This window comes from Salvelinus namaycush, chromosome 8 (genome assembly GCF_016432855.1).
Source record: "Salvelinus namaycush isolate Seneca chromosome 8, SaNama_1.0, whole genome shotgun sequence".
Classification (NCBI taxonomy): domain Eukaryota; kingdom Metazoa; phylum Chordata; class Actinopteri; order Salmoniformes; family Salmonidae; genus Salvelinus; species Salvelinus namaycush.
In genome coordinates, this window is record NC_052314.1 from 10,497,880 (window position 1) to 11,010,429 (window position 512,550).

General features: G+C 43.4%; 6 protein-coding genes and 1 pseudogene across 12 annotated transcripts; 5 read left to right on the forward strand and 2 right to left on the reverse strand.

Annotated features, from left to right (window-relative positions):
• Positions 1-34,792: 34,792 nt before the first annotated feature.
• On the reverse strand, positions 34,793-40,073 carry LOC120051773 (annotated as a pseudogene).
• A 30,629-nt stretch (positions 40,074-70,702) lies between these two features.
• On the forward strand, positions 70,703-96,993 carry LOC120052380 (neural Wiskott-Aldrich syndrome protein-like). Of its 3 annotated transcripts, none has more exons than XM_038999249.1 (11): positions 70,703-71,258; positions 73,925-74,059; positions 74,191-74,277; positions 74,373-74,469; positions 75,260-75,283; positions 77,948-78,164; positions 78,520-78,562; positions 80,498-80,651; positions 82,601-83,172; positions 83,258-83,366; positions 95,965-96,993. In XM_038999249.1, the coding sequence occupies exons 1-11, from the start codon at positions 71,154-71,156 to the stop codon at positions 96,021-96,023; spliced, it is 1,602 nt and encodes a 533-aa protein (XP_038855177.1). In that variant the 5' UTR covers positions 70,703-71,153; the 3' UTR covers positions 96,024-96,993. The 3 variants fall into 3 exon arrangements, with proteins under 3 accessions (XP_038855177.1, XP_038855175.1, XP_038855178.1); XM_038999247.1 differs by lacking the exon at positions 95,965-96,993 and adding an exon at positions 84,150-85,361 and having other exon boundaries at positions 70,704-71,258; XM_038999250.1 differs by lacking the exons at positions 75,260-75,283; positions 95,965-96,993 and adding an exon at positions 84,150-85,361 and having other exon boundaries at positions 70,704-71,258.
• Positions 96,994-106,937: 9,944 nt separating this feature from the next.
• On the forward strand, positions 106,938-132,984 carry slc13a1 (solute carrier family 13 member 1). The gene is made up of 13 exons (XM_038998667.1): positions 106,938-107,042; positions 111,799-111,927; positions 112,675-112,811; positions 123,855-124,047; positions 126,683-126,840; positions 127,391-127,510; positions 128,549-128,647; positions 128,782-128,886; positions 129,022-129,116; positions 129,350-129,444; positions 131,776-131,937; positions 132,255-132,392; positions 132,628-132,984. Exons 1-13 carry the CDS (start codon positions 106,938-106,940, stop codon positions 132,769-132,771), a joined length of 1,680 nt encoding a protein of 559 aa, XP_038854595.1. The 3' UTR covers positions 132,772-132,984.
• A 7,854-nt stretch (positions 132,985-140,838) lies between these two features.
• On the forward strand, positions 140,839-386,523 carry LOC120052381 (calcium-dependent secretion activator 2-like). The gene is made up of 28 exons (XM_038999251.1): positions 140,839-141,407; positions 189,424-189,537; positions 228,056-228,388; positions 246,002-246,082; positions 246,604-246,837; positions 247,233-247,354; positions 251,431-251,542; positions 261,901-262,040; positions 274,998-275,064; positions 275,855-275,963; positions 276,827-277,036; positions 284,975-285,111; positions 297,715-297,902; positions 304,398-304,499; positions 308,091-308,154; positions 308,328-308,451; positions 308,658-308,758; positions 318,763-318,919; positions 323,894-324,035; positions 326,229-326,384; positions 326,583-326,730; positions 336,642-336,656; positions 338,510-338,584; positions 339,620-339,703; positions 339,834-339,866; positions 347,651-347,758; positions 382,542-382,646; positions 385,444-386,523. The coding sequence occupies exons 1-28, from the start codon at positions 141,099-141,101 to the stop codon at positions 385,612-385,614; spliced, it is 3,741 nt and encodes a 1,246-aa protein (XP_038855179.1). The 5' UTR covers positions 140,839-141,098; the 3' UTR covers positions 385,615-386,523.
• Positions 386,524-389,907: 3,384 nt separating this feature from the next.
• Positions 389,908-391,945, forward strand: LOC120051781 (fez family zinc finger protein 1-like). Its single transcript, XM_038998671.1, has 4 exons — positions 389,908-390,702; positions 390,805-390,939; positions 391,285-391,417; positions 391,692-391,945. The coding sequence occupies exons 1-4, from the start codon at positions 389,908-389,910 to the stop codon at positions 391,943-391,945; spliced, it is 1,317 nt and encodes a 438-aa protein (XP_038854599.1).
• A 10,345-nt stretch (positions 391,946-402,290) lies between these two features.
• aass (aminoadipate-semialdehyde synthase) lies at positions 402,291-418,896 on the forward strand. 5 transcript variants are annotated; one of them, XM_038999256.1, is made up of 24 exons: positions 402,291-402,373; positions 403,542-403,775; positions 404,209-404,385; positions 404,928-405,012; positions 405,362-405,429; positions 405,510-405,656; positions 405,819-405,897; positions 406,050-406,177; positions 406,601-406,749; positions 406,996-407,118; positions 407,606-407,717; positions 408,179-408,238; positions 408,648-408,715; positions 411,016-411,137; positions 411,336-411,465; positions 411,535-411,645; positions 411,957-412,065; positions 412,367-412,507; positions 412,629-412,796; positions 412,935-413,030; positions 413,120-413,235; positions 416,689-416,777; positions 417,068-417,244; positions 417,410-418,896. In XM_038999256.1, exons 2-24 carry the CDS (start codon positions 403,557-403,559, stop codon positions 417,526-417,528), a joined length of 2,793 nt encoding a protein of 930 aa, XP_038855184.1. In that variant the 5' UTR covers positions 402,291-402,373; positions 403,542-403,556; the 3' UTR covers positions 417,529-418,896. The 5 variants fall into 5 exon arrangements, with proteins under 5 accessions (XP_038855184.1, XP_038855180.1, XP_038855181.1 ...); XM_038999252.1 differs by lacking the exon at positions 402,291-402,373 and adding an exon at positions 402,472-402,653; XM_038999253.1 differs by lacking the exon at positions 402,291-402,373 and adding an exon at positions 402,472-402,653 and having other exon boundaries at positions 403,545-403,775.
• An 8,407-nt stretch (positions 418,897-427,303) lies between these two features.
• On the reverse strand, positions 427,304-484,968 carry LOC120051783 (receptor-type tyrosine-protein phosphatase zeta-like). The gene is made up of 31 exons (XM_038998673.1): positions 484,953-484,968; positions 484,684-484,863; positions 483,986-484,137; positions 471,932-472,027; positions 470,992-471,058; positions 467,211-467,368; positions 460,943-461,093; positions 457,087-457,271; positions 456,538-456,706; positions 454,769-454,809; positions 453,757-454,595; positions 453,260-453,540; positions 452,588-453,139; positions 451,346-451,484; positions 448,519-448,610; positions 447,684-447,769; positions 446,527-446,547; positions 446,269-446,365; positions 446,100-446,182; positions 445,760-445,894; positions 445,488-445,622; positions 445,098-445,261; positions 444,603-444,738; positions 444,207-444,353; positions 443,867-443,960; positions 443,345-443,421; positions 443,055-443,183; positions 442,801-442,947; positions 430,934-431,076; positions 427,557-427,692; positions 427,304-427,447 (listed from the first exon to the last, which is right to left on the reverse strand). Exons 1-31 carry the CDS (start codon positions 484,966-484,968, stop codon positions 427,304-427,306), a joined length of 4,992 nt encoding a protein of 1,663 aa, XP_038854601.1.
• Positions 484,969-512,550: the final 27,582 nt, after the last annotated feature.

A 512,550-nucleotide genomic window follows, 5' to 3' on the forward strand; every position in this document is an offset into this window, starting at 1 on the left:
GCCAAGTTCTCTGATCACTACTTTGTTTCCTTTTCTGTCTCCCTTTCCTCCAACCCTAACCACTCACCCCCTACCCAGATGGTCGTGCGCCGTCACAATCTTTGCTCTCTCTCCCACTACTCTCTCCTCTTCTATCCTGCTTCTGCCTCTTTGACCCTACTCTCCTCCCTTTCAGCATCCTATGACTCGCACTGTCCCAAGCTTCTGCGTCTAACCCTAGGAAACTATTTTCCACCTTCCCCTCCCTCCTTAATCCATAAACCCCCCTCCCACCTTTAAAAAGAAGGTTGACGACATCCGCTACTCATTCACTCCGCCTATTGAGTCCACTGGTCGCACTCACACAGAACTACTCTATGCCTTGACCTCTTTCTCCCCTCTCTCTTCAAATGAAATCTTGCGACAAGTGAGGTCTGGCCGCCCGACAACCTGCCCGTTCGATCCTATCCCTTCCTCCCTTCTCCAGACCATCTCTGGAGACCTCCCATTCCTCACTTCCCTCGTGAACTCATCCCTGACCTATGAATGCGTCCCCTCTGTCTTTAAAATGTCCCGAGTCGCTCCTCTCCTCAAGAAACCAACATTCGACTCATCTGACGTCAAAAACTATAGACCTGTATCCCTTCTTTCTTTTCTTTCCAAAACACTTGAGCGTGATCTCTCTGATCAACTTTCTCATCATCTCTCTCAGAACGATCTTCTTGACCCTAACCAGTCAGGCTTCAAGACAGGTCACTCAACCGAGACTGCTCTTCTCTGTGTCACGGAGGCTGTCTCCACTGCCAAAGCTGACTCTCTCTCCACTGTTCTCATCCTTCTAGATCTATCTGCTGCCTTCAGATCCTCCTCTCCACCTCTCAGGGCTGGGCGTCTCAGGCTCTGCACACTCTTGGATTGCATCCTACTTGGCAGGCTGCTTCTACCAGGTGACTTGGAGAGGATATGTGTCTGCACCACATACTCTCACTACTGGTGTCCCCCAGGGCTCGGTTCTAGGTCCTCTCCTCTTCTCTCTATATACCAAGTCACTCGCCTCTGTCATATCCTCACATGGTCTCTATTTTCATTGCTATGCGGATGACACTCAACTACTTTTCTCCTTCCCTGCTTCTGATATCTCAACTTGTATGTCAGCCCACCACCTCAAGCTCAACCTCGACTTGACGGAGCTGCTCTTCCTCCCAGGAAGGCCTGCCCGCTCAAAGACCTCTCCATCATGGTTGACAACTCCACAGTGTTGCCTTCCCAGAGTGCAACAAACCTTGGCATGACCCTAGACAACACCCTGTCATTCTCTGCAAACATCAAAGCAGTGACTTGCTCCTGCAGGTTCATGCTCTACAACATCCGTAGAGTACGACCCTACCCCACACAGGAACCGGCGCAGGTCCTAATCCAGGCACTTGTCTTCTTCCGTCTGGACTACTGCAACTGGCTGTTAGCTGGGCTCCTCGCTGCAACTTATCCAGAATGCTGCAGCCCGCCTGGTTATCAACCTTCCCAAGTTCGCTCATGTCACCCCGCTCCTCTGCACACTCCACTGGCTTCCAGTCAAAGCTGGCATCCACTACAAGACCATGGTGCTTACCTATGGAACAGCAAGAGGAACTGCCCCTCGCTACCTTCCACCTATGCTCAAACCCTACACCCCAGCCTGAGCACTCCATTCTGCTACTCGATGAGTGAATCAGCACTTGTACTTGGCCCACCCCAGTGGTGTAAAAATACTACAAAGTACAAGCGAAGTAGTTTGGGGGGGGGGGGTATCTGTACTATTTTATTTTTGACAACCTATGTAGTTTTGAGGGGTATCTGTACTATTTATATTTTTGACAACTTTTACTCTTACTTCACTACATTCCTAAAGATTTTTTTTACTTTTTACTTTTTACTTTCTACATGCATTTTCCCTGACACCCAAAAATTATTCGTTACATGTTGAATGCTTAGCACTACAGGAAAAGGGTCCAATTCACACTCTTATCAAGAGAATATCCCTGGTCATCCCTAATTCCTTTGATCTGGCGGACTCACTAAACACACATGCTTCATTTGTAAATTATGTCTGGAGTGTTGGAGTGTGCCCCTGGCATTCCGTGAATCAAAAAAAATAACATTTGCTTTGGGTTGAAAATTGTTTGATCCAAATATCCGAGGGGAAATGCTAAAAGCTGAAATCCCGTTTCACTGAGGCTCTGGCATCTAGGTTATAACCAAGAGGGGAGAGATTAATTAACCACATTCTGTGCAGTATATTCTTTTTCAGCAAGCCCCAAGGATTTTCAGTACAGTTTGTTTTACACTATAATACGAATGGGTATGATAAATATTACTTGTTTTAATGTACATTACCTGTGTTATTGACCATCAACATTGAAAAACACTAACATTGAAATTTCAATTTAATCCACCAGAAAAGACAGAACAAATTTTAGAACAAATATTATGGTGAACTCAAATATACTAAATGATTAAATGAATACATATATTTTTGGAAAGAATGTTAAAAAACGGTAGAATCTTTGTAAATGATATCATAAATAGGACTGATGGAATTATGTCACACGTATTCACATGCACAATATATGGAAATGTCTTCTCTATCCAAAATTACAACAAACTGATTGCAGCATTACCACAAAAATGGAGGAGGCAAGTGGACAGAGGAGAAGGTAAGGAACTTGTTTGTTAGCCCTGCATTTTTTTTTACATGTAACCTTTATTTAACTAGGCAAGTCAGTTAAGAACAAATTCTTATTTACAATGTCAGCCTACCAGGGAACAGTGGGTTAACTGCCTTGTTCAGGGGCAGAATGACAGATTTTTTACTTTGTCAGCTCGGGGATTTGATCCAGCAACCTTTCGGTTACTGGGCCAATGCTCTATCATCTAGGCTACCTGCCACCCCTTTTAAGACCAAAAGTGGCTAAGGAAAAGTGTGATAGATTAAAAGGTATACCAGTTTCATTTAAGGACCAAAAAATGTACAGCTGCACCGTACAGGTTTCAAAATAGTTGGGAGGAGATTTTTGATGTACCGATGGTTTTTGAACTGATACACAAAACAACGCCAGATTCAAAACTTAGAGTCTTTCAATTTAAATGATTATACAAAATTCTTGCAACCACTAGACTGTTATATACTGTATATGGTGGATACAACCATCCCAGCTTTGCATATTCTGCTGTGTAGAGACAGAATCATTAGATCACTTCCAATCAAATCAAATCAAGTTGTACTGGTCACATACACATATTTATCAGATGTTATTGTGGGTGTAGTGAAATGCCTGTGTTCCTAGCTCCAACAGTGCTGTAGTGTCTAACAATTCACAACAATACACACAAATCTTAAAGTTTTGTTGATGTTGAGGGAGAGGTTATTTTCCTATTATCTGGGCCCTCAACTCCTCCCTGTAGGCTTTCTCGTCATTGTTGGTAATCAGGCTTACTACTGTTGTGTCATCTGCAAACTTGATGATTGAGTTGGAAGTGTGCGTGGCCACACATTCATGGGTGAATAGGGAGTACAGGATGGGCTGAGCATCCACCATTGTGGGGCCCCAGTGTTGAGGATCAGCGAAGTGAAGGTGTTGTTTCCTACCTTCACCACCTTGTGGCGGCCCGTCAGGAAGTCAAGGATCCAGTTGCACAGGGCGGGGTTCAGACCCAGGGCCCCGAGATTAATGATGAGCTTGGAGGGTACTATGGTGTTGAAGGCTGAGTTATAGTCAATGAACAGCATTCTTACAGAGGTATTCCTCTTGTCTAGATGGGATAGAGCAGTGTGCAATGCGATGGCGATTGCATCATCTGTGGATCTATTGGGGCGGTAAGCAAATTGAAGTGGGTCTATGGTGTCATGTAAGGTAGATGTGATATGATCCTTAAAGCCTCTAAAAGCACTTCACGATGACAGAAGTGAGTGCTACGGGGCGATAGACATTTAGTTCAGTTACCTTTGCTTTCCTACCTACTAGTTTTGGTACTGCCCACTTGTAGCTTGTTTTTTGTCACATGTTCAAGAATGGCTGGAAAATTATACAAATAGCACTGCTGGTTGATTTGAAAAGTCATAGTCAATTAATAAATAATATAATTGTCACGACTTCTGCCGATGTTGGTCCCTCTCCTTGTTCGGGCGGCGTTCGGCGGTCGACGTCACCGGCTTTCTAGTCGCCACCGATCCACGTTTCATTTTCATTTGGTTTTGTCTTCATCATACACAACTCATTTCTATTCCATTAATTATGTTCCTTATTTATTTGTCATATGGGTTCGTGTTCTTGTGCTTTGGATATTTTGTGTTTTCCTTATTGGAACATTATTTTTATTTTTGAGTAAAATTTTGGACTATACTCATATCTGTGTCCTGCGCCTGACTCCGCATTTTCCCATTCATCAACACCCTCACAATAATTATACTCTTAGGGGAAAAAATCCTTTTTAATTTACGATCTGTAGAAACTATGAGAATAGAAAGGTTCAGAACTTTTGTGAAACATCACAGCACAGTGGAAAAATATATGGCAGCTAGAAATCAAAACTGGATGGTCTTCAGAGATAGATGGGAGAGGACAAACAAACTATAACTAATGTTAAATATACTGTCCATAAAATGTATACACAGTTGAAGTTGGATGTTTACATACACCTTAGCCAAATACATTTAAACTCAGTTTTTCACAATTCCTGAGATGTAATCCACGTAAACAAATCCTTGTCTTAGGTCAGTTAGGATCACCACTTTATTTTAAGAATGTGAAATGTCAGAATAATAGTAGAGAGAATAATTTATTTCAGCTTTTATTTCTTTCATCACATTCCCAGTGGGTCAGCAGTTTACATACAGTCAACTCGTATTTGGTAGCATTGCCATCAAATTGTTTAACTTGGTTCAAACATTTCGGGTAGCCTTCCACAAACTTCCCACAAGAAGTTGGGTGAATTTTGGCCCATTCCTCCTGACAGAGCTGGTGTAACTGAGTCATGTTCGGCTTCCTTGCTCACACATGCTTTTTCAGTTCTGCCCTCAAATTTTCTATAGTATTGAGGTCAGGGCTTTGTGATGGCCACCCCAATACCTTGACTTTGTTGTCCTTAAGCCATTTTGCCACAACTTTGGAAATGTGCTTGAGGTCATTGTCCATTTGGAAGACCCATTTGCGACCAAGCTTTAACTTCCTGACTGACGTCTTGAGATGTTGCTTCAATATATCCACATAATTTTCCTGCCTTATGATGTCATCTATTTTGTGAAGTGCACCAGTCCCTCCTGCAGCAAAGCACCCCCACAACATGATGCTGCCACCCCCGTGCTTCACGGTTGGGATGGTGTTCTTTGGCTTGCAAGCCTCCTTATTTTTTTCTCCAAACATAACGATGATCATTATGGCCAAACAATTCTATTTTTGTTTCATCAGACCAGAGGACATTTCTCCAAAAAGTATGATCTTTGTCCCCATGTGCAGTTGCAAACCGTAGTCTGTTTTTTTTATGGCAGTTTTGGAGCAGTGGCTTCTTCCTTGCTGAGCGGCCTTTCAGGTTATGTCGATATAGGACTCGTTATACTGTGGATATAGATACTTTTTTACCTGTTTCCTCCAGCATTTACACAAGGTCCTTTGTTGTTGTTCTGGGATTGATTTGCACTTTTCGCACCAAAGTATGTTCATCTCTAGGAGACAGAACTCATCTCCTTCCTGAGCGGTGTGACGGCTGCGTGATCCCATGGAGTTTATACTTGCGTTTTATTGTTTGTACAGATGAACGTGGTACCTTCAGGCATTTGGAAATTGCTCCCAAGGATGAACCAGACTTGTGGGGGTCTACCATTTTTTCTGAGGTCTTGGCTGATTTCTTTTGATTTTCCCATGATGTCAACCAAAGAGGCACTGAGTTTGAAGGTAGGCCTTAAAATTCATTCACAGGTACACCTCCAATGGACTCAAATGATGTCAATTAGCCTATCAGAAGCTTCTAAAGCCATGACATAATTTTCTGGAATTTTCCAAGCTGTTTAAAGGCACAGTCAACTTAGTGTATGTAAACTTCTGACCCACTGGAATTGTGATGCAGTGAATTATGCGTGAAATAATCTGTCTGTAAACAATTGTTGGGAAAATGACTTGCGTCATGCACAAAGTAGATGTCTTAACGGACTTGCCAAAACTATAGTTTGTTAACAAGAAATTTGTGGAGTGGTGGAACAATGAGTTTTAATGACTCCAACCTTAGTATGTGTAAACTTCCGACTTCAACTGTAGTATGAATGAGCTGGAAGTATGAGCCTAAGTGTTGTTGTCCATTAGTTTACTTCAATTAGGGGAGGGGTGGTAGGTAAGGGGAAAATAATATAGAAGGAAAATATATTTAAAATATATATATACTGTATATAAAATACTATATTTGGGGGATTGGAAATGATGCAGACAATTACATTGATAGAAGCCACAATCTAACTGCAAGATTAAAGCTGATCTATCCCCCCTAAAAAAAATAACACTAACATTGACTAAGTGAAACCCGTTTTGAAATATTGCTAGGATTCAATGCCTTTTGCAGATGTTATTGTGTACATATGGTATAATAACATATTAAAATTGCCTTTTCCAAGAGGAGACAAGCAACCACAGTTGTATATTGGAAGAAGCGTGTAAGTTTGGCGGACTGTCAAATTGAATGATTTATCTTCCTGCCCGGAACCCGCAAACCTATCTGGTAGCAATTAAGATAAGATTTTGTTGATGACTGTGGTTTACATGGAAGCCATCTGACCAACATCAACAACTTCTAAAACTGAACTGTTTTTAAGTATCTGTTCTAGCCAATGACAGCTCATCTACAATTCATCCCTGCATACCTCACTTAGTGTTTAAAGATGTTGGAACATCTATTGGACCAAGAACTCTGACTGTAAACTCAAATGTGAACTTAAAGTGATTTGTAGGAGATATAGTGACAAAATATTATTCCATTTCACTTTTCATTTAAAGGGATAGTTCGATTTTGGCAAAATCAGTCAGATCAGTCAGAACTTGTGGATACCATTATTATGTCTCTGTGCAGTATGAAGGAAGTTACAGGTAGTTTTGCAAGCCAATGCTAACTAGCATTAGCGCATTGTCTGGAAGTCTATGGTTATGTGTTAGCATGCTTCATACTGGACACAGAGACATAGAAATGGTATCCACAAGTTCATCTAACTCTGGGGAAGTAGATAAAGGGCCTAATTGTCATAATCCCTAAGTATCCCTTAAAGGTAACATGCAGATGTTTTTATTTCACTATCAAATAATTTTTGGGTAGCAATTAAGTACCTTACTTTGACTGTTTAGTTAGTAAAGAGCAATTTCTCAAGCAAGAATTTTGCTAGGACTGTCTGGGAGTGTTCTGAGAGGGGAGTAGAAAACTAAAAAGTAGCTGTTATTGGTAGAGGTTTGGAACTCTCTTTCTTATTGGTCTATTGACTAAATTGTCACCTGATGTTGTCACCAGGCAGGCCAAAACTCCATCCCACCAAAACAGGCAGAAATTTCAGGCTGTCTTTTCAAACAGCTCTTACACTAAAAGGGAATTAACATAATTTTCACCATTTTAGAGTATTATTCAAACATCATAGTGTGGAAATATATATAAAACACATGAAAAGTATTTTTGTTGACTGCCATGGGCCTTTAAAACAGTACATTTCAAAATATGTTGTAACAGCACCCGACATTGCCAGGGGTACTGGGAGAGGGGGATTAAGAAATGCTGAGCTAATCTACAGTACTGTTTTGTTTTGAGGTGGATCCTTCCTTGCTGAATGGCTAAAACAGCTGAGGGGCTAGGGTCACTCTGTGCTATCTGGTGTAATTCTCCTGTCTTATCTGGTGTCCTTTGTGATCTTAAGTATGCTCCCTCTTATTCTCCTATCATCACTCTCTCTCTCTCTCTCTCTCTCCACTCTCGGAGGACCTGAGCCCTAGGACCATTGCTCAGCACTACCTGGCCTGATGACTTTTGGCTGTCCCCGTCCCCAGTCCACCTGGTCATGCTGCTGATCCAGTTTCTGCTGTTCTGCCTGCGGCTATGGAACCCGGACCTGTTCACCGGACGCGCTAACTTATCCCGGACCTGCTGTTTCGACCGTCCCTCTCCCTCTCCCTCTGCCGCACCTGCTGTCTCAACCTCTTAATGCTCGACTATGAAAAGTCAACTGACATTTACACCTGAGGTACTGATCTGTACCCTCTATAACCACCTGCTGGTCATCGATCTGGCCTTAATGGCCATGTACTCTTATAATCTCCACTGGGCACAGCCAGAAGAGGACTGGTCACCACTCAGAGCCTTGTTCCTCTCAAGGTTTCTTCCTAGGTTCCTGTCTTTATAGGGAGTTTTTCCTAGCCACGTGCTTCTACATTTGCATTGCTTGCTGTTTGGGGTTTTAGGCTGTGTTTCTGTAAAAGTCCTTTGTGACATCTGCTGATGTAAAAAGGGATTTATAAATACATTGAGAGAGAGAGAAAGAAAGAATGAAAATGATAGCAAATAGAAAGAGAGGGCACAGGAAGAGAGAGTGTGGCAGAGAGAAACACATATAACGCAACACCTCAGGTTGTGCCAGAACCTTTACCCCGCGGTGAACCTACAGGAAGCAGCCCAAACATTGTCAACACAATCTGTCAGTCCTGCAGCGTGTCTGGCTCATCTCTCTGCTCGTGTGGGGGCATAACTCATCCCTCGTCACTATTATCCCAGAGCCAGAGAAGCGCTTTATCCATGAGCCAAAATCCCCTCAGGTATTCAGGTATCTAACTCTCCCCCCAAAGGCCTCTTATTTTCATCTCTATAGGAGGCATTCTAACTGTTCAGTTTTAATTATGTGAAGAGAAGATTGAAAAATAGGCAACCCTAAACAAAATGGATGTTTTATAGGGGTTGTAATGTCATTTAATTCCACAGTTAAACATGCTTGTCTCGCCAGCCTCGCTCCCACCGCTAAACTTTGAAATGTATCTTTTATGTTCGTCATTAAGTGTGAACATGAACAAAGATGGCAAACATGAAAAGATGGGGTAGAAACCAGCGCTGTCTAAGGCACAGTGACTGACTTGTACTGTGCAGTATTGTAAGGCTGTGTTTAGACAGCCAGTCCAATTCTGATATTTTTTTCAGTAATTGACCAATCACATAATATCTTTTATTTTTCATATTCTGATCTGATTGGTCAAAAGACAAAATAGTGAAAAAAAATATCAGAAATTTGGGCTGCCTGTCTAAATGCAGCCTACGGGGGAACATTCCAGGTCAGACACAGGCCAGTCCAATTCTGATATTTTTTTCAGTAATTGACCAATCACATAATATCTTTTATTTTTCATATTCTGATCTGATTGGTCAAAAGACAAAATAGTGAAAAACATAACTTTAAAAAATACCTATTAATGAGTAATGAGTGTTTCTCAAGAGTGAAGGAAACCCAACATTATAGGCACAAATTGTCTCCAGCATTGTTCAGCTTGTTTGTGTCCAGTCCTGTAGTTAAGAGCTATTGGTCAGACACAGCCCCTTGACAGGCACAAAAACATTCACGCTGCTGTTGTGCCATTAGTTTGAAAGCTGTTTAGTAAAAGCTATTTTTGTTCCTTTTATATTATGTGGTTTGTGTGAGAGAAATGTCGGAATCTGACGAATCAGAGAGATCTCTCACCTGTAGATCCTGCACGGTGACCATCACATCAGCCAGTCCCGGGGAGAGGGGGGAAGGGGGCAGGGGGTGGGGCACAGGAATTGTGCCCCTCTTCATCTGTCCTACACTCTAGTATTCCTTTACTCTGTCGGACACACAATCCAACCACCACACTTATATAGTGTAAAGGAAGAGAGAGCAAGAGGGAGAGAGAGAGAAAGAGAGTTAAAGAGAGAGAGAGTTTCCTGTGAGGGAGGAGAAACCACCACCAAGCTCAAACTAACACCACAACAGAGCGATTAGAGTAGGGAAGGAGAGAGGAGTGGAGGAAGAGGGAGGAGAGAACGATGGAGGGAGGGTATAGCCTTAAATATATTACATTAAAACTGATCTGAATGTGTAAGTCTGACCATCTCTGGTACGTCTTATGCTCGTGTGTGTGTGTGCGTGTGTGTGGCCATGTGTGCGCATGTGCATGTGTGCGTGGCTGAAGGTCTCCTGGCTTTAACGTAGCAGAACTAACCAGCCTTTATACCATCTAGTCTACGCCAATGTGCTTTGCAAGTTATACGTGCTACTTTTAGTGTGTCATTGAATTGATTTAATGCTATTGCATACCCACACACTCATTTAACTTGGCTTTAACATGAGAGTCCAACGGCTAACCACACTCACTTACTATGAGAAAAAGGCAGACCCCGCCCAAAACATTAAAATGTGCTGTATGTCAATGTACACATTAATTCTTTGGCCTGGGTGTCTGTTCAAAATATGCTGGTGAGTTATTTTAACAGACCTCATTTGGCCTAACAGCATGACCCAATAACAATAGACCGTTTTACTAATCAAAATGCTTATATCTGAAGCGAATAAAGTTATTGGCCTTGTAAAACAAAACCTCATTGAAGTAAGATATATTTAATCATTGCTTGTTTTGCTGTAGATATTATTCATCCCCTATATGACGTCATACTACTTCATCCTCAGTTTACCATTACGTTTTGAATGTTTACAGGGATATAATCTTTTAAATATTTCCAGGAAACAAATGTTCCGCTATGTTCACAGACAAAGAAAACGTTTGTAAGTTGTGATCCTTTGTAAGTTAAGGCAACAAATGAGAGGATATGACATAATGTTGACATCCAATAAGGATATATAACAGGTTGTAGCTACCAGAGCATTCAGACAGCCAATGGAAGATAGTATTAGCTGTGACTAGCTCGTTGGCTGTAAATAGATGGTTGCAGTAATGAGTGTTTCTCAAGAGCGAAGGAAACCCAACATTATAGGCACAAATTGTCTCCAGCATTGTTCAGCTTGTTTGTGTCCAGTCCTGTAGTTAAGAGCTATTACATGCAAAACTCCTAGGAAAAGAATGAATAGAACGTGCTTGGAACCTTTCTAACCCTGGCAATTTGAATGGTAAACTCATGGGTATTGTGATGCAATTGTGATACAACACAGAGTTACACATCAACAGACGTACAGTCAATAACACAATAGAAAAATCTATGTACAGTGTGTGCAAATGTAGAAGAGTATGGAGGTAAGGCAATAAATAGGCCATAGAGGCAAAACAATTACAATTTAGTATTAACACTGGAGTGATAGATGTGCAGATGATGATGTGCAAGTAGAGATACTGGGGTGCAAAAGAGCAAGAGGGTAAGTAATAATATGGGGATGAGGTAGTTGGGTGTGCTATTTACAGATTGGCTGTGTACAGGCACAGTGATCTGCTCTGACAGCTGATGCTTAAAGTTAGAGACTGGGATATAAGACTCCAGCTTCAGTGATTTTTGCAATTTGTTCTAGTCATTGGCAGCAGAAAACTGTAAGGAAAGGCGGTCAAAGGAAGTGTTGGCTTTGGGGATGACCAGTGAAATATACCTGCTGGAGTGCGGGCTACGGGTGGGTGTTGCTATGGTGACCAGTGAGATGAGGTAAGGCGGTGCTTTACCTAGCATAGACTTATAGATGACCTGGAGTCAGTGGGTTTGGCGACGAATATGTAGCAAGGGCCAGCCAATGAGAGCATTTAGGTCGCAGTGGTGGGTAGTATATGGGGCTTTGGTGACAAAATGGATGGCACTGAGATAGACTACATCCAGTTTGCTGAGTAGAGTGTTGGAGGCTATTTTGTAAATGACATCGCCAAAGTCAAGGATCGGTAGGATAGTCCGTTTTACGAGGGTATGTTTGGCAGCATGAGTGAAGGAGGCTTTGTTGCGAAATAGGAAGCCAATTCTAGATTTAGTTTTGGATTGGAGATGCTTAATGTGAGTCTGGAAGGAGAGTTTACAGTCTAACCAGACACCTAGGTATTTGTAGATGTCCACATATTCTAAGTCAGAACCGTCCAGAGTGGTGATGCTAGTCGGGCAGGAGGGTGCAGGCAGCAATTGGCTGAAGAGCATGCATTTAGTTGTACTCGCATTTAAAAGCAGTTTCAGGCCTCGGAAGAAGTGTTGTATGGCATTGAAGCTCGTTTGGAGGTTTGTTAGCACAGTGTCCAAAGAAAGGCCAGAAGTATACAGAATGGTGTCGTCTGCGTAGAGGTGGATCAGATAATTACCAGCAGCAAGAGCGACATAATTGATATGTACAGAGAAAATTGTTGGCCCGAGAATTGAGCCCTGTGGCACCCCCATAGAGAGTGCCAGGGGTCCGGACAACAGGCCCTCCGATTTGACACACTGAACTCTATCCGAGAAGTAGTTGGGGAACCAGGCGAGGCAGTCATTTGAGAAGCCAAGGCTATTGAGTCTGCCGATAAGAATGCAGTGATTGAGTCCAAAGCCTTGGCCAGGTCAAGGAAGACGGCTGCACAGTACTGCCATTTACTGTCTTTTCATGCACCCATGACCAGCTTGGAAACCAGATTGCATAGTGGAGAAGGTATGGTGGGATTCGAAATGGTCGGTGATCTGTTTGTTAACTTGGCTTTCGAAGATTTTAGAAAGGCAGGGCAGGATAGATATAGGTCTATAACAGTTTGGGTCTAGAGTGTCTCGCCTTTTGAAGAGGGGGATGACCGCAGCAGCTTTCCAATCTTTGGGGATCTGAGACGATACGAAAGAGAGGTTGAATAGGCTAGTAATTGGGGTTGCAACAATTTCGGTGGATCATTTTAGAAAGAGAGGGTCCAGATTGTCTAGCCCAGCTGATTTGTAGGGATCCAGATTTTGCAGCTCTTTCAGAACATCAGCTGTCTGGATTTGTGTGAAGGAGAAGTGGGGGGGGGGGGGGGGGGCTTGGGCAAGTTGCTGCAGGGGGTGCTGAGATGTTGGTCGGGGTAGGGGTAGCCAGGTGGAAAGCATGGCCAGCCGTAGAAAAATGCTTATTGAAGTTATCGATTATCGTAGATTTATCGATGGTGACAATGTTTCCTATCCTCAGTGCAGTGGGCAGCTGGGAGGAAGTGCTTTTATTCTTATTATTGATCCTCTGCCATATTCAACAGTCTCCAAGCCTCTGCCATATTCAACAGTCTCCAAGCCTCTGCCATATTCAACAGTCTCCAAGCCTCTGCCATATTCAACAGTCTCCAAGCCTCTGCCATATTCAACAGTCTCCATGCCATCTCGTTGTTTTGAATAAAAACAGTTAGCAAATAATCTAAATAGCTAACTTCTCAGTTCAGTTGGTAAAATAACTGACTTGCCAGTCTTGCACTGAGTAAACTGTCTTGACACGCTCTCTTGTCAAACGTATCCACTTTGGTGCTAAAAACACAGATATTGAATCTGTATATGTATCCTGCTTGAATGATATTCCAAATATTCGTGTGGGTTGTTTTTGAGTATCCGAAGGAGTGTAAATACTGGTGCCACCCGTCTTGCATTACGTCAGAGCTGGAGCTCAATTGAGCTGAACATGATCCTGACTGTCAAGTCTGACTCAACTCAACTCACCCAACTCAGAGTACAAGTTTCCTTTCTATCTGCTACTCAATACTTCTACATGATGAACCTGCATCTAACACAGAACAGATGGTGGAGGTCTATTAGAAATCGGAGATTTGATGTGAACACACACACACACACTGTTTTCTAATTGTTCACGTGAATGTTAGTTTTGTATCAAATTCTACTTTCATGCTGCGCCCGCTGGGGACCATGGGACCACACCCCACCCCACCGTCCTCCATCTTATCCACCCCCATTTCCCAGTGCCCCAGCCAACAGACATCCTTTGCGTGCAGTCAGTTTGGAGACAAGCGTCTTCCCAACAAGCGAGAGTCTGGGGGTGGGTGGTGGTTATGAGCATTTCAGAGAAAACCACATTCCCACATTCGGAGGGGTGGGATGGTTCTTTTGGCCTGGGGTTGAGATACTTGCTCCAGCCTCTAGATTCACTTTACAACCACCTTGGATGAAAGCCTGTCTCTTGACATTGGAGCCCCTAGCTCACTCTCTCACTCTCCAACTCTCTCTCTCTTTTTCTGGTTGGAAAATGTACTTGTCCATTGAAGATGCTATTTGAACTGAATTGCCATGTTTGTGTGAACATATGGCATGTGTTATGATTATGTCTATGGTTTCACCAGGATGGAATTGGGCTCCAGATACAGTGTCTAGGTATAAGGAAAACGAGCATCTCTCGCAATGTCTTGGTGTCCAACTGGTTATAGTGTGCATCCTGTACCTGAATACATCACCCCAGTAAATCATTTTTACACTTCAACGAACAGCTGGCTGATGAAAAGTTATGTCGATCATCTGATCAATTGAGTGAATGTCCCAAACCATGATGTCACGATAACAGATGTTACTCATACCTTTCACCTGAGCCTCAAGATAAAGGGTTCCAAAAGGGTTCTTCATAACCCTTTCCGGTTCCAGTTAGAACTCTTTTGGGTTCCATGTAGAACCCTCTATGGAAAGGGTTTGACATGGAACTGTTTTAGGTTGTAGAATGCACCATTTTTTTAAGAGTGTAGGAAACAGTGGGGTTGAGAACACCCAGACCAATCCAAATTCAGTGGGGTTGAGAACACCCAGACCCATCCAGATTCAGTGAGGTTGAGAACACCCAGACCCATCCAGATTCAGTGGGGTTGAGAACACCCAGACCAATCCAAATTCAGTGGGGTTGAGAACACCCAGACCCATCCAGATTCAGTGAGGTTGAGAACACCCAGACCCATCCAGATTCAGTGGGGTTGAGAACACCCAGACCCATCCAGATTCAGTGGGGTTGAGAACACCCAGACCAATCCAAATTCAGTGGGGTTGAGAACACCCAGAACCATCCAGATTCAGTGGGGTTGAGAACACCCAGACCAATCCAAATTCAGTGGTGTTGAGAACACCCAGACCCATCCAGATTCAGTGGGGTTGAGAACACCCAGACCAATCCAAATTCAGTGGGGTTGAGAACACCCAGACCCATCCAGATTCAGTGGGGTTGAGAACACCCAGACCAATCCAAATTCAGTGGGGTTGAGAACACCCAGACCAATCCAAATTCAGTGGGGTTGAGAACACCCAGACCCATCCAGATTCAGTGGGGTTGAGAACACCCAGACCAATCCAGATTCAGTGGGGATGAGAACACCCAGACTCATCCAGATTCAGTGGGGTTGAGAACCCCCAGACCCATCCAGATTCAGTGAGGTTGAGAACACCCAGACCCATCCAGATTCAGTGCGGTTGAGAACACCCAGACTCATCCAGATTCAGTGGGGATGAGAACACCCAGACCCATCCAGATTCAGTGGGGTTGAGAACACCCAGACCCATCCAGATTCAGTGGGGTTGAGAACACCCAGACCAATCCAGATTCAGTGGGGATGAGAACACCCAGACCCATCTAGATTCAGTGGGGATGAGAACACCCAGACCCATCCAGATTCAGTGGGGATGAGAACACCCAGACCCATCCAGATTCAGTGGGGATGAGAACACCCAGACTCATCCAGATTCAGTGGGGATGAGAACACCCAGACCCATCCAGATTCAGTGGGGATGAGAACACCCAGACTCATCCAGATTCAGTGGGGTTGAGAACACCCAGACTCATCCAGATTCAGTGGGGTTGAGAACACCCAGACTCATCCAGATTCAGTGGGGATGAGAACACACAGACTCATCCAGATTCAGTGGGGTTGAGAACACACAGACCCATCCAGATTCAGTGGGGTTGAGAACACCCAGACCCATCCAGATTCAGTGGGGATGAGAACACCCAGACTCATCCAGATTCAGTGGGGATGAGAACACGCAGACCCATCCAGATTCAGTGGGGATGAGAACACCCAGACCCATCCAGATGCAGTGGGGATGAGAACACCCAGACTCATCCAGATTCAGTGGGGTTGAGAACACCCAGACTCATCCAGATTCAGTGGGGTTGAGAACACCCAGACTCATCCAGATTCAGTGGGGTTGAGAACACACAGACTCATCCAGATTCAGTGGGGATGAGAACACCCAGACCCATCCAGATTCAAGAAGGCATTTATCATCAATCCTGGATGAGGACCAATACCACAGAGGTAATCCAAGTTTTCTCTTTTCTTTTTTTCACACCTGTTGTGAACAGCTAATGATTATTTTAACAGCCTTTGTAAATGCATTAAGGTTATCGATACATTAATGCTTTACAAACATGTGTTTTGTAGAAATAGTTACCAAGACTCCTCTCTGACTGAAGGGAGAAACATGAGTTTCCTGGCCAACACAGCTTTTATAGTAAAGGATTGCAAAGTGTCACCTAAACCTGTTTTCTGTATGAATGAGTGAATTAGCAGTGTAATGATCAGTGATAGTAGCCTATTAAACACAAAAACTATATTTCAAGTGAGAATTAGGCAGATTATGTACAGTGCCTTTAGAACTTATTCATACCCCTTGACGTATTCAACGTTTTGTTGTGTTACAGCTTGAATTCAAAATGGATTAAGTATTTTTTTTGTCTCACCCATCTACAAACAATACCCCATAATGACAAAGTAAAAACATGCTTTTAGAAATGTTAGCAAATGTATTGAAAATTATTTACATAACTATGCACACCCCTGAGTCAATACTTTGTAGTATAACCTTTGGCAGAAATTAAAGCCGTGAGTCTTTCTGGGTAAATCTTTCCAGACCTGGATTGTACAACATTTGCCCATTATTATTTTCAAAATTCTTCAAGCTCTGTCAAATTGGTTGTTGATCATTGGTAGAAAACCATTTTTAGGTCTTGCCATAGATTTTCAAGTAGACTTAATTAAGTCAAAACTGTAACTCGGCCACTGTCTTCTTGGTAAGCAACTCCAGTGTAGATTTTGACTTGTAGGTTATTGTCCTGCTGGAAGGTGAATTCGTCTCCCAGAGTCTGATGGAAAGCAGACAAACAGGTTTTCCTCTAGAATTTTGCCTGTGCTTAGCTCCATTCGGTTTATTTTTTATCATGAAAAACTCCCCAGTCCTTAACAATTACAAGCATACCCATAACATGATGCAGCACCACTATGCTTGAAAATATGGAGAGTGGTACTCAGTTATGTGTTGAATTGGATTTGTCCCAAAATAATACTTTGTATTCAGGACAAAAAGTGAATTGCTTTGCCAGATTTTTTTGCAGTATTACTTTAGTACCTTGCCGCAAACAGGATGCATGTTTTTGAATATTTGTATTATTCTGTACACCCTTCCTTCTTTTCAGTCTGTCAATTAGGTTAATATTGTGGAATAAATACAATGTTGTTGATCCATCCTCAGTTTTTTCATATCACAGCGATTAAATTCTGCAACTGTTTTAAAGTCACCATTGGCCTCATGGTGAAATCCCTGAGCGGTTTCCTTCCTCTCCGGCAACTGAGTTAGGAAGGATGCCTGTATCTTTGTAGTGACTGGGTGTATTGATACGCCATCCAAAGTGTCATTAATAACTTTACCATGCTCAAATGGATATTCAATGTCTGCCTTTTTATTTTTACCCATCTACTGTACCAATAGGTGCCCTTCTTTGCGAGGAATTGAAAAACCTCCCTGGCCTTTGTGGTTGAATCTGTGTTTGAAATTCACTGCTCGTCTGAGGGACCTTACAGATAATTGTATGTGTGGGGTACAGAGATGAGGTAGTCATTCAAAAATCATGTTAAACACTATTATTACACACAGAATGAGAACATGCAACTTATTATGTGACTTGTTGAGCACATTTTTACTCCTGAACTTATTTTGACTTGCCATAACAAAGGGGTTGAATACTTACTGACTCAAGACATTTCAGCATTTCATTTTTTATGAATTTGTAAAAATTTCGAAAAACATGATTGCACTTTGACATTATGGGGTATTGTGTGTAGGTCAGTGACCAACGAATCTAAATGTAATCAATTTTAAATTTAGGTTGTAACAACATTTTGAAAAAGTCAAGGGGTGGGAACACTTTCTGAAGGCACTGTAACTTACTAGTTGAACTACATGTACTGTAGGTAGCCTAGGTATTAAGTGTGTTGGGCTAGGAACTGAAAGGTTGCTGGTTCAAATCCCCGAGCCAACTATGTAAAAAATCTGTTGATGTGCCCTTATCCAGAGCAAGTAGGGTTAAGTGCCTTGCTTAAGAGTGTCTGCTAAATGGCAGAAATGTAAGATATACTCCCCAACACTGGTAATGAGGATGTGTCAGTCTTTAGCACTAAATGCTGGTCTTTAAGGGAGATAGTAAATTATAAAGCCTCTGCCTGCTAAAGTCAACTATAGATCTGAATAGGTGACAATTAGCAATGACGGGTGTGTGGTGTGAGATGTGCCTCCTGTTTTTCTGAGAGAGTGCAAACATTTCCAGCATGACATAAGCCAATGTTACAGTTATGCTGTGTTGTGAATCTACAGTCAATGTATGCTGCAAAAGCTTGACATCTATTGAGTTTTGAAAAGTTTTATGTGAAACGATTAGTCATGAAATATTCCAACGGTCACTTGCGGACGAGTTGCAAACTGTTCTTATTGTGCCGAGTGGTGCCAGTTTTCCCCTTGTTATATTATTGTTGGTAGAGTCACTTGAATGTATAATTGTAAGTTACTCTGCAATTTCCCAAAACTGTCCTGTCCATCTCTTGTTTCTGTAACAGACCTAGGTTAAAATATAAAAAATAAAAATTGGGTGGGGGGGTGCTGTGCTTTATTGAGCTTGCCTGGCATGATGGAACCAAAACATAGTCCCAAATGCGCAAACAAAGACCATCTGCCATTACAGGCAAGCTCAGTCAAAAACAAATAATATTTTAACCCCCATTACATCTGTAATGTTACTATGACTTTCTCATTGTGCTCTTTGACTGTGTTTGGGTTGGAAATGGACATTGCTTACCTCCTCAATCACATGAAATACTGCAGCATGGGTCCAGTGATTACAATACTCAATTTCCTTTGTTTCTGGCACACTATAATGGAAAATAAATGTTTCTCTTTCTATTTGTTTTGAATTTAATTCCAAATGATTTTTTTGCACAACATAGATTTACAGTATAACACCTGAACTGTTACTATCTGATCAGATTAAATACTTTGTTTATCCTCAACAATTAAATAGTGTATCTTTTACAATCAATTAAAGATAACCTTTTAATTTATTACCTTACTGAGAGTCAAGTTGCGTGCTTTGTTTACGTCTGGACTTAAGTTAATGACGTGTTTTTCAGGAAAGGGGTCTTCAGACTTAGAGGAATTAAAACTCATTGCCTTGTCTCTGGCTCCAGGGGGTTAGGGAGCAGCAGCGACATCAGCTGCAAGGAGACATCATGTTGCATCTGAAGTTGTTGGTGTTTAGGCCTTCTAAAGTATTGGTGTAAGAAGGGGCCTAAGATGTTTACCTCTGCAGTCTGCTTCCCTCCTCTAATTATCTCAAACAGATGAGCCTGATAGTCAGACCACAGAAATGAGAGACCAACAGATAAACAGACGGCTTACAGTAGAAAGGAAAGTCCATGTCAGAAAAGTCAATTTCCTCAACTAGTGCTGTGCAAGCGCACACACACAATAAATTGTCACCCAGTTTGCTTAGTCTTGAGACCCCCTCCTCTTTAATAAAACAGGGTTTATGTGTTTTGTTGATCAATGAAAATATCAGGACTCATGTTGGCAATATTATGGCCTTAAGTTAGCTCCCTAAGCTGTCAATAACCATAATCCTTTAACAGTGCTGAACACAAACACATGTCAAACTCGTTCACAAACTCTTCTTATGGACATGGGACAATCATTTTGTATTTTTAACCATGAACAATAACCAATATATTGCTAAAGTTCTTTGACAGACACAAGTGCTCAATTAAATTGAAATATTACCCTTTATGTTTTTGTAATTTCTCCTTGTGGTGCATCACAAGTTGTAGGTTATGGCGGTGGCGCAGGCAACCTCAGATAGCGGTTTTGATTGAATATCGCCCTGGATCTGGACAGTCAACTTCACCTTGATGTTTACGGGCAACAGCAAGCCTATACCTGAGTAAAAACCAAAGTGTATGACATTTGACCCAGTCAGCTGGCCGAGACCTAGTGTAAGTGGTGAATGGTAGTTTTGGAAAGGAGAGGTGGAGGGAGAAAATTGTTAGAGAGATCGCTTCATGCTTAGTTTGTTATAAAAAGACTATTACAGTGGCTAGGCTTCAGTTGTATCCCTCCGAATCCAGTTTGGTATGAGTATAGTGGTGAGGATGATGATGGTGATGATCAAAAGATACCCAAAAGTTATGGAAATGAATCACAAACTTAGTGTATGACATGTTCCTGTAAAAAACAAACTCACGCATGCACACACACACACACATTATTCCTTTGAAGTATCCCCAATGTGTATGGGGTTATGGTCCTCATGCCCTTCGTGTCGGGGGTTTCTTTCCTGTCTTCCCTGCTGTGAGTCTGTCTGCTTGTATTGGACGTGACCATCACACTCCACCAAAAGTCAAGGAGGAATTCTATAGTCTACAGATGCTGTAGCCCATTCCTGTTACTGGATCTGTCTGCAGTCAAAAGCACAACTGCTAGTCTTGAACCTCTGATAGTGGGTGTTCAGAATGTTCAGTACTGTTTCATGATTGTTTCAAGACTTATAAATGAACAGAGACTTAAAGGGGAATGGAAACTTCAGGAAGTAAAGCTGAGCAAAGTGATGCACTCAATCCACCAATAGAGGCTGCTGAGGGGAGGACGGGTCAAAATAATGGCTGGAATGGAGTTAATGGAATGGCATCAGACACACATGGTGTTCATGTGTTTGATACCATTCCATTCACTCCATTCCAGCCATTACACTCCATTCCAGCCATTACTCTCCATTCCAGCCAAAATTATGAGCCGTTTTCACCTCAGCAGCCTCCACTGCAATCCACTAATACTAAACATGTGCTTGTAACTAAGGAAAATCTCTACATATACAGTTGAAGTCGGAAGTTTACATACACTTAGGTTGGAGCCATTAAAACTCGTTTTAGAACCACTCCACACATTTCTCATTAACAAACTGTAGTTTTGGCAAGTTGGTTAGGACATCTACTTTGTGCATGACACAAGTACATTTTCCAACAATTGTTTACAGACAGACTATTTCACTTATAATTCACTGTGTCATAATTCCAGTTGGTCAGAAGTTTACATACACTAAGTTGACTGTGCCTTTAAACAGCTGGGAAAATTCCAGAAAATGATGTCATGGCTTTCGAAGCTTCTGATAGGCTAATTGACATCATTTGAGTCAATTGGAGGTGTACCTGTGGATGTATTTCAAGGCCTACCTTCAAACTCAGTGATTCTTTGCTTGACATTATTGGAAAATCTAAAGAAATCAGCCAAGACCTCAGAAAAAAAATTGTATACCTCCACAAGTCTGGTTCATCTTTGGGAGCAATTTCCAAACGCCTGAAGGTACCATGTTCATCTGTACAAACAATAGTATGCAAGTATAAACGACACGGAACCACGCAGCCGTCATACTGCTCAGGAAGGAGAAGCGTTCTGTCTACTGCAGATTAACGTACTTTGGTGAGAAAAGTACAAATCAATCCCAGAACAACAGCAAAGGATCTTGTGAAGATGCTGGAGGAAACAGGTATAAAAGTATCTATATCCACAGTAAAAGGAGTCCTATATCGACATAACCTGAAAGGCCGCTCAGCAAGGAAGAAGCCACTGCTCCAAAACCGCCATAAAAAAGCCAGACTACGATTTGCAACTACACATGGGAACAAAGATCGTACTTTTTGGAGAAATGTCCTCTGGTCTGATGAATCAAAAATAGAACTGTTTGGCCATAATGACCATCGTTATGTTTGGAGGAAAAAGGGGGAGGCTTGCAAGCCGAAGAACACCATCCCAACCGTGAAGCATGGAGGTCGCAGCATCATGTTGTGGGGGTGCTTTGCTGCAGGAGGGACTGGTGTACTTCACAAAATAGATGGCATCATGAAGGAGGAAACATCTCAAGACATTAGTCAGGAAGTTAAAGCTTGGTCACAAATGGGTCTTCCAAATGGACAATGACCCCACGCATATTTCCAAAGTTGTGGCAAAATGGCTTAAGGACAACAAAGTCAAGGTATTGGAGTGGCCATCACAAAGCCCTGACTTCAATCCTATGGAAAATGTGTGGGCAGAACTGAAAAAGGGTGTGTGAGCAAGGAGGCATACAAACCTGAATCAGTTACACCAGCTCTGTCAAGAGGGATCAGCCAAAATTCACCCAACTTATTGTGGGAAGCTTTTGGAAGGCTACCCGAAACGTTTGACCCAAGTTCAACAATTTAAAGGCAATGTTACCAAATACGAATTGAGTGTATGTTAACTTCTGACCCACTGGGAATGTGCTGAAAGAAATAAAAGCTGAAATAAATCATTCTCTCTACTATTATTCTGACATTTCACATTCTTAAAATAAAGTGGTGATCCTAACTGACCTAAGACAGGGAATTTTTACTAGGCTTGAATGTCAGGAATTGTGAAAACCTGAGTTTAAATGTATTTGGCTAAAGTGTATGTTAACTTCTGACTTCAACTGTATGTATTTTTGGTTAGAGAGATATGGGTAGCACCATCTTGAAATGCCATAGTAACGACTGACAAGTGTTCTTTCCTAACAACAGCAGTCAAGCACCCAAGCTAACTGGCTAACATTGGCTAGCTTGCTAGCTACTTCCAGACACTGACCATTTTTCTCGCCCTAGCAGAACTGGTTGGCTGTTTTTATGTTATCCAGAGCGTTAAGGACTGCAACTGTATAGCTGGAAAAATGTATCCTTTTTTTGACAATGTTTACTGACACCGGCCATGTTCAATGGGTGTTGAGCATGAACATTTGTCAGTTATTCTGCACTCAGGCACACTCAGATGAGAGTGCTCTTAATTCAGATTAGATAGCCAGAGCAAATGTACCAGCTACGTCTAGCAACCGTTGTCGCAGTGACATTTTATTGAAATGGTTACTTGCATAGTGGAGTCTTTTGTTAACTTCTTGTCAATAGGGGGGCGCTGTTTTCACTTTGGAAAAAATCGTGCCCAAATGAAACGGCCTCGTACTCTTTTCTAGATCATACAATATGCATATTATTATTACTATTGGATAGAAAACACTCAGACGTTTCTAAAACTGTTTGAATTATGTCTGTGAGTAAAACAGAACTCATTTTGCAGCAAACTTCCATGCAGGAAGTGAAAAATCTGAAAACGAGGCTCTGTTTCAGGGCCTGCCTATTCAATTGCCTTATATTTATCGATATGCATGCACTTCATACGCCTTCCACTAGATGTCAACAGGCAGTGGAAGGTGGAATGGGGTGTCTAGCTTGATATGAGGCCGAACAAGAGCTTTTGGAGTGGCAGGTCAGGAATTTTCTTTGTCTACCAAGGCGCGCCGCGGAGCTCGACATTGGCTTCTGAAAAGCGTTACGTATACACGGCGAATATCTCCAGCTCTGATTTTATTTGATAGATGTGATAATAACATCATAAAGTAAGTTTTTTCAACCGAGTTTTATCAGTTTATTCAACGTTTATTGGAACTTTTGGAATTTTCCGTTCTTTGCGCCAAGAGTTGATGGGCATGTTCGCGCCACATGGCTAGCTAAGGTTGCTAATTCGACAGAAGAAATGGACATTCTAAAACCAAACAACGATTTATTCTGGACCAAGGACTCCTTGTACAACATTCTGATGGAAGCTCAACAAAAGTAAGAAAACATTTATGATGTTATTTCGTATTTCTGTGTAAAATGTTGAGTCCTATTCTCCGCCGTGTTGGTGAGTGCTGTCTCACAATAACGCAAGCTGTATGTTATGGTAAAGTTATTTTTTTAAATCTAACACAGCGGTTGCATTAAGAACCAGTGTATCTTTCATTTGCCATACCACAAGTATTTTTATGTAAAGTTTATGATGAGTTCTTTGGTCAGATTAGGTGAGTGTCCAAAATATCTCCGGACATTCTGGGAAAATGTTGCTACATATTCACAATGTATAACCACGATTGCAGCGCTAAATATGCACATTTTCGAACAAAACATAAGTGTATTGTATAACATGATGTTATAAGACTGTCATCTGATGAAGTTGTCCAAAGGTTAGTGATTTAATTTTATATCTTTTGCTGGTTTTTGTGAAAGCTACCTCTGCGGTGAATAAATGCGTTTGTGTGTTTGGCTATTGTGGTAAGCTAATATAATTCTGTATTGTGTTTTCGCTGTAAAACACTTAAAAAATCGGAAATATTGGCTGGATTCACAAGATGTTTATCTTTCATTTGCTGTACACCATGTATTTTTCATAAATGTTTTATGATGAGTATTTATGTATTTCACGTTGCTCTCTTTAATTATTCTGGCTGCTTTGATGCTATTTTTGATGGTGGCTGCAATGTAAAACTATGATTTATACCTCAAATATGCACATTTTCGAACCACACATAAATGTATTGTATAACATGTTATAAGACTGTCATCTGATGAAGTTGTTTTTTGGTTAGTGACTAATTATATCTCTATTTTGTCGGTTTTGTGAAAGCTACCTATGCGGTGGAAACATGGTGAAAATATGCGGTTGTGTGTTTGGCTATTGTGGTTAGCTAATATAAATACATATTGTGTTTTCGCTGTAAAACATTTAAAAAATCAGAAATGATGGCTGGATTCACAAGATGTTTATCTTTCATTTGCTGTATTGGACTTGTGATTTCATGAAAATTATATTATATGATATCCCTGTCTCGTTAGGCTAGGCTATGCAAGTCAGCATTTTTGATGAGGAGGATCCCAGATCCGGGATGGGTATCACTGAAATTAAGACATGTAGCTAGCTAGCTAGGTAAACAATGAACCATAATCCCACCTCATGACGTTACTAGCCTGAATGAATCTGCAGGTAGCTAACCAACCAGGTTCAATGTTAGCTAGCTGACATTAGGCTATAACTAGCAAAGCAAATGGCTCTGAGAACAGAATAATACGATTATATACATAATGTTAGCTAGCGAGCTAGCCAGTTAACTTTGAAATGAAAACAACTTTGTCAAAATTAGAAACGTGCCATATCTGAAAATATAGCTAGCTAGACTATTTTTACCCGTATACATCATGGATGGACGCTTCTCGCGGTCACGGATGCCATGGCTGCCTTTAGTTTGAAGATGTAATCCAGAGACAGGTGTTTTCTCCATCTCCTTAGCTATCATACTCTAATTCCACTGATTTCAAAACTCGGTCCTCCAGAAAGTGGAGAGCAACACTTATGCAGTTCTACTACGCAATAAATTTTCCTGATGAAAAATGAATATACAATTACATTGAGTTAGAATTAATACTATGAAAACTTGGTTTGGAAATGCCCATTGACACTTGCACTAATAAGTGATTTCAATACATTTCAGTGATATTATATTTTCTCTCTCATCAGCATCAACACTGTGAAGTAACAGAACCATGGATGACTTGGACTACTTGCTGCATGATAAAAAACTGACCACCTAAAGTAAATCTCTGTTATGTAAAAATCCACATGTTTTCATTTTAATTCACAATTAAAAACTTTATAAGGTAAAAAACTGTTTTGTAAAATTTTTTTAATGTACAATGAAAACTGAACACTTGTAGAACTGAAATAAAACATACATACAAGGCCGGACATATACAGCTATCTACCAGCTCCCAGGAAAAACGCCTACATTGTGCCGCAGCGAATCACGAAATGATACCAGTACTTGCCACACACAACAACTTTGAATGATGACCCTGTTGCCACGTCCCACACATGTAGGCCACAAAATGTTATGTACTGCTCCTGGTTCCCATCTTTCACCCCCTATTAGGAAGTCATCAGAGCCGGTATGACCGCAATGCATCCTAGGAGGTCATCAGAGCCGGTATGACAGCAATGCATCCTAGGAGGTCATCAGAGGATATGACGGCAACACATATTTACGGCCCTGCTACTGTTCAGGGGTTCAATTCTCAATGGCTGACGTTCATTCGATCTTGTGGATTGAAATAATGAGAAATAAAGTTAATTTGGTTGGTTTCTGGTGTAGCAGGTTGAACATCACGTTGACACAATGCTGATGTCAATGCATGTTGTGCAGCTGAAGGGTTAGGATGTTCATCATCATCTATGGCTGACTTTGTTTCCTCCATCCAACAGGTCCAAGCTATCCTGTGCATTATAGGTTTGACATTGGGAAAACATTAAACAAATTGTTACTTCAACAGTACAATGCAATGTCATATTACTGTATACATCCCACTGTATCCTGTGCATATGCCAAAAAAAAAACATTGATTTTGATCAAATCATTGATCTTGTTAACTTTTAACAAGGCACACCTGCTAATTGAAATGCATTCATTAGCAGGTGTGCCTTGTTAAAAGTTAAATTGTGGAATTTCTTTCCTTCTTAATGCGTTTGAGCCGATCAGCTGTGTTGTGACAAGGTAGGGGTGGTATACAGAAGATAGTCTTATTTGGTAAAAGACCAAGTCCATATTATGGCAAGACCACAGTCCATCATTACTTTAAGACATGTCAATCCGCAAAATTTAAAGAACTTAAACAATATTTTCAAGTGTAATCGCAAAAACCATCAAACGCTATGATGAAACTGGCTCTCATGAGGACCGCCACAGGAAAGGAAGACCCAGAGTTATCTCTGCTGTAGAGGATATGTTCATTAGAGTTACCAGACTCAGAAATTGCAGCCCAAATAAATGCTTCACAGAGTTCAAGTAACAGACACATCTCAACATCAACTGTTCAGAGGAGACTGCGTGAATCAGGCATTCATGGTCAAATGGCTGCAAAGAAACCACTACAAAAGGACACCAATAATAAGAAGAGATTTGCTTGGGCCAAGAAACATGAGCAATGGACATTAGACCGGTGGAAATCTGTCCTTTGGTCTGATGAGTCCAAATTTGAGATTTTTGCATCTAATCGCCGTGTCTTTGTGAGACGCAGAGTAGGTGAACGAATTATCTCCACATGTGTGGTTCCCACCGTGAAGCATGGAGGAGGAGGTGTGATGGTGTGAGGGTGCTTTGCTGGTGACACTGTGTGTGATTTATTTAGAATTAAAGACACACATAACCAGCATGGCTACCACAGCATTCTGCAGCAATACGCCATCCCATCTGGTTTGCGCTTAGTGGGACTATCATTTGTTTTTAACCAGGACAATGACCCAAAACACACTTCCAGGTTGTTTAAGGGCTATTTGACCACAGAGAGTGATGGAGTGCTGCATCAGATGACCTGGCCTCCACAATCAACTTACCTCAACCCAATTGAGATGGTTTGGGATGAGTTGGACCGCAAAGTGAAGGAAAAGCAGCCAACAAGCGCTCAGCATATGCAGTGGCAATTTTAGCATGTAAATCTTGGTGGGGCAACAAAAAAAAAGTGGAATTCATGCCAGCAAAGCCACAACGCAACACAACACTAAACAATACATTAATTATAATTATGGTGCCCACAAACTGTTAGGGCCTACATAAAGCTGTCCCAACAGCAGTCCCAACACCTTACCACTGCTACACATGGCTATCAGCGGTGCCTTGTCTGGCAGCGAAACAGTTCATTCAGCCTCATTTACTGCCTTTTAAAAAACATAGCTGATATGGCTGACATGCTTAAGCAAATGTGGTTTCTACTGACAATTGAGATGCACAAACTATGGCATAAGGGGACGACAAGCAGATAAGAGGCAATCCATAATTTAGATTATGACCTTAAAGTCAAAGTCGAGTTGCAAGTCATCATATTTGTGACTCGAGTCTGACTCGAGTCCAAGTCATGTGACTTGAGTCCACACCTCTGGTAATATGTACATGTAGGTAGAGTTATTAAAGTGACTATGCATAGATAATGACAGAGAGTAGCAGCAGTTTATTTTGACTACGTCTGTCCTAGCTCGCTCATTAACACCAATGACTCGTGACTTAACTTGGACATGAGCCTTTTGACTCGAACTGACTTGATACCCTCCCCAAGCCCAAATATAAAAAATGATGCTATTAAAAAGTGTGCAGCGCATCATCTCTTCATTTAACGGATTACAGTTTGAATTGGACAGCAGCCAATCAAATTGTGCCAGCTGAGAAAAAGTTGTACATGGCAGTGCCGAGGAACGTCGGCAGGTGAATTCAGATGGAGCCCTTGGAAAGATGATACCCAAAATTATTATTTTCGGATATAAAGACGACGCTGTATCAACAAAAAACGGATTGCAACTTGCAAAACATGCGGGAAGAAAATGACAGACAACTTCCAACTTTGTACGACATTTGAAGCTGCACAAAGAACGGTAAGTCATGGCTATATAGCCGACAGCTATATAATTCATAACTTTGCTAGTGTAGCATGTTGGCTAACATAACGTTAAATGAATGAGCCTCCACACAGTCAGTCAGTGCTGGAACGTGATCATTGCACCCAAGATTGAGCTACAACTTGCCATTGACATATGTTAATGTGTGTGTGTGTGTGTGTGTGTGTTAAGGTTGGGCGATTGTGTACAAGCCTACATCGCCCAATTGTGCCCCATATTGATCCTCGATAGTCGATCGCTATTGGGGGGGGGGGGGGTCTTTCTTATGGCTACCCATGTATTTGTAAGTTATTTGGAAAGTAATAAATATATTTTTAAAAGCATTCATGATTTGAGGAAATGTAATATACTAACTATTACTCTTGCTGAAAATATGAAATGGTATTACATTTGGTGAAGAGCACATTATGAACTGTTTAGGACTCAAAACTCAAAGTTTAGGACTTGAGACTTGTTGGTCTTGACTTGAGACTTGACTCAGACTTGCCTGTCTTGACTTGGGACTTGAGTGCTAAGACTTGAGACTTACTTGTGACTTGTAAAACAAGGACTTGGTCCCACCTCTGCATATTACCTCAATTACCTTGACTAACCGGTGCCCCCGCACATTGACTCTGTGCCCTGTATACAGCCTCGCTATTGTTATTTTACTGCTTTAATTATTTCTTATTTTTATTTCTTATTTCTTATTTTTTGTTTTACTGCATTTTTGAGGAGGGCTTGTAAGTAAGCATTTTACTGTAAGGTCTACACCTGTTGTACTCGGCGCATGTGACAAATAAAATGTGATTTGATTTGATTTAACTATTTGTTCAGCACTTTTGAAATGTACAGCGACAGATTTCAGAACATGGGCCGTTCTTACAGTGTTCTCCCTGTACACAAAGTCAGAACCGTAGCAAAAATAAAGGGGGCATATGAGCAGACAATGAAAGCTCTTACAATATACGATGATTACATTTCTCAAAAACAGGTTATAGACTACATGTGTGTGCACCACCAAGTCAGAACAGTCGGTGAAATTAAGAGGTGAAAATAGGCCATTTTTGGTCTCACCTTGTTGTGCTGCGTTCACTTGAACAGGATGGTGGTGCCGCGGTCCTTCGTGGGCAAATTTTGTCATCAAACTTTGTCATCAAAGTCTGGCATTCTCTGGATTCATGGTGCTTTCAAGACAACTGGGAACTCGAGAAAAGAAAAAAAAAGTTGAATCATGATGACGTCAGTGATCTTCAGGTCGTAGATCTAGAAAGAGGCCTGAGTTCCCGATTTACAATTCCGAGTTGGATGAAAGTTCAAAACGTATTTTCCCAGTCGTAGCTCATTTTTCCTGAGTTTCCAGTTGTCTTGAACACACTAAAGTCAAACTCCACTGAATAGCAGGCGAATGATTGTTTTGCAATTGTTGCAGTTAGCCACTGATTCCTTCCAAACCACTCATTGTTGAATTTGCGATTTCTAACTTATTGTGTAATGTTTATGTCCAATGGCCAATGAGAACTGATACGTTTCTTCATATGACAATGATTAAAAAGGATTTGCCAGTAGATTGTCGACTTTATTCATGATGATGACTGCTAGTTAATATTTTGAAAGTATGATGTTGATCAGTCCAATCAAAGCTACTGTAGATATAACATGATTTGACATCATTTTATCTGTGGCCAATGACCTTGAGCCTTCTTGGATGGGCACTGCTAATGTAACTCAATGGCAGCTCCCAAGGGGCTTGAATTTTCGAGCTCTACCCTTAGACTTGACGTAGTGTCCCCATGAGTGACAGAACACTGAGCCAATCACAGCACAACGCTCCATATTTTCTGCTGGCTTGCCCCAATACCACAGAAAGCACTGAGCTAGGCTGAATTTTTTTTATTTTGGAGCTCCCTTACTCAAGAAAACAAAAAAGAGACCATGTTTTTATGCGGCTTTATTAACTCAATGATATATATATATATATTTTTTTTTTACATTGTTTGCAAATTGATATGTGACACGTATTAATGCCAAAATAGCATGCAAATCAGGTGGGGCACTGCCCTGAATGACAGGTTGCCACTGAGTATATGTGGGAACTCCTTCAAGGCTGTTGGAAAAGCATTCTTCATGAGGTTGATTAAGAGTATGCCAAGAGTGTGCAAAGCTGTCATCAAGGCAAAGGGTGGCTACTTTGAAGAATCTGAAATATATTTTAATTTTTTTAACACTTTTTGGTTACTACATGATTCCATATATGTTATTTCATAGTTTTGATGTCTTCACTATTATTCTACAATGTAGAAATAGTAAAAATAAAGAAAAACCCTTGAATGAGTAGGTGTGTCCAAACTTTTGACTGGTACATAGGATGTGGTGTTGTGTTGTAATCAGTGTAACATGTGTCATGCTAATGTAACCATCCTATTACTTGATGGCCCATAGTCCACCAATATGTCATGCAGATGAGCCATTGTCTACTTGACAGACCCCACTGGATATTCATTCAGTCGTACTGATAGAAATCAATGCTATATATAGGCAGCCAATGTGCTGAATTGGTAAAAAGTAGCTAACTATTTTGGTCGATTACCAACAAAATCATTGTTGAATCACAAAGCATAACAAAAAATGCATACAGCATTTCTTATCTCTCTCGATATTGGGATCACAATCACAACTTGTGATTTCAGGTTCCCTTGAAATCAGACTGTCTCCACCAGTATCTCCCTGAGTAATACATGTTTTGTTATGTTACTGTACCGAATTCTATAGATAGATGCATTTTTTGGGGTGCAGTCGACCACTTAGTCAGCTAGCATTATAATCTACAAACCAAACACACTAATGTTAACAATCTGCATATGAAGCTTCAACTAGCTATTTAACATTAGCTAGTTGAAATAAAGGCATTGGGCATCTTGTGTGGTTTGTGCAGTGCAATCAGGGATTGGGCAACTGACATTACCGTTTTTGAAGGCCCACGGATCACCTTCCCACTTTTTATTTACTCAGTTGGGATCTCAACTTACTGTTGCAAGTTAGAATAGTATAATATACAAAGTGCAATTTTGAAATTTGGTTGTGCATGAGCAGTTTTTCTCTTGTTATGTCAGTCGCTACAACCACAAAAACATCTGCTAAATATGTGTACGTATATGACAAATTACATTTGATTTGATTTGAATTGAATTAGCCGGTGTCAGCTAATATGTTTTTAGATTGCTAAATTAGTTGCCAGCTAAACTTGTTATAATGGTTGAATTACTGGCCGGTGGGCCCCAATTGTTTTGTTAGTCAGTTTCACTCAGATATCATATTAAAAACTGCTAATATTTCTCACCACCCTATTGCAAAATGTGTAGAATTGCAGGAAATTAGCTGTCAAATAGAAAATGTTCCTCTCAGCCCCAGCGCAAAACGGTCTGAATACAGATGTTAGTTAGCTTGAACATTGAACACACTAAGGTTAGCAGCTAACGTACCTAGCAGGCCCAAAACACAATCCTACACTTACCTACCAGTCCATTAGAACGGTGGCCATTTTGGCAACACTCTTCCACCATTCAAAATTAATTCCGTTGTCCCTGCTACAAGGCCAGTTTATCTGCAAACAAGTTGGTTAGCTTACTGGCTTAGTCTGCACTGTGTTTGTTTCTGGCGGCTGTAATGTTAGCTTGCAAGTGACTTTCACTTCCTCTCTAGCTCTGGGGCAGCAGGGTCATTTGAGTAGGCGGGATTTAACGCAAAGATACTCCTTGCCCAGGCCAGCCCACGGCGGCTCTGGGCTCAAACTCCTTGTTTTTGTTCAAAGCATAGAGAATAATAGAGGCCACTAGTGGCAAAAAGGCAATTTTAGCAAGGGCAGCGCCATTGAGGGTTTCCACTATTTTAATGTAATCAACTGGCTGGGTGCTCCAATTCCATCGAATGATCCCTCCTGGTGGCCCTGTTGGAGTCATATCCAACCAGGTCATCAGGAGAGATCAGCCAATCATGAGAAAATTAAGTACATTAACATTTCTGTAAAAAAAAGTAACTTCAATGGGCTGACATCAGAGTTGGGATGTCCCAAGAATCATGTTTAGACTTTTCCCTGCATTTTGTGCAAAGCCTGTGTGATTCCCTTGAGTTACAGTGCATTCGGAAAGTATTCAGACCCGTGACTTTTTCCACATTTTGTTACGTTACAGCCTTATTCTAAAAATGATTCAATTGTTTTTTTCCCTCATCAATCTACAGACAAAGCAAAAACTTTTTTGTTGTTGTGTGCAAACGTATAAAAATAAAAAAACGGAAATATCACATTTACATAAGTATTCAGACCCTTTACTCAGTACTTTAAACAAGCGCCTTTGGCAGCGATTACATCCTCGAGTCTTCTTGGGTATGACGCTAAAAGCTTGGCACACCTGTATTTGGTGAGTTTCTCCCATTCTTCTCTGCAGATCCTCTCAAGCTCTGTCAGGTTGGATGGGGAGTGTCACTGCACAGCTATTTTCAGGTCTCTCCATTGATCTGTCTTGGCTGTCTTGGCAGTGTGCTTAGGGTCGTTGTCCTGTTGGAAGGTGAACCATCGCCCCTGTCTGAGGTCCTGAGTGCTCTGGAGCAGGTTTTTGGTCTGACATGCACTGCCAACTGTGGGACCTTATATAGACAGGTGTGTGCCTTTCCAAATCATGTCCAATTAATTGAATTTACGACAGGTCTACTCCAATCAAGTTGTAGAAACATCTCAAGGATGATCAATGGAAACAGGATGCACCTGAGCTCAATTATAAATCTCATAGCAAAGGGTCTGAATACTTATGTAAATAAGGTATTTCTGTTTTTTATTTTCAATACATTTGCAAAAATTCTGAAAACCTGTTTTGGCTTTGTCATTATGGTGTATTGTGTGTAGATTGATGAGGGAAAAAGAGGGTTAGGCACCGGTTAGGCACCGGTTAGGCACCGGTTAAGTTGATTAACAAGGAGGAATATATCTTCTCAAAGGGTCATCTCCACTTCTTTATTGTCATCCTAAAAATGATGTCGTCACGAGTTTGATGTCTAATTTAAACATCTCCATTTATCTGAATTAAAATTTTAATCAAATCAAATCAAATTGTATTAGTCACATGCGCCGAATACCACAGGTTTAGACCTTACAGTGAAATGCTTACTTACGAGCCCCTAATGAACAATGCAGTTTTTTTTTAATTAAAGAGCAGCAGTAAAATAACAATAGCGAGACTATATACAGGGGCATACCGATACAGAGTCAATGTGCGGGGGCACTGATTAGTTGAGGTAGTATCTACATGTAGGTAGAGTTAATAAAGTGACTATGCATAGATGACAACAGAGAGCAGCAGTGGTGTAAAGAGGGGGGGACAATGCAAAAAGTCTGGATAGCCATTTGACTAGATGTTCACCAGTATTATCGCTCGGGGGTAGAAGCTGTTTAGAAGCCTCTTGGACATAGACTTGGCGCTCTGATATTGCTTGCCGTGCTGTAGCTGAGAGAACAGTCTATGACTAGGGTGGTCTATAGGGATGAGGTCAGAGACCTGGCCGTGTGGTGCCAGGACAACAACCTCTCCCTCAACGTGATCAAGACAAAGGAGATGATTGTGGACTACAAGAAAAGGAGGACCGAGCATGCCCCCATTCTCATCGACGGGGCTGCAGTGGAGCAGGTTGAGAGCATCAAGTTCCTTGGTGTCTACATCACCAACAAACTAACATGGCCCGAGCACACCAAGACAGTCGTGATGAGGGCTTGACATAACCTATTCCCCCTCAGGAGACTGAAAAGATTTGGCATGGGTCCTCAGATCCTCAAAAGGTTCTACAGCTACACCATCGAGAGCATCCTGACTGGTTGCATAACTGCCTGGTATGGCAACTGCTCTGCCTCCGACCGCAAGGCACTACAGAGGGTAGTGCAAATGGCCCAGTACCTCACATGGGCCAAGCTTCCTGCCATCCAGGACCTCTATACCAGGCGGTGTCAGAGGAAGGCCCTAAAAATTGTCCAGACACCCAAGTCATAGACTTTTCTCTCTGCTACCGCATGGCAAGTGGTACCAATGCACCAAGTCTGGAACCAACAGGACCCTGAACAGCTTCTACCCCCAAGCCATAAGACTGCTAAATATTTAGTTTAATATTTAACCAAATAGCTGAATCTGAATTTACACATAAGCTGCTGCTACTGTTTATTATCTATCACTTTATTCCTAGTTATATGCACATACAGTATCAACATTCAGAAAAAAAGGTTCCAAAAGGTTTATTGGCTGTCCCCATAAGAGAACCCTTTTTGGTTCCAGGTAGAACCCTTTTGGAAAGGGTTCTATATGAAACCGAAAAGGGTTTCCACCTGGAACCAAAAATAGATATTCAAAGGGTTATTCTGTGGGGACACCCGAAGAAACCTTTTAGGATCTAGATAGCATATTTTTTTCTAAGAGTGTACCTCAATTACCTCATACCCCTGCACATCAACTCGGTACTGGTACCCTGTGTATATAGCCAAGTTATCTTTATTCACTTTATTATTGCTTGTTTTACTTTGGATTTGATTTGATTTAATTTGATTTGCGGCGAAGTGAAGTGACAGGATGACCATTATGTCCCCTAGCAGGCTGTTGTCCCTGGGCCAGGGTGACCAGTATGTCCCCTAGCAGGCTGTTGTCCCTGGTCCAGGGTGACCAGTATGTCCCCTTGCAAGGGTGGCATCTGGGGCATCTCACAGTAGAACCCCGTCCAGCCCTGGTAGCACTGGCAGGTGAACTTGTGCTTCATGGCCACGATGTTGTGGTTGTTAAGATGGCCGCACACGTGGAAGCTGCGGGCCCGGGTTTCTGCTAATGTCGAAGAAGCGGGGTCGGAGTTAGGCCCCCGAGTCGAGGCTCTTCCTCACACACTTGCCATTCTTCTTGTACAGGTCTTCACTGCACAGCTTGGCTGCTGAAGTGACTTTGATGACATAGTAGCCTAAAGGGCAGTAATGTACTTCTTCACGGCCAGGCAGTTCTCTGGAGGTACACGTAGACAGACACAAACACATAATGATTCACAGGATAAGTATAGGTGTCACTGTAAGTATAGCTAAAAATAGGTCTGCAGTTAAATGGAAATAGTAGTTATGTTGAATGAACCTTCCTTCTGTCACCCACAGTATGTTCATTACTTCACGTACAGATCTAGGATCTTAATTTGATCCAGTTTGCTACAGCAGAAAAATAATCCTGCATCTACAAGGATTGGATTGTTATGTGGATTATAATTCATTTACATTTTTGTAGGGGTTGATATATTTTTAGTTAGGGCAAATCAAGTCTGACATTTAAAGTGGACTTTACAAACTTTAGAAGCTTTTTTAAACCTTGAATACACTACAAGTTTGGATTTCCTGCTGTGCAGGGAAATTCTCAGCAACAAAAAAGTAATCAAATTAAGATCCTACATGTCACGGCCGTTGAAAGGAGAGGACCAAGGTGCAGCGTGGTAAGCGTACATTTTCTTTATTTAATCAAAAATGACGCCGAACAAAACAATAAACACTACAAAACAAACCGTGAAGCTCTAAGGCTAAGTGCCCTAAACAAAGTCAACTTCCCACAAAGACAGGTGGGAAAAAAGGCTACCTAAGTATGGTTCCCAATCAGAGACAACGATAGACAGCTGTCCCTGATTGAGAACCATACCCGGCCAAAACATAGAAATAGAAAATCATAGAAAAACAAAACATAGAATGCCCACCCCAAATCACACCCTGACCAAACCAAAAAGAGTGTAACGGCTGTTCTCCTCCTCTTCATCCGAAGAGGAGGAGTAGAGATCAGACCAACATGCAGCGGGTTTAGAAAACATAATGAATTTATTAAACGACAAACACGAACACGAAACAACACTTGGAATAATTACAAAATAACAAAACGAACGAAGACAGACCTGAACTAGAGAACTTACAAATAACACGAAGAACGTACGAACAGGTATAGACTACAAACCAAAACGCTACAGTCCCGTGTGGTACGAACATACATACAGACACGGAAGACAGCCACCCACAAACAAACAGTGTGAACACCCTACCTTTATATGGTTCCCAATCAGAGAAACGTCAAACACCTGTCTCTGATTGAGAACCATATAAGGCTAATTACCAACGACCTAAACATAGAAACACAAAACATAGAATGCCCACCCCAACTCACGCCCTGACCAACTAAACACATACAAAAATAACAGACAACAGGTCAGGAACGTGACAAAGAGACATAAAAAGGATCTCTAAGGTCAGGGCGTGACACTACATCTGTACTAACTATCCTTTGATGATCTTTTCTTCTCTAATTTATTGCCTCTTAAAACTGTAATAGAGGGAATCCAGGCTTAATTATGAAATGTACCATCTGATACACAGAATGAGTTCGGTAAAAACATATCATCATTTGAATACGAAATAGTGGAAAAATTCCTTATTTAAGTCCTTCACCCTGTACAGGTGTGGGATCTTAATTTGATCACTCTTATGTTTCTGAGAATTTTCCTGCACCCTTAGATGAGCTTCATGATTTACTTAAATTCACTAATAACTTGCACTAACACACGGTTGTATTAACAGTATTGCACTTTTTATGTAGCCTAATTTTGGCTAGCTAATAGCTTAACCACCGACTAAATGTTCAAATCCTGTTGCTGCAGGATAATTTTTCTGCCACAATACTGGTCAAATTAAGATTCAACATCTGTATATAATGCAAATTAATCCACATCCACACTTCATGTATTACTGATGCGCCTCTTGTAAACAGAATGCAAAATGACCCACAAAATCCTTTTCCAAAAGAACACCACAGCACTGTCTGTCTGATATAAATCAGGCCATTTCCAAGGCTCCTAATCTCATAAACCACAGTGACTGTGCTGAAACATACTATTTTAGGAGACACTGAGAACTGGCTAGGAAGGGAATCCCACGTTGAAAGTGCTTGATGTCATGTCCTGTCATGGAACCCTGTAGACACTAGCAGCTCTTGCTTACTGCAGGCAACAAGACATTATTATGTAATTGTAATGATATTTTATATACTTTAACGTTGAAGCATGGGTCACATGTTTCATGACTCTCCATTTCATGGTTTCTCCCTGGAGTACAGAAAGAGGCACACTTTTTTCTTAACCAGCACTTTCACATCTGGGTTTGATGATTAGTTGAAATCACGTGTTGCCAGAAAGTAACAAAACTGTGCCCTGCTGTGGATCCAAGCTATTCAGGATTAAGAAACCCTACTCTATGGAACATTTTGAGTTTGAGCATCTTCGGAGGAGCCCCAAATACCATTCCCGACGCCCCAAGAGCTGTGCTGTCTCCAATAGTGTGGACCAGGTCACTCTAGGAGAGATATAAGAGAAGATGTAACACTCCAAACACAGTCTTCCCCTCAAGTCAGAGTATGTTGAGGTCAATGCTTGCTCCCACTCCAGTGTCCAGTATTGGTTCATATTTCATTGTTATGTTTTACCTCTTGACCCCTGAATGTCAGAATAGACATCATGGCCCAGTCTAGAACCAGCCCCTAGCAGCTACTCTCAATATGCACTTTTATACACCTTAAAGGTTTAGATAGGTAAGCAATATCCCACCCAGGCAATCAGAGGGCAAGGTGAAATGTTATATTGCTTATAATTAACTTGTAACGGCTGTCGTCGGTGGAAGAAGGTGAGGACCAAGGTGCAGCGTGGTAAGTGTTCATGATGTTTAATAATCATCAAAACAGAACACTGAATAACAAAATAACAAAGAAATAACCAAAACAGTTCTGTCTGGTGCAGACACACAAAGACTGAAAATAACCACCCACAAAACACAATAGAAAACAGGCTACCTAAATATGGTTCTCAATCAGGGACAACGATTGACAGCTGCCTCTGATTGAGAACCATATCAGGCCAAACACAGAAATAGAAAATCATAGAAAAACTAACATAGACAACCCACCCAACTCACGCCCTGACCACACTAAAACAAAGAAATAACAAAAGAACTAGGGTCAGAACGTGACATAACTATCCAGTACTTTCAGATTTACTTAAGTGCCTAGGGGTTAGGGACTAGTTTTTTTTCCTGGACAACACCCAGGTGTTGTAAATCAATTAAAGGTCATCTGAGGTCTCGTAGCTGAGACTGTGCATTCCATTCATAGCCCTGTGACAGTTCTAGAAGCTTCAGTTGATTAATAGCTTTTTATCCACCACACTGACTAGGGGGCAAAACATGGGGCGAGACGAGACAAGTTGCTTGACAGAAAAATGCAGAGGTTAGGTAGTTTATCACAATGACTGACAGGCAATAAAACACTTGTCTCAATGAGATAAATAGCTAACTTAAGAAAATGTGTTGGAATATTTATCCTTGTCCTAACATCTATTTTTGCTCTTGAACCAACACCAACGGAAGTTATCAGTTTCCCAATATCACCAGTGTTTAGTAATCCTTCTCACCTCTGAGAGGATCGTGAAGGTGGAAGCGTAGAAGAGTCTGTAGTAGACAAACACGGGCAGAGTGAAGTCAGTGTGTGTGATGGACGCAATCCTCATGGCCTCTGACTGGGTAGTGAACGAACTTGACGGTGTTGGCCGTGAACTTGAGTTCGTAGTAGGTACACGGAAGGGTAGAGGGCTGTGCTCTCACTTCAAAGCCACAGCAGGTGGTCATTATGGACGTGCTCCACGTTAGACATTCACTCATGCAGCGATGCAGGTGTGTCTTGACACCTTAGTTTTTGAGGTCAGGGAACAGTTTGAAGCCCCAGAGGCCGTCAGGTCGTCAACTTTCGTCTAACAGTAGAGTGTTGTTCATCAAATTAAATCAAATGTTATTGGTCACATACACATGGTTAGCAGATGTTATTGCAAGTGTAGTGAAATGCTTGTGCTTCTAGTTCCGACAGTGCAGCAATATCTAACAAGTAATCTAACAATTCCACAACAACTACCTAATACACACAAATCTAAGTAAAGGAATGGAATGAAGGCCTGCCCAGCCTCCTTTGACCTCCTTCTCCACCTTGATCTCAGGCCTGCCTAGATGGAGCTTTCGGATCTGCTCCTTGGAGCCCCAGTTGCTCACCCAGTTGCGCACCCACTGGGCCTCCAGTTCTCCCAGTCAATGACACCCAGGCCTCCTTGTGGAGGATGAGCTTGTCGCTGTCAGCCCTGGCCTTGCTCAGGTGCTTGGACAGGCTCTGGTTCTGGGGCAGCATTGATGGGGTCCCCAGAGCTGGCATAGTAAGGGTAATAGCCCAGGTGGCTGTGGTAGAAGATGGTGACATTAGGTCCACTAAGGGTCTCGTTGAGGTTTGCCACGATGTCGATGACACTGAAGTCCAGGTCCACCTTGAAGTGAAGGCAGCAGGACTCCGTGGGGGCGTTCCACACCACGATGAAGGGCCGGTGAGGGATCAGAGGAGCCTGGGCATGCTTCATCTGCTCACCACCGGCTCTTTCCCTGACCCCAACCCACAACCAGCTGACAGCAGCCAATCAGCGGCATCGCGCACATGGATCAATAGGTCATCCTATCCCACATCAAAAGGGAAAGGACAGGAGAGAAATCACCACATCTTTTTGCGGGAAAAAGTAAACACATCTTGGGCTTAAGTGGGGTTGGTGAAAGGACATGTGAGTGAGGGTCACTGAGCTGCACTGCTCAAGATTCCATACACTGTTCTTCCCAGAGAAAGGTGCCATTTCACTTGTCATGCTCTGTGAAGTCTGCCGGGCTTGGTTTGTCATGTACATGTATGCCTACATTTCCCTAACAAAGACGTATTGAGTTGACCTTCATTAATCAAATAAAATAAAATTGTATTTGTCAAATTCACGTGTTTAGCAGATGTTATTGCGGTTGTAGCAAAATGCTTGTGTTCCTAGCTCCAACAGTGCAGTAATATCTAACAAGTAATATCTAACAATACACACAATCTAAAGTAAAGGAATGGAATTAGAATATATAAATATTTGGACGAGCAATGTCAGAGCGGCATAGACTAAGCTACAGTAGAATAGGATAGAATATAGTATATACATGTGAGATGAGTAATGCAAAATATGTGAGCATTATTAAAGTGACTAGTGTTCCATTATTAAAGTGGCCAGTGATTTCAAGTCTATATATATCGGGCAGCAGCCTCTAATGTGCTAGTGATGGCTATTTAACAGTCTGATAGCCTTGAGATAGAAGCTGTTTTTCAGTCTCTCAGTCGCAGCTTTGATGCACCTGTACTGACCTCGCGTTCTGGATGATAGCAGGGTGAACAGGCAGCGACTCGGTTGGTTGATGTCCATGATGATCTTTTTGGCCTGCCTGTGACATCGGGTGCTGTAGGTGTCCTAGAGGGCAGGTAGCTTGCCCCCGGTGATGTGTTGGGCAGACCGCACAACTCTCTGGAGAGCCCTGCGGTTGCGGGCGGTGCGGTTGCGGGCGGTGCTGTTGCCGTACCAGGCGGTGATACAGCCCGACAGGATGCTTTCAATTGTGCATCTGTAAAAGTTTTTGAGGGTTTTAGGTGCAAAGCCAAATTTCTTCAGCCTCCTGAGGTTGAAGAGGCGCTGTTATTGTGACCACAATAAAGATATTTACATATCAAAGTGGGCCTTAATAAGAACTATTGTGTCTGTTGTATTTTGACAATGATTCCGCACGCATGCATACCAACACACACACACTCCATCTCTCACACACACACACACTCATTCTCGCTCTCACACACACACACGTTGTTTTTACTATCCAAGTCGGACCATTTATTCCCATTCAAAATTATGTTTTCCCTAACCTCTAATCCTAAACATAACCCTTATCCAACCCCTTAACCCTAACATTAACCCTAAGCCCAAACCTCTAACCCTAAAACTAAACCTCACCCTAACCCTAATCCCAACACCTAACCTAAATTCTAACCCTAACCCTAAACCTAACCCCTAAGCCTAAAAGAGAATTTTTCCTCTTGGGGACCTGCGAAATGTCCACACCTGTCAACTTTTCCATGTTTTACTATCCTTGTGAAGACTTTTGGAACCCCAAAAGATAGTAAAGTGAACCACACACACACATGGGCACGCACATTTTTCTAGAAAACTCTTTCCAGCTTCTTATGTAAGATGCCCCCACATCTAATTGCAATTGGCGCCCTCTCCCATTGCAGTTCCCTTTTTCCGAGTGCAGAGAGAGAAACCATGACCCCACTCTCGGGATACATGGCTACTGAGGTTGTCTCCAAGAGAGACATGGAAACTCAGCAGTCATTTTCGCCCACCGCTAACACGGAGCAGGAGAGAGTGAAACCACTAATGGGAATGTGATTGCTCCATTCATTTAAGAATTCACTCACTCCTAGGAAAGCAGCTTTGTATATATAGGCAATAGGCTCATTGTATGTTGTCAAATCAAATCAAATCAAATTGTATTGGTCACATACACATATTTAGCAGATGTTTTTGCGGGTGTAGCGAAATGCTTGTGTTCCTAGCTCCAACAGTGCAGTAGTATCTAACAGTGCAGTAGTATCTAAAAATAATACACATACAATACACACAAATCTAAAAGTAAAAGAATGGAATTAAGAAATATATAAATATTAGATCGACAATAATCAAGATAGATTTCGGTATAATTTTGACCAGTAACTGATTCTGGGGGATTTTCAAAATTATTTTGTTATTCATAAATGTTTCAAACCAGAAAGAACCATATGGTTGTTGTTGTTTTGGGTAATTAACTACTGTGCCACTCCACAGAATTCATGAAAATTAATATGTAGTTATAACTGAAGAGGAAAAGGCTTTAGGCAGGGAGTCCTGTACCATGCTTTGACGGTCAAACTGTAGAGTAATCCCTGCCCAAGACAAACAGTCTGTGGTGAAGTCTCTCAGGCCGTTCTCATACCACAACTAGTCACAGTGCCTCCAGGAACACCACTCATCCTGGCCACTAAAAAGACCCCCCCCCCCCCCCTCCCCAACAATGTCTGAGTCAAAACGGACAAAAGACTCCACATTTGATGTCATGTCTTTCCTCAAATAGACACAATTGCATTCAAACGGGAGCCAAGTTTCCTGACTGTGCTGATTGATTCCAGATGAACTTAGCAGTAGTGAACTTTGAGAATGGAAGCTAACCTTTCTCTTAAAACGTCAATGAGCAGACGAAGCAAGTATCCTAATCACTTGCTATAGGACAGCATGATCTGTCCATGTACATATGGACTATGTTTAATCAGTCATTATAAAAATGTTATACATTATCCTCTATTAGTGTCATTACTTAGTAATACTGACAGTTATGTCTTGTATCATCACTAGCTTTCAGTTCATATATCTTTCATACTTTGACATATGAACTGCAATTTTGCACGGAAAATAATCATCAAACTATTTTAGTTTGTTCCCATAAAATACTGGAAGCAGCTAAAATGAAATGAGTCCCTCGCCGATAGTTTGTGGTAAGAAAATAATATATATACTGTATATATACGTATATATGTGGCATATCGTCACAATGTGTGTGCAATTGGCATATATGTTGGTCAGGGCAACTTATCCTCATCCATGGGGTGCATGAAGACCCTGTTCATACATGTATTTAATTCACAGGCTGTTAATATGTGACCAACATTGAAAGTAAATGACCCATCTTTAAGTACCATGCCTACGGGCTCTAGCCTCTGTGTAGAACAATCATAGTCATTATATCACGATTACATTAATTGTACAGTGTTTACAGTAACATTTGTGCAACAAAACTGTGTATCCTAATGTGTGTGTATGTGTTTGTGTCTGTGTGTCCGGATGTGTGCGTATTTGGGAGGGTGCGCAGGTGTGAGTGCATGCATGTGTACTGGCCAGCACTGCACTGTCTGTGGATCTTTTGTCAATGTGTTAATGTGCTTCTGGGGGAGCTGGGATGGCGTGAGGTTGAATGTTGAAAAGAACGAGTGTGGAAATAAAAGTAAACATGTGGAGACACTAATCTGCACCACAGTGCTGGGCAGAACACATGAGTCAGACTCTCTCTCTGCTTATTTTGGATCCAGCGCTAGTCTAGTCAGCATCCAGAGAGATGTTTGTTGATGCTATCCCTGTGATCTGCATATCATGTGTAAGGTCTCTCACTTTTCCACCGTGTGTGTCTGTGTTCCTATCTGTGCAATCATGGATCTGACAATTGTTATGAAACAGGTTGGCCTTGATGAAAGCAGGCTATTGTCGGCCTGTCATGAACTTGATGCACTTGTCACTATTCCAGTTCTCATTTACATTATAACAAACTGTGCTCTAATAACACCCTCCCTACATAATTCACACATGCAATTGTGCACGCACGGTATGCACGTACACCACCACCCATTAACTAATGTGTGGGCTGTTCTAAAGCTTTGATCCTGTCTTCAAATCTTGTGGAATTTCTACCCCCCTCTTCAGTTTGGTGAAAATAATTCCCATATGTGATGGTGGTTGTATTCATATTCCCTGCCAGTTCATCTACTGTGGTACCATACTTTTGGTTCAATACGTCATCTCTCAATCTTAATGATCCTGCAAGTCTTAAATATTATCATTATCAGATGCTGCAAATTTGATCCCCCTCAATGATAGGGGGACATGTAAGGCCTGTGAAACTAAAAGCTGTAAAAGTTAATATGTGTTATGATAGAAATAAGCTTGATCTGAGCTGTGATTACTACTTCTTTATTTTTTTGTATTCTTCTTTTTATCTTTATTTAACCAGTAAGGGCTCTTTGAGATTTGAAATCTCTTTTTGAAGAGCGTCCTGGCCAAGATAGGCAGCACCAAGTCATTACACAATTACAGACAGACCAACCTGAAAAACAACAAGTAATCTATAAAAAACCATAGAAATCAAAGGAGTATAACAAAATCATAAAACAACAAATTAAAACATTGACAGGTCTATCATGACACAAGGTGAGACCCAGATGCAGACACAGGAGGCAGATGGTTGGTGTCTTACAATGTTTATTAATCAAAAAGGTGTAGGCAAGAGAATGGTCGTGGACAGGCAAAAAGGTCAAAACCAGATCAGAGTCCAGGATGTACAGAGTGGCAGACAGGCTCGTGGTCAAGGCAGGCAGAATGTTCAGGCAGGCGGGTACAACGTCCAGAAACAGGCAAGGGTCAAAACCGGGAGGATTAGAAAAAGGAGAATATCAAAAAGCAGGAAGACGGGAAAACCGTTGGTTGACTTGGAAAAACATACAAGACGAACTGGCACAGAGAGACAGGAAACACAGAGATAAATAGACTGGGGAAAATGAGCGACACCAGGAGGGAGTAGAGACAATCACAAGGACAGGTGAAACAGATCAGGGCGTGACAAGGTCAAGGAATCAGCTTTAAAATCCTTCATCAATGATTTAAAAACACCAATCGGGATTTAATACCATGAGTAAGATGTAGCTATGATCTAAAGCAGGGGTACTCAACTCTTATCCTATGAGGTCCAGAGCCTGGTGGTTTTCCGTTCTACCTGATAATTAAATCAGTCCCTGATTAGACAGGAACAATGAAAACAAACACTGGAACTGGCTTCAAGGTCCAGTTGAGTTTGAGGGATCTAAAGTCTCACATACCTCTTTCCAAGCTTCTACTGATCTAGTCTTGTCCCGTGGATCCTGAGGCACAGGTCCAGGTCCTCTTGAAACGAAAAGTGTCAAACGATGCTCTCCTCTCTCCTAGATGCCACTTTATGTGGGTTTTTGGGGTGCAGCAGTGCCCTTCACTTTGGATCCCCCCTGGGTCCCTTGGTATCTTTGTGGCCAGAGATGCCCCTCTTTTGTTGGCTTGGCTCCTCCTCATTGACCTGGCTAAGTCAGGCAGTGGAGATGGCACAAAGGCCAGGCACAGGGGTACACCGATCTTGCAATAGAGGGGACCCATCTCTGCTAACTATCTCTTCTCAACTGGAGGATTTTAACCAAAGAGTGTTATGTTTCAAACATGAAAACAGATGGCATGTATCATCATGGACTTCATCAAATGGTCAATGGCTTCAGTTCAAAAGAGACCTGTTACAATGTAACAAAGCTTTTTTTATTTTTTTTATACAATCACAGAATTTGTGTACTGTTAAAACCCACAACTACATCTACAAGGTAGACTCCGCACACAGGTACAGTAGATACTTTCAGTTTTCAGGAAAGGAAATCTGTGGCTAAGGTGCATATGGATAAGGTGCAACGTGGATAAGGTGTAGAATATTACCATGGACGACAATTGTAATAAGGTGTATAATGTTACCATGGACGACCATTGTAATAAAGTGTAGAATATTACCATGGATGACCATTGTAATAAAGTGTAGAATATTACCATGGACGACCATTGTAATAAGGTGTAGAATATTACCATGGACGACCATTGTAATAAGGTGCAGAATATTACCATGGACGACCATTGTAATAAGGTGTAGAATATTACCATGGACGACCATTGTAATAAGGTGCAGAATATTACCATGGATGACCATTGTAATAAGGTGTAGAATATTACCATGGACGACCATTGTAATAAGGTTCAGAATATTACCATGGACGACCATTGTAATAAGGTGTAGAATATTACCATGGACGACCATTGTAATAAGGTGTAGAATATTACCATGGACGACCATTGTAATAAGGTGTAGAATATTACCATGGACGACCATTGTAATAAGGTGCAGAATATTACCATGGACGACCATTGTAATAAGGTGCAGAATATTACCATGGACGACCATTGTAATAAGGTGTAGAATATTACCATGGACGACCATTGTAATAAGGTTCAGAATATTACCATGGACGACCATTGTAATAAGGTTCAGAATATTACCATGGACGACCATTGTAATAAGGTGCAGAATATTACCATGGACGACCATTGTAATAAGGTGTAGAATATTACCATGGACGACCATTGTAATAAGGTTCAGAATATTACCATGGACGACCATTGTAATAAGGTTCAGAATATTACCATGGACGACCATTGTAATAAGGTTCAGAATATTCTAACAGACCATATGGCAGAAATCATGGTACAGTCAGAGTTAATCTTTATTTCAACAGTTCTGAAAATAGCTCTCGCAGCAGTTGCATGTACTTTTCGTAATGTAATAGAATTTGTTTAGCACCCTTGAAATGTACTAAATCTACAATCTATTTACAAAAGTTATGGGCATGTCACACAAACATATGGACTACATGAGAAAGTAGGAATAACATTCTTTGGTAGTCACGGAATACTAACTAAAACTAACTGTATGCTGTTTGGTGCATATACATGTGCCATCAAAGCACATTCCTCCAACCTAAATATTTCCTGTGGAAACAGCAGTAACACCCGCTAACAGGGGGAACATTTTATTGCATTCCAAGACAACATAAAAATGGCTGACTGGGCATTCCTGTCCTCCCTCTATCTGATTGTAATGGGGAGTGATGAGGTGGTGAGCAAGGTCCTTCCCCTCAGCTGCAGAAACACTGAAAAGGCTTACAATTACAGAGCTCAGCTGTTATTGACATCGTGTGGACACTGGCAGACCTTGAGAATGGAAGAGCATTGTCTGGCAAGGTGTTCTTTTTCCAAAAAAACTTTAACCCTGTGGGACACAGTAGTTGGAGCACGCATGTTGTCTATAGATGACCCGCAGTACCCTAATCCCTCAATGAGAACTTTGGCTGGACCCAATGACAACTTATGGAGAACTTTTGACTATGGCTACATCTATGAATGATTACACTCAGCTTTCTGTTTCAAGCAGTCATGGACATTGTGAATTATTGACCTGCACTGATAAGGGAAGGAAGGGCTCCTACCTTCAATAGTTCTCATGCACTTATTTCCTAAAACATTTACTTAACAGACTATGTCACGTTCCTGACCTGTTTTCTGTTGTTTTTGTATGTGTTTGACGGTCAGGGCGTGAGTTTGGGTGGGTAGTCTATGTTATGTGTTTCTATGTTGGTTAAAGGGTGACCTGATATGGCTCTCAATTAGAGGCAGGTGGTTTTCATTTCCTCTGATTGAGAGCCATATTAAGGTAGGTGTTTTCACATTGATTGTTGTGGGTGGTTGTCTCCTGTGTCAGTGTATGTTACGCCACGCGGGACTGTTTCGGTTTTGTTTGTTCGTTCGTTTTATGTAGTCAGTTTTCCTGTTCTTGCGTTCTTCGTGTTTCATGTAAGTTCGTCGTCCAGGTCTGTCTACGTCGTTTGTTGTTTTGTAATTATTCAAGTGTTCGTCGTGTTTTCTGTTTTGTTGATTAAAAATCATGTCTTATCACAACGCTGCATTTTGGTCTAATCCTTGCTACTCCTCTTCGGATGAGGAGAAGGAGGAAGCCCGTTACAGACTAAGGAAAATAGAGCTCAAGGTGTCTGGAGATCAAATAAATATTGATGTCTGCCCAACTTCTTTGTCACACAGGGGACATACAAAGAACAGATTGTGCCTATAGACCTTTTCATGATGGTGGTTCATTCAGAATTAGGGTAAAACAAATAAAAAATACATCATATTTAGGACCTCTTTAACTTGTAGTTGTCTGGGTCTAGACACCAATTCTATGATAGGAAACATCATAGGCAAGGTAATTACATCAAGCCCTTCTGTGGAAGACAACATTAAATGCAATGTTGTTGTGTGAGTCCTTCTCTTCATAACCCAGGGGTGGAGTCAATTCATTATTTCATCAAATGGAAAGGGCCTGCTATTGATACATTTCTTCCCATCTTCATTAATGAAAATTCAAACCAAATCCTCCATTCACTGTTGAAATAAATAGACCCCAGCCCTTGAATAAACCCCAGCCATTTAATAGACCCCAGCAATTTAATAGACCCCAGACCTTGAAAAAAAAACCAGCCATTTAATAGACCCCAGCCCTTGAATAAACCCCAGCCATTTAATAGACCCCAGCCCTTGAATAAACCCCAGCCCTTGAATAAACCCCAGCCATTTAATAGACCCCAGCCCTTGAATAAACCCCAGTCCTTGAATAGACCCCAGCCATTTAATAGACCCCAGCCCTTGAATAAACCCCAGCCATTTAATAGACCCCAGCCCTTGAATAAACCCCAGCCATTTAATAGACCCCAGCCCTTGAATAAACCCCAGCCATTTAATAGACCCCAGCCATTGAATAAACCCCAGCCCTTGAATAAACCCCAGCCCTTGAATAAACCCCAGCCATTTAATAGACCCGAGCCATTTAATAGACCCCAGCCCTTGAATAAACCCCAGCCCTTGAATAGACCCCAGCCATTTAATAGACCCCAGCCCTTGAATAAACCCCAGCCCTTGAATAGACCCCAGCCATTTAATAGACCCCAGCCCTTGAATAGACTCCAGCCATTTAATAAACCCCAGCCCTTGAATAAACCCCAGCCATTTAATAGACCCCAGCCATTGAATAAACCCCAGCCCTTGAATAAACCCCAGCCCTTGAATAAACCCCAGCCATTTAATAGACCCGAGCCATTTAATAGACCCCAGCCCTTGAATAAACCCCCGTGCTTGAATAGACCCCAGCCATTTAATAGACCCCAGCCCTTGAATAAACCCCAGCCCTTGAATAGACCCCAGCCATTTAATAGACCCCAGCCCTTGAATAGACTCCAGCCATTTAATAAACCCCAGCCATTTAATAGACCCCAGCCCTTGCATAAACCCCAGCCCTTGAATAAACCCCAGCCATTTAATAGACCCCAGCCATTTAATAGACCCCAGCATTTGAATAAACCCCAGCCCTTGAATAGACCCCAGCCATTTAATAGACCCCAGCCCTTGAATAAACCCCAGCCCTTGAATAAACCCCAGCCATTTAATAGACCCCAGCCCTTGAATAAACCCCAGTCCTTGAATAGACCCCAGCCATTTAATAGACCCCAGCCCTTGAATAAACCCCAGCCATTTAATAGACCCCAGCCCTTGAATAAACCCCAGCCATTTAATAGACCCCAGCCCTTGAATAAACCCCAGCCATTTAATAGACCCCAGCCATTGAATAAACCCCAGCCCTTGAATAAACCCCAGCCCTTGAATAAACCCCAGCCATTTAATAGACCCGAGCCATTTAATAGACCCCAGCCCTTGAATAAACCCCAGCCCTTGAATAGACCCCAGCCATTTAATAGACCCCAGCCCTTGAATAAACCCCAGCCCTTGAATAGACCCCAGCCATTTAATAGACCCCAGCCCTTGAATAGACTCCAGCCATTTAATAAACCCCAGCCATTTAATAAGCCCCAGCCCTTGAATAAACCCCAGCCATTTAATAGACCCCAGCCATTGAATAAACCCCAGCCCTTGAATAAACCCCAGCCCTTGAATAAACCCCAGCCATTTAATAGACCCGAGCCATTTAATAGACCCCAGCCCTTGAATAAACCCCAGCCCTTGAATAGACCCCAGCCATTTAATAGACCCCAGCCCTTGAATAAACCCCAGCCCTTGAATAGACCCCAGCCATTTAATAGACCCCAGCCCTTGAATAGACTCCAGCCATTTAATAAACCCCAGCCATTTAATAGACCCCAGCCCTTGCATAAACCCCAGCCCTTGAATAAACCCCAGCCATTTAATAGACCCCAGCCATTTAATAGACCCCAGCATTTGAATAAACCCCAGCCCTTGAATAGACCCCAGCCATTTAATAGACCCCAGCCCTTGAATAAACCCCAGCCCTTGAATAGACCCCAGCCATTTAATAAACCCCAGCCCTTGAATAAACCCCAGCCCTTGAATAGACCCCAGCCATTTAATAGACCCCAGCCCTTGAATAAACCCCAGCCATTTAATAGACCCCAGCCCTTGAATAAACCCCAGCCATTTAATAGACCCCAGCCCTTGAATAAACCCCAGCCATTTAATAGACCCCATGTAACGTCCTGACCAGAGTTCTTATGTGTTTTGCTTGTTTAGTGTTGGTCAGGACGTGAGCTGGGTGGGAATTCTATGTTGTGTGTCTAGTTCGTCTGTTTCTGTGTTCAGCCTAATATGGTTCTCAATCAGAGACAGCTGTCAATCGTTGTCCCTGATTGAGAATCATATATAGGTGACTTGTTTTGTGTTGGGGATTGTGGGTGGTTGTTTCCTGTCTCTGTGTTTGTATTCTGCACCAGATAGGTCTGTATCGGTTTGCCACTTTTGTTATTTTGTATTTGTTTAGTGTTCACAGTAGTTTTTGTTAATTAAACATGTTGAGCACTGGCTACGCTGCGTGTTGGTCCGATCCCTGTTTCACCCCCTCTTCTAGTGAAGAGAGGGAAGGCCGCCGTTACAGAACCACCCACCAATCTCGGACCAAGCAGCGTAGCAACGGGCAGCAGTGGCAGCAGCAGCAGCGGGACCAGGAGAAATGGACATGGGAGGACGAGCTGGACGGAAAAGGACCCTGGGCAGAGCCAGAGGAGTATCGTCGCCCCAAAGCAGAGCTGGAGGCAGCAAAAGCAGAGAGGCGACGTTTCGAGGAGCTAGCTCGGCAGCAGGAGCCGGATCTGGGTTACACCACTTGGGAGGAAATAGACAGGTGGTCGGTTGACCCAGGGAGAGTGCCGGAGCCCGCCTGGGATTCGATGGAGCAATGTGCAGAGGGATACCGGCGAATGAGGTTAGCACGACGACGCGGTAAGAAGCCCATGAAGAAACCCCAAACATTTCTTGGGGGGGGGGCTAAAGGATAGTGTGGCGAAGTCAGGTAGGAGACCTGCGCCCACTTCCCATGCTTACCGTGGAGAGCGGGAGTATGGGCAGACACCGTGTTATGCGGAAGAGCGCACGGTATCTCCTGTACGTGTGCATAGCCCGGTGCGGGTTATTCCACCTCCCCGCACTGGCTGGGCTAGATTGAGCATTGAGCCAAGTGCCATGAAGCCGGCTCTACATATCTGGCCTCCAGTACGTCTCCTCGGGCCGGTGTACATGGCACCAACCTTACGCATGGTGTCCCCGGTTCGCCAACACAGCCCAGTGCGGGTTATTCCACCTCCCCGCACTGGACGGGCTACGGGGAGCATTCAACCAGGTAAGGTTGGGCAGGCTCTGTGCTCAAGGGAGCCAGTACGCCTGCACGGTCCGGTATATCCGGCGCCACCTTCCCGCCCCAGCCCATTTCCTCCAGTTCCAGCACCCCGCACTCGCCTTATGGTGCGTGGCCCCAGCCCAGTACCACCAGTGCCTACACCACGCACCAGGCTTCCAGTGCGTCTCCAGAGGCCTGTTCCTCCTCCACGCACTCTCCCTATGGTGCGTGCCCTCAGCCCGGTACCTCCAGTTCCGGTACCACGCACCAGGCCTATAGTGCGCCTCGAGAGTCCAGCGTGCCCTGTTCCTGTTCCCCGCACTAGCCTTGAGGTGCGTGTCTCCAGTCCGGTACCACCAGTTCCGGCACCACGCACCAGGCCTACTGTGCGCCTCAGCAGGTCAGAGTCGGCCATCTGCCCAACGCCGCCTGCACTGCTCGTCTGCCCAGCGCCGTCTGGGCTGCCTGCCTGCCCAGCACCATCTGAGCCATCCGTCTGCCCAGCGCCATCTGAGCCATCCGTCTGCCCAGCGCCATCTGAGCCATCCGTCTGCCCAGCGCCATCTGAGCCATCCGTCTGCCCAGCGCCATCTGAGCCATCCGTCTGCCCAGCGCCATCTGAGCCATCTGTCTGCCCAGCGCCATCTGAGCCATCCGTCTGCCCAGCGCCATCTGAGCCATCCGTCTGCCACGAGCCTTCAGAGCCGCCCGTTTGTCCCGAGCCATTAGAGCCGTCCGCCAGTAACGAGCCGCTAGAGCCGTCCGTCAGTCAGGAGCCGCCAGAGCCGCCAGCCAGTCAGGAGCCGCCAGCCAGTCAGGAGCCGCCAGAGCCGCCAGCCAGTCAGGAGCCGCCAGAGCCGCCAGCCAGTCAGGAGCTGCCAGAGCCGCCAGCCAGTCAGGAGCCGCCAGAGCCGCCAGCCAGTCAGGAGCTGCCAGAGCCGCCAGCCAGTCAGGAGCTACCAGAGCCGCCAGCCAGTCAGGAGCTGCCGGAGCTGCCCTCCAGTCATGAGCTGCCCTCCAGTCATGAGCTGCCCTCCAGTCATGAGCTGCACTCCAGTCATGAGCTGCCTTCCAGTCATGAGCTGCACTCCAGTCATGAGCTGCCTTCCAGTCATGAGCTGCCTTCCAGTCATGAGCTTCCCTCCAGTCATGAGCTGCCTTCCAGTCATCAGCTGCCTTCCAGTCATGAGCGGCCTTCCAGTCATGAGCTGCCCTACAGTCATGAGCTGCCCTACAGTCATGAGCTGCCCTACAGTCGTGAGCTGCCCTCCAGTCGTGAGCTGCCCTCCAGTCGTGAGCTGCCCTCCAGTCGTGAGCTGCCTTCCAGTCGTGAGCTGCCTTCCAGTCGTGAGCTGCCTTCCAGTCGTGAGCTGCCACTCAGTCGTGAGCTGCCACTCAGTCCGGAGCTGCCACTCAGTCCGGAGCTGCCACTCAGTCCGGAGCTGCCACTCAGTCCGGAGCTGCCATTCGTCCTGAGCTGCCTCTCTGTCCGGAGTTGCCCCTCTGTCCTGAGCTGCCCCTCTGTCCTGAGCTGCCACTCTGTCCTGAGCTACCTCTCTGTCCTGAGCTACCTCTCTGTCCTGAGCTACCTCTCTGTCCTGAGCTACCTCCTAAATCATGTGGGGGCCTTGGGGAGGATTCTTAGGCCAAGGTCGTGGGCGAGGGTCGCCACTCAAAGGACGCTAAGGAGGGGGACAAAGACAGTGGTGGAGTGGTGTCCTCGTCCACCGCCGGAGCCGCCACCGCGGACAGATGCCCACCCAGACCCTCCCCTTGAGTTTTAGGGGTGCGTTCGGAGTCCGCACCTCAGGGGGGGGGGGGTACTGTAACGTCCTGACCAGAGTTCTTATGTGTTTTGCTTGTTTAGTGTTGGTCAGGACATGAGCTGGGTGGGAATTCTATGTTGTGTGTCTAGTTCGTCTGTTTATGTGTTCAGCCTAATATGGTTCTCAATCCGAGACAGCTGTCAATCGTTGTCCCTGATTGAGAATCATATATAGGTGGCTTGTTTTGTGTTGGGGATTGTGGGTGGTTGTTTCCTGTCTCTGTGTTTGTATTCTGCACCAGATAGGTCTGTATCGGTTTGCCACTTTTGTTATTTTGTATTTGTTTAGTGTTCACAGTAGGTTTTGTTAATTAAACATGTTGAGCACTGGCTACGCTGCGTGTTGGCCCGATCCCTGTTTCGCCCCCTCTTCTAGTGAAGAGAGGGAAGGCCGCCGTTACACCCCAGCCCTTGAATAAACCCCAGCCCTTGAATAAACCCCAGCCCTTGAATAAACCCCAGCCCTTGAATAGACCCCAGCCCTTGAATAAACCCCAGCCATTTAATAGACCCCAGCCCTTGAATAAACCCCAGCCATTTAATAGACCCCAGCCATTTAATAGACCCCAGCCCTTGAATAGACCCCAGCCATTTAATAGACCCCAGGCATTTAATAGACCCCAGCCCTTGAATAAACCCCAGCCATTTAATAGACCCCAGCCATTTAATAGACCCCAGCCATTTAATGGACCCCAGCCATTTAATAACCCCCAGCCCTTGAATAGACCCCAGCCATTTAATAGACCCCAGCCATTTATTAAACCCCCAGCCCTTGAATAGACCCCAGCCCTTGAATAAACTCCAGTCCTTGAATAGACCCCAGCCCTTGAATAAACCCCAGTCCTTGAATAGACCCCAGCCCTTGAATAAACTCCAGTCCTTGAATAGACCCCAGCCCTTGAATAAACCCCAGCCATTTAATAGACCCGAGCCATTTAATAGACCCCAGCCCTTGAATAAACCCCAGCCCTTGAATAGACCCCAGCCATTTAATAGACCCCAGCCCTTGAATAAACCCCAGCCCTTGAATAGACCCCAGCCATTTAATAGACCCCAGCCCTTGAATAGACTCCAGCCATTTAATAAACCCCAGCCATTTAATAAGCCCCAGCCCTTGAATAAACCCCAGCCCTTGAATAAACCCCAGCCCTTTAATAGACCCCAGCATTTGAATAAACCCCAGCCCTTGAATAGACCCCAGCCATTTAATAGACCCCAGCCCTTGAATAAACCCCAGCCCTTGAATAGACCCCAGCCATTTAATAAACCCCAGCCCTTGAATAAACCCCAGCCCGTGAATAGACCCCAGCCATTTAATAGACCCCAGCCCTTGAATAAACCCCAGCCATTTAATAGACCCCAGCCCTTGAATAAACCCCAGCCATTTAATAGACCCCAGCCCTTGAATAGACCCCAGCCATTTAATAGACCCCAGCCATTTAATAGACCCCAGCCCTTGAATAGACCCCAGCCATTTAATAGACCCCAGGCATTTAATAGACCCCAGCCCTTGAATAAACCCCAGCCATTTAATAGACCCCAGCCATTTAATAGACCCCAGCCATTTAATGGACCCCAGCCATTTAATAACCCCCAGCCCTTGAATAGACCCCAGCCATTTAATAGACCCCAGCCATTTATTAAACCCCCAGCCCTTGAATAGACCCCAGCCCTTGAATAAACTCCAGTCCTTGAATAGACCCCAGCCCTTGAATAAACCCCAGTCCTTGAATAGACCCCAGCCCTTGAATAAACTCCAGTCCTTGAATAGACCCCAGCCCTTGAATAAACCCCAGCCATTTAATAGACCCGAGCCATTTAATAGACCCCAGCCCTTGAATAAACCCCAGCCCTTGAATAGACCCCAGCCATTTAATAGACCCCAGCCCTTGAATAAACCCCAGCCCTTGAATAGACCCCAGCCATTTAATAGACCCCAGCCCTTGAATAGACTCCAGCCATTTAATAAACCCTAGCCATTTAATAAGCCCCAGCCCTTGAATAAACCCCAGCCCTTGAATAAACCCCAGCCCTTTAATAGACCCCAGCATTTGAATAAACCCCAGCCCTTGAATAGACCCCAGCCATTTAATAGACCCCAGCCCTTGAATAAACCCCAGCCCTTGAATAGACCCCAGCCATTTAATAAACCCCAGCCCTTGAATAAACCCCAGCCCGTGAATAGACCCCAGCCATTTAATAGACCCCAGCCCTTGAATAAACCCCAGCCATTTAATAGACCCCAGCCCTTGAATAAACCCCAGCCATTTAATAGACCCCATGTAACGTCCTGACCAGAGTTCTTATGTGTTTTGCTTGTTTAGTGTTGGTCAGGACGTGAGCTGGGTGGGAATTCTATGTTGTGTGTCTAGTTCGTCTGTTTCTGTGTTCAGCCTAATATGGTTCTCAATCAGAGACAGCTGTCAATCGTTGTCCCTGATTGAGAATCATATATAGGTGGCTTGTTTTGTGTTGGGGATTGTGGGTGGTTGTTTCCTGTCTCTGTGTTTGTATTCTGCACCAGATAGGTCTGTATCGGTTTGCCACTTTTGTTATTTTGTATTTGTTTAGTGTTCACAGTAGTTTTTGTTAATTAAACATGTTGAGCACTGGCTACGCTGCGTGTTGGTCCGATCCCTGTTTCACCCCCTCTTCTAGTGAAGAGAGGGAAGGCCGCCGTTACAGAACCACCCACCAATCTCGGACCAAGCAGCGTAGCAACGGGCAGCAGTGGCAGCAGCAGCAGCGGGACCAGGAGAAATGGACATGGGAGGACGAGCTGGACGGAAAAGGACCCTGGGCAGAGCCAGAGGAGTATCGCCGCCCCAAAGCAGAGCTGGAGGCAGCAAAAGCAGAGAGGCGGCGTTTCGAGGAGCTAGCTCGGCAGCAGGAGCCGGATCTGGGTTACACCACTTGGGAGGAAATAGACAGGTGGTCGGTTGACCCAGGGAGAGTGCCGGAGCCCGCCTGGGATTCGATGGAGCAATGTGCAGAGGGATACCGGCGAATGAGGTTAGCACGACGACGCGGTAAGAAGCCCGTGAAGAAACCCCAAACATTTCTTGGGGGGGGGGGGGCTAAAGGATAGTGTGGCGAAGTCAGGTAGGAGACCTGCGCCCACTTCCCATGCTTACCGTGGAGAGCGGGAGTATGGGCAGACACCGTGTTATGCGGAAGAGCGCACGGTATCTCCTGTACGTGTGCATAGCCCGGTGCGGGTTATTCCACCTCCCCGCACTGGCTGGGCTAGATTGAGCATTGAGCCAAGTGCCATGAAGCCGGCTCTACATATCTGGCCTCCAGTACGTCTCCTCGGGCCGGTGTACATGGCACCAACCTTACGCATGGTGTCCCCGGTTCGCCAACACAGCCCAGTGCGGGTTATTCCACCTCCCCGCACTGGACGGGCTACGGGGAGCATTCAACCAGGTAAGGTTGGGCAGGCTCTGTGCTCAAGGGAGCCAGTACGCCTGCACGGTCCGGTATATCCGGCGCCACCTTCCCGCCCCAGCCCATTTCCTCCAGTTCCAGCACCCCGCACTCGCCTTATGGTGCGTGGCCCCAGCCCAGTACCACCAGTGCCTACACCACGCACCAGGCTTCCAGTGCGTCTCCAGAGGCCTGTTCCTCCTCCACGCACTCTCCCTATGGTGCGTGCCCTCAGCCCGGTACCTCCAGTTCCGGTACCACGCACCAGGCCTATAGTGCGCCTCGAGAGTCCAGCGTGCCCTGTTCCTGTTCCCCGCACTAGCCTTGAGGTGCGTGTCTCCAGTCCGGTACCACCAGTTCCGGCACCACGCACCAGGCCTACTGTGCGCCTCAGCAGGTCAGAGTCGGCCATCTGCCCAACGCCGCCTGCACTGCTCGTCTGCCCAGCGCCGTCTGGGCTGCCTGCCTGCCCAGCACCATCTGAGCCATCCGTCTGCCCAGCGCCATCTGAGCCATCCGTCTGCCCAGCGCCATCTGAGCCATCCGTCTGCCCAGCGCCATCTGAGCCATCCGTCTGCCCAGCGCCATCTGAGCCATCCGTCTGCCCAGCGCCATCTGAGCCATCCGTCTGCCCAGCGCCATCTGAGCCATCTGTCTGCCCAGCGCCATCTGAGCCATCCGTCTGCCCAGCGCCATCTGAGCCATCCGTCTGCCACGAGCCTTCAGAGCCGCCCGTCTGTCCCGAGCCATTAGAGCCGTCCGCCAGTCCCGAGCCGCTAGAGCCGTCCGTCAGTCAGGAGCCGCCAGAGCCGCCAGCCAGTCAGGAGCCGCCAGCCAGTCAGGAGCCGCCAGAGCCGCCAGCCAGTCAGGAGCCGCCAGAGCCGCCAGCCAGTCAGGAGCTGCCAGAGCCGCCAGCCAGTCAGGAGCCGCCAGAGCCGCCAGCCAGTCAGGAGCTGCCAGAGCCGCCAGCCAGTCAGGAGCTACCAGAGCCGCCAGCCAGTCAGGAGCTGCCGGAGCTGCCCTCCAGTCATGAGCTGCCCTCCAGTCATGAGCTGCCCTCCAGTCATGAGCTGCACTCCAGTCATGAGCTGCCTTCCAGTCATGAGCTGCACTCCAGTCATGAGCTGCCTTCCAGTCATGAGCTGCCTTCCAGTCATGAGCTTCCCTCCAGTCATGAGCTGCCTTCCAGTCATCAGCTGCCTTCCAGTCATGAGCGGCCTTCCAGTCATGAGCTGCCCTACAGTCATGAGCTGCCCTACAGTCATGAGCTGCCCTACAGTCATGAGCTGCCCTCCAGTCGTGAGCTGCCCTCCAGTCGTGAGCTGCCCTCCAGTCGTGAGCTGCCCTCCAGTCGTGAGCTGCCTTCCAGTCGTGAGCTGCCTTCCAGTCGTGAGCTGCCTTCCAGTCGTGAGCTGCCACTCAGTCGTGAGCTGCCACTCAGTCCGGAGCTGCCACTCAGTCCGGAGCTGCCACTCAGTCCGGAGCTGCCACTCAGTCCGGAGCTGCCATTCGTCCTGAGCTGCCTCTCTGTCCGGAGTTGCCCCTCTGTCCTGAGCTGCCCCTCTGTCCTGAGCTGCCACTCTGTCCTGAGCTACCTCTCTGTCCTGAGCTACCTCTCTGTCCTGAGCTACCTCTCTGTCCTGAGCTACCTCCTAAATCATGTGGGGGCCTTGGGGAGGATTCTTAGGCCAAGGTCGTGGGCGAGGGTCGCCACTCAAAGGACGCTAAGGAGGGGGACAAAGACAGTGGTGGAGTGGTGTCCTCGTCCACCGCCGGAGCCGCCACCGCGGACAGATGCCCACCCAGACCCTCCCCTTGAGTTTTAGGGGTGCGTTCGGAGTCCGCACCTCAGGGGGGGGGGGTACTGTAACGTCCTGACCAGAGTTCTTATGTGTTTTGCTTGTTTAGTGTTGGTCAGGACGTGAGCTGGGTGGGAATTCTATGTTGTGTGTCTAGTTCGTCTGTTTATGTGTTCAGCCTAATATGGTTCTCAATCCGAGACAGCTGTCAATCGTTGTCCCTGATTGAGAATCATATATAGGTGGCTTGTTTTGTGTTGGGGATTGTGGGTGGTTGTTTCCTGTCTCTGTGTTTGTATTCTGCACCAGATAGGTCTGTATCGGTTTGCCACTTTTGTTATTTTGTATTTGTTTAGTGTTCACAGTAGGTTTTGTTAATTAAACATGTTGAGCACTGGCTACGCTGCGTGTTGGCCCGATCCCTGTTTCGCCCCCTCTTCTAGTGAAGAGAGGGAAGGCCGCCGTTACACCCCAGCCCTTGAATAAACCCCAGCCCTTGAATAAACCCCAGCCCTTGAATAAACCCCAGCCCTTGAATAGACCCCAGCCCTTGAATAAACCCCAGCCATTTAATAGACCCCAGCCCTTGAATAGACCCCAGCCATTTAATAGACCCCAGCCATTTAATAGACCCCAGCCCTTGAATAGACCCCAGCCATTTAATAGACCCCAGGCATTTAATAGACCCCAGCCCTTGAATAAACCCCAGCCATTTAATAGACCCCAGCCATTTAATAGACCCCAGCCATTTAATGGACCCCAGCCATTTAATAACCCCCAGCCCTTGAATAGACCCCAGCCCTTGAATAAACTCCAGTCCTTGAATAGACCCCAGCCCTTGAATAAACCCCAGTCCTTGAATAGACCCCAGCCCTTGAATAAACTCCAGTCCTTGAATAGACCCCAGCCCTTGAATAAACCCCAACCATTTAATAGACCCGAGCCATTTAATAGACCCCAGCCCTTGAATAAACCCCAGCCCTTGAATAGACCCCAGCCATTTAATAGACCCCAGCCCTTGAATAAACCCCAGCCCTTGAATAGACCCCAGCCATTTAATAGACCCCAGCCCTTGAATAGACTCCAGCCATTTAATAAACCCCAGCCATTTAATAAGCCCCAGCCCTTGAATAAACCCCAGCCCTTGAATAAACCCCAGCCCTTTAATAGACCCCAGCATTTGAATAAACCCCAGCCCTTGAATAGACCCCAGCCATTTAATAGACCCCAGCCCTTGAATAAACCCCAGCCCTTGAATAGACCCCAGCCATTTAATAAACCCCAGCCCTTGAATAAACCCCAGCCCGTGAATAGACCCCAGCCATTTAATAGACCCCAGCCCTTGAATAAACCCCAGCCATTTAATAGACCCCAGCCCTTGAATAAACCCCAGCCATTTAATAGACCCCAGCCCTTGAATAGACCCCAGCCATTTAATAGACCCCAGCCATTTAATAGACCCCAGCCCTTGAATAGACCCCAGCCATTTAATAGACCCCAGGCATTTAATAGACCCCAGCCCTTGAATAAACCCCAGCCATTTAATAGACCCCAGCCATTTAATAGACCCCAGCCATTTAATGGACCCCAGCCATTTAATAACCCCCAGCCCTTGAATAGACCCCAGCCATTTAATAGACCCCAGCCATTTATTAAACCCCCAGCCCTTGAATAGACCCCAGCCCTTGAATAAACTCCAGTCCTTGAATAGACCCCAGCCCTTGAATAAACCCCAGTCCTTGAATAGACCCCAGCCCTTGAATAAACTCCAGTCCTTGAATAGACCCCAGCCCTTGAATAAACCCCAGCCATTTAATAGACCCGAGCCATTTAATAGACCCCAGCCCTTGAATAAACCCCAGCCCTTGAATAGACCCCAGCCATTTAATAGACCCCAGCCCTTGAATAAACCCCAGCCCTTGAATAGACCCCAGCCATTTAATAGACCCCAGCCCTTGAATAGACTCCAGCCATTTAATAAACCCTAGCCATTTAATAAGCCCCAGCCCTTGAATAAACCCCAGCCCTTGAATAAACCCCAGCCCTTTAATAGACCCCAGCATTTGAATAAACCCCAGCCCTTGAATAGACCCCAGCCATTTAATAGACCCCAGCCCTTGAATAAACCCCAGCCCTTGAATAGACCCCAGCCATTTAATAAACCCCAGCCCTTGAATAAACCCCAGCCCGTGAATAGACCCCAGCCATTTAATAGACCCCAGCCCTTGAATAAACCCCAGCCATTTAATAGACCCCAGCCCTTGAATAAACCCCAGCCATTTAATAGACCCCAGCCCTTGAATAGACCCCAGCCATTTAATAGACCCCAGCCATTTAATAGACCCCAGCCCTTGAATAGACCCCAGCCATTTAATAGACCCCAGGCATTTAATAGACCCCAGCCCTTGAATAAACCCCAGCCATTTAATAGACCCCAGCCATTTAATAGACCCCAGCCATTTAATGGACCCCAGCCATTTAATAACCCCCAGCCCTTGAATAGACCCCAGCCATTTAATAGACCCCAGCCATTTATTAAACCCCCAGCCCTTGAATAGACCCCAGCCCTTGAATAAACTCCAGTCCTTGAATAGACCCCAGCCCTTGAATAAACCCCAGTCCTTGAATAGACCCCAGCCCTTGAATAAACTCCAGTCCTTGAATAGACCCCAGCCCTTGAATAAACCCCAGCCATTTAATAGACCCGAGCCATTTAATAGACCCCAGCCCTTGAATAAACCCCAGCCCTTGAATAGACCCCAGCCATTTAATAGACCCCAGCCCTTGAATAAACCCCAGCCCTTGAATAGACCCCAGCCATTTAATAGACCCCAGCCCTTGAATAGACTCCAGCCATTTAATAAACCCTAGCCATTTAATAAGCCCCAGCCCTTGAATAAACCCCAGCCCTTGAATAAACCCCAGCCCTTTAATAGACCCCAGCATTTGAATAAACCCCAGCCCTTGAATAGACCCCAGCCATTTAATAGACCCCAGCCCTTGAATAAACCCCAGCCCTTGAATAGACCCCAGCCATTTAATAAACCCCAGCCCTTGAATAAACCCCAGCCCGTGAATAGACCCCAGCCATTTAATAGACCCCAGCCCTTGAATAAACCCCAGCCATTTAATAGACCCCAGCCCTTGAATAAACCCCAGCCATTTAATAGACCCCATGTAACGTCCTGACCAGAGTTCTTATGTGTTTTGCTTGTTTAGTGTTGGTCAGGACGTGAGCTGGGTGGGAATTCTATGTTGTGTGTCTAGTTCGTCTGTTTCTGTGTTCAGCCTAATATGGTTCTCAATCAGAGACAGCTGTCAATCGTTGTCCCTGATTGAGAATCATATATAGGTGGCTTGTTTTGTGTTGGGGATTGTGGGTGGTTGTTTCCTGTCTCTGTGTTTGTATTCTGCACCAGATAGGTCTGTATCGGTTTGCCACTTTTGTTATTTTGTATTTGTTTAGTGTTCACAGTAGTTTTTGTTAATTAAACATGTTGAGCACTGGCTACGCTGCGTGTTGGTCCGATCCCTGTTTCACCCCCTCTTCTAGTGAAGAGAGGGAAGGCCGCCGTTACAGAACCACCCACCAATCTCGGACCAAGCAGCGTAGCAACGGGCAGCAGTGGCAGCAGCAGCAGCGGGACCAGGAGAAATGGACATGGGAGGACGAGCTGGACGGAAAAGGACCCTGGGCAGAGCCAGAGGAGTATCGCCGCCCCAAAGCAGAGCTGGAGGCAGCAAAAGCAGAGAGGCGGCGTTTCGAGGAGCTAGCTCGGCAGCAGGAGCCGGATCTGGGTTACACCACTTGGGAGGAAATAGACAGGTGGTCGGTTGACCCAGGGAGAGTGCCGGAGCCCGCCTGGGATTCGATGGAGCAATGTGCAGAGGGATACCGGCGAATGAGGTTAGCACGACGACGCGGTAAGAAGCCCGTGAAGAAACCCCAAACATTTCTTGGGGGGGGGGGGGGCTAAAGGATAGTGTGGCGAAGTCAGGTAGGAGACCTGCGCCCACTTCCCATGCTTACCGTGGAGAGCGGGAGTATGGGCAGACACCGTGTTATGCGGAAGAGCGCACGGTATCTCCTGTACGTGTGCATAGCCCGGTGCGGGTTATTCCACCTCCCCGCACTGGCTGGGCTAGATTGAGCATTGAGCCAAGTGCCATGAAGCCGGCTCTACATATCTGGCCTCCAGTACGTCTCCTCGGGCCGGTGTACATGGCACCAACCTTACGCATGGTGTCCCCGGTTCGCCAACACAGCCCAGTGCGGGTTATTCCACCTCCCCGCACTGGACGGGCTACGGGGAGCATTCAACCAGGTAAGGTTGGGCAGGCTCTGTGCTCAAGGGAGCCAGTACGCCTGCACGGTCCGGTATATCCGGCGCCACCTTCCCGCCCCAGCCCATTTCCTCCAGTTCCAGCACCCCGCACTCGCCTTATGGTGCGTGGCCCCAGCCCAGTACCACCAGTGCCTACACCACGCACCAGGCTTCCAGTGCGTCTCCAGAGGCCTGTTCCTCCTCCACGCACTCTCCCTATGGTGCGTGCCCTCAGCCCGGTACCTCCAGTTCCGGTACCACGCACCAGGCCTATAGTGCGCCTCGAGAGTCCAGCGTGCCCTGTTCCTGTTCCCCGCACTAGCCTTGAGGTGCGTGTCTCCAGTCCGGTACCACCAGTTCCGGCACCACGCACCAGGCCTACTGTGCGCCTCAGCAGGTCAGAGTCGGCCATCTGCCCAACGCCGCCTGCACTGCTCGTCTGCCCAGCGCCGTCTGGGCTGCCTGCCTGCCCAGCACCATCTGAGCCATCCGTCTGCCCAGCGCCATCTGAGCCATCCGTCTGCCCAGCGCCATCTGAGCCATCCGTCTGCCCAGCGCCATCTGAGCCATCCGTCTGCCCAGCGCCATCTGAGCCATCCGTCTGCCCAGCGCCATCTGAGCCATCCGTCTGCCCAGCGCCATCTGAGCCATCTGTCTGCCCAGCGCCATCTGAGCCATCCGTCTGCCCAGCGCCATCTGAGCCATCCGTCTGCCACGAGCCTTCAGAGCCGCCCGTCTGTCCCGAGCCATTAGAGCCGTCCGCCAGTCCCGAGCCGCTAGAGCCGTCCGTCAGTCAGGAGCCGCCAGAGCCGCCAGCCAGTCAGGAGCCGCCAGCCAGTCAGGAGCCGCCAGAGCCGCCAGCCAGTCAGGAGCCGCCAGAGCCGCCAGCCAGTCAGGAGCTGCCAGAGCCGCCAGCCAGTCAGGAGCTGCCAGAGCCGCCAGCCAGTCAGGAGCTACCAGAGCCGCCAGCCAGTCAGGAGCTGCCGGAGCTGCCCTCCAGTCATGAGCTGCCCTCCAGTCATGAGCTGCCCTCCAGTCATGAGCTGCCCTCCAGTCATGAGCTGCACTCCAGTCATGAGCTGCACTCCAGTCATGAGCTGCCTTCCAGTCATGAGCTGCCTTCCAGTCATGAGCTTCCCTCCAGTCATGAGCTGCCTTCCAGTCATGAGCTGCCCTACAGTCATGAGCTGCCCTACAGTCGTGAGCTGCCCTACAGTCGTGAGCTGCCCTCCAGTCGTGAGCTGCCCTCCAGTCGTGAGCTGCCCTCCAGTCGTGAGCTGCCCTCCAGTCGTGAGCTGCCTTCCAGTCGTGAGCTGCCTTCCAGTCGTGAGCTGCCTTCCAGTCGTGAGCTGCCCTCCAGTCGTGAGCTGCCCTCCAGTCGTGAGCTGCCCTCCAGTCGTGAGCTGCCTTCCAGTCGTGAGCTGCCTTCCAGTCGTGAGCTGCCTTCCAGTCGTGAGCTGCCACTCAGTCGTGAGCTGCCACTCAGTCCGGAGCTGCCACTCAGTCCGGAGCTGCCACTCAGTCCGGAGCTGCCATTCAGTCCGGAGCTGCCATTCAGTCCGGAGCTGCCATTCGTCCTGAGCTGCCTCTCTGTCCGGAGTTGCCCCTCTGTCCTGAGCTGCCCCTCTGTCCTGAGCTACCTCTCTGTCCTGAGCTACCTCTCTGTCCTGAGCTACCTCTCTGTCCTGAGCTACCTCCTAAATCATGTGGGGGCCTTGGGGAGGATTCTTAGGCCAAGGTCGTGGGCGAGGGTCGCCACTCAAAGGACGCTAAGGAGGGGGACAAAGACAGTGGTGGAGTGGTGTCCTCGTCCACCGCCGGAGCCGCCACCGCGGACAGATGCCCACCCAGACCCTCCCCTTGAGTTTTAGGGGTGCGTTCGGAGTCCGCACCTCAGGGGGGGGGGGGTACTGTAACGTCCTGACCAGAGTTCTTATGTGTTTTGCTTGTTTAGTGTTGGTCAGGACGTGAGCTGGGTGGGAATTCTATGTTGTGTGTCTAGTTCGTCTGTTTCTGTGTTCAGCCTAATATGGTTCTCAATCAGAGACAGCTGTCAATCGTTGTCCCTGATTGAGAATCATATATAGGTGGCTTGTTTTGTGTTGGGGATTGTGGGTGGTTGTTTCCTGTCTCTGTGTTTGTATTCTGCACCAGATAGGTCTGTATCGGTTTGCCACTTTTGTTATTTTGTATTTGTTTAGTGTTCACAGTAGTTTTTGTTAATTAAACATGTTGAGCACTGGCTACGCTGCGTGTTGGTCCGATCCCTGTTTCGCCCCCTCTTCTAGTGAAGAGAGGGAAGGCCGCCGTTACACCCCAGCCCTTGAATAAACCCCAGCCCTTGAATAAACCCCAGCCCTTGAATAAACCCCAGCCCTTGAATAGACCCCAGCCCTTGAATAAACCCCAGTCATTTAATAGACCCCAGCCCTTGAATAGACCCCAGCCATTTAATAGACCCCAGCCATTTAATAGACCCCAGCCCTTGAATAGACCCCAGCCATTTAATAGACCCCAGGCATTTAATAGACCCCAGCCCTTGAATAAACCCCAGCCATTTAATAGACCCCAGCCATTTAATAGACCCCAGCCATTTAATAGACCCCAGCCATTTAATAGACCCCAGCCATTTAATGGACCCCAGCCATTTAATAACCCCCAGCCCTTGAATAGACCCCAGCCATTTAATAGACCCCAGCCATTTATTAAACCCCCAGCCCTTGAATAGACCCCAGCCCTTGAATAAACTCCAGTCCTTGAATAGACCCCAGCCCTTGAATAAACCCCAGTCCTTGAATAGACCCCAGCCCTTGAATAAACTCCAGTCCTTGAATAGACCCCAGCCCTTGAATAAACCCCAGCCCTTGAATAAACCCCAGCCCTTGAATAAACCCCAGCCCTTGAATAAACCCCAGCCATTTAATAGACCCCAGCCATTTAATAGACCCCAGCATTTGAATAAACCCCAGCCCTTGAATAGACCCCAGCCATTTAATAGACCCCAGCCCTTGAATAAACCCCAGCCCTTGAATAGACCCCAGCCATTTAATAGACCCCAGCCCTTGAATAAACCCCAGCCATTTAATAGACCCCAGCCCTTGAATAAACCCCAGCCATTTAATAGACCCCAGCCCTTGAATAAACCCCAGCCCTTGAATAGACCCCAGCCCTTGAATAGACCCCAGCCATTTAATAGACCCCAGCCCTTGAATAAACCCCAGCCATTGAATAAACCCCAGCCATTTAATAGACCCCAGCCCTTGAATAGACCCCAGCCCTTGAATAAACCCCAGCCATTTAATAGACCCCAGCCCTTGAATAAACCCCAGCCCTTGAATAAACCCCAGCCATTTAATAAACCCCAGCCCTTGAATAAACCCCAGCCCTTGAATAAACCCCAGCCATTTAATAGACCCCAGCCCTTGAATAGACCCCAGCCATTTAATAGACCCCAGCCATTTAATAGACCCCAGCCATTTAATAGACCCCAGCCATTTAATAGACCCCAGCCATTTAATAAACCCCAGCCATTTAATAGACCCCAGCCATTTAATAGACCCCAGCCATTTAATAGACCCCAGCCATTTAATAACCCCTAGCCATTTAATAGACCCCAGCCATTTAATAACCCCCAGCCCTTGAATAAACCCCAGCCATTTAATAGACCCCAGCCATTTAATAGACCCCAGCCATTTAATAGACCCCAGCCATTTAATAGACCCCAGCCCTTGAATAAACCTCAGTCCTTGAATAAACCCCAGTCCTTGAATAAACCCCAGTCCTTGAATAGACCCCAGTCCTTGAATAGACCCCAGCCCTTGAATAGACCCCAGCCCTTTAATAGACCCCAGCCATTTAATAGACCCCAGCCATTTAATGGACCCCAGCCCTTGAATAGACCCCAGCCATTTAATAGACCCCAGCCATTTAATAGACCCCAGCCATTTAATAGACCCCAGCCATTTAATAGACCCCAGCCATTTAATAGACCCCAGCCATTTAATAAACCCCAGCCATTTAATAGACCCCAGCCATTTAATAGACCCCAGCCATTTAATAGACCCCAGCCATTTAATAACCCCTAGCCATTTAATAGACCCCAGCCATTTAATAACCCCCAGCCCTTGAATAAACCCCAGCCATTTAATAGACCCCAGCCATTTAATAGACCCCAGCCATTTAATAGACCCCAGCCCTTGAATAAACCCCAGTCCTTGAATAAACCCCAGTCCTTGAATAAACCCCAGTCCTTGAATAGACCCCAGCCCTTGAATAGACCCCAGCCCTTTAATAGACCCCAGCCCTTTAATAGACCCCAGCCCTTGAATAAACCCCAGCCATTTAATACACCCCAGCCCTTGAATAAACCCCAGCCCTTGAATAAACCCCAGCCATTTAATAGACCCCAGCCCTTGAATAAACCCCAGCCCTTGAATAAACCCCAGCCCTTGAATAGACCCCAGCCCTTGAATAAACTCCAGTCCTTGAATAGACCCCAGCCCTTGAATAAACCCCAGTCCTTGAATAAACCCCAGCCATTTAATAGACCCCAGCCCTTTAATAGACCCCAGCCCTTGAATAAACCCCAGCCATTTAATAGACCCCAGCCCTTGAATAAACCCCAGCCATTTAATAGACCCCAGCCCTTGAATAAACCCCAGCCCTTGAATAAACCCCAGCCATTTAATAGACCCCAGCCCTTGAATAAACCCCAGCCCTTGAATAGACCCCAGCCCTTGAATAAACCCCAGCCCTTGAATAAACCCCAGCCATTTAATAGACCCCAGCCCTTGAATAAACCCCAGCCATTTAATAGACCCCAGCCCTTGAATAAACCCCAGCCCTTGAATAGACCCCAGCCCTAACGCAGTGTCTACCTCCATCTAGTGGTGAATAATGAGTTGTCCTACCGTAAGTGAGAGAAACGTTCAATATTAGAAGACATAAAAGTAATTTAAAAATTGACCATACCATCTGAAACAGAATACCTTATTATAATCAGCCTATGGTTTGTCTATATGTTAACATGTGGCAGGTCTATGCTTGTCAATGTCAGTGATTTAACCGAGTAGGAGTCCTGATATAGACTCAGGTCCCCCCTCTGTCTATCTATTTTAATCTAAAAGGCGTAACTCCTACTCTGAGAAGCTTTATGAACACAGGCCCTGACCACATAGACCAAATAAGGTAAAGTTCAATCTTTTTGCGCTGACAGTCCCTTAACCAAATTTTGCAGTTGTAACTGTTGATCATAGAATGGTCACGCTGGAAACTAACAGATCCAGCCATATTTCCACACAAAAAGGGTCAACTGCTGCTCTCCCATGCTTTTCTACAACTACATTCCTCACAGGAAGTGAAAATATTGACTATTTGGGGGTATTACGAACAAGTAATTACGTAATTACGTAAAGGAAACCCCTGCAACATTAGTAAAACCATTGAGGATAACACACAATAAAGTCTAGGAATGCACAGAAGAGGCCTAGGGGAAGGGAGGGGGGAGTGGTGGATGTCTCAAAACTGGGGTTCTTTCCTTTCTTCATTTCCTCTGTTCAGCCCATTCTCTTGTCTTAATGACATTCTCTCTGTCTCTCTTTGTTGCACAATGCACTGGCAGTAGTCTGTGAGTGTTGAACCACAGACAAAACAACACTAGTGGAAATGATGTGCCCTCCGCCGTTATTTCTGTCACCTTTGTGTGTGTGTGTGGAGATCAAGAGATGTGTAGGTGTATGAGAGATAACGAGAGGTGGCGAAGAGGTCAAAAGTTGTGTGTGTGTGTGTGTGTGTGTGTGTGTGTGTGTGTGTGTGTGTGTGTGTGTGTGTGTGTGTGTGTGTGTGTGTGTGTGTGTGTGTGTGTGTGTGTGTGTGTGTGTGTGTGTGTGTGTGTGTGTGTGTGTGTGTGTGTGTGTGTGTGTGATGTAATGGGATTACTTTCCCCTTAAGAGGCATTAGAAGAAGACAAAAAGGATCCATCAAATGCATTTGGTGTGTCATCATAGTGGTCTCTGATCTGTGGTCAGACTCGCTCAGGTGGAACAAACTTAAACGTGCACCTTTTTTCAATGCTGATTTGAATGTTATTGAGATAATAGAAAGGTGTCAAAATGAATTTTTGTTTCGCAAACATCTTTATGAATGTAAAAGTAATCCAAGAAGTTATCATCTACAGTCGTTTATAAAAAGTATCTATAATCTGATAACAATATTTTTGCTGGTAACATAACTGAATACGTTTTTTGCATGCATTCGTAAGTGTGTGAGTGAGAAAAAGAGAGAGAGAGAATCTTGTGGCCACCACATAAAATCAACGTTTATTGGTCGTGTAAACAAATTTGCAGATGTTAGTGCAGGCGCAGCGAAAAGCTTGCAATTCAAAACAATACACACAAAATCCATAAAGTGATTTTTTTAAATTAAGAAGTATCAGAAAGAGCAATGTCAGAGTCAAATGGTAAGACTTATGATGCAGCAAGTCTCTCCCCGCTAATGTTAGCCTAGTGTCGAATCCAATAACCTTTTAACGTCACACACCCAAACACACAAGAAGGGTTGCTAGCCTAATAGATTAGCGCTTTGCTAATACCTCTCTGACAGGGTTTAAGGAAGGACCAGGTGGCACCTGTTAGGACACCCCCCTCAGATAAAGTCTGTCCATCTGTCTACCTCTCTTCCTCCCTTCTTTATATGTTAGATGAAAGACATAGAGGAGCACTCAGAGGCAAATCTCCACCCCAGGGAGTATTGATTAAAGCTCAGTGTTTGGGGTGAGATAATGAAGTGCAGGGCAGTGTGGTAGCATAAGACTTAAGGACATTAAACCTGAAAACACCAAGTGCAGTTGAAAAGGTTTCCTAAAAGCACCTTGGTGCTCCGTTTTACACCTATAGCCAACCCCAAGGCCCCATGGCCCAACATATTTAATTTATATTAGCCGTAGTTGTTTGCCGTTTAAGTTCATGTTGAAATTCTAGTGTCACTAAATGCTGTTTGCACTACATATGAAAACTCATAGTCTTGTTTGGAGCAATTTTACTGAATGAATGATTATATAATCAAATCCTGAATAAGATGAACGTTTGAGTTTTAAGAACACAGATGCCAGGTTGAGGCTATCAAGTAAAAAAGTGGTTGATTATTTTCCATGATTTTATTAAACAAGAGAATCTGAGAAGTTACAGTCATATTTTATTCAATGTTAGTCATACTCAACTAATCATGTTCAAATTATGATATAGGTTTTGGACTTGTTTTAAAACTCCAAAATATATCCATATTGATAGCAATTGAACTCACTGAACTCAGTTGTGTTTGAGAGAGAGAGAACTAGAGAAGAAGAGAGAGAAGCAAAATATGACTTATTTTGTTTTTATATAGCAGGTTCATGTGCTCAAAATGCTTCTAGATGTAATAAGTAGGTTAAATGCTGTACATATGTAACATTGTATCGCTCTCTTTGAAAATATGACAACAGCAGTAGCTCCACCCTAATAAATAGCAAACATGTTCAGTTGCCAAACGTTCTACAACGTTGCAGATAGAAACCATGAATAGACCCGATGTGATTCCTTATTCTACATGTCAGAGAAGCATGTTTGCGCTACATATGATTTCTATCTGAACGTTCCAAAACGTTGCGTCCTACTGAACGCGCCCCAGTCTCCGCCCAGCTCTGCGCGCACCCCCTTACAGCGTAACGCATTCCTTTTGCAAAATCCACTGGGAAACAGGGCTAGACCATTCCATCCTTCGTGATATTTTGGGATCCTCATTATATTGTAACACCAGAACATTTACAGACGACATACAGATATATATTTTTTTATGCAAATTAATTTATTTCGGAAGAGGGGGCCTTACTCTTTAATTTGTATATGATTTTTTTGGTTTCTCCACCCCCTCTCTTCATTGGAATGGTTGTTCCTTCACACTGCCTACCGTGCCATGTTGGATGGATGTAACGTTATCGATGTTGCAGCTGGAGTTACGAATGAAAGTTTAGATTTTGCCCTCTGCAAGATGGGTTCCCACGGATTCTTCGAGGACCCTGGGGCATGGTGACGTTATTCAACAACCGGGATCCCAAAATATTTCATTTCTCAGGCCTCTAGCTACCTTAGAAACAACGTAATAAGACGATGCAGTTGCAGGCCATGGCGACCAAAGGCTGCACGAATTGTATGTAATATTCAAGAGTAAAACAGTAAACTTTGTTTATCTGGAAATTATTTGGGAACATGAATAACCATCCTCCGCAACGCCGTGTTGGAAATATTGGCTCCATACTCCTCACCCCGCAAGAGAACGAATGCCTCTTCAACTACCTGGGCAGGAAATGCATTGTAAGTTGTCTTGTTTACGACCACACTAAGCTCCCAAGTGCAATTTATCTACCTGTAACTTTGCGAAAATAATGTGTAAGGCTATTTGCAAAATGTTAGTGTACTGTTATGTAGGCTTATGTTAGGCAATAGCCTGGCTGCAGGCCGATAAGACGCATAACAGCTCAGCAGCTTTTTCCATGGCTTTGCTGAAACGATGCAGGGAAGAGTATGGGAAAGCAGAGATGTTTGCCTGTCAAAGGGATTTGTTGTCAATAAATTGGCTTGGAAATGTGAACATTTGCCCCTGGCGTATTAGTTTACCCCGGCCTGAAAACAAATGCAAACGCCACTATTATAATTCAGTGCATACCCCATTATTAATAAACATTAGCCGATACAATGTTGGCCTAATGTTGCACGCGACTCTGTGTGTTTATAAATTGACTGCACTGCTGCTAATGTATTAAGTGCTGCCTACTGACGCACTGCAGTCTGGAATTTTTGCACTTCACTATTTTGTTTTAGTTTGACAGCCATTGCAACTTCCCGAGGGAAGACATTAGCCTGTGTGTTTGCACAATAGGGAATATGGTCAGAACTATCCCAATAATGGACTAAAAGAGCCTAACGTTAATCCTTATAGTCCAAGGACCCTGTTCTGTTTAGAGGTGAATTGGCTCTGGCAGCCAAAACAACCAACTCCATCTAAACGAGAATCTATTCCCAATTGCGTTACGGTTCTAGAAACATAAAGCCCTCTACTTTCATATCATATCAAAACAAATGCAAAATATACTCTGTTTTAACAGTTTCAGCTGACAGTATTTTTCAGTGAAAACACGTTTGTGGTGTCCATCTTTCGTTTACACACAGTTGTTCAGATATGCACATAGCTAATTAGCAAAGGTATTTCTCTGTCTTCCATCTGTTTTCCGTAAACAAGCTCTGTAACATGGAAATATGTCCGGTTGGGAACCCTAACCTTATAACGTTGTGTAGTCATTTGACATTTTTTTTAAATCCCTTGCTGATATGAAAAATATACTGAACAAAAATATAAACGCAACAATTTCAGATATTTTACTGCGATACAGTTCATATAAGGAAATCAGTCAATTTAAATATATTCATTAGGCCCTAATCTATGGATTTCAAATGACTGGGCAGTGGTGCAGCCATGGGTGGGCCTGGGAGGGCATAGGCCCACCCACTTGGCAGCCAGACACAGCCAATCAGAATTAGTTTTTTTCCATAAAGGGCTTTATTACAGACAGAAATACTCTTCAGCACCTCCCCGCAGACGATCCCAAAAGGGAAACGGGCAGCTTAATGCTCTGGCAACAGCTCTGGTGGACATTTCTGCAGTCAGCATGCCAATTGCAAGCGCCCTCAATACTTGAGACATCTGTGGCATTGTGTTGTGTGACAAAATTGCACATTTTAAAATGGCCTTTTATTGACCCCCAGCACAAGGTGCACCTGTGTAATGATCATGTTTGATCAGCTTCTTGATATGTCACACCTGTCAGGTGGATGGATTCTTAGCATAGGATAAATTCTCACTAACAGGGATATAAACAAATTTATGCACAACATTTGAGAGAAATAAGCTTTTTGCATGGAACATTTCTGGGGTTCACTTTACATGTTGCATTTATGTTTTTGTTCAGTGTATATTCCTTTCCAAAATGGTACCTTAAGCGTTTTAACTTTCAGAAAGATCTTCAGGGCTCTTAACAAAATTCATCTGGCCAGAAGATACTATCATCAATAGGCGCTAAAGGAAGTTAGCTTCTGGAATGGGTTAGGTCAGAACATACATCTTTTCCCAATGCTGAAGGATAATAAGGTATTTGTGAAAGTCAAATCAGTCTATTCTTGAGAAGCTGCATTAAATGAACAAAAATGTCAAATGACAAGCCAGTGGAAAGACTACAATAGTCTACAGTACCCTGTCCAGATAAATAACGTTATATTAGGAGCAACACCATATGCCAAAGTCAAAGCTGAGTGTCTAGTAAGACAGCCATAGCTCGATGTGTGTTCTTTCTATTCCCTTAACCTTTTTCCTACCATGGGATTTGGGAACATTTAGACTTAACCTATGGTCTGGCCAGTGACCTTTCCTGTGTTATGAGGTGTGAGTATGGGGTGAGAAGTGCTTCCTCGTTTTCTCTCTCTCATACCTGAAATAATAAATCATAGACAAGGAAGAGGAAGCTAGCCGGAGTGGTATTTCCTCTTCCTTGTGGTCTCCTTGGTGATTGGCATAGGTCGCTCTCTGTGTCCATGGTGACAGAAAACCAAGCTTTGGTTTGTGTGGCTACTGGCTATGTCTATCATTCTCTATCAGGTCTGCTTAGGCTGTCTGATTTGCAAACCTTGTACTATATGCTACCGGGGCATCTAATCAGTGTTTCTTGTTCGTGGATGTGTTCCTCTACCTCTATACTGTCATAACTTACTTATTGGCCCCTAGAGGCATTCCACTAGTACGGCTTGTTAACAACGGGGCCCATGTAACACGTTGTAGAATATAGTCAGTCAGTTTCGTGTAGAAAAAAAGTAATGTGCAATCCAACACTGCACTTTTGAATCACATTTTATTAACATTGTGTCACTATAGGGTGTTTTACTTTGCTGTAAGTACCGCTCACACACTCCCATTGTGATGATGTCCTCAGACCCTGTGCACAGCGGTGGTCCAGGTGTATGGGGCAGACAGGAGCTCGTCCTGGGTGAAGAGGTGCTGCGGAGTGGCCTGTCTGATCAAGGATAACCCTCTGAGGTCCTACTTCATCAGGGTCTTTGACATCAAGGTGAGTGAGTGCATTAGAAGGAGGATGGTTGAAGTTAGCCTAGCCTCACTAGCTTAATACCTTTCCTGAGGAAATCCCTCTCTGTGCTGCCAATATAGGAATTTCAGTGACTGTTATTTCTCTCTTGTCAGGAAGGGAAAACCATGTTTGAACAGGAGCTCTACAATAACTTCTCAATCAACAGCTCGAGGTCCTATTTCATTTCGTTTTCAGGAGATGTAAGTATACTATCTCCGCTTGAAAGCTCGTGAACCCAACATAGACAGTGTCTTTAAAAAAATGACTGATCTCTCTTTCCTCTCTCTATCTCCAGAACTGCCAGGTAGGCCTGAACTTCGCTAGCGAGGAAGAGGCCAAGCGATTTAGAGCCGCACTGAAAGACCTACTCGGCAGACGGCAACGTAAAACGGGTAACTACAGTGGCCCCGCAGGCTCAGTCTACACGCCTTCTGCTTTCTCATCACCTCAGCCTTTGACCCTCTGGACAGGGAGTGAAGAAAGCTCAAATTTATCTCACTGCTCTACTACTAACAACCCCACAGGGCCCAATCCCAAATCATCCCATCATTTTGCCTTAGATGCATCTTGTAACTCCTCGAGGGGTTCATTTGGGGCCAGCAAGGGTCTAGGAATGGGTTTGGAGTTGAGCCTTGCGTCAATTTTTTTGCTGGTTGCTGTTGGAAAGTCAGTGGTATGTCTGTCTAGTCAAAACAGCAGAGGGTCTCCGTGTTAAAAGCTGTGATGGTGTTCCTTTCTGGCTTCCATCCATCTCTCTCTGTTCCTCTCTGCTTGCCAGCCTTTGACGTGTGCTGCTCTTGCTGTGAGGAGTGAGTTTCCAAAGACGTGGGGCTGGGAAAGGGGCTACTGTAATGGTATGTTAGGGACAGCTAGTTTAATTCTCTACCTTTTTTCCACTACATTTTTCTTCTTGTGTTTGCATCTGTTCTGGAATTTATCCGCCGGCCAGGATCTGACTGGTCAGAGAACTGTCATTCTCTCCAGCCTGCAGTGGCTACCTTTCCAGACTTCCATCCTATTTCAGTCTGTCCATCTGACTCTCATAAACTAACTCTGAATGCTTTCCAAACACTTTGCTTCTCCTTTCACACTTCCATATACACTCTCTATCGCTCTGATAGCTGTGGCTTTTGCCATCTGAATTGGCTGAGAAATTATAATTGTGCCCGTTTTGTTTTGCAGAGAAAAGACGTGACCCTGCAAATGGTATGTTGTCCATTCTTTGAATTGTACCGATTTTTATAGTCCAAATGTTGATCTTCAACATGTTGTAGTGGGACACAATCCTTTGTTATTTTACGTTACCAAAGCAAAAGTCTCCTATAATCCGTCACGCAAAATCGAATGTACAGTAGTATGCATGTACACACACACACCCCTTTGCGATATGGCATGATAAGACGGGTTAGTTATTGTAAAGAAATAGGCTAAATCAAATTCGTATGAGTGCACATGCACTCACTCCGAGTATGACTTTGTTGACATTGTAATGTTTAGCCCTACCATTGGGCTTTAGGGTTAATCTGTGCAGCATGGGGCCCTCTGTGTGCCATGTGTAAACCATATGGGTCTCTCAGTGCGTGTCCAACTGCCAACTCTCTCTCTTTAAATCAGCCTTCTCACAGATACTTGTACACCTTAAATTTCATTTACTAATCACAGTCTATTGCATAGAATTTGGTATTTGAATGCAAATGGACCCAAATGTAGGGATCCTGTAGAAGGACTATTCTCCATGGTGGAAGGATATTGTTTGGGATATGTCAGTCCCATTATTGAGTGTGAAACTAACAAGGGGACATATTTGCCCTAGATTCGCTCTTTGCTTTGGGAGTTATTTCCTTTTTTGCTTCCCTCTCCTCCTTCAATATGTTCATTTTCTTTTCCTTGTCATAATTCACTGTCATGTTGGCAGTGTGTGCTTTGGGAAAGGAAGCACTTTAATATTTATTGATATTGAATGATTACATTTATGAGATTTCTGAAGCCTAAAATGGACAGGAGGACAACCTTTAGCTTGGTCTGTCAATCATTGATTTACGTACAGCCAAACAGCTACATCTGAATGGTACCACTGCATGGATTCTTTGCAAGTTCTCCTTTGAAAGCTCCCAATGAAGTGGAAAGATGAGGGTAAACGTGTCTCAAGGCAAGGGAGCTTTCAAAGTCATGCTTGCATGTCCTCGTCGATAGCTGAGACTTCTAACATTTCTAGGGAATCCAGGGATTTGGTTGGGATTAGCTGTGGATTACTGATTATGTCAGATCCAACTGCATTTTGTGGAGATTAACATGGACTCAAGGAGTGCGCTCAAATACCTGTACTGGGGAGGTTTGACCACAGCCATGTATTGAGGGTTTCTGCATTCCAGAAGACTGTGTTAGCCCACTGATCTGAAGCCTAACCTAGGTATCAGCCAAGGTTATTCATCATGCAAGACTAGTTAACAGACCTAGCTCCGTTACAGTTGGCCGTTGCAGTTTCAATCAGAAGGCGTTATTATCAAGTTCCTAGACATAATCCATAGCAGCCATGTTGGTGCCTCCTGGGTAATATTGACCAATAACTGTCCAAGAAATTAGCTGAATTTTAAACCAAGCGCTAGATGTTCATCATGAATGTATGAATTGAATTGTCCAAGGCAGCAACATGGCTCCCAGCTCAGAAGTTGACCAAAACTGTCTTTGTGTGACTCTGGGTTTGACCTAACTGATGTCACATAAGTTACAACAAACACACACACACCGGGAGGACAAACACTGGTTTTCAACCAGATTGATTCTGTCAACGTTTCTTTAGTCTTTCAGTTCTTTAATCTGTGAAAGACTGCTGTGCTATTCACTGGTGCAGCCACAGGTAGTTTGAGAGCCTCGAGAGTCTCGCTCGTCAGTTAAATAAAAAATCCATCAAATGAGTCCATTGGTCTTCCCAACGCTGTATCATCTGGATGGAACAAGGATGTATTGCACCAACCTCTTTATCAAGTCTGTCTTTATCAGAGTCATGGGACAGTGAGTTGAAGTTGGAAGAGTGGTTGGGTCTGCTTGGGTGTCCAGTGCTGCTTGTGGATGGGTTTTATATGCTGTTGTCCTTTTGAGGAAGAGAAAGAGTGTGTGGTGCTAAAAGAACTGAGGACTAAGAGCTGGCTGAGAGAGGTGTTTAACGGTAGGGTTGTTGTCATGCAGATCCAATTTCAATTCTAGTGAATAAAGAAATGAATGCACATGATTGACATAATGATGTAATTATTTTTTGGCATAAATGTAAAATCTTTCGCTAATCTGAATTAGAATTTAAATGGAATGTATGCTGACTGTTTTTTGGAGCCCTGTGACACGCTGGTGTTAGGGTTCTAGATATTCACAAAGGTCCTGGCATGTGTGTAGAGGACAGTTAGTGCCCTATGTTAGTTGTCTTTACACTAACTTGAAATAGTTCTAAATACATCAAAAGACTGGTGTTTAATTGTGTGTGGTCCTGCATTGTCAGCTGTGAGATTGACCTGGCCTGAACTGTTGATGGGTTTTAGAGACTACCATAGTCACAAAACAGACCAAGTTATACAGTAAGCTTTTTACGGCCAGTCAAGTATGCAAATTAATGTTACCCTCGGGTCTCTTATGAATAATTTAAAAGGGCTGTATAATTGGACCTGTCTGTATTACAACTTGTTGGGTATGCTAAGAAATGAAAGAATGACCTTTTGGATTGGCTCCCACTCATTTTGTGAGAGCTTCCCAGCACTGGTTCTGAGCTTCCCAGCACTGGTTCTGAGCTTCCCAGCACTGGTTCTGAGCTTCCCAGCACTGGTTCTGAGCTTCTAGTTCTAACAGTTTCTCCCTTTCCTCCTTCTCTCCCTCCTACTAAAGGCCCAGCTCTCCCTATGGCCACAGTGGACATCAAGAACCCGGAGATCAACAATGTGCGCTTCCACAACTCCCACCATCATCAACACCACCAGCAGCAGCCTCAGCCACACCACGTCAACAACATGCTGCACAGCAGCTTCAGCAAGAAGGAGAAGAAAGTCAAGGGCAAGAGGAAGAAGCTCACCAAGGCTGACATAGGCACCCCCAGCAACTTCCAGTGAGTGGACCACCCTTCTGTCTGAGAGATGTAGCGCAGCAGGAGTTTTCCTGTATGTATGTTATGTTCTGTGAAGTTGTTGTGTAACGTATTGAGCTCGTCACTCACGTTTGAGGGTGTGCTTCATTGTGTCTTGTGAACCTCTTCAATGGCTCAATTGTGTTTGTGTGCATTCAGAACTGCACCCGTGCATGTGTGCGTGCACAAGCCAGTGGGTTTACATGAGGGTTTGTGCTTGGACGTGTTTGTTGCTGCATGTGTAATGCGCAGCTGCACGCGTGAACCGGCTTGCGTGTGGGTACACGTGTATGTATGTGCTCATCCCTGTCTGTCCTGTGTGTCTGTCTCTCTTCAGGCACGTCGGCCATGTGGGCTGGGACCCAAACACAGGCTTCGATGTGAGTACCACACACACACACCCTTCATGGGCACACAATGGTGACCTGTGTGGCCGACCCATGATTGACCCACACAATGGCCTCTGTTGGATACAGCGCATACTTATCATACAGTCAATGCTGTCATACAAGCCCCTCTTGCAACCCCGAATATTCCAGAAAATCTGTTGTCACTGTTTTGGGAAGCTTCAAAAATGTTAAGTGGTTTTGCCAATATTAGCCAGATGAGTTATTGTTATGTCTATCATTGTCATGCTATTCAAACAACTGTCAGAGAAGTTGGCTTAAGCACATACAGTACAGGTCTAGGACCAGGCTAAATAATAATTATAATAATAATGCTTTATTACATTTGTAAAGCGCTTTTCATTTGACAGAATAATCCCGAAGTGCATAAAATAGAAAAACCAAATAGAAAGAAAAATGGACACAACTAGACAGGACAACTGACACAGAACCCAGCGGACACTACAACGGACAACTGACACACAGAACCCAGCGGACACTACAACGGACAACTGACACACAGAACCCAGCGGACACTACAACGGACAACTGACACACAGAACCCAGCTGACACTACAACGGACAACTGACACACAGAACCCAGCTGACACTACAACGGACAACTGACACACAGAACCCAGCTGACACTACAACGGACAACTGACACACAGAACCCAACTGACACCAAAGAACCCAGCTGACACTAGAAGGGACAACTGACACCAAAGAACCCAGCTGACACTAGAAGGGACAACTGACACCAAAGAACCCAGCTGACACCACAAGGGACAACTGACACCAAAGAACCCAGCTGACACCACAAGGGACAGCTGACACCAAGGAACACATCTATGAACAGAAAGCCTTCCTAAAGAGAATGGTCTTTAGCCCTGTTTTTTAAAGGAGCCCAGAGTCTGTGGTGACTTCAGGTGGTCTGGGAGGGCATTCCAGAGTCTGTGGTGACTTCAGGTGGTCTGGGAGGGCATTCCAGAGTCTGTGGTGACTTCAGGTGGTCTGGGAGGGCATTCCAGAGTCTGTGGTGACTTCAGGTGGTCTGGGAGGGCATTCCAGAGTCTGTGGTGACTTCAGGTGGTCTGGGAGGGCATTCCAGAGTCTGTGGTGACTTCAGGTGGTCTGGGAGGGAATTCCAGAGGCTGGAGGCGGTCAAGCAAAAAGCCCGATTCCCCCAAGGAGCTGAGCTTAGTCCTGGGGGCGTGGAGGAGCAGGCTATCGCTTGTCCTGAGGGTGCGGGTGGGGTTATGGAGGGTGAGCAGTTCTTTGAGATAAGAAGGGGCATTTCCATGAAAACACTGGAAAGTCAGCAGAAGGGAGACAGAGGAAGACATCTAAAACACAGTCTGAATCTGCAGTCAGTGATGCATGTCACTAAGAACCAAGTGGACCAGAGAGTTTAATGGACAGAATACAGTCTGTTTTAATGACAGTAATGAGCATGACTGATTGAACTCCATTCCCTTGGGCTTAATTGCATGTCTATTTACTTGACTAATCATGCATACAGAAGTATCACGCACACTCTTTCTTGCCGAAGCAAAGAAGACTAGCTGCAGAGATCACTATTACCCAATTATGATTGAACAAACAAAAAGTAGTCAGTTAAAGGCCTTGTGTTGTTGTGTGCACAATCTGGTGCAATACCCGTGTTCATCCAGAAGATGGCAGAATGGCACTTAGATTGACAAAATAATTTGATTATTGTCGGAGCTATTTTACGTTTTATTACTTAAATGGAATTGGCATTGCATTTTTGTGTTTGGCAGGCCATGGTTGTATGTAGAGCATAATTTTTTGCCATTTTCAAAACATTACAGATTCCATCCGCTCAGGATAAAATGCCAAGAGAAACAAATATGTTGGTTTTGAATTGTCCTGACCCGGTCTTTCACTATCTCTATTTCTCTGCCCCAGTTGAATAACCTGGACCCGGAGCTAAAGAACCTGTTTGACATGTGTGGCATCTCAGAGGCCCAGCTGAAGGACAAGGAGACCTCCAAGGTCATCTATGACTTCATCGAAAAGAAAGGAGGGGTGGAGGCCGTCAAGAACGAGCTCCGTAGGCAAGGTGAGTTCACTGGAATCATCCTCAGTTCCTTGTATCTCAAGCAATGATGTATATAAACCCTGGAGATCTGATGCTATGTATTGGCCATTGAAAAGCCAGTCGGCCATATTGGCACTCTGCATTAGGAGCAGTCCTCCATTTGAATGAATAATTCTACAGTATTTCAATTAAATGTTTCAAGGATAAAATTACATGTATTTTGTTTTTGTAGTGTGGACAGTAACATTAGTAATCTTACAAATATTTTCCTTAAAGTATATATATTTTTTGTTTGTCACATATAATTTAAAAGTATGCATTATGGTGTCTGTAATAGAATAAATGTGGCACAAAGTAATGTAGACATTAATACATGCAATGCTATCCACCTGAGTTAAAGCAGTTCTGCATGCGACAATGTGCCAAAATTCCTCCACAGTGATGTGAGAGAGTGATCAACAACTACAAGAAGCATTTGGTTGCAGTCATTGCATATAAAGGTGGCACAACCAGTTATTGTGTGTAAGGGGGAAATTACTTTTTCACACGGGGGAATTGGGTGTTACATAACTTTTGTTAATTAGCAATGAGGCAATGACATGTTGTATGTTTAAGAGATGCACAGGCTACATTTAAATATGCATTACTATATTATTTTTCATTAGGCCTACATTTACATTGAAGTATTATTTTCAGTTGTCACTATGACAATGAACACACCCTGAAAGCACTGAATGGTCTGAACCAGTATCTGTGGGTTGGAGACCTCATGAATGGTCTTGTTACCACCCTGTTAATAGTGGCGTACAGTAGGATGCGTTGAACAGTTGATTGACAGGTGTAGGCCTGGAGAAGGATACACTTTCTTCTAGTGTGGATGCTCACCAACGTTTTATAGTTTTTGGCTTTGTTGGATGGCCCGGGCCTCAACTCTGACACAACACAACTAACGTTATTATCACAACAGAACTAGCCTACTAGTAGGTCTAGATAATGTTAGCGAACTTGAATGAAATAAGTAAAAAATTACACTTATACATTTTATACTTGTTTACTTGACTTTTATTCGCTATAAATTGACTCTCAATTAATTTACTCTGGCAAGTTTGCCACCTGTGCTCTACAGTAGGGAAGTAACGCGGAAGCAGCAACGTTAAAAAAAAAATGCGGTAGGTAGCTTCCAATAATTTTTACAATTGTGGGGAGTGTGAAGATGGAGGCACGGTGGCTTCAACACAGTGCCCCCTATCAGTCATCTAGTGTAAATATATCAATCATTGATCTCAAGTATCAAGGATTCCACCCACTGTAAATGTGATGATCTTCCTTGTAACTCTGAAGTTAATGAAGTCAATGGTGAGAATGTACTCCACTGGTAATGAGATGTTGAATGCCAGACGGGGCTTATTCATGTGGTCTTTTCCCAGGGCCGCCCAGGTGGTGTGGTGGGTAACTATCGGTGTGCTTCCATAGTGGTGGTTGGTGTGTTTCTGCCTCAGGTGTTGACTGTGTGAACTTTGACCTGCACAACTGGATAAAGCTGACTGCTGTTTGGTTTGTCTGAATTTAAAATGAACAGAATCGAAAGGCTAAAATGTTGCCAGAAGTGAATTTCTGAGCTCAATGGTTGCCAAGTTGCTGTGCTGTCGTGGGGGGTTGGCTGTGGAGTGATTTTTAACAGAGTATCTGGATGACAGGGTTTGAATTGCGCATTAACTCTTGGGGGATAACCTATAATTGGGAACAACATTTTTGGGGATGCATGCACAAGTTATTTTCAGTGCTTATGAAGTGAGAGAGCCCTGATTTTGTAATGGGATCATTCAGAACTCTCGTTCTCCCCAGTAATTCAAACCCCTGCTGAATGGGATATTGTGACTGTCAAACTGATCTCTCTCTCTCTCTCTTTCTCTCTCTCTCCTTTTCCATCTTTCTCTCTCTCCTTTTCCATCTTTTTTTGTCCTACCAAGCCCCACCACCTCCTCCCTCTCGGGGTGGCCCACCTCCTCCTCCCCCACCCCACAGCTCGGGCCCAGCTCCTCCCCCACCACCACCACCCCCATCGCGAGGTGGCCGGGGTGCCCCGCCACCACCTCCACCCTCTCGGGCCCCCACCTCTGCCCCCCCCCCCCCTCCCCCCTCCAGGCCTGGTGCCCTAGGAGCCCCCCCTCCTCCCCCGCCCCCCAACAGAGGGGGCCACGGCCACCATCACTACCAGCCACCGCCTCCACCCTCACACGCCCCCCAGGCCCCACCGCCACCTCCCCCACCAGCAGCACCACCCTCCAGTGGCGGGGGAGCCCCTCCTCCACCTCCTCCACCACCACCCCCACCTGGACCCCCGCCCCCTCCAGAGCTGGACGGTGGTGTGGAGTCGCCCCACTCACCCCCGGGCTCGGGGGGTAAGTCGGCCTTGCTAGAGCAGATCCGTGGGGGCACCCAGCTGAAGAAGGTGGAGCCACCGGCCTCCAAGCCACCAGCCACCACCGTAGGGCGCGATGCGCTGCTCGACCAGATACGGCAGGGCATCCAGCTAAAAAACGTAAGTGCCACTGTCTGCCTGTCTGTGTTTGAGTGTATTTCCATGTTTGTTTGTGTGTGTGATTAACTGTGTTTGCGTGTCTCAGGTACCAGACGGCCCAGAATCGGGCTCCCCTACCCCGGCCCCCTCGGCAGGCATCGTGGGGGCACTTATGGAAGTCATGCAGAAGAGGAGCAAAGCCATCCACTCCTCAGGTAGGTTCCAACTGGCAGGTTTATTTATTTCACCTTTATTTATCCAGATGAGTCAATTGAGAACCAGTTCTCATTTACATTAACAACCTGGCCAGGAGGCATTGCAACAGTGAACAGGACAACGCACAATACCACTCAAAATAAAACACTATACAGAGTACAAATTCATGAATTATAAACCGAGTGGTTCGAACCCTGAATGCTGATTTGGCTGAAAGCTGTGGTATATCAGACCGTATACCACGAGTATGACACAATTCTTTTTACTGTCCTAATTAGCAATAAGGCACCTCAGGGGTTTATGGTGTATGGCCAATATACCATGGCTAAGGGCTGTATCCAGGCACTCCGCTTGTGACGTGCATAAGAACAGCGCTAAGCCGTGGTATATTGGCGAAATACCACACCTCCTCAGGTATTATTGCTTAAATATACAGCAATGACGAATATTCACAGTGAGTTAGAGCAGAAAAGTCCAAGGCAACACAGCCGACTGTGTGATGGAAGTGATTCGGTTAACAGCACTTGCTTGATGAATAACCTTGCCTGAGACCTGAAGCCTTACGTTGACTCCCTGAGCTAATGCCTCGACTTTAGCTCAGAGGGCGAATACAGTCTTGTGCCATGCAGCCATTGGTGAGCAGCTGCAAGTCAAGATGCTGAATTGAAGTACTTGTGTTCTTTGAGAATTCATCTGGATTGTGTTATTACCAGTTGCCCTTAATAATAAAAGATGTAGATCTCTTTATATTTTGTTAACAAGTCTGCTTTGACATTTCCTAGATGAAGATGAGGATGATGATGATGAAGGGGATTTCGAAGATGACGATGAATGGGATGACTAGTAAAGTTTCTCGTCCTCCTCCCCAACACAACTGACACTAAACTGATCCTAAAATCTTCCAAAAACTGACTAAAATTGAGAATGTTCTATGATTTTGCTCTATTTATTGTTGCCTTTTTGCTTTTATTAACCTGTGCAATACCTTGTTCATTTAATCTGTAAAGTGTTGTCACATACCCTCTGTAGAGTATCTCTGGTAACACTTTCCTGCGACTCTGTCATAGAATGCTCACATCACCGTTAAAAGCATGATATACAAATATTATAAGCTGTCACAACTGTTCATGGTAATACGCTGACTTGCTCAGGCTGACCACCACTGCATGTGACGCTGCGAGATTGCTTGTCGTAAGCTAATACAAGGTGTTATAAATCACCAATGACACCTGGTGTCTGTTTAGGAGGGTGCAATGTCACGGAACATCCAGAGATAGAAACGTATTGTGTAGAATAGATATGATTCTCGGTCCTCAAGAATAGTTCTTATTCACTTACAGTATCAGCTAACATTATATTTCTATCTGCAACGTTCTGAACACTGAGCCCTATGGAATAACACACTGCTGCTATGTCATGGTTATGACAGCCTAAAGACAGCAGGTTCAAGTAGTACGGTATCTGATGGATTAACAGTGTGCAATTCTAGTTAGGATATATTTGTTTGGTGTGTTCTGTTCCCCTGTCCGTAAAGAAAGGGAGATAGAGATATATATACATACACACGTAACAAACGAAAGAGGTCATTGTTGTCGTTATTGTTGTTAATGCAAGATAACACTATTTTCTTACTCTACTTTTCTGTACCTTCGATTTTCTTAATGAGATCCTAGTTTAGCACAGTTATTTTTTCATATGGAGTCCACTTATTAGAATTGTAAGCCCAAATTGACTCGTGTAAATGTGTTCAATGCTTGTACGTTCAAAGCTGTTATATCTTGGCACAATTTCAAAATTGAATTTACTATAAGAGTAACAGTGCAATGTCATAGTTGTGTTCCAACAATGTGCTAAAGTGATGGGGAAAACAAAGCTTACGATGGGCAGGATCAGTATACAGATGTAGGATCTTAATTTGAGCCAGTTTGCTACAGCAGGAAAATAATCCTGCAGCAACAGGAAATGTGAATTATTATAAATGTTTTTGTTGTATTTTTCACCCCTTTTTTCTCCCCAATTTCGTGGTATCCAATTGTTAGTAGTTACAGTCTTGTCTCATCGCTGCAACTCCCGTACGGCCTCGGGAGAGGTGAAGGTCGAGAGCCATGCGTCCTCCGAAACACAACCCAACCAAGCCGCACTGCTTCTTGACACAATGCCCATCCAACCCGGAAGCCAGCCACACCAATGTGTCATAGGAAACACCGTACACCTGGCGACAGTGTCAGCGTGCACTGCGCCCGGCCCGCCACAGGAGTCGCTAGTGCGCGATGAGACAAGGATATCCCTACCAGCCGAACCCTCCCTAATCCGGACGATGCTGGGTCAATTGTGCGCCGCCCCATGGGCCTTCCGGTCGCAGCCGACTGCGACAGAGCCTGGCCTCGCACCCAGAATCTCTAGTGGTACAGCCTTAGACCAATGCGCCACTCGGGAGGCCGGAACTGTGAATTATTATGTAGATTATAATGAATGGACATTTTTCATGAGGGAAAATCAAGTCTGGAAATTAGAAACTTGAGAAGCCTTTTTAAACCTCAAATACACTACAAGTTAAAAATGTCCTACATTGCGGAAAAGTTCTCCAGCAACAGGATGATCAAATGTAAGATCTACATCTGTATGCTGCCTGCCAGTCATTTAATAATGGAATATATAATATATGCTATTTAGCAGACGCTTTTATCCAAAGTGATTTAGTCACAAGTGCGTAAATTTTTTACATATGGCTGTCCTGGGAATCAAACCCACTATTCTGGCGTTGCAAGAGCCGTGCTCTACCAAATGAGCTACAGAGGACCGGAGAGGATCATGGAAGCTCTTAAAGTAGCTTTTATTAGAATCCATTTATGATTGACACTACGGAAATGTTCTGCTCATTATGGGTTTACAGAGGTGTCCTGTATTAACTTTCAGAGGGGAAATTATCACTACAAAAAAGTATAACTTATACAAAAATAGACTCATAGGAATCATTTTAGGTTTTGTTTTGTTTCTTTTCTCACTGTATCTGTTACAATAAATATTATTCTCTCCTCCCTGCTGAAATTAGAATATTTTTTATGTTACTAGCTATTAGGTCAGTGTTCATATTCAGCAGATCTAGAAACATCTTCCAGTTTTTCTTGAACTTTTATGGGATGAATCTATAAATGCCTCCATACAAAAGCTAATAAGGAACCAAAATTGGCATTTGCACGAAGCATCTACAAGGCTTTGGTTTCACTATCCTAAATGCTTTCATGGTGATATTGCTGATAATGATGCCTGTGAAACTAAATTTTACAGTATATACAGAAGTAGCCAAATGGATGCTGTTTGAACCGTATTGCCTGTCTCAATTTATACCATCCTCCACTGAGGTGATTGCTGCATTAAGAAATCGTAATACTGACATCAAACCTTCAAAATAGGTTGGAAAAAGCAATGGAAATACTAAATTGTATACTTAAATAAATGTTAATATTTACAGAGACCTTGTCAAGTGTTCCTTTTTTTACATATTAAATTGAGCCCTATTTCAACTTGTATTTACCTAGTATGTGTTTTAAAGATTTAAGAGGATAACAATGGATCATTTTAGGTACTTAATTTGTAGGTAACTTTATGTAACCACGATTTTAGCCTGCAACATACAAGGTAAATATAGGACTGAAGTCAATGTTTTGATTGAGAGGATGGCAATAGTTGTTCTCCCTATTGTAGATGACTCCATTATGGACCCTATTCAGTCTGTAAGGCTGAAGCGTTACAGATTTTGCGATAGAAACTGAAAGGTAACTTCAGATTGAGCCAACATATGCAACGTTTACCGTGAATGCAGTCTCCGCTAAACCGGGAACATTGCCTTTAAATTTAAATCACGCTGTAAAGCTGAACTTCCACGATGCGGATTGAGTAGATCCCAATGATTGACAGGATGACAATAGTTGTTCCTTTTGTAGATGACTTCACTAAACTGCATTACTTCGCTTGAGTGAAGTTGTACAGTGAAAATATTATATTCTATGCATTAGTTCCATTCACCCTGTGGTGCACCTTAGTGATTGGGTCAAAAAATCGATACAGTTACATATTGGGTTACTATTTTTGACAATCGTTCTGACAATCGTGATATTAGTTTTGTGCTAGTTGGCTGTACCTGCACAAAACTCCAGTATTTTTCAATCATAGCTTGTTCTCCATCTTCTTTTTAAATGGGGAGACTTTGTTTTCAGGTCTTTTATTTCCACGACTGAAAAAAAGTTTTCTCCTGGCTCTCGTCTTTCTGCAGCAGAAATATGGTGAGCAATATGTTTGGAACATCGAATAAATTAAATTAAATTATAAATTCACAGTATCGAATCGCAATACATATAGTGATAATATCGCATTGGGAGGCCCCTGGCAATTACCAGCCCTAGTTCATCTGATATGTCACTTTCATAACATAGTAACACTATAACGCTACTCCTTGGTTGGTCTTTAACTCCATTCCCAGCCCTATGAATCTTGTCTAAATGACCATTTCCACAGTTAAAATCTCCATGTATGACTTTTACTGTAATTTTGAAGATATGAGACTACAATAATAAGGGTTCTCTCTGAGACTAGAGGAAAAACGTGTTAGCTTTGAACAGCTGCCAAATTAACTGGAATGAATTGGGAACAGTTCCAAGATACACACGAAGCAGCAAGGCAGGATTAGAGGTGATTCAGTTACAGATAGCACTGTGTTCTAATTTTGTTGCAAGTCAATTCAATCCTGGCGAAGATGGGACAAGGCTTATCTTTTGGATCTTCCATAAGCCTAGATTCAGCCAGTTTGTAGTTAAGATTTCTGTGATGTATGTAGCACATTTTTGCTGTGCCTTTGTAGTGACCCCCCGGGCACGTCATTCATTTCTAAGTCTAGTTTTGATTTACACTTGGTTGAGTTGTCAACTAACGGGGATTCAATGTTAAATCAACAAACCATTTCACCATGTCATTAGATTTACGAAATTGCCTTATGTTGATGACTTTTTGCAAATCCAATCCATTTTCCACCTTCATTCAACGTCAACACCTTGATTTTGTGTTGAAATGACGAGGAAACAACATTGATTCAACCAGTTTTTGCCCAGTGGGGATTGACACTGAGCAGCAGGTGTTACAGAAGAAGTGGTAACACTGCACATGAACTTTGACATGAGTCAAAGACCATTGCATTTCTCTCAGGAATGACATAACAGATTTATAACAACTGATGACTGGTTGTGTATTTTCAAATTATTAATATTATAAACTGGGATGATATATAAACCATTTAACAGAACAATTCACTTGCTCTTTTCTCCATCCTCCCCCCCCCCCCAACCCACTGCCCATCAATCATTAATTGAAATGACCATTGAACAGGAGGAAATCTTACTGATTGTGCCTTTAATCTATATGCAATCAACTCCAGTATAGTATTTTTCACTAAATGACAGAAAAATATTTACATATCAAACAAAATGTATCCTCAACGCAGGGGTCCCACAAGGGTGCGTGCTCAGCCCCCTCCTGTACTCCGTGTTCACCCATGACTGAGTGGCCACGCACGCCTCCAACTCAATCAAGTTTGGAGACAGCACAACAGTAGTAGGCCTGATTACCAACAATGACGAGACAGCTTACATCGAGGAAGTGCGGGCACTGGGAGAGTGGTGCCAGAAAAATAACCTCGCACTTAACGTCAACAAAACAAAATCGCTGATCGCGGACTTCAGGAAACAGCAGAGGGTGCACGCCCCTATCCACATCGACAGGACCACAGTGGAGAAGGTGGAAAGCTTCATGTTCCTCGGCGTACACATCACTGATGATCTGAAATGGTACACCCACCACAGACAGTGTGGGGAAGAAGGCGCCTCTTCAACCTCTTCAACCTGGCTTGGCCCCTAAAACGCTAAAACTTTTACAGATGCACAATTGAGAGCATCCTTTCGGGCTGTATCATCGCCTGGTACAGCAACTTGCCCGCAACCGCAGGGCTCTCCAGAGGGTGGTGCGGTCTGCCCAGCGCATCACCGGGGGCAAACTACCTGCCCTCCAGGACACCTACATCACCCGATGTCACAGGAAGGCCAAAAAGATAATCAAGAACATCAACCACCCGAGCCACGGCCTGTTCACCCCTCTGTCATCCAGAAGGTGAGGTCAGTACAGGTGCATCAAAGCTGGGACAGAGTACCTGAAAAACATCTTATATCTCAAGGCCATCAGACTGTTAAATTGCCATCACTAGCCGGCTTCCACCCAGTTACGCATCCCTGCACCTTAGAGGCTGCTGCCCTATATACATAGACTTGAAATCACTGGCCACTTTAATAATGGAACACTAGTCACTTTAATGATGTTTAAATAATGTTTACATACTGCTTTACTCATCTCACATGTATATACTGTATTCTATTCTACTGCATTTCAGTCAATGCCACTCTGAAATTGCTCAATCTAATATTTATTTATTTATTAATTCCATTCTTTTACTTTTAGATTTGTGTGAATTGTTAGATACTACTGCACTGTTGGAACTAGGAACACAAGCATTTCGCTATTTCACCTGCAATAACATTTGATAAATATGTGTATGTGACCAATCAAATTTGATTTGATCTGATTTCATTTGATTTGAAGTGGGTTCAATATATAATAGGTGTAGACCTTACCGTGAAATGCTTACTTACAAAACCTTAACCAATAATGCAGTTAAGAAAATATTTACTAAATAAAGTAAAAAAGAAAAAAGAAAAAAAAGCAACACAATAAAATAACAATAATGAGCTTATATACATGGGGTACCGGTATATGTAGGTAGGGGTAAAGTGATTATGTATAGATAATAAACAGCGAGTAGCAGCAGTGTAAAAACAAAAGAGGGGTCCTCTCGATGGTGCAGCTGTAGAACATTTTGAGGATCGTTGACCCATGCCAAATCTTTTCAGTCTCCTATGGGGGGAAACACGTTGTCATGCCCACTTTATGACTTTCTTGGTGTGTTTGGACCATGATAGTTTGTTGGTGATGTGGAAACCAAGGAACTTTAAACTCTCGACCCGCTCCAGTACAGCCCTGTCGATGTGAATGGGGGTGTATATTCGGCCTTCCTTTTCCTGTAGTCCACAATCTTCTCCTTTGTCTTGATCACGTTGACGGAGAGGTTGTTGTCCTGGCACCACTCTGACATCCTCCCTATAGGCTGTCTCATCATTGTCGGTGATCAGGCCTACTACCGTTGTGTCATCAGAAAACTTAATGTTGGAGTCGTGCTTGGCCACGCAGTCCTGGGTGAACAGGGAGTACATGAAGGGACTAAGTACGCACCGCTGAGCGGCCCCCGGGTAGAGGATCAGTGTGGCAGATGTGTTGTTGCCTACCCCTACCACCTGGGTGTGGCCCGTCAGAAAGTCTAGGATCTAGTTGCAGAGGGAGGTATTTAGTCCCAGGATCCTTAGCTTAATAATGAGCTTTGTGGGCACTATGGTGTTGAACGTTGATCTGTAGTCAATGAACAGCATTCTCACATAGGTGTTCCTTTTGTCCAGGTGGGAAAGGGCAGTGTGGCGTGCGATTGAGAGTGCATCATCTGTGGATCTGTTGGGGCGGCATGCGAATTGGAGTGGGTCTAGGGTTTCAAGGATGATGGTGTTTATGTGAGGCATGACCAGCCTTTCAAAGCACTTCATGGCAACCGACGTGAGGGCTACGGGGTGGTAGTCATTTAGGCAGGTTACGTTCACTTTCTTGGGCACAGAGACTATGGTGGTCTGCTTGAAACATGTAGGTATTACAGACTCAGTCAGGGAGAGGTTGAAAATGTCAGTGAAGACACTTGCCAGTTGGTCCGCGCATGCTCTGAGTACAGGTCCTGGTAATCTGGCTGGCCCCACGGCCTTGTGAATGTTGACCTGCTTAAAGGTCTTCCTCACATCGGCTACGGAGAGCGTGATCACACAGTCGTCCAGAACAGCTGGTGCTCTCATGCATGCTTCAGTGTTGCTTTTCTCGAAGTGAGCATAAAAGGCATTTAGCCCATCTGGTAGGCTCGCGTCACTGGGCAGCTCGCGGCTGGGTTTCCCTTTGTGGTCCGTAATAGTTTGCAAGCCGTGCCACAACCGACGCGCATAAGAGCCGGTGTAGTAGGATTCAATCTTGACCTGTATTGACGCTTTGCCTGTTTGATGGTTTGTCTGAGGGCATAGCGTGATTTCTTATAAGCGTTCATATTAGTGTTCCGCTCCTTAAAAGTGACACCTCTAGCCTTTAGCTCGGTGCGGATGATGCCTGTAATCTATGGCTTTTGTTTGGCATATGAACGTACGGTGACTGTAGGGACAATGTCATCAATGCACTTATTGATGAAGCCGGTGACTGAGGTGGTATACTCCTCAATGCCATGGATGAATCCCGGAACATATTTCAGTCTGTGCTAGCAAAACAGTCCTATCGTGTAGCATCCACGTTAGCTGACCACTTCCGTATTGAGCGAGTCACTGGTACGTCCTGCTTTCGTTTTTGCTTGTAAGCAGGAATCAGGAGGATAGAATTATGGTCAGATTTTCCAAATTGAGGGTGAGGGAGAGCTTTTGATGTGTCTCTGTGTGTTGAGTAAAGGTGGTCTAGAGTTGTTTTCTTCCTCTGGTTGAACATGTGACATGCTGGTAGAAATTAGGTAAAACGGATTTGAGTGGATAAGTAGATGAATATTTCAGGACCAATGAACCTCGAGAGAGGTAGAGGGAGACAGTTGGTGAGAGAAATAGCTTGGCTGGTGTAGTTAAGTCATTAAGTTGTTTGTGAGCAGTATCGATTTTGATGGGGGTCACATTGAGTGTGTAGGAAGATCCACACACCTTACCAGTTATTCATAACAGTTCACAACCCTCTTATCTCACTGCAAATTGTACCCTATTTGAATTAGAATCAGTACCTTTCTTTACTCTTTGGGGTCATGGACTTTTTTATAATTTTATTCTGGTCTAATAATTTTCACATTTTCAAATGACAGCCTCATGGTGATCCATGCTGTAGTTTGTTTGGTCTCTTAGCACACTGTCAAGCCGTGTGCATCAATGCTCCAAGGCATTAGTCTTATCGAGTTGGGTGAAAATATCCAGCTATTTATAACTGCATTAAGTGCGAGGAATTCACAGGTTTACAAAGGCTGTCATCTGTTGATAGCACTGTTTACACTAAGGCTGTTTAATGACTGTTTAATGACTTTTGGAAGAGTGTTTCAAGAAAGTTTCACTCATTTAGAATTCCCTTCAGTTAAGAGGTTATTTGCAGCATTGTATGGAAAGGACAACTGAGCTTTGGGGTACACTCCAGTAGGTTTATCCGGTGTAAAAACCAAAGCACACCTTACCCCATGGGCATATGAGTCTGAAGGGTTTGGGTTGGTTTATGCAACATGTTGAAAGTTCCATCTAGCCTATCAGAGGGCAAGATGGAGCTGTTGTTATTTCACCATTATGAATAAGGATCTCAAGAACCTGAGTGGGCGTACTCTGCTGCAATGGCCATTGTAGTCACTCTGTCTTGAACTGCCTCAGCGACCTGGCCTCCATGTTCCAACAACAGCTCCATGATATCAGAGCAGCCCACCTTGCCCGCCTCGTGCATGGCATTCGACTGCTGCAGTCTTCAGACAGACTTCAAACAGACCTGCTCCTCACAGGCTCCTCTCGTGATCAGGGCTTATGCCATTTCATACAACCCAAATCTAACAGCTGACCGGGAAAAATCACAACAAATGTTGAATAGCAGGGGAATAATATACTAAGAGTCATTCCAACAATGATACTTGTTGTGATGCCAAGGACACAGACTTTATACCAGGGATCATCAACTAGATTCAGCCGCGGGACGATTTTTTTATTGAGCGGATGGTCGGGGGGCTGAAACATAATTACAATTAATTTGTAGACCGCAAATGAACAGGAAGAAGCCCAAACAGATATGTTAGACTAAACATAATAATTTCAAACCTTGCTTACATTTGTATACAATCACGTCTCTCTGTTATACATGGGAATAGTTGTATTTTATTGTATTTTAATTTTTTTGCTCAGAAAACTTGGGAGACCAAATAAACCCATGCGGAGACACTCCATGGTCAAGTAGCATCTTTATCGTCCACCAGACCAGCCATAGCTGCTAGAGTTAGCAATGTTTCTCGCTCTATTGTCTTCTCCTCCAGGGCCAACTTGAAAGATGCTGTTGGAAACAACACAAGAGATCATGAACCAGTTCCAGTTCCTCATATTAGGGGCACGTCCAAGTCATGTGGTCTATAAATCAGTAAATATCCACGGCCGTAGATTAATTAGATACGCAGTCCATAATGTATGCCGTTTAGCAGATGCTTTTATCCAAAGCCACTTAGTCATGCCTGCATACATTTTACGTAAAGGGGTGCCCCAGCGGGAATCGAAACCCACAATTAAGGTTGTTGCGGTGACTGTATTACTGGCTGTCACGAGTCACGGTAATTAGGCTTCTCCAAGCTCTGATGCTGCTGATGGTCATTAGTAGCCTACCAAACTTGCTAATTGCCTGGTACTCATCACTCTATTGCCCCTCTAATCACTCTGACGTACATGCAAATGTAATCGGAAATCTAATCAAACACTTCATGAGAGCGCATGTTGCCCAACATTTCTATAGGCTATGCAATTGCGCAAGATTACAGAGTGATGGCCTCTACTAAAAAGAGGATCCCATCAGCTTTCTATAAGCTAGGCCTACTAAATTTAATTCTCAACTTTCCTAATATTAAGCACATTGCTTATCTTTACAACAGGAGTATAGCCTAAATGGATGGCATGAAAATGAAGCACAGGAAAAGCTTCCTCCAATCGCTATTTAAGTGCAAAGATGACATTTGTTTTCTGTTTCGAGACAGGTACATAATGGTCCATTCTAAATCAAAACAAATTTCACACATATTTAGTGTATGTAAAGACAAGATTAAATCAAGAATATTCTGATGGGTGATAATTTGCCTGTCACATGTGAATTATATATTATCACTTGTGAATGATGCCCAGCTTAAGGCAAGAAACAATGACTTTTTTGAATCATAGTCACACACCTCATGTAGCCTAGCCCATAGGCCTATATGTTTTGATAAGGTTTGCATCACAACTAAAGTGGCCAAATATCTTCTTAAAATTAAGCACATTAATCTGCTTTGCAAGGGGTGTACAGCCTAACTGGTATACATATTCAGCACGTGAGTTTGGGGAAGATAATTTTCACCATAATTTACTTTTATAATAAAAGGATTACATGCATAATCTCTGTCAAAGGTGTGTACGCAGGAGAGCAGAGTAGTGAACAGGTGCACTTTAATTCCGTTTCAAAATACACAGCACAAAAAACACAATAACGTGCCAAAAACACAGAACATGACAAAAGTAAACCGCCCGACAAATAATCCACAATACCAAACAAACAATTACACACAAAGACATGGGAAACAGAGGTCTAAATACATGTAGAATGATTAGGGAATGAAAACCACGTGTGTATGGGACAAGAGAAAACAAATGGATATGAAAAATGGAGGGCTATGGCTAGAAAGCCAGTGACGTCGATCGCCGAACGAACAAGGAGGAGCCGACTTCGGCGGAAGTCGTGACAGTACCCCCTCCCCCTTGACGCGCGGCTCCAGCAGCGAGCCGACACCGGCCTCGGGGACTGCGTCAGGGTCCAAAACATCCGCAACCGGAACCCAGCACCTCTCCTCCAGACCGTACCCCTCCACGAGGTACTGAAGGCCCCCCGCCTCGAATCCAGGATGGAACGAACGATGTACGCCGGGGTCCCCTCGATGTCCAAAGGGGGTGGAGGGACCTCCCGCCCCTCAGATTCCTGGAGCGGACCAGCCACCACGGCCTGAGGAGAGACACATGGAACGAGGGATTAATACGATAATCAGAGGGAAACTGTAATCTGTAACATACCTCGTTCACCCTCCTCAGGACTTAAAATAAAGGTGAAATAAATAATTTTTTATTTTGTCTTCGTCGGTCATTGTAAATGTTGCTTGTTTTCCTGAGAAGAATTCAGTAGTTTTAAACCTGCGACTGCCTCCTGCCTACTCCTCTCTACACTTGTGACATCTGACTGTATAGTGTTTAAGTGTTTTATGATGGATTTTGTCATTATTTAACCTTCACTTAAAAGGTGCACTATGCAGAAATCGCTCTGCCATTTCCTTGTTGCTAAAATTCTAATAGTTCACCTAATTTCAGTTTATGTGACAAAACAAGCAAGTATAGTGTAGAGAATCATTGTACAATCTAAACCACTATGAAATATATTTTCCATAACCAAAAATATTGTATTTTCACCTATTCAAAACTGGTGTACAAAACCGAAAGTAAAAGACGCAAAAACTTCAACTTGCTTTCAATGAGAATGATGGATCTATAATTCACATTTCTATGTGAATTTGGTCGGGTCGCCCAAAGAGTTAGGTATTGCAGCTTTAAGTAAATGTAAAAAATGTATAAGAAAACAACTCCTGAGTGTGTCTGAGTCTGACCGTCATCCTCCTCGCTCTCCTCCTTTCTACTCCTTCAGGTCCCCCAGGACCCGGCCTAGCTGAGGAAAAACATCTACCTGCTATCTACTTTCCCTGATGACCAATGCTCGACTGGTGGGCCAGTGTAGTAGCTGTTCAGAGCTGGAGTACAAGGCTAGCCACCGCAATGTCTTCTCCCACTACAAGACCATCCTCAGGAGGCTCCGCACGACTGAGTCCCAGATCAACAAGCAGGCCAAGATTACCTACCTGCTGCAGGTGTGCGCGTGTGTGTGTGTGTGTAACTGTGGTTTTGTGTATCTTACAGGACCAGCGGTACCTGATAGATGTAGTGTGGGGGGCCAGTTGGCCCTCAGTGCGCAGAGCAACATGCATGACCTGGTGATGGTGAGGTGGGACCGCCTGTGGGAGTGGAGCCCCTGGAACTGCACCCTGCTCGTCAAGGACGAAGCTCCTGCTCACATCAAAGTGGAGAACATTGACAATGTAAACGCACACACAGGAACACCAGTTATTTTGAAGGATTTTCTTTTGAGGGTTTAAAATACAGAAGTGCCTCGTTTCTCCAGCAGATGTAACTAAGTAAACAGCACTGATATTAACAACCATATAGAGATAGTATTAGAGTAGCAGAGAGAGGAGAATACATTCTAGGCTATAATATGTAATGGATTTTGATACCACTAGCTAGATGGGAAAGTCTAAAGTATCATACCCCAGTTGACTAAGGACAGGCCTATGGAGTGGTGTTCATTCGGGAATGTGAAACAAACACACGCAGGCAAAGAAGTACTTATCCCAGATCTCCGTCAAAGCTAAATACCTCCAGGACGTGGACTTGCAGCCGGCCGCCCACGGTAACCTGCTGGTCGCCACGGCGATGTCCAGGTCCCTGACTACCATCCCACAAGCCTCTGGTGATAAGGCCATACAGTGAAGCCCTCATCCTCCCCCTGCCTGTCTCTTTGTCGGTCTGTCCTTCACTCTCCCGTCTTCCTCCCTCTGCATCGGTCTGTCTATCTCTCAATCTTCTCTTCATCTCTCCTGGATGTCAAATAAAAATAGTATTTTATCATTATTGAACTGGTTTGGCTTATGCAACTTCGAAATGGATGTTCAATGTAATTTTAGAATTGATTATATCAAATCATATCAAAGATACTGTAAACTACAATCTGAATGGATGTTTGTGTGCAAAAAAAATTATCTTGTAAGATCTTGATTGATCATAGGAACCTGGTACAAGGATCCTGCAAGATACAACCCCGCTAAGGTCGATGCCTGCACGGAAATCTAATTAGCAAAATACAAAAATCAGTTTAAGCTACAGTACCAGTCAAATCTTTGGACACCTACTCATTCCAAGGTTTTTCTTAATTTTGGCATTTTGTACATTGTAGAATAATAATGAAGACATCAAAACTATGAAATAACACATATGGAATCATATAGTAACCAAAAAAAGTGTTAAAGCAAAATATATTTGAGATTTGAGATTCTTCAAAGTAGCCAACCTTTGCCTTGATGACAGTTTGCACACTCTTGGCATTCTCTCAACCAGCTTCATGAGGTAGTCACCTGGAATGCATTTCAATTAACAGGTGTGCCTTGTTAAAAGTTGTGCAATTTCTTTCCTTAATGCGTTTGAGCCAATCAGTTGTGTTGTGACAAGGTAGTGGTGGTATACAGAAGATAGCCCTATTTGGGAAAAGACCAAGTCCATGTCATGGCAAGAACAGCTCAAATAAGCAAAGAGAAACGACAGTCAATCATTACTTTCAGATTGATAGGTAAGTCAAGGCGGAAAATTTCAAAAACTTTTAAAGTTTCTTGAAGTGCAGACGCAAAAACCATCAAGAGCTATGATGAAGCTGGCTCTCATGAGGACAGCTAAAGGAAAGGAAGACCCAGAGTTACCTCTGCTGCAGAGGATAAGTTCATTAGAATTACCAGCCTCAGAAATTGCAGCCCAAATAAATAACCTCAGAAAAAAAGAAACGTCCTCTCACTGTCGACTGCGTTTATTTTCAGCAAACATAACATGTAAATATTTGTATGAACATAACAAGATTCAACAACTGAGACAAACTAAACAAGTTCCATAGACATGTGACTAACAGAAATTGAATAATGTGTCCCTGATCAAGGGGGGGTCAAAATCAAAAGTCGGTATCTGGTGTGGCCACCAGCTGCATTAAGTACTGCAGTGCATCTCCTCATGAACTGCACCAGATTAGCCAGTTATTGCTGTGAGATGTTACCCCAATCTCCACCAAGGCACCTGCAAGTTCCCGGACATTTCTGGGGGGGGAATGGCCCTAGCCCTCACCCTCCGATCCAACAGGTCCCAGACGTGCTCAATGGGATTGAGATCCGGGCTCTTCGCTGGCCATGGCAGAACACTGACATTTCTGTCTTGCAGGAAATCACGCACAGAACGAGCAGTATGGCTGGTGGCATTGTCATGCTGGAGGGTCATGTCAGGATGAGCCTGCAGGAGGGGACCACATGAGGGAGGAGGATGTCTTCCCTGTAACGCACAGTGTTGAGATTGCCTGCAATGACAAGCTCAGTCCGATGATGCTTTGACACACCGCCCCAGACCATGACGGACACTCCACCTCCAAATCAATCCCGCTCCAGAGTACAGGCCTCGGTGTAACATTCATTCCTTCGACGATAAACGTAAATCCGACCATCACCCCTGGTGAGACAAAACCACAACTCATCACTGAAGAGCACTTTTTTGCCAGTCCTGTATGGTCCAGCGACGGTGGGTTTGTGCCCATAGGCGACGTTGTTGCCGGTGATGTCTGGTGAGGACCTGCCTTACAACAGGCCTACAAGCCCTCAGTCCAACCTCTCTCAGCCTATTGCAGACAGTCTGAGCACTGATGGAGGGATTGTGCGTTCCTGGTGTAACTCGGGCAGTTGTTGCCATCCTGTACCTGTCCCGCAGGTATGATGTTTGGATGTACAGATCCTGTGCAGGTGTTACACATGGTCTGCCACTGCGAGGACGATCAGCTGTCCGTCCTGTCTCCCTGTAGTGCTGTCTTAGGCGTCTCACAGTACGGACATTGCAATTTATTGCCCTGGCCACATTTGCAGTCCTCATGCCTTCTTGCAGCTTTTTCACCCCTCACTGCCGGTTCCCTCCTCTCTCTTGTAGGGGAAAGATAATAGATCATTAGTGCCATCAGCTGTTTTTAATTGCCTTTGATCACCTTGGCTCACATGCCTAGCTGGGCTACTATCCGTGAGCCCAGCCTGCCCTCTGTTGGTCCTTCCACAGTTATTTCATAGTTTTGATCTATTCATTATTATTCTACAATGTAGAAAATAGTCAAAATAAAGAAAAACCCTTGAATGAGTAGGTGTGTTCAAACTTTTGACTGGTACTGCATATATGCAGACTGTTAAGTGTAAAAAAAATAAGGGGTTAATTATATGTAAAGAAAAGAAAAAGGGGTTTCTGATCTTTCTTTTTTTTTTCTTTTTTTTGTGTGGACTATCTCTTGTTTTATTTAGTTAATCTGTTATTCAATATGTTTATATGGGCTAATAGCAGTAATTGTTTATACTTCAAGGTCTTAAAATTGAAAATCAAATAGCTAAATGATCTTTGGTATGACCTTCTTAAAACAAGTCTATATAGTAGGAGCCATGAATACACAAATATTTAAAGGAGCATTCACGCTACTAGCACTGACAGTATCCCCTGACTCCACCCCCCGTATCTATACTGCAATAGGCTTTGTGCCAGGGGGCTAGGGTCAGTCTGTCCTATCTGGTGTAATTCTCCTGTCTTATCTGGTGTCCTGTGTGATCTTAGGTATGCTCCCTCTAATTCTCCCATCTCTCTCTCTCTCTGCACCCAGAGGACCTGAGCCCTTTGTCTTGTCTTTGGCATCATTAAACTGAAGACTTATTTTTATCAAATAAATTCTCTGTAATTACTATTATGTGATTAAACTAGGAGGTCGGGGCACCAAGGAAAATATTCAGATTACAAAATTATAATTTTCCTAATATAACTTTCAGATATTTTAATATCTGATCAATTAATCTTCTAATTAATGAATTATTCTTTACCTCACGTTCGTCTCATTCCAAACGTCGTAAATTGTTGGTTATCTGCACGAACCCAGTCTTCACTATGAGTCATCCATACATCAATTGTCTCAAACATTTATTTAATTAACTAACTAAATAATCACAGAAATGCACACACAAACAAACAAGTAGATTTGGTCACAAGGAAATGATAGGGGAATGTGCCCAAGTGGGCTAAACCGGCATGGCGGCTTGTTAGACAAAGGGACTGAGAAGGGGGCAAAAGACAAAAGAGTCACTACACAGTTGATAATTATAACAATTGAAATGCTACTCCTTTGCACATGAACGCTCACTCATTCGGGAATAATTGCAATCAATATATATATATTTACACTCAGTGTGTCGTCGTGATCTCTGTTGGAAAGTTTGTTTCTGTTGGAGAGTTTGTCCGCCCTCTCTCTCTCTTCAGTGGTTAGAATGGATAGTTCAGAGTCCCATTCAGAAATGTTATTATAGAATAGATGTTTCGGCGGTTGTCGGTCCTCGCATTCACGGGTACATAATTTCTAGCTGCAGACTATTAATTAGTATCAAAGATTTGTTCTTATTCTGTCGGTATCGATAGTCTCAGAGTTTAACCACGTGGTATGGTTAAAAGATTCAGCAATCTACTCAAACCTTAACTCCCTCTGTGATGAGGTACTGGTCTCGTCTCAAACCTTAGCCCTCTCGTAATTGAGGTAAGCTGGTCTGAAGATGATTCTCCAGGTGGGGGTTATATTCGGAAGAGCAGAAAAAGGCTGTCCCATGATGCCAGATCAATGTCTGTGCTCATGGGGCGAGCCAATGACTTAGTTAACTTTAAAGGGAATTGGGTTCCCTTTCATTAAACAGTTTAAAATCACATTACATAATTTCACAAATAGTTTCATCTTTACTCATTCATTTTATACAACAATTAGATGCAAGCCTCATAACTGAGCCTCTTGTATAAGCAGAGTTATGGTAATGTGGCTGTATTGTCTCTCATGAGCTTCACAAACACTAAACGAAATGGACTGGTCGTAGCTGGATTCTTCCCCGACCGTGTACACCTTCTACAAAACATGTGCATTGTTCAGTTTTTAAGTTCTATGCTGGAGAAGAGGTTCCTTTGTTCTCCTGTGAAACATTTTCTCTCTATATACTGTCTGGCCATGAGGAAGAGAGTCTCCTCCAGGAATTTACGACCTGAGATAACACCAGCCTGGGTGTAGGCGAGAGAGGGGGAAGGCACGCTATACCCAAAGAGGGCCACGTCATGACACCTTTTATTTATTTATTGATTTGCTGACACCTACTTTATTGAGGGAAAATGTACTTGCTAAGGCTGTGATATGTAGTTGTCTCACCCAGCTACACTACATGACCAAACTTATGTGGACATCTGCTAGTCGAACATCTCATTCCAAAAACATGGGCAATAATACGGAGTTGGTCCCCCCTTTGCGGCTATAACAGCCTCTGCTCTTCTGGGAAGGCTTTCCACTAGATGTTGGAATATTGCTGCAGGGACTTGCTTCCATTCAGCCACAAGAGCATTAGTGAGGTTGGGCACTGATGTTGGCGTTCCAATTCATCCCAAAAGTGTTTGATGGAGTTGAGGTCAGGGCTCTGTGCAGGCCAGTCAAGCTCTACCACACCAATCTCGACAAACCATTTCTGTATGGACCTCGCTTTGTGCACGGGGGCAGTGTCATGCTGAAACAGGAAAGGGCCTTCCCCAAACTGTTGCCACAAAGCTGGAGGCACAGAATCGTCTAGAATGTCATTGTATGCTGTAGAGTTAAAATTTCCCTTCACTGGAACTAAGGGGCCTAGCCCGAACCATGTAAAACAGCCCCAGACCATTATTCCTCCTCCACCAAACTTTACAGTTGGCACTATGCATTGGGGCATGTTGTGTTCTCCTGGTATCCATCAGACTGCAAAATGGTGAGGCGGGATTCATCTCTCCAGAGAATGCATTTCCACTGGTCCAGAGTCAACGATATTTACGCTCTACACGCTTCAGCACTCGGCGGTCCCGTTCTTCGAGCTTGTGTGGCCTACCACTTCGCGGCTGAGCCGTTATTGCTCCTAGACGTTTCCACTTCAAATAAATAAACAGCACTTACAGTTGACCAGGACAGCTTTAGCAGGTCAGAAATTTGACTAACTGACTTGTTAGAAAGGTGGCATCCTATGAAGGTGCCACGTTGAAAGTCACTGAGCTTTTCAGTATGGCCATTCTACTGCCAATGTTTGTCTATGGAGATTGTATGGCTGTGTGCACGATTTTATACACCTGTCAGCAACGGGTGTGGCTGAAATAACCGAATCCACTAATTTGAAGGGGTGTTAACATACTGTTGTATATATAGTGTCTAAAGATAAATGCAATAATTGTAATTCGCTCTGGATAAGAGCGCCTGCTAAATGACTAAAATGTTAATTATTACATCATATTGAACTTCCACACCTTTGTGTTCTTGTTGGTCTGTTCATTTATTCAGCCATAAATCAATTATCTAAGTTATTAACTGTCAGGAGGCATATGGTCATTCTCTGTTCTTTGTACTGTATGGTCAAAGCCTACTAGGCTAGCCTGATCCACATGCTTGCGAGATCAGGATTTTAAAAATCATTATTGAAATGGTTTGGCTTATGCAACTTCAAAATGGATATACAATTTCATGATATAATTTATTATATTAAATCATATGAAAGATACTGTAAAATATAATCTGAATGGATCTGTGTAAAGATTCCCCCCTCTCCCCCGGGTGTGTCCACCTCTGAATGCTTGGCTATGAAAAGCCAACTGACATTTAGTCTTGAGGTGCTAACCTGTTGCACTCTCTAGAACCACTGTGATATTTTTTGGACCCTACTGGTCATCTACTGTATGAACGGATGAACATCTTGAAGAACGAGTTGCCCTTAAATGGCCATGTACTCTCATAATCTCCACCCGGCAGAGCCAGAAGACCATTAGCCACCCCTCAGAGCACGGTTCCTCTCTAGGTTCCTTCCTAGGTTCCTGCCATTCTAAGGAGTTTTCCTAGCCACCGTGCTTCTACATCTGCATTGCTTGCTCTCTGGGGTTTAAGGCTGGTTCTGTATAAGCACTTTGTGACAACTGCTGATGTAAAAAGGGCTTTAAAAATCAATTTGATTGATTTATTTGCTAATAACTAATTTATTGAGGGAAAATGTACTTGCTATGATTGTGATATGTGGTTGTCTTACCCAGCTATCTTAAGATAAATGCAATATTTGTAATTCGCTCTGGATAAGAACGCCTGCAAAATGACTAAAATGTTAATTATTACATCACACCTTTACGTTCTTGTCTGTCTTATAATTTATTGAGCCATAATTCTTATCAATTATCTAAGTTATTAACTGTCAGGTGGCATAGGGTCATTCTCTGTGCTTTGTACTGTATGATCAAAGACTACTATGCTAGCCTGATCCACATGTAAGCTTGAGAGATCAGGATGTTCGTACGAAGCTTAAAGACTACAATAGCTATAAGCAATATACTATTTTCAATTGCTACATTTGGCACGTTTTTCATTACAGTGATGTGCAATTGTATTAATCCTCCCAGCTTGGTTGGCTTGACTTCCACTTCTGCATAAAATCACATCTCCTTCCAACGGTTCATGTTACCTTGAAAGCCTTGTGCAAAATACAAGTCAATATACTCAGCTATGGTCAGTTTTTAAATATATTAACCACTATATCCTTGAATGTTGATCCCCAATTCACCACATGTAAATAGGTGATTGAATTACTGATGTACAAGACTCACTCACTCACTCACTTAGGTATACCCCTCTTTGTCCTTCGCAGGTCATGAGTCACAGTTACAGCATACACACATTACCTTAACACATGGTGACACACCTTTAACTCTGTTAGGCGAGGGAACATCACCTCCAAAGCCAAATTTGTCATTGAGGTGTGATGACCTATTCAAGAGGTGAAGAAAGTGTAATTTCCTGCTAGGCCTGTTCGTTGACCTATCAAGGCTGCACATACTTGATAATACAAAGATGAACTCTTGAATATTCATTTCAGGATTATTTCAACCCTAAATGGAAATTTAAAGGATTCCAATTAGTGTGGAATGGAAAGAAAAATACCCCTAGGATGAAAGATGAACATGTCAGAGATGTAGTAACTAAGAGAAAGTGGTCGTTCCCTCTCTTCAGATCCTTTTGAGAGTTTTCCAAATATGCATTGAAACAAAACTATTTGAGAAAAAGTTAATTTTGTCGGTTTCCAGGGTTATCCTTTAATTCAAGGACACCGCAAAAGCCAAACACAGATACAAATGACAACCCTTCCCACACAATAACACAAACATCTACAAACCGACTCATTTCTCAAAAGTAGATCGGTATCTAATGCTATGCATCATTAGCCAGTGTACAAGCCTGGGGATTAAAGGTTATAAATGTGGAGTGAGGTTACTATTTAACAGCCCACTAAGGAACTAGCTACAGATGAAGCTGGTGTTAAATAGATAGGAATGTTTTATTGTGTCTGTTTCTGTGACAACAGCACAGGGAGAGGAGTCAAGAGTTCAAAAGAACCCAAGCTGCTTCCTCAGGCCTCTTCAAAGGTGAAATCTAATGGGTGATAATGTTCAGTAAAAAAAATGTGTTTTGCTATGCAGAGACATGCACATCAAGTCAGCAGACACCTGGAAAACATTGAAATGACATCAGGTCTATACATATACACAGAGGTCTCTGTGCATTTTTCTGTTACAATGTGGGATTAAAATGGATTTGTCCTTTTTTGTCAACAATCTATGTAAATGAAATACTCTAAATGTCAAAGTGTACGAAAAATTCTAACATTAGTAAAAAATGTATTTACATTTTTTTGTTGTTGTACTTTTACCCCCACTTTCTTGATATTCAAATTGGTAGTTACAGTCTTGTCCCGTCGCTACAATTCCCCTACGGCCTCAGCAAAAGCGAAGGTCGAGAGCCATGCGTCCTCTGAAACATTGCTTCTTGACACACTGCTCACTTAACCCGGAAACCAGTCGCACCAATGTATCGGAGGAAACACCCTCCAGCTGGTGACCGAAGTTAGCTTGCAGGCGCCTGGCCCACCACAAGGAGTCACTAGAGCACGATGGGACAAGGAAATCCCGGCCGGCCAAACCCTCCCCTAACCAAGATGACTCTGGGCCAATATTGCACCGCCTCATAGGTCTCCCAGTCACGGCCGGCTGTGACACAGCCTGGGATCAAACCCGGGTCTGTAGTTAGGCCTCAAGTACTGCAATGTAGCGCCTTAGACCATTGCGCCACTCAGGAGGCCGCACTAATAGATCGTGATTAGACAAGTATTCAACCCCCTGAGTAAATACATGTTAGAATCCCCTTTAGCAGTGATTACAGCTGTGAGTCTTTCTGGGTCAGTCTCTAAGCACTTCACACACCTGTAATAAGGCAGCCTCCCGCACATTTCAGTTGAAGGCATTCAGTTGTACAACTGACTAGGTATCCCCCTTTCCCTATTGTGCAACATTTGCCCATTTATTATTTTCAAAATTCTTCAAAATCTGTCAAACTGGTTGTCAGTCAATGCTAGATTGCCATAGATTTTCAAGCAGATTTAAGTCAAAACTGTAATTGGACACTGCGGAACATTCACCATCTTCTTGGTAAACAACTCCAGTGTAGATTTCACTTTGTGTTTTAGGATTATTGTCTTGCTTAAAGGTGAAATCCTCTCCCAATGTTTGGTGGAAAGCAGACTGAACCTGGTTTTTCTCTAGGATTTAGCCTGTGCTTAGCTCCATTCAGTTTCTTTTTTATCCTGAAAATCTCCCCAGTCCTTAACGATTACAAGCATACACATAACATGATGCAGCCACTGCTATGCTTGAAAATATGGAGAGTGGTACTCAGTAACGTGTTGTATTGGATTTGCCCCAAACATAACACTTTGTATTTGGAACAAAAGGTTATTGCTTTGTCACATATTTTGCAATATTACTTTAGTGCCTTGTTGCAAACAGGATACATGTATTTTTATTCTGTACAGGCTTCCTTCTTTTCACACAGTCAATTAGGTTAGTAGTGTGGAGTTGTAATTTTTTTATTTAACCAGGCAAGTCAGTTAAGAACAAATTCTTATTTACAATGATGGCCTACAGGGGAACAGTGTGTTAACTGCCTTGTTCAGGGGCAGAACAGCTCGGGGTTTCGATCCAGCAACCTTTCGGTTACTGGCCCAATGCTCTAGCCACTAGGCTACCTGCCACCCCTGAGTAACTACAATGTTGTTGATCCATCACAGCCATTAAACTCTGTAACTGTTTTAAAGTCACTATTGGCCTCATGATGAAATCCCTGAGTGGTTTCCTTCCTCTCCGGCAACTGAGAGGAAGGACACAGATAATCGTATGTGTGGGGTACAGAGATAAGGTAGTCATTCAAAAAGTATGTTAAACACTATTATGCAACTAATTATGTGACTTAAGCAAATTTGCAATAACAAAGGGGTTGAATAATTATTGACTCAAGACATTTCAGCTTGAATTTTTTTTATAATTAGTAAAAAAAAATAAAAAATAATGTTTAATCGAAAACAATTCAGTTTTGTCCTTATGGGATATTGTGTGTAGGCCAGTGACAAAACATCTAAATGTAATCCATTTTAACTTCAGGCTATAGCACAGAAAAATGTGGAAAAGTCAAGGGATATGAATACTTTCTGAAGGCACTGTACATTACTACACATTCTCTCTCAAGGCCTCACTTTGGGCATGCCCAGTGGCAGACCATTAAACAATAAAGATTTATGGCTGGCCAAGTAGACAGGATAAGAGGGCAGTGAGTGCCTGAAGAAATGCCTTTAGTCAATTCAACACTCACCAGAGATTACTAAGCTGTTCGACATGATGAAGAGGTTTCTGAGAGTTGTCTGGAACTACCACAATCTCCTCATCATCATCCTCACCCCTGTGCTGCTGCTGCCTCTTCCACTGGTCATCCAAGGAAAGGTGAGGGAGAGCATACCCTTCTCTCTCACACACACACGCACATTTTACATTTACATTTGAGTCATTTAGCAGACGCTCTTATCCAGAGTGCCTTACAGTTAGTGCATTCATCTTAAGATAGCTAGGTGAGACAACACGTCACAATCGTATCAATTACAATTTCCCCCAACAAAGTATTTATCAGCAAAGTCAGTGCTAGTAGGCAAAGACAAGTTAATTGTTTTATCTTTTTTGAGGGGTGGGGGGTGGTCTGTGAGAGTTGTCTAAGATACTCTTCAAAGAGGTAGGGTTTCAGACATAACATATACCCAGAACCGGACACTCAGGACAGGACAGACCATTTATACACCCACACAAAAAAACTTTTAGGTACAAATGTTGTTACATACTGTAGTCACCACACATTCTCATACTGTAACACTGACACATCCACAAACAAATTAATTCATACATGCAGTGGTACAGAACATGTGAAGTTCATCACAATTTATTGGCTTATCTTTGTTTGTACTTGTATACGCAAATCAGGTTTTAGCTGCCATGTATAAAACATAAAAATAAACATGGAAAACCATGCATGCATCGAAAACCAACCCCACAAACATAATCATTTAATTTGAATGCATCTATTAAAAGTCTTTGTATTTTACAACGATTTGAACAAAAAAACAGATTGAGTATTCAAGTCATGTCTCGTCAGAAACAACAGCCCAGAGAAATGCGATATCATTCATTTTAGACATTTAATGAGGTATTTAAAAAAAAAATCTGGATTGTACAGTAGCAACCAAAAACACAGTCCAGGACATTTGTCTCAGGGGCACTGAATGGTATTGACTGATGTGCATTAAAAAATTAACCATTTCCAGGATATGGCTTGACCTGAACAGCCTCTCTCTCCCACTTTCCACATGATATGTCAGGGCATTTCTGATTCATATAGCCTAGCCTACAGTATATACACACTGAGTATAGCAAACATAGGTTTTCCTGGTCTTTCCATGACATAGACGGACCTGGTGAATCCAGCTGAAAGCTATCATTCCTTATTGATGTCACCTGTTAAATGAACTACAATCAGTGTAGATGAAGGGGAGGAGACAGGTTAAAGATTGAGGTATGGATTGTGTATGTGTGCCATTCAGATGGTGAATGGGCAAGACAAAATATTTGTGCCTTTGAACTGGGTATGGTAGTTTGAGTGTGTCAAGAACATCCGGCCAACTTGACAACTGTGGAAGCATTGGAGTCAACATGGGCCAGCATTCCTGTGGAACGCTTTCGACACCTTGTAGAGTCCATGCCCTGACGAATTGAGGCTGTTTCGAGGGCAAAAGGGGGTGCAACTAATATTAATGTTCCTAATGTTTTGTACAGTCAGTGATGAAGATGAAGCCTAGGCTACTCACAGGTGATGGCCAATGTGCTCATGCCAATAGCCTATCTCAATATAAGCTACTCTGTAAAACATTGCTGTTCACTCAGAAGAGCAAAAAAATGTTGAGGATGTTTTGGAGGAGCTTCTACAAAGATATTAGTCTTCTCTTTTCAGCAGTAGGCATTTGCTTTCCAAATGGTATGCCTACGTTTTTCTTGGAATTGTATTTCTCAGGATTGTATTTTGAAATTTGCGAAAGGCAAATTGACAGCCGCAACCAACCATATCAATATAATCCATAGATGGCAGTTCCTATTCAAGTCAGCACTGGCAGCCATTGCTAGTGTACCCATGACTTTAACAGTCAAAGTGCTTGGGTTAGAGGTTCCAAAATCCTTCTATGGCTATGTCTATGGCCACAATTTGTTCTTATTTGGCATGCTCGCTGCCCAAATTGCGGCCTTCACGATTAAGTGCATGCAATAAAACTTAATCTACAGCACATTTTTTGAAGCTATTGATTCTCTGTGGCTAAATTATGCTCCCTGGTGTAGTGTTATGATTTATGTTATTTATGTCTGTTCAGACAGGAGTAATATAATTTTGGGAATTTAAATTAATAATATTTACGGTATAATAAACCTTTAAAATTTGTTTAATTCTTTCTATTTATCAGGGGCTGCTGCAGCACACCTACTTTACTATTATTATTTTTACCCCCTTTTTCTCCAATTACGATCTTGTCTCATCCCTGCAACTCCCCAACGGGCTCGTGAAAGGCGAAGGTTGAGTCATGTGTCCTCAGAAATATGACCCGCCAAACCGCGCTCCTTAACACCCGCCAGGAAACACTGTTCAACTGACGACCGAAGTCAGCCTGTAGGCGCCCGGCTCACTACAAGGAGTCGCTAGAGCGCAGTGAGCCAAGTAAAGCCCCCCACTGGCCAAACCCTCCTGTAAACTGGACCACACTGGGCCAATTATGCGCCGCCCTATGGGACTCCCGGTCACAGCCTGGGAATGAACCAGTGGTCTGTAGTGACGCCTCAAGCACTGCAATGCAGTGCCTTAGACCGCTACGCCTACTTTTTTGAAGCTATGGATTCTACTCATTTTGCCATAGGTCGGTGAGACATTTTTTCAGTTTTGAAGGCAATTTCCTGCAATTCTACAAATTTTGCTTAATAGGACATCTGAGTGACAAAATCAAAATGGGGACCTCCTGGAGGTCTGGGCTCCTGGGCATGTGTAACGGTCGTCTTTCGGTGAGAGAGTAGACCAAGGCGCAGCGGGTTGTGAATACATAATGATTTATTAAACAAGACACAAAACGAACTATACTTGATAAACTACAAAACAAATAAACGATGTAGACAGACCTGGACACGAACTTACATATAACACGAAGAACGCATAAACAGGAAACAGACTACATACAAACCGAACGAACAAACGATACCGAAACAGTCCCGTGTGGCGTAACATACAGACACTGACACAGGAGACAATCACCCACAAACAAACAGTGAGAACAACCTACCTTAATATGACTCTCAATCAGAGGAAACGTCAAACACCTGCCTCTAATTGAGAGCCATACCAGGCAACCCAAAACCAACATAGAAACAGAAAACATAGACTGCCCACCCAAAACTCACGCCCTGACCAATAAACACATACCAAACAACAGAAAACAGGTCAGGAACGTGACAGCATGTGCCCTGCGTGCCCGGTCGGTAATTCATCCATGATTACAAGTTTAGATAGCTGACTAGACTAATTTACCAATCTAAATATATATTTTTTTTATCATAAATAACAAAAAAATACTTGTCAACGACCTATATTATTCCTGACAAAATGTATGGCTTGTATTCCAATCGACAAGGACACAGCCTTTTGAGGCAACATTTCTAGGCCGGACATCAAAATTGGCATGTCCCAATCCCAAGGTACACTTGATTCTGAATTTTCTCGTTAATACCTCTTAAACGTAACGTGCAAGAATGATATACATACTCTGAATCAGCTGACGATAGCGAGCAAGTTACACCCCTTGTTTTTGCAATTCGGTGTCATATTTTCTTTTTGGAGTCGAAATGTAACTAAAACGTTGCTCTCCTCTTCTGAGGGTTAAGGGACCATCTTAAAACTGCAACACTTCTCAACCACATGACATATCGCTCTCAAATCAATTTGACATTGTTTTGAGACCGCTTTTCGCGAATCCACAGCAATTAGTTTAGCTTTTTTTTTTAACTTTATCAATACATTTTTATTTCACTTTACAGATAAATACTTCCTTAAAATGTCAATAGCTTGCACCTCAAAGGATTTACAAGAATACAACCAACTGTTACTGGTTCAGGGACATTGCCTTTCCAATCAACGGTAATTACTTTAGAATTTTTTGACTTTGGCTATTTCTATTAATTAAATTATATGTTAAAAATACTTGCTTAAATCTTCAATAACTTCGACCCCTAAGGACTTTCATGAATAAAACCAACTTATTAGTTCAGGGACCTTGTCTGTACAATCTTCAGCAAATACTTTAGTATTTTTTCATACCACCTTATAATATTAGTTATCAACGAATACAAAACCATGTTATCCTGAAAACGCAGGTGTGATAGTTATATTAATTAATCACAATGTAAGCCTACTCATAGAAAAAACATTGGCACCTCTAATGCAAGATTAGCTTCACAGTGAAACACCACTATTCTGGCTATTAATCATTCTTAAAAAGTCAATAAAATTGCTTATTTAGCCATCTCAAAAAATCCTATCCTGTATCATGCATGCAAGTCTGTCCACAACGATGGAGCAGCAGACCAAGCAATATGCTTCGAGGAGGACCCTATACCGTAGAATAAGTATTCTGGTCGGTGTCAATTTAATTCATGAACAGGTCCTGAGATCGATTCTGTTACTTGTTATCCGTGTCAGATATTTCCATTTTGGGATAGTTGTTCACTAAATTGCTAGCACTAGTTGCTCAAGCTGCTACAGTGGCTACAATGTAAACAAACGTCTTGTGCTCAGTGGAACGCGAATGTGTTCCCACGTGATGCTGCCTTCAAATCCCGTCCCAAATGGCAGTTGCCAACGGGAGTGCTACCTATTAAGGTAGTTGCCTTTGGAAGCAGGTAGGCAGCTGAATTTGGATTGGGACACACAGCCTATGATGATAACGAGATGCCCTTGGAAATAAATGATAACTATTACAAATTACTTTTCATTTCAGTTGACGAAAATGGGACGAGACAAGAATTCCACGTGAGACTAATGGACGTTTGACTTGACATGAAGCTCATTTTCATATTTTTTCCCCAATCTGAAGCATGTTGTTTCTTTCCTTTTGGCCTCTTCTAGGTGTCAGAATGTGCGTTCGTACTGTGTGTCATGGCAGTGTACTGGCTGACAGAAGCCCTGCCACTGGCAGCCACAGCTCTGCTCCCAGCCTTGCTCTTCCCTCTCTTTGGCATCATGAAGTCCTCTCAGGTGAACATTGCACAATTTTATTGCATTCAATTGTGTGTGTGTAACTATTTTAAATTATAATACAAATCAGCAAAAATGTTGATTAATGGATTTTCCAGGAAACCGACGTTACGTAACCTGGCTGCTCTCCATCTCACTTTCATGTTTGATAAAACATGTGACAAAACTCCTCTGGTTTGATTAATGAATCCATAAATCTATAAATGCAGGAGCATTTATTACATTATTATCATATCACAGTCAGCTCCTAACACCTTATGCCCCGCTCACGTTATGTAGGAAACTCGAAAAATGTCCAACTTGCTAACTTAGGCGGAAAAGTCGGATCCTGAGTTTTCCACTTGGGAGGTACCAGAATCAACCAATAGGAAGCTCTACGCAAATAACTTACATTCATTTTAATTTGGAGCACCCGAGTTTCAGACATGACGTGAATGTGGCATTAGTCTGTAATAATCTGTTTATGATCAATTTTTTTATTAACAATCTCAGTGCCCGGCCCTGTATGGTTTTATTGGCTTGGCAAAATGACACAGAAGGCATAATGTTCTTTCCATCCTTACTAGACAAATTAAAAGTCTGTATTGTTTTTGAAATGTTCTCTTAACAAGTTGATAGGTGTCAAAATGGCTGCTTATCATTAAATGTCAAATCCTACCACTTTATTGGCATATTGATCGACATGTCTAAGATCTTCCACCGCTCTCTTTTCCTGCTGTTCTCCCTCCTTCCCTCTCTCATGTCCAGGTGGCTGGGGTGTACTTGAAAGACTTCCACCTGCTGTTGATCGGGGTCATCTGCCTGGCAACGTCTATAGAGAAGTGGGGTCTCCACCGGAGGATAGCACTTAGGCTGGTCACTCTGGTCAGTGTCAATCCTGGATGGTGAGAACTTTCTCTCTGCCACTCTCTCACCCTCTGTTCCAGGCCTCAGTTGCAGATGTGTGGCTACATTGACAGGTGATGCGCACAGAACGCATAAGGAGGGAGAGATCGGTTTGTTGTTTTAAAGTCTCTGAAAAAGTGTTCTATTGAAAAAGTTATTAGCTACCTATTGAATTTGGATCCAGCAACGTGGTTAGCCTCAGTTGCTGGGACTGCTACTATCCATCCAGGGATCCTGCCAACCAAAAGTCTGAAGAGCTGCTTGGGGTAGCAGCTAGCTTAGCTGCTAACTAGCTATCAAGCCAGGAAGGTTTCCAGGAAGGTTGAATCCAGCCCGCAACGCGATTAGTCCTTTTGGCGGGGACCACGGATTGTCCCGGGCTTGTGACTGTCTAAATCCCTGCTGTTTGTTGCTGTTTCCATCTGCCCTGCAACCTGCCCTGTTTGGAACTGAGTGGAACCGAGTGCTTAATTTGAGCCGGATTCTGACGGAACAGAATCTGGCACCTCTCCGTTTAGGACTGTTTCATCCGGAACCTAAACTCAGCAAAAAAAGAAATGTCCCTTTTTCAGGACCCTGTCTTTCAAAGATAATTCGTAAAAATCCAAATAACTTCACAGATCTTCATTGCAAATGGCTTGAACACTGTTTCCCATGCTTGTTCAATGAACCGTAAACAATTAATGAACATGCACCTGTGGAATAGTCTTTAAGATACTAACAGCTTACAGACGGTAGGCAAATAAGGTCACAGTTATGAAAACTTAGGACACTAAAGAGGCCTTTCTACTGACTCTGAAAAACACCAAAGAAAGATGCCCAGGGTCCCTGCTCATCTGCGTGAACGTGCCTTAGGCATGCTGCATGGAGGCATGAGGACTGCAGATGTGGCCAGGGCAATAAATTGCAATGTCCGTACTGTGAGACGCCTAAGACAGCACTACAGGGAGACAGGACGGACAGCTGATCGTCCTCGCAGTGGCAGACCATGTTTAACACCTGCACAGGATCGGTACATCCGAACATCACACCTGCGGGACAGGTACAGGATGACAACAACAACTGCCCAAGTTACACCAGGAACGCACAATCCCTCCATCAGTGCTCAGACTGTCCGCAATAGGCTGAGAGAGGCTGGACTGAGGGCTTGTAGGCTTGTTGTAAGGCATGTCCTTACCAGACATCACCGGCAACAATGTCGCCTATGGGCACAAACCCACCGTCGCTGGACCAGATAGGACTGGCAAAAAGTGCTCTTCACTGACGAGTCGTGGTTTTGTCTCACCAGGGGTGATGGTCGGATTCGCGTTCATCATCGAAGGAATGAGCGTTATAACGAGGCCTGTACTCTGGAGCGGGATCTATTTGGAGGTGGAGTGTCCATCATGGTCTGGGGCGGTGTGTCACAGCATCATCGGACTGAGCTTGTTGTCTTTGCAGACAATCTCAACGCTGTACGTTACAGGGATGACATCCTCCTCCCTCATGTGGTCCCCTCCTGCAGGCTCATCCTGACATGACCCTCCAGCATGTCAATGCCACCAGCCATACTGCTCGTTCTGTGCGTGATTTCCTGCAAGACAGAAATGTCAGTGTTCTGCCATGGCCAGTGAAGAGCCCGGATCTCAATCCAATTGAGCACGTCTGCGACCTGTTGGATCGGAGGGTGAGGGCTAGGGCCATTCCCCCCAGAAATGTCCGGGAACTTGCAGGTGCCTTGGTGGAAGACTGGGGTAACATCTCACAGCAAGAACTGGCAAATCTGGTGCAGTCCATGAGGAGGAGATACACTGCAGTACTTAATGCAGCTGGTGGCCGCACCAGATACTGACTGATACTTTTGATTTTGAACCCCCCTTTGTTCAGGGACACATTATTCAATTTCTGTTAGTCACACGTCTGTGGAACTTGTTCAGTTCATGTCTGTTATTGAATCTTGTTATGTTCATACAAATAGTTACAAATGTTAAGTTTGCTGAAAATACACGCAGTTGACAGTGAGAGGAAGTTTATTTTTTTGTTAGTTTATTTGGCTAAATCCAGTACCTCTAGTGGCATGAAACATAATTTTCACTTTTTGCAATGTAAAATTTCAAATAAAAGCAATCGAAGTTCATTCAAGTTGCCTCTTTGTTAATTCTCCTAACCCCCCCCCCAAAAAAATAATGAATGAAAAGCATTGCAATTTTGATTCTGTAACGTTTGTGTGGGTGAGGTAGGAAAATGATTGTTGTCCATCAATAATGAGACGCCACCTGATATTGACAACTCAGATGGAAAGCTACTGAGGATGGTAACAGACTATATTGCCACTCATATTTGTCATATTTATAATCTGAGTCTGGAGGAAAAATGTTTGTCCTCAGACTTGGAGGGAAGTCAAAGTCATTCCGCTACCAAAGAATGGTAAAGCACCCTTTACAGGTTCTAACAGCCCACCAATCAGCTTGCAGACTCTTATCAAACTTTTGGAAAATAATTGTGTTGACCAGATAAAATGCTATTTCTCTAGAAACAAATTAACAGACTTTCAACACGCTTATTTATTTCACCTTTATTTAACCAGGTAGGCCAGTTGAGAACAAGTTGTCATTTACACCTGCTACCTGGCCAAGATAAAGCAAAACAGTGCAATTTACAATTTAGCAATTAAACACTGGAGTAATAGATGTGCAAGTAGAGATACTGGGTTGCAAAGGAGCTAAAATAAAAAACAATATGGGGATGAGGTAGTGGGTGGGCTATTTACAGATAGGCTGTGTACAGGTGGCAGAGATCGGTAACCTGCTCTGACAGCTGGTGCTTAAAGTTAGAGAGGGAGATCTGGGTCTCCAGCTTCATTGATTTTTGCAATTCGTTCCAGTCATTGGCAGCAGAGAACTGAAAAGAAAGGCGGCCAAAGGAGGAATTGGCTTTGGGCATGACCAGTGAAATATACCTGCGGAACGCATGCTATAGGTGGGTGCTGATATGGTGACCAGTGAGCTGAGATAAGGCGGTGCTTTACCTAGCAAAGACTTATAGACGACCTGGAGCCAGTGGGTTTGGCAACGAATATGTAGCGAGGGCCAGCCAACGAGAGCATACAGGTCGCAGTGGTGGGTAGTATATGGGGCTTTGGTGACAAAACAGATGGCACTGTGATAGATATTTGGATGCAGTCTGAGTAGAGTGTTGGAGGCTATATTATAAATGACATCGCCAAAGTCAAGGATCGGTAGGATAGTCAGTTTTATGAGGGTATGTTTGGCAGCATGAGTGAAGGATGCATTGTTGCAAAATAGGAAGCTGATTCTAGATTTAATTTTGGATTGGAGATGCTTAATGTGAGTCTGGAAGGAGAGTCTAACCAGACACCTAGGTATTTGTAGTTGTCCACATATTCTAAGTCAGAACCGTCCAGAGTAGCGATGCTAGGCGGGCGGGCAGCGATTGGTTGAAGAGCATGAATTTAGTTTTACTTGCATTTAATAGCAGTTGGAGGCCATGTAAGGAGTGTTGAATGGCATTGAAGCTCGACTGGAGGTTTGTTAACACAGTGTCCAAAGAAGGGCCAGAAGTATACAGAATGGTGTCGTCTGCGTAGAGGTGGATCAGAGAATCACCAGCAGCAAGAGCGACATCATTGATGTATACAGAGAAAAGAGTCAGCCCAAGAATTGAACCCTGTGGCACCCCCATAGAGACTGCCAGAGGTCCGGACAACAGGCCCTCCGATTTGACACACTGAACTCTATCTGAGAAGTAGTTGGTGAACCAGGCGAGGCAGTCATTCGAGAAGCCAAGGCAGTTGAGTCTGCCAATAATAATGCGGTGATTGACAGAGTCGAAAGCCTTGGCCAGGTCGATGACGGCTGCACAGTATTGTCTTTTATCGATGGCAGTTATGATATTGTTAAGGACCTTGAGCGTGGCTGAGGTGCACCCATGACCAGCTCGGAAACCAGATTGCATAGCGGAGAAGGTACGGTGGGATTCGAAATGGTCGGTGATCTGTTTGTTAACTTGGCTTTCGAAGACTTTAGAAAGGCAGGGTAGCATAGATATAGGTCTGTAACAGTTAGGGCCTAGAGTGTCTCACCTTTGAAGAGGGGGGATGACCACAGCAGCTTTCCAATCTTTAGGAATCTCAGACAATACAAAAGAGGTTGAACAGGCTAATAATAGGTTGCAACAATTTCAGCGGATAATTTTAGAAGGAGAGGGTCCAGATTGTCTAGCCCAGGTGATTTGTAGGGGTCCAGATTTTGCAGCTCTTTCAGAACATCAGCTATCTGGATTTGGGTAAAGGAGAAATGGGGGAAGCTTGGGCAAGTTGCTGTGGGGGGTGGTGAGCTGTTGACCGGGGTAGGGGTAGCCAGGTGGAAAGCATGGCCAGACGTAGAAAAATGCTTATTGAAATTCTCGATTATCGTAGATTTATCGGTGGTGACAGTGTTTCCTAGCCTCAGTGCAGTGGGCAGCTGGGAGGAGGTGCTCTTAGTCTCCATGGACTTTACAGTGTCCCAGAACCTTTTGGAGTTTGTGCTACAGGATGCAAATTTCTGTTTGGAAAAGCTAGCCTTTGCTTTCCTAACTGCGTGTGTATATTGGTTCCTAACTTCCCTGAAAAGTTGCATATCGCGAGGGCTATTCGATGCTAATGCAGTACACCACAGTATGCTTTTGTGCTGGTCAAGGGCAGTCAAGTCTGGAGTGAACCAAGGGCTATATCTGTTCTTAGTTCTACATCTTTTTTTAAATGGGGCATGCTTATTTAAGATGGTGAGGAAAGCACTTTTAAAGAATAACCAGGCATCCTCTACTGACGGAATGAGGTCAATATCCTTGCAGGATACCCTGGCCAGGTCGATTAGAAAGGCCTGCTCGTTTAAGTGTTTTAGGGAATGAGGCAGTGATCGTTGAGATCCTGGTTGAAGACAACAGAGGAGTATTTAGAGGGCAGGTTGGTCAGGATGATATCTATGAGGGTGCCTGTGTTTACGGATTTAGGGTTGTACCTGGTAGGTTCCATGATAATTTGTGTGAGATTGAGGGCATCTAGCTTAGATTGTAGGATAGCCGGGGTGTTAAGCATTTCCCAGTTTAGTTCACCTAACAGTACAAACTCTGAAGATCAATGGGAAGGCAATCAATTCACATATGAGGTCCAGGGCACAGCTGGGGGCTGAGGGGGGTCTATAACAAGCGGCAATAGTGAGAGACTTATTTCTGGAAAGGTGGATTTTTAAAAGTAGAAGCACAAACTGTTTGGGCACAGACCTGAATAGCATGACAGAACTCTGCAGGCTAACTCCACCCCTTTTGGCAGTTCTATCTTGGCAGAAAATGTTGTAGTTGGGGATGGAAATTTCTGAATTTTTGGTGGCCTTCCTAAGCCAGGATTCAGACACGGCTAGGACATCAGGGTTGGCAGAGTGTGCTAAACAGTGAAAAAAATTAACTTCGGGAGGAGGCTTCTGATGTTAACATGCATGAAACCAAGGCTTTTACGGTTACAAAAGTCAACAAATGATAGCACCTGGGGAATAGGAGTGGAACTGGGGCCTACAGGCCCTGGGTTAATCTCTACATCACCAGAGGAACAGAGAAGGAGTAGGATAAGGGTATGGCTAAAGGCTATAAGAACTGGTCGTCTAGTGCGTTGGGGAAAGAGAATAAAAGGAGCAGATTTCTGGGCGTGGTAGAATAGTCAAGGCAGTAGACAAGGCATATTGACATTAGAGCGAGGCATAAAGCAATCACAGGTGTTGATCAGGAGAGCTAACACGACACCGGATAAATGGCGATGAATGGGTAGAGCGGGTCAGTTAGGTACATACAGGACCTGAGTTCGAGGCTGGGCCCGACAGGTAAACAAAATGAGGTACCGTGTTATTGAAACAGTCCAGGGGGCAACAGCTGTGTAGCCGAGTGATCATAGAGTCAAAAGATAAGCAATAGGTGAGTCAGGGTGCCGTTCGGTAGTCACTACTATGCTAGGCGAGCAGGGAACACAGAGTTCAGAAAAGCTAGCGGGTCGGGGCTAGTAGATGGTTTTTCAGTGACATCGTAACAGAATAGCCTGTTGAGACCACATCGGGTGGTCACGTCGGCAGTCCAGTCATGATGGATCGGCGGGGCTCCGTGTAGGCAATAAAGGTTCCAGGCCAATTGGCAAAGGAGGTATTGTAGCCCTAGAATTAGCTGGTATATGGTCCTAGCTCAAGGATAGCTGGTGCTTGCGTCGGGACAGAGGTTGTTAGCTAAAAGTAGCCACTCGTTTGCAGCTAGCTGCGATGATCCGGTGTAATGATCCAGAGAAGCAGAAATCCAGTGATATGGTAGAGAGAAGCAGTCCGATATGCTCTGGGTTGATATCGCGCTGTGCAGACTGGCAGGTGTTGTCCGAGCTAAGGCTGGCTGATGACCGGGAAAAAGGTGAAGACCGCTAGCCGTGGCTAACAAAGACTGGTAGCTAGTTAGCTGGCTAGCTCCTGATGTAAGTTCCAGTTATAAGGAGAAAAAAAATAGCATATCTGTACCACATTGGGTGAGGCGGGTTGCAGGAAAGTATATTTAGTTCGTAAATATAGTGAGATTAAGATATATACAAAAAAGACCGGCTATTTACATGGGATAAGATACGGGATAAGACAAAGACAAATACACATGCCCTACTGCAACGCCATCTTATAAAAAAAGGGCACTCAACATGTACTGCACTGAGACTAATGATTGGTTGAAAGAAATCAGAAGATTGTGGGAGCTGTACTGTTATATTTCAGTGCAGGCTTTGATAACCCAGATGGCGTCGACAGAGATGATCGCCTCGCTTCGAGTTCTTAGGAAACAGTATATATTTAAAAAATGTATGTATTATTTCTTCTTATCTTAAGTCTTATTATATACAGCAGGGAAGAACAATTGGATATAAGAGCAACGTCAACTTACCAACATTACGACCAGGAATACGACTTTCCCAAAGCGGATCCTCTGTTCGGACCACCACCCAGGACAACGGATCTAATTCTAGCAGTCGACCAAAAACAACGACGCCGCAGAAGCGGCCACAGACGCAATACTGTATTTTATACCATCTATTGCACCTTGCCTATGCCGCTCGGCCATCGCTCATCCATGTATATATTCTCATTTACCCCTTTAGATTTGTGTGTATTAGGTAGTTGTTGGGGAATTGTTAGATTACTTGTTAGATATTACTGCACTGTCAGAGGTAGAAGCACAAGCATTTCATAACACTCGCATTAGCATCTGTGTGTATGTGACAGACAAATTATAATTTGATATTATTGACCATAACCTGTTGTTGAAAAAAACCGTACAGTATGGGTTTTGGTTTTTCAGCCATATTGTGGATTCAGAGCCGTCTATCTAATAGAACACAGAAGACTTTCTTTAATGAAAGCTTCTCTACCACAGGGAAGCTCTCTTGGCCCTCTACCTTTCTCTATTTTTAATAATGACCTGCCACTGGCATTAAAACAAAGCCTGTGTGTCACTGCAACCCAAAACAATTATTTGCAGTCAGTTTTAGAATGGGTGGCCAGTAATAAGTTGGTCGTGAACATCTCTAAAACTAAGAGCATTGTATTTGGTACAAATATTTACCTAAGTTGTAGACCTCAGCTGGCTATGGAGCTAGTTGAGGAGACTAAATTTCTTGGTATTACCCTTCCGGGACGGCTATAAGACCCTTCCCCGCCCTCCCTTTGGCAAATCAGATCACGCCTCCATTCTGCTCCTCCTTTCCTATAGACAGAAACTTAAAACACAAAGTACCAGTGGCAAGGACTGTTCAACGTTGGTCTGACCAATCGTAATCTATGCTTCAAGACTATTTGGGGAAAAAGATGTGTTCTGGGTTGCCTCAGAATAACATTGACGTATACACCGACTCTGTGACCAAGTTCATCGGGAAGTGCAAAGAGGATATTGTTCCCACTGACAATTAAAACTTATCCAAACCAAAAACTGTGGATAGAAGGCAGCATTTGCACAAAACTGAAAGTGCGAACCACCGCATTTAAACTATGGCAAGGTGACTGGGAACATGGATGAGTACAAACAGTCCAGCTATGCCCTCCGTAAAGCAATTAAACAGGCAAAACGTCAGTACAGAGACAACGTGGAGTCACAATTCAACGGCTCAGACAAGACATATGTGGCAGGAACTCCAGACAATCACGGATTATAAAAGGAAAACCGTCCACGTCGCAGATACCGACGCCTTGCTCCCGGACAGGCTAAACACCTTCATTGCATCGACGCGGGACCCCACTGCTCACGAGGACTGTGTTCTTGTTCTCAGTGGCCAATGTGAGAAAGACATTTAAGCGAGTTAACCCTCGCAAGTCTGCCAAACCCAGACGGCATCCCTAGCCGCGTCCTCAGATCATGTGCATACCAGCTGGCTGGAGTGTTTACGGACATATTCAAATCTCTCCCTACCCCAGTCTGTAGTCCCCACTTGCTTGAAGATGTCCACCATTGTTCCAGTACCCAAGAAAGCGCAAGTAATTGAACTAAATGACTATCGCCCCGTAGCACTAACTTCTGTCATCATGAAGTGCTTTGAGAGGCTAGTTAATGATTATATCACTTCCACCTTATCCGACACCATAGACCCACTACAACTTGCATACCGGCCTAACAGATCCACGGATGACGCAAATCGCCATTGTACTGCACACTGCCCTATCCCATCTGGACAAGAGGAATACCTATGTAAGAATGGTGTTCATCGATTACAGTTTAGCCTTCAACACCATAGTGCCCTCCAAGCTCATCACTAAGCTTGGGGCCCTGAGTCTGAACCCGCCCTGTGCAACTGGGTCTGGACTTTCTCACGGGCCGACCCCAGGTGGTGAAGGTAGGCAACATCTCCTCCTCTACACTGATCCGCAACACGGGGGCCTCAAGAGGGTCCGTGCTCAGCCCTCTCCTGTACTCCCTGTTCACCCATGACTGCATGGCCATGCAAGTCTCCAACTAAATTATCAAGTTGGCAGACACACAGTGGTAGGCCCGATTACCAACAACGAGCCAGCCTACAGGGAGGTGGTGAGGGCCCTGGTGGAGTGGTCGTAGGAAAATAACCACTCCCTCAATGTCAGCAAAATTAAGGAGCTAATTGTGGACTTCAGGAGACAGCAGAGGGAGCACGACCCCATCCACATCGATGGGACCGCAGTGGAGGGTGTAAAGCTTAAAGTTCCTCTGCGTGCAAATCACTAACAACCTGAAATGGCACCTCTTCAACCTCAGGAGGCTGAAGAAATTCAGCTTGGCCCCTAAGAACCTCACAAACTTCTACAGATGCACCATTGAGAGCATATTTTAGGGCTGTATCACCGCCTGGTACGGCAACTGCTCCGTCCGCTACCGCAGGGCTCTCGAGAGGGTGGTGCGGCCAGCAGGCAGGCACACTGCCTGCCCTCTAGGACATCTAAAGCACCCAGTGTCACAGGAAGGCCAAGAAAATCATCAAGGACCCCCGCTACCATCTGGAAGGCGGAGACAGTAATGATGCATCAAATCTGAGACCGAGAGACTGAAAAACAGCTTCTATCTCCAGGCAATCAGACTGTTAAATATCCACCACTAGCCGGCCTCTGCCCAGTACCCTGCCCTGAACTTTAGTCACTGTTACTAACTGGCTACCACTCGGTACTTAACCCTGCACCCTAGAGACTGCTGCCCTATGTACATAGTCATTGAACACTGGTCACTTTAATAATGTTCACATACTGTTTTACCCATTTCATATGTATATACTGTATTCTAGTCAAGGCTCATCCTATATAAACTACTGCTGTACACATATTTTCTATTGATTTACTATCAATACACACCATCATATACATATATATTCCAGACTCTGCCATTGCTCGTTGTAATATTTCTAAATTCCTTTATTTTTATTGTATTTTTTGTGTGGGGGGGTTGCATGTATTGTTAGGTATTACTGCACTGACGGTGATAGGAGCATAAGCATTCCACTAGACCCGTGATAACATCTGCAAAATATGTGAACGCGACCAATACAATTTTATTTGAATTTGATTTCTAAACTATCAGTCAAAACATATTCATTCAATGGTTGTAAAGATGGGGAGAGGTCCGTCTGTGATAAAGAGATCCTTTGAATTTTTAAAATCACACTCCACGAAGCAATTACTGCAGGCTCTAGTTTTATCTTATCTTAATTATCGCCCAGTCATATGGTCAGGTGCTGCAAAGGACCTAGAAAAACTGCAGCTGGCCCAGAACAGAGCATCAAGTCTTGCTCTTCACTGTAATCAGAGGGCTAATATCAATACTATGCATGCCTGACTCTCTTGGCTAAATGTAGAATAGAGACTGACTGCATCACTTGTTCATTTATAAGAAAATTGCAAATTGTTTGCATAGTCAGCTTACACACAGCTCTGACACACATTTTACCCACCAGACATGCCACCAGGGGTCTTTTCACAGTCCCCAAATACAGAACAAATTCAAAAAAAGGTACAGTATTTTATAGAGCCATGATTGTATGGAACTCTTCCATCTCAGATTGCTCAAGTGAACATCCAACCTGGTTTAAAAAAAAGCAGAAAGCAACTCCTCACGGCACAACGCCCCTATTTGACCTAGATATTTTGTGTGTATGTACTGGTATGTAGGCTGTGTGACATTTTACATTTATGTAGTTCTGTCCTTGAGATTTTCTTGTCTGTTAGTGTTCTGCATTATGTAATATTTCACGTTGTGTTTGGACCCCAGGAAGAGTAGCTGCTGCTTTCGCAACAGCTAATGGGGATCCTAATAAAATACCAAAAATACCAAATGTGTCACCATCTTGGAGGACCATGTGTTTTAAAAGGTATCAACACTAACACAGCAGAAGAGCTATATCTCAAGTTCTAATAGAATGCTCTGAATCACCAATTAGGACAAGAAAAAAAAGATTTGGGCAGCCTGTGTAAACGCAGCCTAAGGGTAATTTGGCGAACCACCCATTTTCATTGGTTAGCGCCCCTGTGGATGTCTCTTTGCAGGCTGATGTTGGGCTTCATGAACAGCTGTGCCTTCCTCTCCATGTGGGTCCAAAACACATCCGCCGTTGCCATGGTGATGCCCGTCGTTGAGGCGATCATTCAGCAAATCTTGAATGCAGAGGGAGAAGCTGAGCAGCGGCAGCAAGCAATGACGGGCACCAGCAACCTTGGCCTAGAACTGGAAGGTGAGAAAGCACAATAATGATCCATACATTGTTAACCCACAGAACTTAGTTATTGGTAGGAATTTAAGATTTGGAAGATTCAGAACGCCACATTATTCCTACAGAAACTGAGGGACCGTGTGAGAAAAATGAAGAGCCAATAAGGTATTTTGGAGTTCCTCTGCATATATTTAACATTCTTAAAAGGATCCCCCAAATTACTTCAAAATGTCTTTACTTTTAAAGAAGTCAATGGAGAAGGAGAGACAACAATCCAAGATGTGGATTTGTTTACACTGTCAACAACCATCTGATTACGTAAACATTTTCATTAGCATTGTATCAATTGTCCTCATACCTGATCTTGCTTTAATTTCACGTAAGTATTATTATAATTTTTTTAATCTCTGGTAGAACAAATAAGGAACCAGATGAAATGGAGTACACTATTCCAGAGGAAGCACCCTCTCAGACCAATGTAAGTTGTACAGGTACAGTGGCTTGCGAAATTATTCACCCCCCTTGGCATTTTTCCTATTTTGTTGCCTTACAACTTGGAATTAAAATTGATTTTTGGGGGGTTTATATCATTTGATTTACACAACATGCCTACCACTTTGAAGATGCAAAATAGTTTTTATTGTGAAACAAACAAGTAAAAAAAAAAAAGAACTTGAGCGTGCATAACTATTCACCCCCCCAAAGTCAATACTTTGTAGAGCAACCTTTTGCAGCAATTACAGCTGCAAGTCTCTTGTGGTATGTTGCTATATGCTTGACACATCTAGCCACTGGGGTTTTTGCCCATTCTTCAAGCCAAAACTGCTCCAGCTCCTTCAAGTTGGATGGGTTCCGCTGGTTGACTGCAATCTTTAAGTCATACCACAGATTCTCAATTGGATTGAGGTCTGGGCTTTGACTAGGCCATTCCAAGACATTTAAATGTTTCCCCTTAAACCACTTGAGTGTTGCTTTAGCAGTATGCTTAGGGTCATTGTCCTGCTGGAAGGTGAACCTCTGAAACAGGTTTCCTTCAAGAATTTCACTGTATTTAGCACCATCCATCATTTCTTCAATTCTGACCAGTTTCCCAGTCCCTGCCAATGAAAAACATCCCCACAGCATAATGCTGCCACCACCATGCTTCACTGTGGGGGTGGTGTTTTCGGGGTGATGAGAGGTGTTGGGTTTGCGCCAGACATAGAGTTTTCTTTGATGGACAAAAAGCTACATTTTAGTCTCATCTGACCAGAGTACCTTCTTCCATATGTTTGGGGAGTCCCCCACATGCCTTTTGGTGAACACCAAACGTGTTCGCTTATTTTTTTTTTTTAAGCAATGGCTTTTTTCTGGCCACTCTTCTGTAAAGCCCAGCTCTGTGGAGTGTACGGCTTAAAGTGGTCCTATGGACAGATACTCCAATCTCCGCTGTGGAGCTTTGCAGCTCCTTCAGGGTTATCTTTGGTCTCTTTGTTGCCCCTCTGATTAATGCCCTTCTTGCCTGGTCGGTGAGTTTTGGTGGCCGGCCCTCTCTTGGCAGGTTTGTTGTGGTGCCATATTCTTTCCATTTTTTATTTAATGGTGTTCTGTGGGATGTTCAAAGTTTCAGATATTTTTTCATAACCAACACCTGATCTGTACTTCTCCACAACTTTGTCCCTGACCTGTTTGGAGAGCTCCTTGGTCTTCATGGTGCCGCTTGCTTGGTGGTGCCCCTTGCTTAGTGGTGTTGCAGACTCTGGGGCCTTTCAGAATAGGTGTATATATACTGAGATCATGTGACACATATTGCACACAGGTGGACTTTATTAAAATATTTATGTGACTTCTGAAAGTAATTGGTTTCACCAGATCGTATTTAGGGGCTTCATAGCAAAGGAGGTGAATACATATGCACGCACCACTTTTCCGTTTTTTTTAAACAGTTTTTTTTCCTTTCATTTCACTTCACCAATTTGGACTATTTGGTGTATGTCCATTACATGAAATCCAAATAAAAATTAATTCAAATTACAGGTTGTAATGCAACAAAATAGGAAAAACGCAAAGGGGGATGAAAACTTTTGCAAGGCACTGTAACTGCCAAAATAAAGGAAACACCAACAAAGCGTCTTAGGGCATTGGGCCACCATGAGCCAACATAACAGCTTCAATGTACCTTGGCATAGAATCTACGAGTGTCTGGAACTCTATCGGATGGATGCAACACCATTCTTCTATAAGAAATTCCAGATTTGAGTGTTTTGTTGATGGTGATGGAAAATTCCGTCTCAGGCGTCACTCCAGATTCTCCCATAAGTCAATTGGGTTGAGATCTGGTGACTGACACCCACTCACTCTCTTTAAACCCCCTATGCTCTTTTGAGACCCCCCTTTCAAAAGTCACAGATCTCTTCTTCTATCCATGGTAGCCAAAGATAATGGGCAACTGGGCATTTTATACATGACCCTAAGCATGATGGGGTGTTAGTTATATCTTTTTTTTTTAAGCCACATCTGTCAAAATACTTTGTATTCGTCATTTACTTAAGTGTTTCCTTTATTTTGTCAGTTACCTGTAGATAGCTCACTAATCAAAAGCTTATAACACTGCCATATCACAATGGGCTTCTAACATGGTCAAGACAGTAAATGACACACTACCATCTCTTTGTCTTCTTAAAGGTGATTGGGCAAAAGATAGAGGGGCGCTACCGGAGTAAGAGAGAACACATGATGTGCAAGGGGCTGTGCCTAAGCATCACATACTCTTCCTCTATAGGAGGGATTGCCACCCTTCCTGGGACCTCCCCCAACCTCATCTTTTCAGAGTACATCCATCAGTGAGTTCTCCATCAGCTATATCTAGTGGTGGTCAGACTTTATATACAATGCATATCACAGGAGGTAGCTGAGGCTCATAATGTCTGGAATGGAGCAAATGGAATGGCATCAAACACCTGGAAACGATGTGTTTGATGTATTGATACCATTCCACTTTCTCCGCTACAGTCATTACCACAAGACCGTTCTTCCCAATTAAGGTGCCACCTACCTCCTGCGACATATCCCTATACTGTATGCAATAGAAATCTTTAGAATGCATCGTAACAGAGGAATACAAGTGGCTTGGTCAATGATACATAGAGTATGATAGAAAGGGCTGCACTCTGTATGGCGCAATACTACTGTATACTTGAACATGCTAAAATGTTTTTTTTCTATTCTACTGAGCTGTTTACTTCATGTTCATATTATATTATATCTTATTGTTGTTGCATTGTCGAGAAGGAACCTGCAAGTAAGCATTTTGTTGGACGGTGTATACCATGTATCCCGTACAGACTACTAATAAAACTTGAAACATCTCCATTCAACCCTATTCATTGACAGGTTTTACCCAGAATGCACCTCTGTAAACTTTGGAAACTGGATCGTCTTGTGTCTGCCAATCAGCATCATTGCTTTGCTGTTGTCATGGATATGGCTGCACTGGATGTTCATCGGCTCAGAGTGAGTAAACACCATTTCAAGGCGTTAATGAGCATTTCACCTTTTATTGACTCAATATTCCAGTTTCTCGCTTGTTTCATCAGATCACGATTGTCGTTAACCTAAATTGGCCTCATCCTTGACCCTAAGTATCACCTTATCCGTTCAGTGTTCTTTCCTCACCGTTCCTCCCTCCCTCCCATCACTCACTCTTTTATGTCTTAACTTCTCACTCAAACACCCTTTTACACCAGGGCTCTCTGCCTGTCACTGTAAAGGTAACCACCAGTACCACAGGGCAGACTGGCCTGCATGAGTAATTTATTAACTAAAAGTCTTACTCATGATACAACAAGCGAGGATGGGTTAATCATCCATACAGCACGTGTCAAACTCAAGAGCCCATTTAATCCTGGGCTTGAGTAAAAAAAGGTTTTGATTCGTTGTTTTTTTTCTGAAAAAAAAAAACTGCCTCAAATCGACATAGAAATTACTAAAAACCAAATCGAAACCGTGCAGAAATCATAATGGACGTAGATTTATAGTTTCTTCACTCGGTGTAGCTTGCCAACAGTCATCGAAGCAAAGGCTAGAAAGTCAGGAAGCATCGGAAATTAGTAACCGTCATCTAATCAAAAGCTAGAAAATCAGGGAGCATAGAAAAATTACTAAAATCGATGCATAAAGAACAATGTTTTGCAAATTTTGAGGAAAGATAATTCATCTTAAGTGCGGCCTTCCGGACCTAGCCTCGTACAAACCATCCTCATCTCGCGAGCTCACATTCTGTTTCGCTACATGGCTAGAGATCAGGATGAGGCTACTCCGGACCTCGGTCACAACCGAATGTGGCCCGTGGGCAAAATTAGTTTGACACCCCTGGTCTAGAGAACTGGGGGAAGCCCCATTAACGCTTAGCTGACGGTCATGTTAATTGTCCTGTTTGAAGCAGTTGTTTTCCCTGAATGGCACAACTATTTTTGAATGCTTTGAAAAAATGAATTGCATTGCAGGTATGTCTTCCGTCAACAATGTCATGTGTTCAATAAACCCATTCAGCTTCAGGGTGCTGTTCCGTCCTAGTGGAGAGCGCTCTGAGAGAGAGACTGCAACAGCCAGAGTCATAGAGGAGGACTACAACACGCTGGGTCCTATGAGGTGACCCTTAAAGCTTTACCACTTTGTTTCCTCTTTCTTTTGTTTGAATATCTGTGTTGATTAGAAAGATCATGCATACTTTTGTTTGAGTGTCTGTGTATTGCAAGACATCCAATCCTAACGGCCTGTTTCAGTCCCCAGGAGGTTGTGACCGCGTTCATCTTCACCCTGATGGTGGCGCTGTGGGTCTTCAGAGACCCTGGATTTATGCCAGGCTGGGCCTCAATCTTCCTCCCTGAGTGAGTTCAATACCCTCTTCTACTATAACTTTTTACAGAGCAGCATCACTCCCCAGCAACACATGCACTTCATGTTTTAAAAAGATTTTGTGATATGGGACTAAAAAGGCACATGTACTCATTCTCTTCATGTAGATATGCGGGCTACATCAGTGACGCCACCGTGGCCCTTCTGCTGGGGCTCGTGTTCTTCATCATGCCAGCACACAAGCCTTCTGCAGATAAACACGGTATCAAATATGGTACGGTACCCCGAATAGCATTACACCTGGGCATACTCACAGAGACGGTAGCCCATAAGAAAGATAAATGATAACTGCCTACAATTTAATTAACAGTAAAGCGTTTCCCCAGTGCACCCACTATTTTCTTCTCGTCGTCGTATAAACTATTGCACAGATTGTGTTTCTGTGGCAGCGTAACAGGCTTCATGAGGGTTCAATTTTGGTTTCTCTGTTTCTAGAGGCCATGATCTCATGGAAAGAGTTCCAGGCCTGTATGCCATGGGAAGTCGCCCTACTTGTTGGTGGGGGCTTTGCACTTGCTGAGGGCACCCAGGTACCATCTTGTCTAAAACTTTTACACTCCAGCCATATCATAATCAATGTGTCAAGGAAATTAGTCCATTCCATGCTTAGGCAATTTTATTTAACCCTTATTTACCAGGTAAGTTGACTGAGAACACATTCTCATTTACAACAACGACCTGGGGAATAGTTACAGGGGAGAGGAGAGGGGATGAATAAGCCAATTGTAAGCTTGGGTTGATTAGATGAACGTGATGGTATGAGGGCCAGAATGGGAATTTAGCCAGGACACCATGGTTAACACCCCTACTCTTACGATAAGTGCCATGGGATCTTTAGTGACCCCAGAGAGTCAGGGCACCCGTTTAACGTCCCATCCGAAAGACAGCATCCCACACAGGGCAATGTCCCCAATCACTGCCCTGGAGCATTGGGATATTATACACTGCTCAAAAAAATAAAGGGAACACTTAAACAACACAATGTAACTCCAAGTCAATCACACTTCTGTGAAATCAAACTGTCCACTTAGGAAGCAACACTGATTGACAATAAATTTCACATGCTGTTGTGCAAATGGAATAGACAAAAGGTGGAAATGATAGGCAATTAGCAAGACACCCCCAATAAAGGAGTGGTTCTGCAGGTGGTGACCACAGACCACTTCTCAGTTCCTATGCTTCCTGGCTGATGTTTTGGTCACTTTTGAATGCTGGCGGTGCTTTCACTCTAGTGGTAGCATGAGACGGAGTCTACAACCCACACAAGTGGCTCAGGTAGTGCAGCTCATCCAGGATGGCACATCAATGCGAGCTGTGGCAAGAAGGTTTGCTGTGTCTGTCAGCGTAGTGTCCAGAGCATGGAGGCGCTACCAGGAGACAGGCCAGTACATCAGGAGACGTGGAGGAGGCCGTAGGAGGGCGACAACCCAGCAGCAGGACCGCTACCTCCGCCTTTGTGCAAGGAGGAGCACTGCCAGAGCCCTGCAAAATGACCTCCAGCAGGCCACAAATGTGCATGTGTCAGCATATGGTCTCACAAGGGGTCTGAGGATCTCATCTCGGTACCTAATGGCAGTCAGGCTACCTCTGGCGAGCACATGGAGGGCTGTGCGGCCCCACAAAGAAATGCCACCCCACACCATGACTGACCCAACGCCAAACCGGTCATGCTGGAGGATGTTGCAGGCAGCAGAACGTTCTCCACGGCGTCTCCAGACTCTGTCACGTCTGTCACATGTGCTCAGTGTGAACCTGCTTTCATCTGTGAAGAGCACAGGGCGCCAGTGGCGAATTTTCCAATCTTGGTGTTCTCTGGCAAATGCCAAACGTCCTGCACGGTGTTGGGCTGTAAGCACAACCCCCACCTGTGGACGTCGGGCCCTCATAACACCCTCATGGAGTCTGTTTCTGACCGTTTGAGCAGACACATGCACATTTGTGGCCTGCTGGAGGTCATTTTGCAGGGCTCTGGGAGTGCTCCTTCTTGCACAAAGGCGGAGGTAGCGGTCCTGCTGCTGGGTTGTCGCCCTCCTACGGCCTCCTCCACGTCTCCTGATGTACTGGCCTGTCTCCTGGTAGCGCCTCCATGCTCTGGACACTACACTGACAGACACAGCAAACCTTCTTGCCACAGCTCGCATTGATGTGCCATCCTGGATGAGCTGCACTACCTGAGCCACTTGTGTGGGTTGTAGACTCCGTCTCATGCTACCACTAGAGTGAATGCACCGCCAGCATTCAAAAGTGACCAAAACATCAGCCAGGAAGCATAGGAACTGAGAAGTGGTCTGTGGTCACCACCTGCAGAACCACTCCTTTATTGGGGGTGTCTTGCTAATTGCCTATAATATCCACCTTTTGTCTATTCCATTTGCACAACAGCATGTGAAATGTATTGTCAATCAGTGTTGCTTCCTAAGTGGACAGTTTGATTTCACAGAAGTGTGATTGACTTGGAGTTACATTGTGTTGTTTAAGTGTTCCCTTTATTTTTTTGAGCAGTGTATATATACTGTATATTTTTTGGGGTTGACAGGAAGCCCAATTCTGATCTTTTTTTTTAAACCTAATTGGTCTTTTGATCAATCAGATCAGCTCTGACAAAGATCTGATGTGATTGGTTAAAAGACCAATTAGTATAAAAAAAACATCAGAATTGGGCTGCCTGTCTAAACGCAGCCATATAGACCATGCCCTTCTTATACAGCCAAAAGTTTGTAGCTATCGCACTGATATCTGACGCTACGGTCACATTTTTTGTGTAATTTGTATGAATATAGAATGAATGTATATTAGGAAGGATATACACCCACATGTTCCTAAAAACATTCCTACAGTCTGTCTGTCTGTCCCAAATGTAGGTGTCTGGTCTGTCCTCCTGGGTGGCAAACCTGCTATCTCCTCTGGGGAGCCTCCCCATCATAGCAACAGTCACCATTGCCTGTGTCCTTGTCACCTCAGTCACAGAGCTGGCCAGCAATGCAGCCACCATCACCATCTTCCTCCCTATCCTTGCCCCTCTGGTGCGTTCATAGATCTTTCCCACTGAGTTATAAATAATTTGTTTGCAATAATGATTTTTTTCCTCTTTATCCCACTGTAAATTGTCTGCTAAATGACTAAATGTAATGTAATATCATTTCTCAGTGGCTAAAAAACGTTAATGGAATGGATACGGCAGTAGGAGGATCATTAGCTACAATATGAACATGATACAAAATAACTACATCTGCTACTTTAATAGATATACAGAAATAGAGCGGTCATAAAAAATAAAAACGTTCTCTTCTTTTGACGTGTATCTGAATGCCTCTGCTTTCCCATTCTCCATGAATTGCAGGCCGAAGCTATCCGTGTGAACCCACTCTACATATTGATACCCACAACCCTCTGCACGTCCTTCGCCTTCCTGCTTCCCTCATCCAACCCTTCCAATGCCATTGTGTTTGCCTACGGCCACCTCACCACCACAGACATGGTGAGTGCACATTGCCTCAAAGTAAATGCACTACACATAAGCCAGTTTCAAAAGACCCATGTTGAATGAATCCAGAAGGGCTAGTTCTGGTTTAGTTGACCCGGTATACAAAACAAACCCTCATTAGTACACAGGTCAAAGCCTGTTGATGTACCACTAGGTCTGGTTCCCAGGCTAATGAATGCTAACAATGGATTTATGCTTGTCTAATGCTGCTTGAGTATTGTCATTTCAGGTGAAGGCGGGGATTGGTGTGAATGTAATCAGTGTCCTTGCAGTATTATTGGCTGTGACAACATGGGGGATTCCACTGTTTGACCTGGATACCTACCCTGATTGGGCACCTACTCCATCCACGTCAAACATCACTAGATGGTGAAATCAGTCAGGAAAACACTAAATACGGGGCCATAGAATGTTTATCTAATGCTGGGTTCATGCACTCTTCAGAAGTTGGACACTGTACTATCTGACTAGAAAAGTAAAAGGTACAACCATATTACCACAATGTTCCCCAATTGAATTTCCAACATGGAAGCTGATAAGTAATGTAGTTTTGAGTTCAGGAGCTTTCTAGGAGAAATCACTACATCTCCAATAACTGATGATAACAGCATCACTGTCAAGAAAATATTTAAATGGTTAATAGCAGAATGTATCTTTCAGTTGCACTTCTAACCCTCACCTCAAGCTTAGAACCCAGGAGGACGGGTGGGGCTATGTTAGGAACCATTCTAATAGGGAGTTAGGGCTAAAAGGTGAGGATTCGCCATGTGCCAAAGTGTTTCATTTATTGGACCTGTCACTGATCCTTTAACACAATGGCAGGGGAGACCATTTATAAAGAAATCAACTGTCAGGAAATACTTACAATAAATGTCATTAATCAATATGTATCATTGTTTTTGTACTGCAAATGGATTTTTGTATTATAAATACAGGACATTGTTGCTCCAAGGACAAATTTATTTCAGTTCATTTGTGCACAATGTCTTTTATTTTCAATGCTGAAGCGTGACAGAGATCGTGAGCCCCTGATTACCCCAACGACAGAGCAAGGCAGTGAAATACTATTTTTGACAACAATAACTACGATTTCCAATACTCTGAATCGATGTTTGTTTTCTCACCAAGACAGTCGTGAAGAGGGCACGACAAAACCTATTCCCCCTCAGGAGACTGAAAAGATTTGGCATGGATCCTCAGAAGGTTTTACAGCTGAACCATCGAGAGCATCCTGACTGGTTGCATCACTGCCTGGTATGGCAACTGCTCTGCCTCCGACTGCAAGGCACTACAGAGGGTAGTGCGTACGGCCCAGTACATCACCAGGGCCAAGCTTCCTGCCATGCAGGACCTTTATACCAGGCAGTGTCAGAGGAAGGCCATAAAAATTGTCAAACTCCAGCCACCCTAGTCAGACTTCTCTCTGCTACCGCTTGGCAAGTTGTACCTGAGTGCCAAGTCTAGGTCCAAGAGGCTTCTAAACAGCTTCTACCCCCAAGCCCTAAGACTCCTGAATATCTAGTCAAATGGCTACCCAGACTATTTGCATTGCCCTCCTCTTTACGCCACTGCTACTCTCTGTTGTCGTCTATGCATAGCCACTTTAATAACTCTACCAACATGTACAAAACTACAGATTTTTACCTTGTCAGCTCGGGGATTCGATCTTCCAACCTTTCGGTTACTGGCCCAATGCTCTAACCACTAGGCTACCTGCCGCACCATGACTTGTCCTCCACAATCACCTGACCTCAACCCAATTGAGATGGTTTGGGATGAGTTGGACCGCAGAGGTAAGGAAAAGCAGCCAACAAGTGCTCAGCGTATGTGGGAACTCCTTCAAGACTGTTGGAAAAGCATTCCTCATGAAGCTGGTTCAGAAAATGCCAAAGCTGTGTGCAAAGCTGTCATCAAGGCAAAGGTTGGCTACTTTGAAGAATCTCAAATATAAAATATATTTTGAATTGTTTAACACTTTTTTGGTTCCATGGTTCCATATGTGTTATTTCAGAGTTGTGAAGTCTTCCCTATTATTCTACAATGTAGATAATAATAGAAATAAAGAAAAACCCTGGAATGAGTAGGTGTGTCCAAACTTTTGACCGGTACTGTATATAGTGTGACTATTTTTAAAGCCAACAATGTTTGTTTACCTGAAACAATAGATAGGCGTTGCATATAGGATGGGTTGGGGCGTGGGCTGCTATGTCTTTGAAATTAAACAGCTTGCAAAAATCATATTTTGTAAGTTATGTTTGTGCATTTACTTTAGCTCCCTCATCGAAGGCCAGAATTAATTGGATTTAATAAACATAACTTAACTGTTAACATAATTTGACTGAGGTAACGCACAATTATTCTTCCAGCCCACATTATGGGAACATCATGGTCACAGGGGTAGAACCCCATCTAGTGGCTGCAGTGTCACAATGCCATTTGGTGCAGTACAACAAAGTCTGTTTCCATGAAGGAAAGATGTTATTTCACTCAAAACTTGTTATTTAATAATCAGATTCTGTGCAGGGCTCCAGCGCTATGGGTTATAAATATATTCAAATGTTTGAGAATTCTAATAGTAATACCTAATGATCCTCGTGTCCCAATACCACAAAATGTTTCATCAAAACATTAGAGCCATCTGATCATCTCTGACATTGCAGAGTACCCACCCACACAAATAAATAGGTGCACGCAGGCAGGCAGGCACACACACACACACGCCATTTGGCTATAGAGGTAGCCTACTATTTAATTTGTGTTAGCACGTCCTTATTTGATGTAACCTAGCATTACACGTTTTTACAAATGTCAGCCTTAATGTGGTAGACTACTATCAGTACCAAAAGGGGATGTGACAAGCCTAATCAACATTAAGATAATGAAGTTAGCAAGGTCAGAGAACTGGCAGAGGGCAGAGAACTGGCAGTGTGGTGCCAGGACAACAACCTCTCCCTAAATGCGAGCAAGACAAAGGAGATGATTGTGGACTACAGGAAAAGGCGGGCCGAACAGGCCCCCATTAACATCAACAGGGCTGTAGTGGAGCGGGTCGAGAGTTAAGTTCCTTGGTGTCCACATCACCAACAATCTATCATGGTCCAAACACACCAAGACAATCGTGAAGAGGGCACGACAAAACCTGTTCCCCCTCAGGAGAGACTAAAAAGATTTGGCATGGGTCCCCAGATCTTCTAAAAGTTCTACAGCTGCAACATCGAGAGCATACTGACCGGTTGCATCACCTCCTCATCATTGTAACATTGTTGATAATTGTGCTGAAATTAAACTTGAGGATCAAGGGTAGCCTATTACTTGTTAAAGGAGATCCTTATTGCCCTACATTTCTCCAGAAATTTAGGGTAAGATATTGTCTCGAAGAAACTGAATGTTGGTCATGGGGGAGGCAGAAAAAGTGGACTGATATAAATTGCTGGAGATTCAACTTGTTTCATGTTCTAATCAGCAGCTATTGGCTATGGTTGAAGCGGTCCCCTACTAATTAGAGTAGAACTAATTTGATAAAGTGGAACTCATGAATTTACATAGGATTTTATACAAGACTCCTCAAAGACAATATCACTTAATTGTCTATCTTTCACAGCTCTCAGCTACACTGACCCATGTTTCATGAGCTGAAATAAAGGATCCCAGAAATGTACCATATGCAGAAAAAGCTTATTTCACTCAAATTGTGCACACATTTGTTACATTCCTGTTTGTGAGCATTTCTCCTTTGCCAAGATAATACATCCAGCTAACAACAGGTGTGGCATATCAAGAAGCTGATTAAACAACATAAGCATTACACAGTCCTGCTGACTGCAGGACTGTCCACCAGAGCTGTTGTTAGAGAATTTAATGTTCATTTATCTACCATAAGCCCCCTCCAACGTCCTTTTAGAGAATTTTACAGTATGTCCAACCGGCCTCACAACCGCAGACCACGTAAAACAAGCTTATACACTGAGTTTACAAAACATTAGAAACCCCTTCCTAATATTGAGTTCCACCCATTTTTGCCCTCAGAACAGCCTCAATTCACCGGGGCATGAACTCTACAAGGGTTCCACAGGGATGCTGGCCCATGTTCATGCCAATGCTTCCCACAGTTGTCTCAAGTTGGCTGGATGTCCTTTGGGTGGTGGACCATTCTTGATACACACAGGAAACTCAGCAGCGTTGCAGTTCTTGACACATTCAAACTACCATACCCAGTTCAAAGGCACAAATATTTTGTCTTGCCCATTCAACCTCTGAATGGCACACATACACAATCCATATCTCAATTGTCTCAAGGCTTAAAAACTAGAGGTCGACTGATTAATCAGCATGGCCTATTTCAAGTTTTCATAACAATTGGTAATCAGCATTTTTGGACGCCGATTATGGCCGATTACATTGCAATCCACAAGGAGACTGCGTGGCAGTCTGACCACCTGTTACGCGAGTGCAGCAAAGAGCCAAGGTATGTTGCTAGCTAGCATTAAACTTATCTTATAAAAAACAATCAATCAATCTTCACTAGTTAACTGCACATGGTTGATGATTTTACTAGGTTAACTAGCTTGTCCTGCGTTGCATATAATCAATGCGGTGCCTGTTAATTTATCATCGAATCACAGGCTACTTCAACTTCGCCAAACGGGTGATGATTTATAAAAAGCGCATTTGCGAGAAAAAAAAGCACAATCGTTGCACCAATGTACCCAACCATAAACATCAATGCCTTTCTTAAAATCAATACACAGGTATATATTTTTAAACCTGCATATTTAGTTAAGAAATTCATGTTAGCAGGCAATATTAACTAGGGAAATTGTGTCACTTCTCTTGCGTTCAGTGCAAGCAGAGTCAGGGTATGTGCAGCAGTTTGGGCCCCCTGGCTCGTTGCGAACTGTGTGAAGACCATTTCTTAATAACTAAGACCGTAAATAATATGCAAGAATTTTACATAATTATGACATAACATTGAAGGTGGTGCAATGTGGCAGCAATATTTAGACTTAGGGTTTCCACCCATTCGATAAAATACGGAACGGTTCCGTATTTCACTGAAAGAATAAACTTTTTGTTTTTTCGAAATGATAGTTTCCAGATTTGACCATATTCATGACCTAAGGCTCGTATTTCTGTGTTATTATGTTATAACTAAGTCTATGATTTGATAGAGCAGTCTGACTGAGCGGTGGTAGGCAGCAGCAGGCTAGTAAGCATTCATTCAAACAGCACTTTCCTGCGTTTTGCCAGAAGCTCTTCGCTGTGCTTCAAGCCTATCAACTCCCGAGATTAGGCTGGTGTAACCGATGTGAAATGGCTAGCTAGTTAGGGGGGTGCGCGCTAATAGCGTTTCAAACGTCACTCGCTCTGAGACTTGGAGTAGTTATTCCCCTTGCTCTGCATGGGTAATGCTGCTTCGAGGGTGGCTGTTGTGTTCCTGGTTCGAGCCCAGGTAGGAGCGAGGAGAGGGATGGAAGCTATACTGTTACACTGGCAATACTAAAGTGCCTATAAGAACATCCAATAGTCAAAGGTTAATGAAATACAAAAGGTATAGAGAGAAATAGTCCTATAATTCCTATAATAACTACACCCTAAAACTTCTTACCTGGGAATATTGAAGACTCATGTTAAAAGGAACCACCAGCTTTCATATGTTCTCATGTTCTGAGCAAGGAACTTAAACGTTAGCTTTCTTACATGGCACATACTGCACTTTTACTTTCTTCTCCAACACTGTATTTGCATTATTTAAACCAAATTGAACATGTTTCATTATTTATTTGAGGCTAAATTGATTTTATTTATGTATTATATTAAGTTAAAATAAAAGTATTCATTCAGTACTGTTGTAATTGTCATTATTACAAATATATATAAATAAATATTTAAAAAAATTAAAATGTTTAATCGGCCGATTAATCGGTATCGGTGTTGAAAACGTATAATCGGTCGACCTCTATTAAAAACCCTTCTTTAACTTGTCTCCTTCCCTTCATCTACACTGACTGAAGTGGATTTAATAGGTGACATCAATAAGGGATCACAGGATTCACCTGGTCAGTCTGTCATGAAAAGAGAAGGTGCTCCTCATGTTTTGTACACTGTACATTTTGGGTTCTGACGAGGTATGACAGTTGAACTAATCTCATGGAAGCAGTTATATTCTTCAAGAATCAATATATCATTAAAGGAGTAGTTCACTATCTTACAACTTGATGTTACATGGTTTCTCACCATGATAGATCTACCGGCCAGGATAAACTAATCCATGGTTCAGTTATTTAAACAGCTACTACAAACTTCAGCTACTGTAACTAGCCACCCCATCACAATAGAAGTGCACACAATTGCATATACTCCAGAATGTTATGAAGAGTGATCAGATGAATTGCAATTAATTGCAAAGTCCCTATTTGCCATGCAAATGAACTGAATCCCTAAAAAACATTTCCACTGCATTTCAGCCCTGCCACAAAAGGACCAGCTGACATCATGTCAGTGATTCTCTCGTTAACACAGGTGTGAGTGTTGACGAGGACAAGGCTGGAGATCACTCTGTCATGCTGATTGAGTTCGAATAACAGACTGGAAGCTTCAAAAGGAGGGTGGTGCTTGGAATCATTGTTCATCCTCTGTCAACCATGGTTACATGCAAGGAAACACGTGCCGTCATCATTGCTTTGCACAAAAAGGGCTTCACAGGCAAGGATATTGCTGCCAGTAAGATTACACCTAAATCAACCATTTATCGGATCATCAAGAACTTCAAGGAGAGAGGTTCAATTGTTGTGAAGAAGGCTTCAGGGCGCCCAAGAAAGTCCAGCAAGCGCCAGGACCGTCTACTAAAGTTGATTCGGCTGCGGGATCGGGGCACCACCAGTACAGAGCTTGCTCAGGAATGGCAGCAGGCAGGTGTGAATGCATCTGCACGCACAGTGAGGCAAAGACTTTTGGAGGATGGCCTGGTGTCAAGAAGGGCAGCAAAGAAGCCACTTCTCTCCAGGAAAAACATTAGGGACAGACTGATATTCTGCAAAAGGTACAGGGATTGGACTGCTGAGGACTGGGGTAAAGTCATTTTCTATGATGAATTCCCTTTCCGATTGTTTGGGGCATCCGGAAAAAAGCTTGTCCGGAGAAGACAAGGTGAGCGCTACCATCAGTCCTCTGTCATGCCAACAGTAAAGCATCCTGAGAACATTCATGTGTGGGGTTGCTTCTCAGCCAAGGGAGTGGGCTCACTCACAATTTTGCCTAAGAACACAGCCATGAATAAAGATTGGTACCAACACATCCTCCGAGAGCAACTTCAACCAACCATCCAGGAATAGCTTGGTGACGAACAATGCCTTTTCCGGCATGATGGAGCACCTTGCCATAAGGCAAAAGTGATAATTTAGTGGCTTGGGGCACAAAACATCGATATTTTTGGTCAATGGCCAGGAAACTCCCCAGACCTTAATCCCATTGAGAACTTGTGGTCAATCCTCAAGAGCCGGGTGGACAAACTAAAACCCACAAATTCTGACAAACTCCAAGCATTGATTATGCAAGAATGGTCTGCCATCAGTCAGGATGTGGCCCAGAAGTTAATTGACAGCATTCCAGGGCGGATTGCAGAGGTCTTGAAAAAGAGGGTCAACACTGCAAATACTGACTCTTTGCATCAACTTCATATAATTGTCAATAAAAGCCTTTGACACTTATGAAATGCTTGTAATTATACTTCAGTATTCCATTGTAACATCTGACAAAAATATCTAAAGACACTGAGGCAGCTGACTTTGTGAAAATTAATATTTGTGTCATTCTCAAAACTTTTGGCCGCGACTATACATTCTCTTGGCCCATCACAGGAGGTTTGTGGCACCTTAATTGGGGATGATGGGCTCATGGTAATGGCTGGAGTGGAATTTAATCAAATATATGTTTTCCATGTGTTTGATGCCATTCCATTTAGGCAGTTCCAGACATTATTATGAGCTATTCTCCCCTCAGCAGCCGCCACTGGGACCCATAGACTACTTTCAAGGTGAGGAACCATCTAACAACGTTGTAAAATACTGCTTTAAGTTAACAAAATGGATGTAACAAGTAAGGATTCTAGCTTTAAATTCAACCCGTAAAGTACATTACAATATAATTGTATTCAACATCCTGGCATGTTGACGTCATGAGGAAAGTTTCCTGACTCAAAACACTAATTTCTGCCAGACATAAAATGCAATGCAATTCAACGTCGGGTTTCCAGTAAATATAGCAGTAAATAGTTCAACAGCCTACTTGTAGAACTATCTGATGTAATTCCATCAAGTGCTATATGAAAATGTTATGGGATGCGCAACTGTTTAAAGTTTTGGTGGCGACCCTCTGAGTGTGGCTTTAAGAAAAAGGCACCTCCCACATGTTGCTTTTTGTCCATGCTACAGGTTGTCCACCTGTAATGCTTGCTCTGACTGTATCGGCAGCCACACTGCTCGCACGGTCTTTTCAAAGGAGCGGACTAAACGAAAACCTCCGAGTTGCCTCGACTCACGTTCCCCAAAACTCCGCCCTCGCATTTATGTCAAGAAACATTTAACTCGAGTCGTCGTCACAGCTCCAAAAAACACCGGGGAATATAGACAATTCAAGTGAAGCGGCGACCGCCACGTAGGCTACAGTGTGGGGAAAAGGAGTTTACCTGTGTTGTTGTAAAACATGTTAGACCCGTCCTCCAGCGAAGACTCGGGTGGAGAAATTGACGAGGACACTGAAGTTCCAAAAGACTCCACAAAAAAGCCTTCGACTTCCTCGGGGCAAGGTGGTAAACATAAACGACCACCTGCGGACCAACCACAAGCCGAAAGTCCTTCTGCCGGAGACGAGCAGAAAAATGAGAAAGAAAGACTTCAGAAAGAGGAAGCTGAGCGGAAAAGTAAACTACAGATTTATGTATTTGTGTTGCGATGTATAGCATACCCTTTCAATGCCAAACAACCCACGGATATGGCACGCAGGCAACAGAAGGTGAGTGATCGCAAATAAACGCACGGTCATAGCGAACACCTTTCAAAGTAGCCAAATGAATCACAAGCACCTGCTTTCTTTTCAAGTTTTGCGCCCCACTGCCAGCAAGGCGAGGTGAAACAGTTTCACCCAACTTGAAGCAAGTTTAAAGCGTCAATCGGTAGTTGAAACATGTAATCCCCGCCACTGTAATGTTAAAAAGCTGAGTGGGGGCTGTAGAAATGTAACCACTCTCAAATTCATAGACGGCTATGGATGCAAGGACTGCCATGATATCAACATTATAGATTTAATATTGTTTTAAGGCTATACAATGTTTGTTTACATTCCTTTATTTGACAAACATTTGAGTAAAACAAGTTTATATTTTGTGTTCTGATGGGGTTTGACAGTTGAACTAAGCTCATGAGACATAAATGATTCTTGAAGTATTTAATTTATAAATAAGTCCAAAAATGGGTGTAGCTACGCAGATTGCCCATTTAACCCATGTATGCAAATAACATATCAGAAGATCTTCAACTCATAGCTTTTTCCAAAATTATTGAATATACGTAAGCCTAAAAGTTATGAGGGAGTGTTGTACTTTTATCTTCAAATACCTTAATTTGTTGTGACAGGGCTGAGTGCAGGTGTAGTCTCCATCCTTGGCTCCCACATAAACTGAATGAATGATGGATGTTTAATATGGTAAATATTAGAGGCCTACATTGGCTATTGAATGTTTCTTGAGTTCTTAAAAACAGATTAAATCTATTTGCAGACAAATTTAGTATTTTAGATATGGTCATTGACTCCTAAACTTTGGTTTGACGCCATGCCCAAACTCTCAACAAAGCTCACAATGTATTTTTTTTAAATTCACTCACCGGCTCTGAGATATTCTTCTTGGAGCCAGGCCAGCAACTGTTTATTTTCTACGCAACTAATTCTGATATGCACCTGCCATCACATTAGTGGAAATGCCCATTAGGACATGGATTTCACATCTTGGTCACATCCAGAGAGAGAGAGAGTGGTGTCTGCTTGACTTAGAAGATAAAAATTAAAAAAAATAGGGCTGTTTTGCACTCTAATGAAGGCAAAAAAATACAGCTTCTCACAGCGCTCATGTATAAACCCCCAGGATCGTAATTCATTGAGCGAAGTGGAACCGCTGGAGCACTTGTATTGATTTTGATGTTGTATTATGAAAACACCTCAAATCCCATGAGCCCAATGGAAAGAGGCAACTGGTGGAGACATTGTGGTATAGGGAAGGGCCAGCGCTGGGATTGAGTCCAAATTAGCACATTGAGGAATCCTCAGAGAGATTAGGGAAGTAGGTTCACTTGGTTTGCATAGTCTTATGCTGCTGCATTCCTGTACTACGTCCATCTTCCTTACAGTAAACACATTTCACCCTGGCTCACTGGATGGACAGAATTCCTTTAAGTCACTGACCATGACAAACAGATGTCTGACTGTGTGTGTGTGCTTCCACTTGCAGGGCCACGACACTACTTGTATCCAACTCGTTTTTTCACTGCCATCCCAGCTGACCACAGCGAATTGGTGCTTCTTTGCCGCAGTGGGGCAGCAGGTAGCTTAGTGGTTAGAGCGTTGGACTAGTGACCGAAAGGTTGCAAGATCAAATCCCTGAGCTGACAAGGTAAAAATCTGTTGTTCTACCCCTGAACAAGAGAGTTAGCCCACTGTTCCTAGGCTGTCATAGAAAATAAGAAATGTTCTCAACTGACTTGCCTAGTTAAATAAAGGTAAAATAAAAAATAAGTGGTCTAGCTTCCATGGTTTAATGATAATTGAGCCATCAAACCCACATGGCTAGTTGATTACCTGTTCAGGAGTCTTATGGCTTGGGGGTAAAAACTGTTGAGAAGCCTTTTTGTCCTAGACTTGGCACTCCGGTACTGCTTGCCATGCGGTAGTAGAGAGAACAGTCTATGATTGGGGTGGCTGGGGTCTTTGACAATTTTTAGGGCCTTCCTCTGACACCGCCTGGTGTAGAGGTCCTGGATGGCAGGCAGCTTAGCCCCAGTGATGTACTGGGCCGTACGCACTACCCTCTGTAGTGCCTTGCGGTCAGAGGCCGAGCAATTGCCATACCAGGCAGTGATGCAACCAGTCAGGATGCTCTCGATGTTACAGCTGTAGAACCTTTTGATCTCAGGACCCATGCCAAATCTTTTTAGTTTCCTGAGGGTGAATAGGCTTTGTCGTGCCCTCTTCACGACTGTCTTGGTGTGTTTGGACCATTCTAGTTTGTTGTTGATGTGGACACCGAGGAACTTGAAGCTCTCAACCTCTCCACTACAGCTCCGTCGATGAGAATGGTGGCGTGCTCGGTCCTCCTTTTCCTGTAGTCCATAATCATCTCCTTAGTCTTGGCTACGTTGAGGGATAGGTTGTTATTCTGGCACCACACGGCCAGGTCTCTGACCTCCTCCCTATTGGCTGTCTCGTTGTTGTCTGATCAGGCCTACCACTGTTGTGTCGTCTGTAAACTTAATGATGGTGTTGGAGTCTTGTCTCCAGAGAGATTTTAGACACAATCAAACACTGGTCTTGGCAATGGAGATAAACTGACTCTCCTACATCGTTGTTGTTCAAAGAAAATGTGATGTCCAGTGATATCAATCAAAAGCCTTCCGTGGATCAGCTTTTTTTCTGGAACCATTGTATCATTCCTGGAGATATTGCAGGTTTGGTAAGTTTACCGTAACTGGAGAAACCAGCTCTACTGCGTCAGTCTCCTCCTTATTTGCGTAGTTGACTGGTTGTAGTGGGACTGAAGTAGTCACGTGCCGACTAGCCATCTCAGTATCTCTATCTGGCTCTTGTCTCAGGTACTGTAACTGTCTTATGATGAACCAATCCAGGATCAAACAGAACATTCATTGTCATAACAGTGTATTACAGTATAACCACATAAACTGGCTCAGTCAGTGTATTGGAAACTGCTTCAGAAAGGCTTAGGATGCTTTTACACAGGCAGCTCAATTCTGCTCTTTTGACACCAATAGTTTTTTTGACCAATCACATAAGATCTTTTCACATTAAATATTTTTCAGAGCTGATCTAATTGGTCAAAAGACCAATTTAGTGGGGGGGCTTCCTGTGTGAACGCAGCCTTATTTGCTTTCCCTCCTCCAGACCTCTGATTGCCAGATCCCAGAGGACCATAGATCAGGGCCATAGACCACTAACGGATTAGTCCATCAGTACAAAAAGTCAAATTGACTGAAGCTAGATGATGGCTAATGCCACAGTGTGCCTAGCAGGTTTATTGAAGAATGGATTTAGAGGACACACACAGTTTATTATTTTTCACTGAACCCACATTTTTCATTTTTAACTCACAGAATACATTTTCATTTTTTAAATGAGTTTACTAGAAAGCACGCTTTTTCCTAACACATTTTGGTGCCAAAGCGATTCTGCTTGTGTCAATGACTTCTTTCTGTCGCCTTACTTGTGACCGCTTCTACTGCACTGTCAAATTCCTTCTTTGCATTGGACTGGAAATCTGGCCACAGCATTGGTCCGTTCTTTATAAAGGAGGAGAGAGTAGGTATTGTCCACGAGGAGCTGAATCACACTTTCTCTCCCATAAGGCTTCTCTTATTCTTCTCCTCTTTCCACAAAATGTTGGCTCTTTCAGTGCAAGTCCAATGTTAATTTATTAAATAGTTTTTGTACTTTTTATTCCTTTTTCTCCCCAATTGGTAGTTAGTCTTGTCCCATTGCTGCAACTCCAGTACAGACTCGGGAAAGGCGAAGGTCGAGAGCCATGCGTCCTCTGAAACACAACCCTGCCAAGCCACACTGCTCGCTTACCCCGGAAGCTAGTCACACCAATGTGTCGGAGGAAACACTGTACTACTGGCGACCGAAGTCAGCGTGCATGTGCCCGGCCCGCCACAAGGAGTCGCTAGAGCGGCAGGCCAAACCCTCCCGTAACCCGGACGACCCTGGGCCAATTGTGCGCCGCCTCATGGGTCTCCCGATCGCGGCTGGCTGCAACACAGCCTGGGATCGAACCTGGGTGTGTAGTGACGCCTCAAGCACTGCGATGCAGTGCCTTAGACTGCTGCGCCACTCGGGTGGCTCCCTATGTTTATTTAACTCAATGGAAACATGTCATTTAGCTACCATGATTAGTGTAATAATATTGAGGATTTCAATTAACTTACATGAGAATGGCAGTAACGGTAAAAATACATTTGATAATCTTCTCTCCTCGGTCTCTCTTGACAATCCTCATAGTAACTGGAGAGAAACCATAAGCTGTTAGTCTCCCCTACTCACTTTTTGTCTCCAAGCATGCATGACAGCCAAGGACCGCCTCAGGAACACCTCTCCCATGCATGCATCCTTCCTTCCACATGTCTAATCATCTGGCTTAATTGCTTATTACACACATAAAAAAAACAATTTTTTGGTGCTTCAGAATTTGATGTTAAAGGAGAAGTCTCCCTGTGTAGCTTCGTGGACGGGTGGGTGAAATTGGCGGCCCGTAATGTTTCTTCAGGCATACTTCCGTCCTGTTTGTTGTCTCGCCTTCCCTTAACAATGTCTCTCTCCCTTCGACGTGGATCTTCCCAGGGGCTTATGTAACTCACTTCCTCCCCACCCTCACCCTCCACCGCCAACAAGTGACTGGACAGTTCAGTGGGGCTTTCTGAATAGAGATGCTGTGTGGAGAGGAGTAGACTCAGAGAAACCCTGAGGGCAGAGCTAGCCCTATGACCCCATTGTGTGTCTTGTTTGCACCCTGAGTCCAGATCTGGAGGGGATACCATGGTACCTGGGTTCTTCACTCCGTAAATGTCCTTAGGTATCTTGAAAGGTGCAAATAAAATGTGTTATTATTCTAGCCCATAGATTTTTGGCTGTCAATGTAGCAGGACAAGATGATGCCAATATAGCTCTTGGTTGCTTAAATGAGGTCGATAACAGCTAATAGTTGTTGCAAAAGCTGACATGCTTGGCATTGCCTGGAGTGACAGGCTTTGGAATAGATTGTGTTAGGATGTCTCTCAGGTAGGCCTACAATATTATTGATAATCTTTGGAGAAGAGACTAATGTTTGATGCTACAGAACAGTGTAATGAAATAAGAATCCAAGGCTTTGTATTGTTTCATGAACAAAAAGGTTGGAAAGCATCCAATAGTCTTGCACACAATTGTTTTGGAAACTGCATTTTTCTACATTCCATTTTGCTTCTGGCAGTAACGTTTTAAATCAATAAAGCCTTTCTAATTATGTTTTTTTCCCATGTGTTGTAGGCTTGTTTGGTCAACCACTTTACTGTTGAATTTCTTCTGCCTCACGGTCATGCTCATGCCAATGGAACTCATGTTATTGTGGCCACCTCAGAGGACACTATTTGGCCTTTAACCTACATTTCAATGGGCTTTTTCCCAAAGTCCCTTTTGTGTCCCTCATTGAGAAACGGCACAATGTTGTTGTTTTTTGTCCCCTCGAGCAGTGTATCTTCCCACATTTGTATCTCTTGTTTTGTTTACAGAGTACTGTGATGCTACCTCAAGAATTGACTGTTGGCTTAATTTGCAACACCCTTGAGGACACGGGTGTCGTTGTTTGTAAATGCTTTTTGACATAATAAATATCTGGGTTCATCTCTCTAAATAGTACCAGTATGGGCCTATGCCAGCAGATCCGGTCTGTGATCTGCTTGCTAATGAAGTCCCTGGGGACGGATCCAGTACTACTCAATATGTGTGTTCAGGAGATCATTTGTGCTCCCAGAAGCTCTGGGGAGGGTTCTCTGAGGCACTCATTTGGCCATTTGCACATTTATATTTTTGTCAGACTATAGACAAAATGGAACACATGCTATGACGTTTTGGAGCGGGCTTGTACTTGTAGTAACATTTTGGGTTAAATTTTCAAAAATCCTCCACTGCTAGCAAAGTTTAACCTTTTTATTTGGAATGCCAATGTTTTTTCTCTATTGACCTTCATCCAAGCATCCTTTTGAATCACATTTTATTTCCAACGCACTGGCTTTTTTTTTAATGCGATGACATTTAATTTGATATTTGTGAGTTCAAACATCAGGGGCAAATCCTTTTCAGTTCTACCTCTAGCAAACACTGACAAGTTGGTAACTTCCCAAAGATGCAACTACCTCACAAAATATTGGTCACAAGTTTGATCCTCTCTCCCCTCTTAATGCCTTAACAGCCATGGTTTGACAGTGAGCATTTTATGATACTGTAGCAACAGATTTGAATGAATATGTGCTAGTACATATCATGTAAAAAACATGTCCCTTGGTAACGTAGTATTTTACACTGATTGGCTACATATATGCCACAAGCAACTTACATTTTCCATAGCTCTTCTTGAACTGGCTGACAATAACACCTGGAGAAAAATTATGAAAAGCAATACCATTTGTGTATTCATACCAAAGTTAGCCAAGTATATCTCAACTCCACCATACCACATCCTCAGAGTTGAGTGCAGACAAGAGTTTTTGTAGGGAACTTCTGACTACTTCAAGTCGCTGTGCAGTCGATCATTTTTTGAAGTATATTCTTACACCCTTACCGTGTACCTATGTTTGTCCTCTGTTGCGTGCCTTTCTTTGTTTACTGAAATCCATAATTTTAATAAAACAATCAGTACAACCGCCGACTTGTTGCTGTGCCGATTTGAATCTCAACAAGGAAACGGTTGGTGGTTGTATTTGATTAACGTTTTATAAAAAAGTATGGATTTCAACAAACAAAGGCACGCAACAACAGAGGACAAACATAGGTAAACGGTAAGGAGGTAACATTTTTGAAGTATCGATTTCACAGCGAGTCAGAGGTTCACTCCAAAAACTCTCGTCTGCATTAACTCCAGATGTGGTATCGTGGAGTTGAGATGTACCGGCTGGCTCTACCAAAGTAGGCCTAATAGTCTTAAAATGAGAATTAGCACACCACTCAATTATCTGCCTCATTGAATTGGTTCCTTCTGATGAGCTGTGTGTGTGTGTGTGTGTTTGAGCACAGTTTGTTTCCTCACAGGGTATTGATTGAGCAAACACAATGCACAATGCTTTTGGAGGTTTGTGTCTGTGAAATTGAAAATGACACGTTGTATAAGCAATCAGTCTGTCTTTCATGCCCTGTCCTTCAGGCTAAAGTCACTTCTGATAGAATCTTATCTGAGGGCCGTGGCGACGGATTGGCAACCGAGACTGATCCATCATACACCTTTTAATTACGTCTCTCTCCATCATTCATGAGAAGATCTTCCATTGTTCTCAAAATCTGTTATTTTCAGATTTTCTTCACTCAATGACTATGGGAGAATCTCAATTGCATACTCACGTCCTCTCGCCTCATTGTCAAACCCCATTGGAGGAGAAGGTCAGAGGGGAGGTTCTCCCTATGTTACAACATTTCTCAAGAGTCTAATTACATCTTTTTGCGTTCGTTTCCTGCTTTTAGATGCGTCGTTTTCCTCCTGCGTATAATTTCCTGGTTTTTACTATGCTCTGTGAGCTGAATACAGCTCATTTCAACTGATTTGGTAGAAATGCTAATTCTGCTCCCAGCTCAGTATATTCAACTGCTTTGTGATTCAAAAAAATAATCATTCCTGGCCATGCATTTGCATTGAATGCCCTGTGGCATCATTTTCTCTGGTCTTAAAACCAGCTTTTGGCTGAACCATAATTCCACCCCTCCTAAACACTTTGTTTTTTTCTCCAGTAAAGTTAAGTTTGGAAAATTTAAACCTGCTCAGATGAAAGTTTTGGAGCTATTAATGTACTTTTTTTATCAAAAGGATTCTGAAGTTAAACTTGGTCAAACTGAAAAAATATGTAGAATAAGGAAAATATCCCCAGCCCATATCTGAAGAATTACTTTTCTATCGTAACACCGACGTTGCCTTTGGCAGCCTTGTTATCGGATCATATTCTTTCCACTTGTGGAAACTGGAAGGCTCTGTCTTCAAAAGAGACACAGTTGGCAGACTGTCGGCATGACAGAAGAGGCGGCACTAGAGAAGGAGAGGGGGAGATGGGGAGAGGTGGAATATGAAAACGAAGGCTTACTGGGACTTGAGTGAAGCTGCCCCCAGGTTTGTCACGACTCATTCTGCCCCTCAGCACCTAGCTGTTCTCAGCTGATAAAGACACACGCGCAGACTGCACACGGGTCTAGCCCCTTGTCTTCTCATGTGATGAGAGGACCAGAGTCTTGTTACAGTAGGTGTGTATTAATAACTCTGTGGATGGTGATACTGTCAATCACAGTTAACTCGCTGTGACAACATCCTGTTCTCTAGAATACTTCATGTCCCTGTTGCTGTGTTGGTTTCTCCATTTGAGTTGGTGTTATGAGGGTACACAACTGTAAGTAGGTGGATGTCCTTTCTGGTGAACAGGCATGTTTCCAATTCCCTTCTGAGGTAATGCCAGAGAAGCACTCAGGTGCCATTCTCTGTGATTTATGTATACAATTAAATATTAAATGTATGTACGTATAGGATACAGCAACTCATTTGAGGTCATGGTGCTCTGACGAAGGAGCGTTCTCAGACTATTGCAAGACTGTTGAAGGGATGCTATCCACTATGTTTTGAGGAGTTTAGTTTGCCTCTCATCTTCATCTAGCATTAGAACCTCACGTTGTTTGAGTAATTGTCCCTCCTTGAACGTGGACAGAGTTGTAGGCACTTTCTCCAACTTTCACAACTCGGAAATTATGCATTTGACACTGGCACACTAAGTAACCCCCCCTCAGCTTTATTTTAGCTTCTTTTTTCTCTCCCTCACTCATTTCCAAGTCCCTTTCTTCTCTCGCCCCCCTGTAGGAAATGGGAGACCGGGCAAGACAGGTGCTGTAATCTCCCGTTTGATCTCCTCAATGCCTCTGTCAACCCCAAGCACTCCAGGTTCCGCCGTCTGTGCTGTCAACCCCAATGTTGTTGTTTTTTCTGACTTTTTCCCATGTTATCTGGTTAGTTCTCTAAGGCATCCTCATAGATAATTATGTTATCATGGGACTGCCCATATTTTCCTCTGGCCAACGCCAATTGGCGGCCAAGGGTTTGCCTTAGGACGCAAAGGTGCGTCATGAGTCAGGGAGAAGGTCTTAGTGACAACAGACCTAGATATGGGGGAATGTTTTAGTGGGTGGAATATTAGGACAATTGGAGGTTTACAAAGTTGCAGCTAAACAGTGCAAATTATTATGGTACAGCTATATGGACACTTAATCATCATGGTGCTTTTTAATGGTAATTTTACAAACATTGGTTGTGGTAAGTATAATTTAAACTTGGGTTTCATTATGGTAAGCGGGGAAATAAGTATAGCAAGTTATAATTGTAATGGCTTAGCAGATCTTTTTTTTTTTTACATGGCTAAAAGAGAAAGAATATACAGTGGGGCAAAAAAGTATTTAGTCAGCCACCAATTGTGCAAGTTCTCCCACTTAAAAAGATGAGAGAGGCCTGTAATTTTCATCATAGGTACACTTCAACTATGACAGACAAAATGAGAAACATTTTTCCAGAAAATCACATTGTATGATTTTTAATTAATTTATTTGCAAATTATGGTGGAAAATAAGTATTTGGTCACCTACAAACAAGCAAGATTTCTGGCTCTCACAGACCTATAACTTCTTCTTTAAGAGGCTCCTCTGTCCTCCACTCGTTACCTGTATTAATGGCACCTGTTTGAACGTGTTATCAGTATAAAAGACACCTGTCCACAACCTCAAACAGTCACACTCCAAACTCCACTATGGCCAAGACCAAAGAGCTGTCAAAGGACACCAGAAACAAAATTGTAGACCTGCACCAGGCCTCATTTTGTCTGTCATAGTTGAAGTGTACCTATGATGAAAATTACAGGCCTCTCATCTTTTTAAGTGGGAGAACTTGCACAATTGGTGGCTGACTAAATACTTTTTTGCCCCACTGTATCTATTGTTTACAGGAAATTCATTCTACAAATATAGATGTGTTTGGGTGGAAAAAGGACTGGGAGGGAGATATATTTTTGTCATGGTCAAAGAAGCTCAAAAGGGGTGATTATACTAATTAATACAAATTTTGATCCGATTGTGTAAACTGTGGAAACAGATCCGCAAGGAAGATGAATTATTTTAAATGGATGCTATTGGACTAAAAACCGATCTGGCTATTTAATCAATCAAATAATGACCAACACTTTTTTGAATATAGATAGATAAATAATAGAGATCTGAGCTCACAAGCAACAAAATAATATTTTATTATGGTGAGAGATTATAATACTGTTTTAAGGAGATTACAAAGATCATGGATACATTAGAACTAGTGGATATATGGAGGGTGAAAAACCCTGACCTACTGATATACATGGAGGCTTAATCAAGCTTGATTATTTCCTAGTCTCGTTCTTGCTGGCATCAAAAGTAATAAAAAAAAAAAAAAAAATTAATAGGAGACCGAATGCAGTCAGACCACCATCTAATTAGCCTCCATATAACTCTTACAGAATTTCCACGTGGACGGTGATATTGGGAATCTAATCAAAGCCTAATGGATGACAATTTGTTCTTAACTAAGACAAAATATATCACAATTTACATTTTTTTGTACAACATAGGTACAGCAGATCCCCTTATTTTATGGGGCACTTTAAAATGTACTTTTAGAGGCCATTCAATACAATACTCATCATTAAAACAAAAGCAGTTTAGGTCAAAATAGATTAGACTAATAAAGAAATAGAGGAATTAACAGCGCAGGTCGATGGTAATGGAAACTGTACTATAGAGGCACAAAATAGGTTAGAGGAAAAACAAAAAGAAATGGAGGTACTTAATCAAGAATGATCAAGTGTAATGTTTTACAAAAAGAAAAGCAAATTGGATCTTGAATCTTCAACACAGAAATTCTACAAAAAACAATTTACAGAAACTCGTTACAAATGGAGTTATCCATGATTCACCACGTATTTTGAAAAAGGAAGCAAAATATTTTAAGCATATCTTTTCTTTTGTCTCCTCCATTTCCACTAAATGATGTTAACTGTAAGGATGTCTTTCCTAATAATAATGATAATAATAATGTAACATTTAAATTTTTTACAGAAATACTGGTGTGAAGGCGAACTTACAGAAGAGGAACTTTTTGAGGCAATAAAATCTTTTCAGTCTGGAAAAACACCAGGGCTTGATGATATACCAGTAGAGGTATATCAGACTTTTTTTTTATGTAATCAAAGATCCATTATTAGCATGTTTGAATTACTCTTATATAAATGGTAGACTTCCAGGTACTCAACAAGGTCTGATTTCATTACTTCTAAAACAAGTCCCAGGTGGTAAGTATAAAGATCCAGTCCATTTAAAAACCCGGAGGCCTCTAACACTTCATTGTTGTGATGTTAAAATCCTGGTGAAATGCGGAGCATATAGAATTAAAAGGTTATACCAGATATTGTTCATTCTGATCAGACAGGTTTTTTACATGGACGATATATTGGAGATAATATACGACAATTACTTGAAACAATTGAACATTATGAAACATTTAAGATACCAGGTCTGGTCTTCATAGCACATTTTAAAAAGGCATTTTGATAAATTACAATTAGAATTTATGCATAAATGCCTAGAATAGTTACATTTTGGTGAATCTCTTATACAATGGGTTACAGCAACCCCAGATGTAAAATAGTAAACAGTGGTTACTTCTCAAAGTATTGAGCTTTTAAGAGGTTTAAAACAAGGCTGTCCGTTGTCTCCATATTTATTATGGCCATTGAAATGCTAGATATTAAAATTAGATCCAACAAGAACATCAAGGTGTTAGAAATCCAGGGGATAAAAACAAAAGTGTCAATGTATGCTGATGACTATAGTTTTTCTTAAGTCTGCAATCTCGATCCCTGCACAGTCTCATTGAAGATCTTGATCACTTTTCTAGCCTCTATGGGATTAAAACCTAATTATGACAAGTGTACCATATTATGTATTGGATCGCTAAAAAATAGTCTTTACACTACCTTGTAGTTTACCAATAGAATGGGCAGATGGTGAAGTAGACATATTGGTATTGACATCTCAAAAAATATAAATGAACTTACCACAATTAATTTCAATAGAAAGTTAGCAAAAATAGATAAGATTCTGCAACCATGGAGAAGTAAATACTTGTCTATATATGGAAAAATCACATTGATTAACTCTTTGGTCCTATCAGTTTTCTTACTTACTTACTAATGGCACTGCCTACTCCAGATTATTCTTTTTTTTTTTAAATCATATGAGCAAAAAATATTTCATTTTATTTGGAATGCTAAGCCAGACAAAATTAAACGTGCCTATTTATATAATGAATATGAGTTTGGGGGCTACAATTGTTTTTATTTTTTTTATTTGTTACAAAAAACACAAGGGGTAACATTAAAGTATTAGAACATGAAGGACAAACAATACAGCATCAAGACACTATCAAACATGTATCAGTCTTTCTGCAACAGAGCCATTATGTGAGAGGGTGTGTGCATGATAGTGATATAAAATACATGTCATAGTTTCCTTTTTCATGATCACAATCTTGTGAAACCTGAACCCTCCAAGATCCCCCCACAGTTTCCCAATAGCTGTCCCTCAACCATTCGAGACCCCTCCCACAGTCCCCCCCCCCCCCCCCCCCCTGGGAAAAAAATACAATTAATTTCATTCCCCACCCCCAAGAACCCCCCAATGCACCAACAACCAAGAGAATGAACTAAAGAGAAAAAGGATAAGACAGAAGAAAACAACAAACAACAATGCAAAAAAATAAAACAAAATAATAAATTTTAAACAAAGGACATCAAGGTCAATTAAAATCATAACAGCAATGCCAACTGTATATGTTTGTGTGCATGTCTGGCACTATTACATGTATGTGTGTGTTCTTGTATGTGTTTATTTGAATGAGAGTGTGTGTGTGTATATGCATGTGTACAAACACCTGCACAAACACCTGCATGGCGTCAGCCTCAGGCAAACCGGCATTAGTTGAAAAACTCTGCCCCTTAGTGTCATTCAAATGTACTTTTATGTTTTATTTTGACTTTTTTTCCCCTTTATCTTTTGACCATCATTCTCTCTCTCACACAGCAACTCCACTCCCACTTGTCTCCAATTCCACATACCAACCCTCAGCTTCCCTCAGCTATCTCTGCTGGCCACCCGCTTCGTTTTCTTCGCTTTCTACGCAACACATACCTTTCAACTATGCTATGATGTTTAACGTACAATTTCAATCTATCTAATCAAATAGAATCTACAGATTGCATGTTGAAGATAAATAATCTTACTAAGAGTATTAGTAATTGACTGACCCGGTCTCTTCAGATCTCCTAACAGTACTATTTGTAGGGTCAATTTTAGATCAATGCTTTCCATTTTCAGCCATTCCTGAACCTGAGACCAGAAGCAGGCTAACTGAGGGCAATACCAAAATAAATGCTCTATTGATTCTGTATCCTCACAACAAAATCTGAGCTTCGTTGATTTGATACCACAAATATTCAACATTTTGTTGGTGGCAAGAATTCTATATAATAATTTTAGCTGAAAAGCACGAAGTCTTGAATCTTGCGTTGTTTTGTATATCAACTCATATTATTAACTATTAAAGCTTTAAACCTCTCACTAAAACATCACTCATACATAAATTATACTTAATCGCAAAATGGTTCTCCAGTAGATTTTTAAGAAAGGTTCATAATTTCTTCAAAAATGGCCTTTTTGCCTTTATACAGATTACAACTTCTCATTTCCGAATAATTGAAAATGTAATTTTGTTTAAAGTATCGCCCTTTCTTAAACAAGCCATACACAGCTGGTTACAATTTCAGTTTTATTCTCCAGAAAAGATGGAACAAATGTTATGGTTAAACTCAAAATATACTGATTAATTTAAAAAAAAGTTTATTTATGGAAAAAAGGTTTAAAAATACTATTATATTTGTTAATTATATTATGAATAGAAACGGAGGAGTTATGTCACATATGCAGTTATCGAAACTATATGGGAATATCTTCTCAATCCAAATTTACAACCAACTGATTGCATTGCTACCACAAAAATGGAGGAGGCAAGTGGAAGAGGGCATATATTTAAGATAAAATTGGCTGAAAGGAACTGGCATAAATAGAAAAATATACCAGTTCCATCTGAGGACAAAAATGTTGACAGCTGCGCCATAAAGGTTGCAAAATAAATGGGAGGACATTTTCAATGTACCAATTCCATGGCACATGGTGTATGAACTGGTACAAAAAACGACACTTGATTCAACACTTAAGAGTTTTTCAATTTAAATTATTATATAAAATTCTTCCCACCAACAGAATGTTATATATATGGGTCATACAACAATCTCAGCTCCCTAGATTTTGCTGCGAAAAGACAGAATCAATAGATAATTTATTCTGGTATTGCCCCTATGTAGCTTGTTTCTGGTCACAGGTTTGGGAATGGTAAAAAAAAATCACAACATGCACTTAAAATTAACCTTACAAATAGTAGTGTTGGGCGATCTGGAAAGCCATAGCCAGTCAATAAATAATAATACTTGTAGGAAAGGTTTTCATCTTTAGCTCACAATCTGTGGATAATATACGATTTAGAAAGATTAAAAAATGTTGTAAAACATCCCAGCACAATTAAAAAATATATGGCACATGGAAACCAAACAAGGGCGGTCTATGGTGATGGGTGGGATTAAAGAGTTTGTTTGGTTATGTCTTGTTATAAATTCAGCAAAAAAAGAAACGTCCTCTCATTGTCAACTGCGTTTATTTTCAGCAAACTTGGCATGTGTAAATATTTGTATGAACATAAGATTCAACAACTGAGACATAAACTGAAAAAGTTCCACAGACATGTGACTAACAGAAATGGAATAATGTGTCCCTGAACAAAGGGGGGTCAAAATCAAAAGTAACAGTCAGTATCGGGTGTGGCCACCAGCTGCATTAAGTACTGCAGTGCATCTCCTCCTCATGGACTGCACCAGATTTGCCAGTTCTTGCTGTGAGATGTTACCCCACTCTTCCACCAAGGCACCTGCAAGTTCCCGGACATTTCTGGGGGAATGGCCCTAGCTTGCCTGCAATGACAACAAGCTCAGTCCGCTGTGAAACACCATGATGGACCCTCCACCTCCAAATCGATCCCGCTCCAGAGTACAGGCCTCGGTGTAACGCTCATTCCATCGACAATAAACGCGAATCCGACCATCACCCCTGGTGAGACAAAACCGTGACTCGTCAGTGAAGAGAACTTTTTGCCAGTCCTGTCTAGTCCAGCGACGGTGGGTTTGTGCCCATAGGCAACGTTGTTGCCGGTGAGGACCTGCCTTACAACAGACCTACAAGCCCTCAGTTCAGCCTATTGCGGACAGTCTGAGCACTGATGGAGGGATTGTGCGTTCCTGGTGTAACTCGGGCAGTTGTTGTTGCCATCCTTTACCTGTCCCGCAGGTGTGATGTTCGGATGTACCGATCCTGTGCAGATGCTGTTACACGTGGTCTGCCACTGCGAGGACGATCAGCTGTATGGACTGTCTCCCTGTAGCGCTGTCTTGGGCGTCTCACAGTACGGACATTGCAATTTATTGCCCTGGCCACATCTGCAGTCCTCATGCCTCCTTGCAGCATGCCTAAGGCACGTTCACGCAGATGAGCAGGGACCCTGGGCATATTTCTTTTGGTGTTTTTCAGAGTCAGTAGAAAGGCCTCTTTAGTGTCCTACGTTTTCATAACTGTGACCTTAATTGCCTACTGTCTGTAAGCGTTAGTGTCTTAACGACTGTTCCACAGGTGCATGTTCATTTAATTGCTTATGGTTCATTGGTCATGCATGAGAAACAGTGTTTAAACCCTTTACAATGAAGATCTGTGAAGTTATTTGGATTTTTACGAATTATCTTTGAAAGACAGGGTCCTGAGAAAGGGACTTTTCTTTTTTTGCTGTGTGTGTGTGTGTGTGTTAAAAAAGCTGTAAGAAAAACTAAGATATTTGTCCTCTGAAGAGGGGGGGTGGTGGAGGGGTTTAAAAAAAATATAAATAAAGCTAGAATTTTATACAACTAATGCATAATGGGAGAGGTTGGTGGTTGTGTGTGGACTGAAGCAGATTATATTGTTCATTTGCATGGTCCACATTGCACCTTGCCCAGTCACTCCAATAAAGCACTCTTGGATTGGACTGGTTAGGAATTGTTGTGACAGATAGCTGGATGCTATGACAGGTCCTCTGTGAACCCCTGAGATTGTTTCTGTGCCCGACCTTGTCAGTGGAAATGCAATGTACTTGTTGATAAAGGATTATGAATTTGGTGGAATTGAATGGTTTTACTGAGGCGGGTGCTTAGATTGGCAAATGTAATAAAAGTCTTGAACTTCTCTGCCACAGTGTTGTTCAACTGATTTCAAATGGCCTCTGTGCACAGACGGCTCTATCCAGCTTCCCATGTTCTATTTATATTCAGCCACTTGTGAAGTCACTGTTGCCATCTCCCATAGAGCTGGGACGACAAACCGATAAAATGATCGACACCGAACGCACTGATCACTTATCGCAGGCATTTTGCTGATATCGGTCATTATCATAAGTAGCCTATACTAGAGAAATGTGAGGTTTGAAGTGAAATAATTTGCTAAAATGGGTGATAGTCAATGGGACAATTGATGGCTACAACCATAAACTAGTAGTAGTAGTTTAAAGGATAATACAAATAGAAAAACGGTGTTGCACATTCATGTTTTATACATTTTATTGTATTTGTCATCGTGATATGGCTTTTTGTCCATATGACCCAGCTCTACTCTACCTTTTCTCCTTCATCTCCGGTTCTATCTCCTTGTTCTCTTTCATCTTTTCACCTCTTTTTCTCCTCCCGTCTCTTTTCCAGTCTTTTCCTTTCCTCTACCTCTACTGTCATCAGTTTCCTTATTCTCTCATCCTATCTCTCATCCTCCCCCTCCTTGGCCTCCTATCCATTTCCTGCTGTGGCTTAGGGGAGTGCTATTCTGCCTCATTGGCTTCGCCTATCAGCGACTGTTAAAAGGAACCATCTCCCTCCGATTCCATCACACGTCTTTCTTAAACAATTACTCTTTCCCTCTACCCTTTTTCTTTCTGTCATCCTTTCCTCCCTAACTTCCTCTCTCACATCCCAGATCTAGCTATTCATCTTTTCTCCCTATAAGGTTCTTTCCTCATATATTTTCACCTTTCTTTTCACCACCTAACTCCTTCCATTAACTCTCCTATTAAATGTCTTTGCCTGTTCCCTTCCTCCTCAACTCCCCTTCTTTCCCCTCCTATCTTCAGGATGTTACTTTCTCTCTGGCTGTAGACGTGTGTGTGTATGTGTGGGTGGGTATGTTAAGTAAATCAATGTTGGCAAATGGCTGGGAAAGCATGGCAATCCAGATTCGTTCCTTCCCCTTGATATACTTGGACGTATTCCTCTAAATTTGGACTCGTTTACTTCAACCCTTTAGTGAAATCAAGGTGCTTCAGGGTGTTGGACATGTTAGTGCACTGCTTTACTGATTTCATATCATTATAAGGATGAAATAATTACTGTCATAAAATATCTGACTGCTGTCCTTTCAGGAATTACAGCTGACATACCGCTTTCATGACTCACAAAACGTCATTCAAAGTTTGACCGTTTCTTGCGTCATGGCAGTGTTTTGTCAGTTGATTTAGATTCCTGTTGGATTAATAGGGTATCAGAATTTTGTGCCAAACAGATTTTAGTACACTGATTTCCATGTTCCTGATTTTAGATTTGTCTTTTTAAAGTGGGAAACACATTAAAGTGGTGTTGTTACAGACCTGTGTTATTGAACACATAATACGGTTTACAGGTGGTTACTGTAACCATTGTCTTCATTATTGTCTTCATTATTTGGAGCTCTTCCTTTGATTTCATAAGAGCTGGTCCATAAGCATTGTGAAGAGACCATGAGGTCAGGGCAAAATACTCTTTCATCTAGCCTCTATATTGTTGATCATATACCCATGTGGGAAAAAAACTCATTTTGAAAAAGGAAATGAGCGAGAACCTGTCAGATCAATGTATTTTAAACTCAACTGTTTGCTTTGTTGCCAAAAAGTATGTGGACACCCCTTCAAATTAGTGGATTCGGCTATTTCAGCCACACCCATTGCTGACAGGTGTATAAAATGGAGCACACAGCCATGCAATCTCCATAGACAAACATTGGCAGTAGAAGGGCCTGTACTGAAGAGCTCAGTGACTTTGAACGTGGCACCATAGGATGCCCCTTTCCAACAAGTCAGTTCGTCACATTTCTGCCCTGCTAGAGCTGCCCCGGTCAACTGTAAGTGCTGTTATTGTGAAGTGGAAACATCTAGGAGCAACAACGGCTCAGCCGCCAAGTGCTAGGCAACAAAAGCTCACAGAACGAGACTGCCGAGTGTTGTAGTGTGTAAAACAAAAAACGGCGGTCCTCATTTGCAACACTACCGCTAGAAGCAACTTCAGCACAAGAACTGTTTGTCGGTAGCTTCATTAAATGGGTTTTCATGGCCGAGCAGCCGCCAGCAAGCCTAAGATCACCATGCGCAATGCCAAGCGTCAACTGGCGTGGTGTAAAGCTCGCTGTCATTGGACTCTGGAGCAGCGGAAACACGTTCTCTGGAGTGATGAATCACGCTTCTCCCCCTGGCAGTCCGACGGACGAATCTGGATTTGGGTGATGCCAGGAGAAAGCTACCTGTCCGAATGCATAGTGCCAACTGTAAAGTTTGGTGGAGGAGGAATAATGGTCTGGGGCTGTTTTTTCATGGTTCATGCTAGGCCCCTTAGTTCCAGTGAAGGGATATCTTAACACTACAGCATACAAAAACATTCTAGACGATTCTGTGCTTACAACTTTGTGGAAACAGTTTGGGGAAGGGACCACCTATAGTGGAGCAAAAAAGTATTTAGTCAGCCACCAATTGTGCAAGTTCTCCCACTTAAAAAGATGAGAGAGGCCTGTAATTTTCATCATAGGTACACTTCAACTATGACAGACAAAATGAGAAAAAAAAAATCCAGAAAATCACATTGTAGGATTTTTAATGAATTTATTTGCAAATTATGGTGGAAAATAAGTATTTGGTCACCTACAAACAAGCAAGATTTCTGGCTCTCACAGACCTGTAACTTCTTCTTTAAGAGGCTCCTCTGTCCTCCACTCGTTACCTGTATTAATGGCACCTGTTTGAACTTGTTATCAGTATAAAAGACACCTGTCCACAACCTCAAACAGTCACACTCCAAACTCCACTATGGCAAAGGCCAAAGAGCTGTCAAAGGACACCAGAAACAAAATTGTAGACCTGCACCAGGCTGGAAAGACTGAAATCTGCAATAGGTAAGCAGCTTGGTTTGAAGAAATCAACTGTGGGAGCAATTATTAGGAAATGGAAGACATACAAGACCACTGATAATCTCCCTCGATCTGGGGCTCCATGCAAGATCTCACCCCGTGGGGTCAAAATGATCACAAGAACGGTGAGCAAAAATCCCAGAACCACACGGGGGGACCTAGTGAATGACCTGCAGAGAGCTGGGACCAAAGTAACAAAGCCTACCATCAGCAAGGTTATTGAAGAATGAAACGTGGCTGGGTCTTTCAGCATGACAATGATCCCAAACACACCGCCCGGGCAACGAAGGAGTGGCTTCGTAAGAAGCATTTCAAGGTCCTGGAGTGGCCTAGCCAGTCTCCAGATCTCAACCCCATAGAAAATCTTTGGAGGGAGTTGAAAGTCCGTGTTGCCCAGCAACAGCCCCAAAACATCACTGCTCTAGAGGAGATCTGCATGGAGGAATGGGCCAAAATACCAGCAACAGTGTGTGAGAACCTTGTGAAGACTTACAGAAAACGTTAGACCTCTGTCATTGCCAACAAAGGGTATATAACAAAGTATCGAGAAACTTTTGTTATTGACCAAATACTTATTTTCCACCATAATTTGCAAATAAATTCATTAAAAATCCTACAATGTGATTTTCTGGATTTTTTTTCTTCTCATTTTGTCTGTCATAGTTGAAGTGTACCTATGATGAAAATTACAGGCCTCGCTCATCTTTTTAAGTGGGAGAACTTGCACAATTGGTGGCTGACTAAATACTTTTTTGCCCCACTGTATATGTAAAAATGTATGGAAGTGTGACTATGTTGCTTTGGATAAAAGCGTCTGCTAAAAGGCATATCTGTTTGTCTGAATGGCTTTGCCCTTGAGACTCTTTCAGCAAGCCCCTCCACATGAGAAAGGCAGGGATACATGGCTAACACGGGTCTTTCTCTCACTTATTCCACATTTTTTGTTACAGCCTGAATTCAAAATGGATTATATACAGTACCAGTCAAAGGTTTGGACACACCTACTCATTACATTTTTTTTTTTGTGTGACTATTTTCTACATTGTAGAATAATCGTGAAGACATCAACCATGAAATAACACATGGAATCATGTAGTAAGCAAAAAAGTGTTAAACAAATCAAAATATATTTGAGATTCTTCAAAGTAGCCACCCTTTGCCTTGATGACAGCTTTGCACACTCTTGGCATTCTCAACCAGCTTCATGAGGTAGCCACCTGGAATGCATTTCAATTAACAGGTGTGCCTTAAACTTCTTCTGGCTGCAAGCCCGAGGTCGGTACACTTATGACAACAGCCAGCTCAAGTGCAGGGTGCGAAATTCAAAATATATTTTTTAGAAATATTTAACTTTCACACATTAACAAGTCCAATACAGCATTTGAAAGATAAACATCTTGTGAATCCAGCCAACATGTCTGATTTTTAAAATGTTTTACAGCGAAAACAGCACGTATATTTATGTTAGCTCACCACCAAATACAAAAAAGGACAGACATTTTTCACAGCACAGGTAGCATGCACAAAACCAACCTAACTAACCAAGAACCAACCAAACTAACCAAGAAACAACTTCATCAGATGACAGTCTTATAACATGTTATTCAATAAATCTATATTTTGTTCGAAAAATGTGCATATTTGAGCTATAAATCAGTTTTACATTGCAGCTACCATCACAGCTACCGTCAGAAATAGCACCGAAGCAGCCAGAGTAATTACAGACACCAACGTCAAATACCTAAATACTCATCATAAAACATTTCTGAAAAATACATGGTGTACAGCAAATGAAAGACAGGCATCTTGTGATTCCAGCCAATATTTCCGATTTCTTAAGTGTTTTACAGCGAAAACACAATATAGCATTATATTAGCTTACCACAATAGCCAGAAACACAAGCCATTCCCCAGCAGCAAAAGTTAGCGATCGTAACAAACCAGCAAAAGATATATAATTTTTGACTAACCTTGATAAGCTTCATCAGATGACAGTCCTATAACATCCGGTTATACATACACTTATGTTTTGTTCGAAAATGTGCATATTTAGAGCTGAAATCAGTGGTTATACATTGTGCTAACGTAGCATCTTTTTCCCACAACGTCCGGATATTTTTCTGACACTCACATATTCTGACCAAATAACTATTCATAAACATAACTAAAAAATACATGTTGTATAGGAAATGATAGATACACTAGTTCTTAATGCAATCGCCGTGTTAGAATTCTAAAAATAACTTCATTACGATATGCAGTTTACGTTATGGCGAGAGCGTGCCCAAAATCTGGGCACAAACTACTAGTTCACATGTACGACAGATATATGAAATAACATCATAAAATGGGTCCTACTTTTGATGATCTTCCATCAGAATGTTGTACAAGGGGTCCTTTGTCCAGAACAATCGTTGTTTGGATTTAGAATGTCCTCTTCTCCCGTCAATTAGCACGGAAAGCTAGCAAAGTGGCGCGAAGCTCTCCTTCCTGAACATACGCAGACAAAGCAACACGCCTAACGTCCCGAAAAAATTTAAATAATCTAATAAAACTATATTGAAAAAACATACTTTACGATGATATTGTCACATGTATCAAATAAAATCAAAGCTGGAGATATTAGTCTTCTATAACGACAGCTTTACAGAAGGCAAAACCAGGTCCCTTCACGCGCTCTCCAGAAAACAGGAAACTGGTGACACGTCATACAAAGAGCTTTTATTCGACCCCAGATCAAGTTATACACTCCATTTCTTCTCTCACTGCCTGTCGACATCTAGTGGAAGACGTATGAAGTGCATGTATACTGATATATATCAAGGACATTTATAGGCAGGCCCTAGAACAGAGCATCGATTTCAGATTTTCCACTTCCTGTCAGGATTTTGCTGCAAAATGAGTTCTGTTTTACTCACAGATATAATTCAAACAGTTTTAGAAACTAGAGTGTTTTCTATCCAATAGTAATAATAATATGCATATTGTACGAGCAGGAATTGAGTACGAGGCCGTTTGAAATGGGCACCTTTTATCCAGGCTACTCAATACTGCCCCTGCAGCCCAAACAGGTTAAGTTAATTTGTGATATTTCTAAACTTAATGCATTTGAGCCAATCAGTTGTGTTGTGACAAGGTAGGAGTGGTATACAGAAGATAGCCCTATTTGGTAAAAGACCAAGTCCATATTAGGGCAAGAACAGCTCAAATAAGCAAAGAGAAACAGTCCATCATTACTTTAAGACATGATGGTCAGTCAATCTGGAAAATTTCAAGAAGTTTGAAAGTTTCTTCAAGTGCAGTTGCAAAAACCATCAAGTGCTATGATGAAGCTGGCTCTCATGGGGACCGCCACAGAAAAAGAAGACTCAGAGTTACCTCTGCTGCTGAGGATAAGTTCATTAGAGTTACCAGCCTCAAGATTGCAGCCCAAATAAATGCTTCACAGAGTTCAAGTAACAGACACATCTCAACATCAACTGTTTAGAGGAGACTGCGTGAATAAGGCCTTCATGGTCAAATTGCTACAAAGAAACCACTACTAAGGGTCACCAATAAAAAGAAGAGACTTGCTTGGGCCAAAAAACAATGGACATTAGACCGGTGGAAATCAGTCCTTTGGTCTGATGAGTCCAAATTTGATTCCAACTGCCGTGAGATGCAGAGTAGGTGAACGGATGATCTCCATATGTGTGGTTCCCACCGTGAAACATGGAAGAGGAGGTGTGGGGGTGCTTTGTTGGTGACACTGTCTGTGATTTTATTTAGAATTCAAAGCACACTTAACCAGCAAGGCTACCCACAATAATCCCACAATAATAGGCCCACAATAATTTGTTTTTCAACAGAACAATGACCCAACAGACCTCCAGGCTGTGTAAGGGCTATTTGACCAAGAAGGATAGTGATGGAGTGCTGCATCAGATGACCTGGTCTCCACAATCACCTGACCTCAACCCAATTGAGATGGTTTGGAATGAGTTGGACCGCAGAGTGAAGGAAAAAGCAGCCAACAAGTGCTCAGCATGTGAGGGAACCTCCTTCAAGACAGTTGGAAAAGCATTCCAGGTGAAGCTAGTTTAGAGAATGCCAAGAGTGTGCAAAGCTGTCATCAAATAAAAATGTATTTGTCACATGCGCCGAATACAACAGGTATAGACCTTACAGTGAAATGCTTACTTACAAGCCATTAACGAACAACGCAGTTTTAAGAAAATCCCCCCAAAAAGTAAGTGATAAGAATAACAAATAATTAAAGAGCAGCAGTAAATGACAATAGCGGAGCTATATACAGGGGGTACCGGTACAGACTCAATAGAGTCACCGGTGTTGATGTAATTGAGGAAATGATGTACATGTAGGTAGAGTTATTAAAGCGGCTGTGCATAGATGACAACCGAGAGTAGCAGTGGGGGGGGGGGGGGGGGGGTGCAAATAGTCTGGGTAGCCATTTGATTAGCTGTTTAGAAGCTTCTTGGTCCTAGACTTTGCTCTGGTACCGGTTGTCGTGCGGTAGCAAAGAGAACAGTCTATGACAAGGATGGCTGGAGTCTTTGACAATTATTTGGGCCTTCCTCTGAGACCGCCTGGTATAGAGGTCCTGGATGGCAGGAAGCTTGGCCCATGTGATGTACTGGGCCATACGCACTACCCTCTGTAGTGCCTTGTGGTCGGAGACCGAGCAGTTGCCATACCAGGCAGTGATGCAACCAGTCAGGATGCTCTCGATGGTGCCGTTGTAAAACCTTTTGAGGATCTGAGGACCCATGCTTAATCTTTTCAGTCTCCTGAGGGGGAATAGGTTTTGTCGTGCCCTCTCAACGACTGGCTTGGTGTGCTTGGACCATGTTAGTTTGTTGGTGATGTGGATACCAAGGAACTTGAAGCTCTCAACCTGCTCCACTACTGCCCCGTTTATGAGAATGGGGCGTGCTCGGTCCTCCTTTTCCTGTAGTCCACAATCATGTCCTTTGTCTTGATCATGTTGAGGGGGAGGTTGTTGTCCTTTCACCACACGGTCAGTTCTCTGACCTCCCTATAGGCTGTCTCGTCGTTGTCGGTGATCAGGCCTACCGCTGTTGTCATCGGCAAACTTAATGATAGTGTTGGAATCGTGCCTGACCGTGCAATCATGAGTGAATAAGGGAGTACAGGAGGGGACTGCGGACGCACTCCTGAGAGGCCCCTATGTTGAGGATCAGTGTGGCAGATGTGTTACCTACCCTTACTACCTGGGGGCAGCCCGTCAGGATGTCCAGGATCCAGTTGCAGAGGGAGGTGTTTAGTCCCAGGGTCCTTAGCTTAATGATGAGCTTTGAGGGCACTATGGTGTTGAACGCTGAGCTGTAGTCAATGAATAGCATTCACACACAGGTGTTCCTTTTGTCTATGTGTGAAAGGGCAGTGTGTATTGCAGTAGAGATTGCATCAACTGTTGATCTGTTGGTGCGGTATGTAAATTAGAGTGGGTCTAGGGTTTCTGGGATAATGGTTTTGCTATGAGCCATGACCAGCCTTTCTAAGCATTTCATGGCTACATATGTGAGTGCTACGGGTCGGTAGTAATTTTAGGCGGGTTACCTTAGTGTTCTTGTGCACTGGGACTATGGTGGTCGGCTTGAAACATGTTGGTATTACAGACTCAGACAGAGAGGTTGAAAATGTCAGTGAAGACACTTGCCAGTTGGTCAGCGCATGCTCGGAGTACACGTCCTGGTAATCTGTCTGGCTCAGCGGCCTTGTGAATGTTGACCTGTTTGAAGGTCTTACACACATTGGCCGCGGAGAGCGTGATCCCACTGTCGTCCTCAACAGCTGATGCTCTCATGCATGTTTCAGTGTTACTTTCCTCGAAGCGAGCATATAACTTATTTAGCTTGTCTGGTAGGCTCGTGTCACTGGGCATCTCTCGGCTGTGCTTCCCTTTTGTAGTCTGTAATAGTTTGCATGCCCTGCCACATCCGACGAGCGTCGGAGCCGGTGTAGTACGATTCGATCTTAGTCCTGTATTGACGCTTTGCCTGTTTGATGGTTCATCGGAGGGCATAGCGGGATTTCTTTTAAGCTTCCGGGTTAGCGTCCCGCTCCTTGAAAGCGGCAGCTCTACCCTTTAGCTCAGTTCGAATGTTGCTTGTAATCCATTGCTTCTGGTTGTGGTTTGTACATACAGTCACTATGGGGACGACGTCCTCGATGCACTTATTGATGATGCCAGTGAATAGTACCACGTAGGCAAAGGGTGGCTACTTTGAAGAATCTCACAATATATTTTGATTTGTTTAACACTTTTTTGGTTACTACATGATTCCATGTGTGTTATTTCCTGCGTAGGTGTGTCCAAATGTTTGACTGGTACTGTATATATATTGTTCCACCCATCTACACACAATACCCCATAATGTAAAGTCTAAGAGCTTTGCACACCTGGATTGTACAATATTTGCATATTTTTTATTTTTTTTAATCTTCCAGCTCTGTCAAGTTGGTTGTCCATCATTGCTAGACAGCCATTTGCAAGTCTTGCCATATATTTTCAAGATGGTTCAATGTCATCTTGGTAAGCAACTCTAGTGTATATTTGGTGTTCTGTTTCAGGTTATTGTCATGGATGCCTGTAGCTTTGTAGTGACCGATGTATTGATACACCATCCAAAGTGTAATTAATAACTTTCAACATGCTCAAAGGGATATTCAATGACCTACATTGGTTCCTCCTTTAAAAGTTGCGAACTTGCACTGCGGGACTTAGAAGTACCCAGTGTCACTGCTTCATTGCTCCAGACCACCACAAGGGGAGTTAGAGCACTCATTATGCATTTGGGTCCAAAGGTTTTTGTATGACCAATCATATATCGTGTGGTTCCAATGACGAATTTTGACGCAAACCACACTTGTCTTGTGGCGTTCTTCAACAAAGATGGCTGACAAAACATTACGGTGGAACCAGATGTAAGTTGTTATAACGTCATAACGAGTCAAGCAAAAACTGTACACTTGAGAGGAACATGTTAGTTAATGTCGAGCCAAACGTTTTTTTGTCAAAGTTCATTTACGAAAATTGCTATTTAGCAAGTTATCTGACTAGCTAACATTAGCCAGCTAGCTAGTGTTAGGAGAATTAATTTGTAATTCCTTTTTAATGTTTTAGGGACTCCTGAGAGAACCAGCAAACCAGGCTGTCGTCTTGTGAAGCAGTGGATGTAAAGATTCTAGCTAGCTAAAGCATTTACTGAAAATGTAATGTACAATTGTGTAAACTTGCCTTGTAATGCAGCTGAAGTAACATAGCTAGCTAACTATTTACTTGCTTATTGTGTAGTGGAGGATAAAACTAACTGCATGCCTATGGATGTGTAGCTAGCTACAGTATGTAGCTGATCTGTGTATGGACCCTAAAACATTACGTTCTGAACTAATATTCATACCAATCTATGAATCTCCGCTATCATAGTTGTTGTATCAACTTCAAGTCTGAATGGCATTAATGAAGCCTATGGATAGAGTAGAATATAATAACTTTATTGTGCCAAGGATGCAAGTCCTATATACACATGTACTGTAGTTATTACCACGCATGAGATTCCCACATTGTAGCCTGTACATTGAATATATTCACTGATCATGTTCTTTTCCTTGGCAAATAAAGTTGTGGTTCAGGTATGAATCTCTGAGACATGACTGAAAACGAATATCAAACTCCATTATTTGAATGATGCTGTATCTGCATGAATGTATTACAATTATACACTTCAACAGTGTTTACTGCTCCTGGGACATCAATGATTACACTTTGTAACTATGCAATAGACTAGAAACATGATTGATTTGTAATTCATACATACAGGGAAAAAAACGATGCATATCTAACTCCCTTCAGCTGCATTAATCTGAGGACACAGGATAGTATTTCAATGAAATACTTAATTTCAACAAGTGGAGAATGTGAAACGCTTTATTGAAAGAAGTTCATTATTCAGATGTTATAAATACATAAATGTATGATAATTGTAATATTATAAATACAAGTTCAATCTGTACTTCAATGCACATAGTCGTGGCCAAAAGTTTTGAGAATGACACAAATATAAATTTTCACAAAGTCTGCTGCCTCAGTTTGTATGATGGCAGTTTGCATATACTCCAGAATGTTATGAAGAGTGATCAGATGAATTGCAATTCATTGCAAAGTCCCTCTTTGCCATGCAAATGAACTGAATCGCTAAAAAACATTTCCACTGCATTTCAGCCCTGCCACAAAAGGACCAGCTGACATGTTAGTGATTCTCTCGTTAACACAGGTGTGAGTGTTGACGAGGACAAGGCTGGAGATCACTCTATCATGCTGATTGAGTTTGAATAACAGACTGGAAGCTTCAAAAGGCGGGTGGTGCTTGGAATCATTGCTCTTCCTCTGTCAAACATGGTTACCTGCAAGGAAACACGTGCCGTCATCATTGCTTTGCACAAAAAGGGCTTCACAGGCAAGGATATTGCTGCCAGTAAGATTTCACCTAAATCAACCATTTATCGGATCATCAAGAACTTCAAGGAGAGCGGTTCAATTGTTGTGAAGAAGGCTTCAGGATGCCCAAGAAAGTCCAGCAAGTGCCAGGACCGTCTCCTAAAGTTGATTCAGCTGCGGGATCGGGGCACCACCAGTACAGAGCTTGCTCAGGAATGGCAGCAGGCAGGTGTGAGTGCATCTGCACAGTGAAGCAAAGACTTTTGGAGGATGGCCTAGTGTCAAGAAGGGCAGCAAAAAAGCAACTTCTCTCCAGGAAAAACATTAGGGACAGACTGATATTCTGCAAAAGGTACAGGGATTGGACTGCTGAGGACTGGGGTAAAGTCATTTTCTATGATGAATCCCCTTTCCGATTGTTTGGGGCATCCGGAAAAAAGCTTGTCCGCAGAAGACAAGGTGAGTGCTACCATCAGTCCTGTGTCATGCCAACAGTAAAGCATCCTGAGACCATTCATGTGTAGGGTTGCTTCTCAGCCAAGGGAGTGGGCTCACTCATAATTTTGCCTAAGAACACAGCCATGAATAAAGAATGGTACCAACACATCCTCCGAGAGCAACTTCAACCAACCATCCAGGAACAGCTTGGTGACGAACAATGCCTTTTCCAGCATGATGGAGCACCTTGCCATAAGGCAAAAGTGATAACTTAGTGGCTTGGGGCACAAAACATCGATATTTTGGGTCCATGGCCAGGAAACTCCCCAGACCTTAATCCCATTGAGAACTTGTGGTCAATTCTCAAGAGGCGGGTGGACAAACAAAAACCCACAAACTCCAAGCATTGATTATGCAAGAATGGTCTGCCATTAGTCAGGATGTGGCCCAGAAGTTAATTGACAGCATGCCAGGGCAGATTGCAGAGGTCTTGAAAAAGAAGGGTCAACACTGCAATTATTGACTCTTTGCATCAGCTTCATGTAATTGTCAATAAAAGCCTTTGATACTTATGAAATGCTTGTAATTATACTTCAGTATTCCATAGTAACATCTGACAAAAATATCTAAAGACACTGAAGCAGAAAACTTTGGAAATTAATATTTGTGTAATTCTCTCAACTTTTGGCCACTGCTGTATGGTGTGCATTATAAAATGTGGAAGAAAGAAGAGGTGGGAGAGAGGTGTAGAAGACAGAAAGGGAAAGAGGGAAGAACAGCGGCAGACAGCATATGATTCATGAATTACAGTGCTACCCTGAAATTCTCTGAGTTCATCACAATTGCCGTGTTTCCTAACCAGCCTTGGGCCCCCAGTTGGCCCAAAGGTTATCTTAAGAGTGGGTGAGGTGGCGATGACGGGACTGGCTTCCTCTCTTACATCAAAACATACCTGCAGATGAGTGACAAATGGATAGAGAGAGCATGATTTAAGCCTTGTTTTTTATATTCTATATTCAGTCATCTTAAATCTGGAGATGAAATGCAAAACTGACCTTGAATCATTAACTCTGGGACTACTACATCTGTCTGTATTTCAATGTAAAGCATCTCTTTAATAATACTTCCTGTTGACCCGACCAAGTGACATCTCACCTATGATCATGCTGTGCCCGCTGTGTCAGCCAGTTCCCATGTGGGAGGGGTTCACCAAAACAGCTGATATAACCTAGAGGATTTAGAGAGAAGGGGGAGAGGGATGAAGTGAAGAAGAGAGACTTATTGTGTGTGGTCCACACTAAGTGGCTACAGAGTACTTTATGCTGAAAAACAGACACATGAGGACAAACAATAGCAGATACTGTATGTGACGCAGACACCTATCGCAGTGTACTTGAAACATTTAAATATAGATGCTATGTGTCTCACCACTTGGTTATTGCAAGGCTAACCCCCAGGGAAATCATGACCTGGCAGCAACAGATAGTCCAGTGAAAAATGCCTGTGTTTATGTGGTGTAAATCTGAAAATTAGCAGCTGACATCTTAAGGGTTTGTTAATTAATGCAAGTGAGACAGGTTCCATGTACAACAAGACAGGCAGAGATGGAGAAAAAGAACACAGAACAGTTTAATTACCTCTTGTTATGGACACTTTTGTCAGCAATACAGCTTCCACGGCCTGTTCCTCGGACAGTGAACATCTGGCAATATCTACATTTTCAACCCCTTGGTCAGCTCACTCTCTGAAAGTAAAGAAAACAGCTTTTTTTTTTATAGATATGAAAACAATAACTGAGATATGACCGTTCAATCTAAAGCAGCAGATGTCATTTTTAGGATATGTCAATACAGCCCAGTGCTGCTTACCTGAGATGCCATCTTGTAGGTGTCCACTTTGACTTCCTTTGTGTCTGAAAAATGTTGCTTTCAGAACAATTATTTTTGATTGAAAATAAGAAAGGTTTTGCTCTCGACAAATGTACCTCCATAGCATATAACAATTTGCCTGTGAATAACCACACCTTCATACAAACGTGCTATTGTATGCAGAATTCTTGACGCACAACCGAAGTTGCTGCCATATCCCTGCCAGCATGCTCACAAGCGAGCCACTCGGGAGCAGAATGATGACGTGTGGAAGAGGGATAGGAATGCGATGGGAACAGCAATTTGTTGCAAGTTGGGGAGGAGGGCTAATAGCTGAACAATAGACTATTCAACCTTAACTAAAGAATAGTCTAATAGCCGAGCTAGGTGTGAACCCCCCCCCCCCATCCGATCACAGACCAGATTTGCCCTAACGACCAAAGGGTAGCTTGCTACTCAATGTAATAAAGTAATGACTTTTCAAATAAATTACCTTACACGTTATGTTGGCTGACAATTTGTTAGCTACGCTGTCCTTATGAACCACATAGCTTATCATTACAGTAGTATGTACCGGTATGTTAGCTAGCTACCCAACGTTAGTAGTTATACATCAAACTTGCCAGTATATTTAATATAGGCTATCTAACTACCCAACATTTATTGACATGATTATTCTCGTCATTCTTAGCTTAGCTAAATGGTATAGTTGTTGTGCTTTCTCAATGAACATTCGGGTGCTTTCGCTCTGGCTATCTATAGGCTGGACAATAGAACGAGTCAAAATTCCCCCATTGCTGAAAAACGGCTTGAGAACGTTGGCTAAACTGGAACACTAGCACGGCCCATAGCAAATTAATGGAGTCGAACGTTCGCAGAGCCTGTTTTGACTGGAGTGATGCTTAGAATTTCATTAAATGTATCTCTCTTTATTTGACCACTACAATCTGTTCCTCGGACAAAACTGGAAAAAAACAACTTGTGTAGAAAGTAAACATCCGCACCTCGATGGTGTCAACTGTGCTTATGTCTGCGTAATGAAAAAGTAGGGAAAAAATAAAACGTCTGATTTATTTCTGGTCTAGCGATCGATGACAAACGAGCTCGCTGCCCAGACTTACATAATTACAAAGAGGAGATTCTTCTGATTTTTAAAATGGTACCCGTGTAACAGTTTTGCTTCCGTCCCTCTCCTTGCCCCTACCTGGGCTCGAACCAGGGACCCTCTGCACACATAGACAACAGCCTCCCTCGAAGCATTGTTACCCATCGGTCCACAAAAGCCTACAATCTACACGGATTTCAGAGCACTCTCGTCTGAGTGTACCGGAGTGTAACGGATGTGAAATGGCTAGCTAGTTAGCGGGTACGCGCTAGTAGCGTTTCAATCAGTTACGTCACTTGCTCTGAAACCTAGATGTAGTGTTGCCCCTTGCTCTGCAAGGGCCGCGGCTTTTGTGGAGCGATGGGTAACGACGCTTCGTGGGTGTCAGTTGTTGATGTGTGCAGCGGGTCCCTGGTTCGCGCCCGTGTCGGGGCGAGGGGACAGACGTAAAGTTATACTGTTACAGGAGCACAGTATAATTACTTTACGAGCGCTCAACACCCGTTGAATATGGCCGGTGTGTCAGTACACGTCGGGAAAAATGCGTAATTAAATTGTTTCCAGCAGCACACAGTCACCAACGCTCTGGTTAACACTAAAACTGCCTTACCAGCTCTGCTAGGGCGAGTTAAATGGTTAGTGGTCTCATTTGTGTCTGGAAGTAGCTAGCCAACGTTAGCTTGGGTGCTTGACTGCCGTTGCAAGGCCAGAACGCTCAAATCAACCCTACTCCTCAGCCCGAACGTCCAGTGTGCGCTCCAAGAGCAAAACGGTCTGAATTTACAGACTGACAATTTCTCTGAATGGAAACACCATAATTTTAATCAAATTAATTAAGCCACATTTTCTAAAATAAATCCCATATACTAAGTTAATACAAAAAAAGGTTTTAATGCCAATACGGAGTACTATCAAATGTTTCTCAAAGATGCCCTCTGGTGGTCAAACTAGCAATAACTTGCAGTAACAGAAGAAATGGCTAAGAATGGAATGACGTGCCACAGAATGCTGCAGCAGCACGCAGGGTGTGCCGCGACTTTTAAAGGAGAAACCACTGTACCAATAGGCTAGCCCTTCTTTGTCAGGCTTTGGAAAACATTTGCAGAACCTTACAGATAACTGTATGTGTGTGGTACAGGGATGTAGTCATTCAAAAAATCACGTTAAACACTATTATTGCACACAGAGTGAATCTATGCAAATTATTATGTGACTTGTTAAGCACATTTTTACTCCTTAACTTATTTAGGTTCGCCATATCATAGGGGTTGAATACCTATTGACTCAAAACATTTCAGCTTTTTATTTAATTTGTAAAATGTTCTAAACATTAATTCCACTTTGACATTATGGGATATTGTGTGTAGGCCAGTGACAATCTCAATTTAATCCATTTTAAATTCAGCTGTAACACAATAAAATGTGGAAAAAGGGGTTTGAATACTTTCTGAAGGCACTAACTCCCAGATCAGCTGTTTGCTCAGAGTTTGGGGGGGTTCACGTATGTGTGTTTGAGCCTTTTTCAGTCTCTAGATCGATGATCTAGTATTCAAAGTGCATTGGAATACTGAACTTCATGAATGTATTTGAATGATACTGAACAATGTGAATGTTAATACTTGTTCTATTTAGAATGGTTTCTGAAATAGCTAAAGGCGCATTAGACCTAAGCGTGTTTTCAAAAGCAGACTGTCAGTTAGTCTTAGTAGTTTGTTTGCAATGCAGGTGGAAGGTGTATTTAACTATAGGGTGTGTTCTTTCCTAAGGCCACAGGTGTCATCTTTCTGGCAGGATTTTGTATCTTATTCACCAGGATTTACTACATCTTGAATGCTTGTTTTCCTTCATACAGCATCTCCCCTATCTGGTGGCAGTCTGTCAGACTGTCAGTGTTATTTCGCTGCTGAAAGGGAAAAGCCTTGGTGTGGATTGACTGATTTCAGGGATTGGAGCCGTCTGACTTGAGTGCTTCCAACACAAGGCTACTGCAGATTGGCTGGTATGATTGTTGTATGTAGGAGATTGTGTGTGTGTATGTGCACATGTAATACCTAAAGACATCCCGAAAGCAGAAGCTGGGGGATTTGCAGCCCTTGTAGGCTCTTTTGTATCAATGTTGTATTACGTGTGTGCGCATATACAGTGTGTGTCACTAAGCGAGAGAACGTCTACTGTAGTTCTCTCACCTGTATGATTGTTCACATATGGAGAAAATTTGCATTACTCCCAATAAGCAGCGGTTAGCGCTCTGGTCTAGAGAAGCCGATACTTGTCATGCGGTGGAACTGATGTTGCCATGACGATGCCGGGAGACGTCACGCTCTAAATGTGGTGCAGTCAACACGCTGTCACCAAGAGAGGGGTGGAGAAGAGGGTGTGTGTGTGTTGCTTACGTGCCTTTTTGGCGAGCAACACTTTTTGTGGAAGGTACTAAGCTGCTCTCACATCATCATTACTTATATTATTAAAATTCACCAAATACTTTTGTTTAGAAGCCCACTAGGCTACTCGTTTGTTGTCATTAAATGTCCTGAACAATAGAAAGGAAAATACCTGTGTGTGTGTGAGAGAGTTAGGCCAACTTTTTGAATATTGTTCCATTTTGAGACATTCAGTTACACAGCATTGTTAAAATATTCCGCATGTAATGTTAATGGGGACTAACATGGCTGCCATAGAATGTTGAAGTGTTATGCAAAATGCATAATAATGCAGAAAACACATTTATTCAGTATATTTGCTGTATATTTTTGCTGTATATTTCGCAATAGCGACTACTCTTTCGGACATCAATATGGCAGCCACTTCGGTTGAGAACACTCAGAAAACTGTTGTGACGTAGGTGCAATCCATGAATATAGGCCGATATCAATAAAAAGGTGCAGAGCATTTGTTTTGTCTGCTGGGGGACAAGGAGACCCCCAGCTCCACTATAACCATTGAGAACCGTGTCCCGTTTTCAAGGGATTGTTAAATAAATGTTAACTATTTGGTTTATATATACAGTGGGGAGAACAAGTATTTGATACACTGCCGATTTTGCAGGTTTTCCTACTTACAAAGCATGAAGAGGTCTGTAATTTTTATCATAGGTACACTTCAACTGTGAGAGACGGAATCTATCTTGTATGATTTTTAAGTAATTAATTTGCATACTTGTTCTCCCCACTGTATATATATTATAAAATTCACTGTATCACAATTCCAGTGGGTCAGAAGTTTACATACACTAAGCTTACTGTGCCTTTAAACAGCTTGGAAAATTCCAGAAAATTATGTCATGGCTTTAGAAGCTTCTGATATGCTAATTGACATTATTTGAGTCAATTGGAGGTGTACCTGTGGATGTATTTCAAGGCCTACCTTCAAACTCAGTGCCTCTTTGCTTGACATAATGGGAGAATCTAAAGAAATCAGCCAAGACCTCAGAAAAAGGTCCATCCTTGGGAGCAATTTCCAAACGCCTGAAGGTACCACGTTCATCTGTACAAACAATAGTATGCAAGTATAAACATCATGGGACCACGCAGCCGTCATACCGCTCAGGAAGGAGACGCCTTCTGTCTCCTAGAGATGAAAGTTCTTTGGTGTGAAAAGTGCAAATCAATCCCAGAACAACAGCAAAGGACCTTGTGAAGATGCTGGAGGAAACAGGTACAAAAGTATCTATTTCCACCGTAAAACAAGTCCTATATCGACATAACCTGAAAGGCCGCTCAGCAAGGAAGAAGCCACTGCTCCAAAACTGCCATAAAAAAAGCCAGACTATGGTTTGCAACTGCACATGGAGACAAAGATCGTACTTTTTGGAGAAATGTCCTCTGGTCTGATGAAACAAAAATATAACTGTTTGGCCATAATGACCTTCGTTATATTTAGCGGAAAAAGGGGAAGGCTTACAAGCCGAAGAACACCATTCCAACCGTGAAGCATGGGGGTGGCAGCATCATGTTGTGGGGGTGCTTTGCTGCAGGAGGGACTGGTGCACTTCACAAAATAGATGGCATTTTGAGAAAGGAATATTATGTAGATATATTGACGCAACATCTCAAGACTTCAGTCAGGAATTTAAAGCTTGGTCACAAATGGGTCTTCCGAATGGACAATGACCCCAAGCATACTTCCAAAGTTGTGGCAAAATGGCTTAAGGACAACAAAGTCAAGGAATTGGAGTGGCCATCACAAAGCCCTGACCTCAATCCTATAGAAAATTTGTGGGCAGAACTGAAAAAGCGTGTGCGAGCACGGAGGCCGACAAACCTGACTCAGTTAGACCAGCTCTGTCAGGAGGAATGTGCCAAAATTCACCCAACCTATTGTGGGAAGCTTGTGGAAGGCTACCCGAAACGTTTGACCCAAGTTAAACAATTGAAAGGCAATACCAAATACTAATTGAGTGTATGTAAACTTTTGACCCACTGGGAATGTGATGAAAGAAATAAAAGCTTAAATAAATCATTATCTCTATTATTATTCTGACATATTTGTGACATTTCACAAATTAAGTGGTGATCCTAACTGACCTAAGACAGGGACTTTTTACTAGGATTAAATGTCCGGAATTGTGAAAAACTGAGTTTAAATGTATTTGGCTAAGGTGTATGTAAACTTCCAACTGCAAATTGCTTACTCACGTCGGCCACAGAGAACGAGAGCTCACAGTCCTTGGGAGCGGGCCGCGTTGGTGGCATGGTGTTATCCTCAGTGGGCAAAAGGTATTTAGCTTGTCCGGGAGCAAGACGCCGGTGTCCGCGACATGGCTGTTTTCCCCTTTCTAATCCATGATTGTCTGGAGTCCCTGCCCCATACGTCTCGTCTCTTAGCCATTGAATTGCGACTCCACTTTGTCTCTGTACTGACGTTTTGCATGTTTGATTGCCTTACGGTTTGTATTCAACAATATTCCCAGTCACCTTGCCATGATTAAAGGCAGTGGTTTGCGCTTTCAGATTTGCAAGAATGCGTGTAGCCTCACGATGTCTCTCAATATTGGCCACCATTAATTGGATATTTGCATGATTTAAAAGTGAACTATACCTGACAAATATAAGTGGTTTAGGTTAATTTCCCATCCTTTGTGGGCTCTGTCTGTCAAGCAGGAGAAGGGTGCATTTGCCGATGTACTGTTAGCTGATAATGTTTACTTTGCAAGTTACCGGTAGAAACTATGTTCAGTTTGCTAAACATATTGTTAAGTAGAGCTAAAGTACTTTTTTCTCCAAATAACGTAGCACTACCTAGCAAAGTTTTCTAACATTATCCCCCTTTCAACATGGTTTTAAGAGTGTTTAATCACGTTCGCTACTGACAGACATGATCGGCTACATTGATTGATGGACCACGTCAAATTGGCTGGCTAGCGAGCTAATAACAGATCATGTCATTATGACTAGTTAACCAGATACATTTCAGGGGATAAACTAGACGTTATATCCAAATATTGTTTGATTTGCTTGCCATCTATGGTGGTGATAACATTAGTCCCTCTGACAACTTTGACATCGGCAAGTCCTTGTCCTGGTAAACTCTTTCCAAAAAGCAGAATCTCTAATTAAGCAAGCTAAATGGCATGTTTGCTTAGCTAGCTATATGCCAAATGGATAGGCTAACATTACCCTCATGTATCTGAAATTACATGATCAATTGATGTTTCTGCTCATGAAAAGCCTGCAGTTACTTGCTGATGATAGAGCTAAATGTGGAATAATCAGAAATGTGTAGCTAGCTAGTTCTGACTATGCTCTTCAAGAGGTGATGATATTATAACCAAATAGTTATAACATTTATTTAACAATCTCTTGAAAACAGGACGTAGTTGTTAATGGTTTAAGCGGAGCTGGGGATTTCCTTTCCCCCAGCAGCCAAATCAAACGCTCTGCACCATATTGTGACATTTTCTTGATAACGACCTATACATGTATACATAGATTTAGGAATTAGAATACTAAGATGGACATGAAGTGTCTTATGAATTTCCAAACGTTAGCCATGTAGGTCACAGAGTTGGTCAACCATGGTTTGCCAGTACTGTGATAAGATATTGTGTAAAAGAATGAATGGGAAGTATTTTTCTGCACTGTATGTGTGTTAGTTAGCTAGCCAGAGATACATTTTTTTTATAGGAATGGTTCCTTTAATTTTTCAAATTAACTGCCAATATGCCAACATTCCATTCAAACAATGCAGTCAATACACAGCCATACACTAGCTCAAATCAGTTGATAGACAAGTTGTAAATGCAAAAAGTACTAATATCGTATCATATAATAGCACTCAGAGCTAATAGACATTTTATGGTCTGTTTACATATATTTTAGTCTATTTACACAGAAAATTGCTATAAAACCTGTATAAACTGTATTTATAATTATGACAATATTTTAGGTTGACTAATTTCATTACATCACATGCCTTTTATTTTCCTGCATAAGTATAAGCAGGAAATGCATCACCTATGCCTCTACTGCCATTCATTCCAATTAGACTGGTTTTGATTTTTCCCTGACTGGCTGCTATTTTCACCCCATTATGGAACGTTGAGGGTTTATGACATACTGTATCGCTAAAAAGGCTACATGGCTATAAGGCTGTTTTTGGCCTTCAAGCTTAAACCTCTTAGGGATCCCTTAAAGCGCCAATCCCGTTAGTGGGATAGATTTGACAACATTCAGTGAAATTGCAGAGCGCCAAATTCAAACTACAGAAATATCAGTATTCAACATTCACGAAAATGTAAGTGTAATACATCAAAATAAAGCTTAACTTCTTGTTAATCCAGCCGCTGTGTCAGATTTCAAAAAGGCTTTACGGCGAAAGCACACCATGCGATTACCTGAGGACAGCGCCCCGCATACAAACACATGAAAATAATTTCTCAACCAGGCAGGTGCGACACAAAAGTCAGAAATAATGATATAATAAATGCCTTACCTTTGAAGATCTTCTTCTTTTTGCAATCCCAAATGTCTCAGTGACACAATGAATTGTCGTTTTGTTCGATAAATTCCTTCTTTATATCCCCAAAATGTCCATTTATTTGGCGCGTTTGATTCAGAAATACACCGGTTCCAACTTGCCCAACATGACTACAAAGTATCTAATAAGTTACCTGTAAACTTGGTCCAAACATTTCAAACAACGTTCCTAATCCAACCTCAGGTATCCTAAAATGTAAATAATCAATAAAATTTAAGACGGGATAAACAGTTTCCAATATCGAAGAAAATTAACACGGAGCGCGCTCCTGTTCACGCACACCAAAATACTAGAGACCTTCAGAGTGACACGTACAAAGAACAGCACTACTTATTCATTTCTCAAAAGAAAAACATCAAGCAGTCAGACTGTTGACATCTAGTGGAAGCCATAGGAACTGCAATCTGGGCCCTAATAAATCAGGATTCTCATAGAAACCCATTGGAAAACACAATGACCTCAAAAAATGTTTCCCTGGATGGATTGTGAACTGCCAAATCAGTTCTGTTATACGCACAGACATTATTTTAACAGTTTTAGACACTTGAGTGTTTTTTCTATTCAATACTACCATGCATATGCATATCCTAGCTTCTGGTCCTGAGTAACAGGCAGTTTGCTTTGGGCATGCTTTTCATTCGGACGTGAAAATACTGTCCCTTATCCCAAAGAAGTTTTAAACAAGTTTCCCCAGCCAATTTGTTTACATGCGCAATGGAAGAAAGACTTCTCTGACACGGAGTTCCATAAAGAAAGTGTTCACACTAAAATGTAACCCATTGCAGCATTGCTTGGGTGTGTGTTAGACAGTGTTAGTATATCACTGTCTTCCACTAGGATAGAGGGAAACTGTCACCTCTGGTCCTCGCAATTTCCATAAATAGCTGTGTGTGCGCACTTAGTCATGGTTGCATCTGCTCTCACCCGAGGGTGTGTCTCAGATCACAATAGAACAGTCACCCTTGCTGCTCCTCTTAAATTATTTCAATAGCTCTGACAGATGCAGAGCAGGCAACACACAATTACTCAATTAGTCCTGACTGTGGTGGAGCAGGTCCACCCACCATGCCCTGCTGTGCTCTGGGAGACTAATGAAGAGGAAGTGGAGAGAGGAAACAGAAGAAGGGAGGGCAGAGTGCACACCGGCATTTGGCAAACACTAAACGACCTGAATACTTTTTCATACTACAGATGGGCGAGTGTGTATGTGTGTGTGTTGGCACAGACTGAAGGCAGAGTAGAGATTGTTTTCCCAGGGAGGTAGCGTTTTCCTGCCTTTCTGTCTGCTCTTTCTGACACAAGCAGGTTTGTCCCAGAACAGTTACTGCATATCAACAACGCTTAGTCCTCCTCCTTTACATAAACCTATCTATATCTAGTACCATATCTATACAGTGCATTTGGAAAGTATTAAAACCTCTTCTTTTTCCACATTTTGTTACATTACAGCCTTTTTCTAAAATGGATTACATAAGTTTTCCCCCTCATGATTTTACACACAATACCCCATAATGACAAAGCAAAAAGAACTGAAATATCACATTTACATAAGTATTCAGACCTTTTACTCAGTACTTTGTTGAAGCAACTTTGGCAGCGATTTACAGCCTCGAGTCTTCTTGGGTATGACGCTACAAGCTTAGATGGCCACCACCATGCTTCACTTAAGGGATGGTGCCAGGTTTCCTCCAGACGTGACGCTTGGCATTCAGGACAAAGAGTTCAATCTTGGTTTAATCAAACAAGAGAATCTAGTTTCTCGTCGTCTGAGGTGCCTTTTGGAAAACTCCAAGTGGGCTGTCGTGCCTTTTTACTGAGGAGTGGCTTCCATCTGGGCACTCGAACATAACATAAAGGCCTGATTGGTGGAGTGCTGCGGAGATGGTTGTCCTTTTGGAAGGTTCTCCCACCTTATATAGACAAGTGTGAGCCTTTCCAAATCATGTCCAATAAATTGAATTTACCACAGGTGGACTCCAATCAATCAAGTTGTAGAGGCGTCTTTAAGGATGATAAAAGGAAACGGGATGCACCTGAGCTTAATTTCAATTCTCATAGCAAAGGGTCTGAATACTTATGTAAATAAGGTAATTCTGTTTTTGTTTGTTAATACATTTGAAACATTTATTTTTGCTTTGTCATACGGTGTTGTGTGTAGATTGAGGTGGGGAAAATAAACAATTTAATACATTTTAGAATACGGCTATAATATTACAAAATGTGGAAAAAGTTAAGAAGTCTGAATGCTTTCCAAATGCACTGTACATATCTTCCGCTGTCCCCTCTTGAGAAAATGGAGAGAATGTAGGTATAGTGAGGGATTGAGTGATGGTGAAATGGAGAGGCGTGAGAGACATGAGGGCAGAGGTAAAGGCTACTGGTTTGTAGGGGATTTGGAGAATTTGAGAGAAATGGAAAAACAGCTTCGTTGCACTAGACAAGTGTCAGAGCGTGTGAGCTAAGGTACGTAGGATCTTAATTTGTGCCAGTTTGATACAGCATGAAAATAATCCTGCAGGAAAATTCTCAGCAACAAATCCTACATCTGTAAGAGGGAGGGGGAGATGGTGGAGGAGGAGGGGAAGAGGAGGGGAGAGATGGTAGAGAGGGGGAGATGGGGTGTGTAAAGGGTGAGAAAAATAGATGGATATGTGAAAACATATCTATACATTGATTTGTACACTGAAATGTACAACAGACCGAGATGGAGCGAGGCTGTAGCAAGGTTTCCATTCAATTGGCGACAGATCTTCATGCAAATATTCTAAAATCCGCATAAAGAAAATGTGCATTTTCCCACCAGAGGTTTGTTTCCACCAAACAGACTTGTTGCGGATGTGTTTCCATTACATTTGTTACTCTACCGATAATTTTGTCACAACTGTTGCGTTAAATAGCAAATGTGCCTACTCCAAATGTGTTCTAGCCAACAATAGCTGGCAGATACAGTGCGGGTAGGCTAGTCTACATGATGAGATTATTATGGATATTTTTATTTGGCAACGTCAGTCAAGCATCGATCATCATTCCACCAGAATAAGACCCTCAATATTTACTGGAAAGGAGCATGAAGCTCATCACTGTACACTTTCATCACCCTGTGAATTCCTTCATAACTTATTTCATCTATAGCCTAATAAACCGCATGGTTTCCCGAGTTGTAGTGGGAGGACTACACACCATATCATCGCGTGACTCCAAGTTGATTCTGATATGATGGTTATTATATCAATATGTCGCATAACGGTGTTTTCACAGCCATTTCTCACATAATTCATTTCATGTCAAACGAACAAATGATCTGTCTGACTTTATAAAATTATACCGACACGTCCTGTTTCCATCACAGCTGTCTTGTTGTTGTTTCTTATATGGTGTGACTTTACTCATAACTGGATGGAAACGTGGTTAGTGAGAGAAGGGAAAGAGGGATGGCACTGAGCCCTCTTCCTTGTGGAGACCGCTTGTGGCATCCTCTGATGATATCACGCGTGAGCGCACTATTGCCTCTCCTAATGGCTCTCAGAAGGAGTGTGCAGCGGTAGATGACACTACTCTACAGCCTACGTCACGCTGTTTATGGAAATAAGCTTAAAACCCAGAATACCAGCAGTGGTGTTATATGTCTGAATCTGGCAACTGGGGCTTGGAGACCAGGAACTCTGCTAATAGTGTTTAAATGTGTGCCCAAGGTAACACGGTGAAAGGTTGTCATATCTGTTTCTGAAACATTTGCCTGGGTATCCAAACTCCATGCTCTGGCCCAAAGCTACCACGCCCACGGATGTTGATTTCTTCTCGCACTGAGTCTGGAGCTGAATACCTCCCTGACAATTTCTAGAATGGAAATCCGTTCTAGAACGTATCATTGGTCCCAGAAACCGATGGGTTGGGCCAGAGCCAGAACACACGTGGGTAAAGCGGCGTTTTGAAAATGGCTTTGATACTGATTGGTTAGAGATGATCCAATCGCTGATTAACTTTTATTTTATTTTGATGTCACCACAAATGACTTCAAATATTGCGGTCTCATATTGACATACTTTTGTGAAAATATCGTGTATGTGGACACCCCTTCAAATTAATGGATTTGGCTATTTCAGTCACACCCATTGCTGACAGGTGTATAAAACCGAGCACACAGCCGTGCAATCTCCGTACACAAACATTGGCAGTAGAATGGCCTTCCTGAAGAGCTCAGTGACTTTCAATGTGGAACCGTCATAGGATGCCCCTTTCCAACAAGTCAGTTTGTGAAATTTCTGGCCTGCTAGAGCTGCCCCGGTCAACTGTAAGTGCTGTTATTGTGAAGTGGAAACGTCTAGGAGCAACAACGGCTCAGCCGCGAAGTGGTAGGCAACACGCTCACAGAACGGGACTGCTGCGTTTCAGCACTCGGTTTTCAACACTCCCTATCAAGTTCCAAACTTCCTCTGGAAGCAACATCAGCCCAAGAACTGTTCGTCGGGAGCTTCATGAAATGGGTTTCAATGACCGAGCAGCCACACTCAAGCCTAAGATTACCATGCGCAATGCCAAGTGTCGGCTGGAGTGGTGTAAAGCTCGCCGCCATTGGATTCTGAGCAGTGGAAATGCATTCTCTGGAGTGATTAATCACACTTCACCATCTGGCAGTCCGACGGGCAAATCTGGGTTTGGCGGATGCCGGGAGAAAGCTACCTGCCCGAATGCATAGTGCCATGTTTGGTGGAGGAGGAATAATGATCTGGGGCTGTTTTTCATGGTTCGGGCTAGGCCCCTTAGTTCCAGTGGAATGACATTGTAGATGTTTCTGTGCTTACAACTTTGTGGAAACAGTTTCAGGAAGGCCCTTTTCTGTTTCAGCATGATAATGCCCCCGTGCACAAAGCGAGGTCCATACATAAATTATTTGTTGCGATCGGTGTGGAAGAACTTGACTGGCCTGCATAGAGCCCTGACCTCAACCTCCTCGAGCACCTTTGGGATGAATTGGAACCGACTGCGAGCCAGGCTTAATCGCCCAACACTAATGCTTTTGTGGCTTAAATGGAAGCAAGTCCCTGCAGAAATGTTTTAACATCTAGTGGAAAGCCTTCCCAGAAGAGTGAAGGCTGTTATATCAGCAAAGGGGGGAACAACTCCATATTAATGCCCATGATTTTGGAATAAGATGTTCGAGCAGGTGTCCACATACTTCTGGTCATGTAGTGTATGTAGCGAACGATAGAGCAGCGGAATAATTCAGTTTGAGTGGTCAGGCAACTGAAACATGGATCTGGCAGGTATTTGGGGAGTTTCTCCTATTCTTCTCTGCAGATGCTCTCAAGCTCTGTCAGGTTGGATGGGGAGCGTCGCTGCACAGCTATTTCAGGTCTCTCCAGAGATGTTAGATCGGGTTCAAGTCCAGGCTCTGGTTGGGCCGCTCAAGGACATTTAGAGACTTGTTCCAAAACCACTCCTGCGTTGTCTTGGCTGTGTGCTTGGAGTCGTTGTCCTGTTGGAAGGTGAACCTTTGCCCCCAATCTGAGGTCCTGAGTGCTCTGGAGCATGTTTTCATCAAGGATCTCTCTGTACTTTGCTCCGTTGCATATACCCTGACTCTGCTTGCACTGACCACAAGAGAAGTGACACAATTTTCCTAGTTAATATTGCCTGCTAACATGAATTTCTTTTGACTAAATATGCAGGTTAAAAAAAATATACTTCTCTGTATTGATTTTAAGAAAGGCATTGATGTTTATGGTTAGGTGCATTTGTGCAGCGATTGTGCTTTTTCGGCGAATGCGTTTTTGTTAAATCATCACCCGTTTGGCGAAGTTGAAGTAGACTGTGATTCGATGATAAATTAACAGGCACCGGATTGATTATATGCAACACAGGACAAGCTAGTTAACCTAGTAATAACATCAACCATGTGTAGTTAACTAGTGATTATGTGAAGATTGATCGTTTTTTATAAGAGAAGTTTAATGCTAGCTAGCAACTTACCTTGGCTCCTTGCAGCCACAAGGTCCTTTTGACGCTGCACTCGTGTAACAGGTGGTCAGCCTGCCACGCAGTTTCCTCGTGGATTGCAATGTAATCGGCCATAATTGGTGTCCAAAAAGGCTGATTAGCGATTGTTATGAAAACTTGAAATCGGCCGACCTCTACACTGTACATGCATAGACACACCACTTAGTATTTCCAGCATGGAAAGGACGACTGGGCAATGATTCAGTGGCTGGCATTTAGCTGACACAGGCACACACACGACTGTCTATTGATCTACTATTCAGAAGGAATTGCTGGTTTTGCCAACAAGCTCTTAATTGTTCTGATGAGAGAGGAGAGGAATACTTTGTAATTAGAGTGCATTCACACACACCTTTAGTGCACACCTCCCACCACACCTGCCATTCACAATGCATTTCTCACACACTCTCAGTGGAGATGAACACAACGCTGGATAATTCACTCCCACGCTTGCATTGAATCACCTAATACAAACATTGTTAAACCTTCTCCTAGTCATCTAATCTGCAACCCTGTATATCTACCATCTGTGTGTAATGCATTGAGTGTGTTCATACGGTCTTCATCTATCTCCCCATAATAAATAATAAGCCTTGCCATGAGCGTTCCTAACGGATCATGGCTCCTTAACTGTGAAGAGACCTTTTGAAAGGTGATGATGCCTGTTGAGTATCAGCTCAATTTATGTCTGTACTTATCTGTCTGAGGCTCTGTCCAGGTTTAGACGTCTGTGGCGTGATATGATGTATCTGTTCCGTCAGACCCTTATTTCCCAGCGGAGAGAGGCTGTTTGGTAGAGATACCACTAAAGTCAATGTCAGCACACCTTGCTCCAGGGCTTGGTCACCCTGTGTTAGACTCAAGTTGCATTGCTTCAAACTTTTCTAGAGTACTTTTCCAAACATGCTCGCTCGCTCTCACACACACCAGCTAGTATGTTCAGCACGGAAAGGACCACTGGGCAATGCTTGTGACTGTTATTGAGCGCGCACGCACGCACGCACGCACGCACGCACGCACGCACGCACACACACACACAGTTGAAGTCGGAAGCTTACATACGGTTAGGTTGGAGTCATTAAAACTCATTTTTCAACTACTCCGCAAATGTCTTGTTAACAAACTATAGTTTTGGCAAGTCAGTTAGGACATCTATTTTGTGCATGACACAAGTCATTTTTCCAACAATTGTTAACAGACAGATTATTTCACTTATAATTCACTGTATCACAATTCCAGTGGGTCAGAAGTTTACATACACTAAGTTGACTGTGCCTTTAAACAGCTTGGAACATTTCTGAAAATGATGTCATGGCTTTAGAAGCTTCTAATAGGCTAATTGACATAATTTGAGTCAATTGTAGGTGTACCTGTGGATGTGTTTCAAGGCCGACCTTCAAACTCAGTGCCTCTTTGCTTGACATCATGGGAAAATCAAAATAAATCAGCCAAGACCTCAGAATAAAAATTGTAGACCTCCACAAGTCTGGTTCATCCTTTGGAGCAATTTCCAAACGCCTGAAGGTACCACGTTCATCTGTACAAACAATAGTACGCAAGTATAAACACCATGGGACCACAGTCGTCATACCAGTCGTCATACCGCTCAGGAAGGAGACGCGTTCTGTCTCCTAGAGATGAATGTACTTTGGTGCGAGAAGTGCAAATCAATCTCAGAACAACAGCAATGGACCTTGTGAAGATGCTGGAGGAAACGGGTACAAAAGTATCTATATCCACAGTAAAACAAGTCTTATATCGACATAACCTGAAAGGCCGCTCAGCAAGGAAGAAGCCACTGCTCCAAACCTCCATAAAAAGCCAGACTATGGTTTGCATCTGCACATGGTGACAAAGATCATACTTTTTGGAGAAATGTCCTCTGGTCTGATGAAACAAAAATAGAACTGTTTGGCCATAATGACCATCTTTATGTTTAGGGGGAAAAGGGGAAGGCTTGCAAGCTGAAGAACATCATCCCAACCGTGAAGCACAGGGGTGGCAGCATCATGTTGTGGGGTTCTTTGCTGCAGGAGGGACTGGTGCACTTCACAAAATAGATGGCATTATGAGGAAGGAATATTATGTGGATATATTGACGCAACATCTCAAGACATCAGTCAGGAAGTTAAAGCTTGGTTGCAAATGTGTCTTCCAAATTGACAATGACCCCAAGCATACTTCCAAAGTTGTGTCAAAATAGCTTAAGGACAACACAGTCAAGGAATTGGAGTGGCCATCACAAAGCCCTGACCTCAATCCTATACAAAATGTTTGGGCAGAACTGAAAAAGCATGTACGAGCAAGGAGGCCTACAAACCTGACTCAGTTACACCACCTCTGTCAGGAGGAATGGGCCAAAAGTCACCCAACTTATTGTGGGAAGCTTGTGGAAGGCGACCCAAAATGTCGCAATTTAAAGGCAATGCTACCAAATACTAATTGAGTGTATGTAAACTTCTGATCCACTGGGAATGTGATGAAAGAAATTAAAGCTGAAATTAATCATTCTCTCTTCTATTATTCTGACGTTTCACATTCTTAAAATATAGTGGTGATCCTAACTGACCTAAGACAGGGAATTTCTACTAGGATTAAATGTCAGGAATTGTGAAACTGAGTTTAAATGTATTTGGCTAAGGTGTATGTAAACTTCCGACTTCAACTGTATGTGTATGCTCAAGAGAGCGCACACCTGACTCACACACACACACAGAGAGGTATGAGGCCAGTCATGTTATTTTTTGTTGATTTTACTATTACTCTGCTTGCTCACACAGTTTTCCTTTTTTTGAAGCAGTGCTGTCATTTCAGCTGACCAAACTTTTGGCAGAGCATTCCTTCTGAAAATGAAGAAATTATGAATAAAATAAAAGTATTTATCCGGAGATAAGACTAGGCGCTAAACAGTTTTAAACACAATGAATAACAACAGGTACACCAGCATTCCCTCAGCTCACTAGTAGCCACACAGTTGAAATGCTAAACATTTGTTTAAGTTGCGGAAAACCCATCTCGGAATAATGCTCCCCACACAGGGGCTGGAGGAGGGAGATAAGTGGCTGTCCACATTGTGTCAGGAGAAACAGCAATATGATTTTGATTATGTTTTTGTTGCTTGCAGTGCTACTGTCAGTGGGAGAAAAAATTGTTTCATTTTCCAAATACAGACTGCCTCGTCCCTCATACATAAGCAATGGCAGAGCGAGCGAGAGAAAGCTTTTGGGGTTTTTCTTGCTTATTAAAACTGAACATGTTGGCAAAAAGCATTTCTTTCAGACAATAGTAATCATTAGAGAATCTCTGAACAAGAGTGATATGGACTGATGGTGTTTTTGAAATTGTTGCCTCACTGTTTTATGGCTTCTTTGCTGGCTGTGGTTTGTTTCTGGGAAATAGTTTATTCTACTGATTACCGTGTTATAGTGAAGTAGGCATCATTCCATCAGCACTCTGTTAAATTGGTTGTCTAGTAACACAATTCTGCAGAAAAGAGAGAAAAGATGTCTGAAACCAATAATTTCATTCCATTCAAACGCATTCCAAGCACTTGAAGTCTTTTGTCACCGAGTACTTCTTGGCTTGAACAGAACAAAGTCAAGGACAACAATGACAACAAATCTTTTGTTTATGTAAAAATTAGATAAAAAGATGATTAAATAATATTATTCTTGTCTTATTTTGTTTTAATATTGTTTTAATATTGTTTCTCTCTTCCGCTCTCAGCTTAATAAGCAGCAGCTGCAGGCGGTGAAGGATCACTTCCTGGCCTTCCTGAACGGGGAGACACAGATCGTGGCGGACGAGGCCTTCTGCAATGCTGTGCGCAGCTACTACGAGGTAAGACCTCACCCTCGCCCCTAAAAAAACACATTCAGTATAAAACACTCGGTATATGAACCTTAACATAGAACTTTGTCAGTGCTGAAGTCCTTGAGGGCCACAGTCCTGCCAGTTTTATTTTCTCCATCGCACATAATTGATGAATTTACTGATTGGCCACTGATTGACACCACCATACGCTGTCACTGTGGGCCCGGAGGACAGAGTTGGGCACTGCATTGCCATCGTATGTAAATGTTGATGTGGACTCACTGGCTAGCTTCCATTGTGGCATGCTCTACTTACCACCGGGAGCTCAGTGGGGGTTGCAGTTCTCCAGTGCCACACTTGTCTGCCAAGCAGTTGTTTATTTCAGCTGTACTGTCTAGAATCTGTTCTTTAGAAGAAGGGCCTTAACTCTTGTGCTCTTCAATTTCGCCTGACTGGCGCCTCAAACTTGGCAGAGAAAACTACAGGTGCCAGTGGTATAATCTCGATAAACAAGGCTTTTTCTGTCCCACTTAATCTCCGTTATGTGGTTACCCTCCCTCCTCCAGTCTGTCTGGAGATGGATAGGGTCATTTCACTCTTACGGGCCATATTGTAATTAACGTTATTGCGAGTGTCTGGTGAAAAATATTTGAAATCGATCAACTGATGCTAACAGCTTATGCGTGGGGGGGGGGGATTCTGAAGAGGAGGGCGCTCTCAAACACATCCACTCCCTCTTTCTCAATACGTCTATCACTTTCCTCATTGCGGCACACTTTTGTATCGTCTTCCACTTTCTTTCCATCCCTCTTAGCACCCACATTTTATTTATTTTTGGTCCGTTCCTCCCTCTTTCTTTCCCTCTTGTTTGCTATCAGTCCATCTTTCATTGATTATATTTTATTTTACTTTTTCCCTCTCGCTTTCTCCCTGCCTGTCCCTCGTTTGTGGTCTCCATCTTTGCCCCTTCCTCTCCTCATCCCTCTTTCCCTGTCTGTCTCATCTGCTGCAATTAAAGAGGCTGAGAAGCCTGCTTGACTGATAAGATCTCCATCTCATAACATATGATAGGCACAACTTGCTTCAGAGGAAGAGAAGGCTACATTTACTGATTGACACCACCATACGCTGCCACTGTGGGCCCGGAGGATAGGGTTGGGCTCTACATTGCCTCATCAATCTCTTTCCTTGTCTCAGTCTCTCCTTCTCTTCCTTTTGAAGCGAGTTGTGACTATCATACGTTATGAGATGGAGATCTTATCAGTTAAGCGGGCTTCTCAACCTCTTTAATTGCAGTAGATGGGAGAGAAACCCATTGAAGTCTATGCATGTCTTTGCATGGCTCACTATGTGAAGAGTGTCAGGGCAAGATGTGATCAAAGACGACCTGTTATTACTATTCAGTGGACGTCGTCTTGAAGTGTAAGAAGCTCATCAACTTTTTGAATTCTCAATTCTCCAATGCATCCTTAGAAGGCATCTGCTAGAGTGCGGAAGGCCACAGGCCATATGTCCAACTGGAGGAGGTGGAATTCTGACTTATTACTGTGCTTACACATTTACCCATGATGCTCAGGACTATGTTTTAGTGGATTTGCAGACTCTTAAAAGGTTCAAAAGTATTTGCCCTTGTCACGCCGAGTACATGGTGTGTGTGCTTGATCATGTTTGTGTAGTCGTTGTTTTTCCTATGGATATGTAGGGGCATTGTGTAGTTGGGAGTCAGCAGCAGCACCACTACCACTAGAGCAGACCCAGGCACATATAATCCGTTCTAATGTGATCACTGCGTGTCAGGTAAGTCATTAGGCCTGATCAATACAGTAGCTTTGTCAATACACTGCAATGCCCTGTTAGCATCCGACAGTCCACTATTAATATTTGTCTATTGATTGCTTACTGCCCTCTGGTAGTCTCCATACCCGCTAGTGCGTATACAGTGCATTCGGAAAGTATTCACACCCCTTCCTGTTTTAAACATGTTTTACATTACAGCCTTATTCTAAAAAAAATATTTTATTTTTTATTTTTTATCAATCTACACACAATGCCCCATAATGACAAGGCAAAACATGTTTATTTCTAGTCTGATGAAACCAAGATTGAAGTCTCTGGCCTGAATGCCATGCGTCACATCTGGAGGAAACCTGGCACCATCCCTACGGTGAAGCATGGTGGTGGCAGCATCATGCTGTAGGGATGTTTTTCAGCGGCAGGGAATGGGAGGCTAGTCATGAGCAAAGTACAGAGAGATCCTTGATGAAAACCTGCTCCAGAGTGCTCAGGACCTCAGATTGGGGCGAAGGTTCATATTCGATTGAACATCTCTGGAGAGACCTAAAAATAGTTGTGCAGGGACGCTCCCTATCCAACCTGACAGCGCATGAGAGGATCTGCAGAGCAGAACGGGAGAAACTCCTCAAATACAGGTGTACCAAGCTTGTAGCGTCAAACCCAAGAAGACTCCAGGCTGTAATCGCTGCCAAAGGTGTTTCAAGAAAGTACTGAGTAAAGCAGGGGTGGGCAATTCCAGTCCGAGGGCCTGATTTGGTGTCACAGTTTTGCCCCAGCCCCAGCTAACACACCTGACTCCAATAATCACCTAATCATGATATTCAGTATAGAATGCAATTTGATTAATCAGCTGTGTTTGCTAGGGATGGATAAAAAGTGTGATACCAATCAGGCCCTTGGAGTAAAGGGTCTGAATACTTATGTAGATGTGATATGAAACTTTTTTCTTTGCAGAAATGTATACAAAACTGTTTTTGCTTGGTCATTATGGGGTATTGTGTATAGATGAGGGGGAAACAATTTCATACATTTTAGAATAAGGCTGTAAAGTAATACAATTTGGAAGAATGAGGGGTCTGAATACTTTCCGAACACTGAATTTTCTGCTCTACCTCAGGCTTAACATTTACACTATGACCATGTCTGTCAGAAGTTGGTATTCGTATTACTGTAATGATGGGGCGGTGAGTCGGAAGCAGGTGAAACGTTTTATTAAAACAACAAAACCAAGAACGCAACACTAACAAGGCAGTACGCCGATACACAAGAACAATACCAACTGGTGAGTGAACATGGGAGAGTGACATATAAAGGGGAGGAAATGATGAAGGTAATGGAGTCCAGGTGTGAATCATAATGTCGTACGCCGGAGGGCAGGAGCAGACGTGACAATTACCAATAGATTGATCAACATAGCACTTACTGAGAACAGCAACCAGTGAACCAACATTACTTTTTTTCTTTTTGTTCAGCTGCTGTGCAAAAGTTGGATGTGCGTAAAACCATTGCTTATAATCTCTATCCGTTCTTAACTGTTATTATTGAGGTGTATGGGAAGCATAGAGGCAATAAAGTGGAGGACTGGAAGACGAGGGGAAAGCGAGAGGAGGGTTAGAAGGAGAAGAACAGGTGATGATGGAGAGATGATTAGCATAGAGAAAAAAGGGGTGGCGAAGAGAAAGGCAAGTAACCGGTGAGAGAGGAAGAATGGGATGTGGAAAGAGAGGTGGGGGGAAGATGCTTATGCAACAGTACTTTTATTACATTTTTTACCTCTTTATTTTATTAGGGAGTCGTACTGAGAGAAGAGCCTGAAGGAATTTCCAGAGTTAGCCATCCCTGAGACCGGGTGTGGTGACTCGTTTGTCTGAAGTTCAGTAAAGATGTTAGGTTAAGTGGGACTCTTTGTAAAAGGGCTTTATACATAGTAATGTATCAACCTCTGTGACATCAAAGAGGACCAACCAACTTTCTGGTAGAGAATGCAATTATGATACTGTTTCATAGCCATTTGGAATCACAGCACTTCATCCAGCTACTTATCACTGCATTCATGCATAAACTTGATGAATATGAAATGACGGCTCACCAATGTCAACTCTGAAATGTCTTTCTGTGTATGCCTGTATGAAATTCTTATCCCTATGTGTCACATTGCCCGCACGTACTGTATATTAACTGGCTTATGCATTTATTTGACAAATTTATGCCTGTAAGCTATTCAATTGGACTGCATCATTGCAGCTGTCTGATATTTAGCTAATTAGCATCTTCCCAATAATTTCGCACATAGGTTTCACAGTAAGACGGGAACACCTGGCGTAAAAACAGGATTTTACATTAACATGTCAGAGAGCACATTGATATGCTACAGAACAGAGTACATCTTCAATTACATAGCATAACACTGACCATGTGTGCCATAGTGGCTGTCACACAGTTTGTATAGCTAATTATTTCAAAATGGAATGATGCCTTGATTAATATCACTGGAGAATCTCTTACATAATTTTACCTCCGGCAATATTTTCATCAGTCAGTGTTAGTTCTTTCAGTTGTCACTCTTTCATTTATTTATTTATTTGATAAGACATTTGATACTGAATTACCAGAGAACATTATTCAAATTCGTTATGCCCTCTATTTTGGCAATACAACAGATTTGTTTTGATTTGTTTTGAGATCGATTCACGATGTGTTCTCAAGCGGAACAAACATGAGTACTGACTAATTGGTTAGTGGTACTTTTTCAGTTCTTCTTAATTACCCATCAAGTCTTAGTCCATTAATTAATCATGATTTTAATTAGTTTAATTACAATTTGAGACCAGTTATTTAATTACAGCTTTTTGAAATTCTTAAAGTAGTCCATTTCATTGGACTGACTGACCGACCACCCGACCATTCGTTAAGAGATATCAACCTCATGAACAATATGGTCATGACCAGAGGACGGATAAAGATTTCTCAGCCAATTAAAACTTTTAGAACGGAGTCTCTCAAACTAGCCGCCCACCCAAGATTAAAGGACTATCGATTGACTAGGCCCAAGATATTCATTATCACCTGGCTTTGAATGCTTAGCATTTCTAGGGTATTCATATTGCTTTGTGCTCTCAATTGGAGATAACGATCTCCTGTGCTTTGTGCGTGCGCCTGCTTTATCCCTGGAAAATAGGAAATTAATACATCACTCATCACCTGGCTCTGTGAGAGGTGAAGTGGGCTTAACAGACTTTATCTCTTGTTCTGTGTCTGGTGCCTGCTAGCCGTCCACTGTGTGCCTGACCGTACAAACCATCAGCATGCTCTGTGTGTGGGTTAAGCCCCTTAAGCACTACCACGTGGCCAAGTTAGGTGTTAAATATGCAGGTGAGTGATACTCCTTTGTAATGAGGGAGTCTCTGGAAAATGATAATAATTATAACGATGATCATGATAATTATGGTTGTGATGTTGATTGTCTTGTATTGACTTAGCTCTTTTCATTGGATCTGTACGTGCACACTCATTGGGTGTCTGCTTGCTACCTATACAATGACATTTAGCCCTGCTTAGTATGCAGAAGGCGTTGGTGGGATTTTCCTACACCCATTCCTTTCAATTATTTATTTACCTCATATTTTCCATTTATCTCCTGTTGCATACTATTCCTGCTTGTTGACAGCCTGGGTCGTTTCATTTCTTCTCATCAGTCTGTCACCTCACGGTGTCAAGCACTGACAGAGCCACCACACTTGTCTGATAGAGGACAATGTTACTTAGCAACCTGTGGATCCTGGCAAGCAGCATGAGGGTATGGCTTAGAGGTGACAGCCCTCAGTCCTCCCACTGAGTTGTGTGACAGCGCTGGTGACCAATAGAGAGAGGTTGCTCACACCTCTTACATGGAGAAACCTGGGAGATGTGTCTTCGTCATCTCTTGGCTTTAATCCCTCCACAGCTGCAATGTGCCAGATCATTGCACAAAGGCATGTACAGGACTTTAGCTGTCTTCCATGACAACCCTGATTGGCAGGCCCATGATGAGCCTGTTTTAACCAAAGTGTGAGTAAGACAGGTAGACAATACCATTGACCTTTTGAAAGACTAAGGACTACACATAGCCAATTAGGTGGCCATCAAGTGAGAAATAAGAACTGGGATCCACATCGATCCATTTTGATTCACCTCAGTCCTCATCAGTGCCTGCCAGTGCCCTGCTACCCGAAGACTTCCAGTCAAAATCAAAAAAATCTAATCAAATGTTATTTGTCACATACACACGGTTAGCAGGTGTTAATGCGAGTGTAGCGAAATGCTTGTGCTTCTAGTTCTGACAATGCAGTAATAACCAACGAGTAATCTAACTTAACAATTCCACAACTACTACCTTATACACACAAGTGTAAAGGGATAAAGAATATGTACATAAAGATATATGAATAAGTGATGGTACAGAACGGCATAGGCAAGATGCAGTAGATGGTATCGAGTACAGTATATACATATGAGATGAGTGATGTAGGGTATGTAAACATAAAAGTGGCATAGTTTAAAGTGGCTAGTGATACATGTATTACATAAAGATGGCAAGATGCAGTAGATGATATAGAGTACAGTATATACATATACATTATATTAAGTGGCATTGTTTTAAAGTGGCTAGTGATACATTTTTGATCAATTCCCATCAATTTCCATTATTAAAGTGAGCTGGAGTTGAGTCAGTATGTTGGCAGCGGCCACTAAATGTTAGTGGTGGCTGTTTAACAGTCTGATGGCCTTGAGATAGAAGCTGTTTTTCAGTCTCTCGGTCCCTGCTTTGATGCACCTGTACTGACCTCGCCTTCTGGATGATAGCGGGGTGAACAGGCAGTGGCTCGGGTGGTTGTTGTCCTTGATGATCTTTATGGCCTTCCTGTGACATCGGGTGTTGTAGGTGTCCTGGAGGGCAGGTAGTATGCCCCCGGTGATGCATTGTGCAGACCTCACTACCCTCTGGAGGGCCTTCCGTTTGTTGGCGGAGCAGTTGCCGTACCAGGCGGTGATACAGCACGACAGGATGCTCTCGATTGTGCATCTGTAGAAGTTTGTGAGTGCTTTTGGTGACAAGCCGAATTTCTTCAGCCTCCTGAGGTTGAAAAGGCGCTGCTTTTAAATGCTGAGCTGTAGTCGACGAACAGCATTCTCACATAGGTATTCCTCTTGTCCAGATGGGTTAGGGCAGTGTGCAGTGTGGTTGCGATTGCGTCGTCTGTGGACCTATTGGGGCGGTAAGCAAATTGGAGTGGGTCTAGGGTGTCAGGTAGGGTGGAGGTGATATGGTCCTTGACTAGTCTCTCAAAGTGAGTGCTACGGGGCGATAGTCGTTTAGCTCAGTTACCTTAGCTTTTTGGGGAACAGGAACAATGGTGGCCCTCTTGAAGCATGTGGGAACAGCAGACTGGGATAAGGTTTGATTGAATATGTCCGTAAACACACCAGCCAGCTGGTCTGCGCATGCTCTGAGGACGCAGCTGGGGATGCCGTCTGGGCCTGCAGCCTTGCGAGGGTTAACACGTTTAAATGTTTTACTCACGTCGGCTGCAGTGAAGGAGAGTCCGCAGGTTTTGGTAGCGGCCCGTGTCAGTGGCACTGTATTGTCCTCAAAGCGAGCATAGAAGTTATTTAGTCTGTCTGGGAGCAAGACATCCTGGTCCGCGACGGGGCTGGTTTTCTTTTTGTAATCCGTGATTGACTGTAGACCCTGCCACATACCTCTTGTGTCTGAGCTGTTGAATTGCAACTCTACTTTGTCTCTATACTGACGCTTAGCTTGTTTGATTGCCTTGCGGAGGGAATACAGTGGGGCAAAAAAGTATTTAGTCAGCCACCAATTGTGCAAGTTCTCCCACTTAAAAAGATGAGAGAGGCCTGTAATTTTCATCATAGGTACACTTCAACTATGACAGACAAAATGAGAAAAAAAGTCCAGAAAATCACATTGTAGGATTTTTTATGAATTTATTTGCAAATTATGGTGGAAAATAAGTATTTGGTCAATAACAAAAGTTTATCTCAATACTTTGTTATATACCCTTTGTTGGCAATGACAGAGGTCAAACGTTTTCTGTAAGTCTTCACAAGGTTTTCACACACTGTTGCTGGTATTTTGGCCCATTCCTCCATGCAGATCTCCTCTAGAGCAGTGATGTTTTGGGGCTGTTGCTGGGCAACACGGACTTTCAACTCCCTCCAAAGATTTTCTATGGGGTTGATCTGGAGACTGGCTAGGCCACTCCAGGACCTTGAAATGCTTCTTACGAAGCCACTCCTTCGTTGCCCGGGCGGTGTGTTTGGGATCATTGTCATGCTGAAAGACCCAGCCACGTTTCATCTTCAATGCCCTTGCTGATGGAAGGAGGTTTTCACTCAAAATCTCACGATACATGGCCCCATTCATTCTTTCCTTTACACGGATCAGTCGTCCTGGTTCCTTTGCAGAAAAACAGCCCCAAAGCATGATGCCATGCTTTCCATGCTTCACAGTAGGTATGGTGTTCTTTGGATGCAACTCAGCATTCTTTGTCCTCCAAACACGACGAGTTGCGTTTTTACCAAAAAGTTCTATTTTGGTTTCATCTGACCATATGACATTCTCCCAATCTTCTTCTGGATCATCCAAATGCTCTCTAGCAAACTTCAGACGGGCCTGGACATGTACTGGCTTAAGCAGGGGGACACGTCTGGCACTGCAGGATTTGAGTCCCTGGCGGCGTAGTGTGTTACTGATGGTAGGCTTTGTTACTTTGGTCCCAGCTCTCTGCAGGTCATTCACTAGGTCCCCCCGTGTGGTTCTGGGATTTTTGCTCACCGTTCTTGAGATCATTTTGACCCCACGGGGTGAGATCTTGCGTGGAGCCCCAGATCGAGGGAGATTATCAGTGGTCTTGTATGTCTTCCATTTCCTAATAATTGCTCCCACAATTGATTTCTTCAAACCAAGCTGCTTACCTATTGCAGATTCAGTCTTCCCAGCCTGGTGCAGGTCTACAATTTTGTTTCTGGTGTCCTTTGACAGCTCTTTGGTCTTTGCCATAGTGGAGTTTGGAGTGTGACTGTTTGAGGTTGTGGACAGGTGTCTTTTATACTGATAACAAGTTCAAACAGGTGCCATTTAATACAGGTAACGAGTGGAGGACAGAGGAGCCTCTTAAAGAAGAAGTTACAGGTCTGTGAGAGCCAGAAATCTTGCTTGTTTGTAGGTGACCAAATACTTATTTTCCACCATAATTTGCAAATAAATGTATTAAAAATCCTACAATGTGATTTTCTGGATTTTCTTTTCTCATTTTGTCTGTCATAGTTGAAGTGTACCTATTATGAAAATTACAGGCCTCTCTCATCTTTTTAAGTGGGAGAACTTGCACAATTGGTGGCTGACTAAATACTTTTTTGCCCCACTGTAGCTACACTGTTTTGTATTCGGTCATGTTTCTGGTCACCTTGCCCTGGTTAAAAGCAGTGGTTCGCGCTTTCAGTTTCGCGCGAATGCTGCCATCAATCCACGGTTTCTGGTTTGGGAATGTTTTTATAGTTGCTGTGGGTGGGTGCGACATCACCGATGCACTTTCTAATGAACTCTCTCACCGATTCAGCGTATTCGTCAAAGTTGTTGTTGGACGCAATACGGAACATATCCCAATCCACGTGATCGAAGCAGTCTTGAAGCGTGGAATCAGATTGGTCGGACCAGTGTTGAACAGACCTGAGTGCGGGAGCTTCTTGTTTTAGTTTCTGTCTGTAGGCTGGAAGCAACAAAAGTAATTGTGCTAATGCTAGTTCATACTGGACACAGACATAAAAATGGTATACACAAGTTTATCTGACTGGGGAAGTAGAGAAAGAGTCTCTGCCACAATCCCGAAGTATCCCTTCAACTAATTTACCACACGGTGATGTCACAATGGAAAGGCCAAAGCTCCATCCCACCAAAACAGGCTGAAATGTCAGGTGATCTTTTCAAACAGCTTTTACACTAAAAGGACATTATCAACATTTTCACAATATTATTCCAACCTCATAGTGTCGAAATATATATTAATATAAAACACATGAAATCACGTTGTTGACTGCATTGGGCCTTTTTCAATTATTACTTACTCTACTTACTCTGATTCTCTCTACTTTTTGAGGTGTAAAAACAACACCCTTTTAAAAATGACACTATCTCGGTAACACATTCTGTATATAGCTAGCTAGCATAGCTGTCTATGAATCCAGAGAATCTCTGCCACAACAGAGGAAGTATGCTCTGTCCCCCGCAGCAGTCAATTCAGCGCTTCTTTCTCTGGTGGCTTCCTGGGACAGAGTGGGAGCGTGGTGGCTCTACGGCAGCTCCTGCAACCAGCTGTTTGCTTTGATATGGCTTTGTGTGAACGCTCCTAACGTGGCATGAAAGTGGATTTACTCTCACTGAGGGGGAGTGCAGAAAGGAGAGTAGCTTGGATTGTGGATAATGTGTGGATGCGGGTCTTAATGTGTATTTTTTTGTATCTAGTATTGTGTATATGTACATGGTTATGTCGATGTGTGTGTTTTGGGGTGTATGTGGGTGTGTGTATGCGGGTATGTGAGTGTCAGTCAGGAGGATGAGAATACCTTGCTTGAACCCTCAGTTGTCCATAGATACTGTGGTTAGAAACATCTCACTTCCCCTCAGAGGGAAGATAGCAGTCATGTCTCCCAGTCCAGCAATAGTGGCATTATGTACAGACGACAGAATTGACACTTTCCTACTCTGAGGTCTATGATGTGTCAATACTTCTTATTTCTTCTTCTTTGCCAGAAAGGCATTTCACTGTACTTGTGCATGTGACATTGAAACTTGAAATTCATGAACTCTCTTACTGGATGCTTTCGTTATGTTCCTGCAGACATGTGTCAAGCCTTTGCAGAGCTATCAGATGCATCCAACTGATCACTGACTTAATTCGGGCTAATGTCACTCGAAGCAAAACATGGACAGCTGTGTAGGTTTGCACTGTGAAATAGTGGTTATAGTTCACTCCAAAACCAAGGTTTGTCAGACATTTTCAGACCTTCAAGTGTTGAAATCCACGTCCCTCGTCATCCGGATCGAAAGATGGGCACCGTGTCATTTCAGCGTTTCAGACGGTGCCAATCTTTCCCATTAATTAAGGATTGAGGCATACAGTATAGTGGGATCTACAACAGATTGGTGTGGGACATCTAAACATTAGACTGCTTTGAGACAAAGTTTGATTCAGTGTGAACGCTCACTTTAAGTCTGTCGCACTGTACCTTGCTGTTCTCTCTCCTTGCACAACGTTTTCCCTTCCAACAAAGCAACAGATGAAAAGAGACTGCCAATCAATCAAAAAAATAACTCCCTTTCATGATTTTCCCTTTAGAGTAAGATGAAAAGTGCAGTAAAGACCCTCTGTGTAAACATCTACCATCGCCAGTGCTCCATAGGCACGTCATTAGCTTTACTTTTGCCTTCATATCCCTTTTGTTAGGCGACCCAGTGGATGAAAGACCTCAGTGGGAACTAGGTGGGACACCGTTTATGTTGGTATATTGCCTTGACCAAATTGGTCCGTTTGTCCCAGGCCCCCATGGGCATATAGTTTTGGACTAATCATAAGGTGTTAAATAATTTCCCCGGTTTCCTGCAGGTTGGAGTTTAGCAATGATTGTTCTATGGGGAGTTTGACAATCAACAGGCACCAAAAGGTTGATTGTGTTGTAAACCTGTAATTTGGTCAATTCCATTTTCATCTCAGCTGTGCTGATTTAGTGCTGAAAATGAACTTCTGATGAATGTGAAATGCATGAAAGACTCAATCCTTCACTGAAATGATGCACTGATGTCAATGAGATTTGTGCAAATGTTGGAGTTACTCATACATATCTCAATTTAGGATTTTGCCATCAGTCACATTTCACAAAGTCGTTTGCCACAGGCATGAGTCACCTTGAAGCGATGTTGGCAAGACAAAGCCTCTCTGATTGTAACTGGAGACCTTGAAAGGAAGAATTTGGTTCACGATGGAAAAAATATTTAACCACTACATACAGTGCATTCGGAAAGTATTCAGACCCCTTTCCCTTTTCTACATTTTGTTACATTACAGCCTTATTGTAAAATTGATTAAAATAAAAATCTGTATCAATATAAACACACAATACACCATTATGACAAAGCAAAAACAGGTTTAGACATTTTTGTATATGTATTACAAATAAAAAAAAAACTATACCTTATTTACATAAATATTCAGACCATATCCTGAGGCCCATTGTCATGCCATTTATCTGCCGCCATCACCTCATGTTCCAGTATGATAATGCACAGCTCCATGTCGCAAGGATCTTTACACAATTCCTGGAAGCGGAAAGTGTCCCAGTTCTTCCATGACCTGCATACTCACCAGACATGTAACCCATTGAGTATGTTTGTAATGCTCTGGATTGACACGTACGACAGCGTGTTCCAGTTCCCGCCAATATCCAGCAACTTCGCACAGCCAGTGAAGAGGAGTGGGACAACATTCCACAGGCCACAATCAACAGCCTGATCAACTCTATGCGAAGGTGGTGTGTCACGCTGCATGAGGCAAATGGTGGTCACACCAGATATTGATTGGTTTTCTGATCCACACCTTTTTTAAGGCATCTGTGACTAACAGATGCACATCTGTATTCCCAGTGATGTAAAATCCATAGATTTATTTATTTTCATTGACTGATTTCCTTATGAACTGTAACTCAGTAAAATATTTGAAATTGTTGCATGTTGCGTTTATTTTTCTTCCGGGTATGTTCAAGCAGCTTAGTCTTGGAGGTTTCGCAGATCACAGACAACAGAGCACATAAAATCAATCAGTAATGAGCGATTTGTAGGAGATTCATAGCGGAAGATTCTGTCAATGCATCCCCCCTCTCTCCTCTCTGTGTGTGATCTGAGTGTTGATGGACTCTGGCTCGTCTGGCCTTGTGTATTCTTGAGGGAATCCTCACACTGGAATCCTGTGCTTTTGTCTTTGAATGATGCCGATGGGAACTGTAAAACAGAGGTGCCGTTCAACAAGGGTAATAGTTTGCAAACGTTGGCTAACGTTAGCTAACATATTCCATTTGTTTTATGTTAGCCGCGACCGTTCGCTAACAATCTGAGAAGATTGTGTGCGGCAAACGTAAGTGTTTGTTTCGGGTCTAAACTGCTTCTAAAAATAGTCAAGTGGCCATGTAGACGTTCTAAGATATTTAGTAGGAATAGCTAAGTCGTTTTCGGTTTTTGAAAATTGTCTCTAAAAAGGCACAGTAATCCTAACAAAAAATAGTTGTTTGATGTTTCACTGTAACATTTTGGAATGTTTATTCAAATCGTTCAACTGAAATTGTTACTTTGGCAACATGTTCGCTGCAAACAGAAGCGTTGTCGAACTCGTCTCAGGACTACTATTTGTAGCTGCTCAACAATCAGGATGGAACTACTGCAGCAACTAATCACATAACACGTGACATGTGAGTTTATGTGCCTTGCAGGTTCTTCAGGCTCATCTTTCAAACCATGACCTGTTTTTCTGATTAGTAATGTCTGACTAACTGAAACGCTCATTGATATCCTCCATAAATCGAAAGATATCCGACATACCACTTTTCTCTCTTCACTTCCCCTACTTTAGTTATGAAGCACGAATCAGACAGCAGATTCAGTATTAAATGGGGGAAAAATGGATGCAGTTACATATTGTATAGTTTTGACAATATCGCAATATTATTTTTGCGCTAGTTCGATGTGCGTGCAATAAAACGCACTTTTATTTCCATGATTGATCAACTTGTTTTCTCATGGCTCTCTCTTATCCCTCTGCCGCAGACATTTGGTGAGCAATATGTTTGGAACATTGAATCGCAATAAAATCACAGTATTGAATGTTAATACGTATAGAATCATAGCCTCGTACGAACCATCCTGGTCTCACAAGATTATGATTTGTACGAGGCTGATAGTCGTGAGAATCGCAATACATATCGTTTCGGCACCTAAGTATCCTGATAATATCGTATCGTGAGATCCCTGGCAATTCCCAGCCTTAGTATTAAACCTATACAGTGCATTCGGAAAGTATTCAGACCCCTTCCATTTTTACACATTTTGTTACATTACAGCCTTATTCTAAAATTGATGAAGTAATATGTTTTACTCAATCTAAACACAATATGCCATAATGACAAAGCGAAAACAGGTTTTTAGAATGTTTTGCTAATTTTAAAATACCTTATTTACATAAGTATTCAGACCCTTTGCTATGAGACTCGAAATTGAGCTCAGGTGCATCCTTTCCATTGATCATCCTTGATGTTTCTACAACTTGGAGACCACCTGTGGTAAATTCAATTGATTGGACATGATTTGGAAAGGTACACACCTGTCTATATAAGGTCCCACAGTTGACAGTGCATGTCAGAGCAAAAACCAAGCCATGAGGTGGAAGGAATTGTCCATAGAGATCCGAGACAGGGTTGTGTCGAGGCACAGATCTGGGGAAGGGTACCAAAACATTTCTGTAACATTGAAGGTCCCCAAGAACACAGTGGCCTCCATCCTTCTTAAATGGAAGACGTTTTGAACCACCAAGACTCTTCCTAGAGTTCAATCGGGAGGAGAAGGGCCTTGGTCAGGGAGCTGACCAAGAACCTAATGGTCACTCTGACAGAGTAATAGAGCGTCTCTGTGGAGATGGGAGAACCTTCCAGAAGGACAACAGTCTCTGCAGCACTCCACCAATCAGGCCTTTATGGAAACCTACCACCATCCCTACAGTGAAGCTCGGTGGTACCAGCATCATGCTGTGGGGATGTTTTTCAGTGGCAGGAACTGGGAGACTAGTCAGGATCAAGGAAAAGATGAACAGAGCAAAGTACAGAGATATCCTTGAAAACCTGATCCAGAGCACTCAGGACCTCAGAAAGGGCTGAAGGTTCACCTTCCAATAGAACAAAAACCCTAAGCACACAGCCAAGACAACGCAGGAGTGGCTTCGGGACAAGTCTCTGAATGTCCTTAAATAGCCCACCCAGAGCCCGGACTTGAACCCGATCTAACATCTCTGGAGAAACCCTGAAAATAGCTGTGCAGCAATGCTCCCCATCCAACCTGACAGAGCTTGAGAGACGAATGGGAGAAACTCCCCAAATACAGGTGTGCCAAGCTTGTAGCGTCATACCCAAGAAGACTCAAAGCTGTGATCGCTGTCAAAGGTGCTTCAACAAAGTAGTGAGTAAAGGGTCTGAATACTTATGGAAATGTGATATTTCATTTTTGTATTTTATACATTTGCAAAGAAAATGACCTGTTTTTGCTTTGTCATTATGGGGTATTGTGTGTAGATTGATGAGGGGGGGGAAAAACGATTTAATCCATTTTAGAATAAGGCTGTAATGTAACAAAATCTGGAAAAAGTAATGGGGTCGGAAAACTTTCCGACTGTATTCAACGTCTGCATCATCATGATGTTTCCTTTGGATGACGTTGTTTTGAATAGTTTGGCCGGCAGGGCTTGCGTACTTATCTCCCAGCCCCAACGCAGGCCGTGGGTAGTCATCTTTCTGCCTCTATTTCCCTCTTTCTCTTTCCCGCTCTTTCTCTCCTCTTCATGGCCTGTTTACTGCCCAGTGGTTAAAAATGGGATTACTGTTTGTCTGCTCGGTAAAACAGCACAGCTCAGGGTACTGGCTTTGAAGTCTGAGAGAGCTATAAGTGAGAACATGTTTGTTCAAATCTAGTCTATCTGGGGGGCCCTCTATTCGATAGTTTCTCCCGCTCCCACTTTTCTCTGACTCTCCTTTACTTTCCCTGTTGGTCTCTCTTCCTTTCTCCCTCACTCTCCCTTTTTGTCTTTTGTTTATCTCTCACTTGCTCTCTTTCTCTCTATCCCTCTCTCACTTGCTCTCCTTTCTATCCCTTTCTCACTTTATTTCTCTCACTCTCCATGTTAGTCTCCCTCACTCATACATACACACTGAGTGTTATATTGTAGAGGTGACCATCACGTAGCAGGAGTCCACTATCTTTCAGAGTTGCAGGACAAGGGAACTCTGTCCACCTCCTGTTTTTAATACTTGAAAAGGAAAGTCAGAGTGTGAAAGTTGCAGTGTGTGCTGCCCAATCCCAGATTGTCATATTCTTCTGTTTCAGACTGGGAAATCAGCACCGTCACGTATCAGTGCTCACCGAATGAAATGGTACCATCTTGCTTTGTCACTAAGGCCTGTGTGTTAGTAGTTCTGTCTGTGTGTGTGTGCCAGTCTATTGGGGTTTCTTGTCTATGGACTTCCTCCTGTTGCATATACGCTCATTAGAAATACAATTCCAACAGAAATGTATCGTGGCAACTCTGAAAGACAAAGAGGATAGACGGGGACGAGGAGCAACAGATGCATGTTTTAATATTGCAACAGGCTATCGCTTCAATATTAGCTATGTTTTATGCATAGCTAATATTGAAGCTATCCATAGCATCTTTCAGAGAAAAACTGATATGAAACTCTTTGGAATCGCAAAATGAAACTGGTGGTTTTGAATAAAGACCCATGGGCTCGACAATCTGTTTTGACATTATACTGCCAAGTATAGTGTGCAGATGTTGCTCCTTTACTTTCCAATGGGGTATTTTTGAACCGTCAAAAGGTGTTAATATTATTTTGAAGGACGAAATGCTGATTTCTCGAAGGATACACATCTCGTCTGATTCAGTAAACAACTTGTTAGGCTTTTACTCACTCTCCTCTCCCTGCATGCATCACTCTTCTCACATTGAAATTCTAAACATTTCATTACTCACTTCTTCGTTTAAGTAACTCTACAAACATACTGTAGAGCGAGAGAAATGGTCTCCTCTGACAAATTGAGCAGTTTGCAGTCAAAACCCATGAGCTCCAAACCTGACAGCCATCTCTCTGCTTCGGTGTTATTTTTCCAGTCAGGCTGTCAAATCTGCTTCCATCTTCCTCAGTAGATTAATTTATGCAGATATTAGCTATAATTATACAACTGCAAACAAAGCATATCTTATAATCTCTTAACTGAGGAATAAAAGTGGAACTCTGTGCACTGTTGGTTATAAATAATTGAATGAGATTTTAAACCCCTAATTAAGTAGAGCTACAGGGAGAGAGGAAATCCCTTGGTGGCCAATTCATTAGTAATAATGGGTGACATTTGTGCCACCGCACAAAATGGAGGCATTAGCCATAAAGCCTTTGGAACCCTCAGTGGCAACCACAATTACCAAGAAGAAGGCATTTCATTCGATTTAGCAACAAAGGGGGTCATGACGTGAACTAAAACATATGTACTGGCACTTGTAAGGTATGGCGGATGAGTCTACCAGCCTACCTTTCATGTTTGAAGCGAGTACGCTGAGTAGTTTGATGTTGAAAATGAACACCACCTCGATTCTAAAGTGGTCATGTTGTAGTATTTACAGTGTGCTCAATTTGCTCTTCCTATCACAACAGCAGGAAAGTAGTGTGAAAAAATGATGCACTGCGTAGAGGTTAGGGTTCCAAAGGTTCGGAAACCTTCCGGTAAATTTCCAGAAGTTAAGCCCGGGAATTTTGGGAATTTTGCTTAAGTTCATCAAAAAAGTTAGCTTATAACAGCGAACCTTTTTTGGGATACACATAAGGCAATGCTAGGTCTTGTGGAATATTTTGGTTAAACTATCCCCAATTCAATGGAATTGCAACCCTCTGCATGCACTGTGCATTCTTCCATCACATGTACAGCTGATTCTCAAGATCTTGCACAATAATGAGATACTATTGAGCCCACACTACTACACTGTCTGAGCAAAGGACTACATGCTTTCTGGTAAGTTTGGGTTACATTACTGGGTGGGGTGAATATACACTGCTCAAAAAAATAAAGGGAACACTAAAATAACACATCCTAGATCTGAATGAATGAAATATTCTTATTAAATACTTTTTTCTTTACATAGTTGAATGTGCTGACAACAAAATCACACAAAAATTATCAATGGAAATCTAATTTATCAACCCATGGAGGTCTGGATTTGGAGTCACACTCAAAATTAAAGTGGAAAACCACACTACAGGCTGATCCAACTTTGATGTAATGTCCTTAAAACAAGTCAAAATGAGGCTCAGTAGTGTGTGTGGCCTCCACGTGCCTGTATGACCTCCCTACAATGCCTGGGCATGCTCCTGATGAGGTGGCGGATGGTCTCCTGAGGGATCTCCTCCCAGACCTGGACTAAAGCATCCGCCAACTCCTGGACAGTCTGTGGTGCAACGTGGCGTTGGTGGATGGAGCGAGACATGATGTCCCAGATGTGCTCAATTGGATTCAGGTCTGGGGAACGGGCGGGCCAGTCCATAGCATCAATGCCTTCTTCTTGCAGGAACTGCTGACACACTCCAGCCACATGAGGTCTAGCATTGTCTTGCATTAGGAAGAACCCAGGGCCAACCGCACCAGCATATGGTCTCACAAGGGGTCTGAGGATCTCATCTCGGTACCTAATGGCAGTCAGGCTACCTCTGGCGAGCACATGGAGGGCTGTGCGGCCCCCCAAAGAAATGCCACCCCACACCATGACTGACCCACCGCCAAACCGGTCATGCTGGAGGATGTTGCAGGCAGCAGAACGTTCTCCACGGCGTTTCCAGACTGTCACGTCTGTCACATGTGCGTGTGAACCTGCTTTCATCTGTGAAGAGCACAGTGGCGAATTTGCCAATCTTGGTGTTGTCTGGCAAATGCCAAACGTCCTGCACGGTGTTGGGCTGTAAGCACAACCCTCACCTGTGGACGTCGGGCCCTCATACCACCCTCATGGAGTCTGTTTCTGACCGTTTGAGCAGACACATGCACATTTGTGGCCTGCTGGAGGTCATTTTGCAGGGCTCTGGCAGTGCTCCTCCTGCTCCTCCTTGCACAAAGGCGGAGGTAGCGGTCCTGCTGCTGGGTTGTTGCCCTCCTACGGCCTCCTCCACGTCTCCTGATGTACTGGCCTGTCTCCTGGTAGCGCCTCCATGCTCTGGACACTACGCTGACAGACACAGCAAACCTTCTTGCCACAGCTCGCATTGATGTGCCATCCTGGATGAGCTGCACTACCTGAGCCACTTGTGTGGGTTGTAGACTCCGTCTCATGCTACCACTAGAGTGAAAGCACCGCCAGCATTCAAAAGTGACCAAAACATCAGCCAGGAAGCATAGGAACTGAGAAGTGGTCTGTGGTCACCACCTGCAGAACCACTCATTTATTGGGGGTGTCTTGCTAATTGCCTATAAATTCCACCTTTTGTCTATTCCATTTGCACAACAGCATGTGAAATTTATTGTCAATCAGTGTTGCTTCCTAAGTGGACAGTTTGATTTCACAGAAGTGTGATTGACTTGGAGTTACATTGTGTTGTTTAAGTGTTCCCTTTATTTTTTTGAGCAGTGTATTTTATATGACATGATTTTTTGTTAATAACTAGTAAATAGTAGCCTACAGCAAAGTGTTTAACTAGCAGAAATTGTTAACAAGTTAGTCATGATTTAGTTTTTGCTTCCATGTGGGTTTTTAGCTTGCTTGAGCCTGCTTAACCTTGAGCCTGCTGAGTGTTAGTTAACCTGTTTCCATACATGTTTCATTTTAAAACAAGGAGTTGTTTAATCTAACTGCTTAGCTATTTGTACTTGAAATTGTATTTGTTTTTTTACAAAAAAAAATCTAATCTTTACAGGAAAATGGCACGGGCACTATCTGATGTGTGGAGACATTTCACTGCAGCTAATGTAGAAGGAAAAGCTATATACATTTGCAAATACTGTACCAAATCGTATGTGAAGAATGCAACAAATATGCAGAATCATCTGGCCAAGTGCATCAAGTTCCCTCAGTGCTCACAACAATCAACCTCTGACTAAAGTCCCTCTACTTCTATTCGAGGTGAAAATGATGAATCAGACACCTTATCTATAGCAATAGCTATAGTTTTTAATTTTTTTACTCAATGGAGGAACGTAGTCAGAGAAATGCTGATGAATGTCTTGCTCAAGCTGTGTGTGCAACTGGTTCACTTCTGATGCTCACAGGCAATGTGTATTGGAAGAGATTTCTGAATGTTCTTCGCCCAGCATACACCCCTCCAACCAGACATGCTTTATCTACTCATTTGCTGGATACAGAGTTCAAGTGAAGGTCAAGCAAATCATAGAGGAAGCAGACTGTATTGCAATCATCTCTGATGGGTGGTTGAACGTTCGTGGGCAAGGAATAATGAACTACATCATCTCCACCCCTCAACCAGTATTCTACAAGAGCACAGACACAAGGGACAACAGACACAGAGGTCTCTTCATTGAAGGCAGTCATCAATGACCTTGGACCACAGAAGGTATATTTGCACTGGTGACAGACAATGCTGCGAACATGAAGACTGCTTGGTCTAAAGTCCTACCCTCACATCACACCCATTGGCTGTGCGGCTCATGCATTGAATCTACTCCTCAAGGACATCATGGCACTGAAAACAATGGATACACTCTACAAGAGAGACAAGGAAATGGTTAGGTATTTGAAGGGTTATCAAGTTATAGCAGCAATCTACCTCACCAAGCAAAGTGAGAAGAATAAGAGCACCACATTGAAGCTGCCCAGCAACACCCGTTGGGGTGGTGTTGTCATCATGTTTGAAAGTCTCCTGGAGGGGAAGGAGTCTCTCCAAGAAATGGCCATATCAGTCTGTCGACATGGACAGCCCCATCAAGAGGATCCTCCTGGATGATGTATTTTGGGAGAGAGTGGTAAGCAGCCTGAAACTCCTGAAACCTATAGCAGTAGCCATTGCACGGATTGAGTGAGACAATGCCATCCTGTCTGATGTTCAGACTCTGCTTGCAGATGTAAGAGAATAAATCCGGACTGCCCTGCCCACTTCACTGTTGCTCCAAGCAGAGGAAACTGCAGTTCTAAAATACATCAAAAAGCGTGAAGACTTCTGCCTGAAGCCCATACACGCCCCAGCGTACATGTTGGACCCCAAGTATGCTGGCAAGAGCATCCTGTCTGGTGCAGAGATCAACAACGCCTATGGTGACATCACTACCGCGTCTCGCCACCTTGGTCTGGATGAGGGCACGGTTCTTGGCAGTCTGGCAAAGTGCACTTCCAAGCACGGGCTTTGGGATGGAGATGCAATATGGATGTCGTGCCAACATATCTCATCAGCCACCTGGTGGAAGGGACTTTGTGGATCTGAGGCTCTTTCCCCTGTTGCCTGTATCCTCCAAATCCCACCAACATCAGCCCCTCAGAGCGCAACTGGTCCTTGTTTGGGAACACACACACACACACACACACCAAAGCATGCAGCAGGCTGACCAATACAAGGGTTGGACAATTGGTGGCCATCCAGGCAAATTTGAGGCTTTTTGAGCCTGAGCCATCCTCAACAAGTTTGGAAAGTGACAGTGAAGATGAGGCCTCAGTCTGATGTTCAAGAGGTGGACATTGAGGAGGTCCAGGGAGAAGACATGGAAGCCTGAGAGGAAGACAACCAAAGCTTTAGTTTCTAGACTATCATTTTACAGATGTATGTTGATAATGTTTTTGGGAGATGCGATGGATCATTGCAGATCATTTAATATTCGCTTTTGTTGTTCAGTGAAATCATTCCATGTGAAGAGTCAACTCATTTAATTAAAATTCAATTCGTAACTTTTTTTAAATTTCTATTGGAGTTATTTAATCATTTGCAATTATGTCTACTTATGATAAGGTTAAAGGTTTGTTTCTGTCTCCATATGATATGGTAAATATATCCAATGCAAAAAACATCTACATTTAAATTGTATTAATGTTAATTTGCATATATTTCGGTTAATTCCCATATATTCCTGTTAATTCCCACAAAGTTTCCACCTCTGAATATTCCCCAAAATGTGCAACCTGAAGTGAAGTAATTTGGTTTTCGGGTTGAGCTGGTCTTTCCATGAGACTGACCAGATGAATCCAGGCGAGAGCTTTTATCCCTTATTGATGTCACTTGTTGAATCCACTTCAATCAGTGTACTGTAGATGAAGGGGAGGAAATAGGTTAAAGAAGGGTTTTTAAGCCTTGAAACAATTGAGACATGGATTGCGTATGTCTGCCATGTAGAGGGTGAATGTGCAAGAAAAAATATTTAAGTGCCTTTTTTAACGGGGTATGGTAGTTTGAGTGTGTCAAGAACTGCAATGCTGCTGAGTTTTCACGTTCAACAGTTTCCCGTATGTATCAAGAGTGGTCAACCCCCAAAGGACATCCAGCCAACTGGACACAACTGTTGGACGCATTGGAGTAAATATCAAATTTTATTTGTCACATGCGCCAAATACAACAGGTGTAGACCTTACAGTGAAATGCTTACTTACAAGCCCTTAAGCCCTTAACCAACAACGCAGTTTTAAGAAAATACCACAAAAAAAGTAAGAGATCAGAATAACAAATAATTTAAGAGCAGCAGTAAATAACAATAGCGGGGCTATATACCGGTAGAGTCGATGTGTGGGGGCACCGGTGTCGAGGTAATATGTACATGTAGGTAGAGTTATTAAAGTGATTATGCATAGATAATAACAGAGTAGCAGCAGCGTTCCAGAGGGGGGGGGGGGGGGGCAATGCAAATAGTCTGGGTAGGCATTTGATCAACTTCCTCTGACACCGCCTGGTATAGAGGTCCTGGAAGGCAGGAAGCTTGGCCCTGGTGATGTACTGGGCTGTACGCACTACCCTCTTTAGTGCCTTGCGGCCGGAGGCCGAGCAGTTGCCATACCAGGCAGTGATGCAACCCATCAGGATGCTCTCGATGGTGCCGCTGTAAAACCTTTTGAGGATCTGGGGACCCATGCCAAATCTTTCCAGTCTCCTGAGGAGGAATAGTTTTTGTCGTGCCCTCTTCACGACTGTCTTGGTGTGCTTGGACCATGTTAGTTTGTTGGTGATGTGGACGCCAAGGAACTTGAAGCTCTCAACCTGTTCCACTACTGCCCCGTCGATGAGAATGGGGGTGTGCTCAGTTCTCCTTTTCCTGTAGTCCACGATCACCTCCTTTGGCTTGATCAGGTTGAGGGAGAGGTTGTTGTCCTTGCACCACACGGTCAGGTCTCTGACCTCTTCCCTATAGGCTTTCTCATTGTTGTCGGTGATCAGGCCTACCACTGTTGTGTCATTGGCAAACTTAATGATGGTGTTGGAGTCGTGCCAGGCCGTGCAGTCATGAGTGAACAGGGAGTACAGGAGGGGACTGAGCACGCACCCCTGATGGGCCCCTGTGTTGAGGTTCAGCAGGGCGGATGTGTTGTTACCTAAGGAAGTCCAGGATCCAGTTGCAGAGGGAGGTGTTTAGTCCCAGGGTCCTTAGCTTAGTGTAGAGCTTTGAGGGCACTATGGTGTTGAACGCTGAGCTGTAGTCAATGAATAGCATTCTCACATAGGTGTTCCTTTTGTCCATGTGTGAAAGGGCAGTGTGGAGTGCAGTAGAGATTGCATCATCTGTGGATCTGTTGGGGCGGCAAATTGGAGTGGGTCAAGGGTTTCTGGGATAATGGTGTTGATGTGAGCCATGACCAGCCGTTCAAAGTGCTTCATGGCTACAGACGTGAGTGCTGCGGGTTGGTAGTCATTTTCGGCAGGTTACCTTGGTGATCTTTGGCACAGGGACTATGGTGGTCTGCTTGAAACATGTTGGTATTACAGACTCGGACAGGGAGAGGTTGAAAATGTCAGTGAAGACCCTTGCCAGTTGGTCAGCGCATGCTTGAAGTACATGTCCTGGTAATCCGTCTGGTCCCGCCACCTTGTGAATGTTGACCTGTTTGAAGGTCTTACTCACATCGGCTGCGGAGTGTGTGATCACACAGTCACCCGGAACAGCTGATGCTGTCATGCATGTTTCAGTGTTACTTGCCTCAAAGTGAACATAGAAGTTATTTAGCTTGTCTGGTAGGCTCATGTCACTGGTTAACTCTTGGCTGTGCTTTCCTTTGTAGTCTGTAATAGTTTGCAAGCCCTGCCACATCCGACGAGTGTCAGAGCCGGTGTAGGACGATTCGATCTTAGTCCTGTATTGACGCTTTGCCTGTTTTGATGGTTCGTCGGAGGGCATAGCGGGAATTCTTATAAGCTTCCGGGTTAGTGTCCCGCTCCTTGAAGCGGCAGCTCTACCCTTTAGCTCAGTGTGTATGTTGAAAAAGCCAGCTTTAGTTTTCCTAACTGACTGAGTATATTGGTTCCTGACTTCCCTGAAAAGTTGCATGTTGTGGGGGCTATTCGATGCTAATACAGAACGCCACAGGATGTTTTTGTGCTGGTCAAGGGCAGTCAAGTCTGGGGTGAACCAAGGGCTATATCTGTTCTTAGTTCTACATTTTTTGAAAGGGGCATGCTTATTTAAGATGGTGAGAAAAGCACTTTTGAAGAGCAACCAGACATCCTCTACTGATGGGATGAGGTCAATATCCTTCCAGGATACCCGGACCAAATTGATTAGAAAGGCCTGACTGATGTGGTGTACTCCTCAATGCCATCGGAAGAATCCTGGAACATATTCCAGTCTGTGCTAGCAAAGCAGTCCTGTAGTTTAGCATCTGTTTCATCTGAACACTTTTTTTTCTAGACCGAGTCACTGGTGCTTCCTGCTTTAATGTTTTCTTGTAAGCAGGAATCAGGAGGATAGAATTGTGGTCAGATTTGCCAAACATGGGCCAGCATCCCTGTGGAACCCTTGACACCTTGTAGAGTCCATGCTCCAACGAATTGAGGCTGTTCTGAGGACAAAAGGGGTGCAACTCAATATTAGGAAGGTGTGCCTAATGTTTTGTACACTCAGTGTACAGTATTTCCGGTTAATGAGATCACATTTAGGTCAATTTCAATTATGTGTAAACATCTCCCTCTTCTGGAATTCCTCCAACTCTACTGGATTGATCTCTCTTAGAGATGCTTATGGATGCTTCCCTCACAGATGCGGAGCTAAGTTGTTTGAATGTGGAGCTTTGTTTAGCGGTTAGTCTCATCGACCAGGGATCTACGGGTGGGGCCGGAAGGGAGGGAGGGATAGTAGGCTTGGCAAGGCCCTGCTGGTTGAGTCTTTTCAGGGACCATGACCATGACAGGGGTGACCTTTTGGGATGCCCCCTGCCCTAAATCCAACTGTTTCCTGGGTGCTCAGCCTGCCGCTGTGATAAAGGAGCGTGCTGACTTGATGTTGGGCTGCATTAACGAGGAAGAAAGGGGTCTGCTTCATTGATGTTAGCAACACACACACACACACACATTATCTTCGTATCCTAGGTGAACAAGACTATCTCGAACACCTATCAAGATAACGAGTGTCTTATCAGTAAGCTGCTTCATAAGTCACTGAACCATGGAATAGTTTTGTAGTGCTTCCATTTATGTATACAACATAATATGCACATTGAAGGGTTATAATGGTTGACTATTATTGGCACCTTCTTCCTAGTGGGCAAAATATGGCACATGTAGTGCTGGGATGATATACCTAAAATGATCAACACCGACCATACCGATCACTTATCGCAGGCATTTTGCTGATATCGTTCATTACGATAAGTATCCTATACTAGAGAAATGTGAAGTTTGAAATGAAATAAGTTTGCTAATATGGGTGATTGTTAATGGGACAATTGATGGCTACAACCATTAAACCAGTGGTAGTTTTAAAGTATAATAATAATAAACTGATGCATATTGTTATAAACGTATCATTCTATTTATCATTACTGCATCAATTCAGGCAATCTTTAGATTTTGGTCCATGTCGCCTAGCATCACAATGACAATTTTCTGGTTCTAAACTGGTTTTCTGGTGGAGAAGAAGCAGGGGTCTGAAACGTATTTCCTGGACGGCCGTGGGTCTACTGGTTTTTATTTCCTTTGTGTCCAATTTAAGACCTAAGACAACGAGGGGAGGGGAGTTCCAACTAATCAATCAAGTACAAGGGAGGGTTGAAAACCTTTAGACACTTGGTTTGACACCCCTTGGAATTGAGGCTTGACATAATGTACACTGAGTATACCAAACATTAGAAACACCTTCCTAATATTGAGTTGCATCCCCCTTTTTACCCTCCGAACAGCCTCAATTTGTCTGGGCATGGACTCTACAAGGTGTCAAAAGTGGCCCATGTTGATGCCAATACTTCCCGCAGTTGCGTCATTTGGCTGGATGTCTATTGGGTGATGGACCATTCTTGACACACGGAAACGGTTGAGCGTGAAAAACCCAGCGGTGTTGCAGTTCATGACACAAACCGGTGCGCCTGGCACCTACTACCATACCCTGGTCAAAGGCACTTACATTTTTTGTCTTGCCCATTTCACCCTCTGAATGGCGTACACAGCTAAAAATCCTTCTTTAACCTGTTTCCTCCCCTTCATAGCTTTCACTTGGATTCACCTGGTCAGTCTGTCTTGGAAAGAGCAGGCATTCTTAATGTTTTGTATACTCAGTGTACTTTGACATAAGTCAAAAGCCGTCGTTGAATCGCTGAACAATTAGCCAAACTCACCTCGTTGCCTAGCTCTGCATCGCACCAGGCTCACAAAATAAGCTTGAATTTAAACCAATGAGTCACGAGCAAACGTATCTGCTAGTGACACTCACATCTGTTAGCCTACCTCCCTCTTTGTCTTGCAAAATGTGTATCTCCTGTTTGACTGTTGCTTCTTTCACCTAACTGCGATTCAAATAAAGGAAGTTGTCTTGGCTTTCGTTAACCAGATTACCCACTTAAGCAGTCCATGCCAGTGGCACCTTCATCTACCCACCTTTAACCAGTTAACTCCATTTATCTTCCTGAAGCCTGGGTCTCTTCCTGACTGCATTTCAGAGGAACTTGTCCTTGAGATTAGGCAGCCCCCCCGCCCATGCTGAAATCTCACTCCGGCTCAGGAAATGTCTTTTCTCTCGACACAAACACATTTGTTTTGTTGGTTTGTGTTTTCCCAACGCAAAGTGCTTTTGATCCGCACCATTACACCCCACGAGGAGCTGCGATTCATCTCCATCTGCTGTTTCCACTCTGGTAGCTCTATGTTCACTGAGATGCCGTAGCCGTCCCTCTGAAACAGAATCAAACAAAGAGATGCCGTAGCCGTTCCTCCGGAATGGAATCAAACAAAGAGATGCCGTAGCCGTCCCTCGAACGGAATCAAACAAAGAGATGCCGTAGCCGTCCCTCCGGAACGGAATCAAACAAAGAGATGCCGTAGCCGTCCCTCCGGAACGGAATCAAACAAAGAGATGCCGTAGCCGTCCCTCCGGAACGGAATCAAACAAAGAGATGCCGTAGCCGTCCCTCCGGAACGGAATCAAACAAAGAGATGCCGTAGCCGTCCCTCCGGAACGGAATCAAACAAAGAGATGCCGTAGCCGTCCCTCGAACGGAATCAAACAAAGAGATGCCGTAGCCGTCCCTCCGAAACGGAATCAAACAAAGAGATGCCGTAGCCGTCCCTCCGGAACGGAATCAAACAAAGAGATGCCGTAGCCGTCCCTCTGGAACGGAATCAAACAAAGAGATGCCGTAGCCGTCCCTCCGGAACGGAATCAAACAAAGAGATGCCGTAGCCGTCCCTCCGGAACGGAATCAAACAAAGAGATGCCGTAGCCGTCCCTCCGGAACGGAATCAAACAAAGAGATGCCGTAGCCGTCCCTCCGGAACGGAATCAAACAAAGAGATGCCGTAGCCGTCCCTCGAACGGAATCAAACAAAGAGATGCCGTAGCCGTCCCTCCGGAACGGAATCAAACAAAGAGATGCCGTAGCCGTCCCTCCGGAACGGAATCAAACAAAGAGATGCCGTAGCCGTCCCTCCGGAACGGAATCAAACAAAGAGATGCCGTAGCCGTCCCTCCGGAACGGAATCAAACAAAGAGATGCCGTAGCCGTCCCTCCGGAACGGAATCAAACAAAGAGATGCCGTAGCCGTCCCTCCGGAACGGAATCAAACAAAGAGATGCCGTAGCCGTCCCTCTGAAACGGAATCAAACAAAGAGATGCCGTAGCCGTCCCTCCGGAACGGAATCAAAAAAAGTTGGTAATACGCATTGTCAACACAAGCTCCTATGTTCGTCTGTATGTTAGTCAGTCAGTGTCTCTCTCCAGCCTATACACTACATTTGAGGTAGATATGAGCATACAGTGCATTTGGAAAGTATTCAGACTCCTTCATTTTACCACCTTATAGCTTATTCTAAAATGTATTTAAAATAGTTTTTTCCCACATCAATCTACCCCCGAATTACAACGCAAAAATAAGTTTAGACTTTTTTGCAAATGCATTAAAAATAAAAAACGATCACATTTACATAAGTATTCAGACCCTTTACTTTGGCAACGATTACAGCCTCAAGTCTTCTTGGGTATGATGCTACAATCTTGGCACATCTGTATTTGGGAAGTTTCTCCCATTCTTCTCTGCAGATCCTTTCAAGCTCTGTCAGGTTGGATGGGGAGCGTTGCTGCACAGCTATTTTCTGGTCTGTCCAGAGATGTTCGATCGGGTTCAAGTCCGGGCTCTGGCTGGGCCACTCAAGGACATTAAGACTTGTCCTTGAGACATTATGACTTGTTAAGACATTAAGCCACTCCTGCGTTGTCTTGGCTGTGTGCTTAGGGTTGTTGTCCTGTTGGAAGGTGAACCTTCGACCCTGTCTGAGGTCCTGAGCGCTCTGGTGCCGGTTTTCATCAAGGATCACTGTACTTTGCGCTGTTCATCTTTTCCTTGATCCTGACTAGTCTCCCAGTCCCTGCCGCTGAAAAACATCCCCACAGCATGATGCTGCCACCACCATGCTTCACCGTAGGGATAGTACCAGGCTTCCTCCTGACATGACGCTTGGCATTCAAGCCAAAGAGTTCAATCTTGGTTTCATCGACCAGAGAATCTTGTTTCTCCAAGCAGGCTGTCGTGTGCCTTTTTACGGAGGAGTGGCTTCTGTCTGGCCCCTCTACCATAAATGCCTGATTGATGGAGTGCTGTAGGGATGGTTGTCCTTCTAGAACATGGGTGTCAAACTCTGGCCCGCGGGCCAAATTTGGCCCGCGGGGTAATTATATTTGGCCCGCGAGACAATACCAAATTACTACTAGAGCTGGCCCGCCAGTATTATACAGCGCATTCACCGCTAATACTACGAATCCCATAATGCTCTGCTGTTGTTTTCGCGCGCCAATCAGGACAGGACCCAGAAACGCCCTCTCCTCTGTGACAGTAGTCATAGCAACATAGACGCTACAACTGTCAGCGCGCTATCCCTTCCCAAAAATGGCGAAAAGAAAGGCAGAAAACAGGAGCTTTCTGGACAAGTGGGAGGCAGAATATCTGTTTACATATGTAAAAGACAAACCTGTTTGTCTTGTTTGTGGAGTCAACGTGGCTGTAAGTAAGGAGTACAACATTAGACAACACTATGAAACGAAACACCATGACAAATACAAGGACCTGGACATGACTCAAAGGAGCCAGAAAGTAGAGGAGATGAAAAGAAGTTTGGTTTCACAACAGAATATGTTCAAAAAAGCCACATCACAAAGTGAGGCTGCTGTAAAGGCTAGTTATATAGTGGCAGCAGAGATCGCAAAATCAGCCCGGCCCTTTAATGAGGGAGAGTTCGTGAAAAAGTGCATGATGAAAGTTTGTGACCTCGTATGCCCAGAGAAAAAGCAAGCATTTTCAAACGTGAGCCTGAGCAGGAACACAGTAGCTGATCGCACATGTGATCTTGCCACCAATCTGTATGACCAGCTGATGGAAAAGGGAAAAGATTTCGTTGCGTTCTCCCTCGCTGTGGATGAGAGCTGCGACGCATCTGATACTGCTCAGCTGTCAGTCTTCATCCGTGGAGTGGACTCAAATCTGTGTGTTACGGAGGAGCTATTGGGATTCAAATCAATGCATGGCACAACCACAGGAAAGGAAATCTTTGAGGAGGTTTCCAAATGTGTAACTGAAATAAAGCTGCCGTGGGATAAACTCGTTGGATTAACGACAGATGGTGCGCCAGCGATGTGCGGTAAAAAGAGTGGACTGGTGGGCATGGTTCGGGAGAAGATGCGGGAAGAGAACTGTGCAGGTGAGCTAACTGTTTACCACTGCATCATACATTAGGAATCACTGTGTGCCAAAGCCCTAAAGATGGAACATGTTATGACCACAGTAACACAGGTAGTTAACTTTATAAGAGCCAAAGGTCTGAATCACCGGCAGTTTAAATTTTTTCTAGAGGAGTGTGGTTCGGAATACGCAGACGTGCCGTATCACACAGAGGTGAGATGGCTAAGCAGAGGAAAAGTACTGAACAGATGTTTCGAGCTGCGTGAGGAAATATGTCAATTCCTGGAAACCAAAGGGAAGGATACAGCAGAGCTCCGGGAGCAAAAGTTTCTGTGTGAGCTGGCCTTTGTCTGTGACATATCGAGCCATCTCGATGCGCTGAACCTGCAGCTTCAGGGGCGGGGGCGCATCATCACAGACATGTACGCTGCAGTGAGGGCCTTTAAAACTAAACTGTGCCTGTGGGAGAATCAGATGCTGCAAGGAAACCCTTGCCATTTTCCCTGCTGCCAAACCATAAAAGCGCAGATCTCTACCGCCGTGTTCCCATGCGCACAGTTTGCTGAAAAACTCAGTGTTCTCGCCGCTGAGTTTAGCCGGCGATTTGCCGACTTCGATGTCCAGAAATGTAGGTTTGAACTGCTTAGTAATCCCTTCGCAGTTGATGTGGAAAATGCACCAACCAACATCCAAATGGAGCTGATTGAACTCCAGTGCAACGACACGCTGAAGTCAAAGTATGATTCTGTGGGCGCCGCACAGTTTCCACGGTTCATCCCTGACACAATGCCTCAGCTCCGCACCCAAGCTGCTCAGATGCTCTCCATGTTCGGCAGCACTTATCTATGCGAGCAACTTTTCTCCTCGATGAAGATGACCAAAACAACTCACAGGAGACGTCTGACTGATGAACACCTTCGCTCGATACTGAGGATTTCTTCAGCTCAGAGCCTGAGCCCAGACATTGATGAACTAGCATCCAAGAAGAGATGCCAGGTATCTGGCTTGGGCACATCAGATTAGATCAGTGTGCAATAATTAACGTTTTCTTTGTGCACTTTTTCTTGCTACAAGGCATGGGCTTGAATGGTTGATTGATTTATTATCATTTTATTTGTAAAATTATTAGCCAGTGGAAAAAGTTTATTTTGGTATTTAAATCAGAAGGCTGCAAATAGAAAAGAGGCATACGATTTTTATTTAAATTGTATTTATTTAATAAATGAATGCCATTGATGTGTTTTTTCATTTGAAATTCGATTTTGCATGTCTCCACTATTAAATTATATATTGTATGGTAATAAGCGATGCTTGTTCCATATTCAATGTTAAAGCAAAACTTGTTTGGGTCCATATTAAAAGGTTCATTTGTTCAATGTTGGCCCGCGACTCAGGTTTTACATTTTGGCCCACTGGGTATTTGAGTTTGACACCCCTGTTCTAGAAGGTTCTCCCATCTCCACAGAGGCCACCTCTTGAAAGAGTCTTGGTGGTTCCAAATTTTTTTCATTTAAGAATGATGGCGGCCGCTGTGTTCTTGGGGACCTTCAATGCTGCAGAAATGTGTTGGTACCCTGTCCCATATCTATGCTTCATGGCTCTACAGGCAATTCCTTCGACCTTATGGCTTGGTTTTTGCTCTGACATGTACTGTCAACTTTGTGACCTTATATAGACAGGTATGTTCCTTTCTAAATCATGTTGAATCAATTGAATTTACCAGAGCGGTTGAACAGACTAGTAATAGGGATTGCAGCAATGGCGGCGGATAATTTTAGGAAGAGAGTGTCCAGGTTGTCTAGCCCAGCTGATTTGTAGGGATCCAGATTTTGCAGCTCTTTCAGAACATCAGTTGTCTGGATTTGGGTGAAGGAGAAACGGGGGGGGCTTGGGTCAGTTGCTGCGGGGGGTGCTGAGATGTTGGCCGGGGTTGGGGTAGCTAGGTGGAAAGCATGGCCAGCCGTAGAGAAATGTTTATTGAAATCCTCGATTATTGTGGATTTATCAGTGGTGACAGTGTTTCCTAGTCTCAGTGCAGTGGGCAGCTGGGAGGAGGTAATCTTATTCTCAATGGACTTCAGTGTTCCAAAACGTTTTGGAATTAGTGTCCCAGGATGCAAATTTCTGTTTGAAAAAGCTAGTCTTTGCTTTCCTAGCTGACTGTGTGTATTGGTTCCTGACTTCCCTGAAAAGTTGCATATCGAGGGGACTATTCGATGGTAGTGCTGTATGCCACAGGGTGGTTTTGTGCTGGTCAAGGGCAGTCAAGTCTGGAGTGAACCAAGGGCTATATCTGTTCTAAGTTTACATTTTTTTGAAAGGGGCATGCTTATTTAAGATGGTGAGGAAAGCACTTTTAAAGAGCAACCAGGCATCCTCTACTGACGGGATGAGGTCAGTATACTTCCAGGATACCCGGGCCAGGTCGATTAGAAAGGCCTGCTCGCTGAAGTGTTTTAGGGAGCGTTTGACAGTGATGAGGGGTGGTCGTTTGACCGCAGACCCATTACAGATGCAGGCAATGAGGCAGTGATCGCTGAGATCCTGGTTGAAAACAGCAGAGGTGTATTTAGAGGTCAAGTTGGTCAGGATGATATCTGAGGGTGCTCATGTTTACAGATTTGGGGTTGTACCTGGTAGGTTCCTTGATAATATTTGTGAGATTGAGGGCATCTAGTTTAGATTGTAGGATGGCCGGGGTGTTAAGCATATCCCAATTTAGGTCACCTAGCAGAACGAACTCTGACGATATATGGGGGGCAATCAAATCAAATCAAAGTTTATTTGTCACGTGCGTCGAATACAACAGGTGTAGACCTTACAGTGAAATGCTTACTTACAGGCTCTAACCAATAGTGCGAAAAAAAAGGTGTGTGTGTGTAGGTAAGTAAAGAAATAAAACAACAGTAAAAAGACATTTGAAAATAAGAGTAGCAAGGCTATATACAGACAACGGTTAGTCAGGCTTATTGAGGTAGTATGTACATGTAGGTATGGTTAAAGTGACTATGCATATATGATGAACAGAGAGTAGCAGTAGCGTAAAAAGAGGGGTTGGCGGGTGGTGGGACACAATGCAGGTAGTCCGGTTAGCCAATGTGCGGGAGCACTGGTTGGTCGGGCCAATTGAGGTAGTATGTAATTGTAGGTATGGTTAAAGTGACTATGCATATAAGAATAACAGAGAGTAGCAGCAGCGTAAAAGAGGGGCTGGGGGGGGGGGCACACAATGCAAATAGTCCAGGTAACCATTTGGTTACCTGTTCAGGAGTCTTATGGTTTGGGGGTAAAAACTGTTGAAAAGCCTTTTTGTCCTAGACTTGGCACTCCGGTACCGCTTGCCATGCGGTAGTAGAGAGAACAGTCGATGACTGGGGTGGCTGGGGTCTTTGACAGTTTTTAGGGCCTTCCTCTGACACCGCCTGGTGTAGAGGTCCTGGATGGCAGGCAGCTTTGCCCCAGTGATGTACTGGGCCTTACGCACTACCCTCTGAAGTGCCTTGCGGTCGGAGGCCGAGCAATTGCCGTACCAGGCATGATGCAACCGGTCAGGATGCTCTCGATGTTGCAGCTGTAGAACCTTTTGAGGATCTCGGTACCCATGCCAAATCTTTTTAGTTTCCTGAGGGGAAATAGGCTTTGTCGTGCCCTCTTCACGACTGTCTTGGTGTGTTTGGACCATTCTAGTTTGTTGTTGATGTGGACACCAAGGAATTTGAAGCTCAACCTGCTCCACTACAGCCCCGTCGATGAGAATGGGGACGTGCTCGGTCCTCCTTTTCCTGTAGTCCACAATCATCTCCTTAGTCTTGGTTACGTTGAGGGATAGGTTGTTATTCTGGCACCACACGGCCAGGTCTCTGACTTCCTCCCTATAGGCTGTCTCGTCGTTGTCGGTGATCAGGCCTACCGCTGTTGTGTCGTCTGCAAACCTAATGATGGTGTTGGAGTCGTGCCTGGCCATGCAGTCGTGGGTGAACAGGGAGTACAGGAGGGGACTGAGCACGCACCCCTGGGGAGCTCCAGTATTGAGGATCAGCGTGGCAGGTGTGTTGCTACCCACCCTCACCACCTGGGGGTGGCCTGTCAGGAAGTCCTGGATCCAATTGCAGAGGGAGGTGTTTAGTGCCAGGTTCCTTAGCTTAGTGATGAGCTTTGAGGGTACTATGGTGTTGAACGCTGAGTTGTAGTCAATGAATAGCATTCTCACATAGGTGTTCCTTTTGTCCAGGTGGGAAAGGGCAGTGTGGAGTGCAATAGAGATTGCATCATCTGTGGATCTGTTTGGGCGGTATGCAAATTGGAGTGGGTCTAGGGTTTCTGGGATAATGGTGTTGATGTGAGCAATTGCCAGCCTTTCAAAGCACTTCATGGCTATGGACGTGAGTGCTTCTGGTCTGTAGTCATTTAGGCAGGTTGCCTTTGTGTTCTTGGGCACAGGGACTATGGTGGTCTGCTTGAAACTTGTTGGTATTACAGACTCAATCAGGGACATATTGAAAATGTCAGTGAAGACACCTGCCAGTTGGTCAGCACATGCCCAGAGCACACGTCCTGGTAATCAGTCTGTTCCCGCAGCCTTGTGTATGTTGACCTGTTTGAAGGTCTTACTCACATGCCTCAGTGTTGCTTGCCTCGAAGCGAGCATAGAAGTGATTTAGCTCATCTGGTAGGCTCGTGTCACTGGGCAGCTCACGGCTGTGCTTCCCTTTGTAGTCTGTAATAGTTTGCAAGCCCTGCCACATCTGACGAGCGTTGGAGCCGGTGTAGTATGATTCAATCTTAGCCCTGTATTGACGCTTTGCCTGTTTGATGGTTCGTCGCAGGGCATAGCGGGATTTCTTGTAAGCTTCCAGGTTAGAGTCCAGCACCTTGAAAGCGGCAGCTCTACCCTTTAGCTCAGTGCGAATGTTGCCTGTAATCCATGGCTTCTGGTTGGGGTATGTACGTACAGTCACTGTGGGGACGACGTCCACAATGCACTTATTGATAAAGCCAGCGACTGATGTGGTGTATTCCTCAATGTCATTGGAAGAATCCCGGAACATGTTCCACTCTGTGATAGCAAAACAGTCCTGTAGTTTAGCATCTGCTTCATCTCACCACTTGTTTTATAGACCGCGTCACTGGTGCTTCCTGCTTTAATTTTTGCTTGTAAGCAGGAATCAGGGGGATAGAGTTGTGGTTGGATTTACCAAATGGAGGGCGAGGGAGAGCTTTGTACACGTCTCTGTGTGTGGAGTACAGGTGATCTAGAATTTTTTTCCTCTGGTTGCACATCTAACATGTTGATAGAGATTTGGTAGAACTGATTTCATTTTCCCTGCATTAAAGTCTCCGGCCACTAGGAGCGCCGCCTCTGGGTGAGTGGTTTCCTTGTTTGCTTATTTCCTTATACAGCTGACTGAGTGCTGTCTTTAGTACCAGCATCTGTTTGTGGTGGTAAATAAACAGCCACGAAAAGTATAGCTGAGAATTCTCGAGGCAAGTGGTGTGGCCTGCAATTTATCACAATATACTCTACTTCAGGCGAGCAAAATCTAGAGACTTCCTTAGATTTTGTGCACCAGCTGTTGTTTACAAATATGCACAGACTGCCCCCCCCCCCCCCTCGTCTTACCGGAGTGTGCTGTTCTATCTTGCCGGTGCAGTGTATATCCCGCTAGCTGAATATCCATGTCATTCAGCCACGATTCCGTGAAACATAGGATATTACAGTTTTTTATGTCCCATTGGTAGGATATTCGTGATCGTACCTCATCTAGTTTATTGTCCAATGATTGCACGTTGGCGAGTAGTATTGACGGTAACGGCAGCTTTCCTACTCGCCTTCTGCGGGTCCGGACGTGGCGTCCGGCTCTTCGTCCTCTGCGTCGCTTCCTTTTGCGAATAATTGGGATGTCTGCCCTGTGGGGTGTTTGGAGAACATCGTGTGAGTCCTGCTTGTTGTTGAAAAATCTTCGTCTAATCCGAGGTGAGTGATCGCTGTCCTGATATCCAGAAGCTCTTTTCTGCCGTAAGATACGGTTGCAGAAACATTATGTACAAAATAATTTACAAATATCGCAAAGAAAAACACATAATAGCACAGTTGGTTAGGAGACCGTAAAACGGCAGCCATCTCCTCCGGCGCCATCTTCCTTGACAATCAATTCACATATGGTGTCCAGGGCACAGCTGGGAGCTTAGGGGGGTCTATAACAAGCGGCAACAGTGAGGGACTTATTTCTTGAGAGATGGATCTTTAAAAGTAGAAGCTCAAACTGTTTTGGCATAGACCTGGATAGTATGACAGAACTCTGCAGGCTGTCTCTACAGCAGATTGCAATTCCGCCCCCTTTAGCAGTTCTGTCTTGATGGAAAATGTTGTAATTGGGGATGGAAATTTCAGAATTTTTGGTGACCTTCCTAAGTCGGGATTCAGACACGGCTAGGACATCAGGGTTGGCGGAGTGTGCTAAAGCAGTGAATACAGTAAACTTAGGGAGGAGGCTTCTGATGTTAACATGCATGAACCCAATGCTTTTACGGTTGCAGAGGTCAACAAATGAGAGCGCCTGGGGACACACAGGGCCTGGGTTATATCACTCATACACCATGTGAAGAGTCAGGAGCTTCTCTGAAGCAGAGAGGCCAGTACAACCCGCCTTGGCAGCAGCTAATGGGGGTCCATCATAAATACAAATACAGATTAGCCTTCCCTAATGGCTACATCCAGACGAGACCCTTGAGTGAGCCTTAAAACATGAACTTCATGTACCGTCATCCTCCCCTCCCAGGCGTCATGACTACCAGCAGACAGAATCCGAGTGAGTCTGCAGTTAAAGCCCTGAGGAAGAAACATCTTCTGCCTGCCCTGAGTTGGACATAAAACCTGCATGTTTAATACCACTGGCGCCCATGTAAGGAGATTATCCTGAGCTAAATCAACCTACACTGTTTTATTGTTTAATTTCTTGATCTACTTGTGTTCCATATTAAGTTATTTTTGTATTGTATATCAACATTTATTATTTTCATGTTTGTATCTCGTGTACATAGTGGGATGCAAGAAAATACTGTTTCTCAGAAATGCAACACAGAAAGGGAAAGGGGGATACCTAGTCAGTTGTAGAACTGAATGGATTTAACTGAAATGTCTTCCGCATTTAACCCAACCCCTCTGAACCAAAGAGGTGCGGAGGGCTGCCTTAATCGACATCCACGTCTTCGGCGCCCGGGGAACAGTGGAGGTCACACTCTGGAGTCATGCACCATTGGAGTAATGGTCATTGGTAAGGTTATCAGGGACTATAACAAAGTGCACCAATGGCAACAAATTGGCCTATATATGGATAGGGCTAAATTGAAATATTTCTTACAGAAGCAATATGAAAAGCATATGCATAACCATGGTAGCAATTGAAAGGGAACATTTAGGAGGTTATGGGAAATTATTAGACCAAAGTTGAGGCCACAACAGTTCACCTGACACAAGATGGAATCCAAACTTTACACTGTTGATTTTTTGCATTTTACATTTAGTGTACTGAAAATACTCAGGATACATTAGTAACATGATACGAATATTCCTGGAAAATGTGCTGTAAGTGCAACATAAGACAATAAAAATGACAAGGGTTTGAGTGAGAGGACTAACTGGTGTCTCCAAGTGGTCACACACCTCCAAAGTGTACACAGTTCCTAAGTCATTTCAATTCATATTTCTGACTCAAAGAAGAGCCTTCAACTATGAAGTGCTTTTTTTGTTGTTCTGCTAGTGGTGCCATTGAGGAACTAGAGCGAACACAGTTGTAATTATTTTGTTTGGAACACAAACCTGCATCCCCGCCATCACACAATTACTGTTGTTTATGCAATCCAAAAATGGTCCATTATAAATCGCAATCTGGGTTAGGTGGGCATCATTTGAAAGCCTGTTCTATTCCCGACATGACTAGCTAAGTTAAGGGTGTTTAGGCTTTCACAATGCTATTCAGGGAAATGGATCATCATTTTGGTGCGCATAGAAAGGAGTCATGAGCGCGTTCAGGTGCATGTGCAGCGGCAAATTTTCTTCACAATGGATAAACAGGCTCATTCTGTTCAGAATAACCCAGGGTATGACGACATGTCATCTTGTAACTGTACATCAAACATAGTGATCATAAACGTTGACACTATATGACATGAGTTTTATGATATGGAAATGTAAAGTGCACATTTGGAATCAAAACGGTATTATAATCCTTAACATCTCATCTTTCAAAATACATAGAGTCCTCGTCATTTACAGCATTTCCCTCACTCAGACATAAAAAAAGTAGCAAAAGTTTCCCAATTAGCATGATGGATGGGAGAAACTGCTTGTCACGCTCAAGTTCAGAACGGCTGTCAGTCAAAACCCATACAGCACTGTGAAGTGCAGACCCAGAGTTCTGACATCAAGTATAGCATGTTACTGTACAACCACTGTGTTCCAATGTAGGCATTTATCAGTGCCCAACTCTGCCATTTTCAACCTGTATACGGGTACCAGTGTAAAGGGTTAAATAGCTACATTAACTTAGCAGCACTACATTAGTCTTGCTTACTTCTGGATCCTTACACTCCCTGGTTTCCTCCTGTGCAGGGTTTTCTGAACAGTGAGCGGGTATCCAGGATGGTGCAGAGTGGCGGCTGCTCAGCCTGCGACTTCCGTGACGTCTTCAAGAAGAACATTGAGCGCCGGGTGCGCAGCTTGCCCGAGATCGACGGCCTGAGCAAAGAGACAGTGCTGAGCTCCTGGATCGCCAAGTACGACGCCATCTACAGGGGGGATGAGGACCTACGACGCCAGCCCCAGAGGATGCACCTCAGTGCCGTGTCCGAGTTGATACTCAGTAAGGAGCAGCTGTACGAGATGTTCCAGCTGATTCTGGGCATCAAGAAGTTTGAGCACCAGCTGCTGTACAACGCCTGTCAGGTGAGAATTGGATCACATACACGTACACACAAACACGCGCGCACACACTTTTTTGCCCTTTACATAACATTTAATTGTTATCAATTTCTAGATTGTTTGAAGTGCTGCCTAGGTAACCACAAAACTATTCATGTTAGGATACATTGTATAATCAAGATGCAATATGCCCAATGTGGTATACTAGTGGGGCTATTGGAACAGAAACCGTGAGTCTAATGTCCTTTCCTTGATCACTTTCCTTAACTCAGGTGACTCCAGCTAATCACAGGTCTCTTTGAATGCGTATCTTATAGGTCATTGGCTGATGAGACTTTTTAATCAGCGTGCTCTCCCTCACCATGGCCTTGTCAACTAAGGCAAGGGTGTCCTCCCTCCCCTTCACCTTTTTCCAGGGGGTCTTCCATGGCACCAATTAGTAGTAAGCGGTGGCTGTAACTAGTAAGCATATGTTGGTGTGATCAGTGGTTACTGTCATTTGTAAACTGTAAACCATTTAGGCGTATTCATCTGAAGGCGTATTTTGAAATAAATGCCATTGTTACTAGTACTGGGAGTAGAGCAGCTTCTTTTGACTTGAAAATGGGAGGCTAATCACAGGAACCATTAAATGACTTCAATCCAACTTCCTAGCTAGTTGATGAATAGAACGTTTATCCTCAGAATTATTGCAAAAAGAATCGTGCTAATGTGTGTTGTTCATTATTACATTGCCACCCATTAAGATAATGTGCTGTGTGAAGAACTCAATTAGACCTGATTCCTCCCGTAAATTTGAGTAAGGCCTGTTCTTGTCAGTCCTAATGTCTATAGAAGCTAATGGTGTTCCCACAATAATGAGACCTGCAGACCCCAGACAATTGGCTCATCTCCATAGCAACCTTCTGGCCCATTGTTCCTTTTATGCTATTTACCAATGCTATTCACCAATGCTATTCACCAATGCTATTCACCAATGCCATTTTTGCTGGTCACTTAGCAGATAACACAGTGCTTGTTAGCAGGTCTTGGATCAGTTTTGTGTATCGTCCATTAATGGTTAGTAGATGGAGAGGAGATGATCCTTGAACAATGCATTGGGGTATACTTCTTAGCACAATCTCATGGCTGATGGACTCTTGACTCCTGTGGTTGTGCACCTTGGCCTTGCCTGTATAAAAGACAGTACTCTGAGTGTGTGAGCGAGCGAGATGTTAAACATCCTCTTTCAGGAAAGACAAATCTAAAGCTGAAATCTGTTTCTCATATATATATATATATATGAGAGAGAGATTTATGGATGCCTCTCGCTGGATCCATGCTCTGCATGAAGACCCATTGATTAGGCTCTCCCAGCTATTGATCTGGCAACCCTGCAATAATGTGTTGAACTGAGGCCTTTAATGTGTTTGCAATGGGCAGAGATCGGTCTGTGTGACCATAATCTGATTGGGTAAGGGTGTGAGGGAATGTTTGTACATTTTATTATACGTTTGATTGGGTAAGGGTGTGAGGGAATGTTTGTACATTCTATTATACGTTTGATTCGGTAAGGGTGTGAGGGAATGTTTGTACATTCTATTATACGTTTGATTGGGTAAGGGTGTGAGGGAATGTTTGTACATTCTATTATACGTTTGATTTGGTTGACTGATTTTAAGTTTGCCCCTTTCTCTCAATTCAAGAGCTTTATTGGCATGGGAAACATATGTTAACATTGCCAAAGCAAGTGAAGTAGATAAAAGTGAAATAAACAATAAAGATTAACAGTAAACATTATACTCACAGAATACAAAAGAATAAAGACATTTCAAATGTCATGTCTCTCTCTCTCTTCCTCTCATATGCTTTCCTTCCCTCTATATTCACACATTCATGAGACATTTGTTTAATATGCAAGTCTATTTTTGGAGTGTTTCGCACAAGCTGTATGAAGACTGAAATACCTTTAGTATCTATGAGGTACCACTGGCATGTCTCAGCAATGATCTAGAGCCACACAGGGATCTCAATAAAGAAGCTAAAAAATATGACATAAACCAAATATGTATTGATGGATAGTGAAAATGACAGTGGAGTGAACGAAAGACAAGGAGAAAGAGAGGAGGATGTAGAAACAGAGGGATGAGATTGCCCAGGTGGAGGACTGCTCTGAGAGGGTGGCAACCCCCTGGTGAAGAGCGACAGCAGGCAGAAGTGTGTGTGTGTGTGTGTGAGTAGATAGTTTGACATTTCTCCCCTCCATCTCTAATGATCACATCCTGGCGTTGGGCCGTAAGGGCCACCCCTGTCGTCTCTCGTTAGTGCTCGGAGCGAAGGGGAGGCGAGTGAGCAGGTGAGCCGGCAGGAAATAAATTAACACACGGCACACAGCACTGGCTCGCCTAAGCAGCCGACCCTCGTTAGCTCTCATATTGAGCTTTCTCTTTCGCACTCTTTCTGTTATCTTCATCCCTTCTTCTATCCTAATTCTGTCTTGGTTTCTCTCTGCATATTTCTCTCTTTTTAGATATCCCTCTTTCTTCCTCACCCTCTTATTTTCTCACTCCTTTTCCCTGTTTCATTCTGCTTCTAATCTTCTCTCTCCCCCTCTGCCTCTCAGGCACCAGGAAGCTGCCCAGACAGACATGCAGCCAGCCAATGTAATCAAACCCAGTGTAATCTCCCAAAACTTTTTCTGTCAAAGCCCTCGGTGTGCCCGCCTATTCCTCTAGTCCGCCATTTGAGTTCAGAAAGTACCATCAGAGACAGGATTGGCATCCTCTGCCAAAGTGTTAATGGAATAACATTTAAAGATGGGACTTTGGGACCGTTCTCGGAAAGATGTGTCGACTTCAAACCTGTCATTGATGGCTTTGATTAGTAGCTTCATATGCCTTGTTGTCATAGAAATGGTTAGAATGGCTGTGAGAGAAAAAGGCCAGGTTAGCACTACAGGAAGAATAAATTAAGATGACAAAGGTGTGAATGTGTTTGTGTGTGTACGTGTGCATGCCTATGTATTTTTTTACCCTTCTAAGGTCAGTTGTGTACATGAAACAATGGGTTGATAACAACCACATGTACACATGATGAATCTGAAACTGTAGTTTTCAAGCAAGTGCTTCTATCAAGCTATCAGGGAGAAAATTGGCACAGCTCAGTCCGGACCTATAACAATGCCGGGTGAAAGTCTACACACCCCTTGCACAGTTGTCACATTTTCCTGCCTGGATTAAAATTATATTATTTTTCCTACTGATCTGCATAACTTGCTCCACATTTAAGTGAAAGAAAAAGTATAATTTTGTATATATATGTAATTTTGAATATGATTCTACTAACTCTTAGGACAACATATCCATTGTTTCTGTCAAAAATGCTCAAGCTCAGTAAATTGGTCTAAGAGTTGTTAGAATCTTATTCAAAATGATTTACAGTTGAAATGGAGGTGCATAACGATGGCGACGTCCATGCACTTTACCACAAATGCCTCATTTGCTAAGTTCACCGTATTGTACATTGCTCTAACAATTTTTTTTGTATCGTCATTAGCACAGTATACATTGTCCCACTTTTACCTCCAAGATGCCAGTAAAGCAAGAAAGTCAATTGTGAAGATTTATTGGCGCATTGAACCAACTCTGTGAATAGTGCTAGAACAATGACGTCATATCTGATTTCCGACATCTTCATGCACCTTCGCCATTGCTGCCAAAGGTGATGCCACCAATTATTACACACAATCAAGACATCTTAGTTTTTTATTGTTTAAAGGTTGAATATATATTTTTTCCTTTGAAAATGTAGAGCAAGTTGTGTAGATCAGTCGGAAGAAAAATCCAGTCATAATTTTTATTTTTTTATAAAATTTTAAGGCAGCAAATGTGACAACTGTGCAAGGGCTGTGTAGACTTACCAGGCACTGTACTGTTTAAAAAAATAATAATAATAAAAAAATGATTTCACCTTTTATTTAACCAGGTAGGCCAGTTGAGAACAAGTGATTTTTTTTAATACTGTATGTGCAACTGACATGTTCATTTTATCATGGTAACATGATGAACTCCAAGAAGTGCCCAACAGAGTTTAACGTTGTTTCTACGCAATCTTTCGTCAGTGTTTGCTTGCAGTGCAGAATTCCAGTGCCTCTACAGTAGATCCCAGTAAGGAATGGATATTTTAAGTCTGTCAATGATTTTCTGTCAGATAGGAGAGCTGACAGAAATCCAAAAACCAAACAGACAAGTGGAACTCTCCAAGCTGATAAGACAATGGGGGATAACAGTAAAGGGGGAGATAAACCTATAAATTGAACCCAGATTTAAAATGGATACAACACCACTAAAAAGTCAGCCCTAGGTGGTTTTGTAAAGAAAGAGAGAAACAGAGGGAACGTGTTGGCACGGCAACACCTTTAATCACATTAGGCCCTACACCTACATTTTAGAGGAAGTGTGACCTCGCAAGGGACAAACATAACATTGTTAAACCTCAAACCCAATTTTGTAAATGGAACCTGTTGTTTATTGACTTACTGGTCATGAACTCAGGAGCCACGTGTGAATGGCGCATACAACACTACAGCACTATACAACACTACAGCACTATACAACACTACAGTGAAAATGTTATTCAATCAATAACCAACTTTAAGTAATCTTTTCCATAGCTATTTCTTGCAAGCCCAGAGGCCTCATTCTACCATGATAGAATCAACCTGTGTGTGCCTCAATGCCTGTCCTTCTGTCTGTTTTATTTAGTCAACCGTTATTCACATTCATCCCCACCCGTAATAACTCACGTGGTTTATGCATGCAGCCGAATGGCAATGACTGCTTTAAATCTTCCCTTTGTCTGATGTTCCTTGTTTTGTTGGAATTGACCGATGCCAGCAGCAACATGTAACTGGATTAACAATAAATCTATTGGAAGAGCAAGTCTTTCATACTGAAGGTTAATGACCATACATCCTTCTCATTTGTATGACTTATAGGATATTTTGGATGTTTTGTGTCAAGAGTTTGTGTATGGCTGAGTTTTGTGTATGGCTGTGTTTGACATCTGAAGCTACTAAATAGAGAATCCCTTTCAGATTAATGGGCAAATTTCCTTTCAGTAGTTACAAAACAATATGAGGTGTTCAGTTTTCAAAATGAAGATGTATTTGTTGTCAGTGCACATGACAAGTTATAATGAAGCTTACATTTCCTGAATGGAAATGCAATGCCTTTACTAATTAGCCATACATGATTAATGAGAGCTGTTGATTATCTGTCTTATATTGTATGTGTAATTACATATCATGTGTGGATGTAGATGTACAGTTGAAGTCGGAAGTTTACATAAACTGAGTTTAAATGTATTTCGCTAAGGTGTTTCACAATTCCTGACATTTAATCCTAGTAAAAATTCCCTGTTTTAGGTCAGTTAGGATCACCACTTCATTTTAAGAATGTGAAATGTCAGAATAATAGTAGAGAGAATTATTTATTTCAGCTTTTATTTCTTTCATCACATTCCCAGTGGGTCAGAAGTTTACATACACTCAATTAGTATTTGGTAGCGTTGCCTTTTAAATTGTTTAACTTGGGTCAAACGTTTCGGGTAGACTTCCACAGGCTTCCCACAATAAGTTGGGTGAATTTTGTCCCATTCCTCCTGACAGAGCTGGTGTAACTGAGTCAGGTTTGTCAGCCTCCTTGCTTGCACAAGCTTTTTCAGTTCCGCACACAAATGTTCTATTGGATTGAGGTCAGGGCTTTGTGATGGCCACTCCAATTCCTTGACTTTGTTTGCCACAACTTTGGAAGTATGCTTGGGGTCATTGTCCATTTGGAAGACCTATTTGCGACCAAGCTTTAACTTCCTGACTGATGTCTTGAGATGTTGCTTCAATATAGCCACATCATTTTTCCTACTCATGATGGCATCTATTTTGTGAAGTGCACCAGTCCCTCCTGCAGCAAAGCACCCCCACAACATGATGCTGCCATCCCCGTGCTTCACGGTTGGGATGGTGTTCTTCGGCTTGCAAGCCTCCCCCTTTTTCCTCCAAACATAACGATGGTCATTATGGCCAAACAGTTCTATTTTTGTTTCATCAGACCAGAGGACATTTCTCCAAAAAGTACAATCTTTGTCCCCATGTGCAGTTGCAAACCGTAGTCTGGCTTTTTTATGGCGGGTTTGGAGCAGTGGCTTCTTCCTTGCTGAGCGGCCTTTCAGGTTATGTCGATATAGGACTCATTTTACTGTTGATATAGATACTTTTGTACCTGTTTCTTCCAGCATTTTCACAAGGTCTATTGCTGTTGTTCTGGTATTAATTTGCACTTGTCGCACCAAAGTACGTTCATCTCTAGGAGACAGAATGCGTCTCCTTCCTGAGCGGTATGACGGTTGCGTGGTGTTTATACTTGCGTACTATTGCCTGTACATATGAACGTGGTGCCTTCAGGAGTTTGGAAATTGCTCCCAAGGATGAACCAGACTTGTGGAGGTATACAATTTTTTTTCTGAGGTCTTGGCTGATTTCTTTAGATTGTCCAATAATGTCAAGCAAAGAATCACTGAGTTTGAAGGTAGGCCTTGAAATACATCCACAGGTACACCTCCAATGGACTCAAATTATGTCAATTAGCCTATCAGAAGCTTCTAAAGCCATGACATCATTTTTTGGAATTTTCCAAACTTGGAACAGTCAACTTAGTAAACTTCTGACCCACTGGAATTGTGATACAGTGAATTATAAGTGCAATAATCTGTCTGTAAACAATTGTTGGAAAAATTACTTGTCATGCACAGATGTCCTAACCGACTTGCCAAAACTATAGTTTGTTAACAAGACATTTTTGGAGTGGTTGAAAAACAAGTTTTAATGACTCCAACCTAAGTGTATTTAAACTTCCAACTTCAACTGTAATTATTACTAATAATTTCAACCAATGGCTAGTACTAGCTAATGAGTCCTTAGATTATGGTATGTCTGTTTATTTAACCTTTATTTAACTAGGCTAGTCAGTTAAGAACAAATTCTTATTTACAATGACGGCCTACCAGGGAACAGTGGGTTAACTTCCTTGTTCAGTGGTAGAACGACAGATTTGTACTTTGTCAGCTCAGGGATTTGATCCAGCAACCTTTCGGTTACTGGCCCAATACTCTAACCACTAGGTTACATGCTGCCCCTTAACCTGAGGTAAAATTATACCGTTGAAGTTTAAGATCTCTTATCTAATAAACAAAATCAGCTAAATGTGATGGATTATAGTAGGTCTCTCTGTCCACAGATGCGTTTGCTTTTCAAAGAGGACCTGATTAAGGTGGGTAGCAACTATAGCAGGCCTAGCTCCAGTTGTGTGAGCATAGTTCACCAGTCACATGCATCATTAAAGTAACATCAGGGTTTCAAAATCTGTGTTTACACAGGCAGCCCAGTTCTGATCTTTTGCCCAATTATTGGTCTTGACCAATCAGATCAGATCTTTTGCCAATAATTGGACAAAATATGTATATATGTAAACACAGCCAAAGAGGGGGTACGCCTACCAATGCAAATCTCTAAATGACCAGTGTCATGACGTTGGCAGTGGGGGTAGGTTTATGACAGTCATAAATACCTCTTTCCCTCTTTTTCTCTTCCCTACTGATGTGACATAAGAAAACCCCTTGGTTAACATAGAGATTCTGGGGACATCAGAAAGTGGGGGGGAATTAACTATATTCTGGTAATCCGACCAACTGAACATATGCGGTGGTACTTAACCTTTTATGGCGGCAGCCCGACACCGGTACACTTATGACAACAGCCAGCTCAAAGTGCAGGGCGCGAAATTCAAAAGATATTTTTTTTTAAATATTTAACTTTCACACATTAACAAGTCCAATACAGCATATGAAAGGTACACATCTTGTGAATCAAGCCAACATGTCCGATTTTTAAAATGTTTTACAGGGAAGACAAAATATGTAAATCTATTAGCTAACCACGTTAGCAAAAGACACAACTTTTCTTACTCCATCAGGTTTTTACTCCATCAGTAGCTATCACAAATTCGACCAAATAAAGATATAAATAGCCACTAACCAAGAAACAACTTCATCAGATGACAGTCTGATAACATATTTATTGTATAGCATATGTTTTGTTCGAAAAATTTGCATATTTCAGGTATAAATCATAGTTTACATTTCAGCTACAATCAGAAATTGCACCGAAAGCAGCCATAATATTTACAGACACCAACGTCAAATACCTAATTACTCATCATAAAACATTTCTGAAAAATACATAGTGTACAGCAATTGAAAGACAGGCATCTTGTGATTCCAGACAATATTTCCGATTTATCAAGTGTTTTACAGCGAAAACACAATATAGCGTTATATTAGCGTAGCCACAATAGCCAAAAACACAAGCCATTTCCCAGTAGCAAAAGTAAGCGATCGTAACAAACAGGCAAAAGATATATAATTTTTGACTAACCTTGATTTTCTTCCTCAGATGACAGTCCTATAACATCAGGTTATACATACACTTATGTTTTGTTCAAAAATGTGCATATTTAGAGCTGAAATCAGTGGTTACCCATTATGCTAACGTAGCTACTATTTCCCACAACGTTCGGATATTTTACTGACACTTTTTCTGACACACATATTCTGACCAAATAGCTATTCATAAACATAACTAAAAAATACATGTTGTATAGGAAATGATAGATCCATTAGTTATTAATGAAATCACAGTGTTAGAATTCTAAAAATAACTTCATTACGTTATGCAGCTTCGGTATAGCTTAGAGTAGCCAAAACGTTGGCCGCCCACGACTAGTACAGAGTTCGACAGATATATGAAATAGCATCATAAAATGTTTCTTACTTTTGCTGATCTTTCATCAGAATGTTGGACAAGGTGTCCTTTGTCCAGAACAGTCGGTGTTTGGATTTAGAACCTTCATTTTCCCTCTCGATTTAGGAAGCGCACTTGCCAAGTGGCACGGATCTCTCCAACGTAAACAAAGTCAGAGAACGGAACACGGCAAAACTCCCGAAAATTTTTCAATAATCTGATGAAACTATATTGAAAAAACATACTTTACGATGATATGGTCACATGTATCAAATAAAATCTATCCCGGAGATGTTAGTCGTTCATAACGACAGCTAAACAGAAGGCATATCCATGTCCTCTTTCGCGCGCTCCAGAAACAGGATATGGACGGTCACGTCAAACAAAGAGCTTTAATTCCACCTCAGACCAAGATAGACACGAAATTTCTTCTCTCACCGCCTCTTGACAACCAGGGGAAGGTGTATGAAGTGTACGTAGACTCTTACGTTTCATGCCCATGTATAGGCAGGAAGTTGAACAGAGCATCGATTTCTGACATTCCACTTCCTGGTCAGGAAATGTGCTGCATAATGAGTTCTGTTTCACTCAGAGAAATAATTCAAACGGTTTTAGAAACTAGAGAGTGTTTTCTATCCAATAGTAATAATAATATGCATATTGTACGAGCAAGAATTGAGTACGAGGCCGTTTGAAATGGGCACGATTTAACTGGCTACTCAATACTGCCCCTTGCAGCCATAAGAAGTTTTAAAGTATATTATGTCAGTTCGGTTGCCCTCTGACACATTCTCATCAATGATAGAATGACAAACTCTACTGTGGAAAGTCTAAACGTCAGAGGTATCGGATTCACATGGAATTGTTGTTTAATTCAAATGTTTGAATATGAAATTATTTGTGAAGAGATTAAATGTAATTTTAGCTTCCAAATGAGAGATTTGGATTTTCATAAATTTGGGCTTCTGCTCAACTAGGGGCCCGCCCCTGTGAAGAGACATGGGTTATAAACTTTTCAGACACACCCCTCTCCCTCCACTATAAAAGCCATTGACAAAAATATAACTTCCTGTTCCGGGTACATTTAGGATGACGATCCGATGTCAGAATGGTTCAGATAATAACTACAGAACTAAGCCAACATCAGCATGGACTTTGGTTGTAAATGGTATGAACTTTGAACTCGTATTCACTACAGAAGGGATACCTCCTAGCCGTTGAGTTAGCAACAGCTGCTACAAACGTAGGTTAGGAAGGACAGTCAGAGTATCCCGTCTACTACACACGACGTTACTCCAACGTATCCAGTGATCACCAGAGACATTCTTCAAAGGACAGAGGACTCGGGTTGGCGATACGGTCTTCCATCTACCACCAACCTACTGAAGCGCAGCTCAGAGTAAATATTTATTGCATTTTCCTTTTCAAATGGGCGGTCATTTAGAATGCATAAGATACTGTATTTACGATAGCACAGCTTCGGCCCTGTCCCAGTCTCCCGCCCTTTCACTAAAACCCAGCCCCCCCCCCCTTTTCTTTGTGTAACAAGCTGTCATATCTATTCTGCCCGCTAGGGACGTTTTCCGTTATGACGGCACTTTGTGATCAAGTTATGATTTAATTGTGTATGTGTGTTTCTGTGTGATTAGTTAGGTATTTAGTAAATAAATAATTAAACCCAATTTTGTATTGCTGATTCAACTTGTTAGCCAGGATTCTTGCAGATAACCAAGGATTTACCACTTTCAGATTAGACTGAATAAAATGACGATTAATGTGACTACTATGGATGTAAAATATTACTAAATCTTTAAGAGTTTATTCGAAAGATAACAGCTCTATAAATATTATTTCGTGGTGTCCCTCTCTAGTTAATTAACATTTACATGATTAGTTCAATCAGGTAATATTAATTACGGAGAAATTATTTTATAGAATAGCATGTCATAGCAATTAATCTGGCATAGTCAAAGACACGACACCAGACACCATAACAGCCTAATTAAGTTTAAGTTTTATTAGTTGTATGTACAGGATACACATGGCATACACCAGGGATTATCAACTAAATTCAGCCGCAGGCCGATATGTTTTCTTGAGTGGATGGTCGGGGGAGAGGCTGGACTGAGGGCTTGTAGGCCTGTTGTAAGGCAGGTTCTCACCAGACATCACCGGCAACAACGTCGCCTATGGGCACAAACCCACTGTCGCTGGACCAGACAGGACAGGCAAAAAAGTGCTCTTCACTGATGAGTCGCGGTTTTATCTCACCAGGGGTGATGGTCAGATTCCTTACACCGAGGCCTGTACTCTGGCGCGGTATCGATTTGGAGGTGGAGTGTCCGTCATGGTCTGGGGTGGTGTGTCACAGCATCATCGGACTGAGCTTGTTGTCATTGCAGGCAATCTCAACGCTGTGCGTTACAGGGAAGACATCCTCCTCCCTCATGTGGTACCCCTCCAGCATGACAAGGCCACCAGCCATACTGCTCGTTCTGTGCGTGATTTCCTGCAAGACAGGAAAGTCGGTGTTCTGTCATGGCCAGTGAAGAGCCCGGATCTCAATCCCATTGAGCACGTCTGGGACCTGTTGGTTCGGAGGGTGAGGGCTAGGGCCATTCCCCCCAGAAATGTCCGGGAACTTGCAGGTGCCTTGGTGGTAGAGTGGGGTAACATCTCACAGCAAGAACTGGACAGCAAGAACTGGCAAATCTGGTGCAGTCCATGAGGAGGCGATGCACTGCAGTACTTAATGCAGCTGGTGGCCACACCAGATACTGACTTACTTTTGATTTTGACCCTCCTTTTGTTCAGGGACACATTATTCCATTTCTGTTAGTCACATGTCTGTGGAATTTGTTCAGTTTCTGTTGTGTAAATATTTGCTTGAACATAAGATTCAACATGTTACGTTTGCTGAAAATACACGCAGTTGACAGTGAGAGGATGTTCCTTTTTGTTACATTTGAAATGAGTAAAACGGTATGTAAACATTTATTAAAGTGACCAGTGATTCTATGTACATAGGGAAGCAGCCTCTAAGGTGCAGGTGTTGAGTAACCGGGTGGTAGCCGATAGTGACCGTGACTAAGTTCAGGGCAGGGTACTGGGTAGAGGCCGGCTAGTGATGGCTATTTAACAGTCTGATGGCTTTGAGATAGAAGCTGTTTTTCAGTCTCTCGGTCCTAGCATTGATGCACCTGTACTGACCTCGTCTGCTGCATGATAGTGGGGTGAACAGGCTTTGGCTCGGGTGGTTGAAGTCCTTGATGATTTTTTGGGCCTTCCTGTGACATCAGATGCTGTAGGTGTCCTGGAAGGCAGGCAGTGTGCCCCTGGTGATGCCAGGGGCCATGTGCCACCCTCTGGAGGGTTGCGGGTGGTGCAGTTGCCGTACCAAAGTTGTCAAAGGAAAAGTTTGGGTAATTATGAATTTGTGGTTTCAGTTGATTCAGGCAGTACACACAGAAACATGCTGGAACACAACATACTTTCCTATCTAATATTACTCATTCACTTTTTTTCAAATGAGATGACATTGCCTTGCCAACAGATGGAGAATGGCTGTGTTTCTCTGTTTCCATCAAACACCACCTTTCCAGATTTTTCCTGCAATAAAGACATGAAACGACCGCTGGATGGCACCGTAGAAACTTCACTTGTTACATTTGAAGCAGTTTTGCCACTACTCTAAAATCACTTCAGGGTTCGGAGTTAGATAATCGAGAGGGAACAGCATTGCGGTGTAGGCATGAGTGTGTGTATGTTTTTGTGTAATTACTTTGTATGTGTGTTTGAGTGGGTGTGGGAAATCCTGGCCAGTGAATGCCTCAATTGCACATATTTCTGTGTGTCTGTGCCAGCCGTTCCCCATTCTCTAGAGAAAGACTCTCTGTTTGCCTTAGAATATCAATGAATGTGCTCTTGAGAAACTACCTAGTGGAGGGATGTCACACTTTTCCCCCATCCCTAGCAAACATAGCTGATTTTAAACTATTTGCATTCTAAACTGAAGCTCATGACAAGTTCATTATTGAAGTCAGGTGTGTTAGCTGAGGCGGGGACAAAAGTGTGACACCAATCAGGCCCTCGAGGACTTGAGTTGCTCGTCCCTGACCTAGTGCACCATTTGTCAGTCCACAAAAGGAAATCATATATCTTGCACCTTTGGCAGGGATTACAGCCTTGAGTCTTCTTGGGTATGACGCTACAAGCTTGGCACACCTGTATTTGGGGAGTTTCTCCCATTCTTCTCTGCAGATCCTCTCAAGCTCTGTCAGGTTGGATGGGGAGACCTGAGCACAGCTATTTTCAAGTCTCTACAGAGATGTTAGATTGGGTTCAATGCCAGGTTCTGGCTGGGCCACTCAAGGACATTCAGAGACTTGTCCCAAAATCACTCCTGCGTTATCTTGGCTGCGTGCTTAGGGTCGTTGTCCTGTTGGAAGTTGAACCGTCGCCCCAGTCTGAGGGAACAGGAGCAGGTTTTCATCAAGTGTTCCGTACGCCTCTTGGAGGAAGGAACGCAACACCCTGCTACACTCAACTCCCCATGGAGTGAAAGAGGTATGTGACTGTTGGTGCGGGTAAGTATGACGGAGGCAGAAAATATTACCATTAACAGGGAATTTATTTCCTTAACATGGTGAATGTGGGGAAAATGGTCTGGATGGAACCAAAGCAAAGAAAGTAAAAGTTACTTTACCTACCCACTACTTACCTATTCTTAACGCCACCTGGCACGCTAACTAAAATACAGGGGGTGGTCCGCCCAGGTCTTACCTAGTGTGCATAGACAGAGTACATACTACGGGTATATGTATGCCCGCAGGCCTTTTGCCGTACACTCCCAAGGTGCCTTCCCCTTCCCCCTTGGGAACAGATGAAACAGAATAAGTCACCAAACTCAGAACAATTTGAATAAACCAAAAACACTAGGTGCTATAGCAAACACATACCTCTGCAGGACCGGCTACAAAATACTTTACAACAAATTTACCAGACCAACAACCAACACAGCACATACAAAGAAGCTCTCTCTACTAACAAAGGAACACTGGCTTTTCAAGCTGCAGAAGGAGTCGGTAATTGCAGAAAGATGTATCCCCTGATGAGAGGGCGGGGTCAGATCGACAATCTGCAATGGGGCCGACCAATCAGCTGCTTGGAAGCCATTTCCTGAAACATATACACATCCGAACACATACAACCCCAAAAAAACACAGAAACTGGGGAACGTGACACATGGATATCTCTGTACTTTGCTCCGTTCATCGTTCCCTCGATCCTGAATAGTCTCCCAGGTCCTGCCACTGAAAAACATCCCCACTACATGTTGTTGCCAGCACCATGCTTCACCGTAGGTATGGTGCCAAGTTTCTTCCAGACGTGATGCTTGGCATTCAGACCAGAGTTCAATCTTGGTTTCATCAGACCAGAGAATCTTGTTTCTCATGGTCTGAGAGTGCCTTTAGGTGTATTTTGGCAAACTCCAAGTGGGCTGTCTTGTTCCTTTTACTGAGCAGTGGCTTCTAAGTCTGGCCACTACCATAAAGGCCTGATTGGTGGAGTGCTGCAGAGATGTTTGTCCTTCTGGAAGGTTCTCCCATCTCAACAGAGGAACTCTGGAGCTCTGTCAGAGTGACCATCGGGTTCTTGGTCACCTCCCTGAACAAGATCCTTCTTCCATTAATTTAAGAATGTTGGAGGTCACTGTGTTCTTGGGGACCTTCAATGCTGCAGAAATGTTTTGGCACCCTTCCCCAGATCTGTGCCTCGACACAATCCTGTCTCGGAGCTCTAGGGACAAATCCTTCGACCTATTGGCTTGGTTTTTGCTCCGACATGCACTGTCAACTGTGGGACCTTATATAGACATGTGTGTGGCTTTCCAAATCATGTCCAATCAATTGAATTTACCACAGATGGACTCCAATCAAGTTGTAGAAACATCTCAAGGATGATCAATGGAAACAGGATGAACCAGAGCTTAATTTTGAGTCTCATATCAAAGGGTCTGAATACTTATGTAAATATGGTATTTTGTTTTTTATTTACTAGATTCATGGGAAAATTGTTTTTATTTCATTAATTTTAGAATAAGGCTGTAACGTAACAAAATGTGGAAAAAGTCAAGGGGTCTGACTACTTTCCGAATGCACTGTATATACAATAAAAAATATTACATTCATTTCATAACACTTTTCACAGCACATTAAGTTTGAGCCCTCAGCCCACTACTTTACTACCACATATCTACAATACAAATCCGTGTGTGTGTGTCTCTTCATGGTCCCCGCTGGTCCATAAGGTGTATTATCAGATGAAAAATAGAGTTACATGTAGTCATGGCTCTATGTAGTACTGTGTGCCTCCCATTGACTGATCTGGACTTTGGGATTGTGAAGAGACCTCTGGTGGCTTGTCTTGTGGGATTGCATGGGTGTCCGAGCTGTGTGCTAGTAGTTTAAACAAACGGCTTGGTGCATTCAGCATGTCAATACCTCTTACAAAACAAGTAGTGATGAAGTCAGTCTCTCTACTTTGATCCATGAGAGATTGACATGCACATCATTCATTTTAGATCTCTGTGTATAGTTAAGTGCCCGCCGTGCTGCCCTGTTCTGAGCCAATTATAATTTCCCTGTCCCTCTTTGTGGGACTTGACCACACGACTGGACAGTAGTCCAGGTGCGCATAACTAGGGCCTGTAGGACCTGCCTTGTTGATAGTGTTGATAAGAAGGCAGAGCAGGACTTTATTATGGACAGACTTCTCTCCACCTTAACTAATGTCGCATCAACATGTTTTGACCATGACAGTTTACAATCCAGGGTTAATCCAAGCAGTTTAGTCACCTCAACTTGCTCAATTTCCACATTATTCATTACAAGATTTTGTTGAGGTTTAGGGTTTAGTGATTTGATTTGTCCCAAAGACAATGCTTTTATATATATTTTTATATTTAGGAATAACTTATTTGTTGCCACCCATTCTGCAACTGACTAATTATTTAAGTGTTGCAGTAATTTCACTCGCTTTAGTAGCGGCTGTGTATAGTGTTGAGTCATCCACATACATAGACGCACTGACTTTACTCAAAGCCAGTAGCATGTAATTAGTAAAGATTGAAAAAAGTAAGGAGCCTAGACAGCTGCCCTGGGGAATTCTTGGTTCTACCTGGATTATGATGGAGAGGCTTCCATTAAAGAACACCATCTGTGTTCTGTTAGACAGGTAACTCTTTATCCACAATACAGCAGGGGGTGTAAAGCCATAACACATGTTTTTCCAGCAGCAGACTATGATCGATAATGACAAAAGCCACACTGAAGTCTAACAAAACAGCTCCCAAAATCTTTTCCTCATCAATTTCTCTCAGCCAATCATCATTTATGTAAGTGCTGTGCTTGTTTAATGTCCGTCCCTAAAATCATGCTGAAAGTCTGTTGTCAATTTGTTTACTGTAAAATAGCATCGTTTCTGGTCAAACAATAAAAAAATAAAAAAAGTACTATGGGTTGGTATCAGACTGATTTGGTTGGCTCTTTTAGCCAGTAAAGGGGTCTTTAATATGCTTGGGTGGCGGAATGACTTTTTCTTCCCTCCAGGCCTGAGGGCACACTTTATTGTAGGCTTAGATGTGGCAATCTGTCTGCTATTATCCTCAGTAATTTTCCATCCAAGTTGTCAGACCCAGGTAGCTTGTCATTGTTGATAGACAACAATACTTTTTTCACCTCTTCCACACTCACTTTTCTAAATAAAAAATTACAATTTTTGTATTTTATAATTTGTTCAGCTGTACTTGGATGTGTAGTGTCGGCATTTGTTGCTGGCATATATGCTAAACTTGCCGATGGGGGGGAAAAAATCATTAGTAGTTGGCTATATCAGTGGGTTTTGTGATGAATTAGCCATCTGATTCAATGAGTGAGGGAGCTGAGTTTGCCTTTTTGCCCAACATTTTATTTATGGTGCTCCAAAGCTTTTTACTATCATTCTTTATATAAATGTTCTTTGTTTTATAGTATAGTTTCTTCTTGTTTTATTCAGTTTAGTCACACAATTTTCTCAATTTGCAGTACGTTTGCCAATTGGTTGTGCAGCCAGACTTATTTGCCATTCCTTTTGCCTCATCCCTCTCAACCATAACATTTTTCAATTGCTCATCAACCCACAGGGATTTACGTTTTTACAGTCATTTTCTTAATGGCTGCATGCTTATTAGTCACTGGAATAGGCAATATGGCTATAAGGAATATGGCTACTATATTGTGATCACTAGATCAAATGGATTTGGATACAGCTTTAAAGCAGATTTCTGCAGCATTAGTAAAGATGTGATCAATACATGTTGATGATTTCATTCCTGTGCTGTTTTTAAATACCCTGGTAGGTTGACTGATAACCTGAACCAGGTTGCAGGCACTGGTTGCAGTTTGAAGCTTTTTCTTGAGTGGGCAGCTTGATGAAATCCAGTCAATATTAAGGTCACCCTGAAAATATACCTCTCTGTTGATATCACATACATTATCAAGCATTTCACTTGAAGTATATATGTCTGCTCAGTGCTATACATTTTTTTTTAAATGTTTGATTGATTGTTTGGTCAACACCCCATGGCTCTTCATTTATTAACATTATTGTAACATTATTGTTACAATAACATTATTGATCATCCTTTTGATTGACACACTCATTCCTGGTCCTCAGCTCTTGATTGGTTGATTTACACTCTCCTTCCTGGTCTTCAGCTCTTGATTGGTTGAGTTACACTCTCCTTCCTGGTCTGTGGTTTTTAGCTGGACAATGTGGACGAGCAGGCAGCCCAGATCCGCCGGGAGCTGGATGGACGACAACAGCTGGCAGAGAGGGTAGCCAAGGTAAGTCCTACACCTACAGCCCTCCAAATAAGAAGTCTAAGTAAGCCAAGAACAGTGATCATCAGCTCTGGTCATAGAGAGTAACAGGGTGTCCGGACATTTCTTTCCAGCCAAGTACTTTCACACCTGAATCAACTAACCAACTACACAATGATTAGTTGAATCAGGTTTGTTAAAGGAAAACTCCACCAAAAAACTCTTAAGGAATTTATTTAATTAGTGCATTGTTGATATAGTCCAGAAATGTTTTGCGTATGTGTTTTTAAAGTTATATATCTTGAAAACGTGATTGTGGACATGCAACATGTTTTGGGACTATCAACAATGAACTAATGAAACAAATACCAAAATAGTTTTTGGTTGGAGTTTTCCTTTTTAAAGCTGGTTAGACACCATGAAGCTGGACTGGTGGTTGTTGACCACTGTTCAAAATACTGAAAATATCATTTGTGATTACTGTAGTTATAAACTGCCACAACAGTGGATACAGAACTCTTCCTCTAACACTGACTCCCTCTTAGGAGAGAAAGTACCCCAAGTTTGTGTCCAAAGACATGGAGGCCATGTACATCGAGGAGCTGCGCTCGTCTGTCAACCTGCTCATGGCCAACCTGGAGAGCCTACCTGTGGCTAAGGGAGGTCCCGACTTCAAACAGAAGCTCAAACGCTCCACCATGAACAACTCCTTCCTGGACATGGGCGAGGAGACCGAATTCCTCTCCAAGTCTGATGTAGTCCTCTCCTTCACACTGGAGGTGTGTGTGTGCAAGATCATCTTGTACTCTTGCCCAGAAAGTTATTTAGTTGTACGCTCAGGTTACTCACAGTCAATATTAATTGATTTGTTGATTTCTGGTGGACTTTTAACGGAAATATCTATGTGTATTTGACATTTATTTACATTAGTCTGTTAGTTGTTTATTTGTTCTGGGGTCAGCTTGAGGGTTATTGTGTCTAAGGAGCCAGTCAAAACAAACTAAACATATCTGCTCTTTGATTTTGCTTGGTGCGTGCCTACATGCCTGTCTCCATGCGCGCTGTATAACATATGTTTCTCTCTACGGTGTCCCCTCTGTATGTGGTTTCGGTGATAGTGCCTCTGTCTGCAGATGTGTGGAGCTGACCATGTCCTCTCTGTTGCTGTTTGCAGATAGTGATAGTGGAAGTGCAGGGCCTGAAGTCTGTGGCTCCTAACAGGATTGTGTACTGCACCATGGAGGTGGAGGGGGGGGAGAAACTGCAGACAGACCAGGCGGAAGCCTCCAGACCACAGTAAGTTCTCTTACCGCAGTGGCCACATAATATATTGACTGCGTGTGTTCACTGTCATTCACTCCAGATAAGAGCGTCTGCTTAATAATGACTGTTCAGTCATGTTTTGAAATGTCAAGTGAACAGTAATCGGTGTCTTGGAAAAACCTTGTGTCTCAGAGAAGTCACCTTTTCAGGAATTGAGTAATATGATTTATTTTCAGATCTATTGCCATCTATTGATGGAGGCAAGGCAATTAGAATGGCTTATTTTAGTCCTAGAGTTTTTGATCCTTCCCGGAACATGGCTGTGGAGGACAAATTTGTATGTATTTTTATATTTTAAGAAAAAAATTCTGATGCAAGGTTTTTCCAAGACGTGTATAGGTAATATGTAACAATGTCCGATGGGTTTAAGTTGGAACTGTCTCGAGACGTAAGGTGTATTTGAACATTTCAGACGCAGCTATTTTGCACTTTAAAAGGAAGCTGAATTTACAGCAGAGAGAGCATTGCCTATTTAGGTCTAAGTGGATTATCCCTAGTCTTGGCATGTCAGCTTCTAAAGATGAAATAAACGTGAGCACGGCAGCCATACCTGATGCTAATGCACTCAGACCTTAGCTTTGAATGCTTACTATGCCCTGCGTCTCTGAGCTTAGAGTGTGGTGTTTTACTCTTCTATGTAATAGACTACTGGTTTTAACATCTAAGGCTACAATGCTTCCCCAGAGCATTGTTTAATGTCCTGAGTGGCGCCTATTAAAGCTGTGAGTTATGTGATGCAAGAGGGTTGGGTGGTAGTGAGCACTCTTGATAGCTCTGTAGTCTTCTCCCATGTGGATCACCAGGATACAGCACCAATGACAGTGCTGGGTCCACAGAACCTCCTCCTCGAGTGGTGATTTTTCCTCTGCTGTCCGCTCCACTTGTTTTTCAGCATAGCGGCCGGGTGGCACCATTGGGAGGTGAATAGACAGCACGGCGGAGTTTGTGTTCGGTGGTGTAACCCCGGACCACCGTGCCATGCAGGTTCAGTGTTGGGTCAAGGAGTTCACCTGTCTGAGCTCACATCATTTCCACTTCCTTTGTTAGCTTGGCTAAAAACCCAGATGTCTTCTTGGTCATCTCGCAAGAGTTCTGGGCAGGGGCGCAACTTTGCTTTTAGAAGTGGGGATATTTATTTTCTAAACACTCCAAACATCCTACCCGACCGCTCAGAGACGTCCGCATGGTCTTAAAGCACACCATTGCCCTGTTTTGAATCACATTCCAATGATAAAACTGGGGGCACAGAAATGCAATTTCAGAATGCATTTCAGAATCCCCTGTCCCCAGTGAAAGTTGTGCGCCTGGTTAAGGGACTACCCAATCTAGACATGTGGCTAGTAGTAGCATACATAGCTGGTTATAATGATGTGTTGGAGTGTATTCCTTAACACAATTGCTTAAAGTGTTCCCCCACCTGATTGAAATGGAAATGAAGATGAATCCCAGGCTCTGGCCATATTAAAGTCTGGTATTAGGTGAAGTCCTGCTGCTGTGCCCTTTAAACATGTCTGTGGGAACACTAGTTTAATTGTTTTTATCGTTCCACCTCATTTAGCTGAACATTTATCATCTTGTCCTCCGAACCTTAAATTGAAAATATTTGAGGCTCTTGAGACCTCTGGTCACCAAATGTTCATATCATCCCATCCACATAGCCAAGGGATACAGTTAACAGCCTCTGTTGTGTGACTCGGCACCACATTATCCCTCTGATCACATTACGACTCTGCTACTGTCTCACAGCCTCCAGCAGAAGTTAAATGTCTGCTTTTTGATGATGAGGTTGCAGTGAGTCATTGCTTGTTGCCGTGCGCCTGGACATTGATTTCGGCATTGGTTATTAGACTGGCGGCGGCAGCAGTCTGGTAATGCATTAATAAGACTGCCCTTTCAGACTCTGAGCTCAGACCGTGAGTGCTCTCCAGTACCTGTCACTACAATATACCATCATCTTCATTAGCCCAGAAACCAGAAAAACATGGCCTTCAAGCCATAATCTGGAAGAATACTTGCTGTTCAATTTAATTGTCATTTCAATTAATGACATACCCTTTGATTCTTGAATAACATAACTTTGTACATGGCCTTGGTACAACTGTCTTATCCCTATCATAACCAAAATACAGTCAAACTATGTAGGAATATATGTTTTTTTCATAATCTCATAGACAGCCAGTCCATGTGTTCATAGCGCTGTCTATTGCTCAATCATTACACAATCTTAAGGACCTTTTTGTATCCTTTTCCTTACCGTTCGAGGCTCCATTCAATTTGAAGTCATTATACTCCTCTGCGTAGGCTGACAGCGAGACAACAACTGATTTTTCAGCGTTGGATTTCAGGGCAGTTACTTGACTGAAAATGAATCAGTGAATTTCTAAGTATTTTTAACATAGACACACAGTGCTTGTCCTTCAGCAGAGATGGGAGAATACCTTCCTTCCTACACACTCGCTAGTCTGGCGCTCTTTTCAAGGAATAAATGGACTCAATGTTTTGCTCCAGCCGGGTCCGTCATTGCTGCTATTCTATTCCTCGTCAGATCTGATAATGCATCTGAGACAAACGCCTTAAGTAAATATAGCTAACATAGTTAACCTCCCTCGCATGGCAAACTTAACTGTTGACTTGTGGGCTTTCCTAAGAGAGGCAAACAAAGGCAGAACAGTGTCGGGTAAAGTCTGCTAAGGGTTATCTCCAGAGTCCATTTTCTTTGTGTACAATGATAGAAATAACAAGAGACAAACAATAGCCACTTCTTGTTTGAATTGACCTTTGGCTTTACCCTCCTCTGTTAATTAGCAGTTCGTATTTCTTTTGTCTCTCGCAACTTGAGGGACAGATCGTTTTGAACGCATTCCACACCACATGTTGCCATGGCAACTGGGGAAAAATAATTTGTTAGCTACATTGGATTCCTGCTGTCATTGAGAAGCAAAGGGTCATTCAGCATTCTGAGGCCATGCAAGCATGTAACTGAACACACACACACACACACACACACACACACACACACACACACTAACAGACACTCGTGACCCGTCGTGCAGGTGCTATCCCACTAGGCACAGACGTCAGGTCAACGCTAGTTTTGACATATATTTAATTGTAAAACCAAAAACATTTTAACCATGTCATTGGATTCAGGGTAAAATACAGACATTCCTGAAATCCCTTTACATTGATGACGTTTTGCAAATCCAATCACTTTTCCACTTCGATTTATCATCACATAGATTTTTGTTGTTGTTGTAATTAAGTGCAAACAACGTTGATTCATCCAGTTTGTGCACAGTGGGATATCTGAACGACCCACCATGCTCATCCTCAACCTTGAACCCACATCAGAAGCTTCCAGAGTACAGACCTACAATGACTAGATTGGGTAACTCACTCATCATTGCTGTATAACCATGAAGAAAGGAAACAGCAGAGGTTTTGTAGCTGTAAAAGAACAGCACACATCTTTAGATAAAGGCCCACAAAATGCCATGTGATACAGTCAGCCGTGTGGAGGAAGAGGTGAAGCACTTCAAACACACACACTGACTTTCATAGAAAACCGTGTCACTGCCATTCTCTCGTCTAGAAGCTGAGCGAGCGTTGGCTGCACACATCTGAAAATGCCTTATTTCCCATGCAAAATCAATTCCAGAGTTACTGTTCAACAACTTCCAGGCACAATGGGAGGCACCACTCATCACCGGACATTCACTGGGTGGCCACTCTGGTAGAAAGAGGAAGCGTTGTGTGACAGAAGAACAGAAAGGGTGATAGAAAGGTTTCTATGGTAATACAATTCCAGAGTCTTTGGTCTGTGAGCACCCACAATGGGTTATTGGCAGCAAGATAATGGGTACAAGGGTGGGTAATCGCCATTTAAAATGGACTTGCCTGATATTTTGACTCTTTTTTCCCCCCCCTTAACGCTTATGATTGCTGAATACACACAAATACCGTTATGGCGCTTAATATCAGCTCTTAGTTACTCAACAATTGTAGTCCTATGCATGTTTAATCCTGAGGGGTGGAATCTTGTCTTTCAGGTGGGGCACTCAGGGGGACTTCATGACGACGCACCCGTTACCAATGGTCAAAGTCAAGCTGTTCACAGAGAGCACAGGGGTACTAGCTCTGGAAGACAAGGAGCTGGGACGGGTAAGACACCAGCCCATACATACATCAACCTATTTTTATTTATATCAGTCACTATCACTATCAACCATTATTCATATAATTTAAATCGATATCTTTCACTATTGATATCATTCACTATCAACCGCTATTGATACTAGCAATTAGCATGACCCAATCAAATCATTGTCTAGGCAATGTAACAATGTAGCCCAAACAGTCATGTACCTACGCTAGTTTTTCCCCTGACATGAATGCCATTGAGATTTTTGAGACATGCATTGCATTGAATGTGCAAGAGCTGTAGGTGTTATTGTACAGAAGAGTCCCATCTCACTTCTCTCTATCATTATCTATTCCTCTTCTCTCTGAGAAACAGATGACTTACTCTAAAACACTTTCAACACTGCCAACTTGATAACACTGCCAACTTGATAACACTGCCAAAACAATGAGCTCCACTACAATCTCTCCCAATCAGTGGTAAAGGGGATATGCCACACACACATTCTGCCGACTCATTGCTTTTTGTTTTTGCTCTTTCATTCTCCATTTTCATCTCTTTTGTCAAAAGTAATTGCTTTAAAAGTCTGACCCTCCATTCCTGTTTTCCTCTTTCCCCCTCTTTCCTCACCTTCTCTACTCTGTCTGTGGTACCCTATCCCCCTCCACATCACTATCCACATCCCTATCCCCCTCCACATCACTATCCACATCCCTATCCCCCTCCACATCACTATCCACATCCCTATCCCCCTCCACATCACTATCCACATCCCTATCCCCCTCCACATCACTATCCACATCCCTATCCCCCTCCACATCACTATCCACATCCCTATCCCCCTCCCCATCACTATCCACATCCCTATCCCCCTCCACATCACTATCCACATCCCTATCCCCCTCCACATCACTATCCACATCCCTATCCCCCTCCACATCACTATCCACATCCCTATCCCCCTCCCCATCACTATCCACATCCCTATCCCCATCACTATCCACATCCCTATCCCCCTCCACATCACTATCCACATCCCTATCCCCCTCCACATCACTATCCACATCCCTATCCCCCTCCACATCACTATCCACATCCCTATCCCCCTCCACATCACTATCCACATCCCTATCCCCCTCCACATCACTATCCACATCCCTATCCCCCTCCACATCACTATCCACATCCCTATCCCCCTCCACATCACTATCCACATCCCTATCCCCCTCCACATCACTATCCACATCCCTATCCCCCTCCACATCACTATCCACATCCCTATCCCCCTCCACATCACTATCCACATCCCTATCCCCCTCCCCATCCCCATCACTATCCACATACCCATCCACCTTCCTATCCCCCTCCCCGTCCCCCTCCCCCTCCCTATCCCCCTCCTTATCCAATCCCCATCACTATCCAATCCCCATCACTATCCCTATCCCCATCTCTATCCCCCTCCCTATCCCCATACCCCCTCCCCATCCCCATCCCTATCTTCCTCCCGATCCCCATCTCTATCCACCTCCCCATACCCCCATCACTATCCACATCCCCATCCCTATCCAATCCCCATCACTATCCACATCCACATCCCTGTCCCCATCCCCCTCCATATCCCCATCCCTCTCTTTTCCCCTATCCCCCTCCCTATACAATCCTCATCACTATCCACAAACCCATCCCTATCCCCCTCCCCATCACTATCCACATCCCTATCCCCCTCCCCATCACTATCCACATCACTATCCACATCCCTATCCCCCTCCCAATCACTGTCCCCATCCCTATCCCCCCATCCCAATCTCTATCCCCTTCCCTATCCCCATCCCCCTCCCCATCCCTATCTTCCTCCCTATCCACGTCCCCATCCCTATCTTCCTCCCTATCCACGTCCCCATCCCTATCTTCCTCCCTATCCACGTCCCCATCCCTATCTTCCTCCCTATCCACGTCCCCATCCCTATCTTCCTCCCCATCCCCCTCCCCATCCCTATCTTCCTCCCTATCCACGTCCCCATCCCTATCTTCCTCCCTATCCACGTCCCCATCCCTATCTTCCTCCCTATCCACGTCCCCATCCCTATCTTACTCCCTATCCACGTCCCCATCCCTATCTTACTCCCTATCCACGTCCCCATCCCTATCTTCCTCCCTATCCACGTCCCCATCCCTATCTTCCTCCCCATCCCCCTCCCCATCCCTATCTTCCTCCCCATCCCCCTCCCCATCCCTATCTTCCTCCCTATCCACGTCCCCATCCCTATCTTCCTCCCTATCCACGTCCCCATCCCCATCTTCCTCCCTATCCCCGTCCCCATCTTCCTCCCTATCCCCGTCCCCATCCCTATCTTCCTCCCTATCCCCGTCCCCCTCCCTATCTTCCTCCCTATCCCCGTCCCCCTCCCCATCTTCCTCCCCTATCCCCGTCCCCATCCCTATCTTCCTCCCCTATCCCCGTCCCCATCCCTATCTTCCTCCCCTATCCCCGTCCCCATCCCTATCCTTCCTCCCCTATCCCCGTCCCCATCCCTATCCTTCCTCCCCTATCCCCGTCCTCATCCCTATCCTTCCTCCCCTATCCCCGTCCTCATCCCTATCCTTCCTCCCCTATCCCCATCCCTATCCTTCCTCCCCTATCCCCGTCACTATCCCCATCCCTATCCCCCTCCACGTCACTGTCCCCATCCCCCTCCCTACCCCCATCCCTATCCCCCTCCACGTCACTGTCCCCATCCCCCTCCCTACCCCCATCCCTATCCCCCTCCACGTCACTGTCCCCATCCCACTCCCCGTCCCTATCCACCTCCACGTCCCTGTCCCCATCCCTATCACCCTCCCTGTCCCCGTCCCTATCACCCTCCCTGTCCCCGTCCCTATCACCCTCCCTGTCCCCCTCCCTGTCCCCGTCCCTATCACCCTCCCTGTCCCCGTCCCTATCACCCTCCCTGTCCCCGTCCCTATCACACTCCCTGTCCCCGTCCCTATCACACTCCCTGTCCCCGTCCCTATCACCCTCCATGTCCCCGTCCCTATCACACTCCCTGTCCCCGTCCCTATCACACTCCCTGTCCCCGTCCCTATCACCCTCCATGTCCCCGTCCCTATCACCCTCCCTGTCCCCGTCCCTATCACCCTCCCTGTCCCCATCCCTATCACCCTCCCTGTCCCCGTCTCTATCACCCTCCCTGTCCCCGTCCCTATCACCCTCCATGTCCCCATCCCTATCACCCTCCCTGTCCCCCTCCCTGTCCCCGTCCCTATCACCCTCCCTGTCCCCGTCCCTATCACCCTCCCTGTCCCCGTCCCTATCACCCTCCCTGTCCCCGTCTCTATCACCCTCCCTGTCCCCGTCCCTATCACCCTCCCTGTCCCCGTCCCTATCACCCTCCATGTCCCCGTCCCTATCACCCTCCCTGTCCCCGTCCCTATCACCCTCCATGTCCCCGTCCCTATCACCCTCCCTGTCCCCGTCTCTATCACCCTCCCTGTCCCCGTCTCTATCACCCTCCCTGTCCCCGTCCCTATCACCCTCCCTGTCCCCGTCCCTATCACCCTCCCTGTCCCCATCACCCTCCCTGTCCCCATCCCTATCACCCTCCCTATCACCCTCCCTGTCCCCATCCACGTCCCCATCCCTATCTTCCTCCCTCTCCCCATGCCCATCACTATCCCCCTCCCCATCACCCTCCCTGTCCCCATCCATATCACCCTCCCTGTCCCCATCCCCCTCCCTATCCAATCACTATCCCCATCTCTATCCCTATGACCCTCCTTTTCCCCATCCTTCCCCCCTCTCTATCCCTATGACCCTCCCTATCCCCATCCCATCCCTCCCCCATCCCCATCTCTATCCCATCTCTATCCCCCTCCCCATCTCTATCCCCCTCCACGTCCCTATCCCCCTCCCCATCTCTATGACTATCCCTGTCCCCATCCCTCCCTATCCCCGTCCCCATCCCTCTCCCTATGACCCTCCCTATCCCCCATCCCTATCCCCCTCCCAATTTCTATCCCCCTCCCTATCCCCATCCCCCTCCACGTCCCTATCCCCCTCCCCATTTCTATCTCCATCTCTATCCCCCTCCCTATCCCTGTGACCCTCCCTATCCCACATCCCAATCCCCCTCCCTATCCCCATCCCCCTCCACATCCCTATCCCCCTCCCCATTTCTATCCCCCTCCCCATCCCTATGACCCTCCCTATCCCCGTCCCCATCCCTCCCCCCTCCTCTATCCCCCTCCCTATCCCTATGACCCTCCCTATCCCCGTCCCCATCCCTCCTCCCTATCTCTATCCCCCTCCCTATCCCTATGACCCTCCCTATCCCCCATCCCTATCCCCACCCCCCTCCTTTTCCCCATCCCTATCCCCCTCCCAATTTCTATTCCCCTTCCTCTCCCCATACCCATCTCTATCCATATCCCCATCCTCCTCCATATCCCTCTCCCTATCCCCATCCCCATCCCATCCCTCCCCCATCTCTAACCCCCTCCCCATCCCTATGACTATCCCTGTCCCCGTCCCCATCCCTATCCCCCTCCCAATCTCTATTCCCCTTCCTCTCCCCATACCCATCTCTATCCATATCCCCATCCTCCTCCATATCTCTCTCACCATCCCTCTCCCTATCCCTCTCCCCATCCCTATCCCCATCTCTATCCCTATCCCCCTCCCTCGTGCTCTCTCTTTCCTCACCCTCTCTCTAACACACTCACACTCATATCCAGCAACTCAAAACACAAATGTTTCTATATTGTCACATGCCGGCTCATAGCCTGTGACAAAAATGAGGGGACACGAACAACAGGTATAGGCCAATTTAAAAGTGTTCTTTATTATAAACAAACTATTAACTTAAACTAAGAAAAAGGAATGAGGTGTGGAAGTATCATGATGTAAGGTGTATGTAAAGTGCATGGATGTGTGAATGTGTGTGTGAACATGACTGAGTGAAAACTATGCAAAACTACAAAGGAACAAACAAATCATGAGCATACCTGGAGGAGCAGAGAGAGAGATGATTAGTGAAGCAGTTTTATACCCTGAGCCCAGGTGGCTCCAATCACTAACGACCCTCTGCCTGCAGGAGGAACCGCCCCTGCACTGCAGAGGAGGAGCCGTGACACCCCCCTCCTTAAAATGAGGGTCCCACCCTCAACCCAACTTCCTCCAACATATTCAAAATAATTCAAATTTCCCAAAAAACAAATAAACAAAAAAAAGATACCAATCCCGGCTCCTAGCAGTAGCCCCGTGTCCCCCAGCTGACTGTCCGCCCCTCAAACTCAGCAGCCCTGGTACCTGGGGAGCAATTTAAGAGAAAAGAGGCGCAGACAGCCCGTAGGGGTCAGCAGAGAAAAGATACAAGCTAGGTTAAAGGAGCACGGGACAGAGCATCAGCAATGATATAAACCCCAAGGTTTTGCAAAGTCGGAGTTTTTCAACCGACCTTGCAAGACCTCATCCGAAACTTTAACTTCCTCTTCTCCCCCCTCCACCAAATTAAAGCCACAAGATGCAGTGACTGGGGCAGCAGTCAACACTGACCTCACTGCTGGAGTGCCTTCAACTTTGCTTAGATCACGGGAGTGATAACATTTTAACAGGTTCACATGGCATAATTTAGAGGACTTCCTATGACTAGGGGTTTCAATAAGATAGTTCAAATCTGACACTTTACGCAACACAGTGAAAGGACCACAGTATTTTGCCTGAAAAGGTGAACTTACAAGAGGCAGAAGAGCAAGTACCCGATCACCGGGACTAAACTCACGCAGCTCAGCCTGTCCGTCATATTTCAGTTTCATTTTCCGTTGAGAACATTTTAGTTTTTCTTTCGCTAGTTCACCAGCCCTATACAACTTCAACCTAAAACCATTTACATAGTCAATAAGGTTCCGAGATGGTTCCTCAGGCAAACAACCATCCTGCAACACTGCTAAAGGCCCACGCACCTTATGACCAAACACTAAGTCATTTGGGCTAAACCCTGTGCTTTCCTGCACTACTTCACGAGCAGCTAGTAACAGCCAAGGTAACCCCTCCTCCCAGTCGGCAGACAGTTCTGTACAATATGCACGAAGCAAGGATTTTAAAGTTTGATGAAAACGTTCCAAAGCTCCCTGGCTCTGGGCATGGAACGCAGTAGACTTGTTGTGTTTAACTTTAAGCTGTTTGAGAACCTGAGAAAATAAATGGGAGGTAAAGTTAGACCCCTGATCTGACTGGATGGTTTTTGGAATCCCAAATGTTGAAATAAATTGAGTTAACGCTTTAACTACTGATTTTGAAGTTATGGTACGCAAGGAAAAAGCTGCCGGATATCTGGTTGCTTGACACATAACAGTTAATAAGTAGCTATGACCTGACTTGGACCTTGGTAATGGCCCAACACAATCGATAATAAGATGCTCAAAAGGTTGCCCTACGGCTGGTATTGGATACAACGGTGCAGGCTTTACAACCTGATTTGGCTTGCTTGTGCGCTGACACGTATCACAAGTTTTAATAAACTGAGATACATCCCGCTTTAAACGTTGCCAGAAAAAATAACGAAATATGCAATCATAAGTTTTACGAACACCCATATGACCTGCCACATCACCATGTGAAGTTTGCAACACTTTATTTCGCAAGGTAGTTGGTACAACTATTTGAAAGACTGGTTCTCCTAGACCCTGATCATAGTGTGGAACCCATTTCCTGACCAACAGCCCATCAAGAAGAAAATAACACTGAGCACTATTCCTCACCACTGAATCAGGAACCACTTTATCAAACAGATCAGCCAAAATAGTATCAGCCTTTTGCTCAGCCATCAATGAATCTCTAGAACTAGTCAACTGTTCTGTCTGGAGTTTGACTGGCAACTCAAGACTTTCTGGCTTACTCTCAATCTCCTTACGAGAGGCTGCGCGGGTAACCGCACAGACTGAAAATATCTCAGGAGACACACAATTTTGATCCGGAGATTCCCTTGCAGGTGACACTGAAGGTTGCTTCTTACAGATGTTTAGTTTGCCATCTGCCCACACCTTACTACCTGCCAAGTCATTCCCCAAAATCATGTGGACTCCCTCTACTGGCAACTGGGGTCTAACCCCAACATCTACATCACCCTCTACTAGACCACATTTTAGGGTAACTTCATGTAAAGGACAAGAGAATGGAACCAAACCCATACCACATACCATTACACAACGTCCAGTATCAGACTCTTTAGAGAACGGCAAAACAGATTCCAGAATAAAAGAATCTAAAGCTCCAGTGTCTCTTAGGATCTTGATTTTAACATTGTGGTTGCCATCTACCAGGGACACTACACCATCTGAAATAAAGGCTGAAAAATCACAGTGGGAAGACTGAGAATCAAACTCAACTAGTGGCTGAAACAGCTCACCCTGGTGGTCAGAGGCTGTAACAGGAGCTGCCATCATAGCAGGTTTAACTTGACCTGACTGTTTTGAATGAAGCCGAGGACAATCTTTCTTCCAATGTCCTTCAACTAAACAGTAGCGACAGGTATTAGCATTAACCGGTGCTTTAAGTCCTCCAGACCCAAACTTCTGCTGAGGCCTTTGGAAAGAATCTCCAAAAAAAGGTGACCTACTATTCCTAGGAGTAAAGTTATTTTTATGGTACATATCACTGTTTGACTCAAAATGGCTTTTATGTGTTAGCCTGTACTCATCTGCAAGGATTGCTGCATCACTTGGAGACTTAACTTTACGTTCATTCATGTATGTAGCAACCTGGTCAGAAACAGAATTTTTGAACTGTTCTAACACAATCAAATTAGACAGACCCTCAAAAGTACTAACTTCAGAAGCTGTACACCAACGATTAAATGCAGAAGTCAAATCACAAACAAACTCAGAATAGGTTTGTGAATCTAACTTTTTCCTGTAACGAAAACATTGACGATATGCCTCTGGCACAAGCTCGTAGACCTTCAGAACTGCTGATTTAACTTTAGCATAAACTTTACTGTCAGCTACACTCAGTGCTGCAAAAGCCTCACGTGCTTTACCTGTAAGTACACATTGCAACAACATAGTCATGTCCAAATCTGACCAAGCTCTAGCTTCCGCAATACGCTCAAATAAAGTAAAGTATGTGTCTGGATCTGACTCATCAAATTTAGGCAACAAACAAAGATTCTGTGAAACATCAAACTGTGGTAGTCTTTCCGGTCTATTAGCGCGATTGAGAAATGCTATCTCTAATTTCATTTGCAACAGTTCCCTCTGCTGCTCAAAAGTTAATGAAGGGCTAGACTGAAAACTTGCACCCTCACTACTAGCAGACTGACCGCCAAAAACACCCATTTCCCTAAGACCCTGCTTTAAGCTAGTTTTAACAGTCTCTTTAATTTTTTTATCAACAATCTCAATCTGATAATGTTCAGCAATTTCAATTAACTGCTCCTTAGTACACAACTCTAAGGCTACCTCTGAAGGAGCTTGAACAAAACTACTCAAAATGGAAGACATTTTCCTCAACCAATACAACTATTACAAATGCTCCAAAAAAAACACAACTCACCTGCTGTCAGTCTGGGTTCAAGGACAGGAGCCACACCCCACTATCCTCCAAAAAACTACTAACTAACTGGCCCTGGTCTTCGTGCAGTCACATGTGGTGGGGTTTTATGCACACAAAACCAGTGGAGTGGAAAAGACAACCAGAAACTGGCGGCCCCCCCATAACCACGGAGGTGCTCCCGAGCCGATGTAGGGGAAAAGGGAAAGGGATGCTCTACCCACGTTCACTGCCACCTAAAACGAAAACACCACAAGCCTCCTATTGACACTCGCTGATATGCCTGAACAGGAGAGGACTCCCACCTGAACAAAACCCAGAAAAACCCAGTGAATTGCTTAGCTACCAAGCTAACTGAACCAAAAGAACACATGGCTCTCAACGCTCTCTTCAACAAAATTGGCCCAACCAAAACATCCCCTCAAACAAAAAAACATTTGGCAAACTAAACTAAACTAACCCAAGTTAACTACTATCCCGGATGAGCCCCCACTTGTCACATGCCGGCTCATAGCCTGTGACAAAAATGAGGGGACACGAACAACAGGTATAGGCCAATTTAAGTGTTCTTTATTATAAACAAACTATTAACTTAAACTAAGAAAAAGGAATGAGGTGTGGAAGTATCATGATGTAAGGTGTATGTAAAGTGCATGGATGCGTGAATATGTGTGTGTGAACATGACTGAGTGAAAACTATGCAAAACTACAAAGGAACAAACAAATCATGAGCATACCTGGAGGAGCAGAGAGAGAGATGATTAGTGAAGCAGTTTTATACCCTGAGCCCAGGTGGCTCCAATCACTAACGACCCTCTGCCTGCAGGAGGAACCGCCCCTGCACTGCAGAGGAGGAGCCGTGACAATATAAAGAAGAGGATCTCATTGCTAAAGCTTTGGATTCTATCTGAATCCCTTTCCCGCATACGGAGCAACTGCAGAGGGGGTTGTGATGAGAAAGAAGTGTCTCTCTGTCTATGACACCCCCTCCCCATCTCTGTCTTTCCTCACCATCTCTACTCTCTTCCCCCAGCCAGACAGCCATGGTTTTCTGATGTCCTTCACCTGTCTGTTCCTATCATTGTCACAGAATTTGGATGTGTCAGTCACTGACTAACTGTCTGATGAGAGACGCTGTATGTGTATTGTGCGTGTGCGTGTGCAGCTGTTAATCATTACTTCACCTTGTGTAAAATTGCAAATTCTCATTTTTTCTTCTCTCCTGTGCCCTCTCCCTTTCGTCACCCCCATTCTTCCCTCTCTCCCTTCCTTCCCTTTCCTCCCCCCTTTCCCCCAATCCATTCCCTCTCCCTCTCTCCCATTCCCTCTCTCTCTTCTCTCTCTCTTCTCTCTCTTCCCTCTTCTCTCTTCCCTCTCTCTCTCTTCCCTCTCTCTCTCTCTTCCCTCTCTCTCTCTCTTCCCTCTCTCTCTCTCTTCTCTCTCTCTCTTCTCTCTCTCTCTCCCTCTCTCTCCTCTCTTCCCTCTCGCTCTCCCTCTCTCCTCTCTCTTCCCTCTCTCTCTCTCCTCTCTCTTCCCTCTCTCTCCTCTCTTCCCTCTCTCTCTTCCCTCTCTCTCTTCCCTCTCTCTCTCCCCTCTCTCTTTCCTCTCTCTCTCTTTCCTCTCTCTCTCTTTCCTCTCTCTCTCTTTCCTCTCTCTCTCTCTCTTTCTTTCCTCTCTCTGTCTCTCTCTCTCTTTCCTCTCTCTGTCTCTCTCTCTCTTCCCTCTCTCTGTCTCTCTCTCTCCTCTCTCTCTTCCCTCTCTCTCTCTTCCCTCCTCTCTCTCTTCCCTCTCTCTCTCCTCTCTCTCTTCCCTCTCCCTCCCTCTCATTCCCAGGTGATCCTGAACCCCACCACCAACGGACCCAAGCAGGCTGAGCTTCACAAGATGGTGGTGTCAAAGAGCAGTCAGGACTCAGAGCTGAAGATCAAACTAGCCGTCCGCATGGACAAACCCCCCAACATGAAGCACAGCGGGTAAGAACTCTACTACCCAGTCATACTGAGGGTATGAACCACACTACCCAGTCATACTGAGGGTATGAACCACACTACCCAGTCATACTGAGGGTATGAACCACACTACCCAGTCATACTGAGGGTATGAACCACACTACCCAGTCATACTGAGGGTATGAACCACACTACCCAGTCATACTGAGGGTATGAACCACACTACCCAGTCATACTGAGGGTATGAACCACACTACCCAGTCATACTGAAAAAAATCGAATCAAATTGTATTTGTCACATGCACCAAATACAACAGGTGTTGTACAGTGAAATGCTTACAGTGAAATGCTTACTTGCAAGCCCTTAACCAACAATGCAGTTTTAAGAAAAAAAGTGTTAAATAAACTCAGCAAAAAAAGAAACGTCCCTTTATCAGGACCCTTTCAAAGATAATTCATAAAAATCCAAATAACTTCACAGATATTCATTGTAAAGGGTTTAAACACTGTTTCCCATGCTTTTTCAATGAGCCATAAACAATTAATGAACATGCACCTGTGGAACGGTCGTTAAGACACTAACAGCTTACAGACGGTAGGCAATTAAGGTCACAGTTATGAAAACTTAGGACACTAAAGAGGCCTTTCTACTGACTCTGAAAAACACCAAAATGAAGATGAACAGGGTCCCTGCTCATCTGCGTGAATGTGCCTTAGGCATGCTGCAAGGAGGCATGAGGACTGCAGATGTGGCCAGGGCAATAAATTGCAATGTCCATAGTGTGAGACGCCTAAGACAGTGCTACAGGGAGACAGGACGGACACTGATCGTCCTCACAGTGGCAGACCACGTGTAACAACAACTGCACAGGATCGGTACATCCGAACATCACACCTGCAGGACAGGTACAGGATGGCAACAACAACTGCACAGGATCGGTACATCCGAACATCACACCTGCGGGACAGGTACAGGATGGCAACAACAACTGCACAGGATCGGTACATCTGAACATCACACCTGCGGGACAGGTACAGGATGGCAACAACAACTGCCCCTGTTACACCAGGAACGCACAATCCCTCCATCAGTGCTCAGACTGTCCGCAATAGGCTGAGAGAGGCTGGACTTAGGGCTTGTAGGCCTGTTGTAATGCAAGTCCTCACCAGACATCACCGGCAACAACATCGCCTATGGGTACAAACCCACCGTCGCTGGACCAGACAGGACTGGCAAAAAGTGCTCTTCATTGACGTGTCGCGGTTATGTCTCACCAGGAGTAATGGTCGGATTCGCGTTTATCGTCGAAGGAATGAGTGTTACACCGAGGCCTGTACTCTGGAGCGGGATCGATGTGAAGGTGGAGGGTCCGTCATGGTCTGGGGAGGTGTGTCACAGCATCATCGGACTGAGCTTGTTTCAGGTGTTCTGTGCGTGATTTCCTGCAAGACAGAAATGTCAGTGTTCTGCCATGGCCAGCGAAGATCCCGGATCTCAATCCCATTGAGTACGTCTGCGACCTGTTGGAACGGAGGGTGAGGGCTAGGGCCATTCCCCTCAGAAATGTCTTGCAGATGCATTGGTGGAAGAGTGGGGTAACCTCTCACAGTAAGAACTGGCAAATCTGGTGCAGTCCATGAGGAGGAGATGCACTGCAGTACTTAATGCAGCTGGTGGCCACACCAGATACTGACTGTTACTTTTGATTTTGACCACCCTTTGTTCAAGGACACATTATTCAATTTCTGTTAGTCACATGTCTGTCGAACATGTCTGTTCAGATTATGTCTCAGTTGTTGAATCTTATGTTCATACAAATATTTACACATGTTAAGTTTGCTGAAAATAAACGCAGTTGACAGTGAGAGGACGTTTATTTTTTTGCCTAGTTTATTTACTAAAATAAACTGAAGTAAAAAAATATTTTAAAAAACAAAGAAAAACAGAAAAGTAACAAATAATTCAGGAGCAGCAATAAAACATCATTAGAGAGGTATGATTGCGCCGTTTTTATGCCCTCCAAATATATATGTTTAGGCTTCTTGCAGTGAATTTACAGTCTTCTAACTAAACTGAACAAAAATATAAACTCAACATGTAAAGTGTTGGTCCCACGTTTCATGAGCTGAAATAAATAATCCCAGAGATTTTCCATACACACAAACATTTCTCTCAAATGTTTTGTTTCATCCCTGTTAGTGAGCATTTCTCCTTTGCCAAGATAATCCATCCACCTGACAGGTGTGGCATATCAAGAAGCTGATTAAACAGCATGATCATTACACAGGTGCACTTTGTTTTGAGGACAATAAAAGGCCCCTTTAAAGTGTGTAGTTTTGTCACACAACACTATGCCACAGATGTCTCAAGTTTTGAAGGAGTGTGCAATTGGCATGGTGACTGCTGAAATGTCCAGAGCTGTTGCCAGAGAATTTAATGTTAATTTCTCTACCATAAGCTGCCTCCAACATTGTTTCAGAGAGTTTGGCAGTACGTCCAACGAGTCTCACAACTATAGACCACATGTAACCACGCCAGCCCAGGACCTCCACATCCAGCTTCTTCACCTTCGAGATCGTCTGGGGGGGGGGGGGGGGGTGCTGAGCTGTCGGTAATAAAGCCCTTTTGTCGGGAAAAACTCATTCTGATTGTCTGGGCCCAGGTGGCTGGGCCTATGCCCTCCAAGGCCCACCCATGGCTGCACCCCTGCCCAGTCATGTGAAATCCATAGATTGGGGCCTAATGAATTCATTTCAATTTACTGATTTCCTTATATGAACTGTAACTCAGTAAAATCTTTGAAATTATTACATTTCCCTGGCCTAGAGTTTACTAGGACATGTTTTGTATGGGATATGTATGTTTTTCTCCCATTGCATCATAAGATCTGATGAAAAACAGCAAAGTGACTAATGCACGTGTCAAACTCATTCCTCGGGGGGCCGAGTGTCTGCGGGTTTTCACTCCTCCCTTGTACTTGATTGATGAATGAAGGTCACTGATTAGTAAGAAATCCCCAAAAACAGCAGACACTAGGCCCTCCAGGAAGGGTTAGGCTGTAATAAATACTGTCATAAGAACATGAGGCAAAGAAAGGATAGCAGTGCCCCCTAGTGGTGACTGACAGATTGAGAGAAGGAAACTGTGAGAGAGAAAGATGATGAGCTAAGCTTAGAAAAGCAGAGGCATGGACAACTACTGTCTGTCAGTAAGCGAACATAACAGTTGGTATATGAGGTGTGTGTGTGTGTGTGTGTGTGTGTGTGTGTGTGTGTGTGTGTGTGTGTGTGTGTGTGTGTGTGTGTGTGTGTGTGTGTGTGTGTGTGTGTGTGTAAGTAATTCTGCCTTGTCTATTGGACAGGAATCCATTATTTGAGGTCCATGTTGATGTAATTGGATGTATTTCATGTTGGGCCTCCTTTGCTCCAGCAGATGGCAGCCCAGACCCATTTCTAAACCCAATGACATTCATTCATGCATCAGTCAAATCAGTGGAGTACCAAGACTGGTCTTAGTGAGGTCATTTCCTAACTATGACTCTGCTAGTAATTAGTGAAGAGACACCGGGTGCTGAATGAAGAATGTTCACATGTGCGCACATGCCTGTGTGTGTATGTTTCGGTCTGTCTGCAGGATGGTAGGCTACCTCTAATTGGCTAGTGTCTCTTCAGAAGTTTAATACCATCTCAGGTGACCCTTCGAGTACCAAGGAGGACACTACCGTGTACTGTGTGTGTGTATATATATATCCAGTGGGGCAAAAAAGTATTTAGTCAGCCACCAATTGTGCAAGTTCTCCCACTTAAAAAGATGAGAGAGGCCTGTAATTTTCATCATAGGTACACTTCAACTATGACAGACAAAATGAGGAAAAAAAATCCAGAAAATCACATTGTAGGATTTTTAATGAATTTATTTGCAAATTATGGTGGAAAATAACTATTTGGTCAATAACAAAAGTTTATCTCATAACTTTGTTATATACCCTTTGTTGGCAATGACAGAGGTCAAACGTTTTCTGTAAGTCTTCACAAGGTTTTCACACACTGTTGCTGTTATTTTGGCCCATTCCTCCATGCAGATCTCCTCTAGAGCAGGGATGTTTTGGGGCTGTTGCTGGGCAACACGGACTTTCAACTCCCTCTCAGGCCTCTCATCTTTTTAAGTGGGAGAACTTGCACAATTGGTGGCTGACTAAATACTTTTTTGCCCCACTGTATATATACACTGCTCAAAAAAATAAAGGGAACACTTAAACAACACAATGTAGCTCCAAGTCAATCACACTTCTGTGAAATCAAACTGTCCACTTAGGAAGCAACGCTGATTGACAATAAATTTCACATGCTGTTGTGCAAATGGAATAGACAAAAGGTGGAATTTATAGGCAATTAGCAAGACACCCCCAATAAAGGAGTGGTTCTGCAGGTGGTGACCACAGACCACTTCTCAGTTCCTATGCTTCCTGGCTGATGTTTTGGTCACTTTTGAATGCTGGCAGTGCTTTCACTCTAGTGGTAGCATGAGACGGAGTCTACAACCCACACAAGTGGCTCAGGTAGTGCAGCTCATCCAGGATGGCACATCAATGCGAGCTGTGGCAAGAAGGTTTGCTGTGTCTGTCAGCGTAGTGTCCAGAGCATGGAGGCGCTACCAGGAGACAGGCCAGTACATCAGGAGACGTGGAGGAGGCCAACAACCCAGCAGCAGGACCGCTACCTCCACCTTTGTGCAAGGAGGAGCAGGTGGAGCACTGCCAGAGCCCTGCAAAATGACCTCCAGCAGGCCACAAATGTGCATGTGTCTGCTCAAACGGTCAGAAACAGACTCCATGAGGGTGGTATGAGGGCCCGACGTCCACAGGTGGGGGTTGTGCTTACAGCCCAACACCGTGCAGGACGTTTGGCATTTGCCAGAGAACACCAAGATTGGCAAATTCGCCACTGGTGCCCTGTGCTCTTCACAGATGAAAGCAGGTTCACACTGAGCACATGAGCACATGTGACAGACGTGACAGAGTCTGGAGACGCCGTGGAGACCGTTCTGCTGCCTGCAACATCCTCCAGCATGACCGGTTTGGCGGTGGGTCAGTCATGGTGTGGGGTGGCATTTCTTTGGGGGGCCGCACAGCCCTCCATGGGCTCGCCAGAGGTAGCCTGACTGCCATTAGGTACCGAGATGAGATCCTCAGACCCCTTCTGAGACCATATGCTGGTGTGGTTGGCCCTGGGTTCCTCCTAATGCAAGACAATGCTAGACCTCATGTGGCTGGAGTGTGTCAGCAGTTCCTGCAAGAGGAAGGCATTGATGCTATGGACTGGCCCGCCCGTTCCCCAGACCTGAATCCAATTGAGCACATCTGGGACATCATGTCTCGCTCCATCCACCAACGCCACGTTGCACCACAGACTGTCCAGGAGTTGGCGGATGCTTTCGTCCAGGTCTGGGAGGAGATCCCTCAGGAGACCATCCGCCACCTCATCAGGAGCATGCCCAGGCATTGTAGGGAGGTCATACAGGCACGTGGAGGCCACACACACTACTGAGCCTCATTTTGACTTGTCAAATCCAGACTTCCATGGGTTGATAAATTTGATTTCCATTGATAATTTTTGTGTGATTTTGTTGTCAGCACATTCAACTATGTAAAGAAAAAAGTATTTAATAAGAATATGTGTTATTTTAGTGTTCCCTTTATTTTTTTGAGCAGTGTATATATATATATACTGAACAAAAATATAAACACAACATGCAACAATTTCTATGATTTTACTGAGTTACAGTTCATATAGGGAATCAGTCAGGCAAAATAATTAAATTAGGCCCTAATCTATGGATTTCACATGACTGGGCAGGAGCGCAGCTGTGGGTGGGCCTGGCAGGGCGTAGGCTCACCCCTTGGGAGACTGGCCCACCCACTGGGGAGCAATGCCCAGCTTCTTGATATGCAACACCTATCAGGTGGACAGATTATCTTGGCAAAGGAGAAATTCTCACTAACAGGAATGTAAACAAATTTATTTAACATTTTAGCAAAATAAGCTTTTTGTGCATATTTAAGATTTCTGGGATCTTTTATTTCAGCTCATGAAACATGGGACCAACACTTTACATGTTGCATTTATATTTTTGTTCAGTGTGTTTATATATATATGCTATATATATGCTAGTGAACGTGTTTTTAATTCATTTGTATAAGACCATGTCTGAATTTTAAATCGACAGTGTTTCTCCAAATTCTTGTCCATGACTTTGATTATAATTGTGTTGCAACACTGTCGATTTAAAATTCAGACATGGTCTTATACACATGAATTAAAACACATTCACAAGCATGCATATTCCACATCAACATGTAACCCCCCCCCCCACACACACACACACGCATACACGGGGCGGACTGGGAACAAAAATCGGCCCTGGCATTTCTAACACACCGGCCCATTATTAAATAATTATAATTTTGCTCAGAAAACCCAAGTTAGACAGGCCCACTAGGCAAAAAATGGATCAACCCAGTCCGCCCCTGCACATACACCCACCCGTCAACACACTAGGCACACTTGAGGACTGTCCATTTTAGGACGGAAGAAAGAAAGTGAGCAAAGCAGGAAAAGGGAGAGAGAGAGAGACCAGGAAGAAAAGCAGACAGACTGACAGACAGAGATGGAGAGGTTGGATTTTCAGGTTGAACGCTTCTCCATTAAAAGCAGCCATCTGTTGATCGGAGCTGAAGAGGCAAAGAGAAGAGGGAGCTCTCAGCTCTCCCAAAGACTGCAATCTGCCACCACCACCAACCCCTGGGATGAGGGAGGGAGGCAGTTAATGAGAGTGGGAGATAAGTAAGAGAGAGAAGAGGCACGGGGTATGTTCTGTCTCAGCTCTCACGAAGACTGAAAGACTGCAATCTGCCACCAGGGGGAGAGATGAGATGTATTGTCTATTTACAGATGATCTGGTGCTTCTGTCCCCAACCAAGGAGGCCTACAGCAGCACCTTGATCTTAATGCATGCAGAGCAGAATTAGTAATATACCCGCTAATTATCAAAATCCACATAAGAGCTGTTCAATTCCACCACCAGCTAAAAGGAAGCGATGCCCACGCATTCCACCACAAAACCCTCACCTGCAGAGAGATGAATCTAGAGAAGAGTCCCCTCAGCCAGCTGGTTCAAGGGCTCTGTTCACAAACACAAGTAGACTCCACAGAGCCCCAGGACAGCAACACAATTAGACCCAACCAAATCATGGGAAAATAAAAAGAAATTACTTGAAACATTGGAAAGAATTTAACAGAGCAAACTGGAATGCTATTTGGCTCTAAACAGAGCGTAAACAGTGGCAGAATACCTGACAACTGTGACTGACCCAAAATTAAGGAAAGCTTTTAGTATGTACAGACTCAGTGAGCATAGCCTTGCTATTGAGAAAGGCCGCCTTAGGAAAACCTGGCTCTCAAGAGAAGACAGGCTATGTGCACACTGCCACAAAATGAGGTGGGAACTGGGCTGCACTTCCTAACCTTCCTCCCCCTCCACGTCTCCCTCCCGTCTCTCTCTCACTCCCTGTCTCGCCCTCTCTCTCTCTTGCGCCCTCCCCGTCTCTCCCTCACCGTCGCTCTCTTTATCCCTCCCTGTCTCTCTCGCTCTCTCTCTCCCTCCCCGTCTCTTTCCCTCCCTCCCCGTCTCTTTCCCCCCTCCCTGTCTCTCTCCGTCTCTCTATCCACCTGTCTCTCTCCGTCTCTCTATCCACCTCTCACTCCCCGTCTCTCTCTCTCACTCCCAGTCTCTCTCTCTCCCTCCCCGTCTCTCTCTCTCCCTCCCAGTCTCTCTCTCTCCCTCCCCGTCTCTCTCTCTCCCTCCCCGTCTCTCTCTCTCCCTCACCGTCTCTCTCTCTCGCTCCCTCACCGTCTCTCTCTCGCTCCCTCACCGTCTCTCTCTCGCTCCCTCACCGTCTCTCTCTCGCTCCCTCACCGTCTCTCTCTCTCTCCCTCACCGTCTCTCTCTCTCTCCCTCACCGTCTCTCTCTCGCTCCCTCACCGTCTCTCTCTCGCTCCCTCACCGTCTCGCTCTCGCTCCCTCACCGTCTCGCTCTCGCTCCCTCACCGTCTCGCTCTCTCTCGCTCCCTCACCGTCTCGCTCTCTCTCTCTCCCTCACCGTCTCGCTCTCTCTCTCTCCCTCACCGTCTCGCTCTCTCTCTCTCCCTCACCGTCTCGCTCTCGCTCTCTCCCTCACCGTCTCGCTCTCTCTCTCTCCCTCACCGTCTCGCTCTCTCTCTCTCTCCCTCACCGTCTCGCTCTCTCTCTCTCTCCCTCACCGTCTCGCTCTCTCTCTCTCTCCCTCGCCGTCTCGCTCTCTCTCTCTCTCCCTCACTGTCGCTCTCTCTCTCTCCCTCACTGTCGCTCTCTCCCCCCTCCCGCTCTCTTCCCCCCCTTCCCCGTCTCTTTCCCCCCATCCTGTCTCTCCACCCCCTCCCTGTCTCTTCCCCCCCTCCCCGTCTCTTCCGTCTCTCTCTCGCTCCCTCACCGTCTCTCTCGCTCCCTCACCGTCTCTCTCTCCCCGTCTCGCTCACTCTCTCTCCCTCTCCCCGTCTCGCTCACTCTCTCTCCCTCTCCCCGTCTCGCTCTCTCCCTCCCCGTCTCGCTCTCTCCCTCCCCGTCTCTCTCTCTCCCTCCCCGTCTCTCTCTCTCCCTCCCCGTCTCGCTCTCTCCCTCCCCGTCTCGCTCTCTCCCTCCCCGTCTCGCTCTCTCCCTCCCCGTCTCGCGCTCTCCCTCCCCGTCTCGCGCTCTCCCTCCCCCTCTCGCTCTCTCCCTCCCCCTCTCGCTCTCTCCCTCCCCGTCTCGCGCTCTCCCTCCCCGTCTCGCGCTCTCCCTCCCCGTCTCGCTCTCTCCCTCCCCGTCTCGCGCTCTCTCCCTCCCCGTCTCGCGCTCTCTCCCTCCCCGTCTCGCGCTCTCTCCCTCCCCGTCTCGCGCTCTCTCTCCCTCCCCGTCTCGCGCTCTCTCTCTCTCTCCCCCTGTCTCGTGCTCTCTCTCTCTCTTGCGCCATCCCCGTCTCGCGCTCTCTCTCTCTCTTGCGCCATCCCCGTCTCGCGCTCTCTCTCTTGCGCCATCCCTGTCTCGCGCTCTCTCTCTCTTGCGCCATCCCTGTCTCGCGCTCTCTCTCTCTTGCGCCATCCCTGTCTCGTGCGTTCGCTCTCTCCCTCCCCGTCACTCCCCCCCTCCCCATCTCTCACTCCCCCCCTCCCCGTCTATCGCTCTCTCTCTCTCTCTCTCTCTCTCCCTGTCTGCTTCCTCCCTGTCTGCCTCCCTCCCTGTCTGCCTCCCTCCCTGTCTGCCTCCCTCCCCGTCTCTCCCTGTCTGCCTCCCTCCCTGTCTGCCTGCCTCCCCGTCTCTCCCTGTCTGCCTCCCTGTATTCCTCCCTCCCAGTCTCTCCCTGTGTGTCTGTCTCCCTCCCCGTCTCTCCCTGTCTGCCTCCCTCCCCGTCTCTCCCTGTCTGCCTCCCTCTCCGTCTCTCCCTGTCTGCCTCCCTCTCCGTCTCTCCCTGTCTGCCTCCCTCTCCGTCTCTCCCCGTCTGCCTCCCTCTCCGTCTCTCCCCGTCTCCCTCCCTCTCCGTCTCTCCCCGTCTCCCTCCCTCTCCGTCTCTCCCCGTCTCCCTCCCTCTCCGTCTCTCCCCGTCTCCCTCCCTCTCCGTCTCTCCCCGTCTCCCTCCCTCTCCGTCTCTCCCCGTCTCCCTCCCTCTCCGTCTCTCCCCGTCTCCCTCCCTCTCCGTCTCTCCCCGTCTCCCTCCCTCTCCGTCTCTCCCCGTCTCCCTCCCTCTCCGTCTCTCCCCGTCTCCCTCCCTCTCCGTCTCTCCCCGTCTCCCTCCCTCTCCGTCTCTCCCCGTCTCCCTCCCTCTCCGTCTCTCCCCGTCTCCCTCCCTCTCCGTCTCTCCCCGTCTCCCTCCCTCTCCGTCTCTCCCCGTCTCCCTCCCTCTCCGTCTCTCCCCGTCTCCCTCCCTCTCCGTCTCTCCCCGTCTCCCTCCCTCTCCGTCTCTCCCCGTCTCCCTCCCTCTCCGTCTCTCCCCGTCTCCCTCCCTCTCCGTCTCTCCCCGTCTCCCTCCCTCTCCGTCTCTCCCCGTCTCCCTCCCTCTCCGTCTCTCCCCGTCTCCCTCCCTCTCCGTCTCTCCCCGTCTCCCTCCCTCTCCGTTTCTCCCCGTCTCCCTCCCTCTCCGTCTCTCCCCGTCTCCCTCTCTCCCCGTCTCTCCCCGTCCCTCCCCGTCTCTCCCCGTCTCCCTCCCTCTCCGTCTCTCCCCATCTCCCCCTCTCCCTCGCTCTCTCTCCCTCTCTCCGTCTCTCCCCATCTCCCCCTCTCTCCGTCTCTCCCCGTCTCCCTCCCTCTCCGTCTCCCTCCGTCTCCCTCCCTCTCCCTCCCTCTCCGTCTCTCCCCGTCTCCCTCCCTCTCTCCGTCTCTCCCCGTCTCCCTCCCTCTCTCCGTCTCTCCCTGTCTCCCTCCCTCTCCGTCTCTCCCTGTCTCCCTCCCTCTCCGTCTCTCCCTGTCTCCCTCCCTCTCCGTCTCTCCCTGTCTCCCTCCCTCTCCGTCTCTCCCTGTCTCCCTCCCTCTCCGTCTCTCCCTGTCTCCCTCCCTCTCCGTCTCTCCCTGTCTCCCTCCCTCTCCGTCTCTCCCTGTCTCCCTCCCTCTCCGTCTCTCCCTGTCTCCCTCCCTCTCCGTCTCTCCCTGTCTCCCTCCCTCTCCGTCTCTCCCTGTCTCCCTCCCTCTCCGTCTCTCCCTGTCTCCCTCCCTCTCCGTCTCTCCCGGTCTCCCTCCCTCTCCGTCTCTCCCGGTCTCCCTCCCTCTCCGTCTCTCCCGGTCTCCCTCCCTCTCCGTCTCTCCCGGTCTCCCTCCCTCTCCGTCTCTCCCGGTCTCCCTCCCTCTCCGTCTCTCTCTCTTTCCATCCTCACTCCTTTGATTCACCAAGTCAGAAAGAGTTAAGGACTCTTGCCTTCCTCTTCTCCCACCCCTCCCCTTCCTCTTCTCCCACCCCTCCCCTTCCTCTTCTCCCACCCCTCCTCTTCTCCCACCCCACCCCTCCCCTTTCTCAGTCCCCCATATTCAGATGCCACTTCTCCTTTTAACTACCTCTCTCGCTCAAACATGGACAGACACCACTATTTTAGGGGTTTGTGTTGGATTACAAATGGTATAAATGGACATAGAAAAAGCTTGTGTATTGGAATTCCCAACAACTAGGTGTAGTTCTAACAGATGTCCACACGGGAGCATTGTTAGTCCAATACTTGAAGTAGCAGGGTAGATGTTGCAGCCTATTTATTTGCTTATTGTACAGTTGAGTTTTTATCAATACCTATTTACTTACTAGCCTACACTTTATTTTGATAAATAAGCTCAAATAATTTCCCTGAAAAGGTTACAAAACTATATTAAACATTTGACACAATTGGGGAACTATTATAAAAAATTAAATACAAATGATAGGACAAATCTAGAAAATGCTTGATTTCCAGAACAGTAGTGTGGCATCAGATGTTCACCATTTTTACTTTAATTTCCTCACTTTTTTTTCTTCAAAACCGTTCTTGATGGAAAAGGCTATTTAGTTGTCTTGTTTGATTTGAACCTTTTTAGAGTAAACTTCAACCACTTTTTACAGTGTGATGTTTTAAGATATTCTGTTTATCACGTTGATTTTCTTTGCCCATCTCATTCAATGGCTCTGATTTGCCCTGGTAAGAGCATGCTTTTCTCAGACAAATTACAGATTAATTCCACTGTGTGTGTTTCCCCCTCACCTATACTCGAAATGCATATAGTTACAAACCAATTTAATTCCGTTGTGTGACTTTGTGACGAGGCCTTTTGAATTAAACTTGGCTGCATTAGAGCAAATTCGATTAATAAAAAAATGGCCTACTTTTTGAAGTAAGCCTAAGGATTCTACGATAATGCCGTAGTTTCGAATAGACTGGGCCTACTAATGTAAACAAACATTTGGCAATAGGAAGTGTATAAGCATCATGCATTGTACCAAAGACTGAAAAGTGTCCTACAGCTGCTTGCTGGTCCACATGTCTGGGGCTGCGGATGGCCCGGTATTGTTGTCAGCTAAATGGGATCATGAGCGGCTGAAAAGTGTTTGAAAACGAACGGAAAATAATTTTCACAAGTGAATGATTACTTCTGCCACATCCTATCCCAACTCCCGGAGAATGCCCCATATTTTCAGACCATATTCACAGCAGATCCCAACCAAGACTGGAGGCCTTTTCTTAAAGGGGCAGCCCCTCTCCTTTTGACAAATTGTCTTCACAATCTATTGATTTCCTCCTTTCACTCTCTCATATCCCACAGTATTTCCCATTGAGTTCCGTGAATAGGCGATTGATTATGGAGCTTCCAGATGTTAGTCATCATTGGCTTTGTGACCATGCTAACGTTTTCCAAGGGAAGATAGACTGGAGGACAATGTTGGCTTGGTTTTCTCATGACCTATTATTATTATCATCCGTTGCATAATGCTTCTACAATTTGGCCGATCACAGTTGGTATTTGCCAGTCATAAAATACCCTGTTGTCACAATATTCATAATGTATTTTCGATAAGAACACGTCGATTATGTTCTCAGTGAATTATAGTTGTCTATATTCTTGGAAATATTTTTTGAAAAGAGCTGCTTAATTTGTATCTTTATAAACAGCCTATATTGGTCACCTTGTAATCACCATTTAATTTGAGTGTTTTAATATGCCTAGTTTAAAGGTATTAAAAGTCACATATTAATCGAGACATCTTGTCATTTTTATATGTAACTTGTTTTTTAAATTTTAAATTTATTATATTGAATTGAATTTATAGTGAATTGAATTTGCTTTGTATTATGATTAGTCAAATCTACGCTATAATCCTAACATTGGTAAATTAATTTGATTTACTGCTTTACAGTAATAAAACATTGTTAAAATTGTTAAAATGTCTGTATTTGTAGGTACCTTTATGCTTTGGGACAGAGAGTTTGGAAACGTTGGAAAAGAAGATATTTGGTTCTTGTCCAGGTATGTTAAATGTCATGATTCATTTGGTTCTTGTCCAGGTATGTTAAATGTCATGATTCATTTGGTTCTTGTCCAGGTATGTTAAATGTCATGATTCATTTGGTTCTTGTCCAGGTATGTTAAATGTCATGATTCATTTGGTTCTTGTCCAGGTATGTTAAATGTCATGATTCATTTGGTTCTTGTCCAGGTATGTTAAATGTCATGATTCATTTGGTTCTTGTCCAGGTATGTTAAATGTCATGATTCATTGACACTTGTTCTATTCAGAAGAATAACATATTTGAAAAAGTCTACTTGCCAAATGTATAGCTTCTAAGTAAATACATGCTTTTTTTCTAGTGGACTAATTGCATTTTCTTGGTACTGCTTCATTTTTCTGTTAAAATGGTATTTTCATAAAACTTTTGCAATCCATTCTCATTGCTTTCGGTCTGGTCTTAAAAGCTGACATTTCTTCTAAAGTGAATTAACTGTTTGTTCTAAGCTGTTATGGCACTTCAATCTGTTCTGTTTTTGCTGCATGTTGTTGTAGCTTTAATTGACAGACAGAAGAAAGTTTCCGTTTTGAAATCTTGAAGCAACGCATATTGATCATTGACATAATTAGGCAGCGATCTATAAACGGGAGACCAAAAAACTGTGGTGGAATGAAATGCAACGATATATTTTGGACATTACAACCTCTTTAACTATCTCAACTGATTCCCATATTTAAAAAACATAGTGTGATATATATTTTTTTATGATTCCATTTTATACAGAATGTGTGAACCCTTAACTGTTGCAGGTCAGCCAATACACCTTTGCAATGTGCAGCTACAGAGAGAAGAAGTCTGAGCCCCATGAACTGATGCAGCTAGAAGGCTACACTGTGGACTACTCCGACCCCCAGCCTGGTGCGCACAAACGAACAAAAACACACACTTCTTATGTTATGTCCATCTCCCCACATATGTCTCTGTCTCTCTGTCTCTCTGTCTCTGTCTCTCTGTCTATCTCTCTGTCTGTCTGTCTGTCTCTCTCTCTGTCTCTCTCTCTGTCTCTCTCTCTGTCTCTCTCTCTGTCTCTCTCTCTCTCTCTGTCTGTCTCTCTGTCTGTCTGTCTGTCTGTCTGTCTGTCTCTCTCTCTGTCTCTCTCTCTGTCTCTCTGTGTCGCTCTGTCTCTCTCTCTCTCTGTCTCTCTCGCTCGCTCGCTCTCTCTCTGTCGCTCTCTCTCTGTCGCTCTCTCTCTGTCGCTCGCTCTCTCTCTCTCTCTGTCGCTCGCTCTCTCTCTGTCTCTATCTCTGTCTCTCTCTCGCTGTCTGTCTTTCTCTGTCTCTGTCGCTCGCTCGCTGTCTCTCTCTCTGTCGCTCGCGCGCTCTCTCTGTCGCTCGCGCGCTCTCTCTGTCGCTCGCGCGCTCTCTCTCTCTCTCTCTGTCGCTCTCTCTCTCTCTGTCGCTCTCTCTCTCTCTGTCGCTCTCTCTCTCTCTGTCGCTCGCTCTCTCTCTGTCGCTCGCTCTCTCTCTGTCGCTCGCTCTCTCTCTGTCGCTCGCTCGCTCGCTCTCTCTCTCTCTGTCGCTCGCTCGCTCTCTCTCTCTCTGTCGCTCGCTCTCTCTCTCTCTGTCACTCGCTCTCTCTCTCTCTGTCGCTCTCTCTCTGTCGCTCTCTCTCTGTCGCTCGCTCTCTGTCGCTCGCTCTCTGTCGCTCTCTCTCTGTCGCTCTCTCTCTTGCTGTCTCTCTGTCACTCTCTCTCTGTCTCCTCTTTTCTTTCTTTCTTTTAGGTCTCCAGGGCGGTCGAGTCTTCTTTAGTGCTGTCAAGGAGGGTGACCTGGTTGTGTTTGCCAGTGATGACGAGCAGGACCGGATGCTGTGGGTTCAGGCCATATACCGCGCCACGGGCCAGTCATACAAACCAGTTCCACCCACCCAGATCCAGAGACAGAACTGCAGAGGAGGGAACCCCCAGCCAGACGCACCAATCTCACTGCTCAGTAGGTTAAACACAATGTATTCCTTTATTCTAGAAAAATAAGATAATATAAGTGGTCATTTGGCTGAAGGTTTTGCCCCAATGGTCTTACGATTAACCCATATTAATATGGTCTTGTGGGAATCAAACCCACAACTGTATGAAGCCAACTGAGACTCACCTTGTGTATCAGCATCACCACAGGTGTGTTTGAAACATTTCTTCTCTTGCATAAATTGTTGACAGAAAGAAAATTAATAAAGGCAATGAGTGATTGAACAAATTCAAACAGATGAATGTCTAACCTACTCAGTTGACTGGAGAGGAGATGAGTCTATGACAAGGTGATGTGTTCAGTGCTGTAGCCAGAGGAGGACATTAATCGACTGAGATACCGCTGGAACACACACACACCAGCCGGGGGCTAATTTAGCACATTAGCATCTGCTTGTCGGGCCATCGAGTGTGTGGCAACATACAGTTTTCTGCCATCAGCCCAAATACAGGTGTGTGTGTGTCAGAATCCTTTTGATCATTACAATGCAGAGACATTTGTGTACATTGTGTGAGGTGGAAGACTGGTATTGTAGCATATGAACTATATATTAGGGCAGTTTGGTGTGTGTTTGTAACCTGTATGAGTACTTCATCACCAGTACTGGGACAGAGTATGGCTTATAGGGGACAATCAGTATCTTCTTGTTAGCATTATACTATGAAATGGCCCTTTAACTGGGAACAGCTCAGGTGTGTGTGTGTGTGTGTGTGTGTGTGTGTGTGTGTGTGTGTGTGTGTGTGTGTGTGTGTGTGTGTGTGTGTGTGTGTGTGTGTGTGTGATGGTGTCACAGAGCTCATATCTTCACACACACCCTGGAGGAATTTTCCTGTAGTGTGATTAAGAGGTTAAACAACGAGCTAATCACACACACACACACACACACACACACACACACACACACACGGCATGGGTTGTTTGCTATTTGGGTGTTTGTTGAAGTCAGTGTTATTCTCAAGAAGATTTGAGCCCATTAGAGAATGCCAGGTTGCTGCAACAGTAACAATATCCTTGCGTTGCCTTCAAAGGCTGCATTTGAGCATTGGTTTCAGTAATTGAGCACTCTAAGGCACAGACTGTAGTAAACATGTTTTTGGTTCGCCGGCCTTCAAGGAATCACTTGTTGTTTGCATGACACAACAGCATTTTAATATGTATAGTCCTACGCTGTTGACCGGGTATGAATGTTGTGTGGAGATGTTATTGGTAGGTATGTATACATTATAAAAAGACATTGCTGTATATTTATTCAGGTAATGTTTTTCTGACCATATATGTACATACAGTCTCTGTATGTAATTTATAATATATAAATTACATACAGAGACTGTTTCTGGTGGAATCTAACTCTTGAAACCCCCTTTTGTTCTAAACAGGAAGGTCGTTTTAGAGAAAGCTGCTCCTGACTTGTAAATCTTTTCCCTTCATGCTTAGCTGAGATGTGACACAGCCGTCACTTTCATCAGGCTGATCTCTGTCAATGTTCTTGTCAGTTTCTGTTTTGAAAAGCAGGGGTTTGACGTTTAGGACTGATGTCCAACCTGTCTGGTAGTTTAAAGCCTCTCTCATATTTTAAATGACAGCCACAACTATTAGGACAGCTGGGACCTCTGAGGAGGTTTCTACGTAAGGTGTGTGTGTGTTTGTCTGTGCATGCATGAGTGTGCCTGTGTGTGGCGGGGAGCGATGCTGATTCTCCGATACCCTGTCTGTCCGCATCTGTCTCTCCCCTCAGCGCCCATGTCCGGCTCGCTCGACCCAGTCCCATCGCTCCGCCTGGTGTACCTGAGATGTTAGCACTCCGCGTCTCTCTCCGCCCGCGTCGATAACCTGTCATCATGGGATCTGCCACCTCACCGGGGCACATGCCACATGGATGTGACTGCTGCTGTGACAACGCTGATGGGGCTGAAAATAGATGGATATGAAGAGATTGAGCGCCAAGCTCTCCCCCTGCAACTCTCCCCGTCCCACATCAAGCTGTTCCCCTGTATCCATATCCTCTTCCCTAGTTCCACACCAAGCTGTTCCGTGTATCCATATCCTCTTCCCTAGTTCCACACCAAGCTGTTCCCCTGTATCTATATCCTCTTCCCTAGTCCCACATCAAGCTGTTCCCCTGTATCCATATCCTCTTCCCTAGTCCCACATCAAGCTGTTCCCCTGTATCCATATCCTCTTCCCTAGTCCCACATCAAGCTGTTCCCCTGTATCCATATCCTCTTCCCTAGTTCCACACCAAGCTGTTCCCCTGTATCCATATCCTCTTCCCTAGTCCCACACCAAGCTGTTCCCCTGTATCCATATCCTCTTCCCTAGTTCCACACCAAGCTGTTCCCCTGTATCCATATCCTCTTCCCTAGTCCCACACCAAGCTGTTCCCCTGTATCCATATCCTCTTCTCTAGTCCCACATCAAGCTGTTCCGTGTATCTATATCCTCTTCCCTAGTCCCACACCAAGCTGTTCCCCTGTATCCATATCCTCTTCCCTAGTCCCACACCAAGCTGTTCCCCTGTATCCATATCCTCTTCTCTAGTCCCACGCCAAGCTGTTCCGTGTATCTATATCCTCTTCTCTAGTCCCACGCCAAGCTGTTCCCCTGTATCCATATCCTCTTCTCTAGTCCCACGCCAAGCTGTTCCCCTGTATCCATATCCTCTTCCCTAGTTCCACACCAAGCTGTTCCCCTGTATCTATATCCTCTTCCCTAGTTCCACACCAAGCTGTTCCCCTGTATCCATATCCTCTTCCCTAGTCCCACACCAAGCTGTTCCCCTGTATCCATATCCTCTTCTCTAGTCCCACATCAAGCTGTTCCGTGTATCTATATCCTCTTCTCTAGTCCCACGCCAAGCTGTTCCCCTGTATCCATATCCTCTTCTCTAGTCCCACACCAAGCTGTTCCCCTGTATCCATATCCTCTTCCCTAGTTCCACACCAAGCTGTTCCCCTGTATCCATATCCTCTTCCCTAGTTCCACACCAAGCTGTTCCGTGTATCTATATCCTCTTCCCTAGTCCCACACCAAGCTGTTCCGTGTATCTATATCCTCTTCCCTAGTCCCACACCAAGCTGTTCCGTGTATCCATATCCTCTTCCCTAGTCCCACACCAAGCTGTTCCGTGTATCTATATCCTCTTCCCTAGTTCCACACCAAGCTGTTCCCCTGTATCCATATCCTCTTCCCTAGTCCCACACCAAGCTGTTCCGTGTATCTATATCCTCTTCCCTAGTCCCACACCAAGCTGTTCCCCTGTATCCATATCCTCTTCCCTAGTTCCACACCAAGCTGTTCCGTGTATCTATATCCTCTTCCCTAGTCCCACACCAAGCTGTTCCCCTGTATCCATATCCTCTTCCCTAGTTCCACACCAAGCTGTTCCCCTGTATCCATATCCTCTTCCCTAGTCCCACACCAAGCTGTTCCGTGTATCCATATCCTCTTCCCTAGTCCCACACCAAGCTGTTCCGTGTATCCATATCCTCTTCCCTAGTTCCACACCAAGCTGTTCCGTGTATCCATATCCTCTTCCCTAGTCCCACACCAAGCTGTTCCGTGTATCCATATCCTCTTCCCTAGTCCCACATCAAGCTGTTCGCCTGTATCCATATCCTCTTCCCTAGTCCCACATCAAGCTGTTCCCCTGTATCCATATCCTCTTCCCTAGTTCCACACCAAGCTGTTCCCCTGTATCCATATCCTCTTCCCTAGTCCCACATCAAGCTGTTCCGTGTATCCATATCCTCTTCCCTAGTCCCACATCAAGCTGTTCCCCTGTATCCATATCCTCTTCCCTAGACCCACACCAAGCTGTTCCCCTGTATCCATATCCTCTTCCCTAGACCCACACCAAGCTGTTCCCCTGTATCCATATCCTCTTCCCTAGTCCCACACCAAGCTGTTCCGTGTATCTATATTATCTTCTCTAGTCCCACACCAAGCTGTTCCGTGTATCCATATCCTCTTCCCTAGTTCCACACCAAGCTGTTCCCCTGTATCCATATCCTCTTCCCTAGTCCCACACCAAGCTGTTCCCCTGTATCCATATCCTCTTCCCTAGTTCCACACCAAGCTGTTCCCCTGTATCTATATCCTCTTCCCTAGTCCCACACCAAGCTGTTCCGTGTATCTATATCCTCTTCCCTAGTCCCACACCAAGCTGTTCCCCTGTATCCATATCCTCTTCCCTAGTCCCACACCAAGCTGTTCCGTGTATCTATATCCTCTTCCCTAGTCCCACACCAAGCTGTTCCCCTGTATCTATATCCTCTTCCCTAGTCCCACACCAAGCTGTTCCCCTGTATCCATATCCTCTTCCCTAGTCCCACACCAAGCTGTTCCCCTGTATCCATATTATCTTCTCTAGTCCCACACCAAGCTGTTCCGTGTATCTATATCATCTTCTCTAGTCCCACACCAAGCTGTTCCGTGTATCTATATCCTCTTCTCTAGTCCCACACCAAGCTGTTCCGTGTATCTATATCATATTCCCTAGTCCCACACCAAGCTGTTCCGTGTATCTATATTATCTTCTCTAGTCCCACACCAAGCTGTTCCCCTGTATCCATATCCTCTTCCCTAGTCCCACACCAAGCTGTTCCCCTGTATCCATATCCTCTTCCCTAGTCCCACATCAAGCTGTTCCGTGTATCCATATCCTCTTCCCTAGTTCCACATCAAGCTGTTCCGTGTATCCATATCCTCTTCCCTAGTTCCACACCAAGCTGTTCCCCTGTATCCATATTATCTTCTCTAGTCCCACACCAAGCTGTTCCGTGTATCTATATCATATTCCCTAGTCCCACACCAAGCTGTTCCGTGTATCTATATTATCTTCTCTAGTCCCACACCAAGCTGTTCCCCTGTATCCATATCCTCTTCCCTAGTCCCACACCAAGCTCTCCCCCTGCAACTCTCCCCGTCCCACATCAAGCTGTTCCCCTGTATCCATATCCTCTTCTCTAGTCCCACACCAAGCTGTTCCGTGTATCTATATCATCTTCCCTAGTCCCACACCAAGCTGTTCCGTGTATCTATATCCTCTTCCCTAGTCCCACACCAAGCTGTTCCGTGTATCTATATCCTCTTCCCTAGTCCCACACCAAGCTGTTCCGTGTATCTATATTATCTTCTCTAGTCCCACACCAAGCTGTTCCCCTGTATCCATATCTTCTCTAGTCCCACACCAAGCTGTTCCGTGTATCTATATCATATTCCCTAGTCCCACACCAAGCTGTTCCGTGTATCTATATTATCTTCTCTAGTCCCACACCAAGCTGTTCCCCTGTATCCATATCCTCTTCCCTAGTCCCACACCAAGCTCTCCCCCTGCAACTCTCCCCGTCCCACATCAAGCTGTTCCCCTGTATCCATATCCTCTTCTCTAGTCCCACACCAAGCTGTTCCGTGTATCTATATCATCTTCCCTAGTCCCACACCAAGCTGTTCCGTGTATCTATATCCTCTTCCCTAGTCCCACACCAAGCTGTTCCGTGTATCTATATCCTCTTCCCTAGTCCCACACCAAGCTGTTCCGTGTATCTATATTATCTTCTCTAGTCCCACACCAAGCTGTTCCCCTGTATCCATATCCTCTTCCCTAGTCCCACATCAAGCTGTTCCGTGTATCCATATCCTCTTCCCTAGTCCCACACCAAGCTGTTCCGTGTATCTATATCCTCTTCCCTAGTCCCACACCAAGCTGTTCCGTGTATCTATATCCTCTTCCCTAGTCCCACACCAAGCTGTTCCGTGTATCTATATTATCTTCTCTAGTCCCACACCAAGCTGTTCCCCTGTATCCATATCCTCTTCCCTAGTCCCACATCAAGCTGTTCCGTGTATCCATATCCTCTTCCCTAGTCCCACACCAAGCTGTTCCGTGTATCTATATTATCTTCTCTAGTCCCACACCAAGCTGTTCCCCTGTATCCATATCCTCTTCCCTAGTCCCACACCAAGCTGTTCCGTGTATCCATATCCTCTTCCCTAGTCCCACACCAAGCTGTTCCGTGTATCTATATCCTCTTCCCTAGTCCCACACCAAGCTGTTCCGTGTATCTATATCCTCTTCCCTAGTCCCACACCAAGCTGTTCCGTGTATCTATATTATCTTCTCTAGTCCCACACCAGGCATAAGGGATGTACTCCTTCAGCTACGATTCATTAACTCCAGAGAGACACAACGGTTGTGCTTTGTAAACACACACAACAAAGTTCGTCTCCCCTTCAACTGGTCTAGCAACATACACTCAACACACATGCCAACATACCCCATACATACACACACACAATACACACACTCTAATAACTGACCTAACTTCAACACCCCCTGTCTAGCCACACACACAGAGACAGACATACACTCTAACACCCCCCCCCCTCCTCATGTACAGATAATAGCTGGAAGTTAAAGATGACACGGATCAATAGGATTTCTCCTAGTGACTGGATAAGTTAACATCACGCCTCCTCCTGCAGCCCCTCAATCAATACTGTCTCTCCCTCTCCGTCTCATCATCATCTTTAATCTATATCCCTTTGTCTCGTTTTCTTTACAATCGTCTCGTTCCACCGCGCCTTTCTCCAAATTACATTAAAGAATGTAAAATGACCTACATCGGAATGAAAGGACAGGAGGACAGAAACAGTGAGGTGAAAAAAGAGTTGATTGTGGGGATTGCACTTCTGCTGCCTTTTTTAGACAAAAGCAACAAGGGAAGAAGAGGGGAAACACAAATGTCAAAGAGAGCGCTTGCGGCCAAAGCACTGGGCTTTTCTCTGTCCGTACAAGAGTGGTGGTCAAGCCAGAAATGGCAGCGTTAATAAAAAGCTAATGCTTGTCTCGGGTGTGAAGCCGCGGGCATCAGAGGCGTGGGGGGGGGTATTTTTCTACAGCCTTGGTCTTTTGTGGGGCCGTGTGTCATGTGAAGAAAAGTCTGTCCCAAATGTATTTCTACAATACGGGAAAAGAGAGTGTTAGGCTTTTCATGGGGGGGGGGGGGGGGGGGGGGCTCGTTCTGCTCAGCACCAGCTATTAACTGGGACGAGTCTAAAAGGACTGGATCTGAACCTGGACACTCCTATTTCTTTCTTTCTTTCATTTTCTGACCTGGCCTCCTTGTATCAGTTGTTTGTGGATGGTATGTGTGTTGTTCTGTTATTTCCTGCTCAAACGATGCTCACTCTCTTCCCTGTCCATTCACTAGCTCTTTGTGTGACATAGAAAATATCCAGGCTTAGAGAAGGACAACGACATGTAGGGCACAAACACGCAACAGATACTGTACACAGGCGCTATATAGGAACAGTCATTGGTCAACGCTTATCCACCACTGACCAAATGACTTGGCTTTGCTCAAGTGGTGCTTTACAAAGACTAACATTGTCAAAGTGTTGTGACAAGACGCTTTACATGCTTGTGTTTGTTTGTGTCACTGTTTTTCCTCACATAGCGTCGCATGTTGCGGGGGTATCTGTCAGTTTCTCGTATTTACAGTTGAAATTTGGAACCTGGATTTCACAGAGTATCTCACACCAATGGAGGTGGGAACTAATAACCATAGCAGCGAAAACTGACGATGCCAATCCAGTCAAATAAGAATTCCCTCCTCTTTTTACACTTCTGTTTCATGGTTGTACTCAAAGGCGTGAATTATGTTCCATCATTCTGTCTACCCGACTTCCACATCAGTGTGTATGTTGTGATTTGGACTGGAGGAGTCTGTCACTCTGTGCTACCAGGTGTTGCAAAGATGCACTTCATTGTTATTATTTTGATTGACGGAGATGAAGGACGGAATGGATTTTTTTGTTCAACTGTTTCTCTATAGCTCTAATACTCATTCGGTCTCTTTGTCTCACCCACTCTCTGTCTGCTTTCTCTCTGTCTCTCTCTCTCAGGTCTGGATCGCTCTCAGAGGCAGGGGGTAGAGGATCTGATCTCTGCGGTGCCCTGTCGTTTCGACCACGCCGCCTTGTTCCCCATGCTGCAGAAACGGACCCTACAGCACCGGATGAATGACTCCTTCTCCTGCCTGGTGAGAGAGAGCGAGAGATTGTCCATTATTGAATGTTTATTTATATGCCAGACATTTCTGAGAAATAATATTGTAGTCCAAGCCAGCGCAAAGAAAGGAGACAGGCTTCCAATTTTGGAGTGGGAGAGAGGCCTCGCAAAGGCTTTATCTTTTAGACTCTGCGTGCAGCAGGAGACTCATGCCTCGGGGGTTTGGGAGCTCTCACACTCAACGAGGGGGGATAAACGGTACTAATCAATACTTGACAAATAAAAACATGACCCCCACAGACCACTGCTGAGCCTATTCAGTGGAGAGGGGCCACAGAGAAGGAGTAAAGGGGGGAGGGTGTGTGGACCTGGCCATATGTACCATAGTGGTCAATTCCCTTTCAAATCCAGGAATTGCGCTAAACCCAGATTTTGAATGTGAAATATAGTAGTGTAAATAGGCCATCCTTCAGATTTAGAATCAGACCCAATCCCTTTATGCACTGAATGTATAACACATTAGGAACACCTACGTAATGTTGAGTTGCCCCCATTTGCCCTCAGAACAGTCTCAATTCGTCAGCGCATGGACTCTACAAGGTGTCGAAAGCGTTATACAGGGATGCTGGTCCATGTTGACTCCAATGCTTCCACAGTTGTGTCCAGTTGGCTTGATGTTCTTTGAGTGGCGGACCATTCTTGATACACACAGGACACTGTTGAGTGTGGAAAACCCAGCAGCATTGCAGTTCTTGACACACTCATACCAGTGTGCCTAACACCTACTACCATACCACGTTCAAAGGCACAAATTATTTGTCTTGCCCATTCACCCTCTGAATGGCAAACATACACAATCCATGTCTCAGTTGTCTCAAGACTTTAAAATCCTTCTTTAACCCGTCTCCTTGCACCTGGATTCAGCTGGTCAGTCTGTCATAGTCCTACTAACGATTCCTCATTCAACTCAGACTAACACAGGATGAGCTCCCTCCACACACTTTATTCATGTGAATGGCTTTGTCAAGGGCTTTGTGTATCAACTTGTAGTCTCCGTTGAAGCCACATTCAGAATGACAAGGCCTTAGGACAGGAACGTCTGTTGAGAAGTAGGGTCAGCCCTTTTGGTGGTAGATCAGATTTGGGTTGTCCAACTTTAGAAAGTCAGATTTCTTGTCGTACTTATGGAGTTTCCCAATGTGAATAGAATCCTGCTGTACATCAACACTTTGATACAGTGGAACAGAGTGGCTGGTATGTATTCTCATCTAACAGCGGATAAACCAATCAGATTCTTGGACTATACCCAGGAACCTGGAGTATACGCACACACACGCAGGTCTTTAGAAAAAAAAGAGTTGGGTGGTCAAGCTTGAAGTGCAGGGTCATGGGATCATATACTGAACACCATTGGTGAACAGTAACTAATTACAACTACTCTCGTTACTGTAATTGAGTAGCTTTTCCGAGTACTTGCACTTTTTTGAGTGTTGCAAGTCAGTAAGTTTACTTCTACTTGCATTAAAGTAACAGTTCTTCTACTTGAGAAAAAATACATTAAATTAACTATTCTTCTACTTGAGATAAAATACATTCAAGTAACAGTGCCTCTACTAAAGTAACAGTACATGAGTAGGATATTTCAGTACTCTTTCCACTCCTGCGGACCTGGACATTATGTGAAGACCAATATTTGGCATGCGTGTTTGTGTTTCCTTGTCTGTGTGTGTTAGTGCAGTGATTCTGAACTGGTGGGTCACGAGCCACATTCAGGTCACGGGACGTTTTGAGTCACTTTATCCCAACCTATATGTACATGTCTACCTCAATTAGCTCGTACCCCTGCACATGGACTCGGTACTGGTACCCCGTGTCTAAAGCCAAGTTATTGTTACTCACTGTGGATTTATTCCTTGTGTTATTATGTTTCTATTATTTCTGTTTCCTCTGTATTGTTGGGACGGGCCGTAAGCATCTCACTGTTAGTCCACACCATTTTGATCAATTTCATGTCTCAAGGTAGAACTCTGGCTACCCGGCAGGCCCAGAGAGCAAATGAAGTGCAGCTATAGGGCTACCGCTGGCCAATCAGCTCAGATCAGTGCAGTGGTGTAAAGTACTTAAGTAGCACTTTAAAGTTTTTTTTTTACTTAAGTCGTTTTTGGGGGTATCTGTACTTGACTTTACTATTTACTATTTATAACTTTTGCTTCACTACATTTATAATGAAAATAATGTACTTTTACTCCATTTTCCCTGACACTAAAAGTACACGTTACATTTTGAATGCTTAGCAAGACAGGAAAATGGTCAAATTCACCCACTTATCAAGGATACGTGGTCATCCCTCTGATCTGGCAGAATCAGTAAACACAAATGTTTGGTTTGTAAGTTATGTCTGAGTGTTGGAGTGTGCCCCTGGCTATCCATAAATTTAAAAAACACATGTTGCCGTCTGGTTTGCTTAATATAAAGAATATGAAATTATATGTACTATTACTTTTAATTTTGATACTTAAGTATATTTAGCAATTACATTTACCTTTTGATACTTAAGTATATTTAAAACCAAATACTTTTACTTAAGTAGTATTCTACTGGGCAACTTTCACTTACTTGAGTCATTTTCTATTAAGGTATCTTTACTTTTACTCAAGTATGAGAATTGGGTTCTTTTTCCACCCCTGGATCAGTGTCTGCACATTCCTCGAGCCATAGACTGTAAAAAGAAGCCTCGAACACACAGCAAAGTTGATACTTCTTCCACTCACGCTACAACCATCACTACAGCTACAATGAATGAGTATAGTAAAGTTTTCCGATAGCTTGCGTTGTTTTAATGATTTATTATTTCTCGCCGCTGCTCCCTCCCCTCAGACTGGCCATCAGATGAAGGCTATCATCACATTTTTTAAGTAATGTTTAAAAAAATTCTGAGCGTTAGATTTCGGTTTGCATTTTGACTCAAAGTGATCTTGACTCAGAAAAGGTTAGTGACCACTGGGTGTACATGGTGGTTCTAATCTAAAGCAAATAAAAAGTTTAAATCTCCCTCCTTCCTATTTGTTTCGCCAAATTTCACACAGCAGACTAAGTTCAGCAGGTTTTTCAAAAAGTGATACGACAACTTGAACTTTAGCGGGTTCCATTTTTCAAGCTTTGATACAGCATTGACCTAGACCAGTCTTAGAAGAGCCCCTGTCACTCAGCCTACAGCAACCATGTTCGTTAGAGAGAGAGAGCTAACGAGGCAGTCGGCTCGTTAATAGCCAATTAAGCGTTCAGCACCAAGGAGTGAGTGGGCCATCTGTTTGTCACAGTGGAACATCTTGTCACATGCTGCCAGGCGGCAGGGCGCTCGGATGTATTCTTTTGTATTATTATATTAGTTCAGAGGTGGAGGGAGGGAGATTCAGAGGTGGAGGGAGGGAGATTCAGAGGTGGAGGGAGGGAGATTCAGAGGTGGAGGGAGGGAGATTCAGAGGTGGAGGGAGGGAGGGGGAGGATTCTGAGAGGGAGGGAGGGGAGAGATTCTGAGAGGAGGAGGGGGAGAGATTCGAGAGGAGGGAGATTGGAGGGAGGGAGGGAGATTCAGGGAGGGAGGGAGGGAGATTCAGGGAGGGAGGGAGGGAGATTCGAGATGGAGGGAGGGAGATTCAGAGGGGAGGGAGGGAGATTCAGAGAGGGAGGGAGGGAGATTCAGAGAGGGAGGGAGGGAGAGTCAGAGAGGGAGGGAGGGAGATTCAGAGAGGGAGGGAGGGAGATGATCAGAGATCGAGAGGGAGGGGATTCAGAGGGAGGAGAGATTCAGAGATAGGGGAGGGAGATTCAGAGATTCAGAGAGGGAGGGAGATTCAGAGATTCAGAGAGGGAGGGAGATTCAGAGATTCAGAGAGGGAGGGAGATTCAGAGATTCAGAGAGGGAGGGAGATTCAGAGAGGGAGGGAGATTCAGAGAGGGAGGGAGGGAGGAGATTCAGAAAGGGAGGGAGGGAGGGAGATTCAGAGAGGGAGGGAGATTCAGAGAGGGAGGGAGATTCAGAGAGGGAGGGAGATTCAGGAGGGAGGGGGAGATCAGAGGAGGGAGGGAGGAGGGTAGGAGAGGGGAGATTCAGAGAGGGAGGGGGGGATTCAGAGGAGGGAGGGAGGAGATGTCAGAGAGGGAGGGAGGGAGATTCAGAGAGGGAGGGAGAGGAAGATTCAGAGAGGGAGGGAGAGGAAGATTCAGAGAGGGAGGGAGAGGAAGATTCAGAGAGAGGGAGGGAGAGGAAGATTCAGAGAGAGGGAGAGAGAGGGAGAGGGAGGAAGATTCAAAGAGGGAGGGAGAGGAAGATTCGGAGAGAGAGAGGGAGGGAGGGAGATTCAGAGAGGGAGGGAGAGGAAGATTCAGAGAGGGAGGGAGAGGAAGATTCAGAGAGAGGGAGAGAGAGGGAGAGGGAGGAAGATTCAAAGAGGGAGGGAGAGGAAGAGGGAGGAAGATTCAAAGAGGGAGGGAGAGGAAGATTCGGAGAGAGAGAGGGAGGGAGGGAAGATCGGAAGAGAGGAGGGAGGGAGGAGATCGGAGGGAGGAGAGGGAGGGAGATTCGGGAGAGAGAGAGAGAGAGGAGGGAGGGAGATTCGGAGAGAGGAGAGGGAGGGGAATTCGGAGAGAGAGAGGGAGGGAGATTCGGAGAGCGAGAGGGAGGGAGATCGGAGAGAGGAGGGGAGGGATTCGGAGAGAGAGAGGGAGGGAGATCGGAGGAGGAGAGAGGGAGGGAGATTCGGAGAGAGAGGGAGGGAGATTCGGAGAGAGAGGGAGGGAGATTCGGAGAGAGAGAGGGAGGGAGATTCGGAGAGAGAGAGGGAGGGAGATTCGGAGAGAGAGAGGGAGGGAGATTCGGAGAGAGAGAGGGAGGGAGATTCGGAGAGAGAGAGGGAGGGAGATTTGGAGAGAGAGAGGGAGGGAGATTGGGAGAGAGAGGGAGGGAGATTTGGAGAGAGAGAGGGAGGGAGATTTGGAGAGAGAGAGGGAGAGGGAGATTGAGAGAGAGAGGGAGGGGAGGAGGAGAGGAGGGAGGGAGATTGGAGAGAGAGAGAGAGGGAGGGAGGGAGTTCGGAGAGAGGAGGGAGGGAGATTCGGAGAGAGAGAGGGGAGGGAGATTCGGAAGAGAGGAGAGGGAGGGAGATCGGGAGAGAGAGAGGGAGGGAGTCGGAGAGAAGGGAGGGAGATTCGGAGAGAGGGAGGGAGCGGAGAGAGGGAGGAGAGATTCGGAGAGGGGAGGGAGAGAGATTCGGAGGAGGGAGGGAGGGAGATTCGGAGAGGGGAGGGAGGGAGTTCAGGGGGGGGGGAGATCAGAGAGAGGGAGGGAGGGAGATCAGAGAGAGGGAAGGAGGGAGATTCAGAGAGAGGGAGGGAGGGAGATTCAGAGGGAGGGAGGGAGGGAGATTAGAGAGAGAGGGAGGGAGGGAGATTCAGAGAGAGGGAGGGAGGGAGATTCAGAGAGAGGGAGGTGGGAGGAGAGATTCAGAGAGAGGGAGGGAGGGAGATTCAGAGGGAGGGAGGAGGGAGATTCGAGAGAGGGAGTGGGAGATCAGAGAGAGGGAGGGAGGGAGATTCAGAGAGAGGGAGGGAGGGGAAGATTCAGAGGGAGGGAGGGAGATTCAGAGGAGGGAGGAGGGAGATTCAGAGAGAGGAGGGAGGGAGATTCAGAGAGAGGAGTGAGGGGAGATTCAGAGGGAGGAGGAGGGAGGGAGATTAGGAGAGGGAGGGAGGGGAAGATTCAGAGGGAGGGGAAGATTCAGAGAGAGGGAGGGAGGGAGATTCAGGAGAGGAGGAGGAGAGTTAGAGAGGGGGAGGGAGATTCAGAGAGAGGGAGGGAGGGGATTCAGAGAGAGGGGTGGGAGGAATTCAGAGGGAGGGGAGGAGGGATTCAGAGAGAGGAGGGAGGGGAAGATTCAGAGGGAGGGAGGGAGATCAGAGAGAGGGAGGGAGGGAGATTCAGAGAGAGGGAGGGAGGAGATCGGAGAGAGGGAGGGAGGGAGATTCGGAGAGAGGGAGGGAGGGAGATTCGGAGAGAGGGAGGGAGATTCGGAGAGAGGGAGGGGGGGATTCGGAGAGAGAGGAGGGGAGGGAGGGAGGGGAGATTCGGAGAGAGGAGGGAGGGAGATTCAGAGAGAGAGGGGAGGGAGGGAGATTCAGAGAGAGAGAGGGGGAGGGAGATTCAGAGAGAGTGGGAGGGAGGAGATTCAGAGAGAGAGAGGGAGGGAGGGAGATTCGGAGAGAGAGAGGGAGGGAGGGGATTCGGGAGAGGAGGGAGGGAGGAGATTCGGAGAGAGAGAGAGGGAGGGAGGGAGATTCAGAGAGAGAGAGGAGGAAGGGAGGGAGAGATTCAGAGAGAGAGAGAGGAGGGAGGGAGATTCAGAGAGAAAGAGAGAGAGGGAGGAGGGGATTCAGAGAGAGAGAGGAGGGAGGGGATTCAGAGAGAGAGAGGGAGGAGGGAGATTCAGAGAGAGAGAGGGAGGGAGGGAGATTTAGAGAGAGGGAGGAGATAGAGAGAGAGGGAGGGAGGGAGGGAGATCGGAAGAGAGGGAGGGAGGGAGATTCGGAGAGAGAGAGGGAGGGAGGGAGGGGGGAGATTCGGAGAGGGGAGAGGGAGGGAGGGAGATTCGGAGAGAGGAGGGAGGGAGATTCGGAGGGAGGGAGGGAGATTCGGCGAGAGGGAGGGAGGGAGATTCGGAGAGAGGGAGGGAGGGAATTCGGAGAGAGGGAGGAGGGAGATTCGGAGAGAGGGAGGGAGGGAGATTCGGAGAGAGAGAGAGGAGGGGGAGATTAGGAGAGGGGAGGGAGGGTTCAGAGAGGAGAGGGAGGGAGGGATTCAGAGAGAAGGAGAGAGGGGGGAGGGAGAAGAATAGAGAGAGAGAGGGAGGGAGGGAGATTCAGAGGAGAGAGGGAGGGAGGGAGATTCAGAGAAGAGAGGGGGAGGGAGATTCAGAGAGAGAGAGGGGGGCGGGAGAGTTCAGAGAGGAGGAGGGAGATTCGGAGAGAGGAGAGAGGGAGGGAGGGAGGGAGATTCGGAGAGGGAGAGGGAGGGAGGGAGATTCGGAGAGAGAGAGGGAGGGAGGGAGGGAGGGAGATTCGGAGAGGGGAGGGAGGGAGATCGGACGAGAGAGAGGGAGGGAGCTTCGGAGGGAGGGAGGCGGATCGCGCGGGAGGGAGGGAGGGAGATTCGGAGAGAGGGAGGGAGGGAGATTCGGAGAGAGAGGAGGAGAGATGGAGAGGGAGAGGGAGATTCGGAGAGAGAGAGAGAGGGAGGGAGGGAGAGATTCGGAGAGAGAGCGAGGGAGGGAGGGAGATTCGGAGAGGGGAGGGAGGGAGATTCGGAGCGAGAGGGAGGGGGGAGATTCGGGGAGGGAGGGAGGGAGATTGGGGAGAGAGAGGGAGGGAGGGAGATTCGGAGAGAGAAGGGAGATTCAGAGAGAGGGAGGGGGGGAGATTCGAGAGTATAGGGAGGGAGGGAGATTCGGAGAGAGAGGGAGAGGGGGAGATTCGGAGAGAGAGAGAGAGAGGGAGGGAGAGGGGGAGATTCAGAGAGAGGAGAGGGGGAGGGAGATTCGGGAGAGAGAGGGAGATCAGAGAGAGGGAGGGAGGGAGGATTCGGAGAGATAGGGAGGGAGGAGATTCGGAGGAGGAGAGAGGGGGGAGGGAGAGGGGGAGGGGAGATTCGGAGAGGGAGGGAGGGAGAGGGGGAGATTCGGAGAGAGAGGGAGAGAGGAGGGGGAGTTCGGAGAGAGAGAAGAGAGGGGGGGAGAGGGAGAGGAGATTCGGAGGGATAGATTCGGAGAGAGAGAGGCAGGAGATTCGGAGAGAGAGGCAGGGAGATTCGGAGAGAGAGGGAAATCTGGGAGAGAGAGAGGCAGGGAGATTCAGAGAGAGGGGGGAGGGGGGAGGGAGATTCGGAGGGAGGGAGGGAGATTCGGAGAGGAGAGAGATAGGAGGGAGGGAGATTCGCGGAGAGAGAGCGGGAGGGAGGGGATTCGGAGAGAGAGCGGGAGGGGAGGGAGATTCGGAGAGAGAGAGGGGAGGGAGGGAGATTCGGAGAGAGGGAGGGAGGGAGATTCGGAGAGAGGGAGGGAGGGAGAGTAGAGAGCGGGAGGGAGGGAGTCGGGAGAGTTAGGGAGGGAGGGAGATTCGGAGGAGGAGAGGGAGGGGAGATTCGGAGAGGAGGGAGAGGGGGAGATTCGGAGAGAGAGGAGAGAGAGAGGGAGGGAGAGGGGGAGATTCAGAGAGAGAGGGGGGGAGATTCAGAGAGAGGGAGGGAGATGTGAGGGAGATTAGGAGAGAGAGAGGCACGAGGAGGGGGGGGGAAGGAACGAGAGAGAGGGGGGGGGAACGACGAGAGAGAGGGGATAGGGGGAACGAACGAGAGAGAGGGGGGGGAACGAACGAGAGAGAGGGAGATAGGTGGGGAACGAACGAGAGAGAGGGAGATAGGTGGGGAACGAACGAGAGAGAGGGAGATAGGTGGGGAACGAACGAGGAGAGAGGGAGATAGGTGGGGAACAACGAGAGAGAGGGAGATAGGTGGGGGGATACGAACGAGAGAGAGGGGGAGGGAACGAACGAGAGAGAGGGGGGGGAACGAACGAGAGAGAGGGGGGGGGGGAACGAAACGAGAGAGAGGGGGGGGAACGAACGAGAGAGAGGGGGGGGAACGAACGAGAGAGAGGGGTGGGACGAGAACGAGAGATAGGGGGGGGGGGAACGACGAGAGAGAGGAGTAGGGGGGGGAACGAACGAGAGAGAGGGGAGATAGGGGGGGGGGGACGAACGAGAGGGGAGATGAGAGGGGGGCGGGGGGGTAAGAAGAGCGAGAGGGAGATAGGGGGGGGGGGACGAACGAGAGAGAGGGAGATAGGGGGGGGGGAACGACGAGAGAGAGGGAGATAGGGGGGGGGGGAACGAACGAGAGAGAGGGAGATAGGATAGGGGGGGGGAACGAACGAGAGAGAGGGAGATGGGGGGGGGGGGGCGAACGAGGAGAGAGGGAGATAGGGGGGGGGGGGAACGGAACGATGAGAGAGGGAGATAGGGGGGGGGAACGAGAGAGGAGATAGGGGGGGGACGACGAACGAGAGAGAGGGAGATAAGGGGGGGCGAACGAACGAGAGAGAGGGAGATAGGGGGGGGGGGGGGACGAACGAGGAGAGGGGAGATAGGGGGGGGGACGAACGAGAGAGAGGGAGATAGGGGGGGGGTAGAACGAGAGAGAGGGAGATAGGGGGGGGGGGAACGAACGAGAGAGAGGGAGAAGGGGGGGGACGAACGAACGAGAGAGAGGGAGATAGGGGGGGGGACGAAACGAACGAGAGAGAGGGAGATAGGGGGGGGACGAACGAACGAGAGAGAGGGAGATAGGGGGGGGGAACGAACGAGAGAGAGAGGTTGGGATGGGGGGACTATCGAGAGAGAGCGGGAGGAACGAATGAATGAAAGGGAGAGGGGGGGGAACGAACGAGAGAGGAGGGGGGGGAACGAACGGAGGGGGGGGGGAAGGAACGAACGAGAGAGAGGGGGGGAAACGAACGAGAGGAGGGGGGGAACGAACGAGAGAGGGGGGGGGAACGAACGAGAGAGGGGGGGGGAACGAAACGAGGAGAGGGGGGGGGGGGGGGAACGACGAGAGAGGGGGGGGAACGAACGAGAGATAGGGGGGGGAGAACGAACGAGGAGAGAGGGAGATAGGGTGGGGACGAACGAGAGGAGAAGAGGGGAAGGGGGGGGAAACGAACGAGAGAGAGAGGGAGATAGGGTGGGGGAACGAACGAGAGAGAGAGGGAGATAGGGGGGGGAAACGAGACGACGAGAGAGAGGGAGATAGGGGGGGGGGAAAGACGAGAGGAGAGGGAGATAGGGTGGGGGAAACGACGAGAGAGAGGGAGATAGGGGGGGGGAACGAACGAGAGAGAGAGGGAAGATAGGGTGGGGGAACGAACGAGAGAGAGAGGGAGATAGGGTGGGGGAACGAACGAGAGAGAGAGGGAGATAGGGTGGGGGAACGAACGAGAGAGAGGGAGATAGGGGGGGGGGACGAACGAGAGAGGAGGGCGGGGAACGAACGAGAGAGAGGGGGGGGAACGAACGGAGAGAGGGGGGGGGAGGAGGAAACGAACGAGAGAGAGGGAGTAGGGGGGGGGACGAAAGAACGATACGAGGGAGAGGGAGATAGGGGGGGGGAACGAACGAACGAGAGAGAGGGAGTAGGGGGGGGGAACGAACGAACGAGAGAGAGAGGGGAGATAGGGGGGGGGAACGAAACGAACGAGAGAGAGGGAGATAGGGGGGGGAAAGAGAACGAACGAGAGAGAGAGGGAGATAGGGGGGGGGAACGAACGAACGAGAGAGAGGGAGATAGGGGGGGGAACGAACGACCGAGGAGAGAGGGAGATAGGGGGGGAGAGACGAACGAGAGAGAGGGAGATAGAGGGGGGGAACGAACGAACGAGAGAGAGGGAGATAGGGGGGGGAACGAAACGAAAGAGAGAGCGGGAGATAGGGGGGGGGGAACGAACGAGAGAGAGGGAGATGAGGGGGACGAACGAACGAACGAAAGAGAGGGAGATAGGGGGGGGGGGAACGAAACGAACGAGGAGAAGGGAGATAGGGGGGGGGGGAACGAAACGAACGAGAGAGAGGGAGATAGGGGGGGGACATATGAACGAGAGAGAAAGGGAGATAGGGGGGGGGAACGAACGAGAGAGAGAGGTTGGGATGGGGGGACTATCGAGAGAGAGCGGGAGGAACGAATGAATGAAAGAGAGAGGGGGGAACAAACGAAAGAGAGGGGAGAAGGAAAGAGACAGAGAGTTGGGGAATGAACGAAAGAGACAGAGAGTTGGGGAATGAACGAAAGAGACAGAGAGTTGGGGAATGAACGAAAGAGACAGAGAGTTGGGGAATGAACGAAAGAGACAGAGAGTTGGGGAATGAACGAAAGAGACAGAGAGTTGGGGAATGAACGAAAGAGACAGAGAGTTGGGGAATGAACGAAAGAGACAGAGAGTTGGGGAATGAACGAAAGAGACAGAGAGTTGGGGAATGAACGAAAGAGACAGAGAGTTGGGGAATGAACGATAGAAAGAGGGAGAGAGAGAATGACTAACTAAAGGAGGAGTTAAAGGGAGAATTAGAGAAGTAGAAGCGACAGAGAGAGAGAAAAGGACGTGTGGTGAAGTCAGGTCATTTCCAACTCACTTAGTGAAGCTATGTTTTATTGACTGTACAAAGAGTCTCTGACAGTACATTAAGACATGAAGGAGTCCTATTCTCTCCAGGATTGAAATCTCTGACCCAGTCCCTATCAGAATGTCTCAAGAAGTAGGTTGCTTTTATTTGCAGTATGAGGAAGACCAAGAATTGGAGCCCGTTATCATTTGTATCCATTGACTCTAAATCTCAAGACAAATAGAAAGATTTATTCTGCCTTCCATTTAAGTATCAAGTGCAAATTTAATGTGGAAATAGAAAGGATTCAGAGTGACAGATTTGTAGGGCACAGTATTGCACATGTCTGGGTCGCTCCCAGGTCAACCATCGCCACCCGAAGAGTCACGGTTGCCATGCCAGGGATCTATTGGCGTCGTTATGGGCGACTGCTTGGCGGAGGTGCTAATTTGTTAATATTCCTTCCGAGAGGCGTCTTAATTAGGATTAAGATTCATGCCTAATTTAGTTATTATGCGCAGGATGAATGAACTAATGAACGTTCCAAGATTTCAGATCACTTCCTACTTCGAGTGAATTTATTATTATTTTAATTTTTTGGGTGAATTAATTGTTGGCGGGTTAACCTTGCTCTCATTTGTTTAATCATTGGAAATAGTCTGGGATTTTCTCTAACAGCTTATTGCAGAGGGTCTATATTTACAGTGATAATGGAGAGTAAAAAACTTAAAACATAATCATCAGAATATATATTTTTTCAACAAAAGTAAAGGATCTTGATCAACTTTGTAATGTCTTAAACCAAATGGAAACTGTGTAGAAATAATGGACCTCCATTTATAGTCTCTTCTCTCTGTCCAGCTTGCTAACAGTAATCGAAATGAAAGCTTAACAGTCAGGGAGTTTAGAAAATTCCAAAAGCAATAGATGGAGGGATATTTTTTTGCTGAGTTTGATGGCAAGGAAATATAATACATTTTAAGTGCGGCAATCTGGGCCTTGGTGAAGACTGAATGTGGCCTGCGGTGAAACAGTTTGACACCCCTGATTTATATAAATCAAAAACATCTAGTTTCCAATCAATGTTGGCACAGAAGGCGTATCTATGGCCCGTGGTTTGGTCAAACGGTAATGTCTCCTCCACGGAACCATATACAATCCCCCCGCGGTGGGTGTCCCGCTTCCATCCCCACTTCAGCACTCTGCATTTCTCATCCCTCTATTCATTTGCTCCCATCTTTTCACAAATAAAATCAAAATACTTAAGGAGTTCAAAATTCCATCCTCCTTTAAAAATAAAAGAAGCTGTAATTATCTATTTGGGGGTTTTTTCTCCACAGATTCCGGCAGACCATCCTGTTAGAGACCATCAGTGGCAGGCATCCCGATAAGTAAAAACGATCCTCTCTAGCCTTTCCTCTGTTTGTGTCCACAGGGATGGTTCAGTCCAGGTCAGGTGTTTGTGCTAGATGAGTACTGCGCCCGCTACGGTGTGAGGGGCTGCCACCGCCACCTCAGCTACCTCCGGGACCTGATGGACTACTCTGAGAACAACACCCTGGTCGACCCCACCCTTCTACATTACAGCTATGCCTTCTGTGCCTCCCACATCCATGGCAATAGGTACATACATCAAAAGCTCCACAAATTAGTTAAGTGTTGTATTAAAGCAACTACAGATTTTTGCTTTTACTGTTTGCCGAACTGAAATGTTGTCTTCGGAGCTCAGATGGTAATTGTCAAGATGATTTTTTAAAATCTATAACCAGTGAAAAAACTCTGAAAAGACTCAGTGAAACTGGTTGAATCAACGTTGTTTCCACGTCATTTCAACCCCAAAAATGTAATGTGATGGTGTGGAATCAACATGGAAAACTGATTGGGTTTTCAGAAAGTCATCAACGGTAGGGAGAGGAATTTTGTCTTTTTTTCACACAACTTTTAACCTAAATCCAATGAAATGGTGACATTTTTTTGTTGATTTCACGTTAGTTTCAACTCAACCAAACTGATGTCTGTACCTGGTGGGAATCTTGTTCACACTCTTCCATTCATTGCCCCTATAGGCTGTCATACACCCATAGAAAAGCTTGTATACTTTTTATTTCACATTTCAGAAATCAAGGAATCAGAAATATTTAGGTAAAAGAGAAACTGTGGGGTTTTGTGTGATGTAAAGGCGAGTCCTGCAAAGGGACTTGATAATACCACAATAGTAACCACCCACCCAGGTTGGCTCTTTCATTGTCTATTTTTCATTTCTCCATTCTTTGAGAAAGAGGGAGAACGTGTACGGAGTCTCTGCATACAAATGATCACTTAGCTGTTAACTCTGCATCGGAGCGTAGTATAATTAGAAAATAAATACAGGTTCTATATCAGTTTTTAATAGGTTGATAATTGTTCCCTTTTCGTCCTCCATGTTTTCTTGTTATTTATTTTTCTTTGGTTTATCATTATTCATATCTGCACACAATTTCTGAAACTATATATGTTTGAGGGTTGATGTTTAGATTTAACCAAATATCCAAGGTTTTTACACAGAGAAAAATGTTCACGACCACCAAATAATTATAATGAAATATAATAATATTTTCTGGGCATGAGTTGGTACAGTACTTTTGTCAAAAGCACGTCATTTGTTTCTTGTATTTAGTCTGCTATGAGCAGTATGCCTTGGCCACTTGTCGGCTTAACAGCTCCACTCGATCCTTCTTACTTAAGGCATCCGCATGCTTCCCATTATGATTACATTTTGTGACATTGTTGTTTGTTTTCATCTTTGGACAAGGGTTTTTTCGGCTTTTCATGCACACATTTTTTCCTGAGGTAAGACGAAGTTCGTAGGCGAAGTCTACGCCCCTTCGTCAGTGATTGGTCAACAGTAGGGATTCTTCAATAAAGTGTTTGTTGTCATTCAACGAGACAACTACTTTTCATGCACATTTTTTCACTTGAGAAATACTGCACCAAACATCTTGGATGTAAAATTCCATGACTAAGACCTCTGCAAAAACTTCTAAATGGATTTCAGATTTCTTGAGTTACTGTATCTAGGAAGTGTATACTGACTACTGTGTCTCAAGATGGACTAACAGTGCTATTACTGCTTTTTCCTCGTATTTCAAGCGAAGGTATTTTAAGGGATTATGGGAGGCACAGCCGAGTTCTGCTAGGAGCAGTATGTAGACGCCTTTACGGCTATTAGTTTCCCACTTACCTCAAATAACCCCATGCTTGACTTCCCCTGTGATAAATGCTAATATATGTGCTTTCTCTCTTTGTTGAGTAATTTAGCCAATTAGAGAACGTAATGATTAGCCTCTGTGTAATCACCATGTATAAACAGGGGAGATTGCTGGAACTGGCTTTTTGTCAGTTGGAGTTCTAATTTGAATAATTGATGCCTATTCAGTGCTCTGATGCTGCCAGAAAGGTTGTGGAAGGGAGTGGAAGGTGGCATCGGGTAGCGTGAGGCCACAGACTGAGATGGAGGTAGCTTTATGGAACAGCCTTATGCAATCTGTAACTTACTTGTCTTTGTAAACAAAAAGGGGTGGGTCTTGGCGAATGTAACATTTATTTTAAATTATATAAAACAATCTGTCAGATCTGCCGTATACAAAACCCATGCCTTTTCCTTGTGATGTGTGGGTGCACCCTGGCATTTTGGGGTTAGCCTTTGCACTTTGAGAACAAAAGTTGTCAATGAACTGGTTGAGTGTACCATTTCCTTTTCAGAGCTGTCATAGGTTAGCTGTCATAGGTTAGATGCTGTTGCACAAAGTACATTTCCGCCTGTACATTTCCCTTTACGTAGTCTTTTATAATCACACTCTTTGTACAATGGTTGTGAAAGGGGCTTGTGATTTCTGGAAAAAGGTGTTCCTTGAAAAGGGGACACTTGCTAACTTTGACAACTTTTTGTGGATCATTGGTTTTGATTGACAGATGACGAAAGAGTGGACTCATTGAGCTTTGCCACCAACTTGAGTCTGTGCAGGTGTGGCTTGCATCTTCATGGAGACGGGTGTGTTTGGGAGCGGAGCACGGTTACAGCAGCCCATGGCAAAGGGAGCGAAAGGGCAGCACTGTGAGCCGTGTTAACAGTGACAGCGGACACATCTTCTGCTCACCTCCTTCTCACCTGTCACTTCCTATCCCCCGCTTCTATCCCCCGGCTCTCATTGGCTCGGAATGTGACCGGAGCTTTTACTTCTGCCACTCCGACTCCTCATGCCACCCATCCCCTGTCTCTCCTAACTGTCAGCCTTGTCTGATCCCCATGCTGCTAAAGGTAGGTGACATGCACACGGTGCCCTGCCACGTGTGGCCGCCGACTCACCATCAGATGACGCCCACTCCTTCGGATGTGATTTACCCAGACATCCGGAGGTTTGGAGCGTGGTCGAAGACGACAGTCATCACTTACAGATGAGCCGTATCCACTGTAAACACCCTGACATGAAACTACAGATGTCCCAACAAGACTGCAGTAACCTACAGCCCCATCCTGGAGCCTGTTAACCCTTTGTGAGTGGGGGTCAGCGTTTAGCCCCAACTCAAACATGCTTGCTTCATTAAGCATCAACAATGCGTCTGCCCTCGACAAGCTGTCGCACTGCGCCCAGCTCTGACGTGTGCAGCCAAGCATGACAGGAAGTTTGATTGGTTTTGATAGCAGTCTGAGAAAAGCTACTGCGGGAAAGCCAGTTACAAGCACAGGGGTTCTACTTGAGATTTTAATGGCCTATCAAGGTATTTTCAATTTGGCCTGTTGCCAACTTTTTGGTGTTAACAAGGCAGGCTTTGAGTGCTCGTATCCTTGCAACACTTTGAATGTTACAAGGATAGCAACATAGAGATGGTATGTATCAGAGGACTGAACAACTGAAGTGACAGTCTGTTCTTTGTCGGACTCCATACCACAAAACTGTCAGTATTGATCAATCATGCAATCTGATGTTTTGCTTGTGTTAACGTGTCTATATTTGTATAAGGCATTTTGACTTTGCTAAATGAACAGATTCCTTATCTTTGTTTATCTTATCTTTGAATTTGAGCAACTGGTCAGCTCACAGGACCTATGGGCTGGGGCCTATGGGCTCGGGGCTATGGGCTGGGGCCTATGGGCTGGGGCCTATGGGCTGGGACTAAGGCCTAGTGCAGGGATCATCTAGATTCAGCCACTGGACAATTTATTTTCTTGAGGGATGGTTGTGGTGCCAGAACACTAATTGGAAATAATTTGTAGACTGCAAAAAGCCCAAACAGATATATATTTAAATAAAACATAATAATTTAAAACCTTGCTTACATTTGTATATGATCACGTGTCTCTCTCTTATGGGTGGGTATACTTGGGAACAGAGTTCTAAAATTTGTATTACTTGGAGCTGATTTCCTGGTGTTTTTACAGTATTTTATGTCCAACAATGAAAATTATAAATAATAAAATAATATACAGTACCAGTCAAAGTTTGGACACACCTACTCATTCAATGGTTTTTCTGTATTTGTACCATTTTCTACATTGTAGATTAATAGTGAAGACATCAAACTAGGAAATAACACAAAGTGTTCATCAAATGTATATTTGATATTCTTCAAAGTAGCCACCCTATCTATGCCTTGATGACAACTTTGCACACGCTTGGCATTCTCTCAACCAGCTTCACCTGGAATGCTTTTCCAACAGTCTTGAAAGAGTTCCACATATGCTGAGCACTTGTTGACTGCTTTTCCTTCACTCTGCAGTCCAACTCATCTCAATTGGGTTGAGGTCGGGAGATTGTGGAGGCTACGTCATCTAATGCAGCACTCCATCACTTTCTTGGTCAAATAGCCCTTACACAGCCTGGAGGTGTGTTGGCTCATTGTCCTGTGGAAAAACAAATAATAGTCCCACTAAGCGCAAACCAGATGGGATGGCATATTGCTGCAGAATGCGGTGGTAGCCATGCTGATTAAGGGTGCCTTGATGTCTAAATAAATCACTGACTGTGCCACCAGCAAAGCACCACCACACCTTCTCCTCAATGCTTTACGGTAGGGACCACACATGCGGAGATCATCCGTTCACCAACTCTGCGTCTCACAAAGACACAGCGGTTGGAACAAAAAATGTCAAATTTGGACTCATCAGACCAAAGGACAGATTTCCAACAGTCTAGTCCATTGCTCGTGTTTCTTGGCCCAAGCAAATCTCTTCTTCTTATTGGTGTCCTTTAGGTAGTGCTTTCTTTGCAGAAATTCGACCATGAAGGCCTGATTCAGGCAGTCTCCTTTGAACAGTTGATGTTGAGATATGTCTGTTACTTGAACTCTGCGAAGCATTTATTTGGGCTGCAATCTGAGGTGCAGTTAACTCTAAATAACTTATCCTCTGCAGCAGGTAACTGGGTCTTCCTTTCCTGTGGCTGTCCTCATGAGAGCCAGTATCATCATCAGCGCTTGATGGTTTTTGCAACTGCACTTGAAGAAACTTTCAATAGTAAAAATAAAGAAAAACCCTTGAATGAGTACTGTATGTTTTTTTGTTTAGTTTTTTTTGCTAAAACCACCCGCGGGACAAATTCGCTGTTGGGGAACCCTGACCTAGTGTATGGCCAAAGGATGGGGAGGGAGGGAGGGCTGCTTTACATGGCCCTTATATCTTCATCTGGACGTTTGGGCTGGAGTGTGAGAGATGAACAGAACAAGAAATCCACTCCCTTTTTACCATGACATGAAAGAAAATGTCCTTGCCATCCCATGAGTGAGCATACTCGCCCACCCCTCCTAGCACTATCCTTTTTGTGTGTTCCTTTGGGATTAGCTGGTGCTTGTTAAAGGGGGTGGCAGCAGGGGGGGAGTTAATGAATTGACGGATTTAAGGAACAAGTAGTCCTTACAAATGCTGTTGTGAAGAGAGGGCTGTTTTTCATTGTAGAGCGGGGCCTTTTGGGGATTGAACGGAGAGCAGTTGAAGTGAAGGCCTGATGTTCAGACACAATACACTACAAGCTTTTCATTGTCACTCCATTTCTTGAGATTCTTTTTTATAGAGTCCTTTATGACAGCTAAATACTTTTTTACGTTTCTAATGTGAGGTTTATTATTTTACTCTAAAACCAGACACATTTTGGATAGGATGGTTTACACTCATATTTATTCTAGAATTACCTTAGTTAGCTTTTTTTGTAACCCTCTTGGCAGAGTAAACAACACGCAAACAATTTGTAAATGCTTCATAACTAAATTGCAATTCACAATTCAGTTTCTCTGCTTCAACTTCAAGTCAAATCAAATGGTATTAGTCACATGCGCCGAATACAACAGGTGTGGTAGACCTTACAGTGAAATGCTTACTTACAAGCCCTTAACGAACAATGCAGTTTTAAGAAAAATAAGTGTTAAAGTATTTACTCAAATAAACTGAAGTAAAAAAATAGTCACATATTGTTGCAGATACATCTCATTCTTCCCTGCTAGAGGCTAATACATAATGTTCAGGGGCTCACTGCATACGCTTTTATAAGCACAACTCATTAACACAGACAACCTCACCCCCTCCTCTCAGCGAAAGCGAGTGTTGTTTTGAGGCAGCGCTTTTTTTCTTTCAGTTGAAAGAAGCCCAGGAAGTCAAGGTTAGCAGTCCGGGTAGTGATTGCATTTTCTTCTCTTTCCCCAGAGAGCCTATTAATGGGAAGGCAAGCAGAGAATGGAAGCTTTACAAACATTAAAGTGGCAATCTGTGATTGCTACATCCATTTGTTGACTTTTAAATGAATGATATATAGCCATTGATTCTTGAAAAATATAACTTAAATGAGCAACTGTCCAACCCCATCAGAACCCAAAATATAAGCTTTTTTTTTTTTTTCATTGTAAACTATGTCATTCTAAACACAGACTGTATATTTTCAAAACATGGTTAAAACTATCATTTTGATTTCATGGATGGTCAGTCCTTGCATCCATAGCCCCGTCTATGAATTTCAGAGTGGTTACTTTACTCCAGCCCCATCCCTCAGCTGTTTACCAAAAAAGGTGGTGGGGTGGCCGCTTTGTTGTTGTTTGAACTGCAGATTTTCCCTATAATGAAATGCTCATCAAATATTTCTGGTTTTTTTTCAGGCCGGATGGAATAGGCACAGTCACTGAGGAAGAGAGAGAACAGTTTGAGGACATAAGAAGCCGTCTCCTGAGTCTATTGGACAACCAGATCATCCATTTTAGGTACTACTTCCTCTACGATTGACATGATTACAAACAATGGTATGTAGGCTTCATTTGTCAGTAATACACTAGTAACTGAGTATAATAAAAACCTTCCAAACATTTAAACCCCTAAGGTATAATTAGCATAATAAAACAATCCCTATAAATCTGTCAGTTTAAGCTAGAGATGTTTTTTCACAAAATCACAATCGCCTCTAGCGTCCGAATGGTTTAGTCTACAAACTATTATGACCCCTCTATGGAAAGTGTCTTGGGACTTGTCTGAAGTCGGTGCAGCCGATCTGCCAACTTCTGTCTGTAGCGTCCAAACTATTTGGGCTACACACTACAGTACATGTCGGTTGTTTTGCTCTAGGACGCCCACAGGCCTCAACACTCGTCTGAAGGTCCCCCGGTACCAGTTGAAAACATTATGGAAGTGTATATGGAGATTGTTTGGTGCCAAAAATAAGGGGTTAAATACACATCAAAAATAATGTTTCCTGATCTAAGATACACAGTACCAGTCAAAAGTTTGGACACACCTACTCATTAAAGGGTTTTTCTTTATTTTTACTGTTTTCTACATTGTAGAATAGTAGTGAATACATCCAAACTATGACAATAACACATATGGAATCATGTAGTAACCAAAAAAGTGTTAAACAAATCAAAATATGTATTTTATTTGAGATTCTTCAAAGTAGCCACCCTTTGCCTTGATGACAGCTTTGCACGCTCTTGGCATTCTCTCAACCAGCTTCATGAGGTAGTCACCTGTGGAATGCATTTCAGGTGTGCCTTGTTAAACATTCATTTGTGGAGTTTCTTTCATTAATGCATTTGAATCAGTTGTGTTGTGACAAGGTAGGGTTGATATACAGAAGATAGCCCTATTTGGTAAAAGACCAAGTCCATATTATGGCAAGAACAGCTCAAATAAGCAAAAAGAAACAACAGTCCATCATTACTTTAAGACATGAAGGTCAGTCAATGCGGAGTATTTCAAGAACTTTTAAAGTTTCTTCTAGTGCAGTCGCGAAGACCATCAAGTGCTATGATGAAGCTGGCTCTCATGAGGACCGCCACAGGAAAGGAAGACCCAGAGTTACCTCTGCTGTCGAGGATAAGTTCATTAGAGTTACCAGCCTCAGCAATTGCAGCCCAAATAAATGCTTCACAGAGTTCAAGTAACAGACACATCTCAACATCAACTGTTCAGAGGAGACTGCGTGAATCAGGCCTTCGTGGTTGAATTGCTGCAAAGAAACGACTACTAAAGGACACCAATAAGAAGAAAAGACTTGCTTGGGCCAAGAAACATGAGCAATGGACATTAGACCGTTGGAAATCTGTCCTTTGGTCTGATCAGTACAAATTTGAGATTTTGGTTCCAACTGCTGTGTCTTTGTGAGATGCAGAGTAGGTGAACGGAAAATCTCTGCATGTGTGGTTCCCGCCGTGAAGCATGGAGGAGGCGGTGTGATGGTGTGGGGTGCTTTTCTGGTGACACTGTCAGTGATTTATTTACTTAACCAGCATGGCTACCACAGCATTCTGCAACAATATGCCATCCCATCTGGTTTGCGCTTAGTGGGACTGTCATTTGTTTTTCAACAGGACAATGACCCAACACACCTCCAGGCTGTATAAGGCTATTTGACCAAGAAGGAAAGTGATGGAGTGCTGCGTCAGATGACCTGTCCTCCACAATCTCCCGAACTTAACCCAATTGAGATGGTTTGGGATGAGTTGGATTGCAGAGTGAAGGAAAAGCAGCCAACAAGTGCTCAGCATATGTGGGAACTCCTTCAAGACAGTTGGAAAAGCATTCCAGGTGAAACTGGTTGAGAGAATGCCAAGAGTGTGCAAACCTGTTATCAAGGCAAAGGGTGGCTACTTTGAAAAATATCAAATGTAAAATATATTTTGATTTGTTTAACACTTTTTTGGTTACTACATGATTCCATATGTGTTATTTCATAGTTTTGATGCATTCACTATTATTCATTTAAACATTTAAAAATAAAAACTTGAATGAGTAGGTGTGTCAACTTATGCCTGGAAGTGTAGTACAGACACTTCAGAACAAACTTCCTTAATATTTTTTTATGGGGGACTATCTGTTATTCAATGCGTTTGTACGTGCTAATAGCAGTAAGGCTAAATAAACATTTCAATCTAATCATTTTGTTCTATATTTTATTGCGGTACTTCATGGAGTCTTAAAATTCTAAATCAAACTGCAAAATGACCCTTGGTATGATCTTAAAACATTTCCAATTAGCTTAGTAGAACCCCTCCAGGGCTTAGACTGTTTAGTGCCAAAAATAAGGGGTAAAATACAACAACAACAAATGACACTTCAGAACAAACTTCCTTTAGATTTGTTGGGGGGACTACCTATTGTTTCCATGTAGTGAATCATTATTCAATGTGTTTGTATGGGCTAATAGCAGTAAGGCCAAAAATAATTTTTCGTCAAATAACCCCTCCCCTGGCTTAGACATTGCTTAGACTCTTATGGGTTAAACAGGTGCAAAATGGTGTATATTGGATTCTTGGTCCTCCCTACATCTGTGAGCTGCTATTCACCATTATTGCCTTGTATGGCCTTATTGTCAGGGCCATTGACACAGATCCAGACCTTGAAGGATGGTTTGTTCAATGAACTTGCCCCATTCATATCCCTGAACTTTGGCATTTCAAACCCCTTCATCCCTGTGAAGGGCCCTCCATCTGGCCCCAAGGAGGAGAGAGGGTGGATGGGGACACGGAGTCTGTAGAGGGCTGTTGAAAGCAGCGGGAGTCATTAACAACACTCCTCAACGAGAGGCTAATGGCAGTAAACAATAGCCTAGACAATTTTGTGATTATGCTGATCAGCAGCAAACAGGAGCAGGGTGCGTGTAGTTTGTTTAGGATTAAAGGGGAACACAGCGAAGTTGTATAAGGGCTATAAGAGTCGTTTGGTAATTCCTCACCATGTACTAAGAAGGGACATGTTTGGTAGCGAACACCTCAAATCCACTTAAAATATGATATCCACATTTAGGAGTGATGTTGTCCGGTAGTTCAGCTTGTTACCAGTCAAGAGGACCAGAGTCCCCAGAGAATGTGTGGTCATGGGCATGGGGTATTTATTGCTAATGTATGTATTGGCTGGTGCAATCAAATGTAATTTCCCTCTCGGGGATTAATAAAGCACTATCTTAATTTATCCTATTTGCCTCCCACTTCTGACCACTACTTTGTTGAGACTTCATCACCCACAGTGTAACCTACATATTTGTGCCGATCAGTGTTTTATCCGTAGTCAATAGATGGCTGTCCTGCATTATGTTGTGTAATGCCTTCCTTTCATGCATTAAAGGACAAATCCACCCAAAAACTCTTTTGGTATTTGTTTCATTAGTTCATTGTTGACATAGTCCCAAAATATTTTGCTTGTCAGCAATCAAGTTTTCAAAATATGTAACTTTCAAAATACAGAAATCATCCCCGGATGATGATATGATGCAAAATGCAGTTAAGCATTCCCACAGACACATCCTTGTTCTTAAAAAATGATGGTGTAGATGCACTGTCCGCTCACACTTGTGTCCACAGGTACTGTTTCCCCTTTGGCCGACCAGATGGTGCCCTCAAAGCGACGCTCTCCCTGCTAGAAAGGGTATGTTTTGCTGAAAAAGTTGGCCTATTGTTATTCTTTGAGTCTACAAGTCTCTGCATTCCGTTATTCATACTGCAGACAATAATGTGTTGGGTTATCCTTGTGATCTTCCACTAAAATCAGGTTTTGGGTCAGTCTTGTAAGGAACAAGAAGTGTGTTTTGTGGATTCTAGGTTTTGATGAAGGACATTACCACTCCGGTTCCTCCTGAGGAGATGAAGAAGATGGTCAAAAAATGTCTGGAGAAAGCTGCCCTTATCAACTACTCCCAGCTGACCCATTACGCTCAGATCGAGGGTGTGTGCAAGACCGGCTCACACGTGGTGATATTACTGTGTCGTATTTCACTGTCATGTCTCTGTGTCTGGGCTTTGTTCAAGTATATGCACATGATGTTGGTTTGTCAGTGTTCTTAATGGAGTATACTGGGTGGCGTTAGTGTTTTAGTGTATCTGTGTGCTGGTGTCACAGTGCTGGCATGTTTGTGTGTGCTAATGTTACAGCTGATGCTCAGGCTGCCCCGGAGAAGAGATTGGAGGACATGATGCGACTGGGAGAACTTTGTATTGAGGTCCTGCAGCAGAATGATGAGCACCATTCCGAGGTAGGACCATTCTGCCATACTAATGGTGTCACCCCTACCACACACAAACACACTATCACCGTTACAAACTCAATGTGCACCAGGGTTGGGGTCGATTCTGAATTGAGTTGCAAATTTTTCATAATTCTAATTCAAATCTTGAATTTAACATTAATTGGCCACATCTCACAGGAAGCGTACTTTGAATTAAAGGAGGTAGAATCTTATTTAATAAAATTCTAATGGCATATTTATTCTATCAGCATGTAATGTTTTTGACATCATGTATGTTTACCACCACCATGTAGCATAAGGTTGAAACATTTAATTTTCATAAAACACTCATTCTCCTAAAACAATTTTAAATAATGACAGTGGTCTGGAAATATTCTAATGTCATGTTGTGGGTTGTCAGTAATAGTTAATATACCACAGCATTGTTAAATACTTGTTTCTGATTGGCTAGAAGGGCATCCACAACGGTCTAAGGCACTGCATCTCAGTGCAAGAGGCATCACTACAGTCCCTGGTTCGATTCCAGGCTGTATCACATCCGGCCGTGAGTGGGAGCCCCATAGGGCGGCGCACAATTGGCCCAGCTTCATCCGGGTTTGGCCGAGGTAGGCCGTCATTGTAAATAGGAATTTGTTCTTAATTGACTTGCCAAGTTAAATAATGGTTACATTTTAAAAATACAAAATAATTCCAGAGTTTGCATTACATTTAGATATGTTTTTAAATCAGATATATTTATTTTTCCTAGAATGCATTAGATCAAACACTGAAGTATGGAAGAGAACAATCTAACATCTCATGACGAAGTAAAAATACTGTTTGACATCTTTGAGTTATAATCAAACTAATATTTGAAATGGTATGTGTATTCTTTGCATTAATGATGTGACATATCCTTTTGATAAAATATTTGTCAAATGAATGAGACTCTTGTTTCACATCTCAGTTGAATAGCTTTGAGTAAAATTCTACTTCAATTCAAATTCTGCTTCCTATGGTGGGATGTGGTCAATTAAAATGTTAAATTCAGAAATTCCGAATTGACCCCAACCCTGATGTGCACAGAGCAGTTGCATCACAACACTTAGAACACTGTACTCAATCACAGTATAAGTCACAAAACATCATATACAGATCAGAAATAAAGTATTTTAAGAATAGTTGCAGTATTTCCTTCATGAAAACTGTCACTAATCTTAGCAAAGCGTGCCTTTCAAGATTTCAGAAGACCACATCTCATAGGAAGCAGAATTTGAATTGAAGTAGAATTTTACTCGAAGCTATTCAACTGAGATTCAACTAATAATATGCATATCTTATCTCCTGGCGATGAGTAACTGGCAGTTGAATTTGGGTATGTTTTTCATCCAAACGTGAAAATGCTGCCCCCTACCCTAGAGAAGTTAAGAACAAATTATTATTTACAATGATGACAAAAGGCAAAAGGCCACCTGCGGGGACGGGGGCTGGGATTAAAAAATAATAAAAATATTGGACAAAACACACATCACGACAAGAGTGACGCCACAACACTACATAAAAAGAGACCTAAGACAACAACATGGTAGCGGCACAACATGGTAGCAGCACAAAACATGGCACAAACATTATTAGGCACAGACAACAGCACAAAGGGCAAGAAGGTAGAGACAACAATACATCATGCGAAGCAGCCACAACTGGCAGTAAGAGTGTCCATGATTGAGTCTTTGAATTAAGAGATGTCGATAAAACTGTCCAGTTTGAGTGTTTGTTGCAGCTCTTTCCAGTCGCTAGCTGCAGCGAACTGAAAAGAAGAGTGACCTAGGGATGTGTGTGCTTTGGGGACCTTTAACAGAATGTGACTGGCAGAACGGGTGTTGTATGTGGAGGATGAGGGCTGCAGTAGGAATCTCAGATATGGGGGAGTGAGGCCTAAGAGGGTTTTATAAATAAGCATCAACCAGTGGGTCTTGCATTGGGTATACAGAGATGACCAGTTGACAGAGGAGTATAGAGTGCAGTGATGTGGCCTATAAGGAGCATTAGTGGCAAATCTGATGGCCGAATGGTAAAGAACATCTAGCTCGAGAGCGATCTATAAATTACTTATCCATAATATAGCATGGGTAGGATGGTCATCTGAATCAGGGTTACTTTGGCAGCTGGGGTGAAAGAGGAACGATTACAATAGAGGGAACCAAGTCTAGATTTAACTTTAGCCTGCAGCTTTGATATGTGCTGAGAAAAGGATGTTGTACTGTCTAGCCGTACTTGTATCAGGTGACTACCTCAAGCTCTAAACCCTCAGAAGTAGTAATCACACCGGTGGGGAGAGGGTCATTCTTCATACCAAACCACAGAACAAGGTTAAGGGCAGAGGAAGCTTTTTGGACATTAAGAAAGCTTTGCTGTAGAGCTTTTAACACAACATCCAGGGAGGGGTCAGCTGAGTATGAGATTGTATCATCTGCATATAAATGGATGAGAGAGCTTCCTACTGCCTGAGCAATGTTGTTGATGTAAATTGAGAAGCGCGTGGGGCCTAGGATCAAGCCTTGGGGTATTCCCTTGGTGATGGGCAGTGGCTGAAACAGCAGATGTTCTTGACTTTATACACTGCACTCTTTGAGAGGGGTAGAGCTATTTGTTTCTATCCTGGGTCTGTGTTGGCAGCTGTGTGCCAAAGTGGAAGATGACACATCAAGTGCCAACACTGTAGTAAAGTCTTGGCAGGCAGAGATTAAAACAACGCCCACAGCCCATACGCACAGGTCGCTCTTATGGTACAGTGTAAAACTGCTCAATCGTAGGTGTTGAGACGTCCACAAACAACACATATACAGTGCATTCAGAAAGTATTCAGACCCCTTGACTTTTTCCACCATTTGTTACGTTACAGCCTTATTCTAAAATTGATTAAATGTATTGTTTCCCTCATCAATCTACACACAATACCCCCAAAATGACAAAGCAAAAATGAGCTCAGTTGCATCCTGTTTCCATTGATCATCCTTGAGATGTTTATACAACTTGAATTTACCACGGGTGCACTCTAATCAATTGATCTGACATGACTTGGAAAGGCACACACCTGTCTATATAAGGTCCCACAGTTGACAGTGCATGTCAGAGCAAAAACCAAGCCATGAGGTTGAAGGAATTGTCCGTAGAGCTCAGACAAGATTGTATCAAGGCACACATGTGGGGAAGGGTACCAAAAAATGTCTGCAGCATTGAAGGTCCCCAAGAACACAGTGGCCTCCATCTATCTTAAATGGAAGAAGTTTGGAACCACCAAGTCTCCCTTGGTGGTTCCAAACACCAAGACTCTTCCTTTGGCTGGGCTGGCTACCCAGCCAAACTGAGCAATCAGGGGAGAAGGGCCTTGGTCAGGGAGGTGACCAAGAACCCGATGGTCACTCTGACAGAGCTCCAGAGTTCCTCTGTGGAGATGAGCGAACCTTCCAGATGGACAACCATCTCTACAGCACTCCACCAATCAGGCATTTATGGTAGAGTGGCCAAACGGAAGCCACTCTTCAGTAAAAGGCACATGACAGCCCGCTTGGAGTTTGCCAAAAGGCACCTAAAGTCTCTCAGACCATGAAAAACAAGATTCTCTGGTCTGATGAAACCAAGATTAAACTCTTTGGCTTGGATGCCAAGCGTCACGTCTGGAGGAAACCTGGCACCATCCCTACAGTGAAGCATGGTGGTGGCAGCATCATTCTGTGGGGATGTTTTTCAGCAGCAGGGCCTGGGAGACTATTCAGTATCGAGGGAAAGATGAACGGAGCAAAGTACAGAGAGATCCTTGATGAAAACCTGCTCCAGAGCGCTCAGGACCTAAGACTGGGGCGAAGGTTCACCTTCCAACAGGACAATGACCCTAAGCACACAGCCAAGACAACACAGGAGTGGCTTCGGGACATGTCTCTGAATGTCCTTGAATGGCCCAGCCAGAGCCCGGACTTGAACCCAATCTAACATCTCTGGAGAGACCTGAAAATAGCTGTGCAGAGATGCTCCCCATCTAACCTGACAGAGCTTGAGAGGATCTTCAGAGAAGAATGGCAGAAACCGCCCAAATACAGGTGTGCCCAGCTTGTGGTGTCATACCCAAGAAGATTCGAGGCTGTAATCGCTGCCGAGGGTAAAGGGTCTGAATACTTATGTAAAATAACAATATTGTCTAAAAGCCTGTTTTTGCCTTGTCATTATGGGGATTGTGTGTAGATTGATTTGGGGGGAAAATACACTTTAATCAATTTTAGAATAAGGCTGTAACATAACAAAATGTGGAAAAATCAAAGGGTCTGAAAACTATCCGCATGCACTGTACTTGTCTAATAAGTGTCAGTGTGGCTTCAGACATCTGTTTCTGAGTGACAGCGCTATTTATAAGTGGCTGCAAATCTGTGGCTGTCATCACCACAAATGAGACATGGTCCTTTTGTAGTTGGAGGCTGGCGCTGGAGTTTTAGCGGGAGGACGGTCACGTTAGCGCGTCCATCACGCTGTCAAATGTAAAATGTTTCCATGTTTTCAGCATGTGTGGAAATCAAATTACCCTTTGCAGTTTTCACTTGGTATAAAATACTAAAAAGAGACCCTCACTTTCTCTAATGTCTTTCACTTTCCCTCTTCTTCTGATATGAATTGGAAAGGGAAGAGAGGTAAGTGTTTCTTACGAAAACTCTAGCTGTGTGTCTGTCATGTCCATCAAATTGTGTTACGTCCCAAAGCCTGTCAACATCTGTCAGTCATACAGTATACCACTCTTCACTCATACCCTGTCAAGCTCTGTTCATGGTTTTCATTGAGGAGATGGTTGATACTGAGTCATCAACAGTCATTAAGGTGCAATGTGGTGGATCCACGACAGGTTGTGGTCCTGGTGGACTGCAGAATATTTGTTTCCCATGATACCAAATTCTGCCCTTTTGGGTATCTAAGGATTCAGGTTTTGGGGTGATTTATTGTACCCAAATGTTGCTACAATTCAGTGTTTCTTGACATGCATCTGTATCGTTTGCCCTTGCTTTCAGTCATATACCTTACATTTTTATTCCTCCATCTTTCTCTGAATCTCACTTAGAGACAGCATGTTGTGAGTTCATTCCTGCAGTTATGTGAGGATGCCTGTTGGTGTGAATTGAGGGGGTTGGTGATAGGTAACGAATCGTGTGGCGCAAAGGCACTCTTTTTAATTGTGTTGATTTGCACAGAGCGCTGAAAAGGCACATCTGAAAAGGATGATAACGGCCCTCAAGGCCAGATATAGCGATGGGACATACACCTTTTCTGACCGCCAGCCTAGTGTTTTATCTGCCGCAAGCGCCCACTAACACACACACACACACACACACACACACACACACACACACACACACACACACACACACACACACACACACACACACACACACACACACACACACACACACACACACACACACACACATACAGACGGACACATACAGACGGACACACAGGAACAACGACCTTCAATCACTGTCACATTCCCCCCCATGCTTCATTGGGCTCTTTGCACTTTTCTCTCTCCTCACATGGCGACCACTGAGTAGGGTAGGAAGCATCTCTTTTGGGTGGGCACGTAGACAATGGAGTCATGAAAAGCAACTGCGGCTCTGCTAAATGTCCCATTGACTTAGAGCCAAGAACATGACTTTGTCAAGCTCCATTATGACCTAAAATCTCCTATACTAACTTCCTGGATATGACCTCAAATCTCCTATACTAACTTCGTAGATATGACCTAAAATCTCCTATACTAACTTCCTGGATATGACCTCGAATCTCCTATACTAACTTCGTAGATATGACCTAAAATCTCATATACTAACTTCCTTGAAAGATGGTGTCGTACACAATATTGACACAAACAAAACATACCAGTATGTAGTCACGTTGACACACCGCAACAATAGTCAAGGACCAGTCAGAACTTTAAGCAAAGATTGTATTCAATAATCACTGTAAATGATTGGGTTTGTAACTACAGTACATGTATAATGGCTAGTCCCACCAAGACATGAAAAGAGAGTTTGAGTGCACATCCATCTTTTGAACCTTTTCTTCTTTTGTGTGATATACACTGAACAAATATATAAACGCAACATGTAAAGTGTTGGACCATGTTTCATGAACTGAAATAAAAGATCCCAGAAGTTTCCCATACACACACAAAGCTTATTTCTCAAAAATGTTGTACAGAAATGTGTTTACATCCCTGTTAGAGAGCGTTTATTTGTTGCCAAGATAATCCCATTCACCTGACAGGTGTGACATATGAAGAAGCTGATTAAACAGCATGATCATTACACAGGTTCAACGTGTACAGGGGACAAGAAAGGCCACTCTAAAATGTGCTGTTTTGTCAGACAACACAATGCCACAGATGTCTCAAGTTTTGAGGGAGTGTGTAATTGGCATGCTGACTGCAGGAATGTCCACCAGAGCTGTTGCCAGAGAATTGAACGTTAAGCTGCCTCCAATGTCGTTATAGAGAATTTGGCAATACGTCCAACCGACCTCACAACCCCAGACCAGGTATAACCATGCCAGACCAGGTCCTCCACATCCGGCTTCTTCACCTGTGGGATCATCCGAGAACAGCCACCCGGACAGCTGATGAAACTGTGGTTTTGCAAAACCGAAGAATTTCTGCACAAACTGTCAGATACCGTCTCAGGGAGGCTTATCTGCATGCTTGTCGTCCTCACCAGGGTCTTGACCTGACTGCAGTTTGGTGTCGTAACAGACTTCAGTGGGCAAATTCTCACCTTTGATGGCCACTGGCAAGCTGGAGTAGTGTGCTCTTCATGGATGAATCCCAGTTCCAACTGTACCGGGCAGATGGCAGACAGCATGAATGGCGTTGTGTGGGCGAGCGGATTGCTGATGTCGGCGTTGTGAACAGAGTGCCTGCTCCGTGGTGGTGGGGTTAACGTATTGGGCAGGCGTAATCTACGGACAACTAACACAATTGCATTTTATAGATGGCAATTTGAATGCACAGAGATACCGTGATGAGATCCTGAGGCCCATTGTTGTGCCATTCATCTGTCACCATCACCTCATGTTTCAGCATGATAATGCACGGCACCATGCCGCAAGGATCTGTCCCCAATTCCTGGAAGCTGAAAATGTCCCAGTTCTTCCATGGCCTGCATACTTACCAGACATGTCACAATTGAGCATGTTTGGAATGCACTGGATCGACGTGTGCGGCAGCATGTTCTAGTTCTTGGATATATCCAGCAACTTCGCACAGCCATTGAAGAGGAGTGGGGCAACATTCCACAGACCACAATCAACAGCCCGATCAACTCTGTGAAGAAGATGTCACACTGCATGATGCAAATGGTGGTCACACCAGATACAGACTGGTTTTCTGGTCCAAGGTATCTGTCACCAACTCATGCATATCTGTATTCCCTATCATGTGCAATCCATAGATTTAGGGCCCTAATACATTTATACTGAACAAAAATTCAACAATTTTACAGAGTTACAGTTCATATAAGGAAATCTGTAAATTTAAATAAATTAAACCCTAATCTATAGATTTCACATGACTGGGCAGGGGCGCAGCCATGGGTGGGCCTGTGAGGTCATAGGCCCACCACTGGCGAGCCAGGCCCAGCCAATCCAAATTAGTTTTTCCCCACAAAAGGGCCTTATTACAGACATAAATACTACAGTTTCATCAGCTGGTCCCAGACGTTCCTGCAGGTAAAGAAGCCGGATGTGGAGGCAATGGTCTGGCGTAGTCACACATGGTCTGCTGTTGTGAGGCTGGTTGGACGTACTGCCAAATTCTCTAAAACGATGTTGGAGGTGGCTTATGGTAGAGAAATGAGCATTCAATTATCTGACAGTTCTGGTGGACATTCCTGCAGTCAGCATGCCAATTGCACGCTCCCTCAAAACGTAAGACATCTGTGGCATTTTAAAACTGCACATTTTAGTGGCATTTTATTGTCCCCAGCACAAGGTGCACCTGTGTAATGATCATGCTGTTTAATCAGCTTCTTGATATATGCCACACCTGTCAGGTGGATGAATTATCTTGGCAAAGGAGAAATACTCACTAACAGGGATGTAAACAAATTTGTGCACAAAATTTGAGAGAAATTAACTTTTTGTGCTTATGGAACATTTTTTGAGATATTTTATTTCAGCTGATGAAACAACACTTTACATGTTGCGTTTATATTTTTGTTCAGTATATTTCAATTGGCGGATTTCCTTATGAACTGTAACTCAGTAAAATCTTGGAAATTGTTGCATGTTGCGTTTATTTTTGTTCAGTGTAGATCAAACCTCTAGTGCAAATGACATGAATGCCCTATGCAGGAAAAGTAACTTTGATTATTTGAAGTGAATGGACAGCTGAATGGACAGGCATCTGACTGGCATTAGAGACCATCCAACAATTCCAGTGTTGGGTTCAATTCCAGTCAATTCAGGAATTTAATCACATTGCTTTGGAGAAATTCCATGTCTAATTGGAATTTACCTCCATTCTTGATAACTCACCAACATATGGAGACATACTGTACTATAGTTTATTAGGTACACCATCCCGGTTCATGAAAAATATTTGTTCCTACAGACAGTGAGTCACGTGGCTGTGGCTTGCTATATAAAGCAGGCAGACAGGCATCGAGGCATTCAGTTACTGTTAGATTGAATGTTGGAATGGGTAAAACAAGTGACCTAAGCGACTTTGAGCGTAGTATGATCGTTGGTGCCAGGTGCGCTGGATCCAGTATCTCAGAAACGGTAGACCTTCTGGGCTTTTCACGCACGACAGTGTTTAGGGTTTACCGAGAATTGTGCGACAAACCAAAAAACATCCAGTCAGCGGCAGTCCTGTGTTGGCGAAAACAGCACGTTGATGAGAGGTTGAAGGAGAATGTCAAGAATCGTGTAAGCTAACAGGCAGACCACAAACAGTTAAATAACGGCGCAATACAACAGTGGTGTGCAGAACGGCATCTCAGAACACACAACTCATTGGTCCTTGTCACAGATGGGCTATTGTAGCAGACGACCACACCAAGTTTCACTCCTATCGGGTAAAAACAAGCAGCTCCAGTGGGCATGCAATCGCCAACACTGGACAATTGAGGAGTGGAAAAACATTGCCTGGTCCGACGAATCCCGTTTTCAGAGTCAGGATTTGGCGTAAGCAGCATGAGTCCATGGCCCCACCCTGCCTGGTGTCAACAGTACAGGCTGGTGATATTATGGTGTGGGGAATGTTCAATGGCACGCATTAGGTCCCTTGATACCAATTGAGCAATGTTTCCATGCCCCGAGGAATTCAGTCTGTTCTGGAGGCAAAGGGGTGTCCGTCCGGGTACTAGATAGGTGTACCTAATAAACTGGCCACATAGTCACACTATACATTTTTGGGGGGCTTTTATAGATACTGTTTCTGATAGTATGACCACTAAATTATAAGTTATTGCTGTTCTCAGATGAGCTTTGTATTTATTCCGCTCTGAACATTGCAGGTTAAGAACACATATCTGTCTGTGCCTTTTTAATAACTTTTTATAGCCTCACCTTGGAGATTGAAGCGCCACATTGGAAGCATAATGTAATAACCAATATGTGATTCATCTTTTTTAGTGTTGGAGTCCATTGTGCGCTCAAGGTCCCTTCTTTATGCTACCCATCACCCATTTGGCTGTTTCTCTCTTGGTTTCATTCTTTAGATTGTTTTGATTTAAAAAAAAACATTTTATTTTTCAGAGCTGTCTTTTCTCTATCCATCTGTCACTTCTTTCCATCTTGCTCTGATTGTGTCATTTTACATTGTATGTCCAACTATTCTTCACCAGAGTAAACTAGTGGTTTGTGATGACTTGGCATTTTATAATGTATTATTTTATTTCTTTATTTTGCCTTCTCCCCCTTTTCTTTGTTTCTTTTTTGTTCTCTTTCTCGCTATCTTCTTCCCTCTGCTCTCTCTCCTTCCCGCTCTTTTCTAGGCATTCTCGTGGTGGCCGGAGATGATGGCGGAGCATGCAGAGACCTTCCTGTCTCTCTACACCGTCGACATGGATGGTGCTCTACAAGTCCAGCCCGTTGACTCATGGGATAGCTTTCCCTTATTCCAGCTGCTTAACAACTTCCTGCGTTGTGACCGTGAGTTCTCAGTTCTCCCTGTGTCCCCCTTCTTCTACCTCTGACCCTATGCTTAGCCTCCCAAAACTGATTTAAAGTGTAGCCTACAACGCATCACTGATTCATGAGCACAGTTCAACAACTTCCAGTTCAGTAACTGTGAGTGGCGTATTTCCCTGTAGTGTTCCCTCTAGTTCTTTTGTCACCTGACACTCCATTTTGTCCCTGTCCCTATTTAATGCATGGCCTACGGCACCTCCCCGTCCTGAGCTGTCTTCAAAACACATCCCGTATTTCTCGGAGCATGTTCGTGCCACTAAGAGTCCTAATTAACACCAGCGGTGCAAAACAAGACTCGTTAGGAGAAGTTGTTAACTGTGCTTAGAACTCCCGCACTTGCGTGGGCTTCACAATAATTAACATCACTGAGGTAACGGTGAGAAATGAAAACCAGATAAAACAATAGTAACGGATGTCGAAACACGATCGTAAAGTCAGGGGGCTGGCGCGGGGCTGTCATCTGTCAGCTAAAGACTCTACCTGTCACTTCCTGTAATGCGAGGAGCAGTGTCACACAGACAGGAGAGTATTAGTACGGTTTGAGGCACCTGTCTCACCAGGCTGTCCTCTATTTGGATTTCTTTGCTCACTGATCAGGGAACAAAGGTTTGTAGTTTTCCCTTTTTTCCAACATACCTGGCCACTCGTAAACATGCAATGGTGACTCTGATAACAGGTCATAGACCGAAACATTTGTCTCATTTAGTTCTAAATATTTGCCCTGTAGTGCTGAGCAATTAATGCTTTTTGAGGTCATTCCGGTTCAATTATACATTTTCTACAACGGATTTACATTTGAATAATCTTTTTAACATTAAATGCACTATGCATGATGTTGGTTGAATGCTGATACGACACAGAATAAAACTATTAATAAAAGTCCCATGATGGTAGTGACTGCCCATTTACTATTGACCATAATTTATTCACTTTACTTTCATAAAATATTGAAGTTGTTGTGTATATTACATTTGTTTTATTTGATGACTTTATTTGTCAAGTCATCGTCTCATCTCTATATAGCTGCTGTCTATGCTGTATTACAAAATCACAATTTTATTAGTTCTTCAAAGTAAATAAGGCATACTTTTATGACTGCTGAATGCCAACTATCAATCACTTTGATCATGTATTTTCAGGTAGATATACCTTTGCGAAGCAGCTGCTCACTATCCCTCTCGATTGTGCGTCTTCTGTCTTTTCTCTCCGTATCGACCCACACAGACCGGACAAATAGGCGCACAATGGATTATGGTCACTGCAGTTAATTAACACGTTTTCTGCGCTAAATTATGTATAATACTGGCTTGTTGGAAACTACAACTCCCTATTACATTGCACAGTGTGGGTTTGATCCGATTTCTCTCTAGAGAAACTGCTCATTGAGCTCATAGGAAAAAACGAACAAAATGGAATTCATAAAATTTAACTGACAGCATGTTTTGTTAATCGCTCAGTACTATTGACCTGCTTCCACCATGTGTAATACTTATTTTAATTCCATGAGTGTAAAGTCAGTGTGGCATCCAGGTGTTTGCCCTTGTGTGTACTATCAAACTCTCTCTCTCCCCCTCTCTCTCTCATACTTTCCCCCTCTCTCTTCTCCCTTATCCACTCTTAGCTCTGAGCCTTTGTTTCATTGCCAAGTGAGAGTTGGCTACATCTGAAGTGTTGTTTTACATTGTCTATGTAAGCCTCACCCAGAGCAGAAAGACAGGCAGCTCAAGGGCAATTACATAAAAAAATAAAATTCTAATTATGTAAGGAGTAGGCAAAATATCATTATTGTGGGTTTTTTCTTCTCCATTTTCTATTATTACCATTCTCCATTAATCTTGCAATTATTCCAACTGTCATAACAATTATTTGATTTGAAGAGTAACGTAATGAGGAACATTTTCGTTTTGACTTACTGCAGATGAGGACCCTGTTTTTGATTAATGATGCCTGTAGTGAATGAGATAAAATAGTTGTAAAATGTCTAAGCTGATGATATTGTTAGGATAAAAGAAAAAAGGCTGCAATTCCACTTGTGAGTTTATTTTTCATAGTTGCTTAGCTATAGACCTGCAAGGTCAAGTCTGCCTTGTAGGAACTGTCGGGGGACCAATCCTAAATCATTCAGGATCTCCATGTTGTCAAATGCTGTTGTCTGATACTTGCCTCAAACACAAATATATATATTTTTACATATGCGAATAATTATAAACATGTACAGAAAGGTGAAAAGAGGCTATGTTGATACTGTGTGATAAATGAACAAATACATAGTCAGAATTGAAGCATTGTTGTTTGTAATACCACGTTTTAATGATTGTTTTGTAGTGTGAACAAAACATATTTCATTTATCACACCAGGTCTTAATATCCACGTGTACTAAGGATTAACTAAATGCTCACTTTAGTGTCTGCATGTGTTGCGTGATGCAGGAACTTGTTGGGAGAAGAGCCGTGGGCTCTCAGGAGGGTAAAAAGGCAAGTGTTAATCATGAAGGAACAGAATAATGGGAAATGAAGGAACAGAGTGATGGGAAATTAGGACTAATGAAGCCCTGAGAGACCAACATGAGTCCTATGTGCTCTCTTCCTTTGTCTTCTCTCTCTCGCTCTCTCTCTCTCAAAAAATACTCAAATGTATTATTGTTTTTTCCCCTCATCAATCTACACACAATACCCTACAATGACAAAGCAAAAGCAGGTATTTAGTGCTGCAGAGATGGTTGTCCTGGAAGGTTCTTGCATCTACACAGAGGAGCTCTGTCAGTGAACATCTGATACTTGGTCACCTCCCTGACTTAAACCGATCTCCCCCGACTGCTCAGTTTGGACGGGCGGCCAGCTCTAGGGTAGTTAGAGCCTTGGTGGTTCCAAGCTTCTTCCATTTAAGAATGATGGAGGCCACTGTGTTCTTGGCGACCTTCAATACTGCAGACATTTTTTGATACCCTTCCCCAGAGCTGTACCTTGACACAATCCTGTCTCTGAGCTCTACGGACAATTCCTTTGACCTCATGGCTTTGTTTTTGCTCTGACATGCACTGTCAACTGTGGTACCTTTATATAAACAGGTGTGCCTTTCCAAATCATGTCCACTCAACTTTATTTACCACAGTTGTTTCTACAACTTGATTGGAATCCATCTCAAGGATGATCAATGGAAACAGGATGCTCCTGAGCTCAATTTTGAGTCTCATAGCAGGGTCTGAATACTTATGTAAATAAGGTGTTTCTGTTTATTTTCTAATACATTTGCAAAAATGTCTAAAAACCTGTTTTCACTTTGTCATGTGGTATTGTGTGTAGATTGATGAGGATTTTTTTTAAATACATTTTAGAATAAGTCTGTAACGTAACAAAATATGGAAAAGTAAAGGGGTCTGAATACTTTCCAAATGCACTATATGTATGTAGGCTACATATCTAAATGCCCATAATGGAACAAGAGATGAGATGATGCCAGAGAACCTTGTATATTCCTCTAACTATTGCTTGTTTTCCATTTCATTTGATTAAAAACAAATCCCTCAGTAGGCTACCCTTACCCTACTCTAATGAAAGTGGGTTCAACACCAATGTCTTTCTTATCCTGGCCATGCATTAGCCAAGTACCATATCAAAATAAAATGTCTAATAAAATTGTATTTGTTACATGCTTCGTAGACAACAGATGTAGACTAACAGTAAAATGCTTACGGGTCCATTTCCAACAATGCAGCATTAAAGGTGATAAGATATGAAATAAATACAAAAAAAATATCATTTTTTTATCAATAGCAGGTTTCTAAATGGTCTACTCATGAGGCTTTTACCGTCATGCTTTTGTAGACTTCACAATTTACATGGTCCTATAATATTCAAATGATTCAGTCCTATAATGTTCCTCTGAACATATTCAAATGATTCAGTCCTATAATGTTCCTCTGAACATATTCAAATGATTCAGTCCTATAATGTTCCTCTGAACATATTCAAATGACTCAGTCCTATAATGCTCCTCTGAACATATTCAAATTATTAAGTCCTTTAGTGCTCCTCTGAACATATTCAAATGATTCAGTCCTATAATGCTCCTCTGAACATACTCAAATGATTCAGTCCTAAAATGCTTCTCTGAACATATTCAAATGATTCAGTCCTATAATGCTCCTCTGAACATATTCAAATGATTCAGTCCTATAATGCCATCTCAATGGTACATAAGCCTATATCTTGCTTATTGCGAACATGCCTCACACACATTTTAAGGGGAGGCTAGTATAAAAACATTTTTTAGGACAAATGCATAAAGACATGTATGGCCTTTAAGCCTACTCATTGAAGCAATTACAACAATGTTGACTGCCAACACTCCAAATATATTACAAAAACTGGATGTATTTTCCTGTTGCTATTATTCATTACTGTAACCTATGCTATTTAATAAACGGTATCAATATATAATGGACTAGGATGAGAATATTCTGTGCCCCCCCATATTCTGTGCCCCCCAGACGATACATGCAGTATTAAGCCATCGAACATGTTGATTGGCCTGTGAATGGTCAAGCCCTCATCACACCTACAACTTATTTATTAATCAAAACCCAGCCCTTTCGCGCCACAGATGGCTATTGCGCCCATAATTCCCCCTGTGAAAATAGCAAAACACCCCTGGACATAAGATTTACAATCGCATTAGGTTTGTTCAAATAGAGTCCTTTGTGTCTTAATCTGACTTTCTGAGCATCTTTCTCTTCTCTTTCCTCTTCTTTCTCCTTCTTCCTTTGCATATCAGGACATTGTGAAAATATGGAATTTTTATGCAAATATAATAATGTGGACTGTGGGAGGGAAGGACCGTGATTTAACTAGTCTAGCACTTGAACTGTATAAAGACCTTCAAGCCGACATTCAAAACCTTTGAATTTATTTTGTACTTCCTTCCTCATTCCCCAGCTCACCTGTGCAATGGCATGTTCCACAAACACCTGCAGGACCTGTTCATCCCGCTGGTGGTGCGCTACATAGACCTTATGGAATCCTCCATCGCCCAGTCCATCCACCGCGGCTTCGAGCAGGAAACCTGGCAGTCCGTCAAGTAAGGACCCCCCCTCAATGTAGTCATTAGTTGCATTCTGTTGTGATATTTTAAGCTCAGAGATGTGCTTTACATCAGGAACAGTAGCAAGCCTAGAATATTTCTGTCTGCATTTTTATGTCTACAAATAAGTGTGTGTAGTGTAGGTTAGATAACATCCACCGACGAGGCACAAAACCACATGGAGTCTGGAGCATCAACACTCAGTGGGATTTCTCTGTTGTCTTTTGTCTCTGTCGCATCTTTCTTTGTCGTTTGGTTTGGTTTGCCGTTCATTTCTTTTCAGGACAATAACCAACAACCTACCGAGCGTGCCTCTGCCCAAAGTCAATCTCCCACAGATGCCGAGCTTCTCAGCACCCTCCTGGATGGGCCCGCTGTGTGACAGCACGTGTGTATGGGCTGCCGCAAGACCTAGTGGGGCACTGTGGCATGGACTGTGCTGTGGTTGTCTTGTTATTGTCAAACTTCTCCAATTCAAGAACACTATTTCGCATTCTATTACTTCCCTTTGCCAATGGTATGCCATTAACTATCGAACTAGCTTAATGCATTTTGTAGAAGTGTGAAACTTGAAAATCTGCCCTCACGTTTAAATGTTAATAGTAAGACCAGTATGTCTACCACTACTGAGGCTTTTAACTGTGCAATTCAGGTGGCCCAGATATTCCTGGGATTGGTTGCCCCTTTTGATGACCTCAGACTGATACCTTCTTTGATATCAAGATAAAAGCATGTTTTTGTTGTCTTGTGAGGGTTGTTGTGTTATGTGGTGCAGCATGGCAAATGTTTTGTGGCACAGCAGCATCTCTTTTGTGAAATGTATGTTGTGGCTCTTTGATCAGGAACGGCTGTGGCATGTTTTTTTGTGCACACGTCCAACATATTTCAGGTATTTTTATTGTATATTGGATAGTATCAGAGACACCTGTTTATAACTGTGATGTTACGGTATGCTGGTCAATTCTCAGCTCAGTTAAGCACTGAGTTGTGAAGTATATCATGCCTAATGAATGTTAAATAAGAAATGGGATTCTTATTTCAGCTTGAAAGGAATTAATTTACCCGACATTTTGTAAGTAGGCGTAGCCGTTTTGCAGATTTCAGTGAATATGTTTCTTCGAAACCGCAAAGCTGGTCTTTGGGACTGTTATGAAACTGTTTTCAGCACTTGTCAAGTGACCATTTTCTCCTCAAACCTTTGTCATAAATGAGCAGTCAAGATCCCCCACAAGCAAAATTATTAAGGGCTTTTTCACGTATGAAATTCAGTACCCTGGTTCGGTTTCCTGGATCGTTTGTGAGAATTCTACAGACTACGTAGACCTGAAAATAAAAATGTCAGTGTCTGATTAGCACATTCTACATGATGTAAACAACCTAGCTCGTTAACAACAGGCAAAAAAGTTCCACGCGACTCTGCCGCATCACAATACAAGTTGACTTCTGAGGGCCCAGTAGAAACAGTGGAGACTCAAACCACCCACCCACCTACCCTTGCCTCGCTCAAGAAAAAAAAAACTGGCACTTCGTTAGCGAGCACAGACGGGCGTGGGGGATCGTTCCATTCCCCCGGGAGAGGGGACGTTCGGAGAAGAGAGCTCCTAATTAGTCATGAGGGGGGGATATGAGCGAGCATTTAATTGCAACGCGGATTTTGCTCAAATTATTTATTCCCACATGTGAAGGTAAGTCTTTTAAAGGCGAAGTGAGAAAAGTGAGTGAGTGTGCTTCACCACCCCTCACCCTCTGTCTCTCTCCCTCGCTCGCTCTGGTTCGCTGTACACTTGGATGCTGGTTACAGCCACCGGTTGCCATGTGTTGAGGTGTAGACACCGGAGAGAAGGTGGCGATGGAGACCCATCTGTCTATGTGCTGAGAGTCTCCTTAGTAACAGTCACTTTGACAGCAGGGTGTGTTCAGTCACTGTAGAACATGTTCAGGAACTGTTGGGTGTGTCTTAAGAACATGTCATATGCAACTCTGACATGTTAAACTGTGAAGCATGTAAATTGTCAAACGTGTTCAGTTATTGAGCAGTAATACAAGAAAACATCCGTACTTCACTTAAAACCCTCGAGCACAACACCCCAGACTTTGTAACTCAGTTTTCATTTGTTCATGTTTAACTGACAGAACTTCCATGAAGCTTGGCAAAGTTAATATTTGGCTTCTTCCCTCCCCAACCCCTAGTAACGGCTCAGCAACCTCAGAGGACCTCTTCTGGAAGTTGGATGCCCTCCAGATGTTTGTCCTGGACCTGCACTGGCCCGAGCCAGAGTTTGCCAAACACCTGGAGCAGAGGCTGAAGCTCATGGCCAGCGACATGATGGAGGCTTGCGTCAAAAGGTCAGAGGTCAGGAGGACGTCACCACCTGTGATGGGTTGGGGGTTAAGCATTTACCACTGCATACCTGGTTTATAACTGAGATATTACTGAGGATAATGAGGAAGAGTTTAGTGATGTGGTTTTGAACAGTGTTTTCCATAGCCCCCTAGGAATTAACCATATCATAACACCTTTCAATTGTCTTTTTATACCCGAAGAACGAAAGCCGCCTTCGACTCCAAGATGCAGAAGGCCAGCAAGTCAACGGACTTCCGGGTGTCGCTGTCGGTGTGCACCATGTTCAACATGCTAATGGACGCCAAGAAGCAGTGCGCCAAACTCTGTGTGCTGGACTCCGATCAAGAGGTACGACCACACTCAACCTTTATTGTCTGTTCTTTGACCGCACAAACTGATCACAAATTTCCAGCATTGCATGCAAAACCATCACATACTTGACTACGTAAATCCAGGTTGTTTCGTTATTTAACTAACAAGTGTAGCGAACAATGGATATAATGTAGTTAACAGAATGGACAGAGCCTCATTCATATTTTTAAACCTACAACCCTACATGCCCTCAGCAGTTATAAGCGATGATCCCTCTAAGCTGCGCCCGGGCGCACAGTAGTGCCGAGACTACCGCGCAACTCCCCGGGCCTGCTGGGCAGAAGAAATATCAGCCCACAGAGAGAAGCACGAGATTGAACTTCACTCAACTTTCTAGTTTTCCCTGTTAGTTAACACTATCAACGTTTCCCTTTATTGTGGCAATTGTGGTTGAATTAACTCAATATTAGACACTTTCAATGCAACATATCGAAACAAAGTGAGCTATGCAAGATTTAGTGTGCAAAACTAACTATGCAAGAGATTTTGTTGAAGGCAGAATGCATTGGAGTAGGATTGTATAGCATTGACCGGCATGACTCAGCCCATACTCTACACAGACCGGTTCGCATAACCAATCAGTAGGCCTACATGAAAATAGACCATTGCCATATATGGATCTGTGCCATTTACTTTGAACTGAACTGTGTTCACAGCATGAGCGGTCGTGACTAGATACGCTTGTTTTGAGATCAAAGCGAGAGCTACATGTAGCCACGTGTGCGTGCACATTTAGTTCATATCCTTTGCTAGTTAATGAGGGTTTTTTTCACCCCTTTTTTTCTCCCCAATTTCGTGGTATCCAATTGGAAGTAGTTAGTCTTGTCTCATCGCTGAAACTCCTGTACGGACTCGGGAGAGGCGAAGGTCGAGAGCCATGCATCCTCCCAAACACAACCCAACCAAGCCTCACTGCTTCTTGACACAATGCCCATCCAACCCGGAAGCCAGCCACACCAATGTGTTGGAGGAAACACCGTACACCTGGCGACCGTGTCAGCGTGCACTGCGCCCGGCTAGCCACAGGAGTCGCTAGTGCGCAATGAGACAAGGATATCCCTGCCAGCCAAACCCTCCCTAACCCGGACGACGCTGGGCCAATTGTGCACCGCCCCATGGGCCTCCCGGTTGCGGCCGGCTGCGACAGAGCCTGGGCTCTAACCCGTTAGTGAGTTATTAGCCCAGTTATACATCATTTATTGTCAGTAATAGGGAGTGTACATTTCTAGACATCTTTTAAAAGCAAGTCAGTTTAAAGACCTTTTTTTGTCTTAAAGGGGCAGTGTGGTATTTTGAGACAGGCTTGAATAAGCTAAGTAGCCAATAGGCAGAGGATAGCTTAATTTGTCTGATTCTGTAATAATGGTATGAGAATAATAATGCGTTTTGTAAAGTGGGTTCTTGCATTAAACAAAACAACATTTTGGATAAACAGGTTAATGTCAAGCCCTGCATGTTTTTTTCAAAAATGTAATCGAATGTAGGCCAACATTGAACACCACACATTGGCTGCTACTGTAGGCTGAACAGCAATTTCCATGTAAAAATGTAATGGGATGCTTTTTCTCCATTGTTGTTTATGGTAGACCACTCTGGTAGGCCTACATTATAATCAAATAGCCACAGCAGCCTACTTGGCCACTGTTAAAACTCTAACTTAAAGCGGGTACAGCCTCAGTGTTCACAGTAAACACGCACTGGAAGTTGCACAGAATTTTCACAACATTCAAGTTTGCGCTCAGCAGACCTCAAATTTGCTCTGTGCCCCCCAAAAATTGAGGAAACATTGGTTATAAGTGCAATATACCACCACAACAGTACCAGATATTGTTCCCTACCTTGCCTGAGTTTCCCTCAAGAGCTCAAGAACTAAAGTTTCCTTTGGTCTGTAACAGATTCAGTAATCTTCATATCACCTTGACTGCCTTGCAGCCAAAACATTCATTGCAATGGGCGCATTTATATCACGTCCAGATCAGTGGTAACGTGCAGCAGCTGCTCTAAATCGATGTGGCTGAATGAGCTCTCGATCTCTCCATTACAGCATTTCACCCTGCTAAAGGCTAACCCTCCGCTACCCGGCAACAATTTACACAGTGTCTCTACAGAGAGCTAAGCTCACTGTCCCCTTAACCTTCAGCTCCATTCTCCTCAAGTCCCTGAGGATGTTGATTCATAGCCGAACAGATGCACTCAGGTTTGTACACTCAGTGTACACTACTGATTCCAATTTAGATTCCAACTCCATGGTCATTATTGCCCTAATTGAATGAATGCATTAATTATGGAGGTGATTATGATATGGCAAGGTGTTGTTTCACCTGTGCTAAATACTGTCCAAGATCATTATCTATACTGTCTGAACCATTGATGATTTACGGGTGTGGGATCTTAATTTGACCAGTTCCATTCCAGGAGTAAAATAATCCTACAGCAGGAGGATTTGATTATTCATAAAATAGAAATATTTATATATACTTATATATATAACAGGAAATTAGTTTTGATAGGATACAGTAGGCTATAGTTTAGGTGCACATACACTACATGGCCAAAAGTATGTGGACAGACATTAAAATTTGTGGATTCGGCTATTTTAGCCACACTCTTTGTTGACAGGTGTATAAAATTGAGCACACAGCCATGCAATATCCATAGATAAACATTGGCAGTAGAATGGTCCGTACTGAAGAGCTCAGTGACTTTCAACATGGCACAGTCATATGATGCCACCTTTCCAACAAGTCAGTTCGTGAGAATTTTGCCCTGCTAGAGCTGCCCCGGTCAACTGTAAGTGCTGTTATTGTGGAAACGTCTAGGAGCAACAACTGCTCAGCCACGAAGTGGTAGGCCACACAAGCTCACAGAACGGGACTGTTAAGTGCTGAAGCGCGTAGCGTTTTAAAATTGTCTGTCCTCAGTTGTGACTCTCACTACCGAGTTCCAAACAGCCTCTGGAAGCAATGACAGCACAATAACTGTTCGTCGGGAGATTCATTAAATGGGTTTCCATCTGTGCAGCCGCACACAAGCCCAAGATCACCATGCGCAACGCCAAGCATTGGTTGGAGTGATGTAAAGCTCGCCGCCATTGGACTCTGGAACAATGGAAACGAGTTCTCTGGAGTGGTAAATCACACGTCCAGCGGATGAATCTGGGTTTGGCGGATGCCAGGAAAACGTTACCTGCCCCAATGCATAGTGCCAACTATAAAGTTTGGTGGAAGAGGAAAAATTGTTTTTGGGCTGTGTTTCATGGTTCGGTCTAGGCCCCTTAGTTCCAGTGAAGGGAAATCTTAACGCTACAGCATACAATCGCTGTATTATTTATGCTCTTTTGGCTGAATGGAAGCAAGTCCCCGCAGCAATGTTCCAGCATCTAGCTTTCCCAGAAAAGGGGAGGCTGTTATCGCAGCAAAGGGGAGACCAACTCCATATTAATGCCCGTGATATTGGAATGAGATGTTCGACGAGCAGGTGTTAACACACTTTTGGCCATGTAGTGTATGTAGCTTAGCAAATAAACATTGTATTTCTGATCTACTTATGGTATGCAAAATAGGATATAGCAATTCACCTTGGATAATTAACAAGAAATGTGTTCAATTCTTCTTGTTTCTCGGATTACTGTTTTTTGAAGGTTTATTGCACATTGAAAGCATAATAGTTCACAGTAAAATTATTTTGAGGATATTTTTTTTTTCATTGCCTTTTGTTAGGATGTTGCGAAACTCAAGGTAAAGATATATATATATACATTATTCTGCTTTTATTATTTTCAGAGGAAATCATGTATTTTTCAAATGATGCCTTCCTTTGTGATGTTCTATGTGCTTTTAACACACAGTGCTGTGGTTTTTAACCGATGTGGCTCGGGACACTGGTGTGTCTTGAGGGACTCATAAGTGTGCCGTGAAACTTTTACTAATCTTTATATTTTTGGGGGACATTCACTTATAAACATGACCTGTGGATTGAACATGGAATATAATTCAGATAATTCATTGATTGGCACATGGTTACAGTGCAGTCAAAGTATTCAGACCCCTTTACTGTTTCCACATTTTGTTACGTTATAGCCTTATTCTAAAATTGTATAATGGTCAGTTAGTGACGCCAGGCTGTATCACAACCGGCCGTGATTGGTAGTCCCATAGGCCGGCACACAATTGGCCCAGCGTCGTCCGGGTTTGACCGGTGTAGGCCGTCATTGTAAATAAGAATTTGTTCTTTACTGACTTGCCTAGTTAAATAAAAATAAGAACCCAATGGTCACTCTGACAGAGCTCCAGAGTTCCTCTGTCGAGATTGGAGAAACATCAAGAAAGACAACCATCTCTGCAGCACTCCACCAATCAGGCCTTCGTGGTAGAATGGCCAGACGGAAACAAATCCTCAGTAAAGAGCACATGACAGCCCGCTTGAAGTTTGCCAAAAGGCACCTAAAGGATTCTCAGACCTTGACAAACAAGAACACCTTGGCCTGAATGCCAAGCGTCACGTCTGGAAGAAACCTGGCACCATCCCTACGGTGAAGCGTGGTGGCAGCATCATGCTGTGAGGATGTTTTTCAACGGCTGGGACTGAGAGACTAGTCAGGGTCTAGGGAAAGATGAACGGTGCAAAGTACAGAGAGATCCTTGATGAAAACCTGCTCCAGAGAGCTCAGGATTTCAGACTGAGGTGAAGGTTCACCTTCCAACAGGACAACGACCCTAAGCACACAGCCAAGACAATGCAGGAATGGCTTTGGGACAAGTCTCTGAATGTCCTTGAGTGGCCCAACCAGAGCCCGGACTTGAACCCGATCAAACATCTCTGGAGAGACCTGAAAATAGAGAAGAATGGAAGAAACTCCCTAAATACAGGTGTGCCAGACTTGTTGCGTCATACCCAAGAAGACCCCAGGCTGTAATCGCTGCCAAAGGTGCTTCAACAAAGTACTGGGTAAACAGTCTGAATACTTATGTAAATGTAATAGTTCAGTTTATTATACATTTGCAAAAATGTCTAAAAGCCTGTTTTTGCTTTGTCATTATGGGGTATTATGTGTAGATTGATGAGGGAAAAACAACATTTTAATCCATTTTATTCCAAAATTAATTTAGTCAATTTCAAAATAACGCTGTAACGTAACAACATTTGGAAAAAGTGAAGGGGTCTGAATACTTTCCGAATGCACTCTACATCTGTATCGTTGTTTCAAGTCCGGTGAGCTGGAGCTGCTCTTACATTTGTGTCATTTGAGGGGCGAGCATCACGAGCAAAGTAATTTGTGTAATTGTGACCGACCACCTTGATTCGGTCTTACGTAGCAAAATTAAAAATGTGTTTTTTACATTGGATAAAAGCAGAGACACAGAGCTACAAAATGGTATATCATACACTTTATTTGAGGAACAATGGATAAGTAATTCTGCTTTGAAATGTGATAAATATGGAACCATACTTTTGGTACCTCTGGAGAGCTCTTCTTTGTCTACACCCATTCAGCATCATTCACATTCTTTTAAGCTTTAGCCCCACCCATCTCTTTAAGGGTTGATCCAAGCGTTCTGTCCTAACAACAACAGTCAAGCTCCCAAGCTAACGTTGGCTAGCTTGCTAGCTACTTCCAGACACAAATGAGAGAACAACTAACTGACCATTTTACTCACCCTAGCAGAGCTGGTTAGGCTGTTTTCATGTTATCCAGAGTTTTGGTGACTGCAACTGTGCTGCTGGCAACAATTTACGCTTTACTGACACCGGCCATATTCAACAGGTGTTGAGCATCCATAAATTTGTCAGTTATTCTGCTACGTCTATCAACAGTTATTATCAACAGTCAGTTATTTTACCAGCTACGTCTATCAACAGTCGTCACAGTGACATTCTATTGAAATGGTTACTTGCATAGTGGAGTCTTTTGTTAAGACATGTAGCTAGCTAGGTAAACAATGAACCATAATCCCAACTCATGTCGTTACTACCCTGCATGAATCTGCAGGTAGCTAACCATCCAAGTTCAATGTTAGCTAGCTAACATTAGGCTATAACTAACAAAGCAAATGGTTCTGAGATACGAATAATAACAGCGAGCCTGCCAGCTAACGTTAGTACACTTTAACTTGAAATTAAAACGACTTTCTGTCAAAATTAGAAACGCGTAACATCTGAAAATGTAGCTAGCTAGACTATCTTACCCATATACATCATGGATGCCATGGTTGCCCTTAGTTGGTAGAGTGTTTTCTCCATCTCCTTAGCTATCATACTCTAATGCCACTGATTTCAATTCTCGGTCCTCCAGAAAGTGGAGAGCAACACTTATGCAGTTCTGCTACGCTATACTTTTTTTTAAAGCCGCGATAGACAGGATTACCTACACATACTGACCAGCTCAAATAGACAGAAGCATGCTATATGGCAGACCAATCCGAACTCATCTCTTGGCATGTCCTTATCACTCATTATCTCAGCCTATCATGGCTAGCGGGAAGGTTGCTGGCTTTTTCTGTGGCTAAACCAACTAAGCTCATAATTTAACAATTTTATTCGTATTTACCGATGGCACTCAAGTTTGTTATTAAGGCACATGAAAGTTCACATTTCAGAAGGCATTTTTGCCAAAAAACGCATTTTAATTTAAAAAAAGTTTACATTCAAATGCCTCTCCTGTGAAGTAGTGACCCGCCTAGTTTCCTGAAACGAGTCACAATTTTACTTTGCATGTGAGAACCATTAGCACAGGCAAGTCTGATTGGGCTTTGCAGTACAACAGCCTCCGCTATAGAAACAAACGCAGCATGGCTTTATGTCTGTGGTTGCACCTTTACAATGCAGAAAAACGCTTAAAAATAAAAACCTGTACCCATTGGAGAATGACTGCCCCCTCTTATTGAAGCCACGGAAGTTCAAGGCCGACAGCGTTATTGCAGGCATGGTTAGCAGAAAACAAGATCCCCAATATAGTGAATGTAAAAATGGCACTCTTCGTGGTGAATCTTCGTGGAAATAAAAACATTTTTGGATGACAATCATGGCACCAATAATTGCTTCTAATACTCCAGATATATGTTCTTGAACCGATAATTTTTAAATCGCACACAGAAGAACTTATAAGGATAATTGAGTTGCTAATGGCAGCCTGCAGTACCCCGGTCAGCCTTCAACTTGAGTTATTCAATGAGAGGGGGCAACATTGAGCTAGCCTGCAACATCACTTCCTGGAGCAGTTCAAATTGTGCATGCACTATTGAGTCTTCACATTGGAATGAATGGTGTCAAGGGATCATCATTTATTTTTATTTTTAATAAACACTATTTAATCTATAACACATCTTTGTCACAAAAAAATTTATGATTTCCAGTTTGGTTCAGATGAGATGGAGGTCATTGCCACTAAATCAACTATTAGTAAAAGAATGTGTGCCGCAGAATTGTTTTATCCAATCAATGTGTGCCACGGTTCAAAAAAGGTTGGGAACCACTGTGTTAATGGACATCTTCAGTGCAAATTGCATACTTATCAATCCTTTTTCCACTTTCTACAGAAATGTATGTTAATAGTTAAAATTGACATGTATATAATTCTCATACAATGTAGTTATACCTGACTCAGATGAAGTATTCGGCTAAAAATAACTGTCAATGGCGATTCTCCATTTAGCATTATTTTCAGTTCAAAGTAGCCATCCTTTTCCAGAGATGACAGCTTTGCGCACTCTTGGGATTCTCTCAACCAGCTTCACCTGGAATGCTTTTCCAACAGTCTTGAAGGAGTTCCCACATACGCTGAGCTCTTGTTGGCTGCTTTTCCTTCACTCTGCGTTCCAACTCATCCCAAATCAGATGGGATGGTGTATCGCTGCAGAATGCTGTGGTAGCCATGCTGGTTAAGTGTGCCTTGAATTCTAAATTAATCACAGACGGTGTCACCAACAAAGCACCATCACACCACCTCCTCCATGCTTCACAGTGGAAACCACACATGCAGAGATCATCCGTTCACCTACTCTGCGTCTCACAAAGACACGCCGGGTTGGAACCAAAAATCTCACATTTGGACTCATCAGACCAACGGACAGGTTTCTACCGGTCTAATGTCCATTGCTCGTGCTTCTTGGCCCAAGCAAGTCTCTTCTTCTTATTGATGTCCTTTAGTAGGTGTTTATTTGCAGCAATTGGACCATGAAGGCCCGATTCACGCAGTCTCCTCTGAACAGATGATGTTGAGATGTGTCTGTTACTTGAACTCTGAAGCGTTTATTTGGGCTGCAATCTGAGGTTGAGTTAAAACCTCTCTGGGGCAGGTGGGATGCAATCGTCCCACCTGGCCAATAGCCAGGGAAAATACAGAGCGCCATATTCAAATAAAATGATATAAAAATCAAACTTTCATTAAATCACACATGTAAGATACCAAATTAAAGCTACACTCATTGTGAATCCAGCCAACATGTCAGATTTCAAAAAGGCTTTTCGGCGAAAGCATAAGATGCTATTATGTGATGATAGCACAACAGTAAACAAAGAGAGTAGCATATTTCAACACTGCAGGCACGACACAAAACGCAGAAATAAAATATAAATCATGCCTTACCTTTGACGAAATTCTTTTGCTGGCACTCCAATATGTCCCATAAACATCACAAATGGTCCTTTTGTTCGATTAATTCCGTCGATATATATCCAAAATGTCAATTTATTTGGCGCGTTTCATCCAGAAAAACACAGCTTCCAACTTGCGAAACGTCACTACAAAATATATCAAAAGTTACATGTAAACTTTACCAAAACATTTCAAACTACTTTTGTAATACAACGTTAGGTATTTTTAAACGTTAATAATCGATCAATTTGAAGACGGGATGATCTGTGTTCAATACAAAAAGAAAACAAACTGACGCAACATTTTTGGTAACGTGCCTCTCTCAAACAAATTACTTCATGTGCCCCTCATTTATGATTGCCTTACTTCTTCATTACACAAAGGAATAACCTCAACCGATTTCCAAGGACTGGTGACATCCAGTGGAAGCGGTAGGAACTGCAAACAAGTCCATTAGAAATCTGGTGTCTCTAGGAAAACCCATTGAAAAGACAGTGACCTCAAAAAAATAAAAATTCTGAATGGTTTGTCCTCGGGGTTTTGCCTGCTACATAAGTTCTGTTATTCTCACAGACATGATTCAAACAGTTTTAGAAACTTCAGAGTGTTTTCTATCCAAATCTACTAATAATATGCATATCTTATATTCTGGGGATGAGTAGCAGGCAGCTGAATTTTGGCATGCTATTTATCCAAAAGTGAAAATGCTGCACCCCCTGCCCCGAAGAAGTTTTAACTCTAAATAACTTATCCTCTGCAGCAGAGGTAACGCTGGGTCTTCCTTTCTTGTGGCGGTCCTCATGAGAGCCAGTTACATCTTAGCGCTTGATGGTTTTTGAGACTGCACTTGAAGAAACTTTCAAAGTTCTTGAAATGTTCCGTTTTGACTGTCCTTCATATCTTAAAGTAATGATGGACTGTCGTTTCTCTTTGCTTATTTGAAAATGTTTCCATATGTGTTATTTCATAGTTTTGATGTCTTCACTGTTATTCTGCAATGTAGAAAATTGTAAAAATAAAGAAAAACCCTTGAATGAGTTGGTGTGTCCAAACTTTTGACTGGTACTGTATATGCAGAGATATTAACAATTTCCTGTGGGTGTTAAATTGTTTTTTTTGTATCATACACACATACTGCATAATAAAATAACTAAATTAAATGATTGTGTGCAAGCTGTTTACTGTAATCATGTAATGCTATTGAATTTAAGGTGATGATTTTGATTGTTTTTTTCTTTCACTCTTTCCTTGGTTTCATTTTCATACATCCTGCACGTCATTGTTTGAATCCAAGATTGACAAACAATGGGTAAGTGTTCTTCATCCCTTAGTAGAATCTTAAACCACCTTCAGCTTTCTTTGTTAGTCCCCTCCTTATCACGCTCACACCTACTGAAAACATTTACATTTTAGTCAATTAGCAGAAGCTCTTATCCAGAGCGACTTACAGGAACGATTAGGGGTAAATGCCTTGTTCAAGGGCACATTGGCAGATTTAATCACCTAGTCATCTTGGGGATTCGACTGGCTCAACGCTCTTAACCACTAGGTTACCTGCCGCTACAGATCTTTTTATTATATTCGTTTTTTTAATGGAATGGAACAATGGTGGAACAGTGTTTTTTAAGAGCACATTCATATATGCAAACAAATTTAACTTCCTCTGGTCCTTGTCTCAAAGGGACCTCAATTTGAACTAAATCCAAACACTATGTTGCACATTCACCAGAGAATGTCTTTGTGCATAGCGGTCTATGCCAGAGTGCTCGCTTCTGATCGACACAAAAGAGATCCTGGCATTTCAGATGTTTGCGCGCTGAATGGCGTCTGCCATTGCCAGCTCATCATACTTCCTATTCAAACTGCTGAATGGAGAAGTCATCTAAACTTTTAGGAGATCAGAAATGAATTTTTTCTCAAAGTACAGGCTGGCTGAGGTAGGAGACTTCAATAGAACGGAGGAATGTCCCCCTTTGTGATTTTACACTTCATAGATAGCTCTGCCCCGAAATCATTCTCCAGCGAATGCTTTATCGAATATCTTCATCAAAAGCGTCTGCAAATTGGGACTGTCTTGCTGAATACCAATATATCACCAGGATCATCATGTCTAAAGAAATGATCAGTTAACTATGTTGTTGTTATTGTCATTGGAATGGGAAGCTTACATTTGGAAATGCCAGTTGCACCTTAGAATAAAAAAACTTGGGCTCTTAGCAGTTTGCTACCAGAAAAGTTTTAAAAATAAATTATTGTAATTTTGGGTGTGGTGCACACATTTCAAAAGAGCTCACAATTTAATATTCTCTAATGTGAAGAAGGACCTCACAATTCGGCCTCCTCTGTAAAATAAAAAGCAAACACAGCAGTGTTATTTGAAGTAAAAAAATAAATAAAAAAAAAGTCCTTAAGATTCGCTTGAAATTCTGTTTATGAAAGAAGCTGCCATTTCGTGGAATGAAGAAAAAGGTGAAAAGAAAATGAGGGCTGCCGATGGTGACCTCCATGCACCCTCAATTTGTCACCGATCTGCAGGCTTTGTTGATTGCAATTTTTAATTTGGGTGTTCTTTAGACGCGTCGTGAAAGGGCATTGTCGCCAAGAGATGAACTCCCTGGCTGCCGTGCGAGCGTCGAAGGCAGCCATTCAACGCCGCAAATGGAGGCTCTCCCTCCCTCTTCTGTCCCCCATCTCACTCTCTTCTCTCTCTCACTCCTTTCTATCCCTCCCTCTTTTTGGCTGCGACATGTTTTTTTTGGGAGGGTAAAAAATACTCATGAATATAGGGGTTATGAGACATGAAATGGCGGATTAATTGAATCTAGTGTGAGCCTTTGGTCTCCGCAGCTGGACCGGTGCTTTAGAGGAACACAAGGCTGCTCTAATTGTGGGGAAGCACAAAAAGTATCCTTCGAATTCCTTTGCCTTCCAATGAGAGCGGGAATGCCATTCAGCCACATAATGGCCCTATTAGCTGCTTAACTCACCGGTGCTACATGGGAAGATTTTCTCTGCTGAATGTTTTGGGTAGGGAGTCAGGGTAGAGAGAGAGAGTGTGTGCGTGCGTGCTCGTTCGTGCATGCCAAAATGAAGGAATCATTTTTACCTTATCTCCCTCACCATAGATCTTAAAACTGTTTGTTTGTCTCCCTACCCCCTCAGCAACAGTACCATTCGAAAATCGATGTCCTGATCGATGATGCGTTTAAAGACATGATTTCCTCCATGGTCACAAAGGTATGTTACTGCACATCCTATACAGACCCAATGACTACATCCTGCATAGTGTTGCAAAGCTACCAGTAATTTACCAGAGTTACTGTAATCTTCAGTCATTTTGGAGTATTAGCTGAAAATCTATGGCAATCTATCATAACTGTTGGTAATTTATACTTGAATAACATTATTATATATTTGTTTTATATAGTAATCATTTATCATATTTGTGTCCATATTGTCCATTAGTTTCTAGTAGATAAACCATATGGTTCAATAGAAAATAGCCTAATTAATGAAAAATTAACTCTTCAAAAATGTACTTTTTTCACAACTGCCACCAGTTTGACATTAAAACATTAACAACAAATACATATTGACATAGTCATATAAATACAGGTTTGTACAAAAACAATTATATATATATAAAGTATATAAAGTCTATTTCATGCTGAAACCCTCATATTAAACACCAATGGTAGTCACTAAATTGATGGTTTATATTTAGGTTAATGTTTTACAGCTTTGTCATACAAATTTAAATTTTTTAAACCTTATTTAATAATTTCATATATTTTACATGTGACAAGGCCACACCGAGGGCAAGAGATTATTACAGACATCTGTGATTCTCTGAAGTATCTAAAAGGGCCACTAGATGTATTGTGATAGATTTCATAAAATCCTTGAAAGATACCAAAATAGATACCTGGTAGTTTACTGGTAAACTTTAAAAGTTTCCAGTAATATACCCTCCCTTTGCAACCCTAATCCTGCATATAGATACTGTATATTTCAGCCCTTCTCCACCTCAAATCCAATGCCTATTTGATTAAGAAACACTTTTTTAGTAAAATAGAACTAAGGTGTGATATAATCCAGTCACACCTGCTAATTGTTCTCATATTCTATGCAAAATATGATAGAATATGTTATAACCAAAAGAAGAGCGGAACGCATACAATAAAAAATGTGAAGAGAAGAAAGTCATTCATACTCCACCTTCTTTTTACAAATGGCAACTAACATGTCTGATTTTCTTGTTTCCCCTGGTAGTTTGCTGGAGTTTTAGACGGTGTTCTCGCCAAACTCTCCAGATATGACGAAGGGACATTCTTTTCCTCTATCCTATCTTTCACGGTAAGCTTTTTTGTTCCACTCCAGAGAATGCGGACCCTTTGCATTCAGTCCTTAGAAAAGCAACATGTCATTTGTTGTAACCGAATCTGCTCAGTTGAACTTTTTTTTGTATCTTTCCTTTGCCTCAAAGGTGAAAGCAGCTGCCAAGTATGTGGATGTGCCTGTGAGTATTATTTCTCCTTCATTTCTAACAATGTCTTACTTGCTCATATGAACATGTTTGTTTGCACACATATTTCTGTCTCAAAAAGAAAAGCTTTCTGAAGAAAGCTGGCATTGAGCAAGATCATATTTGTTAGATGTTTATCATCAGACGCTGATGTTAAATGTGGGTGAAATATTTGAACATTTTGCCTTGAAGCACCGTTGTGTCAGAGTATTTGAGGTTGTGATGGCGTGCAGGGCTAATTATTGGCACCGTTGGCTAATGAAAACGTTTTTTGAGCGATTTGCCATGGTGTCGGTCATGGGCGGTCACTACATGCCGCAATTCATAACACTATTGAGCGACAGCACCATGGCAGGAAGCAGGAGCTCAATAAGCCGACAGAAAGATGAGGAAGCCCTCTAATTACCCAAAGAGAGACGCAATGACACATCCTGAATTACGGGGGCCCAGGGGGATCTCAGACCCCCTAAATGCAACAAAGTCAAACTTTGGGGGGGTGACTTGAAATAATGCTAATTTAATAATTATCCTATTTGTTTAAAATGCCATTTGTACTGCTAGAGTGGTAAATATGTTTCTGTGTGGCTGCACTTGTCATCCTGGGACAGTCTCGCATCTCAGACCCTTTTCAGGTGTCCCAGCTTTTCTTACTACAAAAAAGGTAAAAGTGTAGACCCAATGACAATTACAGAATGTCATTACACTTTTTAGTGTTTTGTAACAGATATCTCTTTCCATTCATCCAATGGCGCGAGTGCACAGTACACTGTTTGGGTGCTGGAATTATTCATTCATTTTAAAATGTCACGTATAATTTGCACTCTGGACAGGCACATTCTGCCGACTCTCCATTGGTCAGGGATTGCAAGGCTAAGTCTCTGATTCACTAAATGTGAAAGCAGGGCCAGGGTGTCATTACTTGGTGAGTTTAGCCACTTCATTATGACATACTTTTGTTCTTAAGCCATCAAAAGGTTTGCCCTGGTGGTCTAGTGGTAAGGATTCAGTCCACTCACCAGTAGGCAGCTCTCCATTTCTGGTTAGGGAGGCCTGTTTCGACCCACAAATCCAACTTTTAACCCAAAGCAAGAGGTGGTTTCACTCTATCATAACCAAGCACACTCTGACACCCTTTTCAGCATCCATGAGTGGGACTGTTGATAAAGCCAGCCAAGCCTTTGTCCTTCTCTTCAAACCTCCCCCTCCCGCCTGTCCTTGACTCAGCGAATCCCACGTGTCCCATTGACACTGGTTCCCAGAGCTCTGAGCCTGCCAAATCTGCTCTCCTCCTCCTTCTCCCTTCACCTGAAATTATAATGTAACCACCTTGCGCTTTTGTGTGGAGGGAACCGAAAGCTGTTAAGCCCCTCTTACAGGTGAGCTAAAGAGATGGGAGAGTGGAGGAGGGTTGTGTCGCTAGGGCATTTAGCAGAACACTCTTTTGGATCCTTGTCACGAAAGGTTAAGATCCCTCCCACACACACACACACAACTAGCTGCACCTGGGGGAAACAGATCCAGGGCAGGAAACCAGACTGGCAGCAATGTATAATTAGCAGCAATCCCTCTCTCTCGCTCTTCTTTTCTCCACAGCTTTCAGCGCTTATCCCCCTCAGGTTAACCAGTCATTGCTGCCCCACACCACCACCACTACTACACCAACACCACTACACCACCAACACCACTACACCAACACCACTACACCAACACCACTAAACCACCACCACTACACCACCACCACTAAACCACCACCCCACCACTACTACACAACCACCACTAAACTACCACCACCACCCCAACACTACTACACCACCACTACTACACCACCACTACTACACCACCACCACTAAACCACCACCACCCCACCACTACTACACCACAACTACTACACCACCACTACACCACCACCACTAAACCACCACCACCACCACCACCCCACCACTACTACACCACCACTACTACACCACCACCACTAAACCACCACCACCCCACCACTACTACACCACAACTACTACACCACCACTACACCACCACCACTAAACCACCACCACCACCACCACCCCACCACTACTACACCACCACCACTAAACCACCACCACCACCCCACCACTACTACACCACCACCACTACACCACCACCACTACACCACCACTACTACACCACCACCACCACTACTACACCACCACTACTACACCACCACTACTACACCACCACTACTACACCACCACTACTACACCACCACTACTACACCACCACTACACCACCACCACTACACCACCACCACCACCACTACACCACCACCACTACACCACCACTACTACACCACCACTACTACACCACCACTACTACACCACCACTACTACACCACCACTACTACACCACCACTACACCACCACCACTACACCACCACCACCACCACCCCGCCACTACTACACCACCACTACTACACCACCACTACACCACCACCACTACACCACCACCACTACACCACCACCACCACCCCGCCACTACTACACCACCACCACTACTACACCACCACCACCACTACTACACCACCACCACCACTACTACACCACCACTACTACACCACCACTACTACACCACCACCACTAAACCACCACCCCACCACATATGTACATTTTAGTCATTTAGCAGACGCTCTTATCCAGAGCGCCTTACAGTTATTGCATTCATCTTAAGATAGCTAGGTGAGACAACCACATATCACAGTCAAAGCAAGTACATTTTTCCTCAAAGTAGTTATCAGTAGAGTCAACTCCACCATCACCTCTGGCAATTCCACCACCAACTCCACCACCACCTCCGGCAACTCCTTTACCACCACACACACCTTTTTCCATCTGCCTCCTTTTGACATAATTTGATTTCACACTAGATTGTTGACAGTCTGGAATAGCCTGTGTGTGTGGTTGTGTGTCTAGCATGTTTGGCTACAAGTCAAGTACAGAACTGAGGCTCATTCTTTGAAAGAGGGCAGAGCGTGACAGAGGGCGGCCCGTGTGTATTCTGTTTTGGCCCCAATCTGGAGTGTAGTTATGTTGGAACCTGGTCCATGCCTCCATCTCTTTCTCTATACCTCCATATTTTTCCATGCCTCCATCTTTCTCCATCTCTTTCTCCATCTCCTCCTCCATGTCTCCATCTCTTTCTCTATCGTTCTCTATGCCTTCATCTCTTTCTCCATCTCTTTCTCTATGCCTTCATCTCTTTCTCCATCTCTTTCTCCATGCCTCCATCTCTTTCTCCAAAACGTCCCTTTTTCAGGACCCTGTCTTTCAAAGATAATTCGTAAAATCCAAATAACTTCACAGATCTTCATTGTAAAGGGTTTAAACACTGTTTCCCATGCTTGTTCAATGAACCATAAGCAATTAATGAACATGCACCTGTGGAACGGTCGTTAAGACACTAAAAGCCTACAGACGGTAGGCAGTTATGGTCACAGTTATGAAAACTTAGGCCACTAAAGAGTCCTTTCTACTGACTCTGAAAAACACCAAAGAAAGATGCCCAGGGTCCCAGCTCATCTGCGTGAACGTGCCTTAGGCATGCTGCATGAAGGCATGAGGACTGCAGATGTGGCCAGGGCAATAAATTGCAATGTCCATAGTGTGAGACGCCTAAGACAGCGCTACAAGGAGACAGGATGGACAGCTGATCGTCCTTGCATTGGCAAACCATGTGTAACAACACCTGCACAGGATCGGTACATCCGAACATCACACCTACGGGACAGGTACAGGATGGCAACACCAACTGCCCGAGTTACACCAGGAATGCACAATCCAAACCCACCGTCGCTGGACCAGACAGGACTGGCAAAAAGTGCTCTTCACTGACGAGTCACGGTTTTGTCTCACCAGGGGCGATGGTCGGATTCACGTTTATCGTTGAAGGAATGAATGTTACACCGAGGCCTGTACTCTGGAGCGGGACTGGCAAATCTAGTGCAGTCCATGAGGAGGAGATGTACTGCAATACTTAATGCAGCTGGTGGCCTCACCAGATACTGACTGTTACTTTTAGATTTTGACCCCCCCCCCCTTTGTTCAGGGACCCATTATTCCATTTCTGTTAGTCACATGTCTGTGGAAGTTGTTCAGTTTATGTCTCAGTTGTTGAATCTTGTTATTTTCATACAAATATTTACACATGTTAAGTTTGCTGAAAATAAACGCAGTTGACAGTGAGAGGACGTTTCTTATTTTGCTGAGTTTATTTCTCCATGCCTCCATCTCTTTCTCTACAGTATCTCTTTCTCCATGCCTTCATCTCTTTCTCTACAGTATCTCTTTCTCCATGCCTTCATCTCTTTCTCTACAGTATCTCTTTCTCCATGCCTTCATCTCTTTCTCTACAGTATCTCTTTCTCTATGCCTCCATCTCTTTCTCTACAGTATCTCTTTCTCCATCTATTTCTACATGCCTCTGAGAGGGCTCTGCCTTGGGGGTTTTGAGGTGGTGTGGTGGGGGGATTGAAGCCACTGTGACAACAGGAACAGTGATATATTGCCAACGATCCTGACATACACACACACACACACACACACACACACACACACACACACACAAACACCCCCCGCCATCCCACACACACACACACACACACACACACACACACACACACACACACACACACACACACACACACACACAAACACCCCCCGCCATCCCACACACACACACACAGACCCACACAAACACACCACCCCACCTTACACACACACACACACACACGCACGCACACACACACCACCCCACACCTGTCCAATCCATACTGTCACTCACTGCGGCTCAGGAACTGGTGGATTAAACGTCTCCACCCACTGGATTACAGTTTCCTGACAGGCCTGTCAATCATCAGACCCAACCCCCCCCTGACCCTAACCCCACAGCTCACCCCCCCTCACCCTAACATCCCTGTAGCAGAGTCCCCCTTACTGTACTTTAACCCCATGACACTGAGGTGCACGTCATCAAACGTCCATATGAATTATTGGGAACTGCATGTAACCTTCGATTGAATACATTCATGTCACTTTGTATTATATCATTTTATATTAAATAAATGTCTTTATGAGAAACACATTTCTCCACTTGGTATTGATAGGTTATTTTCTCCATGCCTCCATCTCATTCTCCATCTCTTTCTCCATACCTCCATCTCATTCTCCCTCTTTCTCCATACCTCCATCTCATTCTCCCTCTTTCTCCATACCTCCATCTCATTCTCCCTCTTTCTCCATACCTCCATCTCATTCTCCATCTCTTTCTCCATACCTCCATCTCTTTCTCCATGCCTCCATCTCTTTCTCCATGCCTCCATCTTTCTCCATGCCTCCATCTTTCTCCATGCCTCCATCTTTCTCCATGCCTCCATCTTTCTCCATGCCTCCATCTCTTTCTCCATGCCTCCATCTCTTTCTCCATGCCTCCATCTCTTTCTCCATGCCTCCATCTCTTTCTCCATGCCTCCATCTCTTTCTCCATGCCTCCATTTCTTTCTCCATGCCTCCATCTCATTCTCCATGCCTCCATCTCTTTCTCCATCTCTTTCTCCATGCCTCCATCTCATTCTCCATCTCTTTCTCCATACCTCCATCTCTTTCTCCATGCCTCCATCTCATTCTCCATCTCTTTCTCCATACCTCCATCTCTTTCTCCATGCCGTCATCTCATTCTCCATCTCTTTCTCCATCTCTTTCTCCATGCCTCTATCTCTTTCTCCGTGCCTCCCTGTCACACTGCTTTGTCACCTTGTCACTGAAGAAGAGAGAGAGGGGAAGAGGGTGGGGGAAAGAGAGTAATGGAGAGGGCTCTGCCTTGGAGGTGGCGGGGATTGATGCCCTTGTGACAACAGAGACAGTGATATATTGCCAATGATCCTGACATACACACACACCACCCCACACACACACACACAAACACCCCCCGCCATCCCACACACACACACACACACACACACACAGACCCACACAAACACAAACACAAACACACCACCCCACCTTACACACACACGCACGCACACACACACCACCCCACACCTGTCCAATCCATACTGTCACTCACTGCAGCTCAGGAGGTGGTGGATTCAAAGTCTCCACCCACTGGATTACAGTTTCCTGACAGGCCTGTCAATCATCTGACCCAACCCCCCTGACCCTAACCCCACAGCTCACCCCTCCTCACCCTAACATCCCTGTAGCAGAGTCCCCCTTACTGAACTTTAACCCCATGACACTGAGGTGCACGTCATCAAACGTCCATATGAATTATTGGGAACTGCATGTCACGTTGTATATAATTTTATATTAAATGTCTTTGAGAAACACATTTCTACACTTTGTATTAATGCGTTATTTTATGCATTTAGGAACAGCATGGATAAAAAAATATATATTTTTACTGCATGATCCATAAAGAAGCTCTACCCATCGTTCCAGGTTTATTTTGGTAGTATTTGTATAATAGAGGTAATATGTTGGGGGAAATATGAGAGTCAGAGTTTATTTTGAACACATTTTAGAATGGCTGTTATGCTGCTAGGCAACTAACACTGAGACATTCAGTCAAGCACAATGAGTTCAGTTACGTGGCAATGAGTGAACAACATCTTTCTTTGAAATATACAGGATATCAAGATGCTTTCCTGGTTTGAAATGAGTTGTATTTGTGCAGCGTTTGATTTAAGTTTTTATTGAACCGGTGATTGATTGTCTCATAATATGTGATTATTTTACATTGGTTATGGCTTATCAGTGTAGGGCCATGAAATTAATTAGAATTACCTCTTATGAAGTTCACACACATCCTGACTGTGACCTAGACGGTGGGTGATGACTACGCCAAGTTTGAAATGTGTTATTTTTAGAGTAATTACACAACAGTGAGTCAGGGTCACAACCACTTCTGACTCATCAGGGTCATTTCCATCACGTCCGAGTCACCTCCGTTATGGCAGCGTCACCTCCGTTACGTCAATGCACCTGTTTACATGCTCCCAGCTCTAATGACTACCTCAACCTAAGGTAAGGAAGGCCACACACACACAAAGGCCTATCACCCCAGTGTGTCAGTTACCCACCTTACTCTTCAGTTGCTATAATGACAGTTTGTAATCACAGTCCTCTCTTCCGTCTCTCTGGAAAAACATCAGGAGAAGGGGTTTTCCGCGTCGATTTTTTTTAATCGGCACATAGCTCTGTTTCCTTGTTTTCCACAGGGGAGTTGGCGTGCCGTGTTCAGAACCGTAGCAGGACATCAGGCCCTGGGGGCCATCTAAGGCCCTGTGAAATGGGTGTGAAAGATGTCAAAGCAATTACAATAGCATTACAGTGTAATCTCCCACTGACACAGAGAGTGTGAATGGAAGAGGTCTAACCCTCTTTTCTGGCGAAACGATTGCATTGACATTCACTAAATGTTTAGCTGGTAACAGCTCCACCGCTTGTTATTCTGACAATGGTGTGTGTGGTGTGGTGTGGTGTGTGTTTTGTGTTTTTATTTATTTTTTATTTTTTACATGTCTCGAAGAGAAGGGGATTTTTAGCATGCAACAGTTAAAATTCAGTGTCCATGTTTTCCATCGAAAATAAAACGTAAGTTAATGAATATGGACCTTCTCTGATGAATTGTTAAGGACTAATACTGTCTTTCTCAACTGAACTTACCTATTACTCTTCCCTGTGTTTAATCCTATCTTCCTCCTTGTGTTTTTCCATCTCTTCCCTTCTCCCTCTCTCTCTCTCTGCTCTCAGAAGCCAGGGATGGACCTGGCTGATACCTATATAACGTTTGTGCGGCAGAACCAGGACATTCTGCGAGATCGCGTCAACGAGGAGATGTACATTGAGAAGCTGTTTGACGTGAGTGTGTCGACCTTGACGTGGACTCACACTTGCAGCAGATTTTGTCATACAATCACATAGAATAGGTGGATAACTGTCACTCTTACAACACTATGATAAAATCTATAACTGATTAATTTTATTGAAAACAATAGGAATGGGAACCAGTGGACAATATCTCTGTGGGTTGTGATGCCAGTACAGTAAAGATATAGTATCTTAATTTGATCACCCTGCTGCAGGAGAAATTTCCTGCAATGTAGGAAATGTTTAACTTGTAGTGTATTTGACGTTTTGAAAAGGCTTCTGAAGATTGTAGGATCCACAATGAAATTTCAGACTTGATTTTCCCTTACCAAAAATCTTATCAACCCCTACAAAAATGGCCATTAATTATAATCCACATAATAATTTGCATGTCCTGTTGCTGCAGGATTATTTTCCTGCTGTAGCAAACTGGCTCAAAATAAGATCCTACATCTGTATATGAAGGTGTTGCATGAAGATCACAGCATGAAGAAGAAGAAAGACCCACCCACTATCTCCGTATTTCTCATATTCTGAGATGAATCATTGTTAGGTCAAACAGTGTATCTGTGAGAGGTCACAGTGATCTCAGCCTCGTCCCAATAAGGCGACCCTGGAGTTTGTCAGAGATACAATCAATACCGAAATGTGCAAGTGAATACAAAGACTCTCTCTCTCTTTCAATTCATTTCAAGGTGCTTTATTGGCATGGGAAACATATGTTACCATTGCCAAAGCAAGGGAAGTAGATAATATACGAAAATGAAATAAACAATAAAAATGAACATTACACTCACAGAAGTTCCAAAAGAATAAAGACATTTCAAATGTCATATTATGTATATATTATATATACACCGTGTTGTAACGATGTGCAAATGGTTAAAGTACAAAAGGGAAAATAAATAAACATAAATATGGGTTGTATTTACAATGGTGTTTGTTCTTCACTGCCCTTTTCTTGTGGCAACAGGTCACAAATCTTGCTGCTGTGATGGCACACTGTGGTATTTCACCCAGTAGACATGGGAGTTTATCAAAATGTGGTTTGTTTTTGAAATCTTTGTGGATCTGTATAATCTGAGGGAAATATGTGTCTCTAATATGGTCATACATTTGGCAGAAGGTTAGGAAGTGCAGCTCAGTTTCCCCCTTATTTTGTGGGCAGTGTGCACATAGGCAGACCTGGCTCTCAAGAGAAGACAGGCTATGGCGGCCTTTCTCAATAGCAAGGCTGTGCTCACTGAGTCTGTACATAGTCAAAGCTTTCCTTACGTTTGGGTCAGTCACAGTGATCAGATATTCTGCTGCTGTGTACTCTCTGTTTAGGGCCAAATAGCTCTAGTTTGCTCAGTTTTTTTGTTTTCTCATGATTTGGTTGGGTCTAATTGTGTTGCTGTCCTGGGGTTCTGTGGGGTCTGTTTGTGAACAGAGCCCCAGGACCAGCTTGTTTAGGGGACTCTTCTCCAGGTTCATCTCTCTGTAGGTGATGGCTTTGTTATAGAAGGTTTGGGAATCGCTTCCTTTTAGGTGGTTGTAGAATTTAGCAGCTCTTTTCTGGATTTTGATCATTAGCGGGTGTCGCAACATCATGACACGGGTATCGGCCTAATTCTGCTCTGCAGGCATTATTTGGTGTTTTACGTTGTACAAGGAGGACATGTTTGCAGAATTCTGCATGCAGAGTCTCAATTTGGTGTTTGTCCCATTTTGTGAATTCTTGGTTGGTGAGCGGACCCCAGACCTCACAACCATAAAAGGCATTGGGTTCTATAACTGATTCAAGTATTTTTAGCCAGATCCTAATTGGTATGTCAAATTTGATGTTCCTTTTGATGGCATAGAAGGCCCTTCTTGCCTTGTCTCTCAGATCAGTCACAGCTTTGTGGCAGTTACCTGTGGCGCTGATGTTTAGGACGAGGTATGTATAGTTTTTTGTGTCCTCTAGGGCAACGGTGTCTAGATGGAATTTGTATTTCTGGGCCTGGCGACTGGACCTTTTTTGGAACACCATTATTTTGTCTTGCTGAGATTTACTGTCAGGGCCCAGTTCTGGCAGAATCTGTGCAGAAGATCTAGGTGCTGCTGTAGGCCCTCCTTGGTTGGTGACAGAAGCACCAGATCATCAGCAAACAGTAGATATTTGACTTCAGATTCTAGTAGGGTGCTGCAGACTGTTCCAGTGCCCTCGCCAATTCGTTGATATATATGTTGAAGAGGGTGGGGTTTAAGCTGCATTCCTGTCTCACCCCACGGCCCTGTGGGAAGAAATGTTTTTTTATGCCAATTTTAACCACACACTTGTTTGTGTACATGGATTTTATAATGTCGTATGTTTTTCACCCAACACCACTTTCCATCAATTTGTACTGCAGACCCTCTTTCCAAATTGAGTCTTAAGGCTTTTTTGAAATCAACAAAGCATGAGAAGACTTTGCCTTTGTTTTTGGTTTGTTTGTTTGTTTGTCAATTAGGGTGTGCAGGGTACATATGTGGCCTGTCGTATGATAATTTGGTAAAAAGCTCATTTGGAATTTGCTAAGTACATTGTTTTCACTGAGAAAATGTACGAGTCTACTGTTAATGATAATGCAGAGGATTTTCCCAAGGTTGCTGTTGATGCATATCCCACGGTAGTTATTGTGGTCAAATTTGTCTCCGCTTTTGTGGATTGGGGTGATCAGTCCTTGGTTCCAAATATTGGGGAAGATGCCAGAGCTAAGGATGATGTTAAAGAGTTTAAGTATACCCAATTGGAATTTGTTGTCTGTATATTTTATCATTTCATTGAGGATACCATCAACACCACAGGCCTTTTTGGGTTGGAGGGTTTTTATTTTGTCCTGTAGTTCATTCAAGGTAATTGGATAATCAGGTGGGTTCTGGTAGTCTTTAATAGTTGATTCTAATATTTGTATTTGATCATGTATATGTTTTTGCTGTGTGTGCTTTTTTATAGAGCCAAAAAGATTGGAGAAGTGGTTTACCCATACATCTCCATTTTGGATAGATAATTCTTAGTGTTTTCCAATTTTCCCAGAAGTGGTTATAGTCTATGGATGCTTCAATTACATTGAGCTGATTTCTGACGTGCTGTTCCTTCTTTTTCCGTACTGTATTTCTTTATTGTTTTAGTGATTCGCCATATTCAGGTTTTCTGGGTCTCCATGTTTTTGGTTGGACAGGTTTCTCAATTTCTTTCTTAGGTTTTTGCATTCTTCATCAAACCATTTGTCGTCATTGTTCATTTTCTTCAGTTTTCTGTTTGACATTTTTAGATTTGAGAGGTCAAATATACTGTTTAGATTTTCTACTGCCAAGTTTACACCTTCACTATTACAGTGGAACGTTTTGTCCAGGAAGTTGTCTAAAAGGGATTGAATTTGTTGTTGCCTAATTGTTTTTTTGGTAGGTTTCCAAACTACGTTCCTTCCATCTATAGCATTTCTTAATATTATTCAGTTCCTTTGGCTTTGATGCCTCATGATTGATCATAGCTCTGTTCAAGTAGACTGTGATTTTGCAGTGATCTGATAGGGGTGTCAGTGGGCTGACTGTGAATACTCTGAGAGACTCTGGGTTGAGGTCAGTGATAAAGTAGTCTACAGTACTACTCCCAAGGGATGAGCTATAGGTGTACCTACCATAGGAGTCCCCTCGAAGCCTACCATTGACTATGTACATACCCAGCGTGCGACAGAGCTGCAGGAGTTGTGACCTGTTTTTGTTGGTTATGTTGTGCCTAGGGGGGCATATGGGGGAGGGAATGCTGTCCCCTCCAGGCAGGTGTTTGTCCCCCTGTGTGCTGAGGGTGTCAGGTTCTTGTCCGGTTCTGGCATTTAGGTCGCCACAGACTAGCACATGTCCCTGGGCCTGTAAATTATTAATTTCCCCATCCAGAATGGAGAAGCTGTCTTCATTAAAGTATGGGGATTCTAGTGGGGGGATATAGGTAGCACACAGGAGGACATTTTTCTCTTTCAAGATAATTTCCTTTTGAATTTCGAGCCAAATGTAACATGTTACTGTTTTGATTAATTTAAGAGTGAGTTAGGTCTGCTCTATAACAAATTAGCATAACCCTTGAGTCCCTTCCCTGTTTCACACCTGGTAGTTTGGTGGATGGGACTACCAGCTCTCTGTAACCAGAGGGCAACCAGTGGGTCCGTCTCCTCCATGTTTCTTGTTGGATGAATGTCTGTATTTCCGGTTCCTGCTCTTCAGGCCTTAGATATTCCAGGATGAGATAGTGAAGGCTTTGTGTTCCATAAAGTGTCCAATGTTATTGGTCCTGTGGTTTGGCCTCAGGCCAGTAAGTGTAAGCAGAGCCTGCTGAGCATCTGGTACATTCCATTGTTTTAGGCTAGTGTAAGAGTGGGGGTTGGGCCTGTTTGCCCACTCACGGCCTGGGCGCATGTGTGACTTCCATGTTGATGCCCTCTTTGCAGGAGTGGAGGGGCATGGGGTGGGCAGGAGGGCCATAGGTCTGATCTGAGGGGGCCTAAATGGGGTGTGGGCATGGTTGACTTGGGGGGTTTGTCGATTGGTTGGGGGTGGGTGTGGATGTGGCTGGTGGTGTTGTGGTCTGGATGTAGGTCCTCTCGGCATGGGTCCTCTATGTATAGGTCCCGGGGTCCCGCAGGTTTGGGAGTGAGTCTCGCTGGTCTGGGTGGGGTGCCTATTGATCTGTAGCTCCTGTGTGAAGTGTTGGGACTGCGTTTGAGAGCGATGTCCTTTAGGGTCCGGGCGAAGGTGGTGTCGTGTCTTTGGCATCATTAAAACTGAAGACTTATTTATCAAATAACTCTCTGTAATTATTATTATGCGATTAAACTCATTAATCATGTAACTGTAATTTACTAGGAAGTCTGGGCACCAAGGAAAATATTCAGATTACAAAGTTATAATTTTCCTAATATAACTTTCAGATATTTTCTGCTCAATTAGTCTTCGAATTAATTAATTATTATTTACCTCACGTTAGTCTCATTCCAAAAGTCGTAAATTGTTGGTTATCTGCACGAACCCAGTCTTCACTATGAGTCATCCATACATCAATTGTCTTAAAATCATTTATTTACTAACTAAGTAATTCACAGAAATGCATAACACAAACAAACAAAGTAGATGGTTACAAAGAAATGATAGCGGATGTGCCCTAGTGAGCTAAACCGGCATGGTGGCTTGTTAGACAAAAGGGGAGTGGGGGTCAGCTGAGAAGTCACTACAGAGTTGATAATTATAACAATTGAAATGCTAATTCTTTGCACATGAATGCTCACTCATTCGGGAACAATTGCAATCAATATATATATTTACGCTCAGTGTGTCGTCGGGATCTCTGTTGAAAAGTTTGTTTCTGTTGGAGAGTCTGTCCGCCCTCTCTCTCTCTCTGCCGTGGTTAGAATGGATAGTTCAGAGTGACATTCATTCATGTCGTTATAGAATAGATGTTTCGGCGGTTGTCGGTCTTCATGTTCAATGATACCGAATTCCTAGCTGCAGACTAGTAATTAATATCAAAGACTTGTTCTTATTCTGTCGGTATCGATAGTCTAAGAGTTTAACCACGTGGGATGGTTAAAAGATTCAGCAATCGTCTCAACCCATAGCCCTCTCATAATTGAGGTAAGCTCGGTCTGGTGATAGAAAACCCGGGTGGGGGTTTTATTCGGAAGAGCAGAAAAGGGCCTGTCCCAGGACGCCAGACCATAACTGTGCTCATGGGCGGTCCTCTAATTTAGTTCAACTCCAAAGGGAATTGTATTTTCCTTCATTAAACAGTCCAAAATCACATTACACAATTTCACAAACAGTATCACTCATTCATCTTATACAACAATTAGATGTAAGCCTCATATCTGAGGCTATTTTATAAACAGCGTTATGGTAATGTGGTCGTATTGTCTCCCATGAGTTTCACAAAATTGTACCAAATGGACCAGTTCGTAGCTGGATTCTTCTTTTATACCTATCTTTTATACCTTCTCCAGAACATAAATGTTGTTCGGAACTCAAGTTCTGTAAGGTGGAAGAAATTCCTTTTTTCTCTCTATGAAAACTCACTCTCTCTCTATACTGTGGCCATGAGGAGATAATCTCCTCCAGGAATTTACGACCTCTCTGACCACAGCAGCCTGGTTGTAGGAGACAGAGAGAGGGGGATGGTGCTCGCTGTACCCAAAGAGGGCAACGTCATGACAGTAGGCACTGCTGCCTTGTATAGGTGGACCTGGTTGTAAAGGCTGTTCAATTCCAGGGTGGAGTGGTGGGCCAGGAAAACAGTTGGTTTTGAGGCACAGTCACGGGAAATTCTTGCGTTTACCTCAGGGCCTGGGGTGGACTGCTGTGGTGTCGAGACTTTTGTCGGGAGCTGAGGTGGGCTGTTCTGCTGGCTTCTCTGCTGGGGTGGCCACCTCTCTAATGGGTTGTTCTCTGTCACACGCCATCCCCCTCACCCTCTCCTCCAGCAGTCTGATCCTCTCCTCTAGTGCTTTGTTCTTCTCCTGCTCTTTCTCCTGTAGATGTTGTCTCACTACAGTCCAGAATGCAGATATGTCTTTCTCCACTTCCAGCTCTCCAGGTCTAGTTAAGGGGGTGTTGTTGTGCTGGACTGTTGTCTGGGTCTGTGCTGACTGGAGTGTAATCACCTGCTGTTCCAGCTCCACCTGCCTTACGTCCAGCTGGGTGAATGTATCCCTCATTTCAATGAGGGAGTAGTACTCTGTGCTGGGAGGTTGACTTTCCGCTTGGGGTTGCTCGTCTGTGGGTTTATGTAATGAAGAGGTCTGGTCTGACCTACTCGGGGAGGGGGTATCTTTCTCAAGGGAGAGCTTCTCCTGCTGTGCTATTTCTTTGATTAAGTGAAAGTGCAGCTGAAACTGTTTGGGGTTGCCCTGTACCAATACTGTTCCAGACTTCTAGAGATTTATATTAGCTGACTCAGAGTCCTCGTTGTCTAGTATTCTGAGTGTCCACCCATCGGTAACACCCCCCCTTACCAGAGGGGTAGTGTGTTAATATAGCCCTGTGCCATGCCAGGGGATGGTTTGTGTGGAAGATGAGGTTGCTGATGTTCCCATTTCCATAATAATCAGCAAAAAGTGTCTCTTGATTTTCCATAAGGAGCTTAATTTTGTACTCTTTTTGTGTCTTATTATTCTTTACATACAGAGGGTACTGTATTTTAATTACCTCAGCTGTTCAAAGGCCTCCATTTGGTTGGGGCTCTCCTGCCATTGTTGGGATTAAGGGCTTTGACACCTCTCCCTTGACACATCAGTGCTAATTGAAGTTGTATCAAGCTTGGTAGCTTTAATTTAGCATTCAGTCCTTATAAAGTACAATATATCATTGTAAAGTATTTTTCTTCTTGGCTTTTGGAAATAAAATCTAGCTTCAAACTAAACATTACTCACTCAGTTCCAGGTTGGATGGTGTTTTCAGGTCTCTGTTTGTTTGCCAGAGCATTTGCTATATAGCTTGGGAATAATAATCTTTGGTAGTTGTAATCCTTCTAGGTAATTCCGTCCGAAATCAGGTTGTAGGTTTTGAGTTTTGATTTGGAGTGAATGTTATGTTGTGGAGGGTCGTATCCTGTATATGTTCTTGCTGAAAAATCCAAGTTTATCGAACTCTAAATCTATATTTTTTAAAGAACATGCTGAAAAATGTAGGAGCTCATCTGCTCATAACCACTCTTTCTCTCTCTTTCCCTCTCTTTCTTTTTCTCTCTCTCTCTCTCTCTTTCTTTTTCTCTCTCTCTCTCTCTCTCTTTCCCTCTCTCTCTTTCCCTCCCTCTCTCTCTTTCCCTCCCTCTCTCTCTTTCCCTCCCTCTCTCTCTTTCTTTTTTCTTCTCTTTCCCTTTCACTCATAGATATGTTGAAGAGTGTGGTGCTCAAACTGCATCCCTGTCTTACCCCATGGCCCTAAGGAAAGAAATCTGTGTTTTTTGCCAATTTTAAATGCACACCTCACTCTCTCTGTCACTCTCACTCATACACTACCGGTCACTTAGAAATGTCCTTGTTTTTTTTTTAAGAATTCTTTTTTTTTACCATTAAAATATCATCAAATTGATTAGAAATACAGTGTAGACATTGTTAATGTTGTAAATTACTATTGTAACCGGAAACTTCAATTTAAAAAAATGTAATATCTACATAGGCGTACATAGGCCCATTATCAGCAACCATCACTCCTGTGTTCCAATGGCGCGTTGTTAGCTAATCCAAGTTTATCATTTTAAAAGGCTAATTGATCATAAGAAAACCCTTTTGTTGTTCTGATTTAAAGAAGCAATAAAACTGGCCTTATTTAAACTAGTTGAGCATGTGGAGCATCAGCATTTGTGGGTTCGATTATAGGCTCAAAATGGCCAGAAACAAACACCTTTCTTCTGAAACTCGTCAGTGTATTCTTGTTCTGAGAAATGAAGGCTATTCCATGCGAGAAATTGCCAAGAAACTGAAGATCTCGTACAACGCTGTGTACTACTCCCTTCACAGAACGGCACAAACTGGCTCTAACCAGAATAGAAAGAGGAGTGGGAGGCCCCGGGGCACAACTAAGCAAGAGGACAAGTACATTTGTGTGTCTAGTTTGAGAAACAGACGCCTCACAAGTCCTGAACTGGCAGCTTCATTAAATAGTACCCGCAAAACACCAGTCTCAACGTCAACAGTGAAGAGGCGACTCTGGGATGCTGGCCTTCTAGGCAGAGTTCCTCTGTCCAGTGTCTGTGTTCTTTTGCCCATCTTAATCTTTTATTTTTATTGGCCAGTCTGAGATATGGCTTTTTCTTTGCTACTCTGCCTAGAAGGCCATAATCCCGGAGTCGCCTCTTCACTGTTGACGTTGAGACTGTGCGTCTGTTGGCCCAAGCAAGTCTCTTCTTATTGGTGTCCTTTAGTAGTGGTTTCTTTGCAGCAATTCGACCAAGGCCTGATTCACGCAGTCTCCTCTGAACAGTCGTCTTTTACTTGAACTCTGTGAAGCATTTATTTGGGCTGCAATCGGATGCTGGTAACTCTAATGAACTTATCCTCTGCAGCAGGTAACTCTGGGTTTTCCTTTCATCATAGCGCTTGATGGTTTTTGCGACTGCACTTGAAGAAACTTTCAAAGTTCTTGAAATGTTCTGCATTGACTGGCCTTCATGTCTTAAAGTAATGGACTGTCGTTTCTCTTTGCTTATTTGAGCTGTTCTTGACATAATATGGACTTGGTCTTTTACCAAATAGGGCTATCTTCTGTATATCAACCCTACCTTGTCACAACACAACTGATTGGCTCAAACGCATTAAGAAGGAAAGAAATTTAACAAGGCACACCTGTTAATTGAAATGCATTTCAGGTGACAACCTCATGAAGCTGGTTGAGAGAATGCCAAGCGTGTGCAAAGCTGTCATCAAGGCAAAGGGTGGCTGCTTTGAAGAATCTCAAACATGAAATATATTTTTATTCGTTTAACACTTTTTTGTTTACTACATGATTCCATATGTGTTATTTCATAGTTTTGATGTCTTCACTATTATTCTACAATGTAGAAAATAGTAAAAATAAAGAAAAACCCTGGAATTAGTAGGTGTGTGCAAACTTTTGACGGGTACTGTATGTAAATGTTATATTTCTTTTTTTAAATTGATTAATTAGCAAACATTTCTAAAAAAAAATAATATATATATACATTAAAAATAAGGCTGTAATGAAAGAACATGTGGAAAATGTCAAGGGGTTTGAATAATTTCCGAAAGCACTGTATATCAATGAATTGGCGAGATTAGTAAAACAGTCTACAGCACCCGGCCTCACCCTACTGGACTCTGAAATCAAATGTCTATTGTTTGCAGATGATCTGATGCTTCTGTCCCCAACCAAGGAGGGCCTACAGCAGCACCTAGATCTTCTGCACAGAAACTGTCAGAGTTGGGCCCTGACAGTGAATCTTAGTAAGACAAAAATAATGGTGTTCCAAAAAAGGTCCAGTAGCCAATACAACAAATTCTATCTAGAGACTGTTGCCCTAGAGTACACAAACAATTATACCTACCTCTGCCTTAACATCAACACCTCAAGTAACTTCCACAAGGCTGTGAACGATCTAAGAGACAAGGCAAGAAGGGCCTTCTATAAAACTTCCCAATTTAGGATTTTGCTAATAATTCACAAAATCGGACAAACACCTAATTCAGACTGCATGCAGAATTCTGCAAAAATACACTTTGTGTACAACGCAAAACCCCAAACAATGCATGCAGAGCAGAATTAGGACGATACCCGCTAGTTATCAAAATCCAGAAAAGAGCTGTTCAATTCTACAACCGCCTAAAAGGAAGTGATGCTCACATATTCCACCACAAAGCCCTCACCTACAGAGTGATGAACCCAGAGAAGAAACCCCTCAGCCAGCTGGTTCTGGGGCTCTGTTCACAAACACCCCACAGAGCCCCAGGACCGAAACATTTACAATTGGCTCACTCATCCCCCTCTTCTCCCCTGTAACTATTCCCCAGGTCGTTGCTGTAAATGTGAATGTATTCTCAGTCAACTTATCTGGTAAAATAACTGTAAAATAAAAATATTTCGACCCAACAAAATCCTTGAGTATGTACTGACTCAGTGAGCATAGACTTTCTATTGACAGATGCCGCCATAGGCAGACCTGGCTCTCGAGAGAAGACAGGCTATGTGCCCACTGCCCACAAAATGAGGTGGAAACTGAGCTACACTTCCTAACCTCCTGCTAAATGTATGACCACATTAGAGACACATATTTCCCACAGATCACACAGACCCACAAAGATGTTGAAAACAAATCAAACATTGATAAACTCCCATATCTCTTAGGCAAAATACTGCAGTGTGCAAACACAGCGGCAAGATTTGTGGCCTATTGCCATGAGAAAAGCTCAACCCGTAGAGCATAAACAGCATTGTAAATATAACCTATACATTTATATTTATTTATTTTCTCTTTCGTACTTCAACTATTTGCACATTGTTACAACACTGTACATAGCCAATAATATAACATTTACTTTTGTGAGTGTAATGTTTACTGATGGTTTATTCCTCTTGTTTATTTCCCTTTTGTTTATTGTCTATTCCACTTGCTTTGGCAATGTAAATATATATGTTTCCCATGCCAATAAAGCACTTTGGAGAGAGGTAATCCCATTGTGACAACTTCCAGGGCCCAAGCTACCCCCCTCCGGGTTTTTGTTGACCTGTTTTCTATTGAAATATGCCGAGAGGTGTTGTGTTTCCCTGTGTGTGCCCCCCTACTTCCTCTATCTATCCTGCAGTCGCAGTGTGTCACTGAGTACCTTCAAACACGAGATGAGACGCATACACACAGGGGGCACATACACATTTACACGCATGCAGTGAGGAACACATACATACACAATCCATATTATGCAATGCACACACACACACACACACACACACACACACACACACACACACACACACACACACACACACACACACACACACACACACACACACACACACATATTTAAACACACCCCTCTTCATTGCTTCCCTCTAAGATTGGGTTTGTAAACTTGAGGTGGAAGCTGAGATTGGAGTAAATCAGTGTTGATTTGTTGGGCCTTCACTGGGGCTGGGGAGACTGGGAGGGGGGTAGATGGGAGAAGGAGGAGGCAGGCACAGCTCTAATGGACCCGACACACCCATAGTCATGCACCAGGAGGAGAGACAACGGCAGGGTCTCACCATGTCACCACACACACACACACTGTTATGCGTCGCCGCCTGTGGTTGTTTGTGTTGGGAAATGTCATTATCTTTGCATATGTGTTCATGTGCACAAATCTGTCTGTTTATGTGTGAGTGTAAGCGTATGTACTATGTAAATATACAGCATGTGTGTGCTTGCACCGCCAGCAGCTTGTATTGGTCCGCTGTTTCTAAGTGTATTTGCATTGTGTGTGTGTGTGTGTGTGTGTGTGTGTGTGTGTGTGTGTGTGTGTGTGTGTGTGTGTGTGTGTGTGTGTGTGTGTGTGTGTGTGTGTGTGTGTGTGTGTGTGTGTGTGTATACATGCGGAGCAGCCAAGATAGGGTTGAGCCTTCTGTGTTGATGAAGAGGCTAATGCATGCCCTTGCAGGCGGCCAGTCCTTCTCGTCCTCCACATTAGGGGACAAATCACCCTGATTAAGCCACTGATAAAGCCTTCCGACAGGGACCACACAACCTAGCCCTCCCTTTCAGCCAGCCCCCAAGTGTGGCCCTGCTTTCTCCACTCTGCCCTTAACCATATCAATCGAGGGACACTTAAGTATGTCATTACCGTCATGCCGTCAGAAATGCCACAAAGACATGCTCAGCTCCGAAACCACATTAACAATGTTCCAAGAGAACTAATGACAACAAACGACCTGACGTTCACTCATTTTCACTTGTCTAGGTAATGCTTTCTCGTCCCCTCCATCTGTTTTCCCCTTCTTCCGCTAATCGGCTCAATTAAAGAGCATCTCCATTTTCAATTTCATGCTCGTTCTGTTGAGTGCCAGGGGGCGGCTAGCCTATTATCGAGTAGGCTGGCTCCCGTTGTAGGTATTCATGTTTCTATTGGCTGTTGTGGAGCCAAGGCTGACAATATTCAAAGTGAACGGAGATGGAATCTTCTCCTTTAATATATCCAAGAGGATGGGCTGTCCACTGGTGTTCCGTACAATTAATGTCTCATGCTCTTTGTCAGAAGTTCTCACTTGAAGACATTGATAGAAAATCAGGTGCTTTCTGGAAACAACATCCCACTAGTGATTTCTTTACTGTTCGATGAGCAGGGATCTCAATGTAGGGTATTGCAGGGTAATGTAGTGTATTGTGGGGAAATGTAGGATAATGCATGGTAATGTAGGGTAATGTAGTGTGTTGCATCTTCAAATAAATGCTGTATGGAGTGAGGCACATTTGCTCCAAATAGGCACTGACACGCTGTACTGTAATGTTCCTGAACTCAGTTGTTTTTTGTTCCCTAAACTAGCAAGCCTCATAACATCAAAAAGTACAGCTAACTTCTATGTCAACATTCTATACTATCTATACACCTATACTATCTGCTCTATACACCTATACTATCTGCTCTATACACCTATACTATCTGCTCTATACACCTATACTATCTGCTCTACACACCTATACTATCTGCTCTATACACCTATACTATCTGCTCTACACACCTATACTATCTGCTCTACACACCTATACTATCTATACAACGGTATCTCTATACACTATCTACTGTAAACACCTATACTATATATACACCTATACTATCTACTGTAAACACCTATACTATCTATACAGCTATACAATCTATAGACCTATGCTATATATAATCCTAGACTATCTGTTATTCTATACTATCTATACGCCTATACTATCTACTGTAAACGTCTGTACAATCTAAACACCTATACTATTTACACACCCATATTCTCTATTGTAAACATCTATATTAACTATACACCATTACTAACTATACACCATTACTAACTATACACCTGTACTGTCTATACACCTGTACTGTCTATACACCTGTACTGTCTAAACGGCTATGCTATCTATACACATGTACTATCTACTGTATGCACCTATACTATCTATACACCTATATTGTCTATACATATATATACCTGTACTGTCTATACAGCTATGCTATCTACTGTAAACATCTATACTAAGTATACACCTATACTAACTGTACATCATTACTAACTATACACCTGTACTGTCTATACACCTGTACTGTCTAAACAGCTATGCTATCTATACACCTATACTATCTATACAACTGTATCTCTATACACCTATACTATCTATACACCTATACTATCTATTAACCTAGACCATCTATAAGCCAAAACTATCTATAAAACTATACTATCTATACGCCTATACTATCTACTGTATGCACCTATACTATCTATACGCCTAGACTATCTATACACCTATACTATCTATACAACTATATTATCTATTGTAAACATCTATACTAACTATTCACCTGTACTGTCTATACACCTGTACTGTCTATACAGCTATGCTATCTACTGTCTATCAAATCAAATCAAGTTTATTTTATATAGCCCTTCGTACATCAGCTAATATCTCGAAGTGCTGTACAGAAACCCAGCCTAAAACCCCAAACAGCAAGCAATGCAGGTGTAGAAGCACGTCTATACATCTATACAACTGTATCTCTATACACCTATACTATCTACTGTAAACACCTATACTATATATACACCTATACTATCTACTGTAAACACCTATACTATATATACACCTATACTATCTACTGTAAACACCTATACTATATATACACCTATACTATCTACTGTAAACACCTATACTATATATACACCTATACTATCTACTGTAAACACCTATACTATATATACACCTATACTATCTACTGTAAACACCTATACTATATATACACCTATACTATCTACTGTAAACACCTATACTATATATACACCTATACTATCTACTGTAAACACCTATACTATATATACACCTATACTATCTACTGTAAACATCTATACTATCTATACACCTATACTATCTACTGTATACACCTATATTATCTATATACCTATACTAACTATATGCCTATACTATATATACTCCTTTGCTATCTATACACCTATACTATCTACTGTTAATATCTATACTATCTATACACCTGTACTCTTTATACACATATAACATCTACTGTATACACCTATACTATCTATACACATATAACATCTACTGTATACACCTATACTATCTACACACCTATACTATCTACTGTAACTAAATATAAATATATACTAAATATGCTCATATACTAACTACATGCCTATACTATATATACTACTTTGCTATCTATACACCAATACTATCTACTGTATACACCTATATTATCTATATAGCTGTACTAACTATACACCTATACTAACTATATGCCTATACTATCTATACTCCTTTACTGTCTATACACCTGTACTATCTACTGTCAACATCTATACTATCTATACACCTGTACTATCTACTGTATACACCTATACTATCTACTGTAAACATCTGTACTGTCTCTACACCTCTACTGTATACACCTCTATTATATACTGTATACACCTGTACTATCTACTGTATACATCTATTTCTATATACCTACACTAACTATACGCCTATGCTATCTATAGTCCTTTACTATCTATACACCTATACTTTTTTCTGTATACACCTATGATCAAATGTATACACCTATATTATCTATATACCTATACTAAATATGCTCCTATACTAACTACATGCCTATACTATATATTCTACTTTGCTATCTATACACCAATACTCTCTACTGTAAACACCTGTACTATCTATACACTTGTACTATCTATACACTTGTACTATCTATACACCTGTACTATCTATACACCTGTACTATATATACTCCTTTGCTATTTATACACCTATACTATCTAATGTATACACCTATGCTATCTACACACCTATACTATCTACTGTAAACACATGTACTATCTATACACCTGTACTACCTAATGTATATACCTATATCTACACACCTATACGATGTACTGTAAACACCTATACTATCTATACACCCGTACTATCTAATGTATACACCTATACTATCTACTGTATACATCGATTTCTATATACCTATAGTAACTACACGCATATGCTATTGATAGTCCTTTACTATCTATACACCTATACAATCTACTGTAAACATCTATACAACCTGTACATCTGTACTATCTATACACCTATACTATTTACTGTATACACCTATACTATTTACTGTATACACCTATATTAACTATATACCTATGCTAAATAGGCTCCTATACTAACTATACGCCTATACTATATATACTCCTTTGCTATCTATACACCTATACAATCTACTGTAAACATCTATACTATCTATACACCTGTACTATCTATACAGCTATACTATCTACTGTATACACCAATACTATCTACTGTAAACACCTATACTATCTATACACCTGTACTATGTATACACTACCATTCAAAAGTTTGGGGTCACTTAGAAATGTATTTGTTTTTTAAATGAAATCACATTTTCTGTCCATTAAAATAACATCAAATTGATCAAAAATACAGTGTAGACATTGTTAATGTTGTAAATTACTATTGTAGATGGGAACAGATGATTGTACGCCTACATAGACATTACAGAGGCCCATTATCAGCAACCATCACTCCTGTGTTCCAATGGCACGTTGTGGTAGCTAATCCAAGTTTATCATTTTAAAAGGCTAATTGATCATTAGAAAACCACTTTGTAATTATGTTAGCACAGCTGAAAACTGTTGTGCTGATTAATTAAGAAGCAATAAAACTGGCCTTCTTTAGACTAGTTGAGTATCTGGTGCATCAGCATTTGTGGGTTTGATTACAGGCTCAAAATGGCCATAAACAAAGAACTTTCTTCAGAAACTCGTCAGTCTATTCAATTAGCTACTTTGGTTAGCGCGTTTGGTAAACAATTCCAAAGTCACAAAGCGCGTCCACTATAACGTGACGAAATGTCCAAAAGTTCCGTAACAGTCAGTAGAAACATGTCAAACGATGTATTGAATCAATCTTAAGAATGTTGTTAACATACATCTTGAATAACGTTCCAACCGGAGAATTACATTGACTTCAGTTGAGATATGGAACGGAGCTGCCTATCACGTGAACGCGCGTGTTCAATGCGTGGTCACCTCATGGCAGTGATTACTCATTCCTGTCTCCTTCGGCCCCCCTTCACATTAGAGTCATCAGACAAAGTTCTATTGACTGTTGACATCTAGTGGAAGCCGTAGGAAGTGAAAACTCATCCATATCTCGCTGTGATTTCAATGAGAGCTTGGTTGAAAATCTAGCAGCCTCAGAAAAAATCCAAACAGGAAGTGGAACTTCTCAGGTTTTTGCCTGCCATATGAGTTATGTTATACTCACAGACATAATTCAAACAGTTTTAGAAACTTCAGAGTGTTTTCTATCCAATACTAATAATAATATGCAACTATGACTGAGGAGCAGGCCGTTTACTCTGGGCACCTCTGTGCACCTTTCATCCAAGCTACTCAATACTGCCCCTGCAGCCATAAGAAGTTTTAACATCTAAATTAAAATGTCTTGCCATCTCTGTAAAATCTACCATCGGTGAACTAGTATCCTGATAAGTGAAATGGTTCCATTGGTTCGGAACTGCGTTAACTACACGAACCAATAGAGCAGATATGTATACAGTATACACCTATACTATATATTGTAAACATCTATACACCTGTACTATCTATACACCTGTACTATATATACACCTGTACTGTCTATTAACCAATACCATCTACTGTATACACCTATATTATCTGTATACCTATTCTAACTATACACCTATACTAACTATACTTCTTTACTATCTATACACCTATACAATCTACTGTAAACATCTATACTATCTATACACCTATACTATCTATACACCTATACTATATATACACCTGTACTATCTATACACCTATACTATTTACTGTATACACCTATATTATCTGTATGCCTATACTAACTATACACCTATACTAACTATATGCCTATACTCTCTATAATTCTTTACTATCTATACACCTATACTATCTACTGTAAACTTCTATACTATCTATACACCTGTACTATATATACAGTTGTGGCCAAAAGTTTTGAGAATGACACAAATATTACATTTTATAAAGTCTGCTGCCTCAATTTGTATGATGGAAATGTGCATATACTCCAGAATGTTATGACGAGTGATCAGATGAATTGCAATAATTGCAAAGTCCCTCTTTGCCATGCAAATGAACTGAATCCACAAAAAACATTTCCACTGCATTTCAGCTCTTCCACAAAAGGACCAGCTGACATCATATCAGTGATTCTCTCGTTAACACAGGTGTGAGTGTTGACGAGGACAAGGCTGGAGATCACTCTGTCATGCTGATTGAGTTCGAATAACAGACTGGAAGCTTCAAAAGGAGGGTGGTGCATGGAATCATTGTTCTTCCTCTGTCAATCATGGTTACCTGCAAGGAAACACGTGCCGTCATCATTGCTTTGCACAAATGGGTTTCACAGGCAAGGATATTGCTGCCAGTAAGATTGCACCTAAATAAACCATTTATCGGATCATCAAGAACTTCAAGGAGAGCGGTTCAATTGTTGTGAAGAAGGCTTTCAGGGCGCCCAAGAAAGTCCAGCAAGCGCCAGGACTGTCTCCTAAAGTTGATTCAGCTGCGGGATCGGGGCACCACCAGTACAGAGCTTGCTCAGGAATGGCAGCAGGCAGGTGTGATTGCATCTGCACGCACAGTGAGGCGAAGACCTTTGGAGGATGGCCTGGTGTCAAGAAGGGCAGCAAAGAAGCCACTTGTCTCCAGGAAAAACATCAGGGACAGACTGATAATCTGCAAAAGGTACAGGGATTGGACTGCTGAGGACTGGGGTAAAGTCATTTTCAATGATGAATGCCCTTTCCGATTGTTTGGGGCATCCGGGAAAAAGCTTGTCCGGAGAAGACAAGGTGAGCGCTACCATCAGTCCTGTGTCATGCCAACAGTAAAGCATCCTGAGACCATTCATGTGTGGGGTTGTTTCTTAGCCAAGGGAGTGGGCTCACTCACAATTTTGCCTAAGAACACAGCCATGAATAAAGAATGGTACCAACACATCATCCGAGAGCAGCTTCTCCCAACCATCCAGGAACAGTTTGGTGACCAACAATGCCTTTTCCGGCATGATGGAGCACCTTGCCATAAGGCAAAAGTGATAACTAAGTGGCTCAGGGAACAAAACATCAATATTTTGGGTCCATGGCCAGGAAACTCCCCAGACCTTAATCCCATTGAGAACTTGTGGTCAATCCTCAAGAGGCGGGTGGACAAACAAAAACCCACAAATTCTGACAAACTCCCAAGCATTGATTATGCAAGAATGGGCTGCCATCAGTCAGGATGTGGCCCAGAAGTTAATTCACAATATGCCAGGGCGGATTGCAGAGGTCTTGAAAAAGAAGGGTCAACACTGCAATTATTTACTCTTTGGATCAACTTCATGTAATTGTCAATAAAAGCCTTTGACACTTATGAAATGCTTGTAATTATACTTCAGTATTCCATAGTAACATCTGACAAGAATATCTAATGACATTGAAGCAGCAAACTTTGTGAAAATTTATATTTGTGTCATTCTCAAAACTTTTGGCCACAACTGTACACCTGTACGGTCTATGCAGCTATACTATCTATACATCTGTACTATCTATACACCTGTACTATCTATACAACAATGGCATTTACTGTAAACATCTATACTATCTATACACCTATACTATCAACTGTAAACGTCTATAGTATCTATACACCTATACTATCTACTGTATGCACCTATACTATCTACTGTATACACCTATACTACATACTGTAAACATCTATACAATCTATACACTTAGTGCGGGTGTGTAGTTAGTATAAGTGTATAGATGTTTACGGTAGATAGTATAGGTGTATAGATATCAGAGGTGTGGACTCTCGAGTCAGACTCGAGTCAGAAATATGATGACTTGCAACTCGACTTTGACTTTAACACCAATGACTTGTGACTTGACTTGGACTTGAGCCTTTTAACTCGAACTGACTTGATACCCTCCCCAAGCCCAAATATAAAAAATTATGCTATTAAAAAAGTGTGCAGCGCATCATCTCTTCATTTAACGGATTACAGTTTGAATCGGACAGAAGCCAATCAAATTGTGCCAGCTGAGAAAAAGTTGTGCGTGGTAGTGCAGAGGAACGTCGGCAGGTGAATTCAGATGGAGCCCTTGGAAAGATGATACCCAAAATTATTACTTTCAGATATAAAGACGACGCTGTATCAACAAAAAACGGATTGCAATTTACAAAACATGCGGGAAGAAAATTACAGTCGGAGGCGCAACGATTTCCAACTTTGTTCGACATTTGAAGCTGCACAATGAACGGTAAAACATGGCTAATATAACCGACAGCTATATATTTTATTACTTTACTAGTGTATCATGTAGTCTAACGTAACGTTAAATCAATGAGCATCCACACAGTCAGTCAGTGCAGGAACGTGATCATTGCACTCAAGATTGAGCTACAACTGGCTAGGCAGTTGGTAGCCTAAATCCTGCCTGATGTTACTGCTATTTCTAAAACCATTGACAAGTGTTAGCCTACTGTAACCATACACAGAGTGTGTGTGTTAAGGTTGGGCAATTGTGTACAATCCTACATCGCCCGATTGCGCGACATAGCGATCCTCGATAGTCAATCACTATTGGGGGGGCGGGGTCTTTCTCATGGCTACCCATGTATTTCCATGGAAATATAATGTTTGTTTGGAAAGTAATAAATATATAGATTTTTTAAAAAGCATTCATGATTTGCATAAATGTAGTATACTATTACTCTTGTTAAAAATATGAAATGGTATGACATTTGGTGAAGAGTACATTATGACTTGTTTAGGACTCAAAACTCAAAGTTTAGGACTTGAGACTTGTCTGGATACTTGACGGTCTTGACTTGAGACTTGACTCGGACTTGCCTGTCTTGACTTGAGCGGGACTTGAGCGCCAAGACTTGAGACTTACTTGTGACTTGTAAAACAATGACTTGGTCCCACCTCTGATAAATAGTATAGGTGTATACAATAGATAGTATAGGTATATAGATTGTATAGGTGTATAGATACTATAGATGTTTACAGTAGATATTATAGGTGTATAGATGTTTACAGTAGATAGTATAGGTTTGTAGATATAGTATAAGTTTGTTGATATACTATCTACTGTAAACATCTATACTAACTATACACCTATACTATCTACACACCTATACTATCTACTGTATACACCTATACTATCTACTGTATACACCTATACTATCTACTGTATACACCTATACTATCTACTGTATACACCTATACTAACTATACACCTATGCTAACACTACTAACTATACACCTGTACTAACTATACACCTGTACTAACTATACACCTGTACTAACTATACACCTGTACTAACTATACACCTGTACTAACTATACACCTGTACTAACTATACCGCTGTAGTATCTACTGTATACACCTATACTATCTACACACACATACGATCTACTGTAAACATCTATACACCTATACCATCTACTGTATACAGCCTTATTGTATACACCTGTATTATCTATACACCTATACTATCTACTGTATACACCTACACTATCTAATGTATACAGCTATACTATCTACTGTATACACCTATACACATATACTATCTACTGTAAACATCTATACTAACTATACACCTGTTCTAACTATACACCTGTTCTAACTATACACCTGTACTAACTATACACCTGTATTATCTATACACCTATACTATCTACTATCTAATAGGTACACCTATACTATCTACACACCTGTGCTATCTATTGTAAACATCTATACTATCTATACACCTATGCTAACTATACACCTATGCTAACTATACTCCAATGCTAACTATACACCTGTGCTAACTATACACCTGTGCTAACTATACACCTGTACTATCTATACTGCAATACTATCTACTGTATACACCTATACTATCTATACACCTATACCATCCACTGTATACAGCCTTATCTACTGTATACAGCCTTATCTACTGTATACACCTATACCATCTACTATATACAGCCTTGACTACTCTATACACCTATACGATCTACTATATACACCTGTATTATTTACTGTATACACCTAGACTATCTACTGTATACACCTAGACTATCTACTGTATACACCTAGACTATCTACTGTATACACCTAGACTATCTACTGTATACACCTATATTATCTATATACCTATACTAATTATACAGCTGTACTAAACCCAGCAAAAAAAGAAACATCCTCTCAACTGTGTATATTTTCAGCAAACTTAACATATGTAAATATTTGTATGAAGATAACAAGATTCAACAACTGAGACATAAACTGAACAAGATCCACAGACATGTGACTGACAGAAATAGAATAATGTGTCCCTGAACAAAGGGATGGTCAAAATCAAAAGTAACAGTCAGTATCTGGTGTGGCCACCAGCTGCATTAAATACTGCAGTGCATCTCCTCCTCATGGACAGCACCAGATTTACCAGTTCTTGCTGTGAGATGTTACCCCCACTCTTCCACCAAGGCACCTGCAAGTTCCCGGACATTTCTGGGAGGAATGGCACTTGCCCTCACCTTCCGATCCAACAGGGCCCAGACTTGCTCAATGTGATTGAGATCCGGGCTCTTCGCTGGCCATGGCAGAACACTGACATTCCTGTCTTGCAGGAAATCACGCACAGAACGAGCAGTATGGCTGGTGGCATTGTCATGCTGAAGGGTCATGTCTGGATGAGCCTGCAGGAAGGGTACCACGAGGGAGGAGGATGTCTTCCCTGTAACACACTGCGTTGAGATTGCCTGCAATGACAACAAGCTCAGTCCGATGATGCTGTGACACACCGCCTCAGACCATGACGGACCGTCCACCTCCAAATCGATTCCGCTCCAGAGTACAGGCCTCGGTGTAACGCTCATTCCTTCGATGATAAACGCAAATCTGACCATCACCCCTGGTGAGACAAAACCGCGACTCGTCAGTGAAGAGCACTTTTTGCCAGTCCTGTCTGGTCCAGCGATGGTGGGTTTGTGCCCATATGCGATGTTGTTGCCGGTGATGTCTGGTGAGGACCCGCCTTACAACAGGCCTACAAGCCCTCAGTCCAGCCTCTCTCAGCCTATTGCGGACAGTCTGAGCACTGATGGAGGGATTGTGCGTTCCTGGTGTAACTCGGGCAGTTGGTGTTGTCATCCTGTACCTGTCTCGCAGGTGTGATGTTCGGATGTACCGATCCTGTGCAGGTGTTGTTACACGTGGTGTGCCACTGCGAGGACAATCAGCTGTCTTTCCTGTCTCCCTGTAGCGCTGTCTTAGGCGTCTCACACTATGGACATTGCAATTTATTGCCCTGGCCACATCTGAAGTCCTCATGCCTCCTTGCAGCATGCCTAAGGCACATTCACGCAGATGAGCATGGACCCTGGCCATCTTTCTTTTGGTGTTTTTCAGAGTCAGTAGAAAGGACTCTTTAGTGTCCTACATTTTCATAACTGTGACCTTTAATTGCCTACCGTCTGTAAGCTGTTAGTGTCTTAACGACCGTTCCACAGGTGCATGTTCGTTAATTGTTCATGGGTCATTGAACAAGCATGGGATACAGTATTTAAACCCTTTACAATGAAGATCTGTGAGGTTATTTTGATTTTTACGAATTATCTTTGAACGACGGGGTCTTGAAAAAGGGACATTTCTTTTTTTATTGAGTTTATCTACACACCTATACTATCTTACTATACACCTATACTAACTATACACCTATGCTAACTATACATCTGTTCGAACTATACAGCTATACTATCTACTGTATACACTTATACTATCTACTGTAAACATCTATACTAGCTATACACTTATACCATCTACTGTATACACCTGTGCTATGTATACACCTGTACTATGTATACACCTATACTATCTACTGTATAAACCTATACTATCTACACATCTATACTATCTCTACACCTGTACTATCTATACAGCTATAAATCTATACACCTATACTATCTACTTTATACACCTATACTGTCTACTGTATACACCTATACTGTCTACTGTATACACCTCTACTGTCTATACACCTATACTATCTACTGTAAACATCTATACTATCTCTACACCTGTACTATCTATACAGGTATAGTATCTACGGTATACACCTATACTGTCTACTGTACACACCTATACTGTCTACGGTACACACCTATACTGTCTACTGTACACACCTATACTGTCTACTGTATACACCTATACTGTCTACTGTGAACATCAATACTATCTTTACACCTGTAAATCTATACACCTGTACTGTACTGTATACACCTATACTGTCTACTGTACACCTATACTGTACACACCTATACTGTCTCTGTATACACCTATACTGTCTACTGTGAACACCAATACTATCTATACACCTGTAAATATATACACGTATACTATCTATGGTATACACCTATACTGTCTACTGTACACACCTATACTGTCTACTGTATACACCTATACTGTCTACTGTGAACATCAATACTATCTATACACCTGTAAATCTATACACTTATACTATCTACGGTATACACCTGTACTGTTTACTGTATACACCTATACTGTCTACTGTACACCTATACTGTCTACTGTACACACCTATACTGTCTACTGTGAACATCAATACTATCTATACACTTATACTATCTACGGTATAGACCTGTACTATCTACTGTATAAACCTGTACTATCTACTGTATACACCTATACTATCTATACACCTATACTGTCTACAGTGGCAAGAAAACGTGAACCCTTTGAAATGACCTGGATTTCTGAATTAATTGGTCATGAAATTTGATCTGATCTTCATCTAAGTCACAACAATAGACAAACAGTGTGCTTACACTAAATTGTGTGTTATTAGTTTATGTTTCTTGTCTGTAGGTTGGGGAAAGTATGTGAACGCCAAGGCTAATGACTTCTCCAAAAGCTAATTGTAGTCAGGAGTCAACTAACCTGGAGTCAAGTCAATGAAACGAGATTGGAGATGTTGGTTAGAGCTGCCTTGCCCTATAAAGAACTCACAAAATTTGAGTTTGCTATAGACAAATTGTCTATAAATGGAGAAAGTTCATCACTGTTGCTACTTTCCCTAGGAGTGGCCATCCTGCAAAGATGACAGCAAGAGCACAACGCAGAATGCTCAATGAGGTAAGAAGAGTCAGCTAAATACTTACAGAAATCACTGGAACATGCATAACATCTCTGTTATTGAGTCTACGACACGTAAAACCCTAAACAAGAATGGTGTTACTGGAGGACACCACGGAAGAAGCCACTGCAGTTTTGCACACTATTGGCATTCTCTCAACCAGCGTCACCTGGAATGCTTTTCCAACAGTCTTGAAGGAGTTCCCACATATGCTGAGTACTTGTTGGCTGATTTTCAATTACTCTGCGGTCCGACTCATCCCAAACCATCTCAATTTGGTTGAGGTTGGGTGATTGTGGAGGCCAGGTCATCTGATGCAGCACTCCATCACTCTCCTTCTTTGTTAATTAGCCCTTTCACAGCCTGGAGGTGTGTTGAGTCATTGTCCTGTTGAAAAACAAATGATATCCCATCTGGTTTGGGCTTAGTGGGACTGGCGTATCACCTCAGAATGCTGTGGTAGCCAAGCTGGTTAAGTGTGCCTTGAATTCTAAATAAATCATAGACAATGTCACCAGCAAAGCACCTTCACACCATCACACCACCTCCTCCATGCTTTACGGTGGGAAATACACATGTGGAGATCATCCGTTCACCCACACTGTGTCTCACAAAGACATGACGGTTGGAACCAAAAATCTCAAATTTGGACTCATCAGACCAAAGGACAGATTTCCACCGGTCTAATGTCCATTGCTCGTGTTTCTTGGCCCAAGCAAGTCTCTTCTTCTCATTGGGGTCCTTTAGTAGTTGTTTCTTTGCAGCAATTCGACCATGAAGGCCTGATTCACACAGTCTTCTCTGAACAGTTGATGTTGAGATGTGTCTGTCACTTGAACTCTGGGAAGTATTTACTTGGGCTGCAATTTCTGATGCTGGTAACTCTAATGAACTTATCTTCTGCAGCAGAGCTAACTCTCTGGGTCTTCCATTCCCGTGGCGGTCCTCATGAGAGACAGTTTCATCATAGCGCTAGATGGTTTTTGCGAATGCAGTTGAAGAAACTTTGAAAGTTCTTGAAATATTCCATATTGACTGACATTAAAGTAATGATGAACTGTAGTTTCTCTTTGCTTATCTGAGCTGTTCTTGCCATAATATGTCAAGAACAGGTTTTTATTGTTTTATTGGTCTTGTCTTTGTAATCTTTGCTGATGCTTGTGGTGATCAATCAATTTTTCATGTTGGGATCAATAAACTACTTTACTCTGTAGAAGTGTGATTTGAATTATAAAATGCTATGGGATGAGTTTGATGCATGGTTTAAATTTCTGTTGGTGATCCACACTGATGGTTTGTACATCTTATTCAATTTGTTTATTGCTATATTTCTTTAAATCCGCTTTCAATCACATTTTTAAAGACACTTCAGAACATTGCCCTCAGGCCACTTTGTATAGAAGATTCATATTTTCACACAAGGTCAATGGATTCAAAGGATAACAGTGTGCAGAATAAGCCATCATACATTACAAAAACGGCAATTACTGAAGAACACCTGAATGTGTGAGTCAGATGAGGTTCACGTCCTTGCTTTGAAATCAGAATACATAACAATGTGTTTGTAAATGTCTTTGTAGTTATATTACAAGGCCTCTCACACCTCTCTCCTGGCCACCAAGAATGACAGAATGTTCATTCTTCTATTCTAATTTATGCAAATAATCTCATACAAGGTTAATTCAATTAAGTCTCTGGTATATTATACTGGTGTAGTATACAGTGGCTTCAGAAAGTATTCACACCCCTTGACTTTTTCCAATTTGTGTTGTGCAAGAGCCTGAATATAAAATGGATTCAATTGTGATTTTGTGTCACTGACCTACACACAATAACCCATAATGTCAAAGTGCAAATATGTTTTTCAGTCTTTTTACAAATTAATTAAAAATTAAAAGCTGAATTGTCTTGAGTCAATAAGTATTCAACCACTTTGTTATGTTAAGCCGAAGTAAATTCAGGAGTAAAAATGTTCTTAACAAGTCACATAAGTTGCAATAGTGTTTAACACATACAATTATCTTTAAGTTCCCTCGGTCGAGCATTGAATTTCATACACAGATTCAACAACATAGACCAGGGAGGTTTTCCAATGCCTCGCAAAGAAGGGCACCTATTGGAAGATAGCAACAACAACAAAAAAGCAAACATTGAATATCCCTTTGACCATGGTGAAGTTATTCATTATGGATGGTGTATCAATACACCCAGTCACTACAAAGATACAGGCGTTCTTCCTCACTCAGTTGCCGGAGAGGAAGGAAACTGCTCGGGAATTTCACCATGAGGCCAATGGTGACTTTAAAACAGTTACAGAGTTTAATTCCTGTGATAGGAGAAAACTGAGAATGGATCAAAAAAATTGTAGTTACTCCACAATACGAACCTAAATGACAATGTGAAAAGAAGGAAGCCTGCACAGAATACAAAGCAATTAACTTTTTGTCCTGAATACAAAGCGTTGTGTTATGTTTGGGGCAAATCCAATATATTACTGAGAACCGCTCTCCATATTTTCAAGCATGGTAGTGGCTGCATCATGTTATAGGTATGCTTTGTAATCGTTAAGGAATGGGGAGTTTTTTTCAGGATAAAAAAAAACTAAATGGAGCCAAGCACAGACAAAATACTAGAGGAATACCTGGTTCCGTCTGATTTCCTCCAGACACTGGGAGATTAATTCACCTTTCAGGAGGACAATAACTTAAAACACAAGGCAAAATATACACTGGAGGTAGTTACCAAGAAGAAAGTGAATGTTGTCGAGTGGCCGAGTTACAGTTTCGACTTAAATCTGCTTGATAATATATGGCAAGACATGAAAATGGTTGTCAATGATCAACAACCAATTTGACAACGCTAGAATAATATTGTACAATCCAGGTGTGCAAAGCACTCAGAGACTTACCCAGAAAGATTCACAATTGTAATCTCTGCCGAAGGTGATTCTAAAGAGTATTTATTCCGTGGTGTGAATACTTCTGTAAATGAGGTATTTCTGTATTTCATTTTCAATACATTTGCGAAAATCTCTAAAAACGTGTTTTCACTTTGTCGTTATGGGGTATTGTGTGTCGATGGGTGAGAGGAAAAAATTTATTAAATCAATTTTGAATTCAGTCTGTAACAACAAAATGTGGAATAAGTCACGGGGTATGAATACTTTCTGAAGGCACTGTAGATACATACGTAGATGGTGTATAGTTAGTATAGGTGTATGGATAGTAAAGGTTAATGCAATAGATAGAATAGGTGTATACAGTAGATAGTGTAGGTTTAAAGATAGTACAGGTGTGTATAGTCTAGGTGTATACAGTAGATAGTATAGGTGTTTACAGTAGATAGTATAGGCGTATATACAGTGCCTTGCAAAAGTATTCACCCCCCTTGGAATTTTTCCTATTTTGTTGCATTACAACCTGTAATTTAAATTGATTTTTATTTGGATTTCATGTAATGGACATGCACAAAATAGTCCAAATTGGTGAAGTGAAATTATTTTTTAAATTTTTTATACAAAACGGAAAAGTGGTGCGTGCATATGTATTTTGCTATGAAGCCCCTAAATCAGATTTGGTGTGACCAATTACCTTCAGAAGTCACATAGTTAGTTAGATTTCACACAGATTGACTTTATTTAAGTGTCACATGATCTCAGTATATATACTGAGATCATGTGACACTTAAATAAAGTCAATCTGTGTGAAATCTAACTAACTATGTGACTTCTGAAGGTAATTGGTTCTATAAGGCCCCAGAGTCTGCAACACCACTAAGCAAGGGGCACCACCAAGCAAGCTCCACCATGAAGACCAAGGAGTTCGCCAAACAGGTCAGGGACAAAGTTGTGGAGCTGTTCAGATCAGGGTTGGGTTATAAAAAAATATCCAAAACTTTGAACATCCCACGGAGCACCATTAAATCCATTATTAAAAAATGGAAAGAATATGGCACCAGAACAAACCTGCCAAGAGAGGGCCGCCCACCAAAACTCACAGACCAGGCAAGAAGGGCATTATTCAGAGAGGCAACAAAGAGACCAAAGATAACCCTGAAGGAGCTGCAAAGCTCCACAGTGGAGATTGGAGTATCTGTCCGTAGGACCACTTTAAGCCGTACACTCCACAGAGCTGGGCTTTACGGAAGAGTGTCCAGAAAAAAAGCCATTGCTTTTCTGAAAAAAATAAGCAAACACGTTTGGTGTTTGCCAAAAGGCATGTGGGAGACTCTCCAAACATATGGAAGAAGGTACTCTGGTTAGATGAGACTAAAATGTAGCTTTTTGGCCATCAAGGAAAACATGTCTGGCGCAAACCCAACACCTCTCATCACCCCAAGAACACCATCGCCACAGTGAAGCATGGTGTGGCAGCATCATGCTGTGGGGATGTTTTTCATTGGCAGGGACAGGGAAATTGGTCAGAATTGAAGGAATGATGGATGGCGCAAAATACAAAGATATTTTTGACGGAAACCTGTTTCAGTCTTCAAGAGATTTGAGACTGGGACGGAGGTTCACCTTCCAGCAGGACAATGACCCTAAGCATACTGCTAAAGCAACACTCGAGTGGTTTAAGGGGAAACATTTAAATGTCTTGGAATGGCCTAGTCAAAGCTCAGACCTCAATCCAATTGAGAATCTGTGGTATGACTTAAAGATTGCAGTCAACCAGCGGAACCCATCCAGCTTGAAGTGTTAGCTTGAAAAATGGGCCTTTGAAGAAAGGTGTGTGTATATATAGTATAGGTGTATAGGTGTAGATAGTTTAGGCGTGTAGATAGTATAGGTGTATACAGTAGATAGTATAGATAGTATAGGTGTTTACAGTAGTTAGTATAGGTAAAGGTGTATACAGTAGATATAAGCATATAGATAGTATAGCTGTATCGATAGTATAGGTGTGTAGGTAGTGTAGGAGTTTACAGTAGATATTATTGGTATAGGTGTATAGATAGTATATGTGTATACAGTAGATTTTATAGGTGTATAGATGGTATAGGTATATAGAGAGTATAGGTGTATAGAGAGTGCAGGTGTATACAGTAGATAGTATAGGTGTATAGATAGTATAAGCGTATAGATAGTATAGCTGTGTAGCTAGTATAAGTGTGTAGATGGTAAAGGTGTTTACAGTAGATAATATAGGTGTATAGATAGTATAAGTGTTTACAGTAGATAATATAGGTATATGTATACAGATAGTATGGGTGTTTCCAGTAGATAGTAAAGGCATATAGATAGTATAGATGTTTACAGTAGATAGTACAGCTGTGTACATAGTATAGGTGTATACAGTAGATATTATAGGTATAGGTGTATAGATAGTATAGGTGTATACAGTAGATAGTATAGGTGTATACAGTGGATAGTATAGGTGTGTAGATAGTATAGGTGTGTAGATAGTATAGGTGTATAGATGGTATTGATGTGTACAGGTGTATAGTTAGTATTGGTGTATAGTTAGTATAGGTGTTTACAGTAGTTAGTACAGGTGTGTAGATAGTACAGGTGTATACAGTAGATAGTATAGGTGTATAGATAGTTTAGGCATATAGATAGTATAGATGTATAAGTGTATAGGTGTATACAGTAGATAATATAGGTGTATATAGTAGATAGTATAAGTGTATAGGTGCATACAGTAGATAATATAGGTGTATAGATAGTATATGTGTCGAGATAGTATAGGTGTATAGATAGAAAAGGCATATAGATAGTTAAGCTGTAAAGATACTATAGGTGTGTAGATTGTTTACAGTAGATAGTGTATGTGTGTAGATAGTATAATTGTTTACGGTAGATAGTATTGGTGTATAGATAGTATATGCGTATGTATAGTATAGGTATATAAAATCAGCAAGAATAGAAACGTCCTCTCATTTTCAACTGCGTTTATTTTCAGCAATCTTAATGTGTAAATATTTGTATGAACATAACAAGATTCAACAACTGAGACATGAACTTCTTGCTGTGAGATCTTGCTGTGAGATGTTACCCCACTCTTCCACCAAGGCACCTGCAAGTTCCCGGACATTTCTGGGGGGAATGGCCCTTGCCCTCACCCTCCGATCCAACAGGTCCCAGACTTGCTCAATGTGATTGAGATCCGGGCTCTTCGCTGGCCATGGCAGAACACTGACATTCATGTCTTGCAGGAAATCACGCACAGAACGAGCAGTATGGCTGGTGCCATTGTCATGCTGAAGGGTCATGTCTGGATGAGCCTGCAGGAAGGGTACCACGAGGGAGGAGGATGTCTTCCCTGTAACGCACAGCGTTGAGATTGCCTGCAATGACAACAAGCTCAGTCCGATGATGCTGTGACACACTGCCCTAGACCATGACGGACCCTCCACCTCCAAATCGATCACGCTCCAGAGTACAGGCCTCGGTGTAACGCTTATTCCTTCGACGATAAACGCGACCATCACCCCTGGTGAGACAAAACTGCGACTTGTCAGTGAAGAGCACTGTTTGCCAGTCCTGTCTGGTCCAGCGACGGTGGGTTTGTGCCTATAGCGAAGTTGTTGCCGGTGATGTCTGGTGAGGACCTGCCTTACAACAGGCCTACAAGCCCTCAGTCCAGCCTCTCTCAGCCTATTGCGGACAGTCTGAGCACTGATGGAGGGATTGTGTGTTCCTAGTGTAACTCGGGCAGTTGGTGTTGCCATCCTGTACCTGTCCTGCAGGTGTGATGTTCGGATGTACCGATCCTGTGCAGGTGTTGTTACACGTGGTCTGCCACTGCGAGGACGAACAGCTGTCCATCATGTCTCCCTGTAGTGCTCTCTTAGGTGCCTCACAGTACGGACATTGCAGTTTATTGCCCTGGCCACATCTGCAGTCCTCATGCCTCCTTGCAGCATGCCTAAGGCACGTTCACGCAGATGAGCAGGGACCCTGGGCATTTCTTTTGGTGTTTTTCAGAGTCAGTAGAAAGGCCTCTTTAGAGTCCTAAGTTTTCATACCTGTGACCTTAATTGCCTACCGTCTGTAAGCTGTTAGTGTCTTAACGACCGTTCCACAGGTGCATGTTCATTAATTGTTTAATGGGAAACAGTGTTTAAACCCTTTACAATGAAGATCTGTGACGTTATTATCTTAGAAAGACAGGGTCCTGAAAAGGGGACTTTTTTTTCTGAGTTCAGTTAGTACTGGTGTATACAGTAGATAATATAGGTGTATAGATAGTATAGGCGTATAGATAGTGTAGGTGTATAGATGGTATATATGTTTACAGTAGATAGTATAGGTAAATAGTTAGTATAGGTTTATACAATAGATAATTTAGGTGTATAGATAGATAGTATAGGTGTTTACAGTAGATAGTGTGTAGATAGTATAGGTGTTTACAGTAGATAGTATAGGTGTTTACAGTAGATAGTATAGGTATATAGTTAGTATAGGTGTATAAAATTGATAATATAGGTGTTTAGATAGTATAGGTGTATGGATAGTATAGGTGTATACAGTAGATTGTATAGGTATATGGTTAGCATTGGTGTATACGTTAGATAATATAGATAGTGTAGGTGTATAGATAGTATAGGTGTTTACAGTAGATAGTATAGCTATTATAATTGTTTACATAGATAGTATAGGTGTGTAGATAGTATAGGTTTTTACAATAGATAGTATAGATGGTATAGGTGTTTACAGTAGATAGTATAGGTGTATAGCTAGTATGGGTATAGGTGTATAGATTTTAAAGGTGTAGATAGTATAGCATATAGATAGCATCGGTGTATAGATTGTGTAGGTGTGTAGATAGTGTCGGTGTGTAGATAGTACAGCTGTATAGATAGTATAGGATGTGAACCCTTTTGTTAATACCTGGATTTCTGCATAAATTGGTCATAAAATGTTATCTGATCTTCATCTAGGTCACACCAATAGACGAACGCAGTCTGCTTAAACTAATAACACACCAACAATTATACGTTTTCATGTCTTTATTGAGCACACCTTGTCAACATTCACAGTTTAGGGTGGAAAAAGTATTTGAGCCCTTGGATTTAATAACTGGTTGACCCTCTGGCAGCAATAACCTCAACCAATTGTTTTCTGTAGTCAGGAGAAATTTCAGACCATTCCTCTTTACAAAACTGCTTCAGATCAGCAATATTCTTAGGATGTCTGGTGTGAACTGCTTTCTTGAGGTCATGCCACAGCATCTCAATCGGGTTGAGGTCAGGACTCTGACTGGGCCACTCCAGAAGTCGTATTTTCTTCTGTTAAAGCCATTCTGTTGTTGATTTACTTCTGTTTTTTGGGTCGTTGTCCTGTTGCATCACCCAACTTCTGCTGAGCTTCAGTTGGCTGACAGATAGCCTAACATTCTCCTGCAAAATGTCTTTATAAACTTGGGAATTCATTTTTGCAAGTTGTCCAGGTCCTGAGGCAGCAAAGCAGCCCCAATTATGATGCTCCCTCAACCATACTTTCCAGTTTGGATGACATTTTGATGTTGGTGTGCTGTGCCTTTTTTTTCTCCACACATAGTGTTGTGTGTTCCTTCCAAACAGCTCAACTGTACTTTCATCTGTCTACAGAATATTTAGCCAGTAGCACTGTGGAACATCCAGGTGCACTTTTGCAAACTTCAGACATGGAGCAATGTTTTTTTTAGACAGAAGTGGCTTCTTCCGTGGTGTCCTCCCATGAACACCATTCTTGTTAAGTGTTTTACATATCGTAGACTCTTCAACAATGTTAGCATGTTCCAGAGATTTCTGTAAATCTTCAGCTGACACTCTGGGATTCTTTTTAACTTCATTGAGCATTCTGCACTGTGCACTTACAGTCATCTTTGCAGGACCGCCACTCCTAGGGAGAGTAGCAACAGTGCTGAACTTTCTCCATTTATGGACAATTTGTCTTACCGTGGACTGATGAACATCAAGGCTTTTAGAGATACTTTTGTAACCCTTTCCAACTTTATGCAAGTCAATAATTATTGATCTTAGGTCTTCTGAGATCGCTTTTGTCCGAGGCATGGTTCACATCAGGCAATGCTTCTTGTGAATAGTAAACTCAAATTTTGTGAGTTTTTTATAGGGCAAGGCAGCGCTAACCAACATCTCCAATCTTGTATCATTGATTGGACCCCAGTTAGCTGACTCCAATTAGCTTTTGGAGAAGTCATTAGCCTAGGGGTTCACATACTTTTTCCAACCTACACTGTGAATGTTTAAGCACACTCTGTTTGTCTATTGTTGTGTCTTAGAGGAAGATCAGATCAAATTTGATGACCAATTTATGCAAAAATCCAGGTAATTCCAATCGGTTCACATACTTTTTCTTGCCACTGTATAAAATATATATAACACTTTTTTGATTACTACATGATTCCATATGTGTTGTTTCATAGTTTTGATGTCTTCACTATTACTCTACAATGTAGAAAATTGTAAAAAATAAAGAAAAACCCTTGAATGAGTTGGCGTGTCCAAACTTTTGACTGGTACTGTATATATATATATATATATATTATGTCCCACCCACTTATAAAACCAAGGTTGCGCCACTGCTATTTCCTGTTGTAATAACAACACTTAACACATTCCAGACAACCGTTAGTGTATCCCTAGCCATCTAGCTTACCTAAATTACATTCGCTAACATAGCATTGTTACTTATCTTCTGTTACTTCATGGTTCATTCTTACAACCACATATTTGGCTTATGACAGATGTAGCATATAGAATTATTGTACCTTGACATGTTGCTTTATCTACTGTGTACCTCAGTTCAAATAGATGTATATGCTGACTATTTTTGTGTGTTTGTGTTTGTGCACAGCAATGGTACACCAGCTCCATGAAGGGGGTGTGTGCGTGGCTGACAGACAGACTGGACCTTCAGCTCCACATGTACCAGCTGAAAACACTCATCAAGATGGTCAAGGTAACGCGCATTGTTGTGGTGTGAGTGTACACTGTCAACATTCACAGTAAGCTGTAGCCCTAATCCAGACTGTCATTTTTCATGTTGGACATGAGGTATATGGAATCATGTGCTTTGTGAATAATGTTATGAATAATTACTTGGGAAATTATATGCTTATTTTTTATATATCTGATTTTGAACATTTAGTCTAGTCAGCGCCAGATTAATGCAGAGGCTTAAATGGGCTGAAGCCTAGGGGTCCTAAAATAAATAGATAAGCAAATATATACTGTAGGTACACTGAGTGTACAAAACATTAGGAACACCTTCCTAATATTGAGTTGCACCTCCTTTTGCCCTCAGAATAGCCTCAATTCTTCAGAGCATGGACTCTACAAGGTGTCAAAAGCATTCCACAGGGATGCTGGCCAATGTTGACTCCAATGCTTCCCACAGTTGTGTCAAGTTGGCTGGATGTCATTTGGGTGGTGGACCATTATTGATACACACGGGAAACTGTATAGCGTGAAAAGTTGCAGTTCTTGACACCAACCGGTGTGCCTGGCATCTACTACTATACCCCGTTCAATGGCACTTAAATCTTTTGTCTTGCCCATTCACCCTCTGAATGGCACACATACACATTCCATCTCTCAAGGCTTACAAATCCTTCTTTAAACTGTCTCCTTCCCTTAATCTACACTGATTTTAAGTGGATTTAACAAGTGACATCAATAAGGGTTTCATAGCTTTCACCTGGTCTGTTTATGTCATGAAAAGAGCAGAGGTTCCTAATCTTTTATACACTCAGTGTATTAAATAAGTAGTATAAAAAATATATATATTTGACTGCAACCTCCAACCACAGGAGGACTCAGGAGCCCGCTCTCAATGAGTGTAGACAGAGTACTGCCACTCTCCTAATAATCAGATGGGGGAGGAAAGTAGGTAGGGGGCCCACGTAGGTAACTAGGGGGCCCTGCCTTGGATGGGTAACTGATTCAGGGCCGGCCCTAGCCTTTTGGGGACCTTAAGCGGCCAAAACATTTTAGTCGCCCCCCTTTTGAGCGCAGAAAGAAAGTTAATTTCCTGCAACTCTACACATTCTGCCATGGAGTGTAGAGAACATGCTGCAGTTTTATTAAAGTAAGTTTAAGCAGTTCTAATCATTTTGCCATGGGGTGGAGAGTCATTTTTGAAGTTTTAAAACGAATTACCTGCAATTCTAAACATTTTGCCATGACTTATGTCACGTTAATGATATCTGAGTGAGAGTGACTAACAAAATCAATAGGGGCCATGTGTGCCCGGTTGGTATTCGGACCAGGATTACTACAAGTTTAGATAGCTGGCTAGACTAACTTAAATAACAACAGCTGTGATGGAAACCAGGAAGTTTCAGTACAATGTTATAAATGCAGACAGATCATTTGTTCATTCCACATGGTGGGATCTTTTTGTGTCGGTAAAATGAATTATGCCAGAAATGGTGGTGGAAATATTGATTTCTAAATATTGATATAATAACGATAGAATGGAAGGTAACTTGGAGTCACATGATGATATGGTGTGTGGTCCTCCCACTGACTTGAGAAAGCATGCAGTCTATTAGACTGAAGATGAGGTTCTGATGAACTTCACAGGGGGGTGAAAGTGCACGGTGATGAGCTTCATGGTCCTTTCCAGTAAGTATCGAGGTTCTTATTTTTGGTGATATGATTGATCCTTGACTGCCGTTTGACAAATAAAAATATTATTTCCATAATAATCCAATTTTATAGACTAGCCTACCTGCACAGCCTACCCGCACTATATCTGTGAGCTGTTGGCTAGAGCAGGGTTTTCCCGGTGCATCATCACGCACTGACTCTGTTTGGTGGAAACACCAATGGTGGGAAAATTAGATTTTTTTGGTTTATGCAGATTTTTTAATATTCACAAGAAAATCTGTTGCCAATTGGATGGAATTGTGTATCCTACTCTGAGCAGTAAGTAGAGACCCCAACTGAGTACCCCCCCCCCCCCCCCCCCACTGCATTCTCTACCAGAAAGTTGGTTGGCCCTCTTTGATATCACGTAGGTTGATACATTGCTATGTTTTCAATTACAGTGCATTCGGAGGTATTCAGTCCCCTTGACTTTTTCCACATTTTGTTACTGAATACTTTCCCGAATGCACAGTATAAAGCCCTTTTACAAAACTCCCACTGTACCTGTCATTACTAACCTTTAGAGATATGAGTTACCACACCTGGTCTCAGGGATGGATAACTGGTCTCTACTGAGTTAGTTAAATCAGATTTTTTTTTAAATTGCACTGAATTTGTGGAACAATCTTCAAATTGTTGTTAAATGTGATGTTTCCGAAAGCTGATTGAGGACCTTATTACTGATGAATGTGTTTGTTTTTTATGATCCTGTTTTTCTTTCTGCTTGCATTTTGTATTTATATTTTGATGTGTATATTTTGTGTAATTCACGGCTCATCTGTAAAAAAAAGACCTTGGTCTCAGTATGACTCCCTGGTCAAAAAAAGTATATTTACATTTTAAATATGAACAGTTATTGGCACCTAGATTGAGTACACTCAGACATTGGAGCCCAATTTGGATGGACCTATTGAAGAAGACCACAGTGGCCTTGAGTCTTGCCTTTGTCCAAATCTGTTCAGTTCCACTATTCAGCACACAACAGGCTATTGTTCCACCATTCAAACCTGACAGTCTATTCTGTTCTGACCATTCACACTCAATCTCGGTTTCCCATTGAGAGACACCTCCATGTTCTGTGTTTTTCTGTTTGGTTTCACCCACAGAAGACCTACCGAGACTTCCGGCTCCAAGGAGTCCTGGATGGAACCCTGAACAACAAGAGCTATGAGACCGTCTACAACCGCCTCACCGTAGAGGAGGCCACCATGGCGGTCAAGGCCGGCGACGGTCTCCAAGGCATCACCATGAGGGACAGTGATGAGGAGGATGGGTGAACCTCTCCCTATAGCGCCAAGTCTGGTAGCCCTCGCATATAGACTGAAATGGGAAGTGTGCATGTAGGTGTACAGGAGATGGGAGGGGTGGAGATTACGTGTGTGTGTGTGTGTGTGTGCAACAGAAGGAGATGGAGGGCTTGTAGAACACACACTTAAGTCTATGATGAAAACAATCTATCGTTGTGATCCCCCCTCCCCCACTTACTCCAGTAGTGGCTACCTTCACAGCCATAATGATAATGATGTCAGTACAGCTCAGTGGTCGCCAACTGGTAGCCTTCAGTGCAGTTTCCATTTGTTTATTTAATTTGTTTGTTGGTTTCTTTGTACTTTATTTTAATAGTGATGTAGATCAAGAAAAAAGAAACAAGTTGTGTTCTTATGGTTACCTAGATACAATCATGCCAATTGAAACAGGTTTCAGAGGTCTCGCCAATTGCAGGTCCATTCTGTGGTAAATGTACAAAGTGCATTGTGAGGACATGAGTACATTTCAGGGTGCTTATGAGGACATTGAGGTTGTTCTTACATAATCACCCTGAAAGAGCGATGATACAGCCAATATACATATATTTATGCTCTACTGTATGAATGTAATGCATTGGCTAAAGTGCTACATTGTCATTTAATGTATTTAGGCTATGCTTGAGTGTGTTATTGTTCACAAGAGTTGGACACAATATACATTCAAAGCTGTGTCCAATAGGCTAAAGCTGATTGATAGAGTGAATTATGTTTTGAATCTGAATTGATGTCTTAACTGTAATATTTCAATGAGTTTGTGGAGTTCAAAGACAAAACGAATGGGCAACAATATAGGAAATATATTTCTATTGTCTTCTGTGCACCTGTTTTTATTCAGGTGTGAATGTTCTAAGTGTTAGAATTAAAGTGTTTTTAAAGCAATCATGGTGTCCTGAATTTCTCCATGAACTATATTAACAGCCCAATCTGTAATAAAGATCCTTTTATTGTTCAGGTGGTGGACAGAGCTGGGGAAATCTAACACTCTCAAATTAGTAAATGGAGCTATACATATTTTAAAGATCTATATTGTTTGCTAAAATACTTATATCACAACAAAAACAAACAATTGAGTAATGCAAAATATATAAACATGTAAGTTGTGTTCTTCAAAAATCATATACCATTACCTAATATACAAATTGTGAAGTTCTTACAAGTTGTGACAAACTATTTGCCATCAGTTTATAGTTTTGTTAGTATAGACTCCATCTTGATCTCGACATTGACTGTCATATGTTGGCTTAATATTGAATAAAGCCTAATAGCTATTTTGTTTTGTTCTCAAAATTATCCGAATTTCAGAACTGGTGAATTTATTGAGACATGACAAACTCAATTCAACGAATCATCTGTTCAATTTTATCATGGGCAGACTATACAACATGACACACACACATTGTGTTTTCGTTGAGTTTACATATTTTTAAAATAAATGCAAGTGATGGGGAGAAGTGAGCATCAGGCAACCTCTGCCCACGTCCAGCTGTCCGTCTGTCTCCGCTAGCATCACGTCGTTCTGCCGGGGACTTAACCAATCAGAATATCCCCATATGTAGGCTATTCATTACTGACAGAATCTAATTACACATTAGTTAATGGTCGGTTAGTTGATGATTGAGGCAGTATTATAATTTGTGAAGGCTTAAGTCAGCCTAGGTCCAATGTTTTTTTTGCTAAAAATAATCATAAGACAATATGAATTGGGCTACACTACTACATTATAGAAAGGACTATAAGTAGTATGGGTTCATTTTCAAAATATGCCTAATAGGAGTCTACTGAAGGAGGTGTATTTAAAAAATAAAATAATAATAGGCCTATTGGCTAGTTTTGGTCTGGAGCATTGCATTTTCACAACAGAAACGATTCTTTCCCATATTAAAAGAAAGGTTCTCCTGCAGTTATGTCTATTCATTTTCGTTACACATCTGATAATAATTTGTCTTTCAGCATATAGGTCTAACCTTACATTATATTGGTGAAGTGTAATTTATTTTAGCAATGATTCAGTAATGTTTAGCTTAACAGGAAAGGTAAATATCTAATTATATATGCTATTTTTAATCATACTTATGCATTGAGATTAATAATATGCCTAATGATAATGGGAAGCCATGTAGGCCTATAGGCTGAAAACATTTATCGGCTATACTTAGACTTATTATTCTTGTTGTTGTTATTATTGTTAGTAGTATTATTATTACTAGCCTATTATTATTAGTCTATTATTATGCATCACTGTTTATACCTGAGCTGCGTTCTCATTGATTTACCTAAATGATCCTTGCAATAGAAGTGAGCAGTATCGTATTCTCTTCATGCCATAGACTAAGAATTTAAGGAAAATAAAACACGGGATTAACGCAAATTTAAACCCAAACTTGGTGTAATTATACAAGATTTTAACGTCATTCAACTGATGACGCATAATTTATAATTCTATGAAAGATGTATGGGTCTAAATCCCACCGCATTAATGAAAAGCAAAGCCAAGCCATATGGGTTTCAGTCAGGTCTCCAAAATCTTCAACAGAAAGAAATTCGAGCAGCAGAATGCATCCCGCTATATCTCTTAAAGCTATAGGCTATTTAACACCAAACAGATAGCACTTTAACCAAGAAATCAACTTAAAATATAGTCACTTATGAATTTCGACAATATTGTATATATTTTTAATAACACTAATCATTACTCCAATAATTATGCAATAACAATAATAATAATAATGTATTGTTACTTTTTGTGCTACTTAAATTAGAAGAAAAACAAAGTCAATATATTATTGTATATCTATTTATAGGCCGATCTCTTTATAGTCGGTGAAATTCCTTCATCATTCATTTCTCAATGTAGCCTATATTCTTTCATTTCAACTGAAAGAAATCAAACACTGTGGACCTAAGTCTGAATAAAGATTGCTGTAACTGAAGAAATGTTCAATCAATGCGCATATTTACCTTTTCTTATTGTCATTGAGCATCCGTCTGGATACACCCAGATGCGCCCAGTTCCACCGTATTACCAATGTCATTTCGCCCGGAACAGGGTACAAGCTTTCATTACTCTATATTTGCTAGAGTATTTATTGCGCTGATACAAAGTAGGGTACACCTCTGTTGATTGCTCAAACTCTCTATAGTCCTTGAGGCACTTATGGAGCTCACCACTCACCACGTGCACACTCCGCAGCTTTGGTGGGTTTGGTATAACACATAGGACACCGTTCTCACAATAGAATTAGAACAATTATTAATTTAATAAGATCTCTATGGTTCTCACCTTGAGCCCCCTCGTGTATACTGGCAGACTGCCTAAAAAATGAATAGTTCTACTTAAATTAACTTTGTGTTTTATGTAAATACTGAAGTCTATATTCAGTACCCAAAATGTAAAGGCCTATAATTTAAGACAAGCACCAAAGGCCCTTGATCACAGGTATGTAGCGTTATATCTTAGCTTTTACATTTTATCAAAATTGATCGACTATAATTAAGATTAGATAGTAATGTGTTCTTAATAGTAGTTTGTCTTATCAGTGAATTGCTATAAAGGTTTGGACACCAAATGTTTTATTTGGATGTATGTATAGTAGGCCTATACAGAGTATAATTCTACTACTGTCTAATCTATTATTAAATACATGTCCTTGAATAGCCTATATGATTAGCATAATATGGATAGACCAATATTGCAATCACCCATTCGTAAAACCAATGCCTATTATATTGTTGCATGCGTAAAATAGCATACAGGTAACCACACATACTGTATATGATGAGCGAAAAAATATGTCAAATGCTGACATCCTCTGACCCCACACAGCGCCCGTCGTCTTGTGCGATTTCAAATGATGTCACATGAAGCCACAAGGGGACCTCAGATTTGCCAAACACTTTACAGTTGAACAAGACTGGCCACTAAAGAACACCTCGTTCGCGACGCGGGTGACACACGCACCCATAGCAGTAGTAGAGGCGCCACAAGTGGAGAATTGATGGAAGAGAATTTAGCAATTATCTACTTTTTCTTCTTAGATGGTAACGATTGGTGAGGTTTTGGCTGCGCAATTGACTCAACACGACATATTGAGCAGTCCCGCAAGACATAAGTGCTGATTGTCCAGAATCAACGTAAACGGGAACAGTGAGGGGGCTTGCGTCGACCCAGAATGATGTCCTTCTAGCTGGGCAGTGAGAAGGAATCAAAGGTATCTACAAAAGGAGCTCTAACCTGGCTTTCCAAAAGGTGTCGTTTTGAGAGTCATGGACAGTGCGCTCTACCACTCAGCGGGAATTTTCGGCTCCCCCTCGGCTTCTGAAAACTTTACTGCAGGCGGAAAGATGATCACCCCCACCAAGCCTCTCGCTTTTTCGATCGAACGGATTATGGCCAGGACGCCCGAGCCAAAGTCGATACCTTTCCCCAACCTGTTCCATCACACTCCGGTGGGTAGGCCTGAAGCAGACCCGAAGCAAGCGCTCAACATGACTTCATCATCACTACATTGCATGATACCATTCGTGCCACTGGCATACGAACCGGGTCATAAACTAAATATTAATGGATTAGATACGAGCCAATTTGAGGCTTCCTCATATAATTCAAATGAGTTGGTGGGCATTGGTTTGAACTATAAGAACGAACAACCAGATGTGAGCCCGTCGGTGGGACAATACAAACTCTTTCGACCGCGGGTGGTGAACCAGTCGTCTTTTCATGCCATGGGGGCGGTGTGCTACCTGAACTGCGGGGAGAGTGCGTGCCCACCCCCGGCCAGCATCGTAAACATCCACCCCATGGCCTCCTACTTTCTCAACACTCCGCTGCAACATGCGCGCCAGAGAGCTTTTCTCGCGGAGAAAAATAAAGTGTCTCACTGCACAGACAGATACCCATCCGGAGTTGCATTTAAAGACATTTCCCAAACTCAACTCCATCACTACATGAAAGAGAGCGCACAGATTCTATCCGACAAACTATTCAAGGGCTCTTCCAAATTGAACAGTGCTTGCGCAAGCGGCAAACCCAAAGTATTCACCTGCGAGGTTTGCGGAAAGGTAAGAACATACATTTCGTACATGTGGTGGTCTCTGCCTTACGGGCCTGCTTGATTTTTAAAGCATTGTTCATTTTATAATTATATATATTTCTATTCACAGGTATTCAATGCCCACTACAATTTAACGCGCCACATGCCCGTGCACACCGGAGCGAGACCATTCGTCTGCAAAGTATGCGGCAAGGGATTTCGACAAGCAAGCACCCTTTGTCGCCACAAAATTATTCATACTCAGGTATTCTATTCAATCATCATCATCATCATCCCCAAAGCCGTTCACAATCACGCGATGTGCTATTTGTTTAAGCTATAGAAAAAGCACATAATAGGGCTACATCTTTAAAAATGTTATAGAACAACGCGTCAATGCCATGATTGTATTTCAAGCTATATTCATATTGTGGCCTGGTGTTGAACTGTATATTATTTTTAACGTTCACTTGTAGGCCTATATACACAATCTTATTGAAAAGTATATAGCGTAGGTTATTCTATTTACCAATTTTACTGTACAGTTTTCGTTGGATCCCAAATAATACGTTTCTAAAATCACAATAATTTCTACATATGCCCTTCACAGGAAAAGCCTCATAAATGCAACCAGTGTGGAAAAGCGTTCAACCGGAGTTCAACTCTTAACACACACACACGAATCCATGCAGGTTACAAACCCTTCATCTGTGAGTTCTGCGGTAAAGGATTTCATCAAAAAGGTGAGAAAGAATGTTAGTCTATTCAAGTGTTTTGGATTATGTGATTATTTCTATTATGCGATTATTTCTTTGCAATATCTGGATATAATATGATTTATTCTGCTTTGAGGAAAATATATTGATTCCGTTCAGAACTAAATGTATGTTGCTCATTTCAACTCAGACTAAATATACAATGGATGACTTGGCTTAAAACGGAATTGACAACTAACTGTGGCACTGACTCTTTACAATATTGTTGACATCCACTTTCTTTTTTACATTGCTTTTCAAGGTAACTACAAGAACCACAAATTGACGCATAGTGGCGAGAAACAGTTCAAGTGCAACATCTGCAACAAGGCCTTCCACCAAGTGTACAACCTGACGTTCCACATGCACACGCACAATGACAAGAAGCCATTCACGTGCCCGACTTGCGGCAAGGGATTCTGCCGGAACTTTGACCTGAAAAAGCACATCCGAAAACTACATGATCTCTCTGGCTCCAAATCCCCTGCCACTCTCGTCACAGGCGAAACTCACTAAAAAGTTACGGAGCTAAAACGCCAGCCGTTGCGCCTTTACGCTTATTTGCTCAATTCTGGAAATAAGCGTGCGAGTTTAGAAGATGTTGTGGACATTTACATTTTAGTCATTTAGCAGACTCGTATCCAGAGCGACTTGCAGGACCATTCTATTAGTACATATTTTCCTTGAATTTTACATTATAATGTCATTATACTGTTGTTTTCTTTAAATCTCAGGATTACTGTAAAATGTCAATATTTATTTGAAATTGTAACACAAATAATTTAAGAGAATAATTGAAGACTATATACAAATTATTTTTTGTTGTGATGAGTGTGGTAGCCTACCCCGTTTTGTATGATGCCCTTGCTAAAGTTACATGATTTGCCAACATTTGTGTATATGCAACGTTTTCAGTGTTGGGGAATAGCGAATTTCATGTAGTTCAACTAGTTAACTACATTTTGCATAAGCTTGGTGGTAGTTGACCTAAATTCAAATCTAGGTAGTGTTTTAAGTAGTTAATTACTTATTTTTTTTGTGCCATATAGCGGTGCAGTTAACTACTGGAACGACACACTACTTTTTTGCTAAAATAAAATATGGTTGAAGTAGGCAATCATTTCCTTTTTTTGCCAACAGATCGGTTTAAGTCTAGATCGGTTTAAGTACACATTTTGTTAACCCCAATGTGATCACTTCTTGCAATTTGTAGTGCATGACATGCATTTCAGATTTACATATGATAGTTTTTCACAAAGTAGGTTCGATGTAACTTCAGTTAAGTAAACTATATTTATCTTAAGGGTAGCTTTAGTGTAGCTTAACTTAAGTAATTGGTAGCTTGGTAAACTATCTTTTCTGACTAGCTTCCCCAACACTGAAAGTTTGGCAAAAAAACTACGTCTATGACACGTATAGGCTACATTGTTAAGCAGTTGCACATACTAAATAATGTAAGTTATGAAAATAAAATAATGACAATAAAATGAAACTGTGTATATGTCATATTGTGTCTGACATGTTTAAGAAAAATGAATTCCATATATTGCATTATTTAGAAATGGACATACATGGGCCAAACGATTCCCGTGATGGTAAAGGGAAGTATTTTGATAATAATAATCATCATCATCCGTTTCATTTTTTTTCTTTATAAAACGAAGATTGGGGTTTATTTATTTGCCTTTGACCAAGGATCTTACCATAATGGTGAGTTGTAAATGTAGGAAAACACTTCTATAGCCTCAGGGGTGTAGGCTTGCATGCAAGGTCATGCATGTAGGCTAGGAAAGCTATAGCCTAAATCTTTAGGACAGCTACCCCCTCTTGTGGATAGTATTGAGAAATACGATTCTACCTGTTGACCCTTGTAGCCAAATAGGCTACGATGAAACAATACTCTTCTGCAAATACGAGTCAACTGCGAACATCTTGGCAAAATGTTTAAATTTGTTTTATTAGGGAAAAAGGTCCCATTTGCATTACACTGAAAGGCAACATTACCTGACCTTGCCGCTCACTAACAATCCAAAGTAATGCAGGCTCAGGATTCCAACCTGAAACGACTTCCATGCATGCAGGTTAACAGTGCATTCAGAAAGTATTCAGACCACTTGACTTTTTCCACATTTTGTTATGTTACAGACTTATTCTAAAATGAATAGAATATAAAAAATCCTCATCAATCTATACACAATACCCCCTAATGACAAAGTGAAAACAGTTTTTAAGAAATGTTTGCAAATGTATATATATATATTTTTAAATATACCTTATTCACATAAGTATTCAGACCCTTTGCTATGAGACTCGAACTTGAGCTCAGGTGCATGCTGTTTCCATTGATCATCCTTGAGCTGTTTCTTCAACTTGATTGGAGTCCACCTGTGGTAAATTCAATTGATTGGACATGATTTGGAAAGGCACACACCTGTCTATATAAAGTCCCACAGTTGATAGTGTATGTCGGAGCAAAAACCAAGCCATGAGGTGGAAGGAAATGTCCTTAGAGCTCTGAGACAGGATTGTGTCGAGGCACAGATCTGGGGAATGGTACCAAAAAATGTCTGCAGCATTGAAGGTCCCCAAGAACACAGTGGCCTCCATCATTCTTAAATTGAAGAAATTTGGAACCACCAAGACATTTTGAGCAAACTGAGTATTTGGGTGATAAGCTCCTTGGTTAGGGAGGTGACCAATAACCCGATGGTCACTCTGACAACGCTCCAGAGTTACTCTTCCAAGCTCTAGGAAGAGTCTTGGTGGTTCCAAACTTCTTCCATTTAAGAATGATGGAGGCCACTGTGTTCTTGGGGACCTTCAATGCTGCAGACATTTTGAGCAAACTGAGCAATTGGGCCTTGGTTAGGGAGAAGACCAAGAACCCGATGGTCATTCTGACAGCTCTCCAGAGTTCCACTATGGAGATGGGAGAACCTTCCAAAAGGACAACCATCTCTGTAGCACTCCACTAATCAGGCCTTTATGGTAAAGTGGCTAGAAAGAAGCCACTCCTTAGTAAAAGGCACATGATAGCCCGTTTGGAGTTTGCCAAGGGAAACAAGATTCTCTGGTCTGATGAAACCAAGATTGAACTCTGAATGTCCTTGAGTGGCCCAGCCAGAGCTCGGACTTGAACCCGATCGAACATCTCTGGAGAGACCTGAAAATAGCTGTGCAGCAACGCTCCCCATCCAACCTGACAGAGCTTGAGAGGATCTGCAGAGAAGAAAGAGAGAAACTCTCCAAATACCGGTGTGCCAAGCTTGTAGTGTCATACCCAAGAAGACTCAAGGCTGTAATCGCTGCCAAAGCTGCTTCAACAAAGTACTGAGTAAAGGGTCTGAATACTAATGTAAATGTGATATTTCAGTTTTATTTTTAATATATTTGCAAAAATGTCTAAACCTGTTTTTGCTTTGTTATTATGGGGTATTGTGTGTAGATTGATAAGGTGAAAAAACGATTTAATCCATTTTAGAATAAGGCTGTAACTTAACAAAATGTGAAAAAAGTGAAGGGGTTTGAATACATTCCGAATGCACTGTATGTCCAGGTTTGACCTCCCAGGCTATAGCTTTTAATTCTATGCAACTGATCTTACATTTGTTGATGGATCATAGGTTATTCTTCAGTTAGGATATTCACCATATTATAAAGAAGAATTAGGAATAAGGTGGTGCATTATTCAATTAGGCCTATCAGTGAATGGGCCAATGTTTTTACTTTTTGTTTTGAGCAAACATGAGAGAATGTGACATCTCTGTATGGCATTTTTGATAATGATATCATGACATGTAGCCTAAGCCTGCCTCATGCGACACAAAGGCCTCACACACACACACACACACACACACACACACACACACACACACACACACACACACACACACACACACACACACACACACACACACACACACACACACACACACACACACACACACACACACACACACGACTACCACTTCATTTGTGGGCAAGTGTGTCATGAATTGTGAGAAAAATGTCTGTCAGTACCACTGACTTGGTCTGGTACCAGATATAGCCCTAAAGGTGGACAGTGAATGATCCTGTACAAACCACTGCCGTTGTGCCCTTAATCAAGGCATTTAACCCCAAATTGCTCTCTATCCAGCATGTGCCTCTCAACACTTGTGTTTCTGGGGATGTAAGGGGATAGGCAGAAATTCAAGTAATTTCAGTTCTAACCAAATGGACTACAAAGGAAATGCTCTATTCTATTTTAAAAACTGGGTGCATCGAGCCCTGAATACTGATTGGCTGACTGCTGTGGTATATCAGATCATATACCACTGGAAAGACAAAATATTTATTTTTACTGCTCTAATTATGTTGGTAACCAGTTTATAATAGCAATAAGGCACCTCGGGGGTTTGTGATATATGGCCAATATACCACGGCTAAGGGCTGTGTCCAGGCACTCTGCGTTGCGTCATGGATAAGAACAGCTCTTAGCTGTGGTATGTTGGCCATATACCACACCCCCTTAGGTCTTATTGCTTCACTTAGAAATGTCCTTGTTTTTGAAAGAAAAGCTAATTTTTCCCCCATTAAAATAACATAAAATTGATCAGAAATACAGTGCAGACATTGTTAATGTTGTAAATGACTATTGTAGCTAGAAACGGCAGATTTTTTTGTGAATATCAACATAGGCGTACCGAGGCCCATTATCAGCAAGCATCCCTCGTGTGTTCCAATGGCACATTGTGTTAGCTAATCCAAGTTTATCAATTTAAAAGGCTAATTGATCATGAGAAAACCCTTTTGCAATTATTTTAGCACAGCTGAAAACTGTTGTACTGATTAAAGAAGCAATATAACTGGCCTTCTTTAGACTAGTTGAGTATCTGGTGCATCAGTATTTTTGGGTTCGATTACAGGCTCAAAATGGCCAGAAACAAAGTACTTTCTTCTGAAACTCGTCAGTTTATTCTTGTTCTGAGAAATGAAGGCTATTCCATGCAAGAAATTGCCAAGAAACTGAAGATCTCATACAATGCTGTGTACTACTCCCTTCACAGAACAGCACAAACTGTCTCTAACCAGAATAGAAAGAGGAGTGGGAGACCCCGGTGCACAACTAAGCAAGAGGACAAGTACATTAGAGTGTCTAGTTTGAGAAACAGATGCCTCACAAGTCCTCAACTGGCAGCTTCCTTAAATAGTACCCGCAAAACACCAGTCTTAACGTCAACAGTGAAGAGGTGACTCCGGCATCCGGCCTTTAAAAAAAAAACAAGGACATTTCTAAGTGACCCCAAACTTTTGAACGGTAGTGTATATGGGAGATTTGTCTCTCAGCGCTGAGTTCATTTAAAGAGAATAGATTACAAAACTGTGATTCTAAAACTCTGTAGACTATAGTTAATCAGCTAGGCACGATTCCTCTTATCTCAGTACTATCTGGGATCCTTGAGACTTCCTAAGAATCCTGGATAGCATGGACCATTCTTTTTGGGAATGCCGTCTGTAGTCATAATACTTTGACGGCTACGTGAAGGACAAGCAGGTGCTCGTAGTGTGGCATATAGTGGGTGTGAGGCTATGAAGCAGGCAGTAGAGGTGCAACAAGTGAGAGTGGAGAGAATGCTGATGCAATGAGGATGGTCCAGGCCCAGGGAGATACAGATTTAAGGGAGAGATGGGTAGGAGTGTCTAGATTACGGGGCAGGTGGGAGGTGATATGGTATACATAGATAAGAGAAAGCTGGTGACGTTCATAGCAAGAGTTATCAATAGCACTGCTAAAGTAGAGTCTAAAACAGAGAGGATTCAGCTAATAGTGAAAGCTGCTGGGAGACATCTGAGTATGACAGGGTTGACATGGGAAGAAGTTCAAGATGACCTTAATCCGCCGAGGGTGGAGTCATATATTACTGGATCTTAGTTATGGTGGTAGTACTATAATAGAATGCTCAAAGCCTGTTGGCTAATGGGCAGCAGTTCAAGCAGTTCATTGTAGATATGCAAGCTAAGCCTGATGTGATATGTGTGCAGGAAACATGGCTCAAACCGAATGTGGAGTTTATCATACAGTGATATGTAGCGTTTCGTAGGGACTGAGATGTAGGGTGGGGGGGCATCTTCATAAAGCAAGGACTTCCCTACAGGGTGCTAGGCAGAGGTATTGAACAGGAATATGTAGTGGTGGAGGTGAGGTTGAGAGGAGGGGTGATAGTGGTAGTGAACTACTATAATCCGTGTCAGATATTGGACCTAGAAGTGCTGAAGAGGGTGGAGGGCCAGGATAGAAGTAATGTAATGTGGTCCATCACTTGGGGGGAATGGCCAAGTGATGGAAAATCTGATAGAAATGAAAGATCTGGTGTGCCTGAATGATGGATTGATGTACCCACAATGAAAGAGTTTGTCTTGGACCTCACTCTGGTATCTAGCTAAGGTGCAAAGTACTTAAGTAGTACTTGAAAGTATCTTTACTTAAGTAGTTTTTTGGGGGTATCTGTACTTTACTTTACTACTTATATTTTTGACTACTTTTACTTTTACTTCACTACATTCCTAAAGAAAATAATGTACTTTTTACTCCATACATTTTCCATGACACCCAAAAGTACTTCAAATCAAATTTTATTAGTCACATGCGCCGAATACAATAGGTGTAGACCTTACAGTGAAATGCTTACTTACGAGCCCCTAACCAACAATGCAGTTTAAATTTTTTTTTATAAGAATAAGAAATAAATGTAACAAGTAATTAAAGAGCAGCCGTAAAATACCAATAGCAAGACTATTTACAGGGGGGTACCGGTACAGAGTCAATGTGCGGGTGCACCGGTTAGTTGAGGTAATATGTACATGTAGGTAGAGTTAATAAAGTGACTATGCATAGATGATAACAACAGAGAGTAGCAGCGGTGTAAAAGAGGAGGAGAGGGGCAATGCAAATAGTCTGAGAAGCCATTTGATTAGATGTTCAGGAGTCTTAGAAGGTAGAAGCTGTTTAGAAGCCTTTTGGACCTAGACTTGGTGCTCTGGTACCGCTTGCCATGCGGTAAAAGGGAGAACAGTCTATGACTAGGGTGGCTGGAGTCTTTGACAATTTTTAGGGCCTTCCTCTGACACCGCCTGGTATAGAGGTCCTGGATGGCAGGAAGCTTGGCCCCAGTACTGGGTCGTTCGCACTACCCTCAGTAGTGCCTTACGGTCGGAGGCCGAGCAGTTGCCATACCAGGCAGTGATGCAACCAGTCAGGATGCTCTCGATGGAGCAGCTGTAGAACCTTTTGAGGATCTGAGGACCCATGCCAAATCTTTTTAGTGTCCTGAGGGGGAATAGGTTTTGTCGTGCCCTCTTCACGACTGTCTTGGTGTGCTTGGACCATGTTAGTTTGTTAGTGATGTGGACACCAAGGAACTTGAAGCTCTCAACCTGCTCCACTACAGCCTCGACGATGAGAATGGGGGCGTGCTCGGTCCTCTTTTTCCTGTAGTCCACAATCATCTCTTTTGTCTTGATCACATTGAGGGAGAGGTTGTTGTCCTGGCACCACATGGCTAGGTCTCTGACCTCCTCCCTATAGGCTGTCTCGTCGTTGTCGGTGATCAGGCCTACCACTGTTGTGTCATCGGCAAACTTAATGATGGTGTTGGAGTCGTGCCTGGCCGTGCAGTCATGAGTGAACAGGGAGTACAGGAGGGGACTGAGCACGCACCCCTGGGGATCCCCTGTGTTGAGGATCAACGTGGCGGATGTGTTGTTACCTACCCTCACCACCTGGGGGCGGCCCGTCAGGAAGTCCAGGATCCAGTTGCAGAGGGAGGTGTTTAGTCCCAGGGTCCTTACCTTATTGATGAGCTTTGAGAGCTCTATGGTGTTGAACGCTGAGCTGTAGTCAATGAATAGCATTCACACACAGGTGTTCCTTTTCTCCAGGTGGGAAAGGGCAGTGTCGAGTGCAGTAGAGATTACACCATCTGTGGATCTGTTAGGACGGTATGCAAATTGGAGTGGGTCTAGGGTTTCTGGGATAATGGTGTTGATGTAAGCCATGACCAGCCTTTCAAAGCACTTCATGGCTACAGACGTGAGTGCTACGGGTCGGTAGTGTTGTAAAACACAGTGTGGGAGGAGGGGAAACTACCAGGCAGTTGGAAGGAGGCAGTAGTGGTACCAATCCGGAAGCCAAGGAAGGACCCAACGAGGCCAACAAGCTATTGGTCAATAGCTTTAACATCACATGTATGTAAGATTATCGAACGTGTGATTACGGAGAAGCTAACTTACTTCCTGGAGAGCAGGGTGCTAGTATCGCCACATCAGATTGGGTTCAGGAAGGGAAGGGGAACTATGGACCCACTACTCTGCTTAGAAGCAGAGGTCAGGACGCTCAGGTGAAAAATGAGACTGTTGTAGCTGTCTTTTTTGATGTGGAGAAGGTGTATGATATGATGTGGAAGGAGGGATTGTTAATCAAGCTTGATATTATCGGGGTAGGAGGAAGAACATACAACTGGATAAAAGATTTCCTGTTTGGAAGGTCTATCCAGGTGAGGGTGGGGAAGTCTCTATCAAGCAGCTACCTGGTGGATAATGGCATACCACAGGGGAGCGTTATTAGTCCTCTGTTGTTCTCAATCATGATCAATGATGTTTACTTTCAGGTTACATACCGATATTGGGAGGTTGTTATTTGCAGATGATGGGCCCTTATGGAAGAAATGTGCCATACATAGTCAGGAAGGTACAGGAAGCAATTGATGAGGTAGAGCGGTGGGGATTCAGGTTCTCTGTAGAGAAAACTCAGACAGTGTTCTTTACCAGGAGGAAGGTGGGAGAAGAGGTATGCTTGAGGTTATATGGGAGAAACTTGGAGAGGTTGTGGCCTTCAGGTTCCTTGGGGTATACTTTGACACTAGACTAACCTGGGCAGAACACATTGAGAGAGGGGTGGGAAAGTGTAAGAAGGTGCTAAATGTGATGCGCTGTCTGACGGGGAAGGAGTGGGGGGCTGGGCGTTCCTCATTGAGGACCATGTATGTTGCATTGATCCTGTCTGACGAGGAAGGAGTGGGGGGCTGGGCGTTCCTCAATGAGGACCATGTATGTTGCATTGATCTGATCTGTAATAGATTATGGCATTATAGCGTATGGTTCGGCAGCCCGGACATCATTGGAAAGGCTAAATGTCATACAGGGACAAGGACTCCGAATATATAGTGGGGTGTTTCGGATGTCCCCAGTGGCTGCACTAAAGGTGGAGATGGGGGATATGCCATTGCAGATTAGGAGACAGCAGCTGGCAATTAATTATTGGGTCAACCTACAGGGACATGGGGTGTCTCATCCTGAAAAATTGATTTTACAGGCATGCTGGGAACATGACCGAAGACAGAACACAAGCTTTGGGTGGGTGGGTAATTCCCAAGCGAAGGAGATGGGACTGTATGGAAGGGAGTTAAGTCTAATGATAGCTATTTCTGTGAACCCACTATGGCTACTCCCGCCTCCAGTAGTTGATCTAGAAGTGATGGAGAGACTACAGAAAGACAAGGAGGGTGTTGATCCATCTGATTTGTTTAAGATATGTCTGGATACTGGGTATCAGGATTTTGTGGCCATTTACACAGATGGTTCAAAAGATCCAAGGACAGGACGTACTGGGTCAGCATTTGTAGTGCAGGATATATATACAGCAGATCATCTGGCTGTAAATACAGCAGAGCTGATGGCCATACTGTTGGCCTTGCAGTGGATGGAGGAAGTCAAGCCAGACAGAGTAGTTATTTGCTCTGATTCATGTGCAGTGTTGATGAGTCTCCAGTCCTTTAGGTCACGTAGCAGACAGGACCTGCTTTATGAGGTGCTACAAACCCATGCCAGGATTAGACAGATGGGTACACAGATAAGATTTATTTGGGTCCCAGCCCATGTGGGGGTGGAGAGGAACGAGACAGTTGATGTACTCGCTAAACAAGCACTTAGAAGTGGGGATGTTGATGTTGTAGTTTCAATGAGCAAGGCAGAGGCAAAAAGACTGATATGGACAGTGATGGTGCAGAGATGGCAGGAGCAGTGGAATAGAGATACTAAGGGCAGGCATATATTTCAAGTACAGAGAAAAGTCAGGGAGGGGAGAATGGCAGGAAGGGACAGAAGAGAGGAGGCTATTTTTACAAGATTAAGGGTGGGACACAGCCAGTTGAATAAGTCCTTAAATTTGAAAGGAAAGCATCCAACAGGAAATTGTGATTATTGCCAGGAAACAGAGACCGTGCAGCATGTACTGTATTGCTACAGTGTGGGCAGTATCAGAAGGAAATAGAAAGGCTAAGATCTAGTGAGGGAGAAGGGGATACAGGAAATTAGTTTAAAGAGTATTGTAATGACCTGGCTAGATCATAAATTAACAAATGTCCAGACAGAGGATTGAGTTTATGAATTCCTGGTTTATTAACCCAACTCAATACAGGCTACTGTTTGGCCATTGCCTACACCAAATAAATCAAGGATCACAATATAAAACAACAGTGACCATCTCTTGTTAATACCAAACGTAAGAGAGGGAACAATGGCTAAGCATGGTCTTAAACTTGCAGTGCTCCTCTCCCCAAATGAACAGCATAACTCATAACACAAAGCTGTCTCTGTGGGTTGCTACAGTATATTGAGTAGAACGTCATTAGATATAGTCTCAAATATTTTGTTATCTTTTTTAAGAGCAACGGGGCTGACAGGTAGGATTTAGTTTCTCCCTGTCTCTGGCCCACACTCCAGTACAGTAGGTGGCGGTAATGCACCGTAGCATTGGATGCCAACCGCCGATAAACCCCACCGAAGAAGAAGTTAAGTACAAGGACAAGAGGCCGATCCTTTGCGTTGCGATGGGATTGGTGGGAGCAATCTGGGGAAATTCAGCAGTTACCCCCTCCCCTCGCATATCATCCATTACACTGACTGGTAAGGCATGGCCACTGTCATTATAACCTTATCTGATTTATATATATCTACGAATTCCGCAGGCCACAGCCTACATCGCAATATTCACTGTGGTGTGTATCCCATCCACGCCATATTCCTGTCACCTCTGAACGACACTGTAGGCTACCTTTGTGCACCTAGAAAGACTTCCGCCACATTGCATATCGGACATCTGTTTGCGAAAGTAACTGTTAGCTAGTTATAGAAAGGTGGGTTAGATATACTTGCCATTTGTTTACACTTTCCTCGAGTATTCGAGGTGAGTAAATATGCTATGTGTAGTTTGTCTCACGATGTTTACTACAGTATCCAATACCTTTTACTTAGTTTAGCGAACTATCAGTCGAGTTCGACCCGATGCCATTAGTCTAAATGTGCTTATGGACATTTTGCCGATGAGAGTGCTGAGCCGATAGGCCTGTTGACGATATAAATATATCGTTTTGATAAGGTTTTAGTGCTCATTACACATCCGAAAATCCATGTCTATCATTTTAGTGTGTTTTGGCTCCCATCGTGCAATTGAAATTGTAATAGCTAACGTTCTCTCCATGTTGTCTGCCGGTAGTGTTGGCTTGCTAGATTATTGTTTTGTGTCCTTTAGGTTTCTCCTCTGGTGGGCTAGCCTACTGTAGGTTACTTATTCAAAAATTGCAGTCTGCTAATTTCATAGCCCTCAGGGGTGAGGTGGCTGTCTATAGGCCTGTGTAATTGTCTAATCTATCAATCAAACCTTTTGAAAGATCATGTAATGTGGTTAAGGTGCCTTGCAGAAATCAGACGAATTATTTGATGGGTGACAGAGTATTCAATCAGCATTGCAAGTACAACCATCTTGTAGGAGTGTGTGTGTGTGTGTGTGTGTGTGTGTGTGTGTGTGTGTGTGTGTGTGTGTGTGTGTGTGTGTGTGTGTGTGTGTGTTGCTGTCGTTAAAATCTTCTAGCCTTTCCCAAACTAAACCAGGCGTTTCCGCTGGCTGTTGTGCAACCTGCCTCCTAGCAGACTAAACCAGACATTTTACATGGCCTCTGTTTGAAGCTCTCCTCTATTTGGATGCAGTGAATGTCATACTTTGTCTGATAATTTTGTGTCAGATAATTTATCACTGAATTTTTGACTGGCTCGTCCCTCTCACTCTTGTCTAAAGCAGTGGGGTATAGCCATGTTGCGACTCCTAAGACACCAGGCTAGAGGGACGAGGAGCTGCCTCTGTGGTCAGAGGCGCTATGAGCATCACAAGAGCGTCATGGCCATCCGGCGTGAGGACATCAACGTGTGGGAGAGACGGGCGCCCCTGGCTCCTCGCCACGTTAAAGAGATCGTCCATGCTGGCCACAAGGTCCTCGTCCAGCCTTCCAACCGAAGAGCCATCCATGAGAATGTGAGTGATCACTGTTGTTGGGTAAAACATACACACATCCAATGGCTGGAGATCACTGCCGTTGAATAAACATGCACACAGTCAATGGCTGGAGATCAAAGGAGGCCTATGTTCAGCAAAAATAGGAGAAAAAAACTGCACAATGTGATCTATAAATGAGGTATATGTGATGTGTCTCTGGTTACTATAGGAGGACCTCCCCAATGTCTAGTAAACAACATGTAACATATTATTGTTAGAAATTAAGGTTAAAATAAAAGTCTTTGACTTTATCAGAGGACTGCTGTATGAACTTTTACTCAACTGAATAAAACAAAACAGTATATTGAATGACAAATGTAACAATTTGGTTAGGAGTTGGCAACTGGCATTGGAAAAGGTCTTCTGAACTAGCTAATAAATGATTTTGACCTTTTTGTATGTTTCATTTCAGTATTATGAGAAAGCGGGGGCCATCATTTCCGAGGACATTTCCGAGGCCTCATTGATCATTGGCGTCAAGCAGCCTCCGGAGGAGAAACTTTATCCCAGAAAGACCTACGCCTTCTTCTCTCACACCATCAAAGCACAGGAAGCTAACATGGGTCTACTGGATGACCTGCTCAAAAAGGTAGGGCCGTTGTTGCTCTATCGAAGTACGACCTTAAACTGAGAGTCAGACAGTCGTTCTGGGTCAATGGGTATTGTTCCCTAGCCTAAACAAAAAGCATGTTCACATTATGGTTTGGATGCACCTGCTGTGCCTCATCCATTCATAGTGATGAGGGGGGAATTTATGCAGTTACATATCGGGAGATTATTTTTGACGGTATAGCTTATGGTTTTGAAAATATTGCAATATCATTTTTGCGCTTGTTGTCTGTACCTGCACCAAAACATCCTTTTTTATAGCTTGTTCTCCATCTTCTTTTATAAATAGGGAGCCAATTTGTTTTTAGCACTTTTTTTACTTCCATGACTGATCAAAACTTGTGTCTCTTGTCCCTCTGCAGTAGACATATGGTGAGCAATATGTTTGGAACATCAAATCGCAATACAATCACAGTATCGAAACGCAATACATATCGTATCGGCACCTAAGTATGGTGATCGTATCGTGAGGTCCCTGGCAATTCCCAGCACTAGTTTATTCACATCCTCTGGTCTTTCTAGGAAGTGCGTCTCATCGACTATGAGAAGATGGTCGACGCCAATGGCTTCCGTATCGTGGCATTCGGACAGTGGGCTGGCGTTGCAGGTATACTTTTGTCCTACAAACCAAGAATACAGGTGACAGTCAGTCACCCGATGTGTTTCTAATTCCACAGATAGTGTGAAACACCTCAATTTATTTGGATTTGTTTACACACCAAACCTGTTCTCAGAGATGATTCATTCTTGAGGTTCCACTAGTCCGTACTGATCTAGGTAAATCTACATTCAGAATTGTCCTCAGGGCACCATTGTAAATAATAAAATATAAACACTAGCTGAATGTACAAATTTTTCCAGTACGTATCCTTATTTTCAAATGCCCTTTTGTCCAACATCTATTATCAAAGCAGTGTTCCTACTTTGTTTCCCTTTTCCTATGTTCTTCCTTACAGGAATGATCAATATTTTGCATGGTTTGGGACTTCGTTTTCTGGCGTTGGGACACCACACTCCTTTTATGGTAAGGATTTGACCCAGTGGATTCCATGTAATTTCAATGCTTCCTCCACTGGACCTCTGACATCACTTCCTGTGTCACAGCACATCGGTATGGCCCACAACTACAGGAATGTCAGCCAGGCCATCCAGGCAGTGAGGGATTGTGGGTACGAGATCTCCATGGGCCTCATGCCCAAGTCCATCGGCCCAGTGACTTTTGTCTTCACCGGCACAGGCAACGTCTCCAAGGTAGGTAGACCTAGTGTAACCCAAGACAAACTATGACTAAACCATCACCAAACACAACCTGTTCATACAAGTACATAAAGGTGTTAGGAAGGTCAGTGATAAGTGAATTCTACAACATGGGAATGCATACCTTCTCTTCAACTACTTTCTCCTATAATGTAGGGTGCACAAGATATCATCAATGAGCTTCCTGTAGAATACGTGGAGCCTCATGAGCTAAAAGACGTGTCTCAAACTGGAGGTACTACATCCCCATTTCTGATGGGGTGCATTTGCATATTCTATATTTAATGCATATAATATACATGAAAGGATATGTATTATCATATTAATGTATGTGTTCTGTTTAATGTTCACCGTGTGACACTGCTATCTCCGTCTCTCTGGTTTCAGACATGTCCCGAGTGTACGCCACCGTTCTGAGTCGTCACCACCACCTGATGAGGAAGAGTGATGGTGTTTATGACCCCCTGGAGTACGAGTATCACCCGGAACTGTACACATCGCACTTCAGAACCAGCGTGAGTCTGCCTCTGCCTTTCCCTCTGTCGCAACCAGTTCAGTAAGTTCACCTGTTCCTGCTGCTCAGCCAGGAGCTGCGAGCCCTTTGACACAGCCAGACTGCTCTGTCCTCCGAAGTCTGAGCTGATTGGCTCACTAAGCACTCGGAGGGGGGAGGGGGGATGGGGGGGGGGGGTCATGTGGGGCCAGCATTTTCTCCTATTGCAAAACACAGGCTATTGTGGCTTACAGGGTGGTCAGTGGGTGATTTGTGGAAGACTAGTTGTCAGTGGTGGTAGAATTGGTTTAGGTTGCTGTGGTAGCAGCGGCGGCAACAGCCATAGCAGCTGCGGCCATAGTGGTAGCAGTGGCAGTGTGGGAGAAGTAGTGGAAGCGATTGCATTGCCAATGACTCTGCCTGCTTTTTGTCCTCCCGGCCTCAGGTGGCGCCCTACACCACGTGCCTGATCAACGGCATCTACTGGGACCCCCAGACACCGCGGCTCCTCAGGCGGCTGGATGCCCAGAGGCTCCTGACGCACGTCAAGCCCTCCGCCGCCGCTACGGAGGGATGGCCAGAACTACCACACAAGTAAGTTCCAGGTAATCAGCTGAGCAATTGGATTTGCGATAAGGACTGGGACTATCGCAGTCAGAAGCCCGCTATAGGTGTTTGCGGTCAAAAGTCAATGCTTATCTTCAGTAATGTTTACGTTCTACGGGAGCTCATCCAAAGAGTGTGGAGTGCAGTCACCGTGATCCGACTGGCCGATTAACACTCTGATATGGACTCTTTTCTTATCTTCCCTCATTACTTCCTGTCTTTCTTTTTCCTCAGGCTCCTGGCGATCTGTGACATATCTGCCGACATGGGCGGCTCTATTGAGTTCATGACTGAGTGCACCACCATCGATAAGCCCTTCTGTATGTATGACGCGGACCAGCACATAGACCACGACAGGTACAGACCAGGGGAGAACGACTGCCCCCTCTCATTGAAGCCATGGAAGTTAAAGGCCGACCGCGGTACATTTATAGTGAAGGGGAAAATGGCAATCTTCGTGTGAATATAATACTTTTTTTTTTAAAGACAATCGTGGTACAAATATTTGCTTCTAATACACCAGATGTATGTCCTTGAACATATATATAATGGCAGCTTGCAGTACCCCGGTCAGCCTTCAACTTGTTACTCAGTAAGAGGGGGCAGCACTGAGCTAGCCTGCAACAGCCCTTCCTGGAGTAGCTCAAACTGCATGTTAGGTCTCCATGAAACGCCATCTTAACAGACTTCATTTGGCTTCAATGCACTATTGAGTCTTCACATAGGAATTAATGTCCTGTGATGGCTTTGTCCATTCACATACAGTTATTGGTACAAACACCCATACTCCCACCAGGCCTTGCATATTATTTGCTCTTCTTTGATTGTGTCTTTGTCTTTCCAGCGTGGAGGGCACAGGTATCCTCATGTGCTCTATTGATAACCTTCCTGCCCAGCTTCCCATTGAAGCCACTGAGTATTTCGGAGACCGCCTCTTTCCCTACATTTGGGAGATGGTAAGACCAGCTCCTGGGGTAAGGTGCACTGCTCTGTTTGTTTGGGGAGAGGTTGGTCTAAGTGTGGAATGCAGCCATACAAACACACAACCACATCTCAGGTTAAGTTTGTCCGTTCCAGCTTACCGTACTGTAGCTGCCACTGATTACTGTACTGTGCTTGTCACTAGTTGCCACAAATCAAAATGGTCTGTATCGTAAAAATGTATGAAAACAAAAATGTGCTTTTTTGTTCTTAATTTAAGGTTAGGCATAAGGTTATCAGTGTGGTTTACGTTAGGGTTGGGTTTAGGTTTAAAATCAGATTTTAAGAAGAAATTGTAGAAATAGGCAGGGTTTAGCCATAATTCAGACTTTGTGGCTGTGGTAACTAGTGACGACCCCACACTGTAGCTGCCACTGCTAGCCAGTGATGGCTGCTTATGGGGAATTCTGTTCTTTCCCGGTTCTGTCTTCCTCAGCTTCCCTCCGATGCCACCAGACCCCTTGAAGAAGAGGACTTCTCACCTCAAGTTAGGGACGTGAGTATCACTCACACACACACACACATCCCTCTTACTCAATCATTTTTGCATCATGAACGAAAAGGCTATGGACTTGAAACCTAGATGCAGCTTTACATGAAACTAGTTATGTAATGATTTGTTACTGCTATGCGATAATAGCTAACCAAGATCTTGTTGTTGGCTGCATTGTGTGTTTTACGCTGAAGTATGTTGATTTCAGGAGAGAGTTTACAATCTGTATACATGTTTTTTTTATTTGACTTTTGGACTACAGTTGTCATGTGACGTGCTGTAGTAGCGTAATAGACAGTGACTTGTTTTGTCAGACATTTATTTTTGTCAGTTATGTCATATTTGTACATTTTTATTTATTTTGAAAGACATTGGACGTTTTAGTTTTTTGTTCATCTTTCCTCCATTGAAGGCTGTGATAACGTCAGAAGGAAAGCTTACCCCAAAGTTTGAATACATTGAAGATCTTCGTGAACGAAGGTAAGATTGCATGTCAATATATCTCGTGGTTTCAGAATGGCTTTCTTGTTTAAATATCTTTTGTGCGTTTTCAGGATGATTTTAAGTGTGACTGTTATAACAAAATAGATTTTACTGTTGAAGCCCTTGAGATTTGAATGTGCTTTCTTTCATGTTAACATAAATGCCGTTTAATTGTTTTTATCTATATAATAACTGATCTGAGAAGGCATTTTCTGCACAATTGTATGCTAGTTTGGTAAGCTTCATGTTGTTGGCTTCGTGTTTTCCAATAAATACATCTGAAATTGCTTTGGTAAATATGCCTGTCACATCATGGAGGTTATGATGCCAATCTAAGAAAGACATCTCTAAAGATTCCTTTACAGGTAAAACATTCAGTAGGTGTCATATTTGACATCCGCTACAAACTGTAGTCTACGACATAGCATTAGCATAGCATTCCTAGTGAGCAGCATAGTAGACACATTATAGTAATAGACTACATGTGCTTAATAGCTGCTTATTTGTAGCTTTTCCCCTCCCTCATTGTCAAGCTCAGGCTTCAGGGTATAATGTCCTCCACCCAGCAGGGGAAGCTCTATCTTGCCCCAGACTCAGGGCATTTCGCTACAGGTCATCAGGTGCCGTCTGCCGGAGTTTCCACTAACCCTCACCTTGTTGTTCCGTCCTTGCACAGTGCGCTCACGGTGTGCTGATGTGTGCCAGTCTACCCCCGCCCTAACACCTTGCATGGCTAACATGCCATCGCCGCTGCCGCCACTTCTACTGAGACGCAGGACTTTTCTCTCACTGAGGGGCTCTTTCGTGGGTAGACAAGTCTTTTCTCATTCTAAAACACCACCACCCTCTGTCCCATCGCGCAGTGTCCTGTCCCTTCATTTTGGCATGCAAACAAGAAAATCATCCCTTTTCCGTTCATTGTTCCCTCTGATGCGAAATTTGAAAATCTTCCACCATCAATCATAATAACTTCAATGTTTTTAACCAAAATATTTGTTTACTAATCAAATATAAACTTGCATGCAAAAAGAGGACTCTTATCTCCCTTGTTCTTTTCACATAGACTTTGCTTTCTTAAACATTGTAGCTCTTTTCTTCAGAAGCTTTCTTAGACTACTGCATTCATGTATTGTGCCCTTTTCAAGGTTTTCTTAACGAGTAGCTAGAGAAAGATGGTTTGCTCTGGTCTGATAATTTGTTCATGGTTTATCTTCACACTGACTTACTTTAACCTTCATCTGTCTGACCCTGACTGAACCATGACCCAGATGAGCACTTTGTGTTCAAAATGATCACTCAAAGGCCACCACGTTCAAGCCTCTTCAAGCATGGTCAACCTGGAGAGGGAGCGAGAGAGAGTACAACTAGAAATGGTGGCCACCCCTTCTTCATAACGATGATGCTAAGAGCAAGGCTTCCGTTTCATACCATTTTGAGTGTTTTTTGGTTGATGAGTTGACCTTACAATTTCACCTCTAGACAAGCCATGTCTCAGGATCTTAAGTCTTCAAATCCCTCTGATTGGGTATTGCTCTTAAGATATGTAAACTTGATGCAAATAGGCTCCTGAGGGGAATCCCCCGTCTATTTTTTAATTAGAGGCCACCCCCTCCATTGTCAGTGGATGGCTTGCCGGACCTCATCCCGGCTCTACGTACTCTTGTGCACATGTACAGTGTCACGTCCAATTAGGCTGAGGCTGCTGATTGGATCCTGCCAACTCCCTGGGGATTCTGTGGGGGAGGGGGTATTGGGGGATTCTGCAGGTCACTGTATGATAGAGGCTGCCATGGTGACCTTTGGACTGTATGGTGGCCAGTATTGGAATCATCCTGTTTTATTTAAAATTTCATGTCTGTTTGAATCACATTTTGTTGAGTATTTGCTGATCCCCCTGTTTTTTAAAAATGTGAATACATTTCATTGATTGAATCCCATTTTAGTTTTGATTTAATATACTTCACCACAGTGCATCAGCTTGGGGTTTACAAAAAATCTTAGTCTTTCATTTTTAGTGTGTGATTTGCCTGGTGATGTGGGTGGGGGAATTCCCTCCTTTTTGTCACCCCCCCATTGGTTGTTAAGTAGTAATTTCTTACGAGGATGCAATTAAAACTGTGGACGATTTATATTAAATTAATTTTATTGCCCACCCACATCCCCATCTCTGCTTGGTAAGCAAATCACTGGTTATAACTCTGAGCAAGATTTACTTCAGCTAATCATTATGCGTGTGTGAGAAAAACTCTGTCTGTGACGACTTTATTCTGTGCTCACGCTGTATAACTTTCCCTCAGTGAGCAAGCCAAGATCATGAAGAGGAGTGGAATGAAGCGAGTGCTACTACTGGGTTCAGGTTACGTGTCGGGCCCTGTCATTGAGTACCTCACCCGGGACCCAGGGACTCAAATCACTGTTGGTAAGCCTCTGAAAAGGAAATGTTGTACTATTCCCACTATATTCACAAATACCCAGCTGATGATGAATTCATTATTTAAATGTTTAACTGGATGCAGTCTATTGTGTGTACATCTCCAATTACTTAATGAAATGTAAGGGATGCCTCAGGGCCCAAGCCCTGGCCCATTTTTTTTTTTCATGTCTTCTTGTGTTTTAGCATCAGTGTTATTGACCCAGGCAGAGGAGCTGGCAGGGAAATACCCCAACACGATCCCTGTCATGCTGGATGTCACCAGTCAGGAGGGCCATCTGGAGTCCCTGGTCAAAGACCATGACCTAGTCATTAGGTACACACACACACACACACACACCTGAGGTGAGTGTGTCATTGTCACATGTGCTGTTTATGCCCTCAGTATGCTGCCGTACGGGTATCATCCTGTGATCGCCAAACACTGCATCAACAAGAAGGTAAACATGGTGACAGCCAGCTACCTGAGTCCAGCCATGAAGGACCTTCAACAGAGGTAGGAGAGAAGTGCATGGGGAAGAGATTCCACTAGGTTTTAAAGTACGAGCGAGAGGGGTGGGCTTAGGGGAAATCATATCTATGTAGAAGTGGAGATTTAATGGTAAAATGTGTTTTATGTTGTCTAAATGCTAACCTTGGGCTATTTGATACACAGTTGACTTAATGTAAACTACAGGCAGGCAGGCACCAAGACACTTGACCTAATTACTTGGCATGGCATTAGCCCGGATAAGCTAGTAGTCAAGTGTATTGGCTCCATGTGGGGCTGGTGTGGCTGAATGGGGTTTTCTGTGTGTTTCCTTCCAGTGCTGAGGAAGCTGGCATCACTATAGTGAATGAGATGGGCCTGGACCCTGGCATCGACCACATGCTGGCTATGGAGTGCATCGACCAAGCCAAGGCGGACGGCTGCACTGTAAGTGAAACGTGTGAGGAAGATTGTGACAGAATCTATACGTTTGAGTGATTTGTGATTTTGAGAGGAAGTGTTTGGGTGATTGTGGGGCTGTACATAATGATTGATTGAGCATATGTCAAAGAGATGACTGGCATCTTGTCAGTTTCCTTGGCAGCATTATTGATTGCGGGCCCAACAGATTGAAACGGTGTGTCTTTGATTTGTAAATGTTTTTATGTAAATATGACCGTGTGGACAACATTGGGTAGATGTCTATGTGTAAATTATGTAAATGGCTTTAAAATGTGTGTCTCCTTAGATTGAGTCATACAGTTCATTCTGTGGTGGACTCCCTGCACCAGAATGCTCAGACAATCCTCTGCGCTACAAATTCAGCTGGAGTCCATATGGAGTCCTCCTCAATACCATCAGCCCTGCCATCTTCCTCAAGGACAACGAGGTACAGTGACCATCTCGCATCAGCATATCCTCCCCAAAAACTTAACCTGAACCATAAGGGCAGGTGATGCAAAGCTGACCTTAGATCAGTGTTCCGGGGTAACTTCATCCTCTGTTCCCAGGTGGTGAGCATCCCAGCGGGCGGCAATCTGATGGAATCCACGGCTCCCATGGACTTCCTGCCCGGCTTCAACCTGGAGGGCTTCCCCAACCGCGACAGCACCAAATACTCAGAACAGTACGGCATCGAGTCAGCACACACACTCATCAGAGGAACACTCCGCTTCAAGGTAGGTACTGCCACTGACCTCTACAACAATGTGGTGCTAATTGGTTGGAGCATGGTGCTGCTAACAACATTGGGGTCACTGCTATTCTTTCCTCCTGTCTGATTCAGTGGTCAGTAAATTCTGTGTCTTGTCCACCAGGGTTTCTCTGAGGCCATGAGTGGCTTTGTGAAGCTGGGTCTGATCAACACTGACCCCTGCCCCATGCTGAAGCACACCTCCGCTCCCGTCTCCTGGGTAAGAATCCTGCTTATAACAACTTTATTACGAGCTCATGCCTCTTGGGCGGTTCTTTACCCATATTCTGTCTTTTCCCTGTACAACAGAAAGAGCTGCTGTGTAACCAGATTGGCCTGCCCCCCTCTACCTCTGAGAAGGCCTTCGAGGGAGCTGTTTACGACCGCATCGGCCAAGACCCCTTCAAAATGGAGACACTCAAATGGTGAGGCCCTTGTCCTAACCATAGCCATACACTGTATATGCATGAAATCCACATTGTCACACATCCCCTACCCCCCCTAGATGTACTACACATCCCCTAGGTACTACACAGCCCCTACCCCACCCCCCAGGTGTACTACACAGCCCCTACCCCACCCCCCAGGTGTACTACACATCCCCTAGGTACTACACAGCCCCTACCCCCCTAGGTGTACTACACATCCCCTAGGTACTACACAGCCCCTACCCCACCCCCCAGGTGTACTACACATCCCCTAGGTACTACACAGCCCCTACCCCCATAGGTGTACTACACATCCCCTAGGTACTACACATCCCCTACCCCCCTAGGTGTACTACACATCCCCTAGGTACTACACAGCCCCCCCACCCCCACCCCCCTAGATACTTTTGGTCATGTAGTGTAAGTATGTGAACATCTCATTCCAAAATCATGGTCATTAATATGGAGTTGGTCCCCCCTTTGCTGCTATAACAGCCTCCACTCTTCTGGGAAGACTTTCCACTAGATGTTGGAGCATTGCTGCAGGGACTTGCTTCCATTCAGCCACAAGAGCATAGTGAGGCCGGGCACTGATGTTGGGCGTTTAAGCCTGGCGTTCCAATTTATCCCAAAGGTGTTCGATGGGGTTGAGGTCAGCGCTCTGTACAGGCCAGTAAAGTTCTTACACACCGATCTTGACAAACCATTTCTGTATGGACCTCGCTTTGTGCACGGGACATTGTCATGCTGAAACAGGAAAGGGCCTTCCCAAACTATTACCACAAAGTTGGAAGCACAGAATTGTCTAGAATGTCAGTGTATGCTGTAGCATTAAGATTTCCCTTCAATTGGAACTAAAGGGCCTAGTCCAAACCATGAAATACAGCCCCAGACCATTAGTCCTCCTCCACCAAACTTTACAGTTGGCACTATGCATTGGGGCAGGTAGCGTTCTCTTAGCATCCACCAAACCCAGATTCGTCGGTCGGACTGCCAGATGGTAAAGTCTGATTCATCACTCCAGAAAACACGTTTCCACTGTTCCAGAGTCCAATGGCGTTGAGCTTTACACCACTCCAGCCAATGCCTGGCAATACGCATGGTGATCTTAGGCTTGTGTGCGGCTGCTCGGCCATGGAAATCCATTTCATGAAGCTCTCGACGAACAGTTCTTGTGCTGACGTTGCTTCCAGAGGCAATTTGGAACTCGGTAATGAGTTTTGCAGACGATTTTTACGAGCTATGCGCTTCAGCACTCGCCGATCCCGTTCTGTGAGCTTGTGTGGTCTACCACTTCGCGGCTGAGCCATTGTTGCTCCTAGATGTTTCCACTTCACAGTAATAGCGCTTACAGCTGAACAGGGCAGCTCTAGCAGGGCAGAAATTTGACGAACTGACTTGTTGGAAAGGTGGCATTCTATGATGGTGCCACGTTGAAAGTCACTGAAGAGCTCAGTAAGGCCATTCTACTGCCAATGTTTGTCTATGGCGATGGCATGGCAGTATGCTCGATTTTTATACACCTGTCAGCAACGGGTGTGGCTGAAATAGCTGAATCCACTCATTTGAAGGGGTGTCCACATACACTGTATATACAAAAGTATCAGCCCCCCCCCCCAGATACTACACATCCCTTACCCCCCTAGATACTTACAGTTGAAGTCGAAGTTTACATGCACCTTAACCAAATACATTTAAACTCAGTTTTTCACAATTCTTGACACTTGATTCTAGTAAAAATTCCCTGTGTTAGGTCAGTTAGGATCACCACTTTATTTTAAGAATGTGAAATGTCAGAGTAATAGTAGAGAAGGATTTATTTCTGCTTTTATTTATTTCATCACATTCCCAGTGGGTCAGAAGTTTACATACACTCAATTAGTATTTGGTAGCATTGACTTTAAATTGTTTAACTTTCGGGTAGCCTTCCACCAGCTTCCCAGAATATGTTGGTTGAATTTTGGGCCATTCCTCCTGACAGAGCTGGTGTAACTGAGTCAGGTTTGTAGGCCTCCTTGCTCACACATGCTTTTTCAGTTCTGCCCACACATTTTCTATAGGATTGAGGTCAGGGCTTTGTGATGGCCACTCCAATACCTTGACATTGTTGTCCTTAAGCCATTTTCCCACAACTTTGGAAGTATGCTTGGGGTCATTGTCCATTTGGAAGACCCATTTGTGACCAAGCTTTAACTTCCTGACTCTCTTGAGATGTTGCTTCAATATATCCACATAATTTTCCTGCCTCATGATGCCATCTATTTTGTGAAGTGCACCAGTCCCTCCTGTAGCAAAGCACCCCCACAACATGATGCTGCCCCCCCTGTGCTTCACGGTAGGATGGTGTTCTTCGGCTTGCAAGCCTCCCCATTTTTCCTCCAAACATAATGATGGTCATTAGGGCCAAACAGTTCAATTTTTGTTTCATCAGACCAGAGGACATTTCTCCAAAAAGTACTATCTTTGTCTCCATGTGCAGTTGCAAACCGTAGTCTGGCTATTTTATGGCGGTTTTGGAGCAGTGGCTTCTTCCTTGCTGAGCGGCCTTTCAGGTTGTCGATATAGAACTCATTTTACTGTGGATATAGATACTTTTGTACCTGTTTCCTCCAGCATCTTCACTAGGTCCTTTGCTGTTGTTCTGGGATTGATTTGCACTTTTCGCATCAAAGTACGTTCATCTCTAGGAGACCGAACGCATCTCCTTCCTGAGCGGTATGACGGCTACGTGGTCCCATGGTGTTTATACTTGTGTACTATTGTTTGTACAGATGAATATGGTACCTTCAGGTGTTTGGAAATTGCTCCCAAGGATGAACCAGACTTGTGGAGGTATACAATTTTTTTTTTCTTGAGGTCTTGGCTGATTTCTTTTGATTTTCCCATGATGTCAAGCAAAGAGGTACTGAGTTTGAAGGTAGGCCTTGAAATACATCCACGGGTACACCTCCAATTGACTCAAATTATGTCAATTGGCTTTAGAAGCTTCTGATAAGCTATGACATTTTCTGGAATTTTCCAAGCTGTTTAGGCAGTCAACTTAGTGTATGTAAACTTCTGACCCACTGGAATTGTGATAAAGTGAAATAATCTGTCTGTAAACAATTGTTGGAAAAATGACTTGTGTCATGCACAAAGTAGATGTCCTAACCGACTTGCCAAAACTATAGTTTGTTAACAAGAAATGTGTGGAGTGGTTGAAACGAGTTTTAATGTCTCCAACCTAAGTGTATGTAAACTTCTGACGTCAACTGTATCAGCCCCTAGTCCCCTAGATACTACACATCCCTTACCCCCCTAGATACTTATCAGCCCCTAGTCCCCTAGATACTTCATGTAGATATAGGATTCGATAAGCATATTGGTATAGCCTTACTGCCTGATAGGTTAGTTGCATGGACTTTGTACTCATATCTTTGCCATATAGTTCTTAATTGTGTGTGTGTTCAGGTTTGGGATGCTGAGTAAGGAGGCTGTTCCCCATGCAGAGACTGTGCTGGCGTCACTGGCTAAGCACTTGGAGGCCAGGCTCTCCTTTGGTAAGAGAAGAAATTCTTCTTCCTCCTCCTCCAATTTTGATAATTTTTTTTCTGCAGTTGGTCTCTTGACCAATCACATCAGCTCTGAGAAATATCTGATGTGATTGGTCAAAAGACCAATTAGTGTAAAAAATATTAGAATTGGGCTGTCTGTGTAAACACAGCCATAGTAATTATTTCTCTCTACTTTCTATTCCTCTTTATACAGAAAATGGCAGTAAAGATTTTATTTTAAGTATAATCCTCTTTCTCCTTCTCGGTCTCTCTGTGTCCTATATCCTCTCCTTCAGATAAAGGCGAGCGGGACATGATTATCATGAGGAACGACGTGGGCCTGCGCCACTCCACAGGGGAGCTGGAGACCAAGCACATCAGCCTGGTGGTCTACGGAGACCCCAACGGCTACTCTGCCATGGCCAAGACCGTGGGCTACCCTGCAGCCATCGCTGCTCGCATGGTGCTGGACGGTCAGTAGTGTAGCCTTGAGTTCTTATTGCATGTGTTATGCCTGAGTTGTTGATTAGGCTTTACTGAGTATGACACAATTATTCCACCACCAGAGAACCTGTCATTTTGCTAAAGATGAATGTACAACCCTAACATGTAAGTTTGAACTGTCTTTCAATCTGCAGGAGAAATCCGTACGAAGGGACTGGTGGTGCCAATGACTAAGGACATCTATGGACCGGCACTGAAGAGACTGCAGGAGGAGGGCCTCAACTTCACCTCGAAAAGCACCATCCAAGAGTAGTAACTCATGAGTCATCGGCAGTGTCCCAATAGTGTTAGATTTCCTTTCCTGGCATTCTCCTCCATCTGCACTGATCCAAAAAAAGACCCCACATTTTTTATTCTTCATTTCAATTCTTTCAGAACAGTGCAGATAAAGGGAAGGAAGCTATTTTAGTCGTAACGCGACACCATGTGATACACAGACAGGAAATACAGCCAATCCATGGCTTGGTACCAGGCCACAGAGAAACGGGATGCATCTCAATAGTCTCACGTTACTTTCTCCGTTTGTCCTCCTGTCCTTCATCTGTGCTGATCTGAGAAGGCAGGGTGGGGGAAGGCAATATGGTAGAAATCCTCAGGAGGACAGGATATGAGGGGAAGCAGGTTTTGGCTATTGAGATGCACCCTGACTTCTGGATGCTTTTGAAACAAGCAATCTACTTTGTGTCAACATGTCAAATAGAACCATTACGTTGTATGTGAACAGTTTCCAAGCACTTTGCTTCTTTTTAATTAAGGCTGTATAATTCTTTACCTGGAGAACCACAACTCCCTGAGTGTCGTTATTACATGACATAACGATCCTATAATCTGCACAGACCTTCTAAGCTAAAGCGTCTCATCTTTCCTTGACCATAACGTATGCTTGTCCTGATGTTGATCAGCTACTGCACAGTTCTGCTGATCTTTACATATTGATTTGGTTATCTGCTCATTGTTGATAACACTCAGACAATCAAGATTCTAGAAATATCAGGAGTGAACGTGTACAGTGCCTGCTCAAAAAAACACCAGTGAATAAGTTGCGAGTGAACAGCACTAATATAATACCGTAGCCTGGACAGCTTGCTCATAAGAACAAGTAGTTGTAGTAACTCACCAAGAGCCTCTGAACATTTTTTAAAAAACTATATGTTTTACTCAGTGACCTGCATCACCGGTCAACCATAGCTCATACTGAAACCCCCCAAAAACCTACCATGTCTCATTTTCGGGCAATAGTTTTAAATCAATCTACTGTATTTGTGTACAATTCATTCTAAATACTGTGCAGATACATTTAAGAACAAAAAATATTTATGTTGAATCCTAGTTAAAGATCCCAAACACTATTTTTTGAGTAAAATATCCAAGTGTATTTATTTTCTGGATTGGATATAAATGGTCTCCAGTGCTGCAACATATTGTTTCTGCGTAATTACATGGTTGAAATGTAAGATTGAGATGTCGATTTGTTATCAATGCCTATTTAAGCAAATAGATTAGAATGGTCAATATAATCTGTCATTCTATTGATACAGATATACAAGTATACAGTCAGTGGCCAGTTTAATAGGTACACCTATCTTTTAAAAAAAAACATTTTTTAACCAGGGTGGCCAGTTGAGAACAAGTTCTCATTTACAACTGTGACCTGGCCAAGATAAAGCAAAGCAGTGCGACAAAAACAGAGTTACACAAGTACAGTCAATAACACAATATAATAAAACATTTAAAAAATCTATGTACAGTGTGTGCAAATGTAGAAGAGTAGGGAGGTAAGGCAATAAATAGGCCATAGAGGGGAAATAAATACAATATAGTACCGGGTCAGACCCAATTTTGCCTCCAGAACAGGCAGAATTTTTCAGGGGAATGGATTCTACAAGGTGTGGTGGTCAGATGCTCAATTGGTAGCAAGGGACCTAACGTGTGCCAGGAAAACATTCCCCACACCAGTACACCGCCACCAGCCTGTACCGTTGACACCAGGCAGGATGGGGTCCATGGACCAAATCCTGACTCTGCCATCAGCGTGACGCAACAGGAATTGGGATTCGTCGGACCCGGCAATGTTTTTCCACTCCTCAATTGACCAATGTTGGTGATGGTCGTCTGCAGCAATACCAATCCGTGACAAGGACTGACGAGTTGTGCATTCCGAGATGCCGTGCTGCACACCACTGTTATTTGCTAGTTTGTATAGCTTGCTTGTTGCTTGCACGATCTTTGCCATTCTCATTTTTTGTTTGTCGTACCATTCTCTGTAAACCCTAGACACTGTTGCATGAAAAACCCAGGAGGCCGGCCGTTTCTAAGATACTGGAACTGGCGCGCCTGGCACCGGCGACCATACCATGCTCAAAGTTGCTTAGGTCACTTGTTTTGCTCATTCTAACATTCAATCGAACAGTAACTGACTGCCTCAACAGGGTGGTGTACCTAAAACTGGCCACTGAGTTTATATTTGTGTATATATATCTGCTCAGAGATTATAATATGGCAGAATATATTGGGGTTTTCTTGTAAGATTAAACCCTTTGCAGTTGTCCCGCCTTTTGTGTATTTCATAGAAAAATAAAAGGAAAAGTGATGTGTGGAAGTCGTGTGGCTTTGATGAAATTGATTGAATGGTGGCATTCATTCTCAAGTACCTACAGAACACGGAAGGTTGTGACTGCATTCAATATTTTATCTAAAACATTTTAATCTTGAATAAGGGGTTCATTTTCAGCTCATGTCTGTATTATTGTGGAGCAGCTTTTAACGTCCTTTCATTTCAAAGGTTTAACGGGTCAATCGTCATTTACTAACACTTTACATGGTTGTGGGAAAATGTTTAATAAAGAACACAAATACTTAATGTAAATCCAATTTTCATTAGGATAAATTGCTTTCCTTAACATAAGCATTATGTCAGGTTTCTAAAGAGTTTTCTTTGACTTGACATGCGGCACCAATTACTAATAAGGATTGCCTTTTGATATTGATAAATATGCATCTATTATGTTTCAATGGATATTACGGAGTCAACTCATAGCCTCTGAATAAACAATCAGTTTTTCCTTCCATTCAATGTGGGCCCGCCCATGAAAACTAGGCCACCAAGCCAGGGATAATTGGGCATGCAATTATTAAAAGTCAAAAATGCAAATTAAGGTATGGATACAGCTGCTGGTCAAGACGGTGTCTGGACACTTGACCTATTTTCCCCTGAAAGGCGCATTTCTTTTGGAGTCTTAGACGGGATTAGAACATGAAAATCAATTGGAATAACCAATTCTCCACAGGGATTATTCCATAACTCCATAGAGTCGCATCTCTGTCGCCGGGAATCCATAATCCAGTGTCTAAAATGAATCCGTTTCTTCAAGCCACCCGTTTGTCTTCTTCCAGCACATATTGTTTAATTAACGTCTTATCAGGGGCCTGCCGAAAGGTCATTCTATCATAGCAAATGGCGGAACAACATTAAAGTTGATTTAACTAGATGGCGTGGTCATCTCTGCTTGCTGTAACCAACAAGGTAATACAGACCCACCACAAAGCCCCCTGATAATATTTGGGGGAAGGTTTCAAGAAAGGTTTAGACAATGAACACCATGTGACAGTTATTGCATTTTTAAAACACTTTCTTTTATGACTTGCACAACAACTAGGCAGACAGTTCTTATTGTTCGAGTTTTTGACAGCATTAACTATCTGGTTGAAAGGCCAGTTTACATTTTTGTATTTTTATTTTTTTCTCCTTATGAAGTGTCAAGGAAAGCTGCATTCACTCATAACGAGTCCAACATTTCATATTTTCTCATTACTATACTTTTTTTCTATATTGTAATGTATTTTTTATTGAGAGATTACATATTTCAATTATTGTTGACAGATCATACCTTTTTTTTGATTGTTAAGGTTTAGCCTAGCTGCCTTACTATGAAATCATGTGTTATTTCAAACAACTGCTTACTAATCTGATGTGATGGGGTCAAATGGACTGTGTTAGGACGCAATAATAACTTCCGACTTGAGTTGATCACGCGTAAATAGAATGTAATTCTCTTTACATGCATGTTTCTCTCAGCCCGTATTCTGACCTTGAATTTAAGCACGAGAATAGGATGCTATTCACCCGCTATTCATTTGGGGTGGAGATCAAAGAAAGGAAGGTGTGGCGGAGCAGTCCGGTCTCAGACCCAACATAACATAGTAAACAAATCCGGGACACGCAAATTAGTATGATATGTTACGTTTGGTATGGTTACATAAGACAGATGGTTACATTAAGGCAAAAACAAATGTAGGCTGGTTAGTCTGGGTGGACATATAACGCAAACGTCTAGCAACCTAAAGGTTGCGAGTACGAATCTCATCATGGACAACTTTTCAACTACTTAGCATGGTAGCTAACCCTTCCCCTCACCCTAACCTTAACCCTAACCACTAGTCTAGCTAAACTTAGCGAGCTAGCTAACGTTAACACCTAGCTAGAATCCATAACATATGGTATATTTTTGCAAATTCACAGATACTATGAATTGGAATTCGTAACAAATCATACGCAATGGGTGATGGACAGCCACAGATTAATACATACCATACGAAATGTAAATGGAGTGTCTCGTATTTAGATACAGAATAATAAGAAATGCTCTGAGACCAGGTTGGGTGGAGGTGTGTCTACAGATATGCTGTATTCTGACCTTGACAAAGACCTAGATTCAATCAGATCAAGTGTTAACCGGCGATAGCAGACATCAGCATAGTGGACGTTTTGGAGGTGGAACTGCATTGAAGTCCAAATCGGTGAGCAGCTGCTCTTGCGATCATTGTCTCGAAGCCACATCCGCCCCACTCATGTTAGAAGTTCAGAATGAGAAAGTGTAGGCTATATAGAAATAATTATGCTAAAATTGAAAAATCAAAAGTAAAGATGATTTCTAATCATGCTAATTGAGGTGTAGATTACATATCACACTCCAGTGTTCGAACTTGTAAACAAGGATGTTAAAGCGACTCTGTGCAGCCAATGGCAATGTCCGCTTCAGGTATAAGGCAGAGAGTCACGTCTGGATTTGACAGCTCTAACATAGTTCCACCAAAACAACTGCTATGCTGATCTCAGCTAAAAAGGATCTAAATGAATAGAGCCCTTAATTCTCTCTTAATTCCATCATCTTTATGCGTGAGGAAACCATGAATAAGGTCGAGCGAACCTGCCGGTTCCAAGTGGAAAAAGCATCCTACTTTATTTTTTCTGATAGAAATAACGTCATTCTCCATGCACTGTAATTTATACATGGATAAGAGCTATTTATAAGACCTAGGTAAATGAGTAATCCGTTTGGAGAAGGGGATTGTAAATACACATAGCAATTGTTTTAGATGATTCCCTTATAAAGGGAGACGAATGTTAAACCAATCATGGAAGCAAACTGAAAATCATATCAACATGACATGTATTGGGGCCCCTTTTCCACAGTGAAGAAGGCTATAAAAAACAGTGCCGTTATTCAGAATTCTAATTGTATGCCCTCAATCTGTGTGAATGAAATTGGACCATCCAAGCTATAGGCTTCTGTAGGGCCGAACCTGCCAAGTGGATGTATGCGCTTTAGAATGTTTTAATGATTAATTTACAAGATCAGAGCATTTTTTTATCTAACAGTTGGTGCTAAAATGAAGACGATTATGTATATATTTAGATGGCTTTCTTTCATAACGACACTACATTATTTTCCATTCATTTCTATTGGTCACAAAATGATCTGATACACAACCAAAACAAATAGAAAATGCATCCAACAAGTTTGTAAATGCTTTGCCACATTCTTTGCAGTATTACTTTAGTGCCTTGTTGCAAATAGGATGCATGTTTTGGAATATTTTTATTCTGTACAGGCTTCCTTCTTTTCACTCTGTCAATTGCGTTAGAATTGTTGAGTAACTACAATGTTATTGATCCATCCTCAGTTTTCTCCTATCACAGTGTCGGGTTCACCTAGGGGTCATGAAAAGGCTTGTACCAAAATGTTTGATGTATTAGAATAATTGAGTATTCTTATGTAGTATTAATAGAATGGGAGGTGTTATAAGACCCCTCCCTCCTTACATTTATAGGGTCCTAGACTACAGATTAACAATATACACTGCTCAAAAAAATAAAGGGAACACTTAAACAACACAATGTAACTCCAAGTCAATCACACTTCTGTGAAATCAAACTGTCCACTTAGGAAGCAACACTGATTGACAATAAATTTCACATGCTGTTGTGCAAATGGAATAGACAAAAGGTGGAAATTATAGGCAATTAGTAAGACACCCCCAAAAAAGGAATGGTTCTGCAGGTGGTGACCACAGACCACTTCTCAGTTCCTATGCTTCCTGGCTGATGTTTTGGTCACTTTTGAATGCTGGCGGTGCTTTCACTCTAGTGGTAGCATGAGACGGAGTCTACAACCCACACAAGTGGTTCAGGTAGTGCAGCTCATCCAGGATGGCACATCAATGCGAGCTGTGGCAAGAAGGTTTGCTGTGTCTGTCAGCGTAGTGTCCAGAGCATGGAGGCGCTACCAGGAGACAGGCCAGTACATCAGGAGACGTGGAGGAGGCCATAGGAGGGCAACAACCCAGCAGCAGGACCGCTACCTCCGCCTTTGTGCAAGGAGGTGCACTGCCAGAGCCCTGCAAAATGACCTCCAGCAGGCCACAAATGTGCATGTGTCAGCATATGGTCTCACAAGGGGTCTGAGGATCTCATCTCGGTACCTAATGGCAGTCAGGCTACCTCTGGCGAGCACATGGAGGGCTGTGCGGCCCCACAAAGAAATGCCACCCCACACCATGACTGACCCACCGCCAAACCGGTCATGCTGGAGGATGTTGCAGGCAGCAGAACGTTCTCCACGGTGTCTCCAGACTCTGTCACGTCTGTCACATGTGCTCAGTGTGAACCTGCTTTCATCTGTGAAGAGCACAGGGCGCCAGTAGCGAATTTGCCAATCTTGGTGTTCTCTGGCAAATGCCAAACGTCCTGCACGGTGTTGGGCTGTAAGCACAACCCCCACCTGTGGACGTCGGGCCCTCATACCACCCTCATGGAGTCTGTTTCTGACCGTTTGAGCAGACACATGCACATTTGTGGCCTGCTGGAGGTCATTTTGCAGGGCTCTGGCAGTGCACCTCCTTGCACAAAGGCGGAGGTAGCGGTCCTGCTGCTGGGTTGTTGCCCTCCTATGGCCTCCTCCACGTCTCCTGATGTACTGGCCTGTCTCCTGGTAGCGCCTCCATGCTCTGGACACTACGCTGACAGACACAGCAAACCTTCTTGCCACAGCTCGCATTGATGTGCCATCCTGGATGAGCTGCACTACCTGAACCACTTGTGTGGGTTGTAGACTCCGTCTCATGCTACCACTAGAGTGAAAGCACCGCCAGCATTCAAAAGTGACCAAAACATCAGCCAGGAAGCATAGGAACTGAGAAGTGGTCTGTGGTCACCACCTGCAGAACCATTCCTTTTTTGGGGGTGTCTTACTAATTGCCTATAATTTCCACCTTTTGTCTATTCCATTTGCACAACAGCATGTGAAATTTATTGTCAATCAGTGTTGCTTCCTAAGTGGACAGTTTGATTTCACAGAAGTGTGATTGACTTGGAGTTACATTGTGTTGTTTAAGTGTTCCCTTTATTTTTTTGAGCAGTGTATATTCATTGTAGAGGTTTAGTATTCCACAATAGTTTTTTAGTTCTCTCTCTCTCTTTCTTAGAAAATGGCCCCTCTGAGAATGTGTGACTGTGAAGAAGGAGCTCTGCAGGGGAGTGGAGGAGATAAGACTAGTCAAACATTCCACAATAAATCAGCTTTGGGGAGTGGACGTTTACTGCTAAGTTTTAGATAACACTAAAAGCCATTGTTTATATAGGGGTTTGGTCTCAGGAGTAAAAAGGTAATGACGTAGGTAGTGACATCACCAGGATAGACTGAGGGTGTAACAAAACAACTGGAGACTTTTTGTTTGATGCAGAACTTACTCAGAAACATGCGTGCTATGTTCCTGATTGTCAACTTCTGTCTGCAATTGCATTAATAAAGGTTTTTGAATTATTTAATTAAAGATATTGTCATAATGCTAATTTCACCAATGAACCAATGATTGACAAGGACGTAAGGAAGGAACCCTAACAACAGCCATTAAACTTAACTGTTTTAAAGTCACCATTGGCCTCATGGTGAAATCCCTGAGCAGTTTCCTTCCTCTCTGGCAACTGAGTTAGGAAGGACGCCTGTATCTTTGTAATGACTGGGTTTATTGATACACCATCCAAAGTATAATTAAGAACTTCACCATGCTCAAAGGGATATTTTTTTAACCCATCTACCAATAGGTGCCCTTCTTTGTGAGGCACTGGAAAACGTCCCTGGTCTTTGTGGTTGAATCTGTGTTTTAAATTCACTCCTCGACTTAGGGACATTACAGATAACTGTGTGTGGTACAGAGATGAGGTAGTCATTCAAAAATCATGTTAAACACTATTACTGCACACATAGTGAGTCCATGCAACTTGTGACTTGTTAAGCAAATGTTTACTCCTGAACTTATTTAGGCATGCCATAACAAAGGGGTTGAATACTTATTGACTCAAGACATTTCAGCTTTTCATTTTTGATTCATTTGTAAACATTTCTAACAAAATGATTCCACTTTGACATTATGGGGTATTGTGTGTAGGCCAGTGAGAAAAAACATCTAAATGTAATCCATTTTAAATTCAGGCTGTAACAAAATGTGGAAAATGTCAAGGGGTGTGAATACTTTCTGAAGGCACTGTATCCCTGACAAACGCCATGCAGCCGAAAACGTGCCAGAGTAATAAAAAAAAAATCGTTGTTCCATTGAACATGCCCTACAAATAAAGGCATTTTAATTATATGAAGAGTGCCTTGGTCCTCCTTTCTTTTTGATGACCAATTTACCCCTTTTACCAAAGAGCACCTTCTATTTACAAAGACTTACTATTGTGTACTCTAGCAGCGCTCCCCTTTATTTCTACAAACTCTTCATTGTAGTTTAAAAAAAATTACAGAGCACTACAAAAACTCATTCCTTGAATTTTCTTTCACTTGTTTAATCCTGTCTAATCCTCCAGCAATGTTTAATGTACAGCTAAAAAGTGTCATTACCCCATGCTTCATATTTAGTATGTTACAAAATACAGAACACCAATATTAAAACATAAAAAATGCTTTGAATAAGTTATTTTTAGAATGCAGCCATACATAGAAAATTGACAAAAATTGTAGTAAAATATAAAAAAAATTAGAAGTATAAATAGAAATTTGGTCCATTGACTTGGTTGCTATAATATTATTTACATATTAGATGTATTATTTCATACCATTATGCATTTTCGACTTCAAAAGCTCACTGTTGCTACAAACAAAATAGCATATTCATTGTTAGACGGAATAATGAGTTGCTCAATGCATTGACTCAACAAAAAAATAGGCTAACAAAACATGTTTAACGTAAAAAGTAGCATGTTCCCTTTTTTTTGCTTACTGAAAATAAATATGAAAGTTTAGGGAAACAGAGTAGAGCAAATATCTCAAAACAGCAGTATCAACAAAACATCAGAAATGTTGACTACAATTGTATGAGAGCCATTACAAGTAGGCTACAAGATGAATATACAAAGGCACACATTACAAGGTCATAGGGTATCATGTCCAGCGGTCTGGAAAATGCATTCAAAGACGGAGAACATAAGAGAGGGTAAACAGGCAAAGCTGCAGTTTTTAAAAACAGAAAACTGTGAGATAGGCGAGAATCCATACTGACAAGTTAGGGGCCCTGTTGCCATAGGGCGGCAGGTAGCCTAGCTGTTAAGAGCGTTGGGCCAGTAACCAAAAGGTCTCTGGTTCGAATCCCCGAGCCGACAAGGTTACAAAATCTGTCGCTGTGCCCTTGAGCAAGGCACTTAACCCTAATTGCTCCTATAAGCGTCTGCTAAGTGACTAAAATGTAAATGGTTACACCAGGGACTCAAGGCTCTCTGCCGTGCTGGCGGTGCCCCCTGGGACTGTTCCGTTGTTGTCTGAGGACTGGTGCATCCTCTCGTCCTCCTGTGTGCCCACCAGACTCAGCATGGCTTTGTATAGGAACTGATACTGCTCCTGAATGAGAAATGGAATAGAGAAACTGTGCTGTTGAAGGGAGAATGCTTTGACACAAAATGGTCACTGTGCATCAAGCAGGTACAGTCGGTGCTTCAGATTGACTTACAACATCAGTGAAGGTCCTTGGCCTCATGAGGTTGAACATCTTGGCCACCTGGTACACGTCCACAGTGCTCTCCGCCTCTAGTTGGCGCACCAGAGTAGACAGGGCACAGAAGGTTCCCGCAGTAACACCGCCAACCCTGCAAAATCAGACCCACACCTTGAAGTGGTGGTAAAACTTAACAGCACTTGTAATCTTCTTAGGGTGTCCAATTAAAAACTATTTTCAAAAAGAATATGTTAATTGTGTAGATACTCCTCAAAAGATCATGTCTCTATCATAATCCATTCAAAAGTTATTGGCGTTTCTACCCTTGTAGGCTAATGCGACTAAATCAATGGAGGACAGAGAAAGAAAGTGGTAAAAAAAAAGGAAAATTGCATCGCGTCAGCTAGGCTGGATTCTGTGCAAGAATTAAGGCTACTGGCTACCTGACAGGCTCACTTTCCCGTTGCATTTGTAATCTTCTCGAATCCGCATAAAACATAAAACAATATAGAGGTAAGATAGATATCGATTTTGAGACATGTATTTTCATATTTTAGTAATAGCTTTTCCTATTCATTCAGAATCACTGTTATTGTTCAAAGATTTCTCACAAAAAAGCATATCTATGAAATATTGAGCATGTGCCAAGCTTTTTATTTTCAAAGCCTTTTACATTTAATTCAGCTTGTGTCATGCTAATTTAGCTTTTTGCGACCCGCGGAAACATCTTTGAAGACAAGGACCACAAAATGTAAAATCCTCAAGTCGTTACGAGAAACCTGCTCTACTATGTCAACAGATATGCCAAATGATAGGTCCAAAAGGCTTCTTAACAGCTTCTACCCCCAAGCCATGAGACTCCTGAACAGCTACTTGGATACCTGGACTATGTGCATTGAACCCCCCCCCACCCCCATTTTTACACTGCTGATACTGTATGTTTATTATCTATGCAGTCACTTTACCTCTACCTACATGTACATATTACCTCGACTATCCTGTGCCCCCCCCCACCCAATAGCATCGATACTGTTATTTTATTGTAAAAAAAATTTAAAAAAAATTAATGAACACTTTTTTAAATTGCATTGTTGGTTTAGGGCTTGTAAGTAAGCATTTCACTGTAAGGTCTACACTGGTTGTATTTGACGTAGGTTTTCATCAAGGATCTCTCAGTACTTTATTCTGTTCATCTTTTCCTGGATCCTGACTAGTCTCCCAGTCACTGCTGCTGAAAAACATCCCCACAGCATGATGCTGCCACCACCATGCTTCACCGTAGGGATGGTGCCAGGTTTCCTCCAGATGTGCGCTTGGCATTCAGGCCAAGAGAATCTTATTTATCATGGAATGAGAGTCTTTAGTTGCCTTTTGGCAAACTCCAAGCAGGCTGTCATGTGCCTTTTACTGAGGAGTGGGTTCCATCTGGCTACTCTACCATAAAGGCCTGATTGGTGGAGTGCTGCAGAGATGGTTGTCCTTCTGGAAGGTTCTCCCATCGCCACAGAGGAACTCTAAAGCTCTGTCAAAGTGACCATCGGGTCACCTCCCTGACCAAGGCCCTTCTCCCCCGATTGCTCAGTTTGGCCGGGCGGCCAGCTCTACGAAGAGTCTTGGTGGTTCCAAACTTCTTCCATTTAAGAATGATGGAGGCTACTGTGTTCTTGGGGACATTCAATGCTGCAGACATTTTTTGGTACCCTTCCCCAGATCTGTGCCTCGACACAATCTTGTCTCGGAGCTCAAAGGATAATTCCTTCAACATCATGGCTTGATTTTTGCTCCGCCATGCACAGTCAACGGTGGGACCTTATATAAACAGGTGTGTGCCTTTCCAAATCATGTCCAATCAATTGAATTTACCAAAGGTGGACTTGACTCATGTTGTAAAAACATCTCAAGGATGATCAATGGAAACAGGATGTACCTAAACTCAATTTCGAGTCTCATAGCAAAGGGTCTGAATATTCATGTAAATAAGGTATCTGTTTTTTTATATTTAATACATTTCTAAAAACCTCTTTTTCCTTTGTCATTATGGGGTATTGTGTGTAGACTGCTGAGGATTTGTAGTTATTTAATCCATTTTAGAAAAAGGCTGTAACGTAACAAAATGTGGATAAAGTCAAGATGTCTGAATACTTTCTGAAGGCACTGTATGTAGCTTTTTGGGTGACCCGACCAAATTCACATAGAAATGTGAGTTATAGATATTTCATTCTCATTGACAGCAAGTCTAAGATGCGATAAATATGTTCTATGTGAACTAGTTCTTTGCTTCCCTTTCTCAAGTTCCGTTTTTGCATCTTTTACTTTAGGTTTTGTACACCAGCTTCAAACAGCTGAAAATACAATATTTTTGGTTATGGAAAATATATTTCACAGCGGTTAAGATTGTACAATGATTCTCTACATAATGACTGCTTGTTTTATCCATTTTCCATTATCACTAGCTTTGACTTAATACCATTCCTTTAAAGGTGTACTATGCAGAAATAGCTCCGCCATTTCCTGGTTGCTAAAATTAGAATAGTTGGCCTAATTTCAGTTTATGTGACAAATATTGTCATGGGATTCTTTTGGTCTGAAAAAAATACAAAATTAATTTCAAATCCATATCATTATTCACTATCTGCTTGTTATATTCAATATGTTTCACAATATCATTCATGTCATGTCAATTTACTGGTATTCTTATCATATAAACTGTAAACGCATTAATTTACATGCATTCTCATATTTTACCACACAAATTGATCATATATACTTTATATCAGTCCTCATTTAACTAGGCCTTTCTTCCATTATGAGTAAATGAAGCAGACATAATGTAAATTCAAGTATCATATTTTTAGATGATTTAAAAAGTCTATCCAAATTCCAATACAACATTTGTTTACTTTAATTGGGAAACTCAACCGGCTGGTTGAGATATTTGTGATGCATTATCTATCAAAGTTGTCATGCAAACAAATTCTTCATGTATAGCCTATACTGAGGATAAATTCACATACAATCCTTTTTTCTGATTTTTTAAAATTGGTGTGCCAGTTATAAAGGCTTAAGACAGGATTGTCTAAATAGGCCTGGATCAGTACAGTGTTTCAGTTCCAATAAATATTAAGAGTATTGCACATTTGGCCATATCTTCTTATCCTCTTAGGTTAAGGTCTCAGAGTGGATCATCTTGAATGTATTAACAGAAAAGAGAGGGAAAAATAGTGTTTCAAGAGTATTGAGATGGCTCAAGATAGAGTACATGCCTGAGTGCCAAATAGTTGGGGGTTGCACTTTTGGGACTGTTCCATTTGTTCCAGGTTTGGAGTGGAGATGACCTTATTTCACAGATACATAATCAATCATCAATCAGTAAATTAATAGAGAGGTCTTACTGGTCGTGGACCACCGTGGGGCCCTCCTTGGAGGAGCTCTCCTCCTTCACCAGGCTGAGCAGCTCAAAGGTGCTGCTGATGGGGCTGTCTGGGTTGGGCCAGTGAGGCGCCCGGTAGTGCCTCACCTCCAGAACATAGTCATCCTGGCCCAGAGGGAGACAACAACACACAATCAGAGAGAGGGAGAGAGAGAGAGAAAGTGTTTGTGTGTTCTAGGGTTGCATATTTTGGGGAATATTCAGAAGTGGAAACTTTCCGTGGGAATTAACGGAATATATGGGAATTAACGGGAATATATGCAAATTAATATTAATACCATTTAAATTAAGATGTTTTTTGCATTGGATATATTTACCATATCATGAAGACAGAAACATAAACCTTTTACCTTAAGTAGACATAATTGCAAATTATTAAATCCTTCCAATAGAAATAAAAATATAAACTATTTAGTTATGAATTGAACTTTAATTAAATGAGTTGACTCTTCACATGGGACGATTTCACTGAACAACAAAAGGGAATACTGAATGATCCACAATGATCCATTGCATCTCCCAAAAACATTATCAACATACATCTGTAAAATTATAGTCTAGAAACTAAAGCTTTGGTTGTCTTCCTCTCAGGCTTCCATGTCTTCTCCCTGGACCTCTTCAATGTCCACCTCTTGAACATCAGACTCTGAGGCCTCATCTTCACTGTCACTTTCCAACCTTGGTGAGGATGGCTCAAAAAGCCTAAAATTTGCCCGGATGGCCAACCAATTGTTCAACCCTTGTATTGGTCAGCCTGTTGCGTGCTTTGGTGTGTGTGTTCCCAAACAAGGACCAGTTGCGCTCTGAGGCGGCTGATGTTGGTGGGATTTGGAGGATGATGGAGGCAACAGCGGAAAGAGCATCCGATCCACAAAGTCCTTTCCACCAGGTGGCTGATGAGATATGTTGGCACAACTGCCATATTGCATCTCCATCTCAAAGCCCTTGCTTGGAAGTGTTCTTCGCCAGACTGCCAAGAACCTTGACCTCATCCAGGCCAAGGTGGCGAGACATGGTAGTGATGACACCATAGGCCTTGTTGATCTCTGCACCAGACAGGATGTTGTTGCCAGCATACTTGGGGTCCAACATGTACGCTGTGGTGTGTATGGGCTTCAGGCAGAAGTCTTCACGCTTTTTGATGTATTTCAGAACTGCAGTTTCCTCTGCTTGGAGCAACAGTGAAGTGGGCAGGGCAGTACGGATTTATTCTCTTACATCTGCAAGCAGAGTCTGAACATCAGACAGGATGGCATTGTCTCACTCAATCCGTGCAATGGCTACTGCTATAGGTTTCAGGAGTTTCAGGCTGCTTACCACTATCTCCTAAAATACATCATCTAGGAGGATCCTCTTGATGGGGCGGTCCATATCAGCAGACTATGATATGGCCATTTCTTGGAGAGACTCATTCCCCTCCAGGAGACTGTCAAACATGATGACAACACCACCCCAACGGGTGTTGGTGGGCAGCTTCAATGTGGTGCTCTTATTCTTCTCACTTTGCTTGGTGATGTAGATTGCTGCTATAACTTGATGACCCTTCACATACCTAACCATTTCCTTGTCTCTCTTGTAGAGTGTATCCATTGTTTTCAGTGCCATGATGTCCTTGAGGAGTAGATTCAATGCATGAGCCGCACAGCCAATGGGTGTGATGTGAGGGTAGGACTTTAGACCAAGCAGTCTTCATGTTCGCAGCATTGTCTGTCACCAGTGCAAATATACCTTCTGTGGTCCAAGGTCATTGATGACTGCCTTCAATGAAGAGACCTCTGTGTCTGTTGTCCCTTGTGTCTGTGCTCTTGTAGAATACTGGTTGAGGGGTGGAGATGATGTAGTAAATTCCTTGCCTACGAACATTCAACCACCCATCAGTGATGATTGCAATACAGTCTGACTTCTCTATGATTTGCATGACCTTCACTTGAACTCTGTTGAACTCTGCATCCAGCAAATGAGTAAATAAAGCATGTCTGATTGGAGGGGTTTATGCTGGGCGAAGAACATTCAGAAATCTCTTCCAAATCACATTGCTTGTAAGCATCAGAGGTGAACCAGTTGCATACACAGCTCGAGCAAGACATTCATCAAAACTTCTGATTCCAGGAGGACCATGAGATGTTGCTATCGATAAGGTGTCTGAATCATCATTTTCACCTCAAATAGAAGTAGAGGATATTTTGTCAGAGGTTGTTTGTTGTGAGCGCTGAGGGAACTTTATGCACTTGGCCAGATGATTCTGCATCTTTTTGCATTCTTCACATATGATTTCGTGCAGAATTTGCAAATGTACACATCTTTTCCTTCTACATTAGCTGCAGTGAAATGTCTCCACACATCAGATAGTGCCCGTGGCATTTTCCTGTAAAGATTACAAAGAAAATAACAAATACAATTCCAAGTACAGATAAATAGTTAAGCAGTTAGATTAAACAACTATTTTGTAAGATAAATGTTTTAAAATAAAACATGTATGGAAACAGGTGAATTAACACTCCTCAGTTAGCAGGCTCAAGCAAGCTAAAACCCACATGGTAGCAAAAACTAACCAGCAGAAATTGTTAGCAAGTTGGAAATTATTTAAACACACTTTGCTGTAGGCTACTATTTACTAGCTAACAAAAAATCATGTCATAAAATATATTCACCCCCCCAGTATTGCAATCAAAACTTACAAGAAAGCATGTAGTACTAGGCTCAGAGAGTGTAGTAGTGTGTGCTCAATAGCATCTCAGTAGTGTGCAAGATCTTGAGAATCAGCTGAACATATGATGGAAGAGTGTACTGCACATGTGATGGAAGAATGCACTGTGCATGCAGAGGGTTGCAATTCCATTGAATTGGGGATAGTTTAATCAAAATATGCCACAAGACCTAGAATTGCCTTATGTGTATCCCACAAAAAAGGTTCACTGTTATAAGCTAACTTTTTTGATGAATTTAAGCAAAATTCCCCAAATTCCAGGACTTAGGTTTCCATGAAAAATTTCCGGAAAAATTCTGGAAATTTACCGGAAAGTTTCCGAACCTTTGCAACCCTAGTGTGTTCACTATATATAAAAAGGTATGTGGACGCCCCTTCAAATTAGTGGGTTCGGCTATTTCAGCCACACCCGTTGCTGACAGGTGTATACAATTGAGCACACCACCGTGCAATCTCCATAGACAAACACTGGCAAAAGAATGGCCTTACTGAGGAGCTCAGTGACTTTCAACATGGCACTGTCATATGATGCCACCTTTCCAACAAGTCAGTTCGTCAAATTTCTGCCCCCCTAGAACTGCCGTGGTCAACTGTAAGTGCTGTTATTGTGAAGTGGAAACGTCTAGGAGCAACAACGGCTCAGCCGCGAAGTGGTAGGCCACATAAGCTCACAGAACGGGACCGCCGGTTGCACCACTCACTACCGAGTTCCAAACTGACTCTGGAAGCAACGTCAGCACAATAACTGTTCATCGGGAGCTTCATGAAATGGGTTTCCATGGCTGAGCAGCCACACTCAAGCATAAGATGCACAATGCCAAGCGCTGGCTGGGGTGGTGTAAAGCTCGCTGCTATTGGACTCAGTTGAAATACGTTCTCTGGAGTGATGAATCACATTTCACCATCTAGCAGTCCGACAGATGAATCTGGGTTTGACGGATGTCAGGAGAACGCTACCTGCACAAATGTATAGTGCCAACTGTAAAGTTTGGTGGAGGAGGAATACTGGTCTGGGGCTGTTTTTTATGGTTCGGGCTAGGCCCCTTATTTCCAGTGAAGGGAAATCTAACGCTACAGCATACAATCACATTCTAGACAATTCTGTGCTTCCAAATTTTTGGCAACAGTTTGGGGAAGGTCCTTTCCTATTTTAGCATGACAATGCCCCTGTGCACAAAGTGAGGTCAACACAGAAAGGGTTTGTCGAGATTGGTGTGGAAGAGCTTGACTGGCCTGCACAGAGCCCTGACCTCAACCCCATCAAACACCTTTGGGATGAATTGGAACGCCGACTGCGAGCCAGGTCTAATCGCCCAACATCAGTGCCCGACCTCACTAATGCTCTTGTGGCTGAATTGAAGTTCCCGCAGCAATTGTTATAATTTTTTCTCGTATACATTTTAATCTCACTTTCTATCTACAAACTAAATATACTTTCCTGCAACCCTCCTCACACAATGTGGTACGGATCTGCTATTTTTATTCCTTATAACTGGAACCTCCATCAGGAGCTAGCCAGCTAACTTTGTTAGCCACGGCTAGCAGTCTTCACCTTTTAGCTCGGACACCGCCAGCTTAAGCTTGGACAATACATGCAAGTCTGCACAGCGCGATATCTACCCAGAGCATATCCGACTGCTTCTCCCTACCACATCACCGGATTCCTGCCGCTCTGGATCATTACACCGGATCATCGCAGCTAGCTAGCTGCTACCGAGTGGCTACTGTTAGCTAACGCCTCTGTCCCGAAGCAGGCACCAGTTAGCCTTGAGCTAGCCACGAGCTAGGCCCATATACCAGCAAATTCTAGGGCTACAATACCCCTTTTGCTAATTGCCCTGGACCCTTTGTTGTCGACGTAGCAATGTCGCCGAAGACCCATCTTCTTGCCCCGGTCCGCTAGCTTTCTAAGCGCCATGTCTCCCCGTGTTATTGAAGAGTCCAGGGGCATCAGCTGTGTAGGCGAGTAATCATAGGGTTCAAAGAACAGCAATAGTGCTTTCCTCACCATCAAAGAACAGCAAAGTGCTTTCCTCACCATCTTAAATAAGCATGCCCCATGAATTTTTTTTACAACTAAGAACATATATAGCCCTTGGTTCACTCCAGACTTGACTGTCCTTGACCAGCACAAAAACATACGGTTGTGTACTGCATTAGCATCGAATAGCCCCCGCGATATGCAACTTTTCAGGGAAGTTAGGAACCAATATACACAGTCAGTTAGGAAAGCAAAGGCTAGCTTTTTCAAACATACATTTGCATCCTGTAGCACAAATTCCCAAAAGTTTTGAGACACTGTAAAGTCCATGGAGAATAAGAGCACCTCCTCCCAGCTGCCCACTGCACTGAGGTTAGGAAACACTGTCATCACTGATAAATCCACGATAATCGAGAATTTCAATAAGCATTTTTCTACGGCTGGCCATGCTTTCCACCTGGCTACCCCTACCACGGCCAACAGCACTGCACCCCCTGCAGCAACCCCTACCACTGCCCCCCATACCCCCGGTTCTCCTTCACCCAAATCCAGATAGCTGATGTTCTGAAAGAGCTGCAAAATCTGGACCCCTACAAATCAGCTGGGCTAGACAATCTGGACCCTCTCTTTGTAAAACTATCAGCTGCAATTGTTGCAACCCCTATTACTAGTCTGTTCAACCTCTCTTTCGTATCATCTGAGATTCCTAAAGATTGGAAAGCTGCAGCGGTCATCCCCCTCTTCAAAGGGGGAGACACTCTAGACCCAAACTGTTATAGACCTATATCCATTCTGCCCCGCCTTTCTAAAGTCTTTGAAAGCCAAGTTAACAAACAGATCACTGACCATTTCGAATCCCACCATACCTTCTCTGCTACGCAATCTGGTTTCCGAGCTGGTCATGGGTGCACCTCAGCCAAGGTCCTAAACGATATCATAACTGCCATCAATAAAATACAGTACTGTGCAGCCGTCTTCATCGACCTGGCCAAGGCTTTCGACTCTGTCAATCACCACATTCTTATCGGCAGACTCAACAGCCTTGGTTTCTCAAATGACTGCCTCGCCTGGTTCACCAACTACTTCTCAGATAGAGTTCAGCGTGTCAAATCGGAGGGCCTGTTGTCTGAACCTCTGGCAGTCTCTATGGGGGTGCCACTGGGTTCAATTCTCAGGCCGACTCTTTTCTCTGTATATATCAATGATGTTTCTTTTGCTGCTGGTGATTCTCTGGTCCACCTCTACGCAGACGACACCATTCTGTATACATCTGGCCCTTCTTTGGACACTGTTAACAAACCTCCAGACGAGCTTCAATGCCATACAATACTCCTTCCGTGGCCTCCAACTGCCTTTAAATGCTAGTAAAACTAAATGCATGCTCTTCAACCGATCGCTGCCCGCACCCGCCCGGCCGACTAGCATCGACTTAGAATATGTGAACTACTACCTAGGTGTCTGGTTAGACTGTAAACTCTCCTTCCAGACTCACATTAAACATCTCCAATCCAAAATTAAATCTATAATCGACTTCCTTTTTCACAACAAAGCCTCTTTCGATCATGCTGCTAAACATACCCTTGTAAAACTGACCATCCTACCAATCCTTGACTTCAGCGATGTAATTTACAAAATAGCCTCCAACACTCTACTCAGCAAATTAGATGTAGTCTATCACAGTGCCATCCGTTTTGTCACCAAAGCCCCATATACTACCCACCACTGCGACCTGTATGCTCTCGTTGGCTGGCCCTCGCTACATATTCGTCACAAACCCACTGGCTCCAGGTCATCTATAAGTCTTTGCTAGGTAAAGCCCTGCCTTATCTCAGCTCACTGGTCACCATTGCAACACCTACCCGTAGCACACGCTCCAGCAGGTTTATTTCACTGGTCATCCCCAAAGCCAACTCCTCCTTTGGCCGCCTTTCCTTCCAGTTCTCTGCTGCCAATGACTGGAACGAATTGCAAAAATCACTGAAGCTGGAGACTCATATCTCCCTCACTAACTTAAAGCATCAGCTGTCAGAGCAGCTTACCGATCACTGCACCTGTAGACAGCCCATCTGTAAATAGCCCACCCAACTACCTCATCCACCATAATGTTATTTCTTTTTGCTCTTTTGCACCCCAGTATCTTTACTTGCACATCATCATCTGCACATCTATCACTCCAGTGTTAATGCTAAATTGTAATTATTTCGCCACTATGGCCTATTTATTGCCTTACCTCCCTAATCGTACTACATTTGCACACACTGTATATAGATGTTTCTATTGTGTTATTGACTGTACGTTTGTTTATCCCATGTGTAACTCTGTGTTGTTTTTGTCACACTGCTTTGCTTTATCTTGGCCAGGTCGCAGTTGTAAATGAGAACTTGTTCTCAACTGGCCTACCTGGTTAAATAAAGGTGAAATAAAAAAAATACATGTTCCAACATCTAGTGGAAAGCCTTCCTAGAAGAGTTGAGGCTGTTATAGCAGCAAAAGGGGGACCAACTCCATATTAATGCCCATGATTTTGGAATGGGATGTTCAACGAGCAGATGTCCACATACTTTTGGTCATGTAGTGCATGCGTGCTCCTGTGTGCGCGCGTGTGTGTGTGTGTGTTGAAAGTGTTCCAGTGATTGGTGGTGCAGATGGGCGGGTCTAAACTGTGTGAAAAATAACAGCTGTGCTCCATTGAGGCATGGGGAATGTGTATTGAATTTCCACCCTTTTCACTGGCCATTTGGTTTCACCATGGGCTAAGATCCAGGAAGAGATAAGCAGAACAACTCCATGGAATAAGCATTTCCTTGTTGCTATATATTACCTCTTACTTACTTACTTACTTTATTGTCCCCATGGGGAAATTTTGTTGCAGTGTCATGTACACATTTAAAGTGGCGTTAAATACAAAACAAGATTGACAATACAACTTTCAATAACAGTCTGTGTATCAGACAATAACAGTCAATAACAGTCTGTGTATCAATTCAGTGGTTTAATGGTTGTTTGGGTATAGACACAGTGTTAACATTTGATGAGCACTAGCGACTGGTCCATAGTGTCTGGTCCATAGTGTCTGGTCCATAGTGACTGGTCCATTCTATGAAGCTGATATTTTTGTTATGATCCCACAGTCTGTGGCTGATCTCCCTCTCTCCAATGTAGTTAGTCTGTTCTATGTAGTTGATGATGTTAGTGTGACTTATCTTACTTATCAAGCTGATCTCCCTGGTGTTACTGATCTCCCTCAGCTGATCTCCCTGGTGTTACTGATCTCCCTCAGCTGATCTCCCTGGTGTTACTGATCTCCCTCAGCTGATCTCCCTGGTGTTACTGATCTCCCTCAGCTCATCTCCCTAGTTTTACTGATCACCCTCAGCTCATCTCCCTAGTTTTACTGATCACCCTCAGCTCATCTCCCTAGTTTTACTGATCACCCTCAGCTCATCTCCCTAGTTTTACTGATCACCCTCAGCTCATCTCCCTAGTTTTACTGATCACCCTCAGCTCATCTCCCTAGTTTTAAAGATCTCCCTCAGCTCATCTCCCTAGTTTTAAAGATCTCCCTCAGCTGATCTCCCTGGTCTGAGCTGATCTCCCTCAGCTGATCTCCCTGGTGTTACTGATCTCCCTCAGCTGATCTCCCTGGTGTTACTGATCTCCCTCAGCTGATCTCCCTGGTGTTACTGATCTCCCTCAGCTGATCTCCCTAGTTTTACTGATCACCCTCAGCTCATCTCCCTAGTTTTACTGATCACCCTCAGCTCATCTCCCTAGTTTTACTGATCACCCTCAGCTCATCTCCCTAGTTTTACTGATCACCCTCAGCTCATCTCCCTAGTTTTACTGATCACCCTCAGCTCATCTCCCTAGTTTTACTGATCACCCTCAGCTCATCTCCCTAGTTTTACTGATCACCCTCAGCTCATCTCCCTAGTTTTAAAGATCTCCCTCAGCTCATCTCCCTAGTTTTAAAGATCTCCCTCAGCTGATCTCCCTGGTCTGAGCTGATCTCCCTCAGCTGATCTCCCTGGTCTGAGCTGATCTCCCTCAGCTGATCTCCCTGGTCTGAGCTGATCTCCCTCAGCTGATCTCCCTGGTGTTACTGATCTCCCTCAGCTGATCTCCCTGGTGTTACTGATCTCCCTCAGCTGATCTCCCTGGTGTTACTGATCTCCCTCAGCTGATCTCCCTGGTGTTACTGATCTCCCTCAGCTGATCTCCCTGGTGTTACTGATCTCCCTCAGCTGATCTCCCTGGTGTTACTGATCTCCCTCAGCTGATCTCCCTGGTGTTACTGATCTCCCTCAGCTGATCTCCCTGGTGTTACTGATCTCCCTCAGCTCATCTCCCTAGTTTTACTGATCACCCTCAGCTCATCTCCCTAGTTTTACTGATCACCCTCAGCTCATCTCCCTAGTTTTACTGATCACCCTCAGCTCATCTCCCTAGTTTTACTGATCACCCTCAGCTCATCTCCCTAGTTTTACTGATCACCCTCAGCTCATCTCCCTAGTTTTACTGATCACCCTCAGCTCATCTCCCTAGTTTTACTGATCACCCTCAGCTCATCTCCCTAGTTTTAAAGATCTCCCTCAGCTGATCTCCCTGGTCTGAGCTGATCTCCCTCAGCTGATCTCCCTGGTCTGAGCTGATCTCCCTCAGCTGATCTCCCTGGTCTGAGCTGATCTCCCTCAGCTGATCTCCCTGGTCTGAGCTGATCTCCCTCAGCTGATCTCCCTGGTGTTACTGATCTCCCTCAGCTGATCTCCCTGGTGTTACTGATCTCCCTCAGCTGATCTCCCTGGTGTTACTGATCTCCCTCAGCTGATCTCCCTGGTCTTACTGATCTCCCTCAGCTGATCTCCCTGGTCTTACTGATCTCCCTGGTCTGAGCTGATCTCCCTGGTCTGAGCTGATCTCCCTGGTCTGAGCTGATCTCCCTGGTCTGAGCTGATCTCCCTGGTCTGAGCTGATCTCCCTGGTCTGAGCTGATCTCCCTGGTCTGAGCTGATCTCCCTGGTCTGAGCTGATCTCCCTGGTCTGAGCTGATCTCCCTGGTCTAAGCTGATCTCCCTGGTCTTACTGATCTCCCTGGTCTTACTGATCTCCCTCAGCTGATCTCCCTGGTCTTACTGATCTCCCTCAGCTGATCTCCCTGGTCTTACTGATCTCCCTCAGCTGATCTCCCTGGTCTGAGCTGATCTCCCTGGTCTGAGCTGATCTCCCTGGTCTGAGCTGATCTCCCTGGTCTGAGCTGATCTCCCTGGTCTGAGCTGATCTCCCTGGTCTGAGCTGATCTCCCTGGTCTGAGCTGATCTCCCTGGTCTAAGCTGATCTCCCTGGTCTTACTGATCTCCCTCAGCTGATCTCCCTGGTCTTACTGATCTCCCTCAGCTGATCTCCCTGGTCTTACTGATCTCCCTCAGCTGATCTCCCTGGTCTTACTGATCTCCCTGGTCTTACTGATCTCCCTGGTCTTACTGATCTCCCTCAGCTGATCTCCCTGGTCTTACTGATCTCCCTCAGCTGATCTCCCTGGTCTTACTGATCTCCCTCAGCTGATCTCCCTGGTCTTACTGATCTCCCTCAGCTGATCTCCCTGACCTTACTGATCTCCCTCAGCTGATCTCCCTGACCTTACTGATCTCCCTCAGCTGATCTCCCTGGCCTTACTGATCTCCCTCGCCTTACTGATTTCCCTCAGCTGATCTCCCTGGTCTTACTGATCTCCCTCAGCTGATCTCCCTGGTGTTACTGATCTCCCTCAGCTGATCTCCCTGGTGTTACTGATCTCCCTCAGCTGATCTCCCTGGTGTTACTGATCTCCCTCAGCTGATCTCCCTGGTTTTACTGATCTCCCTCAGCTGATCTCCCTAGTTTTACTGATCACCCTCAGCTCATCTCCCTAGTTTTACTGATCACCCTCAGCTCATCTCCCTAGTTTTACTGATCACCCTCAGCTCATCTCCCTAGTTTTACTGATCACCCTCAGCTCATCTCCCTAGTTTTAAAGATCTCCCTCAGCTGATCTCCCTGGTCTGAGCTGATCTCCCTCAGCTGATCTCCCTGGTCTGAGCTGATCTCCCTCAGCTGATCTCCCTGGTCTGAGCTGATCTCCCTCAGCTGATCTCCCTGGTCTGAGCTGATCTCCCTCAGCTGATCTCCCTGGTCTGAGCTGATCTCCCTCAGCTGATCTCCCTGGTGTTACTGATCTCCCTCAGCTGATCTCCCTGGTGTTACTGATCTCCCTCAGCTGATCTCCCTGGTGTTACTGATCTCCCTCAGCTGATCTCCCTGGTGTTACTGATCTCCCTCAGCTGATCTCCCTGGTCTTACTGATCTCCCTCAGCTGATCTCCCTGGTCTTACTGATCTCCCTCAGCTGATCTCCCTGGTCTTACTGATCTCCCTCAGCTGATCTCCCTGGTCTGAGCTGATCTCCCTGGTCTGAGCTGATCTCCCTGGTCTTACTGATCTCCCTGGTCTGAGCTGATCTCCCTGGTCTGAGCTGATCTCCCTGGTCTGAGCTGATCTCCCTGGTCTGAGCTGATCTCCCTGGTCTGAGCTGATCTCCCTGGTCTAAGCTGATCTCCCTGGTCTAAGCTGATCTCCCTGGTCTTACTGATCTCCCTGGTCTTACTGATCTCCCTGGTCTTACTGATCTCCCTCAGCTGATCTCCCTGGTCTTACTGATCTCCCTCAGCTGATCTCCCTGGTCTTACTGATCTCCCTCAGCTGATCTCCCTGGTCTTACTGATCTCCCTGGTCTTACTGATCTCCCTGGTCTTACTGATCTCCCTCAGCTGATCTCCCTGGTCTTACTGATCTCCCTCAGCTGATCTCCCTGGTCTTACTGATCTCCCTCAGCTGATCTCCCTGGTCTTACTGATCTCCCTCAGCTGATCTCCCTGACCTTACTGATCTCCCTCAGCTGATCTCCCTGGCCTTACTGATCTCCCTCGCCTTACTGATCTCCCTCAGCTGATCTCCCTGGTCTTACTGATCTCCCTCAGCTGATCTCCCTGGTCTTACTGATCTCCCTCAGCTGATCTCCCTGGTCTTACTGATCTCCCTCAGCTGATCTCCCTGGTCTTACTGATCTCCCTCAGCTGATCTCCCTGATCTCCCTCAGCTGATCTCACCTGTGTAGCCTCCAGGACGTAGTGCTGCACCACCAGCATCTCCTCGTTGGCCAGACACATGTGGTTCTCGCTCCGGAGGGTCACTGTGAACGCCTCACAGCTGATTGGCTGCTCCTTGCGGGGCCAGTACACGTATGGCTCCTCCCCCTCTGCCTGAGAACACAGATGTGGTAAGGACTTCCTGTTTGAGGCACAAAATGGCTGCCATACATACATCAGAGGTTTTGAATCCAGGACGACAGATAGATACCTACCAGGCTTGGTGTTCCCGGCAGTGTGACTATGACCTGAGCGTTGTGATCCCAGATCATCCTCCAGAAGTCTGTCACCGTGCCGGCCAGCGGGTTTTGGGTCACGATGAACTCAGTGCTCTGCCGGTACCCCTGGGGAACACAACCGGTGGTAGAACATTGAGACCTGAATCCGATCGCCAATATGGACAGGAAACCAAAAGTAAAATTTACTGGAAATGTGTTACTATGTGTAACTATGTAGTTAGAAGAGTCACAGTGACAGATACTATCTAGAATGGTTTGGTTCTTACCGTGAGGTATGAGGCGTTGATGTAGTCTGATGTAGTTTCTCCCGCCACTGTGGACAGACAAACCCGTGACCTTTCAACTGGAGACAAAGCCAGACGTTGTTAAATTTCCTCATAAGGTATACAGAATGTAATTTTGTAGAATATTACTATTAGAATGGTTAGCTTTACCAGAGCGGCATTACTAAACCATTACCATTGCTTTACCTACATAACATGATTTTTGCCTTAAACCAAACAAAAACAAAATGTGCCTCAAGGTCCATGCTCTCAAATTTGCTTTTCTTTTTTTAGTACAGTTTTAGTTAGGAGGGGTTAAAGTGTGCGGGCATTTTGCTAAATGTTCTATTGAAAGTGACAATGTTGAGGTTGAGTGCTGGTAGAAATCCAACCTGAAATGTAAAATAGGTCTCATTGTCTACACTGTTCACAGTCATGGTGGTTGCTGTTCCAAGGTTAAGAGGAGAGGAGGTTTTTAAAGTGCTGGAACCTTTCAACGTATGAACAAACCTGTATGTAACTCACCGGGTATTAAAGAGGAGTTTCTGTTCTTCTCTCTGTTACACTCTTTCAGGGCTGCTGAGTAGTCGCACTGTATGGCATTGGACGAGGATATCAGCTGCAATCACATTGGAACCAAGGAGCAGATTAACTGTTAGTATTTAAAAATGTGCCAGCGGTTGTACCTGCTCTTTTCAGAGGACAAAGAAAGACAACCGATAGACTTATTGTTCTCCAAATGTATGTTGTACTTTTAGTTCTGCCCTTTATGCCCTACTGGAGTTCTTATGGAAAGTTTACCATTGTAAATCTACAGTAAATGTAAATACTAGCACTATGACTTGTTAATAGCATATGTCCTTACCTTAAACTGTTTCTCTAGCTGCGTCCTGCCGGAGGGCCCTGGGGTCAGGAGGTCGTTGACGTAGCTGTGGATGCGGCTGGAGGGAACCTCAGTCTCCTTGCCCAAGATGGCCTCCACTAGAGCATCGTGGATGAACACATACTGCTCCTGAATGCACAGGGAAAGTAGGGGTTGAAAGCCTTAGTTGGGTGTTGACATTCGTACTGTTCTGGTAAGGTGACAGGACAACTAATCTTACTGTAGTGGATCCATTGTTTTCTTGTTGGTATCAGACCTGGGTTCAAATAGTATTCTTTCAAATTATTTAGACGCATTTGATGGAGCTTTCCATTTGATGAGGCTCCAACAGAACAGTCCCAAAAGTGCAAACCCCGCCCATCTGGACTGAGCTCTCACCTCTGTCTGTACCAGGTAGTTCCTCTGTGTGCGGATGTGTTTGAGGAAGCCCATGATGTTGACCGTGCCCTCTTCTTTGATCTGCTTCAGCATGCTATCCAACACTATGTAGGTTCCAGTCCTGCCAACCCCCGCACTGGAAACACACACACAAGAGAGGTTCACAATATATTCTGAATCCTGGTATTTCAATTTCCACTTTAGTTCTCTATGAAATAACGTTCCATGTTGAACTTAACAGCTGGACAAGGTGAAAGTGGCTGTTAAGTGATATAATGGAGGACCATGTCCATTCTATTCTATTTCTATGCCGGTCGGAATGTAAATGTACTTCCTGAATTGAAACATTCACGTATAGAAGAAGATACATCTTTTTATTGACTGAATTTAAATGGAATTTCAGTTGAAACAAATGGCCTTGATTTTAAAGCTGTTCTATACATTCTACATATCGATGCATATATACATGTTCATTCTATATCTATGGCCTCCTACCTGCAGTGCACTACGATAGGCCCCATGTCATCTGTCCTGGCTTTGGAGGACTTCTGGACGAAGGTGAGCACGGGCAGAGTGTACTCGGGCACGCCCATGTCTGGCCACTGAGTGTAGTGGTACTGGGTCACGGTCCGATCGTTAATCCGCCCCTTCAGAGAAACCTGGGGGTTGGTGGGAGGAAACAGGAAGTGGTAAGCAGGATGGGACACAAAATGGCTGTCAATGTGACACTTGGGATTCGTAGTTCCATAATAAATGTTCAGAAGTAGTAATGAGGCAGCGCTTCAACTAACTTGGAGGGGAGGTGCAACCGATGTAGATGATACAGTGAGGACGTAGAGGTTAAACTATTAAGGTAAATGTGATGTAAATAGTGTGACCTCTAACCTTTTTGACCTTGGTGTTCCTGAGGGTGAAGGTTCTCTGGGTGTAGTGGGCCAGAACCTTACTGCTCTTCACCGTCACCAGGAAACCACCGTACTCTTCCTGGCTCTCCAGGGGCCAGTACTGGTCACACTTCCTCTGACATACATGACCAAACACTTTAGAATAATTTCATGAATAAACTATTTATGAACTATTACTAAATATGTTCAAGCATTACAACACTTCAGCATTTACAGCATGCATAAGCAGTTATAATGGCCCTGGTTTCTCACCCGTCCCTTCTCTACCAAGTTGGTAATCATGATGATGCCGCCCACGTTCTGTTCCCACACCATCCTCCAGAAGTCCTCGGTGCTGGACTTGAGAGGGCCCTGGGCTGCGATGTAGGCCCTGGACTTGTTGAAACCCTGTGGAGGGTAGGGAGGGAAAGAGAAAGCGTGAACAACAGATTAGCTACTGATACATCAACAAGACATTTGCCCTCATAACAAATCAAATCAAATTGTATGTCACTTGCTTCGTCAACAACAAGTGTAGACTAACAGTGAAATGCTTACTTAAAGGTAATTTTCTACTATTGTGCACAGAGAGAAATGCAAGAGAATTGCTTACGTCAACGTAGTTTGCGTTAATGTAATCTCTACTCTTCCCATCTTTGTCAGCCTGGGTTGAGAGTCTTACTCGGCTGTGGTCATCTAGGAGTAGAGGAGGAAAGATAAGCTGGGTGCATTCAAGAATGTATGTGTGTGTACATGTGTTTGAAGGTGCATGTTTGACTAACAGGCCAGGATATTAACGTATCGGTTCTTGTTCTTGTTGTCTGGATGGTTGGAGCCGTCTGTGGTGATACCCAGGTCCACCTTGCACACCTGCACCTCCTAAAAGAAAACACATGACCTTAAATCCCACCATCCTTTTACTACGCAGTCAAACTAGAATGTGTCATCATGCACAACAAAAACGTCAACATGGGCAGCTGGAAATGTGGCGAACATCTACACGCGACTACTACAGGAAAAAAAAGGGAGACGTAGCTTACCTCATAACACTCTTTCAATATCTAACGGGGAGGGGGAATGCAAAAAGCACAGCAATGAAATTTCATGACACATGGTTAGCAAAAAAACATGCAAATAAATAACAAGAAAACAGTTTATGGGGAAATCTCAACTTCAAGACACTGTTTATGCGATCAACAGGATTCAGTCCATGTACCATGTTCATGTCCTTAGCTTTGACTTACAAACCTATGTTTGTGTTATTGACAACATTTACACATGTATGCATTTATACAGTACTGATAAAATGCCAAGCTAGGATTTATATGGTAAGCAATGGTAAATATGTAGTTTAACATGAGCAATCACTGCATAGTGTATTTTATTGATCCCTTATTTTACCAGGTAAGTTGACTGAGAACACATTCTAATTTACAGCAACGACCTGGGGAATAATTACAGGGGGGAGGAGAGGGAATGAATGAGCCAATTGGAAGCTGGTGATGATTAGGTTGTATGAGGGCCAGATTGGGAATTTAGCCATGACAAACACCCCTACTCATATGATAAGTGCCATGGGTTCTTTAGTGACCACAGAGAGTCAGGACACCCGTTTAACGTCCCATCTGAAAGACAGCACCCTACACTGGGCAATGTCCCCAATCACTGCCCTGGGGCATTAGGATATTATTTTTTTAGATCAGAGGAAAGAGTGCCTCCTACTGGCCAGTCAACACCACTTCCAGCAGTATCTGGTTTCCCATCCAGGGACCGACCTGGACCAACTCTGCTTAGCTTCAGAGGCAAGCCAGCAGTGGGATGCAGGGTGGTATGCTGCTGGTGTATAATGTGATATATTTGTAAGTCTCAGTGGTAAGGACAATAGACATGACTCCTCAGATGAATCTGGGCCAGAGACATACAATATCATGTAGCATGAGACAGAGAGAGTGTGAGTTTGAATGGCCATCACAGTGCAAAGCCTCCCACAAGTCTTCTGCATGCTTACCTTAAAATAATGACAGCCGCCGTGTAACATCACAAATTACACATAACAGTTTCACAAGAAGGCTACATACAGAAAAGCTAAATTAAAGACAGACAGTTGTAAAATTAAAAGATGCTGCCAAGTAATACTAATAATTTCTGTCATAAACCATATCCTGTGAGAGAACTGAAGCAGAATTTGACAGCACACCTCAAACTCTCTGGAGAATGCATTGGTGTGGTGGAGTTCCGTCACGTGCTTGACAAACTGCTTCACTGGAAGGGCTTCATGCTTATCTAAAGGCAGAGAGAAAGGGTTTTATTGATATCATCCACAAAAGTATTTTATCAGAACAAAAGTTTGAAACTTCCTACTCTGGCAGAAGCAGATGTTGAGTAAGTGAGTGTTAATGAAAGAGCTAAGCTTGGTGAAGATGGTGGACAGATGGAAAGAACACCTGTCCATATGTCTCTGTGCTTGTTAACACTTATCATATGCCAACTCTACTGAATTCTAGTTGATCCCATGGAAAAGGTGTGTGTGTGTGTGTGTTTGTGAAAGTGTGTACGACCTAGATTCAATCAGATCAAGCGTTAACCGGCGATAGCCAACACCCACATAGCTGATGTTTTCGTGGTGTCGGAGGTGTAGCTGTGTTGGAGCTGACAAATAGGTGAGCAGCTGCTCTTGATCACCCGTCCCACTCATGTTAGAAGTTCAGAAGGAGAAAGTGTATGCATATTGAAGTAATGATGCTCAAATTGAACATCATTCAACTAAATAATAAGGGTTTCTATCATCCTAATGGAGGTGTAGATTCCATTTCACATTCCAGTGTTCCAACTTGACAATGGCAATGTCCACTTTAATTTGTAAGTCGCTCTGGATAAGAGCGTCTGCTAAATGACTTAAATGTAAATGTAAATGTATAATGCCATGAGTTCTAACCCAGTTCCTCCTCCGACACCGCCAAAACACCTGCTATGCGGATGTCGGATAAAGCGGATCTGATTGAATAGAGCCCTTTGTCTCATAGAATGGTTACCTGTATCTGTACGCATGGATGTGGGTGAAACAGATATGACTCTGGGGGATGTGTTGTCCTCTATGTAGAAATGGGCAATCTGGAAACACTTCCTGTGGAAACAAATGTACGATGATACAAGTTAATCAACAGCACTCTTGTATAACTGCAGGTGTTGCCAGTTTCTTCTGTCTTTGTGACATATTGCCAATGCTATTATACTTTTGGTACAAAAAATGTTGCTTTTTCCATCTAATTTAACACAAATGAGGGATTTGTATGCATTGTTCTCATTTGGTGAAAAATGTGTTGAAAATTCTGTGACACAAAAACAAGAATATTGGAGTAATGCTTATGTAAATGTAATAAAACTGTAGATATATTTTTAAGACATAAAAAAATACAGCAGGCCTAAAAATGCTTTGTTGTTGTTTTTGAAGATAAAAAGCCAACCACCGATGTTGGAGAACATGGTAATCTGTCCGCAACACAGGAAAAAAGATGTTCCTTCTAATCCGGAACAGGTTTTTAACAGGATCACCACTGCATGTCTTTCTGATGAACCTGTGCCCAGCTAACCGAAAATGGACATCAACACACAGATTACTCTGGACATAAAAAAAACAGCAAAGAGATGTCCCCGGTAGATTACATGTGTGCGTTTCTAAAAGACATCTCCACTTTGCTAACCCCAAATGCCCAGCTGTGGGGTGGCCAAATGAGCACCGTGTCACCGGAGGACGTGCAAGGACGCGACACAGAGGGGATTACAGCATTTCAGCCTCACGCCACTCATTTTACAAGACGCTGACACGAAGCCTTCATGTCGGACATAATGAGGCGCAGGCGCTTTCCCCTCTCCTACCCCGCCCAAGGCTCTGCCTGTTCTCCCTACTACCCCACCCGAGGCCCTGCCTGTTCCCCCCCTACCCCACCCGAGGCCCTGCCTGTTCCCCCCCTACCCCACCCGAGGCCCTGCCTGTTCCCCCCTCCTACCCCACCCAAGGCTCTGCCTGTTCCCTCTACTACCCCACCCGAGGCCCTGCCTGTTCCCCCCTACCCCACCCGAGGCCCTACCTGTTCCCCCCTCCTACCCCACCCGAGGCCTGCCTGTTCTCCCTCCTACCCCACCCAAGGCCCTGTTCCCTAACCACTGTATGACCCCGAGCCCCAAGCTCAACACTCTGAGTGAGGCACATCTCTTAGCTTTAATCCCTCATCGGCACCAAGATTATTACAGATTTAAAATGAAAATACAATAACAGGGCAGAAAACATGAACAATATGTCACGTCTCCAGGCCAGTGGATGAGAAATGTACAGTTTTATGCGGCTTAAGTGTTTACATTTCTGACAAAGTGTCCTTGATCGGATTGCCGAAGTTGGTTATTTAACTGTCCAACCGGTCAGTTTGCCACCACAGTGAAAAGTAGTACTTTTCTATGATCTCACAATATGGGCAAAATGTCTTTATAACTAGAGACGGGCAACTCTGAATGATGGCACCTATGTGTAAGTGAATCTACCCAGACACATCAAAGCTAATGTGAAAAGCCAGACCTCAAACCGAAGCCCTGTTGAAGATATTGGATGTGTCATGGGGAAGTGTGTGAGAGTGAGAAAGAGATTGGGCCCATGTCAGAGGAGATTAGGTCTCACAGTGAGACAGACAAATATGTGGTTCTTAAGGTCAACCTCGCTCCCTCTCTGCCACCCCCCGCCTCGCTCCACCCGTGCCCCCTGATGTCTGGGGCGGCAGTGCCCCGTGTCTGGGGACAAAACAGACCCACTCCTCTGAGACAGATGAATAACAATATGACAGGTATCAGCCCTGCGGCAGTTCCACACAGCTGTCCCATAGGGAGGCAGAAGGCTTAATGGTGTCAGTATGTGTGTGGAGCCTATCAATGCAGAAAGAAAGCTGCTGTTTATGTAGCTTAGCTTTCAGGTTAAACAGATGATGGGTGGGTTCAGGGGGAATCGATGGGAGAGGATTTCTCAACATCATCATCATTATGGAGCATATCATTATGGATCTTATAACAATCATCATTATGGATCTTATAACAATCATCATTATGGATCTCATAACAATCATCATTATGGATCTCATAATAATCATCATTATGGATCTTATAACAATCATCATTATGGATCTCATAATAATCATCATTATGGATCTCATAATAATCATCATTATGGATCTCATAACAATCATCATTATGGATCTTATAACAATCATCATTATGGATCTTATAACAATCATTATGGATCTTATAACAATCATCATTATGGATCTTATAAAAATCATCATTATGGATCTCATAACAATCATCATTATGGATCTCATAATAATCATCATTATGGATCTCATAAAAATCATCATTATGGATCTCATAATAATCATCATTATGGATCTTATAATAATTATCATTATGGATCGAATCATTATGGATCTTATAATAATCATCATTATGGATCTTATAATAATTATCATTATGGATCGAATCATTATGGATCTTATAATAATCATCATTATGGATCTTATAATAATTATCATTATGGATCGAATCATTATGGATCTTATAATAATCATCATTATGGATCTCATGACAATCATCATTATGGATCTCATAACAATCATCATTATGGATCTCATAACAATCATCATTATGGATCTCATGACAATCATCATTATGGATATTATAATAATCATCATTATGGATATTATCTTCCTCCTCTACCTTCTCCACCTCCTTCACTTCTTCCTCCATATCCACCTCCTCATCGTCCAAACTCCACCTTCTCCTCCATATCCACCTCCTCCACCGCCTGCTCCTCCCTCTTACCTCCAATAGATGAGGATTCCCACCAGGACGATGAGTCCCAGGATGGTGAGGGTTGAGACCACTGCCAGAGGGACCATGGCCCTCCTCTCTCTCTCCCTGGCCAGACCCACTCTGGACTGATGGCTGCTGTTACTGGCCTCTGTAAGTGGTGGGGAGAGGGAAGAACAGATAAGACAAACAACACAGACAACGTGTCATTCACTCATTCAACTACAACACATTGACTGACACACACGTCAACAGTAAATCAATCCACATACTCATCCAACTTACCTTCCAGTTCTAACACAGAGCTCCTCCTTGAACTACGGAACCTTGTTCATTTACATTTTAAACGCTACAGTAGACCTTCGCTTTAACATCTTCATACCCATTCAGCTAACAAATCTAAACCTATTGCTACTTCTCTAACCCATATACAATTGAGACAAAGATACGGATGAAAGTGAACACGAATGCTTTCACAAAGTTAACATGCACTACAGGTTAGTTCATGACAATGGCTCAATGCTTGATGCACACAATGGCTTAAATCTATGGGACTCTCAATGAGCGGAGACCAAAAAAGCCTATTGGCAAAACTGTGCTTCTATTGCAAAGGCTTGAATGCAGATGGACTTTCTATTAATTCGTTTTCTTGTCTACGGTCTGGATGTGGACAGATATATGGGATATTATAAAGGATTTTCAAGGTCACAAATCACAAAAGATTTGCGAGGGGTCCTGAGACTGTCTCAATGATTTGTCAATTACATTGACTGTATAAAGGGATATTAGACCACTAGTGGTCTGCTAAGGCTAAAACATATCAGTTTCGGTGCGAGTTGGGATTAGGAAGAGATCTGCTGCCCTCTGCTGGAGATGAAGTGCTATAACCAATGGAGTTCTTCACATGATGTTACAATACACAGTTGAGACAAAGGCATGTGCATGTTAATGTTAACGAATATAACACAAAACCCGTAACAAAGAATACTGAAATGATGATGACTGTGGACTGGATCATGAAAATGTTATAGAAAGCAGAAAGGCCATGACGGTGAACACACACACACACACACACACAGGATTTTAGTTATCACAGAAAGGTGGTGTGGTAGGTGATGTGTCTCCTAAATTCCAGAGTATTTCCTCTTCCATTGGCATAATGGGAGCTGTAGTTTTCCCCAATCCGACAGGCGCAGCACTGTGCCTTGCCTTGATGTACGGGGAGATGTTGCCCCCTTGTGGATGGTTCTTTACCTGCAACTGGCTCCTCCTCCGAGTCTCTCTCTGTGCGCTCGGTGATAGTGAAGTCTGAGGACGTCTCGTTGTCGTACAGGCTCTCGCCCTGCCCCGAGCCACTCTCCACCTCCCCACCTAGCGACCAGGGCGCCGCCGCGGTCACCCCAGATACTGTTGCCGTGCTGCCCGCTGTATCCGTGGTGACGGCACTGCCGTTCTCGCTCTCAAAGTAGAACGATGAGGAGAGTTCTTCTGTGTCGATGTTGGGAGTGGTGGCGGCTTCAGAGGTGAGTGAGGGGGTGAAGGTGGGGATGTAAGGGAGCGCGCCCTCCCCCGAGGCTGAACTCTGAACCCTGTCCCACTCCTCATCTAGCTCCTTCTGGGCTTCTCCCGACAGGGTCGAGCCAGAGGCACTACTGTCTACTGTCTGCAGTTCAGGGGGGAGGGTGGGGGTGAGGGGGGAGGCCGAGTAGGAGGAGGGGGGGGCCGAGGTTCGGAGGGCCGAGACCCCGTGGTCCTTGGAGCCGGACGGTGTGGCTGTAACAGAAACGAGCAGATCACTATGGAAACCTGAGAGAGGAGGATGAGGAGGAACAGGGGGAGAAGAGGAGGAAGAGAAGAGAGGCTGACCTCCAGATGGGTTGGGGGAGCCTCCCAGAGATGAATGGAGGAGATGGTCTAAATCGCTACCGGAGGAGTAGAGCGCTAGGCTAGCCGCCCCCCAGTCAGACGTGGGCAGGGGGAGGTGAGGAGAGGCATGCAACCAGGAGGACGAGAAGCCATCCAGAGAGCAGGTACACAACGACTCCACGCTATCGCTAGCTACCGTGATTCTAACATCACCACCACCACCGACGACGACACCCACCAGACAAGACTCTACTACACGGCCTGTAGCATAACTAGAGTCCCCCAGCCCGCCAGATACAGAGCCAGTGAGGCCCGGGGTGGCCCCGGACAGAGAGAAGTCACTAGAGAGGAGAAGAGAAGGCTGCAGGGAGAGAGAGGTTGCAGGGAGAGGTCTGAAGGCTAGCTCAGTGGGGGAGTCACGTAAGGTTTGAAGGGGGTGAGTGTTACTAAACATTGGTGGGTCACCCGAGGCCACAGACGAAGAACCAGACAACATATCACCATCACCACTATCATCATCACCAAAACCATGAGAGACGTATGTCTCCCAACCATACAGGGGGTGTGAGGGGTGAGGGAGGAGAGACAGGGTGGGGGAGGTAGTGAGGTACGAGTCACCACTAGACAACATTGCTGTAGCAGCATGCAGGGAGTCCAGAGCAGGAGGGGTCACAGACGACAGGGGTCTAGACGAGGGAGGGGCATGCAGGCAGGCGGTGGGGTCGTTGTTAGGGGTGGAGCCGGGGTTGCCAGGGGTCGACGTGTCACACACAGGGAGGGTGGAGGGGAGGAGCTCACCGTTGAACACCGGCTGCGTGGTCTGCAAGAGTGCCCCGGCGAAGGAGGCAGTGGATGAAAACAAGGGCATGCTGGGACTTGTAGGCCATGGTGGTTCTCCCTGAGAGAGGGAGGAGGTGGAAGTGGCCACGGTTCGGCTTTCCGGGGGCAGAGTGGCCATGGAAACACCGCTGCCTTTGCCGCTTGGGACGGTCACAGGACACTCCACCCCTCTGCCCTTCTCGGTCTTGGTTGATGAAGTGGTGATGTCATCAGTGCGTGATTGCGGAGTGGTCAGTGTAGTGGTATACTTCTGGGTTCTCCCCCTGCCTCTGCTGCCTGCTGAGACGGCCCCCTCTGCTAGTGCTCTGGTTGTGCTGCGGTACCTCTCACTCTGCTCTGTGGAAGTCTGTGCTCGGTTGGGTTGAGTGGTCCTGGATGGAGTGCCTGGTGTGGGGGTTCTCCTCTGGACAAAAGGGGTGGTGGTTCTGATAGCAGGCAAGGGGAGGCTGGGTGGGCCAGTGGTTGTTGTGGGCCTGGTTCTCGTAGTGCTTTGGGTTGTCCAGTCCATGTCATTGTCCAGTTCTTCACCCGGTTCAGCCCAGGGTCCATAGTCCTCCTGGTGGGGAAATACATTCAGAGTGCATGGGAAAATACTGAAGTCTTGTCATGAGACACTGCTCCTCGTCCTATATCCTACGTTTAAATGAATGCTTTTCGTGCAGTACGCTACCGACACTATCACCACATCGCATTCTGAAATAAGCTACATTTATGCAATATTATACTTACTTCCCATTCAAATTCAGTAGAATCTGGATAAGGTGTTGCCTCTGAAAAGAATCACAGATGATAGCGTTAGAAACAGAGTCGTGGGATTTCATACATAACAATGTACCTTCCCTACGAGCAAAGGACGTTGAAAATACATTACTGTACAGATGTAGGATCTTAATTTGAGCAGGGTGATCAATTAAGATCATACATCTGTAAACATGTTCATACGAATATCAAATACAGTATGGCCATCGAAGAAAACAGCCTAGACATTGTTATGTGTGATTTGTTTTTCTTAAATTTAGATATAACTTTGACAATTACTAACAATGGCATTATAATCTAAGATATTGGTCCCATTGACAAACCCAACGATGTTGTAACAGACAAGCACTTCACTTGAAACGTACATCAAAATGTGACGGAGAAAATATCTATAGGGAAAAGTATCTGACAAAAACTCACATACAAACATTGTGAGCCAATACGTGAAAACCATTCTGTTTCTGATGAAAACCTGAAGAGGCTTGACAAAAATCTTCGGAAGCTTGATATCCACTAAGGTCACATCTTTCAATGGGTCCACAGTATATGAAGCGGAAACTCATTAGATATAATATTAATCTATACTAGAAATCTTTGAGAATATGTTGCTGTCGGTGTAGATACCAGGTGAGGGAGAGAGAGAGAAACAATGAGATAATAACACGAGGGAGATATTTGGTTATATTGGGTAGAACTTCCGGGTCAGCACAAACTGAGTATTAACACACACACACACACACACACACAAACACCCTCTTACTTGGATTGGGCTAAATTATACATCATGGAGGCCTCAGGCCTGATCAGAATGGGTTTGTGAAGCATGAGGTGGGGTTTTAAAGAGTTAAGTGGAAAGGGAAGGAATGAATGAATGAGTGCACAACTAGGCCTCACAAAGGAGTTGTTTTGTCACCACAACTGTCACAGCGCTTTCGGTCACACAATTGTATCAAGTCATTTGGATGAGTGTGTACAATTCATGCACATTGAAATATGATGCAGAGGATTTTTAGCAACAATACATTTGTTTATTATCAACTTCAGCAGATACAGAGTTCCCATCATTTCATACAAATTACAAATGCTGCCCATAAGCAAACATTCTCTCACTGTGACCGGAGGAAATGGTGCCATTTCAAAATGTTTTGTCGTTTGTGTGACATAGGACACATGGAATAACCTTTGACCTCAACCAAACAGATTGGGGGGGGGGGGGGGGGTATTCCTCACCTTAGAAATATAGAAAAGCACATTTTAAGTAAGTACATAGACAGAAGAGGACATGAAAAATAAAAAGCTTTCACCCAGAGCCAGAACACACTACAAACAGCAGTAGAACATAGAGGAACTGGGTGTATGTTAAAAGGAACAGGACTGGACAGAAAGAAGACAGAGAGTGGATGGCATACAGGGTTCATGGCCATGATGTGCTGGGGAAACAGAAGTGTCTCTGGAAACCTGTTACAGTTTGGTAGGTGTGACATATGTAAAAGGTGTGGACGTATGAGGACACCAATCAGAATTTCAGAAACCACGACAGAACTATATCTTCACTTCCTCTGAATTCCTCAACACAATCCATTAATGCCTAGTTAAGTCTATCTGAGAAGCCTTCACAGCATCTTAATTGAAAACTGACTGACTACCATTGAAAGAGACACAATAAAGGGAACTGGTTTGCAAATGATCAACCATCTAGGTTTGGTCTCTACTCTCCATGTAATCAGAACGCTACGTACGGTCTGTGTAGAGGTATTTGCGGTCGCGGTCGTCAGTCTTACCGGGGTCTTCGAAGGGCATGTCGACGGACAGCTGCTCGCTCACGCGACCGTACAGACCGTTGGTGCACACAGCCACCACCTGCACCACATAGCTAGTATTGGCTATCAGGTCCTGCAGAATGGCCCCCTGGGGAACAACAGGGAGAGGTGAGTACAGGGGGTTTAGGGTCATGGTGGTGGAGAAGGTGGTGGTGTTGGTGGTGGAGGAGGAGGTGAAGGTGGTGAAGGTAGAGGAGATGGTGGTGGTGAAGGTGGAGGTGAAGGTGGAAGAAGTGAAGGTGGTGGTGGAGGAGGAGGAGGTGAAGGTGGTGGTGGTGGAGGTGGTTATAGCATCTGCTCTTGCATTCAATCACACTATGGTACTTTAGTTTCTTCATTTGTTTCTTCATTCATTCCTTCATTCATTCATTTATTAATTCCTGCAAACCTTCTGAAATGTGATTGACCCGGGTTTGGTCATGTGTGTGTGTGTTAGTCCACCACCACCACTTCATAAAGGATGCTCACCACATCCTGGTCTCCGTCAGTCAGGTACTGGAAGGTTGCAGAGCCCTCTCCTTGGGCCAGCCTGTAGGTGACTGAGTACTTCTCTATCCCGACGTCGTACACCGCCCTCGGCCGCTCCCACATCACCAGCAGGCTGGTCAGGTTATGGGGGTCCGCCTGCACATTCTCCGGCTCTGAACTACAGACTGACAGAGAAAGAAGGGAGAGAGAGAAATAGAGAGGGAGAGAGACAGAAAGGGAAAGAGAGACAATTAATTTAGATTAATAAGAATCAAATATAAGAGAATCAGCCTCAACTGGGTGTTTGTCCTTCCTAATTGGTCCCATCACAGATTAGCGCTCCAGTACTAAACGCAGATCACAGACACATTGAGACCCTGGCATTAATACAGATTACGGGAGTAAGGAGAGATTAAAATCAATTGAAATGAGACCTGAGACAATGGCCAGGTACAATGACTAAACCGTTGACACATTTCCTACATGATCTATGCTAAAATCTGCACTTCAGTTTACCTACTGATTCATCCTCGGCCCAGGGGGGTTGGTGGAGGGGTGAATACATTTATTTCATGTTTACTGATGGTGAGGGATATCAGAAAGGGAGACTTACAGTTGTACAAACACCCTTTTCAACACAAGAGAAAAGCAAAGGAACAACAGAGTCTTTTCCTAACCACTCGCAAAACAAATCACAACAAAAGCACAAAAATACTTGCTCTTTCTATTTTGTTGCGACATGCATCTCACTCTGGTACACAAATGGTATGTCCAATAACAACAGGGAAGCAAGATACATTTCACACCTATTCATGTACATTATATCATATTCAATGCACTCTATCCATTTTTCAAAGACGTTTGAAAAGTCCTCTGTGAAAGTGAGGAGGCAGCCACAGACTCTGAGCAGGTAACCTAGCAACTACCTGGTCTAAAAAAACAGAGACTAATATGAATGCGGACATGACACATTATGTAGGCAGAGAGAGAGAGGGAGAGGCAGGGAGAGACAGAGGGTCTGTCCCTGGCTTAGCATATTAGCCTGGTGCCAAAGCATCCACAACAATTACATTCTCCCTTTAAGGTTAGAATTTATTTAAATTTATTTAACTAGGTAAGTCCGTTAACAATTTGTTCTTATTTACAATGACGGCCTACTTGTAAAGCCCCCGCGTGAGAGTCTGGGTATGATTAAGGAGGCACACAAACATGCTGTCTGAATATTAATGCCTGCCAGGCATCCAGCATCCACGTGCTAGTTAATGTCCTGATTATGTTGAAAACACACAGCAAACTACTGCAATCACTTCTTTAGTAGGGTAAGAGATGCCCAAAATAGGGCACGGTAGGGGTGACAGGCAGGCAGGTTCACAGTTGGGTTACCAGTGCCTGCCTCATATGTAACAAAATCCCCCTATGACATTTTAATAGGCCACCAACAGTGTCATCAAATATATTTTGGACATTTGATATTGGTGTGTTGCTATTTTCTGTTCAGATTTTAATATTCTATGAACATTTAGGCATGCTAGCAGATGCCCATAGATGTCCAGTCATTGCGCAAACGCCAGTGAGCATTGGCTCGCAAAACTACCTCATCAAGACCATGATTAGTTGAATCAGGTGTTAGTACCAAGAACCAGGAGTGAATACAAGAGATTCATTTTGTAGCTAGAGAACTCATGATATATCCAGGAGTGACAAGAGTCATCTTTTTGCTAGCTAGGGCTAATCTACTTTACAATTTTCCCTCTTACTATCTCTGACTTTGCTACTTTGAGGAAAAATGTACTTACTATGACTGTGAAATGTGGTTGCCCCATAGCTATCTTAAGATAAACGCATTAACTGTAACTCGCTCTGGATAGGAGAGCTGGTGTAACTGAGTCAGGTTCGTAGGCCTCCTTGCTCGCACACGCTTTTTCCGTTCGGCCCACAAATGTTCTATAGGATTGAGGTCAGGGCATTGTGATGGCCACTCCAAAACCTTGACTTTGTCGTCCTTAAGCCATTTTGACACAACTTTGGAAGTATGCTTGGGGTCATTGTCCATTTGGAAGACCCATTTGCAACCAAGCTTTAACTTCCTGACTGATGTCTTGAGATGTTGCTTCAATATATCCACAATTTTTCTTCCTCATGATGCCATCTATTTTGTGAAGTGCACCAGTCTCTCCTGCAGCAAAGCACCCCCACAAAATGAGGCTGCCACCCCCGTGCTTTACGGTCGGGATGGTGTTCTTCGGCTTGCAAGCCTCCCCCTTTTTCCTCCAAACATAACAATGGTCATTATGGCCAAACAGTTCCATTTTTGTTTCATCAGATCAGAGGACATTTCTCCAAAAAGTACAATCTTTGTTCCCTTGTGCAGTTGCAAACCGTAGTCTGGCTTTTTTTAAATGGTGGTTTTGGAGCAGTGGTTTCTTCCTTGCTGAGCGGCCTTTCAGGTTATGTCGATATAGGACTCGTTTTAATGTGGACATAGATACTTTTGTACCTGTTTCCCCCAGCATCTTCACAAGGTCCTTTGCTATTGTTCTGGGATTGATTTGCACTTTTCGCACCAAAGTACGTTTATCTCTAGGAGACAGAACACGTCTCTTTCCTGAGCAGTATGACAGCTGCGTGTTCCCATTGTGTTTAAATTTGCGTACTATTGTTTGTACAGATGAATGTGGTACCTTCAGGTGTTTGGAAATTGCTCCCAAAGATGAACCAGACTTGTGGAGGTTTACAAAAAAAAATTCTGAGGTCTTGGCTGAATTCTTTTGATTTTCCATGATGTCAAGCAAAGAGGCACTGAGTTTGAAGGTAGGCCTTGAAATACATCCACAGGTACACCTCCAATTGACTCAAATTATGTCAATTAGCCTATCAGAAGCTTCTAAAGCCATGACATCATTTTCTGGAATTTTCCAAGTTGTTTAAAGGCACAGTCAACTTCGTGTATGTAAACTTCTGATCCACTGGAATTGTGATACAGTGAATTATAAGTGAAATAATCTGTCTGTAAACAATTGTTGGAAAAATGACTTGTGTCATGCACGAAGTAGATAACCGACTTGCCAAAACTATAGTTTCTTAACAAGACATTTGTGGAGTGGTTGAAAAACAAGTTTTAATGACTCCAACCTAAGTGTATGTAAACTTCCGACTTCAACTGTACGTATTTGGAGTGAGGACCTCCTCTGACAGAAAGACAGACATGTACATACTGGGAGTGAGGACCTCCTCTGACAGACAGACAGACACAGACACGTAGTGGGAGTGAGGACCTCCTCAGACAGACAGACAGACAGACAGACAGACAGACAGACAGACAGACAGACAGACAGACAGACAGACACAGACACGTAGTGGGAGTGAGGACCTCGACAGACAGACAGACAGACACAGACACGTAGTGGGAGTGAGGACCTCGACAGACAGACAGACAGACACAGACACGTAGTGGGAGTGAGGACCTCGACAGACAGACAGACAGACAGACAGACAGACAGACAGACAGACAGACAGACAGACAGACAGACAGAGACAGACAGACAGACACACGTACTGGGAGTGAGGACCTCCTCTGACAGACAGACAGGTACGTACCGGGAGTGAGGACCTCCTCTGACAGACAGACAGGTAGGTAGGTACAGGGAGTAAGGACCTCCTCTGACAGACAGGTAGGTACAGGGAGTGAGGACCTCCTCTGACCTTTGTCAGACACAGACAGGTACGTACTGGGAGTGAGGACCTCCTCTGACTGACAGACAGACAGACAGGTGCGTGCAGGGAGTGAGGACCTCCTCTGACAGACAGGTACGTACTGGGAGTGAGGACCTCCTCTGACAGACAGACAGGTACGTACTGGGAGTGAGGACCTCCTCTGTGCCGGTATAGGAGGAGAAGACCTGTCCCATGAACTGCTGCTGCTGCTCCCTGAAGTTGTTCTGCAGGTAGTCCATCAGCATCACGTAGCCTGCCTGCTGCATGGTCATCACCTCACAGAACATCTCCAGCTACAACACAATACAACCAACACGTTCATCAACACATTATTACACAGTAGTGCTTGTTAATGCATGGTGATTTCACATTGTGTCCTTGGGCACAAGGCCACACAAGGAGAGACCACATAAAGATCATTGGAAAATGATGGTTGTATTACTATCATCATTATTCACATAGACCTAAACAACTGGTTCAAACAGTATTCAGTCCTCTCACACCCTAACACACACATGTGTTACACACAAGCATGCATGTGTATCATATACACCTCTTGTAGAGTCTATTGTGTAACACTGTATATACAGTGCATTCAGAAAATATTCAGTCCTCTTCCCTTTTTCCACATTTAGATCAATTACAGCCTTATTCTAAAATGGATTAAATAAAACATGTTCCTCATCAATCTACATAAAATACCCCATAATGACACAGCAAAAACAGGTTTTTAGAAATTTTTGCAAATGTATTAAAAATTAAAAACAGATAACTTATTTACATGAGTATTCAGACCCTTTGCTATGAGACTCGAAATATAGTTTATATTGATCATCCTTGAGATGTTTCTACAACTTGATTGGAGTTCACCTGTGGTAAATTCAATTGATTGAACATGATTTGGACAGGCACACACCTGTCTTTATAAGGTTCCACAGTTGACAGTGTAAGTCAGATCAAAAACCAAGCCATGAGGTCGAAGGAATTGTCCGTAGAGCTACAAAACAGGATTGTGTCGAGGCGCAGATCTGGGGAAGGGTACCAAAAAATGTCTGCAGCATTGAAGGTCCCCAAGAACACAGTGACCTCCATCATTCTTAAGTGGAACAAATTTGGGACCACCAAAACACTTCCTAGAGCTGGCCACCCGGCCAAACTGAGCAATCGGGGGGAGGTTACCAAGAACTCGATGGTCACTCTGACAGAGCGCTAGTGTTCCTCTGTGGAGATGGGAGAACCTTCCAGAAGGACAACCATCTCTACAGCACTCCACCAATCAGGCCTTTATGGAAGCCACTCCTCAGTAAAAGGCAGATGACAGCTTGAGTTTGCCAATTGGTACCAATTAGTTTGCCAATTGGTACCTAAAGGACTAGTCTGATGAAACCAAGATTGAACTCTTTGGCCTGAATGCCAAGCGTCACATCTGGAGGAAACCTGGCACCATCCTTACGGTGAAGCATGGTGGTGGCAGCATCATGCTGTGGGGATGTTTTTCAGCAGCAGGGACTGGGAGACTAGTCAGGATCTAGGGGAAGATGAACAGAGCAAAGTACAGAGAGATCCTTGATGAAAACCTGCTCCAGAGCGCTCAGGACCTCAGACTGGGGCGAAGGTTCACCTTCCAACAGGACAATAACCCTAAGCACACAGCCAAGATAATGCAGGCTTCAGGACAAGTCTCTGAATATCCTTGAGTGGCCCAGCCAGAGCTCAGACTTGAACCTGATTGAACATCTCTGGAGAGACCTGAAAATAGCTGTGCAGCGATGCTACCCATACAACCTGACGGAGCTTGAGAGGATCTGCAGAGAATAAAGGGAGAAACTTCCCAAATACAGGTGTGCCAAGCTTGTAGCGTCATACCCAAGAAGACTTGAGGCTGTAATCGTTGCCAAAGGTACTTCAACAAAGTACTGAGTAAAGGGTCTGAATACTTATGTAAATGTAATATTTCTGTTGTATTTTTTTTTAAGCTGTTTTTGCTTTGTCATTATGGGGTATTGTGTGTAGATTGATGAGCAAATGTTTGCCCCAATCCATTTTAGAATAAGGTTGTAATGTAACAAAATGTGAAAAAAATCAAGGGGTCTGATTACTTTTTGAATGCACTGTAAATAGCTCTGACTCACACAGCATTCCAACCAGAGTGGCTGTGAGTGTGACTGGGGGCCAAAACAGTGACTGAAAACAATTAGGGCCTCAGGCAACCTCTGGTATATTGTGGTGTTGTTTAGAAACACACAGTAGTAATAAGGTTTAACATTTGTACTTGCTGAAATACTAATTTAATAATAGTACATACACTACTTATAAATACTTATGACTGGTTATTAATGAAAGCAATCAAAACAACGCTGATGAGGACAATGTAGCTTGTTTGAATATACAGTGAGCTCCAAAAGTATTGGGACAGTGACATTTATTTTTATTAAACTTTTCTTGGGGGGGGGGCTCTTTACTCTAGCCCTTTGGATTTGAGGGCAGACTGTTAGCTTTAGTTTGAGGGTCTTTTCATTACAGCACTTTTTGTACATAGTCCCTTCATTTAGGGGACCAAAAGTTTTGGGACAAATTCACTTTTATCTGTATTAAAGTAGTAAAAAGTTAAGTTTTTGATCCCATATTCATAGCACTTAATGACTACATCAACCTTGTGACTATACAAACTGGTTGGAAGCATTTGTTGTTTGTTTTGGTTGTGTTTCAGATTATTTTGTGCCCAATTTAAATTAATTATTAATAATGCATTATATAATTTGTGTCACTTTTACTGTAAATAAGAATAGAATATGTTTCTAAAGACTTCTACATTAATGTGGATACTACCATGATTAAGGATAATCCGGAATGAATCGTGAATAACGATGAGTGAGAAAGTTAGACGCACAAATATCATAACCCCCTAAAAATGCTAACCTCCCCTGTTATTGTAATGGTGAGAGGTTAGCATGTCTTGGGGGTATGATATAAAATGCTAACCTCCCCTGTTATTGTAATGGTGAGAGGTTAGCATGTCTTGGGGGTATGATATAAAATGCTAACCTCCCCTGTTATTGGTAATGGTGAGAGGTTAGCATCGCTTGGGGTATGATATAAAATGCTAACCTCCCCTGTTATTGTAATGGTGAGGTTAGCATGTCTTGGGGGTATGATATAAAATGCTAACCTCCCCTGTTATTGTAATAGTGAGAGGTTAGCATCGCTTGGGGTATGATATAAAATGCTAACCTCCCCTGTTATTGTAATGGTGAGAGGTTAGCATGTCTTGGGGGTATGATATAAAATGCTAACCTCCCCTGTTATTGTAATAGTGAAAGGTTAGCATCGCTTGGGGTATGATATAAAATGCTAACCTCCCCTGTTATTGTAATGGTGAGAGGTTAGCATGTCTTGGAAGTACGATATTTGTGCATCCAACTTTCTCACTCATCATTATTCACGCTCCATTGAGGATTATCCGCAATCATGGTTGCATCCACATTCATGTAGAAGTGTTTAGAAACAAATAGTTAATTTTTTACTACTTTGATAAACATAAGTGAATTTGTCACAATACTTTTGGTCCCCTAAAATGGGGGGACGATGTACAAAAAGTGCTGCAATTTCTAAACGTTTCAACCAATATGGATTAAAATACCCTCAAATTAAAGCTGGCAGTCTGCACTTTTCAAATCCAAAGTGATGGAGTACAGAGCCAAAACAACACAAAATGGGTCACTGCCCGAATAATTTTGGATCTCACTGTAGACTGTATGCACGACTGACAATATGGTCATGTTATCCCATAAAAGCAAGTGTTCCTGTACGCCTCGAGGGAGTGCTTGAAAAGCTACACAATAGATGAACAATTATCCTAAAATGACCTTTCAAAGTCTTTTGAAACTTGAGACGTGACATTATCATACCATACATGATCCAAACCATGCAGACTGAAAGCCAGTTAAAAGAGAAAGAGCCTGTGTGAGGCTACTGTCAGACAACAGGATGTCAACAGTTAAAGAGTTGAAAGGAAAAGGTATCCCCAAAAAGCCCCAAAATTTCCCTCGCTGGAGCCTGTTTTTCAGACATAAGAAAGTGAATGGCTGCAAATGTCCTACTTTTAAACTTGGACAAAACAGAGATGCTTGTTCTAGGTCCCAAGAAACAAAGAGATCTTCTGTTGAATGTGACAATTAATGTTGATGGTTGTAAAGTCGTCTCAAATAAAACTGAAGGACATTGGCGTTACTCTGGACCCTGATCTCTCTTTTGACGAACATATCATGACTGTTTCAAGGACAGCTTTTTTTCCATCTACGTAACATTGCAAAAATCAGAAGCTTTCTGTCCAAAAATGATGCAGAAAAACTAATCCATGCTTTTGTCACTTCTAGACTAGACTACTGCAATGCTCTACTTTCCGGCTACCCGGATAAAGCACTAAATAAACTTCCGTTAGTGCTAAACACGGCTGCTAGAATCTTGACTAGAACCACAAAATGTGATCATATTACTCCAGTGCTAGCCTCTCTACACTGGCTTCCTGTTAAGGCAAGGGCTGATTTCAAGGTTTTACTGCCAACATACGAAGCATTACATGGGCTTGCTCCTACTTATCTTTCTGATTTGGTCCTGCCGTACATACCTACACGTATGCTACGGTCACAAGACGCAGGCCTCCTAACTGTCCCTAGAATTTCTAAGGAAACAGCTGGAGGCAGGGCTTTCTCCTATAATGCTCCATTTTTATGGAATGGTCTGCCTACCCATGTGAGAGACGCAGACTCGGTCTCAACCTTTAAGTCTTTATTGAAGACTCTTCTCTTCAGTAGGTCCTATGATTGAGTGTAGTCTGGCCCAGGAGTGTGAAGGTGAACGGAAAGGCACTGGAGCAACGAACCGCCCTTGCTGTCTCTGCCTGACCGGTTCCCCTCTCTCCACTGGGATTCTCTGCCTCAAACCCAATTACAGGGGCTGAGTCACTGGCTCACTGGTGCTCTTCCATGCCGTCCCTAGGAGGGGTGCGTCACTTGAGTGGGTTTAGTCACTGACGTGATCTTCCTGTCTGGGTTGGCGACCCCCCTCGGGTTGTGCCGTGGCGGAGATCTTTGTGGGCTATACTCTGCCTTGTCTCAGGATGGTAAGTTGGTGGTTGAAGATATCCCTCTAGTGGTGTGAGGGCTGTGCTTTGGCAAAGTGGGTGGGGTTATACCCTGCCTGTTTGGCCCTGTCCGGGTGTATCGTCGGACGGTGCCAGTGTCTCCCGACCCCTCCTGTCTCAGCCTCCAGTATTTATGCTGCAGTAGTTTATGTGTGGGGGGGGGGGGGGGGGGGGGCTAGGGTCAGTCTGTTATATCTGGAGTATTTCTCCTGTCTTATCCAGTGTCCTGTGTTTATTTAAGTATGATCTCTGTAATTCTTTCTTTCTCTCTCGGAGGAGGACCTGAGCCCTAGGACCATGCCTCAGGACTACCTGGCCTGATGACTCCTTGCTGTCCCCAGTCCACCTGGCCGTGCTGCCTCTCCAGTTTCAACTGTTCAACTGTGCAAACCTGACCTGTTCACCGGACGTGCTACCTGTCCCAGACCTGAAAAGCCAACTGACATTTACTCCTGAGGTGCTGACCTGTTGCACCCTCGACAACCACTGTGATTATTATTATTTGACCCTGCTGGTCATCTATGAACTTTTGAACATCTTGGCCATGTTCTGTTATAATCTCCACCCGGCACAGCCAGAAGAGGACTGGTCACCCCTCATAGCCTGGTTCCTCTCTAGGTTTCTTCCTAGGTTCTGGCCTTTCTAGGGAGTTTTTCCTAGCCACCGTGCTTCTACACCTGCATTGCTTGCTGTTTGGGGTTTTAGGCTGGGTTTCTGTACAGCACTTTGAGATATCAGCTGATGTAAGAAGGGGTTTATAAATACATTTGATTTGATTTGATCAAATGAGTGAGAGAGCGAGTGTGTGTGTGTGTGTGTGTGTCTTCCCTGTAGCCCTCAGGGTATTTGTAATTGACAGGTGTTACCTGAGGTGTACACATGCGGTCATTAAATCCAAGAAATATAGACAGAGGCCTTCACTCTGCTTAAAATGAAACACATGGTACTGACACACACACACACACTCATTTGATACCTTATCAAAAAGGGTCTCACACACACACAAAGAAACAGACACACAGAGCTACAACCAATTATGAATAGCGACTTGAAGGAGCATATGTTAAGCTCCCACCCAACCCATTCATACTATAAAAAGACAACTGTCACATGACAGTGGACAAACAGGGAGATGAGGAGGCGCCCAGCACTCTCCCTCTCTCTGTCGCTCCCTTTCTCTTCTGTACTAACAAAAACAATATTTCTACACACACTCTCTGCTTTTTTATATACACACACACACACACACACACACACACACACACACCTGCGTGTCAGAGATGGCCACAGTGTTCTTGAAGACAATCCACTCCACGGTATCAGTGCAGGGTGGGATGGTGAGGGAGCCATTGTAGGTGAAGTACTTATCTGTTGAGTTGGGAAGGAGGCCACGGAGAGAGAAGGGACCCACCATCCCACTCTTACCTTGAGAAAAGGAGGGGAGAGGAGAAAAGAGGGGGACATGTGTAAGATGAAAATGCACGGAAGGCAAAATAAAGTAGTGAGAAAGAGAGGATAGACAACATAAACATCAAATGTTTCATTATCATGATACAGTGAGATAGTGGGTGTATGACTGTGGGGTAGAGTGGCACTTGACTTTAAATCTGTACAAAGAAGTTTGTACAACTACCTTTCATAAGAGCTTGACATTACCCACAACATTGAGCTGATGCACTGAAGTCCTCTGTAACGCCTACTTGCATGACAAACTTCAACTGCCATTAGCATGAATTAACTACACTTAAGCCATAAGGCAAGAGGAGGTGTGGTATATGGCCAATATACCACAGCTCAGGGCTGTTCTAACGCACGATGCAACGCGGTGTGCGTGGATACAGCCCTTAACTGTGCTATATCGGCCATATACCACAAACCCTGAGGTGCCTTATTATATAAACTGGTTACAAAGGTAATTAGAACAGTAAAAATAAATGTTTTGTCATACCTTTCAGCCAATCAGCATTCAGAGCTCGAACCACCCAGTTTCTAATAGCCCAGGCTATGCAGACTTTTAATTAGTACTGTGCAGTAATAAATCTATAATGAAACGCAAACTAGGGGTTATTAGCTACGCTTGGATAATGTGGCTTTGTGTTTGGTTAACTTAGTGTGGCGCCCCGGCCACACTTAGTGTGGCCGGGGAATGCCACTATTTGTGTGCCACACACCACAACCAGCAGATTAGGCTGCAGCAAGCTAGCTTCTACTTGGTACTCATCCCGGATCCGGGAGCACCCTCATCAGTAAAAAAGCTGACTAGCATAGCCTAGCATAGCGCCACAAGTAAATACTAGCATCTAAATATCATGAAATCACAAGTCCAAGACACCAGATGAAAGATACACATCTTGTGAATCCAGCCATCATTTCCGATTTTTAAAATGTTTTACAGGGAAAACACAATATGTATTTCTATTAGCTAACCACGATAGCAAAAGACCCAACTTTTTTTTTTCACCATTTTTTTACTGCATAGGTAGCTATCACAAATTCGACCAAATAAAGATATAAATAGTCACTAACCAAGAAACAACTTCATCAGATGACAGTCTTATAACAGATTTATTGTATAGCATATGTTTTGTTAGAAAAATGTGCATATTTCAGGTATAAATCATAGTTTTACATTGCAGCCACCATCACAACTCTCACCAAAGCAGCTAGAATAACTACAGAAACCAACGTGAAATACCTAAATACTCATCATAAAACATTTATGAAAAATACACGGTGTACAGCAAATGAAAGACAAACATCTTGTGAATCCAGCCAATATTTCAGATTTTTTAAGTGTTTTACAGCGAAAACACAATATAGCATTATATTAGCTTACTACAATAGCCTACCACACAACCGCATTGATTCAACATAACGTTAGCGATAGCGAATAAACCAGCAAAAGATATTAATTTTTTCACTAACCTTCTCAAACTTCACCAGATGACAGTCCTATAACATCATATTACACAATACATATATGGTTTGTTCGAAAATGTGCATATTTAGCGGTACAATTCGTGGTTGAACAATGTGAATAAGTAGCCAAAATTCAAACAATTTGTCCGGAGATATCTTGGAGAGGCACCTAATCTAATCAATAACTAATCATAAACTTGACTAAAAAATACAGGTTGGACAGCAAATTAAAGATACACTAGTTCTTAATGCAACCGCTGTGTTAGATTTAAAAAAATAACATTACTACGACATACAGCTTACGTTATAGCGAGACAGCGCCGAAATTAATGGCGGAATATTAGTCTAAACATTTTCGACAGAAATATGAATTAACATCATAAATTGTTCCTACTATTTGATGAGCTTCCATCAGAATCTTTTACAAGTTGTCCTTTGTCCAGAATAATCGTTGTTCGGTTGTAGAATGTCGTCTTCATCTGTGGAATTAGCAGCCATGTGGCGCAGAAGTGCCCAACTAACCATAACGCAAAACAAAGAAATACCGAAAATCGCAATATACTGATATAAACTGATATAACTTGGTTTAAAATAACTACATTATGATGTTTTTAACACATATATCAAATTAAATCAGAGCCGGAGATATCTAACGTATAAAACAAAAGCTTTTCAGAGCGCAATGCAGACGTCCCTCTTGCGTCAGGCCAGACCATGAAAAGACCAGACCTTCCGTTCCAAGCGGTCTTGTTCGGCCTCAGATCTAGCTAGACACCCCATTCCAACTCTCACTGCCTACTGACATCTAGTGGAAGGCGTATGCAGTGCATGTAGACCCATAGATTCGATGCAATTTAATAAACTGACCCTGGAACAGAGCCCTCGATTTCAGATTTTTCAGTTCCTGACAGGAAGTTTGCTGCAAAATGAGTTCTGTTTTACTCACAGATATAATTCAAACGGTTTTAGAAACTAGAGAGTGTTTTCTATCCAATAGTAATAATAATATGCATATTGTACGAGCAAGAATTGAGTACGAGGCAGTTTAATTTGGGAACGATTTTTTACAAAGTGAAAATGGCGCCCCCCCTATTGAGAAAAGGCTAGGTTGCAGTGCCACGTCCTGCACCTGAAGCCACTCCGCGTCGTTAAGGTGTCCGCATACATAGGTTCGGTTTGCTCTTAGCAGAACTCGACTAGGCCAAGTGAACATCTCGTCTCACATAGTCCCTAAAGACCCTTGCTTGAAAAACGAGAAAAAAGCTGCAATATTAATGTTGTTTGTTCCTCTTGAGATGCCATATCAACAACATACCCAATAACACTTCCTCAAAATAGTTTGAATCAATCAAAGTTAAATCAAGAAATATGTCATTAATTTTTACATTTTTGCAAGGAGGTCTTAGGTCGTGCAATTTTAAATTAACTAAGATGTTTGGTGCAGTATTTTTCAAGGGAAAAAATGTACATGAAAAGTAGTTGTCTAGTTGAAAGACAAACTCTTCATTGAAGAATCCCTACTGTTGACCAATCACTGACGAAGGGGCGTAGACTTCGGCTACGAACTTCGGTTTGCCTCAAGAAATAATTGTGTGTGCTAAAACCCTACCAACCCCCAAAACAAACAAAAAAACGTCACAAAATGTAGTCGCAATATATGTGCAAGCTGTTTTGACTGGGAAGTATACACTAAGCTTTAGGCTGCAGCACAGTGGAGACATTTAAGGTGCTGTTTCAGTTCCACAGGGGAGGAGCTCCTTGCTGGATGCCGGAGGCTGAGCTCTACAGACATTTGGAGCAAGCCCATGCACATCGACTTTCCACCGGAAGAAAAAACTGGAAAGAACAATTGGCTGGTAAGCTGGATAGCAGCCCAGCTATTTAGTCTCTTAAGTTAAGTTCCAGTCTAAATTAAGTTTATCCCCTGTGTGTGGGAGTGGTTTTGAGTGACATTTTTTGACCATCCTTTTTGTGAACCCATTTATTTGAATAAATACGCCATTGTTCTTGTCAATGTTCCTCATCATTGACATCCTACCAGCCACGCCTAGCAAGTCGTTACATTAAATACACTATTTTAAGGTGAGCATTGGAGGAGTTTAAGGTTACTGTAGGTCAGGTTGGCATACCGAATCGGCTGACCCTGTTGACTCCGTCGATAATGGACATGTAGTTGTCATTGTCTTCGATGCCTGTCTGTAAAGAGGGAATGGAAACAGGTTAGTCAGACCTCTCAAAAGTCTACAGTGGCTTCCTCTCCTCTCCTTCACTTTTTTTGTGTCCCTACATTTTTAGGCTGCTTTCAAGCTGTGACCCGCTAAACTGAAGCTAACACTGATGCTAAACTAAACTGAAGCTAACACTGATGCTAAACTAAGCTGAAGCTAACAATGATGCTAAGCTGAAGCTCACACTGATGCAAGCTAATAGCTAGAGACTGTATAATCCACTGCTGAACCCAAACTCTATAATGCATGTCTAATCTGTGCTCAGTCTGATACTGTGGTGGGTAATCAGTTCCACTATCCTGTCCCCTTTGATTTCAGGGTCGGTAGCGGAGTGTAGCCTAATCTAGGGGCCTCGTGTGGAATAATTGTACAACAAATAATAATAATACTAGCATAGTTTTTTTTCTAAATTATGCTAGCTCACGAGGCCCCTTGATGATGTGAGCCAATTGCCTCTTCTACCTAATGGTAAGTCATGCCATTGCAAGTAGATATGTCATCCCTCATCGACTATGAAAAACCTTGCTGGTATGGGGGGGAAATTATCCACTACACACTCTTGACTCAGGTCACACACACACACACACACACACACACACACACACACACACACACACAAATGCATAAACACACAGACAGCGCAAATACACTCTTCCTGTCAGTGTCGACAGCTAATCTACTAGAGTACCTACCTTCCTGAACCCCCTCCGGAACATCAACTCCACCCAATCTACCTATAGTACCTACCTAAACCACGCCCCGCTGGAGCAACACTTAACACACTATTTGCTCCAGACATTTATTACATGGCCATAGCAAGTCAAAACATACAAACACACACCTCTAACAGCACAGAGAGAGCTGTGATCCTGCCCCCGTCCTTGATGGCCTGGTCTATGGACTCAAAGTGAAGCGCTTCATAACAGTAGATCTGCATCTGGAACAGATAGAGATAAGGTACAGGAGATGGTTGATATCCTATGTACTGTCATTGAACACTACAGTCGTGGCCAAAAGTTTTGAGAATGACACCAATATTCATTTTCACAAAGTAAGCTGCCTCAGTGTCTTTAGATATTTTTGTCAGATGTTACAATTGAATACTGAAATATAATTACAAGAATTTCATAAGTGTCAAAGGCTTTTATTGACAATTACATGAAGTTGATGCAAAGAGTAAATAAATAAATAAAAGAGTAAAATAATAATCTGCAATCCGCCCTGGCATGCTGTGAATTAACTTCTGGGCCACATCCTGACTGATGGCAGCCCATTCTTGCATAATCAATGCTTGGAGTTTGTCAGAATTTGTGGGGTTTTGTTTGTCCACCCGCCTCTTGAGGATTGACCACAAGTTCTCAATGGGATTAAGGTCTGGGGAGTTTCCTGGCCATGGACCCAAAATATCGATGTTTTGTTCCCCGAGCCACTTAGTTATCACTTTTGCCTTATGGCAAGGTGCTCCATCATGCTGGAAAGGCATTGTTCGTCACCAAACTGTTCCTGGATGGTTGGGAGAAGTTGCTCTCGGAGGATGTGTTGATATCATTCTTTATTCATGGCTGTGTTCTTAGGCAAAATTCTGAGTGAGCCCACTCCCTTGGCTAAGAAGCAACCCCACACATGAATGGTCTCAGGATGCTTTACTGTTGGCATTACACAGGGCTGATGGTAGCGCTCACCTTGTCTTCTCCGGACAAGCTTTTTTCCGGATGCACCAAACAATCGGGAAGGGGATTCATCAGAGAAAATGACTTCACCTCAGTCCTCAGCAGTCCAATCCCTGTACCTTTTGCAGAATATTAGTCTGTCCCTGATGTTTTTCCTAGAGAATAGTGGCTTCTTTGCTGCCCTTCTTGACACCAGGCCATCCTCCAAAAGTCTTGCTGCCATTCCCGAGCAAGCTCTCTACTGGTGGTGCCCCGATCCCGCAGCTGAATCAACTTTAGGAGACGGTCCTGGCGCTTGCTGGACTTTCTTGGGCGCCCTGAAGCCTTCTTCACAACAATTGAACCTCTCTCCTTAAAGTTCTTGATGATCCATAAATGGTTGATTTAGGTGCAATCTTACTGGCAGCAATATCCTTGCCTGTGAAGCCCTTTTTGTGCAAAGCAAAGATGACGGCACGTGTTTCCTTGCAGGTAACCATGGCTGACAAAGGAAGAACAATGATTCCAAGCACCACCCTCCTTTTGAAGCTTCCAGTAAGTTATTCGAACTCAATCAGCATAACAGAGTGATCTCCAGCCTTGTCCTCGTCAACACACACCTGTGTTAACAAGAAAATCACTGACATGATGTCAGCTGGTCCTTTTGTGGCAGGGCTGAAATGCAGTGGAAATGTTTTTTTTTGGATTCAGTTCATTTGCATGGCAAAGAGGGACTTTGCAATTAATTGCAATTCATCTGATCACTCTTCATAACATTCTGGAGTATATGCAAATTGCCATCATACAAACTGAGGCAGCAGACTGTGAAAATTAATATTTGTGTCATTCTCAAAACTTTTGGCCACGACTGCACACTGATTTCAATATGGACTGGCTTTCATCAGGCTGACCGCTCAAGAAACAGCTTCAAACTATAACCAGTGCCTGCAACCTGGTTCAGGTTATCAGTCAACCAACCAGAAATGAAATCATCAACAAATATTGATCACATCTTTACTAATGCTGCAGAAATTTGCTTTAAAGCAGTATCCAAATCCATTGGATGTAGTGATCACAATATAGTAGCCATATCTACGAAAACCAAAGTTCCAAAGGTTGGGCCTAATATAGTGTATGTTGATGGTGTAAAGAATATTTGCTAATGAGGAGTGTAATGAGTATAATGGGGAGCAACCAGATGTGGCACTTGACACATTTATGAAATTGTTTATTCCAGTTACTAAGCATGCACCCATTAAGAAAATAACTGTAAAAACTGTTAAATCCCCTTGAATTGAGGAATTGAAACAGTGTATGGTTGAGAGGGATGAGGCAAAAGGTATGGCAAATAAGACTGGCAGCACAACCGATTGGCAAACGTGCTGCAAATTGAGAAATCATGTGACTAAATTGACTCAAAAGAAGAAACTACACTATGAAACAAAGATAAATGACAAAGAATGATAGTAAAAAGCTTTGGAGCACCTTAAATAACATTTTGGGCAAAAAGGCAAGCTCAGCTCCATCATTCATTGAATCAGATGGCTCATTCATCACAAAACCCACTGATATTGCTAACTACTTTAATGATTTTTTTCATTGGCAAGATTAGCAAACTTAGGCATGACATGCCAGCAACAAACGCTGACACTACACATCCAAGTATATTTGACCAAATTATATTATATATTATATAGAAAGACAAGCATTGTAATTTTGAATTCCGTAAAGTGAGTGTGGAAGAGGTGAAAAAATTATTGTTGTCTATCACCAATGACAAGCCACTGGGGTCTGACAACTTGGATGGAAAATTACTGAGGATAATAGCGGACGATATTTCCACATCTTCAATTTAAGCCTACTAGAAAGTGTGCCGTCGGCCCTGGAGAGAAGAAAAAGTCATTCCGCTACCTAAGAATAGTAAAGACCCCTTTACTGGCTCATATAGCCAACCAATCAGCCTGTTACAACCCTTAGTAAAAAAAAATTATAAAAAAAAAAAAGTGACCCGTTTCAGGAAACTAAGCGTAGGTCGCAGGTCACTACTTCACAGGAGAGACATTTGAACGTAAACTTTTTTTTATCAAAATGTTTTTTTTTGGCAGAAATGCCTTCTCGAACATGTGAACTTTCATGTGCCTTAATAACAAACTTGTATGCCATCTGTAAATACGAATACAATTGTTAAATGACGAGCCTAGTTGGTTAAGCCAGAGAAAAAGTCAGCAACCTTCCCGCTAGCCATGATTGGCTGAGATAATGAGTGAGCTGGAAATGTCGAGAGATGAGTTTGGATTGGTCTGCCATATAGCACGCTGCTGTCTATTTGAGCTGGTCAGTATGTGTAATTAATCCTAATGTGTTTTTTTAAATCGCGTAGTAAAACTTAACAACAAAAAAAAGACTCCACAATGCAAGTATCCATTTCAATAGAATGTCACTGCAACAACTGTTTCAGAGCACTCTCGTTTGAGTGTGCCAGAGCGCAGAATAACTGATGAATTTACAAACGCTCAACACCGGTTGAATATGGCCAGTGTCAGTAAACGTCGGCAAAAAAGAGTAATTAAATTGTTGCCAGGAGCACAGTTAGTCACCAACGCTCTGGATAACATGAAAACAGCCTAACCAGCTCTGCACACCAGCATTGCACACGGTCAGTGTGAACCAGAGTGACTTACCACAATACAAAACAGGCTACCTAAATATGGCTCCCAATCAGAGACAACGACAAACACCTGCCTCTGATTGAGAACCATATCAGGCCAAACACATAGAAATAGACAAACTAGACAAACATAGAATGCCCACTCAGATCACATCCTGACCAAACAAAACATAGAAACATACACAGCAAACTATGGTGAGGGCGTGACACTGCACATTTGTAGGTAGATGAAACTTACCTGATCATGATGCATAAAAAAATTATATTACGTTTTACGTTTCATTTTCTTTTCATTATTAACTTATCTTAATGTTCTTTTGTTGTTTGCAGGTGCACTATCCTTCTGACTCTATGCAGCCAGGTCCCATCTACTTTTTAACTCCTCGCTAGTGTGGCTTGTTTGGTGTCTCCTGTGAGGGAATACCACAAAAAGTCAACTACTTGATTAGTAGTCATCAACTACAGGCACAATTTCTTCACCAACTACGGAGTTGGGGAAACACGTGTGGACCTGAATTGTGATAACTGCAGTGGCCAAAATAAGAGCAAGTTTGTGCTCTGGTATTGTGCCTGGCGAACCATGCACAAGCTCCACCACAGTCTGGACCTTCACTTCCTGATCACATGCCACACGAAGTTTGCCCTTGACTGGTGCTTCGGCCTCATCAAGCAGCGCTTCAGAAAGACCAGAATGAACACTTTGTCTGAGATTGCTGGTGTTGTGAAGGACTGCACTGTGACAGGGGTCAACATCCCACAGCTGGTTGGACTGGAGGATGGTACGGTGCTGGTGGAAAGCTATGGCTGGCAACAACACCTGATTCTGTACTTCAGGCCGGTGCCACAGTTCAAGCAGTATCAGCACTTCAGGAGAATATAATTTTCATTGCATTGCATGAGGTTATTCTTCTTATCTAAACTTGGGATGTGAATTGATGTTGTGCAAGGTTGTAGTGTCTTCTAAATTTCGATGCTCTGGAGCCTGGTGGTTGTCGCCAAGGAGTGTTTGGACTCAGTCGGGACCAGGTTTCAGCTGCTGCCCAACGCGGACATCCTTCCTGCCATAGATGGTTTCCCTGTACAAGCACCACCTGGACTGGACACAGCTAGACAAACATATGTTTTTGAGAAGATCAGGGAGTTTTGCGACGAAGAGGCTTTGGACATCGCATGCCCTGCACCAAAGTCAAGGGCAGGACAGAAACAGGCTCTCCGAACATAGATTCCCTTGTTCATGCGTGGTTCGGACAGACCATCAGCACTATCTGCAGTGCCTCTATTCAAATGACTCTCTCCTAACACACAAGTGATATCCTGCTGCTCAGCCACTTTACCCCTGATTCTATGCATATAACTACCTCATCTATCACTGATATTGTTATTGATATTGTTCTTGTACTGTATATGATTATATTTATATTGACACTATTTCTGATATTGCTACTATGCAAGTAACAATTTGGCTGTGCCGTTTACACTTTCTGTAGAGACCCATCCACTTGGCAATATGTGGCTGGGGGTTATAGCATTTATTTCACATGACCCCTCAATTTAGACAAGTGTGTCTGGGTAAGCGTCATCTAATATTTATGAAATATTTTTATCTGGACACTTTGTTATTAACATGACATTTTTCCTTATTGTAGGCTACTACTTTTCCACTTTTAGTCTTAATCTTTCCTACACTACTCACTGTTTAGCACATGACCTCACATGTGAATCCTTAAAGAGACGGGTGGGGCTGGCTTAAGAGGGTGTGAACAATGCTGAATGGGTGTAGACAATGGAGAGCTCTACAGTAGGTACCAAAATATTAAAAGGCCATTTTCTGAAAAGTGAGTTTATCAACTTTCAAAGCAGAATTACTTTCCCATTGTTCCTAAAAAATCCAATTTCAAATTTTGCTTCATAAGACGGTCGGTCACAAATGCTGTTTGACCAGATACAATGCTATTTTATAGTACACAAATTGACAACAGACTTTCAGAATGCTTATAGGGAAGGACATTCAACAAGCACAGCACTTACACAAATGACTGATGATTGGCTGAGAGAAATTGATAATACAAATATTGTATGGGCTATTTTGTTAAGACTTCAGTGCGGCTTTAGACATTATCGATCATAGTCTGCTGCTGGAAACACATACTTTTTTCCAGCAGCAGACTATGATCGATAATGATTTACACCCCCTGCTATATTGTGGATAAAGAGTTACCTGTCTAACAGAACACAGAGGGTGTTCTTTAAATCGCAGCCTCTCCAACATAATCCAGGTAGAATCAGGAATTCTCCAGGGCAGCTGTCTAGGCCCCTTACTTTCTTCAATCTTTACTAACGACATGCCACTGGTATTGAGTAAATCCAGTGTGTCTACGTATGCGGATGACTCAACACTAAGCACATCAGTTACTATAGCAACTGAAATGACAGCAACACTTAAGAGCTGCAGTTAGTTTCAGAATGGGTGGCAAGGAATAGGTTAGTCCTAAATATAAAAAAAACTAAAAGCATTGTATTTGGGACAAATCATTCACTAAACCCTAAACATTGTAATGAATTATGTGGAAATTTAGCAAGTTGAGGTGACTAAACTGCTTGGAGTAACCCTGGATTGTAAACTGTCATGGTCAAAACATATTGATACAACAGTAGATAAGATGGGGAGAAGTCTGTCCATAATAAAGCGCTGCTCTGCCTTCTTAACAGCACTATCAACAAGGCCGGTCCTACAGGCCCTAGTTTTGTTGCACCTGGAGTACTGTTCAGTCATGTGGTCAGGTGCCATAAAGAGGGACTTGCAGTTGGCTCAGAACAGGGCAGCACGGCTGGCCCTTGGATGTACACAGAGAGCTAACATTAATAATATCCATGTCAATCTCTCCTGGCTCAAAGTGGAAGAGAGATTGACTTCATCACTACTTGTATTTGTGAGAGGTACTGGCATGTTGAATGCACCGAGCTGTCTGTTTGAACTACTGGCACACAGCTCGGACACCCATGCATACCTCACCAGAGGTCTCTTCACAGTCCCCAAGTCCAGAACAGACTATGGCAGGCACACAGTATGACATAGAGCCATGACTACATGGAACTCTATTCCACATCAAGTAACTGATGCAAGCAGTAGAATCAGATACAACATTTAAAAAAATATAAAAATATGCCTTATGGAACAGCTGGGATTGGAAAGAGACATAAACACAGACACAGACACATGCATGCACACACATGATAAAATACGCACTATACACACACGTACACGTGGATTTTGTGTTGTAGATCTGTGGTAGTAGAGTAGTAGCCTGAGAGCACACTTATTGTGTTGTGAAATATGTTGTGAATGTATTGTAAGGTTTTTCAAATTGTACAACTGCCTTCATTTTGCTGGACCCCAGGAAGAATAGGTGCTGCCTCGTCATTTCCCGTCACAACTTGTAGACTTGTTTACGTGCTGCTGTGCGGTTCGTTGCTAATGTTTCTTTCCTACCTGCCAACTTTACGGTTTTTACTTTTTAATTACGGTTTTATATATATTTTTTTTCACCTCGCTCTACTTTTTCATTCAACTTTTTCACCCCGGATGCTTTATCTGGACATGGTCCGACACGCCCTCCACCACCCGAAGCTAAGTAGTAACATTAACATTATGCCTTCTTATTGCAGTCGCTGTACTCATAATATACAGGAGAACGATGGATCACCTTATGGCGAGGATAGCCGTGCTGCAAACCCAGCTTCAGGCGCAATCGTTAGGTAAGGGTAATTTAAGCGTCTGTGCCACCAATAAGTACAGACTGTAGTATAAATCCCCTTGCACAGTCCCCGCAGCCGGACAATTTTCTCATGGCTTCTGGAAGGAAATGCTGTAGGAATGCTCAAACGGTGTCGCTCATTCAGCCGACAGAAACTTTCAACCGGTTCTCCCCATTAAGCAACGAGTCGGAGTCTGAGTCAGAGTCTTCTCTGGTCTCTCTTCCACCCGTTACGGGGTCTGAGACGCCGAAGCCTCCCACCATTAGGTCTGACAAATTGAACACCCTAGTCATTGGCGACTCCATTACCCATAGTATTAGACTTAAAAAGAATCATCCAGCGATCATACGCTGTTTACAAGGGGGCAAGGCTACCGACGTTAAGGCTAATCTGAAGATAGTGCTGGCTAAGGCTAAAACTGGCAGTGTAGAGAGTATAGGGATATTGTTATCCACGTCGGCACCAACAATGTTAGGATGTAACAGTCAGAGGTCATCAAGCGCAACATAGATTCAGCGTGTTAATCAGCTAGAAAGATGTGTCGGCATCGAGTAATTGTCTCTGGCCCCCTCCCAGTTAGGGGGAGTGATGAGCTCTACAGCAGAGTCTCACAACTCAATCGCTGGTTGAAAACTGTTTTCTGCCCCTCCCAAAAGATAGAATTTTTAGATAATTGGCCCTCTTTCTGGGACTCACCCACAAACAGGACCAATCCTGGCCTGCTGAGGAGTGACGGACTCCATCCTAGCTAGACGGGTGCTGTCATCTTATCTATGAACATAGACAGGACTCTAACTCCTCTAGCTCCACAATGAGATAGTCTGCTGCCTGACCTGCACCCTGTTAGCCACCCTGCCAGCTTAGTGGAGTCTGCCATTAGCATAGTCAGTGTAGTCAGCTCAGCTATCCCCATTGAGACCGTGTCTGTGCATCAATCTAGGTTGTGCAAAACTAAACATGGCAGTGTTCGCCTTAGCAATCTCACTGGAATAAAGACCTCCTTCATTCCTGAAAGAGATTGTGATATCTCACATCTCAAAATAGGGCTACTTAATGTTAGATCCCTCACTTCCAAGGCAGTTAGTTATAGTCAATGAACCAATCACTGATCATAATCTTGATGTGATTGGCCTGACTGAAACATGGCTTAAGCCTGATAAATTTACTGTGTTAAATGAGGCCTCTCCTCCTGGTTACACTAGTGACCATATCCCTGCGCATCCCGCAAAGGCGGAGGTGTTGCTAACATTTACGATAGCAAATTTCAATTTACAAAAAATGACTGCGTTTTCATATTTTGAGCTTCTAGTCATGAAATCTATGCAGCCTACTCAATCACTTTCTATAGCTACTGTTTACCCTAGATGAAGTCGCACCCCTAAAAACAAAAAACATTTGTCATAGGGATCTAGCTCCCTGGTATACAGAAAATACCCGAGCCCTGAAGCAAGCTTCCAGAAAATTGGAACGGAAATGGCGCTACACCAAACTGGAAGTCTTCCGACTAGCTTGGAAAGACAGTACCCGAAGAGCCCTCACTTTTTCCAACTTAATTAAGGAGAATAAGAGCAATCCAAAATGTATTTTTGATGCTGTCGCAAAGCTAACTAAAAAGCAGCATTCCCCAAGAGTGGATGCCTTTCACTTCAGCAGTGATAAATTCATAAACTTCTTTGAGGAAAAGATCATGATCATTAGAAAGCAAATTACAGACTCCTCTTTAAACCTGCGTATTTCTCCGAAGCTCAGTTGTCCTGAGTCTGCACAACACTGCCAGGACCTAGGATCAAGGGAGACACCCAAGTTTTTTAATACTATATCTCTTGACACATTGATGAAAATTGTCTTGGCCTCTAAACCGTCAATCTACATACTGGACCCTATTCCAACTAAACTACTGAAAGAGCTGCTTCCTGTGCTTGGCCCTCCTATGTTGAATATAATAAACGGCTCCCTATCCACCGGATGTGTACCAAACTCACTAAAAGTGGCAATAATAAAGCCTCTCTTGAAAAAGCCAAACCTTGACACAGAAAATATAAAAAACTATCGGCCTCTATCGAATCTCCCATTCTTATCAATTTTTTTTGAAAAAGCTGTTGCGCAGCAACTCACTGCCTTCCTGAAGACAATCAATGGATACGAAACACTTCAGTCTGGTTTTAGATCAAAGCACTGAGACTGCACTCGTGAAGGTGGTAAATGATCTTTTAATGACGTCAGACCAAGGCTCTGCATCTGTCCTCATGCTCCTAGACCTTAGTGCTGCATTTGATACCATCGATCAGCACATTCTTTTGGAGAGATTGGAAAACAAACTGGTCTACATGAACAAGTTCTGGCCTAGTTTCGATCTTAAATGTCAGAAAGATATCAGTTTGTCTCTGTGGATGGTTTGTCTTCTGACAAATCAACTGTACATTTCGGTGTTCCTCAAGGTTCCGTTTTAGGACCACTATTGTTTTCACTATATATTTTATCTCTTGGTTGGCTCATTCGGAAACATAATGTTAACTTTCACTGCTATGCGGACGATACACAGCTTTACATTTCGATGAAACATGATGAAGCCCCAAAATTGCCCTCCCTGGAAGCCTGTGTTTCAGAAATGAGGAAGTGGATGGCGGCATTTTTTTAAACTATAAAACTCGGGGAAAAACAGATATGCTGCCTGTTTCTAGGTCCCAAGAAACAGATCTTCTGGTGGATCTGACAATTCATCTTGATGGTTGTACAGTCATCTCAAATAAAACTGTGAAGGACCTCAGGGTTACTCTGGACCCTGATCTCTCTTTTGACAAACATATCAAGCATATTTCAAGGACAGCTTTTTTCCATCTTTGTAAAACATTCCAAAAATCTGAAACTTTGTCCAAAAATGATGCAAACATTTTTTATCCATGCTTTTGTCACTTCTAGATTAGACTATGGCAATGCTCTACTTTCCGGCTACCCGGATAAAGCACTAAATAAACTTCAGTTAGTGCTAAACACGGCTGCTAGAATCTTCACTAGAACCAAATAATGTGATCATATTACTCCAGTGCTAGCCTCTCTACACTGGCTTCCTGTTAAGGCTAGGGCTGATATCAAGGTTTTACTGCTAACCTACAAAGCATTACATGGGCTTGCTCCTACCCATCTTTCCGATTTGGTCTTTCCGTACATACCTACACGTATGCTACGGTCACGAGACGCAGGCCTCCTTAATGTCCCTAGAATTTCTAAGCAAACAGCTGGAGGCAGGGCTTTCTCCTACAGAGCTCAATTTCTATGGAATGGTCTGGTCTGCCTATCCATGTGAGACTTGCAGACTCGGTCTCGACCTTTAAGTCTTTATTGAAGACTCATCTCTTCAGTAGGTCCTATGATTGAGTGTAGTCTGGTCCAGGGGTGTGAAGGTGAACAGAAAGGCACTGGAGCAATGAACCGCCCTTGCTGTCTCTGCCTGGCCGGTTCCCCTCTCTCCACTGGGATTCTCTGCCTCTAACCCTATTACAGGGGCTGATTCACTGGCTTTCTGGTGCTCTTCCATGCTGTCCCTAGGAGGGGTGCGTCACGTGAGTGGGTTAAGTCACTGACGTGATTTTCCTGTCCGGGTTGGCGCCCCCCTCGGGTTTGTGCCGTGGGGGAGATCTTCGTGGGCTATACTTGGCCTTGTCTCAGGGTAGTAGGTTGGTGGTTGAAGATATCCCTCTAGTGGTGTGGGGGCTGTGCTTTGCCAAAATGGGTGGGGTTATATCCTGCCTGTTTGGCCCTGTCCGGGGGTATCGTCATACAGGGCCACAGTGTCTCCCGATCCCTCCTGTCTCAGCCTCCAGTATTTATGTGCAATAGTTTATGTGTTGGGGGCTAGGGTCAGTCTGTTATATCTGGAGTATTTCTCCTGTCTTATCCTGTGTGCATTTAAGTATGCTCCCTCTAATTCTCTCTTTCTTTCTATCTCTCTCTTCTCTTGAATGACCTGAGCCCTAGGACCATGCCTCAGGACTACCTGGCTTGATGACTCCTTGCTGTCCCCAGTCCACCCGGTCATGCTGCTGTCCAGTTTCAACTGTTCTGCCTGAGGCTTTGGAACCCTTGCCTGTTCACTGGATGTGCTACCTTGTCCCGGACTTGCTGTTTTGGACTTTCTCTCTACCGCACCTGCTGTCTCTAACTCTGAATGATCAGCTATGAAAAGCCAACTGACATTTACTCCTGAGGTGCTGACCTGTTGCACCCTCTACAACCATTTTGATTATTATTATCTGACCCTGCTGGTCATCTATGAACATTTTAACATCTTGGTTCTGTTATAATCTCCACCCGGCACAGCCTGAAGAGGACTGGCCACCCCTTAGAGCCTGGTTCCTCTCTAGGTTTCTTCCTAGGTTCCGGCCTTTCTAGGGAGTTTTTCCGAGCCACCGTGCTTCTACATCTGCATTGCTTGCTGTTTGGGGTTTTAGGCTGGGTTTCTGTACAGCACTTTGTGACATCGGCTGATGTAAAAAGGGATTTTTAAATGCATTTGATTGATTGATTGATAATAGGGATCCATAATAAATACAGAGACAAGATACAGGATATTGTTGAGATCCTATGTACTGTCATTGGGAGTAGGCCGAAGGCTGGGCGATATATACTATTTTAAGGTATACTGGAATGGATCCACATACCGGTATGGATTTTTATAATACCGTTTATTACAATATATTTTGATACAGTGTTAAATAAATGAAAAGTTCTACAAATTGGACTACTTAACTGTTAACTTTATCCTAGTTTGTTTGATTATAAAACAATCAGAATGGAGAAATAATGAGTGAGTGTCAGGTCTTACCTCCAGGGGGTACTTGACCCCACTGAGACTGTGCTCGGAGCCCTCTGAGGAAGCGTTACAGCGGCCCCAGTGGAAGGTGATTCTCCCCACCTTAAACCTGCCCCTCAGCCCACCTCCACTCACATAGAAGTCCCCCTCTGGGTTCACCGCCACTGGAGAGAACACACACAGAGCATTATTTGAACCCATTAACCAATATACACATACACCCACACACAGTATATTGATGTGGCCTGAAGCCTGCCAATGGAGAACACAAAAACTCTTGCTCTCACGTGTACATGCACATACGCGCACATTCACACGCATATTTACATTCACAGCATGTAGGGTATTATATTTCATGCCAATTTCATACCAAGAAAGGGAAAAACACCTTCAATTATCTCCCCACCAGAACCAAGTAATTGTACCATCAGTTTAAAAAGTGCCATAAGTATACACTATAACAACAATGCTCAATATTTGTATATATTATAATTAGACTGTAATTAACTATAACAACAATGCTCAATATTTGTATATATTATAATTAGACTGTAATTAAGACCCAGACCACCAGGCTCAGAGACAGGCAGTGTGGCTACTGAATAGCTAGCTGACTTAATGGCTGATTATTTTATTGTATTACTTTAGCTTTACAGTTTCATTTCTGGCTGGTTTTATGATGAGGCTTCTGGTGACCTGAGAGCTCATACCGGTCTTGCCGTCATTCTTGATGGTGGTCCTATCAGACATCGCCTCCTCCCAGCCCTCAAACTTCAGCTTTTGGAACTGAACTTTGACCTGTGTCAGGTCCTCCTCGATGTTGATGGGCGACTGTCTAGCATTGCTGCATGATGGGTACTTGTTGGCCCAGTTGTTTTGGTTTAGAGTCCCTGCCGAGAGAGAGTTGAAATGTGTTTAATGCATAGTAGAAACATATTTGGTGGTGCCTCAGCTATATGAACTTGCCCAAAACAAGTACATATGCCGTTATCCATTACAAAACACAACCCAGTTGTTTTCCCTTTTTCGGAAGTTTACTCTGGTTTCTTCCTCTCTAATCACGCACTAACTGGTTGCAGGTGTGCTCCTGTGGGAAGCTAATGAGTTAATCACCTTCAGGTGTGTCTGCTTTGATGGGATGTCACTGGGGTGATAGAGGGTAGTGCGCACTGCCCATAGACTGTTCACGCCGCTGTCGCAGTCTGGAACCAAGAGTACCCTGAACAGCTTCTACCCCAAAGCAATAAGAATGCTAAATAGTTAGTTAAATAGTTACCAATAGCTACCCGGACTATCTGCATTTACCCTTTATGCACAAACTTTTTTGACTAATCACAAATACGCTGCTGCTTCTGTTAATTATCTATCCTGTTGCCTAGTCACTTTATTCCTTGTTATATGTACATATCTACCTCAATTAACTCGTACCACTGCACATCGACTCAGTACTGGTGCCCCTTGTACATAGCCAAGTTATCGTTGCTTTTATTATTATGTGTTATTACTTTTCTATTATTTCTTGTATCTCTGCATTGTTGGGAAGGGCCCATAAGTAAGTATTTCACTGTTAGTCTACACTTGTTGTTTACAAAACAAGTGACAAATAAAATTTGATTTGAAATTTGATTTAGAACTGTGGAGTTTCTCAAGCCATTCCTGGGGGACCCACAGGGTGTGCACTTTTAGGTTTTATCCCAGCACCGATACCTGATTCAAGTTATCGTGGATTGGATGATTTGTTGTGCAGTTGAATCGAGTCCAATCCAATTCTTTCAGATCAACATAAAGAGCTTAGGGGAAAGGGCTAGGGTTGATCTGGGGTTGTGCATAGCACTGATGTGCCTATTCCACACGATAGAACAACTTCATGCAATGCCAATGTTTCATGTTAGGACTAATATGTTGGTAAATACTTAAATTAACTTTCATTCAACATCTGCTCTTGGTTATTCTTTGCTTTGAATGTTCCAACTGGAATCAACTAAGGGGCTGGCAATATCATTTTGAGTGTAAATCAAATCAAACTTTATTTGTCACACGTGCTGAATAAAACAAGTGTAGACCTTACCATGAAATACTTACAAGCCCTTCACCAACAGTGCAGTTCAAGAAGAGTTAAGAAAAGATTGACCAAATAAGCTAAAGTCAAATATAATAAAATGTAACACAATAACGAGGCTATACACAGGGGGTACCTGTACCAAGTCATTGTGCGGGGGTACAGGTTAAAGGTAATTTGTACATGTAGGTAGGGGTGAAGTGACTATGCATAGATTATAAACAGCGAGTAGCAGCAGTGTACAAAACAAATGGAGGGGGGGGGGCCGGTGGCCCTTTGATTAATTGTTCAGCAGTCTTATGGCTTTGGTGGAGAAGCTGTTAAGGAGCCTTTTGGTCCTAGACTTGGTGCTCCGGTACCGCTTGCCGTGCGGTAGCAGAGAAAACAGTCTATGACTTGGGTGACTGGAGTCTCTGACAATTTTATGGGCTTTCCTCTGACAACGCCTATTATATAGGTCCTGGATTTCAGGAAGCTTGGCCCCAGTGATGTCCTGGGCCGTACGAACTACCCTCTATAGCGCCTTACGGTCAGATGCCGAGCAGTTGGCATACCAGTCGGTTATGCAACCGGTCAGGATGCTCTCGATGGAGCAGCTGTAGAACCTTTTGAGGATCTGAGGACCCATGCCAAATCTTTTCAGTCTCCTGAGGGGATAAGGTTTTGTCATGCCCTCTTCACGACTGTCTTGGTGTGTTTGGACCATGATAGACAGTTGGTGATGTGGACACCAAGGAACTTGAAACTCTCGACCCGCTCCACTACAGCACTGTTGATGTTAATGGGGGCCTGTTCGGCCCACCTTTTCCTGTAGTCCACGATCAGCTCCTTTGTCTTGCTCACATTGAGGGAGAGGTTGTTGTCCTGGCACCACACTGCCAGGTCTCTGACCTGCTCCCTATAGGCTGTCTCATCGTTGCCGGTGACCAGGCCTACCACTTGGTTGTATGGGCGTCCTAAAGTGGTCTTTGAGTTGCTTCATTGCTTCTACTGTAACGCAACTTATCCTGTCAAGCCTGGTTGCCAGTCTGTTTCTCCTTTAGCCAACACCTAGCCTATGTCTGGCATGGCACAGACATAGGCTAGGCTAAAACAAGAACACTCACCCATACATCAATGAGTATGGGTGTAGTTTATTTCACTTGCCTTGAAGTTTCCACCAGATATATTTGGGATGCAATGCTTAGGCTTATGTAAAGACACCTTCTGAAGGGATCAGACACACACGCACACTTCATTTCTTCTACATTTTTGTCTCTGCATTGTTGGGAAGGGTCCGTAAGTAAGCATGTCACTGTTAGTCTACACGTGTTGTTAACAAAGCAATTTGATTTGATTTACTAGCAGCATTTTATTTCCTTTTCTAACTGAATGTACTGTAAGTCCTGGGGTCCACATACTGCAGATAACCATCTGAGCCAGAGGACAATGTGGCTGAATGAGGTCATACTGGGTTCTGGGTCAGACCATTAGCATGTCAATGGCTACACACACACACACAGCAGCAGCAGAGGGGACATGATGCAACAGTCTATTCTCCATCATCTGTCTGTTGTGGGCAATTATAAGTTGCTGCTGGTGTGTGTGTGCGTGTGTGTGAGGGAGAGACCCTTTTCGACAAAGTATCAAATGAGGCCACACCAATACAAGTAGCTATTGCACAGTTTAACAGCCTGTGTCACAATATTGTAGATATTTGGATGTTGGAAAAATATGTTATTGAACTTCACATAAAAGTTTTATAGAATGCTATGTGAAAAACGAATAAATACAATTTAAAATAAAATGAATTGACGGCCATAATGTGTGCATTGCGGAACTATTCCAGGATGAATCTGTGTGTACACCACGTTGAGGCTCAGATGAATCTGTGTATACACCACGTTGAGGCTCAGATGAATCTGTGTGTACACCACGTTGAGGCTCAGATGAAGGGAGGTAGGATAAATGCTTGGTTAAACTTCAGTTCTTTCCATTCAACGAGAGGAGTGCATCTCTGCAAGAGTAACCGAAGTATATTTTTGTCTTTCAATAAGTTGTTGTTGGTATAGTCTGGCTAGGACAGTTCTAGTTAAGTACTGTCCCTCTACCTAGTAGCCTACTTGTACTTGTGGCTGTGAAGTGTTGCAACATTGACTTCAACTGGTTTAAGGTCAATTTGTTTAACAATGACTCCACAGGTGGTTAGGAGTGGAGTGGCACTCTGGCGGAATTGGGGTTAGTGGTTAGCTTTAGGGTTAAGGTTAGCTTTAGGGTTAAGGTTAGCTTTAGGGTTAAGGGTTACGGCTATTTTCTATAACCCCTAAATCTAACCCTCATCTTAACCTTAATCAGTAACCCTAACCCTAGCCACAAACCTTACTCCAAACCTAACCCCTAAACTTAAAATAGCCTTTGAATGGAAATAAATTTTAGGTCCCCACGAGGATAGAAGAACAAAACGTGTGTGTGTTTCTATGTGCGTGCGTGCGCGAGTTGAGTGAGTATGTGATCAATAACTACTCTAGTATTTTGAGCTGCCAGTGACATGTAGACTCGTATTTTGAGCTGCCAGTGACATGTAGACTCGTATTTTGAGCTGCCAGTGACATGTAGACTCGTATTTTGAGCTGCCAGTGACATGTAGACTCGTATTTTGAGCTGCCAGTGACATGTAGACTAGTATTTTGAGCTGCCAGTGACATGTAGACTAGTATTTTGAGCTGCCAGTGACATGTAGACTAGTATTTTGAGCTGGCAGTGACATGTAGACTAGTATTTTGAGCTGCCAGTGACATGTAGACTAGTATTTTGAGCTGGCAGTGACATGTAGACTAGTATTTTGAGCTGGCAGTGACATAGCGTTCATTAATCACCGTATTCTTATCGGCAGACTCAACAGCCTTGGTTTCTCAAATGACTGCCTCGCCTGGTTCACCAACTACTTCGCAGACAAAGTTCAGTGTGTAAATTCGGAGGGCCTGTTGTCCGGACCTCTGGCAGTCTCTATGGGGGTACCACAGGGTTAAATTCTCAGACTGACTCTTTTCTCCGTATACATCATATATCAACGATGTCGCTCTTGCTGCGGGTGATTCCCTGATCCACTTCTATGCAGACGACACCATTCTGTATACATCTGGCCCTTCTTTGGACACTGTGTTAACTAACCTCCAAACAAGCTTCAATGCAATACAACACTCCTTCTGTGGCCTCCAACTGCTCTTAAACGCTAACAAAACCAAATGCATGATTTTCAAACGTTCACTGCCCGCACCCGCCCGCCCGACTAGCATCACTACTCTGGACGGTTCTGACCTAGAATACATGGACAACTACAAATACCTAGGTGTCTGGCTAGACTGTAAACTCTCCTTCCAGACTCATATCAAACATCTCCAATCCAAAATCAAATCTAGAATCGACTTTCTATTTCACAACAGAGCCTCCTTCACTCACGCCGCCAAACTTACCCTAGTAAAACTGACTATCCTACCGATCCTCGACTTCGGCGATGTCATCTACAAAATAGCTTCCAATACTCTACTCGGCAAACTGGATGTAGTCTATCACAGTGCCATCTGTTTTGTCACCAAAGCCCCATATACTACCCACCACTGCGACCTGTACGCTCTAGTTGGCTGGCCCTCGCTACATATTCGTCGCCAGACCCACTGGCTCCAGGTCATCTATAAGTCTATGCTGGGTAAAGCTCCCCCTTATCTCAGCTTAATGGTCACGATGACAACACCCACCCGTAGCACACGCTCCAGCAGGTATATCTCACTGGTCATCCCCAAAGCCAACACCTCCTTTGGCCGCCTTTCCTTCCAGTTCTCTGCTGCCAATGACTGGAACGAATTGCAAAATTGCTGAAGCTGGAGACTTACATTTTCCTCACTAACTTTAAACATCAGCTATCTGAGCGGCTAACCGATCGCTGCAGCTGTACATAGTCCATCTGTAAATATTGTTTTTATTTACTTTGCTGCTCTTTTGCACACCAGTATCACTACTTACACACCATCATCTGATCATCATCATCTGCTCATCTATCACTCCAGTGTTAATCTGCTAAATTGTAATTACTTTGCTACTATGGCCTATTTATTGCCTTACCACCTCATGCCATTTGCACACACTGTATATAGACTTTCTTTTTTTTCTATTGTGTTATTGACTGTACGCTTGTTTATTCCATGTGTAACTCTGGGTTGTTGTTTCTGTCACACTGCTTTGCTTTATCTTGGCCAGGTCGCAGTTGTAAATGAGAACTTGTTCTCAACTAGCCTACCTGGTTAAATAAAGGTGAAATAAAATAAAAAATAATTAAGAATAATAGTTGCTTGTGACTGGCTTGTCTTGCATGTGTGTGAGTAATGAAATAACAGATAACCACGGAGAGAGTGAATTAATGTAAGATTACTCAAGAAATCTGTCATGAATTTTGACGTTTTTGCAGAGGATATCTTTGTCTAACTAAGATGTTTAGTGCAGTATTTCTACATTTTAAAATGTGCATGAAAACATCTCTCGTTGAATGACAACAAAGACTTTATTGAAGAATCCCTACTGTTGACCAATCACTGACGAAGGGGCATAGAATTTGTCTCCAAACTTCGGCTTGCCTCCAGAAAAAAGGAGATCTTATACATTTTGTTCAATGAGATAATGTCAGTCAGTTTACATGACTTTTATGAGTTATGAAGCCTTTATGCGCTTTATGTGCTTATTTCGATTACATAAATGCTTAAATTCACAAAAAAGGACGTCAGCTGCTGAAAATTATCTCATAGAACAAAACGTAGAAGATCTCCTAAGCCTGTGTTTATCACAGACCTATTTTCAGCATTTATCCTACCCCCCCCCCCCCCCCCCCCCCCCCCCAAAAAAACATGAATTCCCCCATAGTCTTTGGCCAACAAGCCAAGGCAGAGTTAGCCTCCGTTAGTGCCTACAAAAAGACACCATTACTGTTGCTTTCTATGCAAGTCATAGTGACTAGTTTGGTTTCATAAATAGCTTTTTAAACAGGGACGCTGAAGATACCTGGGAATTAATGTCCTATTTGAAAATCATCTGAACCCATTCCAGTTTCCCTCCTTGGTCTCATTTGGGGATTTGCATTTGAATATGTTTAATTAATTTGATCTTCATGAATCCTAAGATGTTTGACAGAGTGGTTTGGTATTGTGTGTGGAGAGAGAAACCAGGAAATGTATTGGTTATCATTGGAGGCCATTTAGGGCCTCGTTCCAATAGGAAATGGCATGGCCTCGCTCTCTCTCCTTTTCTACATGACCACTGGTAGGTGAAAAGACTGGACAAGTTTAAACTGAAATGCTTTAAATGATTAAGTAGGCATATTGGCCTATGCTTGGGTTATCAGATGGGGAGATGACACTAAAGTTCAGGTCAGAATATGACCCTCAATTTCTTTTCAACTAATGTTGACAGCATCTAAAAAATATGCACAATACTGTGACACAAGCTGTTAAACTGTGCAAGAGATAGTGTATTGGTGTGGTCGCAATACACTATCTCTTGCACAGTTTAACACACACACACACACACACACACCAGTGGAGGCTGCTGAGGAGAGGACAGCTTTTAATAATGGCTGGAATGGATTTGGTGGAATGGTGTCAACCACATGGAAACCTTGTGTTTGATGTGGTTGATACCATTCTATTGACTCCATTCCAGCCATTATTATGTCCTCCTTTCAGCAGCCTCCACTGACACACACAACCCCCCGGGACACCTGGGTCTCTCTTCGAGGTACTCTGCTTTAGTTTTTTTCAGCCATGGAGAATTCCCTGGTGGTGAGAGAATTCCCTGTGCTAGTCTCTGGGACCCATATTCGGAAAGTAGGGCACATTGAGCTCCTGGTCAGGAGCTGCTGTTTAGCCTAGCAGTGCTTGTCTGATCTGTTTTGGATGAGACATGACATGGGTTAGGAGTAGCCATTACAGCATAGACTGTGTAGCAAAAATATGTGTATTTCTCTTCAATTACAGTAGATACAGTTTTATATTATTGGGATGATAATATTATATGCAGAGTTGCCAAAGAGTGAGTAATAAAGCATATTCTACAAAAGAGATGTATACTTTTGCATGGAAATTTACTATGAATATTTACTATGACCCTCAGGCAGTGGCACACAATCATCTATCTTTCTTCCCCATCTATCTCGTGTTCTTTCACTAGATATGACAAGGAAAACTATCCTCTCTCTTCCCCCTCTCTATCACTCTGTTCTCCCCTCTCTCACTCTCTCTGCCACTGTCTAGACTTCCCCCTACCCCAACTCTCTCTCTCCCGCTTCCCTTTGCTCTCTTTACCACACAGCTCTCCCATACCTCCCCTCTCGTCTCGCTCAGCGTCACAACAAACTGAATCTGCTTGACACACGAGACTGGCACAACAATGGGGGCATTATGGGGCCAGGGGGCAGGCAGACAGGGACACCCCTCATCCTGACTGCCAATGCCAGCTTAAACATGCCCCAGCCCCTCCCCCACGCCCCTGCCCGGCTGTCCTTGATAAACTTTGATCTATAGGCCTATTGCATAAATAGCATCAAGAGAGAACCCAGTGCTGGTCCAATGGCCATATGAACGCTACACTGACCCTTAAATAACTAAGATTAAAAGAGATCCCAGATAATGTTCAATGTCGCCATTGTCATTTATCTGCTCTAACCTTGGCTCTTGGACCCGATACGGACCTATATGTGGACCTGGATCTGGATTGGGGCCATATGGGGAACGGTAAGGGTTATTCTGATGAGGGTCAAGGTCATTGGGGCCCAGAGCCTCGCCGTGGAGGGAGCCTGCAGCCTCTAGGCCAATGTCCATGCCATTGGCGTCGGAAGAGCCACATAGGGAGTGGTCAGGGACAGGGGTCGAATAGTTTTGATCTCATTCTGCAGAACCCTGAAAAGGTGTTGCATCGCCTTCCACTGCCGCTCCTGTTATTCGGCCTCCCACTCCAGCCTGATGTCTTGCACCTGCTGCAAGACATCAGGCTGCTCCTGAACAGAAGGGCCATCTCCTCCAATGAGGTAACCCCTGGATTGTCTGGTATGGGCTCTCTTCCTTCAGCCCCGCCTTCAGTCCCACCCTCCACATGGAGAGGTGGTCCCGGTCCTGGTTTTTCTTTGTACCGTATTGGTCCAATGTTTGGTCCTCTTGTTTTTAAAAACAAAAAGATAAAACAAATTAACTTAAGCTAAGCAACCGCTACTCTGCTGATCATCCCACCACTGCAACCATATGTCAGCGAGGCAACGACCAAAGAGGCAACGAGAGACAGCTGAGTAGGGTGCAATCAATATATGGGTTTTAATCCTCAAATTTGAAAGGCTCTTTATTCCTAAAATTTGAAAGGCTGCATACTGGCTGAATACCAGGCGGTGATGCTACCAGGCGGTGATGCAACCAGTCAAGATGCTCTACATGGTGCAGCTGTTGAACTTTCTGAGGATCTGAGGGCCCATTCCAAATCTTTTCAGCCTCCTGTGGGGGAAGAAGCATTGTCGTACCCTCTTCACAACTGTGTTGGTGTGTGTGGACCATGATAGATTCTTAGTGATGTGGACATAGAGGAACGTGAAGCTCTCGAACCGCTCCACTACAACCCAGCCAATGTGATGGGGGCGTGCTCGGCCCTCTGTTTTCTGTAGTCCATGATCAGCTCCTTTGTCTTGCTGGCGTTGAGGGAGATGTTGTCCTGGCACCGCTGCCAGGTCTCTGACCTCCTCCCTATAGGTGTTGTTGGTGATCAGGCCTACCACGTCGTGTCGTCAGCAAACATGATGGTGTTGGAGTCATGTGTAGCCACACAGTTGTGGGTGAACAGGGAGTACAGGACGAGACTAAGAACGCACCCCTGCAGGGCCCCCAGGTTGAGGGTCAGTGTGGTGGATGTGTTGTTGGCTACCCTCACCACTTGGGGGCAGCCCATCAGTAAGTCCAGGATTCAGTTGCAGAGGGAGGTGTTTTATCCCAGGGTCCTTAGCTTAGTGATGAGCTTGGAGGGCACTATGGTGTTTATTTGTTTTATATATATATATATATATATATATATCTCAGTCTCAGCCCATCCCACCTATCACCGTAGACCACCCTCATATATATATATATATTTATTTATTTTATTAACCCCTTCGGAGAACAAATATCTTTTCGTTTTTTTTTTTACAGCTTCAAATCAAATTTTATTGGTCACATACAGATGGTTAGCAGATGTTAATGCGAGTGTAGTGAAATGCTTGTGCTTCTAGTTCCGACCATACAGTGATATCTAACAAGTAATCTAACAATTTCACAACAACTACCTTACACACACAAGTGTAAAGGAATGAATAAGAATATGTATATATAAATATATATATGGATGAGCGATGGCCGTGCGGCATAGGCAAGATGCAGTAGATGGTATAGAGTACAGTATATACATATGAGATGAGTAATGTAGGGTGTGTAAACATTATATAAAGTGGCATTGTTTAAAGTGACTAGTGATACATTTATTACATCCAAATGTTAATTATAAAAGTGGCTAGAGATTGAGTCTGTATGTTGGCAGATGCCACTCAATGTTAGTGATGGCTGTTTAACAGTCTGATGGCTGTTTTGTACATATACATAACTTTTACATATACATTTTGCATACACATTTTGCATACATGGTACTTTTATATAAAGCAGTCACATAACAGTAATACATTACCAAACATAAACTATTTAATCCCAACCCTCAGCCACTCTCAGCCCATCCCACCTATCACCATAGACCACCCTCGTTTGGTTTCCATGTGCCGTGTATTTTTCAACTGTGCTGTGATGTTTTACGTAATTTTTTAACCTTTCTAATCGTATAGTATCCACAGATTGTGAGCTAAAGATGAAAACCTTTCCTACAAGTATTATTATATTATTTATTGACTAACTATGGCTTTCCAGATCGCCCAACACTACTATTTGTAAGGTTAATTTTAAGTGCATGTTGTGATTTTTTTTAACCATTCCCGGACCTGTGACCAGAAACAAGCTACATAGGGGCAATACCAGAATAAATTATCTATTGATTCTGTCTCTTCGCAACAAAATCTACAGAGCTAAGATTGTTGTATGCCCCATATATATAACATTCTGTTGGTGGGAAGAATTTTATATAATAATTTAAATTGAAAAACTAAGTGTTGAATCAAGTGTAGTTTTTTGTATCAGTTCATGTGCCATGGAATCAGTACATCGAAAAACTCCCATTTAATGCCATGATTTGGCACTATGTTCATTGTTGTTTAACTAGCTAATGTTAGCTGGCTGGCTCTGTAGCTAATGTTACATGACGTGTGTGATCTTACACGTTGTTTACCTAGCTAGGTTCATTGTTTACCTAGCTAGCTAGCTACATGTCTTAACCTCTCTTGGGTACGTGAGACGTTAGCGTCCCACCTCTTCAACAGCCAGTGAAACTGCTGGGCGCCAAATTAAAATACAGAAATACTCATTATAAAAATTCCGAAAACAAAACATATTTTACATAGGTTTAAAGATTAACTTCTTGTGAATCCAACCACGGTGTCAGATTTTAAAAATGCTTTACGGCGAAAGCATACCTTACGATTATTTGAGAACATAGCCCACTAGACAAATCATTACAAACAGTAACCAGCCAAGTAGAACAGTTACACAAGTCAGAAATAGAGATAAAATGAATCCCTTACCTTTGATGATCTTCATATGGTTGCACTCAGCAGACATTCATTTACTCGATAAATGTTCCTTTTGTTCGATAAAGTCTCTTTATATCCAAAAACCTCCGTTTTGTTCGCGTTTTCTTCAGTAATCCACAGGCTCAAATGCAGTCAAAACAGGGAGACAAAAAAATCCAAATTGTATCCGTAAAGTTCATAGAAACATGTCAAACGATGTTTATATTCAAGCCTCAGGTTGTTTTTAGCCTAAATAATCAATAATATTTCAACCGGACAATAACGTCGTCAATTTAAAAGGTAAACAAGAAACGCACTCTCTCGGTCTCGCGCATGAAAAAGCTCTGTGACACTTTACGGTCCACTCATTCAGACTGCTCTTACTTCTTCATTTTCCAGAATACAAGCCTGAAACAATTTCTAAAGACTGTTGACATCTAGTGGAAGGCATAGAAACTGCAATTTGAGTCCTAAGTCAATGGATACTGTAATGGCATTGAATAGAAAACTACAAAACAAAACAAAAACTACTTCCTGAATGGATTTTTCTCAGGTTTTTGCCTGCCAGATCAGTTATTTTATACTCACAGACACTATTTTAACAGTTTTGGAAACTTTAGAGTATTTTCTATCCAAATCTACCAGTTATATGAACATCATATCTTCTGGAACCGAGAAGCAGGCAGTTTAATTTGGGCATGCATTTCATCCAAAATTCCGAATGCTGCCCCCTACCCTAGAGAAGTTAAGCTAATGTGTACAACACCATTTGAATATGGCATGTGTCAGTTATTGTCTGCAAAAAAGCTTAATGAAATTGCAGAACAAATTAACAACAGACATTCAGACTCTCAACATGCTTGGGACTGACACAAATGACTAATGATTGGCTGAAAGAAATTGATAAGAAGATTGTGGGAGCTGTTTTGTTAGACTTGAGTGCAACTTTTAATGTCATTGATCATAACATATTAAGTGAAAAACATTGATGTTACGGATTAACATCCTCTGCCATATCATGGATGGACAGTTACCTATCCAATAGAACACAAAGGGTTTTCTTTAATGGAAGCCTCTCTTATACAAATTCGGTGTGATGCACCGCAGGGTAGCCGGCTTGGACCATTATTGTTTTCTGTGTTTTACTAATGACCTTTGACTGACCTTTATTAAAGACTGTGTATCCATACACACTGACGACTCAACAGTTTACACGTCGGCTGTAACAGTAAAATAAATAACTGACACCCTTAACATAGATCTCCAGTCAGTTTTCGAATGGGTAACTAGCAATAGTCTGGTGCTAAATATCTCAAACTAATAGCATCATTTTTGGGAAAAATGCCTCGCTCAACCCTACACCTTATCTGGATCTATTATTGAATAATGTGTCTTTTTATGTATTTAATTTTTTTATTTAACTCGGCAAGTCAGTTAAGAACACATTCTTATTTACAATGACGGCCTACCAAATGGCAAAAGGCCTCCTGCGGGGACGGGGGCTGGGATTAAAAATAAATTAAATAAAATTATACGACAAAAACACACAACACCACAACAGAGACAACACTACATAAAGAGAGACCCAAGAACACACACATACATGTAATAGTGCCAGACATGCACACAAACATATACAGTTGGCATTGCTGTCCTTTGTTTTAAATGTATTATAAAAAATTTAAAAAAGTGCATTGTTGTTTGCTGTTTTCTTCTTTTTTCTCATTAGTTCATTCTCTTGGTTGTTGGTGCATTGAGGGGTTTTTGGGGGTGGGGAATGGATTTATTTGTTTAGTTTTTTTTCGGGGGGGGGGGGGGGGGGGGGGGGGCTGTGGGAGGGGTCTCGAATGGTTGAGGGACAGCTATTGGGGAACTGTGGGGGGATCTTGGAGGGTTCGGGTTTCACAAGATTGTGATCATGAAAAAGGAAACTGACATATTTTATATCACTATCATGCACACGCACTCTCACACATAAGAATGGCTCTGTTGCGGAAAGACTGATACATGTTTGATAGTGTCTTGATGCTGTATTGTTTGTCCTTCATGTTCTAATACTTTAATGTTTCCCCTTCTTTGTGTTTTTTGTAATAACATTTTTTTTAATTAAAAGGGAAAAAAAGAGAGACATAAGACAACAACATAGCATGGCAGCAACACATGGCAACACAACATGACAACAACATGGTAGCAACACAACATGTCAGCAGTGCAACATGGTAGCAGCACAAAACAGGGTACAAACATTATTAGGCACAGACAACAGCACAAAGGTGCTTGAGTCTTTGAATCAAGAGATTGAGATAAAACTATCCAGTTTGAGTGTTTGTTGCAGCTCGTTCCAGTCGCTAGCTGCAGTGAACTGAAAAGAGGAGCGACCCAGGGATGTGTGTGCTTTGGGGACCTTTAACAGAATGTAACTGGCAGAACGGGTGTTGTATGAGGAGGATGAGGGCTGCAGTAGATATCTCAGATAGGGGGGAGTGAGGCCTAAGAGGGTTTTATAAATAAGCAGGTATACAGCGATTACCCGTTTACAGAAGAGTATAGAGTGCAGTGATGTGTCCTATAAGGAGTATTGGTGGCAAAGCTGATGGCTGAATGGTAAAGAACATCTAGCCGCACGAGAGCACCCTTACTTGCCGATCTATAAATTACGTCTCCATAATCTAGCAATCTACAATCTATCTATTGAACATGTTGAAGAGACTAAACTGCTGGGTGTCACCCTAGATAGCAAGCTATCATGGTCAACACATTTAAACTCATTGGCTACTAAAATGGTAAGAGGTCTGCCCATAATAAGGCATTGCTCTGCTTTCTTGACATCTCAGTGATACCATTTTATGTCTCTGCGTGAAGTTTGAAGGAAGTTGAAAACTGGCATTAGCCTTGTTGGCTGCAGATTGGCCGTTCCAAATGTTGCCGGACCCCAGGAATTCCACATGGGTTGTGCGCCCGTGGTACACTAAATTAGAAGGGTTGCAGCTACGGGGTTGGGAGCATCGGTAAAACCTACAGGGAGAGGAGCGAACAGGGATAGAAAAACAAGGAACCCATCCAATCTACAGGGTAACACTCCAAATGCTTTTTGGTATTACATAGGTCTGTGGCGGTCATGACATTTTGTCAGCCGGTGACTGTCAAGCAAATAACTTTCACTAATTAACATAAACACGATTAGCATCTCCTGGCTTCGAGATATACAGTTGAAGTCGGAAGTTTACATACACTTAGGTTGGAGTCATTAAAACTCGTTTTTCAACCACTCCACAAATTTCTTGTTAACAAACTATAGTTTTGGCAAGTCGGTTAGGACATCTACTTGCATGACACAAGTCATTTTTCCAACAATTGTTTACAGACAGATTATTTCACTGTATCACAATTCCAGTGGGTCAGAAGTTTACATACACTAAGTTTACTGTGCCTTTAAACAGCTTGGAAAATTCCAGAAAATTATGTCATGGCTTTAGAAGCTTCTGATAGGCTAATTGACATAATTTGAGTAAATTGGAGGTGTACCTGTGGATGTATTTCAAGGCCTAGCTTCAAGCCCTGACCTCAATCCTATAGAAAATGTGTGGGTAGTACTGAAAAAGTGTGTGCGAGCAAGGAGGCCTACAAACCTGACTCAGTTACACCAGCCATGTCAGGAGGAATGGGCCAAAATTCAACCAACTTATTGTGGGAAGCTTGTGGAAGGCTACCCGAAAGGTTTGACCCAAGTTAAACAATTTAAAGGCAATGCTACCAAATACTAATTGAGTGTATGTAAACTTCTGACCCACTGGGAATGTGATGAAATAAATAAAAGCTGAAATTAATCATTCTCTCTTCTATTATTCTGACATTTAACATTCTTAAAATAAAGTCGTGATCCTAACTGACCTAAGACAGATAATTTTTACTTGGATTAAATGTCAGGAATTGTGAAAAACTGAGTTTAAATATTATTTGGCTAAGGTGTATGTAAACTTCCGACTTCAACTGTATAGCCTACAAACCACTGATGCAGACCTTTGGAACATCTACATAAAAAAATTATAATAAATCAATTTAATATAGCCTACACCATCACAATAAAGCCATTATTTATTTTAGGTCTAAAGAAACATATTATGAAGAAAATGTAGTCTATTTCAGAAGAACAGAATAGCATAATCTGAGTTGTTAGGCCCTGATCTCGCTATGCCATATGGCTGTGGGTTACACTAGTTCATTTAGCAGACAAGATTTTCTTAAAATTCTGTGGCATTATATTATTTTATAGTATGAAGAATACACATAGCTGAATAAAATAAAAATTATATTTTCTCCAAACGATTTCTTAGGGTGTGCGCACATGCAGCTATTCTGTGTTGAGTGGTTAACAAAGAAACAGGTACTCCTATATGCTTAATTTAGAGTTATTAATGTAACTTTAGTTGTGATAAAAATGTTGGGCTATATATTTTATGCCTCCTTTTTCTTATGTTTGGATTTTTAATACATTCTAAGGCTCCATGATGCAACTCTAATAATGGTTTGAAAAAAGTTGCATGAAAGGCATGAGCTCTGCTTTGTTTCTTGTGCAGGCTGCACACTTCATCAGTCTCTCATTCACAATTTGACAAGCACTTGATAATATTCTCACCAGGATTTCTCGAATTTCCCAGTGGCATCCCCCTTGTGTGGCCATAATGCCCCCCCAAAAATCTATGCCTTTTGCGGCTAATGTGGCCGTTGTGCCCTTGGACTGAATATAATAATTATAATTCCCTTCTTCCGGTTGCCATTTGCAGTGCTCCGAAGCACCTCTCACTCACATGGCTCTCTCAGATATTTTTTGTATATGTGGACACCCCTTCAAATTGGTGGATTCGAGCACACAGCCATGCAATCTCCATAGACAAACATTGTCAGTAGACTGGTCCATACTGGAGCTCAGTGACTTTCAATGTGGCACCGTCATAGGATGCCACCTTTCCAACAAGTCAGTTCGTAACATTTATGCCCTGCTAGAGCTGCCTCGGTCAACTGTAAGTGCTGTTATTGTGAAGTTGAAACGTCTAGGAGCAGCAACGTCTCAGCCGTGAAGTGGTAGGTCATACAAGCTCACAGAACGGGACCGCTGAAGCGCTCTCATAAGTGGTGGAAAAAGTACCCAATTGTCATACTTGAGTAAAAGTAAAGATACCTTAATAGAAAACGACTCGAGTAAAAGTCAAAGTACTTGGTTTTAAATATACTTAAGTATCAAAAGTAAAAGTATAAATCATTTTAAAAAAAGACGGCACAATTTCCTTGTTTTTGTTAATTTACAGATAGCCGGGGCACACAAACACTCAGACATAATTTACAAAGAAAGCATTTGTGATCAGAGGTAGGGATATTCTCCTGATAACTATGTGAATTGGACCATTTTCCTGTCCTGCTAAGCATTCAAAATGTAATGAGTACTTTTGTGTGTAAGGGAAAATGTATGGAGTAAAAACTAAATTATTTTATTTAGGAATGTAGTGAAGTAAAAGTTGTCAAAAATATAAATAGTAAAGTAAAGTACAGATACCCCCAAAACACTACTTAAGTAGTACTTTCAAGTATTTTTACTTAAGTACTTTACACCACTGGCTCTCATGAAGTATTACATTCGATTTTCGATTACAGAGTGATTCGAGTGACAATAGAGTGCTGAGTACCAGCCAGAATAGCAAGTTTGGTAGGTTACTAATGACCATCAGCAGCTTCAGAGCTTGGAGAAGCCTAGTTACCGTGACTAAATGGTCACAAGGAATTTAACTGCGGTCATGACTCGTGATCGCCGGTGTGGCGGTAATATGGTCACCATAACAAGCCCTAGCCAGGACCATTCACAGTTGAGCTCACTCAGTTTAGCTCAATGCTGATTGGGTATTATTATTATTAAAAACATTTATCAAGGGAGGCCAAATGGTTGCTGGCTTCCTTTGCATTCAATGCTGCGGGCGGCAACAACGTCATACTATTTTGGACCAGACAGCATCAGATAGATGGCATACACATACAGAAGGGCTCTGTTTCGCTTGCTCTGATGCTTTTTCCAGTGAGATACATTCAGCCTCTTGCGAATTGAAGGAAAATTATGAAACACAGAGTGACTAAAGATACATTTGCTTTACATCTTGTATTTATTCTAATGTATCCCATTGAGAGAGACATTGAAAATTAAACCAAACTCGTGGTCCACTCCACACTCACCCGCATAGGACCAGTCGATGTCATCAGCGAATTTGCGCTGGGCGGCCTGGGCCCGGTGTCCGTATCCTTGCACAGGTCCAGCTGCAACAGAAATCAACTCTTTCTCAAAAACAGCTCTGTTTAAGGCCTCTATGACCAAAAATGTAATTTCATTAAATCAGGCATAATTATTATCATGGAATCAGAATTATCATACGTTCACACAGCCTCTCAATCCTCCTGAGTTGGTCTGGTTTATTCGAGAATTGAAAGACATCCATATTCCTTTGAGGGATCAACCTCATGATACACTCATTCCAAAAGATCATTGGAAAAACAAACAATTTGTTATTACACATTACAATATTGCAAATAGGCCATTATGGATAGTGCAACATTGAGAAAATCTCAGCAAAAGAAACGCTCTCTGAGCTTGTACAATAAAAACAGTCGGTTATGTTTTCCTTCTGAAGAAATTTCCTCCAGTTTGGGAATAATGAGTAAGACTCAGATCTACAGCACACAGACTATTAACATAATGCACTCTGGGGGACGTCTGTGGAGTACATCCATATGTGTTTGTTCACTTGTCTCTAAAAACCACACACACATCACCAGACATAATAATCCCTGCTTTTCACTGTCATTTGAACTAGTGCTGCAGAATGATTAGGAGGTGATAGTGTATCATTATGATGCCCTACTAGTCATGTCTGGGTAATGAATTGGAGCCAGACCTCTCAGGGCCACACTGCCAGGTCATTATGGAAGAGTTACAGTCTGTCAGAACCAAAATGCCTCATTAGCATAGCTAGCACAAAACAACTGCTCACTAAAGCATAGGGAAACCAAATACACCAAACGTTCTCCTGCAGCGTTAATAACTCCAAATGTTTCCAAAACGCAGGGAAGTCAGGTAGTGACCCCTTTCCCGGAGCGACAAACAGCACCCAATGTTCTGTAACATCACTGTGAATGTTGCTGATCAAAACCAGAACAACTGACTAGAAGAGAGGGTGGATTACCTGCTTCACCTTTTGCAACCATAATCAACCTTAAAAAATGCATTCCTCCATGCTTTAGCATCTACAAAATATTGTCATCTAGGGGATAAAATGAACTTGTTTTCCTCTATGACAAACAAATTCACTTAAAGTGATACTTCGCGATTTTCCCCCAGAATCAGATGGACTGACTCAGATGGACTGAATCAGATGGACTGGACTATGTTTATGTCTCTGTGTCCAATATGAAGAAAGTTAGAGGTACTATAGTGAGCCAATGCTAACTAGCATTAGCACAATGACTGAAAATCTATGGGTACCTGCTAGCATCTGACTCTGGGGAAGTAGATATAGGGCCTTATTGCCAAAATCCCAAAGTGTACCTTTCAAAATGCACTCAGTACTCGAAACGCCTCTGTAAAAAAAAAACATAGCATGGTTGGGGTCAGCACAATAGTCTGAAAAGGGTCTTAAACCATGACAAAGTCTTGACCTGACTCTAGTTGGATGAAGATAAAGAGGAGGCCTCATGCTGTGTTTGACTATTTTCATGTTTGCCTGGGATATATTGTCAATCTAATACGGGATTATATGTCTCTGAGTACCAGAAACAAGCTGTCCCTCTCGCAGGACAGAAATGTGTGGTTTATGACCAAGCAAAAGTCTCCTTCACTCATAATCTTCCCAAAGTATCATACAGTAACTCTTGATTTAAAAAGTGATCATTGAGGATATCATCCAAAAGGTGCAAACGGTTATAAAATAAAATAATAATTACCTAGGAAGGTAGAATAAAGTAATAAATAGCTCTCTTTTCTTTTCTCATACTCTTCATTTTCAGCTCTATCTGGTGGTCTTCCTCACATTGTTGGACCTCAGTTGTCCATGCCTGTTTAACACCGTGGTCAGCCAAGGGTCGTGTTGGCCTTAAACCAAAGTGTTTTCTTTCCAACACAGGGATATCGCTACCATGGCTTCCCATCTTCCTCTCCTCTCCCTTGCTGATCTGAGAGATATGAGAGTCTAAGATATTTGGCTTATCACAACTTTTCATATTATTTTACACGTCCTATTCTTTATTTTTTTCTCCCTTTTTCTCTCCAATTTCATGATATCCAATTGGTAGTTACAGTCTTCTCTCATCGCTCCAACTCCTGTATGGACTCAGGAGAGGCGAAGGTTTGAGAGCCGGGCGTCCCCCGAAACACGACCCTGCCAAGCCGCACTGCTTCTTGACTCAAATGCCCAATTAACCCAGAAGCCAGCCTCTAGGAGGAAACACCGTACACCTGGCGACTGTGTCAGCGTGCACTAACCAGGACGACGCTGGGCCAATTGTGCGCCGCCCCATTGGTCTCCCGGTCAGCTGCGACAGAGCCTGGACTCGAACCCAGAATCTCTAGTGGCACAGACCACTGCGCCATTCGGGAAGCAACATGTCCTATTTTTTTACCTTCCCAATTATTTCACCTGCTCAATTATTGTACCTATCCTATTCTTGTGCTATTCTTTAACACTCAGGAGGCAACATGTCCTATTCTTTTACCTGTCTTATTCTTTCACCTGTCTTATTCTTAAAGTTCAGTGCGGATGAGGGAACGGGTACAAGGACAGGATGCATGTTATGACCATTGACATACATCCCCAGTGTCCCTGTCTCGCTGACCTTCTGACACAGACTATACAGAAAGGAATGCTAGCCAGCAATTATGTTTTCCACTACTGGGACGCAAATCAGCCAATTCATGTCGCTGTATTCCCCCACCCCCCACCCCCCCGGTTGGACATACGGAGCTCAGTAGTTGTGGATCTTACTATGTCCATCTCCTCCTACAACTACTGAGCTCCCTCTCTCCCTCTCTCTACATCTCTCTCTCTCACTCTGAATAAACGAGAAAGGAACCTGCTAAATTATGGACCAACTCTTCAGGGGGAAATGGACTATAGAGTGTGTAAACAATTGCTTTGACATGAAACACCTGTCCATTTCCAGCACCAGTTCGTTCAATAGGTGCGATTCTATTACACAATGTGTGTGTGTGTGTGTGTGTGTGTGTGTGTGTGTGTGTGTGTGTATGCACGTCTGCTTGACATCATATGTGTGTGTTGTACACTTGGCGGTGTTGTGTTTGCGCGTGTGTGTGCAGTCAAGTGCACCATTCATCTCCCTATTTCCTTTCAATAGAGGATTACAGTCTGGCTCGTCTTACACTTGCTTTGTCTGGTGATTGTCCTTGACCATGACGAATGGCATTACCTTTCCTTTTTAAGGATCACTGGTGCATCTGTGACTGAAAGGGAACAGGTAAGCTTTCTTACACTGACAATCTTGGGTGATTAACTCATTGTGGCGCAATGCCTCCATTTGTGGCTGTTATGCATGAAAACTACAATTGGCTCGACAAACATTGAGTATCTTTAAAAAATGCATTGTGAGAAAATACTCAACGATGTAAAAAGGATCTATTTTAAATTACTTGTACAGTGCTACATCTCATCTACAGGTTTTTCTATATTTTTACTATTTTCTACATTGTAGAATAACAGTGAAGACATCAAAACTATGAAATAACACATATGGAATCATGTAGTAAAAAAAAGTGTTAAACAAATCAAAACGTATTTTATATTTGAGATTCTTCAAAGTAGCCACCCTTTGCCTTGACAGCTTCGCAGACTCTTGCCATTCAACCAGCTTCATGAGGTAGTCACCTGGAATGCATTCCAATTAACAGGAGTGCCTTGTTAAAAGATAATTTGTGGAATTTCTTTCCTTCTTAATGCGTTTGAGCCAATCAGTTGTGTTGAGTAGGTATGTCCAAACTTTTGACTGGTACTGTAGCTATCACAAGAGGTCCGTGCCAAGTAACTGATAGCTACACTCCCTGACAGGCAGGTAGCCTAGCGGTTGGAGCGTTGTGTCAGTAACAGAGCTACACTCCCAGACAGGCAGGTAGCCTAACACAGGGAGAGGAGAGAAGAGAAAGAGAAAGAGAAAGAGAAAGAGAAAGAGAGAGAGAGACATACACACAGAGAGACATACACAGAGAGAGAGACACACAGAGAGAGGAGAGAGACACACAGAGAGAGGACAGAGAGAGACCTAGAGAGACACACACACACACAGAGAGAGAGAGAGAGACACACACACACACACACACAAAGAGAGAGAGACACACACACACAGACACACAGAGAGAGGAGAGAGACACACAGAGAGAGAGAGACACACACGGGGAGAGGAGAGAGAGATAGAGACACACACAGAGAGAGGAGAGAGAGAGACACATAGAGAGACACAGAGAGAGAGAGACGCACAAAGAGAGAGAGAGGGAGAGAGAGAGAGACACACACACACAGAGAGAGACACACACAGAGAGAGAGAGAGACACAGAGAGAGACACACACAGAGATAGGAGAGAGAGACACACACAGAGAGATACATACACAGAGAGAGAGAGAGAGAGAGAGAGAGAGAGAGAGAGAGAGAGAGAGAGAGAGAGAGAGAGAGAGAGAGAGAGAGAGAGAGAGAGAGAGAGACAGAGAGAGAGAGAGAGAGAAAGACACACACAGAGAAAGAGACACAGAGGGAGAGAGACACACACACACACACACACACACACACAGGGAGAGGAGAGAGAGAGACACACACAGAGAGAGACATACACAGAGAGAGAAACACGCAGAGAGAGAGAGACAGAGAGAGAGAGACACAGAGAGAGGAGAGAGAGAGAGACAATGAGAGAGACATACACAAAGAGAGAGAGACGCACACACAGAGAGAGAGAGAGACACACACACAGACACACAGAGAGAGGAGAGAGAGACACACAGAGAGAGAAAGAGAGACACACAGAGAGAGAAAGAGAAACACACACAGAGAGAGAGAAAGACACACAGAGAAAGAGACACAGAGAGAGAGAGAGAGACACACACACACACAGAGACATACACAGAGAGAGAGACACACAGTGAGAGAGAGAGACACACAGAGAGAGGACAGAGAGAGACCTAGAGAGAGAGACACACACACAGAGAGCGCGAGAGAGACACACACAGAGAGAGAGACACACACACAGAAAGAGAGAGAGAGAGACACACACACACACAGACACACTGAGATAGGCACACAGAGAGAGACATACACAGAGAGAGAGAGACACACAGAGAGAGAGAGAGAGACACACACACACACACAAAGACAGAGAGAGAGACACACACAGAGATACACAGAGAGAGGAGAGAGAGAGACATACACAGAGAGAGAGACACACACAGAGAGGGAGCAAGAGAAAGACACACAGAGAAAGAGAGACACACACAGAGAGAGAGACACACAGAGAAAAGAGAGAGACAGAGTGAGAGAGAGAGAGAGAGAGACACACACACAGGGAGGAGAGAGAGAGAGAGACACACAAAGAGAAAGAGACACACAGAGAAAGAGACACACACAGAGAGAAAGAGACACACACACGGGGAGAGGAGAGAGAGAGAGACACACACACGGGAGAGGAGAAAGAGAGAGAGAGAGGCTCATGCTCAACATTAACAACAACTCTATTAATTCAGAATAGAAAAAAAAGTACCTTTGAAGCTAGGGGGCAGTATTTTTATGTTTGGAAAAATAACGTTCCCAAAGTAAACGGCCTATTTCTCAGGCCCAGATGCTAGAATATGCATATAAATTGGCAGACTAGGATAGAAAACACTGTCAAAATATTGTCTGTGAGTATAACAGCTCTGATTTTGCAGGCGAAAACCTGAGGAAATCCAACCAGGAAGTGCCTGTTATTTTGAAAAATCCCTGTTCCATTGCCTGCCTTTCCTCCATTTAAAGGGATATCAACCAGATTCCTTTTCCTATGGCTTCCACAGGGTGTGAACAGTCTTTAGACATAGTTTCAAGCTTTAATTCTGAAAAATTAGTGAAATTTATCACATCGCGTCAGTGGACTGCCAGATGTCCTTCGATTAGTTAATGCGCGACAGTGGTAGCTCGACATTTTCTTTCTCTCTTGTATTGAATAGTTTACCGTACGGTTGAAATATTATTGATTATTTATGTTAAAAATAACCTGAGGATTGATTATAAAAAAGGTTTGACATGTTTCTACCAACTTTACGGATACTATTTGGAATTTTCGTCTGCCCGTCATGACCTGCACGAGCCTGTGGATTACTCAACAAAACGCGCCAACCAAATGGAGGTTTTTGGATATAAAAATAATCTTTATCGAACAAAACAAACATTTATTGTGTAACTGGGAGTCTCGTGAGTGCAAACATCCGAAGATCATCAAAGGTAAGCGATTAATTTTATTGCTTTTCTGACTTTCGTGACCAAGCTACTTTGCTGCTAGCTGTTTGTAATGTTTTGTCTACTGATCGATGTCCTCACACAAACGCTTGGTTTGCTTTCGCTGTAAAGGTTATTTTCAAAATCTGATACGACAGGTGGATTAACAACAAGCTAAGCTGTGTTTTGGTATATTGCACTTGTGATTTCATGAAATTAAATATTTTTAGTAATTTAATTTGAATTTGGCGCTCTGCAATTCAGCGGATGTTGATGAAAATGATCCCGCTAAAGGGATCTGTTCGCCAAGAGGTTAAGAAGTTGACTCTAGCTAGCTAGCTAGCTACACAACAAAGACCTAGCCAGCAGACTAACAAGCTAGCCAGAAGAAACGAGCTAGAACAAACCTAGCAAGGGGAGTTAATACAACTTCATCAAACGACCACACTGAGTGAGTAAACCAAAAAGGAGCACGGACTAACTTTAAACATATCTTCTGTTTTTTTGTGTGAAGATTTGTCACTCTTTTTGCTTGTTTTTGAATTAAATTAGCGCTAACTAGCAACAGCAGCAGACAAACAAATCAGTTGCTATGGCAACGGGGCAGCGGAACAGAGCAGCAGCAGCAATAGTAGCAGAGCCCACAGGCACCATGTCCCCACTCCCCCTCAGCGCTGAGTCCATTCTCTACCCTCCAGAGGCCAAAAATGACACAACGAGGAAAGCTTTTAAACAGACACTACTAAAGGGGAGGCCAGAAACCCTTTTTGCAGACCTCTACAAAAACGGTGATGTGAGTAATCTCATCTTCCTCACTGACCAGCCAAATGCATGGCGCTCAGCAGTGTGCTCTCACTACCCATCCATAAAGAAAGAGGGAATCTGTAATGGGTGGAAGCTGAAAATCATAGAGACAGATGACCCTGACAGCACCATGATAACAATCAACCTCTACAAGACTGAGACTGTTATGGTGCAAGGTAACATTAGGCTGTTTGAAACAGACTTTCAGACCATTAAGGAGAGAGCGGAGAGAGAGAAGGACACCACCAGTGACATGCCCTCCCACAAGACAAACTCCACCAGCAACACCCTCACCCCTACTATCCCCACCCAAAAAGGCACATCCAGCACCTCTCTTCCCACCATAGTGGAGGACACGCCCCAGGAGGAGAGCGACCCCCTCAGTGCAGAGCAGGCTCAGGCCTTCCTCACCACCATGGCTGCCATGAGGGATGAGTTCACCAAACTGGAGGGGGAGGTGGTCCTGCTCAGGGAGAGCGTGAGCAAACAGCAACCAGACAACCACACCTTAGAGGAGCTCCTAACCAAGGTGAGGACAGAGCAGGACAGCAGCCTTGCAACACAGCTGAAAGAGGTTCAGCAAGAGAGAGACGGACTCAAGAGAGAGCTGGCTGATCTAACAAAGGAGGTGAGAGAGCTCCAAAAAGACAGGCAGAGCAGCAATAAGGAGCTGACCACACTAAGAGAGGAGCTGCAGGAGAGAAAGAGAACAGAGGACAGGCTGCAGGAGCAGATAGATCACCACCCTATGACCTGCCCTCACACAGCAGAGGAGCCCAGCTCAACCAGCCAGACTTCCCCAGCCCTGCCCTCACACAGCAGAGGAGCCCAGCTCAACCAGCCAGGCTTCCCCAGCCCTGCCTGCTGCACCCCTCCTCCCCAACCCACAGAACAGCCTCCCACTGACAGTGGCAACGACACAGACAAGCCACACCCCAGCTCCAACACCCACCAGCCCCCCCTCTGCCCCCTCCAGACCAGAGGAAACACTGGCTGACATCGTCCTGTTGATGGACTCAAATGGGTAGTTTGTTCAGGAGAAGAAACTTTTCCCTAGACACAAAACGAGAAAGGTGTTGTGCCCAACAATGCAGAGTGCCATGGAGCTGCTTGATAAGGCCCATCTCGGGTCGCCAAGCCACATAATCATACATACCGGAAGCAACGACCTGCGTGCTCAGCATGAGAGGGTGGCGACTTCACTACGGGGAGTGATTGAGAAGGCCTCCGCAATCTTCCCCAACTCAAGAATCGTGGTGTCAACCCTTCTACAGAGGAAGGACTTCCACCCTTCCACCCTTCTTTATCCAAAGAATAAACGCCAGCCTCTCGCCGGACTGCGCCCTGCGACCCAATGTACACCTGGCCCACCATCCCACCCTCGATCTGGACTGTCTCTATGACCATGTTCACCTGTACAGGGAGACAGTCCCCATCCTTGCCAAGACTCTCAAGGACGTCGCTTTAAACCGCAGCCCGAACTCTCCACCAAGGAACAGCGGAGTAGTCTCCACCCCACCGAGATCACCGAGACAACACCCCGGACCAGCACCCTGGACCCCCCAGCCACGACCACAGCACCACCAACCTCAATGCCCACCACAGCCAGCTCAGCACAGACCACCCCAGCCCAGCTTCAGAGCCACCCAGATGAGGCTTCCCACCACCCTGCCCCCCACCGCAGACCCACACTTGGAGGAGCCACAGCCCAGCAGGCAGAGCTACGCACAGGCTGTGAGAGGAGCAACTGGCCCAGCCCCCACCAACCAAATGAGTGACATTAAACAAATGCCGAGTCTACTATGCTCACATGTGATAGGCCGAGGGTCATGGTAAGATGAGCACAAGAACTCCACCATCCTCACACTACATCCACCCAAGTGGCATGACAGGAATTCTATCTTAAATGATAAACAAATCACATTTGCAAAATAAGAGTTTACTTCAATTGAAAAATCCTATTTTAATAGTTCTTGTTGGATTGTGAGTGTTTGTCTCATTTTGAAGGTAAAGGGAAAAAAAGTTATGAAATCTTTTTACGTTGCATGTTGGAATTTACAATGATTGAAGTCCTCTGCTTTTGGGCTAAAGAGCAGAAACCCAGACTTCCTGAAAGAAATTGATGATGTTGATATTGTAGTACTACAGGAAACATGGTGCAGAGGTGATGTTTCCACTGGCTGTCTACTAGGTTATAGGGAGATAATCATACCATCCACTAAATTAAAAGGAATCAAACAGGGCAGAGACTCAGGGGGAATGCTAATATGGTATAGATCTGAACTAATTAATTCAATCGAATTGATCAAAACAGGAAAAGTCTTTATCTGGTTAAAAATCAACAAGGAGGCTATCTTGACAGATAAAAACGTCTTCCTCTGTGCCACATACATTCCCCCCCTCAGAGTCACCCTACTTCAACGAAGAGAGTTTCTCCATTCTAGAGGGGGAGATTAGTCACTTTCAGGCCCAAGGCAACGTACTGGTCTGTGGAGACCTGAATGCTAGAACAGCAGAAGAACTAGACACTATTAACAGTCATGGGAATAAACACCTACCAGGAGGCAACAACCTTTCCCTCCCCACAGAAACAACTATGACAAAGTGAAAAACAAAAACGGAGTACAGCTCCTAAAGCTCTGTCGAACACTGGGTCTGTACATAGTCAATGGCAGGCTGAGAGGGGACTCTTTTGGTAGGTACACCTACAGCTCATCCCTTGGCAGCAGCACTGTAGACTACTTCCTCACCGACTTAAACCCAGAGTCTCTCAGAGCCTTCACAGTCAGCCCACTAACACCACTCTCAGACCACAGTAAAATCACAGTGTATCTGAGAAGAGCAGAACCCAACCATGAAGCATCACGGCCCAATAAATGACATGGTACTAAACAGGCCTATAGATGGAGTGCAAACAGTACAGACATCTACCAAAAAGCAATTGGTAGCCAAAAAATACAATCTCTCCTGGACAACCTTTTAGCCTTAACATTCTCCTATAGCAACGAAGGTGTAAATTTGGCCATTTGGAACATAAACTTTATAATTTGACAAATTAGCCTCATTGGCTAATCTAAAGAAGCATAAGAGCAAACCAGAAATAACAGAACATGAAAAATGGTTTGATAATGATTGCAAAAATCTAAGAAAGTCATTGAGAAATATATCTAATCAAAAACACAGAGAACCAGACAACAAAAATATACGCCTTCAATACAGTGAAACACTGAAGCAATACAAACACACCCTAAGAACAAACATTAACATATGTTATTAAATCAATGTACACTAAAAACAAATGTGCGGTTAAAATTGGCAACAAGCAAACAGACTTCTTCTCTCAGGGGCGGGGAGTGAAACAGGGCTGCCCAATAAGTCCAACACTATTTAACATCTACATTAATGAATTGGCAAAAACATTAGAAGAATCGGAAGCACCTGGTATCACCCTACACAACACTGAAATCAAGTGTCTGCTGTACGCAGATGACCTGGTGCTGCTGTCTCCCA

Coding starts and splice junctions, on each gene's coding strand:
- aass (XM_038999256.1), top strand. CDS start 403,557: ATGTTGCGACTCCTAAGACACCAGGCTAGAGGGACGAGGAGCTGCCTC. Junction 407,119..407,605: donor CAGCACATAGACCACGACAG/GTACAGACCAGG, acceptor TTGTCTTTCCAG/CGTGGAGGGCACAGGTATCC. Junction 412,508..412,628: donor TCTTCCTCAAGGACAACGAG/GTACAGTGACCA, acceptor CTCTGTTCCCAG/GTGGTGAGCATCCCAGCGGG.
- slc13a1 (XM_038998667.1), top strand. CDS start 106,938: ATGATGAAGAGGTTTCTGAGAGTTGTCTGGAACTACCACAATCTCCTC. Junction 126,841..127,390: donor TTTTCAGAGTACATCCATCA/GTGAGTTCTCCA, acceptor ATTCATTGACAG/GTTTTACCCAGAATGCACCT. Junction 129,117..129,349: donor GCCTTCTGCAGATAAACACG/GTATCAAATATG, acceptor CTCTGTTTCTAG/AGGCCATGATCTCATGGAAA.
- LOC120051781 (XM_038998671.1), top strand. CDS start 389,908: ATGGACAGTGCGCTCTACCACTCAGCGGGAATTTTCGGCTCCCCCTCG. Junction 390,940..391,284: donor ACAAAATTATTCATACTCAG/GTATTCTATTCA, acceptor TGCCCTTCACAG/GAAAAGCCTCATAAATGCAA. Junction 391,418..391,691: donor TAAAGGATTTCATCAAAAAG/GTGAGAAAGAAT, acceptor TTGCTTTTCAAG/GTAACTACAAGAACCACAAA.
- LOC120052381 (XM_038999251.1), top strand. CDS start 141,099: ATGTTAGACCCGTCCTCCAGCGAAGACTCGGGTGGAGAAATTGACGAG. Junction 308,452..308,657: donor CCATTACGCTCAGATCGAGG/GTGTGTGCAAGA, acceptor CTAATGTTACAG/CTGATGCTCAGGCTGCCCCG. Junction 318,920..323,893: donor CAACTTCCTGCGTTGTGACC/GTGAGTTCTCAG, acceptor CTCATTCCCCAG/CTCACCTGTGCAATGGCATG.
- LOC120052380 (XM_038999247.1), top strand. CDS start 71,154: ATGAATAACCATCCTCCGCAACGCCGTGTTGGAAATATTGGCTCCATA. Junction 78,165..78,519: donor GGCACCCCCAGCAACTTCCA/GTGAGTGGACCA, acceptor GTCTCTCTTCAG/GCACGTCGGCCATGTGGGCT. Junction 83,173..83,257: donor AGGGCATCCAGCTAAAAAAC/GTAAGTGCCACT, acceptor TGCGTGTCTCAG/GTACCAGACGGCCCAGAATC.
- LOC120051783 (XM_038998673.1), bottom strand. Junction 453,541..453,756: donor CCTCACCCCTCACACCCCCT/GTATGGTTGGGA, acceptor TCTCCTCTCTAG/TGACTTCTCTCTGTCCGGGG. Junction 427,693..430,933: donor CCCACGGTGGTCCACGACCA/GTAAGACCTCTC, acceptor CTGATTTTGCAG/GGTTGGCGGTGTTACTGCGG.